The 523,516-nt window shown below is 37.4% G+C and overlaps 8 protein-coding genes and 3 long non-coding RNA genes across 22 annotated transcripts; 6 read left to right on the top strand and 5 right to left on the bottom strand.

Moving 5' to 3' along the window:
• Positions 1–8,772: 8,772 nt before the first annotated feature.
• LOC139132746 (uncharacterized) lies at positions 8,773–21,083 on the bottom strand. The gene is made up of 3 exons (XR_011552398.1): positions 20,891–21,083; positions 12,372–12,766; positions 8,773–10,260 (listed from the first exon to the last, which is right to left on the bottom strand). It is a non-coding gene; the product is annotated as an uncharacterized lncRNA (long non-coding RNA).
• A 5,159-nt stretch (positions 21,084–26,242) lies between these two features.
• Positions 26,243–58,443, bottom strand: LOC139132408 (uncharacterized). The gene is made up of 2 exons (XM_070698753.1): positions 57,471–58,443; positions 26,243–29,898 (listed from the first exon to the last, which is right to left on the bottom strand). Exon 2 carries the CDS (start codon positions 29,794–29,796, stop codon positions 27,910–27,912), a length of 1,887 nt encoding a protein of 628 aa, XP_070554854.1. The 5' UTR covers positions 29,797–29,898; positions 57,471–58,443; the 3' UTR covers positions 26,243–27,909.
• Positions 58,444–61,037: 2,594 nt separating this feature from the next.
• Positions 61,038–65,893, top strand: LOC139132745 (uncharacterized). 2 transcript variants are annotated; one of them, XM_070699011.1, is made up of 3 exons: positions 61,049–61,188; positions 62,241–62,952; positions 63,982–65,893. In XM_070699011.1, the coding sequence occupies exon 3, from the start codon at positions 64,028–64,030 to the stop codon at positions 65,270–65,272; it is 1,245 nt and encodes a 414-aa protein (XP_070555112.1). In that variant the 5' UTR covers positions 61,049–61,188; positions 62,241–62,952; positions 63,982–64,027; the 3' UTR covers positions 65,273–65,893. The 2 variants fall into 2 exon arrangements, with proteins under 2 accessions (XP_070555113.1, XP_070555112.1); XM_070699012.1 differs by lacking the exon at positions 62,241–62,952 and having other exon boundaries at positions 61,038–61,188.
• Positions 65,894–69,939: 4,046 nt separating this feature from the next.
• On the bottom strand, positions 69,940–87,706 carry LOC139132405 (uncharacterized). Of its 5 annotated transcripts, none has more exons than XR_011552275.1 (6): positions 87,526–87,706; positions 83,343–83,599; positions 80,581–80,738; positions 78,077–78,259; positions 77,447–77,526; positions 69,940–70,987 (listed from the first exon to the last, which is right to left on the bottom strand). XR_011552275.1 is itself a non-coding variant. In XM_070698752.1 (3 exons), the coding sequence occupies exons 1-3, from the start codon at positions 87,561–87,563 to the stop codon at positions 70,707–70,709; spliced, it is 399 nt and encodes a 132-aa protein (XP_070554853.1). In that variant the 5' UTR covers positions 87,564–87,578; the 3' UTR covers positions 69,940–70,706. The 5 variants fall into 5 exon arrangements, 1 of the variants encoding a protein (XP_070554853.1); XR_011552276.1 differs by having other exon boundaries at positions 83,343–83,370; positions 87,526–87,697; XR_011552277.1 differs by lacking the exon at positions 78,077–78,259 and having other exon boundaries at positions 87,526–87,699.
• Positions 87,050–90,209, top strand: LOC139132407 (uncharacterized). Its single transcript, XR_011552279.1, has 2 exons — positions 87,050–87,988; positions 89,086–90,209. It is a non-coding gene; the product is annotated as an uncharacterized lncRNA (long non-coding RNA).
• Positions 90,210–99,881: 9,672 nt separating this feature from the next.
• On the bottom strand, positions 99,882–165,242 carry LOC139132403 (uncharacterized). The gene is made up of 5 exons (XM_070698751.1): positions 164,308–165,242; positions 128,774–128,824; positions 124,113–124,174; positions 118,998–119,105; positions 99,882–104,951 (listed from the first exon to the last, which is right to left on the bottom strand). The coding sequence occupies exons 1-5, from the start codon at positions 165,185–165,187 to the stop codon at positions 104,688–104,690; spliced, it is 1,365 nt and encodes a 454-aa protein (XP_070554852.1). The 5' UTR covers positions 165,188–165,242; the 3' UTR covers positions 99,882–104,687.
• LOC139132404 (uncharacterized) lies at positions 148,820–150,736 on the bottom strand. Its single transcript, XR_011552274.1, has 3 exons — positions 150,550–150,736; positions 150,093–150,154; positions 148,820–148,985 (listed from the first exon to the last, which is right to left on the bottom strand). It is a non-coding gene; the product is annotated as an uncharacterized lncRNA (long non-coding RNA).
• An 11,307-nt stretch (positions 165,243–176,549) lies between the features above and the next one.
• LOC139132744 (BSD domain-containing protein 1-like) lies at positions 176,550–251,132 on the top strand. Its single transcript, XM_070699010.1, has 8 exons — positions 176,550–176,779; positions 176,900–176,951; positions 184,886–185,002; positions 216,499–216,642; positions 240,675–240,845; positions 243,100–243,256; positions 247,483–248,013; positions 250,281–251,132. Exons 1-8 carry the CDS (start codon positions 176,565–176,567, stop codon positions 250,415–250,417), a joined length of 1,524 nt encoding a protein of 507 aa, XP_070555111.1. The 5' UTR covers positions 176,550–176,564; the 3' UTR covers positions 250,418–251,132.
• A 19,747-nt stretch (positions 251,133–270,879) lies between these two features.
• On the top strand, positions 270,880–322,723 carry LOC139132402 (sterile alpha motif domain-containing protein 12-like). Of its 4 annotated transcripts, none has more exons than XM_070698750.1 (6): positions 270,880–271,263; positions 276,291–276,380; positions 277,441–277,564; positions 300,850–300,916; positions 303,053–303,132; positions 317,227–322,723. In XM_070698750.1, the coding sequence occupies exons 2-6, from the start codon at positions 276,309–276,311 to the stop codon at positions 317,232–317,234; spliced, it is 351 nt and encodes a 116-aa protein (XP_070554851.1). In that variant the 5' UTR covers positions 270,880–271,263; positions 276,291–276,308; the 3' UTR covers positions 317,235–322,723. The 4 variants fall into 4 exon arrangements, with proteins under 4 accessions (XP_070554851.1, XP_070554849.1, XP_070554850.1 ...); XM_070698748.1 differs by having other exon boundaries at positions 271,133–271,263; positions 303,053–303,225; positions 317,227–317,370; XM_070698749.1 differs by having other exon boundaries at positions 271,167–271,313; positions 317,227–322,290.
• A 7,083-nt stretch (positions 322,724–329,806) lies between these two features.
• Positions 329,807–513,094, top strand: LOC139132401 (brefeldin A-inhibited guanine nucleotide-exchange protein 1-like). Of its 4 annotated transcripts, XM_070698742.1 has the most exons (37): positions 329,807–329,997; positions 336,269–336,436; positions 362,940–362,970; positions 365,848–365,992; positions 371,019–371,165; positions 372,244–372,423; positions 376,775–376,907; positions 377,652–377,813; positions 378,981–379,215; positions 384,424–384,658; positions 385,410–385,509; positions 408,575–408,823; positions 418,319–418,635; positions 428,045–428,079; positions 428,492–428,747; positions 430,865–431,027; positions 432,987–433,138; positions 434,342–434,470; positions 437,617–437,775; positions 450,512–450,656; positions 452,568–452,708; positions 454,292–454,461; positions 455,246–455,397; positions 456,241–456,413; positions 461,127–461,287; positions 468,132–468,262; positions 482,047–482,176; positions 486,547–486,615; positions 498,178–498,313; positions 499,093–499,231; positions 500,126–500,225; positions 500,524–500,662; positions 502,620–502,762; positions 504,450–504,627; positions 504,885–505,023; positions 505,520–505,637; positions 506,778–513,094. In XM_070698742.1, the coding sequence occupies exons 1-37, from the start codon at positions 329,925–329,927 to the stop codon at positions 506,904–506,906; spliced, it is 5,562 nt and encodes a 1,853-aa protein (XP_070554843.1). In that variant the 5' UTR covers positions 329,807–329,924; the 3' UTR covers positions 506,907–513,094. The 4 variants fall into 4 exon arrangements, with proteins under 4 accessions (XP_070554843.1, XP_070554844.1, XP_070554846.1 ...); XM_070698743.1 differs by lacking the exon at positions 486,547–486,615; XM_070698745.1 differs by lacking the exons at positions 329,807–329,997; positions 336,269–336,436 and adding an exon at positions 350,110–350,392.
• On the top strand, positions 400,187–401,958 carry LOC139134167 (uncharacterized). The gene is made up of 2 exons (XM_070701091.1): positions 400,187–401,276; positions 401,489–401,958. Exons 1-2 carry the CDS (start codon positions 400,883–400,885, stop codon positions 401,956–401,958), a joined length of 864 nt encoding a protein of 287 aa, XP_070557192.1. The 5' UTR covers positions 400,187–400,882.
• Positions 513,095–523,516: the final 10,422 nt, after the last annotated feature.

Raw genomic sequence — 523,516 nt, 5'->3', positions numbered from 1 at the left:
CAACATCGGAATATTTAGGGAGCACCGTCTAAATTTAGTGTGTCCAATCAAAAGTCGCATATACAGAGTGGACGGTTTGAAAATACACGACGGTAAGATTGAGTAAAAACTTTGTGTTACATGTGATGTTTGAGATGATATTCATATCTGTAAGCGAAAACTTGAAGAATAAATTTCTCTTGTTTTTGAGCCATCACAGACGAAAGTTGTATATTTTATATCTTCAATAATTTGTAAAACTTTTAATGGCTCTACATGAAAAGGCATGTCGATTTAAAATATAATTTTGAGAAAGGCAGGTTGCCTACACGCACACACACATACTCACACATGAACACGCACAGGTACATACACATACACGCATATACATACATGTGTATGTATGTATATATATATATATATATATATATATATATATATATATATATATATATATATATATATATATATATACACATACAGGCATATACATACATGTGTATGTATATATGTATATATATAAATATATATATATATATATACATACACATACACGCATATACATACATGTATATATATATATATATATATATATATATATATATATATATATATATATATATATATATATATATATATACATATGTATATTGAATACGTATATTGAATACTTCAAGTGTGAAAATAAGGAAAGTATACATTACTTCCTGGACACAAACATCAAATGTTGTTTCCGTAAATGCATTTACCGGGCAACAGAACAACATGAAGACGATGGCTGAAGAAGGATATGGAAAACTGCAACGCTGAGGCATTTTTGCTAATTTTGGGGCATTCTAAAAAAAGAACTGAAGAAGAACTTGAGGGGTAATTAGGATAAACAATTCTTTGAGTTATATGTGATCTAAAAATAAAATGAATCAAAAATATTAAATTATGACCCAAAGTAGAATTGACAAGAATTGAAAGTTACAAGATACAAGGAGATGTGCTGTCAATCATCAAAGGTAACCGAAACGTCAAAGTAATTGTATCGAGGTTTCGAAAGTAACATTTATTCAAGTGAAATTTTGTCTAGCGGCAGTTTGCAAATATTTGTCTCAGTAGCAAAGCCATCCTTCGAGTGTCACAGGAAGAATTTAGAAAAAATAATGTGATATTTTAGTGTTCAATGAGTGACTAAATAATATATTTCCAAAAAAGATTATTTTGATCACCATTAGTAGTATTTGGGATAACATTGGGAAGTACGACGTTATTAATAATAAATGATGCTGTGTTTCCTTGTAATGTGAATCTCGTATTCCTGCGAAAAATAATTCTAAATTCGCGTTGAATATATTTTTGAATTCATGGGAAACAAATTCACGAATAAGACTTTAGTTTCATTATGCCATGTATTCATTATAATATACATTATATTGACAGTGCTCACTGTATTGTAGTGTCATTTCAATCAATGTAAAACTAGCATTCCAAATTAATATTGTTATTGTTTTTATATTTGTCACTGTGTCATATTTAGTATCTGTGACACACATCATCCAATGGAGTAAGCTTTCTGGAGTGAGCGACATGGAATGGTTTTAAAGTACGAAAATTGATAAGTTTGTCACCCATTCTGGTTTGCTAGATCATGTATGGATGTTTGTATTACATTATGACACAGTACATATAATTGCAGAATTTAACTACGGTCAATTTGAAAAATCTAGACGGCCAAGTATTGTCATTTGTACACTTTTTGGCGGAATCAGTAGACCTTTCACACAGTTCTGTTTACGAAGTGACCAAAATAGCGTTCATCGGCACGTTAATTGAACGGGGTTTTAATGCTACCCTTTCAAACCTTTAGTACTACAAGACAAATAAATAGCTCACCACATTTGTTGCGTTTAAGTTTTTAAAGTTATTTGTTTGCGAATGCCACCCTATGACTGTGTACAAAAGTCAAAGTACAGCGAGTGAATTGGCTATATGATAGATTAAATTTACTCTCGGGCATACAAATACACACTCTAATATCAACTGATATTTACTTCTGCAAATTCAAAGGAAACATTTCCATCAGATCTAGTTCATCTGAATCCTATGTTTAAAATTTTTACTCAGACAGAAAGGATAATCAATGGAGTTAGAAGACTTGTTCGACTCCTCTCTGGTTTTCATTAAATTGTTGATATAACTCAACTTTAAATGTCATTAAGCAGAGTGCTGACATGGAATATTGGACACCATGTGAGATTCCAAACAGTAGCCCCAAGGCTGCATTTCTTGGTGGTCCTCTCTTCGTACGTTGATGTCACTGAGACCGAATCAGGGATGAAAACACTATTCAACGAAATTTCATAAGTTCTTACACTCACAGTTCCCCAAACAAAAACGTACTTCCTGATCTGTATGGGTTGTGAGTACATACTAGGGACATTCAAGCGACTATGCAGGATAATTAATAGAGTGTCTTTGAGAAATAATTATGTATCATTGCGTCAGCAGTTTTTCGACAAGATCTGCCTATTCACAATTAAATGGTTGCGCGTAGTAAGCATCCACATTAAACCTACTGCCGTTTAACACCGTTGCTAAAGTATTGAAATAGTCGTGGTGTTCATGGCCTCTCAGAATATCTACTGTGTAAATACCTATTAAAGATATTCTTGTCTGACCGCGATCCACGGAAAGGTTTACCGTTGTGAACATGCAATTTCTGATTGTAATAATAATGATGCAAATAAGTCTGTGTTTCTCTATTATTACCTTGTCATTAGCAAGTCAATTGTTGCTTTACCACTCTCAATAGAATACATGCCACTGTACCTATCATGCTATTAATAATTATCTTATTGTATGGTGTTTTATCTTTCCGACACCATGGTCCAAACAGCGGTATATCATCCATCATATGCAATGAAATGACGTGGGTATGATCAGTAATAATTCGGAAGCAAGAGGAAACAGTACATCTTTGAACACAAAAATCATATAGTACTTACGTTTGCAAAGTGCTCACAGTTCCTGCATAGTAATAAAACAATTATTATGACGTCCTTTGCAGTGGTATTGGTCATAAACTGTTGTCCTTAATAAACTGACACATCCAAAGTAAGGATGTCTTTGCCCCAGACGTGAACTTGCTTGAAAACGCGACTCAGTGCTAAGAGCTAAAAATTCGTCTCAGCCAGTGCAAAGATTTGGCAACCTAATGCAACTGCAATGCGATCACTAGCGAATGTTGGCTGAAGTTATAAACAAGCATATTTTTCTTGGGGTTAATTGAATGAAACATTACATCAAATGCATAGAAACGAAAAATAAACACGCGTTGATAGTGTCTCCCACTCACCAATAGCAACAACGAGGAGAAAGCTGTTTTGAATAAGACCCCTTAGATAAGCAGAAATTTGCTTGTAATGATCCGTTCACAGACTTGTTGGACATATTATGAGGAACGTGTTTCGAATTGGACAATTTACATCATAGAACAAGTAAAGCGTACCTGATCTCGACGATTGCCATAGTTTTTGACAAATAGGTGTGTATTCGGTGTGTGCATCTTCATGTTAAAACCTACTACACTCTACACTTGATAATCTGTCAAAAATACGTTAGTCACGGAAATTGTGTAAAGTGCAGGATCTCTATGAAATCCTGCGTCCTGGTTTTCGAAATTGAAGACATGTCGCGTGGCAGGTTTCTGTCGAAGTGAGCGGCTAAATAAAGGACCCAGATAAAGGCTACATATTGAATCATTTGCATGAGAATCAACTTAAAAAATAGAAACGCTAAGTGAAAGTTAGGACATCGATTTATAGCATGAACATTTAAACGGGATTTTTTGAACTGTAAAGAGACAATTTGCTACTACTACTAACACACATAAAATTAAAGCCTTAGGGGTTTTTCTGATATTTCAAGATTTCGTTTCATTTTCTTCTTTCATTTTTTGTTTGACAAAAGAGAATGCTAGTCAACTTTTCCGTTCTGGCTGTCAAATTATCTGAACCGGTTTTGATAGATTTTCCATCGGTTTAATAGTTGATAAATGTTCACTTCTACTACTAGTACTAGCCCAATCATTATTTGCACGACCTTTTAATCACGAGTATATTTGTTTTCTGCATAGTTTATTTTCACACAGAGTGGATTCGATCGTTATAAAAATGTAATTTTAATTAAAGAGAAGAAACTTAATCGTCATTTTCAGCAAGTATTGTCAGTATCATATCGATTTACTTAATATAAAGACAGCAAACGACAAATTTGTGTGACAAAGCACTTGCCCTCAGTTCGATTTTGCATATATGGTTTACGATAACCTTGGCCCTGAACCTGTCCGTCGTTAATGTCTCCGTGGAGGTTCTGGACAAACGATAACCGTAAGTTAAATCAAATGCTAGCCATCGGCCAACTTTTACCAGTAATATCAGTTGCCTAGCGCCTTGGCTTTTGCTATGATCGTGTATGTGTTTATCTCGCCCGTAAATTTTCAGAGCACACATGTAGCCATGTAATAGTGGTGCATATTGCTCGCGTAGCTCTACGAGATGTCGTGTGGTTTATTTTTGCCACGTAAAGTATCGCATCGAGTCATGGCTTACCGCGTCAAAGTTGTTTCGCTGATTCATGAGATCTGGTATATTCCTTCATCTTTCATTTCGATTTTGTACACTTTCAGGAAAACTGATTTTTCTGCGATGGTTCTAAATCGCTTCAGAACCGAATTACTGACCACGAAACACATAGTGCTTTCATCTGCATGGTTACTCGTAATGTCTGTACATAGTAATTTTGCGGCACAGCGTAATTTTTCTGGGCACGCGACATATTTCAATATTTGTGTGGTCTTTAATTTGATTTGTTCTTGGCACGCAACGCGGAAAGTGACCGGAACTGATTGTTCAGATGTACTAGGATGTTGATGCAGGGGGTCAAATAAGTTGAGGAGGCGGCTAGACTGTGTGTAGACACAGGGGAGTAAACCATCTCTTGTCGACTGACATCCTTCATTTCTTAACGTTCGAGCATACACAGTGCTTACGAATTCCGACCAAGATAACAACCGACATGTCAGATCTGGAATTAATACTCAAGACCGAGACAATACCGAAAATGTTGAGAAAAAGGCAACGGTCGGTGAGAAGATAGGTAGATTGGACAACTTTTAATTACTGCCACACTTTACAATATAACCAATACGCCAAGACAGCCACAGGTTAGCTACAACTGAATAACCAATACTCTAAGACAGCCACAGGTTAGCTACAATAAAATGACTGTAAGGTAGAATGGGCTAAATGTCCCAGAATTTTCAAAACTTATAAGAAAAGAAATAATATCAAAAAACTGAAGAAGCAAAGATGAAGAAGTAGGGTTGTGCTATTCTTATAACTAAAGGAAAACACAATTTATAATACCTGAATTATATAAATGTTATTTGCCTGCGTTTGGGTTGTAACTGTGTGAAAATCGCATGCAGATTGAAAATCGGAATTTTCTTCGTTATATAAACAGTCGGCTGTTAGAACTTACATACAGCGTATCTTGTATCTATCCATATCACAGAGAGACACATCCGAAGCGGGAGCGGAAACGGTGTAAGTTGAGTTCCGGAAACCAATGGCGATGACATAAATAAAGCAAGTGGTGTAAGAAAGAATGTCTGAGGCAATTGTTATGTTGCTGTATCAGTTGACTTGTTGCTTGTTGTTTCCCATGCGCCTGATCGCATGCGCACTCGAATACCTTTTCTGTTTTACAGGATTTGTTTAGGTTGTGAACCATAATACATGGTTTTACCTGCAAAGTTTAGTACACTACAGGGAAAAATTGCGAGACTCGAGCGAGAAAATGACGCTTTCTCGTAATCAGTGAGAATCTGTTCTTATTCTCACCACTGTCGGTGACAAAATTTTAATCTCCACTGGAGATTGGTGAGAAATGCACTCCTTGGCGAGAATCAAGTGTGAGAACAAATTCTCACCGGTGAGAATAGAAATTCTCACCAAGTACAGTGAGAATTACAATTCTGATTTTTGCCAATGAATGGGGAGTCTTGCTGATTCTCGCCAATGAACGGCAAGTCTTGATGATTCTCGCCAGTGAATTTCAATTCTCACTGTACTTGGCGAGAATTTCCATTCTCACCGGTGAGAATTTGTTCTCACACTTAATTCTCGCCAATGAGTGCATTTCTCACCAATCTCCAGTGGAGATTAAAATTTTGTCACCGACAGCGGTGAGAATAAGAACAGATTCTCACTGATTGCGAGAAAGCGTCATTTTCTCGCTCGAGTCTCGCAATTTTCCCTATAGTGGTAGTAAAGCAGTTGATGGTGATGCGCAATGATACATCATAATGCGCAATGATACATCATATATAAGAAGTATTGTGTTGTTCGAAGTAAATATGTAATACGCAGTTGATGTCCATCTCAGGAGTGGCTTTTTTCAGATGTCACTTGCAGCTTACGCCATGACTTTTGCTTAGACAGCATCTGATGAATTTGCTCCTTTTCATAAACAAAACAGCGAGTGAGGTTTTAGCTGAGAGTAAGACTGACCAAGTCCGTCTGTGTACGTCACTCAGTAGATTTGATTCTCTTGAGGGATTGCAGGAAGCCAGAGTGATATCGTCCTGCCCTTAACCATTCTAACGAGTGATGGATGAATAAACATCAGAGCCATTTTGTTGACTTCACATGGAGTCAACACAAGCAATATTCTTGGGTAATGTTACAATGAACGAACGTGCAAAGGAAAGAAAATATACTTGGTAGAAAACTATTTAATTTCAGGTGAGAGCCTTAAGGCTTAGAGTTCAATAACTTCGATCATCACTAAAATTGATGGGTATTTTATTCATGTAGATAAAGTGTTTTATGCGTTTCGTATACTAGCATCTGTCTTTTATTGACCCTGGAGTGTTTTCCACAAAATATAGTTACCAAAATAATTGTATTCGACGGATGAAAATCGAGTAATTTAAAAATTGAAACTTGTCTAATGATTTTGACGTTAGACGTGTTTTTTCCGCGAAAATTACTCAATTACATTGTTAAGGCACATCGTCCCATGGCAGGGATGAAAAAGGTTACAACAACTAAAAAATAAGAGAAAAATCTACGATGTCTCACAAATCACACCGAAAAGACAAAGAAAAAGGAAAGACACTACATAAATATCGCAAAAAAAGACATAAAGAATACAGTCAGTGACCATTGTTACAATGTTGTTGCCATGACTCTATACATGATAATATATATTTTGCCAGATGGATTTCCCATGTCCCCTTTTCCATAATAAATTTAAACTTATTTGACATGAACTTGAAATTAGCGCCATGCTTTTCCTCTGCAGCAAATAGATGAATCCTTGTTCTTTATAAGCATGGCATGTAATAATAAAGTGATATTCATCTCCAGTTTCATTGTTTCGACATAAATGACTCGTTCATACACGGGTATTGTGCTAAGGCGCTCGGTTTCAATTTTAAGATGGTGATGACTTAATCTAAATTTTGTCAGACAAGACTTAATCTAAATTTTGTCAGACAAGAACTTGGCTTCGCATTTTACATTTCAGTGATATAATTTTCAAATCCAATACGTGTCGTACAGATCCTGTACGTCCTAATTTTATTTTTTGCATTTGGTTTTGCTCTATTATCATTTATTTCTTGCTTCCACTTTCCATTGAACTCCTCCTTATGTTTTATCATATTATATAGTTTATATTAAAACTAGAGGTCGTGATAATTTCATCAAGATTTTACTACATGGGATTCATTTATGTTTGTACGTAATTTTTTGTTTACCCAAAGTGTTTTCTTTTAGCAAGGCATTATCAGTATTGTTTAAACATTTATAAAATGTAATTAACTGTTTTTGGACAAAAATCTCAATGGTATATCTACCAAGCTCACCATATATTCCCGTCTTTGATGCATTTCTCGAAATACCCAACACGAAGCGGCAGATTTTTGTTGAATTCATCATTCCATACTTCATTAGCATAGACGATAATAGGTCTAATAAGTTTGTCAAAAAGAGGCAGCATTACTGGGACAAATACACTGAAAAACAATTCCTAGCCAGTTGTTGAATTGAAGAAAAAACGCTCATACAATAATCATAATCGGGATTTGGGGAATTGCTACCATGGCATCTAAAAAATGTGGAAGCAACAATCATTTCTATCTGACGATTGCTCTGGAAACTTTGTATCCGTAGTTTCATCATTTGGTCAGAAACGCTTCACAGAGTTATAGCAGAAATCCCATTAGCAGTAGTATAAGAATTTCATAAACTATTGTTATTAACAAAAAAGCAATGTTTTTTGTAATATTGTGGTTTTAACAAAGTTTTAATAATCCATGAACGTATTCTGATATAGCCTTACTGTTTGATAGAAAATTATGCATCCATGACCTTGAACTTTTTAGACACTCAGGTTTCGGGAAAATTGAGTCCGTTAGATAAGGTATCCCGACATAATGAACCGTGAAAATTGTGGGATTCACAATCACTTGTTACATCGTAGTAAATCATCGTTTAGCCATCGTTGAAATGTTCATAACTTTGCACCATAATTTCATTTTTGTAATAAAGTTTTTATTGTATAGGAACACACGTTGTGTTAATCTTGAATTTCCCCGGTGACTCCATACGATACTCATACTTTGTGATACTCAAACCGGTCACACGGTCACACTTGATATTTCGGAATCATTTATGGGTACTGGGAAATAAATGTGGTATATCTGCAATGATTGCCGCAATAACGAACAAACTCAAGATATTTCAAAGTAGATTTTTATTGAGATAAAGACAGTGGTCGAAAAAGTGGTATACAAATGATTTAAAACAACTGCACAATCGTATAACTCCTCTACATAGTATAATAGAGTAAGGGAGCATTCGTTTTTACAGGGAGGGGGTCTGTGGAAATCAGGGAGGGTTGACTTTTACGAAACCGTTTTTTAGGGGCGTCAAATTTTACAATCAATAATTGGAAGGGCCAGGGGGTCAAATTTTACAAAGGTTTGTATGGAGTTATGGAAAAAAAATTGGAATTTCACCGAAATGTTGCTTGATCCTCCATACACAGTCTATGAGTAGTCTATAAGGAAACTGAATAATTTCTTTTAAATACAAGACTAGGTAAAACTATGTATTTACGTACTCTTGATTATTGATGTACATGATCAGATTAGGGTAGTTACCGGTGCATGTGTGAGCAAGAAATTCGATTTTGGAATTTCACTGAAATGTTGATTCACTATCTTGTCTATGAGGAAACTATGAATAACTTTTTTCCAATACAAAACTAGGTAAATCTGTGTATTTATGTACTCTTGGTTAGTGATATTTGTGTATTTGATTAGACTAGGGCGATTACAAGTTCATGTGTGTGCAAGAAATTTGATTTTGGAATTTCACCAAAAATGTTGATTTTCTATACATTGTGGTCTGTGAGGAAACTTTGAATATTTTTTTACAATACAAAACTAGCTATTAAAATCTGTGCTTTAAAAAAGTTTGACAATTGATATATATTGTACGTGACGAGAGTATTATATTTGAAAGAGCAGATCTGAAAAACCAATATGATATTGGAATTTCACTCAGTGATTATTTGTAAAGTTCAAAAAGGATTCTTTGAAAGTTCAAAGGTCAAATGGGACATTATAAGTCAGTTAAGATATTATTGATACGGACTGTGACATCTAGGGGAGGGTCGCTGTTTTCTATTTTTTGTGCATGAAAATTGGGGTGGGTAACTTTTTTTCTTGCAAACACTTTTGAAGGGCCTAATTTTTCAGCCCAGGGCCATAGGGTGCGAAGGGTTAATGAATCAAATCTGATGAATATTTTTAGGGGGTCATATTTTACAATTATGAATTGGGGGGGTCAAATTTTACAAATTTGATTTGGAAGGAGGGTCCCTTTTTACATTTTATTTGTCACTCAAGTTCCACCGACCCCCCCCCCCTTTTAAAAAACGAATGCTTCCTAAATACCAACAAATTGAACTTCACGTTCGTTGTAATCATTCAACACCTTTTTTATTACAATCAATATTATTAATACTCGACGGGATAGTATGGGTGAAATTTTGTGGAAATTCTGCAAACGACCCACATTCAATGATGGACACGTCAGCTAATACTATGATGGACACGTCAGCTAATACTATGATGGTCCGCTTCGTAATGGTTCAAAATGTCTCTTCTGAACTGGTCTCATCCGTTGAGTTGTTTCTACAGGGTAACGGCCATGTTTTCTGTTTATCAAATGCAATGGAGACAACAAATATTTGATTAATAAGATGGGCTTTGTGAAAGGGAAGCCATAAGGGAAGGACTACCACGTGGTCGAGTAACCACGGTCATTTACAATGAGTTTATATATTAATAGATTTGAAATTGTAGCTAAGCTAGCGTTGGTTAATAATTAAACACGACAATGACAAAGGGTGAGTGTGACCAGCGTAACCTATTGTAACCGTGATTATCCTTCTTTAATCTAGATTTTACAACATGGCATTAAACCTAAAGGAAAAACCATAGCAAAATTTTATTCAAATCAAAATATCCAGTAATGTTAATAGTCGGGGACGGCTCTCTGATTGAAACAAGGTCAAAGTCACAGTCGTAAGATAGGCGACGTATTCAAAATAATATTCTAACGCATTCCAGTTTTTAGTTCATCATTTTGAAAAATATACTAATCCGGTGCCGCCAACTGGTAAATTTCATGAATTTCGCAAAATCATCACAAAACATGTTTTGAAGGCTGATATACCGGCTTTTCTTATTTTTGACCTTGACCTAAAATTTTGAGGGGAAAGTAGAGCTGTTCGTAACTACCCTTCCACTGGCATACACTGAAAATGTGTCCTTCCACTGAATTTTGATGCCCACTGCCCTCCGTTATCTACAGTCTGCCCGCTCCCCGCTCCTCACAACAATTCAAGCTCCCCGCTGCCCTCCCCACTACTGAAATTCTCGATTGCCAACTAGATGCCTACTAGATAACCCAGATCTACACAAAACTGTGCGAGCAGTTAGCAGTATACCTTGAAACATTGCTCCCCTCTAAGTTAGGCGCTTTATTTCTCCTCAAGTTCTATCAACCACGCCGCTTTCCCCTCCCTCTACGTATTTTCCGGTGCCCACTGTCAAATTTTTTTTCCCCACCCGCTGAAAATAATGAAATTTCTTTCCCGCCCACAGTAAATATCGATATTTTTGCCCGCCTGCTGAAAAACTTCGCACGGACACGTTTTTGCACGAACAGCTTAGTTGGCGGCACCTGACTAATACAAGATTCTAACGAAGAGAAGTTAATGTTTGACGTAATGACGCTTTAAGATTCGTGTAATTTACAGAATGATAGAGTACGACTCCTCTAACATACGACGACATGCAGAGCCTTCCATACTAACGAACTCTCAAAGTGCTGGATGACTTAGCACTATCTATGCTTCAGTCTACATGTCTTCAATTAACCAGTCTTCAAAGTCAGTGTCCTATAACAGGTATCTTCTTTTCAAGTGATTCTATTGAAGAGTCAACTGCAACCTTATAGCTTAAGACAACCCTGAGTCCCGGACCGTGGAAACACATCCCCAGTGTACGCTGAATCTAAGCATGACCAACGCCGGGACAATGAACCTCAGAAGCGCCAATGTAAGATTAAGAGAGTAACTACATGTAGTTAGACTAAGAGAAATTGTATCAAACCTAACAAGAACAAACGAGAATCTTCAGGTTTATATCAAATATACCTAACATATACACGTTGTGGGTTGGATTAGTTAATGTATGTCATTGACCATATTTGTATGTCTATAGATTGGCTATGGCAGAGAATGAGGAGAAAAGTCAAGTGCTCTTTGTGATACTTTAAATCACACAAACGAAAGTAGACAATAATATTTTTGTATTGTCAAATTATTAGAAATTATTGAAATAGATAATCTCTTTGATGGATGTTTGATTTTGACCGAGAGATAAGTCATTCTCGCAACCAGTGTGTTAATATTCATGTTTTGCAATCGTCGACCGTATCTTTCGAATCATAGTACAATTTTCACTGATCTCTTGGTTTTCAATGTCTCTTTGAAATTCCGTTTTTGTTTCACAATTCATCAAATGTTCTGTTAGAGAGACTCCGAACTGAAACTATTCTTGAAATGTGTTCAATGCACAAACACCAACGAGAAAATGCAACACACGTTGAGAAATGTTTGATCAATCACTGCATATCTCTTCTGTATTTAATTCCATTCCTGTTTATGTTGTTGATATTTTTATTTTTTCAGGAAACCTCAATTCCCGAAAAATAGATATAGGTTGTTTCTGGCTGATAGTGTGTAGTCGTTTCACTTACCATGGTAGCAGACATGCAAACATTGGACCCAGTCGTATCTTCTTGTAACATCTCCTCTAAATGTTGAATATAATTCATGGCAAGTCGAAGAGTGTCTAATTTTGACAACTTTGTGTCTGCTGGTACCCATGGCAATGTAGTTTTAAGTCTAACAAATCCTTTACTCAAAATCCTCATTCGAGTCCTTTCTCTGGCATTAGCGGCTGTGCGCTGACTTTGTTTAAATTCAAATGATTTGTTGACTGCTTTTGGCTGACGCTGCTTCTTCTTTGCGTCCCTTTTCATGTTTACTGTTATATTGTTGGATATTGTGGCAAGGCAATTGGGTCTTCTCAGGTCCGCTTTATGATCTATGCTTTCTGGATCCATGTTCTTTGGTCAGATGGTTGTCATATCTACAAAGGAAAACGATGTATGTACGATCAAGTCTATCAAACATATACCAGTACATATGATGATATCAAATACGATGTTCACTAAGAAGGGCAATTTCTGCCCCATTCATCAAAATTAGGGGGCAGACTTGACATTTTAGGGGAAAGAAACAACAGCCATTTCGCAGGTTACTACACTATGCGCTTGGGTTACCAACCTATGGGCGTATTTGGTTGCTGTGTTTTGTGCGCGATTTTCGCGCTGTCAGTAACTTTTGAAGGGCAGAAAATGGCTCGAAATGTGCAATTTGCTCAATTGCGCAGTCGAGAGAAAACCCTTACATAACAGTCTGACGCACGAACATTACACAGGTTGATCAGATTTCACGTTGAAATATACATACTAAAAATACAAATGCAAATTCAAATTCGTCAAGAACAGGGTTAGTTGTAATTATAACGCCACACTTTTACACTTTCAAAAACAGAAATGAACTTTGATATACTTCGTCAGGATTCTCACAAAAAAAGGAACATTTAAATTTGTTAAGCACAGTGTCTGTACAAATTAGTATCGGCAAATCACGTGACACTGTTGAACCTCAGTAAATCCTAACGACAGAGGTCATTATGGACTGTCTGTTCATATATGTCGATGGTTGAAATCATAGCACAGAGATGTAAAAAAGCCGATGTAAACTGAAAGAGAAGTCATGGAAAAAAAGCAAACCGAAATCCTAGGATTTCAGAGAATCGTTTTATTTTCATGAAAGAGTTTCTGTTGTATTCTTCAAATCGGAGTAATCAAGTCTTGTTAATTTCAATTGCTACAGAAGTAAGTAACACACACCAAACTAGGACAAAGGACGAAAATTTAAAACCCGAATTAAACTGCTTTTGTAATGACAAAATAATCATTGAGACAATTTGTGGAAATGAGTTATCGTTGAAAACAACTTACAACGTTCTGTGACAACAATTTGTCTCCATAGAACGATACGATACATATCGTATTTTGAAAGGTCTGATTTTTTTTATTCTCAAAGATTTCAATGGAACAGAATTACAAAAGAATTAGTAATTAGTAAAAGAATTAGAATAATTTGTCTGCATTGACGAATGATGTCACACACTTTCCATGATCAGATACAGATACAAAAACAAGGGTGTACAAAGAAATGGTTTCATGAAAATGGACTTAAGGTGGAGTTGCATGTTGCCAACACAGTTTTTTACAAGCAATATTTCTCATCAAAGATGACAAGGAAACCCCCTCATACAATATATGTCCAAAAAGCAGAGACTCTAAGGTTTAGTTATGTAGCAGTAGTTTACTCGCAGGATGACGTGGGTGTATATTTGCGGTAAAAACCTCAATTTTGGTATTAATGATAAAAATAGCTTTCCCCCTTTGCGTCGACCTCTTTTCAAACGTGAATTTTGCCATCAACTTGTGTATTTCTACCCAAGTATTACGTATCACCTGAAAGCTATTTCTGTGAATGTTTTTGTTTGATCAAGAAAATTAATGGGCGATGAATTTTCATGAAGATTTTAGTGAAAGTGTAAAGAAATTGGGTAAACTGACGTAAAGAAGTTTAAGTCAGAGTGGAAGGGGGCCATTGTCTAGGTGTCAATGAGTAATTGCATTTCAGAATACTGGCTACAAAACCTTGTCTCAGATTTTTGAAAAAAGCCTTAGTTTTTTCACAGTGCTGAATCAAAGTTTATCAACCGATTAGTCTCACAATGTCGTCTAATTAAACAGTGATAACTCGACTCTTAAGACCTACATTAAAAAACTGAGACACGGTTTTGGAGACAAACTATTCGACAAACATCTGTGAAAATCTGGTGGACTTCTGTGCACGTGTTCACGAGTTAAACTCTTTTGAGTGTGCTGCAAAGTGACAAAATGCCGAACTGAGAAAAGGGCGATTTAGTAAATTGGTTTGTTTTTTTCCTTTATGAATGGCCATAAACAATTTACTATACAGATGAAACACCAAAACAAGATAGTGCTTTCAATGTTTTAACCAAAACAGTTTTTTCACTCATTGAAATCAGTATCAGCGGTTAAAATAAGGCTAAAAAGAGCGATTTTCGGGAGCGATGTCCCCTCTAAGAGCACAATGTACACAGTGACCAATGACTAAATAGACTTGAGGAGTGCCCAGGAAGGGATTATGCATAATTATGACGGATTAGCTGTAAGATGTAGACAGAGTATTAACTGTTCAAGCTAACTGTCGGGACTGCTACGGCATATCGATGCCCTCTACAAAAGCGTAAATATAATGTAATTTTGTGTCAGCATTCGATCTCGAAAAGGTTTCATAGCCGCGGAAAGTTTTGATTGAGCGATCCCGATTAATGAGTGACATAGCGAATTGAATATAGGTTGACACCACAACTAAAAGAACCTGTGATCATGAAGGTAAAAAAGACCTCCATGCTGTGATTCAGTCCGTTCCTATTTTTTCGAACTTCACGCGCCTTGAAAACAGATAAACTTGTGACACTCCGAGATTTAACTCCGAGCGTTTCTAAGACAATAGTTTGCCTTCGCTCTCTACGACATTTCTGAGGTGAAGACCATTTCTGGAGTCATTTTGGCCGACATAGCCAAATGCCAATCAGCGGTAACTAAGTCAAGGGAGAGAATTTGAGAAAACTTGAACTTTAAGACAAGAACGTCATTTTATCTGAGCCGCTGTTCTCGTCGAGGGCTATCCCAAAACCGTGTCATCGGTATCGTTACAAATGCTCTCATCGGACGACAAATTATCGGCCATCGGCGTTAAAGTTTGGCTGTAGTATGATCCTTTGTCTGACATTCTCAGGCTATCTTTTACACGGTGTGGTTGTTTTGGACTTTCGATGACCCCTTTTCCGTTTTCTTCCTTTCATGATGCTTTTTCTGTCTCTGCCTTGGATGCTGAATACGTACGGGTACGTCGTGGTATTCATGTATTCGCATTCTCTGTGTGGCCTCCAGTGGAACGTACATACGGGACGGCCGGAGCTTCTCTAACCACTGCTCCGGGTGCTTTTTCAAACGCGCAAAAGTGTCTCAAATGAAATATTTGGTATTTGGCAAAGCAACTACAAATACACGGCTTGCCGACACGACTTGTCTGACTCGGATTACACTGCCAAATGTACGATTCTGATCAAAAGTAATGTCTGCCCCGATGATCCTTGAAACACGGTCCCTCCACGTCACACTAACGTCAATGGGCGGGCGATCTCTGACAAGCGAACTTGACCGTGACTTCTAATCACTTTTATTTGATAATAACTACAGGTCCTGCCATTACTCATGCTGTAGATTGTAACACTCGATATATGCTGTATCATGCAACTTACAACTGTTTGACAACGTAAAAGGTGAACTCTACTAATATTTTAATCTTGGGTTGGCAAATGAATTAAAATTTAATGAATATTTACGAAAAAGTGATTTTTGAGCAAAATACACTGTGTTGGGTGCAATGCCCCCTTAACACCGCAGGCAGTGGTCATTAACTACATTTGGAAGAAACAGACCCATGAACACTGGTATATTATCATTTGCATATTTCTATATAAAATAGTACCATTGGCCATAATAAGAAACATTGTAATACAAATCACTGTTTTTTGTTTGGTTTGGTTTGGTTTGCAAACAGTATCAAATATAACCTTAAACGTAACCCCAAATTGGACAGTTAATGAATATGTTTGATGGCATTCTTTCGCCATTGTCCATAATAATGAACTGAATAGTTTGTAGTCGCGCTAATTTACTCCTGTAAACTCGCGAAAGTAGCATTGACACTCTTAATTGTATCATGACACATACATGCGCAGAATGAAATGCAGAGATGTTTAGTATATCATAGTTTATTTTATGCGTTTACACAGATATTGGCACAGATGAGACAGAGCAACATATTGTCCAACCTACCCAAGCCAAACTATTGCTATCTGAATAATAATAAGGCCTGTCACTTAATTGAACTATTCGTATTTATTGAGGCTCCTTCTCACAACCTGTAGTTCATTCTTTTCTGTAATTTTTTTGGATTTCCACGAGAGAAGTCCGGTGTGCGCTCACGTATGGGTAAATGTTTCAAAATGTAGAGGCGGAAGTAATATGTATGGACCTGCAGCTCTGTCAAGTCGTGAACGTGCTCCCAGGTGCCTTGCCATGGTTGCCATGGTTGCCAAAACCACACACTGATCACAATCGAAGCGGAAAATGGGAAAAATAATGTTCCCAGTACTTGAATAAAATCTTATATCGCAGACATAAGGTACAGTCACAATATAACGTACAGCAGTTTCAAATTTCTGATGTTGAGAATGTCATAGGTCTCCATTGGTATCACTTCCTTTCTACTCTGTGTTGGTAACTCTGTCTTCACATTTTCATACTCCATTTTGTTCGATAATAAACAGACGGTTTTCATGTTATTCCAGACGTCCGATGGCCGCACTCTGTTGCCTCTTATCGTAGTTAGATAAATAAATGGAGGATAAATTTCTCCTCAAATGACATCTGTTTATTCAAACATGTTAAATTAATACCCCTTGGGAGCAGTTTGACCGAGACACTATCGATGTTCATCCGTTCTTTTCTCTTTATTCTCTTTTCAGCAATCTTCAAAGGAGAATAATGCTCATGCAAAACAGAAGGTTGTGTGGTTAATATATGAGACTATCCCAGCTAATATACAATTATCAACCGTAAACTTGTATGTGCCGAAGTACAAAATACGTAAATCAAACAATATTTATTTTAAGATTGTAAAGCAACCAGAAGATGTAATTGTGATGTCACTATCGTCGAAGCATCGACATACTTTATAACAAATGGTGACATGTGTAATCGAAGCAAGGCTGGTAACCCGACTCATGACGTCATCAGTACTGGATATTCTTCATCGTCTCAGTGTGACACGATAACAATATTGATGACAAAAATGAATGTAATGCAATCGAAACTATTTTTCCTTGAAAATAGTAAGGAATATTATTTAATTCTACCTGGAACTGAATCCGTGGATATCACTAAAATAAAATACATAGAGACATAAAAATAGGACATAAACAAATTACGAGTTAGTCTCCCAAGATAAATGCAAACCTCGCTTTAAGACTATTGGCAAAGTGGCTTTCAAAATATGTATCAACTCAATTAATCGCTCGGGCGTCTCTCGGTAACTCTGATCACGCAATGGTATATTTACTGCCAAAGTACAGACAAAAATTGAGGACGGGAAAACCAAAGATAAAGAGTGTCCGTAAATGGACGAACGATAATGTAGAAAAACTAAGAGCCTGTTTTGACTGTACTGACTGGAATATTTTCAAAGACTCATGTGATAATATCGATGACTATAAAATACCAGCTTTGAAGGCGTTATCTTTTTCTTGCAAAATTTTCCAAAGAAGCTGTTTGAGAAACTCAAAGCATTCAATCGAAATATGTCCTTGTGTCATTGGCTCCTCGACTTTTTGTTGAATGGACCACAGAGTGTTAAATTTGGTGACAAAATTTCAAACTCCATTATTCTTAGTACCGGTGCACCTCAAGGCTGTGTCTTATCACCGATGTTGTACTCTTTGTTTACTAATGATTGTGTTTCCCATGATGATTCTGTAAAGTTTCTAAAATTTGCAGATGACACTACAGCTATAGGGCTCATCATAAATGGCAATGAAACCATCTATCGCTCTGAGGTTGCCTGGTTAGTCGACTGGTGCTCAAATAACAATCTTGAGCTAAATATCAAGAAAACCAAAGAAATAATTATCGACTTTCGTAGACATCCGGTCTCTTTAGTTTCACTTGAAATTAAAGATCAACTTGTAGAATTGGTGGAGTTTTTTACCTTTTTAGGCTCCACAATTACGAATACATTGAGATGGGACACCCACATAAATGCGATGGTGGTGAAAGCGCAACAACGTCTATTTTTCTTAAGACAGCTTAAGAAATTTGGGTTAAGTCAGAATGTACTTATTCGTTTTTACAGAGCAACTATTGAGAGTACTCTTACATTTTCTATTACTGTCTGGTACGGTAATGCAGCACAGAAGGATAGGAATAGTCTTGAAAGAATAGTGAAGACTGCTTCAAAAATTATTGGTTGTGAACAACCGTCAGTCGAGTCACTTTATTCTGTTCGCCTTCTACGCAGATCAAAGAAAATCATCAATGACATAACTCATCCGGCACATCACTTTTTCAAACTGCTTCCCTCGGGGAAACATTTCAGGTCTTTTAAATGTAGAACTAACCGATTTTTACATAGCTTCTTTGCAAAAGCAATTCAAAACTGTCGTATTTTAGATATTGTTTTAATGATGTCATTCTGAGTTTTTATGAATTTTGTGCGATTGTAGTAACTTCTAAAAGTTTGTATTTTAGCTTTGTATGTGGTAGTGTGCTATGCCTTTTATATGTTGATAGTTTTTTGTGTGAAAGTGATTTTAGCAACGCCAAGGCACATTCCTCTCGATTCTTTTTTATTGACTGGCAATAAAGATTATTATTATATTATTATCAACCAAAAGGCAGAGTATTGTTAAAAAATTCACATTTGCAAATTCCGTCATTGTTTTGAAAAAATAAATGAGGCCATACCCTGTAACCTAAAAACCACATTTGAAATCTATCAGATGAATGCTTTCAGAAAAGAATGTTGACAGAAATGAGGAAAACGACTTAAAATACATGTATAGATTAGGGCAACCATTAAAAATTTCTACGAAATAGACAAGTTACGACTTTATCACTTCAAACATTTTAAATTTGTTGAAAAACTTGAATTCTGAAACGCGTTCTTAATGTCACTTACATCCCCACAGTTTAAGATTATGATAAAGAAATTTGCATTCATAAAGCGGTCTATCAAGTTTTGGCTTGCTAGTTTTGAAATGTTAGTTCCGCAAATTTAGTCTATGGAGGAGCGGGGGGCGGAATACAGACTAACAGAACAGCCTGAGAGACAAGGTGGCCCTCTATGGAATTATATCAGTAAGTTATATTAAATTAGCGGGATTCTTAAGTATGTTTGACAAGAATTACAGAAGCCTCTGTAATACGCATGTTGGAATAAACCGCAGACAGACTATGATTGGTTCAGAGATATATCAAGTTTGGTAGTCGTTTGCTTTGATGAAGTATGGTATGGTATTTCAAAATGACCATTGTTATGATTGTTGTACAATAATTGTAATAATGGTAATAATAAGAGAATCACAAGCCAAGCAGAGTTTCAATGCAAATTACCTTTCATATCAGTGAAATGTCGAAATGTGATCCGTGCTCGTCAAACAAACTCTATGCGGAAATCAGCTTTCACACATGGCCATGGAATCAGTATTTAATACCTGGTTTTTGTATGTATTTTTGTGTGTGCTTCATACGTGTAAAGGGCATCTATTGTATACGCCCTAGCTGTCACCATATCGAATCACGTTAAGGAGGCATTTCGCCATGGGTGTACGGCGGTGCACGAAGTTCGAAGAGGCAAAACATTGCCAAGGTTATGAAAAAGATAACATAAGTTTATTTGCTTGGCTTTAGAAAATGGGTAAACGATTTGGATTTCGCGGTGGGGGTGTCCTGGTGTACCAGGATGGATCCCAGTAAACTGACTGGGAAGACCAAGTAAATTTTCAAATACACGGTCTCTCACGATCGTGAACAAAAATATTGAACTCGCTTTCTTCTATATTTGGACACTGTGACCGATACAACTTGGTTGTCAAGTACATGTTATAAGCCGTAGAATTTTCACCTAGCATACTCCGACAAAATTTTTCAACTTTCCACAATAAACCAAATAACATTTGCAGACCTGTAGCTTTGCTCAATCAGCTGGACGGTTCCAAATTGAAGAGCGTATCCATCAGATTTGAGTGGTCATTCAATCGTGTAATACTAATGATACGTCAACACTGCTAGTGTATGGACTTTTCGTTTCATTGAATATTTGCACCGATTTTTGTCTAGCATGACTGCCTTGTAATTTTTGTGAATTCGTCACTGTGTAACGAATTTCTTGTAAATAAAACGACATAAATTGTCGTCATCCAAAGCTTGTCGGGTTTTGAAAGACAAAGACAAACTTACTGAGGTACCTGACTTACCAGATCAATATCAGCCTTCTGTACGGTCTATGCTTTGATGACAGAAATCAGCTTGATAAATATCAGCTCGCTAAATTTCAGCAAGGAGATCACACTTGCATCTTAGTCTGCTCTTCTATCTCCTCTCGCGTGAAACGGCAGAACAGATGTCTGTCAGTAGAAGTTAAGCAATGAACCCGATTCCTATGACATTGTGTATATATGTATATGGTGTGCTATTCTTATCTACAGATCGTACAACGTGACAGCGTGTTGTCCAATACTACATATCTGCTAGATTGTTTTCTTCCGGAATGGAAAAACAAATAAAGGATTTATCCAGTGAAGGCGGCACTTGGCAAGAGCTGCTGATCGTTTCCAATGAAATGAATATGAAATAAACAAGACTACAAGCCTGACATTACTGCCGACACCAGTACGCTGTAAAGTGGCCAAAATCATAGAATGTTCCTGATACCGAAGTAACTACACTGTATCTACATTAATTAAGGATGCACTTTACAAATTGTCGAATTGGTCTCTTCCCATTTATTCACTGCACTTGACATTGCAAGAAAATCTACTTCTACCGTTGCCATGTCAACATTTCAGTAAACATTATTTAGCTAAATTCAGTGACTACAAGAACTGTTGTCACTAAAACGGAAAATAGCATGGGTAAAACAATACTCATTATGTATTCATCTCTCTGCTTAGTGCACTGGCTTACAATTCATCGAATAAGAGAGTAACCCAAGTGTTAGAGAGAGAGAGAGAGAGAGAGAGAGAGAGAGAGAGAGAGAGAGAGAGAGAGAGAGAGAGAGAGAGAGAGAGAGAGAGAGAGAGAGAGAGAGAGACAGACAGACAGACAGACAGACAGACAGACAGAGTAAGAGAGACAGAGAGCAGAGACACAGAGAGACAGAGACAGACAGACAGACAGAAACAGAGACAGAGACAGACAGAAACAGAGACATACCAGAGAAAGACAGACAGAGACAGAGAGACAGAGATATTCTAAATATCTAAAACCAAAACTGACAATACTAAAGCACTTCAATTTATTTAGAATGATTTACAGGGTTATTTTCGGCATGTTGACTGCGTGAAGTGAGCGTACAAGGTCATATTTCGATAGCAATTATTGTAAATTTACATTTTTCATCATAAAATACAAAGTACAACAGATTTCCTCTCCACACGGCCAATGTTGTTTCCCTAAACTGAGAGATTCTTCTTTGAAAACCTTGCCTTTGTTTAGCGATAAGAGCATCTCATCCCTGTCTCCTTACCGATGAGCTTTTCATGTGTTTATGGTGTGTGTGTGATGATGACCATGTACACAACAGTCAATTTCAAAATCATTGTATACTACGTACGGTTTTCTACCTCTTTGTCATCTCAGTTACGCTGGCCGCTACTTCATATCTTAAATGACGTTATGTTTACGTTTCACGCTGTACCTACACTTCCGGTCAGTAACAACAGTCTGTAAAGCTTAAATCTCACCACACATTCAGCAGTTATCCCGTATTTTCTTACATCTTGTTGAACTCAAGTGAAAATATAAACTATTCTGGTTACTTTAATTATACAATGAATGTGGACGAGGAATGTCTTAGATAGAAACTGTAACTCAAGTTCATTGACAAATATTGATGATAAGCAAGTGAAGTGTATATGCTTATCAACGTGAAGTTCCCAGTCTCGTTTATTTATTGTCATTGTCAGAAGCTTTTCGGAAGTGACTCTGACGGCGTTTGGTGCTTCGAAGACGTGACTCCCTTCAGAGAAAGCGGACTCTGTTTGCATATAAGATGTCAGTTAATTATTATAAACATGGAACAAATAAAGCTTGATTGAAAGTCGCGTGCCGTTATCTTTTGTTGACACAACACAACACGATTGATAGCGATAGTATCTTCAGTTAATAGATTCATTGAAATTCCGTCGGAGACTTTAACAGCTGAAATTACTAAATTGCAACAATTCTGATCCTAAATGTGATCGCAAAACTAATTTTGAAGTACTCTGCAAATTAAAAAAATAGCTTGCACCACAAAGTTTACATAGCTGTCAAAGAATGGCATATCATGAATTACTAGTATGAAACCTGAACTGACTTCTGATTACCCAAATAATAGCAGGCATTACAGATAAGGTAATATTGTAATCTGGGCTGCTCAATGCTATCCCATCATCCTCTATATTTGCAAATGGAAAAATAATATTGACATTTTAGCAGTCTTATATGTAGATGGTGCCCATCAATTAATTGTGGAAAGATTGTTGTAGTGATTGTTCAGAGTTCAAATTGCTTGACAGGATTTTTGTTACTCTGTGCCAGCAACGAACACAGTTAAGCTAGGCTACGATACAAAAGAAAATACATCAAACAGGGGTGAATTGTTGGCAAAGTAAGAATTGTTGAATTTGCAACTCGACTTATTGCTCAAAGACTACTGCTTTATGAATTACCACACTCGCAACATTACCTAACACTTTAGCTTGTTACGTGACATAGTGTCATTGTCAAGTGTATCTGGTCTAGAACCTCTCACTAGTTTCCGTACCCCAATACTAGCTGTTATCGAAGATTGGCTGAATCATCGAATTATACACACTATACTCCCTAAGTTGCTGTGAATAATGACAATCGACCAATCAGATGTAACCTTCCGAGCCAGCTGCACATCTGCAGGAATACTTTGCCATACCAAAACCACTGAGAAACTCTAGACTACGTGTATGTACAGTGTATTGTCCAGTGCATCATCCATTTTATTGTCTTCCTGTATGTATGAATTTAATTGGAAGTTCTCTTTCTAATTGTTTCATGTTTAGCTCATTATACAATCTCGAAGCTTTGGGACAGTTTGGAAATATCGCCCGCCGAACCCTTTATGTTCGCATTGTGAGACATCGCGTTGTACTTGTATTCAACCCCCAGGGCAAGCCACAGTCCCTCCACCAACCGGAAACGTGTGAACCGACCTTTAGAAGGAGCACGTCATAGAGGGACCGTGGAAGGAGCAATCTTGACAAACATGGTCTCGGGGACAATTGTCGTCAGGTCAGTGTCTGCTAGCTCCGCCTTCTAAGAAAGCTGTGTTCTTGTCAAAAATCGCATCCTTGTGAGAATGTCTATAGGAGTTAGTGTTGCAAAATGCAGGCCATGAGCTGTGTGTATGATCGTTTGACTTTACGATTTGAAATGATTGGAACACTGTTCTAATGGATGTCCCAGTCATGCTTGTCACATTTTAGTCGATGACTTTGCGAAGGTTACAGTCCGGAACGCTCTCAGCTCATTATTATGACCGAAGCACACACTGACATGAGCGAAATGGAAACCCTGTGGTTATTATGAGTTGATATCGACGAAGCACTTCAATCACCATGCCACATATGGTTAACCACCGTCCCTCCACCCACATAACGTAAACCCGACACCATTGAGACACAGGAGATTACTACGTGCAAATTTATTTCAACAAATAATTTCGATCAATTATTTGATATTTTTCTACAAATAACTTGGAGATCTGGTGGTGATCACCTGCCCTTTTTTCGTTCGCTGTAGTAATTTTAAGGGTTGAATAAACAGTTATCCGATGGCATGTCTTCAAACGGCACGGGGAAGCGTTTACTTGTTGAAGCTAGATGCAGTCCAGATACTATACTGTAATTTAAAAGTCGTGAAAAAAGAATCTAGACCAGGTAAAAATCACACTCATCATATTGTATGAAAGACTTTCCTTATCTCAAGCTACGTCTCCGTAGGTCATGTGACAATGTCATTAAAAATGGAATGCGAAGTAATCGAAGATATGCAATGGTTTGAGATAACATTGGAGTGAACCAGGGTCAGAATTATTGAGATATACACTCTTTACATGTTAATAGGTTTCACGATAGCGGTTAAACAATAGGGACTCCGCGATTTTTTTTTTTTTTTTTTTTTTTTTTTTTTTTTTTGCTTAACTTGTCTTCATTATCTGCCACAACTTATCGTATAAAACCAAGGTACAATCTATCATCTAATTGGTACTACAATCAACCAAACTAAAAAGATTGCTGAGCAAAACAAAAAACTCATTCGGCAAAGAAAATCAAAAACTGAGAAAGCTGCCATTATAACTAATACAAGTTGGCGGCTGGAATTAAATAAACCAATACACTCCTCAAACCAAACTGATTTAAAAGGCCGTTTACAGCAAATATTGTTAACAGAACCATGAAACCTGGGAATGGCTAAACACAGAGAAATAAGATTATGTATTTCTCGAAACAGCCCTTCACAACATGCTTTTCAAACACCGGAAAGCATGCACCAATATCAACCCGAAATCTATAACAGAGTCCATGAAAAATAGACACAAAACCAAAAGTTCGGATAATCGATTTAAATGCCTAAAGCAAACTAATCGTTGTCAGATTAGTACAACATTTACTGTTAACATAACGAGCACTAGCAACGCTCAAAGTATGCCCTGAAACAAAAACCCGTAGCGTCCAGAAACTCCGGTCGACGCTGGGTGATGTTAATTTTAATATAACACCGGATCGCTCACTATAGAGTCAGTCAATAGTGGCTAACTCTCTCAATAACGAATCTGGCTTCTCCTCCTCGAGGACGAAGATGACTTTATCACACAACCAAGCGGAGGGGATACAAAACAACAGAGCAACTGAAGAAGGAACCCCATTTTCTGCTCCGAAACACCGTTAAGACGCATCACTCAATCAACAAACGGGTTTACCGGGGACCCAGATGACTGTACATTCTATACATGTTAATTTATTGCATCTAGTAATGGCACTGCACCTGTGTATTTTGCACCTGCATCTGTATTTTGTGTATTTAAAAGAGAATGAATAAATCGGACAGTCAGTGCTTAGTCATCCTCGTGTTAGCTCCCGTTACTGTATGTATGGGTGTATGCCTTTCCACTTGGCCATTCTGAATATTACAATAAGGGTTAAAGCACCATCTTTGCACTGGTGTCTCGCCATGTATTCCACACAACATAACTGCAATTATCCTTTTATTCACCATATCGGAATATTAAACAAACTTGGTAGAGCCGATGTGTGCCCTCATTTTCCTTTATAGTCACAGAAGTGAATAGCGCGGAGAACAAACAGTAGACAGAAATTTGAAACCGTGCGGAGAATTGTGTCCTAGCAGAGAAATTTGAAACAGTGCGGAGAAATTTTAAACAGTAGAGAGAAATGTCAAACAGCGCGGAGAATTTCCAAGAGCGCGGGGATAAATTTCACACAGCGCAGAGAATGGTCGTTTTCGTCCACGGTAGTGTCTCGACAAGAACACGGAGACTCATATAAAAGGCAAAGACAAGCAGAGCGCCATCACATTCACATGATACATTTTACTTCCAGCCGACTATAAAGTTAAGTACATCAATTCTCAATGTAACATTGTAAAGTTGTCATAATATTGCCTATGTTGTTGTTTACAAAAATGTCGACTTTCCACCATCATACGATAAGAACATATATGATAAAAGATTTGAAAACACATGACCATCACTTGTTCTCTAAATTAAGTTAGATTTAAAACTGTATTCGCTCATCTTAAAATTCCTCCAATATAGGAATTGTCAATTGTTTTCAATAAAAAATTGATCAAAATTGTTTTTTGTAAGTGCTGATTGCTAGTATACATAGACGTATCCCGAAAAAGGTTATCTCCCTGGCTTGAAGTACATTGAAAAGCCAAAGTAATCAGTTCTGCTTAATAATCGACAAGTTTAAATAGAAAATCAAAATGCAAATATTGGAATGTGAAGATCGTAATATTTCCGAGCTCTAACATATGAGACGTAGATCGATGTAAACTTTTACAGAATTCTATGAAAATAACAATAGACACAGTACGTGACAACCTAGACACAGTGTGTGACAACCTATACCTATAGCAAACCACGATGTTTTGTGACTGCCTCCAGAACGCAGAATTGATTTTCATCAACTTGACCGGGGCGTTCTCTCTCTCTCTCTCTCTCTCTCTCTCTCTCTCTCTCTCTCTCTCTCTGAGCCAATAGGACCAGCCTTGACTCTGTACTGTTACACGCTGAGAAATACTTATGCTACACTATTGCTGTTCAGCTTGCTGTTGCTCTCATGAAATGGTTTGAGTTATACACGACTATAAAGCGCAGACTAACAGCGGAGCAAAATTTAGAAATAGCGTTGATCGCGATTTCAGGTTTGTTACTAAATATAGCTGCAAACTTTGCTGTTGCATGCGCGGTTATTGTTGCAGCTGGTAGTCTAAGCCATACAAATGTAAATTCATACAAATAAGTGTGACTTTAAGTTGTCATTGTAACACCAGCAGGTTGTATTGTCATCGTTTATGCGGAAAATGCCGACAAATATTTATTTATGCATATTAACGAGAGAGAACATGACGTCATTTGCGATCAGCGTTATTGCAACCGGTTAATTATTTAAATACTGCTGTGAATCTTGCTTATGAAATCACCATGGCATTTAACCTGTTCACCCCCAATTCCCTGTAAACAGGTCCACACTTACCATTGATAACAATGGGTTTGGACCAAACCATGGTGGCGAAAGGGTTAAACGATGAATGAACTACTTCGCTTCAGTTGCTCAACAACAAAAAGAGTTGTCAAATTTTAAAGAAAGTTATTTGACTGATACCCGTCGTTTTTTCAGGTTTACGCTAAATGTTGTAGTGTTAAACTTACTGCAATATATGGGTATCTCTACTGCTTCATATTCTTGAGTAGAATGCGATTCTACCAGGATTTTGCAATATGTTACTATTGTTACTAAATATTTGCTGTTTTTGTAATATGTGTGTAAGAGTACACGTGTTAGTATAGTCATTAATAGCACTGTATGTCAAACAAGCACGCCTTCTACCTCTATTTCCTTAGAATAGGGCATCTCCCTACAATGCTCATTAACCCGACATATTTAAAAGTAATCAGTATATTTAAGTTCATTAAAAATGAAGCTAAAATAATTGCCGTCCGCTGTTAGAATTAAAGTGTGACTTCCTGCACACTTTCAGAATAATCTAAACTTGGGCGGGTCCTCACAGGCGATCGACAAATCGGTAAGTCGTTTACATGATTCGGCGAAGAGACTTCTGTCACGATTTCCACATCATATTCTGAGTCTTGTGTTGGCATCGAATAGTGTTTGTCTCTTCCACAGTCTCTGTTTTGAAATGTTGTCATTTCAAATTCACTGGACCCAGCATGCGCATTACCATTGTATTCCAACTCCCGTAGTCGCCTTCTATAAACTGGATTACACGTTGAAGCGTCGTTTTCAGAATCTGAAGACGAAACATCAAAATGTTTCTTCTGGCGCACAAGAAGGCGCGGGGAGCCACTTTTTGCCCGCCTTCTACTCCTTTTACGGTTCCCCGAAACACTATTTGTTGATAAATTAACTGGGACAGTGTGATTATGGGAGGTATTTTTTATTTCAGGAACTTTTCCGAACGCTGCATTATCATCATAGGATGTACCGTTTTGTGCATTGTCCGTCGGTATCCCTTGTGTTGTGGGTAGCTGATCATCGTCAGCATTGACGTAAATGACCGGGTAATCAATATTTCCCTCCTTGTCATTTTGTGGTATTGACATAGATCTGATTTGCTTGGCTTTTCCATCAGAATGTTCGTTGTTATTTTGTCTAGTAGACTTCTTTGGAAATGCTCCAGCGTAATCTTTATTAGTTGGTATGGTAACAGTCTGAGTAGTAACATCCTCCATCATCATTGTTGCTTTTAAAAGAATTTCTTCATCCACAGAATCTATAGTACTTGCACTCAGCATACTCGTGATTGAAAGTCTTCTAGTCGTAGTTAGAGTCGCTTGCAGCAGATTTGGTTTTTCGGAATATTCTCTACTCTTCGATGATTTATCATTTTGTTTCCGTCCATATGAGGGCGCCCGTCTACCTCGATCATCGTCTCCACTACTACTTTCTCGACTGTCCGAAAAACTACCATGGCTGTCAGAATCCGTGCTTGACATGCACTGTACTGATGCGTCAGAGAGAGAGTCAGCGTTAGCCTTCCTGGAATGATCACTTCCGGTTGCCTGGTAACCGTCATTACAATATGTAAATGATTTGCTGTCGTTTATCGATGGCAGTCTATCTAGATCAGCCATACTTGACCGGTGAATTAAAATCATCGGGGAGCTTGGAACTTTAAATCTTTCTTGACTTATTGCCAATTTTTCACTCAATGAAAGGTCTTGGCCTTCGCCTAATGTTCTAGAGTAAGCCAACCCTGTTTCGTCTGGAACCAACAAACTTGGAATAGAATGTCCTGTAACTGCAATACTGTCACTTCGTATACTCGCCTCGCTTCTATTGAACTGACCTGGATGAAGATACCCTTTTGCTATTCCAGATGTGCTTGGGACTACTTCCAAACACTCGGTTTTCGTCTTCTGAAAAGGCTTTATGCTATAATTTGGATTGTTCGCGATTGGATTGGCTCTTTTGATGTTCGCAAGTTTTTTCTTTTCTCTTGCTTCTTGTAGTACGACACAAGCGCACAAAATTGTGAAAATACCACAGCCCATTATGATTGGGCCAACTATTCGAAAATTATACAAATGATCATATCTAACTGAGTCTCTAACAACTTCAACTGTGTTGCCGTTGACGATTGTTTTGTCAGAAAGTTCATCTGCGTAATAGCCCATGACGGTCATTCCAAGACCCCCGGCAAAGATGAGTAATCCAATCAGAACTGCACAGCACGCAGGTTTATTAAAACCAGGTTTCAAATCCGGAAACCTGACTTCTGCTGTGACTCTGTGAGTATGAGCGTCCCGGTGAAAGTCAACTGCCCTTTTGCTTTTCCTTCTTACTCGACCACTTAGACCGCCCCTTGCGTTTATCATATTGTCATGCTAGTTCTGACTCCACTGAAGATTGTAGAGGGCGTAGTTTGATCACTTTCAGCCCACCACATCAAATGACTACACTCCCTTGGTAAATGTGTTCTGAAAGAAAACAAAAGAAAAAAAAGGATCATTTACACAGCAAAAGCAATCAAATTGAAATGCTGATAATCAACTAAGACTATTGTGTGAACTCTATTGTGATTGTTTGCAGCACTATATAGTAATATCCATTTATTAGAAGTGAATAAATAAGTGTTCAGTATGCAAAATACAGCGTCAGTGAGTCAGTATTAAATTCATTATTATCTGTCGTGGATATTCGTGTGTAGGGCGTTTCGTATTAGGTAGCGTACGGTAGAATATGATTTAACTACACTGTAATTCAATCAAATTCTTTGCTTCCAAAAAAGGCCATGACTTTTTCCTTGTGTTTGTACACATACACACACACACATACATACATACATACATACATACATACATACATACATACATACATACATACATACATACATACATACATACATACATACATACATACATACACACACATACACACACATACATACACACACACACACGCACGCACGCACGCACGCACGCACACACACACACACACACATACATACATACATACATACATACATACATACATACATACATACATACATACATACATACATACATACATACATACATACATACATACATACATACATACATACATACATACATACATACAAACTGGTAGTCAATATATACTATGTGGTGACTCGGTGATAACGCAATATTTAGTATCTACCCATGTCTTTGCATTACATTTATGTCTTCAGAACGTTTGGTAAGAGAATGATGTCATGTGATATTTAGCAAAGAACGCTTACTGTAAGGTCTAATAGTTTAGAAAACTGCTTAGTCGGTCCGATGACCGAAGGAGAATGAAAATCATCACTTGTGATAAACGATACGGATTTAGGTTGGCAATTGTGTGATCTGCGGGTTGTGGTGATTTGGAAATTCAATCGAATGGTGACATGATGTAGTTGCCTTTCGTCTGATGATTTATCAAAGGCTACCAAATCGAAGGCAACCAGATCGAAGGCAACATTCTATGTTGGATTTTCCCACGTATTGTTTTTCGACAGGTGGCGAGAGAATAGATGTTGAGCGGCGACTGTGACGCTCTACAAGGGGTCACTATATTTGTAAATATTCATACAACACCTGCAGAATTCCAAAGTCACACGATGGAGACAGAACACTCATCAGACAAAACATCATGTGCAAATAAGGCTGCGTTCACAAATAATGGTTAAGGGGGCTTGAGACATTGCTTTTTTACCCAGATCCTCTCAATACCCTCAAAAATTTTCAAGTCCCCCCGTCTATATGATCAAAAATTTTCAAGTCCCTCAATTATCATATAGCTGCATATTTATTAGGGATGCAGGCAAAGAAAAAATAAACATGTATTGGGCAGTTCTGCTCGCAGATGTTCAACACTACCTGTTATTAGCAGTTTGTAGAGCCATATACGTAAGGCAAATTTTTAAATTATTTAATTTTTAAACACATCAGTGATCTTTTTTGATTTATCAGTCAAAGCCGACTTGAATTAATCCAACTCGAGCTGGCCACGCGAACATGGCACCTGCTAAAGAGCAAAAAAATAATGATCATGAGAGAATATGCAAATTTTGAATTCCTGGCTACATTGGATGCTACTTATAAGTTTTACGAAGTTGACAATACTGGGAGGTTATATCAAATAAACGTTTTAATCTCCGAAAGTTTTTGTGTAATTATGTTAAATATTGTAAATTTAAAATAATTCAATTTAGTCACATTTTTCATGAAAATCAGGGTCTTTACTGTGCAAAGTTTGACTTTTGCGTTATTATACGATGAGAATGTTAAAATTTAGAAAATCAAGCATGGTGACCCCGGTCTGTTTTCTTTAATATTTGATTATTCTCATATGCAAGAATTCAAAAATCCCTGATAACTTTCAAGTCTCCTGGTCTTCTATGTGTTGCTTTCTGGCCTGATCTTGTTTAAAGTATGTTTCACTGTCATGAGCCGTCACATGACCCGAACTCTTCTTCAGCTACTTCATAGTCATAGCTATCCTTGTCACTGCCGGGATAGTGCAGTGACAGTGACACTACCCGTAGGCAGTAGCTGGGCAGTAGCTGTATTAATTTTGATAATTTTGACAATAATTTTGTTCAGTTTATACAATTGCATTCTTGTTCTACTTCCTACAGCGTGTCGAACTGTCCAGTATTCAGCTTGCCATCGCAGCCTGTGATTATGTACCCCGCATCTGTATCATCGACAAATGACTTTCAGCCTGGACTCTAATTCAATTATCACGCAATATTTATATATGCAGGCTTTTGTCGAAAAACTGAATACTGTGTGTTTCAGCACGCTGTAGGGAGACAGCAAGAAACTGTATTTGATATATTGCATACAAATATTGCAAAAATCATCAACAGTTGCAGCTTCTGCCCCGATACTGGGCCTACTTGTTTGGTTTTTTTACGAAAATTCATACACTTTTAGATTTTTTTGAGACAAAATGATGAAATGCGACAAATGGTTTTAGATCTTGTTTAATTATTTATTACTAACATTAGAACAATTGGATGACATTAAAATGTAATTAACACGATTGGAACTAATTTGGGATAATTGGATTTTCATATTTTGCAAAATTCTCAAAAGTGATAGCTGAATGTTGCAATATCGCATACTACTAATAAAAACAAGTGTGTAATATAAAAAGAAACGCAGAAGAGATAACATTTGCAGATTAAACCGACATTACTTCACCATCCAATTATCCCAAATTAGTTCCAATTGTGTTAATTAAATTTTCATTGAATTACCCATCAAACCTTGGAATCGTAAATAAGGTGCCAAAAATTTTCAGGTCTCCCATGGGCAGAGCAAAACTTTCAAATTCCCCCTCTACTACCCCAAAAATTTTCGCTTCCCCCTGAATTCCTCCAACGCCCCCCCCCCCCCTCACTGTTTTTTGTGAACGCAGCCTAAAGTAACTTAATAGCATTCTGCTGGGATTCAGAAACCTGGAACAACTTTTCTGCCTGTTTACAGGTGATAATATGCCAAATATTGATGTTAGATACCCTCTCAAGAATGGAACAGTCCACCAAGATCGACTTCTACGTCGGGCATCCCTCTTTACAGACGTCATATCGTCAATCACCACTATTTTCAAGTCGGATATCCCTCTATCGTAAATGGGGTGTTCATTGCGCATGTCATCTGTTCATTTTCCATGGCCAGCTTTAGGACACCCTTCGAACTGTGTCCTTAAAAGGACTGTATTGCACGTTTCTTTTCGATAGAGTGGTGCCAAGCATTAAAGGGCAATCGACAAACGACTAAAGTCTATATACATTGAGATAGCACCATTTCTACTAATACTTTTAACAATTCGTTTTCAGCAAGTTGAACTCCAGTCTAATACAAGGACATAATTGTCCGCATCTAGCAAATACAGGGAGACCACAGATGTTATGCCGGCCCTTCTACTAAATATGGTTCTTCACAGCCCGTGAACTTCCTTGAGAGAACAATTGTGAAGAAAATCTGTATCAATTTTTAAGTGTCATGTAGAACAATGGCTGCCGTACGTGCCCGTTTCTCGCGTCCTTCATCTACAAACACAGGCGCTTTATTGCTGGGATAATAATCGTATTATCCTGTCTGTGCAGCGGTGGACAACGGGCCCAAGCCGGGCCCAAGCCGTGCAGAGCTCTACAGCCGCTCGGTTAAGCTAGCTCACATGTACAGTAATATCACGTACCGTTATTCTTTATTAAATAATCAAGTCATGTAGACATTCTACACATTGATGATTATGCAGTGCGTTCGCCGGGCCCGAGCCAGGTAGCCATAGCCATTCGTGTATAATGCCAGTCAACATGTATGCCTATAGGCCTACACTAATATCACGTACAGTGATTCTTTTATTGAATAAACAAGTCGTATATAGACATTCTACGTATTAAATACGATGATTATCCCAGCAATGTGCCAAGCGCCTGTGTCTACAAAGCAAGACTTAGTGTTTACAAGAACAGTCGAATAGTCAGTGATCAGTTAAGTGAAGAACTACCCCCAATTTTTGCATCAGAGATTCTATGTTGATATATAAAACGGAAGAGTACCTATTAGATAGGACATATCTGATAGTGAAAGAGAAAACTGAGCAACAGAACAGACTATGCCACTTTAATGAGTTTTGTTACTCGATACCCTGATAACAAAATACCATTTGCCACGAATTCGAAATGTAATCTACCTACGTCACGAATTCTGGCTGTCACGTAAACCTATACGTACGTCACGATTCCCGCTCCTTAGCGCTGTACTTCTTACTGCCCAGCCTCTAATGAATTTAAGACAGAATTCTTACCAATGACCAACCCTTCATCTTGAACTTTGTAATCGTTATCCTAATAGACACATTTACTGAGGGAGCCAAGTCTCATTTAAGAAGTGAACAAATTACGGAAAATGAAACAGCCTAATTCTGATGTTATTTTACATCGTCTATATATTAAAGAATATCAAAGAGGAATAGAGTGATGACTAAAAGAAAGATACGCTCTTTTTATCAAATCTAATAATAATAATAATAATAATAATAATAATAATAATATTGGGTTCTTATATAGCGCACATATCCACAAATACATGTGCTCAAGGCGCTTTACAATTATTATTACCCCTGGTCACTGGACCTATAGTATGATACCACTCAACTCCCTGGGGAGCAAACTACAGCTCACATGTGCAGCCAATAAGCGCAGCAGAGCTAAACGCACACATTACAACCACTGTCCTACCAGGTACCCATCACTCCTGGGTGGGGAGAAGCAATGAGGAATAAAGTGCCTTGCTGAAGGACACAACACCATAGCCATGCCGGGGCTCGGACTCGCCATCCTGTGATCGTGTGTCCACTGCTCTAGCCCACTCCTCTAGCCCATGATGTCACTACACTGTTTGTCAAAACTTGTGAATCGAAATCGAATATTACTACCAAACGTATAAATTAAACGATTAGACGGGCTTCCAAAATAAAATGACCGAGGCCTATAATAGGCATTGGGATAATGATATTTATTAGTCAAGGTGTAAAGAAACTGGTTTAATTCTGTAACGTATTATCATGCTGCAACACAAGCAGAGCCACAAATACAGCCAACTTCTTTGTTTTTGTAAGTTATCCAGCATGTTCTTCAATGCGGACAAGAAAATTGCATGCAATTGTGATACACAACGCGATTGTCAAAATAAAGGAAATGAATTAAGAATATCCGTTATGATAAAAGAATTGAATGTTATTGAATATTGAAAATTTAACAACATTACTCACCAAGCATGAACCAAAACCAAGACTACTATCACTTCAAGGTAATATCATAGAGAAAGATAGATAGAGTGGCAACGGGTATTGTTTAAGGCGTGAGGCGGTTACGTAACCAATCCATGTTCGCCTCGCCTCTGGTTGCTCTCGCCTCTCTTTTCCGAAGAGTGCCGACCATGAATCCTTCGGTAATTTTCGGATTTTCGCCAATTGTTAAGCGAAAGTATGTTCGGCAAAGTTTGTGTTGTTGTTGTCGTGTGGTGCTGAGCAGAATTGACGTGCTGGCGAAAACGGGAGTGTTTTTAGCTTCAGGAAAATGAGTTTTACCGTTTTAAAAATTCCTCTCATATTTTTATGAATATATAATGAGTGTATTTGAACCAAATTTGAAAGTCTTTTATCGATACTCTCTGGTTTTACTCAATGGTTTACGGTCAGTCATACCGTCTTTTACACGTGCGTCAAGGAAGGATATGTTTATGAAACTGCTGGCGTGTTATGTTTTGATTGGCGTGAAGCAGTGTTTCTGGCCTGAGAGCTCACGAAGTAACTATGGTTGCTACGCGACTGGCAGTACGATGCCATCTCGTCGTATTTTTCGCATAATCTCGTGTAATTATCAACCACAAACAAAGCCTCCAAAAAGTTTAACACCTTTGAAGCTCATTTTAATATGAAAAGCCAATAGTCTACCGAGACGACCATGGAACAAAAGGCATGCAAGTGTTGCCACTCTGTCTATATGTTTCTCTGTGGTAATATGCACCTCAAAAGTGAAAGACTTAAACTTTTGCTCAAACTTTCCTCAGTGAAACTTTCAACCATTCTCTTACCAAAGCAAGAATAAAAATCAGGGGTCACCGTGCAAACTTTGGTACTAGAGAGACAAATAACTTGCGATTTCTCGATATTTGAAATTCAAAATGGCCGCCATCCCTGTGTTAACTCTATGGGAAAAAATAAATTTTTCGATTTTCGAAAAACTAAGACCATAAAAACTTTCTTTCGTCGAGAGCTTCAAAATGAGCCCCAACAAGAGGTAGGTCTGGAGAAAATTGATAAAATTTGAAGGCCCGAGTTTCTGTCCCCGAGGTGCGTTAGTTTCTGTCCCCGAGGTGCGTTCTACCTTAACCGATCACAAAATCAGTTTTAACCGGTCACAGCATCAGTTTTATCCGATCGCATCATCAGTTTCACAACATCAGTTTACCGATCTCAACATCAGTTTTACCCGATCATAACACCTGTTTTACCGACCACAACATCAGTTTCCCAACTAGCGCCAAGGTCGGCAGATGAGATGCAGTTACAGTAATTCATTTGAAGCTGACACTAGCCCGTATGTCTCGATTGTAGGCGACGATAAATTCAAATGTGTTATATTTATGATGTTATTTGGATTCTTGACGTAATCCTTTCGCATTTCGAAACAGCTTTCACATTTCTTTCAAATATCAACTCGTTCGATGATTTGATAGATCTGCAGGAACGATCTCATAAAGGATTGCTTAATTATACAGCTGCTGGAATAATCTGACAGTCTGGTGTCATTGCTTTGATGTGTCGTGTATATAGCTTGTGGTAGTCTATAGTCAAATCAAAAAATGATTAAGAAGATGTATTGAGATTATGAAAATCAATCAACGCTCGTAACGTTTTCAAGTTGCTCACCGCCTCTTTTGTCCTGCTAAGAAAATCCGACGAACAATAAACGTATTTAATAACTCCATGAGAATTTCAAAATGACGTCACTTTTCCTAATATTTAGCCTCTCTTATCACATTGACAATGTCAGGATTAAGAATCGCATGGACATAACATGAGTGGAAGTAGACTCATCGACCAACCATGAAACTTCCTTTACATAACAACGACATGCCAAGATATAATAATGTATGATGTGGGAGTTCGGTTAACATTTCTAGTATTAACACGTTTGGAACTAATTTGGGATAATTGGATGGTGAAGTAAGGTCGTTTTAACCTGCAAATGTAAGTTCATCTGCTTTTCTTTTTTAAGTTACACACTTTTTTCTATGAGTAATTTGTAGTATTGCAACATTCAGCTATACGGCACCTAACACTTTGAGAAATTTGAGAAATATGAAAATCCAAATTAGTTCCAATCGTGTTATTTATTTAAGACTCAATGTTGTGCCCACTTCAGTCATATGGACGACCAAACCTTAAAAAGTTATGATTAAATTCGTCTTACCTAATTATGAGGATGATTTTCACAAGAGATGAGTTTTCAAACAGAAATGGAAACAAACGCGTTTTTTTTCCGATGAGTTTCTCAGTGAACAAACAGGTCCCTAATCCAAGCAAACCAGGATTTACACGGTCGGCCATGATATACACAGTAGTATAATGCCTACGTATTCGTGAAAGTCAGCAAATGCCTCGAAAAATTTGCAAGTTGTCCTTCAATTTTTACCATGGGTTTGGTTTTTTCGAAAATTTGCATGGTCAAGGGAGACACAGGATTCAAATCGCTACGCACAAATTCTAAATAACATTCATTTCGTGAATTAACCAGTACATGGAATATTAGACATTGAAACCCCAATGCATCAAGGCTTGGCCTGTGTGTGGCTGTGTGCGGCTGAGGCGGGGTCTGTCTGTGACTGTATGTGGCTGTGTGCGACTGTCTGTGGCTGTTTGTGGCTGAGGGGGTCTGTCTGTGATTGTCTGTGGCTATGTGTGTCTGTGAAAATGCAGAATGTTTGTTTAAAAACTTAGCGACTTCCAATATATTGCTTTTCAGCTGATTTGTCTGTCCGTCGATTGATTTCAACTGATTTGGCTGTCTGTCGATTGATCTCAACTGATTTAGCTGTCCGTCGATTGATCTCGACTGATTTGTCTGTCCGTCGATTGATTTCAACTGATTTGGCTGTCCGTCGATTGATTTCAGCTGATTTAGCTGTCTGTCGATTGATCTCGACTGATTTGGCTGTCTGTCGATTGATCTCGACTGATTTGACTGTCTGTCGATTGATTTCAACTGATTTGGCTATCTGTCGATTGATCTCGACTGATTTGGCTGTCCGTCGATTGATTTCAACTGATTTGGCTGTCTGTCGATTGATCTCGACTGATTTGGCTGTCTGTCGATTGATTTCAACTGATTTGGCTGTCTGTCGATTGATCTCGACTGATTTGGCTGTCTGTCGATTGATCTCGACTGATTTGGCTGTCAGTCAACTGATTTCAGACAAGGTTGTTATTTCGACCGGAGCGTCTGAACTCCGTACTTTTATACATTGCACCACATATGCATGAATGAGATATTTGAATTAAATTTTAAATAAAATAGGTTCACCAACGTCAAACGATCCGATATTTTACTATATGTTTTAATTTGAATGTAGCAAGGATTTTTCATCGGTACGTGACTGAAGAAAGACCGACAACGCTTAGCAAGTACAACTGTTTACTGGATGTTTTTATCGTAATTCACAGAAGACTAAAACAATGATAGCTGTGTTAGGCCAAAAAAAAAAAAGTTTGTTTCTCATCCCCGCGCGCGTCAATGTAGTCCCGCCGCGCCAACCTTTTTTTTTTGCATCTCAAGAGAGAAGGAAAAAAAAAGAAAAAAAAAGAACAAATTAAACCGTTCAGATCATACCAAAGCAACACAAATATCTTATGATATACAAAACTGAACTAGACAGAACATTGAACATCACACAGTGCTGTAACACTCCATTCAGAACTGTACACTATGTCATTGAAAGCTATCAAAACTGCTTTCTGCACTAATAGTCAAAAAGCAGCACTGTTGATATGCTAAAAATTTGCTGTGCATTTATCTCTGCATGCATTCCTATATTCTCATGTTGTAAGCGCGTTGTTGTTGATGGTTGAATAAAAAAAAAAGTAGCAGCAAAAAAAAAACCGCGTCACCGCACCATTTTTGCAAGATGCCTAGGATGAGAAACAAACTATTTTTTTTTTTTTGGCCTTGTTATTATACGTAGGCATACACGGCATACCTGTAGCTGTGTCTGCCTGTATTAGCACTCGCGGACATAAAGTTATTACACCCATGTATCTTTTCCGAACCAATATCCATTTGGCAACACGATTTGTCTTATCCGAGGCACGTGGAGTGATACAGTCATTTATCCAATGAGCGTTTCACGATTGCAATCGGATAAGTAGAGGCAGATGTACAGCTGTAAAGCAGATTCAATCATCTGGAAATGGTAGTGAATGGTCGTTGTAGGTTTTTATCTTTTGTACTTTCATTTTGCAAGAATTATCCTGCACCTGAGGATATTTCATAGATAAAACGTTTAGGATACCGTTATAAATTGAGCATGACTGTGACTTCGTCCCTGGGTCGAGTAAAAGGTCAAAACTTAATCTTGATATTCTTTCTGTAAAACGAATTAATTATAGGAAAAGTGTCGTAGCACCGCTCAAACTACCATCAGTTCACGTCTTGTTGATCTGTAAGATCATATCACTGTTTCTTTCATTTGCACGGCTTTCATTATTAAACATGTGCGAAAGATGACATTTACAATTAAAATTCATAAAAATAGAAACTTCTGCAAGCATGATTTACAAAGAGAGCTATGTCATTAATTTTGTTAACTTTCATGTGAGATGTACTTATTTTTTTAAAAATAATAGCCGCCAGTTTCTACTGTTCCTGTGTTGTTAGCATCTTGTTAGTTCACAAGCGTTTAAAATTTTCAACTCTGGCGTCTTTGCTCAGGAAAGCTGGACATTCTTTCATTTCATGGTCATGTTGGTTGTATTTCTATCCTTTTCACCTGAGTAAAGTTCCAACTCGAGTTGCCATTAGCAACTGAATACGTCCTCTCTTCCTTCAATAGCATCGCGGAAATGTATTTTACAATTACATTACGACATGGTTCATCGACCACTACAATTTAGATCAAAATATTTATCGTCAGTATTTAGAATGCGAGTCACGCGTATCTGAAATCAAACATGAACACCATACAATTACTGGTGGCATTAGTTATGAAGAGATACAATGGGATACAAATTCTACAAATATTGTCTCGCCAAAGTGTAATCAGGTGTAACAGCCCAATGCTGACCTTATCATAATGACCTAATAAAACATGTAAATATGATAATCATGATTGATAAAGCACACTATGTAGTGCTTTCCTGTGCTTTTGATATTATGTCAATTTTATTCAGTGAAGCTGTTTCTCAAGACAGTTTTTCACTCAAAGGTGACAAAAGTGTCCACAAGGAGAGTTCGGTAAACCTCATAGTGCCAAAGTCTGAACATAGATATCCTTCCGTCCCTAAACACCCCTGAAACCAAGAAAGCCAGTTTCAATGTACTAGTTAATAAACCGGCTTTAATAGGGAACGAGCACAATTGACGGGAGGGGTATTTAGTTGAAATGTATGATCTTATTTATATTTTGCATTCATTCTCATCCACCCCCATCCGCAAAAAATTCAAGAGCCCTTTAACTGTTGGAAAGAACAATTTTGTTGCCACCTCTCCTATAACAAAATCTATAAAAATGACTAACAGATGTAAACTGAAGTAACAAATAAATGTTTTGGTGTGCGATAGCTTTTGTCAAGTTGAATCATCAAACAAACAAATCTGGATAATCTTGAATATTGAATGTTTGTAATTTGAGTCGAAGTTCTGTTTTCAAAAATTACTATTAGGACTATGTAAAGTTTTACCATTGAAAACACTTTGGTGTCTGACAATGAAGAAGACAATGATCCAATGATAACACGATTGGAACTAATTTGGGATAAAATGGATCTTTATATTTTTCAAATTTCTCTAAAACGTTAGGTGCCCTATAGCTAAATGTCTAAATATTGCAAATTACTCATAAAGACAAGTGTGTAACGTAAAAAGAAAAGCAGATTAGCTTACATTTGCAAGATTTTAAAGACATTACTTCACCATCCAATTATTCTAAACAAGTTCCAATCGTGTTTGATGTAATGGCACATTGGCTTGTTGCACATTTTGAATCAGTGCTTGGCCAACGGAACAACCGTGTGCTTCCGGTCACTCGATTTACCCTAATTTTTACTTGCTGACCCTAAACTTTTAAAAGCCTTATGTAAAACAAGTGTACTTCCAAATAAATTTTAGAGGAACACCATCCAGATTTTTCTCATCGAAAAATCCTCTCAGTTCGTCTTGGGTGTCCTAGAGATGTTACTTCAAGTTAGCAGTAGTTTTGAAGTAAAGACTTGGCAAGGTTGCTGAGACTACCAAGTACTTCATCACATATATTCGCATCAGTTGTGAGCGACATCACGAGGGTAATCGTACCTTTCGAATGAGAAATAACCGCTGAATACAGACAAAGCCTACATTGGACTTGGTATTTTTCGTTACAGAATACACTTTAATCTGCTTCCACGTATAACGTACAAGAGTATTATGTACAAGAGTCATGGTTTCTACTTTTATATTCTTGGCAAGATTCATAAAATCAAAACATCGGGGATCTACCACCAGGGCGTCCAATATGTAGCCAAGTAGCGGCCCCAACTCGTGCAGCATTTTTGTGGTGAGAATCTCTTGTTATTCTCACCGCTGTCGGTGAGAATTTTTTAATTCTCACCGGTGAGCTGCGAGAAATGCACTCCTTGGTGAGAATAAAGTATGATAACAGATTCTCACCGATGAGACTGGAAAATCTCACCAAGCACGGTGAGAATGTATAATACTTATCATTCACTGGTGAGAATCAAGCAGACTCACCATTCACTGGTGAGAATCAAGCAGACTCGCTGTTTATCGGTGAGAATCAACCAGACTCACTGTTACAGCCAAATTGCCTTATTTCCTTTTGGTACATTTCAAGCTGGTACAGCTATTTTTCTTTGCTCTCTAAATTCAACTTTGTTTATACCTTCTAAGAAATTTGTATATGGCCCTCTAGAGGCCGGGAGTGCGTCTCCTTTGATGCCATCGTCTTTGAGGTTATGACCTCAATCAATTACATAACAGCGGGAGGTAATTGAAAGCTGGGCATGCGAAAGCATGGTGTGATGTGGCAACTTTGTTCAGAGAGCTGATTAGTTTCTAGGTTTTGTTTGAATGATGCTGAACCAACAAATGGAATGAAACCTCAACCGCCTGGTGGCTTTAATTATATTGGTAAGCTTTAAGGGACTGGTCAGTTTCTTCAGCCTGGGGGGGGCCGGTGGATTCATGGGGGGGGGGGGTCACCCTGTTTTTGACTTTGGTGATAGGGGGGGTCACCATGTTTTTGAAATGCCCAATGGGGGGGGGTCAGTGTGTTTTTGAATTTTGACACAGGCTCATCATTGCCTAAAATGCTAGTGTCAGCCACAAAATTCATCATTCAGTTGTATTTTTCGGCGCGCCCTTCGGGCGCGTAACTTTAATAATCAGTCATATTTTTCAGCACGCCCAACTTTAACATATCAAGCATACATACATCAGAGATATCTGTATGTTCAATATTTTTCAGCGTGCTCTTTAAGCTCATTACTTTAATACATGGGGCCCGGGGGCACCAACGTCCTTTGTATCTCCTTGCTGTTTATTATTTGCCATAAATGTGAAATTTGGCAAAAAGTCAAATTGTTTGGACATAAATGAAAGTTATTTGAACTGGTTGGTTACTGCTCCAGCATAAGTTCAAGTGTGGATTCTAAGTATCGACAACCCTGATATAAAAGTGAATTAAGAATTAGAGATGGGACTCAATAGGATCAACAATATTTAAAACAGGAAACGGTGAACTTATATAATACAGAAGGGGAGAAAATTTAGCCAATGGCTAATCTAAACCAAATTACTTAAACTGGACTGTTGGCATTGATTACACATGTATTTATTGTCCATCGTATAGAAAATAAATTTGGGCCATTGACTAAAAAACATTTGCTTGTTACACTCACCACACTTGTACTTAGTATTTGGAGTGTACACCTATCTACAATACAATGATAAAAAGTTTGGACTCTGTAGGTCAACAGTGCATCTTTAATGTGTGAGACTAAATAAGCTTACCCTCAAGTATGTATAGGCCAAAGACAATATTTAATTTTGAATTATGTAGTACAGGGAAGGACATACAATATGGTGAAAAGCAAATTAAATATAAAAACTGAATATACAATTATATGGAAATGTTGTTTTACAGTCATGAGTATCTGGTGTGTGCCGAGAGACAAATATTAAAATTGGACAGTATCATCCTGACCACAGTTTGTCTGACTGGTTGTTTCCTTCTGATTTTCTGACACGGTGATAGGTACAAAATATTATGCTATTCACGATAGTTATACAACATAGCTTGCATTTTGTTCACAGTAGAACTGAGTTTTACATGTAAGATAACTTTCTCGTAAACTGTAAATTCTGGCTTCTGGCAGCTCAAACGTCGCAATACTACATTTTTTGATATGATATGGAGTGACTTCCACACATATGCAATATGCAGTGACAGTCGATATATTCATAGTAAGAGTCTACTACATTCAAGTATAGTGATGTTGACAACTACATGCATGCCAGTGCACGATTTCAAAGTAGCAAGGATGAAATTCTAATGGTCTTTTAGTGGAAATATAGGTATTAAACGACAGTGAAACAAACAACATTAGTTATCGTGACCTTGCTGAAATATAGGTATTAAACGACAGTGAAACAAACAACATTAGTTATCGTGACCTTGCTGAAGTGCAATCTCGGATCATGTATGATCTGATGATCATGCCAAATTTATACCATGTCGGATTATGCTGTGATTCTGAAGTGCGCGTACTTCCTTAGTAAATCGGTCAACATCCCTGCGTACGATGCTGTGTGTTCCGCTACAGCTAATCGCCCCGCTCACCCTACGTACGGGTCTTTGCAGGGCTGTGGTGAGCGGGGCGATTTAATAGCTGTAGCGGAACACACAGCATCGTACGCAGGGCTAGGTCAACATAAGCATGCACACACTATGCTGCGAAAACGAGCCCTGCCACTCCTTGACGTGTTCTGCTGGGAGTGGCTGACCAACCTACCCGAGTGGTCGAGGCTACGGATTCGCAGCAAGCACACACTCAGACTGTCTTTAGCGATCGGAGTCAACAATGATATCAAAATCAATGCACAACTGTCGAAATTACCCAAAATAAGCAACAGAAAACTAAAAGTTATCGCTATGTCGAAAGGACAGTACATCAACATAAAACGACGCTAGTTTGTTATGACATGGAGGTAGAAGGACAGAGCGTTCCCTCGCTCTCACCCAGCTATTAGTACGGGCCGCCGGTGGGATTGCCTCGCTGAAGCAATGGTACTGGGCATGGGGAGTACCTAGCCCTGCGTACGATGCTGTGTGTTCCGCTACAGCTAATAGCCCCGCTCACCACAGCCCTGCAAAGACCCGTACGTAGAGTTGGTGACTTCAAATCCATTTTTGGACTTGACGTAAAAAGCCAAATTACTGCCGAAATTCAGCGTTCTTGGGCCTAAGTCGTATCCCTGCCTACCTCAGCTACTCGATCGCTTCCAAAAATGCCAGTCTTTTATTCTTTTTTCGTAAATAACCGTCGATGTCGGCAACTCTCGCTGTGTGTTAGGAACGCACACAGGGAATGCACAGCGTACACTGCGTACGTACGCAGGGCTAGCGAGAGAGTTGCCGACATCGACGGTTATTTACGAAAAAAGAATAAAAGACTGGCATTTTTGGAAGCGATCGAGTAGCTGAGGTAGGCAGGGATACGACTTGGGCCCAAGAACGCTGAATTTCGGCAGTAATTTGGCTTTTTACGTCAAGTCCCAAAATGGATTTGAAGTCACCAACTCTACGTACGGGTCTTTGCAGGGCTGTGGTGAGCGGGGCGATTAGCTGTAGCCGAACACACAGCATCGTACGCAGGGCTAGGGAGTACCGTGTACGGAGGCCACCATTCTTCAGTCTATGGAAGGAGCGTTTCGTGCCAAAAAAATACATGACAGCAACAAAAGTACCATACTGTGAACTTCATATTTACAAAACAGAATCAAATACACGCTAAAAACCCCAAAAAACGTCAAGATTCGCACCAGACGCGAGAAACAAGATGGCGTCGGTTTGATTTTTCAAAGACAATGCTAACTTGTTATAAGCGCATGCGCATATTAAGGGAGACCCATTTGATTTCGGGGGGGGGGTTATGCAGGAACTTTTTTTGTCAGAGAGACAGCATTTTTTTTTTTCTACTGTCAGACCTGCATCAATTTTTTTTCAAATGGAGTAGCAGTGAATTTTCAAATTTCAGCCACTGTTTCATATATCACAGGATGGTTTTATGTATTCATTTTACATTCCAACAAATGAAAACAAAATGGAAAGTCTAGTATATATACAACTTTCAATTGTAGAACACTTTTTTGGCAAATCAACTGTGATCAGTACTATACCTGCTTTTCTTTAAAATAGTCAATTCCTTTTAAGTTGTCAGGGGGGGGGGATGTTATCTTTTGTGGTCAGAGAAACAAGGCTCACACATTGTATTTCTTTATATTTGTTGTTCCTCAATTTTTCATTGTCAACTTGTAATCTTTCTAACATATTTATATTGAGAGAATAATGTATTGGTTTTAACACTAGTTTATTGACTCCTGTCTTGTGTTTTAAATATTCACAATTTACAGAAGTCAAATAGTACCATCTAGATATTGCCTATACCATTGAGATATTGCAACGGAAATCCTGAAATATGATTTCTTGGGTCAGAAAAGGGAAGGGAAACATCGAGTGCACTGAGGTGTAAAGTAGTGAATGCTTATATCGTAAGCGCTGAAAAAAAAACCCATAAGAATTGCTTGTGGTAAAAACATTTGCGCTGCCTATGGCAGCATGCCAGCAAAGAATACATGAGGATGAAGTTTCCAAAATTTTGCTCATTTCAACTGCATTGTGACAATTCCTTTTTTATTTCTGTCTGTTATGAGAATTTTTTTTTCTCAAGCCATTAACAGGCTTAATTTTTTTCTTTTATTTGACCTGGTGACATTTTTTTTCCTCAAAATCCTCCATACCCCCCCCCCCGCAAATCATGTGGTTCTCCCCTAAGTGAGCCGCTGACCTATACGGGCCAGTGGATTGCTTCCTCAGTAGAACTGATATGCCTGCCGGTACCGGTGTTTATCGCCTACGGAGGCCATCATTCTTCAGTCGATCAAAGGCGCCTTTCGTACCAAATAATACACGACAGCCGCAAAAGTGCATCACTGTCAACCTCATAACTATAGAACATATTGAAAGACACAGTGAAACGTTCACGACGTAAAAAATGTACCCACACCAAGAAACAAGATGGCGTCCGATTCGATTCTTCAACTCAGAATTGTCCTAGAATTGTGCGCATGCGCAAACGGTAGCTTTAACGAAAGCGAGGCAAAATCAAGTAAATATAAAATAAAAATGGATAAAAATATTGTTTAAAAATAATACAAGGCATGTATCACCAAATTTTGAACATTTCTGACGGCATTGCAACTATACGAACACCCATGCCAAATATCACAATAATCAAATCAGTGATTTTGAGGAAAAATTGAAAATAGTGGTTTTCAGAAAAAAGCTAAAAAAGTGACTTTAAAATGATTCAATCAAAAAAAGAAAAAAGACCGTTTGAGATACATGTCCAAGTGACCACCAGACCAAATTTCAGAAAAAGTTACTGAAGCGTTTCTGAGATACCTGCGTCCACAGCATACGGCCCACTGTATGCAACAATAGAGGCCGCGTCATCACATTAGTACTTTGTGCCCACAGGGCACAAAGGACTAATATCATACATCTTTCAGCATGCCCTTCAGGTGCATGACTTTAATATACAAGGTATATATATCAGAGATATCAGGATGTTTCATATTTTTTGGCGCGCCCTTCGGGCGCCATACTTTCAGAGATATCTTGATGTTTGCTAAGTGAAAGTGTACCATTATGAAATCTGCATTTCATATGAAAAGGATGACAAATTCCTGATACTTTTCTGTTCTCTCTGTGAGAATTCAGTATGAGAAAGCAACATGCACAAATATTTCACAATATATATTTGATACAGTGACTTATTTTAGAGATAGAAAAATGACAAGATATCTTTCCTTCTCATTGATGCAATTATTTTCCTTTGTTTCATAGGTTTTCTGTATAAAGATGCTTTTAAATAACAGTTAAAAAAGGCAGTTTTTGTCATTATTAGCTGTGCTTTTATGGTTCAACGTTACACAAGAAAAGGTCCTCTCAGACACTGTACACATCAGATTTGGCTAAAAAAGCTCTCTATGGCTCCTCAGTAGATTTAATTGGATGGTTGGCAAGTCTTAACACCCATCAAAGTTTTTGATTCACTGCTTTTTCCTCTTTGATATTAATGATCGACATCCATTTCTTTACAACAGTTCAGGACATCTGGTTAAGCAGAGAAAGTGTGAAATACATTCACAGCTCATTCAAAATACAGCTCATTCAAAATGTACTGTATTTAAACTTTAAGATTGACACTTTGAAATTCCTATCTTACAACTGACATGTCAACAATTTCACTAAAACATAGAATGACTAATTGAAATATAAATATATGTAAAATGTAAAATATAATATATATATATATATGATTTATGTCCATCTTTTGTTTTACCTTTGTCGCGCCCGGGGGGTCACCCTGTTTTAGAAATTTGAAATAGGGGGGGTCACCCTGTTTTCAAAATTTGGAATAGGGGGGGTCAGCCACTTTTTGACGTCGGCAAAAAATAATCCACCGGGCCCCCCCCCCCCAGGCCGAAGAAACTGACCAGTCCCTAAGCTGTTTTCAGTTGTGTACCGGTATTTTGATACAGGAATTATGAAGTCATGCATTTTGAAATGGACCAGGCTGGAAACATTCTGTATCAGCAATAGAGATTGTTGTGTGTGTACTTCTCAATCTCATTCTAAATTTTTTTTGTTTCTTATTTTGGCGTCGGAGCACATTTGACAATATTGTCTATTTGAAATGAATTTTTTTGGTTTTTGCATGAACAGTGGGACATTTTTTAGTCTTTGATGTACAAAATGGACATGTACAATGGAACAATTATTTGAATATTATGAACATCTTCATATGCATTTCGGTGCTGATTGTAAGTTTTTTTCTACTGTCACTGTGCATGTATTTCCTAATATTTATTGTTCCTTTTAGTTAATGTGTTAGTCCAGAGCAGTGCTGACCCAGAACCTATATAAACAGACTGAGCCAGCCTAGCAGAAATAAAAGAGAAAATAAGTAACGACTGAATTGAATACTGTGTGTCCTTTGAAGATATTAAGGTCAGATTATTTAATTTATTATCATAGAGGACTAACTCAATTAGCAACAGAGTCACAACTGGGTAGTTTTCGTCAGAAGATGTCACCACTGCAGTACGCAGAAATGGCACCTACACTCACCATTCACTGGTGAGAATCAAGCAGACTCACCATTCACTGGTGAGAATCAGCCAGACTCGCTGTTCTCTGTTCACCAGTGAACAGCGAGTTGGGTTGATTCCCACCTATGAACGGCGAGTCTGCTTGATTCTCACCAGTGAATGATGAGTCTTGTTAATTCTCACTAGTGAACAGCGAGTCTGCTTGATTCTCGCCAGATACATTCTCTCCGTGAAAATTACCATTCTCACCGTGCTTGGTGAGATTTTCCAGTCTCATCGGTGAGAATCTGTTATCATACTTTATTCTCACCAAGGAGTACATTTCTCGCAGCTCACCGGTGAGAATTAAAAAATTCTCACCGACAGCGGTGAGAATAACAAGAGATTCTCACCAATTGCGAGAAAGCGTCACTTTCTCGCTCCAGTCTCGCAATTTTTACCTATAGTGTTCCGTTCAAACACATATTGACCCTCGATGTAGTTGCTCTTTATCCAAACATTGACATTGATGAAGGCATCATGGCAATAGAAGAAGCCGTACGTACGTGCACTAACACCGACCACAACCACATAGAAATGATCACTTCACCAGCCCGTTTTGTCCTGGAGAGTAACCGTTTCCAATTCAATGGGCATCATTTCAAACAAATCTCAGGTACGTCTATGGGTACGCCGTTCGCAGTATCATATGCTAATATATGGGTACCTCATCCTGTAAATGGGCTAGCACCCGTTGGATGATGGACTAAATAAAAAAAAAATATATATATACATGTATTGAGCTGGTGGATGCGCAAATACTATTTTACAACTCCAAACCACCCAGAAATAACAGATCGCTTCATCTATGATCTTGATGCCTTGTCTACATTAGATGAGGAGGATTTACACATCTTCATAGATCGCCTTAACAGTCGTCATCCAAAAATGAAATTCACCTGTGAAATCAGTTCTTCTTCAGTTCCATTTCTCGATGTTAAGATTCACCTGCACAACCATAAATTAGAAACTGATCTTTACAGTAAGCCTATTGCATCTCACTGCTACTTGCCCCCATGGAGCTGCCATCCACCTCATATTTTCAAGTCGATCGTTTACTCAGTAGCACTACGAATTCGTCGCATTTGCAGTAAACCGGAATGGAGTGATAAAAGGATCTCAGAATTTTCTAGTTATCTCAGAAAATGTGGTTATTCGGAAAACTCATAAAATCACAGATCGCTCGTGCTTCTTTCCAACACGTTCCGATTTACTGAAATACAAAGAGAAAATACAAACGGAACGAGTACCATGGGCTACTACGTACGATCCACGTCAACCTAATCTCAAGGCAATCAGCGCTGAAAACCAAATCATCCTCCACTCATCGACGCGTATGAAACAGGTGATGCCCAAACCACCCATTATTGCGTATCGTAAACCAGCCACTATTGGTAGCATTCTACACTAGAACAAACTTAAACATGCAAAGTCAGAACAGGTCATCTGGGGATGCAAACCTTGCTACACCGCAAGGTGTGCTAGCTGCGCTCTGATGCAAAATACGAAATTTGTTCAATCCACGGTAAACAAAGAAATCTTTTCGCATTAAAGATAATGTAAATTGTAAATCTACCAACGTCGTATACGCCCTAACATGCCGTACCTGTAATATTCAGTATATTGGCCAGACCACACAACCTTTCCATCGGAAAATGAACGGACATCGTTCCAATCTCAAAACGAACAGAAAAGATAGATACTCGTATGTTGTACCTCACTTCAGAAAGTCAGGGCACTCTTTATGTGATAATGCAACGATCAACTGTCGTTTACCTAATCCCAACACGTAAACAATGAAACAATAGGAAAGCTTGTGGATACAGAAAATGGGAACGACACATCCTCAAGGACTAAATGAATGTGACCCCGCAGGAATTCAAAACTAATTTCCCTTGCCTTGTTTTCATTTCCCGCTCGTTTCGTCATGTGATTACTCTTCTTTTGTTTATCTCGGACATGCGTATTGTAGTAAGTTTTGTTTCTGTCCATTGCGTCAACTGCTCAGCCTGATGAAGGTGTGCTGGCCACATCGAAACGTTGCTTTAAACAAGTTTTCTTTGGGATTGAAAGTAAGGAAGACTTTGGAACAATACGACTTGAAGGTTCTACTAGTCAACGTATTTTGTTATATATATATATATATATATATATATATATATATATATATATATATATATATATATATATATATATATATATATATGTGTGTGTGTGTGTGTGTGTGTGTATGTGTGTGTGTGTATGTGTGTGTGTGTGTGTGTGTGGGGGGGATGGCTTTGGTATCTGTCAAAGAAGAAGAAACAATAGATCTAGCTTTAAGCAATGAAAAACCCTAAAATATCTGAAGTCCTACATGATCATTAAGGAGTTCACCTACTTGTCGATATTCATTTATGATTCAAGGTCACAATTTCAACTTGAATCTTTTTAATTCAATTTACCGTGATGTCAGTATGGTTTCTATAGGAACTGACAAATTAAAGCACCTCAGTGTCTGCTTGAATTGAGCATGGTCTGTGATTTGCTGTAAATTGGTCAAGGCGTTCCATTTAGCTCTCAAATAGCTTCAATTCATCAGATTCATACAAGCGCCCTACTTTTCAAATCGTTGCATTAAACATGTGTGACGTATACCTTCATAATTGAGTGTTACTGATTTATGTTTTCGTGAGCTTGCTTACTGCAAGCAGTTATATCACAGTAAGAGACAGTTCAATCTACACAATATGACAGTTCAATCTACACAAATTGCAACATTTTTTGTTTTTATCTAACTATCGTTGCACAAACACTGCCATCTTTACAAAAAGGTCCATAAAAGTGCGTCAAATTTCGATGACAAATAAAAATTCTGTCGAAGCAGTACATGTTTGATAACATTTATCACAAAGGTCAAAATTGGTCAATTATTGGGCTCGTATTGCTCCTTTTGTGTTTCCTACGTAAAAGTATGCTTCCCCGACATGGAAGAGTAATTGATGCCGTTACGGAAATGGTGATTAAGAAACCAGCCATTCAGTAAACTTAAATGCTGCTCTGTCTGAATAAATTAATTGACTCGGCAGCGATATTCCTTGATTTACTAGTCAGCTATTATGTAGACCACTAACAAGAGATAATAAACGCTAACAAAGAAGTAAACCTGTCAAAGATTTCCTGTCGTTAAGAACTCATTCAAACCAGCGATACTAATTTCAATTGAATTATTTCGTATTACGCGTAAAGATATTTTGACTTCGTTTATTTTCGACTATTTGTCAATTCAAATTGAAATTAATTCATAGAGCGCGAAAATACAATTCTTTCAAAGTATAGTATAACAGAGGTAAGTATTATGTATTAATATTGTATTCCTAGTCACCACTTGACCTGATGTTAAAAATAGGGAAATATCGTTTTGTGTAACTATCATGTTTCCATGGCGATTGTCAATGGAATCTCCAGGTGAATCAATATTGCGTTGAATTCAAATAGATACGACGTTGACATGGTTTTAAGTACGTCACGTCTACCGTAATTTCCATTTCGTTTCACTGTGAGTTACTTTTACTTATTTTCTCTATGTTCAACATTGAAAGTAAATTGAAGATTGGCGATGCTAATATGGCGATGTCAATATGGCGATGCTAATATAACGATGCTAATATAACGATGCTAATATGGCGATGCTAATATGGCGATGCTAATCTGGCGATGTCAATATGGCGATGCTAATATAACGATACTAATATAACGACGCTAATATAACGATGCTAATATGGCGATGCTAATATGGCGATGTCAATATGGCGATGCTAATATAACAATGCTAATATGGCGATGCTAATATAACGATGCTAATATGATGATGCTAATATGGCGATGCTAATGTGACAATGCTAATATAACGATTAAGTAAAACATAATCTTTAGACTCTAAAAACATGGTTGTCTTTGAGAACCAGCGGCGTTCAGCAGTTCAGCGTCAATATGGCTTTACGACTTTGGGTATGTGTCAGTACCTCACAAATATGGCATATGGCATTAAAATTAATTTTGTTGTGTTAATTTCAATGGTAAAAGATATTTGTTCATGGCTAGCATTGTCTCTCGCATACTTCAGGGAGCGTTCAGTTATTACAGCCGGGGTTGGGCCGGCAAAATCCAGGGGGGGTCACCTTACATTTGAAAACTGCAGAGGGGGTCATGTGTTTTTCAAACAGCTCAGAGGAGGGGGTCACTTAATTTTCATAAGTATCCGTCCCGTCCAAAAGCAGTTTCAGTTTTCAGAAGAATTCTGGGAGATAAAAATGATTCGCTGCATGATTTCATTCTCTGAAGTTATTTAACTGTAAATCTGAACAAAAGTATAATTATCTATCACATGAACATCTTGACTTGGAAACTCTGAAGCTTGTCTTATTGTAAATCGAGCTCACTGAGGGCAATGAACAATTCTTATTACTTACATATTAGAGGTATAGCAAGTTTTGTCAGGGAAAATATTTAACAGTTACCTGTAGACTACTAGTACCATGAAAAGTGAAATTATACTTTTAAGTGAAATTCCAATATCATAATTGTTGTCCACATCAGAACTTTGAAATACCCTATTTGAATCAAGTACATTTGTATCAACTGTCAAACACCTATAAAATCACAAATTAATCTAGTTTAGCATTGTAAAAAATTAGGCCCCCTGTTCATAGTTTTTTTTATAGAGTCCAATGTATAGTGAATCAACATTTCGGTGAAATTTCAAAATCCAATTTCTTGCACACATATCAACCTTTAACCATTCTAGTCTAACTGAGTACTTTAAAATAAATTATCAAACGTCCATAAATACACAGATTTAAATAGCTTTGTATTGGAAAACAATTATTCATAGTTTCCTCATTGACTACCATGTACAGTGAATCAACATTACAGTGAAATTCTAAAATCAAATTTCTTACACACATATCCATTTGTAACCACCCTAGTCTAATCAAGTACATTAATATTAATAATCGAGAGTACTTTAATACACAGGTTTACCTACTTTTGTATTGGAAAAAAATCATTCATTGTTTCCTCATAGACTTCCATATATAGTGGATGAACGTTTTTGGTGAAATTCCAAAATCAGATTTCTTGTACACATGATATGCAACTTTAACCATCATATTCTAATCAAGTACAATTATGTTAATTATTCAACGTCTGTATATGCACAAGTAAAGCAAGTTTTTCATTGGAAAAAAATTATTCACAATTTCATCATAGACTCCCATGTATAGTGGATGAACATTTTTGGTGCAATTCTAAACTCAAATTTTATGTCCACATACTAGTGTAACAACCCTATTCCAATTAAGTACATTTATGTCAATTATCAAATATTTATAAATGCATAGATATAGTTTTTTATTGAAAAAGTATTACATAGTTTTCTCATAGACTACTATGTATAGTAAATCATCATTATCAACAGCTGATTATCAATTAAATCCAAATATCAAAATTTTGTACACACGTGTGCACGCTTGCGCAAAAATATTGCGGTCCACCTGTAATTTCTGTCCAAGCCCTTTGAGAAGTAATTTCAAAATTATAGCGAGTCAGAAGGGGAAATTTGAACATTTACACCTTGTGAGTTTGTAAGGAGGGTCATTTGAAAATAATCTGAGAATCTCTTTTTGGATTGTATCGTCCCCCCCCCTCCAGAGATGTTTGTGTGTGCAGCTTTACTCAAGCAATGTGGGGGTGGAGTCATGAAATTTTGTCATCTTAAAAGGAAGGGTCATCAATTTTTTGGTGCAAAGGGTAGGGGGGGTTCACATATTTTGACTGATGCGCAGGAAGAATTTGCCAGCCCACCCCGGCCTTAATAACTGAACGCTCCCTAAGACTGATTTACCCAATTATTATACAGATAATATCTCTCAAGAATGACTAATTAAGATCATTTAACCTCCAATATTAGTCAGATTACTGTCAGGCATTGATGCTGGATATCAAGTGCCCGATAACCTGCATAACATTCACATTTCATGGTATTTTGCCACAAATTATTAAATCGTAGTTCCTGAATATAATGATATGAGTATACGGATGTATAGGAGCATTAAAATAGTTTAAGGATCGTTAAAACAGAGACACGGCAGAGCCACATGACGGGTGTCACAATCGTTTTGATACATAATGCTGAGCAACCTCTGTATGAGAAATATGGCGTCACATTGGAGTTAAATGGCCCTTGGCAAACACCGATATCATTGTGATATCGGCTTTATTGGATATCCCTTACCAATCTTGATTGCACAATTTTTGTGTATGGACTATGATGTGCATATGGACTGGGGTCAGACTGTTTTTACATTTCCGTTGTTAAAATCTTGTTTTTTCTAAATTAACGTCTGAAGTGGGACATATATAATTAATAATTATACTCTCATGGACATCTTGTAATGTCACCCCGAGGTGTTTGACTAGTAAATATATCGTTGATTGTAATGAAGACACATCGACCTTACTATTATATTTGTTTCTCAAGTACAACCAGGATTTGATGACTTCCAATATCAATCACTTATAGCATTGAAAATATTGAAGAGATAATGGCAAATAGCATCTATTCAAATAACATCTCCTTAACGATTTCATTTGATGTACACAGATATTCAATGTGTTTGTTTGTTTACCTTTTCCGCCAATATCGTTCTGCACAGTCAAGAAATCAATACATCTACACTTCTCAATCAATAACAACAAATATTAATGTGGGATAACTGGCTGATTTGTTGACACTGAACGCAAACGGAAAGTAGTTCAACTGAATTTTCGAGTAAAGGTTTGTTTGAAATATATATGTCCTTTTAAAGCTTCACGTCTGTAACGTTCCCCCGGGGTAAGGTTAGGCTAAGACATCTACCACAGCAGTGTTTTAGTTGTCTGGGCGTTAGATAATACTTTGCCATTTAATGAACACTATAGAGGGGCGTGTTCAGTAATTTTTATGAGTACGGTACAACATTTCCATTTCAATAACAGATTGCAAAATTGATCCGATCCGATACGATGATATTTAAATATATTTAAATATGTGAATACAACTCATCAAAGAAATGTCTTATTAATAAAGTATCACTTTCTCACAAATTTTGGCATAACCATTTTTAACGCTTGTTTTAAGATCCTTTGTTCAGAATTTGCATGAGAAGTGTGGTTATATCGAATCTCGTAATATTGTCTGTGGCATTTCCTATGCAATTTGCGAAGCCTAGATGTCATTTGGCACCTGAATGGCTATGTTATCTAAAACCGAAAACATACCATTGCTAAGGTCATGCGCTGTGCTGCCTAGAAAAATTAGTGAGCGTTCTTTATTGAGAGGACACGGCCTTAGTTATACCAGCTGCACGCGGCTGTTTCCACTGAGCGCAATTCCTGTGATAAAACAAGCGTGTAATTAATCCAATATGAGGCATAGGAAAAATATTTCATACATATTCAGGGCTCTATTCAGTGTATCAGTTACAAGATGACTCTCAGCCACGATGGTTGTAGGCAGCGCTGGAACTCAAAGTAGGCATATAAATCAAAGTCTGTGTATTACAGAATGTTATTGATGGCAGTGCAACACGGCTGTGTGCATTAATCATTTATGTAAAGAAGTGGGCAGATTGTAGATAGAAGAAAGACACGGTAAGCAATGGCGACACACAGTGAACGAACATTAGGATAATTAGATACGGATATGACATCGTGGTACAAGAAGATACGTAGCGTCAGTGACACCGGGAAATGACAAAATTATTTGGAATATGAAAACCGCAGTCATCAGACGAGCTAATATTCTTATTTCGAAATATCTTAGGGGAATTCAAAGATGTTGAAATTTCTAAAAAAATTGATTACTTAATTATCCACAGTGACGTTATCTCGCTGCTACATTTGGTCCGATTATTATAAGCTCTCATATTTCGACTTGAATCTGTGCATTATGTAAAACGCACTTCATTAATCCAATATTATTTTCTTGTCTGAACACGACATTGACTTTGAAGACAAGCTGATTTCATTTCAATCTGAATGAAGTTCCCTAAGGATGTCACATGACACCCGATTTACCAACAGTTCATTCATATTCTGTCAAATCAGCAATATTGGTGATAACGTCTTGACAAGAAAGTCGTAACAGGAAAATCATGAGTGACCTTTGACCTTTAACAGTTAAAGTATCAGATCGTCTAAATTAAAATATTCAGGTTGGTATCTCTGGTGATCAGATCACTAAGCTATTTGATATTGGACGAAAAAATGACAAGACAATATGTCACAACCGTTAGGTATAGAATGGATCATCTTATTGGATAAAAATACTTCATATAAATCCGTAAATTTTTGATAAATCAATCGACCAACTATTTTACAATTTCTAAAGATTTCAATCTTGACAATAAGATGCAGATGCACTACTGTGAGTATTTTACGTCAATTGCGATAAGTCAATGTGTATCATTGATATGAATTATCAAACCAATTATCGACATACTCATTCAGCTCTTTGTTTTCAAAACTAGCTTTGAAAAACAAAATCATCTTATAAATAAAACAACTTGGTTAGCGCTGTTTGAATGTGTTGCACATGCAGTCGCGAGAAATCACGATTGTACTATTTTACATTCCTCGTCAAATTATGCATACAGTAAACAGATGTGATATCGCCATCATAGTGTAAAACGATACCATACAAAGCGAGTGGTGTGGCGTTCGCAAACAGAGCATTGACGAAGAAGCATTATATTTTAGCCATAAAATCTCATGAATTTTGATAATGTTATTACTTACCGGATATTCGTGAGCATTGACATTTAGTTATGTCGATCCTTTGCTATGCTGTACACTGTTTAGGTAAAAGTAATCCTGAAATATTATGTTGGATCTCAGAAAAGACAAATCTTGCTGTAGTTCATGATGAACTGTGTCACAGAATACAGTAAGCTCGTGTCCTTGCTGTTTCCGATGTGTCTTGTGAACGCAACACTGTTAAACCGGTGATAAACCTTGGAAAGACTGAAACCTGCAATTGCCTCAGCGTCCTCAGCTGTCACGTTTCTTACAATGACTGACAATATTGGCCAGCTCCACTATCCATATATCCTTTACGTCTACCAATATGGCTGCACTGCCAGTGTACACATAAATAGAATGCAGTAGCCATCCTTTCATAGCAAACAGCAGCGCTCTTCATATTCCCCGTATAATGAATGCATCATTGAACAAGCATTTTCATCCACGCCTTTCCATACTCTTGTCGTTCAGAAATACTCAAATGAAGCATTCTCTCGAAATTGTCCAAGAATGTGGATCGTTGAATGTTTTTCCCCATTCCAGTATCATCGTTTACGGTGATTCATGTGTCCATAAGACATGTCGGTTCAAAGGTTGGTCATCCATTGCTTTTACATCACTGATCAACTGGCATGATTCAAAATTACTTATATCCTATCACTTACAGATGAAACGAAAAATCCAGGAATTCCTTTTCTAGCTTTGAAAACGTACTGATGATTATTCAAAAGAAGATGAATGCCCTGGCAATTGTGTAGACAAGGACAAATACATAGAAACATGAAATAAATTCATCATTGTTACCGACGAAGTCGCATCCATTAATATCCAACAGATCGACCAGACATATCCAACGATGAAATATAATAACTGTTAACGAAAATTGTCATAAACCTTCAAGTCGTGTCGCCGTCTGATGCCAAATCATGGCCGATTTTCACTTGCTGAGCCAGGCTTACAACGATAACAGTATTTGCGTTTGCGCACAAACCAGTCTGGTCGATGCACGTATCTAATCAACGGTTGCCATGGCGACAATTGATATGGCCATGGAACTTTTCTTTGGAAAATGAAAACGCACCCTGCTTACCATTCAAATTACATTCGTCACCACACGGTGCTCTTTGTCGTCGCGCATTTCGCTTCGACAATGGCTCTACCCTGGGGCGACTATATTCCTGTAATTTAATTTAGCCGGGTTTTTTTAAATAAAACGGTAAAGTAACGTGATCAGTAATTTTGTTGGAAATATTTCACGTTTATTTAAACAGAAAATTTAAAGAATTACATCCTTTGAAATCGGGGAAATTAGGAAGTCCGTTTTCACAGGCCAGCATGAACTGAACATGAAATATGTCATTGACGTGCGTATTTCCCTCGTAAATTGTCATTCGATATTGTGCCCTTTTAGCCCTTATCATGACAACAACAGTCCTCGAGGTTAAAGGGACAAAGTCGGCCATTTTTCATGAATTTTGTTTGATGCAAGATACTACTTATATTGTTTGACACGTTGAAAGATACTGAATAAATGGGTGACCATGCATTTATTTGACCCCGGTTTTTGACAAATTAACTGAAACCATCGCGAAAATGAATTAATGGTCATGACCATAAATTCATTTTTGCGATGGTTTCACGTATCGTGTCTTAAACCAGGGTCGAATACATACATGATCACCCATTTATTCAGTATCTTTCAACATGTCAAACAATATAAGTAGTATCTTGCATCAAACGAAATTCATGAAAAATGGCCGACTTTGTCCCTTTAATACTCGGACCTGTATCCACAATTCTCTTACGCTCAATTTGCATATGAACATTCGGCTTGGTTTAGTACTTTCAATGATTTTATTATTTTTCATTGAATTCTTTTCAGTTGTATATTCAACTACAAACAACATGTTTTTTAGAATGCGACATTGATTCTTAATGTAATGTGTAGAGTACACTGCGCTAACTGAGATATATGAGCCTTTTCTTCATTCTGTAGCCTGATGATGATATTATTATCTTGTTTCAAGAATAGGGATTCGTGCTTTTAAGCCAGCATTTTTACTTCGGTCAGAGGTGTTTTATGTTTATAAGAAGTATCAATATATAAGGAGAAACACTGAAATTGGAGATTTTTGTTATGCTTCTCTATGTAAAGATGTACGAATAGCGAGGATATTCGAAACTGGTGTTGGTTAATTAAGAATTGTATCGCAAGCCCTGGGGAAGTCTTAGGTCAGCAGTAACCGGCATGTCTGAGTTCGTAATCCGAAACATGATGCAATGGTTTGTCTGAAAAAATTTGCAGTCTCTAAATATGCTAGTATCGTGTCTGTGCCGACTGACATAGGTTAGTATATCTGTATTCTACACCATAAATCCCAAACAATGCATTCGACACAATGCCATGCATCCCACAAAAAGAATCCTTCACCATGCATCCAACACCATGGATCCTCAATCTTCAGCAAGCGGAGTAGCCAAACTTTGTAACTTTGGTTCATCGTCAATGAAGTAATTAGACTGAAAGAAGCAGTAGTGTGCGGGCGCTCCGGCACTCACGACCGCCGGCCTGCATACTACATACAACAAACATCAGAACCTTTGAAATTCGAATTTTCTGTGTTCGCCTTCAGTGTTGCCTGAAGAAGTTTGAATAATGAATAATGGCAGCAATTCTTTGAATATTAAACATGTTTTAATGATTGTTACTTTGAACCAGTTCTTTTTTTCCCCTTTACAATATTGAAGTACAGATTAGCTGGATTTTCATTGTATCATATGAATCAATAGTCAGCAACTTTACAGTTCAGATTCTAATTGCTAATATAAATTGCTTTGTCGACGACATGCTGACTGACCACACATACATATCGACTGTGTTGGCAAGGCAACAATTGTCAAATTTGCATTTCTACGTTAGGGCATCGTCGTATAGCACGTGCCTCTTTACGGCAACAGCTTAGCGCTACCCGTTAAGATTTTTGCGTGGGTCAGCGGAGCGGAAATCATGGTCTGGCCATAGGGTCCTCGATCTCCGATGATGATGATGATGATGATGATGATGATGATGATGATGACTAAATATTTAAAAATGAAGAAAAATAAAAATATATTTGGACTCAGTAAATTTGTTGTTGTACAATTGTTGTCGTTGTTGATAGTATTTGCAGAAAATAACGAAGTATGCGCTGCAAAATTCAACACAGCCTAACTAGACATATGCGCTGCAAAGTTCAATACAGCCTTAGGCTGAATAGGTGAAACTGTTTATCGACAGAGTGGATACTTATGAAAATCAAGTGAACCCCCCCCCCCCCCCACGTGCAGTTTGGAAAAAAACATGACCCTCATCTTCGCAGTTTTCTCATTTAAGATGACCACCCGGGATTTTCCCACCCACCCACATGCCGTAATTACTGGACTCTTTCTGATTCTGTAATTCCTGATATCCTGTAATTTTACTGTGTATCGAACGACAAGCGTTGTGGTTCGATACACGGCTACATCCATCCGGAAAGGCAACCTTCCACCGTAACAGTGGCATTCGACACGCGAATATTGCGCATGCGCACACGGAATTGCTCGATGGCTCATCACGCTCGGTCGAACAAGATTGAGCAATCGTGAATCCCTCAGCATAGCTGTCGATAACATCAATTTGATGGCAGCTTCGTAGCAGACATTTATTGCGACATAAAAACTTACTTTAATTAAGGTAGGTTAAGTTAAGCTGAATTTTACATGTAAATTTTTCCTTTTCACTAACGGTGCAACTGATGATTGTATGGGGCATGTACGGGGCTACTATTACTAGGGTGATTATATATGACGTTGCCCCCTGGCCCTGCAGTATTGTATCTTGAACGGAATAGGAACAATTACCAAAGGTAATTGAGGCTTCGAAAATTGATACAGGAAGTGGCAGTATTAGGCGTAGTGTCGTAGACACTGTATCATTGAGAGAACTGTTGTCATTTGAAAAATGTCTGGCTTACGTGGTGACCTGTTTAGTGTGTTGGTAGTCCACAGTTAATGTTTAACCATTCATGAGGACTCTGCAAACATCGATTCTATCAAGGGATGGACCATTTGATAGCTGGGGTGGGATGTGTAAGATTTCGGGGATCGTGATTTAGCTGTGAAATCCCATATAGGAAAGCAATGTTTTAACAAACAAAATGCCATACTTCTGACTTCGTTCACATATGTACATATATGCGCAGTTGCTAATAAACCTAATCATATCGCACCTACTGACTGTACAATTAGCCGGAGTGCATCAGTGACTTGATATTCTATAAATATTGTGAAAAATATATCTTTTGAAAATTGCTTGCCGTCTCAAATCAGGCAACAGCAGTGACTCTCCAAAAAGTCACGAGTGACATTTTGACGCTATTACTGACAGAGAAATTAAAAATTAGTTAGTGGTGTAGTGTTTCCTTTAAAGTTATAAACAAGCCAGTTGATCCGATTGAAGAGCAACCGTCCATACATATACATGTATCAACCATAGACAGTAGAGGGGAGATCTTCTCCCTCTACTGTCTATGTATAAACTTACCATGTAATTGTACCCTTTTGTTGAATTCTCTGTGGAATTTTCAAAAATGATGAACAAAAAGCAAAACTTACAGTGCATTTCTGGAAATCAAATCATATTTTATGCAATCTTTCTGCCGTTGTCACACCCAACAACTATCCACCCCACCAATCATGTTTTATTAGAGTAAGGGTAACTCAAAACCTACCAACATGCCCTTTCAGAACTTATTGTGCAATATGGATGTAAAAACTTAAAAGACCAAAGTGATGCCAAGGGTGCTTCTATGAGGTCTATGGAAAGCCTCAGCTGACTTAAGTTTACAGATAGTAGTATATTGGGAAGTTACATAATTATTTTATAACTAAAGAAAATTGTTTATGTGCCGAGACTATATTTTTTGTCCATCAGGCATTACTTCATGTGCAAATATTAAGATGTTATGTGCATAGAGTATTATTTTAAGTTAATTTAAGCTATTATTTTATGTTCAAACACTGTCTGTAATAATATGTCTAAAGTATTATTTTATTTGCAAACATTACGATATTATGAGTATAAAGTATATTTTAAGTTAATTAGCTATTATTTTATGTTGAAACACTATAATATGTGTCTACGGTAGCAAACCAAACCAAACTAAATAATAATTAAACACATAATACACAGCATTTGCTCATAAAATAATATTGTAGATACTAGCTAATTAACTTAAAATAATACTCTATGCACATAAACATCTTAATGTTTGCATATGAAGTAATGCCTGATGCACATAAAAATATAGTGTCGGCACATAAACAATTTTCTTTAGTTATAAAATAATTATGTAACCTCCCAATATACTACTATCTGTAAACTTAAGTCAGCTGAGGCTTTCCATAGACGTCCATCTACCATGAAAGTATTCTTTGGATAAACCAAGGTTTTGGAATGGTAAGTGAGCTTATGAGGGCGCAAGCCTCTTTCAGACTGTTTTCTCATTGTGATATCCAGGTTTTTACAAGAAGTCATGTTCTGTTGGATGATGTGGAGCATCAAACATGAATTGTTAGCCGTATATGTCAGTACCATTTAATTTCTCAAATCCTGAATTTTCAACTGCGACGAAATTCTGAAAATTGAAAATGTTTCTCTGAGACAGGTACAAACAAAATTATATCACCACGGTGATGTCGTGAGAAAAAGCCGCCAATCATTCCCGTGAATTCTGTGTAAACGTCAGTATGAAATATCTATACCACCTGATCATTGCTCCAAGCCATACAACAGAATATCAAACGGTGCGCCCTCAACTCATGGCATGAAATCATACTGTGCCATTCATGTTTCTGGAGGATGCTAGCATTTTACGTATCATTTATGCATTTGTAAAAACCACGATTGGAACTTATTTGGGATGATTGGATTTTCATATTTTTCAAATTTCTCAAAAGTGTTAGTTGCCATATAGCTGAATGTTGCAATATTACAAAATTACTCATGAAAACAAGTGTGTAACTTGAAAAGAAAAGCATATGAGATTACATTTGCAAATTAAATCGACATTACTTCACCATCCAATTATCCCCAAATTAGTTCCAATCGTGTTAAAAGGAGACGTTAGGACTTGTTCACTATGTTACAGGCTATATTAAGTGATATTGACATTATGCCAGATGTTTTCGCCAATTTCGAGATTGTTCCATGAGACAGTATGGAAAAGAAATAGGTTTTGAAAAAGTTGTATTTATTGTCTCTTTTCCAAGGTATTTCTGTTTTCTTTGACTCTATGCATGTTCTGGATTCTCCTCAGCCAATAGCGTGCAGTACATGTGACGCTATTGAGCATATTCACAAATGTTGCAATGAAGGATAACAATATTTGTACCAGTTATCGTGTTGGTTTCCTTCTCAGTGAATTTTGCTCGAACTCAGCTTTTCAGTGATATCCCAGCCATATTTTAATATCTGTCTTCTTTGCAGATACACTGATGACCGTTTTAATTTATGACATGATCCTGTACAACGAATGGTTGCCATGGCAACATCACCTAGCACAACAAACTCTATGTCTGCACAGCAAAGCTCCTCTCATAGGAGAATGATATGGACAACATTAATGGTACTCATGTTGATCGCCCTGGCAGCTTACGTTGTCATGTTTTATGAAATTGATTATAAAGTTTCCGCCCTGTTTTATGGTTTCCATGACACTGGATCTGTCGTAAAGCTGACTGGAGCGTCTCTGAATTTCTCTCAATGGGGATTTTTAAGATCTTTACCCAGACTCAGTGGCTTACGAAATCTCCAAGGTAACCGAAGTGCTGGTAGCAGATATGACAACGTTACGGGAACTAATGAAGTCAACCTTACGAACAATGGGACTGCAAAGTTGACCATTAGTGATCATTCGGTACCTTCCATGAATTCATCTAATGCTGCACTTGAAACGCAACATTCTGAATTCGTTGATATCGAGTATTTCGGACAGGGAGAAGCGAAGTTTCACAAAGAAGAAATAGTACCAAATATTGCACATTTTATTTGGTTTAGTAATCATACTTTTCAGTTTTACCATTTGCTCAGTATACTGAGCGTATACAAAGTAATGAAAGCGGAAAGGATTCTCTTTCACACAGACTGCGAACCGGAAGGGCGATATTGGGAAGAAATTAGAGCAAAAGTTCCAATACTTGAGATCCATCATAGGGAGCCACCATTAAAAGTATTCAACCTAACTCTGAATCCGAAATGGCATCAAGCTGATGTCGCTAGTCTACTCATACTGATGGAACTCGGCGGCGTTTACTTTGATCCGGACATCTTTGTTGTGCAGCCTTTGGACTATTTAAGACACTACGAATGCGTTATGGGCAGGGAAATACCTGGTTTCATTGCTAAAGGTATTATCTTTGCCAGCAAGGATTCAGAGTTTTTGCGTTACTACTATGATGGCTATCGCAGGTACGATTCTCGCTGTTGGAATTGCAACTCTTTAAAATATCCCAACTACTTAGCTCAAAAATATCCAAGTCTTATACACGTGGAGGAGACAAGTCTGATTTACCCTCCAGGAAATCGGTGGAGGATGATGTTTTATGGTAAATTTCGTTGGTGGGTTGATAATTTCACAATACATGTTTGGATAAGAAATTTTGAAAGACGAGAAAAAAACGTTGTAGTGTCACCAGACACGATCAAAAGTATGGACTCTGCATTCGGACAAATGTGTAGATTTATATATTATGATGAACCCCATCCATTAGATGTCTAGAGACAGAAATAAGTACCTGTATATATCAGATAATTTCTCAACAAGAATACCTCTCCCGATCAACAATCTCGTATTTTGTTACTCCTGTAATAGCTCGATACTTGCGCAAAATCCGGAATATTTCAAACACACCTTTTTTCGTGCGAAAAAGAAACAATCATAGAGACAATCAGAATGAAAACTGTCGATATTTGCAGGTTTACACGTCCCCGATGAACGCCATCGTCGGGTAATTTTCAGAACTTTGGGTTATTTTGAGTCCTTCCATGGATGCAATTTTCAAAACTGTTCCTACTTACCTTGGATTTACTGTCGTGATGATATAGAAATACTTCATTTGCTGTACTCACTTTACGCGCTTGTTATACAGTATCGGATGGGCCTCAGCTTTTCTGAGTTGATTTTGAAAAAAGGGAGAAATAATGCTTTTAAATATTTCAAATCAAGGTCTGAGGGATGAGTAAGAATCGACAATCTTATTTATAGCACGTGTAAAGATTACAATTGTATTATTACCGTTGATAGGCAAATGTTGCATGCAAAGTTATCATTATTGCCAACGTGAAATCACTGTGATTACTACTGACTTTTCATGAGAATAAATGGAGTTTTATCAATCTACTTTAAAACTGATTATACTCCGAGGAAGATACTTAGACATGTGACCTTTGTGTCTTTGAGGTAGTTTTGTTATTTTTGGTAAAAACGTCATTTTCTCTATAACCGCTCTTCCAATGGCTGTCAAATTTGGTACGTGGTCTCGTAAGGATTATTTCATTCAGATGTATACAACTGATGAAAAATTTACATGATTAGATTTTGGGGTAATTCACTCACATTTGGTCAAAAATTTTATTTTCAAACAACTGTCCGATCACTTTGAAATTTGGTTTGTTAATTTTTGGGAAAAATTCTTACGAAAGTTACTCAAATCATGACAAAATGTTGCATACGTAAATTCTCATAGTTAGTTACCATCTCACTTTCAGTCAAAGTATCGTTTTATTAGCTCCTATAGACTGTAGTCTATAGAAGCTATTGGGATGGGTATCCGTCCGGCGTCCGGCGTCTGTATGTATGTATGTCCGTTTGTGAGGATGTCCGTCCACTCAAATATCTTGAGAACCGCAGTACTTACAGATTTGATATTTGTTGTGTGGATGCAAAATATGATTATTATGATTATTATTAGCGCACAAAAGGCGTTTTTGGTAAAAAATCTACTTCTTGTCAGACAGCTTTGATATTTTGTGTACAGGTCCCTCGGGATGACCCAACTTAGATTTGTTCAAATTGTGATGAAAAATGCAAATTTGTATTTTGAAGGAATTTTTTAGCTCCCATAGCCATATGTATATATGGCAATGGAAGCTATTCTTATAGGCTAGGGAAATGTCTGTATGTATGTATGTCTGTATGTCTGTATGTCTGTGTGTCTGTATGTCTGTATGTCTGTATGTCTGTATGTCTGTCCGTCAACATCAAAAACTCCAAAACCGCTGTACATTTCATCTTGATATTTGGTTTGTACATGGATGATGGGCTGTAGATGAGATTTTGTTCAAATGAAGTTGTCATTGCCAAAATATGCAAATTAAGTGAAAAAATGTAAAAACAGTCAAAATTGAAAAAACTCAATAACCACTGAGCAGATTACATGAAAAATTAGCATGTAAGTACTTTTGGCTGACATGAAATGATTGTGCAAATCTTGGGTCAGTATCTTGGACTTGCTATTTTTCATGAATTTTTTTGTAATTTTCTCCCATTTTTGGTCAAAAAATCTTCTTCTCTGAAACCACAAGTCCGATTGATTTGAAACTTGGTATGGAAGTGCATAGGAGTGACCTTTCCCAAATTTGGGCAAATCATGTTGAAATTTGCGTATTTTTAGTTTACACGTCCATAGACTCCCATGTATAAGGCGGATCTCCATAGACTCCCATGTATAAGGCCACGAAAAATAAAATTTAGTTTCTCATATTGCAAAAAGGATGTAGTGACACAATTTTTAGTCCCCGTGGATGAAGTCCAGTGGGCTTATAGATTGGGTCATGTCCGTCTGTTCATGCAGATATCTCGGATATTTTGACAAAATGTCACGTGACCTTAGTGACCTTTGACCTGAAATATACATATGTGTCCATTACTCAGTAACCACAAGTGGTACACCCTTCATATATGGTATGATGGGACACCTTATGACGCCACATATTGTACCTCATTAATTATGCACATATCTAATTTTGAGCGAGCCAATAGAGCTGGAGTCTGATTTTTGGTATATAGGGATAACTTAGCAAAACAATTTTTTTTGACAAAATGTCACGTGACCTCGGTGACCTTTGACCTCAAATATACATATTTGGCTATAACTCAGTAACCACAAGTGCTACAGCCTTCATGTATGGTATGATGGGACACCTTATGACACCACATATTGTACCTCATTTTTTGTCATTTTTGGTCAAAAATTTATTTCATCCAAGCCGCTTGTCTGACAGCTTTGATATTTGGTATACAGGTTCATAGGAATGATCAAAATGTGATATATTCAAATTATGTTGAAGTATTTTTGGGGCAATTTTTGCCATTTATGGTCAAAAAAATTATTTCTCAAATAGTGCTTGTCTGATAGCTTTGATATTTGGTATACAGGCTCCTACAGATGAACTAAATATGATGTTTTGAAATTATGATAAAATTTGCAATTTTGTATTTTTTGGCGCAATTTTTGCCATTTTTGGTAACAAATTTGTTTCTCAAAAACTATTTATCTGATAGCTTTGATATTTCGTATACAGGTTCCTAAGGTTTATCTTCATGTAATATTTTGAAATTATGATGAAATCTTCAATTTTGTATTTTTGCAGCTAATTCTGCCATTTATGGTCAGGCTCTCCTGAAATGAGCAATCAATGATATCCACCTTCATCAACACGTGTCACAAAAAGTTATTCTTTACATAACACAGCGGAGCTCTGTCGACTGTTAGGTCCGACTTGATTTTTCAAAATTGCTGGTCAGACAGCTTTACTATTTGGCATACAAGTCCCTAGGATGACTTTAGTGAGATAATTTCATACATTCAGGAAATACTTAATTTTGTGTCCATGTCTGTAGTAGCTTCAGGGACATTGGCCTTATGTTTATGAAACTACTGGGAAAAATTTCTGCAAGCTTTAGAAAGTCGATAACAGCTCAATTTTTGGACACTTGAAAAACGTATGCTTTTAAGGGGGCGCTGCACCCAACGCAGCGTATTTTACTAAAAAATAACTTTTTTGCAAATATTCATGTAATTTTAATTAATTTGTTAACCCAAGATTAAAATATTGGTTGGGTTAGGCTTTTAGCTTGTCAAGCAGTCATAAGTTGCGTGATAAAGATGTGTTAATTTATGCAAATGGCTTTTTTCTTCTCCCAATTTCAAGCTTTCAAAAGAATTTCACTCAACTCTGACTGGGTCAAATTTTCTTAAATTTTCACATTATGTTCTTTAAATGCTATATAACAAAACGACTATTTTGTTTTGCATTAACTTTCTTACATTTTGAATGAGGCATTTTAATTATGCTAATCATAATTTTAATCACTGTTTTTGAGTGTCAGTCTTTCAACCAACGCCATTTTAGAATGAGGATAAATAATGCAAAACAGTCGTTTTTTTCTAAATATACTCTTCTTTCAAGTGAAATATTACACTTCAGAAAATGGCGTCAAGTTATTGACTTAAATTAATTTTTATCATTAATACCAAAATTGATGTTTTTCAACCCAAATGTACACCCACTCTACCCTTCGAGTACACTACTGCTACCATAGTAAACTTTAGAGTCTCTGCTTTTTGAAAATATATAGTATGAGGGGGTTTGCTTGTCATCTTTGATGAGAAATATTGCTTTGAAAAAAAACTGTTTTGGATGACGTCCACAAAGCTGTAAATCACTGACTACTCAGATGAAATGTTTCAGTGAAAAACATGAATATATCGGAAGAAAGAGCTGTAGTTCCCGAAACCGGATTAAAGCTCAGGGCTTGTTATTTTGTTATGAGTTCTCAACGTGCTAATGTCGCCTTCATTTATAGGTAGCTAATGTCGTCTTCATTAGGTAGCTAATGTCGCCTTCATTAGGTAGCTGTTGCGGCGGATCAATCAGCGTGATATCATGCCCTCTAAGATTCGGACAGTTCCAAGCGAAGAAAATGTTTTTGTTTTTTTAAAGCGACTAAGTTGTCTTACCAGTTTGCTCGTGACCTCACTCTTATGTCCACTGCATGGGACTGCAACACATTGCGCTACGTCAGGCGTTAACTTTATGTTGGTGACAATCCATGACAACCTGAGACACTCTCAATTCACTTTTAGAAGGTCAGACTATAAGCTTGTCAAAAACATAAACGAAATGGGTATATTATTCTCCAAGTCTAAAACACTGGATTCCTTGCTCTACGAACTACAGAGTTTGAAATCGACGGTTGAAATCTATAAATTAAAATCCCCATCTTCCAAGTCCTATTGAGGGCAACCAAAACATGTCTACCTTGCGGATAATAAAACAAAATCCAAATTGATCACAAAAAATAACTATCACTTCCATTGGCATTGCAAAGATTGATTCCTACTGCCCGATTTTTTCTGTAATAACTTGTATTCGAACATTAAATAATTTATAAACAATTTATAAACATAATTTATTCAAAAGTTATTCTGCATATATAACAAAGTATAATACATTGAGGGCGATATCTAAATTACCAAAAAACAAAAACAATGTATGGCAAAAGTAGCACTCCTGTAAACATTCGCAAGTAATATATATTGATTGTCGTTAATTTTAGCTCATTTCAAAAATTGACACTAATTCCAAGATTCACCTCGACCTTCCAAAGCCAATGTGTAACAACAGATAGGTTTTTGTTTTAAGTCCAAGGTCATAGAACACATTTTTCATGCGATCACTTCCATAGTTTGGTTACATTATTCAAATTTAATGTGGTCGTTCTCAAGTGTCAAGGGCGTACTTATAAAATACAGCTTTTAAAAATCTGTCAAAGACGAAACCTCACCTAGGCAACAGAAACCAGATTTTGTAATTTGATTATTTAAGATGAACTCGCTCGAAAAAATGTTATTTCATCTTCTGAGCTTCCGCTCTGTTGACCCGTTGTCTATTCCCTGCAGTAAATATGAATTTCTATTGATTCTCTATTATCATAAAGATTATCATCATCATTTGTGCAGGTGAATTTTTCTCAGCATTCATTTCATTTAATGTCAGTTGTTTCTCTGTCTCTGTAATGGCCAATTACAATGTTTCAAAGACGACATTTTATAAATTGACTCAGCAAAAATTAAATGTGACCTTGTTCAACGAAAAATATCTATCGGACCGCTTCTAGAATAGCGAAGTTAGGTGAACTAGTATGCGCTTTATTTGATTTCTTCCATTTCGTCTCTGGCCATTTTAGTATGTCCTGCGGCCCAGACCACGTACAGCAAGCAACAGAAGGCCCATAGAGTGAGTCCAAGATACGCTATTGACGAATAGATCACTAACTCCTGAGTAGTGGTCAATCCATCGTCTGTTGGTGGCGTCGCGGTCTCCTCAAGTACATTAGGACCGTCTTGTTTGTAGTAGATGTTTTGAATCATGGCATCCCTGGCAAAGTCTATCACGCCTGGTAAAGACGAACCATCGCTTTCGACATGACCTGCAAAATATCAATAAGAAATAGCATATTTCAGTTCGCATTGGCAAGTTATCAAAATCAATTTACACTTCTTACTGTGCGTGAAACCTGGTCTGTAATCAAAACACATTGAAAATGAAATGCACTCAATCAGCGAAGCTGCCATTACTATTGATCTACAGCCCGTTGCAGCTTACCTTTCCGTTTGAATGTCTGGTATGCACACATTGTGTGCACAGAGCATATGGTGTTTGTATCACAAACAACAGGATCTCTTTTCTTGGTCTTTTTTCTCCATCAGATTACAGTAGATTAATTACAGTATGCGGCTGTGTTTGTTTATGGAGTAGGATGTTGATGTAATCGGTAGTGACTAAAATGTGAAGACTAGTGAATACACTATCTTTTTCCGGTACCCTGTGGTTTGTGTCCAATCCATGCCAAAATTACTACTTTGATTTACAACACAACATGCCATTCCGGATTCTGTTTTACAATCCAACATGCTATTTCACAACACAACATGCACTTCCAAATCCTATTTTACAACTCAACATGCTATTTCACAACACAACATGCACTTCCAAATCCTATTTTACAACTCAACATGCTCTTCCCAATTTCATTTGACAACACATCATGCACTTCCAAATCCTATTTTACAACTCAACATGCTATTTCACAACACAACATGCACTTCCAAATCCTATTTTACAACTCGACATGCTCTTCCCAATTTCATTTGACAACACATCATGCACTTCCAAATCCTATTTTACAACTCAACATGCTATTTCACAACACAACATGCACTTCCAAATCCTATTTTACAACTCGACATGCTCTTCCCAATTTCATTTGACAACACATCATGCACTTCCAAATCCTATTTTACAACTCAACATGCTCTTCCCAATTTCATTTGACAACACATCATGCACTTCCAAATCCTATTTTACAACTCAACATGCTCTTCCCAATTTCATTTGACAACACATCATGCACTTCCAAATCCTATTTCACAATTCAACATCCCATTCTAAAGCTAGCTCTGCGGAGCAGGGCAGTGTTACTGGCTATCGAACAAGATTCAAAATGGCGGACGCGAAATGGTCCCCTCGCACAGAGAGAGAAATGCAAACTTTGCACAAGTCTAAAAACGCAGCTTAGCACATTGTGTATCTAAACAAAATGAGCGTGCTCGAAAACTAGGATCGATCACGATTATAAATTAAAAATTGGCTGTTTTTGGAAAAGAAACTGTGCGCTGCAATCAGCAGTTTTGTCTATTGTGCACCGTGCGTGGGAGGCTTATCGTGAAAGACCGAGATTTACTATATGGCGCATCTGATACGGATATGGTCCCATCGCATAGAGAGATGACAGTGGGCTTTGTGTAAGTTCAAAAGCACAGCTTAGCTCATCGTGCATCTAGACAAGTTGAGCGTGCTCAAAATAGGAGATCGATCACGATTTTGGGTGAAAAAAAACCGAGTTTTCGGTGGAGAAACTGCACGTTGCAACCAGTGGTTGGTTTTGCCTATGGCGGTCAGCAGGGCTGTGGTGGGAGGCCTTTAGCCGGCAAGGGGTGGACCATTGGGGAGTGAAAATTTTCGAAAAAAAAATTCCCCACAAATTTCAATAAAAATAATCAGCCAAAGAAATTTGAAAAAAACAAATAACCAACTTAAGTAAAAGGAAAAAAAATCCGTAAAAAGTTTCTTTTTGAAACTTTTTTTTTTTAGTCTGCAACAGAAAGGCCTATACTATGATTCTTTGGCCAAGAGGGGGGGGGGGGAGGGGAGATCTGAAGGGTATAATCGTGGCCAGTAAATGAAGTAACTTTTTTATTTCATAACTTTTTGTTCTGTTTATCATATTTTTTTCTTTCACTGAAGTTTGGCATCGTAAAGTAATTCGAGATATAAGATAATGTAAAAATCATATCTGTGATATCGATTGTTAACAACTGTATTGTGGGTCTTTACACTATGATTAATTAACAAGAATTCAACAATTCAGGCAGCTTACATCGGTGCATAAAAGGGAAATATTCACCAACCATATGACAAACAATCACTTTCTTTGTATTTCACTATTCAACGAAACTGATTTCCATTGTAATGTTTAAACTTTATTTCACAATTAAACATTACAAATTCGTATTTTTCTTTTCAAAATTTCATTTGTACACTTGTCTTGACGGTTGAATACCGTGCGTGTGAAATGCAATAGTGCAGAAGAATACGGATAGCGACATTACAGCGACCTCTATCGGTTGTTATCCACACAGTCTTTCTCGCGAAGTCCGTTCCAACAGAGCTTTGACCCTTGTCTGGCCCCATATTCGTATTTTACATCTCCGCTTGCTGAGGCTTAGTTGTCAGTTGTCATGGCTGTAATGTCGCTATCCGTATTCTTCTGCACTATTGCATTTCACACGCACGGTATTCAACCGTCAAGACAAGTGTACAAATGAAATTTTGAAAAGAAAAATACGGATTTGTAGCCTAATGTTTAATTGTAAAATAAAGTTTAGAACATTACAATGGAAATCAGTTTCGTTGAATATTGAAATACAAAGAAAGTGATTGTTTGACATATGGTTGGTGAATATTTCCCATTTTATGTACCGATGCAAGCTGCCTGAATTGTTGAATTCTTGTTAATTAATCATAGTGTAAAGACCCACAATACAGTTGTTAACAATCGATATCACAGATATGATTTTTACATTATCTTATATCTCGAATTACTTTACGATGCCAAACTTCAGTGAAAGAAAAAATATGATAAACAGAACAAAAAGTTATAAAATAAAAAGTAGTACTTCATTTACTGGCCACGATTATACCCTTCAGATCTCCCCTCCCCCCCCCCCTTGGCCAAAGAATCATAGTATAGGCCTATCTGATGCAGACTAAAATAAAAATGTTTCAGAAAGTAACTTTTGACGGATTTTTTTCTCTTTTACCTAAGTGCGTCATCTGTTTTCTCAAGTTTCTTTGGCTGATTATTTTTATTGAAATTTGTGGGGAATTTTTTTTTCGAAAATTTTCCACTCCCCAATGGTCCACCCCTTGCCGGCTAAAGGCCTCCCACCACAGCCCTGCTGACCGCCATAGGCAAAACCAACCACTGGTTGCAAACGCGCAGTTTCTCCACCGAAAATTCGGTTTTTTTCACCCAAAATCGTGATCGATCTCCTATTTTGAGCACGCTCAACTTGTCTAGATGCACGATGAGCTAAGCTGTGCTTTTGAACTTACACAAAGCCTATTTTCATCTCTCTATGCGATGGGACCATATCCGTATCAGATGCGCCATATAGTAAATCTCGGTCTTTCACGATAAGCCTCCCACGCACGGTGCACAATAGACAAAACTGCTGATTGCAGCGCGCAGTTTCTTTTCCAAAAAGCCAATTTTTAATTTATAATCGTGATCGATCCTAGTTTTCGAGCACGCTCATTTTGTTTAGATACGCAATGTGCTAAGCTGCGTTTTTAGACTTGAGCAAAGTTAGCATTTCTCTCTCTGTGCGAGGGGACCATTTCGCGTCCGCCATTTTGAATTTTATTCGATAGCCAGTAACACTGCCCTGCTCCGCAGAGCTAGCTTTAGAATGGGATGTTGAATTGTGAAATAGGATTTGGAAGTGCATGATGTGTTGTCAAATGAAATTGGGAAGAGCATGTTGAGTTGTAAAATAGGATTTGGAAGTGCATGATGTGATGTCAAATGAAATTGGGAAGAGCATGTTGAGTTGTAAAATAGGATTTGGAAGTGCATGATGTGATGTCAAATGAAATTGGGAAGAGCATGTTGAGTTGTAAAATAGGATTTGGAAGTGCATGATGTGTTGTCAAATGAAATTGGGAAGAGCATGTTGAGTTGTAAAATAGGATTTGGAAGTGCATGTTGTGTTGTGAAATAGCATGTTGAGTTGTAAAATAGGATTTGGAAGTGCATGATGTGTTGTCAAATGAAATTGGGAAGAGCATGTTGAGTTGTAAAATAGGATTTGGAAGTGCATGTTGTGTTGTGAAATAGCATGTTGAGTTGTAAAATAGGATTTGGAAGTGCATGATGTGTTGTCAAATGAAATTTGGAAGAGCATGTTGAGTTGTAAAATAGGATTTGGAAGTGCATGTTGTGTTGTGAAATAGCATGTTGAGTTGTAAAATAGGATTTGGAAGTGCATGTTGTGTTGTGAAATAGCATGTTGAGTTGTAAAATAGGATTTGGAAGTGCATGATGCGATGTCAAATGAAATTGGGAAGAGCATGTTGAGTTGTAAAATAGGATTTGGAAGTGCATGATGTGTTGTCAAATGAAATTGGGAAGAGCATGTTGAGTTGTAAAATAGGATTCGGAAGTGCATGTTGTGTTGTGAAATAGCATGTTGAGTTGTAAAATAGGATTTGGAAGTGCATGATGTGTTGTCAAATGAAATTGGGAAGAGCATTCGAGTTGTAAAATAGGATTTGGAAGTGCATGTTGTGTTGTGAAATAGCATGTTGAGTTGTAAAATAGGATTTGGAAGTGCATGATGTGTTGTCAAATGAAATTGGGAAGAGCATGTTGAGTTGTAAAATAGGATTTGGAAGTGCACGTTGTGCTGTGAAATAGCATGTTGTAAAATAGGATTTGGAAGTGCATGTTGTGTTGTGAAATAGCATGTTGAGTTGTAAAATAGGATTTGGAAGTGCATGTTGTGTTGTGAAATAGCATGTTGAGTGTTGTAAAATAGGATTTGGAAGTGCATGTTGTGTTGTGAAATAGCATGTTGGATTGTAAAACAGAATCCGGAATGGCATGTTGTGTTGTAAAATCAAAGTAGTAATTTTGGCATGGATTGGACACCATACCTGTGGTTTGTGTAAGATAAAAAAACCCATGCGTTCTGTGCACAAAATGTGTGCATACCAGACATTGAAACGGGAAGGAAGCTTGCAAAGCCCTGTATATACATGGTATGACAGAAAATGTGACCCACAAGCAGAAATCGGAAGGTCGGCCAAGCGATGTCCTGTAGAGCCAATAAAAAGCCGATCCATCCACTCAAACATTCCGTACATTATCATCAAGACACTTCATGCTATCTCCTCTAATCATATTAGATTTCATTTACCGAAACACAACTCAACTGTCCAATAAATTTGAAAAATAGGAGGATGATTCAAATTAAAGGATGTTTATATCGATGAGGTTGGCGTTAACGTGAATTCGTTGCGGAGTCTGGCTGAATTATGACTTACAGAATCTGTGTGCGAAGCTGTTGTTACCGTCCACTGTCCAGCCTTATCAACTAATCATGTCCGTGACTTATCGCTCTTGTAAAGTTGTATAAAGGTTAACAGATGTCTACGGGTAACGTTGCCAGCGCCAACTTAAGTAGAGATTGCAAAACTTAAAGGTACAACGGTAGAGTCTTGATGATGATGATGATGATGATGATGATGATAATGGTGGTGATGATGTTGGCAGTGGTGGTGATAATTGTGGTGGTAATGGTGGAGATAGTGATAGCTATTACAAAAGGGTGGGTAACCCGTGTCTTCGGACCCACACACCAGTATTCACGACTACGCTAACAACACTGACAGAATCGCGGATGTACAATGATAAGTGATCACACAAAGGTATATGCGTCTACGTGACTGTGAACCACATCCTGCAACATCGGCCATTGCACCTCTGTAAGATACGGACAGGAAGCTATAGGGGCCACAGTTCGCCACAATGGATAGTCCATTACTCTAAAGACCATGGACGGGGTATGGAAGCATTAGCTACAAGAGACCTTACGCCGTTACATCGGCCAAAATAACGTTTTACAGAAAAACATCAAACAACGTACAATCTATTGTATAAATACCTTGATGTACACTACTACGATCCGTTATTAAAGACAATGTACAATTCTGAGAGTTCACACACTGACAGAGATCCCCATTAACACTGAATTTGAACATGTCACAACCCTATCGTGTATTCAGATAATGAAAGCGAAGTATAGCGATACTTAAAAGGAAAATGTCTCAACTGAAGTTGCTTTAAAATATGGAAGACACTATTATTTAAGAGATGTTCATTAACTTCCACAAAAATGTCCCCCTTCGTCATTCACACCCTAACATTTGACAAATCAATAATTAATACAAAAGGTAGAGTGAAAATTTGATATTATTCTGATATTCATACCTTGTAGTTTCATGGAGACAAGGAAAAGAACGATATAACTGTGAAACTCAAAAATTATACTCGTTCGCAAAGTGCTGTCATATTTACTGAGAGTCTGTGTAAATGTAGGCTATATGTTAGTATCAATAATGTGTATACGATAGCAATGAATTATGTGACTGTAAGCTAAGAATTTTACAACCCAGAACGGCAAACTTCTCTGTCTTTGTGATTCCATAGACTGTTGACTGACAAATAGTTTTATCTGTTGGACATTGTTATGATTATACTTACCGTACGAGGTGACCGCGAAAAGAACCATAAAGGCTGCACACGTAAAAATTCTACCGCCAGTCATTGTTGCTGTCGAAACCCTGGTTAGATTTAAAATGGATGCACGGAGAGATGTACAACTCATAAAGTTAATAAATCTTACTCTATACAAAGGTCAGGTTGTCAAAACCCAATAACCTCGTCCAAGGCCGTGGAATTCAATAAAAGAAATATCACATCACAACGCTGTTTTCACATATATGCAATAACACGAATAGATCAGAATAGATGTTAAATGTGACTAGCAACTATTGCATATTTATAACGCCATGAAATATTTTCTAGTGTATGATTTGGTTGTGTAGGGTTTTTTTTGAAGCGACCTGAATTTACTTTTCGAGTTAGAATCAACCTAGTGCAGGTACAAGGCAATATTAACTATGTCCTCTAGCCCTCTAACTACAGTAAGCAGATCATTAACTTTTGTAACTTATTATATTCGATGAACAGTTTACCGAGCATACTAGTGTTACTGTGCAATTGGTGTTGCTGTGCAACACGTGGGCAGTTTCTTCTCGTACAGAGATATTAACAAACTCAATTTACATCATTATATAATTTTGCTATCCTTGAATTCAATTTGAATCATACCTCAAGCTTGCTAGACTTTATTATACATCACTACAAAATGACTGTTGCTGATTCCGATGGCATTTTCTTGTCTCTGCTGAATCCAGTAAATCTTGGTTCCATGTAAGTATTCTCCTTTGACATTAGTACCATGTTCCATCACGAGACTACAAGTACGTTGGCAGGGCCAGCAGATATCGACACCTGACAGAATGCTTGGAGTAGTCATCATTTTTCAAAGCCAGATAAGGGCTGGACTTATTTTTAAGATCAATTTCGAACCCACAGTCACGCTAGAAACGTTGGACAAAACTATTCCAATTTACACAAGATAGGTGTAAATATTTCCAAAACCATAGAATTATCTTATGCTTTTCCTCAAACAGTTTTATTTCTATAAACTTTTTCTAAACCAATAAAGGATTGATTTTTTTTTCTCACTGTTCATGTATTCTGACCAGGATATATTGCGCCGTTTCAAATAGACAGGCAACTTTGTTTTCATAATGAAGATGCAAAAACAGTCCCTATTCATTGTTAACCCTTTGGGCGCCGTAATTTTCTCCCGCTAAAATTTTAGTGTAATTTTTACCAACTTTTTATGAATTTTTCTGTAATTTTTTGATAATTTTGGATCAAATGGACATCACATTTCATTGGCTACAGCTTTTTTCTCAAAATTTTGGCAAAAATCTGAGGAAAATTGACTGGGGTATATTTTATAAAGGGAACAAAAATAGACTTTGGCGCTCAGACAAAGAAGCTAGCTAAGGGATGGACCATTAGACCTTGGGAGGGGGGTGGTCACAATGCAATTGTGAAAATTTTTTTTTTACTATTGTAAATTTCTAAAAAAAATTTTTTCCAATTGAGATTAGCTGTGCAAATTTTTTTTTTTCAGAGTAAATTTTCAGATTTATAATTTTTTTTTTTAGTCCGTCGCTGTCTGAAGATAAAGAGGGCAAAGATGTGGTGCAAAGCACCACAAGCGGCCGCACAAGCGGTCACGGGGGGGAGGTCAGGAGGGGGGTGTCCCCCCTCCTGCTGTTGGAGCTTTTGAAAAATAGAGATTAAAATGGTGTTATTTGGTGGCACTTGGGGAGTATTTTTGCGGGGGGGGGGGAGGTCAGGAGGGGGGTGTCCCCCCTCCTGCCGTTGGAGCTTTTGAAAAATAGAGATTAAAATGGTGTTATTTGGTGGCACTTGGGGAGCATTTTTTTCAGATTACACATCTTCCTTTGAAACATGGTCTTCTTGCTCCTCAGTAGCTTCCTATAGTTTTGAAAATTGACTATTTTGGTTTCCTGGCTTCCCTTTCTACTGCGTGGTGAAATGCCTACATTCAACCCACCAAACATCATGCATATCTCATGATTTACAATTGATTTTGACAAGCTGAGAAGCTGTTTACAAAATACAGTGAAATTTGCATATTTGTGTGTTTAGAGCAATTGTTGCCCTTTTTTGATCAAAACGTCTATTTCTCTGTAGCAGCATGTCCAAATTGATTGGATGTGTATAGATGTGGTGAAATTTCAATGTATGTCTTTTTAGGGCAATTTATGCCATTCATGGTCAAAAAATCTGTATTCTCTGAAAGGGCTTGTCCAATTTCTTTGAAATTTGCTACATAAGTCCCTTAAGATTTGTTTAAATCATGCTCTTTTTTGTGGTGCAAAAATTCTTCAGATAATTGTCATTCAGCATTTGCTACACACAAACGATTACTCATGCAGATTTATTCCGTATTAACTATCGAGAAACTTTCAAAGTTCAACCCTTTTGTGTGTTTTTGTGTTGGGATTTGTTGGATAGATGGCATTCTACGTAGTGTATTGTTGAATGTTAAAAAATGTGTAGCTGTTGTTTTTTGAGGCTGTTTTTTGAGAAAAAAGAATTGAAAATGCCTTTTTAAAAGCAAAATAATACATAATGACTTGATATGTTGTTTTATCATTATTGACGTGTTTCTACTTGTTCATCCATTCTTGTATTCATCATTGCAATAAAATGCTGTGAAAAAAATGAACCTGATGTGGCCTGCATCTGTTTACCTTGATCTTAAAAGGCAAATACAACTTTCTGTCATGACAACGATACCATAGTTTCAATGTTTTACCTAGTGTACCTGCTTGGTTTGTACGTAGGAATCAAGTAGAAAACAGGCTCTATAATTTTATAATTTTCAAGTGATCAGAATACAAAAGTCCTGAAAAGATAATCACAACTTCCAGTATAAGGGATACAGTCACTCTAAATGTATAAATTAAAATTAAAAATGTGCCTGGAGGATGTACTAAAAAATACAGAAAGTTGCTTCCTGTCGGTAAAATCTAAAAAAAATTCAAGATTTTAAAGACTTTTGCAGATTTTTTTTTACGCATTTGTCTTCTTATTTATTATTTTTTTTATTTTGCAAACTAGTTTGAAGATTTTTTTTTCCTAACTTTCTGCTCTGAAATTTTTTTTTCTTCTGTTTTTGACCACCCCCCTCCCAAGATCTAATGGTCCGTCCCTAAGCTTACCTTTTTTAAACAAATTGTCATCATGGGTACTCCACTTGTTTTCTCCTGGTCCGTGGTCGACCCCAAATTTATTCACAGTACATAATGATTTCACCGTGGTAGTTGTAGCTTTGTCACAATCTTATTTCCGGGGGATATCATCATTTTGTCATGTACATCTATTTTGTCGAAACAAAGATAACTTATGTAATTTTGGTTGATGAAGATCTATACAGTAATGGAATTCTGTACATTTAGACATTTAGGGAGCATTCGTTTTTTTTACGGGGAGGGGGGTCGGTGGAACTTGAGCGACAAATGAAATGTAAAAAGCGACCCCCTCCAAATCAAATTTCTAAAATATAACCCCCAAATTCATCAATTGTAAAATGTGACCCCAAAAAATTCATCAGATTTGATTCATTAACCCCTCGCACCCTATGGCCCTGGGCTGAAAAATTAGGCCCTTCAAAAGAGTTTGCAAGAAAAAAAGTTACCCACCCCAATTTTCATTCACAAAAAACAGCGACCCTCCCTTAGATGTCACTTTCCGTATCAATAATATCTTAATTGACATAATTTTCCATTTGACCTTTGAACTTTCAAAGAATCCTGTTTGAACTTTACAAATAATCTCTGGGTGAAATTCCAATATCACATTGGTTTTTCAGATCTGCTCTTTCAAATATAATATTCTCGTCACGTACAATATATATATCAATTGTCACACTTTTTTAAAGCACAGATTTTAAAAGCTAGTTTTGTATTGTAAAAAAATATTCAAAGTTTCCTCACAGACCACAATGTATAGAGAATCAACATTTTTGGTGAAATTCCAAAATTAAATTTCTTGCACACACATGAAACTTGTAATTGCCCTAGTCTAATCAAGTACACTAATATCAATAATCACGATCGCAAGTACATAAATACACAGATTTATCTAGTTTTATTCATAGTTATTCATAGTTAGTTATTCATAGTTATTCATAGTTATTCATATTTATTCATAGTTTCCTCATAGACAAGATAGCGAATCAACATTTTTGGTGAAATTCCAAAATCAAATTTCTTGCTCACACATGCACCATGTAACTACTGATCAAGTACATTAATATCAATAATCAAGAGTACATAAATACACAGATATACCTAGTTTTGTATTTAAAATAAATTATTCATAGTTTCCTCTTAGACTACTCATAGATTATATATGGAGGGTCAAGCAACGTTTCGGTGAAATTGCAAATTTTATTCCATAACTCCATACAAACCCTTGTAAAATTTGAGCCCCTTCCAATCTTTGATTGTATAATATGACGCCCCTAAAAACGGTTTCGTAAAAGTCAACACCCCCGATTTCCACCGAGCCCCGTCCCTGTAAAAAACGAATCCTCCCTTAGTCAAAGACATTGTTGAAACAAAATGATCTGTGTAATTCGTCTGCAAACAAATTGATGTATACCTAACCAGTGAGCATACAATGTATTTCTACCCATGAAACCCTAAATTCATAAGCTGACCGATTGCCTTTTAAGTCACCAGTGGCACATTTCATTCCATCAACGGCTCCACCACTGGAAATTTTGCTGTATTTCATACTGAACATTGACCAGATCCAGCTAACGAAAAATGGACTTTTAAAGGGGTCCTAATTATGATAAGCTATATTGTTCAGGACAAGTAACAGGTGCCGCCAACTATTAGCTGTTCGTGCAAAAAGGTGTTCGTGCGAAGTTTTTCATCGGGCGGGCAAATTTCAAAACTAATCAGCGGGCGGGGAGAAAAATCTATATTTACTGTGGGCGGGGAAGAAATTTCACTATTTTCAGTGGACGGGGAGAAAATTTTTGACAGTGGGCACCGGAAGATACGTAGAGGGAGGGGAAAGCGGCGTGGTTGATAGAACTTGAGGGGAGATTTAGCGCCTAACTTAGAGGGGGGCAATGTTCTCAGCTATACTGTCAGCTGCTACCACGGTTTGCGTTAATCTGGGTTGCCTAGTAGGCATCTAGTTGGCAATGCGACATTTCAGTAGTGGGGAGAGGGCAGAGGGGAGCTTGAAATGTTGTGGGGAGTGGGGAGCGGGCAGACTATAGATACTGGAGGGCAGCGGGCATCAAAATTCAGTGGGAGGGCATATTTTCCGTTTATGCCAGTGGGAGGGCAGTTACGAACAGCTCTACTTTCCCCTCCAAATTTTGGGTCAAGGTCAAAAATACGAAAAATCGGTATATCAGCCTTCAAAACATGTTTTGTGATGATTTTGCGAAATTCATGAAATTTACCAGTTGGCGGCACCTGAAGTAATGTGAACTGACTAATTTTAAGTCCCAGAGGGTAGTTAATTAAATGTCCATTATTTACCCTCCAACTGATAATTTTTCGACTTACCCTCCCGCACTCAAACTTCATTTTAACCCACTCCCCACATATTTTTCCTATTTCCCCTACTCATTGTGAATTTTTGAAGCTCACCTGCCATGCGGAGAAAAAAACGTCGATTTCCCCTGCCCTGGAAAAAAATTCCTCTCCTCGTTTTTTCCCCATTCTCTGTCCCCAGGCAAATCAACCAATATCTACCCTGCCCGACAAGAAAAACCTGAAATCTGCTCCCTGCCAGCTAAAAATATGTCCCCTGTCCAAGAAAAATTGAAATTTCCCTTGCCCTCAAAAAATTGCTCCTGGAATAGCCTTTTCGATCAATAGCTCGGTTGGCTGCACCTGATTGACTACAGAAGTAATGAATTGAAGTGTTTTTCACACATTGAATATCTATTTACCTTGTGATACTTGGTATCTCGTGGCGATCTATATCAGCAAAATGGAAATACAGATGGATGAACAGAGTTATAGAACGACAGGCTCGTAACAACACAGACAGATTTAGTGCAACAGATAGTCGTACTGGCTGCATATATGTTTGCAGATCACCACATTGACTTAACTTAAGAAAAGTCAGCAACTCTGCTTAGGCCTTGGTGTGCATGCTGGTCATCGACTTCGACATAAGATCCCTGGACCGGCTTGACATTCGATCCTGGGTGGTTATTTTAATATTATTAAAATAATAATACAAAGTAAGTTAGAGGCGTCTGGCAAAACTGTCCCGTTGATGAAGAGTGTTCCCAAGCTATTTCTTAGCGGGCGGGCATTTTTTCTGCAAATCTGGTATCGGGGCGGGGAAACGGTGGACGGGCATTTTTTATCATGGGGGGGGGGGGGGGGGGGGGGGCGAGGCCACTGCATTCGTTTGGACAGTGGATGCTTGAGAAAAACACCTTTATTAAGCATGCAGGCAGTAGGATTCGGTTTGCCCATATGGAAGGCCAAAGGGAGCTCTTTGTAATTGGGATAGAGAGGGTGCTTTCCGGATGGACAGTAGGGAGAGGTGAGACGGGAAATTGTCGAATCGTAGTGGAAGGGCAGTCCCAAGCAGCACCTCTACTTTTCAGCTTAGAATAGTGTATTTACATCTGCCTCTGGTAGGTGAGTGTCCTGTGCAGCTTTTTGATCACACTGAGCTGAGACACCACGCAATGCTTAGCAAGGGGTTACCAGGTAAAAGGCCATATCTCGTCCGGAAGATAATATCTCAAAATTAGCTATGGTTAATTATTGAAGATATGATTACGATAAGGATGGTATTTGCAAAAGCCCTTTGATGATATGGAGGGTTGGGCTCGTCCTTGGCATACTGCCAAGCTATTCGCATGACTCATTGATACTATTCAAGAATCAAGAATCAAGACACGGTGCGCCAAATAAGAAATCTATCATGTTGTCTGACAACCTCAAACTTTCGATCTCGCGATATTTTACGAGATTTGCTCACAGCTACCGTTTCTACTTCATAAATTTGTCCACATGGCTTTGATAATAAGGCTGTAAAGCGAAATGAATTTCTAGATACATGTTGATATTTAAGCGATAAAGCACACCCAGTGATGGTATACCACGAGATTTTGACCAGTTCAATCACGACATATCTGCAAGAGCGATAGCGAGTGCATATATGAAGTGAGCTGGTCAAAATCGAGTGGTATACCGTCGGTGGGTGTGATTTATTGCTATTATATCATAACAGTATATCGAAATTATGGCGCGCAACGTCATAAACGGATTTTTGTTTAAGCTGAGAGCTCGCGCGTATGCCAGCCATGGTACATCGCCAATATACCACGGTTTTTTTCGCGTCTCGATCAACCAGATCGCTTTATTTGCACTATCAATATACTGGTATGATATAATACAGTTTTTATCATGGTAAGAAATTTAAAATGAAAGGCTTGAGATGGAAGGAACTCAACTTGATCTTATCCGGTCACCAATTACAGAGACAGTGTTTACCTTGAGTCACGTCTAAACTCAGACCTTGGTATATTAGTATATTAAAAAAAAAAAACAATTTTCAAAGTAGAGCCTCTAAAATGAACTAACATATTGTCCAAAATAATCTCATTACGTTGAACCATAGACATTGGAGCAGACTCCTCCGTCTTCGGTTGAACCTTTGTGGCCTTTTCGCTCTGGCGTACTCTTTTGGTAAATGTACTTTGGAATGTGAAATCGATAAGAAATAAAGAGATACACAGTGACTAGCTTTGTAGGGAAGATGAGTCTGTTTTACAATATTGCGCACATAGGACAAAATGAAAGAGAGTGATGTCAAGGGTAATCGATTCGACTTATCCACTAAACAAATAATACAATAGTTAGACTGAGATCTCCTGTAACTGACAATGCCAAAACTTTGAGTGCCTTGTAATGCAACACAGTTCCATGTGCAATATTTCCTACCACTGCTGTACATATCAGCAAATGTGATCATTTCATGCTATTTTTCAGAAAATCGAAGGTCAAACGCTGATGTAATTTTTGAAAATGTTAAAACATTCGTTGACAGCTGCATGCAAAACATCGTGCGAATGACTACTTATTTAAGGTAGAGTGCATCTGGCGTACAGATATTCTGACTCTCAGACTAATACAATAATCTTTTGGCCTACCACTTGTAGGGGCTCATTTTGAAGCTTATGGAGTAAATATGTTTCCTCGGCTTAGTTTTTGTGAAAATCGGGAAATTTATTATTCCCATAGAGATAACACAGAGATGGCGGTCACTTTGAATTTTAAATATCGATAAATATTGGTATGGGTATTTTTTTTCTCTAGTAACAAAATTTGCATGTTGACCCCGATGAAAGACAATGGTTGAAAGTTTGATTGAGGAAATTTTGAGAAAAACTTTAAACTTTTCAATTTTGAGGCGCGAATTACCTTAAACGCTCCGCACTTCAAATTAAAGTCTCGAATAACTTGGTTAGTAAAGATGAAGCGTCAAAATTCCTCATATTCCGTTTCAAATAATCTTGTTCTAGCTATATGAAAGGGACAAGTTTAAATCCTCTTCGGGTGAATTTTTCAGGTTTAATGAGAGCACTGGTATGGTAATGATCTTCAAAGTTATTGTACTGACCATAGGCAGGCTAGTCTGCGGGAAGCCCTGCACAATCTTAGTTATAGATCAAAAGTAAAGTCTCGGTAATTATGCTTGGAAAAAGTAAAATTGAAATAGATTTGCATGGTATAATATATTCACATGAAAAGATGAACGAAAATAGATAATCAAAGGGTGTTTCTAAACGGAATCACAGACAAAAGACAAACAGGAAAGACTGTCCATACGTAATAGCTACTATATGTATACCTATAGCCTTATACCGGATTTTGACTTTTAAAAATAAGTAATAATCGCTAGATTAAAGCCCCTACAGCTGTATCTTTCAGCATTTACTTACCAAAAGATACATCCCAAACTTAAGAGAGCTGTTTTTTTATTCAAACTACATTGTCTTTGAAATGTCACTATTTCAAACCATGGCACTGGATTATATTTGCGCGCTTACAAGTAGTATATATATATATATATATATATATATATATATATATATATATATATATATATATATATATATATATATATATATATATATATATATACCATATATATGGTCGTACTACAGTATATATATATATATATATATATATATATATATATATATATATATATATATATATATATATATATATATATACCCCATATATATGGTCGTACTACAGTAAGCATTTTTATATAGTTGCATTTGATTCCAAACAATCAAGAAATACATGCAAAAAGATATAGCTGATGGGGCTTAAAACCTCATTCGAGAAGTCTTTCCGGGCTTATATCACTGATTTATCGATATTGGAAAAATAAAGTTAAAATGCAGTGCCAGTCGTTGATAGATCTATAGACAGTTACCGTGCTGCCTATCTTACAGTAAAGCTGTGGGGGCGCTGGGTATGTGAGGGCGGTATATAACAGTGGCAGTATTCGAAATGATTTTTACAATCTATCGAGGACGGTTAGATCATTCGATACAAAACGAGAAAGTCATGGAAAGGTACGATGATGATCATACCAAACCTATTTAAAAGAGAAATATGAAATCGTACAGTAATAAAAACTGATGTTTTAAAAAGCTCGACTCGTATTTCAGAAAGACAAGAAATATTTACTGTTTTTGAAATCAGAGGGGCAGCCATTCAGTCGATTTCAAAAGATGTCAACTAAGGTGGAAGCAGTTTGCAACAGTCCTCAAAATTTCCGCTCTCGCATACCGTTTTGTCCCTCTGCAATTTTCCAACTGGAAAAACTCCCAATGGCCCTCTCCTTATTGTAGAAGCTCAAAACTGTCCTTCCCCATCGTCAACCCCCGCCGCACAAAACAGAACCCTACTCCCGGTCTGCCTGCAACCCATTTTTCCGGGTTGCCCTTTGTGGAGGGACAGCGCCTCTGTGCAACAGAGTAAAATTTTCCCGTCCCGTCATCATAAAAAAATTGCCCGCCTGCCGCTTTCCCGCCCACTGAAAAGATAAAAAAATGCGTGCCGCCCGTCAAAAAACCTCTTGCGACTCACCTTTTACTCACGAACAGGTCCCGGAAACTGATGTACATCTGAGATTTTGATGATCTCTTGACTTACGAGAAAATAACTATATTGATTGAATACCTTGTCAGTGTAGATGATCAAACGAAATATCACCGAAGTGTATGAGAGCAAATGAGACACAGTCGACGGAAAGACATTGAATGACACTCATGTAGGCCAATCACAGGTTGACGCAACCCAATGTAGTACAGTTCTAGTAAATGAGGGGGTCCATCTTAAATAATGATTATTAACATAGGGACTCCATTAAATAAACTCAAATTGTTCACATCATATTCATATTCACGGTACATAGTTGGCTCAGTTCGGCAAAGGACAGCAACATTGCCATCAGTTTCATCGATATTTTCACTCAAATATATCACAGCGATGGAATTATTTTCAAGCTTTATTATAGGTCTGGCTATTTTAATGTCAGCGGCTTCGCCAGGTAAGTAAACGATTGTCCTTAGATTTCAATTGTTCTCTCTTTCTTTAGGCCTGATAAACTTACACGCATAGGCAATTTTCTTCCGACTCCGCTCTCGTCAAAACATTACAATGCCTTCTAAAGTCCTTTCTTACACAGCTACGTACTCTACGTAAGAAAAGACGTATGATTGAGGGGAAAAAACAGAAGATAGAAGGAAAGAAGGGAGTGTCTGGGTCAAATCTTGTTGGTTGAACAAACAGATTAACGATGGTCTGTTTTGGCTCAAGTCATACATTAGATTATTAAGTGCGACGTGCCATGGCATAGATAGTGCAAAGATACACAAGATGTTTTCAGGGCATTGATACTAGAGTGCGTTAAAACTCACAGGATTATTGTTGAGAGAAGAAAATTTCGTTTGATGTCGTGAGTATGGCTGCGGCGTCACATAACATTGACGTGTGTTTTGATTATATTCAACTTGAAACTGTCAAAAGTTTTGACTTGCAAGCGGATTTCAAAATTGACAAAACAAAATTTTTATCCTTCAAATAAAAATAATATGGACATTGGGGGCTTGTCGTGGGGTTATACAGAGTTTCTTAAGCTATATTGTATGTCATTTTGCTTCATAAACTGAGCCTAGTAATCTAAACCGTTTATTAATATATTTTTCAAGAAGCATATTGTAAAAAGAAGCAAAATTATATTTACTTTTCTAAGAAGAAATACTGTCTTCAGATAGATATTCAAAGAGTCATACGTGGCGGGGAATCATGAAAAATTTCAAGAAAATGAAAATGTATATTATAGCTTACAACTTCAAAATAATTTGGTTGTCAAGCACTAAATTTGAGGCAAGCGCAGATTTCAAGTCTGGGAACCATAATATCATAATGCAAGGTCTCTAAGCCAGGTTACATAACTGTTTTACTACTTAAGAGGGACAACATTTTTCAGAGTTCACGTACTTGTTCTACAGTATGTTTGTGTCAACTTTATAATTTCTTGTCCCGATACCCCTTGTTTAATATTCACTGTTTTATTAGCGATAATGTAACTACTGTAGTCATGGATACAATCTTGATTCAGCATATTTCCATGTATTGTTTCAGTTGATGGACAGGAAGAGAACGTTGGACCAAATTCTACCAAGGATATGGTTATCTATTCAACCATTGGATTTCTCTCTTTGACCATCATATGTATCGTTATTGTAATATATGTGGTCAAAGTAAGCGGAAGAAACCAGTTTGCGAGAGCCGAAATGGAAAATGTGTCTTAACGAATATAGGTGGCAATACAATGGAATCAGCTCAGGACAGCCAAACAAGCGATATGTTATCATACAAGACATCGTTACACAGATTGGCAAACGGATATACTTACACCAAAATGGAATGTAACGAAGAGAAGACTTTAAACAACTTCAACACTTTTCTGTCGTGATTTTGACGACCAAGTATAGATCGAGTAATGTGCATTAAATTTCGGAACGGACAGATATTTTCACCTTACAAATTAATTTAAACTGGACCATGTTAGTATCAGTATTTCAGATTTAAATACTTCACCCGAGAACCAGTAAATTGCATCAAATTTATGAAAATTATGTGAGGAGATGGTGTTTACGTCATCGCTTTGTTCAACATAGCAATCATCTCATACTCTCATATTACAACTATAGAAATTGTTTTTGACAAATTAACAATTAGTAGATATTGTTTCGATAGAGATGCATTTAGCGGGAATATTTCATTTTGTAAGTTTGTCTAGGCATCGCTAGCGCTGTGACTAAAACTTAGTGAAGACTTGTTTATCAAAGAAATCGAAATCATCACATATAGTCCATCGGATATTGGATTGAACGTCAATTATTGGTGATGTTGTCCTGATTGTCACACTGCTAACTCCGTTTGAACTCCACCGATATCTCGGATAAAGTTTGAAAATACATAAAATCAATTCAAATCTAATAAAGAAAGACGAATACACCAAGCGTTACATTTCAAGCTGTTGTATACCTCTTAAGCCGGCCGCACACGGGGAGAAGTTTGCTGAGCAATTTTCCTCGCGAGGATTTTTGCTTAGCTAATTTCTCTCGTGTGCGGCCGGCTTTACGTGACATCTGGCATTGAAGAATGGTGTTTCAGTTCAAATCTTTACACGATATGACACAGTTATAGAGACATTAATCAGTCTTAACGGAACATCGATTAAATCACGCCGATTTATTTGTCATGGGTTTGTTGAGTGTTGACTGATAAGCTTGGGGACATCACGTCATCTAGGACACTAAAAAACACATCTTTTTTGAACTCCATCTTTTATTGTCGTAGATTTAATCTGTCGACAAACCAAACGCAACTTCACACTTACTTTCATTGAGGCTGCTTTATCAAATTTATGCAATTTCGAGTTTTAGATGATTCTATGCTCGTAATCAGGTGCCTTGTTTATTGAATTATTCTCTGCTTTGCTGCTGTTTTGATGATCAATCCTTTATGCATTTTCATAAATATCATAAATCGAAACACATGGAGGCCTACTACACAAATACAGCACCCTCGGTAAAAGCAAAGAGCGAATTCGAAGTTCGACCAGACGATACAATGCATTTACGAATTTCGACGCCTCGTAGTAGTAAATGTACCCCAATACCTTCAAATTTGACGCAATATCCTGATCTAAATTTGATATCGAGTTTACGATTATTCCCTGAAATTTTTGCCGGCCGGAGAACGGACGAATTTGCCAGTATCGTTACCCAAACCTCATTACTTTAATAACAAGTCTTGTTCTATGCGACCTCCAAATCAAAGATGATATTTGCATGACAAAAACTACAAGTGATATTTGACATCATTCAAATTCTATGCTTTCATTGAAGACGAAAGCGAGACCTTGCGCTGTTCTCTTATTGACCTTGCAATCCTTATCAGAAAAAGATAAAATATCAAAGTAAATGACGGCTAAAAATGTAGTGACGATGTTTCTCTATTAGCTTGTAGTGTCCAATCAGCGGATTGTCTTCCAATGCATGATTTAGGCCTAATTCATTCTCCTCTGACACTGACATCCAACGGTGTGACGAATCATAGGCCCTTTACTATTCACCGTGAAAGAACACATGAAATTGGACATAAATGAAAGGTAAATAAGTTTTAGCCAAAATCAACCCCACATTAAACAATACCGGCAAATATCGCCAGCCAGAGTTCTGCTTCTGTCCCTGGGTGCCTATAGTTTTTCTTTTACTATACTACGCCTGTGGGTGCTCGCCTTCCTTAGCACTACATATGATCGGAAAGGAAAAGGCCTACTCGCAAATAGCAGTAGAATGACAGTTGCGAACAACGTTCAACGTGTATCTTCAAATGTTATTTTGCTATAAAACAATTTTGACTGGTATATTTTATCGCAGTTGAAACACGTCTGCGAACATTTTTATATGTCGACTGTTTGGCCCTCGATCCATGGACACTCCGCTGGTTCGTACATGTGCTTGGTGCTCTCCTTCCCGAGCACCTGTGTTTCCGATCACCTGTTTAAGGGTGTGTCAATCCCCCTCCAACTCCCCATCGCAAAATCCCTCTACTGCCCTCCCCAAACTCCAAAAGATTGAAAACAACTCTCATCTCGCCGGCTATCATGTCTCATACGCCAAGTATTAAAGTGAACCGTACCAAACTGTTTGGTTGTATAACTACTGTAATACTATTTCAAATTATGTCAAGCATTAAAGTTGTGCAGAAAACCCCATTTAGACATCGTGACACGAAAAAATGGGTGGGCCCATAGACTATATTATTTCTTTCCATACAATTTATTCGAACCATCGCTTACGCGATGACACACAGATATAGTCGGCGTGAGTTAAATTTATATGGTGATGCACTTTTAACAACGATAGTCATAAGAAAATGCGAAAAAACACAACCATGTCACAGACGACACATCACAAAACCAGAGTTAAAAGTGTCTCTATTTGCCCGCGGGCAGATTTTTCATATGAAAAAGGGGTTTGTTGGCTGGCCTTGATGACGGTAAGGGGTGGACCATTTGATATTGGGGGGGGGGGCTTGGCAGATTGACTCCGGGGCATTATTTTTCTTCTGCATCACCTGGATTTTTTTTCAACTGTGTGACTTTTGGCACCTGTTTTTCACTTCCCTTCTCCGAGGAATCTCATTTTCGCGCGTATTAACGAGCTGAAACGCCAACATTTGCTGTTTTTGCTGAGCCGCTTTTCTTCATATGACATGAAAATAAATAAGGAAAGAAGCACAAAGTTTACATGGGATTATGGGCAAACAGCATCTACTTCAGAATGCTGAAAAGTTGGAAAGACAATAGAAGCATAATTTACTACAGCAAAACTACTGATGAAGACAAGAAGTCATCGAGGTCTCAATCTGTAAGAAAACCACTACCACTGTCAGTAATTAAGTTTGTTCTTGATAGTAGAATAAAAGCGTGTGGTACAAACTATGCTTTTGAAAGTCTGAAAATGCATAGAAGTAGTTGTATACTGAAATGACCCTATTGATCCAATTACTTGGGGATGGTAAGGAGGGGTTGACCACTTCTGATATGCAAAATTTTGAATTTTACATATTAAATTGGGATTATTTGACGGTTATTATGTTTTTAATAGTTTTCATGAAGACTCAAAACATAGTAGACATGAATTCTTCTCATTGCCTTGTCAACAGAGTCGAGTGAATATCCCAATATGCATATGTATGTGTTACAGAAGTGCTTGGGATTTCTAATGTTTCAAAAACATTGATTCAAATTCAGTGTATGGCTATTCAGTGTGGAATGCAGTTTCTATTTGAATATTAACAGATGTCCTCTAACATGCTTTGAATGACAAAATAAGACATTTACAAGTAGGCCTATTTTACAGCTAATTCTTACACCTTTGTCCAACCCTCATAACGTTGTATTGCAAATTTGTACTTACAGTCGTTAAAAATTGAAAAAATGGTAGTTTGAAACATCCATAATTGAGTGAGTGCAGGAACCACTTTACGTACAACAAATACTTTTGTTGACAAGTCATGATAAGCCTGGCATATCATTGTGAACAACGATGGACACACGATATCCGGTGCAGGCTATTTGGATAAGCTATCAAGTAGTCAAGATACTTTCAGATGCAAAGATGAGAAACTGGAGCATAAGCACAACAGATGAATAATGGTACTTAATGTTTCAAATTGAAACATTTGATGCATGTAAAACAACAGCAAAAGTGTGTTAAAATATTAATCAAATCAGGGCATTAATGAAATTTAATGATTTCACATGTTATGAAAACGTTGTAACGGAAAGAGTGCGCCGAAAATGAAATGTAATTTCTGTCCCTAACCTACATCACAATTAAAGAATTTATTTATTTATTTATTTATTTATTTAGCCGTGTACGCATACGTGACATTGGCACAAAATGATATACAAAACAAAAAGAATTACAAAATTGAAAACACTTCGCAAGGGAGAGATGAAAAAAGTCATCTTGAAATTACATGTTATAAGCTTTCATCAGCTCATTAAAGGGACAAAGTTGCCCATTTTTTCATGAATTTTGTTTGATATGACATACTACTTATATTGTTTGACATGTTGAAAGATAATGAATGAATGGTTGACCATGCATATATTCGACCCCGATTTTATACAAATTAAATGAAACCAGGGTGAAAATGAATTAATGGTCATGACCATTAATTCATTTTTGTGATAGTTTCATGTATCGTGTCTAAAACTGGGGTCGAATATATGCATGGTCACCCATTCATTCATTATCTTTCAACATGTCAAACAATATAAGTAGTATGTCGTATTAAACAAAATTCATGAAAAATATGGAACTTTGCAGTAATATGCACTGCAGATTTCATCATAATTTCAATAAATATCATTAAGTTCATCTGTAGGAACCTGTACACCAAATTGCAAAGCTATCAGATGAGCAGTTTTGGAAATACACATTTTTTTGACCAAAAATGGCAAAAATTGCCCCCAAAATACAAAATTGCAGATTTCATCATAATTTCAACAAATATCATTAAGTTCATCAGTAGGAACCTGTATACTAAATTTCAAAGCTATCAGATGAGTAGTTTTGGAAATACACATTTTTTGACCAAAATGGCAAAACTTGCCCCAAAAATACAAAATTACACATTTCATCAGAAATTCAATATATATTACTTAGTTCATGTATAGAAACCTCTATACCAAATTTTAAAGTTATCAGACCAGTACTTTTTGAGAAAGACATTTTTTGATCAAAAATGGCAAAAATTGCCCTTAAAATGCTAATTTGTACATTTCTGCATAATTTGAACAAATCTGAAATAGATCCTCCCTAGGGACCTATGTACCAAATATCAAAGCTATCTGACAGCAAGTTTTGAAGAAGAAGATTTTTAAAGATTTTTTTACCAAAAACAACAAAAATTGCCTTAAAAATACAAATATGCAAATTTCACCACGATTTGAACAAATCTGATTATAGTCACCCTAAGTAAACTGCACATCAAATTTAAAAGCATTTGGACAAGCGGTTTCAGAGAAGAAGATTTTTTTACCAAAAACAGCAAAAAATGCCCCAAAAATACAAATATGCAAATTTCACCACGATTTTAAAAAACTTAAGTGAGGTCACCCCAAGTGAATTGCATACAAAATTTCAAAGCAGTCAAACTTGAGGTTTCAGAGGAGAAGGCAATTGTTGACGGACGACGGACGACGACAACGGAAAATCAACCTATTTGATAAGCTCCTCATCGCTGACAGCGGAGCTAACAACAATACATGGAGTCCTTAGTATCATGAATGACGCAATGTAACCCTGGCTTTTATCCTGGCATTTCTACTAGTTTTCTTCCTGGTCCCTTCCCTTTCTTTGCTTTGTCAGAGTTCCTTTGATTTCCCTGACCCTTTTCTCTTGACACTGACAGTTGTGTATCTCCTGGTTGTTGTAGACTTCTAGCCCTCTAGGTACCGTACTCCTCACAGGATCTTTGGATTGGTTAAAGGCCTGATTGAAGGTCATACATACACTGAACAATCACCTTTTAGTGTTTCTTTCTTCTGCAGGTAACATAACATCTAACAATTACGTCACTGGAACTCAAGACTTACCGATTGTTTTTTACATTGAAAGTATTTATGTACTCATTGTTTCCCTTTATTTATCAGATTATCCCATTCATTTTCCTCTTGTCTATTTCAACTTTAGTCTTTCTTTTTCTGAAATGTATTTTCATTGTACAACTTCATAGCAATTGTAAATAAATGATTGTTTGTGAACTACCACCACCACTACTACTACTACTATAAGTTTTTAGAACTCGTCTTAAATTCAAATAGAATTTTTGCATAACAAACTTAATGATCAACTTGCCATTTTCAAGAACACTTGGACGACTAATGACGCCCTTTGTAGAGTTAATGATAATGGAGTCCTTGTAATTAATGATTTCATTTAACCTTGGTTTCTTTCATGTTCCTGTCTTTTTCCTGCACACATATATACTGACATTTCCTTGTTTCCTGGTCATTGTCGACTTTTAATCCTGGCCATCGTACTCCTTACGGGATCTTCGGATCGGTTAAAAGTCTGATGGAGGGTCATACATACACTTAACAACATAAAGTTCTGTTCTCTCCAATAGGTAGTGTTGAACTGTATCCTGAAACTATACCCTCGCTTATCATCGATGTGTCCACGTAGCTAAAGTATCTTTCGTCATCGGGATTTCGTCTTTTGTTCTCACGCTGGTTTTGAATTTTTCTGTACTTATATTGTAAATATTTGTAAATTCATTGTATTTCAAAGGTTCTCCTTTTCTGTTTTCTCCTTTTTTGGAAACCGGTTTCCGTTTTCTGATTTTTAGTCCTTGTACAATTTTGTGTATATAGTGAATAAACGATGGTTTGAAAACTACTACATACCTACTACTACTACAATAATTTAGGGAACTCTGTTCCATCAAATTTTTATCTTTCAACAGTAATGTTCCGCAATTGCACTGTTCTTGTTTGTGGCGTATGGGTGTATGGAGCCTAGGTGAATTTATAGGTTGTAACCCTTAATGAGGTTTTACTTTTTTGTTGGCTTTTGTTCTGCATTCAACTACACTACCTTTGTACATACAGCATATTGATGTCAATACAGTCATACAAGAGATGTGGATTGTTATTGTTGACATATCTGGACACAAATTCTCTTTTCAATTTGTGCATCCTGCACATAATGACTATGCAATACCCAATGAATTGCTGCATAGTCATGTTCAAATTCATGCACCAATCTTATCTAATTTGCTAACTGTATTCCTACCTTTGACCTTATTTTTAATAATTGTCAACAAGTTTTATTTAAATGAGAGCACATGCAGATATCTTCAAGTATTTATTATTTATTTATTTGCCTCTATTATACATGGGATATCGGGGCCTAAAACTAACACCAGTTTGTCACAAGTGACGCTTTGCTGAGCAGTACCAGTAACCCAATGCTTGGCAACAGAAAATACTTTATCTTTGGTTATAACCAACATATACCTTAAATCCTTGAATGAATAACCTTCTACTGTGTAGCAAAGTTTACATAGGAAAGTTTATACAGTAATCTGCAGTTTTGTAAAAATAAAGTAAAATCAAGTTTATAATCTGCAATTTTGTAAAAAAATTAAAACCATCATTTTACAGGACAAATAAATTGTTTAAAACTTTTCTTGAAGTAAGTTTGATTTAACACGAAGCATAACCTGCACCAGTGAAATCTTCAGGGTATAATTGATACAAGAAAGCATGAACTATCCTGTCGACACAACTCATCAAGGTGCAAATCAACAAACTCTAGTGTTGTTTTATGTTTAAAATGACAAACACACATATAAGTCAATAATCTATATCTTAAGATTAAATGTGACAAAAAATTTGCTTACACCAAACTTGTTAAAAGTAACTGCTTTTGCAACTTTTGGATATTGAGACAGACTGATTACTTTTCTCAATCATTGGTTCAAAGTCACTGCGTTTCCCATTCTTGGATGTGTAATTGTTCTTCTTAGTGTAATTGTTCATGTTTAATTTTGATAATAGTGCTATAGAAACACATAAAGGAATTTACACATATTAAAGTATCAGTAAATAACACAATTTTCTCTGAATACGTTAAACTGCCTGTCATGTACAGAACTACAACGAGCCCATTGTAGATCCAGTTTTTCAAAATACATCTGAAATAAATTTACTCAAAGCTGATCAAAATGTCACACAGTAGCTGCAACACTATGGAATATGCCATGCTAACAAACATTTTGATTTCAAACTGTGCTGCAAAATGTTATGCCTAACTGCACTAGCAAAGTCTGATGCTTAACTGTACTGGCAAAGTGTGATGCCTAACTGTAATAGCAAAGTTTGATTTCTAGCCCTGATACTAACAAAATTTCATACCTATAAAATGATTTTACAGATCAGATAACAATAATTTGCACTTCTTATGCAATATTGCTTGCAACATTCAGCAAAAGGCTAGTTGCCACAACTTTTTGATGATTTTTTCACAAGTTTTGTTTAGTAAGTATCTTAACCCTTTTCCTGCCAAGTCCATATTTCACCACCAGGTCAAGATGGTTAAAATTAATGAAACATAACATATTCCATATGGTGTATTTTAATATAATACTGTACATTTGAAAGCTGTTGAAAAAAAAATACTGTAAACTTGATTTTTTTGGACTAAAGATGCTATAACAGACCACTAAGCCAAGTGAGTGACAATACGTCATGTTTTGGCTCAATACTGCTTTTTACTGACTTGGCTGATGGGGAAGATCACACTGTCTGGCAGGAAAAGGGTCAATGACAGTTTCTACTGCTGGTATAGATTCCTCAACGCATATTGACAATGTAAGGTTGCAACATACCTTGGGGAGTAGAACAAGAACTAGCAATGGACATACAAAACAAAAATAGTGAAAAAATCATCAAAAGTAATAAAGTTCCTGGCCATTTAAACAATCACCCCTCTGCAAACAAGTACACTTTGGGTACAGTGAGCAATATCACCTAGCTGACATTGATAAATATGGTACGAAGTGAATGTTTACCTACCTGCACAGGTGGGTGATGATTGTGTTTATGGCATTAGTAAAGTGATTTCTACATGGTTTGAACATTCATAAAGGAGAGACCTGATGACAGTGAACAATTTGGATATACACAGCACAACCCGCACACATGACAATGGAAGTCGTGGTGTTAAACAAAGGCTGACCGGTAAACTGTACATGCCAAACTTTCCAGCCACAATGCCTACAGTTTAATTACTTCTTTTTAAGATAGTCCCTGCGTATTTTTAATCATAAAATCAGTTTCATTCCCAAATACTCCCTTGCTGGTAGTGCAAGATGCGAGTTGGGTTAGTATTCATTTATGCAAATTATATTAATAAGCATCATTTCAGTATTAAAATTGTATACGAATGATTCCTTATCAATACTGAATATTCATGTACCTCACATCTTGCATTGTATACAAATACTCCCTGTTATTTTAACACTCTATGTTTCAGTATTATCCTTCTGTGGTAGGTGAATGATGCACTGGCTTTTTTATCATAATATCAGCACATTCTGTGCTTGGCTCATGGCTAAGTCCATAGTCTCCATGTTATGTTTTGAATACATTTCCACTCAGTAATATGGAAATAACGAAAATCTGTCTGTTTGCTAGAAAGGAATGGAAGGGGCAGATACTTATGGAAAGCCTCAGCTGACTTAAGTTTACAGATAGTAGTGTATTAGGAGGGTACATAATTATTTTAGAACTAAAGAACATTGTTTATGTTCCTGACACTATATTTTTATGTGCATCAGGCATTACTTCATAAGCAAACATTATGTACATAAAGTATTATTTTAGATTAATTTACTATTATTTTATGTTCAAGCACTATAATATTATGTGTCTTCTACTATTATGTGTCTACAATATTATTTTATTTGCAAACAGTTATCTGTGACCTCAGAGTTCTCTGCGATTGAAGTTGGGGTAAAAATGAACAGTATATTTATAATTATAATAATAACAGAATCATCATTCTCATTATTATTTAGAGCTACTATGAATCAATCAGTATATCTTGTTTGCTATCAGTACCGGTTGCTATTTGTACTGGTATGCAAACTTAGAGTCTCTGTACCACCTGATATTGCAGTGTTTGCTATCTGTACTGTTATGCAAACCTGAAATCTCCCTAACAGTGATGTTGCCTTGTTTGCTATCTGTATGGTGTGCACATTATAGTCCAACCTATTAGAAGAAGTGCGCACTTATGGAATAGTTTGCCAGAAGCAGTTGTTATGGCTAAGACTGTGCAAGCATTTGAAAATAGACAAGATAAGCTGAGGAAAGATCAACTCTTTAAATTTAATATTAACGAGGAGAAACCTACCCTAAGACAAAACCAAACCAAACTGACATTATAGAGGCCCAAAAAGGCCTACAGTCAGAAGAGTAACCTATGTATATATACACACAAGTGATGCAACTGTCTTCATGCTCTGTATTATCATGGTTATGAAAGTCACTTCAATCACCAAAAATATTAATCACAAAATAAGCATTGAAACTGCTAAATTTTGACTTAGGGACTGGTCAGTTTCTTTGGGGGGGGGGGGGGGGTGGATTATTTTTACCGACGTCAAAAAGTGGCTGACCCCCCTATTCCAAATTTTGAAAACAGGGTGACCCCCCCCTCGTGACAACGGTAAAACAAAAGGTGGATATAAATTATATAAAAAAAAAAAAAATATATATATATATATATATATATATATATATATATATATATATATATATATATATATATTATATATCATTTTTTTTTTTTAAACAGTCATTCTGTGTTTTAATGCTATTGTTGACATGTCAGTTGTAAGATAGAAATTTCAATGTGTCAATCTTAAAGTTTGAATACAGTACAATTTGAATATCAGCTGTGAATGTATTCCACACTTTCTATGCTTAACCAGATGTCCTGAACAGAAATGCATGTCAATCATTAATATCAAAGAGGAAAAAGCAGTAAATCAAAAACTTTAATCGGTGTTAAGACTCGCCAGCTATCCAATAAAATCTCCTGAGGAGCCATAGAGAGCTATATTAGCCAAATCTGATATGTGCAGTGTCTGAGATGACCTTTTCTTTTAACATTGAAACCATTAAAGCACAGCTAATAATGACGAAAACTGCCTTTTTTTTTAACTGTTAATATTTTAGTCATAAAAAAGCATCTTTTTACAGAAAACCTGAGACACAAAGGAAAATAGTTGCATCAATGAGAACAAAAGCTAATTCTTGTCATTTTTCTATCTCTAAAATAAGTCACTGTATCAAATATACATTGTGAAGTACATGTGCATGTTGCTTTCTCATACTCATGAATTCTCATAGAGAGAACAGAAAAGTATCAGGAATTTGTCATGCTTTTCATATGAAATGCAGATTTCATAACTGTATGCACTTTCACTTAGCAAACATCAAGATATCTTTGACATATATCTCTGATTTATTAAAGTATGGCACCCAAAGGGCGCGCTGAAAAATATGAAACATCCTGATATCTCTAATGTATATGCCTTGTATATTAAAACTATGCACCTGAAGGGCATGCTGAAAAATGTCTGATATATTAAAGTAATGAACTTGAAGAGCATGCTGAAAAATATTGAACATACAGATATCTCTGATATATGTATGCTTGATATGTTGGGCATGCTGAAAAATATGACTGATTATTAAAATTACGCGCCCGAAGGGCGCGCTGAAAAATACAACTGAATGATGAAATTTGTGGCTGACACTAGCATTTTAGGCAATGATGAGCCTGTGTCAAAATTCAAAAACACACTGACCCCCCCCCCCCCATTGGGCATTTCAAAAACATGGTGACCCCCCTATCACCAAAGTCAAAAACAGGGTGACCACCCCTTCCCCATGAATCCACCCCCCAGCCGAAGAAACTGACTAGTCCCTTAGGATGAATAGCTGTTGTTCTCTTACATACTGCGCAATATTTTATCCCATAATGTCGATTATGGCAAATTGAACAGGAAAAAAGCCAATAAATCAAGTTGTCATGATCTATGACTAAATTGGTGTATTAGATATTGATTAGCAACCAGGGACATGAACTTGAGTCTACGTAATATAATATTGCCTGTTCACACAATATATTACAATGTTTCTCCTTTGTTTTTGATTCCTTGGTAAATAATGGGTGATTATGGCTTTGCTATAAGCATTGTTAACGTCTGGAGGGACACGGGGGAAAAGGGTTTAGACCTTGACATGTATGGGTGACACCATGCGTCACCTACACCTACCACTTACTGGATGCACTTGAGACGTAACCTAAATCTACCAACTGCCCTCATTTACCGTTATCTAAACAACTTGCGTCACCCTTTCCATGTCATTATCCATGCGCATATCAGTGTGATCAAAGCTATAGATCGTCCATTTCAACTTCTGCCACGGTCAAGTTCACACCGCAAAATTCCCACCCACCCTCCGCAAAAAAAAGAAAAAAAAAGTGCCTCGCTGCAGGGTAGCAGCTCACAATAAAAGATACTGTATGTCTCTATATTGATAGCTTTACACAATAAAGTTCCAAGGGGGTACTCAGCTGTCATGGGTCTGCCGCAGGCGACCTGTAGCACGTTGTCCGCATTGCACGGTACCCAGAGTCACGTACCGCCGTCCAGGTCGCCATGATGCCTCGTTGCCCCCCGCCATGGCAGTACATGCGTAACCCCAGATTTGGGCCAAACACTTGTCTCCGTGTCGTTCCTTTGCTTTAATGTTATCTTTTTGATCTATTCATTATTTGTGCATCCTCACATCTTACATAGAAATCCAAAATTTTGTCACTATAATAAAAAGATTTACTATGTATGTTAAATTCAATGCTGCTAAAATACTGAAACTATACCGTATGTCTAATTTGTTTATGAAAACTTTAAAGAATTCTAAGCTTCATAATTTCAGTTTTAAACCTTCACTGTGACTGTAAGCTCAATAAAAACTTTCTTTTCTTGATTAATATATAGTCTTCTGGACTGACCTTTATTTTTCATCTAGAAATACATCTGATAAATTTTAATTAGCTCCACTGTCAGCGACACAGAGGTTATATGATAGGTGGATGTATGGCGTCGTCCATCACATGTCGTCTGGCATCTGTCATCCGTCAACTTATTACATTCCAAGCTTCTTCTTCGAAACAGTCTAATTCCGTCAATATTTAGAGTATAGGTTCCCAGAGATGATCTTAATAAGATTTGTTCAAATTGTGATAAAATATGAAAATTTGTATTTTTGGGCAAAAATCCGCTTCTCACTAACAGCTCGTCCGATAGCTTTAATATTTGGTATACAGGTCCCTAGGGATGATTTTATTTAGATTTGTTCAAAATGTGATGAAATATGCAAATTTGTAGTTTTAAGGCAATTTTTGTCATTTTTGATCAAAAAATATTTAAAAATCTACTACTTAAAAACTGTTAGTCAGACAGCTTTGATATTAGAAATATAGGTTCCTTAGGGGTTAACATATTTCAGGTTTGTTAAAATTGTGTAGAAATATGCAAATTTGTATTTTTAAGGCAATTTTTATCATTTTTGGTCAAAAATTTTTTTGAACAAAACCGCTTATCTGATGGCTTTGATATTTTGTATACAGGATGATCAAAATATGATGTATTGACATTATGATGAAATTTACAATTTTGTACTTTTGGGTCAATTTTTGCCGTTTTTTGTTAAAAAATTTCTTTCTCAAAAACTACTATTCTGATAGCTTTGATATTTGGTATATGGGTTCCTACAGATTAACTTAATGTAATATATTGAAAATATGATGAAGTCTGCAAATTTGTTTTTTGGTGGCACTTTGCCATTTTTTGGTCAAAAAAGTTGTTCCTCAAAAACTATGTTTGATAACTTTGACATTTGGTATTCAAGTTCAAAGGGATTATCTAAATGTGATACATTGAAATTATGATAATGTCTGCAATTTTGTATTTTTGGGTCAATTTTGCCATTTTTGGTTAAAAAATTTGTTTCTTAAAAAAACTGCTCATCTGATAGCTTTGATATTTGGCAGAGATGTTCGTTGTGTATTTTTCAGTGCAGCTATTTTTGCCATTTTTGATCAGGCCATCATGAAATGAGCTATCAAAGATTTCCACCTTCATCAACACATGTGTTACAAAATAGTTATTCTTTACATAACACAGCGGAGCTCTATCGACGGTTAGGTCATGCAGTGTCTGTGTACATACATATCTGCTGAGTCTTGAATCGACAAAAATCTTATTAAACATGGTGTACCGGTATATATAATTAAACCACTATCTTCTTCAATGATTCATTCTACTGTGTTCTTTAATATTATGAGACTTTAACAAAAATACAGCAAAGGATGCACAAAGACATTGGCACAGGGTATCGCCAGATGTGAAGCAGAGGCCAGGGCGATATGTGGCACCTCTGCCAAGTGCATCCTTTTTGGTATTTTCATGATAACCATATACAACTTACATTAGTGATTTCAGCATCGAATTGCACGGCTACGGACTGTTTTAATCCGGGTTCAACAATTTTTCTTCCAAGTTATAGTGAGTATGGAACACATAATCTTGTATATGCTTCTGGATAGCCTTTGAACTTAAGTATGTACAGAATGCCAGACTTATTCTGGCAATCGTCTACTGTGGTTCCCCATGACACCTTGAATCAACAGTGAATGCACTGATGCACTTGCTGCAGATTCACTGCATATGGGGGTCTGATTGGGGACGACAGGACACAGCAAATGTTATGGAATGGGTGTTCCATATTTTTTTAACATGTAAAATTCTAGCTGTTCTCAATAATAATCATAATATCATAATAATCATGATTATACCGTATTTTGTCATGTACTTTTTGTACCCATACATCGTGGAAAATGCCTGCAAACTGGCAGTGTAAATCTGTCGTAACACATTTGACTGCATTCTGTATCTTTGACCAAGCATTTATGTACCAATTTGGAATGATTAAGGAAAGCAGCACAGAAAGATCAAGAGGGATTTGTTTAAAACATGGATCCCTACAATGATATTAATATTCAAAATGAAGCATATACACCATTTGGCTGTGGCAAGTTTTTTCAGAATATTTTTTCCTGGATCTGTAAGTAATGGAGACTATAAAAACTCTTCGTTGTTGGTACTATGAATGTAAAGAAATTAATGAACTCAGATGAGTTATCAGAGCCTAAATCTAACTATTGCATCAATCAAAACATGAGAAAGTAATTGCATCAGTCTTTGAATGTATACACTCTATGATTTTCAGGTAACAAATGGATCAGTTCAAAATTACATTAACCCTTTGAGCACTGTAATTTTCTCCTGCCAAAATTTTAGTGCAAAATTTTGCCAATTTTTATGATTTTTTCTGAAATTTTTTGATAATTTTGGACCAAATGGACATCACATTTCATTTGCTACAGTTTTTTTACAAAATTTTCGCAAAACTCTAAGAAAAATTGACTGGAGTTTATAATATAAAGGGGACAAAAATAGACTGTGGTGCTCAAAGGGTTAACTGACTTCATAGATGTTTAAAGCTCTGTTCATTTGTTCTTGCCTGAATGGCTTGGTCGCCATCCATCTACCACATACTTGTTTATCTTCATAGCTTGAAGTTTTGTAATACTCAATTCATCCACAAGAATGCTGTAATCTTCTCCGTCTTTTAAAAGAGAAATCAACATGCATCCATCGATCTCATTCTGAACAAATTTATCAATTGCTTCTTGAGGAATGCGAATATCATTCCGCAGTAAAGATGCAACTTCTTGGACCGTCATGTTTGCCACTCCCAGGTTTTTTGGTTTCTGAAAGATGGTAAGTATGTCCAGAATATTATTTAATGAGAATTGTGAATTGATATTATTACATAATCGATATTATTACATATGTTCTACCATATTCCTTGTTGCACATGAAAATATAAACCCCATATTTTTTAAACCTAGCTGATATGCCAATTGACAAAACGAAAGTAATCCATGTGTCTTTATATTACATAAATGTTATCTCCGACTCTTGTTTCCCTGAATACACAAACATTCGAGGGATTATCTGATACCAAATTCTTCGCAATATTGACTTACAAAGTGATCAAAATGTGAAAATTTCCAATAAATACTGCACGTACGTGACATTGTTTACCTGGCCATCTGCAAATGAGAAATTGTCAATAAAGAAGTTCTTGCAGGGGAACTACTTTCTGTTTGTAAATATGTCTCTCCAAGTAAACGCAAATGACTGTATGTTTCTTATTCTGACAATTTGGACTGAAATAATTGCTGTTTTCAACATTTTGATGATTCTAGTTGAGAATTAAATCTATTTAAAACTACATTGTGTTTGCTCTTTATTTAAAATTAACCTACTCTATTTAAAAAAAAAAGTTTCCTTGTGAAATAAAAGTCTGAATTCATGACATGCATTCTCTATCGCTGTGGAGTGTTCTTTGAGCGCTATGGAACATGCTCCAGAGTGCTCGAGCATGAGCAGATGATGGCCTTTTTAGAAAACCTACATGTAAATACATGTCTATAAGGTAAGCCAATCATAGACCTCGATACATGTCCATAAGGTAAGCCAATCATAGACCTTGTATATAGTACAATGTACGTCATTGTGGTGGATCACTGGGATTTATTTAAGTCACATTCATGGACTTTGCGATACTCATTATTCAATAATAATGATAACTTTATTGCACAACACACTTCAAGAAGTTTGGTAGAGCAATTAAGTTACAAAATCAAATATTACACACATATCGGGTGAGGCTGCTGCTTGGGGTCAATTGACAGTGTTTGAAATATATGTTAGAAGAGGTACCTTCAATGTCTTCAAAACTCAAAATATAAAGGAATTTCTCTCTATCACTCAATTGTTCAAAATTCTGAAAATGTGACTCCATAGATGAGAAAAGGACATTTCTAAATGCAACATATTTACTATGTTATGTATGTCATTTTCCCCCACACTCATCATGACCTGAGTTTAATTAGTCTAGAACATTCTCAGGCACACAGTCCATGTAGCCGACAATGAGATGCAAATGATATGCGGTCAAGGTCTCCTCAACTAACTTTCAGCTGGTTCTTCACTTTCTACTATTTTTATAGTATTTTTTACAAAGGCACAGACTTATTCTACCTGCAACTTAAAACTGATAGTGATTTTGTAGCTCATTCTTTACTATTTTTCATAGTTTTTGGTAGCCGGTAACAGACACTTCGTGTTCGTGTCGGCTACATGGACGATCTGCCCATTCTCAAGGTCACTGCCCTTAACGACGTCACAACCTTGAATTCAATTAGTAGTGTTATGTTCTGGAAATTTAATTAGTTGTGTAAGAGAGATAATTTTAGAACAATAATTGGCATGTCAATAAAAGTTCTAGATTGTTCTTATAGCAGCTCTTATGTAAGCACATAAATAGGGACGTGCACAGCTTGCAGTCAGACATTTGGGATCATGTCTCTTGCGTGTTACTTCAAGTCTTTGGAGACTCCGTCAGTATTAATTTCAAGAATTTTCAAGACCTTCACTGCCATGCTGGATTTACACTGTGAACTTTGTGCAACTTCAAGCCTGCAAGCTTGTTCATTCATCGGACTGACTGTTACAACTCTGAGACTGGAGCTTAATTGCCATCCCAGCTGAGATAAGTAGTCTGTACACTTTTTCAGTTTGTATTTTATCCCTGACTTAGCAATTAGTTTTATTTTCGTAATAAATTTCGTTTTACATGGAAACTGCTGAGTTCACCTTTTGTTTGTTTCCTGTCACGTAACAACTACACTTCATGATATAGTGAAATTTATCTTCTATAAGAGCTTACAAAAATTACAAAATCTCTCTTCAGATGGAATTTTGGGGACTGATCTCCCCACCTCTATCTGCAAATTATGATCAGAAATGCGATATTTTGTCATCAACTTCACCGTGGGTGGAGGGACTGTGTCAACTTCCTACATATTTTGTATTCTTGATACGCATTAAGTAGTCTTTGAGAGAAAAACAAGTTTTGTCTGTACATAGGTTTGTCAGAGGAATGTGTCCTCACATCATTATGTGATTCGTTTATCCATGAAACCAGGTGTTCACTCATCAAATTTCTGTGAACTGTTTTAGTAGTGAGATTAAAGTTGCAAACAGCTGACCAGACGGTCTTCCACTATAAGTATCCAGAATGTATCTGATATAATCAAACCACTTGGAATGCTGCTTAAGCAGTGGTACCGTATATGTAGCACGCAGTATAATTATGCCATCTGATAAAACCAATCTATGCCCCAGTACATGTACTTTTAAGGTAATATTCACCTTGAAAGTGAAAGACTTACACTTTTGCTCAAACTTTCCTCAGTGAAACTTTTCAACCATTCTCTTACCAAAGCAAGTAAGAATAAAAATCAGGGGTCACCGTGCAAACTTTAGTACTTGAGAGACAAATAACTTGCGATTTCTCAATATTTGAAATTCAAAGTGGCCGCCTGCATCCCTGTATACTCTATGAGAAAAAATAAAATTTTCGATTTTCGAAAAACTCAGACAGTGAAAACTTTTCTTTCGCGAAGAGCTTCAAAATGAGCCCCCACAAGTGCTAGGTCAGAAGAAAATTGATGAAATTTGAAGGCCCGAATTTCTGTCCCGAGGTGCATTCTACTAATATTATCATGACATTATAACAGAGAACTGAATGGGATATCTGCCCAAAGGTTCAATACTCTGGAATAAAAAGGACGCGATGCGTTCTACAGACTCAGTATGCCCAATAAGCACGTGATACCGGTACAAACAAGCCCACAAACGCGTATGGTAATACACGTTTTGCGTTCAATGCAATGCACGTGGTCGATTTGAATTCCGGGTTTGGCCTATTCAGCAAGAATACCAGCTCTCGAAGCTTGTTCAGAAACTTCAGGTAAATATCTGTAAAAGCAATTTCGCTAACATCATTCAGAAAATTCTTCTTTTCATTGATCTCATTACCACATATTTCACCTCCATAAGTCATAATAACAGAACCCTATGACCTCACACAGCATATTTAGGGAAACTCAAGTTATTTTAACAAATGATGTATATGTACAGCATATATCTTGCTGTACTTTTCATGAGCAAAGCGAGAGAAAAGTACAGCAGGATATTCCGCATCACTCATTGCTTCCTCCAGTAACTCTGCCCAAGTTGGTAGTACTTTGCAATGTTATTTACTCCTGTATGTTCATTGTTGCATTTATTGCATTTACTGAGATGCAATTCAGTTATGCAATTATGTAATTTTCCCACTTTGTACTGAGAGTACTGTACCTTACAACACTCTCTGATAGTGTACCGGTATGTTGAGTACTAATAAAATGTAAGTGTTAAATGTCATTGAGATAAATTCAGTATCCCTCAAAATGCTGGCGAGGTCATGGGGATTCTGTCATATTGTTGTACATGGAAAGGGAGGGCTGTGCTACCAAAGCCTGCTGTATTAGAACAGAATAGAATAGAGAAGATCTTTATTGAACCATATGCCAGTCTGGTATATTAGCCCATACAATATACAGATATTCAACTTCAAGTTGAACAAGCCAGAAAGAAAGAAATTAAAAAACCTCAAAGTCACTTAGAAATAATAACACTTTCTCTTTTCAAAACAACAATAAATTTTGCCAAATTGTTTGTCATTATTTCAGTAATTGTTTCAGTTAAACTTTGTTTCTTGTCTTTTAAACACAGAATTTGTATTCTTTTTTTGTTGTATAAATGGGCATTGGAGTAGACAGTGTATTTTGTCTTCTCTTTTGTTACTCTTGCAACATGGGCAAAGACGCTTTACTGCTCCCATTTTACGATATCTACCTGTTTCTGTGTTAAGTTGATGTGCACTTAGTCTAAATTGTTTTAGAGAAGCCCTAATACTTAGATTACTGTGCAAAAATGAAAATGATCTGTAGCTTTGGAAGAATAATGAAGGCTATAAATTACTATTCATAGCACCTGTACATATATGATCATGAGACATGAACATTATGTAGGACTCTCAAAGCATATGTTAACCCTTTGAGCGCCAAAGTCAATTTTTGTCGCCCTTATAAAAATATAGCTCAGTCAATTTTTGTCAAATTTTTGCCAAAATTTTGATAAAAAACTGTGGCCAATGAAATGGTGCGCTTATTTGGTCCAAAATTATCTAAAAAGTTACAGAAAAGTTCATAAAAATTGGTAATTTATGTTTCACTAAAATTTTGGTGGGAAAAAATACAGCACTCAAGAAAGCATGCTTGACCAGTGCCAATAATATCATAAAGGCCAAATACAATTGCATAGGCCATTTTAACTGTTCTGTCAAACTCAAGGTGTTTTGCATGAGGCAGTGACTTTTCACAACTTATTGTTCATATATATATTAAAACTTTTTAAATCAAGACATAATTCTATTTTGCTGAGCAACTTGAAACATATGTTAGCAACTTGTACAAATAAGTCTTAACATTTGCTGGTATGAGCGGTTCTGAAAGAAAATTCTTTCTCCACTGGCATAAGTGAATGTCTTCACATGCACTGTGGTATTATTATTATTATTATTATTATTATTAATTATCAATTCTTTATTTCGGACAATGAGCATGTCCATACATATAAATGATTACAGGATTGGGAGAAAAGAATGATACAAAAATGGTAACATAAAAAAAAAATACCGTCAAGGACAGTGTGCTTACATTCGGTTTGAATTGGTAAATTCAAGAAATATTTAAACCAGAAAAACAAGAATGACAAAAGCAAATAAGGTCGGCCACTGAAGTACTGGAGGTCATCTTTAGGAACATGCATATCAACTTCTATAGCAATGGGACAAGTAGATCCTCCATACATAAGCAAATGTCAACAAAAAATTAGCCAGAGAAGCTTGACAAAAAGAAAAGGTGGGAGAGTGGGGAAAAAATAAAGAGTAGGAAAAAATGTATAAGGGATCTGGTAAAAAGTAATGCTACCTCATCAATCTTCTAGCCCCTACCCCCTCCTGAATATCAAATGTTCCACCCCTTACATAAGACCAGCTGGCAGGAAATGTATTTACAACCTTGGGGATATTTTAATTAATGCTACGAGTGCTATCATTCGAATGTAAACAGCACTGAAATCAGTTACAGATAGTGAAATGCCTTCCACTGTGGGGGATTACGACATCTGGAATTATCCTGGATCCAAATTTCTCATCAGTTCTTGTGTGTCTTATATGCAAAAGTTGCAAAAATTGGTTTCGCAATGAAAAAATTTACCTCAACTTTGTTTTCTGGATCAAACTTTTACTACAAATTGATATTAAATATGACAAAATTATGTTCACAGCCTTCGAAACTCTCTCACAACATATCCTGGGTTGGTGTAGGTCATTTAAGGTCACAAACTGAGAAAATTACCTAAAATATAAAAATTTGGGGGTTTCCCAACACTTTGAGCAGAAAATTTATGTAATAACATCCCTCGGGACTTTTGTACCAAATTACAAAGCTATCAGACAAGTAATTTTGAGAACAAGTTTTCTTGACCAAAAATTACAAAATTGTCTTAAAAATACAAATTTGTATATTTCAGGACAATTTCACATAACTATTGTCATCCCTGGACATCTGTACACCAAATATAAAAGCTGTCTGTCCAGGGGCTTTAAAAAGAAAATATTTTTTAAGATTTTTTGACCAAAACTGACAAAAATTGCCCCAAAACAGTAATATTTCCAATTTTGTCCTAATTTCAACAATTTGAAGGGTAATACCCTTGCAAACATCCAATCCAAATTTGAGAGCAATTGGGCTAGCGGTTTCAGAGAAGAATAAATTTTACTTACCAGATATGAACTGTAAATGCTCACGTGTTTCATTATATATTGCAGTTATGTGTAAATTTGAACCTTTGCCATATGTTTGCAACTTCATTGAAGTATTATGATCAACATAATGAACATAATTCACCACAGATTAACTATATAGGTCATTGAGTATTCAAATATGTAATTAGCTGAAAAAAATATTCATTTCTTTGACTGCTGTCATTGTATCACCACTTTATATAGCAAGTGTAATTGCCTTTGGTCAAGTCCTTCAAACTATATATTCCAAACTTTGAAAGCTCATTAGATATGCAAACTATAAATTAGCTGACATGAAAACTTAAATGCAAAATGACTTCCAATATTGATATAACCTGGTATAATCATCAATGTACATAGCATATTATGCCAATTTTGATCAAATAAATCCAAGCATATATCCCTAATTAGGAAAGTTCATTAAATACACAAATTAGGAATTGGCTGAAGCAAAAATGCTTAATGCCTTTCAATACAGTTAGCCTACATAATAGTATCTTTAATGTACATAGCAAGTTTCATCAATTTTGGTCATGTAAATTCAAATATATATCCCTAATTTCAAAAATTCATTAAATATGCAAATTAGGAGCTGGATGAAGTAAAAATGCTTAATGACTTTCAATAATGTCGTATCATAGTATCTTTAATGTACATAGCAAGTTTCGTCAACTTTGGTCTTGTCAATACAGATAAATATCCCTGATTATGAAAGTTCATTAAATATGTAAATAAGGAATTGGCTAAACTTCAAATGTTTAATGACTTTCAATAATGTTCTATTATAGTATCTTTGATGTACATAGCCAGTTTCATCAACTTTGGTCTCGTCAATTCAGATAAATACCCCTAATTAGGAAAGTTCATAAAATATGCAAATTAGGAATTGGCTGATGTAAAAATGCTTAATGATATTTAATAATATTCTATCATAGTATTTTTAATGTACAAAGCAAGTTTCATCAATTTTGGTCATGTAACTTCAAATATAAAGCCTTAATTTCAAAAGGTCATTAAATATGCAAATTAGGATTTGGATGAAGTAAAATGCTTAATGACTTTCGATAACGTTAAATCATAGTATCTTCAATATGCATACCAAGTTTCGTCAATTTTGATTGAGTAAATCCAGATATATATACTCCTAATTAGGAAATTTCATTAAACATGCAAATTAGTAATTATCTTTCAGGTCACCCCTTAATATCTTTCAAAGCTGATATATCTTGGTGTGATCAACATTTGTAGCGAATCTCATCAAATTGTGTGCAGTCGTTGTCAATATATATCCGTTTTTTCTAAAATCATTAATTATGCAAATGAGCAAAAAGTAAGCAAGCCACACCCACCAAAAACTAATCAGTTCTTGCCATTTGCAAATCAAATCTATGTACCAGATTTGATTCTGATCTGATGAGCCGTTTTTGAGATATTGAGTACACAGACAGACAGACAGACAGACAGACAGACAGACAGACAGACATCGCTGCGACATATGCCCACGTGTGTCAACACGTGAGCAAAAAACTGATTTTGATCAACCTGAGGAACCTGTATACCAAATATCAAAGCTATCAGATTAGTATTTTTGAATAAAACTATTTTTGACCAAAAATTCGGAAAATTGCCCCAAAATTACAAATATGAAAATTTCAATTCAATTTTTATAAACTTGACTGAGGTCATCCTGAGGAACATGTATACCAACTTTCAAAGCAATCAGATGAGTGTTTCAGAGAAAAACATTTTTTGACGAAAAACTGAAAAAATTACCCCAAAAATAGAAACATGCAAATTTCATCCCAAATTTTAAAGACCTAATTTAGAATACCTAAAGAAACCTGCACACCAAGTTTCAACCCAATCTAACCAACGGTTACAGAGTTTTAGCAATTTGCAGTGTTTTTTCTTTTTTCCCCTCATTTGCATATTTTTGACACTGACAAGTTCGAGCTATGTAAGCGGTCTGAAATCACCAAAGTGCGCCTGCAAACTGCGCCGGCGCATTTCAAACTGCGCCCCCATTTTGCGCCGGTATATTGCGCCGCCCAAAATGCGCCCTTACTCTGCGCCATTGCGAAGTTTCAATGTCAACCACGGTATTAATAGTCTATTTTGGTTTAGTCAGGCGATTTCAAAGAAATATTCATGTTTTTCGTGGGAAATATGGTGAAATGTGTCACTAAAATGCGGAGGATGGAAGTAATTTTTTCCGACACGTATGTGAAGTATGTAATAACATCACCCGAGAGGGAAGGTAACTCCGAGCCAGTCGAGTGTCATTTGGATCGTAAATCGACCTTTAAATCTGTTTGTAGTTTCTACCCAAACCTTGTCGGTAAATACTTTCACAGGTTAAAAAAGACGCTAAATTTTACTCTCAAACTATTTCGATGGCCAAATATCTCTGCCATTATACATTTCGTAGGGTAACTCTATACTCAGTATATGGCGAGAGTGTCCTGGCTGTCTCAGTGTCTGAATAGGCGGTGCAGCCGTAAACCGAACATTCCATACTCATTCCCTTGTTTGATCGGAACCTCTTGGACCGTAATTCTTGCTCTAATTCTGCGGCCTTTGAATCGTCCAATAATTGCTACTTCCAATTCATGACGACCCCAAATGATAAGAATGCGACTGATTCTGAGACTCTCAGTTCAAAGAAGAGTCAAAGTGCGATCACGTTTGCGACTGAACTTGAGACTCCCATTTCGCTTTGTGATGCACATTTGCGAGTGAATTTGAGACCTGGTCTCAGCAAATGCGACCGTCCTTACGACTGACTTCCTGACGTAAGGTATGTAAGGGTACCGGAAATCGACAAGTGCGAGGCTAAAGTTAGGAGAGCGAATGTGAGGGCTTGAAGTGTACGTGCTCACTATGAAAGTGCGATCGATAGTGAGAATGTGAAGTGAACTCGGACTGTACATAGTTAGTGCTTGTCAGCATTATTTCATCACTTTGGTCGAATGAAAACTTACGATCAAAGTCATTGCTAAAACAGCGATACAATCTCCATGGAAGTACAGTGCTGTGTATCATGAGCGAACCGCTGAGTGAATTCATCATTGAAGTCCCCGATGGAAATTATTGCAACACTCTTATTTCCAAACACCAAGAAGTTGATATATTCGTCTAAATAAAATATGAATGAGACATTCATCTTTACATAATGGAGAATAGAATATTATATCAGACTACGAAGAACATTATTTACCAGGTTTTAAAAATCAGCGAGAGACTGATCGGGCTGGGACGTACGATTCACAGACTGATTCAAAAGTGCTGGTCAAAGTGAAAGGGGACGCCATGAACACTCAATCCCGACGGGTGTTTATATAGTTATGTCAAAAACGGGAGTCACGACCATGATTAGGTTATTCAGAGTCAATTAACCTTGAAACAGACCAAACAATAGCACACAATTACATACAATCTAGTGTCCTGTGACACTATGGCGGGTTTCCGAGTCCCTGTCGCGGTTTGGAAAACGACCTGCTGACAGCTGATGACAAAACACGCTCATACTTTTGATCATAGACCCTGGAGCGATGTTTTGATGGATTTCTAGCTTCCTTACCCTATAAACAACTTGAAACTAAAATGAAAGACGAAAAAAGATCCGTGAACGGACGAGAGATTTCCTGTAGAAACTTCAGATATTTACTGAGGCGGATATCTATTTTTTACATCCATGGGCGGATCATGGCAGAGAAATGGATGGATCGATCGGAGCACCGAGAATATGGCATTTCCCATTTGATTTCCAAAACATCATCGTGGAGTTTCTGACAGAAAAGAAAAAAATTGAAACGACAACTGATATCGTGTCATTTAGTTATTATCGTCGTGCCGTTTTAGAAGATTTTTGAGGACCTAAACGACATCATGTGTTGGTCCATTGCCATGGAATCCTATGCCAACGAAAGGTGGTGACTTTTTTCAAAGTTGAATAAAATTTCCTTTTTGGTTGTGTTAGTCAATTAATCGAAATATTTTTGTTCCCAATTGATCATAAACCCTCGATTCTCCCGTCTCTGATTCCATATTCACTGACTCATTCTTTCTCTTCTTTATCGATCGATGAAAGTAATTTAATCTTCAATACTCTTTGACAGATGTAACATCTTCACCTATATATTGTCATTAGTTTCTAACCAACGTCCAAAAAAATTGGCCCGAGCGTTTGCCAAAGCACATGGGTCTATGATTGCGTGAACGGCCGTACTCTATGCATTGGGAAGATATTCATGTTGCAGTCTGCCCGAAAACAAAACCCGAGGATGTTTAGGCGATAACAAAGGCGATATCTCAGTTGAATAAAACAAAACTAAACTTTTCGCACATCATATTTTTATCTTGGCGTCGATTCGATGTGCGACCATACGCTGATCGCCCATATTCTCCATAAACAGATAAAGCTAGTTATAACAATTCTGCGACAAATCCGTGGTGTTTCTCCCCGTGAATTCGAACGTCCTTGAACCCGTAGCCGCGATCATTGTTTTTTTATGTGTTCCGTGCTTGATGATTGGTAGAATTAATGTATCAAAATTTGAAGACACATGTGACTGAATCCTGTGATTGTTAGACAATTGATGGTGTGTAGGGGCAAGACGGAAAGCAACAATCCAAGGACCAAGCTAGGGAGCATCATGCATTGCATGCTTTCTAACAAAGAGCTGCGTGTTTCCATATCTATATACCATACGAAATCCGGCTTTGACCAATGTTCCTGTCCTGTTTCGGAGGATAACTTTCGAGCTGCGTAACCGATGTTGAGGTTCAGATATCCGAATATCTTTCGTGTTCGAAAGGCTTATTGATTTACAGTGAATACAACTTTTGTATAATTAGTTTACGTGTACATAACCCAGCACACGGGGCAAAGCCAAATACTAACCAATACCAGGTTGGAAAATTTCACCGAGTCGCTCTCATCAGAGGTCGAGAAAAAAAATATGTCGGTATCGTTGCTCCGCCATGTTTATTGTTGTTTGTGCGACTAGTTTGAAAGTCATAGACTTTCTTAACGGTGAAATTCATATTGCCATTCAATATTTTACACACGAAGTCACCTGTCACCTCCATTCGGAAGCAAAACGTTTACACAGAATGTTTTTATAGTGATAACTAGCTCCAGGCCGTGACATGTCTCTAGTTACGAAGAAACTTCGTAAATCAAAATCGACATCAACATTGAGCTGTGATCGTGAAAAATAAAACATCAAATAGCTAAACTTTTTTGGGAGAGAGATAGAGAGAGAGAGGGGGGGGGGGGGTTCTGCAGTCGCGAACTGATCATGGTCTTTAGGATGGATAAATGCAGAGTCGGTTTACACATTTGCGCTGCGCGCTGCACAGATATCGAAAATGTACAGATACTTTCCCGAAATTTGACTTATTTTATAACATGAGTAGAACAAAACCAAAAATATTGACGTTACTCTTCGGATGTTTGACTCGCAAGTTTGCTAAAGTTAGATTACATGTATACTTACAGAAAATGGACGCCGTAGTCTTCTGTTCAAAAAATATATGTTCTTCAACACCACGTTTCTTATGATCGGTGATGTCACATTTTATTATTTTTATAATATATAAATTAATGCACCGATTTCAAACCGTAATTATTTTTTCTTGTCGAATTGAGAGAGTTTTTAGTAGTTCTGTAGACAAAACGATCGGAAACAGCAGAGTATCTTGGCAATGGCACGACATCTACGCCATCGTTTAGCTGCAATATTTGTACAGTTGCAGCCAGAGCCAGAGCCCCGGGTAAGCCGAATTCGGAACGTAATAACGCCAGTTGCAGCGGCGTCGTAGATTGACTGTACCTTTGTCATTTCTGTTGAAGTACACCTGTTATTGCTACAAGCATTGTGGGCTTCATGAAACGTTTGTTTCTCTGTACATGTATACCGGTCTCGCCGTTATATTCAGTGTCGTATAATCTGTTGTTTGCATGTCAACACATTGGCCTGTGTACAACCTCCTGTGGACACTAATCGTGGCCGTAATTTACACAGACATAAACATTCGATCCCGTCCGGGGATGTCAAAGGTGAACGGGATTAACTTGATCCCGGGTATCAAGTCCCTGGCCTTTATGGAGATGCAAATTCACAAATTTTGACTGCTGCTGAGGCCAAGCCACGATACCGCCAAGTGAGTGTAATCCGTCCCATACAAACATAACATGGTCTCGTACCTCCGAGACTCCGTGAAAACATGTCATATCATTTTTCTAGCTGCATTTTTTAGGGCACGGATATTAATATCTACAGTCTACACTGCTAAAGCGTCCTGCTAGTGCTACGCAAGTGCGACTACTCGATGTTGTGACACTCGGAAGTGTTTTGGCGCAGAGTAAGGGCGCAGTTTGGGCGGCGCAATATACCGGCGCAAAATGGGGGCGCAGTTTGAAATGCGCCGGCGCAGATTGCAGGCGCACTTTGGTGATTTCAGACCGCTTACATACCTGCAAGTTCATTTGAACAAATTCACATCTCCATCCCTAGGTGCACCTGTACACCAAATACTAAGACAGTAGGTGCTGCGGTTTAGGTGTTTTTGATGTGGACGGACATACATACATACATACATACATACATACATACAGATATGCAAATCGGATGCAAATGAAATGATTCAGCTCATACGATAACCTCACATTGGTATACCAAATGTGAGCTAATAAAAATTCATTTATGGGTTAGACCATGAAGATATTTCTGTACAGAGAAACTCAGATTGGAAGACTGAATTTATCCATCTACTCCTCAAGTCAGAAGTGAAGTACACAACATATCATACAACTTACGTATAATTAAGTTTCCGAAGAAATTCTTTCCACGATTTGTGAATGTTTGTGCTTCTTTGCTTCAACTACTCAAATAAAGTTAGCATGATACAAAGACATTTCTTAGGTCTTTTATTACTTATTCCAAAACAGTACACACAAGACAGTGACAATGATTCAAATTATTTGATGAGACCTTTAATTGATTCTGTTGTCTTGTAATACACACACATCAGCAAATTAAGTACCTTGTCCATCGCAGTGAAAAATTTTCTCTAAAACATTACATTGTTCATGAAAACTAATAAATTTTACTTAGAGTCCAATTCGTTGTAATAGATGTTTTGTTTTTTTATTTTTGAAAGTAATAGAATCAGAGGTATATGGAAAGGAGAACAAACCAAGTATGATGTTGATGATCTGTCTTTGTACTTCTGAAAAGGTATCACCAAAATAATTGAAATGTCATCATAAATAGTTTTGAGTTTTAAATGGTGCATTAATTCAATATGCCTGTCTTCCAAGGGTTGCAAGGACTCTGCCATGACAATGCAAGCCATTTTAAAAACAACTGACACCCCTTCTAGGGCATTGACAGGGTTACCTTTCCTCTTTATTTTGGAATTAAGGTAGAATGTGCTGTGAAAATGAAAGACTTAAACTTTAGCTCAAACTTTCCTCAAGGGATCTTTCAACGATCCTCTTCCAATATCACGAATAAAAATTTGGGGTCACCTTGCAAATTTCAGTAATAGAGAAACCTGAGCATCCAAGATTCATGGATATCTGAAATATAAAATGGCCACTTATACCCCCGTGTTTACTGTATGGAGGAAAATAAAAATTTTGATTTTTGAAAAATTAAGACAGCAAAAAGTATTGTTTCACCAAGAGCTTCAAATAAGCGCCAACAAGTGGTAGATAAGAAAAGAATTGTAAAGGTTTGGGAATCCTTATATCTGTGCCTGAGGCACATTTGACCTGAGTATAAATTGCTGCCATTCTGAATGATTTCTCCAGGGTCTATGCTACAACAGATAGAAGCTGATCACTTATATGTGTCTGATTTCAAACATTTTACTTACAATGGATGAATTGAATTTTCCATCTGAGCAAGCTTAACATGACAGCCCAATGTTAACATAGACAATACGTATTATAACAATTATCTCAAGAGATTATTCATACCTCTGGCGATGCACCTGGCAAATTGTAATTTTCATAGACATCTCTGTTAAATTCTCTGCTGTGAAGTTGTTTACCGCCAGTACTGCCAGCCTGGGCAACTGCTGTTGTCTAAAAATGAAAAAAAATGTGTTAACTAATAAATGAGATTTGAGGATTCTATTTGCTGCATGAGAGATATAAGTACATCAGTGTTGAATCAAGAATGCTGCCTTGAATCATTTATATGGTATGATGTACATGGTATACCAAAATTATATTCACAACAGCCCAAATGACACGTACCCTTTAAAAGAGTAAAGTACAAAGATGTGGCAACGTGAACTTGTGTGCAAATATCTTAGATTGTTTTCAAGTTTTAAGCCGCAAAGTGTTTAAGCAACAATTTAAGGTGGAGCTGTACGTTGCCAACACAGTTTTTTTTAAAGGAATATTTCTCATCTAAGGTGACATTTTAGGAAACCTCCTCATACTATGTATTTTCAAAAAGCAGAGAAAAATGTGACGTGTTGGGTGCAGGCTCCCCCTTAAACTATTTGATATTACAATACTTGATGATGACTTTAACAGTAAAGTGACTGACAGGTTGATGTACGCGTACGTGTTACAAACTTCAGAGATTCCTTTTGTGATCATCGAATCTCTTCATTATACGTTGACTGATGTATGTGTACCGTGTTACATGCAATTGCACAGTCCCTGTTCACAAGCAGACTGTTAGTAAATTTATTAAGTATGCAAAATAATCAAAAAAGCTTAGCTCACTGAGAAATGGACTTGCAGAGGACGCATGAAACAAAATTATGTTCATAAATTCAAAAGGACCTGCTAAAGATTAATTTGACTCTTATAAAGCATTTTGTGTTTGGTCTTCTTAAAGACAGAAAGGATATTCTTAATTAAAGGCAGAAAGCTATGAAAAATTACATACTATTAGGGACAATTTAAATTGTGTTGACTGATAAACAATGATTGCATGGGTATACCTCTGTCTCAAACCAATGATTGCATGGGTATACCTCTGTCTCAAACCAGACAAACCAATGATTGCATGGGTATACCTCTGTCTCAAACCAATGATTGCATACCTCTGTCTCAAACCAATGATTGCATGGGTATAGTTACCTCGAGATCTGTCTCAAACCAATGATTGCATGGGTATACCTCGAGATCGGCGAGTCGCAAAACCCGGATCGAGACGAGACGAGACAAGACCAAAATGACCCCTCAGGCCAGGTGTTGTAAATACATCATATATACAACACTACAGAAAGCTTGCAGTTTGTTGAGAGTGTCAAAGATTGATGCACAAAGCAAGAGATAGCACAATCAACGATTGGAACAACTGAAAAAAGATTTGTTGAGGTTGATGTTCAACTTGAGTTCAGTGTAGTGGAATATATGACACACAATTGTAACGTGCGCAACCCATGAACTCTACTGTTCTCCCGCTCTGATCATTTCACTGTTTGTCTGAACAACAAGAACAGAAAAATAATTAAAATACAAATGTACATTGTTTCGTAATACTGACACGGAGATTTCATGTAGACTATAACCGTCATCAGGTATATCACCTTCCCTTATAAACCTTTTTTGAGGGTCGCATTATTTTGACTGATAGCTTTGATCACTAGCATTTTCATGGCGTCACCGTGACCCCCATGCGTGCACGGTAATTTTCACATGGCGCTCAATCACGATCAACATGATCAAAGTCGCGCCACCGATGTGCCGCTCGGCCGGTGTTTTTCAACACCTATGTACATGCCAATTGATTAATGTAAACTCGTCAATCAACACGAAAAAGTCTATTCAGGACTAAAAACTATGTTGATAAGGCTATTTTTGGCTGCAGATGTCCCATGCCAATGAATATACACTGAACTGTCAAGCGGGGCTGTCAATCAAGGGTGTCGGGAAAAATCTGAAGCGTCACGGCATTGTAGCAAACGTCACGGTGATCAAGGCAAGCATCACGGAGACGTGATGCTTGAAGGGCCTAGGGAGAACACTGCATACCATTTCTCTCGCTGTTCCCTTGCGCTGGGCGTAAATAATGAAGAAAGTCAGCGTAGAACTTTGATAGTAAACCTGAGCTCTAAAAATTATGAAAGGTCAAAGTGTCCGCTTTACACAACCCTGCGCGCATTTATACCATCATTTTGAACAAAAAAGGGTAACAAACAATATACGAGGCGCACTGTACACTCACAAATATTTCTTTGACCTCAACTCTTTAGAATATTTAGAATTTCTGAAAATGAAAATGAACGAGAACTTTATTTATTGAATAAAATGAAGGTTTATTTTTTTCCCATGGCATTTATACAGATGCTGCCTATGTGCAAAAAAAACGTAACTTTTCTATCAGTAATATAGGAGGTCTTTGGTCTCGTCTCGTCTCGGTCCGGGTTTTGCGACTTGCCCTCGAGATCTGTCTCAAACCAATGATTGCATGACCAATGATTGCATGGGTATACCTCTGTCTCAAACCAATGATTGCATGGGTATACCTCTGTCTCAAACCAATGATTGCATGGGTATACCTCTGTCTCAAACCAATGATTGCATAGGTATACTGTCTCAAACCAATGATTGCATGGGTATACCTCTCTCTCAAACCAATGATTGCATGGTTATACCTCTGTCTCAAACCAATGATTGCATGGGTAACTGTCTCAAACCAATGATTGCATGGGTATACCTCTGTCTCAAAGCAATGATTGCATCCGTTAATACCTCTGTCTCAAACCAATAATTGCATGGGTTAATAGTCCTCTGTCTCAAACCAAAGGGAACTCTGAATGAACAACACTAAACATTATAGAAAAATAACAAAATGCAAACAAGCGACCTAGCGGCCGATATAGCTCCGCTGTGTTTATGTAGAGAATAACTATTTTTGACACATGTTGATGAAGAAGGTGGAAATCTTTGATAGCTCAATGCAGTGGCCAGAAAAAAGTGGCTAAAATAGCTGAAAAAATACACAATAGAACATTTCATTGTACTTTGAATATATCACATTGGATCATCCCCAAGAACATGTCAACCAAAGCTATCCGATGAGTAGTTTTTTGGAGAATAAAATTTTCTGACCAAAAATGGCAACAATCGCCCCAAAAAAAACAAAATTTGCAGATTTCATCATAATTTCAAAAGATCAAATTTAGTTCATCTATAGAAACCTGTATACCAAATTTGAAAGCTGTTGAACAGTACTTTTTGAGAAACACATTTTTTAACCAAAAATGGAAAAAATTGACCCAAAATTCAAAATTGCAGATTTCATCATAATTTTCAATAAATATTATTTAGTTCATCTATAGAAACCTCTATACCAAATTTCAAAGCTATCAGATGAGTAGTTTTGGAAATACACATTTTTTGACCAAAATTGGCAAAATTGCCCCAAAAATACAAAATTACAGATTTCATCAGAAATTCAATAAATATTACTAAGCTCATCTGTAGAAACCTGTATACCAAATTTCAAAGCCATCAGACCAGTACTTTTTGAGAAAGACATTTTTTGACCAAAAATGGCAAAAATTGCCCCAAAATTACAAAATTGCAGATTTCATCATAATTTCAATAAATATCATTAAGGTGATCTGTAGGAACCTGTATACCAAATTACAAAGCTATCAGATGAGTAGTTTTGGAAATACACATTTTTTGACCAAAAGTGGCAAAAAATGCCCAAAAATACAAATTGCAGATTTCATCATAATTTCAATAAATATCATTTAGTTCATCTGTAGGAACCTGTATACCAAGTTTCAAAGCTATCAGATGAGTACTTTTGGAAATACACATTTTTTGACCAAAATGGCAAAAATTGCCCCAAAAATACAAAATTACAGATTTCATCAGAAATTTAATATATATTACTTAGTTCATCTATAGAAACCTGTATGCCAAATTTCAAAACTATCAGACCAGTACTTTTTGAGAAATACATTTTTTGACCAAAAATCACAAAAATTGCCTTAAAAATGCAAATTTGCATATTTCTGCACAATTTGAACAAATCTGAATTAGATCATCCCTAGGGACATATGTACCAAATATCAAAGCTATCTGACTGGTAGTTTTGAAGGAGAAGATTTTTAAAGGTTTTTTTACCAAAAATGAAAAAAATTGCCTTAAAAATACAAATATGCAAATTTCACCACAATTTAAACAAATCTGTCTGAAGCCACCCTAAGTAAACTGCCCTAAGTAAACTGCATATCAAATTTCAAAGCAATCAGACAAGCAGTTTCAGAGAAGAAGATTTTTTACCAAAAACACCAAAAAATGCCCCAAAAATACAAATATGCAAATTTCACTACGATTTGAACAAACTTAAGTGAGGTCACCCCAAGTGAGCTGCATATAAAATTTCAAAGCAATTGGACTTGCGGTTTCAGAGGAGAAGGCAATTGTTGACGGACGACGACGGACGACGACGGACGACGACGACGACGACGGACGACGACGGACGACGACGGAAAATCAACCTATTTGATAAGCTCCGCGTCGCTGACAGCGGAGCTAAAAAATGGTTGAAAAATAGAATAAACAAAAACAAACAAGTAAACAAGCAAACAAACAAATGATTGATGGATCAATTGTGAGACTTCCATCAAACAGGCTATTTGCCGTGCTATGGCATGGTCCTCCTCTCTATTAAGAGGACCATTTATCCATAGCAAGGTGAATCTAGTCTGGTTTTTGCTTGTTTACTTCTTTGTTTTTGTTTAATTGTTAATAAAGTCTCTCCAAAATGAAACTGAAATTTTAAAATTACAAAATAAATGAACTAAATTTTGAAACTTTTTAAACATCTTTCCTGTCTTGCAAAGATTATTTGAGACCTGCAGGGGTCAAGAAACTTTCATGATCTCCTTCATTTTTAATTTATCAAAAGAAATTACATATTTTGCAACAAAACTGAAAAGTTATTAACCAATCAGTTGGCTGTTTACATGAAGTAAATTTACAAAATTCATTATGTGAAACTAAACTGAAAATCAGAAATACTGTGGTGTTCTGTTGTATGGGATGTGATAGATGAGGTTACACTTAGTGTATGTAATGATGTGAAAGATTAATTTATATCATTGATACCGTCTTTGCTTCATCGCTTTTTCTCTGGGCAAGTACCTTCTTTCTTCTCTCAGCAAGCTCATCTGCAAAAAATAATGTCATGGAACTTAAATTTTAGCAATTTGATCCTAAACATCGATTTAATGCAGACCTGCTCATCTATTTTTGGTTTCGCTCATTTAATTCATGTCCCATGCAAAAATTACATAATATTTTGTTATCAAAATACCTCAGTGATGAAAAAGTCAAGATGATGTGAAGAAAATCAGCATTCTCATTGGATCCTGATCAGTGGTAAAGCCCTGATCAACTCTGCATTCCTGACACATTTTGGAAGTTTATGTTATCTGATGTAATCTTCCTTTTATTTGCCCTTATTTTGCACCCCAATGGTAGTCACCCATTCTTCAGTTTCTTCATCGTGTAATATGTTCATATACAAGGAATATGGGGTTGGACTAGACTTTTCCTCACAGCTATTTAAATATGGACCCCCCTTTCCCACTGTATAGTCATACTATAATTTGTAAATGTACTCATTTTCATTATAAGTATTACTGAAATAGAGAACTCAATATCAATAACTAGGAAACATTTTTGAAAAACTTTTATGGGTCAGAGATTATTAATATTAGCAATTGCCACTGACTGATTCCCTGTAGCATCTGATTTCCTGTACCATTAGTGTAATTTTTTAAATGTCAAGAAAGTGAATCTCGGGAAAAATTTAGAATTTACATATGAATTACTATTTCTGACAGTCAGTGCTTATTTATAACAGCATTGCCAATTACATATGCATGTTGATTGCAAATCAGCCACATAATACAGTCCCTACCAAGCTGCCAATCAGCCATACAATGACCAAACCATATAAGACCAATCAGCCGTGCAATATACATGTATACCCATAATGACCTTACCATATGAGGCCAATCAGCCATGCATTATGTACCCATAATGACCTTACCATATTAGGCCAATCAGCCATAGAATATGTACCCATATAATGACCTTACCATATTAGGCCAATCAGCTATGCAATATGGCCATATAATGACCTTACCAAAAGCAGAACCTGTGCCTTGATTGTAATGCATGATTTGTCATTTTTGCCTTCAGCTATTTCTATTTTATGAACACTACAATAACATTTCACTTAGATAAAGAGAAGGAAAAAATCGGAGCTCAAAGAGAGAAATATTCAGTCCATTTATTTTGAAAACCAATAATACAGGAATGATAGTATTTTTTTAAATAAATCTCAGTAGAGCAAATATGTTTCAGCAAAAATAAACTGAACATTTTGCACATACGATCAGTGGAAATGGCAACTCTGAACTATTCAAGGATTATCTTTCTACCTTAATTCATCTAATAATAATTGCTACTTTAAATATGGTCCATGTATACAAAGTTGTATAATTCTTATCAATATATTGGAGATTATTGCAGAAAGTACTTGTGAGCAAATCACAAAATATTTTTTATAATTTACTTGCAAAAAGCCCAATATGGTATTCAGCTTGAGTTAATCATTGATGACCCTACCAGTGTCTATTCAAATCAGCCCAGTCATTATGATGACTCTACCAGTGTCTATTCAAATCAGCCCAGTCATTATGATGACTCTACCAGTGTCTTAGCAAATCAGCCCAGTCATTATGATGACTCTACCAGTGTCTATTCAAATCAGCCCAATCATTATGATGACTCTACTAATACCAACGTAAAGTTGGCGTCATCCTCATCCTCATCCTCAGCCTCAGGGGTCACGCCAAAATGAGGATGAGGATGACGCTACAGCGTCAGCTTCACCAGCGTCAGATCCGATTATTCCCGAATGCGTCTGATGGAATGATAAGTGTAAAAACGACTTTAAAAATGTGCTCCAAGTTTCATATCACTGTAAATGTTAATCAAAACACAGTGGGGTTTGTATTTCATAATATTTAGTAACCTCTCCTCTTAATATCCGTTTCTCACGATGTAGTTATAACGCAACATTCTTAGCCCTTAATTTCCTTAAAGTTCAAAGGTTGTGTTTAATACTTTGACTTTTCAGGCCTCAAGTCATAGTTTATATACCAGTTAATTGTTTTATATGTCCTCTGAATAATTAGGGCTTTCATATCGCCTCTCATGGTGGCGATTTTTACACATTTCGGACCACTTATACCTTTTTTTGCACCAATTTTTGGAAAATCTTAACACAAGATTTGAGAGGATACCAACAAACACATCCACGGATCCATGGACTGAAAATTACGAACATTTCCAAAAAACTAGTCTGTATGAGATATTCTAACGATAAAATATTACCTGCGAACCAGTTTTACGATTCAAAAGAAAGTTGAGAAAGAATGGTGTTGTTATTTTCTTAAGTTTTGGGCGAATTTATCATTTATCCGTCATCGGGTAGCGCAACTTCGGCAATCTTCGGATACGGCGCTGATGCTGACGCTGAGTAGCGTCATTTTCAGCTTCAGCTAGAAAGGTCACCTGAGGCTGAGGATGAGGATGAGGATGATATCGATGCCAACTTTACATTGGTTCTACTAATTTCTATTCAAATCAGCCCAATCATTATGATGTTTCTACTAATTTCTATTCAAATCAGCCCAATCATTATAATGGATCTACCATTGAATTTCTATTCAAATCAGCCCAGTCATTATGATGACTTTAATTTCTATTCAAATCAGCCCAATCATTATGATGTTTCTACTAATTTCTATTCAAATCAGCCCAATCATTACAATGGATCTACCATGATTGAATTTCTATTCAAATCAGCCCAATCATTATGATGACTCTACTAATTTCTATTCAAATCAGCCTAATCATTATGATGACTCCATCAATTTCTATTCAAATCAGCCCAATCATTATGATGATTCTATTAATTTCTATTCAAATCTGCCCAGTCATTATGAATCTACCATTGAATTTCTATTCAAATCAGCCCAATCATTATGATGTTTCTACTAATTTCTATTCAAATCAGCCCAGTCATTATAATGGATCTACCATTGAATTTCTATTCAAATATGCCCAGTCATTATGAATCTACCATTGAATTTCTATTCAAATCAGCCCAATCATTATGATGTTTCTACTAATTTCTATTCAAATCAGCCCAGTCATTATAATGGATCTACCATTGAATTTCTATTCAAATCAGCCCAGCCATGATGACTTTAAATACCGTGGTTTCAATCGGGTTCGAACTCACAATTAACTTACGGTACCCAGTCACCTAGTGGAAAAGCCACAGACAAAACCGCTTGGCCAAATCCCCAATCTCAAAAAGATTGGTTCAATAACCGAGCTTAGAAGTTGTTACAATTTCTGACTGCGACCTCTCCACACACTGTAGAGTTCATGAAGCAGTCTCACGCTCGTATGCTCACTTTCACACATCACACACAAACTTTATCGAAGCAAAGCAATGAATAAAATGCTTAAACTGGGTGAAATTTCTATTCAAATCAGCCAAATCATTATGATGACTCTAAGACTACTAATTTCTATTCAAATCAGCCCAATCATTATGAAGATTCTACTACCCAATCATTATCATGATTCTACTAATTTCTATTCAAATCAGCCCAATCGTTATGATGACTCCACCAATTTCTATTCAAATCAGCCAAATCATTATGATGACTCTACCAATTTCTATTCAAATCATTCCAGTCATTGTGATGACTCTACCAATTACTATAATTCAAATCAGGCCAATGACTTTGATGACTCTACTAATTTCTTTTCAAATCAGCCCAATCATTATGATGACTCTACTAATTTCTATAATTCAAATCAGCCCAATCATTATGATGACTCTACTAATTTCTATAATTCAAATCAGGCCAATGACTTTGATGACTCTACTAATTTCTATTCAAATCAGCCCAATCATTATAATGACTCTACTAATTTAGTACAATCATTATGATGACTCTACCAATTTCTATTCAAATCAGCCCAGTCATTATCAAGCAGAAACAGGAAAATCCTACAATATTTATAAAGACTTTCATTTCCTGGTTGCTATGTTTGAATTTTTAAGCATTTTAGTGCATTGAAAATTCCTTCCCCTAAATCAACACATACAGCGAGTATACCTTTGTGTAATTTCTTTGAATCTTGAATACAAACTAAATTGTTGAATTCTATCTATAGTCTATGCAAAAGTTACTATAATGCTCCTGAAAATGTTTCAGCTGCCAATGAAATGTCATGATACATTTATTTGTCAAATTACTTGTTTATGTTTCTCCTTTTGCTGGTGTTCTCATCTGCTGAAGCCATTGAATATTTTGACACACCCACTCTGCTACAATCTTCTACTTTTATTCAACTTCAACTTATGAAACTAATAGGATGAGATTTTCAAGTTCCTAGAGCAATGAATCGGTCATTACATGTAAGCCAAGAAGTGTACTGAGACCAAAGAGTTAGAGAAATCACAGTCACTGTGGTTTTTGACGTTGGCTCCAATTATATAATATTTTATAATATAGTATTGTAAATATTAGTAAGCAAGTCTTTCTTGATCTGATCACTTGTCTTTATTTTACTAATGTATACAAAAACACTCTTTAGCACAACCACTGACACATTATCATTATCAAAAGAGAATACAGCAAGGAAATATTTAGTATTTATTGTAACTCTACCTGGAATTTCTTCATAGTCATTAATATCATCATCATCTTCTTGATGCTGCTCTGTAAGGTGAAAATGATAAAATATCCATTAATTAGTGTCTAAAATTATTCAAAATGTTATGAGGGTTTGTTTGTGATCTCACAAAGAAAGCTGTGAATAACTTCTCAGATGTTTATTGGTGACTAATTTAAACCTCTCCATGCACAGCTGTTTTTAAAAGAGTTGCTAATGAAATCTGCTCAGCTAGTGTACATGTACAGATGCTGTTAGAGATAATTTAACCACAGTTACTACAGTGTTATACACTACTAAACAAATACCTGCACAGTTCAATTTGCCCATGGTTGAAATCATCATAATTGTTATTGAAATATCTGTGATGGCCCAATTTAATTGTCCATATGTCACAAGAATACCTGGTAACTGGTTTATTTATTTCATTGTCTAGAATTTTACAGACAGTCAAAAGGGCAATGGGGTCATCTCAGGTCATACGGTCATGGGTTATAATGGCATGTCTGTAATGTTAACATTCAAACAGAATGTTAATTAAAAGCTGTTTTAAACCTTGCATGCATAACTTTTCATCATTGTGAAAACTGTTCTGTGATGTTTTGGGAATATTTTGAAAGAACATTTTTCTGCAAACACGTTTTTACTTTAAAGCATTTTGACTTCACTCTGCAGTTTTGCAACTCATATTTTATGGTGTTAATTGGTGTATTGTTATAAAATGTACAAGTCTGCTTCTTTCCATTAGCAAATGTTATTTTCTAGTGATATTCAATATTGCATGTCTGTCATTAAAGAAATATCTTTCATACACATATTTATGTTAGTTAGCAGTACAGAATATTTCCATATACAAAACAACGATAACAAAATACAAAGTGCAAAACATGGGGCTGAGGGCACCAAAGTCCATCAGACTTCTACGGCAAATGTGCACTGTTAGAAATTTATATGGTTCAGACAAGTATGAATACTGCTGTTATATGTAAAAAAAGGTCAAAGGTCACCATAAATCTGGTGATAAATTAGATTCCATAGTGATCCGGGCTATATAGAAACCCATTACAAGACTTACCTAGAATTATATATACCCATATAATAAAATTTGATTGAGATATATCCACCTTATAAAACTTAGTTCACAGAAAAAAAGGAACTATACTGTCTCCTAAGTACACTATTAGACTGGACCTTCTACTGGGCACTCCTTTACAAGTGTATCTTTTGCTTATCACATCAAAAATCAAATTTTGGCCATTAACTAAAACCAATACTAGTTTGGTTTCACTATGCACACTGTAATTCTCTTACATCTTCCAAGGGTTTTTTAAGCTTACCTGCAAACACAATGGTTTGCCTAAGTGAGCCATTACATGCATGCTCACATTAATTAATTTTTGCGTAACTATGCTCAAAGTTGACTAATAATGGATAAACTTATTACTTAATAAAAATAGAAAAAGACATTTATGGCAACACCATAAACAATTTCCAGCTTCACATCAACTCAAAGAACTGCATACATGCCAATCTTCAAAGCGATCACAAATGAATATATTTGAGGCAAGTTGAAAGAATTTATAATTTTGACTGAATTCATCCAAGGGTACTTAAAAACCATTGAATGAAATAAAAGGAAAAAAATACTCTGGATATATTTACCAAAGTTATCTTCATACCCAGTTTAAGAAAAGGTTACTATAATATTAATTTTGAGATATCTCCATTGCCAAACAACACAAAAGTTTCCAGTAGATGAATGCCTACATCAATTATTTTCACCTGACTATGCTGAGAATGTCCAAGAATCAATGAAAATGTTATTTTAAAATAGCAAAAGACAATGTTTTGCCACAAAATGAACACCAAAGTGATCAAATGAGTAGTTTTGTGGCAAAGTTGGAAACACAACTTTTGACTGAAATCCCTAAAAAGTGACTCTAAAATGATTCTCATTAAAAAATAAAAAGGCTATCCGGAGATATTTGCCCAAGTGACCATCCCACCGAGTTTAAAAAACAATACCCAACAAACTTTGAGATATTTGTGTCTACGGCTAAGAACACATGGTATAAAATCAGGGCATTTGCAGGCGATGAAAAAACAATGCTTTGCTTGAGAACTAAGGGAGGTTGGCATTACAATTTTGTTTTCCTTTCCATATTTTTCCTCTGTTTTTCATAGTTCTTTTGCAAAATTCTAAAATTTGTAATAAATAAATTCATAACCATGCTAAGCAGGGCATGCAGTGCAGTATAGAAATTTTCATAATTTATCACTGCCATCACATTTTCTTGGACTTTTCAGAATATTGTAAATACCTTTTTTACGATGCAGCACTGATTTTCATTTCAGATGTAATATTCATTTTACAAGGAATCAACACGCTATATCAGTTTTCAATAATTGACACACACAAGTACATGAACAACTGAAGTCTGGAAGCAGTAAGCTAATTTGAATATTAATATTATGCCAACCTAGATGTTGCCATTTATGGTGCACTGCTATTGATATCTGCAGTGAGCTGCACTGCTATTGCTGTCTGCTGTGAGTAACACTGCTATCGCTATCTGCAGTGAGTAACACTGCTACTGCTGCCTTCAGAGAGTGCACTGCTATTGCTGTCTGCAGTGAGTGCACTGCTATTGCTGTCTGCAGAGAGTGCACTGCTATTGCTGTCTGCAGTGATATACTACTATTGCTGTCTGCAGTGGGTGCACTGCTACTGCTGCCTTCAGAGAGTGCACTGCTATTGCTGTCTGCAGTGAGTGCACTGCTATTGCTGTCTGCAGAGAGTGCACTGCTATTGCTGTCTGCAGTGATATACTACTATTGCTGTCTGCAGTGAGTGCACTTACTATTGCTGTCTGCAGAGTGCACTGCTATTGCTGTCTGCAATGATATACTACTATTGCTGTCTGCAGTGAGTGCACTACTATTGCTGTCTGCAGTGAGTGCACTGCTACTGCTGTCTGCAGAGAGTGCACTGCTATTGCTGTCTGCAGTGATATACTACTATTGCTGTCTGCAGTGAGTGCACTACTATTGCTGTCTGCAGAGAGTGCACTGCTATTGCTGTCTGCAGTGATATACTGCTATTGCTGTCTGCAGTGAGTGCACTGCTATTGCTGTCTGCAGAGAGTGGTGCATGCACTGCTATTGCTGTCTGCAGTGAGTGCACTATTGCTGTCTGCAGTGAGTGCACTGCTATTGCTGTCTGCAGTGAGTGCACTGCTATTGCTGTCTGCAGTGAGTGCACTACTATTGCTGTCTGCAGTGAGTGCACTGCTATTGCTGTCTGCAGTGATATACTGCTATTGCTGTCTGTAGTGAGTGCACTACTATTGCTGTCTGCAGAGAGTGGTGCATGCACTGCTATTGCTGTCTGCAGTGAGTGCACTATTGTTGTCTGCAGTGAGTGCACTGCTATTGCTGCCTGCAGTGAGTGCACTGCTATTGCTGCCTGCAGTGAGTGCATGCACTGCTATTGCTGTCTGCAGTGAGTGCACTGCTATTGCTGTCTGCAGTGAGTGCACTACTATTGTTGTCTGCAGTGAGTGCACTGCTATTGCTGTCTGCAGTGAGTGCACTACTATTGCTGTCTGCAGTGAGTGCACTGCTATTGCTGTCTGCAGTGATATACTACTATTGCTGTCTGCAGTGAGTGCACTACTATTGCTGTCTGCAGTGAGTGCACTACTATTGCTGTCTGCAGTGAGTACTACTATTGCTGTCTGCAGTGATATACTACTATTGCTGCCTGCAGTTAGTGCACTACTATTGCTGTCTGCAGTGAGTGCACTGCTATTGCTGTCTGCAGTGAGTGCACTACTATTGCTGTCTGCAGTGATATACTACTATTGCTGTCTGCAGTGATATACTACTATTGCTGTCTGCAGTGATATACTACTATTGCTGTCTGCAGTGATATACTACTATTGCTGTCTGCAGTGTCTGCAGTGAGTACTACTATTGCTGCCTGCAGTTAGTGCACTACTATTGCTGTCTGCAGTGAGTGCACTGCTATTGCTGTCTGCAGTGAGTGCACTAGCTACTATTGCTGTCTGCAGTGATATACTACTATTGCTGTCTGCAGTGATATACTACTATTGCTGTCTGCAGTGATATACTACTATTGCTGTCTGCAGTGATATACTACTATTGCTGTCTGCAGTGAGTGCACTACTATTGCTGTCTGCAGTTAGTACTACTATTGCTGTCTGCAGTGAGTGCACTACTATTGCTGTCTGCAGTGATATACTACTATTGCTGTCTGCAGTGAGTGCACTACTGTAACTATATTGCTGTCTGCAGTGAGTGCACTCACTATTGCTGTCTGCAGTGAGTGCACTACTAAGTGATATACTACTATTGCTGCATGCAGTGAGTGCACTACTAATGCTGTCTGCAGTGAGTGCACTACTATAATTGCTGTCTGCAGTGAGTGCACTACTATTGCTGCTGCAGTGAGTGCACTACTATTGCTGTCTGCAGTGAGTGCACTACTATTGCTGTCTGCAGTGAGTACTACTATTGCTGTCTGCAGTGAGTGCACTGCTATTGCTATCTGCAGTGAGTGCACTACTATTGCTGTCTGCAATGAGTGCACTGTGTTATGTAGGTCATTTACCCCACACTCATCATGACCTGAGTTCAATTAGTCTAGAACATTCTCAAGGTCACTGCCCTTAATGACCTCACAACCTTGAATTCAATTAGTCATGTTTGGAATGTTCTGGAAAGTTGATTAGTTGTGTAAGAGAGATAATTTTAGAACAGTAATTAGCATGTCAATAAAAGTTCTAGATTGTTCTTATATGCCTTTATAAAAGGGACGTGCACAGCTTCCAGTCAGACTTTTGGGATCGTGTCTCTTGTGTGTTACTAAACTCCAGCAGTAGTCATTCTCAAGACTTTTCAAGACCTTCACTGTCAACGCTGGATTTATACTGTGGACTTTGTGCAGCTTCAAGCCTGCAAGCCAAAGGACTGTTCATTCATCCGACTGACTGTTACAACTCTGAGACTGGAGCTTTGCCGTCCCAGCTGAGATAAGTAGTCTGTACACTTTTAAAGCTTGTACTCTATCCCTGACTTAGCAATTAGTTTTATTTTTGTAATAAATTTTGTTTAAACGTTAACTGCTGAGTTCACCCTTTTGTTCGTTTTCTCTGCACGTAACAAATTGGGGGCTTGTCCGGGATACGAACAATTTTGAGCCGTTTGACAACATTTTGCCAGCCTTTTTAAAACTACTGTATACTGTGAACTCAGCGAAATTTAATCATGGCGGAATTTAAACCAGAGGAAATGGATGACCTTGATCAGGACACATTTGATTCCCTCAGAAAAGACGACCTCATAACACTGGCCAATTTCCTTAAAGTAGAAGTCAAAGATCTATGCGCAAGAGGGAAATACAGTACCGTATTGCCAAACATCTAGTTGATTTAGGCCAATTTGAGGAATCCACCCTGAAAGATTATGAGCCCGAGTCTACCTCTGAACTCAGAAAATTAGAATTAGAAATGCAGACAAATTTGGAGATCAAGAAACTAGAATTACAAATAGAAAAAGAAAAAATACAAATGCAGTTAGAAATGGAAGAAAGACAGAAAGAAAAAGAATTGCGATTAGAAGAACAGCGATTACAGGTAGAAATAAAACGTTTAGAGCTTGGACAGTCAGGAAAATCCTTCCCTTCACACGGTTTTGACATCACTAAGCATTTCAGGTTAGTCCCCCCTTTCCAGGAAAAGGATGTTGATAAATATTTCCTTCATTTTGAGAAAATTGCTCAGAGTCTGAATTGGCCTAAGGAGTCCTGGTCTATGCTTTTGCAGAGTGCTTTGGTGGGTAAAGCCAGAGAAATTTACATTCAATTGTCAGTAGAGCAGGCTTCAAATTATGATTCTGTGAAGGAATTAATTCTCAAGGGTTATGAGTTGGTGCCTGAAGCTTACCGTCAGAAATTTAGGGATTGTGAGAAGGTGAAAGATCAAACTTATGTTGAATTTGCTCGAACAAAAGAACAACTGTTTGATCGTTGGTGCTCTTCTGAAAAGGTCAGTCAGAATTATGACAAATTACGACAACTTGTTTTGATTGAGGAATTTAAAAGGTGCATCCGGAGTGACATCAAAACGTTTATCAATGAACAAAAGGCAGATACATTGGAGGTTGCTGCACGTTTGGCCGATGATTATTCATTGACACACAAATCTTCATTTCTCAGCAAACCATCCCAGTCCTTTTCCTACAGAAACAATGCAGGTAAATTTAACTCCTCCTTTTCATCCAAGAATTTCTCAAAGGAGAGAAGGAAATCAAATGGTAACAGTTCACACAGTTCAAGTAACACTCCCACATCATCAGATCCCAAGTCTCAATCTCCTTCTGACAAACAGTTTGGTACACTTTCTTGTAATTATTGTAAGAAGACGGCCATTTAATGTCAGATTGTTTCAAATTGAAAAGAAAACGTGAAGGTCAAAGTGGTCAAAGTGGATCTAAGCCCACCGGCTTTATTTCTTCATCAACTCAATTAGAGTCTAATAATGTGTGCAACACATTTTCTGAGGTTAAACCCTCTTATATCCCCAATTAATGAGGTCAAGGTCAATTCTTCTCAAGATAGCATTATGGGTATTTTCGAACCATTTATTCATGATGGTTTTATATCACTTTCTAGTGATTTTTCTTCCGCTACCCCTGTCAAAATTCTAAGAGATACCGGGGCTTCCCAGTCTCTTTTGTTGGCAGATACCCTGCCGTTTTCTGAAAAGTCATTTTCAGGTTCTAAAGTTCTTATTAAGGGGGTAGATTGTAATGACTACATTCCTGTTCCTCTCCATAATGTCTATTTGTCTTCGGACTTTGTTTCTGGACCTGTGACTTTAGGTATTAGGCCTTTTTTGCCTTTTGAAGGGATTCACCTTCTTCTTGGAAACGACCTTGCTGGGGACAAGGTCATTACTAATCCACTTGTGACTGATAATCCTAGTTTAGATCAGGATCCAGAGCCAATTGAACAAGAGATACCCGATTTATTTCCTTCATGTGCTATTACTCGAGCCATGTCAAAGAAAACTTCCGAGAATCAAAATACTCTCAAAAATATGTCACAGATGTTGACTTAAATGACACCTTTCTCAGTCAGGTGTTTGACACGGATCATTCCGTTATCCCTCGTGGATTTGAAACTTCCAGTAAAACTTCTGCTGACCAAAGTCAGACATTTTCTAGATCAAATCTCATTGCAGAACAACACAAAGACCCAGATATTTTGTCTTTGTTTGACAGGGTAGATGATGAAGGTAAAACTTCAGATAACTCTGTTTCCTATTATACAAAATCTGGTATTCTCATGCGTAAATGGAGACCTCCAGATGTTTTGGTTGATGACGATTGGGCTATAAAACATCAAATTGTGGTTCCAAAGCCCTACCATGCTGAAATATTGCGCCTGGCCCATGAACCCCCTGGGCTGGTCACTTAGGAGTCAGGAAAACTTATCATAAAATTCTCAGTCACTTTTATTGGCCTAATCTCAGGCAGGATGTAGCACATTTCTGTAAAACTTGTCACACATGTCAAATGGTAGGAAAGCCAAATCAGACCATTCCAAAGGCCCCTTTACAGCCAATTCCTGCATTTCAAGAACCATTTAGTAGGATACTAATAGACTGTGTTGGGCCCCTACCAAAAACAAGATCAGGAAATGAGTACATGCTGACAATAATGTGTACATCAACTCGGTTCCCAGAAGCCATACCACTGAGAAATATAAAGACAAAGACTATAGTGAAAGCTTTAGTCAAATTTTTCACTTTATTTGGCCTCCCTAAATGTGTCCAGTCCGATCAAGGCTCCAACTTTATGTCTGGAATTTTTCAACAAGTAATGGATCAGCTAGGCATTAAACAGTATACGTCATCCGCCTATCATCCAGAAAGTCAGGGTGCTCTTGAGCGATTTCATCAAACTTTGAAAAACATGATTAGGACCTACTGTTTTGACACAGAGAAACAGTGGGATGAAGGAATTCATTTTTTGCTCTTTGCTGTTAGAGAGTCAATTCAGGAGTCTCTTGGTTTTAGCCCATTTGAGCTTGTATTTGGACATACAGTCCGTGGCCCACTTAAGCTCGTTAAAGAGAAATTCCTATCAGACGATGATGATTGTCTGAATATTTTGCAATATGTGTCAGATTTTCGTACAAAACTCTCTAAAGCATGTGAATTAGCCAGAGAAAATCTTGAGTCATCTCAGCAGTCAATGGAAACCAAATACGATAAAAACACCTCAAAACGGAAGTTTGAACCAGGTCAAAAAGTTCTTGTTTTACTTCCAATTCCTGGCAAACCACTCCATGCTCGTTACTTTGGGCCATACCTAATTGATAAGAAATTGAGTGATTTAAATTACATCATAATAACACCTGACAGGAGAAAACAAAAACAGCTATGTCACATAAATATGCTTAAGCCATATTTGGATAGGGATAATCCTACTATAACTCAGCCTGTCAGTACCGTCAGTTCTGGCCATTATGAAGATAGTGATACTGAAACTGACTTGAGTGAAAATACTCTACACTCAAAGCTGGGCTCGGTCAAGCTTCAGAACTCAGAAATCCTGGAGAAGCTGGAGTCTACAAAGTTGGCACACCTCCAGCCAGAACAACAACAACAGGTGAAAGAACTGCTCCATGAATATAAACACCTGTTTCAAGATGTTCCAACGAGGACAAACGTCATCTATCACGACGTTGATGTTGGGGACAGTAAGCCTGTAAAACAACATCCATACAGACTGAACCAACAAAGCGAAATATCTCCAGGAAGAAGTCAAATACCTGCTGGACAATGACTTTATTGAACCCAGTAAAAGTAACTGGAGTTCGCCGTGCATACTTGTTCCCAAATCAGATCACAGTTATCGTATGTGCACGGACTTTAGAAGGTCAACACTTTAACAAAGACAGACACTTTCCCAATCCCGAGGATTGATGACTGCATCGACCGAGTGGGAAAAGCCAAGTATGTGACGAAATTTGACCTACTGAAGGGATTTTGGCAAGTCCCTCTGACGGATCGTGCTCGTGAAATATCCGCCTTTGTTACACCAGACGGATTGTTCCAGTACAAGGTGATGCCATTCGGAATGAAGAACTCTCCGGCAACGTTCCAACGATGATCAACGACGTCATATCCGGGCTAGACGGGTGTGCAGCCTACGTTGACGATGTCGTCCTGTATAGTGACACCTGGGAGGAACACATCAAGCTCATGCGGAAGTTCTTTGAGAGACTGAGCAAAGCAATGTTGACTGTCAACCTTGCCAAATCTGAGTTTGGTTGGGCAAGGGTAACTTACCTCGGACATACTGTAGGACAGGGTGAGGTAAAACCTGTTGATGCCAAAATCAGTGCCATTTCAAGTTTTCCCATACCAAACTGCAAACGACGAACTGATGCGCTTTCTCGGTATGGCTGGTTACTACAGAAATTCTGTCCAAATTTCTCCACAATTACTGAGCCTTTGACTAACTTACTTAAAAAGAAAGTAAAGTTTGTTGGTCAGAGCAATGCCAACAGGCATTTGATACACTTAAAGCCATACTGCAAAGTGCCCCAGTGTTGTCTGCACCAGATTTCACTTTGCCATTCAAATTAGCTGTAGATGCTAGTGATACGGCTGCTGGTGCTGTTTTATTGCAAGAGGATAGTCATGGTGTAGATCATCCTGTTTGCTATTTTTCACGCAAATTTAACAAATCCCAGAGAAACTACTCTACAATTGAAAAAGAGTGTTTATCTTTGATATTAGCTTTACAGCATTTTGAAGTTTATGTTACTTCTTCATATCAGCCAATAGTGGTTTATATTGATCACAACCCTCTTGTTTTTCTGCAGAAATTTAAAGGCAAAAATCAGAGATTGCTAAGATGGAGTTTAATGTTACAGGAGTTTAATCTTGATATTAGACATATCAAAGGCAGAGACAATTTAATTGCAGACTGTCTCTCTCGTATCTAGAGTTTATTGTTGTTCATTTTCAAGAAATTTTACTTTAGAAAAAAAAAAAAATTTTGTACTTAAATCCTTTTCAAGATTACATTTGTAAAAGAAAGATTTTTCTTTGAAAAATTTTCTTTTTTTGAAGAGGGGGTGTGTTATGTAGGTCATTTACCCCACACTCATCATGACCTGAGTTCAATTAGTCTAGAACATTCTCAAGGTCACTGCCCTTAATGACCTCACAACCTTGAATTCAATTAGTCATGTTTGGAATGTTCTGGAAAGTTGATTAGTTGTGTAAGAGAGATAATTTTAGAACAGTAATTAGCATGTCAATAAAAGTTCTAGATTGTTCTTATATGCCTTTATAAAAGGGACGTGCACAGCTTCCAGTCAGACTTTTGGGATCGTGTCTCTTGTGTGTTACTAAACTCCAGCAGTTCATTCTCAAGACTTTTCAAGACCTTCACTGTCAACGCTGGATTTATACTGTGGACTTTGTGCAGCTTCAAGCCTGCAAGCCAAAGGACTGTTCATTCATCCGACTGACTGTTACAACTCTGAGACTGGAGCTTTGCCGTCCCAGCTGAGATAAGTAATCTGTACACTTTTAAAGCTTGTACTCTATCCCTGACTTAGCAATTAGTTTTATTTTTGTAATAAATTTTGTTTAAACGTTAACTGCTGAGTTCACCCTTTTGTTCGTTTTCTCTGCACGTAACAACTGCTATTGCTGCCTGCAGTGAGTGCACTGCTATTGCTGTCTTCAGTGAGTAACAGTGTACTGCTATTGCTATCTGCAGTGAGTGCACTTCTAATTGCTATCTGCAGCGAGTGCACTAGCTGTTATAATAGAGTGCACTACTATTGCTGTCTGCAGTGAGTGCACTACTTCATTTCTGCTCTAACAAGGGTGTCCTGAAAGTGCCCGTTGAATATCTGACTTTAATTATACCACATTTACACATTTAAAATGTCCGGAAATCGCCCGGTGAATATGGGACTATAACTCTACCACATTCAAAGTGTCCGGAAAGCGCCCGTCGAATATGGGACTTTAAATCTGACTGCATTCAAAGTGTCCGGAAAGCGCCCAGTGAATATGGGACTTTAATTCTGCTGCATTCAAAGTGTCCGGAAAGCGCCCAGTGAATATGGGACTTTAATTCTGCTGCATTCAAAGTGTCTGGAAAGCGCCCGGTGAATACAGGACTTTAAATCTGACTGCATTCAAAGTGTCCGGAAAACGCCCAGTGAATATAGGGACTTCAACTCAACTGCATTCAAAGTGTCCGAAAGCACCTGGTGAATATGGGACTTTACTCTATTTAGGGTGTCTGGTACATGTAAGTGCACCCAGTGAATAATACTTTTATCATATATTACATTCGTATAATGTCGTGCACAGTGAGAGACAGTGGAGGAATATGACAGCTAGAACCCCATGACGAGAGAGTGCAAGTGCGCCGTACCATGGGTATTTGCACGAGTGTTTGCGGGGAATCTGGGGGATGTGCTTTCAGGAGTGGCAGTGAGTGAAAGGACAGCAGGATACAAAGCAAACACGAGTGAAAATACCCCTGGTACAGTAAGCGCAGCCTGCTCGCAATTTGGTCCCGTTATTATTACATGTGTTTCGTCCTGTTTATTTTGTCTAGAAAACAAAAGAACTAAAACACAAATAACTATATATAATATATAATAATATTTTATTGCTTGCTTGTAAATATAGGATTTACATTACATTTGTGGCAATAAAAGTGTGATACAAAAATAAGTTAAAATTTTCTTCAATAAAGATAAAGTATTACAGTATAATAATAGTAGCTAATAATAAATATAACTAGGTATTTCTTTGTTTATATAAAGTAAAAATATAATTTGCAAGTTGTTCATTAAAAGATAACTCTTGTTTTGTTAGTAGAGAAATAAGCTGATTTTCAGTATCATCGTTTGGGAAATTGATTTTACTGAAAAAGTACTTTCTTTGGACTTTGTATTTCTGACAGACTAATAAAAAGTGTGTTTCATCTTCAATACTGTCGGTGTTACACTGATTGCAGTATCTTTCAGTAATTGGGGTTTTTGGAACAGTGTGTCTCCCTTTTTCAATTGCTAGATCATGATTGCTAATGCGAAGTTTGGTGAGCAATTTTCTTTTCTCACCTTGCAACTGTTAAGTAGGGTTCTAATCTAAAATTACGTTTTATTTTGGCATACATTCTTAGTTTACTATTGTTTAATAGTTTAATAACTTGTGTGACACTCATTGAACAACTCATTTGCATACAGGTATAGAATAATGTTTTTGGTACTTTGCACTACTATGCAAATACCTGTGGTACGTGCGCACACTCGCACTTTATTTTCTGGTCTGTACCAGATGAGTGATGAGTAAAGCATCATGGGAAAATCATTTCAGACAACTTTATCCCAAGTCATTTTTGTGTAAAAAAAATCAGAATTTCTCAAACACTTCACTCTGGAAGAAATCAATGAAGCATAACAGACTAAGGAAAAATGCCTGAAATGATTTTTACCACAACCAACTGGCATTTCTTTTTCACAATCTAAAACCCTGGTGATTGTAACATGCTTTTATTGCTGGTGATGGTAGCATTGTTAATTATAGAGGGCTTAAACATGCCAAGTGCACCTTGCATGTACAGTTCTTTTAACATTTTCTTTCCTTTGCTGCACAAATTTTCAACTGTCATTTTACACCTTGCATGAAAGATTCTTTTTAAATTTTTCTTTCCTTCCGCAACATGTCTTTCATCTGTCATTTTGTACCGTGCATGAAAGATTTCTTCAAAGTTTTTTTCCTTGGTAGCATTAATTTTTAGCTCTTATTTTACACCTTTAGTAAAATATTTTTTTAAAGTTTTCTTTCCTTTGCAGCATGTCTTTTTATAACAGCCATTTTATACCTTGCACGAAAGAGGGAGGGGAGGGGGAGCTAACTTATGAAAAATAGTAAATTGTTATCCTGTGGATTCCATGTATGAAACTTAAGTACAATGCTACATAAACTATCGCATGAAAAGTCCTTTGACTTAAAACTACATTAACCATGGCATGGCACATAATATTTTTCATGTCATTTCTTTCTACTAGAGGTATTTTCAAATTAAGATATTGTATTTTTTTCATTTGGAAGCTATACCTTTCTGTATAATTACATGAATTGAGAAACTATCATTTTTGCCAATTTAAATAGATGCTTAAACAATTAACCTAAACTTCCCTTACGGAAGATTATTTCTACTGCAAATTTGTCGTGAGTTTCCTGTAAATACGCAGCAAGCAATAGCTTGCAGGAAGGAGTTGCAGAAGTTTGCAGCTATAGCTGTGACCCTCCTGCAAACCACTAAATCACTTTGCAGCAAACTTGCGGTAAATGACTAAGTTGCTGCAAATTTGTTGCAAACAAGGTTACCTTGCTGCAAATATGCAGCAACACATGATTGACATATTGCCCACTATTTCATTACCAGGGAGTACACACTGTGTACCATTGCACTTCATGACCGGTCATATGTAAGCAACACAAAATTGATGATGTATATTTCATTTTCATTTATTTTTATGACAGACAATCAACTTTTTAAAATTATAATAACTGGTAGATAATGGACAGCTTCAGTTAAGCTGGTGAAAGTGACATAACTCAGCAACATTGTATCTATAGAGTGCATCTATAGTATACCGTAGTGACATTATTATGTAATAAGAATACCCTTTCCAATCTGGTTGGGTAAATCATAGCCTAGAATCTATTCGTCCGCTTGCCTCTGTACCTCCAGAGGTACGGAGGCAAGTGGATGAATAGATTCTAGGCTAGGTACATGACTGTGGGTAAATCATGGTTGGATCGACAACTGAATTTTTTGGAAAACAAATTTTTAAAACAGGGACTTGTCTGTCTTGCAAGTTAAACCCTGTATTTTCTGCGAATGATACCAAAATGCAAGCAGTTTCGAACGAAATGTGCATCTGATGGTCTGTAAGGACACGTCGTAGACTTTTGTTACTGCAAATCTGTACCTTATAGTATCGACTGATGAGAACTTTTCATTGTAGAAACAGACAAGTAAATGTCAATGCATTCAATGTTTGGTATAAGCAAGGACCCGCTACTACCTCCAAGCAGAGTAGTGGTACAGGTGCTCCAAGCTATAAAGCTAAATATCCCATCAATAGTATACAGTAGGTACAATGCACTTTAAGCTTACAATCTGCCACAGTCCCATCGATATTGCTAACAAAATCTCGCTTTGGGCTTTTGTCCATGTTTTCAGCGTTAGAGTTATATATTGCCGAGCACAAATTTGAGGTTTAGGATATTCGCCCTGAGCCGCTGTACGAAAATCCAATACACTACTGCGCCAGCGTCCAACGCGTCCTGCAATAAGCAGCCAACATGTTTACACTCTCAGCTCACGGTTCATCAAGTTCAGTTCGCGCATTCCTCGTGCTGAAAGAATTTTTACTCTCTTTTTAGTCTTTCTATGATAACAATAACCATTTTCATTAAACTAATAAATAAAATGCATTGCTATGTTAAGTATGAAATATAACGGATTGAACACAAAAATTTGGTAAGGGCATTGCTGTCTGCAGTGAGTGCACTACTATTGCTGTCTGCAGTGAGTGCACTACTATCGCTGTCTGCAGCGAGTGCTGCTGCACTGCTATTGCTGTCTGCAGTGAGTGCACTACTATTGCTGTCTGCAGTGAGTGCACTACTATTGTTGTCTGCAGTGATATACTAACTATTGCTGTCTGCAGTGAGTGCACTGCTATTGCTGTCTGCAGTGAGTGCACTGCTAATTTGCTGTCTGCAGTGAGTGCACTACTATTGTTGTCTGCAGTGATATACTACTATTGCTGTCTGCAGTGAGTGCACTGCTAATTTGCTGTCTGCAGTGAGTGCACTGCTATTGCTGCCTGCAGTTAGTGCACTGCTATTGCTATCCCCTGCAGTGAGTACTACTATTGCTGTCTGCAGTGAGTGCACTGCTAATTTGCTGTCTGCAGTGAGTGCAATCGCTTTCTGCAGAGAGTGCGCTACTATTGCTGTCTGCAGTGAGTTGTTGTTGTTGTTGTTGTTGTTGTTGTTTCTTTATATCCTCCTCAAAACATGAGAAGAGTTACATCAACACATTAAATTACAGAGGTAGTAAGGGAAAAAAGTTACTCAAAAAACCCACTAAATTATATAAGTAAGCTTCTGACAGAAGGCGATACACGGTACTAAGTTCAGTTCTCAAGGCACATTTGCACAAAGTCCAGCAAAATTTCTTGAAGAGTTGCTTGTTCATTAGACTCCTGGTAGTCAATCATGTAAATACTATCTCCTAAAATATTTCCAATGAAGTCAAGGTCATTTAAGTTGAAAAGTGTTGCAGAAACAGTAATGCTCATTTTGTCGAAAAGACAGTTCCAAAAAGAGTCTCTTGCTATTGTTGTATGACAACAGGAAGTTAACAAATGAGTCAAAACATCATCAACTGTATTTTGACACTTAAAACAGACTTCATTTCTAGGAAAAGTGAGAAGTTTCATAATACTGTAAACAACTTGACGGCGTTCAGGAAAATTGCGTAAATATGTGTACAAGTGAAATGGAGCTAACTTTGTGTGCAATCGAGAGTAAACCAGCATATATCATCTATACTTTCCAATCTTTGTCTCCAGCAATTATTTTCATTCTCATGGATGGCATCATTCACAATTGTCTTCCAAATAGGTTTTGGCGGGAAATAGCCAGTAGCGCAAAATTCATCAAGAAAGCATGTCAGATCGTATTTTGAAATGATCTTAACAGTATCAGCAATAAATTCTAAAGATTTCTCTGTAGAAGACAGTATGAATTCAAAAAGACGATGTAAAAAAATACATTTTCTTGTTGAAAAAATATTACAGTTGCAAAGATTTCCAAAAAATAACAGTTTACATTTGTCAACATAGGCTTCAATTGAAATTAGACCTAAAGCACTTAAAGCAAAGTCAGTGGCAGTTCTGATGGGGAAACCCTGTATGATTTTAGCAGCATAACGCTGACTTTTCTCAAGCATAACTAGCTCATTTTTTGTGAGAGACCAAAGCTCACATCCATGAAGAGCAGCTGGAAGGCACACACGTTTCCAGACTTCACAGCTAAGAATTGGATTTAGACCATGCGGTCCAATACCCACACTGCGAAGCGAATTTATCAATCTCCTGGCTTTTTTGCAGGCAGATAATGTGCGATCTATCGAAGACAGTGTGTTGGTAATTTGCATGCCAACAATGGTGATAGAGTCAACTTCTGTGACAGGAGAATTATGTAACAAAAGATTGCGTTGGTGGTGGCGGAGGGGGAGCTAACTTATGAAAAATAGTAAATTGTTATCCTGTGGATTCCATGTATGAAACTAAAGTACAATGCTACATAAACTATCGCATGAAAAGTCCTTTGACTTAAAACTACATTAACCATGGCATGGCACATAATATTTTTCATGTCATTTCTTTCTACTAGAGGTATTTTCAAATTGTGATATTGTATTTTTTTCATTTGGAAGCTATATCTTTCTGTATAATTACATGAATTGAGAAACTATCATTTTTGTGAGTGCACTGCTAATTTGCTGTCTGCAGTGAGTGCACTGCTATTGCTGCCTGCAGTTAGTGCACTGCTATTGCTATCCCCTGCAGTGAGTACTACTATTGCTATCTGCAGTGAGTGCACTGCTAATTTGCTGTCTGCAGTGAGTGCAATTGCTTTCTGCAGAGAGTGCGCTACTATTGCTGTCTGCAGTGAGTACGTGCACTGCTAATTTGCTGTCTGCAGTGAGTGCAATTGCTTTCTACAGAGAGTGCACTACTATTTCTGTCCGAAGTGAGTGCACTGCTATTGCTGCCTGCAGTGAGTGCACTGCTATTGCTGTCTGCAGTGAGTGCACTGCTATTGCTGTCTGCAGTGAGAGCACTGCTATTGCTGTCTGCAGTGATATACTGCTATTGCTGTCTGCAGTGAGTGCACTGCTATTGCTATCTGCAGTGATATATACTACTATTGCTGTCTGCAGTGAGTGCACTGCTATTGCTGTCTGCAGTGAGCGCGCGTGCACTGCTATTGCTGTCTGCAGTGATATACTACTATTGCTGTCTCCAGTGAGTGCACTGCTATTGCTGCCTTCAGTGATGCACTGCTATTGCTGCCTGCAGTGAGTGCACTGCTATTGCTGCCTGCAGTGAGTGCACTGCTATTGCTGTCTGCAGTGATATACTACTATTGCTGTCTGCAGTGAGTGCACTACTATTGCTGTCTGCAGTGAGTACTACTATTGCTGTCTGCAGTGAGTGCACTGCTATTGCTATCTGCAGTGAGTGCACTACTATTGCTGTCTGCAATGAGTGCACTGCTATTGCTGCCTGCAGTGAGTGCACTGCTATTGCTGTCTTCAGTGAGTAACAGTGTACTGCTATTGCTATCTGCAGTGAGTGCACTGCTATTGCTGTCTGCAGTGAGTGCAATTGCTTTCTGCAGAGAGTGCGCTACTATTGCTGTCTGCAGTGAGTACGTGCACTGCTAATTTGCTGTCTGCAGTGAGTGCAATTGCTTTCTACAGAGAGTGCACTACTATTTCTGTCCGAAGTGAGTGCACTGCTATTGCTGCCTGCAGTGAGTGCACTGCTATTGCTGTCTGCAGTGAGTGCACTGCTATTGCTGTCTGCAGTGAGAGCACTGCTATTGCTGTCTGCAGTGATATACTGCTATTGCTGTCTGCAGTGAGTGCACTGCTATTGCTATCTGCAGTGATATATACTACTATTGCTGTCTGCAGTGAGTGCACTGCTATTGCTGTCTGCAGTGAGCGCGCGTGCACTGCTATTGCTGTCTGCAGTGATATACTACTATTGCTGTCTCCAGTGAGTGCACTGCTATTGCTGCCTGCAGTGATGCACTGCTATTGCTGCCTGCAGTGAGTGCACTGCTATTGCTGCCTGCAGTGAGTGCACTGCTATTGCTGTCTGCAGTGATATACTACTATTGCTGTCTGCAGTGAGTGCACTACTATTGCTGTCTGCAGTGAGTGCACTACTATTGCTGTCTGCAGTGAGTGCACTGCTATTGCTGTCTGCAGTGAGTGCACTGCTATTGCTGTCTGCAGTGAGTGCACTGCTATTGCTGTCTGCAGTGTGTGCACCACTATTGCTGTCTGCAGTGAGTACTACTATTGCTGTCTGCAGTGAGTGCACTGCTAATTTGCTGTCTGCAGTGAGTGCAATTGCTTTCTGCAGAGAGTGCACTACTATTGTTGTCTGCAGTGAGTGCACTGCTAATTTGCTGTCTGCAGTGAGTGCAATTGCTTTCTACAGAGAGTGCACTACTATTTCTGTCTGCAGTGAGTGCACTGCTATTGCTGTATGCAGTGAGTGCACATGCAGTGCTTTTGCTGTCTGTATAGTGAGTGCACTACGTAACTGCTATGCAGTGAGTGCATTTCACGGTCGACCATGATCAATCATGTTTTGATCAGGACTGACCTTGATCTGATGACCCATAACTGCCATCATTATGGCAAGCATATTAGATTACATAAAACTTCAAAGAGCCAGTAGCTATAACTTAGTTTGATGATTTTGGGGCAAATTTTGTTTTTCATGTTGTAAAGCAGTTTCATGTTCTACTCCCAAACCATGTTGAGATACACAGCTGTCAGTATTCAGTTTGTCACCTCAACCTTCATCATGACCTCACTAGCCTGAGCACAAATTGAACCAGATATGAACTGAAAGTGCTCACGTTTCATTATATAATGCATTTATTCAGATTCAGAAAACTTTATTATCTCCTCTAGAGAAATTTACACGTGGTTCTTAACACCAAATACACAACACACAATACACTGACACACATACCGGTAGGGATAGAACTGAGACTGCAGGACATTACCCTAATTTGACTTGTTTAAAATTGAAATTGAATTTGGAATAAAACTCAGCTTCGTTCTCACAGCTGTACACTTTGGAATCCGTAAACGACGGCCTGATGGCAGGTTTTCATAAAATCTACTTAAGACGTGATTTTGATCTTTTAAAATCTCTTTTGCCTTCTTTTTTATGCGTCGGATATATAGATCACGGAGATTTAACTGTCGCCCATCAACAATCTTGTTACATATATTCACAATTCTACCCAGAATGCTTTTGCCACACAAACTCAAACCTCCAAACCAGCTTAAAAATGAAAATGTTAACAGTGATTCAATAAGGGAGCCGTCATTATTTATGGCCTGGGGGGGGGGGGGTCGGAGGAATTCCTTTAGAAACTCCAAATTTCGAGTAACCCCCCTGCCAACCATGACATGTTTGAGTAACCCTCCCCTCTCTGCTACAGAAATTTTGAGTGACACCCCCCCCCCCAAAAAATGGGAAAGTTAAATATCTATACAGTAAAATGGATTGCTGCTGCCCTGTACAGACCCTGATTAAACCCTGTGGCACAGGTCTGTGTCGGAAAGAGGTTCCATTGCTGTGACAGTTACCGAAATTTTAGGCCTCCCGCAAACTGTTACTGCAAATTTGCCGCAAGCTTTGCAGTAAATTTGCAGCAAACTATTTGCCGCAAATATGCGGGTGGTTCATTTTTCAGATGCAAATTAGGTTTCTTGTGAACTTGCTGCAAATATGCAGCAAACTCCCTGCCGCAACGCTGCTGCAAACTCTTTGCAGCAAATTTGCGGCACAATCCTTGCAGCAAACTTGCGGCAAATTAATTTGAATGTGACTGAAAATTTGCCGCAAACTCCATACAGCAAATTATTTTATTTGCGCTGACCATTGTTTCTCGTGAAACTGGTATTTCAGAGTTTAGTTGGATAAAACACATCTTGTGCTGTCCACCGTCGGCCAATATATAAATATTATTTATCCAACTTTTAACTCTGAAATACCAGTTTCACGAGAAACATTGGTCAGCGCAAATAAAGTTATTATAAACAAAAAGATGACAGAGAAAAAAAGGTTAAATTCAATTGTGGTACAATTTATTTTATATGCCATGTTCATTTCATGCCACATAAGTGTCATGATCATGTCAAGATTTTCTTTTGACTTGAGAAGTTTCATGTAACATTTACATTACTGTCAAAGGCTGCGAATTGGCTTTCTGTTCTCTGAATTTCTTGTCCCTTTAGTGTACAAGCATGGAGCATGGAGGTAGTAGAGAAGGAGTCACAACTGAGATAATTACGTTTATTACTATTGTTCACCATTGGTTTAATCCCTTTATGTCCATTGTTTAAAACCCCTTTCCCGCCATCTGCGTTGCCGACGGTACCTTCGCAACCGAACCGAGTGAAATTAACCTGGGTTTGCTAATGCGACTCAGTTTCTCCACAGTGTCATAACACATGCGCAAAGACTGTATTTGCGTAGCTTGGGTCAAGTGCGTCATGATAGTGTAAGAACCGACACGTTCCGTCCACGAAAAGTGAAGTTACAAGGAATTTAAGTTTTTCATTCTCAAAATCTTGGTAATTTTAACGTCGTTTTTTATATACTTTACATTCGATCGCACGAACCTTTCTTGTTAGAATGGAAGTTCTGATCACGAACTTTTCAATCATGTACTGAGTATGGTGCAGCGGACTGCAGCACTGCCGTGAGCGTGGGTTTAAACTTGTAGCGTTTCCCGGGTGTTTATGACGCGACGCCAGCGACGCCATAGGCGACGCTGCGACGCTTTGTTTCAATGCATCGTACGTGTTGTTTTTATATCGCGACCATTCATTAAAGTCATGGACGTAGCAGTTAAAAGCTATGCTTTCTTATTTAACCTTATCATTAATGCCAGTACAACATGATAAAACACGGCAAGAACCAAGAACTGGATTTGGAAAAAGTTGGCGTGTTAACAATGCTGCTCTACGATGTTTGGCATTTTTTGTGATCGCAAGCTATCATCAACTCAGTCTCCGCGCCTTTGCAGATACAAAAGCTCCCTTCCTCAATTATCTGTTCCTCGACCTCTAACATCTTGTACATCAAAATCAGTGGAATGACTCGAACTTCCCGACGCGACGCTGGGACACGTGACGCCATGTTGAAGATCTGTCAACTGCCGAGGGACGGCCGAAACACCCGAACGACCCCGAACGAACTTAATCTTGTTTACTAAATCCGAGAAAACGCGTTCGCAAGTCCCGTTGGTGCTAATGGAGTAGTTTGTAAGGCAAACAGCGGCAAAACACATGGTCCCTTTGATCTCCGCCTAGTTGTGACTCCTTCTCTACTACCTCTAGTGTACAAGCATGGAGGTAGTAGCTCCATGGTACAAGCATATATTAAGCAATGGATTCTGAAAAATATAAATCGTTCAGGGAAGAGTGTAAGTCTTTACCGTTTGACCAAACATTGTAAATTTCATGAAAGAAATCGATAATTATTTGAAAATGAGACAAAATCAAGTTGAAAAATTGAAGCAGAAAATGCATAAATATTCATGATCGAAATTAAATTAATAATGATTAAAATGTCCGACAGCGGACAACTCGCCGTATGTTGTTCACATACACGACGGCGACAATCTGCAAAAATCTCAGCACTTACTGTAAGTAACTGTTGTGAAACGAAAGTGAATTCAGTATGAATCAGTACTCAACGAAAATTTATCTTTAGGTAAAGATTGCAATACAACGATTACAGAACATAATTATAGCGATCGATGTACAGACGAACGGTACATTGACTTACATTTCTGAACGGCTCGCAGACGCTGGACGATTCCCGGTCCGGTTGCAGGTCTCACCGTGCTGTGTGTAAATACCGTACTCAGAAAATATAGTCGGCATCTTTACTGCCGCTCGCGTTCACAAATTTAGAACTCCGCCTGTCCCTGGTACTGTATACACGTTTTTGCAACTATGTGATATCATTTGGCTGGCGATTCCATAGAAAGATCACGAAATTGTCCACTAGAAAACTCCCTGCTCACAAGTACGCAGCCGACACTGGCCGATGGTACTAAAATCTAACTTCGCGCCGATCAAGCCTCATGACTATAACGGAAGTGCGATCTATAAATCATTACGCGATTGATAATGTAGTCCCGTTTTTAAATGCTGGAATTGACTCTACATCTGCACCAATCCGTTATATTTCATACTTAATATAGCATTTAATTTATTAGTTTAATGAAATTGGTTATTTTTATCATAGAAAGACTAAAAAGAGAGTAAAAATTCTTCCAGCACGAAGAATCAATATCAATGCGCGAACTGACCTTGATGAACCGTGACCGGAGGGTGTAAACATGTCGGCTGCTCGCAGCTGATACACAGGACGTGTTGGACGTTGGTGAAGCGGCGCTTTGAATTTTCGTACAGCGACTCGGGATGGAGTGTAATCCTAAATCTCAAATTTGTGCTCGGCAATACAACTCTAACGCTGAAAACATGGACAAAAGCCTTTTACCTCGACCCATGTTATCAGAAGGCGAGATTTTGTCAGCAGCATCGATGGGACAGACTGTAAGCTGCAGTGGGGTCCTACTAATTACTGCCCGTGACTGCCCGTAGCTGCCCGAGGACTGCCCGAGAACTGCCCGAGGACTGCCCGAAGAAAAAGTGGGCCAAATTTCGCCCATTTTAAGGATGTACGAGCGGTACGCGCGCGTGGAATTTGTCACTTCCCATAGGATTACATTGAAATTTGCTGGAAAATCAATTTCTACTATTGTCATTTTCATGAAAATTTGCACAAAGCTCAGTCTAGAGAAATAAATAATAGTGATCAAATAAAATGATATGGTCACCACGCTAACTTTTGAGATAAACAGCATTGAATTATTTCGTCCATAGAAAATGCATTGGTGAAAAAATGCTGACTCAGCACTTTTTCTCCTAAATGACAAAATCATGGTCATGTATCTCAAAAACGAGCGCGGTGACCCCTATAACTTATCACACATTTTGATAATACTTACAAAGGAGAATCCAAAAATCGACAATTTAGAGAAATGACATTACTTTTAATTTTACCGATCGTACATCCTTAACACTAAGCCAATAGGTTGAACTTAAATCATGCCCAGCCAACCAAAAATATCATTGATTTGGTGTTTTCTGTAGCGGTTTTAGAACCCGAAACACGCCGGGCTTTCGACTAGAAAGACGTCTGTACGGCGCTTATCTGACAAAACGTGCTTATCTGACAAAACTCTTTTTAGCAATACCCTGGGGAGTCACTTTAGCCAGCGCACTTCATGCGCGCGGTACATGTCGTCGCTTCGTACGATGTCGTGTACACAGAGTGTGCCAATTTAACGTTAATACGAATTCTTCTATACGAAGGATTTTGTTTCTGTAAACTACTCTCAAATTGTTGACGTGTAGTTTTTTTATTGTGGTTGTTCTTCCATCGGCCGGGCTCGCGCTCGCTCACTGTACAAAGTACTGTACGAGCCCACTGTCGTTATGACTCGGCTGAAGCTAGCAGCCAAAACCTAGCAGCCAAAACTATGGTGTGGAAGCTAGCAGCCAAAACTTGCAAGCCACTTTCCTCCTATGTTTTGAAGTCAAGTGGACATCAATCTAACATACAAGGTTCTTTATACATGTATCAACACAAACACATCATTTACTAATTAATTTATTTGCATAAATTATCTCCATTCTAATTAGCACCTGGTATCCCAGCTAGCCTATGGCTATAAAGCACAATGCATTGTCTGCTGGAATGAAAGAAAGAGTGTGCACCCATTACACCTAGCATGTCTTACACTTATACATCCATACTAACAAACTACACTTGTCTCATTTCTTAATTAATTTCTTTGCATAAATTATCTCTGCTTTAATTATCACCTATATGCTAGCCTATGGCCATACAACAGAATATAGTGTCTGCTTGAATAAAAGAAAGAGTGTGCATCCATTTCACCTAGCATGTCTTACTCATATACATCCATACTAACAAACCACACTTGTCTCATTTCTTAATTAATTTCTTTGCATAAATTATCTGTTTTCATTATCACCTATAGCCAATGGCCACAAGAATATAGTGTCTGTCTGAATGAAAGAAAGAGTGTGCATCCATTACACCTAGCATGTCTTACACATATACATCCATACTAACAAACTACACTTGTCTCATTTCTTAATTAATTTCTTTGCATAAATTATCTCTGTTTTAATTATCACCTATAGCCAATGGCCACAAGAATATAGTGTCTGCATGAATGAAAGAAAGAGTGTGCACCCATTACACCTACCATGTCTTACTCATATACAACCATACTAACAAACTACACTTGTCTTATTTCTTAATTAATTTCTTTGCATAAATTATCTCTGCTTTAATTATCACCTATATGCTAGCCTATGGCCATACAGCAGAATATAGTGTCTGCATGAATGAAAGAAAGAGTGTGCACCCATTTCACCTAGCATGTCTTACTCATATACATCCATACTAACAAACTACACTTGTCTTATTTCTTAATTAATTTCTTTGCATAAATTATCTCTGCTTTAATTATCACCTATATGCTAGCCTATGGCCATACAGAAGAGTATAGTGTCTGCCTGAATGAAAGAAAGAGTGTGCATCCATTTCACCTAGCATGTCTTACACATATACATCCATACTAACAAACTACACTTGTCTTATTTCTTAATTAATTTCTTTGCATAAATTATCTCTGCTTTAATTATCACCTACATGCTAGCCTATGGCCATACAGTGGAATATAGTGTCTGCCTGAATGAAAAAAGAGTGTGCATCCATTTCATCTAGCATGTCTTACACATATATATCCATACTTACAAACTACACTTGTCTCATTTCTTAATTAATTTCTTTGCATAAATTATCTCCGTTTTAATTATCACCTATAGCAAATGGCCACATGAATATAGTGTCTGCATGAATGAAAGAAAGAGTGTGCACCCATTACACCTAGCATGTCTTACACATATACATCCATACTAACAAACTACACTTGTCTCATTTCTTAATTAATTTCTTTGCATAAATTATCTCCAATTAATGAACATATATATGCTAACCTATGGCCATACAGCAGAATATAGTGTCTGTTCATAAAAGAAAGAGTGTGCATCCATTTCACGTAGCATGTCTTGCTCATATACATCCATACTAACAAACTACACTTGTCTCATTTCTCAATTAGTTTCTTTGCATAAATTATCTCCATTCTATTAGACTCCTTATCTAGCCTTATATATATGGCTATACAGCAAAGTGCAATGCCTGCTGGAATGAAAGAAAGAGTGTGCACCCATTTCACCTAGCATTTCTTACACATATACATCCATACTAACAAACTTCACTTGTCTCATTTCACAGTTAATATCTTTGCATAAATTATCTCCATTCTACTTAGCATCTATATGCTAGCCTATGGCTAAACAGCACAATGCATTGCCTGCTGTAATGAAAGAAAGAGTGTGCACTCATGTCACCTACCACATCTTACACATATCCATCCATACTAGCAAACTGCGCTTGTCCCACTTCTTAATTAATTTCTTTGCATAAATTATCTCTATTATAATGAGCATGTGCATGCTGGCTAATTGCTGTAGAAGTGAATGCATGGTCTGCTGGAACAAAAGAAAGAGTGTGCATCCATTTCACCTGCCCTGTTTTCTGCACGTACATCAATACTTACAGACTTCATATACCTCAACTCTTTAATTATTTCTTTTGCATAAATTATCTTTATTGTAATTAGCATCTGTATACTGGCTTGAAACAGAATGCACAGTCTGCTGGAATGAAAGAAAGAATGTGCATCCACTTCACCTACCCAGTCTTATACATACACATCTATACTAACAGACTACTCTTCTTCCATTTCTTAAATAATTTCTTTGCATAAATTATCTCAATTATAATTGGGACGTATATGCTAGTTTATGGCTGTAGAACAGAGTGCATAGTCTGCTGTGAAGTTTGTTAGTATAGATCTAAAGACACAGGACAGGCTAGGTGAAAAGGATGCACACTCTATCTTTCTAGCAGACACTGCATACTATGTATAGCCATAGGCTAGCGATTATGTGGTAATTAAAATGGAGATAATTTATGAAAAGAAATTAATTAAGAAATGCGAGAAGCCTTATTTGTTAGTATGGATGCAAGACATTGGTAGGAGAAATGGATGCACTCTCTTTCTTTCTTTCCAGCAGACAATTTTGCATTCTCTTGTATTCACAGGCCAGCATATAGGTGATAATTAAATTAGAGACAATTTATGCAAGGGAAATAATTAAGAAATGACACAAGTCTTAGTTCTCAGTATGGATGTCTATGTGTAAACAGGCTGGGTGAAATAGATGCACACTCTTTCTTTCATTCCAGCAGACAATGCACTCTGCTGTATAGCCATAGGTTAGCATATTATATGATTAATTAAATGGACATAATTTATGCAAAGAAATTAATTAAGAAATGAGACAAGTGTGGTTTGTTAGTATGGATGTATATGAGTAAGACATGCTAGGTGAAATGGATGCACACTCTTTCTTTCATTCAAACAGACAATGCACTCTGCTGTATAGCCATAGGTTAGCATATATATGTTAATTAATTGGAGATAATTTATGCAAAGAAATTAATTAAGAAATGAGAGCAGTGAAGTTTGTTAGTATGGATGTATATGAGTAAGACATGCTAGGTGAAATGGATGCACACTCTTTCTTTTATTCAGGCAGACACTATATTCTGCTCTATGGCCATAGGCTAGCATATAGGTGATAATTAAAGCTGAGATAATTTATGCAAAGAAATTAATTAAGAAATGAGACAAGTGTAGTTTGTTAGTATGGATGTATATGTGTAAGACATGCTAGGTGAAATGGATGCACACTCTTTCTTTTATTCAGGCAGACACTATATTCTGCTCTATAGCCATAGGTTAGTATATATGTGATAATTAAAGCTGGGATAATTTATGCAAAGAAATTAATTAAGAAATGAGAGCAGTGAAGTTTGTTAGTATGGATGTATATGAGTAAGACATGCTAGGTGTAATGGATGCACACTCTTTCTTTTATTCAGGCAGACACTATATTCTGCTCTATGGCCATAGGTTAGCATATAGGTGATAATTAAAGCTGAGATAATTTATGCAAAGAAATTAATTAAGAAATGAGAGCAGTGAAGTTTGTTAGTATGGATGTATATGAGTAAGACATGCTAGGTGTAATGGATGCACACTCTTTCTTTATTCAGGTAGACACTATATTCTGCTCTATGGCCATAGGTTAGCATATAGGTGATAATTAAAGCTGAGATAATTTATGCAAAGAATTAATTAAGAAATGAGAGCAGTGAAGTTTGTTAGTATGGATGTATATGAGTAAGACATGCTAGGTGTAATGGATGCACACTCTTTCTTTTATTCAGGCAGACACTATATTCTGCTCTATTGCCATAGGTTAGCATATAGGTGATAATTAAAGCTGAGATAATTATGCAAAGAAATTAATTAAGAAATGAGAGCAGTGTAGTTTGTTAGTATGGATGTATATGAGTAAGACATGCTAGGTGAAATGGATGCACACTCTTTCTTTCATTCAGGCAGACACTATATTCTGCTCTATAGCCATAGGTTAGCATATATGTGATAATTAAAGCTGAGATAATTTATGCAAAGAAATTAATTAAGAAATGAGAGCAGTGAAGTTTGTTAGTATCGATGTATATGAGTAAGACATGCTAGGTGTAATGGATGCACACTCTTTCTTTATTCAAGCAGACAATGCATTGTGCTTTATAGCTATAGGCTAGCATATAGATGCTAATTAGAATGGAGATAATTTATGCAAAGAAATTAATTAAGAAATGAGAGAAGTGTGGTTTGTTAGTATGGATGTATATGTGTAAGACATGCTAGGTGTAATGGGTGCACACTCTTTCTTTCATTCCAGCAGACAATGCATTGTGCTTTATAGCTAAGGCTAGCATATAGATGCTAATTAGAATGAAGATAATTATGCAAAGAAATTAATAAGAAATGAGACAAGTGTAGTTTGTTAGTATGGATGTATATGTGTAAGACATGCTAGGTGTAATGGGTGCACACTCTTTCTTTCATTCCAGCAGACAATGCATTGTGCTTTATAGCCATAGGCTAGCTGGGATACCAGGTGCTAATTAGAATGGAGATAATTTATGCAAAGAAATTAATTAGTAAATGATGTGTTTGTGTTGATACATGTATAAAGAACCTTGTATGTTAGAATGATGTCCACTTGACTTCAAAATATAGGAGGAAAGTGGCTTGCAAGTTTTGGCTGCTAGCTTCCACACCATAGTTTTGGCTGCCTAGGTTTTGGCTGCTAGCTTCAGCCGAGTGTCGTTTTGTGGAGGGACCGTGACGAGCCCATGGAGATAACTCCGTATTGCAACATGTAGGGCTTTTCTTATCATACACTTGCATGTTTATGAATATAATTTATGTACTTCAATGGCAAAATTAGCGATCGAGGAAGGTGATGAAAAACAAAAATAAAAGTACTCTGCTTGCTATTCTTGACCGCGGAGTGACGTCACTTTCACCTCACGCACGCGAGTGAGGTGAATTGGGATTTGACTATACAGGACAGTGAACAATGCAGAAATTATGTGACAAAGGACAGAACTTAGTGTTTATCATTGACATAATGTTGAAACTTTGAATACTGGTGTAAAGGTTGAAAAATCCACACTTCAATATTTTGTTCTCACGGCAGTGTGACGCAAAAATGACGTGAAAAACCGCAAGTTCCCGGATGTCCGCGGTCAAGAATTATATTTTTACTTTATATAAACAAAGAAAATACCTAGTTATATTTATATTAGCTACTATTATTATACTGTAATACTTTATCTTTATTGAAGAAAATTTTAACTTATTTTTGTATCACACTTTTATTGCCACAAATGTGATGTAAATCCTATATTTACAAGCAAGCAATTAAAAATATTATTATTATTATTATTATAGAATTGCCGCATTGTGATGTGGGTGGTTTTGATACTCCCGCCACCGTGAGAGCGCACGACCTCATGTGACCTCGTGCCCTCTCCTCTACCCCTTAAGACAGCCTCTATGTGTTGATCGATGTATACACAATGATTAATTGAGGTGCTCGGCGATTTTACGCAATCAATGAAATTTACTATATTTTTTAACTAGTTTATGGCTGTTTTGTGATGTTTGTGATTTTAGACTTCTGTAATTAAAATTTCATTCGTGTGTTTTAACAGACAAAGTATTTTGTGAGGGATTACTTTCCACAAATGAGTAAGGCTACAAGCAGTAATTAGTTATTTTTGTCAGATAAGCACGTTTTGTCAGATAAGCGCCGTACAGACGTCCCCATCTTGCTTGTTGAGATCATACCATTCAGTGCAAGGGGTGGTAGGCTGTCAGGCTGTACGCGCTCGGCGAGGTTATTGTGCCACCTCTCGAACTGAATGGTATGATCTCACTATCGAGCGTGCGACGTCCTTCAAGCCCGGCGTTTTCCGTGTTCCAAAACTGCCGGAGAAAACATCAGGTTAACGCCAAATCAATGATATTTTTGGTTGGCTGGGCATGATATAAACTGAACCTATTTGCCAAGTGTTAAAATGTGCGAAATTTAGCCCACTTTTTCCTCGGGCAGTGCTCGGGCAGTTCTCGGGCAGTCCTCAGGCAGCTACGGGCAGTCACGGGCAGTAATTAGTAGGACCGCTGCAAGGTGCATTGTACGTACCGTATAATACATGTACTATATTGATGGGATGAATAGCTTGGAGCACAGCCACTACTCTGCTTGGAGGTAGTAGCGGAAACATTACTGTACAGATTTGCAGTAACAAAAGTCTACGACGTGTCCTTACAGACCATCATCAAACGCACATTTCGTTCGAAACTGTTTGCATTTTGGTATCATTCGCAGAAAATACAGGGTGTAACTTGCAAGACAGACAAGTCCGTGTTTCAAAAATTTGTTTCCCTAAAAATTCAGTTTTCGATCCAACCATAATTTACCCAACCAGATTGTCAAAGGGCACTTTTATTACATCATGTCACTACAGTATATACTATAGATGCACTCTATATCCATGCAATGCTTTCACCAGCATAACTGAAGCTGTTCATTATCTAGCATTACCAGTTATTATAATTTAAAAAGTGGATTGTCTGTTATGAAATAAAGGAACATAAAATATAAATGAAAGATCAATTTTATGTTGCTTACACATGACTGGTCACGAAGTGCAACAGTACTCAGTGTGTAGTGTGTACTCCCTGGTAATGAAATAGTGGGAAATATGTCAATAATGTGTTGCTGCATATTTGCAGCAATAATCTGGTTTGCCGCAAATTTGCAGCAACTTAGTCTTGTACCGCAAATTTGCTGCAAACTGACTTAAGGGTTTGCAGGAGGGTCACATCTACCTGCAAACTTCTGCAACTCCTTCCTGCAAGCTATATGCTTGCTGCATATTTGCAGCAAACTTACGGCAAATTTGCAGTAGAAATAATTTTCGGTAAGGGAGGGGCTGATGTACAGGTCTGTATCCAGTGCTCTGATGACAGACATTGTTCTCCGTAGGATTTTTTTTACAAGAGGGCATAGATGTGGTGCAAAAGCAAGTTTGCAAGTGACTGCGCAATGTGGGAGGTCAGGAGGGGGGTGTCCCCCCTCCTGCGGTTGGAGCTTTTGAAAAATAGAATTTAAAATGGTGTTATTTGGTGGCACTTGGGGAGTATTTTTTTCAGAATTTTTTTTTTGTATAAAAAACTAAAAGTAACAGAAATATGAGACAGTATTCCAAAACTTATATTCCAGTTCACTGATTTCAATGAAGATTACATTTTTTGAAAATGAAAAAATAGCGACAGACATACATTTATTCACATTTATTATTTATTATTATTTTCCTGCAATAAAAGATGGGTTTGTTGTCTAGGCATTCCACTGGTTTTAAACTTTATAGAAATCATAATTAGCTTGCTTTACACATTTTCCCCTATCGGTAACCTATACAATGTAGAATATAGAAAGCAGACATTTCTCATGAATTTTCAGGCAAGTATATCAATCTTTAATCAGGAAATACTGAAAAATGTACTCAGTACTAGCCTCTAACATAAGGCTTGACACGTCAAATAGCTGATCATTCTCGTCTTAAGGTCACGATAACGTGAAACAAATAGTGTAATGAGATTTTAGTTTCTACTTGAAACCACCTGTATTATGATATATATATATATATATATATATATATATATATATATATATATATATATATATATATATATATATATATATATATATATATATATATATATTATATGTGTGTGTGTGTGTGTGTACATATACCGGGTATGAACATACATATCTCAAGCATACATATTGCTGTTCTTTACTATTATTGTTGTATTAATTCATAACTTCACTAAATGCTTCAGTACATATCAACAAAATTGAGAAGCCTCCCCTTCTTGTTCTCCACTTTTGAGCAGCCCCCCCTTGTAGCTTTCGATTTTTTGAGTGACCCCCCTCAGATTCCTCCGACCCCCCCAGGCCATAAATAATGACGGCTCCCTAAAACAACGATAAAATGTTTTTAAGATTGCAGAATTGACACTGAGTGATCTGAGCTTCTGAAGGCAATCCTGGACTGACACTTTGAGTTAACGTAATCAATGTGTGCTTTAAAATTGAGCTTGTTGTCTTAGATAGTACCTAAATATTTGTATGTAGTAACCCTTTCTACTGCAACATCATCTATCAAAAGACTGGGAATGACTGTTGGTTTTGTCCTGAAATCAATAGCCATTTCCTTTGTCTTTTTCACATTCAAATCAAGATAGTTTTCTTTACACCATTTCGAAAAACTTTCAACTTCGCAAAGTAGGTGGTATATCAGAGTTGGATAAATCTACTAACGCAGAGTCATCAGAGTACTTGACAAGTGGAGTAGATTCATTACCATGACAATCATTTGTGTAAAGTGTAAATAGAATCGGGGAAAGAACAGTGCCACAGTGCAGCTCCAGTAAAGGTGTGCAAATTTGAACCTATGTCACATGTTTGCAACTTAATTTTAAAGTGTTATGATCAACATAATGAACAATATTCACCACAGATCAATTCTAAAGGTCATTAAGTATACAAATATGTAATTAGGTGAAATAAAAATAATTAATTTCTTTGAGTACTGTCATTGTATCATCACTTAATATAGCATGTGTAATTGCCTTTGTTCTAGTCCTTCAAGCTATATATGCCAAAAGGAATGCGAAATGACTTTCAATATTGTTATAACCTGGTATAATCATCAATGTACATAGCATTTTTTGCCAACTGTGATTACCGTAAGTAAATCCAAGTATATATCCCTAATTAGGAATGTTCATTAAATATGCAAATTAGGAATTGGCTGAAAGAAAAATGTTAAATGACGTTCAATAATGTTGTATCATAGTATCTTTAACGTACATGACAAGTTTCATCAACTTTGGTCTAGTCAATACAGATAAATTTCGCTAATTAAGAAAGTCCATCAAATATGCAAATTAGAAATTGGCTGAAGTAAAAATGCTTAACTACTTTAAATAATGTTATATCATAGTATCTTTAATGTACATAGCAAGTTTCATCAACTTTGGTCAAGTCAATTAAGATATATAACTAATTAGGAAAGTTCATTAAATATGCAAATAAGGAATTGGCTGAAGAAAAAATGCTTAATGACTTTCAATAATGTTATATCATAGTATAGCAAGTTTCATTTATTTTGGTCAAGTCAATTCAAATATAAATCCCTAATTTCAAAAGTTTATTTAATATGCAAATTGGGAGTTGGATGAATTAAAAATGTGTAATGACTTTCAAGAATATTGTATCATAGTATCTTCAATATATGTAGCAAGTTTCATCAACTTTGGTCTAGTCAATGCAGGTATATATCCCTAATTAGGAAGTTCATTAAATATGCATATTAGGAATTGGCTGAAGTAAAAATGCTTAATGACTTTCAATAATGTTATTATCATAGTATCTTCAATATACCAAGTTTCGTTAATTTTAATCTAGCCAATTAAGATATATATCCCTAATTAGGAAAGTTCATTAAATATGCAAATAAGCAATTATCTTTCATGTCAACCCTTAATATCTTTCATGGCCGATACATTTTGGTGTGATCAACATTTGTAGAAACTCATCAGATTGTGTTCAGTCATTCTCAATGTACATCCGTTTCTTTCTAAAATCATTAATTATGCAAATGAGCAAAAAAGTAAGCAAGCCACACCCACTAAAAACTAATCAGTTCTTGCCATTTGCAAAATGAATCTATGTACCAGATTTGATTCTGATCTGATGAGCCATTTTTGAGATCGAGCAGACCGACAGACACAGACATCGCTTTGACATATGCTCACGTGTGTGAACATGTGAGCAAAAAATAGAGTATTTCCTTGTACTGACACTTTCTTGGGAATGATCATGAGGGGATTGGCCGGCACAAACCATGTAGGTAGACTAATCCCCTGAGAGCGGAAAAATTCCGCATTACCGAATTAACGGCTTATGACTCCCAAGAGAGTAAATAAACTACCGATCAAGTAGAACAAAAGATCACAATGTTTATGAATATGACATCACCCGTGATATTTGTAGAGCAATCACCGATTGACAGTCAGTTCACACCTCAAGTAAGGTATCTTTTCATATGGAAATGATTTCGAACCTACAGCGTTTGTACCGGGGAATCTTGGCATGATAAAAACCTTACAAAGCAAACTGAAAAAATCTGTCTTCACAGCATCTTTGAGTTTAACATAACTGGTTTATTTAATCTTTAGAATAAATCAGTTCTCTCATGGAAGATTATGGATAAAAATCTCACAGAACAGTTAAGGTGGAGCTGCACGTTGCCAACACAGTTGTTTTTCAAAGGAATATTTCTCATTTAAGATGACAAGAAAACCCCCTCATACTATATCTTTTCAAAAAGCAGAGAATCTAAAGTTTAGTATGGTAGCAATAGTTAACTCGAAAGATGAAGGGGTGTATATTTGGGGGTAAAAACCTCAATATTGGTATTAATGATAAAAATTAATTTATGTAAAATAACTTGATACTATTTTTGAAATAAATGTTTCACTTTATAAAAAAGTATATGAAGAAAAAACCATTATTTTATTTTGCATTATCTATCCTCATTCTAAAATGGCATGGGTTGAAAGATTGACACTCAAAAAAGTAATTAAAAACATGGTTAGCAAATTGAAATGCCTCTTCTTCAATATATAAGAATTTTATTTCCAAACATAATAATCATTTTGTCATATAGTATTTAAAGAATATAATGTGAAAATTTCAGAAAATCTGACCCAGCCAGAGTGGAGTTAAATTCTTTGGAAATCTTGAAATTGGGAGAAAAGAGAAGCCAGGAAATAGGGTGATTTGCGTACATTTGCATATATTAACACTCCTTTATCACGCAACTTATGATTGTTTGACAAGCTAAAAGGTGAACCCAACCAATTTTGTAGTATGGGGTAATCAAATTAATTAAAATTGAATGAATATTTGCAAAACGGTTATTTTTGGTGCAGCCCCCCCCTTAATTGACTGACATTTGAAAAGTCATAATTATCCAGATCTCTCTCTTATTTTTGTCTTTTTTGCCATAATATGTAACCACCAACAAAATATTAACTTCTGTATCTCAGTCATGAATAAATGTACAATTTGAATCGCTAAATATTAAAAAGTTATATTCTACCGCCATGAGTTTCACATTACAATATCACAAAGTTGATTTTTGTCCGTTTTGTTTTCCCTAGACTGCTAGCAATTATGGAAGATTTCATTTTCATTGCAGATATTGTATATACCAATCCAGTAACCACTACATTGAGCATTTTACAGAACATGATGACTGTATGACAGGAAAGACAATTTTATCATCACGTAAAATATCCTTCATTGTTCTTTGCAATACCTTCTTTAAATGTACAAATAAGCAACATACAGTAAAACAACTTTCATATATTTTCTCTGTTCAAAATATTTCAACTCCCATGCAGATGCTTTCCTCATTAAACGAGTAAAAGTTAAAGGATCACACATAAATGTTACTAAAATAAACACAATGTATTTTCTTTATTGAACATGCCTCAAGAAGATAGGGAACACTACTTCTCTATTTATTTTGACTATGTTTGTGAATAAAGCTGCAGCAAATGACAAGCTTCGGTGGGCACAAAAAAAAGGTTATATTCAGTTTAATAAAATGGGTTGAAAGTCGGGTTGACAGAACTATACTGTTTTCATTGATAATCATTCCTATGTAATCAGTTTTTGTTTTGCAATCAAAATGATTGATTCTCGATTGAAGGTCAGAGATCAACTGCTTTTGGCGAAATTTTGCGAAACGCCAATCGAATTCGAAGCTAATAAGGTTACAAACTGAAAAAAACAACAATACCTGGTTTGTTTCTTCTGGGTGGGATCGGAGGGGGGAGCAGTGGACTCTTTGGGGACTGTGGCGGTTTGCTAGCTCGATTGATCGGTGGTGGCGGTGGACCATTACGCGTCTCATCAGAATCTGATGTCACAACAATTTTGTCAATTGTCATTTCGGTGTTCAGGTAAATTGCCTCTTCCGGTCTGTATACTGTTGGTCTCTCATAGTATTCCAGGTACGGTATGCTTGCCATTTGTCCGACTTCAATATCTGGTAGTTTAAACTTGTCTACGATAAGCTCGTAGTCAGCGCTTTCGTCCTCTTCGGCAACTTCAAAGTCTACTTCTACGTCAAGCGTCATGATGCACATGAACCTTACTCCCTTCACTTTCGTACTGGCAATCACATATGTATCAGTGATCTCTTTTTCTAACGTGAAAACACTGTCCTCTCCGCCGAGTTCCTTTAGCATTCTGTGAGTATTCCTGTCAAAGTTCACAAATTTAGCTTTAACGGGAAGTTTATATTCAGTAAGAAGTTCGTCTATGCTGTATTCCTGGTTTGAGAAAACCTCTCTTCTTCCTTCAGGGATCACTGCCAAAGTGCCTTGGAAACTTTTTGGTATAGTAATTTTTTCAAAGTTATTTCCGGGTCCAGAACGGACAGATGCCAGTATTTTGTTCTCTCTACGCGCACCGTGCACCTTATATACGTCACCTGTAGAGAATGAACTCTCGTCACTGGAACCGTAAATGCCTTCACATATTCTAATAATCTGAGGCAGGTATGCTTCATACTCATCCACGAATTTCTTAAGGTTATAGGTGTCATCTGACCATTCCAATTTCTCGGCCAAAACCTCGTCCTCGTAACTCTCGGGGCTTTTTATATCTGCTGCCATTTTGCGTCCTCGGTGCGTCGCACCTTTTATTTACTGTACAGGGCAGTTTCCTGGAGCATACAATGCAGATTACATGGGGTCATGGTGCATAGGTGACGACGGTTACGCGTATACGCCTACTTGTTTCACAGGGTCGAGTGACAAACACATTGAATTATCAACTGTGATCTACGGTGGCCCCTACACGCCACGAACTCTATTACTTTTGAATATGAACTCTAATTTTTCTTGACAATATCTTTAATATTTGTAAGAGATTTTATTTCTCCACCGCGAACCTTTAATTTTGTACGGGCAACTTTATTTTTAGAGTAAAATGTTTTAAAACACTTTGAACAAAAAACTTTAACTTTTAAAAAATAAACTTAACTTTATCTTAACTTTAACTTCTAGAAAGTATTTTTTATTTTATTTTATTGTTTCCCTTTATTTTATTTGCTCATCAACAGCGCCATCAGGCAGCCACTTACAGGCAAGAAAATAAAAAGGATAAAATACACTAAAATTTAAACAAATAAAAAGTACTCTAAAAATCAAACAATGACAAAAACAAATTAACATGTCTTTTAAAAGTTGAATGAGATTCTTCAAAACATCGACATCGCAAACCTTATCAATCAGATCATTAAAAAGTCGTGACGTACGTCCAATCAGGCCATTTTTTGTAACATCAACTCTACAATAAGGGATATGTAATAGAGGTCTATGTTTAGCAGAGTATCTAGGTACGCATAGACCATAAAAACCTGTACAATCTGTAGAGTCATAAGAAGATAAAAGGCATTTACGCACAAACATACAATCAAATAGTTTCCTAGGTAAGAACAAAGGTTGAATTTTAAAAAGATTACTTAGCAAGTTATAGTCACAATTACACCAAGATGAAGAGTCATTGTGACATCCCTGTTTATGATGTAAATATCTAAGAAAACGTTTCTGAACTGACTCAATACGGTTTGCCTGACTGTCAGAAATCGAATTGAAAATGACTGTATTATATTCTAAAATTGGACGCACCATAGTAATAAACAGATGTCGAAGGACAGCAACTCGAGTAATCAAATTAAAATTGCGTTTAATGAGACCAATTATGCAATTGGCTTTACCTGCAATAGAGTCAATGTGATGAACAAAAGTGAGTTTGGAATCAAAAATGATACCCAAATCCTTAATGTGAGAAACATGATCGAGCAAACAATTATCCACATGGTAATCAAACTTAATAGGTTTCTTTTTTAAGGTGATGGTAAGTACCTTACATTTTGCTGGCATTCAAATCAAAGCGCCAAATTTTTGATCACTGAACAAGTTTATCTACAGACTTTGTAAGTGCTTGCTATCATTTTTAATTTTAACTATAAACAAAATATGTTTCTCAAAAGTATTTTTTATGTTGTAAAACAAAAGTAAAAATTTTCAAGACAACAAACTCCCCTACACATCATCGAAATATTACTTTTGAACATAAACGCATATTTCTTGACAATATATTTAATATTTGTAAGAAATTTTATTTCTCCACAGCAAACTTTTATTTCTGAACGGGGAAACTTTATTTTTAGGGTAAACTGTTTTCAAAAACTTTTAACAAAAAAACTAACTTTTAAAAAATAACTTTAACTTTGAACAAAATATTTGTTTCCCAAAAGCGTTTTTTATTTCGAAAAGAAGTAAAAATTGTTCACAGCAAGAGTTTAAGATTTTTGCTGAGCGCGAACTGAGTTACTTAAATGACATAACCTTATGACTTTAGAGCAGAAAACTTAAATTCTTGAAGAAAAGTTTTATTTTTCAAAGAAAAATTAATGTCTTTATGGAAAAAAGATTTTCTCAGAGCAGCAAAATGAGTAAAACTTTTTTCTCAATGGAGAGAAATTATTTTCTGAAGACAACAAAACTAATTCCTTGAAGATATATTTTCTACATATGAGTGTGGTTTAAGAATTTGGTAAAACTGAACTGAGGTGAGAAAGAACGAAAAAGGAAGCATGAAAAAGTCAAACTTACTTTTCTTCAAAGCGCAATTTAGTTCTGAGGAGAAATATTTCAGGTGAGGGCGCAATTACCTATGATGCATAGTAAACTCTTTCTAGCGAGAGTAAACCTATATTTTGGGGAAGAGTAAAACATTTTTCCGACAAGCAAAACTTTATTTTATTTCAAGTTTTATTCAAAATAAAGTAACAGTAATGAAATGCGATAACATGATTCAAAAAATTATTAACCTTACAGCCATTGCAATGTTGCTCATTTTTCATTGAATTACTTTAAATTTCAAAGCTATGGAATCTGAAAATGTAAAAAATTGGGAACCAAAGTTTTTTCAGAACCCCCATATCAAGCTCAAACGTTTTTTCCCTCTACTACCCCAAGAACTTTCAAGTTCCCTCGAATTCCTCAAGCCCCTTTCCCCTCCCCCCGGTGTTTGTGAATGCAGTCTTAAAGGGATGAAATGCATGGGAAGGTGGAGTTGCAGTCGCTTCAGATACGCAAATGCGACCCAATGTTACCTATCTTACACACCGTTTGATCTCAAACGTAACGAACTTTAAAAACCTTGACGTTTAAAATTAATCTCGCAAACATTGGTGTGAGTTCAAAATTTCATCGCGTACATAATCAATGTAAAATCGTGAGTGAGACATGAACATGAGAGCCTGTTATTTTACCGCGGACGTTAAAATGCAACTTTATATTTTGATCAATGAAGATGAGGTTTGGTCAGGATGGCGAGGGTGTCGGCAATATACTCAAAAGGTCGTATGGGACCCCTACGACCACGACAACCCCTAACTTTAAATCCGTCACTTGTTTTTAATCTTGACATGCGCATACAAACTCGAGATACCAAGGACAATCCTATTTCGTTATAACATGATTCGCTCCACAATTTTATTATCGAACCAACGTCGACGTCATGCCACATCATAAGCAAACTGCGACATGTGTATATGGAATTGCACCTTAAACTCTCTGACAATCTTCTTTACCCGAAGTTACGTGGTTTGAAATCTATACGGCCGAGACAAAGGAACTCAGCTGCTCCCAAAGCTAATATTTTCCATATTGTCGAGCGTGTCAAAGCAACAACGTACCATTTTTTGGCACACAGTCCATGTAGCCGACAAAACAGACACTTCGTGTTCGTGTCGGCTACATGGACGATCTGTCCATTTTTTTTCTTCTCTGGGATGTGGAGATCAAGTCCGGCCTACCTAGCAAGATATTCTTTTGGGCCATTTAACGCGGAATACAAATAACGACGAACTTTTTTGAGACACTATTGCTTGTGACATGGAAAGTGTTGGCTTGATTCGACCGGAGATCTTATGGCACTGGGAAGTTACAATTCACATCGAGTCATGATTTTCATGTAAATATCAAAAGAATATATCACAAAATAACCTGTCCTGCAAAAGTAAACATGTATGTAGATTTCTTCTATTTTTAGTCGCCGTCGACGTCGTGAGAGTACCTTAATCGCATCTATCGCAAGAGTACCTCAATCGTGTTCATATTTTCACAGTCCCTCCGAGAGATTGTGATATTTTCAATTCTGAGCACAAACAATTAACAATTAACAAATTGATTTTCCTAGTAACATGGGTTGCAAATGCTATTAGTCAACAATATATTTATCGTACAGAACAGCAGTCATAGACGTGTAGGTATTTTAGAAACGCCACACAGCCCCTCAGTTCACTGCCCTAGGCTGTCATCCCGTCATGTTCAAATAATTTTAGATGAGATTAATTAAACAGAAAACATGTTTATTCAACCGAATTAAAATTCAATGGAAAACAAAGGATTGTAAGGTGTGAATTTGACAGGCACAGGTACTGTTACGCAGAATATTAGGTGTATACACATCACGAAATAGGCCCCTTTGTAAAGTACGGAAAAGAAATTAAGGGCCTAGAAATAACGGCCGGGGTGTGCGATTGCAATTGGGAGGGGATGGTCAGCATTTTCATGGAACAGTTTGGGGCAGACCCTTTCATTCCGTGCATACATTAAAGGGATGGTTGCATAAATGCAAGGACTATAAATTGTGTCTGGAGAAATCATGAAGCACATCAAGGATGTACGGTGTTGATTGTCCTGTCAAATACATCCTATGCAAAACAGTCAATATGCGCATTCAGCAATTACACTACCATCGTCAAACATAAATAGAATCATCAAACAAATTAATATAAAAAGAAATTATAAACTTTATTTGACACCAATATAACTTTTTTATGCGGTCTCTACCTAATATTACCAGCATACATATTGTTTTTAAAATACCAAATGAAAAAAATGAAAAGGACATAATTTCGTGAATTCAAACAAGAAAGTACTGAATCAGTCTCAATCAGTGCTTTGGCAACTATTGCTGTGCTTTAAAGTTTGACAATTGATATAAATAAACGTGACGAGAATATTATATTTGAAAGTGCAGAACTGAAAAATCAATATGATATTGGAATTTCACCCAGTGATTATTTGTCAAGTTCAAAAAGGATTCTTTAAAATTTCACCCAGTGATTATTTGTCGAGTTCAAAAAGGATTCTTTGAAAGTTCAAAGGTTAAATGGGAAATTAAATATCAATTAAGATACAATGTGTTATTGATACGTACTGTGACATCTGGGGGAGGGTCGCTGTTTTTTGTGCATGAAAATTGGGGTGGGTAACTCTTTTTCTTGCAAAGACTTTTGGAGGGCATAATTTTTCAGCCCATGGCCATAGGGTGCGAAGGGTTAATGAATCAAATCTGATGATTTTTTTTTTGTGGGGGGGGGGGGTAACATTTTACAATTGATGAATTTGGTGTGGGGATCAAATCTCAGAAATTTGATTTTGAGGGGGGGTCGCTTTTTACTTTTCATTTGCTGCTCAAGTTTCACCGACCACGTCCCTGTAAAAAACGCATACTCCCTAACAAAAAAACATTTAAAACTATTTTCCATTGTGGTTCAAGCCAGGGTTACGTTAGCCCTGCGTACAGGTTTGTGTGTTCCTGGCGTTATACGGCCTCCACCACATGTGGTGGAGGCCGTATAACGCCAGGAACGCGTACACAGACCTGTACAGCTATTTGTAATATCATCAATAGGTCTTTGCTTTATGGCGAATTTCCAGATTCATGCAAATCGGCACTCGTTCGTCCTTTGCTCAAAAGGGCAAACCTGGATCCAAACATATTTAACAACTATCGCCCTGTATCAAATCTTTCGTTTCTTTCAAAGCTTATTGAACATGCAGTTTCTAAACAATTGAATGCTTACTTATGTCACCATAATCTGTTCGCAGAACATCAATCGGCATATCGAGCTGGGTACAGTACAGAAACTGCTCTCCTTAGACAGTCTGAAAGGAGCCTATGAAATTTGCATAAAAGTTCGTGTTAGAGAGCCTCGTTTTCGTTACGCTGACCGCCACTGCAGTGAGGGATAAAATACGGCGAAAGGGTGGTCTTTAAATATCGACGTGCAGCAAAACGTACAATAGCTAGAACTATAATTTTTGCTTTCAGTTGTAGCATACATACTAATGATCTGTTTTCCTTGGGTTAAAATCACAAAAGTTGAGAAGATTTTATTTAAATCGCTACAAAGTGGGTGGCGAGGTCGACCCGCCAAATGCGGAAGTAAACTTCACCTTTTTCGTAAAACAGCTCGATAATGACCTTAGAGGTCTAAGCCAAGCCGAAAATTTCAGAAAATATTCATTTAACTATTATCAACATTTGGTGAAATTTTCATGACCGTGCGACCATGGACATGTATTTGCGGCAGTGTTGAATGTTGGCATGCAGTTACCATATCGCTGTATACGTAGATCTCGAGGGTCTATGAGTATACGAACACCCGTTACGCTACGTACACTCCACGCTGTTTACCGCGACCAAACCACTTGTAGTTCACACGGCGCGGGTGTTACACGATTAATCTTTCATTTTTTTCAAAGTTTACTCCTATAATCTCGGGTCACTGATGTTATATAAATAAAGTATTTAATTAATGTCACATTATGACCATCAATACTTTAAAAAATTTTTTGCTAGTTACATGAGTTATAAAATGTGCCAGTCTAGTTCGAGCACGCACGGTAATGCTAGCAGGGATGGCCGCAACGCGCAGTTGTTTACCGGCTATCATTCTAGCCGCATCTATATTCACGTACTCGTGTGCGGGATACAGAGTAGCCGTATTTATCCACGGAGATTTTTTGCAGTCGATGTTATTTCCTACAGTTTTTGTATGCTTGCTAGCTACTAGAATGCGAAAACGGAAAAATCACTCATAAACGAAACAGCACTGCTAGTCAGTACGACGGGTGTCTACCACTATACTACGTGTACGGCCGCAGACAGAAAACGTAGCCCTTCTGTCACCGTAGTGTTTTTTTTTTCCATTTGCACTGTCCACGACTTTACCGAGAAGCCAGCCAGGCAGATTGTGTTGGCCAGTGAGGTAACACAAGCTTGCAGTCTTGCTTCTCGTCACAATCATTGAAAACATAAACAGAACCGAAAAAATCTGCCAAGTTAGCCGGTGAGGACCGAGAAAAAGCTGAAAGAGTTTACCTGTACACTCACGCTGCGCTGTAGGTCGCCATGTTAGATTTAACACATGAACGTCGCTGCATAGTCAACTTCAACGAGACTTATTTCAAAAACGGAGGCTTAAGCCACTGAGATTTTTTCAGATCGTATGGACCTACTCAAGATACGTCCCCTCCCTACTTCTCATGGAAATTTGACTTTGGATATGCTTTTGCGGCAGTGTTTAGTGAACGGCATTTTCGGTCGCTCGAAAACCATGAAAATAAGGCTAACGCAAAAACGAATCGATAAAACCCCATAAAAAATCATCGGCGAACACTAACTAAGAGTACAATTCAGCCGCTAACTGGAAATAGGACGGATGCTAAACGAAGGCTGAGATATCTGCGGATAAAATTCTGGCGAAAAATGCCATAACCGTCACTCACTGGCTAGAGGGCGCTGTTCGAATTTGAACTAAATCCCTAATTATGCATGCAAATGAAGTACCCTCCTTTCAGACTGTAGAGTGTAAAATGATGTATTGCGTTCTCTTGATAGACGCAGAGATGTTGTTCTGATTTTACTTGATCTATCGGCTGCCTTCGACACAATTGACCATAACATTTTGCTTCACAGATTGCGTTACAGATTTGGTATTTCAGGAACTATATGGGATTGGTTCAAATCGTATTTGCGGGGTCGTACGCAATCGGTCTGTGTTGAGTCAATTGTGTCGGAGGCACAGTTCCTTGAATGCGGCGTCCCCCAGGGTTCGGTCCTTGGACCAATTCTTTTCAGCTTATACATTGCACAATTAGAGGATATCGTGACCAAGTATGGGCTTAATTGTATGATGTATGCAGATGACACCCAATCTTATATCACTTGTGAGGGCGATCGTGTCCCGATCGATGTTATCGAGTCTTGTGTGGAGAATATCCGAGGGTGGATGAGAGAAAATATGCTAGTTCTCAATGACGGGAAGACAGAGATTGTACATTTCTCATCTAAATTCAAAGGTGTCGGCCCGGTAACTCGATGTGATGTACAGATTGGTGATGTCACCATACAGCCTTCGAACGCAGTTCGTAATCTTGGTGTTACCATGGATACAGTAGGTAGTATGTCGGCCCATGTTGTTAATGTTTGTAGGTCAGCCTCCCATGCGTTATGGAAGATAGGGAAAATTCGTAACATCTTAGATCAGAGCACCACGGAGAAACTTGTTCACGCTTTCATCACGTCTCGCTTAGATTATTGTAACAGTTTGCTTTTTGGCCTGCCAGCTTATGAGATTCAAAAGCTGCAAACGATTCAGAACTCTTTAGCTCGTTTAATTACTAGAACAAGAAAAACCATGAGAGAAAATGCCGAGAGAGTTTGACCGGTTGACCTCGCCGTTAATTTATGCAGGAAATTACAATAACAATGCTTGGTCGAATGACGCAGTGCCTTGAGGGTGGGATCACCAGTGGTATATGGGGAGGAGTACCTTCCCGATGGTGATAAGTGGTGCAGATTACCGTCGCCTAGGTGACTGGCGTATACGCGTGCCAAAAGACACCTATGGTTGATTTCCTGTTGACCAGTCGGATGGCAGAGTTGCAAATACCTGGACTGAACCATTTGGTTTTTTGTGGGTGTCGGTGGTACTTTGACAATATAAGTAAAAATGCACATATATTGAGTTTATTAATAAGTCTTGTTTATGAGCGGCCAGTATTTCCAACAGCATAAATTATGTGCATTCGCCCTTGAAGGAATAAATAATTTTCGAATAAAACATCGCGAATGTAACTACATTCCTTAAGCTCGACGTACACTTAAGTGCCCCAAAGAACCATGAAATCGCCCGACTTTCGATTGAAGAGATGAGTTTTGCCAAACCGCGTATACAGAAAAAGTGGCAGATGACTTTATTTTTAGAATCATAGACAGTATAGCGAGATGTAAAAAATGTGAAACAGGCTCCCCACCTAACTATCATAAATGTTTTTGTGTCGAGTTTGTGTTTGATTCGTTTCGAAAATGTGTTCCTACATTCTTATCCGATTGTTTGTGTTAATGAAATGTTTGTTTCGCTTTGGATATTTGTAGAGAAGTTTGGATTAGTGTGTACGGTAATGTTTTGTTTGTGTGGGGAAAGCTTATGGCGAGACGCAGCCGGACCTATGTTGTTACAAAAGTTGATAGAGTCGCCCTTTGACGCTTGCGTTTCGAAACCCGAGTGTGGTTTCTCATCAGTCGCAGTGTAGATTCTTTCCTTAGTTTGTGTTTGTGAAAATTTATTTTAATGCATTTAGTGGTCTTGCTTTCCGATTAGCGAGGCAAGTATATTAATTTTGGTCACGTTGTGAGTCCGTTTGGTGGTTCGGTTTGTTTGTTCTATATTTCTTTACTTCGGTAAATTTTGTTTTGACTGGTGTGTCTTTTAGATTTTTGCGGAGGTTTGTGAAATTTTAGGCAATAAGTACCACTGCGGGGGTACGGATTTTATGTTTATTGGATCAAGATACTTACAAGTATCCTGGTTGATGTGCTTGTTCTCGTACATTTTAATTAATAGTTCATTTACTTTGTTTACTGTTTGTTCTGGCTTGTTGTGTATAATACTGAGTGTTACGTAATTGCCTTTCGCATTCGAGTACGTAATCGTTTGTGTTGACAATAACGAAAAACCGACCCTTGTCGAAAGGTTATTTTCCCAAAATTTGTCCAATGTTTGCCAGCTGGTTTATCGCGATTCTTTTGGCACGCGACATGTTTTGTTTCCTTGTTTGAAAGGGTATCTCTAGAAGTGCGAGTTTAGCAGCTTCAGATAGCTTTCAAGTTTTTGTTTTTTTTGTTGTTCGTGGAGTCCAATTTGACTTTTCTTTGAATTGGTTGGTGTTGTTGCGATTGTTTGTGTCTCACGATGTAGCGTAGTCACATTATACGACTTTATTTGTTGAAATCCTGAGGTGGTTTTATTCTGTTTGGTTTTGTTGGTGTCCGAATGAATTTTAGGGCTTTTGCCTAGTACTATTTTCGGAGTTTCATAGTTTGAGCGATGATAGGTTGTTGTTGAATTTCATGTTGTTGTCGGCTTTTTGGAAATAGCTGATTTATTTCCACGGCCATGTTTTCTGTTACGTTACTGTGATTGTTTTTTTTGTATTTAATGTTGTGTTTCAGTTGTTTGTTATGTGTACGATTTTGTTATTTCTTTAAGTGTTTGTGTGTTCTATGTCATCTTATCGTATTTTTTGGTAGTTCCCTTTTTGGAGTATTTGGTGGCCTGAAAAGGGCCGCTTGGTATGGGTTTTTGTTAGCGCTTGGCGCGTTTGTTTTGGCGATAAGCCTAGCTTTTTATGCTTCTTTTCGCCGATTCGATGTGCTTGGTGAGTAGGTGTTTGCCGCCTTCTTGTCACTGTGTGTGCTTACATGGACAGTCTGCATAGCCCTTGAATGTGGTCTCGATTTTGATCAAACTTACAATTTAGGAGTATATATCAAAACTGATAAATGATTTATGTGATTACTGTAGCTATAGATAGGCTACATTCAGGACGGGCAGCGACGGGCAGTAATTAGTAGGCAAAACAGGTGGTTTTCACCGTGGGCAGAACTCGGTGCAATGATACTGAACATTAATAGTAAGCCTGTCACCTTGAAGGTAATGCTGTAGGTGAAACAAGGACACACGATGGTACAAACAACACCACAAGTGAAACGTACACACAGAAATACACGCGTTCCTACGTTGTGCCCACCCGTGCCACGCGATTAAAATATGACTGATACTGCTGGATAGTGTTAATTGGGTCGGTAAACAGTCAATTAATAGTTTAATTGACCACCTGGGTGATTGGCAGGTCGTGTCCAACGACGCATATGCAAAGCAGGCCAAAAGACAAAAGCCCCCAAAGTTATTGACAGCTGGCCAGGGGTCACCATGAATACGTAATGAAGCTTCACTACGCAGAAACTGCGTAGTCAAGCCCTTCTTAACCGGTCAAACTCTCTCGGCATTTTCCGGCATGCAGATCATATCACACCTTGTCTTTACAGATTACATTGGCTTCCAGTTAAGCAAAGGATAGAATTCAAAATTCTTGGCATCACTTATAAGATACTCAATGGTCACGCTCAAAGTATTTAGGTGAATTGCTTACAGTCCGTGACACTCAGCGCACACTTCGCTCTCACTCCAGTGTTGTAAATTTATATCAGCCAATAGGAAACACAGTGTATTACGGTGATAGGGCTTTCTCAATTTGTGCACCTCGCTTATGGAATTCCCTGCCATTACATATTCGAGCGGTTCAGTCATTCGATGTTTTTAAAAGTAAACTGAAAACTCACCTTTTTACGTCTTTTTATTCATAATTTTTGTAGTTTTTATGATGAATTTTTATAACATGTTGCTAATTTTAACTTTGCTTTTTTACTGTCAGTTTATAACAATTTTTGTTTCATCCTTCTCTTTGTTGATTTTAAGTGTAAAGCGCATTGAGATTATTTTTAATGTAATGCGCTATATAAGAAATAAAGATTAAGATTAAGATTAAGATTAAGTACGAAGGGCTAGGGTTACGTGTGTTTCGATACATTGCGGCCGCCGCGTGGTATGCATTACTATTTTTCTATGCTATTGGTCCATAGCTGTGGTGTTTTCAGACGAGGTTCCTGGCTTTTACGGGCTATAAAGTCGTAAAAGTCAAAATCAGTCCTTGAAAGGCAGGAATCCCGTTTGAAAACACCCCGGGAAAACACCACAGCTACCAGTAGGCCTACTTGGATAGTTGATCGAAGACCGAGGGCAGGGTGTGTGAGGCCGAAGGCCGAACCTCGGTAGTTATTATGAGAATTCCGACAACTGCTGCCGACGTTCAGCCTTCGGCTCACTCTTCCGGCTTTCGGCCTTCGACTGACTGTCCCAGCAACGCTGCGAGCACCTGTGGTAAGCACCAGGAAGAACAGGCTAGGCAGAAGGACGTGAACAAAAAAGCGCCCTCTCGGTTGAATTGCGTGCGGTACATCGACATTTACAGAAACAAAACAAATATGGCGGAAAGGTAGGTTTGACGACAACGACATCTCACTAATATGTTGAGTTTATAACCACCTTTCGAAATTTTCAACCTAAATTCTTCGACTGTTTTATCCAAGAAACATTGCTTTTCCCTCTATTTCAGTGGCAAAGGCGAAAGTTGGTGGGGCGGCTGGATACAAGCAGCAAAAGAGAAGGTAGGCTTGGCTTGCAAATTTATCGATACCAAAGTTTTCATTTTTGGTCTGATTGTATGTGAGTCATACAATCTGTGACATGTAAATTTATCGTTGGAAGCTTTTCCCAGATTAGCATATTTGTCATTGGAACAGCTGTGTCACATATTATGATAATACATTGATCACATGTGACGCCGTTGATCTCAGTCTATGTCGTATCGACATTATTTGTAGCCTTTTAGTTTACTTTGAACGTAACGTCAGAAGCAATGCCGGGAAGCAATGCCATGATAAGGCACGTTTTTGCCACTTAACCATGATAAGCTGTACTCCATTGCCCCATTCATCGAATCAGTGTATTCATAAATCTTGAAGAGGTGCCCTTTTCCGTAAAATGATGCGTCAAATGTACACATTATACCAATCACGATCTGGATATCGAAAGGCGAGTGTTGCGTTCGCAAAATATACATAAAGTATGCCGTCATCACTTCATGGGAATACGCGTATAGTTCCAGGCATGTGTTGTTTTCCTGATGCCCTATGAAAAGTGTAATAAATATCTGTGTGCTTGTCTACTGTTTATGTATTGTCAGTATTGATGGATGTAGATTGGTCAAATTTTGTTGCATGAATGTCCCAAAATCACTTTGCATCACAGAACTTTGCCCTTAAAACATTTTAGCAACTTATAGCAACTTATCATTATTTTACAAGTGTATAGCCACAAACTGATGACATCAAATTGCCGTACACGATACACAGTGCCATAATTACGAGGTGTCTGTGTTTTGTGTACTGAGATTTGACATCATCAGTTTGTGGCTATACTACAAGTAGTCTACTTGTAAAATTGTGCCTCTTATCTCCAAATCACCTTATTTCTGTTCATTTGCCACAAACACTATAAATACAACAATATGCCAACATTGATAGTGAGCATTCTTGCATTAATTGCACCCTGAGGTGCATGTAGACATCCTCTTAGACTCATCGCGACGTAAATTAAATTTCATCAACCATCAATGACCAGTGTAAAGTTGGTGTCATCCTCATTCTTATCCATTTCCTTAGCTTTGTGTGACCTTTCTGGCTGATACTGAAAATATGCCACTCAGTATCAGCTTCAGTGTCATATCCAAATACCGGTACTGCTAAATGACTTGATCCAGTTAGGCATAAATGTTAAAATTCACCATAAACTTGCAGTGTACCGTACAATTCAATTTGGTTTGCAAGAAATTTTTTACCAGGAGAACATCTCACAAAGATTCATTTTCCTGCAGTGCTTGTAATTTCCAATCCATGATCCGATGACTATGTGTGTGATATAACTCATGAGTTAAAGGCGGAGCCTCCCTTTAAAAAGACGCGAAGCTACGGCGGCGTTCATTGTGTAAGTGGACACCAAACAGGCAACACACGGGCACATGCTCCAGAAAATGCAACTTTTTAGTTTTTGCCAGCCACAAAAACGCAGACAGACTGCCAAGTGGTCAGCGCGAAGTTGCTGCCAATCAAATGTGGTTATATTCAAAGGCTAACGCAACTGGAAGACAATATTTTAGGAAATTTGAGCGTTTGTGGTGGGGAATGAATGACCGTTGGCGATTTGAACCGACCGTCAATCAAACGCTTGTATAAACTCTGTTTGCAGGATTAGCAAAAGGTGACAAAAGGTTGAGATCAGTTTGTGTAATTAATGTTATAGAAATCAAACATTGTACTGGCCAAGTGTTTGACTGGGAGGAGAACTCCACTAATGCGAGAACCTGGGATTGAAAAGCGTGGCTTTAAGTGTAGTGTTGACAGTCGAAAATGTGTATGATTTGCCACTGTTCCAAGATATGAAAGGGCTAATTATAAAGAAGACATGAGGAACCATATATTCAATCAATGTCTCGTACGACGTTTACATAGGACTTCGAACTACAGTTATATATTATTCCGTAATGTTTTCCTTCATTCAACGAAGAAAAATACTCATGAGATAATGACCTTGTCACCTCTTACCTTTGACTCATGGTGACACGGTCATTACGTCACAAGTACATGTGTATTCCTTTGATGAACAAAGGAAAATGTTAGGGAATATTATCCAGGGCTCGAAATTAACTTTTTCCCCTAGTAGTCCATTTGGGCTACCATTTTCTGAAGTTGGTAGCCCAGTGACAATAGCTGGAAGCTCATGCATATTTAAGTATAGGGATTTTTTTTTGTTAACAAGAGAAGAAAAGCTATTTTTCAAGATTCTGCCCATGAAGTGAATTTGTTAGTCATTTGATGTGCATACTTGCACACCTTTATTAGGAAAGTGATATAATTGACGACAGTGACCCTAAAAAGTTTGGTGACTTATTATTTGTATTGACGACCCATTTCATTCTCAGAGGTGCGTGCCAATTTTGATAGTCCACTCATGCCAATGACCACCACTTTCTCAGCAGGGCTAAAACCGGACCATGGGCTTTCTGTAGTAGGGAGGAATTTATGATTGATACATTTTGATCAAAATGCAATGAGAACATGTTTTCATTGGCCATCATATTCTGTGACTGTCATCTAAGTACATCAGTTGAGAAATAGAAACTTTGTACGTTGCAAAGTTCCATCGCAAGGTCATCTTTGTAATTTGCAAAGCAAAGTCATAGTCTGGCCTTCCTGTACCAAGCTGGGTTTGACTGCAAAAAGTGAAAGACCAGACAAAAGTGGAAGACCAGACATTGCACGTCAAGTACTGACTAAATTTCATGTCCCAGGCTTTGGTAGTCCATGTGGGCTACCATTTCATGGACTTTGGTAGCCCCAGGGAAAAGTTGGTAGTCTGTGTACACAGGACTAACCGCTAATTTCGAGCCCTGTTATCACATTCACAAGCCAAGAATTCTTTAATATAGATGTGCAAAATAAAAGTTCTTAATGATTCCATGTTTAAACCATGGAACTACTAAAACTAATCAATATAACGAGGGCAAGTTGTCAATTATTCTAGTCAATGGTCACTAGAGCAAAGAAGACAGTGCTAAGGTTTCTGCATTGACCTGACATACCTGACAATCCTGGTCTACAGGTACCTTTTGCGAAGTTATACAAAATTTCAAAGAAAGCCTAGCCTAGAAATTTTAGTCAGACAAAGTTACACTATTTTTACCTTCTCGTGTCTATTTATAGACAGAGAAGGTATTAGAGTTGAAAACCAGTATGCTGCTGTCAAGTACTTCCGTCTGTCAAGACTTCCGTCTGTCAAGATCCGTTGACGTCATGCCATTGTGATGGTCATATCATAAACTCGTGGGGGTGTTCATGGCTCAGGTTGAGGTGTGGGAGAACGATTTTGAGCTATGACAAAAATCAAAAGGGACTTAGCGGCATAGCCACAGTGCAGTGTTAAGCCTTTCTCCAAGGTTTCTTAGTTGACTACAATCTATTACAGACTACTGAGCTGACGTTAGGGGTACTCACTTTGTGTTTGCTCACTCTGTGAGCGCTAGTGTTTGGTACTGAGTTGCGTGGATATCCCCTCTTGGCCTCACGTGATCTTGGCCTGTTGCATAATCTGCAGAGATGATCATATGCCTCCGAGTCTGAAAACTGTCATTGTGTAAGCCTGTCGGCATTTTCCTTGCATTTTTTCTCATTTAATTTTGCAAAATATCGGCGAGTACCTCAAAATTTCAAGATAACCCTTTCGTTTCCTGGAGTTTCAGAGTCATATGAACGAAAATGAGTGAAAGTTTTAGACAGGAAAATCGGACGTCGGCCATGTTCAATGTTTACAGTACAATCAGAAGTTTACGTGGAGGAATTAACCAACAAACACTATTCATGATGCCCTCCCTCTAGAGGCAGACCCTCCTATATGAAGTACCACATTTGATGCTTGTGGAAAGCTTGACCACACAATGCATGGAGCATTTAAACTTTTAGAAAATGACAAACTGAATAAGACGGTATTCAGAAAATGTCAAATACTGCGGAAAAATGCGCAAATATTCAATATAAACAGGTTAACTGACTGGTCAGCTATAAAAAACAATGAAAATGTTTATGATCAAAAGTTTTTGAGATGCGCACATTTTAACAAATACAGAAATTATTAACATTATAAATATAAGACCAAACTATTTTTCAGGGATGGGACAGGTTGGAAATGAGGGGTGAGAGACAAAGGCACTCCTATTGCTGCATGTGGATGCAGCCACACCATTTCATTTACAGCATACTTATTCACTGTGTTGTGTTCAAGTTCCATATTGTACTGACTGTCATACAAGGATAACATGAGCAAATCAAATCAAATTAGAAAAGGATCAATGCTGTTGTGTGGATTTTGCTGAACATGGCTGATTTTAATATTTCGCCCTATATATTTGGTATCCAGCAAAGGCATATTTTGATGTAAAGTCAAAATTAACACTACATTGCTGACAATATATTTTACCGTTTCTGCATGAACTTTTCTTTTTTAAATTATAGTATATTAGTACTTCAAACAGATTAACAGTTATTGTGATGTCAACCCATAATTTTACATCACAAAGACTGTAATTCTGCCAATTTTTTTTGTTTTTCAGTCATTTTATAAATTTTGCACTGCACAAGATGATTGAACAAATTGCAATGTTTGAATTTGTAAACTCAAAGAATAAAAATCCTTTGGTCACAGATTAAATTATTTTTTAAAAAGAAATTTACTCTTAAACACTTTTGGCATATATTCTTTACACGGTCATGTATTTCAAGGAAAATATGCCTATTAAAAACAGTAATTTCTTCACTTTCAATTTTTTTCAATACTATGACAATTATCAGCCATGAGGTTATACAAACACAAGACCAGATAAGCGTTTTTCATCATTTCCACAGGACTCTTTGGAAAATCCATTAAAAACAGTTAAAAGTGACTTAAAATGATCACTTGGTATACATTTAATTTACAGATGCCAGGTTGTGTATTTCACATGCACTCAGGTCAGTAATTAAGTGCGCCATTACTATTTTGGACTGTGAATTCTTATTTCTGAATTATTTAACTTTTTCCCACATTGAACTATCTTTAGGCAGTTTATACTGTAGCTTAGAATTTTTTTGATTGATGTATTTAATCATCTTTTGGGTTCTTTGGGTCCATATCCCACCTCATGCCCCTACATCATCAACTATTTACCAAGAACTCCATGCCAACAACCAATTACCTGACCTGGCCACACATTAGAGAAGGTACAGCGTCATTGACGGTATTTTTCAAGAATAAAAATCAATTGAATCTCAAAAAAGTGAGCACTTTATATCTAGTTGGTAGCAGCCCTACCCTGGTTGCATTGCTTACAGAACCCGCTGTAATACGACAAGCTTTTTGAGTTTTAAGGAAAGTAAAGTGTAGAGTGCATTTTTCATACTTGCTGGAAATGTATCATTCACTTATTGCCCCATGGGACATAGTTAGGAATTGTTGGATGTGATGCTGGAGAATAAATCCCGTTTTCTGTCAAGAGATGACAAACATTGCTTGTGGATGTCATTAGAAGAAATATATGGCATTCAAATATAAGAATGTTGTGTTGTAAACACCTTGTCATAAACACACAAAATTATCCAATATGGCAATAGACAAAGGCCATAATATTTTAAGGGAAGTAAAACATAATTTGCATTTCTCATTCTTGCTGGAAATGTATGACTCACTAATTATTACATCAATCTGATGCCCGTTAAAGTGACGCTGGAAGCGTTGTATCCAGATTAATTTTTGGCTGACACCTGAAGCTGAGGATGAGGATGACGCTATCTATACTCAATTCACCAAATGCTATTGGTTTCATCAATAAATGTAAAATTAAAAAGTAGTTATTGCAGTGTTCCTGCTGCCATTTGCTAGACACTGAAATGACAACTGGATTGGTTCATTGTCATCCTAAATCAACATCCAAAGTAAATTTTCAAAAATGAAAAGAAACATTATGCGGATTATATGTAAATGATATGCTAATTTCTATGCAAATTATCCACCCCTATAAAATCACAAACCGTGGAGAACCCTGAGAGGTATCACTATCATTTGTCAATCTAACTCATCATTCAAATGTAATACTATATGTGAACATCAACACTGCTTCTGACTTCAAATTGAATAAAAATAAAACTGATTGAAATGAACAATTCAAAGACAAGGCTATCATTCATAAGCTACAGTGTATACCACTATTGAAGGGGAGTTGCATTGAGCAACACTTTTTTCAACATCAAAATCTCACAAACTGCTGCACTTTTCAGCTTGGTATTTGGTGTGTTGATGCATTCTGGGCTATAGATGGGATTTTGTTCAAATGAAGTCTGCATTGCCAAAATTATCAAATGAGCTTAAAAAATGTGAAAATGGTTTTCGTTTAAGCGTCAGAGCTCGGCCGTTTGATTATTTTTACTGTTTATACCGCTTTCAAGACTTAGAAACAGTGAGTTACATCAACAAGGTGAGATCGATGAAGTGCTACAGCAAGTACTACTGGTACATGCTGAACTACAAGCGGAAGCACCAAATAACTTGTGTGAGATCCCATACAGTCGCCCCATGGTAGGAAATTTCAATCTACCGAATTTTCTAGTTGCTGACTCTGTTCTTATCATAGTTTAGGCGTCAGAGCTCAGCTGTTACATTATTTTTTTCTATTAATTCCGCTGCATTTCCATCAACAAGTTGAAATGAAATCAACCACAATGCAACTCAGTGTCAGTATTGCCTGGTGCCTACATGATCCGTACTGGTATGAGATGGAGGGTGATGAAATGCGGGCGTTCATAGCAGTGAATATTTTGATCAAAATTCACACCATGCAAGATGTAAAAGACTACTGGTCAAACGACGATAGAGTACAAGTACCCGGAATTGCAAAAGTAATGCCAAAGAACCAATATAAAAAGTATTTTCATGCAATGATAATGAACTCGATGTACCCACTGGTGACCCCAACCATGCATGATCGTATGTTGAAAGTTCGACCTCATCTTGACCTCAGGCGTTCAATTTTTTTCCCCGCAAATTATTTGTCATTTGCCAGCTGTCAATTAATTAGGCTATGGTAAAATTCAAATGCCATATGATCCAGTACATGCAAGCCAAGCCAGTCAAGTAGTATTTCAAAGTTTAGATGCTGACTTGTCCCCTTAGCGGAAACTGTCTGAACTTCAATCCCTATAATTTGTTGGAAAGAAAGGCGGACGTACAGGCGCCAAAAAGAAAACTACCGTACCCTCATTTTTTGAAATAAATACACCTTCATAAATAAATACTTTTATTTTGTTGTAAATTTGAAAATTTGGTCTTCAATATTACTTTTATATCATCATAAGTTCAAAAATGATGCAAATATTTCCTCAATATGCCATGAAATTTTGCACAGGTTGGTTGATGACATGTAATAATATGTACGGCAAATTCTCGGCTCTATGATGTTACAAAAATTGCAAAATTAGAAAAACACTGATCTTCAAAATAACATCATGTAAAAAATGAAGAAACACACTCAAATTATGTGTTTTATTAGTCCCCACGGACACCGTCCGGGGCGACTTATAGGTTTGGTCATGTCCGTGCGTGCATGCATGCGTGCGTGTGTGTGTGCATGCATCCATTCACGCAGATATCTCAGAGATGCCTGGAGCGATTTCATTCAAACTTGGTACAAGGATTACTTCATATGTCATACATATACACGTCAATTTGTTTTGTGATATGATCCAATATGGCCACCATGTGGCCATTTTATTACGATTTTTTCATGTACATGTACATAACTAGATCCTTTTTTTAGCTCCATGCGTACATGTACTAGTGGTTTGCCATCTTTCATATACTTTGTTGATTTCAATTCATTTATTACCATTTCACAACAAGGGAAGTAGTAGCCTTATGGACAACACTGATTTATTAATGACTTCACTGATTTTATCCACAGTCTTCTGAGGCATGGGGTTTTATGCAGAGAGACCTAGCAGAATTTACCAATGTGGTACAGAAAGATACATCTGCTGCTGTTGCTCTGACAGCAGACTCTGTCAAAGGAAGACTCAAGGTACAGTAACAACTTATAAATAACAGAGACACAACTTTTGTTTAATAATTCTGCAGTTGTTTTGCTCGATGTCTAGCTCCCATTTGCTATGTACATACATGTATGTAGCATTGGAATCAGGATCACTCAGCAGTGATCCACATGTACATGAATGTACTTGTATTTATGTATTATGTATGTATACAGTTACATGTATACCGGTATATCTATTGACCAGCAGCAAAACTTGAAAACTATTGCTTGTGTCATCACAATATTTTAGGTAAAGATACATAATTTGATAAAGATTACGTTGTTAAAATGAATGTATCGTACCAAAATTATGCAAAAGTTTCCAAACTGCAAAAATAGTGAATAATCACAAACTTAGTATTTACTCATAGTTTTGGAAAGTTTGAAAGCACTGTGATAGTCCATGAGCCAGACCCCCAAAATTGGTCGATTGGTACCATTTGGGTGGGCAAATTCCCCCATACATTTTCTGAAAGCCCGAAATCTGAACTTTCTGAAAATCTTTGGTGGACATGTCTCAGAAGTAGCTTTCTGTCTCAAAAGTTGTTGTTATGGCAACCATACTAAAAATCTTAAAAGTTAAGAATACTATACAAAACTGACTATTTAGTGAACAGCAAAAGATATTTACATGATTTCATGACACATACTGGTACCTCACATTATGGCCTTTCAGTTGACTCCATGACCTTGACATTCTGGGTCAAGGTCAATAGGTCATGCCCATAACATCTCAGAATTTCTGTAAAATCAAGCATTTTTCACAAATACTTTTCTGCTACGTTTACATAACATATAATAGAAACTCAAAAACTTGCTCAACAATAGCCACAGATGTGTGCTCTCTGAAATTAGTATGTTTTGTATCAGGGATGATGTCGTTAGTGAGTAATTACCAAGGCAACCATATGTGAGTTTTCAGTTATGCATGTAGCCTATGAGCCAGACCCCAAATTTTGTCAATTTGCTTCCATTTGACTCGAGTGGGGAACAAAGCCGCCTTTTAAACCTGATAATCTGAATTTTGAGAAAATCTCCATTGGACAGTTTGCTGAATACGCTTTCAGTGTAAATATTGTTGTCATGGAATCAGCATTCAAAAGCATTAAAATTAAGCATACTATGTAAAATAGATTATCAAATACACGACAAAAGATATTTGATTGATTTAAGGATGCATATCAATAGTTCGCATTGCTTCTTAATTGACCCCATGACCTTTAGATTTGTAAGTCAAGGTCAATAGGCATTGCCTTCAGCAACTTAGAAATTGTTTGTGGAATTTTTTTGCAAATAGCTTTGCAACATTTTTACCAAACCAAAAAGTACAAACATGAAAACCTAGTTAGCTATAAGAGCTAATGCGATCTCTTTAAAATACTAGTGTTTTTTATCACATACCTTGTTGACAGGGCGGCAATCACCATAGCAACCATCAATGCATTTTCAGATACAGTAATGGAGCGACATTGGACATACCTTTGCACGTATATTAATGGTTATAAAATCATAACTTTTGTGTGCTAAGTACACAGCAATGTCAACTAAAGTCATATAGACAGTAAAAGAGGTCAAAAGGCAAATATACGCAAGTGAGTTTGATTGTTTAAAAACAAAATTTGGCAAAGTTTTATGTTTTTGTTTTCATGATTGAAGTAACATGTTTACTTATCAAAAATGAGTATCTGTGTCGGACTAACGTAGTTAGTGGGAGATGATTATAAGCTTGTCAACGAGTAGACAAGTAGTCTGATCTCAAGAGATACCGATATACTATAACTTTTTTCCGGATTTCATGTTGAGCTACCCTGTATCTCCAGATAAATGCTTTTGGTTGTTATTTTCCATTGGGCGGAGCTTAGGTCACATGGGAAAAGCTTTAACAAGAGGCCTAGCAGCCGATAGACTTCTGCTGTTATGTATTGCTTAAAAATAAAAAAGGTCAGGTTTTGTTTGTAAATAAACTTTGTAATACTCGGCTGAATCACAATCAAGTGTACAAAATAAAAATTCAGTTGTTACGATCAAAAATAAAAAATATATTTTATTTGAAAGCAAAAAACTTGGTTTTTCAAAATAAGCTCAAAAAAATCTACAAATTAAAAAAAAAATTATCGAAATCGCCCAAAATTAACAGAAATATACCAATTTTAACACTCAAAATTCTGCTGATTTTCGCGTTACGGGAGGGTCATTTCATTTTACAATATTTTTAATGTGAATAATTTGAATCAATGTTAACTGAAGACAAATTATTATGAACTACATTTTATTACAACATTAGACCCACCATTGAAAATAATGGAGGGTGCTGTTTCGCATTTGATACTCCAAATATTGTGGGATTTTTATATGTACCCTCTTGTTACGCTTTTTGGGATAATTTTCTTTCTTAGAATTAAATGGATCTGATCATAATAAACTCAGACATATCATGGATTTCCTTTGTCACAATATTGAGGGTATCCCTGTATGGAAAAGGTAATATAATGAATTCAACATGTACTTCGCATATACATGTTCTAATTATGTCGCCACTTGGTCCCCCTCAATAGGGTAAAAAAACTGTAGCGTACGTACCCCCCTGACCCATTTGAAGAGAACTTGTATTCAAGAAGTGAAACTCTGTGATGATGATGAGCATGTATGTCATAGTATGTGTGGGCTGCATGGGCCTTATCCTTCAATTGGCTTTCTCAGTAGATCTTAAAATGTTCACAAATGTAGCATACGTACCCCCTTGTACAGTACGTACCCCTGTGTTGGACTCACTGATATTATACACACTTGAGCTGTATATTCAAACACCATATTTTTATTTGATTACAGACTGGAAGTTGAGAAGTTTTGGTGACAGTTATTTGTAAATATTTTCACAAAAGGTCCTTAGGTTCTGCAAATAAGACATCTATAGAATGTTTTCTTCATTGTTTCTCATTCTAATTAAAAAATAGTCCTATTATTTCTCATTCATATACCCATATGGTGTTTGTAGGTGGGTTATAGTTGTTATAAATATAATCTTATTGAAAAGCAGATCGAACAAATTCAACTAACCCTACATTTTTGTGGAGATACATCAAGGGGGTACGTATGCTACATACTTGTCACCGAGTTATTCATATCATTTGTAATGGGTATTTTTCTGAGAATTTACACTGGAACTGAAAATATTATTGTTAGAGTTTTATGAAAACTTATTTTTCACACTTTTTCATCTTCATGGGTTGATAAACATGCACAAACACACCCTAAACAGTCAAAGTTGTCCTTGTGGGAAAAATCTGAGATTCATTAAAAATCTTTCAAATCAAACTCTAACAAATATTGAAGTCAAAGCATTAAGCAAAGGCTTGAAGTTTATTCCACTTCTAAATGTCCACACAGAAAAAACTCTTGTTAGAAACATTAAGAAATTTATTTGCATCATGAGATTGCATTACATCATGAGGAACAAACAATCAATCTGACATCCATTCAAAAGTAGGTCCATGTGGACAGCACTGACAATGGATAACCCTAAGCTGGAAAACTGCCTCGAAGCTAATTGAGATAGCTGAAATCCGTTTGAAACCCACATCAGAAGCAACATGACCCAAGCAGGAAAAAATGCTCTGAATAATCTGTCCAAAAACAAACAAATCACAATAAAGCCCTTCGATAAAGGAAGAGGCATGGCAATTGTGAATACGACAGATTATATTAAAGAAAGTAATAGACAGCTGTAAAATGCTAACTATTACTGTAAAACAACACAAGGCAACATCAACTGTACGCTGAATTTGATATACGAAATCATTAAAAACATGTGCGAAGATAAAATCATTGAGTATAGGCGACTCTCAGCTTCCTCAATCCCAAAATCAAACATATACGCACACCACGATAGAATCTCCTACTCAAAATGCACAAAACCCCACCAAAAGGAACAGTTTTTGTCGGATGCCCGATTTTTAGTGGCTGCTCCAGCTCTACAAACCAAATCTCGCAATTTCTAGACTGTTTTATAAACCAATCGTCCAAAGGCAACCAACATGCGTCAAGGACACAAAAGAATTTATTAACAAGATAGAATCAATAAAAATACCAGAAAACTCTATTGTGCTAACACTTGATGTGGTATCTATGTACACAAACATGCCACAAAATGAAGCCATAAACGCAGTATCCATAGCACTGGATGCTGAAATTGTACCAGCCAACACGTACGATATCAAAAAGCCACCTACAAGGTACATGAAACAACATACTTGAATTCAACGGAGAATGCTACAAACAAATCTTTGGATGAAGCATGGCCTCACCAGAGATAGCTGACATTACATTCCATGAAACGGAGAAAACTATATTGAATCGTCACTTTGATGGAAAATTCCTATGGAAACGTTTCAGAGATGACATTTTCATGATTTACACAGGAACAGAATGTGAACTTCAAACATTTGTTGAGGAGTGCAATACCCTGCACCCAACGTTCAAATTCACGTTTGACCACTCTATGGACAAAATCTAATACCTTGACCTTGTGGTCTTCAAAGATCAGAGATATAATCGAGAAAGAAGGCTTGTACAAAACCTACTGACACATTTCAATACTTATTATGAAATTTGTCACTCACGTAGCACGTTCAAAGGGTTCATTAAAGGCGAATTCCTTAGATATGCTCGCACATGCAACAACAACATGGACTTCACTAAAAAGGTCAATTTTTTCACATGAAAACTTCACTAATATCTCGTATCAGAAATGAAGTCAACCGAACTAAAACATCATGAATATCTCATTGCCAAAGATAAGAGGAATGACGTAATGACAAAACTTGTCTGTACAACGATCTTCAGTCTGTATATTAAAACCAGCCATATCAAACAATGTTTATTAAGAAACTGGAAAATAATAGAGGGCAATCAAACACTCGCCAGTTTTTCCAGAAAAACCGATCATAGCATATAAAAGGAATAATCAGTGTTTTCTCTGCATGTTTACTGAAGGTGCAATTTCTGCCCCATCATCAAAATTAGGGGGCAGACTACACATTTTAGTGGGTGCTATTTTTAATGTTTACTAATGACATAAAACAACAAATCCTATCAAAACATGAACATTAAATTGGCACTAGTATCCATGGAGACTGAACCACAACTATGTCCTTTACCAAAGTTGAATGACAGGTGATATTTTGTCTTTGCCGAGAGTGTTCTGGCCAGAACCAACAGCAAATTTACAGGTCACTACGCTATGCGCTTGGGTCACCATCATATGGCCATATTTGCGTCCTGTGTTTTGTGCACGATTTTCGCGCAGTCAGCAACTTTTAAAGGGCAGAAAATGGCTCGAAATGCGCAATTTGAGCAATCACGCAGTCGAGAGAAAACGCTGAATAATAATATAAAGTCATCCTCGTTTAAGCAAAATTCAAACACGAGGAGACAAACGAACATGCAGGGTCTAAGCAACAAACCACACGACAATCAGACCACAACGTAGCGATTTTAGCGTCTCTTTTTGATGAACAGAGGTGACCATCAAACTAAACATGTGGGAAAACAAAACCATTCGAGCGACTGATGAAGGGACCTCATTTTGGTTCCGAAAACAGTTAAGACGAATCACTCAATCATAAAACCGGTTTTACTGGGGCCCAAGATCACATGACCAGGGTCAAAGCACTATAGATTCACCTGTGTCTCGCCATGTCTCCCGTTAACATGAAACTTCATTGATCCAATCACTATATCGTATACCGTATCTCTAACAATGGTAGAACGATGTGTGAAGTAGCCTTCATTTCTTTTATAGATAGCTTTGAAGAGTTTACTGAGTGTTTAAATACAAACTGAGGAAAAATATCACTAGGGACATTTTGACTTCATACATTTCAAATCCTGTAATATTGTGTGTAGCATACGTACCCCTGAACAGGTAATCTTACTTACTTGAGATTTCTGCTTTTATAAGTGACTTAGTGACTTAGATGTGACTTTGTGATTTATAATTCAAACATTTTGTTGAACTTGTCATATGATACATGCACCAACACAATTCATTTTCTTGATTGAGAAGCTCCAGCTCTCAAATCTTTTTTGAACTTGAACAGTGACTGGACTCAACAAAGAAATATTTTGTGGAAAATGGTTTTGTTAATTACTAATTTTGGTGCATACATTTGTATCTTAAATAACTGGTATGAAAAATGGCAAATTAATGCAAAAATGAAACATTTGACTTGTTAATATGCAACATGTTGACTATGTGTTATCTGTAGCATACGTACCCCCACTGCCATGCCAAGTTCTGCATGGTATAATTTGAAGTACTGAGAAGGTATGCGTGTGTATTTTTCTATACAAATTTCAATGACAATATTCTATGTTTCTATTGTGCATTATAAGTGATATTGCAGGTTTTGTGATTTTTATCACAACTGGAAGTTGTGATATAGAGGTGGTTTCAACCGGTGTTTGATGTCGTCCATTTCCGTAAACGACAAAAAGTCAAAAACTGCTGAACGGACTGCGTTGATATTTGATACCGATACATAGACTGGTTCCAAGGTTCCAATTCGGAAAAATGGAGCCAAACGGAGCGCCGGTTAGATAGTTTTGGGAAATTTCTAACCCCCCTTTTTATCTAATTGATTTTAGGGGTCTTTCATATATGTAGTTTTGGAATGTACACCAATCCTGCATTGTGGACTGTTTTATGAGTTGTTGAACAGAAATGAGGTTTTGATGAATGTTAGAAATATGCAGGATGGCTGATTCGAAGTATAAGAGATTTCTATGGTCTTTTGGGCATCAAAAGCATTAAAAAAAAACATATTTCATAGTTTAGATTCTCACTTTTGAGATGACCCTAGGCATTTGTTAAGTAAACATCCTTGAGTCAATATACAGACTTTGACATTCCAGAGATTAAGTATCCACAACCTCACATGTTACAGTCTTTCACTACAATGGTATGGCCCAAACCCATTGTTATCAATGGAGAGTGTGGACCTGTCTACAGGAAATTGGGGTGAACAGGTTAGACAATGACGTTACAAGTTGTAGGTTAGTTATCAAGGTAGCACCAGCATAGAGTCCTGAGCATCTGTCCATGTCTTCTCACAGCAAATTACAGGGAAAAAAATTATTTGAGAAGTTTCTGTCCTTTAAATAGCTGAAGTATATTACAATTTAAACTTGTCATGGATAGATTGCTCTCAAATGATCTGAAACACAGTTATTGCCCATTAGCAACAAATCTATTGCAAGATTTATGTAAAGTTCATGAACTTACACAAGGTATTAGACAAAAGATGACCATGACTTTGCTACTTTTCAACATTTATTTCAATCAGATTTCCCCGCTTAGTGTATAATTTTGTAATCTTAATTACTGTCAACTTAGCTTTACTAACTTATTCATACCTCATTATTCTTACACTACTGTTATACCTTATAACCACAAAATTTCAATAGATGCTTATATGATTGTCACTTAACAAACAATTTACAAATATGTCTTCTGCTTTTTCTCCTTATACATATACATGTCTCTTTTCTCATAAAAATGAGCTTAAAATCGCAATGTGAAAAATAGTCTGTCAGCTATATGTTGCTCATTGACTTCGTGGTCTGTCTAATTCACAGTGAGTGTGGTTGTTGATAAATGCCGATAATACTAGGCGGTCATTATGTCCAAGCGCCATTGGCGGTATTTTTTAACATAAAGACCATAGGGCATTACTGCTGAACAGACTGCATTGATATTTGGTAGAGATATTCAGACTAATTTCAAGGTTCCGATTCCGAAAAATGGAGCCAAACAGAGCAGCGGGTAGATAGTTTTGGGAAATTTCTAACCCCCTTTAACTAATTGATTTTAGGGGTCTTTCATATATGTAGTTTTGGAATGTACACCAATCCTGCATTGTGGACTATTTAATGAGTTGTGGAACAGAAATGAGGTTTTGATGAATGTTAGAAATATGCAGGATGGCTGATTCAAAGTATCAGAGATTTTCATGCGCTTTTGGTAATGAAATTGATAAAAAACAACATATTTAATGTTTTAGATTTCTCACATTTGTTATGACCCTTAACATTACAGACTTGATGACATAACTAGCTGCTGGACCTGTTTACTGGCGCATTGATTTAAAGACAAAGATCTTTTTATTTTGTAATAAGGACGTGTGATTTCGTAAAACATAGTCTATTAGCCTGGAAATGTGATTTTTGCGAATATTGCTTACCCACTGACAAACAGTGTGGTTTGAAAGTGGCTGGAATTCGCTACTTCGGGACTTTGTTTTCTGTGTGCATTTACTGACAAACTCCAAACCCGCAGCACCTACCCATTCAGTATTTCATGTACAGGTGTACCCAGAGATAGAGTAGTTTCACAATGTGCCAGTTGTGATCAAGTGCCATTGGCGCTATTTTTAGTGATGTTGTTGTTATATGAGCCTATTGAGTTTAGCCAACGTTTGGCATTTAAAATCACATTTTTTCAAAATAAATAAAAATGTGTGAAAATTTCATGATTTTATGTGACATCTGTGACTTCCTGGTCCTTAAAAACCAAAATTTTCTTGTCAAAATCCAATATTTCTATTTTTGCAAATCAACGTAAAATTTGTTGGGAGGTCCTTCCAAATTAATAGTGTATGATATAAATTTGCATGTAAAATCAATACCGAGCGTTTCTGTGATGTAATATTTTGACATGATAAACTACAAACATATGGCATGAGTTGAGAAACATCCATTCATTGCTACTACAACTTTAATTTTTCACCCCAAGTGACCCCTGTTGTGTACACTTGATTGTGATTCAGCCGTACTGATACATCTGCTTATGTTGATTTTAGGAACACTGAACATTGACATCCTTGCAAATGCATGTATTACTATTATATAATAATGGGCTTTTGTTTTTCATCTCTACCATAAATATGCAAGTATCAGCAAAATTTGAAGAAACTGAAGTAATACCTAGGAACCTTTAAAGATAATTGTGAGAAAATTGTGTTTTTCAAACAAAAACGAAAAAAAGCCCAAAAATTTCAAGTACGAAACTTTTCTTCTCAACTTGAATAAACCTCACTCAGGTTGTCCCTAGGAACCCACATAACACATTTTAAAGTTGATAAAAAAAAGAAATGCCCCAAAATACAAATATGTAAATTTCGTCATGATTTGAACAAATCTAACTGAACTCAGCCAAATGAGTTGCATACCAGTATTGAAAGCAATTAGACCAGCAGTTTCAGAGAATAAAACAATTGTTGATAGATGACGGATGACGACGGACAATCCACCTATCTGATATGCTCCACGTCACTGACAGCGGAGGTAAAAACTGCGTAACCACCTTAATTCCTGGAAAATGATCGCTGTGTCGTGAATATCTTGGTCCAGTTAATTGCGCTGATTTAATGACTGTCGGTTTCAATGTTACACATGTTGCTACAGCAAGTAGAATTGCAACTTCAGTTCGCCTTTTTTGAATCTATCTATTAGCCTTTTGTTGAAAGTTTTGAATTTTGTCTAGGCATGTACAAATACACATATCATGCGCATATAATATCCGAGTAATTAAGTAACAAAGAAATCATCAAGATATAAAATAATTCAGCTTCATGCGATATTTCTCATAAAACTGGAAAAGTGAGTTGTGTAAGTAATAAAATCAAACATCTTGAAATTAAACTTCACTAGTACTCCAAGGGAGTACTATTCATTTGTTGTACATCCTATTGGTTTTGTGGTCATATACTCACTTATTTTTCAGACATGGAAATTCACTTAACCTTTGGTGATTAAAATACAATTAGTCACCTCCTAAATAATCTTTAATTTAATATATATTTCAATAAAGTAAAAAAGATTAAGTGGCATTTCTTTTTTCACGCAATATCATTGTCTCGATTGAGTTTGTGAAAAAGTTTGTTAAATCTAACGTAATGGATGTTTCAGAGGATGTTAATCAAAACAAGCAGGCGAAAACTGTGCAAATATTACGTCCACGTATCATTTAAGGTGCTATGACTCACATCTTAATAAGCTCGGGGAACTCAATTTTTGGAAAGGTTTGTTCAAAGCAACCAAAATTCGCAAATTTGAAATTGTATTACATATTGTATAATCTAGACCGCGGAGAAAAAGTGTTCCCACAAGAAAACACAATAGTAGACTTGAATGTGAAAATTCAATTCAATCTACTATTAACTGCAATCTGAGTCTAGGGTGTCACAAAGGGATGCTACAAATGTGAATACTGGAGTCTATCAGAAAAAGATGTATAATTTGTGAAAGAACAAAATATGTAATAAAGGGGCTAAATACGAGAACCCCTACATCAAGCAGTAGACTTTAGGCCAAACATAAGTCTTTGGGAAAATGCTGCAGAAAGGATGATGGCTATAACGTCTAGGGGTATTGTAGCAGCAGAAGCACACTGCCACCGCAGCTGCTATACAGTACCCGACAGAACTAACGCAACAAAAGGCAAGCCTCGGGCAGGCCACAGGCTTGCCCCACGCCAGCTCAGGCTCACATAGGCTTGCCTGGGTCTGCTACAAAAACCCTTGATTTTACTGAATACACAGTCTGAGCTTGTGTTTAATAGCTGGCATACCTTTACCAACATTACCTTGTCGTGATTGGCGACAGCAGCTGGAAAATTTGTCGTAGCTTATGATTCGTTGTTATAATATTCGACAAATATTCGATATAATGGCTAATATGGACACATCTTGTAAGACTGAAGGACAGCCAGGGGCGTAAACAAGTGACAAGATGGAGTTCAGTTCAGATACAGCGCTGTGATGGAGATACTTGTAGAGTTCAGTAATTTTTCCCCACATAAATGAAAATTGGTCAAGGAAAGAATATTGGTCAAGGAAAGAGCCGATACCGTGCAACAAAATATTTGGAAAATGGAATTCGATTGTATGGTCATAAATGTCCAGAGTCGTTCATTGCCGTCCACACGACGTTAGGTCGTTATCGTTCAGTTGCCAGTGAATCTGATTCCGCTGGAGCCATTCACGTCATTTCCAAACCCGTCGAATATTTTCCGACGAAGATTCGCCCAAGAAGAAAATATTTCCTTCCTTTGCTATATATGTCGTTTTACGTTTCTGCCAAGTTTTCTTTTAAAAAGTACGCCGAAGTTTTCTTTTTTTGTTCTTTAAATTGTATGGACAGGCATTATTTCTCATCTCAAAATAGTATATGTCCCAGGACAATAGTTAAAAAACCTCACCCTAGCTGTCTTTATTTTTGGGCACATTACTAACGCTAGGATTTTTTTCCAGAATCTGAACAATAGAACTATTATTGTTCAGAGTTTTCCACTGACTTTTGACAGCCGGGCCTGACATCTGGCCACATTTTAGGTAACAGAAAAAATTGTGTAGCCTGTCCATTTACCACTCTGGCTTCCGTTAGGAGATGAAGCCATGCAAGTGGTTCTGAAAGTTTATTTTTAATTTACTAAACAACAGACATCAAAACAGGTCCAATAATCATTATCATTCAAGGTAACTAAGAAATTTACCAGGTCCAAGGGATATATCAAAAAATGACAAAAGCAATGGGGTAATCTTGAACCACGAAATACTTTTTGTACCACTTGTCCGGAATGGGTACGCGTATCCTGCCAGCTAGCTGCCCCCATCAAAATAGACCCAAAGCGACAAATCTAATACAACGTTACCAGAAATTTGATAAATATCTGATAAACATTACGTCGATGCGCAGTTAGTTTGTTCAAGCGTTTGGTTGACAGTTGATGTCTTGATATCGATGATATAATGCGTTGATATGCAGTCAGCAACAGGCTGCCCTGGTTACATTGTCCGCTGGTTCCGTAAAATTAGATATTAAATGTCTAAACCTTCGCCAATTTCAAAATTAAGACTTTCTACAGCTGAGTAGCATACACATGCACATCTAGATCGCTTAAATTTGATAATTTTCTCTTGATACATTTTCAGAAGCATTCCCTTGTCTTACTTGTTCGGCGTCGATTTTCATGATGAGCGTCCATTTTTAGTAATCCGCGTTAAGTACCCGAGGAGCCCTTTACATGTAATTATAGGAAATACGTCGATCCGAAAACCACTGGCGCAACTGGGGCAGCAACGGGTTGTCTGATGAATCTGATTAAAATCAGATGTAGGGTACGCCGACGCCTATACGGTATTCTGCTGCTGTTACCTCACAGCACCAGAATACCGTTTAGACGTCTGATGACCTCTTTAAGGTGGTGTGGCATGAAAAAATGTGATTTTGGGCAATTTTCACCTTTTTACATAAATCAGTACGTCATATACTACCACCTTGTGAGGATTGCCTTTACATGCATGCTTTGCGTGCAAACTATCAGACTGCTGTCTGGAAAGGAAGCCTTGCTTGTCATCCATATATACTAAATTTTCATGAAGGGCATGGTTGGGTTATTGAAGACCGTTGTTTGTCAATCAAATCGATAAGGGGCATACCAGGGTTGTTGGAGTTTGAGGCATGTAAATGTTCAAAATAATGCAAATTTCCGCCATGTCAATGTCTGGTAAACGGAATAAGGTATACTCCGGTATATATAATCTCCTGACATATGGAAATATTGTTGAGTTTGAAGAACAGCTAGGTTACTGATGATGATGATGATGATGATGATGATGATGATGATGATGGAGAAGAAAATAATAATGAGGATTAATGTAAAGATTGTTACCTAGATATTACTACTTTCTTATGAAATGCTTTATAGCGTGTTAGTGGTGGTTGACTAATGTACGTAAGAATTACTGGTACAGTATTTTGATAAAACCCATGCCAGGGAAAACGTAGAGGATCATAGAAAGTCAACATAACATTGGTCGTTGGTCATTTGTAATTAGTAAATTAACGATGAACGTTAATATGTTTGTTTTATTAAGTGCTATTTACTTTTGATCAAGCTGTTCAAAACAGTAGTTTTATTATTAGCTCTATCAGACACATTTCATTTTGTTATCTTTCGTTGATATATTTACGGCTGATGTCCAGCAGCATTAAAAACTTATTTCTGACTGGTCTATTTCTTTGTTAGATCAGGTGCGGGACACGCATATAAAGGTATAAGTACTGAGGCTCAGTACGTTGTTCAAATTGTCACGTTAAAGTTCAGATGTCATGTCACTAATGATTTTGCATTTACGTAAACGTTCGAAAAAACATTAAAATGACACATGTTTGTTTACAGTAGTATGAAAATTCTGAAGATATACATTATTGGCCAATTCGTATAGCTATAGCTAATAGCTGTAGGCTGTTAGCTAAATATAAGCTTGTTGATATTGCTTATCATTGATAATTATGATGTTTAATACAAACTGGTACCATAAAATACTCTTTCCGTGCAAAAACATATATGTAACACGATAGAAATCACCATTTTATTCTATGTTTAACCTTGTTCTTTCATTGACCTTGACCTTGGTTTGAAAAGAACATCAGACAATGTGGTCAAATTTAATACCGGTAGAAGCCACATGTATCGTTTATAAAAGACAAGATTGCATCTTTGCTGACAAGAGTGCACCTTGCTTGAAAATGTCAAAAAGTGCACAACAAAAGAGACACTATTTCTGTGCATAGCCACCTGAAATGTAAACTTTCCATGTTTTGAACTTTGACCTCATTTGGTCATGTACGCTTGACCTTGACTTTAAGGTCACATCTTGAGTGAAAGTTAGAATGTGTAACATATCCTATTTATGTTATCAATTTTGGTATGAACATTTTCATAAAGCAGGCCGGATATTCACTTTTGTATACAATTGTACTTTCTAAATAATTCAGATGTTTGTTTCTATGGCAACGGTTTTCACCAATTACTAAGCTACCAAAACTTTTCAGAAAATTCAGAGTTTCAACTTTCAGAAATATATAAAGTGTGAGATTGCCCTCTGCTTGCCCCAAATAGTACCAATTGACCATAATTGGGGCCTGGCTCATAGAGTACATGTATAACTGAAAACACACTGATGGTTGCCTTGGTAATTACTCACTACCAACAACATCCCTGATACATAACATACTAATTTTCAAAGAGCACATATCTGTGGCTATGTCTGAACAAATTTTTGAGTTACTACCATATTTTATGTTAATGTAGCAAAAAAGTATTTATGAAAAATGCTCTATTTTATCGAAATTCTGAGATGTTATGGGCATGACCTATTGACCTTGACCCAGAATGTTCAAGGTCATGGGGTCAATTGAAAGGCCATGATGTGAGGTACCAGTGTCTGTCTTGAAATCACGTAAATATCTTTTACCGTTCCCTAGAAAATCAGTTTTATCTAAAATTCTTAGCTTTTAAGATTGTAAGTGTTGTTGCCATGACAACGACTTTTGAGACAGAAAGCTACTTCTGCGACCTGTCCACCAAAGATTTTCAGAAAGTTCAGATTTTGGGCTTTCAGAAAATGTATGGTGGAATTTGCCCACCCAAATGGTACCAATAACCTATCTGGCTCATGGACTATGATTCAGATTCTACTTCACAGGATGCTTTAAAAAATGGGACTTATAAATTTTCGTGAACGAATGGAAAATGTAGCCTTATTGTTAGCAAATGCCAATAAACATCAGGTGGGAGCTCGCAGTATGGAAAACAAACAAACTTTGATGGAAATTTTTGACCTCATGACAGCAAAATTGGGGGTAACTGACTTTCTGATGATAAAATTTAGTTCATAACTAGTAAAATTATAAAGTTTCATGAAAATTTGACAAGCGATTTGGATGGAAATTGATCGGCAATTGCGTTGAGTCAATTAGAAGCCTGAGTGCATCAGACGTTATGACGGAGCAAGGCCAGGTGTGCTGCTTAGACAGTGTATATTTGCTTAAAACAAAGTATTTACTCATGGTTTTGGAAAGTTTGAAACCACTACGATTCTGAATTTACTTCAGAAGATTCTTTGGGACTGGTAAATTTTTGTGAATTGCATGCATGTATGTATGTATGTATGTACAGATCAAAAACTCCTAAACCGCAATGGCTGCTATCTTAGTATTTGGTGTGCAGACGCACCTAGGCGTGGAGATGTGAATTTGTTCAAATGACCATGCCAGTGTCAAAAATATGCAAATGAGGAGGAAAAAGGAAAAATCCTGCAAATGGCTTAAACTCAGTAAGCATTGGTCAGTTTACACATATTGACTGGCCATGAGGGCAACAGCATATGTCTGTACCCCAAGGGACTGTGAGTCCGCAAAAACACACTGTTTCGCAAGGCCGAAGGCTGGGGGAAACAGTGTGTTTTTGGGGTTGACTCACAGGCCCGAGGGGTTCAAGACGTATGCCCTATATAATGGCCAGTCAATATGTTTTATAACACACCTCATCCGCAGTCGTGTATAAGAACGTACCATAGACAAACTTTTTCGCATGTAATGTTGGAGTAGTTCGGCAAGAAAACGTTTTTCCCGACAGGATCGCAGTACTTCTGCAAAACGTTCAGTGCACTTTTAATTATAGTTTTTGTCTGTTTTGAGTCCTTGTTGGATACAAGAGCATTCAGTTATTCTTCAGAAAGTAGGATAAACCCAGAAATTCTGGACTATCGTTTAGATCGGCCGCAGACGACATCTTTGTTTACATTCCTATTCTCGAATGCATCAATGTCGTTTTTGACATCAGCGGGCATCATTCTTCGGAACTGATGCAACAGTTCCAACAAATGATGCCTGATGATGTTGTTTACGTGGATCAGCACAAAAAGAACCCATCCCACGTGACTATCAATTGGCGAATTAGAACACAAACTGCAGATGTGTTGAGTTATAAATTGGGTCGAAAATTAGTATGCAGATTCCTTTAGGTATTCTAAATTATGTGTGCACAAATTTGGGTGAAATTTGCATGTTTGTATTTTTTGGGTATTTTTTCCTGTTTTCAGTCAAAAAAATCTTGTTCTCTGAAGCAGCTCTTCTGATTGCTCTGAAAGTTAATATTCATGTTCCTCAGGATGACCTCAGTCAAGTTTGTAAAAATTGTATTCATCTTATCATATTTGTAATTTTGGGGCAATTTTCCCCGTTTTTGGTCAAAAATATTTTTGTCTAAAAACTACTTATCTGATAGCTTTGATATTTGGTTACAGGTATCTAAGATTTATCTCAATATAATGTATTGAAGTTAGGTTAAAACTGGCAATTTTTTTATTTTGGGGCAATTTTGCCTTTTGGTCAAAAATTGTTTTCTCCTAAATCTTCTGATCTGGTAGCTTTGATATTAATTTAGTGTCCATGTTCCTAGGGTTTATTAGTCTCCACGGACACGGTCCAGGGGACTTACAGGTTTGGTTTTGTTCCTGCGTGTGCGTGCGTCTGTTCACGCGGATATCTCAGAGATGCCTGGAAGGATTTCATTCAAACTTGGTACAAGGATTACTCCTTATGTCATACATATGCACGTCAATTTATTCTGTGATACGATCCAATATGGACGCCATGCGGCCATTTTGTTACGATTTTTTCATGTATGGAGCCATAACTCAGGCACATCTCAACTTATTTTATTGTAAGTTGGTACAAGGACATCAACCTTTGTCATATATATGCACGTCAAATTGTTTCACGATACAATTCAATATTGTCGCTAGGCGGCCATTTTGTTATGATTTTTGATGTGCGGAGCCATAACTCAGGCACATCTCAACCAAATGCATGGTAAGTTGGTTCAAGGACATCAACCTTTGCCATTCATATGCACGTCAATTTGTTTCTTGATGCGATTCAGTATGGCGGCCATTTTGTTATGATTTTTAGTTCACATTTGGTTATACAAATGTGAGATAATCATATAATCAATTTTCCACACCTCATCAGTAATATTCCACTCTCACCTGCTTATGGGGTATACATTTCCCAGCTTATTCGATATGCAAGAGCATGCAGTTCATATGGTGATTTTGGAGAGAGACATGGCCATCTCTTTTACAAACTGTTAAATCAAGGTTACACCAGAGCAAGACTTGTCTCTACATTCGAACGCTTTTTTGGCAGGTATCGCAAGCTGGTAGATAAATACAATATCTCTCTTCGACAAATGATCACTGATGGCATCGGTGACATGGGGCCTTAGTTAGTGACCACTACCTATCTGACTTACGTTTGATATATGCCGGGTGCCACATGTGGGGCAGGATGCGCTTACTATTTTTGAAACACCTGACATCACTTCTTGGTCTTTTGGCCCGAGGTCCATATATCTTTCTTTCATGAATTTGACTTTGTTTGTGTACCATCTATTTACTGTCTGTTCTGTGCTGTTTTGTGTCTATGTTTACAACTATTGTCTTACAAATTTTGACCTAGTGTTATTGGATTATGGATTGGTATGATAGCGATTATATAAGCTGAAGTCGGTGGCGTCTGTATGTATGTGTGTAATGTATGTATGTATGTATGTATATGTGTGTGTATGTATGTACGTACATATGTACAGTATGTCCGTCAACTTCAAAAACTCACAAACTGCTGCTCTTTTTAGCGCGTATTTGGCTGTAGATCCAATTTTGTCAAATGAAGTTTGCAGTGCCTAAATTATGCAAATGAGCTTTAAAAATGTGAAAATGGTCAAAACGACTATTTTATTTAGCATTATTTATCCTCATTTTATATATAATGCTCAATTCGGGGCAGATGAATATTCCACATTGATAAAGAATCATTAGCATAAAATTTCAATACCGAAACAATGCTCATTAATATAATTTGCATCAATGAATATTAATCTGCCCCGAATCTTGCACTAATAGTCATTTTAAAATGCAAAGGGTTTAAACACTGACACTCAAACAATTTATTAAAATCATGATAAGTAAATTTAAAATGCCTCTTATTTGAAATGTAATAAATTTCTTGCCAAACTAAACAGTGGTTTTGTTATCTTGCATTTAAAGAACATAATGTGAAAATTTAAGAAAATTTGAAACAGCCAGAGTGGAGTTGAATTCTTTGGAAATTTCGAAATTGGGAGGAAAAAGAAGCCGGAAAATAGGGTGATTTGCATACATTTGCATAAATTGACACTTTTGTATCACATTACTTTAGAATGCTTGACAAGCTACAAGGTGAACCCGACCAAAATTTTAATCTTTGATTAACAAATTAATTACATTTGAATAAAAATATTTGTAAAAAAGTGATATTGAGCAAAATATGCTGTGTTGGGTGCAGCGCCTCCTTAATACGTCGTAATACCCCAGTTCATGAGTATTTGAACTGTGTCAGGCCGATTTGTATGATATATTTCAGGTATTAACCCTTTGAGTGCTGTAATTTTTCCCACCAAAATTTCAGTGCAACATTTACCAAATTTTATGAATTTTTCACTAACTTTTTTGATAATTTTAGATCAAATGGACATCACATTTCATCGGCTACAGTTTTTCACCACAATTTTGGCAAAAATCTGAAAAAATTTGAATGGGGCATATTTTATAAAGGTCACAAAAAATGACTTTGGCGCTCAAAGGGTTAATATACCGTAATCACTCCATTAGTTCGACTGCTCCATTAGTTCGACCGCCCCCTTTTTGGAGGATAATTAATTATTTTACGACCTCCAGTAAATCGACCAATGAGAAACCGCATAATTTTTTTTCCCTCTGTAATTCGACCGCAAGTGTGTCAGCACGGATACATTTTATCAAAGTCAACTTTATATTGCTACAATCGAAATAATATTGTTGCAAATAAATCAATATCAGCGACAACACTGTTGCCAATTACGCCGGTTGCTATAGTTGCAGTACGTGGAGGACTTGTGCACGCTGTTTTCTTGTCTTTTCTTTACCTGTCTTTTATTTATGTGCTTACGTTTAATAAAGACTTTTCTAAATATGAATAAAGAATAAAAAGAAATAAAAAAAATGTTTGGTTCGAAGAGGGCTGCAGTACATGAAGATGTTATGACTAGACGGCGGTAATCGAGTAAGTATATCATTCAAGGTCACCTTGCGGGGTATCTCAGCCATTTCTGTAACTTTTGGGCCAACTTTTGGAAAGGCAGTACGAAGATGAGTAAGGACTCTTTCACCCATGCTTTTGTTTTTGCAAGTACTTTTTATAGCACTGTGAAAATAGAAGATATATGCAACTTCAGGCCGTCAATTTCAAAACTGAACGCAACTGCTGTACAGTGACGTTTTCCGTTTTCCGTGTGTGACTGATCGTCCAAGGGTCACTGGGGTCAAATTGCGTAAATTCAATGTTGCGTAAACAAACACCCAGATCATCCATTGACATCGGATACTTGTATATTTAATTTTCCTACACACCAAAGTTTCATGACCAACGGCGATCTCGAGTTTCACCGTTTCAGTTTCATTTTTTTCGGTTGCTTATTGTGAAAAACGGATGATCGTGACGTGACATTGTTCAAACTGGGCCAGACTAAAAATAAATGCAGGCGGGTGTGCGTAACAAATATTGCAACATTGTTTGTACTGGGGCTCATGTTGAAGTTGTATGTTTCGCCCTTTCATCGCATTTGAGCGGGCAGAAAAGGGAGAGAGGGGTAAACGTTAAAAAAATGGGGTTTATTAAAGTTCAACAGCGAGTGTGATCATGCTCTTGTGTTGTAGCGGTAGTTCTCTTTTTGGAATATGTGTTGGCCCTGAAAAGGGCCGTTTGGTATGTGCTAGAAACTAGCTATGCGATATTACACTGGTGCTATGAAGAAATCAAACGACGATTTCTCCAATATGCTACGGGTGAGTTCTTCTGCCTTGTCATTGATATACCGTAGAGCCTATGTTGCAGTCTTGAACCATACCAATTCTTCGTGAATGGAAATACGGACGACACTTCGGCTTAGTTACGTATTTGCCTTTGACGGCAAGCCGTAAGTCCATGATTCTAGCAAAGTATCGGGCGGCATCTCTCTTCAAACTGGCTGCTTTCTCACCTTTGTACAGGACAGCAACCGCATTTCTGTCATGGGGATTACTCGTGTCTCTACGCAATACATGGTACTCGCCTACGGCTAATGACCTACCATTGCCGTAGTGAGTCATGCCAACAGCCAGCACACCGCGAATGATGACCTTCTTCATGATGGAATTGATCGAGGAATGATTTAGACCAGTAAATTGCACCATTTTAAAGAATTTTTAGCCAATCACCAATCAGCTTGAGTTTGAAGAGTCTGTTTCAGATCTATCATTTGACGCCGAGCTGCTAACACATCTTTGTGTTTTCGTTTTAGTGACATGACAGCGCCCATTAGCTCGTGACTTGTCTAACCTTTGATCTCGTAAAGTGTGACCGACTTTCTGTGCGCATGCCTCTGTCCCTCTGTCTTCGCCGCCTACAAGTCACCAGGGGCAACGTGTGAAATACCAGGGCATTGTATAATTGTGTATTAGCCAATCAGAGCAGCCAGAGAAATCTCTTTCTGTATTCACCGGTACTCAACTTTTTTCAGCATCTTTTAATTTTAAAAATCTGAACTGACTTAATTTGTCGATGAAATACAGAACGGGCAGTTTCTGCCCTGAAGTTTGAAGAATTAGCCATATTTATATATTCATATTATTACGTGTGACCGTTAGCGGGATTAAAGCTAAAATAAACATTCCATAAACGGATCGGACAATTTGCCAGGTTGAAGTCGTAGTTGCTAGACCTATTTTGGCACACAGTCCATGTAGCCGACAATGAGATGCAAATGATATGCGGTCAAGGTCTCCTCAACTAACTTTCAGCTGGTTCTTCACTTTCTACTATTTTTTAGTATTTTTTACAAAGGCACAGACTTATTCTACCTGCAACTTAAAACTGATAGTGATTTTGTAGCTCATTCTTTACTATTTTTCAGTTTTTGGTAGCCGGTAACACACACTTCGTGTTCGTGTCGGCTACATGGACGATCTGCCCATATTTTAGTAAACATATACTGTAAACACATAAACTTCGAAGATTATTATTATATTCTATTTTCTCAAACACGGAGGCAGGGGAGTCGGCAAAATCCAGCGTACTTCACCGTACTTCAGTACGCATTTTTTTCTGCTTTAAAAAATGTTCATGCTGTTGCAACATTTTGACCTCATTGCCTGACTTTTGAACCGGTTGTCGATATCGCGTTACTGCTTTACTTACATGTAGTTGTACGCATTTTAATACATTTTATGCAGATAAAATAACATTTAATGCCTGACGCAGTTTGAAAATCCCAGCGAAACTCAGAGAGTATGTATGTCCATACCAACTGGATTATCAGTGTTTGCACACAGACAAACGTAATTCTGACAAATTTTCTTGGATGTGGACGTACACAGCGAATTTTCTGTCTGAAATCTAGGCGGACTTGTCGAAAAATTTATCGGCAAATCTATTCATTCTAACCACTATACTTTCACCGGTTTATTGTTGTTTGCCATGTATTCAATCAACTGATTTTGTGGGTGGTAGGGTTTATCAACCGACAAAGAAAATAATTTGCCTGATGATACAACTGAGAGGAACAATTGACAATTTACCATATCAACTTATCACTTTCATTGTTTTGTATCCACACCTACGAAGCAAATCAAAGGTCTCCGTCCTCTATACTCTCAGTAAATATAATGCTCACTTCTATTGTTTTCACAATGGTGTAAATGAGGCGACATAAATGAAAGACATGAAGTGTGATTTCTATCATTTTACAAAAGGAGGCGGTAAATTACCAATACGAACAAAGCGTAAAGCGGGTATATCAAAACGAAAAAGTGTATAAAAACGTCTCTGAAATGAATGCAACTTCACTCGCAATTCGCTATCCTAACGAAGAGCATCACCATGAATCGCATCGACTCCTACTTCGCCAAGGCTACTGCCGAGACTCCTGCGTTACCGCCATCGATGTTCCGCACTCCGTCACCGATCAAGAGAAAAGAGAAGCGACCAGTTGGACGTCCCAGAAAGATACCACGTATCGATTCTGCATCTCCAACTCGCGCTGATACCGTTCCACCACCAACAACCGTTGCCACCGTCCAACCGCCTACCGTCCAACCACCACCCGCCGCCGTCGTACCATCACCACCCGTCGTCACCGTACCATCATCACCCGTCGTCACTGCACCGCTGCCCATCGTCACCGAACTCATCGCATCGACACCATCACCAGTCAAGAAACGGGGTTTGTACAAGTCGTACACCCCGAAACAGCGCCGAGAAATTCTTGACCAGGCCAAAGAGAACGGTTTGAATGCCACCGCCAGGCTATTCAACATCCCACTCTCCACACTGAAAACATGGAAGAAGTACGACTTCAAACACGACCAATTCACTCGAGGTGGTCGTCTGGTTGGTGGTGGCCGACAGATGTCATATTCCGTCGAGACCGATGAAGCCATTCTCCAGTGGATTCTACAGCAGCGCGATCTTCAGAGCCCCGTCACCATCGATGCCATCTGCACTCACGCACTTCAAGTGGTAAAGCCAGAGAACCGCGACTTCAAAGCGTCCAGAGGGTGGTGTCAAAAGTTCATGAGGCGGCATGAACTTGTACTACGCAGCAAGACATCGGTATCGCAAAAGCTCCCGGCCAACCTTCAGCAGCACATCACCAGCTTCCACGATTACGTCCGTACGCAGCGACTCGCAGACGACTTCGATGTCATCGGTAACATGGATGAGACGCCGGTCTACTTCGATCTGGTACCCAACAAGACAGTCGAGAAGCGTGGCATGAAGACCGTCAGAGTGAGAACGACCGGCGCCGAGAAACGACACCTCACCGTGGTACTGGCGGTAGCAGCAAACGGCGATGTTCTTCCACCGATGGTCATCTTCAAGGGGAAGCGGGAGCTGAAGCTGCGGCATCCATCAGGGTTTGTCATCGCTGTTCAACCGAAGGGCTGGATGGACGAGGACTTGATGGCGAGGTGGGTTGAAGAAATCTGGATACCATACACCGAGCGTCGATACTCGATGTTGGTTCTAGATTCCTTCCGAGCCCATAAAACCGATGCCATCAAGTCCAAAATCCGTCGAGCAAACTCGGTGATGGCGGTGATACCTGGTGGGTGCACATCGAAGCTCCAGCCCCTTGATGTCGTCTTGAACAAGCCGTTCAAGGCGGAACTCCGGCGCTCGTGGACAACGTACATCCAAGAAGCAGCACAGAAAGCCCTCGACAACGAAGACACCGAAAGCCGCCTCACCACCGCCGATCGCCAACCATCGTAGACTGGGTGACCAGCGCTTGGCAGCAGCTTAGATCGAAGCCGGTAATGGTAGCGAAGTCGTTCAAGGTTTGCGGGATCAGCAACGCTCTAGACGGCAGCGAAGTTAACCTGACCCACAACGAGCAAGTCTTGGCGGACATGTTGGTGGACGTGTTCACCGACGAAGACGATGATGAAGAACCATGGTTTGAAGGCTTCACCGCAGATGAGTTGGCTGTCTAAACCAGTACAGCTAAAAGCCTCAGATCAGTATGTCTGAGCGAAAACAAACCCAAACCATAAACGGCCCTTTTCAGGGCCACCACATCCTCCAGAAAGAGTATACCTAAATAAAACAATGCCAACTTTTTATTTTTTATTTTTCTTTTTTTTTATATTTTACTCTCTCTCTCTCTCTCTCTCTCTCTCTCTCTCTCAGAACCTCCGCTTTTTTTTTATTTACTCCTCTCTCTCTCTTTTGAGGGGCGGTTGCAAAAAATTGTGGTTCATACATAAAATTGTAATAAACGTATTCTGAATTTAGTGCTACTGGCATAACATCTACAAAATTCTGCAAACAAGAAATTGAAAGAAAACTTAAGCGTCTAAAAATGAAGTGCTGCTCGACAGTACGGCATTTAAATTTAAGGGACATTGAACAAAACAAAATTCTGGCTTGGTGCATTTAATGTCAGGGGAACTTTGGACGAGTGGAACAAAATTTAGCAATGCTGAAAATTTTGCTTAACTGGCATCAGAAAAAATCGTCATGACAAATGTATACGGAAACCGTAATATTTTCATTGTGAAAAAATGAATGTAATAATTCTGAACAGGGAAACATTCAGTCTGTACACAATTTTCCATTCAAATCATCCATTCATTCATTCAACACAAGTATAAAAAAGTAAGGAAACCAAAAGCCGATTACATGTTTTCAATATTTTGTAAATTGTTTTTATTAGTATCTTCTTTCGCCGTCTTCACCTGAAATATAAAATGACATGGTACCGTTGTTGAGCGTACTAAATAGTCTTTATTGTCTAGCGCCCTCTATGGTATCAACATCCAAGTAAATATGGCGGCGTCCATGTCCATGTCCATGTCGTCGCGGCGTGCTGTGCATATGAATCAATTTTTCCGTCGCCGTTTTGTATTTTTGAAGATCAAAGCTGCAGATCCGAGCTTCTAAGGTATTAGAGACTCATTCTTTCTCGGGTCAAACTGTTAAATTTGATCATACATGCCTCCTACACGACCAGCTGAAGGTGCCTACAGTTCTACATGTAAACTTATGGAAAGTTGTGACCGTCGAAAATATATTCTAGACATTCGACCGGCTGAGTATTGATATTATTTTTTGTAGCCCATCAGTTCGTCTTTTCATAAATCGTAATTATTTTTTCCCGGTCGAACTGATGGAGTTATTACGGTAACACCTTTAGGTCTACGTGGCAGGGCTGTCAATAGCTCTGCATGGCAGGGCTGTGTGTTCCCGGCCTCCCACCACACAACGTACGCCAGTAACACACAGCCCTGCCATGCAGAGCTAGGCTGTCGACAGCCCACTGGCTTCCGATTTGGAGCGCCCAGTTTCGCTGCTGAAAACAATCGATTTTTAAACCAAAATCATGATCGATCTCAGTTTTCGAGCACGCCCAACTTGTCTAGATACGTGATGTGCTAAGCTGCGCTTTTAAACTTACGCGAAGCCCACTTTTCTCTCCCTATGCAAGGGGACCGACTGTATCACTATCAGCTGCCATCGTTGATCTCCATGTGCAATGATTTGTGGGTAGGGTTCAAATGCAGGTCAAATAATGAGTTCAGATAATAAAGGAGGTCAAATAATTGCAAGCGCAGGTAATGTCAAGATAATATGGTAATCATGACCAAATAATCACATAATAATGGCTAATAAGACACAAAAATGACCAAATCACCAAATAATCCCATAATAGTGATGAAATAAGTTCCAAATCAAGACATCAATGCCGAATAATGGCAAAAGAACTGAATTAACATAATAAGTTCATAATAATGTCAAGATAATATCAAGATAATGTCGTAATCATGACCAAATAGTCCCATAATAAAGACCAAATAATGACATTAAAATGACCAAATCACCTAATTATGTTAATGATCAGATAAGTTCCAAATCAAAACATAAATGCTGAATAATGGCAAAACAACCAAATTAACCAAATAATTTCATAATAATGTCAAGACAATGTGGTAGACATGACTAAATAATTGCATAATAATGACCAAATAATGACATAATATTGACCAAATCACCAAATAACTGTATAATCATGGCGAAATTGCAAATAAAGGCATCAATGCAGAATAATGGCAAAAAACCCATATTATAAAAATAAGTTCATAATAATGTCAAGATCATGTCATAATCATGACCAAATAATCGCATAACAATGGCCAAATAATGACACAAAAATGACCCAATCACCAGATAATGGCATAATAATAATGAGATAAGTTCCAAATCAAGACATCAATGCTGAATACCGGTAATGGCAAAACAAACGAATTACGAAATAAGTTCATAATCATGTCATAATAATGTCCAAATATTGATCAAATTATGGCATAATAATTGCCAAATGCTGAAATAATTACGACCGAATCACCAAATAATGGAATAATAATGATGAAATAAGTTTTAAGAAAGATTTAAAGATAATTTTGGCGGTATTCTCACCCCATAGTAGCAGTATTATGTGAATTGTTGAATTTTCATTAGTCTGATATGTCAAGAAATACTGCATCAAATTTCATGAAACTTGGTACAGATGTTAGGCTCACATTGCTTTAACAGTGAAAAGACATTTATCAGTGTCAAGTTAATTAATTTGTAATTGCATATGTAATGGAATTTCCTAATTAGAGTGATATACATGTATCCACAAATACATGTACTACATTAAAGTTGATAAAACTTGGTACACATTTTGATCTCATAGTGATGTAAATACAAATGAATGACACTTAATTTTATATATAAATTAATTGCTAGTTTGCACTTACATAATGGATTTTTGTTTTTAGGTTGAATGTCCAAAATACTGTATCAAACTTAATGAAATGTGGTGCCGGTGATAATCTGTCAGTGTAAGGATAGGATGCAAAACAAGGGAACAACGCGACACAAGAACATTAATTTATTGGAACTTAAACACTCTATTAGAAGTATATATCAACTTTCTGAGTCGACCCATAGTACAAATGAACTATCGGAACTTTACAATTCTACGTTGGCGACTCAACTTGATTTGCAAGCTCCATCTAAACAGCGAACTGTCGTGCGAAAGGCTCGTGCCCAATGGTTTACGGACGATCTATTGGCCGAGCACCAGATTCTTCGGTCCTTTGAACGGAAGTGGCTTAATTCTAAGCTTGAAATTAACCGGCAGATTTTCATCACTGCTCATGGCTCATGGTGAGTACAATAGAAAGTTGGATCTGAAGAGAGCAGCATTTCATCGTAGTAAAATCGAAAATGCGAACACCAAGGAACTTTTCAGAGTTGTCGATGACATTTCCGGTTCAAAGAAATCTGCATCAGACATTCTTCCGACTAATTTAGAATCATCTAAATTACCTGTTGCTTTTTCAAGGTTTTTTACCTCCCATTTGCCATACATATATGGCAGTGGGAGGTTATATGGTTGAAAAAAGTCTGTATGTGAGATGTCTGTCTGTATGTATGTATGTATGTATGTATGTATGTATGTATGGATGTCTGTCCGTCCAACGCAAAAACTCAAAAACCGCTGCACGTATTGAGCTGATTTTTGGTGTAGTGATGCCATATATGATGTAGATGTGCCGTTGTTAAAATGAACTTTTTAGGCCCATAGATATGCTAATGAGGTACAAAAAAAGCAAAAATGGTCAAAAATCAATAACTCAGGAACTACTCATCTAATCATTGTCATATTTGGGTTTTAGGTACCTTGGGCCCAACTCATTTAAACATATAGATTTGATGTCAATATTTGATGCTTTCTATTTTTAATGATTTTTTTTCTTTTTTTGGCATTTTAGTAAAAAATCTTTTCCTCTTAAACCAATGGTTGGATCGCTTTAAAATTTGGCGTGCTGGTACCTTGTGAAAACTCAAAATAGAATTCATCAAATTATGGCACAATTTGCATATTTGTACTTTTGGGCAATTTTTGCCATATTTGGTTAAAAAAATCTTCTTTGAAACTGTGTATGCCATTACTTTCTAATTGGGTGTGCAGGTTCCTAGGAGTGACCTGAAGATGACTCTGTGAACTCAAGCTGAAATTTGCAAATTTTGTGGTACTTTTTGTCATGCTTTCAAATTTGGTACATAGGTGAAATGTAGTAGGTCATTCATTCAAAGTCAAGTACTGCCTGTGTGTGAATGAGCAGATTATGATTGTGCTGTTCCAGGCTGAGGTGCTATTTATAGGAATGATGCAATGTTAGACGGTAATTGATATTTAACTGAATTTGACTTACATTGTATGTAACTCTTGTACTGTATAAACCCTATCAATTCACCCAGAAAAAATAATTAATATGATTTTAGATAATTGAATTAATGAGGATATCAACAAAGCCAAAATAATTTTAGTGTAGAATTATTAGAATGTTCAACTTTTTTGACAGTTCATGGTGAAATGCTTACCATCTTGGAGGATTAAAACATGTAAAGGCAACTTTCCTGAATCCCAACTTTGACATATTCTGAACCATCATATATTGTGCTCTGTATGTTATCTAAAAGAAATTGCTCATAATAGTTTGTCATGATAGGTTGGTCAAATAAATAGAGATAGAGAAAGTTCCAATTTCCATTTATGGTTGACTTGGTAAGGATAAAATAAAATTACTTTTTGAGGAAAAAAATAGAGTGATCAATTAAAAGAGTGGTCAAAGTGATAGGATTTTTATGGTAAAGCTGGGCTGTAAGATTCCTCATGTGCTATTTATAGCAATTATGCAATCTGTGTAAACAGTGCAATGAAAGTGTTACATGATTCCTTACAATGCTTTTGATGACCTTGAACTTCTTAAGTTGCAAACATTTGTCTCTTCAGTGTGCTTTCTCTGAGTACTTACAGTCTCAACTTATTCAACAGAACTTACTTACAATGTTAATTTGAAAGTTAAAATGTGCTTGGTTAATAGGATGATAATACTGATAAAGATAACCAGCTGAAGATTCTTTATAACCTGACAGATATGCTGTTTTTTTATGACGTAAATGTTGATAAGCAAGTCTTGTTTACTTTAATTAGAATGTAATTAACTCTCATTTATATTATTATAAGCAGTAGTATCAAGTTGATCAAGCTAATATTGACAAGTTGGTAGGCTGTTGGAGGTTAAAAGCTGTAAAAATAAATGTATGCATGTCTATCTGTTTGTCTGTCTGTCTGTCTGTAGACCGGCGTTTTTTGGAGGGTCTATGATCTGTCTGTATGTATGTATGTATGTATGTATGTATGTATGTATGTATGTATTTGGTTGAAACTTGGTATGCAGGCTCTTTATTGTGACTTAAGTTACATTTCTTCAAATTGTGGTGAAATTTTGAAAGTTGTATTTTTTGGGCGATTTTCCCGTTTTTTGTCAAAAAATCTTTTCTGAAAGCACTCATCCCATTGCCTTGAAAACTTGTATGTATGATCCTAGGGTTGACCTTTGTCAGATTTGTTCAAATTGTGGTGAAATTTTCATATTTGTATTTTTGGGGCAATTTTTCCCATTTTTTGTCAAAAATCATTTTCTCCCAAAGTATTTCAACTATTTGTTGGATTGCTGTAAAACATGATAGTCTTGATCCTAGGGTTGTTTTCTGTCAGACGTGTAAAATTCATTATGAGATGGAGCATTTCATATTGCTGGGGTATAAGATTAATTTGGACTTGCAATGGAATTTTCTTAGTCACTCTGTAAGAATGCAATGTCATGTGTGTACTAGTAGTAATAGTATCGCTGCAAAATGGGAGGACAGTGTCATGACACTATTTTTCGAACATAAAATAGTACATTTACGTGAAAGATTACAGATTAATGTTCCCTTTACTGTTGAATCGACCACATCTCGGAATTCACTTTGTATCTTTGATCCTTTGTGTATTGATGATGTAATAGTAAAATGCCTGCTAAATCATGTCAGTTAGATCCACTTCCAACACATCTGGTTAAGGCATGCAAGGATGAATTAGCCCCAGTTTTACTTCGTATTGTAAATTCTTCATTTTCCTCTGGTGTTTTTCCTAATATCTGCAAAACAGCTATAGTTCGCCCACTCATTAAAAGAATTGGTCTTGATTGCAATGTAATGAAGAATTATCGTCCTGTATCCAACTGCAGTTTCCTAGACAAGTTTTTGGAGAAATGTGCATTTTTGCGTCTAAATCAATATTTATCTGACAACTCTTTGTACGGTCGTTTTCAGTCTGCTTATCGAGAGGGGCATGGCACCAAAACCGCTCTTGTACGTATGCTCAATGATGTAATGCTATCTCTTGATAAACACCACAATGTTATTTTAGTTTTGTTGGATTTGTCAGCCGCTTTTGACACTATTGATCATGACATCCTTTTAGGCAGGTTGCGTTCTAGGTTTGGTATACAAGGGACTGTTTTAAATTGGTTTGAATCACTTATAAAAGGTAGAACGCAACAAGTGTCTGTAAAATCTCTAGTGTCGGATAAATGTATTTTGAAGTATGGGGTTCCACAGGGATCAGTACTTGGTCCCGTGTTGTTTGCTTTGTACATGACTCCGATTGAAGACATCATCACACGTCATGGCCTAAATACTGTAATATATGCAGATGATTCAGGGTTGTATATTGCGTGCGACATCCTCGCCAGCTCTGTCGTTGTTGCACGTGTAGAGGTTTGTGTGGATGAAATTCGTAATTGGATGATGGCTAACAAGTTAGCTCTGAATGATGGAAAAACCGAGGTGGTTTGGTTTAGACCTCGTACTACTAGTAGTACAGCTAGATTACAGTCCACTTCCATGAATGTACGTGTAGATTAGGCCATGATTTCACCATCAACTACTGTGCGTGATCTTGGTGTGATGCTAGACTCTTTCGGACTCATGGATGAACATATTCGTCATGTTTGTAAAGTCGCATCTAATTCACTTTGGAGGATAAGTAAGATTCGCAAATTATTAGACCAGTCTTCTACTGAAAAGTTGGTACATGCATTTGTTTCATCAAAGTTAGATTACTGTAATAGCTTATTTTATGGTGTACCTGCATACAAATTAAGCAAACTTCAACACATCCAGAATTCTGCTGCTCGGTTGGTAACCAGGCGGAAGTTCAGCAGTCATATTACACCCATACTTAAGGAATTACACTGGCTTCCAATTGAACACCGTGTACGTTTTAAAATCTTGTGTCTTATTTTTAAAGTAATTCATTGTAAATCAGCGCCATCATACCTAGCAGAACTTTTAAGTATTGAATGTCCAGTTCGTAATACAAGAAACAGTGCAGGTGTTAGACTCTGTCCGTTTTCAATGAAAGATCATGGAAAGCAACCTTCAAAAATATATGGTGACAGGGCTTTTAGCGTTTACGCACCTAAACTTTGGAATAGTCTGCCAATTGAGCTCTGGATCGTCAAGGAATTTGTTTTATTTAAGAAATCTTTGAAAACTTTTATTTTTCGCGACTGCTACTGCTTATACTAGACTGTGTGATTTTTAAAGTGTATGGTTTTAGTCTATTATGCCAGTTCACATTTTTTTTTCTTATGATCTTAAATTTAATTTTTTTATTTAATTTCTTTCTGAATCGTTTTAATTTGATTGTTACACTTTCATTTTACTATTTTAATTTATATTTTTAATTTTTACTGTACTGTACAGACCGCTGAGACAGTTTTGTGTAGTGGTCTTTAAACAATAAATTATTATTATTATTATTATTAAAAATGTTTGGCAGCATCCTGTCGATTAAGTACTAATTGATTCATTTTAATGACCGTTTGTAATAGGTAAGGCAGCTTACATTGGTTTTATGTTTTTAACACCATGGAACTCTTTGTTGGCCATTAAGCCCCATCTGTATCGCAGTATATTTAATCACAGACCTAATTAATGAAGAGGACTCTTTCCTCTCAGAGGACTTGTAATTAAAGTACCCATTAACAAGTGGGGACAGTGTCATCAACGATGACTTGTTTATGTTGCAATCATTAATCATTTTATTTCTCTTTCTTGAATGACTCTATTTACAGGTTGAGAACTCCTCAGGGAGCACGATAAAAACAGGATTTTCAAACTTCTTGATGGGAATATCGGAAACTCTGGCTCCAAAAAACTATGGCAGAGATGAAGAGGAAGTTGAGATTCCTCATAAAGTCATATTTGATAGAGCCAAGGTAAGTCATATACCAAAACTATCTGTCATTTCTCTTGTGATGAAAACATTCGAGAAAATAATCAAACATTTCATCCTATCCAAGACTGAAAATATGCTTGATCCTCTTCAATTTGCATATAGAACTGGAAAGGGTGTTGAAGATGCCAAACTTTTTATTTTGAATGAGTTGTATAAACATCTTGAGAAACCTGGTGCCCATGCTAGAATTCTTTTTGCAGATTTTTCATCTGCCTTTAACACGATACAGCCCCATATTCTTGCCAACAAACTTATCACGAAGTTTAGACTCGACAGTCAGTTGATATTATGGGTTATTGAATTTCTAACTAACAGATCTCAGCGTGTGCTTGTTAATGGCCGGCTGTCTGATTCTTTACAAACATCTACCGGTTCTCCACAGGGTTGTGTTTTGTCTCCTCTGCTCTATATCCTCTATACAGATGACTGTAGAAATAACTATGAAGGTCGCCACATTGTAAAATTTGCAGATGACTCGGCTCTCCTCTCGCTTCTTGTAGGGCCTGATGAAAAACATGGTCCCGTCCTAGACGAATTTGTTAATTGGTGTTACAATTCATACCTTAATCTGAACGTAGTCAAAACCAAGGAAATCGTTTTATTCATGATTAGGAAGTTGAAATTGTTCATATTTACACATATCTTGGCTTGATTTTTGATGATAAATTGAGATGGGATGCGAATTCTAAAGCGATTTTAAAGAAGGGGAAACAACGAATGTATTTTTTACGGAAATTGGAATCCTTTTCAGTGAACAGGATAATTTTATCTCTCTTTTATAAGTCTTTTATCGAAAGCATCATAACTTTCTCATTTATCTGCTGGTTCCAGAATTTAAGTTTAAAACACAAGAATTCCATAGAAAATATTGTCACTTTAAGTTCAAAGATTATTGGCGCACCACAGAGGAGCATTTTGTCATTTTACAAGCAACAGTGTCCGAGGAAAGCAGGTTCCATTTTAAATTCATCAGAGCATATTTTAAATTCAGAATTCTAACTGCTTCCTTCGGGAAGACGTTTTAAGTGTCCAGTTTGCAAGACAAACCGGCTCAAGAATTCCTTTATTCCTACCGCTGTGCGGTTTTTAAATGATGTATCTTAGCGGTCGTTGTGTGTTGTCACTATTTTTTAGTTTTAGTCTTGTTTTGTTGTTTATTGTGATATTTTGTGTGTTGTCCGCCAATCTGAATTGCCCTTAAGGGATGAATAAAGTTGAATTGATTGATTGATTGATTGATTGATTTAAAGAGAATTGACACCACACGGTTGTAGTGACCTGATAATTATATATAATCTCTCAATTTTCAGAAGAAATACGATGTCATCAAAGGTGAGGGTTTCTCCCTTCTTAAAGGGCCTATGACATGATTTCCAAAGTTTTTATTTTTTCCCTCCAAAATCTCAGCTAGGGGACCTGTCTATGGATTGCATATTGTGTCCGTTCGGAAAGATGTGCGCGAAGGGCGAAATTTGACTCCTTTTTCATGCCTGGTTATGAGGGGGCCTCTTCGCACCCGAGCCAGGCAGCGGTATTTGCATATTGACCAACAGGTAAAGTTGACGTCATTTGCACCAGGCTATTGTCATGAAAGTGTATTTAGCGGTCCTTGCATAAATTAGACCACAAACAAAGTCAGCTATATAAACAGTGCTCACAGACTCCCAGTAAACACTGGCAAGGAAGCCACACCGGCGGTCGGTCCAGCTGCAGTTGCGAGGACCCTCGACTCGAGGGTCTATGGTTGACCAGAATTCAGAAAGTGATTTCGAGGGGAAGTAGCGTGAAGGCGCATAGGCAACCCCAGGCATCCAGCACGAGTGGTTCCAAATCAGAGTCAGATTCTGACTCTGAAAGACAAAGCGCGAGTGCATTGAAAGCAATGGAATGCTCGGGACAGATTTGAAAGTACGATGAGGCTACGCTTCATTTCTTTGTATGAAATAAGACAGTATCAGTCTCAGTTTGAACTTTTCACGGTTGAATTTATTTTATAAAAAGTGGAGCAATCCCGCGCCTTAGTATTTCGAATTAATGCATTGCATGTTGTAGCTGCAGTACAGTATACACTCAGTGTGCAGTTCTCAGACGACCTCAGTTTTTGGACATTCAATCACATGCTGTTCGTCGGACCATGGAGCTACCTCCATGGTCGGACTCACTTCACTCCGTAATGAAAGCGTTTAACAAGTTGTGTGACCTCATATTAAGTAAGTGATACTGCTGTCCCGTTTTGGGCAGTTTGTTTAGTAGAAGCTATTTCGGGCTATACAAATTTGGCGAAGTTATCCAGACCATACGATAAAAGGTGCCGAAAGCAACACACAGAGACAGCCCGTATGTCCGGTAGGTAAGCGCCAAACACGTCGAAATATGGTTATGTCGTCTATTAAACGTAACTAATTATCACGAAATATTTACATTCAGTTTTTTAAACACATCGAAAATGAAAATTGGGGTTTTGAAGTTTCAAATTATCAACATTTAGCCCCTACTCACTTTCCAAATACGACGTCCGATTACTGCAATCATAGCAGTCCGATTACTACGCACTCAACACGGGGTCAAAAATTTTGCAACTTGACCACTACATATTCCACTTCCGTGGTGTTAACACTTTGACGATAAACACAAAAGGTATGGTAATAAGAATTTGTAGTGCTCGTCATTTATGAAACGGCTTTGGTTGTGCGAAATTCAGTACCCTTTCCGAAAACTATCACTCTGAGTATAGCTGTGTTGGACGTCAACCTTTGACAGAACTATCATTTCCTTAGAGCACGAGACAAATGATGCAATCGACTCATGTTCCCGTGCATTTTCAGAGCAAACGAATCCTGCAAAAAGTGATGCGTTAGGCCTATTTTGTACATGTTTTGATGAAGAAAAACAAAGAGAGCTTGTCGCCGAACTGTCGGGTCGCCATTTTGAATCGCCGTCTTCACCATATTCACAATTGTGTAGAGACGGGAAGCATCCTGGCGCGCAAATGTTTCCTGATGAAATTTCCCATGTTTAGCACGAAAACATAGTACACCTAATCAGATAGCCTGACAAGTCATTTTAATTTCAGTCATTTTAATTTACTCGATCGGCGAGGCGATCGGCCGTACGCCGCATGTGACCGTTGGTAATCTCCTGAAAAGACCATGTCACTATAGCAAACTAAAACATTTAGGCACTAAAGCTCACGATGTTCTCTCGTGCGCTGCACGCTGGGTGTACATTCTGAGCAAAGGAAGCCCTTGCCTCACACACTTACGGACATGAGATTGCGAAGGTGTGAAAGACTGTTTGTCCGTATTAAGATAAGTCGTCGGCTCAACTTCGAAAAGCCGAAAAAGGTCGAACAAGTTGGGCTAGGGGTACACGCCAACCCGTAACTTTTACTTGCGTTTTACCTGGACAAGGGGGGCGATACGCAATGCAAGACAGTGACGTAGGCTAATTTCAAGACCCAAAGAGTGATTTTACGTTTGGTTGTATGGGGCATGTCATAGTAGTGGCAGTATCTTTCCAAGCAGTCAGGCAAGGAGGGATACAGCTATGTCGTGGGAAACACAAATCTTTGCCAATGTTACACAATTGAAGAATATTGGGAAAGTGCATATTGTTGGCAGACGTAGACGCGCTTAGTTTCATTTTGAATGAAAACTGACTTTCCTGTGAGATGTAATTTGGAGACCAATTAAAGTGATTTGGGGTCACAGAAGAATGATACCATCACAGTGATGTAGCTAAAATTTTCACCAGGCGGAAAATCAGGCAACACAGGCGGAAAATGATATTGTTGGAAACTTTTTTTTAACACCCCCCACCCCTACCCCGTCCAAAAAAAACCCCCAAAACCCACACTTTTTTAGTTTGTAAATTCCCCCTCTTGATAATAAACTGTTACAACACCAAAACATACCATTTAACTTATATTTTATTCCTGTTTGCAACATTACACACAGTTCAACTGTTACATGATCTCATCATCACAATCATCAAAAACTGAATCTGCATCACTGTTATATTCATCATCATCATCATCATCACTTTCTAAATCAAATAATTTCTTTGCTTGTCTTATTTCTTGTAAGTATGCCTCAATCATTGCTCTTTCATCACACTGTACCCCTTGATCTGTAGTGTCAACATTTCCTCCTAAAACATTGCCATTTATTTCATTGTGTTTTTCTGTTTCTTTGTCTGTATCACTTCTATATGCAATCTTTCTCCTTTGCCTTTTACTTAACCATGTTTCTGTAGCTTGCTTAATTACATGATCACAGTTTCCAACTTCAGGGCCATTAACAGTAATGTGTAATAGGGCATTTACCATGTCATTTTTAGCTACTATAGACTATAGTCTATAGAAGCTATTGGGATGGGTATCCGTCCGGCGTCCGTCGTCAGTCTGTATGTATGTATGTATGTATGTATGTATGTATGTATGTATGTATGTATGTATGTCCGTTTGTGAGGCGTCCGTCCACTCAAATATCTTGAGAACCGCAGTACCTACTGATTTGATATTTGTTGTGTAGATGAAAAATATGATTTTGAGAAACTATTTTTTTCAATTTTTTGATATTGTCGAAAATAGGCAAATTAATGCCAAAAAAGGTGTTTTGGTAAAAAATCTTCTTGTTCGTAACAGCTGGTCAGACAGCTTTGTTATTTGGTATACAGGTCCCTAGGGATAACCCAACTTAGATTTGTTCAAATTGTGGTGAAATATGCAAATGTGTATTTTTAAGGAATTTTTTTGTCATTTTTGGTCAAAATTTGACTTACATTGTATGTAATTCTTGTACTGTATAAACCCTATCAATTCACCCAGAAAAAAATAATTAATATGATTTTAAATAATGGAATTAATTAGGAAATCATCAATTTAGCCAAAATAATTTTAGTGTGGAATTATCAGAAAATTCATCTTTTTTTGACAGTTCATAGTGAAATGCTTACCATCTTGGAGGATTAAAACATGTAAAGGCAACTTTCCTGAATCCCAACTTTGATATATTCTGAACCACCATTTATGTTATCTAAAAGAGAATTGCTCATAATAGTTTGTCATGATAGGGTGGTCAAATAAATAGAGATAGAGAAAGTTCTAATTTCCATTTATGGTTGACTTGGTAAGGATAAAATAAGATTACTTTTTGAGGAAAAAAATAGAGTGGTCAATTAAAAGAGTGATCAAAGTGATAGGGGTTTTATGGTAAAGCTGGGCTGTAAGATTTCTCATGTGCTATTTATAGCAATTATGCAATCTGTGTAAACAGTGCAATGAAAGTGTAACATGATTCCTTATAATGCTTTTGATGACCTTGAACTTCTTAAGTTTCAAACATTTGTCTCTTCAGTGTGCTTTCTCTGAGTACGTACAGTCTCAACTTATTCAACAGGACTTACTTACAATGTTAATTTGAAAGTTAAAATGTGCTTGGTTAATAGGGTGAAAATACTGATATTAAAAGATAACCAACTCAAGATTCTTTATAACCTGACAGATATGCTGTTTTTTTATGACGTAAATCTTGATTTAAGCAAGTCTTGTTTACTTTAATTAGAATGTAATTAACTCTCGTTTATTTGCTATTATAGACTAATGTAGTCTGATGAAATATGCAAATCTGTATTTTTACAGAATTTTTTTCCATTTTTGGTCAGGCCATCCTGAAATGAGCTATCAAAGATATCCACCTTCTTCATCAATACATGTGTCACAAAAGGTTATTCTCTACATAACACAGCAGAGCTCTGTCAAATGTTGAGTCGCTTGTTTTTTGGTCAGACAGCTTTAATATTTGGGTTACATGTCCCTAGAATGGCCTTAGTGAGATAATTTCATGCAGTCAGGAAATACTTAATTTTGTATCCATGTCTATAGTAGCTTCAGGGACTTTGGCCCTATGTTTTAATCTTTTTCTAAACGTGTTTTGATGCGCTTTAAGGCACTCACACCCCTCTCAGGCCATGCATTAGTGACTGGTGCTGTGACTGCAATCATAGCTATCTCTGATAGCTTGGGGAAGAAGTATTTTACAGAAATGATCTTGATCAAAGTCCACTCAATTGATTCAATACTTTTTGTTTCTCTTTTCCTTTACCACTTGTGTATTCATGATTTAACCATTTGTTTTTCAGAGTGATTGGTATGGTATCTTTCCACTTCAACATGTCAAACTTTATTTTTCCCCATTCTGCTTTTATCTCACTTTCATCTTTTTTGGCATTATCATTATTTTTGAAGAAATGTTTTGACAAAGTGTCAATTTCTTTTGATCCATACTCATTAAATTCAACACAGTTGTCACAGCTAGGTAGGTCCAAAATATTGAAAACACTGAAACAGCTTAACTGTCCTAAGCTGTCATCAAAACGATTCTCAATATTTGTTATTAAAGAAGTCACATATTTTTTTAACAAGTTTTCATTTATCCCTCTTGCATGGTCAGTTATGTTTAATTCAGTAGTTTTTAGTCGTCCATTGACTGGCTCAAGATCTGTATCCAATAATTTCAGAGGACTGCAAGTATCCTTAATTTCACTCAGTTTTGCTTTTGTGTATTTGATAGCTGGTTCCACCCTTGAAAAGTTTAATGAGCCAGTTTGAAAAACTTTACTCAATTCATCCAGATGGGGGAGTACATCATGTAGCGTGTACAATGCAGCCAGAAATTTTGATGATCTCATCTTTTTGTACAGACCTAAAGCTAGTGGATCACTATCAAGTTGTTTGAAAGTTTGAAGCAGTGCTATGTAGTTCTCAAAACTGCATTAACACTTTTACCCAGAGACAGCCAACGTGTTCTACAGGCTTTTGTTATTTTGGTAACAATAGACCGTTTGCCCTTTTCTGATAACTCAATATGTTGCATTTCTGTTTGCACTTGTACAAACACATTTGTTCGTTTAGGGGAATATTGGAAAAACTTCCAAATTTGTTTGATAGTTTCTTCTACTTCTTTCATGTATTTCACATCATCAATGGTATCAGCACAGGCTAATGCCAGTCTGTGGCATATGCAGTGGAAATTTAACATTACATTATTTAACCGACGTAGACGGGCAGCCACTCCATTATTTTTACCAACCATCACACTTGCACCGTCACTGACAAATGTTTTCAAACTTTCAATCAACAGATTACATTCCTCCAAATTCTGTACAAGTTCTTTAGTAATATTTTCAGCATTGGCTCCACTAGCACTGCTAATGTGCCTCATACTGAGAAACTGTGTTTTAGCAATTTGCTCATCAGAATCAAAGTATTTAATAAATATTAGCAACTGTTCCATCACACTGACATCTGCAGCCTCATCAGCCAACAATCCGTAACTGTTGCAGTTTCTGATTTTTTCAAGTATCAGTTCTTTTATTGTGTCGCCCAAATCAAAACATCTCCCTCACTGAGGGCCGGCTTCGATGGTCAAAATATTTGATATCATCTACTCCTAACAGCTCTAGTAGATCAAAAAGCGATGACAATTTATCATTTGCAATTTCCTCTTTAGCAAGCCAATAAACTGTTTTGAAAGCTTTCTCAATCACGTCGGATTTAACGTTCTTTTTGTGCGTAAATTCTTTGTGAAAGGTCGAGACGCGCATCATCATTTCGGCTTTGACGGCCGCTTCGTGTTGCTCCGTATTTGTGTGCTCTTCTAAGGCCAGTTTCCTCATTCTGACGCAGGGATTCACGCTCCATACTTTCGATTTATTTCGTGGATTACTTGTGTCGTGCTTGCGGCATAAAAGGCAGTAAATGCCAGTGTTTTCAACGTGAACAGGCCACCTTATCCCTTTTCCTGCCAAGTCGGTGAAAATCCGCTTGAAATTCGGTGTAGCTAGAATCTGAGCAGCCATGGCCATTATCCTGCCAAGGCGGTGGAAATCGGGCTACTTTTTGGTACCCCCTTTCCTGCCTAGTCGACGGAACTACGTGTAGCAAACCCTTGCTCGCGCTAGGGGTCGTTCGAGGACAGGTTTTGGGCGAGGAACGGCGTTTGCTCTCGAAATGGGTTCACAGAGAGTCCAACGACAGGGAAGGTGCGGAAGCTACCCAGCCAGTCCCCCACCCCCGGTGGGGGACTGGTTTTTTTTGGGGGGACGAGTAGCGTACTTGGCAGGTTAGCACGTTGACGTATTCTAGCGGAGTTTGGGTTAACTTGGCTCTGAGGCACTACATAGATTGCGGCCGAAATTGACCGTCTCGGCAACGCTAATCTGTAAGGCAACCACCTAAGACCGCCTCAGCTGGCGGTGCAATTTTTTGCCAATGGTGCGAGACGAAAATCACGGACTTGGTCCTGATTGACAGGAAGTGCGGACGGATTTGACGACTCGGCTTTCTCGAAGGCAACCGCCTAAGACCGCCTCAGTTGGCGGTGCAATTTTTTGCCAATGGTGCGAGACGAAAATCACGGACTTGGTCCTGATTGACGGGAAGTGCGGACGGATTTGACGGACTCGGCTTGATTAGTCCCTGACATGGAACTGATCCGAACGGACTTGAGCGACATTTGTGAAGGGTAACCACCGCTTTTAACCGACTTGTTACCTTCTCGAAAAGACTACCCACTCAGATGTCGGACGTTGTCGGCTGCACTTGGCTCTAGACGTTCAAGCCGTGCAACGAAACAACCGCCTCAGCCTTGCCATTCAGGAACATGGCCTCAAAATTTGATACCATTGTTCACCGACTTGGCGGCTGCGGTTAGGTGCGTGAACCGTTGTTCACCGACTTGTTACGCCTATGTTGTCCCTGTGAAGTTCGGCTAACGGCCGAGTCTAACGGGAGTTGGCAGACCTGTGTTTGGTTTATACCGTAGTATGACCGACTCAGGTAGAGGTACCTGTCGGTATATTCCGAGTTTTACGCACTCGGGCGTCAATGACGGGTCGTCATCACCGCTGATGACGTAGACGTGCTGGCCACGTTATTTGAAGGAGCCATGTTTGCCCAACGGACGAGGCCGAGACAGCCGTTGACAATTTTGGCATCCTTCATCTTTGACCGCCTTAGTTGGGTAAGCCGCTCGGCAGGCGACGGTTATGACCTAAACAAGCCGCTGAAGCACTGTTCGTTGCCGTACAAGAACGAGACGGCCAGTCCATTACTGCTTAATGGGCGATCTGTCGGGTTGGCTTGTCACCGACTTGGATGACAATACGCCCTGCGCAGGCGTACTTAGAAGGGACATGAGGTTAAAGATACGGGTTTCCCACCCGTACTAAACATGGGCTTGGGCCAACGTCCTTGGGTGGCAGGTGCGCATGCCACGTACCCAGCTGGACGGAATGTCAAGTTGAGATGCTAATGACATTGACTATGTTATGCTAAGTGCTCGAGGGATTTGCATCGCAAATGAGTATTATTAGCATATCAAATGGTGCGGACAGGCAATTTACATGACGGGTAGGAATGTCAGCGCCGGTGGTGGACTGATTGCCGTAGGTCCATTATAATAACAGGTGGATGCATATATTAACACCCCTGCGTCCAATCATGTCCAGGGCTTTGTTTCCCTGTGGCTTTAAAAGGGAGGGACCTGCTAGTCTGTCGACACTGTTCCAGACATGAGCTTGACGGACCGCAAAAGTTTTCTGAAGGCGAGCAGACGACTGAAGCTCAAAGATGCAGAGTCTCCGGGCGGTAGTGGTAGCGATCGTTGTGATGTCCCTAGTAAACGTTCTAAGAAGTCGGGCAAGAAACGCTCCCGTAAGGCGAAGCCATCTCCGGCTGAAAAACCCAGTGGTAAGCGTAAACGTAAGACCGATCGTTCTGCCGACGAGGATGATGACGGGTCACCGGTTGCCAGTGGTTCTCACCCGGCTGCTCCGGGAGAGACTACTTCACCTGCAGAGACTACATCTGCTCTTGTGGGAGATACTTCACCTGCACAGACTACGTCTGCTGCTGCTAGTGAGACAGTGAGTAATGAGACGGCTGATGCCATTGGTTCTCCCCCGGCTGCTCCGGGAGAGACACCAACTGTTGCTACTATGAGCCCTCATCCTGCGTCAGGAGAGGTTCCTGTGCCCAGTGCGAAAGAGCTTGAGTCCTCGTCATCAGCAGAGGCTGCCGAGCCCGCTCCTGCCATAGTTTCGTGTGCTGCGATGTCCCCGCCGAAAAAGATAGTGCGGAGGGTTCGTTATCAGGATAGCCCACCTGATTTTGAGCCAGATATGATCCTTGATGCAGCTACGGGCGAGTTCAGGCCCAGACGCCCAGACGACGGTGATATCACCGCTGAGTCCGACTCGGAGGTTGACGAGGATGCGGCAGAGGACGATGACTTTTATGACAGGCAGTATGTAGGTGAGGCAAGCTCTGACGACGATGATGACGTTGCTGCTGTGTTGGCGGAGGACGACACCCCTCCTGTCTGGCGTATGTCGGAGACTACCGATGCTAATATATTTGAGGAGACCGATTTTGACCATGAGAGAGGACCGACTTTCACCTTGCCCAGCCACGCCCGTGAGCTCGATTACTTTTTTAAGTTTATTCCAGCTACACTGATCAGATTGGCCAAGGACGAGACTAATAAATACGCCAAATTCCACCAGCGACATATCGCTAGGAAAATAGATAAATACTGGCGTAACGCTGACTACCGAGAGGTGCAGGCGTTCATTGGCGTCTTAGTCTGTATGGGTATCGACCGTAAATCATCAGTGGAGGATTATTGGTCTAGCGATCCCTTTCTGAGAAACCAGGGTATTTCTACTGTGATTACCCGCAGTCGCTTTCAGCAGCTTATGCGATACTTTCATCTGGCAGACCCAGAGAACGATCCACGTCGTGATCCTGATGAGGCACGCCGCCGACGTCGATGTCAGGAGGATCCCCTGTATAAAATCAATCCATGGATGGAGCCCACAGTTGACCGGTGCGTAAATAATTATAAGATGGGTAGAGAGATCTCCATCGACGAGGGCATGGTGCGATTTAAGGGCCGTTCTAAATTTAAGCAGAGATTACCGCATAAGCCTGATCGAGACGGTTTCAAGATATGGCAGCTGTGCGACTCCACCACTGCATACATAGCTAACTTTGCACCGTACCTAGGTGTGAAATATCGGGATCGGACTGATGGGAGACGGCAGGAGCGAGGTGTGGTGAAAAGATTACGATGGAGCTGGTCCAGCCATTCTGTGGATATAATCACAGCCTATTCTGTGATAGCCTGTTTAGCACAGTCGTTACTGCTCGAGAGCTGATGGAGACCGGGATCTACATGGTCGGGAGTTTTAACCGCCGTAATCGTCGCACCATGCCCCCTCAATTAATTCCGCCGGGTAAGAGGAAGCGCCTTCCTCTGTCTGTTGGGGATATGAAAGCCACGACCAGAACGGACTCTCGTCTTAACATCACTGCTTATCAGGATAGTAACGCTCAGGTGCTGATCTTGAATACGGTCTATCCACCCTTGGAGTGCGTGCCAGTGGGGGAGGGAGACGAGCGGCGACAAGTGCCTCTGTCGCTGTATATTATCGCCGGTACATGGGAGGCGTCGACCGAGCCAACCAGAAGCGCAAGTACTTTCACACTGGGCGCAAGAACCACAGATGGTGGACATATCTGGCATGTTACCTGATTGATGTTGCCCTGGTAAATGCATATATATGCTTCAAGCATGTACACCCTGATAGTAAGCTGACCCATAAGATGTTTCATCTGCGTGTCGGGAAACAACTCATTGGCGGTTATTGTGGGCGATCGCAGCCCAGTGTGAGAGAGGTCGAGGCCACTGTTTCTCTTGCCTCGTACATCAATCCACAAAATCAGCCGATGCACGTTGTCAGCCGTTTGGAGGGGCGGCAGAAATGCTGTAAAGTATGTAGCAGAGAGGGTAAGACCACTGCGAGCGAGCGGACGACTGTCTGAGACGTCCAAAGGATGTAGTCTGTGCGGGGTTCATCTTCACGAGGGCGAGTGTTTTGCGGCTTTTCATCATCGCATGATGCTACGAGGTAAGAGGAGCATTGGCGTGCAGACCTCTACTCACACAGCCCGACGACACCCATCAGCAAGAGAACCCGACGTAAATAACGGACAGGGGACAGCTTCGCCTAACAGTGGCTTGACTGTATTCTTAACACGGACCATTATCACATTTTGAGCACGGTTGTGCCGTTTGTTTGTGCTTTACGATCCCGCTGATTGTAAATTGAAACACGGATTATTTTGTACAATCCCCCGATTGTAATCTTTGTAACACGGACCATGCACTCGGACGTCGAGACAGACTCTGAGATTTATTATTCGGCATAATGTAATTATTCCCGAATAGAATACTATCTATGGATCGCATATTTTCGTTTTGTTTTGTTTAGACGGATTATTTTGTACAATTCCCCTATTATAATTTTTGAAACACGGATCTGCCACCCCGATTGTAATTTTTGAAACACGGACCATGCACTCGGACGTCGAGACAGACTCCGAGATTTATTGTTCGGCATAATGTAAATTATTCCCGAATAAAATACTATCTATGATCGCATATTTTCGTTTGTTTTGTTTTTACCCCCACTTTCGTTTTTGGCAGATCCGTAAGGACGCTATAGTAATGGATGAACGTGCGTTGTATCACGTGGGAGGGGCACAGCCCAACGGAGGCTGTGCTCGTGCGACGTAGACGTTGTACCAACCATCTGTCGTTGGGGTTAGTGCATAGAGCAGTTGCACTGTCCAGAGCTAAGGTGGTACAAAACTGCACCTTAGTAACAACTGCACAACTAACGTGTTAGGAAACGGTAACACTAACGAGCTAAGTGTTCACTGAACTGGCCAAACTACGTACACGCCTTCCTTCAATGGCGGAACTATGTCGTTGACACTACGTCAAAGCAGACTGCAATGGCGACTCTTCCAAGTCGTTCAAAGTACGTGGCCAAGTGACACAACCCAGGGGAAACAGGACAGGTTTGAGGGTGCTGCCGCACCCATAGCACTAACCCCTGGGTCTTCTACTAACCCACGAGAGAGGTGACGTTTCCCCGGTGTGGCCGTGCGTGCCGGCGAACGAGCTTTACTTCCGCGAAAGTAAGCTAGAAAAGGGCATAAAAGTGCACGTCCCCCGGGGCAAACAACGCCCGTGACCTCGTCATTTTCTGGACACAACCTCATCAGCGGTTGCCCCTCTATACGGGCATGCAAAAATTTTTGAAGTCTAACACGTATATGGTCAGTAATCGTACCCCGAAAATGCGGTATTTTCCCGCCAAATGCCTGGCAGGAAAGCGTGCAGGAGAGCCTATCTTCTGTAGACACGGAAAAGGGGGCCGGTTTTGACCGACTTGGCAGGATAACGGACAGGGGCGCTCGGCAGGAAAAGGGATATACCCGTAGTTTTGTCAAAACCATGTTTACTGTCAGTTAGCCACGCATGGATGAACTTATATTTCGTGTTCACGGTATGTTTATCGTCTATGGGTACGGACGAGCAACAAGTTTTGCTGCATAAATAATAATTATGAACTCCAACATCGGACCCACCGCTCTCGAACAGAGTTGAAAACGCCGACAAAGTTTCATTTTCACCTTCGCTCAGTGATAGGACAGACTCGTACTCGACATTCAACTTGCCTGGTTTCATTTTATCAGCGTCGCTAGAACAACCATGGTCGCCGTCGCCATGTGTAAAAGTTTTAGAGTTTTCTGCCGGCAAATCAGATTCAACATTCGGCAATGCCCCTGTTCTTGAATCAGTAAACGCCGATGATTTGATCGCATCATTATTATGGCTGACGACGTGACTCGGGGTTGGCAATGACGCAGTTCCAAATGATGACGCGACTCCAGTCTCAAGCTCACGGGACGTCTCGTCGTTTGCTTCATGCGACAGTTCACGGGGTTTCCCGGCGAAAAATCGTTTTATACTTGTTTGGTTCGGCTCACAAATTTCACGTTTCAAAGGCTTCCGCTTCGCTGACATTCTGGATTTACACTTGTCGTCTGCACACAAGTTTCTATTGTTAGACCAAACGCAGTCAAATACGGTATTGCACGTGACAGCCGACCACTTCCGAGCGGTCATCGTTCTTTCCGATAATACAAAACAAGATCCGAACTTGTTTCCGAACTTAAACGAGTGCCGATCAACGCAAAATATGACGTTCCATGATCTAGTTACATGGCTAATGCAAAGCGTACTGATCACGTACGCACATAGACAAAACAATCAAAGGCAAGTTTATTGATCGCGTCGCGATGAAACGCCGTTGTATTTGAACAGAGCGAGCGAGTATCACGGATCATCCGACTTTGATTCACCGCGGTCTAATTTTTTAGGGGTCTCGAAACATGAAAAAAGTGCTTTTGGTAATTTTTACAGCCGGAAATTCGTCGTTCACACCCGGTTAATTTTGCCGGCTTCCGGCTCTTATTTACATCACTGGCCATCAGAGTAGTGCAAAACAGTCTCCTTCTGACAGGGCTCGAAATTAACGTTTTCCCCTGGTAGTCCACTCAGGCTACCATTTTCTGAAGTTGGTAGCCCAGTGACAATGGCTGGTAGCCCATGCATATTTTAGTTTAGGGATATTGATTTTAGCTCACATTTGGTATACCAATGTGAGGTAATCGTATTCAAGCTGAATCATTTCATTTGCATGCCATTTGCATGTATGTATGTATGTATGCACAGTCCCTCCACCAAACGGTCGGGAAACGCAATGTATTTCTATTGTCCTGATGCGCGTTGCGCTTCCGTTACACTATTTATTAGCGTAAAGAGATTATAGCGACTTGGTCTAACATTAGCATAAACGATGACACCATTTTTACCTGACATGCAATGAACTTAAGGACAATGCGCGTGCGTACATAGGCTGTGTTTCGTATTTACACGTGCTGGTTGCGTTTGACTGGACTACACTTGCAGTCAACACCAATGTAATCATTACGACCATGATTTCATTTCTCTTGATGACAAGACATCGATTTCAACACCATTTCAGAGGAACAGAGTGAAGAGGTCTACAATGTTCTGATTGTATAACTTTCAGTTTAAGTTAAAACGAAGTTCACATGCCCCGTCTGTGAAAACGAGTGCAAGGAGCCAGCGATTTTCGAGGACATAGGACATTGAAACAAAAATGACCTTTCTTTGATGTAAATTTTCCTATTCGTAGCGGCATTCGTAGCGGCATTGTTTTACAGCTACCGCGGGAGACCTGTGTGACACATCAAGCACATGGCTCGATAGGGCTTCATGACACGCCAGAAAAACCGCAATGGGGTTGAATCAAAACAATATTTTTCACGTAAAATTCCCGCCAATGGATACGTTTGATCACAAAAATTGCGTCGTCAGTGTATTTTAAATGGTGTTATACAAGTACCAAATCAAGAAAATCTACGTTAAATACCATGTAGTACGCAAGGCACAGCGATCAAAAAAGATTTCAAAGAATCGAACATCGACTCTGCGAGGGTCGCAAAAACAAAATGGCGTTCGGCCGAGTTTGGTCATCTGCTTTTCTATCCTTCCCTTATACTTCGATTTGCAGTTATTGAATCGCTAAAATAAGTTGAAATTGCTTTCAATCAGATAAATAGGTCCCAATCGAACTTATTTGACCAGTCATCAAAACGAAAAACCATGAATATTTCGACTCTTCACACAACGCGAACACAGATCGTCAGTGGACGCCATTTTCTAAATTGCAGAGCAAAGCATTACACAATAAACTATCAGTTTGCGTCTCATTATAAACCTTTATTCAAAAACTGGGTTCGTCAGTGTAATTTTACGTATACTTTAATCACAAGTACAGACATCAGAATGAAACAGACCGTCATAATTTTGCAGTGTAGAGCGAACAAAAATTCATGTTCTCCTGACACATGAAAGACGCAATTCAATGAAAATGACCTACACGCGATAGCGAATACAAACGCCGATTTAGCGCTGAAAATCGATTGGGAATAAAAAGATCACCCACTTTCCTTATCAAGAAATATTGCTTATCGAGAATATACTGACGTTTCAAAATAGCTGTACACTTTACGGCCGATTCAGGCTAGTTTCTTCGTCGAAGACGACACCACCGTACCCACTCTTTGAGGGGACGCTACAGCTGGTGTGACGTCATCAACAGCGAACGCCAGCGCAACGCGCATCCTACCAGCTAATCCCCTCGTTCGCACGTTTTGACAATAGCGTTTCCCGACCGTTTGGTGGAGGGACTGTGATGTATGTATGTATGTATGTACATGTATGTATGTACGTATATATGAATGTATGTCCGTCCACGTCAAAACAGCTAAACCGCAGCACCTACTGTCTTAGTATTTGGTGTACAGGTGCACCTAGGGGTGGAGATATGAATTTGTTCAAATGATCATGTCAGTGCCAAAAATATGCAAATGAGGGGAAAAAGGAAAAACCCTGCAAATTGCTAAAACTCTGTAACCGTTGGTCAGATTGGGTTGAAACTGGTTGTGCAGGTTCCTTTAGGCATTCTAAAGTAGGTGTTTAAAATTTGGGATGAAATTTGCATGTTTCTATTTTTAGCTCACATTTGGTATACCAATGTGAGGTTATCGTATAAGCTAAATCAGTTCATTTGCATCTGATTTGCATGTCTGTATATTTGTGGGTATGTGCGGATGTATGTCTGTCACACACAAAGGCTCCCATACCGCCAAAGCTACCATCTCAGTATTTGGTGTACAGGTAGATGCAGGGGTTGAGATGTGAATTTGTTGAAATGAAGACATCAGTGTCAAAAATGTGCAAATGAGGTAAGAAAAAGGGAAATCCTGCAAATGTGCAGGAGTGATGGCATACCAGTAAGAAACAGGCCAACTCCACTGATCTTGACTCATTTCCTGTCATTATTTATGAACTGTTACATAGTAACAGACCAGCTGAAACCATAGACAGTAGATGGGGGAAGATCGTCTATACTAAACTAAGAGGGACTTGTTTCTGCTATGCATGTTGCTAAAGTTGACCTCCAGTACCTAAAGTTAGACCTTAATTACTTTTGTCATTCTTGTTTTTCTGGTTTAAATATTTCTTGTTGTTTTTCTGGTGGTACTGTGCAGAAATCATTGTCACAACATCAACGTAGAATTTTCCTCCACTGAACAGAAAGAAACAACATTTATTGTTGATCATTGGTAACCCATACTGGTATATACCAATTCTGATCAAATTTGAGCGACACCGTATAATTGCGGTATTTTTAGGGTAATTTTTTCAGTTTTTAGTCAAAAAATGTTTTTCTCTGAAACCAGCTTTGTAATTTGGTACAAAAGTCCCGAGGGATGTTATCAGATAAATTTTCTGCTCAAAGTGTTGAACCCCCAAATTTTTATATTTTAGGTAATTTTGTTTTGTGACCTTAAATGACCTACACCAACCCAGGATATGTTGTGAGAGAGTTTTGAAGGCTATGAACATAATTTTGTCGTGTTTAATATTAACTTGTAGTAAAATTTGATCCAGAAAACAAAGCTGAGGTAAATTTTTTCATTGCGAACCAATTTTTGCAACTTTTGCATGTAAGACACACAAGAACTGATGAGAAATTTGGATCCAGGATAATTCCATATGTCGTAATCCCCCCCCCCCCAGTGGAAGGCATTTTACTATCTGTTACTGATTTAAGTGCTGTTTACATTCGAATGATAGCACTCATAGCATTAATTAAAACATCCCCAAAGTTGTAAATACATTTCCTACCAGCTGGTCTTATGTAAACATGGTCAACCAAGGGGTGGAACATTTGATATTTCGGAGGGGGTAGGGGATAGAAGATTGATGAAGTAGTGTTACTTTTTACCAGATCCCTTGTACATTTTTTCCCACTCTTTACTTTTATCTCACTCTCCCACCTTTTGTTTTGTCAAGCTTCTCTGGCTAATTTTTTTGTTGACATTTGCTTGTGTATGTAGGATCTGCTTGTCCCATTGCTATAGAAGTTGATATGCATGTTCCTAAAGATGACCTCCAGTACCTAAGTTGCAGACCTTATGTGCTTTTGTCATTCTGGTTTTTCTGGTTTAAATATTTCTTGAATTTACCAATTCAAACCGAATGTGAGCACACTGTCCTTGATGGTATTTTTTATTAACCAGACAAGAAAATGCAATTTTGCAAGATTCTGCCCATGAAGTGAATTTCTAGTCATTTATCATTGGCTGCATAATACTTCGCTTTTCTGCTTAGTATTTTTGGACATGCAAACAGGGATATCAAGGATAGCTGTACTGATCAGTAAGTAAACCCCCCCCCCCCCAAAAAAAAAAAATGCCATGACACGCAGGTTCTGAAATGACACACGCGGTGACCAGCTGGCAGAAACGATCTTTATTTTTTTGGCCTAATGGACAACAGTGATACTCAAAAGCTTGGTGATCCATTGACAACTTGTTTCATTCTCAGAGTTGTATGAAAATTTTGATAGTCATCATGACAACGACCACGACTTCAAGTTCTCAGCACGTTGAGACTAGATATACTGTAACAGTGCTAAAAATAGACCATGGGCTAACTGTAGGGAGGAGGCATATTGTCTGTGATTGATAAATTATGATCAAAATGCAAGGAAAATGTGTTTTCATTGACTATCACTTCCAGTGCCTGTCATTTAAGTAAGTCAGTTCAGATATTGGACATTGCACACCAAGTACTGACTGAATTTTATGTTGCACTCTTTGGTAGTCAGTATGGGCTGTAACCTCCACAAATGTAATAATCTCCACAAATGTAATATCAACCACAATTGTAATAAAATGCACCCATAAATGTAATATCGCCCATAAATGTAACAAAAATCAACCATAAATGTAATAAAAACACCAACCACAAATGTAATAAATGGTAACCATAAATGTAATAAAAAAAACACCCATAAATGTAATACTTATCAACCATAAATGTAATAAATCTATTTTGTTGTTGCAATTGAGGAATTAGCCCTTAAATATTGATCTATGTAATAAGGAAAACAACTCCACACATTCATATCTTGATTGTTTGCGTTTTAGTGTGTTTGTAAATATATTTGAAAGTGTATTTTACGTTTCACTGTTTTGTGTATAGAACTGATTGGCCACGGCGAGACACAGCTGTAATATGAATGTCAGTGCAGTCTCTACTCCAGCATGAGAATGGGGAAGACTGTATAACACTACGATCCTTTAACGCCGTTTTTTCTAAAATTGCCATACTTTCTTAATCAATTGCCTCAGTTCATCTTCAGTGGATAAATTGTGTGGAATAATCGATAGATTGTCTGTATTCCTATTCCCACTTGAAGTTTGTTCCTTCACTAGGGATGCCAGGATGTCTAATTTTGTTCTACTGTATTCAAGGTATTGTTTTTTACTAGATTGAAATATATGTTCTCGTCACCATGTTTTGTGTCGTAAGTTTCTGTTATAAGGTTTTATATTTCTCTGTTATTTGTTCTGAGTCATCTGTCATAAACTTTGTGTGGTATCACTGGTTGACGAGTTATTTTAACGCTTCCTTATTATGTAATTATCAGTGTCTAGAACTGCTGTTCCTCTTCCATTATCTAACAGTTTGATCAGACTACCTTGCCATTTTCTGATAGCGTTCTCAAAGTATTCTATTCTGTGTTTCGGAAAGAAAACCTAGTTTCAGGTAAGTATGCAATAACATTACACTATTCTTATTAAAGTTATTATTTACTCAGGGCATTGATAAACAAATGATCACATATGCAAGTTCAAGTTTATTACATTTATGGTTGAGTTTTATTACATTTATGGTTAATTTGTTTATTACATTTGTGGTTGCGGGTTGTTACATTAATGGTTGACTATTTTATTACATTTGTGGTTGATTTTATTACAATTGTGGTTGATATTACATTTGTGGAGATTATTACATTTGTGGAGGTTACATGGGCTACCATTTCATGGATTTTGGTAGCCCCAGAGATAATTTGGTAATCTGTGGATGCGGGACTACCGCTAATTTCGAGCCCTGACTTCGGGATATATCTGTCATCATCGAGGACAGGTGAAAGGATGACAATCTAGTATCATAGATGATATAGCCGTCATCATTGAGGACAGGTGAAAGGATGACAATCTAGTATCATAGATGATATAGCCGTCATCATTGAGGACAAGTGAAAGGATGACAATCTAGTATCATAGATGATATAGCCGTCATCATTGAGGACAGGTGAAAGGATGACAATCTAGTATCATAGATGATACAGCCGTCATCATTGAGGACAGGTGAAAGGATGACAATCTAGTATTATAGATGATATAGCCGTCATCATTGAGGACAGGTAAAAGGATGACAATCTAGTATCATAGATGATATAGCCGTCATCATTGAGGACAGGTGAAAGGATGACAATCTAGTATCATAGATGATATAGCCGTCATCATTGAGGACAGGTGAAAGGATGACAATCTAGTATCATAGATGATACAGCCGTAATCATTGAGGACAGGTGAAAGGATGACAATCTAGTATCATAGATGATATATCTGTCATCATTGAGGACAGGTGAAAGGATGACGATCTAGTATCATAGATGATATAGCCATCATCATTGAGGACAGGTGAAAGGATGACAATCTAGTATCATAGATGATATATCTGTCATCATTGAGGACAGGTGAAAGGATGACAATCTAGTATCATAGATAATATAAACTTCATCATTGAGGACAGGTGAAAGGATGACAATCTAGTATCATAGATGATATATCTGTCATCATTGAGGACAGGTGAAAGGATGACAATCTAGTATCATAGATGATATAGCCGTCATCATTGAAGCCGTCATCATTGAGGACAGGTGAAAGGATGACAATCTAGTATCATAGATGATATAGCCGTCATCATTGAGGACAGGTGAAAGGATGACAATCTAGTATCATAGATGATATAGCCGTCATCATTGAGGACAGGTGAAAGGATGACAATCTAGTATCATAGATGATATAGCCTTCATCATTGAGGACAGGTGAAAGGATGACAATCTAGTATCATAGATGATATAGCCGTCATCATTGAGGACAGGTGAAAGGATGACAATCTAGTATCATAGATGATAACAGGTGAAAGGATGACATCCAGTATCATAGATGATATAACCGTCATCATTGAGGACAGGTGAAAGGATGACAATCTAGTATCATAGATGATATAGCCGTCATCATTGAGGACAGGTGAAAGGATGACAATCTAGTATCATAGATGATATAGCCTTCATCATTGAGGACAGGTGAAAGGATGACAATCTAGTATCATAGATGATATAGCCTTCATCATTGAGGACAGGTGAAAGGATGACAATCTAGTATCATAGATGATATAGCCGTCATCATTGAGGACAGGTGAAAGGATGACAATCTAGTATCAAAGATGATATATCTGTCATCATTGAGGACAGGTGAAAGGATGACAATCTAGTATCATAGATGATATAAACTTCATCATTGAGGACAGGTGAAAGGATGACAATCTAGTATCATAGATGATATATCTGTCATCATTGAGGACAGGTGAAAGGATGACAATCTAGTATCATAGATGATATAGCCGTCATCATTGAAGCCGTCATCATTGAGGACAGGTGAAAGGATGACAATCTAGTATCATAGATGATATAGCCGTCATCATTGAGGACAGGTGAAAGGATGACAAGCTAGTATCATAGATGATATAGCCGTCATCATTGAGGACAGGTGAAAGGATGACAATCTAGTATCATAGATGATATAGCCTTCATCATTGAGGACAGGTGAAAGGATGACAATCTAGTATCATAGATGATATAGCCTTCATCATTGAGGACAGGTGAAAGGATGACAATCTAGTATCATAGATGATAACAGGTGAAAGGATGACATCCAGTATCATAGATGATATAACCGTCATCATTGAGGACAGGTGAAAGGATGACAATCTAGTATCATAGATGATATAGCCGTCATCATTGAGGACAGGTGAAAGGATGACAATCTAGTATCATAGATGATATAGCCTTCATCATTGAGGACAGGTGAAAGGATGACAATCTAGTATCATAGATGATAACAGGTGAAAGGATGACAATCTAGTATCATAGATGATATAGCCGTCGTCATTGAGGACAGGTGAAAGGATGACAATCTAGTATCATAGATGATATAGCCGTCATCATTGAGGACAGGTGAAAGGATGACAATCTAGTATCATAGCTGATATAGCCGTCATCATTGAGGACAGGTAAAAGGATGACAATCTAGTATCATAGATGATATAGCCGTCATCATTGAGGACAAGTGAAAGGATGACAATCTAGTATCATAGATGATATAGCCGTCGTCATTGAGGACAGGTGAAAGGATGACAATCTAGTATCATAGATGATACAGCCGTCATCATTGAGGACAGGTGAAAGGATGACAATCTAGTGTCATAGATGATATAGCCGTCATCATTGAGGACAGGTGAGAGGATGACAATCTAGTATCATAGATGATAACAGGTGAAAGGATGACAATCTAGTATCATAGATGATATAGCCGTCATCATTGAGGACAGGTGAGAGGATGACAATCTAGTGTCATAGATGATATAGCCGTCATCATTCACAAGAGTGAATTGCATTGTTTTCACTCTTGTGATGACAAATGACCTTGGCAGGATAAGTGTTAGTCACAAAGCCAGTACATAAATGTTCAAAAATTCTTGTTACTACATGACACATAGCAATACGTCACTACACCGTATAATCAATGCCAATAGTGACATACCAAGAAATGTTACAATCCAAAAAGATATCAATCCCAAAACAATCCACAATAACATGTTGAAATTCTATCAGGTTACAATCACAACAACTGTTTTAATCACCGTTATCATTTTATGTGTAGTTTCCAATTGTAAAATGATGACTTTATTCAGTGTTGGTATGTGAAAATAATACCAGCATCTTTGTTTCAGCAATTGCCATGTCAGTTGTTGATGGTGAGTTCCTATGACTTGAAATGCAGGATAGAAAATTGTAACTCTTGTGTTAAAGGGGAAATTTACCTTGAAAATTAATTTTGAATATTAAAATGATATGATCATTGAAAGCCTTTTGAGTCGATTTTATTCACTTTCACTCACTGGCTCGTAAAAAGTGGTGTACTAAAATTCCGGAAGTGACATAGCCAACTTGGTCATTGAAGCAGTTGACACATGCAAGCTTTTCCTCTGGCTGAAAATGGCTACAGAATATACGAGCCAAGCACTCGGCATCAATGTTCAAGTTTAGCAGAAATAAATTTGTCTGTGAAGACGACTTTGAGAAGGGCTGCTTTGAGCAAAACTTGCAAGCTGAACTACTGAACTACAGGCTTAAAAGAAACTGTCTGAGGCATATCCAGCCCCCAGTGCATCGCTTGTACGCACATGGAAGAGTACGTATGCGTAACTCATGCACAGAAATGGAATGCTGTAGATATTCAAGACAAATCATCGCTACATCAGGATGTTCTGTAAGGCATTAAAAATGCTCGCACTTTTCTGAAATAATGTTGATCTCTTTAGAACAGCGGCATCACCTCGGTGTCGAGCACCGTGGCTTGCAGACCGCATCCTTGGCATAGCAGGGCTTGAAGTAACCTCGCTTTGAAAGCGCTGTGTACACGACGACGAGCAAGTTTTATACGTCACTTCTGGTTCCCATGCATTCTACTTGTGGCCACTGGGCTAATACGTGCTAGTGAAAGTGAATGAAACCAACGCTATTTTGCTTATTTTTCACTAAATAGCAATACGATTACTTCAGAAAGGCTGGGTAATTTTCCCCTGTAATTAAAAAAAAGGATGAAGTTGAAGCTTTTACATGAAAATGTAAGGATCTCCTTTAATGCATGGACACAAGCAAGCAAAGTATCAAGTGTTAATGTCATCTCTCTCATATTAATGATTGATACATAACGTAATTTCCATCGATGATCTTTGCTGAGCATAAAATGTTTGTTGTGACACCTTTATCACAAATATAAAATATGATTACTTGAAGGCTCGACTGAATGACATCCAGACGGATCCAGGGACGTATTTGAATGAGCCAAGTGGACCTCCAGAAGATTACTTGAAATGGAAAGAAACATTTCTAGTTGATGAGCATAAAGGAGAAATCTCTGATTTGTTAGTTGCCAGTGATGAAGTCAGATCTCTTTACACCAAACTGGTAAGCTCATACAATTAAGTGGTTTTAGTTTTTTAGACCTGAGTTTGTTTTCACAGTACTGTTACATGTAGTTGCACATTTCTCACTAAGCTCAAAGTAAATTGTATTGAAAAAAGCCAAGCATATTGGTTGTGCTTTTCACAGTAGGTACACATGCGATACAATGTAATATGTCTTGTATACGTAGGAACACCAAGATGGCAATGGTTTGTACAATAATGACAGCATACATACTGTATGTCTGTGACATACATGTACAGTCAATTCAATTTAAGTGATCATCCTTACAGAGTGATTACCTCTTCTCATTGTGATTACTCACAGGCTCTTCCTTTGATATTTTATTTTTAAACTTAGCATAGTTACATGTAGTGTACACAATTCCACATGTTTGTTAGTCCCCACGGACACCGTCCGGGGGGACTTATAGGTTTGGTCGTGTCCGTGCGTGTGTGCGTGCGTGCGTCCGTGCGTGCGTCCGTGCGGCGTCCGTCCGTTCACGCAGATATCTCAGAGATGCCCGAAGCGATTTCATTCAAACTTGGTACAAGGATTACTTCATATGTCATACAGATGCACGTTGATTTGTTTTGTGATACGATCCAATATGGCTGCCAGGCGGCCATTTTATTACGATTTTTTCATGTACAGAGCCATAATTCAGGCATGTTTCAACTGATTTTATTCAAAGTTTGTAAGGGCATTGACCAATGTCATAGATATGCACGTCAATTCTTTTGTGATACGATCCAATATGGCCGCCGTGCGGCCATTTTGTTACGATTTTTTCATGTACAGAGCCATAACTCAGGCATATCTCAACCGATTATATTCAAACTTGGTACAAGGACATTGACCTATGTCATACATATGCACATCAATTTGTTTTGTGATACGATCCAATATGGCTGCCAGGCGGCCATTTTGTTACGATTTTTTCATGTACAGAGCCATAACTCAGGCATGTTTCCACAGATTTTATTCAAAGTTGGTACAAGGACATTGACCAATGTCATAGCTATGCACATCAATTTGTTTTGTGATACGATCCAATATGGCCGCCGTGCGGCCATTTTGTTACAATTTTTTCATGTACAGAGCCATAACTCAGGCATATCTCAACCAATTTTATTCAAAGTTGGTACAAGGACATCAACCTATGTCATACACATGCACATTGACTTGTTTTGTGATACGATCCAATATGGCCGCCGTGTTGCCATTTTATTACGTTTTTTCATGTCCAGAACCATAACTCAGACACGTATCAAGCAAATTTATTCAAAGTTGGTACAAGGAGATTGACCAATGTCATACATATGCATGTAAATTTGTTTTGTGATACGATCCAATATGGCTGCTGTGCGGCCATTTTGTTATGATTTTTTCATGTACAAAGCCATAACTCAGGCATATTTCAACCAATTTTAATCAAAATTGGTACAAGGACATTGACCTACCGTATGTCATACATATGCACATTGATTTGTTTTGTGATTCGATCCATTATGGCCACCATGTGGCCATTTTATTACGATTTTTTCATGTCCTGAACTACAACTCAGACATGTATCAAGCGAATTTATTCAAAAGTATTTTTATCACAGACCTAATTAATGAAGAGGACTCTATCCTCTCTGAGGACCTGTAATCAAAGCACCCATTAACAAGTGGGGACTGTGTCATCAACGATGACTTGTTGTGATTATTTTGCTACCATGTCTGACATAGTTAACTTGCACACATTTTTGTCTTTTCATATTCCTTTGTAATTTATGAAATATTATCAGCGAACCCAAGAAAACTGTCAAATTTCCGAAAATTTCAGGAGCGAACGACAACTGGGCCCCAGAAACTGAGCAATACGCGACGCACTGTCACGCACGCTGTAAAAAATTGGCAAATCCGGAGATGTTTACAGAAAAAAGTATCTCAACTTGACCTACAAGTGCTCCATTTTATTTTGTGATTGATTATGATTTACGTTTGAGCTGTAAAGTTACGATACTTTGAGTTGTTAATTTTATTATTTATTTTCACAGGCATGTAAACAAACCATTACTATGTATTTGTGGTCAGTCACGTGGTTCAGCTCGCCCAATCAAAATGCGATGGGCAGGGCATGGTAATATAATGTGTAATAGTCTCTTACTGTCAACACAAATCTAATACAATTCCCGCATTAGGTCACTGTCAACTAATTATTAAAATTCATGTCATTTAGGGAAAGGGTTATTTTCATTGTAAATTGCAGGTTCCCTCTGCAGCATCTCATGGTGATTTCTGGCACAGATATTTTTACAAGATACACCAACTTGAACAAGATGAAGCCAGGAGAAATGCATTGAAGGAACGGGCTGAAATAACATCAAAAACATTTACAGAAGAGGATCTTGGCTGGGGAGATGAAGGTATGATATTGTAACATATTTCATTCCTGGATTTCAGTCCATTATTAGCTTTAATTTTGATAGAATAATAGACCTTAAGATGTCACATCTTGTACCTCATTTATTATGCCCATATGTTTTTCTTGGCTGGCCAATACAGCTAGGAGGTCTGATCTTTTTTCCCGATTTAGAACCATAACTTAGACATGCCTCTTGTTGCAAATTGGGAACAATGACATAGACCTATGTGTCCATAGATTTGAACATATACACTCCAGTGATACTTCTTAATGACCACATTTCCCTAACCCATCAAGACTAATACTCCTATTACAAGTGGGGACTATGTCATTGTCAATGGCTTGTTGTTCAACACATGCCACTGTGTACATCAGGCATTATCAATCAGTTTTGGGTGTCTTATTTAGTATTGTTTTTTCAAGTCTGTCCTATGCTGGTCGTCAGACATGATACAAGGACTATTGCAAAGTCTGTATGTACCTCATTGTCTAACTTAATTGTTATTCCTATGTTTGGCAATTTTTATTTTAGAGATCTGTAATTCAGAAATTTGTGAACTTCTTTCTTCCAAACTTAACACCAAAAGTAAGCACATTTAACACATATGACTAATATTATGATATCAATGTTTCTTTATTATAAGTTTTGAAGTTGCAGTGTCTGAAGGATGATGGTGTTGATGATAATGATGATGGTGGTGGTGGTGGTGGTGGTAGCGATGACGATGATACATGATGATGATAATAATGATGATGATGATGATGATAATGATGATGATAATGATAATGATGATGATAATGATGATGATAATGATTATGATAATGATGACGATGGTGGTGGTGGTGAAAATGATGACAATGGTGAAGACGATAACTTTGACAATGATGATGCTGAAGATAATTATCACTATTTGTTACCTTCTCGTGTCTATTTATAGACAGAGAAGGTATTAGAGTTGAAAATATTAGAGTTGAAAACCAGTATGCTGCTGTCAAGTACTTCCGTCTGTCAAGACTTCCGTCTGTCAAGATCCGTTGACGTCATGCCATTGTGATGGGTCATATCATAAACTGGTGGGGGTGTTCATGGCTCAGGTTGAGGTGTGGGAGAACGATTTTGAGCTATGACAAAAATCAAAAGGGACTTAGCGGCATAGCCACAGTGTTAAGCCTTTCTCCAAGGTTTCTTAGTTGACTACAATCTATTACAGACTACTGAGCTGACGTTAGGGGTACTCACTTTGTGTTTGCTCACTCTGTGAGCGCTAGTGTTTGGTACTGAGTTGCGTGGATATCCCCTCATGGCCTCACGTGATCTTGGCCTGTTGCATAATCTGCAGAGATGATCATATGCCTCCGCGAGTCTGAAAACTGTCATTGTGTAAGCCTGTCGGCATTTTCCTTGCATTTTTTCTCATTTAATTTTGCAAAATATCGGCGAGTACCTCAATATTTCAAGATAACCCTTTCTTCCCAATCGTTTCCTGGAGTTTCAGAGTCATATGAACGAAAATGAGTGAAAGTTTTAGACAGGAAAATCGGACGTCGGCCATGTTCAATGTTTACAGTACAATCAGAAGTTACGTGGAGGAATTAACCAACAAACACTGATGCCCGCCCTCTAGAGCAGACCCTCCTATATGAAGTACCACATTTGATGCTTGTGGAAAGCTTGACCACACAATGGAGCATTTAAACTTTTAGAAAATGACAAACTGAATAAGAAGGTATTCAGAAAATGTCAAATACTGCGGAAAAATGCACAAATATTCAATATAAACAGGTTAACTGACTGGTCAGCTATAAAAAACAATGAAAATGTTTATGATCAAAAGTTTTTGAGATGTGCACATTTTAACAAATACAGAAATTATTAACATTATAAATATAAGACCAAACTATTTTTTCAGGGATAGGACAGGTTGGAAATGAGGGGTGAGAGACAAAGGCACTCCTATTGCTGCATGTGGATGCAGCCACACCATTTCATTTACAGCATACTTATTCACTGTGTTGTGTTCAAGTTCCATATTGTACTGACTGTCATACAAGGATAACATGAGCAAATCAGATCAAATTAGAAAAGGATCAATGCTGTTGTGTGGATTTTCCTGAACATGGCTGATTTTAATATTTCGCCCTATATATTTGGTATCCAGCAAAGGCATATTTTGATGTAAAGTCAAAATTAACACTACATTGCTGACAATATATTTTACCGTTTCTGCATGAACTTTTTAGTCCCCACGGACACCGTCCGGGGGGACTTATAGGTTTGGTCATGTCCGTGCGTGTGTGCGTCCGTCCGTCCGTCCGTGCGTCCGTCCGTTCACGCAGATATCTCAGAGATGCCTGAAGCGATTTCATTCAAACTTGGTACAAGGATTACTTCATATGTCATACAGATGCACGTTGATTTGTTTTGTGATACGATCCAATATGGCTGCCAGGCAGCCATTTTATTACGATTTTTTCATGTACAGAGCCATAACTCAGGCATGTTTCAACTGATTTTATTCAAAGTTGGTACAAGGACATTGACCAATGTCATAGATATGCACGTCAATTTTTTTTGTGATACGATCCAATATGGCCGCCGTGCGGCCATTTTGTTACGATTTTTTCATGTACAGAGCCATTACTCAGGCATGTTTCAACAGATTTTATTCAAACTTGGTACAAGGACATTGACCAATGTCATAACTATACACATCAATTTTTATTGTGATACGATCCAATATGGCCGCCGTGCGGCCATTTTGTTACGATTTTTTCATGTACAGAGCCATAATTCAGGCATAACTCAACTGATTTTATTCAAAGTTGGTACAAGCTTATTGACAAATGTCATAGCTGTGCACGGCAATTTGTTTTGTGATACGATCCAATATGGCCGCTGTGCGGCCATTTTATTACATTTTTTCATATCCAGAACCATAACTCAGACATGTATCAAGCGAATTTATTCAAAGTTGGTACAAGGAGATTGACCAATGTCATACATATGTACATTAATTTGTTTTGTGATACGATCCAATATGGCTGCTGTGCGGCCATTTTGTTATGATCTTTTCATGTACAAGCCATAGCTCAGGCATATCTCAACCAATTTTAATCAAATTTGCTACAAGGACATTGACCTATGTCATACATATGCACATTTATTTGTTTTGTGATACGATCCAATACGGCCACCGTGTGGCCATTTTATTACGATTTTTTCATGTCCTGAACTACACTCAGACATGTATCAAGCAATTTATTCAAAAGTATTTTTATCACAGACCTAATGAAGAGGATTTTATCCTCTCTGAGGACCTGTAATCAAAGTAACAAAATGATAACAAAATGGACAAGCGGGGACTGTGTCATCAATGATGACTTGTCTTTTTTAAATTATAGTATATTAGTACTTCAAACAGATTAATAGTTATCGTGATGTCAACCCATAATTTTACATCACAAAGACTGTAATTCTGCCAATTTTTTTTTGTTTTTCAGTCATTTTATAAATTTTGCACTGCACAAGATGATTGAACAAATTGCAATGTTTGAATTTGTAAACTCAAAGAATAAAAATCCTTTGGTCACAGATTAAATTATTTTTTTAAAAGAAATTTACTCTTAAACACTTTTAGCATATATTCTTTACACAGTCATGTATTTCAAGGAAAATATGCCTATTAAAAACAGTAATTTCTTCACTTTCAATTTTTTTTCAATACTATGACAATTATCAGCCATGAGGTTATACAAACACAAGACCAGATAAGCGTTTTTCATCATTTTCACAGGACTCTTTGGAAAATCCATTAAAAACAGTTAAAAGTGACTTAAAATGATCACTTGGTATACATTTAATTTACAGATGCCAGGTTGTGTATTTCACATGCACTCAGGTCAGTAAGGAAGTGCGTCATTACTATTTTGGACTGTGAATTCTTATTTCTGAATTATTTAACTTTTTCCCACATTGAACTATCTTTGGGCAGTTTATACTGTAGCTTAGAATTTTTTTGATTGATGTATTTAATCATCTTTTGGGTTCTTTGGGTCCATATCCCACCTCATGCCCCTACATCATCAACTATTTACCAACAACTCCATGCCAACAACCAATTACCTGACCTGGCCACACATTAGAGAAGGTACAGCGTCATTGACGGTATTTTTTTATTTTGTTGTTGTTGTGGTTGCTGTTTACATTATTATTATTATTGTTTTCAGATGATACTTGGGAAGTTGCTGAAGTACCAACCAATATGCCAGATGACACGTTAAAGGAAAGGATAGAATCTGAAAGCTCAATTACAAGTGAAATAGACAATGTAGTGAAATCAACTGACTCTGAAAGCTGTAAAACTAAGACAGAATCATCCGTAGATGACCAGACAGAAAATATACCATTAGATGATAAAAAAGTCAGTAGTTCTATGGATAAGACTGAGAAATCTGATAAAATCAAAGAGAGTGAAGCATCAACATCTAAACCACAAAGCAATGAACACAAAGTGGGACTTGTTGAAACAGAATTACCATCAGAGAAGAAAACAAGTGAAGAAGAACAAGGTGGATGTGATGTCACAGTGGTGGACTCTGTCAGCTATGAAGGCGATGGTGAAGAAGTGTATTACCATGACGACAACAAAGAGGAGGCAAAGAAAGCTTTGCACCTTCCCTTACAGAAAGATGAGCTTAAAAAAGAGAGTAGTGGAAAGTCCTCCCCTGTACAGTCTGACAATGGTACAAGTACAAAAGGTAAGATTCTATGTACATTTACACATACCACTATAAACTTGTCAAGTCAATGGCAGGGTCAAGGGTCATAACCTTAAAATCATGTTTTGGCCAAATTTGTCAGTCAGTAGACTGGTTTCCAGACCTTATTGCTTCAATGTCATAATTTAATGATCAAGGCAAACTGCCCAACTGGCAGTCAGGATAGACATGGTGAGAAGTGAAGCGACAAGTGTGAGGAGCAAAGCTATGAGGTCTAGAGACCTCTCCGTTATTAGTCCCAGATACGTTCGGCAGGGACTTACAGATTGGGTCCCACCCTTCCATCTATCCGTCAGCAGCCGTTTCTCTGTTATCCCTGAGCCGATTTTTTTTCAAACTGTGTGCAAGGGTAAAGTACTGTGGCATACATGTGCACGTTAATTTATTTTGCGATACACTCCAATATGATTGCCGGATGGCCATTTTGTTGCGATTTTTTCTTGTTTTTGAATCATAACTCAACTATCCCTGAGCCAATTTCATTCAAACTTGGCACACAGTCATTGTATTGTAGTGTGCATGTGCGTCACAATTAATGGTGCGAGTGGGGACTGTGTCATCAGCAATGACTTGTTGATCAAAGGAATATCCATCATGGTCAATTCATGCAAGTTTCTCTTGCAAAAAATAATTTCCAAGAGATGCAAGCATGTCCTGTACATTATACAGTAACTTCCACCCTTTATAGCTCCTGATACTCTTACTTGCTATGGTATCTGTCCCTGACTTTTAATAGCCTTCAATTTATCCAGTCATATCTACAAGAAATATCACCCAAGTCTTTCTTACCAGCATTGTAATCCAACCAAACATAAAAATTGTATTACACACACAACCAAAATAAACTGAGAAATACAGCCATCAAAGTCTTTCTTGTGAATACGATTTGCTTGAACTGTAGATTCATTTACATATCTATCACTTCAAGAATAAATGTCAGTTAGCCAGCAAGTTATTTTGCCACTTGAGGTAAAGGTAGCGCTAGCACCAACCTCATGTCACAAAACATGTGACAGAACATTAGTAGAAACATGTGACCATCCAGTTTGGAATAAACCAACCTCTCTTATCCATTGACAGCTCTGTGTAAAACTTGTCATGATGCTGTTTCAAAACAAGTTGAACAAACATGAACACTCAACTAATAACTTTAAAACTGTCAGTAATATGAAAACTGAAATTCATTAACATTGCTTACATGAAAAATGTCAAAATGTACTACCCCTTCCTATCATAAAACCTTGTCATTTTGTAATTCACTTCCAACTTCACAGCCTAAGAAATGTCTTTATTTACTATTTTCAGTCATTACAAATACTGTATACTTGTTGTGGCATAGTTTGATATGTCTCCAAGTCTTACCTTCTGGCTTCAACTGATGTCTACAATTTTGACTTATTCAATTGCATGACTCGCAGTAATCACAAACTTAAAATTAGAAATGTAAGTTCCTAATAATTGTAAATTTAACCAATAACTGATTTCTATTCATGTTGTCAATATTGGTTCTTCTTCTATCACATCATTCTTTTTCTTGTAAGATTAGCATTATCACTTATAACAATGATCAGTTCAGCCAGTACAGTACAATCATGAAGACATTTCTTAAACTAGTATGGTATTTATCTGGCAGTATATTAGCTCAATTTTATTAAAAGCAAAACGTTACTTCTACTGAATGGAACAATACTTGAAATTATCAATCAATAATTTACTAGAATGTCACATTTACAAATATGGTAGCTGGGTAGCTATATATTTCTTCACTTTCTGTCCATCTTTCTACAAAGAGTAGTGGGTTCTTCTTTTGATCTTTCAGGACATGTCACATTTAATTTGTCATATGTTCCTCTATCGTGGCTGTTTGTGACAGTATTGTTCAAGTCTCATCAGATGCCAGACAGCAACCTGTAGATAGGTTTCTTTCATCAATAGTTCTCTCAACAGTAGTACAACAGCGGTAAACCAATGTAAAAGTTGTCAGTCGTTACCAGTGGCCCCTCTAAGGTGAATTTGTATGCCACTGATTGTCTTAGTGCAAAGAACGTTGCAGAAATTCTGAAAGGTTGACCAAGAGAGTTGGAGACAAAGAAGGAATGGGGTTATTTGCAGAACTACATATCAATTTTTCTATATTAAGTTGAATTTTCAGGACAATTGATTAGTTTGTTGCTCATGGATTTCTTACACTCGAAAAAAGGCACAAATCACAAGCTAAAACCCTATGTCAATGTTGTTTCCTTCAGATACAAGTAGCTTGAGTGATGACTGGGAGAAAGATTTTGACATTGAAATTACAGAGCAAGATATGAATATAGCTGCTGCTACAAAAGACCAAGATAATGAAGAAGAGCTGGATGATGACTGGGAAAATTGGGAATGAATGACGTCAGCATGGTACACACTTCCATCAGCCGCACCTGTATATATATGCCATGTCATCAATAACTGCTCTGGCTACACTACTTTAGTTTGTATAGCGTGTAAACTAAAAGCATCATTGAAGTAAATTTTAAGATCTAAAGGGTACAGATATTGTCTTTCAGACTTAAATGAAAGATCTCAATGTATGATAGTAATTAATCTTATTATAACACTGTTTTTGGTGGATTTACAGAGTCAGGCTTTATTTCTGCTGGTCCTTGCAGCATGCATGTGTATATGAATTTTACTGCACCAGCTTCGTTACTAACAATGAAGAACACTAAAATGGAATTCCTGAAATATTTGCTGAATCATACATCAAATTTGTTTTAAAAAGTTAAGCTGTGCAGTTTACATTTTGGGATAACCTGAATGTATGATAACAAGGGGGAAAAAGCATGTGTGTCCTTTAAGAGACTTAATGTTGGATATCTTATTGCTTGCTACAAAAACCTTTACCAAAACATTGATACACATATGTTTTTGGAGTAGCCTGCCTATAAAGGTATTCTGGTGCTGATGTGAAACTAATAAAATTTATATTTATTTAGCCATAATAATGATCACCAACTGCAAAACTAACCTACAATCAGTGTTCCCTCTAACGTTTTGAGTTGGTGCACAATATAGGCCTTGGTGCATGGTGGCTTATATATATATATATATATATATATATATATATATATATATATATATATATATATATATATATATATATATATATATATATATATATATATATATATATATATATATATATATATATATATATATATATATATATACGGTATGATAATTTATCGAGTTACGTATAAATCATATAGTCACAATGTACCCTGAACGCGTACGCATACCTTGTGTTGGCAGCAACTGCACAGCCAACGAGTGCTAAAGCTCAAAATGCAGAAGTCAAATCGCCACTGAGATCTCACATTTTGCCCCAAGTTTTGATTTTTGTTGTTACCAAAACTAATACCAATTGAAATAACAGAAACTAAATTTGCACAAGACATGAGATTCCACTGCGAGGGCAGTCGGAAACACTGTGCAAATAGCACACAAATAAGCCTTAGTGGGAACACTTGATACAATTGAACCATGGAGATATTATCTTAATTATTCCTTAGCTAACTTTACCAAGTCATTCTGAAATAGAAAACAAGTGTCTTATTGAGAGCTTCTTGAAATTTGAACCGTTCTAAATTGACCATTCCTTGAGACCCATTCCCAGTGATTACAAATGCATGAATATGACAGAGCCAGAATGTAGAGTTAAAGTCTTTGAAAGTAATGGCATTGTTCTAACTTCCTCTTAAATGACAAGGATATTCATAACATTGAGTTTTTTCGAGGTTATAGGGAACGGAAAAGAAAATCAGTTCTGACTTCTTAAAATGTTCTGAAAGAAGCAAAAAGTGTTTTCTTCATAACTTTACAAGGAAGCTCATGTGACAGACAACTTTTCTTTTCTTCATTTGAAATATATCAGAAATACTTGAAAACTCTTTACTTTAATAGTAATAGAGTGAGGAAGTGTGTTTGATATATGGTGAAGAGAATATTAAGTATAATTCTTACTTGAAGCCTGAATTATGGCTGACAAACACAGGATATGTACATGGTAATTTCAGTATTACATAATAATTTGAACTATATTGAAAGCATCGACCAATAATAATGCAAAGTGGGATGCTTTGGTGTTTTATGAATTAAAAATTTAGGCAGACAGATCATTGTACTGTACTTTCAGTCAGCTACACCATATAGGTTAGCATTCTTTGATGTTCATATAACCATATGAATTCTGAATATCAACTGATGGCCATTTCCATTATTTAAATAATGGAAGTCATTACACATATGGTAACATGAATGTCAAGTTGTAATTTGTCTTAACCCTTTGAGCGCTGTAATTTTTCTCGCCCAAATTTTAGTGCAAAATTTTCCCAATTTTTATGAATTTTTCTGTAATATTTTGATAATTTCGGACCAAATGGACATAACATTTCATTGGCTACAGTTTTTTCTCAAAAGTTTGGCAAAAATCTGAGAAAAATTGACTGGGACAAAAATAGACTTTGGCGCTCAAAGGGTTGAAATCATTGGCATAGCACCATGTGCTGCATCCATGGCAATAAATTTTCTGCTACTTTACAGCAAACTAGAATATATCATAAAGTAATGAAAATCAAATATCAGTTCATTAAAAAACAATTGTTTTCTCTCAGCATGCAAACCTTTAGCCAGAAGGTCATTACTAAATAGTATTTTCAGAACACAGTGCCAGAAAGGCAAACCTTTAGCCAGAAGGTCATTACCAAATAGTATTTCCAGAACACAGTGCCAGAAAGGCAAACCAAATTCAAAAATATTGACACTTAGTGCTCTTGAGCAACAGCTACTGAAAATGCAAAATAACTTTAGAGAAAATGAAAACAAAATTAATTTTCATAATTTATGCATAATCCCACTCTGTTACAGTACGGTCCAGAGCTGTATTTCTGCTCCATGATGTTTAATGATAATCATGTTCCAAAAGATTGTTCTGAAAATCAGCATAATCATGAGCACAGTTTTAAATGTTCATTTGAAATGACAATAGGAAAATTGGCCAATCATGACATCAAAGTTCATTGCCTTTAGTCATTCAGTGAAGAAACATGATTTTGCTATGTCAAACAATGATTAGGACGGTTTTGTTATATGACTAGAGAGATTTGTAGTGTCTTTCTTTAGTGTTGAGCAAGTCCACCATTTTAATTCTTTAATTATACTGCCCTTTAGATGCACTCTTTAATTGATGCCAGTCTTAAAGCAAATGAACTCTTTTCAGGAAAGTGTTCCACTGGTCCAACATGATCCCTTCAATGTAACATTAGGAACCGTTTCATAAAAGATTGGTGTTTACAATGCTGGATGAAGAGTGAACACCATTCTCCTGAGAGATTTTTAGTGTTCTTTCCTTGGTTCTTATGCCACTTAAACCAGCAACTCTAATACTAGACTTTTCTACCACTAGCAAATTATTCACCCAAAAGCCAAACCAGATCATCATCATGTCATTAAGATGTGTAAGTCAGGTAGATGACAAAAGTAAAGAGATACAAGTGGGTTCTGATCAATGGCTTTGAAAGAGTTGTTTTCATCAGGTCAAAGTTGAACACATGACATCAAAGGTTACTGAGGTCATCTGAAATGACAATATCAGCATATGATATGGTATTTTTCTGGTAAAGCATAGACCTTTGTTTTTCTCAATGGTCTGTGATTAAAGTAAATACCATTAGCTATAGCTGATTCTCCATTAGAAATCTCCAAGGTTCACTACAGTGCAATTTTATTTTGGTTGCAAATATTGCCACAATACCGTAATTGACTCATATTTGAATACGTGTTGTAGTTCACCAAAACAACTTTTGTGGTAAATTTTGAAAAGTATAGTAACTGTATTGTTTGTTTCTTTTTTTTACGATATAGAATATGTACAAGGATAGAAAGTGTTGTTTCTGTATGGATTGTACATTAAAATGTTACACCACCAAGAATCAGTTTCAATAATAGACTAGACTCTTAGTGCATGTTTTATTACAAAATAATTATTTTTGTCCAGACCAATATATTGTGATTATATTCTTTAGCACAACAGAAATTATGGGAAATGTAGTACTTTATATATTTACTCAATGACACGTAGTGTTTCCTTGTATTACTGTACTGTACAGTAGGAGAAAATGCGTTGTTATCCAATAACCTAAACATTGTATGTAACATTAGAATGTTGAAGAAGACAAATGTTTGAGCTAAATCTGATAACTGTCTTTGGTGCAATGTAAGGATTTTATTTTCCGCTGATTTCTCTCTTATAGTCTTATCCAAACTGTACAGCATTGGTTCTTGTTGATAAAGGCAACCTGGTCTGAATCAGTGTGTGAGTGAGTGACTTGCAGGAGTTTAACTTATGTTATTTCTCTTGCCTTCCATTGGGCCTTTGTCATGTTTTCAGTGACTTCTGATATTTTATGTTAAAGGACTTATCCATTATAAATCAATTAAATGTTTTCATTGACTCACATAGATCAATGTGTAAAGGTTTGGTCATCCATTAGGCTTGCATAGATCAATGTGTAAAGGCATATACAAGTAGGGTCATCCATTAGGCTTGTATAGATCAATGTGTAAAGGCATATACAAGTAGGGTCATCCATTAGGCTTGTATAGATCAATGTGTAAAGGCATATACAAGTAGGGTCATCCATTAGGCTTGCATAGATCAATGTGTAAAGGCATATACTAGTAGGTCATCCTTTAGGCTTGTGTAGATCAATGTGTAAAGGCATATACTAGTAGGGTCATCCATTAGGCTTGTATAGATCAATGTGTAAAGGCATATACTAGTAGGGTCATCCTTTAGGCTTGTATAGATCAATGTGTAAAGGCATATACAAGTAGGGTCATCCATTAGGCTTGTATAGATCAATGTGTAAAGGCATATACAAGTAGGGTCATCCATTAGGCTTGCATAGATCAATGTGTAAAGGCATATACTTGTAGGGTCATCCATTAGGCTTGTATAGATCAATGTGTAAAGGCATATACTTGTAGGGTCATCCATTAGCCTTGTATAGATCAATGTGGAAAGGAATATACTAGTAGGGTCATCCATTAGGCTTGTATAGCTCAATGTGTAAAGGCATATACTAGTAGGTTCATCCATTAGGCTTGTATAGATCAATGTGGAAAGGCATATACTAGTAGGGTCATCCATTAGGCTTGTGTAGATCAATGTGTAAAGGCATATACTAGTAGGGTCATCCATTCGGCTTATATAGCTCAGTGTGGAAAGGCATATACTAGTAGGTCATCCATTAGGCTTGTATAGATCAATGTGTAAAGGCATATACTAGTAGGGTCATCCATTCGGCTTGTATAGATCAATGTGTAAAGGCATATACTAGTAGGTCATCCGTTAGGCTTTTCTGTTTACAAAATATCACTGTATTCACAAGATAGTTGCATCTTGCCAAACACTAATGATTTTCCCAGAATTGGTTTTTCATTTGTTGCTCTTCTTGAACGAAACATCTGCCATGAAAGCTTCCATCATAGGGGTTGACATGCCGCATTGCCTGCCAAGTTACTCTAAACAAATGTCAAATGCTGTACACATATATTTATATTAAGGCTCTAGTAACATGCGTGCATGCATCACAACCAAGTGCACATGGTTTCATTTTGATTGTCAACAATAAACTGCTAAAATATCCCAATGATACCATAGATCTACTAGATACAGTGTACTGTCTGTATGACATATCTTGATTTTCGAGGTTATGATTATGTTTGTCTAGTGCAACCCACAACATGATAATAGTATTTTAAAATGGTCTCTGAATATTATTGTCTTGACAATGACCTGGTAATTGATTTTTGTTTATATGCATAATTATTGTCAATATTGCAACAGATATTGATAAATGAGTGCTTCTGTGTATATGATTGTAATTATGATATCGTGGTCACATTTTATTTGATGACATCATAATGTGTTTGATACTGTAATTCAGGCTCAAAGTCTACTAATACTGAATACTACACTAGTTCAGCACATTTTTTCCCTTTTCAGCAAACATTATTTTGAAAATGGCCAAGTTTGTTTTCATTGTGTGATTAATCTGTACCACTGACCATATTGCCAAGGATCTATCAGCTGTTTGTTATCGGCATTGTCCCTCGGTGGTATTGGTGTTCTAGTCAAGATGACCAAAGAACAAGGTGTCATTTGCTATTGGGCTTCCCACAGACCTTCCCACTGACCCACTTTCTAGTCTTTTACCAATAACCCTTGACCCTTGCTGTGATGAATATTCCACTATGATAACAGTTGTTTACATTTTGAAATACACAAGTCTACTGTTATGATACCGGATGTGAGAGAAAAATTTTGTTTTTACAAAGTCTATCAAAATTTGTAGCCAAATTGTCAAATTTCAGTTGACTGATTTAGAGCTGATCAGATATTTTGCAAAATTTTGTACAGAGCCTGTGCATTGGATTTCAGTGTGTACTCTTCATGACCGCTTAGCATGTGTAACCTGTAACAATATCTCTTGTTACCTTCATGGCATGTTGATCAAGCCCCCAACAAATACAGTGGTTTGATGTGGTTACTGGCACAAATGTTAGTACAACATTGGTACAACAGTTGCTATAATACTTGCTTGTTCTAATAGAATATGGAAATACTGCATGTTTAGTTTATGATCAGTATTTCTATTGGCTATGCCTCTGAGAATAGCACTGCTTACTGATATTTGCACGTTATGAATATTTTGGATTGATTGATGGATTGATATATGAATGTTCAACTTCAAACCATTGATGGTTGGTTTAACTAGTCTGTTCATTTATAACAACCGGTCATTATAATATTGTTATTCTTATGTCATTTATTTCAACCAGACCAAATTTTGTTCCATTTTATGATAAGAAATTAGATTATGGATAGGTACAACAAGATAGCATTATATGACATGTTTGGTTTGATTGTTCAATTGTTTGGTATATTTACAAAGATTATTCAATTTACATTGTATCTTACTTTGATTGTTACCTGCACTAGCTTGCAAGATCCAAAAGACAAGAATTGTTTCACTGTCCATGACAACATCTTTGTTTCGTGACTGAAAACTTGAGCTTGAAAGTAGTTATCTTTCTAATTTTGTGGACCTCTATCAGTATAGCTATTTTCTTTAATGTCCATTTTTGAATGAATTCACCGATCGCTGACAATATTTGTAACATTTAGAAATTTGCATGAAATGTAGCATTTGTTAAACTGAGCTTCACCTTCATTTTTACACAAAATACTGGCTATTATCTTTTTCAAGTTTTGTTTGAGGTATTTATTTTAGGCCCAGACGGGCAGGAACATGGTCTAACAGTTTTGGAACGTGAGTTATGATTTCACCAATCTACCTTAATATTTGCATATTTGGTGTGTTAATGGTCACTATATTAGTCAATCTTTCACATATCTAGGTCCACCAGTTTATATTTCGTGAATGTCAAATTGTAACATTATTGATGTTTCACTACAACATTTAATGAAGTCTCCATGATGTACTTGTATGGCTGCATTCTTTCATCTCAAAGCTCTTCGAATGCAGTACTGCTTGTTTTGTAAGTAAGGTTATTAATGTTTACATATCACTATCATTTTGTCAAATCTTTATGATTTTGAAGGTATTTCTTTCCAGTCATATTTAACCTCTAATACATTAATTGTATGAATTTGGAGGTCTGGTATCTTAATTTCTGAAGTGGAATTTCATTTTGAATAGCTTTGTTGATATTGCTGTATAACAAGCTTTGCTAGCTCTTATCCACTGCATTTGTCTACAGTTAGAATGCTTAGCTCTCCCATGACGAGTAGGATAACTGTTTTCCAAATGGTGATTGGATTTTAAAACAAATTATTGTATGATATATGTTTACTGCAAAGGATGGTCATCATTATCAACTACAGTTCAAAATAAATTGCATGTAACTTTAAACTAACCATGCATTAAAAAGAACTTTTTGTGTAGTGCTTTTTATCAGTCCCAGCGTCATTAGTATATCAGTAAACTTTGTAAAACAACGTAAAGTAAAAGCTGGAAATCTACACCAATGCTAAAATGTTTCAGAAAAAAACTGTCAATATGATGTGAATAAACTCATCTGCATCATCAGACTAAAATTAATTTTAGAGAGACATGAAGGCAATACTGTGACTGTGCAATACATATAGACCAGAACAGACCGAGGGTCTGCCACAACCACTCAAAGTTGGCATAAATTCTGAACATTATTTTACATTTGGATATTAATATGTAAGTATACAATGATGATAGAAATATTATGTTTATAGCAACAGTGTTGACATTACAACATTGTTTATGACTAATTATACCTTATTGTCCCATGTTAAACCTCGTTTTGATTGAAAGTTTTCTTGCTACAAAATTACATGGAAACCATTGTTTACATGGAAGCAATAAATATTATAATATTAAAACACAAACAGAACTGTTACATATGATCATGGTCAGTGCACCACCAATTCAACGATAAATCACCAGTAGTGTATCCATTCAATGGCTATTACAAAACTGAAGCTATTCATCATATCATATCCCTACAACAATAAGTCTATGAAAACTGTACTTTCTCTTCACTAATATGGATATCATAAAAATCATACGTATGGCTTTGTGTTTTATGTGTATCATGTCTTGGGGCTATTCATCAGGTAAAGAATTCATGTTTAATTAATGCATGTGTGTATCAGAATGTGTGAATATGTGAATATCTCTGTCTGCATATGTATGACGTGTGTGTGTCAGTATGTGTGAATATGTCTGTATGTATGTATTACATGTGTGTCAGCTAGTCTGTGTGAATGTCTGCATGTGTGTGTCAGTATGTGTGAATATCTGTATGTATGTCATGTGTCAGTATGTTTGAATATCTGTATGTTATCTGATATTTTATCTGTAAAGTTACATGCCTGAAGGGTGTTCTGAAAAATGCAACTGAATGATGCAATTTGTGGCTGGTATGATGTACTTTAGGCAAGTATGAGCCCATGTTGTAATTAAAACATGCTGACCCCCCCCCCCCCCCCCCCTCCCAAAAGGGGAACTGAAGAAACTGACCAGTCCTTGTGTATTTTTGTTGTTCTTTGTTCTTGCATGTGTAATTTCCAGAAGTCTAAACTCAAATTTCAGAGAAACTTTTATTTTAGCATATTAATAATGATGACGTCATTTGTGAACAGTGGACGTGCTATTACCAGTAAACAATTTCTTGCTCCTCGAACTAAAATGAACAGAAAGTGTCTCTCAATAATTAAAACCACTGGAAGTGCAGTTAACCACTAGACTATGCACAGTCACCTGTTTTCCTAAATATCATTTACCTGTGATGTATCGGAATATGCAAAAGCTACATCCATCCTTTCGTTCATATACTGATTCATACATACATGTCATTGTTTAGACACACACATTTTATACATATAGACAGTGCAGTGTTGTCCTTATATTTAACAGTAGCCGGGTAATTCAAGAAAGTAGACGGGTGGACTGCGAGGGAGCGAAGCGACCGAGTGGCGCATGGCGAGGGAGCGTAGCGAACGAGGGGGGAGAGTGGGGTGTCCCCCCCCCTCTCGCAAGGCGAAAAATGAAATTTTGGATTGGAAATGGTGTTCTCTGGTGGCATCTGAGGTGACATTTAGCTGAGACTGAAACAGTACTTTTGTTGTGTCTCTTAGACGTGGCTCACATACAACAAAACAAACAAACATGATTTTGTTTTGTTTGTATTATTTATGACACACTTATGGTTTTATTTGCATTGAAGATTTAACATTTAATCTTAAATCACCTGCAATCTGCTCATTTCATTGCTCATTTCCCAAAATCAGGATGGAAAATTCAAAATACCGACAGTAATCTAATAAAAACACATTCGCTTTTGTTAAAAAAAAACATCGCATCGGTAATAAGATAATTCACTGTAACAGTGTTCGCATTTACGCAAAAAATGAGTATATAGAAAACTCATAACAATTTAAAAAATGCGTAGAGAGTCGATCCAATTCGTAATAACATTACGCATTGGATTGTTAGGATTTATAATACATAAACGATAATAGTAAAATGTTTGCGAAAGCACTCTCCGCGACTGAGCTTTATAGGCGACAACCAGACGAGATGAGCGCCCGCTTGACGTTTAAAAATTTGTTGCAACATTTCTGTCAATCACTCATTTTATGTGGAACGTACGTTTCGGATTCTCTGGGTGTAGTCTGAAAAATTGGCATCGTAGCTCAGAGGCACGTTATCATGTCAGCTCATAGGGGATTCAATCTTTGATGATGACGATGATGATGATTAAATATTTAAAAATGAAGATAAATAAACATATATTTGGACTCAGTAAATTTGTTGTTATTGTTACTGTTATTGTTGTTGTCGTTGTTGATACTATTTGCAGAAAAGAACAAAGTATGTGCTGCAAATTTCAACACAGCCTAACTATACATGTGCGTCGCAAATTCAATACAGCCTAACTATACATGTGCGTTGCAAATTCAATACAGCCTAACTATACATGTGCGTTGCTGCCTAACTATACATGTGCGTTGCAAATTCAATACAGCCTAACATTAGGCGATTGAATTTTGCAACTTATAGTGTGGTCATGTCCGTGCGTGCGTCCGTGCGTGCGTGCGTGCATGTGTGCGTGCGTCCGTCCGTTCACACAGATATCTCAGAGATGCAAGAAGCGATTTCATTCAAACTTGGTACAAGGATTACTTCGTATGTCATACAGATGCACGTCGATTTATTTTTGGATACGATCCAATATGGCCGCCAGGCGGCCATTTTATTACGATTTTTTCATGTACAGAGCCATAACTCAGACATGTTTCAACCAATTTCATTCAAAGTTGGTACAAGGACATTGATCAATGTCATAGATATGCACGTCAATTTTTTTTGTGATACGATTCAATATGGCCCCCAGGCGGTCATTTTATTACGATTTTTTCATGTACAGAGCCATAACTCAGACATGTTTCAACCAATTTTATTCAAAGTTGGTACAAGGACATTGACCAATGTCATAGATATGCACGTTAATTTGTTTTGTGATACGATCCAATATGGCCGCCAGGCGGCCATTTTATTACGATTTTTTCATGTACAGAGCCACAACTCAGACATGTTTCAACCGATTTTATTCAAAGTTGGTACAAGGACATTGACCAATTTCATAGATATGTACGTCGATTTGTTTTGTGATACAATCCAATATGGCCGCTAGGCGGCCATTTTATTACAATTTTTTCATATACAGAGGCATAACTTAGGCATATCTCAACCGATTTTATTCAAAGTTGGTACAAGGACATTGACCAATGTCATAGATATGCACGTCAATTTTTTTTGTGATACGATATAATACGGCTGCTGTGTGGCCATTTTGTTACGATTTTTTCATATACAGAGGCATAACTCAGGCATATCTCAACCCATTTTATTCAAAGTTGGTACAAGGACATTGACCTATGTCATACATATGTACGTCGATTTTTTATGTGATACGATCCAATATGGTCGCTAGGCAGCCATTTTATTACGATGTTTTCATGTACAGAGCCATAACTCAGACATATTTCCACCAGTATCATTCAAAGTTGACATTGACCTATTTCATACATATGCTCGTCAATTTGTTTCACGTCATGTAGCAGTAACATGTCAATTATTGACGTTTTGTAAGTAGGCTGATATGTCAAGAAATGTACTGCATCAAATTCATATATGAAACTTTATACAGATGTTATCCGATGTTAAGCTCACATTGCAAAAGACATTTATCAGTGTCATTTTAATTAATTTGTAATTGCATAAGTAATGAACTTTCCTAATTAGGGTGATATAGCCACAAATTAATACAACGTCAAATGTGATGAAACTTGATACAGATGTTGATCTCATAGTGTTGTAAATACTGCATCAAACTTTATGAAATATGGTACCAGTGATAATCTGTTAAGTTTTAGAATTGTATGCAAAAATGTTTTGCAACATCCTGTTGATTAATTCCTAGTTGACTCATTTTATGAACTTTAGGATGGTGGCCTACATTGGTTTTATGTTTTCATCACCATGGAACTCATTCTTGGCCATTGAGCGCCATCTGTATCAAAGTATTTTTATCACAGACCTAATTAATGAAGAGGACTCTATCCTCTCTGAGGACATGTAATCAAAGTACCCATTATTAACAAGTGGGGACTGTGTCATCAACGATGACTTGTTCATACATAAACTAAATGTATTTTCGGAATCAAGTAGACCTTTCGAACGGGCTTTCTTCGGGAAAAAATATTCCATCGGCAAGGTGCCAGTGGCCGACGCCACATTTCTTTTTGACGCCATCGTTAAAAATGAGCTTAAAGATGACCTTCTTGGTCTTTTGGCCAGAGGTCCATATATCTTTCTTTCATGAATTTGACTTTGTTTGTTTACCGTCTATTAACTGTCTGTTCTGTGCTGTTTTGTGTCTATGTTTACAACTATTGTTATACGAATTCCGACCTAGTGTTATTGGACTATGGATTGGTATGATTGCGAATATTTTCATACTAATCAAACGAATTACACTGCTCGTAACAAATTAAAGACGACACCATAGGCGCGTCCTTCAGCCAATCACACTATTTAACAAATAAAAGATCGGGCTCAAAAAGTATGGGGGCCCGTTCTAGTCAAAATTATGTTTTATTAATTTTAGTATGTTAGAATTAATTTTATGTAGACTGGAATTAATTTACTAGCACCTCGATTTAATTGTATGTTTCTTTTAATTAATTTTTATATGCTTTAATTAATTTTGTGTAGTCATGCCGAATTAATTTTATGTGTTCCAATTAATTATTTCTGCTTATCTTTGCTGTAATTAATTTTATGTAGTCTAGAATTAATTTTACTAACATTTCAAATTATTTATATGTTTTTTATGTGCCGGAATTAATTTTATGTAGTCTAGATTTAATATATTAATTCCTTCAATTGATTTTGGGTTCAAAATGTTTTCACGTGCTGCAATTAATTTAATGTGTGCTAGAATTAATTTCTACTAGTGTCTTGAATTAATTTTGTGTTCAGTCGAAGTAATTATGTGTGTTCGCTCGAATTAATTATGTGTTTGAGCGAATGAATTATATGTGTTCGCTCGAATTAATTATATGTGTTTGCTCGAATTAATTATATGTGTTTGCTCGAATTATTTTCGGCCGATCCCACAGTCCTTTGCGCACGCTTTCTTAAATCAATATGGCAACTCCCGCCCGGAGTGGTATAGTTATTTAGGCGCTCGAACAGTGATCTGTGAAAATGGAAATCAATAAACTGATCACAAAAACTTTTGTAGTGTCTCCTGTCTGAGGGATCGTGTATGTGATTGCCCATAGAGCGAAGACCGACCAATTTTGTGTTTACGTCAGACCCAAACGTTCACCCTTTCTAATTCTATCGGCTTTGCCAATCATCCGCGTGTACTGTACATGTAGTGTAGTGCAGTGTACCGTAAGCGTACGCAGCATTCAAAAATGAAATCTACTGAACAGATATCACTGCACTACTCTACAGTAGGCCTACACGATGATTGGCAAAGCCCGATAGAAAGGGTGAACGTTCGCTTCTGACGTAAACACAAAATTGGTCGGTATTCGCTCTATGGGCAATCACATACACGATCCCTCAGACAGAAGACACTACAATAGTTTTTGTGATCAGTTTATTGATTTCCATTTTCACAGATCACGGTTCGAGCGCCTGAATAACTATACCACTCCGGTCGGGAGTCGCCATATTGATTTAAGAAAGCGGGCGCAAAGGACTGTGGGATCGGCCGAAAATAATTCGAGCAAACACATATAATTAATTCGAGCAAACACATATAATTAATTCGAGCGAACACATATAATTAATTCGCTCAAACACATAATTAATTCGAGCGAACACACATAATTACTTCGACCGAACACAAAATTAATTCAAGACACTAGTAGAAATTAAAGGGGAAATTTACCCAGACTTTCTTAGGTAATCAGGTCGTTATTTAGTGAAAAATAAACAAAATAGCGTTGGTTTCATTCACTTTCACTTGCGCATATTAGCGCAGTGGCCACAAGCTGAACACACGGAAACCGGAAGTGACGTGTCAAACTTGCTAGTCACAGCGGGTTCAAAGCGAGGTCACTTATAACCAAGCTCTTCTACGCCAAGTGGAGTACGCGTACATGGTACGCAAACCTCAGCGCTCGACTGAAAATCATAATGGCGAAGATAATCGGTAATAACTTCAAACCTGAACGAGCAATCAATGATCCAAGACTGACATCGTCAGAAAGTTACAGCGACTCGTGTTCGAAAAGTGACTATTCTAGCTCCGATGACGAAGTTCAAATTACTCTCGGCGATCAATCATGCCTGTCATTGTCAACCCAATCGCTGTGAAATAATGCCAACACCGAAGAAATGCCAATGCTCTAAAGAGATCGACATTAAAAGTGCAAGCATTTTAGTGTGTTACAGAACACCCTGATGTAGCCATGATTAGTCTAGAACCAGCGGTCCTGTCTACAGCGTTCCGTTTCTAGTGCCTGAGCGTACGTACAGTCTTGGCGCTGGGTTAGCCCTGCGTACCGTGCTGTGTGTAACGCCCGAAACACACAGCACGGTACACAGGGCCACAGGTGCTTAAATCAACCAGTGATCGCGAAGTCTCCTGTAAACGTACATAAATAGCCCCGGACAGTTTTCTTTTAGGCTTGTAGTTCAGTAGTTGGACCTGCAACTTTCGCTAAAAGCAGCCCTTCTCAAAGTGGTATTCGCAGAAACTTTATTTCTGCTCGACTTAAACATCGACACCGAGTGCTTGGCCCCTATATTCTGTAGCCATTCTATACACCGTATTATATTAGTGGAAAAGCTTACAGTTACACACGTCGACTGCTTCAATGACCAAGTTTACGACGTCACTTCCGGTATTTTAGTACACTGCTGTTTGTTAGCCAGTGAGTGAAAGTGAATAAAATTGACTCAAAAGCCTTTCAATGATCATATCAGTTTAATATTCGAAAATTAATTTTCAGGGTAAATTTCCCCTTTAATTCTAGCACACATTAAATTAATTGCAGCATGTGAAAACATTTTGAACCCAAAATCAATTGAAGGAATTAATATATTAAATCTAGACTACATAAAATTAATTCCGGCACATAAAAAACATGTAAATAATTTGAAATGTTAGCAAAATTAATTCTAGACTACATAAAATTAATTACAGCAAAGATAAGCAGAAATAATTAATTGGAACACATAAAATTAATTTAGCATGACTACACAAAATTAATTAAAGCATATAAAAATTAATTAAAAGAAACATACAATTAATTCGAGGTGCTAGTAAATTAATTCCAGTCTACATAAAATTAATTCTAACATACTAAAATTAATAAAACATAATTTTGACCAGAACGGGCCCCCATAAAAAAGCCACAAACGGGTATTCAGAAACTGTTTTATATTTGTGCAGTGCCATGCGGGGAAAGGGGTCGCGAAACTGCTAATCGTACGCGTGCCGTCTAACACAGCTGACAGTGCAATCCCGAAATTACAGGTCTATAAAAATAATCTAATTACATTAAAAGTAGCCAGGAAAAAATGCAAAACAGCCGGGTTATTTACCCAGCACCCGGCTTCTAAGGACAACACTGTATATCAGAGATATCTCAATGTTTTCAAATTGAAAGTTTGTTTTACAAAGCATCATACCACTGAGCCTCAAATTGCATCATTCAGTTAAAGTTTTCAGCGTGCCCTTTGGGTGCCAAACTTTAATACATCAGAGATATATGTAAGAAATCTTGATGTTTACAAATTGAAAGTTGGTTTTGCAAAATTTACTAATCATTATGGAATCTGCAATTCATATTAAAAGCATGAAAATCCTGATCCTTTTGTTTTCTCTATGAGAACTCAGTATGAGAGAGCAACATACACTAATATTTTACAAAACATTGATACAGTGACATATATTTTAGGAGAGAAAAATGGCAAGATAGTTTTCCTTCTCATTGATGCAACTATTTTCCTTCCTGTCCCAGGTTTTCAAATAAAAAGGCGGTTTTTTTTCAGGAGTAAAATGACAGTAGCTAAAGGCAGTTTTTGTCATTACTGGCTGCGCTTTCATGTTTCAACAACAAAAGAAAAGGTCCTCTCAGACATTGTGCACATCAGATTGGCTAAAACTTGTAAAAATAGCTTCTAGTGCTTCTCAGGAGGATGGCTGGCAACAGTCTAAATATCCACTGAAGTTTTTTGATTTACTGCTCTTCTCTCTTTGATAAAGTGGTTTACATCAATTTATGCATATATACATGTGGAAAGTGTGAAATAAATTTACAGCTCATTCAAAATACTGTATTCAAACTTTAAAATTGAACATTGAAAATTTTTATAGTACAATTAACATGTCAGGAATTTCACCAAAACACAATGACTGAATTAACGCGGCCAGCAGCCACCCATTTTGTGTGTTCATGTCTGGTCAGTTGACTCTGCATGTGTATTACGGTCAGAAACATCTTGACCGCCAACCCAAAATGCCATGTTGTAGCCAAACTTTGAGTCGTTGCAGGGAATTTACATTGCATAGCCCATTGCATATATGAGTGGCCGACATACCGTTATACCACAGGGCCTCATAAATGGCTATTTAAGTCAATATTACAGCGTTTTTCTTTCTTTTCCAATGTTACAAATAAACCAGCTGAAGAGCACAACACTTGTGTAGCTGTCTTTTGTGTAGCTTGTATGGCATGTATGGTGCGCCCTCAACGGGGAATATGATCATATGTAAATGCGACCTTTAGTTCCGTGACCTCTAGCCATGCCTACTTCCCTCGCCAAATGGCCGGCCATGCGTACAGACGTCGCTGTGTTTACTGTACTAAATTAGTACAGTAAGCATAGCGAGGACAGGAAGTAGGCATGGCTAGGGGTCACGGAACTAAATGTCACATTTACGAGGGCGCACTATACATGCCAATACAAGCTACACAAAAGACAGTTACACCACAGGGGGCAGATGAAAGTCCCCTGGGTTGGGGAGGAGGTTTTCTTTGTGCAACGGTTTACCTTTAATATTTGATTTTATTAATTTTGACTGTGATATTTCAAATAAAGCTTTCGACTCCAAACTGTCTGACTGTGTTTTCAATTCCTTATCTCCTCTTCAACCAGTGCACATACCACTCTAATTGCTGCGCAAACATTGCCAACTTGTTAATGACTGAGCGTATCAGCGGATTAGCTTATTTAAGTCAACACCACAGCCGTCCCACACGTAGTGAAATAAGGAAAGGGTTGAAGATCTCAGACACAGTGTCACAAAAAAACGCAAATCTGAGCAGATATAGAAGTCAATCGAAATTTAACGACTATCAAAAGCATCACCATACAGATGAACTGTTACATGCCAAAGTACGCCGTCTAAAATGGTCATCTTGAGCCAGAAAACCAACCTACATTTTTGAGTCGGCCATGGTCGGATGTCGTCCGTAAGAGCGGAAGTCGGAAGTAGAACCCTTTGACCTCAAACCTGTTTATTTCCAGTCCAGAAGTAAACATATTTCCCTTGATGTTATATAATGAAAAGTTCGTACATTCTATATAAGCACGCTACAAGACTGGTTTTAATCAATCCTACAAAATCAAAACAAGGATTCAATTTTTATCCTTTTTGCCAAAAAAAACGTTGATAACGGTGAGTTTGAGAACATAAACAAATCTTCTGAAAATTCTGCACAGAAAGAGCTGAAGGGTGAGGTATCACGTTTCTTGCCTCTCGCATCTTGCACATGCATCTACACAAACCTCCTTGATCAATCGAGGTTGTAGCTTCTTCAGCCACAGAAAAGGAGAATTTTTTCCTCCTTTTAGCGAGGCTCGGACAGCATCAACCGAACGAACACCGCTGCAGGCAGCGCAATATAGATTGATGTATGTCAGTATTATACACTATCTGTATTATTCGATGCCACCATCGATGCATCGTCACCGTACATCTAGCATGTATCGTAAACTTAGCACACCGTCATCGACTTTGACCATTGATGCAAAAAGTAGTCTATTTTTTACAAGTTAGTGTGTTTTTCCCTTCCGCGTCCATGTCAAGCGTAAGTTAGGCCTATAGTATTTTCCCCAAAGACGGACAGCTTTGTAAAAACGTCAGCGGCTGCGTTTATGTTGTTGCGCGGCACAACAGAGGGTCCACGCTGACTTTTATATATTTTCGCTGTATTTTTATGCACTTTCCACCATTATCATTCTTCAAACACGCAACTCAACGATGGCAGAACATAATATGAATGAGCTAAAAGCATGGACTTAGCTTTTTAAAGTCCTAGGGTAAGAAAATGCAGTCAGGAACTAAATCTATGTCATCAAAAATTTTGTAACGTTGCTGTTCTCCTTCAGGCCGTTCAGAAATTATTTTAATTTTTTCTGAGCTGTCTCTCCACAGGGCTGTTGTTTTTGACTTTTAACTTTTCTACATTTTCTCTCCTGATCGGTCGGACGGTAGCCTAGTTGATTTCATAACAGACAAGGAGCTTCAGTTTCTCTCCACGATAATATTTTAAGCGTCCACGGTCGTAGATTTCAGGTTTCCGATTTTTTCCCAATATTTTCTCTCAACAACCGATCGCGCCAGGTCGTGGCTGTAAAGTGTTGAATTTTCACAACATGTTTCTCAACGACCGTGGCTTTCAGGTATTCGACTTCATTTTCTGTCCACGGCCGGTTGAGGTCGTGGCTGTAAAGTGTTAAATTTTTCCCGACATTTTCTCAACAATCGGTCATGAGGTTACGGTTTCAAGCTTTGAATCCGACTTTTTTCCCTGTATTTTTTTTCAACGATGGGTCGTGAGGTCGTGGCTGTAAAGTGTTGAATTTAGCCCGACGTTTTCTCAATGATCAGTCATGAGGTTATGGCTTTCAGGCTTTGACTTTTTTTTTCTGGTAATTTTTCTCAACGACCGATCGTGAGGTCGTGGCTGTTAGTGTAAAGTGTTGAATATTTGCCAACATTTGTCTACACGACCGGTCGCGAGGTTGTTGCTTTCAGGTTTTCGACTTTTTTCAGTAATTTCTCTCAATGGCCGGTCACTAGGGAGCTCCTTTATTGTTTATTTATGAATAATAAGATGTTTAGCTTCCTGTTTATTTACGAATTCATGAATATTTTAAGCGTCCACTAGTTTTACGGACGACATCGTGACACTGTGTCTGTGATCTTCAACCCTTTCCTTATTTTAATGCGTGTGGGACGGCTGTCGTGTTGACTCAATCACTTAATATATCCGCTGATACCGACAGCGGATTAACAAGTTGGCAATGTTTTCGGAGCAATTACAGTGGCGTATACACAAGTTGGAGAGGAGATAAGGACTTGTCGGTAATATATAAAGCAGTCAGACGGTGTGGAGTCGAAATCTGTATTTGAAATACCACAGTCAAAATTAATAAAATTACTTGTAGTAACAAAGAAAGCAGTCAGACGGTTTGGACTTGAACTTTATTTGAAATATCACAGTCAAAATTAATAAAATCAAATGAGGTAAACCGTTGCACAAAAAACTCCCTCCCCACCCCAGGGGACTGATTTCTTTCCCCTATGGTTACACAAGTGTTGTGCTCTTCAGCTGGTTTATTTGTAACATTGAAAAAGAAAGAAAAACGCTGTAATATGGACTTAAATAGCCATTTATGAGGCCCTGTGGTTATACATAAAAAATTTACAGGCAACAAGTTTGTTGGTAAAAACCAAACTATATTTATGTACACTAGATCATGGAGGTAGCAGAGATAGTTTTACAAGAAAGAAATTGAATTTCAGCAAGCCCACTGACTGTCAAAACGACTTAGATTATCAGAATACCTTATCTGTAGTCTTTGCAGTGTTGCTTTTAAAAATGATTTGGTTATTTGATGAAACGTTTTCAAAATATCTTCTCGAAAACACTGAATGTTTCACGGAGGACTTTATTTTGGCTACAACAATTGCTAAACCGCAGCGATACATTAGTGAACCACTCGCCTCAAATGCGTCTTGCATGCTCACTGTTGTACTTGTCAGAGTTGGTAGCTCAGAGTTGCAGAAAATAGTGATGCAGTCCAAAACCGTTCGCTCAAACCTAAATGTATGATCTGCTCTTTCTGTAATTTTTCGACACAATACTTTCCAGGCACAGTTGCGAGTGTAGTGATACATAGCGGCCGCCGCGTAGTATGCATAGAATAAGTGTAGTTTATGCTGCGTTCCGATGTTCTCTTCCGTAGCCTAATCACCTAATTTGAGGCTACGGAAGAGAACGTCGGAACGTACCATAAACTACACATATACAAACTACCCTGTAAACATCACGCCTGTGTCCGGGCATGGAGGTCCGGGCTCGAGGCTCGGCTCCATGCACTGAGCAACTTAGCTGTGATATCACAGCGGTACTTGTGGCGTGTATCGAACGCGCTCGGGTCATTGGGGTCATCGGGACTGTGGCGATGACCCGAATGACCCGAGCGCGTTCGATACACGCCACAAGTACCGCTGCGATATCACAGCTATGTGCAACTGTGCACAATGGTTCTACTCCGGAATAAAAAGGACGCGATGCGTACGCCGTTCTACATACTCAGTACGCCCAAATAATCACGTGATGCCGGTACAAACAAACCCACATGTGTACTGAACGCGTATGGAAATACACGTACGTCTGTGCGCGTTTGCGCACATGGCTTTGTTTGTACCGTGGTCGATTCGAATTCCGGGTTTGGCCTATTGTATGATGCCGATCTGGAGATCGTGGCCGAACAGGTCTATTGATTCCATATCAGATTTCCATCGACAAAATCAGCCGTAAATTAGCTCTGCCACGTCCCCCTTTCACTTTTTCCTTGCTATAAAACAGGCCACAAAGTCCGGAGAGACGATTGTTTTGGTGGACGAGGCGCTAGGCGGGGCGGGGACTAGGTCCGATGGATTCCACTTATGGATTCAGCCTCTTTATCTCAGGGTCACCAACAGAGGGCGAAGACGCAAAGGACGTGCACGGTCACTGCGCAGGGAAGCGACCCATCGCCATCGGACGATAGTGGCCGTAGACTTCGGTGAAATGACAGACATGTAAGCAGTAAAATTTTGATATGTAAATCAAAAGAAAAGCGCAAAAGAAGGTAGGTATAATAACTTCATGCTGTGGTGTGAGTACAGGCCATGTTAGCTCTGCATGGTGTTACCGGCGTTATACTAGGGTTATACGAATGTTACTGGGTAGCTGTGGGTCCATAGCTGTGGTGTTTTCAGACGGGATTCCTGCCTTTTTCGGGCTGGTTTTGACTTTTCCGATTTTTAACCCCGCCACCACAGCTATGGGATATTCCATATTCCAGAAATCCGCTCAAAATTCACTGAAATATCACCTTCTAGGTTTTCTCGACATGACTACCCGGAGACCGCCATTCAGTTTAGCTCATTATGGTTGTTCCAGCCGTTGTATGTCGGCTCTATAAACCCATAGAGGTTTCTGGACAACTGGACCCCAAACCGACTGGACCCCAGTCAACTCGATGATAAACTGGTTGAATTTTGCTGTTTGATTGGAGTCTGTATGTTCCTGTTAGTAATCTAGTCTTGATGACGGCATGTTGAGTATCTCTCCGTTGTTGGCCACACTGGACCAGCATAGATGAGGACCGTTGTTTATTCTCTTCTGAGTGTCCTTTATTGTGGATAGGGGTGATAATGCCTGTTTTGAGAACATGTGGGACGTGACCAGTGTGAAATATTTTATTGATTATGGCAAGAAGATGAGAGGCAATCAGTTCTGGATCGCATTTCAGGTGTTCAGTAATTCCATGAAAGTCTGGTGCTTGTTGTTGGGCAATGAGTTGAGATGTCTTAGCAGCTCATCGTAAGTGATACTGAAGTTTTTTGGAGATTGATATTTCCACATAGTATCCAGTAGATTCAGATCATTATCAACTTGGGTTAGATAGTCCCCATCGAAGTGTTCAGAAGCGACTGGTTTTGCTAAGTTCTCAAAGTGGGTCTTAAAGCCATTAATAATACCAAATACCGAAAAGAGCTTATATGATGAGTCGGTGGCGTCTGTATGTATGTATGTGGGTATGTATGTGCAGATGTATGTCTGTCACATGCAAAGGATCCCATAACGCCAAAGCTACCATCTCAGTATTTGGCGTACAGGTAGATGCAGGGGTTGAGAGGTGACGTTGTTCAAATGAACACGTCAGTGTCAAAAATGTGCAAATTAGGTAAGGAAAAGGGAAATCCTGCAAATGTGCAGGAGTGATGGCATGCCAGTGACTGAAACAGGCTACTCCAGTCCACTGACCTTGAGTCATTTCCTGTCATTGTTTATGAACTGTTACATATTAAGGGGTGGACCATTTGATATCCTGGGGGGGGGTCTGGAAGATTTTCAAAAAAAATTCCCAGCAGATACAAGGGGAAAAAAAATTCTGCTTTAGATGACTTATCAAAAAAAACTGGCAAGCTAATGTGGAAGAAAAAAAATCTATCACAGTATCAGCAAGAACCTTTTGGGATGTAACTTTTTCATTTCCGTGCACCCTTCTTGTCTTTCCAAAAGCCTCTTGAAATTCATTTTCAGTTACATTTGGCTTTTTGAATTGTTCACTGATTCTAGATAAGTGAACACACTCTATAGATACATGCATATCATCTCTTGTGTGTTGACCGATAAATAATATTGTTCTCTGGTATGATTGAGACATGAACAGATGGCACTGACAAGTCAAATGACAGAATTTCAGAAGATGTTTAAAACAAAAGTGTCATCGTCAAGTATTATAATCCGTGGCACATTTCGGCCAACCAATAAACCAATGTGCATTTTCATAAAAGAAAATGGAAATGGAACTAATTTTCAATTTTCAAATGATTTTATTATCTTCATTATTAACTTTTAGGCCTATTTCTAAATTTAAAATCTTTGGGCTGAGATTGAAATATAGGAAACAGGTATCATATGTATAGGTGTGTGTACTGAGGATGGCACTTTGCGGCCATTCAAATTTCCCTCTGACAAACTCTATTTCCCACAATGCACGTTACCGTTTTTTCAATTTCCAATATACCAAATGTCCAATTTTCCCATTCCATTTGGGCCGTGGCCCAGTATCTTTTCATTACTATAGCAGAAATAACTCTATCGATTTGGAATTAAGGTGTAACATTTATCTCAGTGTGACCAAATATACTGGGGGAGAGCTTGGTTATGATAATTCGCACAAGATACTTTTAAAAATTTGCGGGAATGAAGGACTGGTCAGTTTCTTTGGCCTAGGAGGCCGGTAAATGGGGTCACCGTGTTTTTTACTTTGGTGATGGGGTCACCTATTTTGAAATGCCCAATTGGGGGTCAGTGTGTTTTTAAATTTCGACGCGGGCTCATACTTGCCTAAAATGCATCAAATGCATTGTGCTAGCCATGAATTTCATCATTCAGTTTCATACCCTGTTTTTGACTTTGGTGATAGGGGGGGTCACCATGTTTTTAAAATGCCCAATGGGGGGGGGGGGGGCAGTGTGTTGTTGAATTTCAACACGGCTCATACTTGCATAAAATGCGTTGTGCCAGCAACAAATTTCAATATTCAGTTTACTTTTGTCATTCTTGTTTTTCTGGTTTAAATATTTCTTGTTGTTTTTCTGGTTGTACTGTGCAGAAATGATTGTCATAAGATCAACTTTGGGTCACTATAAATAATTTGCAAAAAAGCTAGGTCATAAATATGCATGGCGGGGGGCAGACAGAGTTTCCTCTGAGTTTGTGCTGGAATCATGTTGCAACTACAGAATTACGTGCCATTGTTCTTCATTACACTTAATATTGTATAGGGATCAGTCGTTCTGTCTAAAAATAGAATTAATTGTTATTTCATATACGTTTGTATGACAACTATGCCCAGTCTCCCTCAGATGGAAGCAGTTCACGTAGGTACACAAGGTCAAACCCTGCAGCAGTGCAGGTATAGATTTTCTGTATTGTGTAAAAATGTTGGACAAAAATTGGCAATTTTTACCATGATAACAGCCTATTGTGTTTAACAACGGACGTATTGTGCCATATTATCATTACAATGGTAACTGCACTGCCCACCTTCCACTTGCAAGCTAAAAATTATAGCATTCTGTCTAAAAACTGGCAATTTTTAAATCTAGTTATCGACACAGGGGCGCTTTTCTAAAATTCAGTCCCAGCATTCTTTGCGTATTCCTTCATTAATATGCACGACAGTTTTCTCCAATTTTCTATTTTTTAGACGTGATATTAACGATCTTTTGTACCAGCGACAAGGTGGATAACAATACTTACTGGCTAATAAAAGAGATGTATTTTATAAATGGCATGTTATAAAATAATAATTTGCACGTTTGGTATAAATTTGTTTATTTACGAGTACACAAAAAAAACATGGCGGCGCCCATGAATGTAGGGTACACTTTCAGTTACTTGCATAGTTTTTTATGAATCTGCGCTGCGTAGTCAGTAAGCTGCTGGCGCGACTTTTATGAAATTTAATTTCGAGAATGTTCCATGTGGTAACTTTTTGACTCGTGTTTCAAACCGGGTAAATAATGAACTTGACCGGGTCGGACTGACAACCTTGGATGTACGGAACACGGAGGCCCATTTACCACAGCACTGTGTTGAGTGAGTGCTATGTTGGTGTAAAAGCCTAAATTTCCTGATCATTTTCTGCATGCCCATGCTCATTTCTAATCATACCATGACAAGAAAACATCCCTTATCAAGATTAGATAACTACTGAGTACAAATTGAGATTGCTTCTGGTGGTAAACAGGTTGTTTCAGAAGTCAGAAGTTCTTGTCAATCAGTTGTTTACATAACAGGCTAATGTCAACAAATAGCCAGACTGCTTGTAACACTAGAGGGCGTTTGAAAGGTACTACAGTCACTTGGCCGGACAGTAACTGCTCTGGCAAGACAAGCCAAGTGACTTGGGGCCAGTCTACTGTAGTCTAGGATCTACTAGTATCTTAATCAACCCCCAGATATGTTGTGCCAGTATGTGCTGTGGTGAAGGGGTATCAAGACAGCTATTTACCAACCCCTAGATACATGTGCTGTGCCGTACTAGTATCACGACAATTAATAAACCTCTAGGTATGCTGTGCTAGGGTGTACCTTGGTGAAAGGTTGTGTTAGGATAGTTAACCAACCCCCTGATATGCTGTGCTAAGGTGTGCTATGTTCAATGGGCATCAGGACACCAACCTTGAGATATGCTCTGCTAGGGTGTGTCACGGTAAAGGGGTATCAAGACAGTTAACCAAACTTGAGACATGCTCTGCTAGGGTGTGTCACGGTAAAGGGGTATCAAGACAGTAAACCAACTTCCAGGTATGTTGTGCAGTGTTTAAAGCCGCACTTTTCAATCCCAGGTTCTCGCATTAGTGGAGTTCTCCTCCCAGTCAAACGCTTGGCAAGTATGATTTTTGATTTCTGTAACATTGATTACACAAACTGATCTCAACCTTTTGTCACATTTTGCTAATCCTGCAAACAGACTTTATGCAAGCTTTTGATTGACGGTCAGTTCAAATCGCCAACGGTCATTGATTCCCCACCACAAACGCTCGAATTTCCTAAAAATGTCTTCTAGTAGCGTTACACTTTGAATATAACCACAGAGTTCGATCGGCAGCAACTTTGCGCTGACCGCTTGGCAGTCTGTTTGTGTTTTTGCGGCCGGGGAAAACTAAAAAGAGGCATTTTCTGGAGCGTGTGCCCGCGTGTTGCCTGTTTGGTGTCCACTTACACAATGAACGCCGCCATACCTTGGCGTCCTTTTAAAGGGAGGCTCCGCCTTTAAGGGATATTTGGACAATTAATCAACCCCAGGTATGCTGTGCTTGGTATGCTGTTGTCAGAATAGTTAACCAATCCCAAGGTTGTGCTAGGGTGTGCAATGTTGAAGGGGTATCAGGACACTTAACCAACCACCAGACATGTACATTCCAGGATTTTCCTGCCCACCAGCTGGTAGGTAAACTTCCAAGGATTGTAAGTTTCCAAGAACCGGTGAACTGTTTGTGTAGAATCTTAGGTGCTTGAAATGGGATTTCTATTTTATTTCCAGCTCAGAAAAAATCCTGAAATGAGTGAGAAACAGAGTATGGAGCCGACTCTTACAGATTCATTGGGAGATTCAACAAAGACACTCAGTAAGGTCAGTGTCTATTACAACTTAGTATGTCTGTTTCTGAGTTACAGTGCAACCTACACACACTTGCGTTACACCATTCGCAGCTTCAATATTCATCTCTGTATTTTTCATTATCAAACACCCCTCCATCTTATGTTAAATATTCTGTAATCCCAATTTAATTCATAATGTGCCATGTAGCAATAATACGCTTCAATTTAATTGTAAATATTTACTGACTGCCAGTGGCATTAAAAATATATTGAGAAATGCAACGAGCTAGAGGTTTCATCTCATTTTGCATTTCACTAACAAGAATTCTTTCAAACATGCTTCTAAAGCCTTTGTTATGGCTAACCACTGTTATGGCTAAGAATGTCATTTCTGATTGTCATAGTGTTACTGATTCTGTCATTTCAAAATGTTCTGCATAATGAAACATGTTTTGTTGATCCAGTTTCTGCTTTTAAAGGTAGGGGGAGCCTATAAATACCCCCCATTCATAATCCAACATGAGTGGCACATGGTAGCAACGTCAACAAATGCTCCCAAAAATCTGGATCTTTCAAGAACCATGGTGTAAATTAAAGCACTGTTCCAACATATTGTATTCTGTGAATACTTGTGGAATCACCTTGTTGGCAAAATTCTCTCATTTTTTCCATTTTAAGCTGCTTTTTGATGCCAAAAGAAATACCATATGCTACTGCTGCTAAATAATTTGTCTAAACCAGTTTAACAAAATTTGACCTCTAAAAGTAGCTCTCTTTGATGCAAGAAAATGACTCTATATTATGTCTACTGGGCTTGTACAAAGAAAGTTCAAGAAATTCCTAAGTTGACTCAAAGATTTCAGAAATGATGTAAGGTGTTTTTTTTTTGCCACCAACTTTGCATCAGTTTTGTTCTCTGAGTGAATAACAAACGACACATTGAAAAATGCATATAAATCAAAGAATAATGGATGTACTAAAAATAATCTTCAGCAAATGGAGAACTGCTCACTGATATCTTTTACTATCAATATCACCATTCTAAAGAGTGGCAAATTGATCTAAACAATATTTTATTGTTCTGAATATAGAAACGATCAAAGCCAAAACCAGTCTTTCTGTGGGGTGTACAAGAAGTTACTCGATGGTTACGACGTCACTGCCCTACGTACTATGGTCTGTATGGCAACATCTTCTCTGAGCATGAAATTTCAGGTAAAAGTTATTAAAATTACTTTCAAGTTTTCACTTCTAGTCTATAATTCGTTCCCATGGACACTGTCCGGGGGGACTTATAGGTTTGGTCATGTCCGTGCGTGCGTGCGTGTGTGCATCCGTCCGTCCGTTCACGCAGATATCTCAGAGATGCAAAGAGATGCAAGGAGCAATTTCATTCAAACTTGGTACAAGGATTACTTCATATGTCATACAGATGCACGTCGATTTGTTTTGTGATACGATCCAATATGGCCGCCAGGCGGCCATTTTATTACGATTTTTAGTCCTTTGTGCCCTGTGGGCACAAAGTACTAATGTGATGACGCGGCCTCTGTTGTTGCATTCAGTGGGCCGTATGCTGTGGACGCAGGTATCTCAGAAACGCTTCAGTAACTTTTTCTGAAATTTGGTCTGGTGGTCACTTGGACATGTATCTCAAACGGTCTTTTTTCTTTTTTTGATTGAATCATTTTAAAGTCACTTTTTTAGCTTTTTTCTGAAAACCACTATTTTCAATTTTTCCTCAAAACCACTGATTTGATTATTGTGATATTTGGCATGGGTGTTCGTATAGTTGCAATGCCGTCAGAAATGTTCAAAATTTGGTGATACATGCCTTGTATTATTTTTAAACAATATTTTTATCCATTTTAATTTTATATTTACTTGATTTTGCCTCGCTTTCGTTAAAGCTACCGTCTGCGCATGCGCACAATTCTAGGACAATTCTGAGTTGAAGAATCGAATCGGACGCCATCTTGTTTCTTGGTGTGGGTACATTTTTTACGTCTCACTGTGTATTTCAATATGTTCTATAGTTACGAGGTTGACAGTGATGCACATTTGCGGCTGTCGTGTAATTTTTGGTACGAAAGGCGCCTTTGATCGACTGAAGAATGATGGCCTCCGTAGGCGATAAACACCGGTACCGGCAGGCATATCAGTTCTACTGAGGAAGCAATCCACTGGCCCGTATAAGTCAGGGGCTCACTTAGGGGAGAACCACATGATTTTCGGGGGGGGGTGGTATGGAGGATTTTGAGAAAAAAAAATGTCACCAGGTCAAATAAAAGAAAAAAATTAAGCCTGTTAATGGCTTGAGAAAAAAAATTTCATAACAGACAGAAATAAAAAAGGAATTGTCACAATGCAGTTGAAATGAGCAAATTTTTGGAAACTTCATCCTCATGTATTCTTTGCTGGCATGCTGCCATAGGCAGCGCAAATGTTTTTACCACAAGCAATTCTTATGTTGTTGTTTTTTTTCAGCGCTTACGATATAAGCATTCACTACTTTACACCTCAGTGCACTCGATGTTTCCCTTCCCTTTTCTGACCCAAGAAATCATATTTCAGGATTTCCGTTGCAATATCTCAATGGTATAGGCAATATCTAGATGGGACTATTTGACTTCTGTAAATTGTGAAAATTTAAAACACAAGACAGGAGTCAATAAACTAGTGTTAAAACCAATACATTATTCTCTCAATATAAATATGTTAGAAAGATTACAAGTTGACAATGAAAAATTGAGGAACAACAAATATAAAGAAATACAATGTGTGAGCCTTGTTTCTCTGACCACAAAAGATAACATCCCCCCCCTGAGAACTTAAAAGGAATTGACTATTTTAAAGAAAAGCAGGTATAGTAACTGATCACAGTTGATTTGCCAAAAAAGTGTTCTACAATTGAAAGTTGTATATATACTAGACTTTCCATTTTGTTTTCATTTGTTGGAATGTAAAATGAATACATAAAACCATCCTGTGATATATGAAACAGTGGCTGAAATTTGAAAATTCACTGCTACTCCATTTGAAAAAAAAATTGATGCAGGTCTGACAGTAGAAATAAAAAAATGCTGTCTCTCTGACAAAAAAAAGTTCCTGCATACCCCCCCCCCCCCCCCGAAATCAAATGGGTCTCCCCTTAATATGCGCATGCGCATATAACAAGTTAGCATTGTTTTTGAAAAATCAAACCGACGCCATCTTGTTTCTCGCGTCTGGTGCGAATCTTGACGTTTTTTGGGGTTTTTAGCGTGTATTTGATTCTGTTTTGTAAATATGAAGTTCCCTCAGTGATGGTACTTTTGTTGCTGTCATGTATTTTTTGGCACGAAACGCTCCTTCCATAGACTGAAGAATGGTGGCCTCCGTACTCGGTACTCCCCAGTACCATTGCTTCAGCGAGGCAATCCCACCGGCGGCCCGTACTAATAGCTGGGTGAGAGCGAGGGAACGCTCTGTCCTTCTACCTCCATGTCATAACAAACTAGCGTCGTTTTATGTTGATGTACTGTCCTTTCGACATAGCGATAACTTTTAGTTTTCTGTTGCTTATTTTGGGTAATTTCGACAGTTGTGCATTGATTTTGACATCATAGTTGACTCCGATCGCTAAAGACAGTCTGAGTGTGTGCATGCTTATGTTGACCTAGCCCTGCGTACGATGCTGTGTGTTCCGCTACAGCTATTAAATCGCCCCGCTTACCACAGCCCTGCAAAGACCCGTACGTAGGGTGAGCGGGGCGATTAGCTGTAGCGGAACACACAGCATCGTACGCAGGGATGTTGACCGATTTACTAAGGAAGTACGCGCACTTCAGAATCACAGCATAATCCGACATGGTATAAATTTGGCATGATCATCAGATCATACATGATCCGAGATTGCACTTCAGCAAGGTCACGATAACTAATGTTGTTTGTTTCACTGTCGTTTAATACCTATATTTCCACTAAAAGACCATTAGAATTTCATCCTTGCTACTTTGAAATCGTGCACTGGCATGCATGTAGTTGTCAACATCACTATGCTTGAATGTAGTAGACTCTTACTATGAATATATCGACTGTCACTGCATTATATTGCATATGTGTGGAAGTCACTCCATATCATATCAAAAAATGTAGTATTGCGACGTTTGAGCTGCCAGAAGCCACAATTTACAGTTTACGAGAAAGTTATCTTACATGTAAAACTCAGTTCTACTGTGAACAAAATGCAAGCTATGTTGTATAACTATCGTGAATAGCATAATATTTTGTACCTACCACCGTGTCAGAAAATCAGAAGGAAACAATCAGTCAGACAAACTGTGGTCAGGATGATACTGTCCAATTTTAATATTTGTCTCTTGGCACACACCAGATACTCATGACTGTAAAACAACATTTCCATATAATTGTATATTCAGTTTTTATATTTAATTTGCTTTTCACCATATTGTATGTCCTTCCCTGCACTACATAATTCAAAATTAAATATTGTCTTTGGCCTATACATACTTGAGGGGTAAGCTTATTTACTCTCACACATTAAAGATGCACTGTTGACCTACAGAGTCCAAACTTTTTATCATTGTATTGTAGATAGGTGTACACTCCAAATACTAAGTACAAGTGTTGTGAGTGTAACAAGCAAATGTTTTTTAGTCAATGGCCCAAATTTATTTTCTATATGATGGACAATAAGTACATGTGTAATCAATGCCAACAGTCCAGTTTAAGTAATTTGGTTTAGATTAGCCATTGGCTAAATTTTCTCCCCTTCTGTATTATATAAGTTCACCGTTTCCTGTTTTAGATATTGTTGATCCTATTGAGTCCCATCTCTAATTCTTAATTCACTTTCATATCAGGGTTGTTGATACTTAGAATCCACACTTGAACTTATGCTGGAGCAGTAACCAACCAGTTCAAATAACTTTCATTTATGTCCAAACAATTTGACTTTTTGCCAAATTTCACATTAATGGCAAATAATAAACAGCAAGGAGATACAAAGGACGTCGGTGCCCCCGGGCCCCATGTTTCATGTACAGAGCCATAACTCAGACATGTTTCAACCGATTTTATTCAAAGTTGGTAAAAGGACATTGACCAATGTCATAGATATGCACGTCAATTTGTTTTGTGATACGATCCAATATGGCCGCCAGGCGGCCATTTTATTACGATTTTTTCATGTACAGAGCCATAACTCAGACATGTTTCAACCGATTTTATTCAACGTTGGTACAAGGACATTGACCAATTTCATAGATATACATGTCGATTTGTTATGTGATACGATCCAATATGGCTGCTGTGTGGCCATTTTGTTAAGATTTTTTCATATACAGAGGCATAACTCAGGCATATCTCAACCGATTTTATTCAAAGTTGGTACAAGGGTATTGACCTATGTCATACATATGTACGTCGATTTGTTATGAATTTGTCATTGGGCAAAAGAGAATTTTGCAAGCATAAAAACACTGTACAAAATTCAAATCGGACATTTTCAAGAGACACAAATTTTTTCATGTACAGGGCCATAACTCAGACATGTTTCAACCGATTTTATTCAAAGTTGGTACAAGGAGATTGACTAATGTCATACATATGCATGTCAATTTGTTATGTGATACGATCCAATATGGCTGCCTTGCGGCCATTTTGTTACGATTTTTAATGTACAGAGCCATAATACTCTCAGGCATATCTCAACCGATTTTATTTAAAGTTGGTATAAGGACATTAACCTATGTCATACATATGTATGTCAATTTGTTTCATGATATGATCCAATATGGCTGCATGGGAGCCATTTTGTTACAATTTTTTTGTGTCCTTAGCCAAAACTTGGGCATGTCTCAACTAATTTTATTCACCGATTTTATTCAAACTTAGTACAAGGACATTGACATATGTCATACATATGCACATTGATTTGTTTTATGATACAATCCAATATGGCTGCCGTGTGGCCATTTTTTGCTAACGTGTTGACACACGTGAGCATATATCGCAGCGATGTCTGTGTGTCTGTGTGTCTGTCTGTCTGTCTGTCTGTCTGTCTATGTGCTGGATATCTCAAAAACGGCTCATCAGATCAGAATCAAATCTGGTACATACATTCAGTTTGCAAATGGCAAGAACTGGTTAGTTTTTGGTGGGTGTGGCTTGCTTACTTTTTGCTCATTTGCATAATTAATGATTTTAGAAAAATCGGATATACATTGAGAACGATTGCACACAATTTGATGAGATTTGCTACAAATATTGATCACATCAAGATATATCAGCTGTGAAAGTTATTAAAGGGGTGACGTGAAAGATAATTACTAATTTGCATATTTAATGAAATTTCCTAATTAGGCGTATATATCTGAATTTACTTGATCAAAATTGACGAAACTTGGTATGCATATTGAGGATACTATGATTTAACATTATTGAAAGTCATTAAGCATTTTTACTTCATCCAAATCATAATTTGCATATTTAATGACCTTTTGAAATTAAGGATATATATTTGAATTTACAAGACCAAAATTGATGAAACTTGCTATCATGTACATTAAAGATACTATGATAGAACATTATTAAATTAAGCATTTTTACTTCAGTCAATGCCTAATTTGCATATTTTATGAACTTTCCTAATTAGGGGTATTTATCTGAATTGACGAGACCAAAGTTGGCGAAACTGGCTATGTACATTAAAGATACTATGAACATTATTGAAAGTCATTAAGCATTTGAACTTTAGCCAATTCCTTATTTGCATATTTAATGAACTTTCATAATTAGGGATATTTATCTGTATTGACTAGACCAAAGTTGACGAAACTTGCTATGTACATGTAAATTAAAGATACTATGATACGACGTTACTGAAAGTCATTAAGCATTTTTACTTAATCCAGGTTCTTATTTGAATATTTAATGAATTTTTGAAATTAGGGATATATATTTGAATTTACATGACCAAAATTGATGAAACTTGCTATTAAAGATACTATTAGGCATTAAGGATTTTTGCTTCAGCCAATTCCTAATTTGTGTATTTAATGAACTTTCCTAATTAGGGATATATACTTGGATTTATTTGATCAAAGTTGGCATAACATGCTATGTATATTGATGATTATACCAGGTTATACAAATATTGAAAGTCATTTCGCACTTAAGTTTTCATGTCAGCTAATTAATAGTTTGCATATCTAATGAGCTTTCAAAGTTTGGAATATATAGTTTGAAGGACTTGACCAAAGGCAATTACACTTGCTATATAAAGTGGTGATACAATGACAGCAGTCAAAGAAATTAATTATTTCTATTTCAGCTAATTGCGTATTTGAATACTTAATGACCGATAGAGTTTAATCTGTGGTGAATGTTGTTCATTATGTTGATCATAATACTTTCAATGAAGTTGCAAACATGTGGCAAAGGTTCAAATTTACACATAACTGCAATATACAATGAAACACGTGAGCATTTACAGTTCATATCTGGTTTTTCCGATTTTTTCATATCCGGAACCATAACTCAGACATGTATCAAGCAAATTTATTCAAAATTGGTACAAGGACATTGACTTATTTATACATATGTATGTCGATTGGTTTCAGGAGATGGTCCAATATGGCCACATGGTAGCAATTTTGTTATGGTTGTTTCATGTCGAGAGCCATAACTCTGGCAAGTCTCAACTGATCTTATTCAAAGTTGGTACATGTACCCTACATTGACTTACGTCATACATATACATGTTGATTTTTTAAACAGTAAGATCAAATATCGCTGCATGGCGGTGATTCTGTTACAATTTTCAAATGTACAGAGCCATAACTCAGACATATTTCCACCAGTATCATTCAAAGTTGGTACAAGGACATTGACCTATTTCATACATATGCTCGTCAATTTGTTTCATGTCATGTAGCAGTAACATGTCAATTATTGAAGTTTCGTAAGTAGGCTGATATGTCAAGAAATACGTACTGCATCAAATTCATGAAACTTTGTGCAGATGTTAACTGATGTTAAGCTCACATTGCTTTAACATTGAAAAGACATTTATCAGTGTCATTTTTAGCTCCCATAGCCATATGTATATATGGCAATGGAAGCTATTCTTATAGGCTAGGGAAATGTCTGTATGTATGTATGTCTGTATGTCTGTATGTCTGTGTGTCTGTATGTCTGTATGTCTGTATGTCTGTATGTCTGTCCGTCAACATCAAAAACTCCAAAACCGCTGTACATTTCATCTTGATATTTGGTGTGTACATGGATGATGGGCTGTAGATGAGATTTTGTTCAAATGAAGTTGTCATTGCCAAAAATATGCAAATTAAGTGAAAAAATGTAAAAACAGTCAAAATTGAAAAAACTCAATAACCACTGAGCAGATTACATGAAAAATTAGCATGTAAGTACTTTGGGCTGACATGAAATGATTGTGCACATCTTGGGTCAGTATCTTGGACTTGCTATTTTTCATGAATTTTTTTGTAATTTTCTCCCATTTTTGGTCAAAAATCTCCTGCTCTGAAACCACAAGTCCGATTGATTTGAAACTTGGTATGGAAGTGCAGAGGAGTGACCTTTCCCAAATTTGGGCAAATCGTGGTGAAATTTGCATATTTTTAGTTTACACGTCCATAGACTCCCATGTATAAGGCAGATCTCCATAGACTCCCATGTATAAGGCCAAGAAAAATAAAAATTTAGTTTCTCATCGTATTCATATTGCAAAAAGGATGCAGTGACACAATTTTTAGTCCCCACGGATGAAGTCCAGTGAGCTTATAGATTGGGTCATGTCCGTCTGTTCGTCCATCGGTGAGTCCATCCGTTCAAGCATATATCTCGGATATTTTGACAAAATGTCATGTGACCTTGATCTCAAATATACATATATGTCCATAACTCAGTAACCACAAGTGCTACCACCCTTCATATATGGTATGATGGGACAGCTTATGACGCCACATATTGTACCTCATTAATTATGCACATATCTAATTTTGAGCGAGCCAATAGAGCTAGAGGTCTGATTTTTGGTATATAGGGATAACTTAGCAACACAATTTTTTTGACAAAATGTCACGTGACCTCGGTGACCTTTGACCTCAAATATACATATTTGTCCATAACTCAGTAACCACAAGTGCTACAGCCTTCATGTATGGTATGATGGGACACCTTATGACGCCACATATTGTACCTCATTAATTATGCACATATCTAATTTTGAGCGAGCCAATAGAGGTAGAGGTCTGATTTTTGGTATATAGGGATAACTTAGCAATACAATTTTTTTGACAAAATGTCACGTGACCTCAGTGACCTTTGACCTCAAATATACATATTTGTCCATAACTCAGTAACCACAAGTGCTACAGCCTTCATGTATGGTATGATGGGACACCTTATGACGCCACATATTGTACCTCATTAATCATGTGCATATCTAATTTTGAGCGAGCCAATAGAGCTAGAGGTCTAATTTTTGGTATATAGGGATAACTTAGCAATACAATTTTTTTGACAAAAAGTCACGTGACCTCGGTGACCTTTGACCTCAAACATACATATTTTTCCATAACTCGGTAACCACAAGTGCTACACCCTTCATGTTTGGTATGATTGGACACCTTATGAGGCCACATACTGTACCTCAATAATTATGCGCATATCTCATTCTGAGCGAGCCAATAGAGCTGGATATCTGATTTTTGGTATATAGGGATAACTATAGGAGAGAAATTTTTTGACCAAATGTCATGTGACCTCAATGACCTTCTACCTAAAATATATGTTTATGTCAATAAATAAGTAACCACAAGTGCTATGTCCTTTGTATTTAGTAGGATGGGAGACCTTATGACAACACACGCTTTACCTCATTAATTATGTACACATCTAATTCTGGGCAAGCGAATAGAGCTAGAGATCGGATTTTTTGGCATATAGGGATTAATTAGCAATATATATTTTTTTTTTTCAAAATGTCATGTGACCTCGATGACCTTTGACCTTGATTATACATATATATGCATATTTCAGTAACCACAAGTTCTATACCCTCCAATTTGATAGGATATTAGACCTTAAGATGTCACATCTTGTACCTCATTTATAATGCGCATATGTATTTCTTGGCTGGCCAATACTGCTAGAGGTCTGATCTTTTTTCCCGATTTAGAACCATAACTTAGACATGCCTCATGTGTTTCAAATTGGGAACAACGACATAGACCTATGTGCCCATAGATCTCAACATATACACTCCAGTGATACTTCTTAATGACCACATTTTCCTGCCCCATCAAGACTAATACTCCTATTACAAGTGGGGACTATGTCATTGTAAATGACTTGTTGAGTTAATGGTTGTATCACAGTATTCGATATATCTAATTCTGTATTTTTTCCATTTTATATTCTGAATAATTACATTAAACATATTTCACTGTCTCCAGTACATTTCATTTAAGTATTTTCACTTCATGCACTTTATCCCTTTCACACATGTTCAAATATCTGACCAGAGAACAAACACTAAATAGTCCAGGATGGGAGCTACAGTGTCATTGACGCTATTTTTATTAATTTGTAATTGCATAAGTAATGAACTTTCCTAATTTGGGTGATATAGCCACAAATTAATACAACGTCAAATGTGATGAAACTTGATACAGATGTTGATCTCATAGTGTTGTAAATAATGCATCAAACTTTATGAAATATGGTACCAATGATAATCTGTCAAGTGATAGAATTGTATAATTGATTAATTCCTAGTTGACTCATTTTATGAACTTTAGGAAGGTGGCCTACATTGGTTTTATGTTTTCATCACCATGGAACTCATTCTTGGCCATTGAGCGCCATCTGTATCAAAGTATTTTTGTCACAGACCTAATTAATGAAGAGGACTCTATCCTCTCTGAGGACATGTAATCAAAGTACCCATTAACAAGTGGGGACTGTGTCATCAACGGTGACTTGTTTTCATCATAATATTATTCTGTATGCAAAGCATATTAATTTCAACCTTAGCCAATTCTAGTAGGTTTATGGGTCTTTTATGAATGTTTGCAACTGGTTATCTGTCTCTCTACCCCTCTTCCTGTCTGACTCTGTTGCTGTAAGCAAAACGTTGAAAATGTCGATTGTATAAACATTCTTATTACACAAAAGCAATCACATTTGGGGCATTTTTTCTAGGATTGTACGGCATATGCAATTAGATTTTGGTACATTCTGCTTGCTCCTCATGATTGTCTAGGATGTAACTGTTGTTCAGTAATTTTGGATACCAAAACACTGGTGGATTCCAACTGCAACTTTTAACCATATTTTCTAGATTTTACTTTCAAACTGGTTACCGGGTAGTCCATGTAGATAAACTTACTGTTGGGTACGCATACTCATATAATCAGCCTCTGTCCGTGAGTGGATGCTGATAATTATTTATTACCAAATCGTTAATTGTGATACGATTTCCTGTTTGAAACAGGCATGAAAAACCTACCTTAGAACTGCAACACAGACAGAATTGACTAAAATGTAACAACATAGCAAGCCCTATGACTACAGCTTGGTTTAGGCTCGTATTGTGCCAAGTAAGATGAGTATAGTCAGAACTTGCCTGACAGGTTTGTTTTGGCATCAAACTATAATTTCAGTAAGGTTCCTCACTATCTATGCCCTCTAATGACTGAATGTCTAGTTGTAGAGCATCAATTAATTCATGATAAGTTACATTATTCAGGCAGTAAAACTGTTGATATTTCTCACAAAAATGCAGAAGAGGTCCAGACACTTTGAACCAAAACCATGTCGCCCAACACATTTCATCCTAAAACCATTTTGTACCAAAACCTCCTTGTCCCAATAACTACCTCATCCCAGGCCACTTCGCCTCACGTACAGTACCATCATTAACCCTTTTCCTGCAAAGTTCATATTTCACCACCAGGTCAAGATGGTTAAAATTAAGGTAGCTTTCCGCCTTTGCGATGACCTCTTTTCCAACGTAAATTTTGCCATCAAGTTGAGTATTTCTACCCAAGTATTATATATCACCTGAAAGCTCTTTCTATGAATTTTTTTGTTTGATCAAGAAAATTAATGAGCGATGAATTTTTTGCTCACGTGTTCACACACGTGAGCATATGGTTTAGCCATGTCTGTGTGTGTGTGTGTGTGTCTGTGTGTCTGTATCCCCATTATCTCAAAAACGGCTGAACGTATTTCAGTCAAATTTGGTAGACATCTTCAGAATTCAAATGGCTAGAACTGAAAAGGTTTTGGTGGGCGTGGCTTGCATATTAATGAAGTTATCACAGTTTTTATTTTTGTGATACATGGTAGTCTATGAGAAGCATGATGACCATGGTTTCTGGACATCTCGACCCCTAACCAACTTGACCCCAGTCAACTCGACCCGCTACCAACCTAACCCTGGTTAGACCTTATAGCCTTGCTCCTTCATGCCAAATACAGTCTGAAAGGAGGGTACTTCATTTGCATGCATAATTAGGAATTTCTTTCAAATTCGAACAGCGCCCCCTAGTCAGTGAGTGACGGTTATGGCATTTTTCGCCAGAATTTTATCCGCAGATATCTCAGACTTCGTTTAGATTCCGTCCTATTTCCAGTTAGCGGCTGAATTGTACTCTTAGTTAGTGTTCGCCAATGATTTTTTATGGGGTTTTATCGATTCGTTTTTGCGTTAGCCTTATTTTCATGGTTTTCGAGCGACCGAAAATGCCGTTCACTAAACACTGCCGCAAAAGCATATCCAAAGTCAAATTTCCATGAGAAGTAGGGAGGGGACGTATCTTGAGTAGGTCCATACGATCTGAAAAATCTCAGTGGCTTAAGCCTCCGTTTTTGAAATAAGTCTCGTTGAAGTTGACTATGCAGCGACGTTCATGTGTTAAATCTAACATGGCGACCTACAGCGCAGCGTGAGTGTACACGTAAACTCTTTCAGCTCTTTCTCGGTCCTCACCGGCTAACTTGGCAGATTTTTTCGGTTCTGTTTATGTTTTCAATGATTGTGACGAGGAAGCAAGACTGCAAGCTTGTGTTACCTCACTGGCCAACACAATCTGCCTGGCTGGCTTCTCGGTAAAGTCGTGGACAGTGCAAATGGAAAAAAAAAAACACTACGGTGACAGAAGGGCTACGTTTATCACTGTCTGCGGCCGTACACGTAGTATAGTGGTAGACACCCGTCGTACTGACTAGCAGTGCTGTTTCGTTTATGAGTGATTTTTCCGTTTTCGCATTCTAGTAGCTAGCAAGCATACAAAAACTGTAGGAAATAACATCGACTGCAAAAAATCTCCGTGGATAAATACGGCTACTCTGTATCCCGCACACGAGTACGTGAATATAGATGCGGCTAGAATGATAGCCGGTAAACAACTGCGCGTTGCGGCCATCCCTGCTAGCATTACCGTGCGTGCTCGAACTAGACTGGCACATTTTATAACTCATGTAACTAGCAAAAAATTTTTTGAAGTATTGATGGTCATAATGTGACATTAATTAAATACTTTATTTATATATAACATCAGTGACCCGAGATTATAGGAGTAAACTTTGAAAAAAATGAAAGATTAATCGTGTAACACCCGCGCCGTGTGAACTACAAGTGGTTTGGTCGCGGTAAACAGCGTGGAGTGTACGTAGCGTAACGGGTGTTCGTTATACTCATAGACCCTCGAGATCTACGTATACAGCGATATGGTAACTGCATGCCAACATTCAACACTGCCGCAAATACATGTCCATGGTCGCACGGTCATGAAAATTTCACCAAATGTTGATAATAGTTAAATGAATATTTTCTGAAATTTTCGGCTTGGCTTAGACCTCTAAGGTCATTATCGAGCTGTTTTACGAAAAAGGTGAAGTTTACTTCCGCATTTGGCGGGTCGACCTCGCCACCCACTTTGTAGCGATTTAAATAAAATCTTCTCAACTTTTGTGATTTTACCAAGGAAAACAGATCATTAGTATGTATGCTACAACTGAAAGCAAAAATTATAGTTCTAGCTATTGTACGTTTTGCTGCACGTCGATATTTAAAGACCACCCTTTCGCCGTATTTTATCCCTCACTGCAGTGGCGGTCAGCGTAACGAAAACGAGGCTCTCTAACACGAACTTTTATGCAAATTTCATAGGCTCCTTTCAGACTGAATATCAAAATCACAGGTCTTGCCAATTTTGAGAAGAAGATTTTTAAAGTATTATTTTTCTGATTTTTCTATGACCTTTGACCTCCCCTATACCTATGCAGCTAAGCTATGGCAATGGCTTATTCTGGCGTATGTTAAAGTCCAAGACAGCCAGCGTCTATTGGACAATGGCCAGTAGGGGACCAAATTGCTCTCCACAATTTTGGGGATTCCACTTGACCTTTGACCTTGGCATCTTCCTGCAACTCATTTATTATGTGCATTTCACTGTTTCTAATTCTGAGCTAGCCAATAGAGCTAGAGGTCTGATTTTTGGTATATAGGGATAACTTCGCAATACAGATTTTTTGACAAAATGTCATGTGATCTCGATGACCTTTGACCTTAAATATGAGTATATGTCCATAACTCAGTAACCACAAGTGCTACACCCTTCATATTTGGTATGATGGGAGACCTTATGACATCACATCCTGTACCTCATTAATTATGCACATATCTAATTCTGAGCCAGCCAATTGAGCTAGAGGTCTGATTTTTGGTATATAGGGATAACTTAGCAATACCATTTTTTTGACAAAATGTCATGTGACCCCGATGACCTTTGTCCTCAAATATACATATATGGCCATAACTGAGTAACCACAAGTGCTACACCCTTCATATTTGGTATGATGGGAGACCTTATGACATCACATCCTGTACCTTATTAATTATGTGCATATCTAATTCTGAGCCAGCCAATAGAGCTAGAGGTCTGATTTTTGGTATATAGGTATAACTTAGCAATACATTTTTTTTACAAAATGTCATGTGACCCGATGACCTTTGACCTCAAATATACATATATGGCCATAACTAAGTAACCACAAGTGCTACACCCTTCATATTTGGTATGATGGGAGACCTTATGACACCACATCCTGTACCTCATTAATTATGTGCATATCTAATTCTGAGCCAGCCAATAGAGCTAGAGGTCTGATTTTTGGTATATAGGGATAACTTAGCAATACAATTTTTTTGACAAAATGTCATGTGACCTTGATGACCTTTGACCTTAAATATACATATATGGCCATAACTAAGTAACCACAAGTGCTACACCCATCATATTTGGTATGATGGGACACCTTATGGCATCACATCCTGTACCTCATTAATTATGTGCATATCTCATTCTGAGCCAGCCAATAGAGCTAGAGGTCTGATTTTTGGTATATAGGGATAACTTAGCAATACAATTTTTTTGACAAAATGTCATGTGACCCTGATGACCTTTGACCTCAAATATACATATATGGCCATAACTAAGTACCCCCAAGTGCTACACCCTTCATATTTGGTATGATGGGAGACCTTATGACATCACATCCTGTACCTAATTAATTATGTGCATATCTAATTCTGAGCCAGCCAATAGAGCTAGAGGTCTGATTTTTGGTATATAGGGATAACTTAGCAATACATTTTTTGATAAAATGTCATGTGACCTTGATGACCTTTGACCTCAAATATACATATATGGCTATAACTAAGTAACCCCAAGTGCTACACCCTTCATATTTGGTATGATGGGGACCTTATGACATCACATCCTGTACCTAATTAATTATGTGCATATCTAATTCTGAGCCAGCCAATAGAGCTAGAGGTCTGATTTTTGTATATAGGGATAACTAGCAACACAATTTAACTTGATTTTAGTCATTGAAACTTGCTATATACATCAAAGATACTGTGATATAACATTATTGAATGCCAAAAGACATTTTACTTCAGCCAATTCATAATTTGCATATTAAATGAATTTTCATACTTAGGGATATTCATCTGAATTGACTTGATCAAATTGATGTAACTTGCTATGTACATTTCAGACACTTTAATACAATATTATTGAAAGTCATTAAGCATTTTCTCTTCAGCCAATTCCTAATTTGCATGTTTAATGAACTTTCCTAATTAGAGATGTACATCTGAATTGACTTGACCAAAGTTGACAAAACTTGCTACATATATTGCAGATACCATGATACAACATTATTGACAATCATTAAGCATTTTTACTTAAGTCAATTCCTAATTTACATATTTAATGAACTTTACTTATTAGGGATATATACTGGGATTTACTTGATCAAAGTTGGCAAAACATGACAACATTGATGATTATACCTGGTTAAAACAATATCGAAAGTCATTTCACATTTTCATGTCAGCTAATTTACATATCTAATGAGCTTTCACAGCTCGGCATATATGGCTTGAAGGACTTGCTATATAAAATGGTGATACAATGACAGCAGTCAAAGAACTTTAATATTTTTATTTCAGCTAATTACATATTTGTATACTTCATGACCTTTGAGAATTAATTGGCGGTGATTATTGTTCATTATGTTGATCATAACACTTTCAATGAAGTTGCAAACATGTGGCAAAGGTTAAAATTTACACATAACTGTATGAAGCACGTGAGCATTTTCAGTTCATATCTGGTAATGAAGATTTCAGTGAAAGTGTAAAGAAATTTGGTAAACTGACGTAAAAAAGTTTAAGTCAGAGTGGAAGGGGCCATTGTCTAGGTGTCAATGAGTAATTGCACTTCAGAATACTGGCTACAAAACCGTGTCTCAGATTTTTGAAAAAAGCCTTAGTTTTTTCAGAGTGTTGAATCAAAGTTTATCAACCGATTAGTCTCACAATGCCGTCTAATTAAACAGTGATAACTCAACTCTAAAGACCTACATCAAAAAACTGAGACACGGTTTTGGAGACAACCTATTTGAGAAACATCTGTGAAAATCTGGTGGACTTCCGTGCACACGTTCTTGAGTTAAACTCTTTTGAGCGTGCTGAAAAGTGACAAAATGCCGAACTGAGAAAAGGGCGATTTAGTAAATTGCTTCGGTTTTTCCTTTATGAATGGCCATAAACAATTTACTCGACAGATAAAACACCCAAACAAGATAGTGCTATCAACTTGATAGCCCAAACAGTATTTTCACTCATTGAAATCAGTGTCAGCGGTTAAAATAAGGCTAAAAAAGGGCGATTTTTGGGAGCAATGTTTCCTCTCAGAGCACAATGTACACAGTGACCGATGACTAAATAAACTTGAGAAGTGCCCTGGAGGGATTATGCATAATTATGACGGACGACATCTCCATGCCGTCTACACAAGCGTAAATGTATTAATTTTATGTCCGCACTCGATCTAGGAAAGGGTTCATATATAGCCGCGGAACGTTCTAATTGAGCGATTCCGATTAATGAGTGACATAGCGAATGGAATATTGGTTGACACCACAACTAATGCATCTGCATTTATATGTAGATACAGATTGGCAATGTCTGTGACCATGAGGCTAAAAAGACATCCATGCTGTGATTCAGTCAGCTGCTATATTTTTCGAACTTCACGCACCTTGAAAACAGATTAACACTACTCAACTCCGAGCCTTTCTGAGACAATAGCTTGCCTTCGCTCTGTACGACATTTCTGAAGTGAAGACCGTTTGTCGAGTCATTTTGGCTGACACAGCCAAATGCCAGTCAGCGGCAACAAAGTCGAAGGACATAGTTTGAGAAAATGTGAACATTAAGACAAGAACGTCAATCTGAGCCGCTGTTCCCGTCCAGGGCTGTCAAAAAACCGTGTCATCGGTATCATTACAAATGCTCTCATCGTACGACAAACTATCGGCCATCGGCATTAAAGTTTGGCTGTAGTATGATCCTTTGTCTGACATTCTCGGGCTATCTTTTACACTCGCGGACATCGATGTGGTTGTTTTGGACTTTCGATGATCTTTTTTCGTTTTCTTCCTTTCACGATGCTGTTTTTGTCTCTGCCTTGGATGCTGAACGCGAACGTGAACGTGTATGTCGCGGTATTCATGTATTCGCCTTGCTATGAGGCCTCCAGTGGAACGTACCATTTATGTAAACGGAACGGCCAGAGCTTCTCCAAGAAATGTTGAACGTTGAGAAATGTATCCACTGCTCGAGCTCCGGGTGCTTTTTCAAACGCGCAAAAGTGTCTCAAATAAAACATTCGGTATGTGGCAAAGCAACTACAAATACACGGCTCGCCGACACAACTTGTCCGACTCGGAATACACTGCCAAATATAGTCTCAGGATTCTGATCAAAAGTACTGTCTGCCCGAAACACGGTCGCTCCACAAAAATGTCAATAGGCGGGCTATCTCTGACAAGCGAACTTGACCGTGACTTTTTATCAATTTTATTTAATAATGACTACAGGTCCTGCCATTACTCATGCTGTAGATTGTAACACTCTATACATGCTGCTTTTTGTGATCCGTACTAACCTGAAATTTAATCGTCAAAAATTTCACGTCTGGCCTCGTTGTGTTGCTAATACTCAGAAGTTGCCATCTTTTGGGAGCGGCCACCCCTATGAGAAAAACGTACAATCCACCGTTCTGCGCCTGATAGCTAGGCATACACACGATGGTCTTAGATACACATGTCAGTGGGATTTTCACAGCGGATGTTGTCCAAGTGCATGCGACAATACAGTGGTGCTGCTGCTTATTTTAATCCCTTGCCAATCAAGACTTAGCGGTAGTCTCAAAACGCAAAAACGTGCATCTGTTCCTCTTGTAAATTTTTATCGCAAAATTTCAGCCAGAAACGGAAACTTTCAGACCAAGATACTCTTCACACATGAAGATCAATATTATAGGAATACTTTTCAGGGATAAAAAAAAAAAATTTTCGTGTTTTTGACTTAAAATACCAAAACAAAGGCGGAAAGCTACCTTAATGAAACACAACATATTCCATATGGTGTATTTTAACATAATACTGTACATTTGAAAGCTGTTGAAAACATAAATACTGTAAACTTGATTTTTTTGGACTAAAGATGCTATAACAGACCAAGCCAAGTGGGTGAAAATACGTCATGTTTTGGCTCAATACCGCTTTTTACTGACTTAGCTGATGGGGAAGTGATACTGTCTGGCAGGAAAAGGGTTATACTAATGACTCGTCCTAAAACCATGATGTAAAGATGTATCACAGTGTTGTTTTTTACATGCAACTTAGAAGCATTACTGTATCAAGACATTTTGGCATGATATTCATCGTAGGGGTCCATGGCAACCTTTGAGCAGAGTTCTGATGACTGCCTCCCTTAAGTCATGAGATGATAGAAAGATGATGAAAACTTCGATGGCAGTGGTTGGTTATTTTCAGCTTTACCGGTTGGTGATAATTGAGGCAAAGTGGCGTTGTTTTGGGTGCAAAATGGTTTAGAATGTTGTTACTCCTAGGGTGAAGAGGTTTGGTACAAGATGGTATGGTGCGACATGGTTTTGGTGAGAAGTGTTTGGGATCCCATTAACAACATGAGCACAAACAAATTTTCCAGTGTCAAGAAATTCCTCACAAACATAAATCAATGTCAATAATCATCCAACTAACAAAGGCAGAGAGTCCTTTCTTGTCAAAAATAATTAAATCAGGGAGCTTTTTCCCTGAACACTCCAGTCATGTGACAAAACTCAGGCTCAGTACAAGCGTTAAGAATTCACGGCTACACTCCTGAAGTTACAAATATGCCTTTTGATAAAAAGACTATTGGATTTAGGCATTAATCATTCTATCATTCTCTGGATAAGGCAGTTTTTAAGTGATATACCACAGCGTGTAAATTTGAATGGTGCAATGTCCGATGAACTAACGTTGAATACTGGTGCGCCACAAGGTTGCGTCTTCTCGCCTGTACTCTTTTCAATTTACATGAACGAAATCATGTTATGGGCTAATTTGTTGACTTTGCTTAAGTTTGCTGATGACATGGCACTAGTTGCCAGATTAAAAGGCGAAGTATCCTTGTCAGGCTACTTTCCTGTTTTGCCAGCCAAAGCTACAAGTTTTGCTGATTGATCGAAGCAACTGGCCATCAGGTGGCGGAAAATCGCTGCCTAAAAGCAGAATGATCGCCGGATGAAATATGCACAGATCGCTTCTTTTACCCTCTTTTATAGACGATAAGGCAATAATCTTTCTAAAATTGAAGAGAAAACGTAACAAACGCAATGAACGGTGCAAATAGATGACATACTCTATTCTTGCTACGTCACTTCCGGGTTAATTGCTGAACTTCTGGCTCAATCGGGGTCTCATTCTTAGCTTGTTCTCCATATATCCAATCATGAGATGTATAATCAATCTATGTATTGTATTCCGTGATTTTTTCATTTACATCCCCGACATGTATCGGCTGCTCTGATTCGCTAAAATTTTTAACGCTGTCAATTGCCATAGCCTTTCCAAAAATGTGTCGTGAAGTTCATACCGTTGTCGATCCGATTTTTACAAGGGATAATTACCAGCACCAGGCCAACATTACTTTTTGGTTCGAAAAAGCAATCGAAGAACAGAGAAGTATGTTTTATTGTTAGTCCCCACAGACACCTTCCAGGGGGACTTAAAGGTTTGGTCATGTCTGTGCATCCGTCCGTCCGTCCATCCGTTCACACAGATATCTAAGAGATACCTGGAGCGATTTCATTCAAACTTGAAACAAGGATTACTTCATATGTCATACATATGCACGTCAATTTGTTTTGTGATACAATCCAATATGGCCACCGTGCAGCCATTTTATTACGATTTTTTCATGTACAGAGCCATAACTCAGACAAGTTTCAACCAATTTTATTCAAAGTTGGTACAAGGACATTGACCTACCGGTATGTCATACATATGCACATGATTTGTTTTGTGATGCGATCCAATATGGCTGCATGGCAGCAATTTTGATACAAATTTTTTCATGTACAGAGCCGTAACTCAGGCATATCCCAACCAATTTTATTCAAAGTTGGTACAAGGACATTAACCCATGTCATACATATGCACGTCAAATTTGTTTCATGATATTATCCAATATGGCCACATGGCAGCAATTTTGTTACAATTTTTTCATGTCCTCAGCCATAACAAGTCTCAACCCATTTTATTCAAAGTTGGTGAATGGACATTGACTTACCGGTATGTCAAACATATGCATGTTGATTCTTTAGACAGTAAGATCAATTGTGGCTGCTTGGCGGCCATTTTGTTACAATTTTTTCATGTACAGAGCCATAACTCAAACATATTTCCACCAGTATCATTCAAAGTTGTTACAAGGACACTGACCATTTCATACATATGCACGTCAATTTGTTTAACGGCATGAAGCAGTATCATGTCAATTATTGAAGTTTCGTAATTAGGCTGATATGTCAAGAAATACTGCATCAAATTTTATGAAACTTGGTACAGATGTTAAGCTCACATTGCTTTAACAGTGAAAAAGACATTTATCAGTGTCATATTAATTAATTTGTAATTGCTTATGTAATGAACTTTCCTAATTAGAGTGATATATCCACAAATACTGCATCAAATTTGATGAAACTTGGTACAGATGTTGATCTCGTAGTGTTGTAAATACTGCATCAAACTTTATGAAATATGGTACCAGTGATAATCTGTCAGTGTTAGGAAAGTATGCAAAAATGTTTTGAGACATCCTGTTGATTTATTACTAATTGACTCATTTAATGATCTTTTGTAATTAAGATGGCAGCCTACATTGGTTTTACCTTTTCACCACTATGGAACTCATTCTTGGCCATTGAGCGCCATCTGTATCGCAGTATTTTTATCACAGTATTTTTTTATTTTTATTTTATTAATGAAGAGGACTCTATCCTCTCTGAGGACTTGTAATTAAAGTACCCATTAACAAGTGGGGACTGTGTCATCAACGATGACTTGTTTTATCTTGTTTCTAGTCGGGAATTTGCGTCTAAACGTGGTCTATCTGGGAGAGCAGACAAGTCGATACTGACCGTGCCCATGTTATTCTTATGCATGTGTGCATCGTATACATTGCCAGTACAGAGTCATTACTGATACGATTTAAGTGAATGGGCATTGAAGCCGACCTTCATTGACCGTAGATTTTGTTAGTCCCCACGGACACTGTCCGGGGGGACTTATAGGTTTGGTCATGTCCGTGCGTGCGTCTGTGCGTGCGTGCCTGTGCGTGCGTCCGTGCGTGCGTGCGTCCGTCCGTTCACGCAGATATCTCAGAGACGCCTGTAGCGATTTGATTCAAACTTGGTACAAGGATTATCATCTATGCCATACATATGCACGATGATTTGTTTTACGATCCGATTCAAAATGGCCGTCTGGCAGCCATTTTGTTTCCTGTATTTGATGACGGTGCGTATGTTCACGCAAATTTCTCAGTGATTCTAAGAGCGATTCCATTCAAACTTGGTACATAGATTACTCTATATGTTATACATATGCACATTGATTTTTATTTTGATCTGGTCTAAAATGGCTGCGTTGCGGCCATTTTGTTTCCTATATTTTACGACTGTACGTTTGTTCACGTAAATTTCTCAGAGATGCCAGGCGCGATTGCATTGAAAGTTGGTACCTATATTAATCCTTATCACATATATATGCACGCCGATTTTTGTAATGATTCGATCATAAATGGCTGTGTGACGGCCGTTTTCTTTCCTGTATTTGATATCCATCCACAGGGGTCCCAGGTATGATCCACAGGGGTTCCAGGATGAAATTAATACTAATGCTGTGTCTACGCATAGGGGCTCATGAATGCAGATATCTGAGATATTCCTGTGCCAATTCTTTTTAAACTTGGTACAAGGATACTACACTATGGCATTCACATGCAGGTCTATATTGGTATGGCATGCATAATTAGGTCTAATTTGCATAATTCAAGATTAGAGCGCTGTTTTTGGTACAACTGTACCAAATTTGATGAAACTTTGTGCAGATGGTTTTAGTCCCCACAGACACCATCCGGGGGGACTTATAGGTCATGTCCGTGCGTGTGTGCGTGCGTGCGTCTGTTCACGCAGACATCTCAGAGATGCCTGGAGCGATTTCATTCAAACTTGTCACAAGGATTACTTCATATGTCATACAGATGCATGTCAATTTGTTTTGTGGTACGATCCAATATGGCTGTCGTGTGGCCATTTTATTACGATTTTTTCATGTATAGAGCCATTACTCAGGCATGTTTCAACCGATTTTATTCAAAGTTGGTACAAGGACATATACCGATGACATAAATATGCACACCAATTTGTTTGTGATGCAATCCAATATGGCTGCCTTATGGCCATTTTTTTTCAATTTTTTTCATGTACAGAGCCATAACTCAGGCATATCTCAACCGATTTTATTCAAAGCTGGTACAAGGACATTGACCTATGTCATACATATGCACATTGATTTGTTTTGTGATACGATCCAATAAGGCCGCCATGTGGCCATTTTATTACGATTTTTTCATGTCCTGAACTACAGCTCAGACATGTATCAAGCGAATTTATTCAAAAGTATTTTTATCACAGACCTAATGAAGAGGACTCTATCCTCTCTGAGGACCTGTAATCAAAGTACCCATTAACAAGTGGGGACTGTGTCATCAACGATGACTTGTTTAACAAAGCAGACGGCACTTGTAGTATTCTTTTGGTCAAGCAATTCTTCAACAGATGTAGCGCTAGCAGGAGAGTCTGCTGGTGAGAAACGGACAGCTAGCATAGGTTGCCCAGTGGAGATACTTTATTTGTTAACATGTTGTGTTAGCGGATATGGGGCAGAGCTATGGTATGGCAAGGGGACCGCTATTTGATGTAAATGAACAGCGTTGTGACGTCAGAGTGTGCCAACCATGACCAAACTGAGGGCATGGCCAAAGTTTAGCGAAATGACCCCGAATTGACCTTGCACATAGAAATATAAAAAATTAGCACTCGCGTTTACTTTTATTATATGTAGAAATACTGTTCCGAGTGTAACAATATTGCCACCTGGAAGCTAAATAGCTCAGCAGTACCGGTTGATTTCACCAGACCTTTAATTGATTGTTCAGATAATGCTATCTGCATTCAATCTCTACCAGCATGATAAACGTTACCGGTACTTTCAATAAATCACTGGGAGTAAGCTTGATATTTGTCAATGAGGGAATTTTTTGCCAGAACTATCAGTGGAAACAAACATTGACTCTTCTTCTATAAGAAACAGTCCTCGGAGAAATCAAGTCCATAGACTTCTATTTTTTGCATTCATTCCTGGATCTTGACATTTATCATATTTCAACTTTGATGTTGAAGTTCTGCTGCATATATTCTTACACAGATTTCATGACATTCTATGATAGTAAATTGCTTTCACTTTCTGTGTAGGTCGTGCTTTGGTTAACTTAGACATGAGGAAACTGGAACAAATGGGAATAAACAATCCAGACCACAGGTACAGTATCCTATCAGCCAACTCACACAAAGATCACACATCTGAATCACTGTGACAGCCTTCAGGCTACACTGTTTGGATAGAGCACCGTCCCTCCATCCACCGGTCTGGAAACAGCTCCTTTTTCTTTGTTCCAATGCGCGTTGCGGGTAAACATATCAATTACAAATAATCTGTGAATCTCTGACACCTTAAAGGTGACAAATATGTGAATTTGCATGAAAAATATGCTAATTTTAACCAAAATGACCAGAATGCACTGCGCTATTCACTACATCGATTTTGCTGAATAAATTTGTCGATATTGTAACACGAACGTTTCGATATTGAGGTTGTAGCCTCAAGGTTCTTTCACATTTTTATACATAAAAATTCATTTCTTTTCAAAGCTGTTGCGTACTCTTTTCGCCTCCAAAACAGATTGAGCTTGCAAGGAATCGCCGCTAGACAACTGTACGCGACTGTACCCCTAAGTCTGAAAATGGATAAACAAAGACACAAACAAAATCACTATCCCAAAAATCATTGTTTCAGAAGAAAAAACTTAAAAATAAGTGTCTCACCATTCGTAAAATATCGTAAATTTAATGTTCAATGACAGAAATATGCTGAGTTGGATTAGATTCAAACATGGAAGGGAGGATCAAAGTTTCAAATGGCAAACTCAACAGCATTCCGAAACATCGAAAGCATAATTTCGAGTAATGTTAGAATGAAAATCGATTCTGGAAAATAAACTTTTAGGAAGGTATACACCTCGCAAGTCAAACCTTTGACGTGAAGTACAATAACTTTAGGTGTTATTGGATGCTATTTGAACTTTGACCTCAAAACACCTTGTCAATGTCAATGCTGGGGAAAAAAGAGGGGGGATCTTAAATTTTTAACAAAAATATACTTCTCAACATTCAGTAGTTCACGAAATTTATAGTGGTCAATCCAAAACCTGTGAATTTGAGTGAAATTATGCTGCTGACATACAATTTCTTCCACCTGCACTGCGCAGCGCAGGTTGAAATTTCGTTCTGTGGGCTCAGTGGATGTGCTGAATGCATTCCCTGTCTTCTCGCGACTGCTCAGTGCAGTGCATGACTGGGATCCCAAAAATGTTTTGACTTTTTCCTTGTAAAATTGGGCTAAAAAGGTGTATAATAATAGGATTATTCACAAAATACTGGGATTTATGTCCTCGTACATCATACGCTTCGGTATTGTCCTTGGCGCTACGCGTCTCAGACAATACCTCCCCTGCATGATGTACTTGGACATAAATCCCGGTATATTATGAATAACCTTATAATACGTATTGCAGGTACTACAAATGCCATACTTTGGGAATCAAGCCATGACAAACTGAAGAGGTTACCGTCTGAGAAAAATTAACATGTAAATTTCGTTTGTCATTTCCATCAGGAAAATCGATAACCTTTTGGTTCACATAACAGGTACAACTAGTCTCCCTACTTTCTATCACATTATTCTGTATGATAGAAGAGACAGAATCAGTGGAAATTTTACAAAAATGCCATCTCCTTTCTCAATCAAGCATAAATTTCCAAATTGTTTAATATGGGAATTTAGAAGAACTGTGTGCTTAAAAGCATGTTTTCAAAATTTTAAAAACTAATCTGTGAATTTGTCAACACACAGGAGACATAAACTTCACTGAAGAATCTCGGACAGTACAAATCATAATGAATCATGGGATAATTTCAGTACTCTGCCTTCCTTCTTTGCAAAAAAGGTTGATCCTGTATGAACTTCATGATTGACATGACACTGCCTGCAATGTTCAAATACATTGTTGCGTGGATAATTTCAGTCTACTCAAATCTACAATGTTGCAATATCATGACTTATTTCAAATAGGTAGAATTTTGTGATAACAAAACTTCTTTGAGACATGTACAGAGCCAAAGATGTCACAGTACATAGTACAAAAAAGTGAAAAACGACTTTTAAAGTTAGCAAAGTTTGTACAGGGAGACTGATGAAGATTTTCATATTACCAGGTGGACATACCCTCTAGCATAGTGCATGGCCTTGTCCAGATGCCAATAGATGAATGTGTACATATATGTTGTGAAATGTTATAGAAGTCTTTGTAATACAGACTTTTTATATTCTTTGTTGCAGATCTGAATTGTTGAATCAAATCCTGAAATTGCGAATAAAGCATGAACAAGCTGAGCTAAAAGCATTACAGAAACAATCCAGTAAGAATTTTCATTTGACATCAATGTATGCATTGGTACATGTATACAGGCAGCACTATGTCCATTGCGAGCATTCTCACCCGATGTTAAGATGTAGGTCTGACAAAGTGAAAGTATCTAACAATAGTAACTGCATGCTTCAAGTGATACAGTTGCTGCACTGTAGTAAGTGCTTTCTGTTAGACTTGTGCAACTTGCAGCTTGACAAACAAAACTTTTGAAATTCATGATCGCTAGAAAACAGACTGAAAGAAAATAATGAACAGAATGCAGTAGTATTTGTGGCTGTTTTACAGGATTAAAAAAATCAGCAAAAAAAGAAGCAGCAATTCTGAAAAACGTTTTAATTTGACTGTAGCCAAAAGTGATTGATGACATTAATATACCCGGTATATTATATGCACTGTAGTTGATTTGATCCTGTCAGAGCTGTCTTAATTAGTCCAGGGTTATTTATTTTCTCATTTTGGGTACTTTGAGCCAGAGGCCCAAATTCTTTCCATATGTCACCACATTGAATGTGTGTGTGTGTACACAATCCCTCAACCCAGGGACTGGGGTGTGTGTGTGTTTTTGTACAGTATCTGTATGTCTGTGTGTGTCTGTCTGTCAATCTGTGTATGGGGTGTGTGGTGTGTCAGTCTCTCTGTAGACAAATTTGTAATAGATTTAAATCTGATGATCAGAATGTCATTCAATACGGTAAGCAGCATCGCCATGGAAAGATATAGATCTGATTTAATTTGGCGGATGTGGTCCTCTTAATTATGGTCACTTGCATAATAAATGAATTTATGATTAGGCTTTGTTTCAAGAATTACTCCACCGACTTTGATGAAACTAGGCAGGTACTCAAAGTGTTCTGTTTTCTATGGTAAAACATTAGTGGGCTTCGCTTATAGATTTTAAGCTCATCTGCATATTTAATGAATATATGTAACTGGACACTGTATCGATACTGAGTGCACCCATTTTGATAGAACTTCTGCTGTACATTGATCATACCTAGGTCTACTCATCATGTAAGTTTTGTAAGCATGATGGTCTAATTATTAGCTCATTTGTATATTAATGAATTTCTGTAATTAGGCTCTATATCAATACTGAATGCACCAATTTTGACAGGACCATTACTTTGTTTGCATATTTGATGAAATTCTGTAATCAAGCTATATGACAAAAGTGAATCGACTGAATTTGATTAGACTTCTAAGCTTCAGCAGCTATAGTTTCAGTCATATTGGATATGGTATATTGTAATGACCTTATTGTATGATTATCAGAATGAGCTCATTTGCTATATATGCCTCACTCTATGTAGGCTAAATTTCAAAGTTGAATACTATATATTATAACTAGTACATGCAATATTATGAGGTTATTACGAAAATACTGCAAAGGACGCAGGAGGACATTGGGGCAGCGTATCGCCCCACACGAAGCGGAGGGCGATGCGCAGCACCAATGTCTGAGTGCATCCTTTGCGGTATTTTCGTAATGACCTAATTATTATACATCTTATATTCGTGACTGGTGCATCAAATTGTCAGAGAATTGACCTTTTTCGTGCAATGTCGACAATTTTTCTTCAGATTTATAGCAAGGGTGGAACGCTATCTCGGACGTGCTTCTGCAAGTTCTGATAGTGTGTGTGCACTACACACGCACGTACAGAGTGCGCGCGAGACATGTTCTGGCACTCGTCAATTGAGTCCCTTGAAACCGTTCAACAGTGAACGCGCAGATACAGCCGCAGAGGATGGGGGGCCTTGAAACTGTATGTGTTACGGAACGGGCGTTCCGTACGGCTTTTTTAGCGCATGCAAAATTCTATTGTTCTCGATGGTGGATGTATAATAATGATGAATAACCTGTTTTACCTCAAACATTATAAGTATGATAAGGAGCATCAAGTTGTTGCAAAGCATACACAAGTATGGATAAACATCTTTTTTGTCAGCTCCGCTGTCTTAGCTCTGCTGTCAGCAATGCGGAGCTTATCAAATAGATAGATTTTCCGTCATCGTCGTCCATCAACAATTGCCTTCTCCTCTGAAATCGCAAGTCCGATTGCTTTGAAATTTTATATACAGTTCACTTAGGGTGACCTCACTTAAGTTTGTTCAAATTGTGGTTAAATTTGCATATTTGTATTTTTGGGGCATTTTTTGGTGTTTTTGGTAAAAAAATCTTCTTCTCTAAAACCGCTTGTCCGATTGCTTTGAAATTTGATATGCAGTTTACTTGGGGTGACTTCTGTCAGATTTGTTCAAATCGTGGTGCAATTTGCATATTTGTATTTTTATGGCAATTTTTGTCATTTTTAGCTCCGCTGTCAGCGACGCGGAGCTTATCAAATAGGTTGATTTTGATATATTGAATTTCTGATGAAATCTGTAATTTAGTATTTTTGGGGCAATTTTTGCCATTTTTGGTAAAAAAATGTGTATTTCCAAAACTTCTCATCTGATAGCTTTGAAATTTGGTATACAGGTTTCTATAGATGAACTAAATGATATTTATTGAAATTATGATGAAATCTGCAATTTTGAATTTTTGGAGCAATTTTTCCCAATTTTGGTCAAAAAATGTTTCTCAAAAAGTACTGGTCTAACAGCTTTGATATTTGGTATACAGGTTTCTATAGATGTACTAAATTTGATCTTTTGAAATTATGATGAAATCTGCAATTTTTATTTTTGTGAGCAATTGTTGCCATTTTTGGTCAGAAAATTTTATTCTCAAAAAAAACTACTCATTAGATAGCTTTGGTTGACATGTTCTTAGGGATGATCCGATGTGATATATTCAAAGTATGATGAAATCTTCAATTGTGTATTTTTGCAGCTTATTTTAGCCACTTTTTTCTGGCCACTGTATTGAGCTATCAAAGATTTCCTCGTTCTTCATCAACATGTGTCAAAAATAGTTATTCTCTACATAAACACAGCGGAGCTATATTGGCCGCTAGGTCGCTTGTTGGTAAAAAAATCTTTAAAAATCTTCTTCAAAACTACCGGTCAGATAGCTTTGATATTTGGTACATATGTCCCTAGGGATGATCTATTTCAAATTTGTACAAATTGTGCAGAAATATGCAAATTTGCATTTTTAAGGCAATTTTCACCATTTTTGGTCAAAAAATGTATTTCTCAAAAAGCACTGGTCTGATAGTTTTGAAATTTGCTATACAGGTTTCTATAGATGAACCTAAGTAATATACGGTATATTGAATTTCTGATGAAATCTGTAATTTTGTATTTTGGATGCAACTTTTGCCATTTTTGGTCAAAATATGTGTATTTCCAAAACTACTCATCTGATAGCTTTGCAATTTGGTATACAGGTTCCTACAGATCACCTTAATGATATTTATTGAAATTAGGATGAAATCTGCAATTTTGTAAGTTTGGGGCAATTTTTGCCATTTTTGGTCAAAAAATGTCTTTCTCAAAAAGTACTGGTCTGATAGCTTTGAAATTTGGTATACAGGTTTCTACAGATAAGCTAAGTAATATATATTGAATTTTTGATGAAATCTGTAATTTAGTATTTTTGGGGCAATTTTTGCCATTTTTGGTCAAAAAATGTGTATTTCCAAAACTACTCATCTGATAACTTTGAAATTTCAAAGATCAAAATAAAAACAAAATTGCTGTGAAATTCGTTGTATTCATCAGTATAACTCTTTGAAATAGAAAAAAAAAATCATTCATTCGCTCGTGTCAAGAGAGAAAATGATTGGCCTTTGAGTTAGCTGAACTGGCATTGACAACTATGGCGGATATGACATCGGGCCGTGGGATCAACACCAATTTGAAACATAGATCCTTAGTGTGATGTTTTTGTTGTAATTCCATCTATTTTGACAATTAATAAATACATGGGTATCAAAAGACAGAATGCTTCTATTGCATAGGGTTGTTGAGGTCACCGAAATATCACATGGAAGTAGTTTGGAATCACAAAAGTATCACAGTGCAGTCCTGTCATGTATGCACGTAAGAACGGCCATGCACTACGCTAAAAAGAACTGATTTGATATCTTGCCATATTTTTGGGTTCAGGAGTTTCGTTAACTTTCTCAAAAATCCTCATGCCAAACACAATTTTTTCCCTCACATTTTGCAGTTTTAGAGTAGGTAGTGGATAAATGGACTTCACAAAATTTAATGAGTCACTGGCAGGCCGGCTGTATATTTTTTTGTCAACGGGGGCTTGTGACTCAAAAGATGATTTGCTTTCCCCTGAGAAAGGAATCAAGTTCAGACCATTAAAGTTAAGCCAAAACTTCCATACGTTGGACATTTTTATGAAAGACTAACTGATGACAAGGAAAGAAAATAAATGTCAAATATCATTGGAATTGTCAATGAGTCATTGTGTTACCGGCAAGGGGCAAGCTCCAGCCAGACCAATGGTTTTTGTGCTGTTTGATAGCCTAACTTATTACAAAAGTTCAATCAAATTGAAACTTGTGATATGTAAGCGTAATATCTGAGTTTTTGTCATACTTTAAAGCGTTTGGACTTGTCAAAGTACGCTAGTATAACAGCAGGCACGGTCCCTCCACATAATCAGGGCTGTCATATGGTTATTGAACTGTCACACGATCGACCACTTTGATTTTGCCGGAAATTAGAAACATTTTTGCAAGCTAATACCACAGAAAAATTACAAAATTGGTGTGATGACTTTCACGCAGAGGTTTTTTGTTTATGTAACGGCAAAAATCGCCCGGAAATACAGGAGCAGAGTTTGCATACTCTAACTCTACATAGAGAGACGACGAACGTTCCAGAGGGTTGACATTGATTGCAGCGGAAATAGGTCAAACTGGCTACATGCATATAATTACGCATGCGCAAGGAAACTTCCAGTGACATTGAGGAAAGGGTCTATTAATGAAGAGGACTTTATCCTCTCCGAGGACTTGTAATTAAAGTACACATTAACAAGTGGGGACTGTGTCATCAACGGTGACTTGTTTAATTTATTCCCTCACTTCTTTTCTGTTACTTTATTCTCTCTAAGACTCACTAGTAATTCCTCTGTTACTTTGTTCTCTCCAAGACTCACTAGTAATTCCTCTGTTACTTTATTCTCTCCAAGACTCACTAGTAATTCCTCTGTTACTTTATTCTCTCCAAGACTCACTAGTAATTCCTCTGTTACTTTATTCTCTTCAAGACTCACTAGTAATTCCTCTGTTACTTTATTCTCTCAAAGACTTACTAGTAATTCCTCTGTTACTTTATTCTCTTCAAGACCTACAAGTAATTCCTCTGTTACTTTATTCTCTCCAAGACTTACTAGTAATTCCTCTGTTACTTTATTCTCTTCAAGACTTACTAGTAATTCCGCTGTTACTTTATTCTCTCCCAGACTTACTAGTAATTCCGCTGTTACTTTATTCTCTCCAAGACTCACTAGTAATTCCGCTGTTACTTTATTTTCTCCAAGACTCACTAGTAATTCCTCTGTTACTTTATTCTCTCCAAGACTTACTAGTAATTCCTCTGTTACTTTATTCTCTCCAAGACTTACTAGTAATTCCTCTGTTACTTTATTCTCTCCAAGACTCACTAGTAATTCCTCTGTTACTTTATTCTCTCCAAGACTCACTAGTAATTCCTCTGTTACTTTATTCTCTCCAAGACTCACTAGTAATTCCTCTGTTACTTTATTCTCTCCAAGACTCACTAGTAATTCCTCTGTTACTTTATTCTATCCAAGACTCACTAGTAATTCCTCTGTTACTTTATTCTCTCCAAGACTCACTAGTAATTCCTCTGTTACTTTATTCTCTTCAAGACTCACTAGTAATTCCTCTGTTACTTTATTCTCTCCAAGACTCACTAGTAATTCCTCTGTTACTTTATTCTCTCCAAGACTCACTAGTAATTCCTCTGTTACTTTATTCTCTCCATGACGTAGTAGTAATTCCTCTGTTACTTTATTCTCTCCAAGACTTACTAGTAATTCCTCTGTTACTTTATTCTCTCCAAGACTTACTAGTAATTCCTCTGTTACTTTATTCTCTCCAAGACTTACTAGTAATTCTTCTGTTACTTTATTCTCGCCAAGACTTACTAGTAATTCCTCTGTTACTTTATTCTCTCCAAGACTTACTAGTAATTCCTCTGTTACTTTATTCTCTCCAAGACTCACTAGTAATTCCTCTGTTACTTTATTCTCTCCAAGACTCACTAGTAATTCCTCTGTTACTTTATTCTCTCCAAGACTCACTAGTAATTCCTCTGTTACTTTATTCTCTCCAAGACTCACTAGTAATTCCTCTGTTACTTTATTCTCTCCAAGACTCACTAGTAATTCCTCTGTTACTTTATTCTCTTCAAGACTCACTAGTAATTCCTCTGTTACTTTATTCTCTCCAAGACTCACTAGTAATTCTGCTGTTACTTTATTCTCTCCAAGACTTACTAGTAATTCCTCTGTTACTTTATTCTCTCCAAGACTCACTAGTAATTCCTCTGTTACTTTATTCTCTCCAAGACTCACTAGTAATTCCTCTGTTACTTTATTCTCTTCAAGACTTACTAGTAATTCCTCTGTTACTTTATTCTCTCCAAGACTCACTAGTAATTCCTCTGTTACTTTATTCTCTCCAAGACTCACTAGTAATTCCTCTGTTACTTTATTCTCTCCAAGACTCACTAGTAATTCCTCTGTTACTTTATTCTCTTCAAGACTTACTAGTAATTCCTCTGTTACTTTATTCTCTCCAAGACTCACTAGTAATTCCTCTGTTACTTTATTCTCTCCAAGACTTACTAGTAATTCCTCTGTTACTTTATTCTCTCCAAGACTCACTAGTAATTCCGCTGTTACTTTATTCTCTCCAAGACTTACTAGTAATTCCTCTGTTACTTTATTCTCTCCAAGACTCACTAGTAATTCCGCTGTTACTTTATTCTCTCCAAGACTTACTAGTAATTCCGCTGTTACTTTATTCTCTCCAAGACTTACTAGTAATTCCGCTGTTACTTTATTCTCTCCAAGACTTACAAGTAATTCCTCTGTTACTTTATTCTCTCCAAGACTTACTAGTAATTCCTCTGTTACTTTATTCTCTCCAAGACTTACTAGTAATTCCTCTGTTACTTTATTCTCTCCAAGACTTACTAGTAATTCTCTGTTACTTTATTCTCTCCAAGACTTACTAGTAATTCCTCTGTTACTTTATTCTCTCCAAGACTCACTAGTAATTCCTCTGTTACTTTATTCTCTCCAAGACTTACTAGTAATTCCTCTGTTACTTTATTCTCTCCAAGACTCACTAGTAATTCCGCTGTTACTTTATTCTCTCCAAGACTTACTAGTAATTCCTCTGTAACTTTATTCTCTCCAAGACTCACTAGTAATTCCGCTGTTACTTTATTCTCTCCAAGACTCACTAGTGATTCCTCTGTTACTTTATTCTCTCCAAGACGTACTAGTAATTCCTCTGTTACTTTATTCTCTCCAAGACTCACTAGTAATTCCTCTGTTACTTTATTCTCTCCAAGACTCACTAGTAATTCCTCTGTTACTTTATTCTCTCCAAGACTCACTAGTAATTCCTCTGTTACTTTATTCTCTCCAAGACTTACAAGTAATGCCTCTGTTACTTTATTCTCTCCAAGACTTACTAGTAATTCCTCTGTTACTTTATTCTCTCCAAGACTCACTAGTAATTCCTCTGTTACTTTATTCTCTCCAAGACTACTAGTAATTCCTCTGTTACTTTATTCTCTCCAAGACTCACTAGTAATTCCTCTGTTACTTTATTCTCTCCAAGACGTACTAGTAATTCCTCTGTTACTTTATTTTCTCCAAGACTCACTAGTAAATTCTCTGTTACTTTATTCTCTCCAAGACTTACTAGTAATTCCTCTGTTACTTTATTCTCTCCAAGACTCACTAGTAATTCCGCTGTTACTTTATTCTCTCCAAGACTTACTAGTAATTCCTCTGTTACTTTATTCTCTCCAAGACTTACTAGTAATTCCTCTGTTACTTTATTCTCTCCAAGACTCACTAGTAATTCCTCTGTTACTTTATTCTCTCCAAGACTTACTAGTAATTCCTCTGTTACTTTATTCTCTCCAAGACTCTACTAGTAATTCCTCTGTTACTTTATTCTCTCCAAGACTCACTAGTAATTCCTCTGTTACTTTATTCTCTCCAAGACTCACTAGTAATTCCTCTGTTACTTTATTCTCTTCAAGACTCACTAGTAATTCCTCTGTTACTTTATTCTCTCCAAGACTCACTAGTAATTCCTCTGTTACTTTATTCTCTCCAAGACTTCTAGTAATTCCTCTGTTACTTTATTCTCTCCAAGACTCACTAGTAATTCCTCTGTTACTTTATTCTCTCCAAGACTCACTAGTAATTCCTCTGTTACTTTATTCTCTTCCAAGACTTACTAGTAATTCCTCTGTTACTTTATTCTCTCCAAGACTCACTAGTAATTCCTCTGTTACTTTATTCTCTCCAAGACTTACTATGTAATTCCTCTGTTACTTTATTCTCTCCAAGACTCACTAGTAATTCCTCTGTTACTTTATTCTCTCCAAGACTTACTAGTAATTCCTCTGTTACTTTATTCTCTCCAAGACTCACTAGTAATTCCTCTGTTACTTTATTCTCTCCAAGACTTACTAGTAATTCCTCTGTTACTTTATTCTCTCCAAGACTCACTAGTAATTCCTCTGTTACTTTATTCTCTCCAAGACTTACTAGTAATTCCTCTGTTACTTTATTCTCTCCAAGACTCACTAGTAATTCCTCTGTTACTTTATTCTCTCCAAGACTCACTAGTAATTCCGCTGTTACTTTATTCTCTCCAAGACTTACTAGTAATTCCTCTGTTACTTTATTCTCTCCAAGACTTACTAGTAATTCCTCTGTTACTTTATTCTCTCCAAGACTTACTAGTAATTCCTCTGTTACTTTATTCTCTCCAAGACTTACTAGTAATTCCTCTGTTACTTTATTCTCTCCAAGACTTACTAGTAATTCCTCTGTTACTTTATTCTCTCCAAGACTTACTAGTAATTCCTCTGTTACTTTATTCTCTCCAAGACTCACTAGTAATTCCTCTGTTACTTTATTCTCTCCAAGACTTACTAGTAATTCCTCTGTTACTTTATTCTCTCCAAGACTTACTAGTAATTCCTCTGTTACTTTATTCTCTCCAAGACTTACTAGTAATTCCTCTGTTACTTTATTCTCTCCAAGACTCACTAGTAATTCCGCTGTTACTTTATTCTCTCCAAGACTCACTAGTAATTCCTCTGTTACTTTATTCTCTCCAAGACTCACTAGTAATTCCTCTGTTACTTTATTCTCTCCAAGACTCACTAGTAATTCCTCTGTTACTTTATTCTCTCCAAGACTCACTAGTAATTCCTCTGTTACTTTATTCTCTCCAAGACTCACTAGTAATTCCTCTGTTACTTTATTCTCTCCAAGACTCACTAGTAATTCCTCTGTTACTTATTCTCTCCAAGACTTACTAGTAATTCCTCTGTTACTTTATTCTCTCCAAGACTCACTAGTAATTCCTCTGTTACTTATTCTCTCCAAGACTACTAGTAATTCCTCTGTTACTTTATTCTCTCCAAGACTCACTAGTAATTCTCTGTTACTTTATTCTCTCCAAGACTTACTAGTAATTCCTCTGTTACTTTATTCTCTCCAAGACTCACTAGTAATTCTCTGTTACTTTATTCTCTCCAAGACTTACTAGTAATTCCTCTGTTACTTTATTCTCTCCAAGACTCACTAGTAATTCCTCTGTTACTTTATTCTCTTCCAAGACTTACTAGTAATTCCTCTGTTACTTTATTCTCTCCAAGACTTACTAGTAATTCCTCTGTTACTTTATTCTCTCCAAGACTCACTAGTAATTCCTCTGTTACTTTATTCTCTCCAAGACTTACTAGTAATTCCTCTGTTACTTATTCTCTCCAAGACTCACTAGTAATTCCTCTGTACTTTATTCTCTCCAAGACTCACTAGTAATTCCTCTGTTACTTTATTCTCTCCAAGACTCACTAGTAATTCCTCTGTTACTTTATTCTCTCCAAGACTCACTAGTAATTCCTCTGTTACTTTATTCTCTCCAAGACTGTACTAGTAATTCCTCTGTTACTTTATTCTCTCCAAGACTCACTAGTAATTCCTCTGTTACTTTATTCTCTCCAAGACTTACTAGTAATTCCTCTGTTACTTTATTCTCTCCAAGACTCACTAGTAATTCCTCTGTTACTTTATTCTCTCCAAGACTTACTAGTAATTCCTCTGTTACTTTATTCTCTCCAAGACTCACTAGTAATTCCTCTGTTACTTTATTCTCTCCAAGACTCACTAGTAATTCCTCTGTTACTTTATTCTCTCCAAGACTTACTAGTAATTCCTCTGTTACTTTATTCTCTCCAAGACTTACTAGTAATTCCTCTGTTACTTTATTCTCTCCAAGACTTCACTAGTAATTCCTCTGTTACTTTATTCTCTCCAAGACTCACTAGTAATTCCTCTGTTACTTTATTCTCTCCAAGACTTACTAGTAATTCCTCTGTTACTTTATTCTCTCCAAGACTCACTAGTAATTCCTCTGTTACTTTATTCTCTCCAAGACTTACTAGTAATTCCTCTGTTACTTTATTCTCTCCATGACGTAGTAGTAATTCCTCTGTTACTTTATTTTCTCCAAGACTTACTAGTAATTCCTCTGTTACTTTATTCTCTCCAAGACTTACTAGTAATTCCTCTGTTACTTTATTCTCTCCAAGACTTACTAGTAATTCCTCTGTTACTTTATTCTCTCCAAGACTTACTAGTAATTCCTCTGTTACTTTATTCTCTCCAAGACTTACTAGTAATTCCTCTGTTACTTTATTCTCTCCAAGACTCACTAGTAATTCCTCTGTTACTTTATTCTCTCCAAGACTCACTAGTAATTCCTCTGTTACTTTATTCTCTCCAAGACTCACTAGTAATTCCTCTGTTACTTTATTCTCTCCAAGACTCACTAGTAATTCCTCTGTTACTTTATTCTCTCCAAGACTCACTAGTAATTCCTCTGTTACTTTATTCTCTCCAAGACTTACTAGTAATTCCTCTGTTACTTTATTCTCTCCAAGACTCACTAGTAATTCCGCTGTTACTTTATTTCTCCAAGACTTACTAGTAATTCCTCTGTTACTTTATTTTCTCTCCAAGACTTACTAGTAATTCCTCTGTTACTTTATTCTCTCCAAGATACTAGTAATTCCTCTGTTACTTTATTCTCTCCAAGACTCACTAGTGATTCCTCTGTTACTTTATTCTCTCCAAGACTCACTAGTAATTCCTCTGTTACTTTATTCTCTCCAAGACTCACTAGTAATTCCTCTGTTACTTTATTCTCTCCAAGACTCACTAGTAATTCCTCTGTTACTTTATTCTCTCCAAGACTCACTAGTAATTCCTCTGTTACTTTATTCTCTCCAAGACTTACTAGTAATTCCTCTGTTACTTTATTCTCTCCAAGACTCACTAGTAATTCCTCTGTTACTTTATTCTCTCCAAGACTCACTAGTAATTCCTCTGTTACTTTATTCTCTCCAAGACTCACTAGTAATTCCTCTGTTACTTTATTCTCTCCAAGACGTACTAGTAATTCCTCTGTTACTTTATTCTCTCCAAGACTTACTAGTAATTCCGCTGTTACTTTATTCTCTCCAAGACTTACTAGTAATTCCTCTGTTACTTTATTCTCTCCAAGACTCACTAGTATTCCTCTGTTACTTTATTCTCTCCAAGACTTACTAGTAATTCCTCTGTTACTTTATTCTCTCCAAGACTCACTAGTAATTCCTCTGTTACTTTATTCTCTCCAAGACTCACTAGTAATTCCTCTGTTACTTTATTCTCTCCAAGATCACTAGTAATTCCTCTGTTACTTTATTCTCTCCAAGACTTACTAGTAATTCCTCTGTTACTTTATTTCTCTCCAAGACTCACTAGTAATTCCTCTGTTACTTTATTCTCTCCAAGACTCACTAGTAATTCCTCTGTTACTTTATTCTCTCCAAGACTTACTAGTAATTCCTCTGTTACTTTATTCTCTCCAAGACTCACTAGTATTCCTCTGTTACTTTATTCTCTCCAAGACTCACTAGTAATTCCTCTGTACTTTATTCTCTCCAAGACTCACTAGTAATTCTGCTGGTACTTTATTCTCTCCAAGACTTACTAGTAATTCCTCTGTTACTTTATTCTCTCCAAGACTTACTAGTAATTCCTCTGTTACTTTATTCTCTCCAAGACTTACTAGTAATTCCTCTGTTACTTTATTCTCTCCAAGACTTACTAGTAATTCCTCTGTTACTTTATTCTCTCCAAGACTCACTAGTAATTCCTCTTTACTTTATTCTCTCCAAGACTCACTAGTAATTCCTCTGTTACTTTATTCTCTCCAAGACTTACTAGTAATTCCTCTGTTACTTTATTCTCTCCAAGACTTACTAGTAATTCCTCTGTTACTTTATTCTCTCCAAGACTCACTAGTAATTCCTCTGTTACTTTATTCTCTCCAAGACTTACTAGTAATTCCTCTGTTACTTTATTCTCTCCAAGACTTACTAGTAATTCCTCTGTTACTTTATTCTCTCCCGGACTTACTAGTAATTCCTCTGTTACTTTATTGTCTCCAAGACTTACTAGTAATTCTATGTTACTTTATTCTCTCCAAGACTTACTAGTAATTCCTCTGTTACTTTATTCTCTCCAAGACTCACTAGTAATTCCGCTGTTACTTTATTCTCTCCAAGACTTACTAGTAATTCCTCTGTTACCTTATTCTCTCCAAGACTCACTAGTAATTCCGCTGTTACTTTATTCTCTCCAAGACTTACTAGTAATTCCTCTGTTACTTTATTCTCTCCAAGACTCACTAGTAATTCCTCTGTTACTTTATTCTCTCCAAGACTTACTAGTAATTCCGCTGTTACTTTATTCTCTCCAAGACTTACTAGTAATTCCTCTGTTACTTTATTCTCTCCAAGACTCACTAGTAATTCCTCTGTTACTTTATTCTCTCCAAGACTTACTAGTAATTCCTCTGTTACTTTATTCTCTCCAAGACTCACTAGTAATTCTCTTTACTTTATTCTCTCCAAGACTTACTAGTAATTCTATGTTACTTTATTCTCTCGAAGACTTACTAGTAATTCCTCTGTTACTTTATTCTCTCCAAGACTCACTAGTAATTCCTCTGTTACTTTATTCTCTCCAAGACTTACTAGTAATTCCTCTGTTACTTTATTCTCTCCAAGACTCACTAGTAATTCCTCTGTTACTTTATTCTCTCCAAGACTTACTAGTAATTCCTCTGTTACTTTATTCTCTCCAAGACTCACTAGTAATTCCGCTGTTACTTTATTCTCTCCAAGACTCATAGTAATTCCTCTGTTACTTTATTCTCTCCAAGACTTACTAGTAATTCCTCTGTTACTTTATTCTCTCCAAGACTCACTAGTAATTCCTCTGTTACTTTATTCTCTCCAAGACTTACTAGTAATTCCTCTGTTACTTTATTCTCTCCAAGACTCACTAGTAATTCCTCTGTTACTTTATTCTCTCCAAGACTTACTAGTAATGCCTCTGTTACTTTATTCTCTCCAAGACTTACTAGTAATTCCTCTGTTACTTTATTCTCTCCAAGACTCACTAGTATTCCTCTGTTACTTTATTCTCTCCAAGACTCCTAGTAATTCCTCTGTTACTTTATTCTCTCCAAGACTCACTAGTAATTCCTCTGTTACTTTATTCTCTCCAAGACTCACTAGTAATTCCGCTGTTACTTTATTCTCTCCAAGACTCACTAGTAATTCCTCTGTTACTTTATTCTCTCCAAGACTTACTAGTAATTCCTCTGTTACTTTATTCTCTCCAAGACTTACTAGTAATTCCTCTGTTACTTTATTCTCTCCAAGACTCACTAGTAATCCCTCGATGCTAAGTGAATAATAACAAGCAAGCCATTTGTTCTGTTAAATCTAAATAACAGATTTTAAAACATCTTCATTCTTTCTTTTTCAGGTTTTTGAAGGTGCTCTTCTCTGCAACTTCAATGGATGTTTGCTGGAAAAATTGAAGAAGTTGTCAAATCTTGCCTGACAAATATTATGTGCAGCAATATTATAAACCAAACCTGGCCCATCTGTTTCCGTATCAACTTAAGTGATCAATTTTTGGGCATTTTAGGTGCTATTCAAGTGCATGCAAAGTATTCCTGTGTAGTTAGTCCCTTCTGATACTCAATATCTAAACCCCTTGCAGCTTTGTGCTTTTGATTTAATGACAATTTAATGACATATTCCTTAAATGTATACAAAGACAGTAGTCTATGCTAATGTTACCTGAATTTTGATATTCACCGGCCATATATGTATGTTTCTGATATTACACAATATATGTTTCATTTTAAGTTTGTCTCAATATAAACAATATCTGCCGTGTATTATCATCATGTATTATGTAGGTTTGTACAAGTTAGGATCTTCTTTATTACTGACTTGTTTATTGGGAAATTGTTCAGCAGTAATGTTTGGGTTGTCTCGAGACTTTTATGTCAGTGTGGTTCTAATTCAGACTTAAGTTACCCGCATTTGTCTTTGATAGATTTTCTCTTTCAATAGCATTTTCTCCCACCTGGAACCAGCCTTAATACAGCCACTTCATCATTGCTTTTTGAATTTTTGCTGTAGTGGCAAAGCTAGCATTTTACATGTGCTGTAGTTTTTTAGGAATTTTGCAGTTAAAGACTTGATGTTTTGTCTGTTCTTTGTCACTGTTGACAGTTTGCTTGCGCTTTAAGTGTTGTAATTTTCATAATGTGCTTATCAGCACCAAGGAAGAGTTCTTGCAATGTTAAATCTCACCAACGTTGATTTTTACACATTTGAAGTTCTAATGTTCAGGGTTTATCTAATACGTGTTCTGATAGTGACTTTGCAAGAGTTATTAACAATTTTGATATCGCATGTATTCAAGAGACTTGCTTTCCAGTGCTCATGATCTTAATTTATTTGATTAGTTATTTTCGTTTGGACCGTAATACTCGACACAGGCGTAGTAAGAGAGCTGCTGGGGGAACTATTATTTTCTTTAAATCTAGTCTCAAAAAGGGTGTTCATAAACTTGGTTCAAAAATTTCAGACTTACATGGATAAAGCTAGATAAGAATTTTTTCTTTTTGAAAAAGGATATTTTCATTTGTTGTGTTTACATTCCTCCACAAGGGTCTGTTATGCACATAGGAAATGACTATTTTGAAACCCTGCAGTCTGAATTGTTGTATTATTTCCTTTTAGGAGATGTAGTGGGGATTTAGCCGAGCGGTTCTGTCTGTTGCCTCTCCGCTAGGCGACTGATGCCGTATGTTGTGGGTTCGAACCCGATTGAAAACTAGCCGTATTATTAGGTGACTTTAATGCAAGAACAGATAAACTACAGGATTTTATCATTAATGACAGGGTTTGGATGATGGGAATTCTTGTAATTACAAATTTGGTAGACAACTTATAGATAGATATGTGTATTCAGTATAGTTTGTAAATTTTAAATGGTAGAACAATAGGAGATCTTAATGGGAAACGCACTTGCTATAAAAATAATGGCTACAGCACTGTAGATTACTGTATTGTTACAAAGAATTTCATCCATTTCATTCAGTATTTTAAAGTGTTTGATTTTACACCTCTTTCTGATCATTGTCCAATTGGCTTATCGATTGGGCTCAAGTGTGATTTATCAAGTTCCAATGATGAAGACATGTATAAATCTTGTCCAAGTAGATATACATGGAATCATGATTCAAAAGAGAAATTTATTGCCAATCTCAAAAGCCCCTCTGTTCAAGAAGAGTTGAATCATCTGTAATAGTTTGTTTTTCCTCTGATGATAGTGTTGCTGCCCTTGAATCTATTATTCATAGTCTCTGACTGCTCTTTAAGAAAAATTACACCAAAGGTGAAAACCAGAAAGTCAAGGGTAAAGAAACATCGTTGGTTTGACAGATCTTGCCATTTGTTGAGGAAGGAGCTACATGATGAATGCAAATTGTTGAGTCGTTTTCCCTGTGATCCTTTCATCCGGGGTAGATGTTTCACACTGAAAAAAGATTATAAAGTTGATCAAGCATAAAAAATTGCTTTACAAGCAGAATCAGCTGGCACTGTTAGAGAATGCTCATTCTGATAGTAGTACAGATTTCTGGAAATTGTGGAGAGAGATGACAGGGAAGTGCTCTAAAAATGAAGAATTCCCTGCTCCTCCTGCTTTGTGGTTCGAACATTTTAAAAAGTTAGGTAATTTTGATTCAACAGGAAATGTTACCTGGTCGAAGCATGTAGTTTCTGATTTAGCTGACTTAGAAACAAGTAATAACGAGAATATCTGCATTATACAAAGCGTTGTGCAAGTTAAAATCAGGAAAATCCCCAGGTGCAGATGGTATTCTAAATGAGATGTTAAAGTTTGGAGGACACTCCCTACTCAATCCTCATTGTTCCTTATTTAATGCTATTCTTAGATCAGGCAGCTTTCCTAATTCATGGAAAACTGCCTGTATAGTACCAGTTTTCAAATCAGGAGACAAGAATGATCCCTCAAATTTATAGTGAGGTATCTCTATCAATGGTTGTATCGCTAAACTTTTTTTCTTCTGTTCTGAATTATAGACTTGTTAGATTTTTGAATGAAAGGGGAATCAATACTCCATTCCAGTCTGGGTTTACAGCTAAGAGAAGGACAGCAGATAATGTTTTTGTATTAAAATCAACGGTTCGCAAATGTTTGTATTCTTTTGTAGAAAAGAGAGCAGGTTGTAATCATAGTCATCAATATTTGTATTGTTGTTTTATTGATCTTCACAAGGCTTTCGATAGAGTTTGGAGAACTGGCTTACTTTGGAAGCTTAAAAATTATGGGATCAATGGCAATTTCTATCCATTAATTAAGTCTATGTATGAAAATGTCAGTTATTGTGTGAAAACTAATAACAGTTTTAACTGACAACTTCATGTCCAATATTGGGGTTAAGCAGGGCTGCAATTTAAGTCCTACTTTATTTAATATTTATTTGAATGATCTTCCTGGGATTTTTGACTCTGTTAATGACTGCCTATCAAACTTGGTTACACTGTCTATCAGTTGTCTCATGTATGCAGATGATCTTCTCTTAATGTCAGGAATACAAGCTGGATTACAAAGTTGTCTCGATAAATTGCACTACTTCTGTTCAAAATGGAAGCTTACAATTAGTACAAAGAAAACTAAGGTTACCATAGTAGTTTTCAATAAAAATAACCGGTTACTCAAAGGTATTTCATTACAATACAATGGTGTACCACTTGATTTGGTGAATGAATATTGTTACCTTGGCTTTGTAATTATTCCATATGGCAAATTTAAAAGTAATTTTTAAAAACTTGAAATTGAAAGCTATGAAGGCCCTTTTTAGCCTTTATAAGGGCATGTCACATAATGAAGATTTCCCTGTTAAAGTAGCTCTTGATCTTTTTGATCGTTTAATTGTACCTATTATGACTTATGGAGGTGAAATATGGGGTAATGAGTTCAATGATAAGAAGAATTTTCTGAATGATGTCAGCCAAATTGCTTTTACAGAGTTTTACTTGGACTTTCTAAACAAGCTTTGAGAGCTGGTAAGCCTTATTCTTGGTGAGTTGGGTAGATATCCAATTCAGTTCGCTGTCATAAAACACATGTTAAGGTGTTGGCATAGATTGGTTTCATCAGATGACATATTTCTGCGTGCTGCGTATACAACTGCTAAGCATCATTCCAAGTGGTTTGATTACATCAGATTCATTATTGATACTTATAGTGGAAAACCAATTTGGTCAGCTGTTTGCAACTTTAATATCACTACTAAAACAATTCACAGAAATTTGATGAGTAAACATAGGGTTTCATGGATAAACAAATTACATAATGATGCGAGGACTAATTGCTCTAACAAAAATAAATTGGGAACCTACGGGCAGTTTAAAACTTGTTTTTTCTTTGGAAGATTACTTAATGCGTATCAAGACTAAAAAAAATGAAGGAAGTTGATTACAAAATTTTGCATTTCTGATCATAATTTGGAGATTGAAAAGTTGGGAGAAGATCAGTCCCTAAAATTCCATCTGAAGAGAGATTTTGTAATTTTTGTAAGCCTCTTGTAGAAGATAAATTTCATCATATCATGAAGTGTAGTAAATATGTAGCACATAGAAATGTCCTTTTCTCTCATATGGAGTCACATTTTCAGAATTTTGAAGAGAGAAATTCATTTATATTAGGGACGATTCAGAATTTACTTCCAGGGGGGGGGGGGTGGAGGATTTTCAGGGGGGGCCACCCATTTTTCCCAAGAAAATTTAGGGGGGGGGCAGACAAAAGTACCACAATCTTTTAGGGGGGGCCAAGGAAAAAAAACACCAATTCAATATTTGCCCAGAATTTCTGATCTCTACAAAAGAGGACCATAGACGCTACCTGGGTGACAGATAAACTCACCATGTTAGTTAAACTCCTTTAGCTGCCAAATTCGGTAATATTCACAGTGGTTTGTTTTATGCATCTACTGCAGTATCTTGTTCTCCTCCCTGAAGCGTTATGAAATGTCCAGTATTTAGCATGTCAATACAAACCATACAGTGAACAGTCAGGATTGTTTTTGTCGAAAAGAGATCTCAGATCAAGTCCAGACTAGAATTCATTTATCAACAATGACAATGGTCATTTATGTTCACACTGGTATGTTCCTAAATACAGCATTGGGTGTTCTATGTAGTGATAGAATAACAAACAAATGCTGATACACAGAGATGAACATTGAACAAATGCTAAAAATTACAGCAAATGTCTTTTTAAGGTTGGGTTTACCTTGTAGCTTGTAAAGCAGTTGAAAGTTGCATGATAAAGAAGTGTTAATTTATGCACATGTTGCAAATCACCCGATTTCTTGGCTTCTTTTGCCTCCCAATTTCAAAATTTCCAAAGAATTTAACTCCACTCCGGCTGGGTCAAATTTTCTGAAATTTCACATTATGTTTTTTATTTGGCAATAAAGCTCTTACATTTTTAATAAGAGGCATTTTGAATAAGAGGCATTTTAATTTTGCTGATCATGATTTTAATCAATTATTAGAGTGTCAGTCTTTAAACCCCTACAATTTTAAAATAAGGATGGATAATGCCAAATAAAATAGTTGTTTTTTTCTACATGAATACTCTCCTTTCAAGTGAAATATTACATTTCAGAAAATACTGTCTAGTTTTTGACTTAAATTAATTTTTATCATTAATACAAAAATTGAGGTTTTTTACCCCAAATATACACCCACTTCATCCTTTGAGTAAACTACTGCTACTGCTACTCTTCTTTTCTGCTCCTTTTTTCTCTGTTTCATTCTCATCAATTTTACCCTTTCTTAATTTTTTAAATGTTCTACATAACTTTTTACAGTGCTTACATCTACTATAAACTTTTTTGAAAATAAATTTATGGCCGTCTCATCTTCAAGGTGCTTTTCAGCGAATAGTTTTTAGCTACTATAGACTATAGTCTATAGAAGCTATTGGGATGGGTATCCGTCCGGCGTCCGTCGTCAGTCTGTATGTATGTATGTATGTATGTATGTATGTATGTATGTATGTATGTATGTATGTATGTATGTCCGTTTGTGAGGCGTCCGTCCACTCAAATATCTTGAGAACCGCAGTACTTACTGATTTGATATTTGTTGTGTAGATGAAAAATATGATTTTGAGAAACTATTTTTTTTAATTTTTTGATATTGTTGAAAATAGGCAAATTAATGCCAAAAAAAGGTGTTTTTGGTAAAAAATCTTCTTCTTCATAACCGCTGGTCAGACAGCTTTGTTATTTGGTATACAGGTCCCTAGGGATAACCCAACTTAGATTTGTTCAAATTGTGATGAAATATGCAAATGTGTATTTTTAAGGAATTTTTTTGTCATTTTTGGTCAAAGTTTGACTTACATTGTATGTAATTCTTGTACTGTATAAACCCTATCAATTCACCCAGAAAAAAATAATTAATATAATTTTAAATAATTGAATTAATTAGGAAATCATCAAAGCCAAAATAATTTTAGTGTGGAATTATCAGAAAGTTCAACTTTTTTTGACAGTTCATAGTGAATTGAGGATTAAAACATGTAAAGGCAACTTTCCTGAATCCCAACTTTGATATATTCTGAACCACCATTTATGTTATCTAAAAGAAATTGCTCATAATAGTTTGTCATGATAGGGTGGTCAAATAAATAGAGATAGAGAAAGTTCTAATTTCCATTTATGGTTGACTTGGTAAGGATAAAATAAGATTACTTTTTGAGGAAAAAAATAGAGTGGTCAATTAAAAGAGTGGTCAAAGTGATAGGGTTTTTATGGTAAAGCTGGCTGTAAGATTCCTCGTGCTATTTATAGCAATTATGCAATCTGTGTAAACAGTGCAATGAAAGTGTAACATGATTCCTTATAATGCTTTTGATGACCTTGAACTTCTTAAGTTTCAAACATTTGTCTCTTCAGTGTGCTTTCTCTGAGTACGTACAGTCTCAACTTATTCAACAGAACTTACTACAATGTTAATTTGAAAGTTAAAATGTGCTTGGTTAATAGGATGAAAATACTGATATTAAAAGATAACCAGCTCAAGATTCTTTATAACCTGACAGATATGCTGTTTTTTTATGACGTAAATCTTGATTTAAGCAAGTCTTGTTTACTTTAATTAGAATGTAATTAACTCTCGTTTATTTGCTATTATAGACTAATATAGTCTGATGAAATATGCAAATCTGTATTTTTACGGAATTTTTTTCCATTTTTGGTCAGGCCATCCTGAAACGAGCTATCAAAGATATCCACCTTCTTCATCAATACATGTGTCACAAAAGGTTATTCTCTACATAATACAGCAGAGCTCTGTCAACTGTTGAGTCGCTTGTTTTTTTCAAAAACACTGGTCAGACAGCTTTAATATTTGGTTTACATGTCCCTAGGATGACCTAAGTGAGATAATTTCATACAGTCAGGAAATACTTAATTTTGTATCCATGTCTATAGTAGCTTCAGGGACTTTGGCCCTATGTTTTAATGTTGAAAATAAAAATATTATGTATTACTGTCAAAAATATATGGTGAAAAATTTACAAAAGGGTTGATTTTTCAATAATCCTGTATGTGCATCCAGAAGATCAAGTGGCACTGCACCAATGCTATGGTGTCAGATTGTTGAAATATTGTGTACACAAGAAATTTGCTGTTGTTCAAGAAGTGATCTCAGTGTGTATGAGGCTAGGAGAAATGTGGATAGGCTTACACATTGTGTATTGATGCTAATACTTTTGTGTCCCATTCATTCTGATATGTATAATCAAAGATTTCACGGTGGCGGCAGGCAGAAAAGGCAAAAAAACAAATTAACATGTATAATTGTTTCGTGTCATCGGAAAACATGCGCATCATGACTATTTTAAAATTAAAGTTTGTTAAAAAATTTGAAATATGAATGCTTTGTCAATTTTGAAAAATACTGCTGACAAAATGTGAATTTTGACTTACACAGGGTTGTCTGCATTTTAATATGAACATTGGATTGTGAATGGAATGAGCAGAATAACATATGAATTCATGTTTTGGATAAGGTGTTTTGTCCAAGTAATGTTCTAAAATATTCCTCAGCATTGTTGCTTTCAGTGGCAGCTACTTGGTTTTATGACAACCAAATTAGAAAAAAAGAGAAAATTAAAAACAAGTTGGCTTTCACCAATTTTAATTCCTAATGTTTAAAACTTTCACCGTGAGTCTGCAAATATTCAGCATCATCAAATGAAAATGTATGCTGAACGTGTGCATGTACATGTACATCTCACTTTCCAGAAATATCTGGATATCTGCAAATGATGTACCATTAAACTTCAAGATATATATCACTTTGCCAATTATCTGCTCCTCTGATTTTCTGTTCACCATTTCTAACTGACATCTTTGCTTGTCTTTGTGTGCATCATATGTATCAGTGAGACATAACGAAAAAAGTATTCATATTTAGTAATTAACTTTTCTTCAGAAATTTACAACCAGATATGTTTATTGCTACCCTTTCCAAAAGTGTGCCACGTGCAGTCCCTGCAAATCATTCTTTTTATACTCACATAACCCTGAAATGATTTGTTATATCATCGATTAAATGTTCACTACAGTTCCTGCAACTTGTTAGACTGGATATGTCTATAATGTATAAGCATGCATGTATATATTAGGGGGGACCATGGAAAAAAACAGGAAAGATGAGGGGGCCATAGATTTTTTCTATAATTTACTAGGGGGGGCCATGGAAAAAAAATCACCGAGAAAATAGAAAATCTTCACCCTCCCCCTGGAAGAAAATTCTGAATCGTCCCTTATGACTTTTGAAGATAAGGTACCCATCTTGAGATATATTTCCAACACTACCAAATTTCCCCCAGCAGCAGCCTCACTTGATTATGTGTGTAACGTTTGATTTTGTAACTTGCTCTACCACACTTCCTGAAGTGTGTTGTTATGCAATAAAGTTATATTGTAATTGTATTATTGTTTAAAGCCCCAATTGCTGCGAATTTTATGCATTATTTCCATGATTTTATTTTTAAATCACAGTTTGTTTGTGTAAATGTACTAACTGAAGGACTTGGATAGGAGTATAACTGCGTACTGATTTGGACCATGCCTACGTGTTTTAACGGGTTAAATAATAAACTGGTGCCGCACTCATAAAATGGTGCCCCCACAGAATAGTACAAAAAAGCAGTATTTCCTGTACATTCATGTTGTGATCATAAAAGAACAGGCATGATGCCATTTACTTGAACGCACAGCACACAGTGGTCAACATTTTGTTGTAGTAATCTTTATTTTCTTTGTCATATGATTAGCTTTCGAAAATCTATCTAATCTGAAATGCAAAACGTTTGAATTTACATGTCACTTTCGACACATGACAGTGTTATACACTTATTCAGTCTTTAATGGGTCTTATTCAAAGAGAACTCTTAGAAAACGGGATATCAAGATCAGTTATTGCACATTTGCAGCTATTATTGGGGCTTAATCATGTAGAAAATTTACAAACACTCTATTCATTGAGGTAAATCTGTATTTTAATATACATGGAACAGGTATATCTCTCCATATTTTCACCAGTCATTGTTAGATATTAATAATAATAATAAAATCATATTTATATTCAATCTTAATGGTTTGCTTTTTCTGAAAGCTGTATGGCGTAGTCTTCACAGGTATATTTGCAGGCTTAGATTTATGAATAAACATGTAAGGAAAAGATGGCAAATCTGCTGAATAATCCCTAAAAGGATTATTGCAAATATTAATCAAATCAGGGCATTAATGTTATGAAATGTAATGAATTCAGATGTTATGAAAATGGCATGACCAAAGGGTGCACCAAAAATGAAAGATGAAAATAAGTCATTCAAAGGGCATGTTGACATCAAGAGATATTAATAGGGTGTGCCAGAAGGGGCCATGCCGAAAATTAAAATGTTATAAAATTGGGCATGCCAAACAAACATTTGAAGTATTAAAATGACTGAAAGTAACTACCCGTGAATTTTTTACTCCGTATCTGCTGGCAAAGGCAGCTCTCAGTAACTCGTCTGCCAAGCCCCCACCAGGAAATCAATGGTCCACCCTTTACTCCCTCGCTGGCTACATCTTTAGTGTAGTGTTGCCTTGCTGATAAGCCGGTGCCGCAGTGTAGCTGGCTCAGCAAGACAGCGATTCGGCCGTGGGAGTCTCTTTCTCATGATGAAACACACTTTTTATTAGTCTGTCAGAAATACAAAGTCCAAAGAAAGAACTTTTTTTAGTAAAATCAATTTCCCAAATGATACAACTGAAAATCAGCTTATTTCTCTACTAACAAAACAAGAGTTATCTTTTAATGAACAACTCGCAGATTAAATATTTTTACTTTATATAAACAAAGAAATACCTAGTTATATTTATTATTAGCTACTATTATTATACTGTATTACTTTATCTTTATTGAAGAAAAAATTGAACTTATTTTTGTATTACACTTTTATTGCCATAAATGTGATGTAAATCCTATATTTACAAGCAAGCAATACAATATTATTATTATATTCTCACGCTTTTCCCCCCTCCCCTAGCCCTGCGTACATCACAGTCACTCGTGAGCGATCAGCTCTGGGACTATTCGCCCCATGGACGCGTGTACATAAGCGAGAAAAAACCCTCGCTTATGTACACACGTCTATTGGGCGAATATGGTGGTCTTCTATGCCGATAATCACAGCCATTCTCCAGAGACTGTTCCCGCACAAGTGTCGTTGCAAAATAGTGCACATCGTCCGCTCGCACGGGTTTTTTACTTCCCAGTTTCTGTTTTCGGGAAGCATCCAGCCACAGGCGTACGGAACGTTTCGTAGATCGTCGTCGGATGGGAAGTGACTGACACTGTGAGGCCGAAGGCCGAACCTCGGTACTGTATAGTAATATTATACAGTACCGAGGTTCGGTCTTCGGCCTCACAGTGTCAGTTACTTCCCATCCGACGACGATCTACGAAACGTTCCGTACGCCTGTGCATCCAGCTGCCCGAACAAGAGACCTTCCTTTCTTGGCAAGAGAAGATATGGAAGACCGGTCACGACATGCGACATGCGACCTGCGACTTCAAAACTGCGACCTGCGTCCTGCGAGTTTGAAACATACGACCTGCGACTTCGGCATTTAGACCAAGGTGTAGGCCTAACCTGCGACTTCACAACAGCGACCTGCGTCCTGCGTGTTTGTCAAACTGCGATATCAGTCTTGATTTGTTCGCACCATTGCTCTGAACACGAGCCTGAAAAACACGAGGGACACCATTGCACTATATTAAAACAGCCGGTTTACCGCATTCTCGCGACCAGAGCATTATTTTCGCACCGCTGGCCTACGCAAAAATCGGCCAGCGAAAGAATTCAACCAGCGATAGAAGTGCATGAAGCTGTGACGGTAGAGAATTCCACAAACGAAGAGCACAAATTTATTTTCCTTCTTACGAAAGGCAAACCGATCTGAAATAATGCAATAGCAATAGGGTTTTAAACGTCTACATCAGTGTTTAATAGTTTCTGGAACTTTTCTGCCTACATGATCTAAAATATTATATACACACAAAAAATAATATGTACATATTATAGTATGTACATATTAGGCTTAAAGACTGAAAATAGGATTGTAGGAGGGTTTAATTATGTCCTGTTTTACAGTTTTAACTCGCGTTATCTATAAAGAACTTGAGTCGGTCTCTGGCTATTCATGGTTAGCAAATATGTTTGCACTTCTGTCAATATCAGTATTATTTTAACTGCTTTACTTTGCATATGTTATTTGTGTAGACAAATGTAGTCCGAAGTTAACCATTAAGAATATTTTTATTTTTCCAATTACTGAACAAAAGTTGGATCAATTCGATTTTTTGACGAAAAGTAAAAATGAAATTAGACGAAAAGATGGCAACATCCGATGATCAATCACTAGAGAATTGGAACAAAATTGGGAATGTTAGAAAATGAACGACAATAGGGCCTAACTGAAAATTCGAATGTTTGCAATGACACTGACGCAGTTATGATACAGGGGGGACAACTGATGAATTAAACAGACAGCTAGATGGTTATACCACAGTGAAATGAGGATAAATACCAGAGATTTCTAAAAATCAAAAAGTTTGTCGATAACATAAGGAAGAAGCGAGGTAAGGCAGACGAAGAATATCTAAAATAATTTGAAATTATAATATAAACATATAAATGCCTATCACGTAGCATATTATTTTCCATGCATTAACACGGACTGTCAACATTTCCGTCATAAAATTATCTCTCCAGATGAAATGAGTGAACTGGTGTGTACATGAATTGAGTTTTGCCAGACTTGGTGAACGATTTACCAAAGCGAAAGCAATGGCTTATTAATTGATCGATGTTGAACGTTAAATCTCCTTTCCACGTTTTACCCTTTGAGCGCTGTAATTTTCTCCCACCAAAATTTTAGTGCAAAATTTTACCAATTGTATGATTTTTCTGTAATTTTTTGATAATTTTGGACCAAATCGACATCACATTTCATTGGCTACAGGTTTTTCCCAATTTTTTTGCAAAAATTGGAGAAAAATTGACAGGGGTTTATTATATAAAGGGGACAAAAATAGACTTTGGCGCTCAAAGGATTAAAGTTCACGCAAGACGCCTCCAATCTAATACTGAGGAAAACACCATGAAACGTTACGTGTTGTTGTCACATGTCGCAGTTGTGAAGTCGCAGGTCGCAGTTTGACAAACACGCAGGTCGCTGTTGTGAAGTCGCAGGTTACACGTAGGTCTAAATGCCGAAGTCGCAGGTCGCATGTTTCAAACTCGCGGGACGCAGGTCGCAGTTTTGAAGTCGCAGGTCGCATGTCGCATGTCGTGACCGGTCTTCCATAAGAAGATGATGATTGATCATCGGCCGGGCTTGAGTTCTGACCGCTGGCGGCGCTCTTCAAATGCACTGCGTTGTTCTACTTCCGGTGTTCGTGAGTCGACGCGGCCGCGGCGGGGACTGAAAACTGAGATCCGAGCGCCACGAATACGTGGTAAATGTAACAAATAGCACTATAGCAGTTGTTGCATGAATAATGGAAGCCGCTTTGCAGAATCGTTTGGCAGAAGCAACAAGGATAAAACTCAACAAGTACGACAAGATCAGAGGTAAATACACTTGTCAGATCCACGGTACTGGCCCGGGATGCTGCCAGCTGGGCTGGATTACCGGTACGGCGCGCGGTAGGGGAATGACAATGTGTAGGCGCGGGGGGGGGGGGGGGGTCGAGGTGGAAGCGAAAGCTGCAGTTATCATAGCCCTGCGTACGATGCTGTGTGTTCCGCTACAGCTAATAGCCCCGCTCACCACATGTGTGAGCGGGGCTATTAGCTGTAGCGGAACACACAGCATCGTACGCAGGGCTACAGTTATCATTACTTCAGTACCATTACATCATAGACAGTGGAGGGGGGTCCTACTAATTACTGCCCGTCACTGCCCGTAACTGCCCGTCAGGAAATTAGCCATCCAATTACTGTAATCAGTCGATATTTCAATACCAAAGACCACTACTCTTTGTAAAAACGAACGAAATAATATGCCAAGATCCGAAAAATGTTGATTTTCGAACGAGTAGTAACGCTAATCGTGTGATCGTACATGCATCACCATTGGCCATACATACTGCCCGTCGACCTCCGACCACTGCCCGTCACTGCCGTCGGGAAATTTACCTTTCAACGACTGTAATCAGTTGATATCTCATATCAAAAACATTACTTACTATACAACCAAACAAAATTGTCGTCCCAGACCCCAACAACGTTGATTAGCAAACGAGGGGCAACGCTGATCGTAATCGATGTCCGAACACTGCCTATCATCACTGCCCGTCGAGTAGAGAACTTAGCGCTCCAATATTCACTTTAGTTCTGAGACAGGACTCGGGCATTTGGAGTAAAACAGACTCTTATTTTGTAGCTTTCTATTATATAAGTGGTCTTTGGTATTGAAATATCGCCTGATTACAGTAATTGGAAGGCTAATTAATTTCCTGACGGGCAGTGACGGGCAGTAATTAGTAGGACCGGTGGAGGGGGCCCCCGCAGCGGTCCTACTAATTACTGCCCGTAGCTGCCCGAGGACTGCCCGAGAACTGCCCGAGGACTGCCCGGGGAGCAAGTAGGCCAAATTTCGCCAATTTTAACACTAAGTCAATAGCTTGAACTTATATTATGCCTGGCTAACCAAAAATATCATTGATTTAGTGTTTTCTTAAGCGGCTTTAGAACCCGAAAGACGCCGGGCTTTCGACGAGAAAGACGTCCCCATCTTGATTGTGAGACCATACCATTCAGTGCAAGGGGTGGTAGGCTATCAAGCTGTACGCACTCGGCGAAGTTATTGTACCACCTCTCGGACTAAAAGGTATGATCTCACTATCAAGCTGGCGGATGTCTTTCGAGCGGGGCCGTCTTCAGAGTTCCAAAACCGCCGGAGAAAACATCAGGTTAACGCCAAATCAATGATATTTTTGGTTGGCTGGGCATGATATAAACTGAACCTATTGGCCTAGTGTTAAAATTGGCGAAATTTGGCTCACTTTTTCCTCGGGCAGTGCTCGGGCAGTTCTCGGGCAGTCCTCGGGCAGCTACGGGCAGTAATTAGTAGGACCCCCCCCCCTCCACTGTCTATGCATAGATTACATCAACTACTATTGTAAAGGCCTGTATTCACCCCAAGTCCCCAAGTAATGAATTGATTCTTCACGGGTCACCGATTTCATGATCCGAAGTCAGGAGATGTAACATTTTCGCTCGTCAGTAGCTGCAAAATTGTAGCGCTACGGCGGTCGGTGATTTTTAGTTTTTGCGACTTCGCTCACCAGTAGCGCTAGAATGCCGATGGAACTGGGGAGTATCAAAATAAGCGCATCAATTCCCACTGGACTAGGCTTGTTGATGTGAAATTCTACATATTTTCTGTATTTGGTCGTACCGATTTATCACTATTGAAGACTAAACTCTATACTACACTGTATATATATATATATAATATATATATATATATATATATATATATATATATATATATATATATATATATATATATATATATATATATATCATAATACAGGTGGTTTCAAGTAGAAACTAAAATCTCATAACACTATGTGTTTTACGTTATTGTGATCTTCAGACGAGAATGATCAGCTATTCCACGTGGCAAGCCTTATGTTAGAGGCTAGTACTGAGTACAATTTTCAGTATTTCTTGATTAAAGATTGATATACCACTTGCCTGACCATTCATGAGAAACGTCTGCTTTCTATATTCTACATTGTATAGGTTACCGGTAGGGGAAAATATGTAAAGCAAGCTAATTCTGATTCTATAAAGTTTAAAACCAGTGGAATGCCTTGACAACAAACCCATCTTTTATTGCAGGAAAATAATAATAAATAATAAATGTGAATAAATGTATGTCTGTCGCTATTTTTTCGTTTTCAAAAAATGTATTCTTCATTGAAATCAGTGAACTGGAATATAAGTTTTGCAATACTGTCTCATATTTCTGTTACTTTTAGTTTTTTATACAAAGAAATCTGAAAAAAATACTAAGCGCCACCAAAAAATACCATTTTAATCTCTATTTTTCAAAAGCTCCAACGGCAGGAGGGGGACACCCCCTCCTACCGCTTGCACGGAGAACACTGCATGTCATCAGAGCACTGGATAAAGACCTCTACATCAGCCCCTGTCACAGCAATGGAACCTCTTTCCGACACAGACCACTATTAAGATCAGATCAGACAACTATTAAGATCAGAAAATATTCTTCCAGTACGAACATTTTTAAAACTCTTTGAGGCAGTTATTTAGCAAATTTTACTTTATTGTGCAGAAATATGGGGTCCACAGGTGATAAACTTAGAAGCTTTAAGCTTAAACTCTAGTGTTGAGAAGACACAAACAAAATTTTTGAAGTCAGTCCTGCAGGTCCACTGCAAAACGACTAACATTGCTGTCTTGTTGGAAGTGGGTTGTTTACCATTGCAAGCTAAAGTTGCACTTTCTATGTTAAAATATAGGGGGAAAATTATTTCAAGTCCTGAAACTAGTTTAATAAAAGAAACATACCAAAATGAAAGGGAGTCAGAAACTACTCAGAACTGGGTGTTTACAGTACATAAATTATTGTCAAGCTTTGGCTTTGAAAAAATTTGGAAAAATCAACATGTAGACAGAACAGATTTAAAAAACATATGTTTCAAAATAGAAGAACATTTTAGAAACAAAATATATAATGTATTATTCAATGATAATAAACAGGGCAATATGAAAAATAAATTAAGGACATACCGTTTATTCAAAACACACCAACATTATGAAACTTACTTAGATATTGTGAAAAATCCACGCACAAGGGCTTCTCTAACACAACTTAGACAAAGTGCACATCCTTAACACAGAAACAGGTAGACATCGTAAAATGGGAGCAGAAAAACGTCTCTGCCCATGTTGCAAGAGTAACAAAATAGAAGATGAAATACACTTTTTACTCTTATGCCCATTATATAATAAAGAAAGAATACAAATCCTGCGTTTAAAGGACAAGAAACAAAGTTTAATTGAAACATTTATTGAAATAATGAAAAACAATAACACAGCTGTTTCTTTGGCAAAATTTATTTATTGTTGTTTTGAAAAGAGAAAAAAATGTTATATTATTTCTAAGTGAATTTGGAAGTTTTTCTCTTTCTTTCTGACTTGTTCAACTTGAAGTTGAATATCTTTATTGTATGTGCTAATATGCCAGAGTGGCATACGGTTCAATAAAGATCAATAAAGATTAAAGTTTACAGACCTGTACCACAGGGTTTAATCAGGGTCTGTACAGGGTCTGTCACAGCAGCAATCCATTTTACTGTATAAATATTTAACATTCTAAATTTTTTTTGGGGGGGTCACTCAAAATTTCTGTAGCAGAGAGGGGGGTTACTCAAACACATCATGGTTGGCAGGGGGGTTACTTGAAATTTTGGAGTTTCTAAAGCAATTCCTCTGACCCCCACCCCCACCCAGGCCATAAATAATGATGGCTCATAAGGCAGTGACAAACAAAGCTCTTCCACTCCAATGGATATCAGAAATTAATATGATGATTATGAATAAAGTTGTCACAAATTAGCACTTAAGTTTCCATGGCAACAGATCTATGACTATATTGCAATGATCATGAAGCAACACCATATTGGATATCATAATCAATTCTCGACCGCGGGTCGTCCGGGTACTTTCGGTTTTCTACGTCATTTTTGTGTCACAGCGCCGTGAAAACAAAGAATTGAAGTCCAGATTTTTCAACCATCAAACCAATATTCAAAGTTCCAATATACATAAATGACATAACTTTTAGTTCTGCTTTTTTCCACACAATTTCTGTATCATTCGCTCTTCTGTATCGTCTGATCTCTCATTCACCTCGCTCAAAATGCGTTTCACCCACTAGTTTATACTGTAGCTTAGAATTTTTCTGATTGATATATTTATAATCAACTTTTTGGTTCTTTAGGTCCATATCCCACCTCATGCCCCTTCATCATCAACTATTTGCCAACAACTTCATGCCAACAACCGATTACCTGACCTGGCTACACATTAGAGAAGCTACAGTGTCATTGACAGTATTTTTCCAATTGCTGTTTACGGTTTAGTCAGTACTTACAAAATATGTCAAAACGTAAGACCGTCGACAGTTTCAAGCAAGCAAACCAGCGATGGTAGCCAGCCATCGAGCAGCAGTTATGTCTCAACGTTTCCATGTTTCTATGGCGACAAAGTCGGCCATAATTGCAACCGTGATTTCAGTCTCATCTGTCCCATGTGAACATGGGTTCAGTACCCAAAACACAATTAAAACATAGAAACGTAGTTGTCTGAGTGAAAATGTGATAAATGACCTGATTGTGATAACCATGGAAGGGCCAAAACTTTGCAAATTTGACTTCAGAGCTCCAATGATAGAGTTGAGGCAGCAGATTGAGACATCGGGGTTAGTAGACAGAAAAAAGTACAGAAATGAATACTGTTATTAAACAGAGAACAGAACGGAACTTAATTAGAGATTGTAAAACTAACCAAAAAAGACATTGTCACTGCTTATGTTTATTGAACACTTTATTCATTGACTTTTGAACCGGTTTTCGATATCGCGTATACAGCTATTTTATAGGTACTTACATGTTGTACGCGTTTTGATACATTTTATGCGAATAAAAAAAACATTTTTGCGTACAACCTTATGCAGGTTTAAAAATCTTAATGGAAGGTCTGACAGAGCCATAGGTCAGACATATTTCCTCCAGTATCATTCAAAGTTGGTAAAAGGACATTAACCTATGTCAATTTGTTTCACTACATGTACCGGTAGCAGTATCATGTAAATTATTGAATTTTCATAATTAGGCTGATATGTCAAGAAATACTGCATCGAATTTCATGAAACTTGGTACAGATGTTAAGCTCAAAGTGAATAACGACATTTATCAGTGTCAAGTTAATTAATTTGTAAATGCTTAAGTAATGAACTTTCCTCAGAGTGATATATCCACTGCATCAAATTTGATGAAACTTGGTACAGATGTTGATCTCATAGTGTTGTAAATACAATTCAATGACACTCTTGGTATCGTTTAAATTAATTGGTAATTTGCATTTACATAATGAATTTTTGTTTTTCGGGTGAATGTCCAGAAGCACTGCATCAAACTTTATGAAATATGGTACAGGTGATAATCTGTCAATGTTATGATAGGATGCAAAATGTTTGGCAACATCCTGTCGATTAATTTCTAATTGACTCATTTAATGACCTTTTGTAAGTAGGATGGTAGCTAGCCTACATTGGTTTTGTGTTTTCACCACCATGAAACTCATTCTCGGCCATTAAGCCCCATCTGTAATCAAGTATTTTTAATCACAGACCTAATTAATGATGAGGACTCTATCCTAGACTCTGAGGACTTATCATTGAGGTACCCATTAACAAGTGAATACTGTGTCATCAACGATGACTTGTTTATCAAAAAACAACCTGCCATCATTTCAAAACCACAGCACAGATAAGTCTCCAATCATGGTCATATGAAACGGTTTTTTTTCATTGGCTATTTTCCAAGCGAAATGGTCTTTTGAAAAAAAAATCAGTTTTTATCAAGCCATTGGGCTTGTTGTCACCAATTGCGGCACAGAGTGAGTTCATCTTTTAAAATTTAATGTGATTTATATTGTCATATGATCATGCAAATCGCTAATTCAGAATATCAGCACCATCAGTAAATTTTGCATCTCTTTGCTGAAAGAAGCTGTTTCAAGAGTTTGTCTGCTGTATTTATTTTACCCAATACATGTATGACATAAATTATGTGTTTTACAGGGAAGCCAGTCAGCAGTTTTACTTTCTGGGATTTGATTGTAATAACAGCTGCAGATGAAAGTCAAGCCAAAGTTTTTAAACTGCAAATTGATGATAAGCTGAAGAAGAAAGAGCTTCCAGAAGGTGTTAAATATCATGTCATTCCAGATCCAGCAGGTTGCAAAATAGGTATGTGAACTGGTAAAGATTGTTTTTCTCTGCACTGTTGAGTTTAAGCTATTGTAAAAAACAATGTAGACGCTAAGTCAATCTATCGGTGTTATGAGTCACAGTGATCTGAACATATGAAATCATTTTTCTTGGCTCCAGAATTCCTGGAATTTGCATGAGGCTTGGATGTTTTAGTTGCAGTCCTTGCAATAATTGAAAGCAAGGCTTAAGTCTGAGTCCTCCCCATGTATTACATTGGAATTGTGGATGTAAGTTAGAAATTGATGACAATAATGATGTTGAATACAAGTATGGATGTTGATAACCATTAGAGGCAATAGGGATATCATCAAGAGAATTTTATGTGGACATGTCAATTATCATAGTGAAAATAAAAAAATTAACTCCTGAATGGGGGAAATGCCAAAGAATACTTAAAACATAAAGTCACTGAGACCTTGTGTTTACAACTAACAGCTCAGGTGTTAGGATTGTTATATTCCATACTTTAATGAAGTATTTATCATAAAGGGCAGATATCAAAATTGATAGATAACATTGCTGGAACAAAATTATGATCACATGGCAAACTGGGTAAACACCAAATAAACTACACTTCATCCTGGTCAGTCAGTCACTGAATGAGAGCTTTGCCCACAAATTTCAGCTCGGCACGAGTTGTCTACTAATTTCAGCTGGGCACTAGTTGTTTACTAATTTCAGCTTGGCACTCACGGTCATGCCTGTGGCATTCCTGGCAAACCCTTCCAACCCCCCCCCTATGTTCAAGAGACTGTATCAATAATAGAAAAGAAAAATAATCGCAATCATACCAATCCATAATCCAATGACACTAGGTCAGAATTCGTAAGATAATAGTTGTAAACATAGACACAAAACAGCACAGAACAGACAGTAAATAGACGGTACACAAAGTCATATTCATGAAAGAAAGATATATGGACCTCTGGCCAAAAGACCAAGAAGTGATGTCAGGTATTTTGAAAATAGTAAGCGCATCCTGCCCCACATGTGGCACCCGGCATATATCAATCTGTAAGTCAGATAGGTAGTGGTCACTAACTAAGGCCCAATGTCACCGATGCCATCAGCGATCATTTGTGGAACAGAGATATTGTATTTATCTACCAGCTTGCGATACCTGCCAAAAAAGCATTTGAATGTAGAGACAAGTCTTGCTCTGGTGTAACCTTGATTTAACAATTTGTAAGAGAGATGGCCATGTTTCTCTACGAAATCACTATATGAACTGCATGCTCTAGCATATCGAATAAGCTTGGAAATGTATACCCCATAAAGTACAGGCAAGGGACTGTCGACAACTGCAAGCAGTGCTGTGATAGACATATCTTTCTGCATTCAGGCTTGCCTTCACACCCCATAAGCAGCCTTGTACAGGCTTGCACTCACACCCCATAAGCAGCCCTGTAACAAGGATGTACTGGTAATACCGTAATGTGAAAATTTCACAAAATTTGACTTGTCCAGAGTAGATTTAAATTTTTTTGAATTCTTTTGAAATGTTGAAAACTTAGGAAAACAGAAGCCAGGAAAATGCTTGATTTACATAAATTTGCATGAATTATCACTGCTCCTTTTTACCCAACTTCTGGTTTTTTCTTTTTTTTTTCTTTTTTTTAATAATGACTTCCACAGCCGAGGCCATTTATGGAAGACTGTTAGTAAAAATACAGATACACAGTTAAAACATGAAGACAAGACGAACAAACTTTAACAAATACTGGGAAAACAATGTTTTAAAACATTTTTAAAACCATTTAAATTTACAGAAAAAGGATCAATGTCATTGTATTCGTTTAAAAGCAAATTAAATTGTCTCGGAATTCTACTAAAAAGAGAGTCACGAACACAATTAACTCTACCAAATGGCACATGAAACAAAGTAGTACGCCGAGTTGAAAACCTTGGTACATGAAGACTAAAAAATGAAGCTAAAGCATTAACATTAAACTTTGCATTTATGTATTTGTATAAAAATATATGATCAAAAATAGTCCTCCTTGATTTTAATGACTGTAAATTGTAAATATTGCACAACGAGTCAATGTCATCACTGTTAAAACCATAATTCTTTTATGAAGAAATGTTAAAAATTTATGCTGTACTCTTTCAATTCTATCAGACTGGTGTTTACTTATACTGTTCCAAATAACAGAAGCATATTCAAGCTTAGACCTTACCAAGGTAAAGTACAATAATTTTAAAACGTGCTCACTGTTAATACAATGGCTATTCCTCATAATAAAACCTAGAGCTTTTCTAGCACCTTGAATCATGTTATTTACATGGTCACAAATATATAATCTTTGGTCAATAATAACACCGAGATCTCTCATGCTACTGACTCTACTCAATGCATGAGTGTCGAGTTTGTAAGGGAAAATATGAACATTTCTTTGCAATGAAACAGTAAGAACTTTACATTTAGTAGGATTAAGATTCAGTAACCAGGTGTCGGACCAGCTGACAATTCTATCGATATCAGATTGCAGCATTAAAGAGTCATTATCCGAATCAATGATACGATAAATCTTCATGTCATCGGCAAAAAGTAACGAATCTGACACAAGATTATCAGAGATGTCATTAATGAAAAGAATAAATAAAAGTGGACCAAGGTGAGAACCCTGAGGAACGCCCGAAAGGACGGGAGTCCACTCAGAAAAAACATTTTTTAAATCACTCTGTGTAGCCTGTTATCAAGATATGAATTAAACCATTTCAGATAAGTGCCCTGGACACCAAAAGAAGTCAACTTATGAAGTAAAAGTTTATGATTTATACTATCGAATGCTTTAGCAAAATCGGTATATATGATATCACATTGTGATTTGCTGTTAACTGCTGAGAGGAGATCTTTCATAAGAATAGATAAATTAGTGATACAAGATCTACCTGAAACAAAGCCATACTGATTAGTAGATATGGAATTGGAAACATGATGTGAGAGTTGTCTGTGAACTATCTTTTCAAAGATTTTAGACAGACTTGGTAAAATGGAAATTGGCCGGTAATGTTCAACTTTTGAACGACTTCCTAATTTGAAAATAGGGATAATGTTTACACGTTTCCAGATATCAGGAAAAATCCCCTCTTTAATAGACCTATTGAATAAGATGGTAATTGGTATAGCAAGTTCATTTGCACATTCCCTCAAAAACATATTGGGAATGCCATCACTTCCTATAGCTTTGCTGGTGCTAATGCAAAGCAACTCTTTTCTGACACTATCGACATCAATATCAATAGAAAATTGGTCGTCAATTATAGTAGCAACATCGGGAATATCAGCAGCAATATTGTTATTGAAAACTGAATTGAAAAATTTACAAAACAAATTGGCCTTTTCAAAATCAGAGCTCGCCTTATAAATCATTATTGTACGTAAGAACTGATGGAAAACCTTTTATACGCTTACGTGACTGCAGCAATGTCCAAAAACGCTTAGGATTGGTTGGTATATCATCTGCAATTGAGTTAATGTAAAGAGCATAGTTGTCTTTGACCCTCTTTTTAAAGGAGGACCTAATTTGATTATACCTTTCACGGTTGTGCAAGGATGGATTTTTCTTTAAAGATCTCCAATAAGCTTCCTTTGTTTTCAAAAGGTCAAAAACCTCGTCATCAAACCATGGTGGAACTGGTTTTTTCGCATGGATAAGAGGAACAAGATCTTTTAGAGTAGAAAAACAAATGTCATAGAATATATTACACGCGCTATTTAGAGAGTCAGACAACAAAGAACTCCATGGAATGGCATGGAGGTCGGCTTTGATGTCATCCCAGTTAGCCCTCTTGAAATTATAGAATTTACGGTGTGTCAGAAAGCCAATGGTAGAATGGTTATACGTGGGAATACTCAATGTAAGAGAAGAATGATCAGAATCAAGCAAGTTCTCACCAATATAAATTGGAATGCACTCAAATGAAGACAGAACCAGGTCAAGGATATTGTTACCCCTTGTTGGTTTAGAAACATGTTGATTTAAAGAAAAATTATTGAGTATACTGTCAATGAAATACACCTCAATGTTATTAGATGAAGTAGGTGCTGAAGGGAACGACCAGTTAATAGATGGCAAATTAAAGTCACCCAACAGCATAATGTCCTTATCATCACTGTAGACCGAAGACAGCGAGTGTTCCAATTGGATAAGCGAGTGTTCCAATTGGTTGCCTGTCTTGCCAAAAGGTGAAACCAACCAATATTTTAATTTGTGGTTAACACATTAATGAAAATTGAATGAATTTTTGCAAAAAAGTGATTTCTAGCGAAATATGCTGTGGCATGCATGTGCAGCACCACCTATAAGTTGGATCATGTCAGGTATTAATTTCTACTCGTAAGGTTTCAATTTAAATTGATATTACGCTATAAGTAAGGGGCGACATCAAAAGTTCAATGTAGGATAAAAAACTGAATTCCCTTAGTTCCCCCCCCCCCATGAAACTTAATCGACTTATATTGAACCTTTTGGCAGGCTCTTTCTATGTAAAGCGAAGCAAAGGACCAGTCAATTATGGGGTGAAACGACTGAAATAATACTTCATTAACACTGAGAACACATTTTAATTTTTTGTTTTATCCAATGAAAATACAGCAATATTAACAACAAACTTGAAGTTTATCGATGAGTGAACAAGAACAATACAAATAAAGTCCAGGTTTCTCCTTTCAGAGGTAAGACCTTAAATCGATTTGTCGGATAGAAACTTTTTGGGGTCAACCCCCCCCCCCCCCACCCCCAAACTAAAAGGATTAAGTTTTTTATCTGACATCGAACTTTGACGCCGCCTCTAATATGTTTGCAATCCTTACAAGGTAGTTGTTATTGTCATTGCAGGAAATGGTGGCTCCACATTGGTTGCTCTGGAAGAATTGCATCAAATATACAAAGATGCCTTGCTTAACTACAAAATATTGCTCATACACGCTGGGGGGTTTAGTCAGCGTCTTCCAAGTGCTTCCCTTCTTGGCAAAATTTTCACAGCTTTGCCACTTGGTAGCCCTATCTATCAGATGATAGATCTCAAACTTGCCATGTACATTGACTTTCCATCTCGTATGAATCCTGGTGTGTTTGTCACATGTGCAGATGACATTGAACTATTTGATATTGATGGTGATGAATCACATTGGTCATTTGAAAAGCCAGGTTTTACAGCTGTAGCTCATCCATCATCCATAGAGATTGGTACTGGTCACGGAGTGTTTTTGTTTGAGAGCGGGGTACACAGACCATCGAAAGTGTCGATGCGAAGCTGTGTTGAGTTCCTGCACAAACCAACTGCAGAACAGATGAGAAACAGTGGTGCAGTTATTGAGAATTTCAACTTGGAGACCAATGATGAACTTGTTTACACTGATAGCGTCTTCTTCATGGATTCTGGAACAGCCATGAAACTTGCCGGATACTATCAGCAAATGAAGCCACTGCAGTCTGAGATTGATGCATATGGTGATTTCCTACAGGCTCTTGGACCCAGAGCAACAATCAACTACACTTTCAATGTCAATAATGTTGTTAAAGAAAATGACAACTTGATAAAAACAAGGCAAGAAATATTTGATTTATTGAAAGGAACTCCACTTAATGTTATTGTTATGAATGAATCGAGGTTCTATCACCTTGGAACAATGAGAGAATACATCTTCCATTTCTGCAATGATCCTGTGTTTGCTTGTGAAATTGGTCAGTCTTTTGATGTTTTCAACCTTCACACCGGTAAAAAGGCTGTTGAGCCATCCACTAAAGTTACTAAGCTATGTGCAAGTAATAATAGAGCCTGTGTGATGCATAGCTCAATCACTGACTATTCTGATTTTCCCAATGCCTGTGTTGTTGAGTATTGTAATTTCAGTGCTGAAGCAGATGTCCAAATAGGAAGCAGTAGTATTGTAAGTATGTGTAGTGTCAATGGGAAACAGAAAATTGTAATTCCAAGCAACACATTCTTGCATACTGTTTCCATCTCACAAGGCAAAGACACCAAATATGTTACTATTGTACTTGGTATCCATGATGATGTGAAAAAAAAAGTGACAGAAAAGAACATAGGGAAGTTACAGCTCTTAGGTAAACCTCTTCAGGAATATTTTACAGATTTTGATGCAAGTAACGCAAAACTTATGTTCCCAGCAGATGTTCAAGAGTACACAATTTGGCAAGCCAAATTGTTTGCTGTGTCAGATGATATGGATTCTGCCCTGGCATCTGCTTTAGAGATGGTTAATACGGTGAGCAAGGGTCAAATATTTACAAGCTTGGATTCATTCCTCAGTGAAAGGATTTCAATGTCAGACATTATCAGAAAGAAAAATGTTAGTGCGATGCTATTGTACAGGTATAACTTGTATGAAAGTATACAGAGAGATGGAAAGTAATTAAATAGAGTAACATTAAGGTGAAGTACTACGAATTACGTCAAAATTAAGTTGTGGTGTCATTTTCTTGAAACTTTGCACAAATATTCTTGGAAGTTGTGCAAGTGCAAAAATAAAATAAAAAATGGGGGTCACCACGCTCGTTTCCATGGAAACGGACGTTAAAATGGCGCCGTTAGAAATAAATAAAAATGATATAATTCACTTAAACTAAAGAAAGCAATTATAAAAAGCTTAGCAAATGAGTCAATTTTAATAAATACCAAGACTTAAGATCCATATCTATCGAATGTATAGTTTTCATGATGTTTGTAAAGCAATTTTTACATAAGTATCAATTACAAAATGACGATATCGAGATTATATCACTACATAATTTTCGAACTTTCTTCCTGTCGCTTTGAATGGTGTCATTTTGACCAAACTTGGCGAATAAAATCCTGACATAATACCATTTAGTTTACACTTTTAATAAAAGGGTGTCACCACGCTACTTTTTACAATATCTCCAGGTGAATAGGTAATATGCGCCATGTAAATGGGAGAGAAATGTTAAAATTTCGCTCATATTGAATAAAAACCAGCTTCGTAGGGGGTCAAAATATGACAAGGTTATAGGTCACATGTATTTCTAAGAGACTTGGTCAAAAAATTAGGTAAAAGCGCAATTTCAACAATGACAGGTGATGTTAAATATATGCGCTACAAAGTAACCCATTTGCGACAGGCTGGAGTTAAATCTGCGCAGAAACGTTCTAAAGCGTGTGCGCGTCCGAATTCGTCGCCCTTTACCTTCAGCACAGCAGCTAACACTATGAATTTTGCTGTTTTCCCTCAGTCAGACTGGTACAACAAACCTTTGCTGTATTTTATTGATCAGAGCTTTCTGCATGTGCACAGTCTGCTAGTTCTATGTCTTCTGTATCAAGGAAGAAAATAAGGCTTTGTTTGCTGGCTAAAGAAGATCATGTTTGAAAATTCGTTTATGTGATTTCTACATGTACCATGTAAATTCATTTTGAATTGGAGTTTATTTGTGGTAGAAAAATGATCGGAACAGCTGTTGCCAACTTAGTAGGATTTTGAGTGCTAAGGTTTGACACTATTTTATTCCCCTTCATGTTATGAAAGTACTAATACTTATTTACTTCATATTGTCAAGAAATATCATTTTTGAATTATTCAATTAGCAGATAGATTATTTTAATTATTATATAATTATATAAATGTTGTATATATGACAGAAGATCTCTATTTGGGCCAGAGGCAAACTTGAATGAACACCTGTAATTTGGTGCATCTACGCAATGTTTTTACTACATTCCTTTTTGCAGAGAGTGTCCACTTAAGTAGGTTTTTAATTGACATTCAGAGGTCCAGTTCCAACCAGCCTGTTGTACATTTGTTTCAGCACTTTGTACATACATTTTCCGAAGGCTATTCTAATGTACATTTCTTCAAAGTTGCATAACATTGTATGGGTTTTTTTTAGAATTTAATGTTTAATTTTTCTTGTTTCAAAATCTCCTTCAAGTCAACCAATATCTCTGAATTTGGGTTTCCGAGGTACCTAATATATCCCCATTCAAGAGAGATTGCTCAAATGATTTTGTGGGATCTGAAAGCTTTCAAAGTATGTTTGTAGGTGCATAGTAAATCATATTGATTTTGCATGTAATTTTGGGATAGAATCATTTTGAAAATGACTTGTATGTGTGCATAATGCATAAGATGTGCATTGAACTTTATCCTGTTTGTAAGTGAGTGCAATATGGGACAATATAATAATAATAATAATCAAGTACATTTTTAATGTGCCTTATCTCTGACAACAGAGCTCAAGGTGCAAAAATGACAAAGTACACTGTATTAGAGGAAATATTGAACCACTGGGACTGGAGTCAGGTTGAACGAAAAAGGTTAATTGTTTAAAGAGAAAAGTCTTGAGGGAACGGTTGAAGGAAAGGGCAGAGTTTGAGTGGTGAAGGTCAGAAGGAAGTTTGTTTCATAATGCAGGGCCAATGGAAGTCTTTGCTCGGGTAAAAAGAGTTAAGCAGTTTTCTCCAAAGTACAAATTGATCAGAATTCAAATATTGTTTTGTCGGTCATCGTTTAACAGTTATTGTTAATTATATCTCAATTTTACAATTATTAACTGTATCCCTATTTTACAGTTCAAATAAAAGTATCCATACACATTTATCATGACCCAACAAAACTGATTGCAACATTAGTACGGTAATCTGATTGCCTCCTACACTAGTGCTGCTTCTTGATACTGTTTGAGAGATGAAAGTGAAGCTGTTATTTATTATCAACATTTTTTGTGTCAAAAGCAAGCTGGTAGTATATAACAAGCCGTAATGCAGAGATTGGGTAGCCTTCGTGGCCTACCTGCATTGTTAGCAGGGATCAGATCATAGCAAACTTTTGACCAAGTTTATTAATGGCAGGCTGTAAAATTGACTCATACCTGTACATGATATGATTTCACAAACTCTCTGGAATGAAGAGTTGGTTTTGTAGCGATGGGTCAAGCCGCAAAATCAGCCATGTGTAAGCTACACACATAACAGACAGATGCTAAAATACTAATATGCCAAGACAAGTAGGAAGATGGACTGCATCTGTTTTTTAGCTCCCATGTGGTATCTATATGTGTATTTATACCAGTGAGAGTTAATGGGATCAATTGATGTCTGTCATCTGTATATCTTTACGTATATATATGTGTGTGTGTGTGTATTTTATGTACATATGGTTCATCCGCCAAAAAAACTTGAAATGTCTCAATATTTGGTTTAAATATGCATTATGGGCTATTGATTAGAATGCATTCAAAAGATATGCAAGTCCTAAAGTGTGTAAATGAGCCAAATTGTGAAAATGATCAAAATTCATAAACTTATTATCTACCTCTCCAACTCCCTTAATAAGGGAACTGTCATTATTTACGGCCTTGGGGAGTCAGAGGAATTTTATCAGAAACTCAAAATTTTGAGTAACCCCCCCTCCCCAATCAACCATGATGAATTTGAGTATTATAGATGACTTATGAAAAAAAACTAGCAAGCTAATGTGGAAGAAAAAAATATCTATCAGAGTATCAGCAAGAACCTTTTAGGATGTAACTTTTTCATTTCCGTGCACCCTTCTTGTCTTTCCAAAAGTCTCTTGAAATTCATTTTCAGTTACATTTGGCTTTTTGAATTATTCACTGATTTTAGATAAGTGAACACACTCTGTAGATACATGCATATAATCTCTTGTGTGTTGACCAATAAATAGTATTGTTCTCTGGTATGATTGCGACATGGACAGATTGCATTGACAAGGCGAATTTCAGAAGATGTTAAAACAAAACTGTCATCGTCAAGTATTATAATCCGTGGCACATATCGGCCAACCAATAAACCAATTTGCATTTTCAAAAAAGAAAATCGAAATGGAACTAATTTTCAAATGGTTTTATCATCTTGATTATTAACTTTTAGACCTGTTTCTAAATTTAAAATCTTTGGGCTGAGATTGCAATGTAGGAAACAGGTATGTATACTGTACATGTATAGGTGTGTATACTGAGGATGGCACTTTCAGTTTCTGACTTTGCGGCCATTTAGTTTTCCTCTGACAAACATTATTTCCCACAATGCACATATCCGTTTTTTCAATTTCCAATATACCAAATGTCCAATTTTCCCATTTCATTTGGGGCATGGCCCAGTATCTTTCCATTACTATGGCGGAAATAACGGAATGGAATTGGATTTAAGGTGTAACATTTATCTCAGTGTGACCAAATATACTGGGGGAGGGCTTGGTTATGATAATTTGCACAAGATGCTTTTAAAAATTAGCGGGAATGAGGGACTGGTCAGTTTCTTCGGCCTAGGAGGCCAGTGGCTTCACCCTGTATTTTACTTTGGTGATGGGGTCACCTATTTTGAAATGCCCAATTGGGGTTCATTGTGTTTTTAAATTTCAATGCAGGCTCATACTTGCCTATTAGGGACCGTTCAGTTTTTACGACCCCGGGGGGGGGGGGGGGGGGGTCATCATAATTTTGGAATCCGCGAAGGGGGGGTCATCGCTTTTTCACTGGTAGGAAAGGGGGGGGGTCACCACATTTTCAAAAACATAATACCTCCAATAAAGTTCACTTTATGCCATGGCCATGATCGACCCTCTTTACCGTATGTATAAGGCAGTTCTCCATAGACTCCCATGTATAAGGCAGTTCTCCATAGACTCCCATGTATAAGGCCAAGAAAAATAAAAATTTAGTTTCTCATCGTGTTCATATTGCAAAAAGGATGCAGTGACACAGTTTTTAGTTCCTACGGATGAAGTCCAGGGGGCTTATAGATTGGGTCGTGTCTGTCCGTCTGTCCATCCGTGAGTCCATCCGTTCACGCAGATATCTCAGACATTTTGACAAATGTCACATGACCTCGGTGACCTTTGTCCTCAAATATACATATTTGTCCATTACTCAGCAACCACAAGTGCTACACCCTTCATATATGGTATGATGGGACACCTTATGACGCCACATATTTTACCTCATTAATTATGCACTTATCTAATTTTGAGCGAGCCAATTGAGCTAGAGGTCTGATTTTTGGTATATAGGGATAACTTAGCAATACAATTTTTTTTTTTGACAAAATGTCACGTGACCTCAGTCACCTTTGGTCTCAAATATACATATTTGTCCATAACTCAGTAACCACAAGTGCTACACCCTTCATATTTGGTATGATGGGAGACCTTATGACGCCACATACTGTGCCTCATTAATTATGTGCATATCTAATTCTGAGCCAGCCAATAGAGCTGGATGTCTGAATTTTTGTATATAGGGATAACTATAGCATAGAAATTTTTTGACAAAATGTCATGTGACCTCGATGACCTTTTACCTAAAATATACGTTAATGTCAATAAATAAGTACCCACAAGTGCTATGTCCTTTATATTTAGTAGGATGGGAGACCTTATGACAACACACGCTTTACCTCATTAATTATGCACATATCTAATTCTGGGCAAGTGAATAGAGCTAGAGGTCTGATTTTTGGCATGTAGGGATTAATTAGCAATACAATTTTTTTTTCCAAAATGTCACGTGACCTCGATGACCTTTGACCTCGATTATACATATATATGCATAACTCAGTAACAACAAGTTCTATACCCTTCAATTTTGATAGGATATTAGACCTTAAGATGTCACATCTTGTACCTCATTTATTATGCGCATATGTATTTCTTGGCTGGCCAATACAGCTAGAGGTCTGATCTTTTTTCCCGATTTAGAACCATAACTTAGACATGCCTCATGTGTTTCAAATTGGGAACAACGACATAGACCTATGTGCCCATAGATTCTCAACATATACACTCCAGTGATACTTCTTAATGACCACATTCCCCTGCCCCATCAAGACTAATACTCCTATTACAAGTGGGGACTATGTCATTGTCAATGACTTGTTGACTTTGGTGATGGGGGGTCACCATGTTTTTGAAATGCCCAATAGGGGGTTAGTGTGTTTTTGCATTTTGACACGCGTCATACTTGCATAACATGCATTGAACCAGCCATAAATTTCATTATTCAGTTGCATTTTTCCCTGCGCCCTTCGGGCGCTTAACTTCAACATATTTAAGACATATTTTTCAGAGCTCCGTCCTAGTGCAAAACTTTAATATATCAGACATACATATATCTGAGATATCTGTATGTTTAAAATTTTTTCGGCGAGCCCTTTTGGCGCGTTTCTTTAAACTTTCAAACAATATTTTTCAGCATGCCCTTAAGCTGCATAACTTTCATATATTAGATATATATGTATATCAGAGATATCTGGATGTTTAATATTTTTTGTTGCGCCCTTGGGCGCAGTATATATGTCAGGAATATATGTCAGAGATATATGTCAGAAATATCTTGATGTCTGTAAATTGAAAGTCTGTTTTGCAAAGTGTACTAATCACTATGAAATCTGCAGTCCATATGAAAAGCATGACAAGTTCCTGACACTTTTCTGTTTACTCTATGAAAATTCAGTATTAGAAAGCAACATGCACTAATATTTCATGATCACATTTTTCTTACAACAGTTCTGGACATCTGGTTATGCATGAAAAGAGTGGAGTACATTCACAGCTCATTCAAAATACTGTATTCAAACTTTAGAATTGACACTTACAACTGACATGACAACAATTTCATTAAAACAAAGAGTGACTGAATGTTTAAAATATACCCCAAAAATTACATACATTATATATATATATATATATATATATATATATATATATATATATATATATATATATATATATATATATATATATATATATATATATATATATATATATATATATATACACACACACACACTGAGTTATTCAATTTATATTCCACTTTTTGTTTTACCTTGTACGGTGCGCAGGGGGGTCACCCTGTTTTCGAAAGTTTGAATAGGGGGGGGTTCACCGTGTTTTCGAAAGTTGGAATAGAGGGGGTCAACCTCGTTTTGATGTCGGCAAAAAATAATCCCCCTCCCCTTCAGGCCAAAGAAACTGACCAGTCCCTTATGTTCTAGTCCATTGATGTCTGACAAACAGATTGATTTTGCAACATAGCTGCTTTAAAAAAAAAATTCTTTGAAGGAAGAATGCAAAAAAATTGCCAGGATTCACAAGGGGGAAAAAAACAACCAGTGGAACATGTGGAAAAAAAATCTTCCAGAACCCCCTCCCAAGATATCGAATGGTCCACCCCAATGATGGCACAATTGTTAAACACAATTTCTGTCCAACATCAGCTGTTTGAAAATGTACCCATTACAGAAAATCTCGTGTACGCGAACTGCAGAGGGTAAACTGAGCATAGTTGTCGTACAAACATATATGTATTTTTTAGCAAGTAACAAGCAACTCTATTTAATCCTTTTAATTTAACTAATCATGAATCAATACAAATACATTTTCCCCCTGGCGCGACACCAAGGGCTGGGCCCTATATAATATTTTTGGCTTTAAAAAAAGTCATTTTATTGATAAACTGGTTGTTCCAACATAGGGCAATGTCGTAGAAAATTTTTTTCATTTCCCCATTTCCCTCCAGACTGCAGTGCCTAGCACAGGACCTGTTGAAAATGTACGCTGCCGCGCTGTCACGCCATACCGTACAGGTTGCCAACACTCAGTGCGCGATTGATAGCGCCATCAGCTGTTACATTCCTGAAACGTGAAAATATAAATCACGTGATTACGATACAACATGGCGGATTACATGTTGGCTGAAAAAGCCGAAGGAACGCCTCAAAATTTGTAATCGAAAATTATCCTTGTCCAGACTAACCTCTTGGGTTTTTCAGTTCCCGTCCACCCGTTATGTGTTGAGGACATTATGCGTGATACACAGACAACGGGCGACATGTTTCTCAGACGAGCATTAGAGAAAATTTTGACCGACAAGGAAACCAAGAAATCGTATCATTCACAGCTTAAAAAAGCCTGCGAAAACGCGTTAGGTGAGTATACGTCTGTGTGTGTGTGTGTGTGTTAATATTCATTTTTGCGGTGACTGTCTGAAACGTCTCATCGACCTATTGTGTCGGTAATGTCCCCGACCGACACAGTGTCGGTTACTCTTCAAAAATGCGCCGCGTACAGAAATACGTATTAAAATAGCTGAGCTGGCCATATCTCACTGCCTGCAGGCTACAGGCATGTGTTGATAATTAATAAGGTTTACGCGACGTATCGTTCAGCGGCGGATCGAAAATTTGCCCACTCATGAAATTGTATGATATAGCCATTGTTTGGTACCGTTTAGGTACATGACGACGACGCGTCGATAATCGTGTAACAGATGTTTTCATCGTAAACTGTCTGCCAACTCACGGCTATGGTTTTATGTTAGGGCTGCATGGAATTTGTCTGTATCTCGACTTTGTAACGTACATGTACCTTAGCTATTTACATCATAAAACTGTTACAGGGTGATGTAGATATATGCTACTACCTGTTACATCAATGCACCGGCTGTGTAATGACAGAAGTGTGCGAGTAAGAGAAATTATATTGCTTTCAAACAATAAATCATTTTACCATTCCAGTGGTGGCAATGCATTAATTACATACCATAATACTCTCCCTTCACCACAAAATACATGCAGTATCACGATCTTTGTATACCAAGATGACTGCCATACTTTAACCCTCAGCCCTGTAACACAAATTTCAGGACAAAGATGTGCTCTGTGGCATTTCAACACTGAAATACTATGGATGCACATATGTAAAATAAAGATGTACAGAATCATGGAGGTAGCACAGTGTTTGCTACTTCCAGAATGTTCATCATGTTACAGTATTAAACACAACTGATATTGGGAACTAGCCTACAGGTATGATGATGATAGAGACATTCTAGTATCACTAGAATGCCTCTATCATCATCATACCTGTAGGCTAAAGTCATCTGAGTGCAGCTTATCAGGTTTATGACTATGGTAATAGTAGTAACTAGTATACACACCTGTTTAACATTGCTGTCATCATCAAGGACTTGTGAAAGGATGATGATCTAGTACAAATGCAGTTTTGTGTGAAGGTGAAGTGGTAGTACAAAAAAATGCTTCGAAGTTTATTGTTGCCATATTGTACACACAGTTGCATTTTGCTTTACTTACATGTAAACTGTACTTGCACAATCGAACACTGTCCAATAAAGTCTTTAGTTTGCCTGCACAGTATCAAAATCATGTCAAAACTTGACTTCAGTCACAACGTAACAGTTAGACTGTACATTTCGTTGTTCTTTTTGATTGTTTATGCAACTTTGGTGCACCAGTGAAAATTAAAGGGATAGTCCACCCAAATATCAACCTGCCTTTAAAAGCTGAAGAGGATTATTTTTGTAACATTTATGATGAAAAGATGAAAAACGTGCTGTTTATTCTCCTAGACATTAATATTTTATTAACTGATGTGTATGACGCCATTTTAGCGATATGGAAGCGCCACCTATTGGAATTCCTCAGAGAGGCTTGACATTTGATGACATACAGTTTTCATTTTTGGTTGAGGAAGTTAGGGGGTATCGCTAGGGGGGCTGATGTACCGGACGTTTGTATTGAGCTGCTGCCCCATGGATACATTTTGCCTCCAACCTTATAACTTTGAACCGGAATCCAGCGATACCGAACTCCAGGATTTCGAACTTGGTGTTTCCGACGAATACACGGACACATCGATAAATTCAGAAGTAAAAGAAGGGCACGTGGCTCCACCAGTTACCGAAGGAAGCTCTCTTTTGGTAGCTCCATTATAAGTAACAACGTTAACCCTTTCACCCCCAGTTCCCTGTGTACAGGTCCAACTTTACCATAGAAAACAATGGATTAGGGACAAACCATGGTGGTGAAAGGGTTAAGGGAGGCCGTGTTTGGAGCTGAACCACGGTCCCCCCACCGTGGCTGAACACATCTTCGATATCGCCTTGTGACAAAACGAACTCAACTTTAGCCAAAATGATTGTATATTTGGGCAAAACATTTTGATCAGCATTGCATGCTAGCTGTTATCACTTGAAAAAAAAAAAATGTTGAATTTCACAAACGCCCGAAGAGAACTGTATGACGACATTGCTCAGCCTATTTAGCCATTACAATGCTGGTTTTAAAATACGGATAACTCTTTTTATGACAAAAAATGGTTATCGAAAATTGCCAATTCAAAGTGCTAGTTTTTCAGTTACATATAGAAAAAGAATGAACGAATGACGAGATAATTCCAAGCATTGTTCCCCATTGGAGAGGGAGGAGAGACAAAGCGGACAACCGGAAACGACTCATCTGTCCGAGTCTAATTGGTGTGTCCCTCATCTAACAAACAATAGTTATACATGCACATACACACTTTGATGTTCTCGGGGGCACTAAATTAAACTTCAAACACACTTTCATGTTCTAGGGGCACTAAATGAAATTTCAATTTATCCTTTCAAAGTACAGTCATGAAACACCCTGAAATTTTGCCGTTCTCACAACTCACATTAGAAACTGCCACGGAGGTAGGAAGAGATTGCGAATCCGAGTAGCAGTTTTCTGCTGTCAACTTGGTACAGTCTTGGAAAAAATAATTGAGAATGGTCAAAATCTGAAAGCCACAACCTCAGGACCAGTTATTTGGAAAACTTTTGGGAAAAATTCAACACATTACAGCAACGTCTGGGCGACAGGTCGTGGAGAGAAACCGAAAAATCAAAAGCGTGAAAGTCGACCCCAGCTTCACCACCGGTTGTGGACAAAAAAGTCTGAAAAAATTCAACACTACATTCATGAAAGAAAAAAGAAAAAAGTAAAACAACTGAAAGCCTTGACCTGGCGACCCATCATGGAGAAAAATTACTGATGGCAGCGATCACAAATAAATTCTACCGTTCTACAGTTGTGTGGCCGCTCTGTCAACACATTTTCAAAATTGCGTAGCATTTTTAGTCTGCGTAGGACAACTACAAAACAGGTATCATTTTAAAGCTCTGACATCGCTCTTCCTTCTTGCAAAACGCCATACGCAAATAACCTTTATAACAGTACTTCTAATAGAGATGACGAACATCCACAAAATGATTCTCGGTACTTGAGCGAAATCGATAAACTGGGGGTAGAAATGAATCGTCAATATTTCGAATATTTCTTCACTCATCGGACTCCTTGTTGGACATGACCTTCTGCAGAACACATGGATTATGTTGACAGTCGAAATTCGCTTAATAAGCGGCCCAAAACTGCCAATCACACTTGGTGGGTAATTTGTGACCCAGCGTGACCTGTACTTTATTAATGATGTAATCTGGTCGATGATTGGCTAAAAGCCGGAATACATTATCATAATGAGTCGCGAATTTTGGAAATGACCCGGACTGATAAAATATTGATTCATTTTGGACCATTTTAAGAAATCCATGTGATTAGTTATTTTGGGAAAATCCCTTGTAATTCCGCACTTGTTTTTATTTACAATTTAGTTGCAAATTGCTCATTATTTTTTTTGACTCCACAAAAATATGGCTTGCTGCCGTAGTATCGTAGAAAAATGCAACTCACAGCACGGATGCCGGATAATAAAGTTTACTTTGACATGCCTATTTTTTTCTAAAAGGAACAAAAGACTTAGGTCTGAAATTTTGTCGACATCAATGAAAGTTGTCATCTACGTATCTTCTTCTTTCTCAAACTCTTTTGCACCAATTCTTGGTTCCAGATAACGCTCAACATATGGATCGATTCCGATGACGTGACGCGTGGGTGCTAGTTGCGTAGATGCGGTTAAACATTCCCGAGCAAAAATGAAACTTTCTGATTTCAACTGATCACGCAAACTTTACTATGTTTTAAATACAAATGCAATGTCATCAAAATAACAAGAATAATAAGACTAGTAAACTATTTGTAGGAAAGATGATCCCAAAAAACTCTCCGGCGGTTCAGAAAAATCATAAATATTTAAACCATTAACCTCTTTCTTTTATGGAAAGTCTCCCACAATCGCCCTTGATGCCCTCCTTTTCACCAATGTATTTGCTTTTGAGTGTAATTTTGTGGTACAGCATCATCTTGAAGTCTTTTCCTAATCCCAATTTGATTAGGGATCGTCAAACTGCCGACGAAGTCCTCTTAGAAACGGCATTCGCATACATAAAACATGCACTGTGCTTATAATTTTGAAAATTTATGTCAATGCCAATCTTTACCAGCAAAAATTTCACTTAGGGTTTCGAATCATGCAGAATCATGCAGAATGTCTTCTCGAAATCTCGCGCACGCTTGTTGGTACATCCGTAATACTTACAGGCAGGCATAAGCTGTTAATGAGACTCCCTAGATCAGACCCCCTAGCCAATGCATCAAAACACAAAAACTTTACTCATCATCCGGGCATCCTTGGCCGAAACTGGCCGACTGAGTTTCCACAAAAATCAAATCACTGTCACATACAAGCTACAATGACATCTTTCGTAAATCTGTCCATTTATTATCCAGAGAAAATCAAGGCTATCAATGATTGTCTGCTTCTAGCTCCATGGTCAATCAATAAACGCAATCCGTGATGCATGACAGTGCATGCAGTACGCAATCCTGTTGTAATTCAGTCGGGTCAGAATGGCCACCAAGATATGGTGACAATTTCCAGCTTCACTCTTGAGCAAGGTACAGTTCAAAAAGTTCCACTCAAAATGGGGAAACAGCAAATCTAACTTGCAAACATCGCCACGGCGAAGACTCATCATGGGCAAAGGTCATCTACTTATGACATATTTCAAGTGAATAGAAATATCAAAAGGTTTCTCAGGTCACTGTAAATCTTATACGGCTGCATTGGCTACCTAGATCGTTCAGGAAATACATTATGTGAATCACATGCTCTGCTGTGGATACTTTACTTTATGAGCTAGTGGAAATGACAGTATCGATCACCCTGAGATTTCAATTTATTCTAAAACTTTGTGAACAATTTGTCAAGTAAACTAATTTGTCATGATGATTGAAATTAATTTAGTGAACTGTTTGTTGTTGGAAGGTCTCAGAAAACTAGAATGGGCCTACATGACTATAATGCATAGCTATAATAAGAAACATGAATAATAATTATCCTATGAATATTATTAAATGAAAAAAATGCCCCACTTATTTTCAAAAAGGCCTCCAAAATTAAAGTGCATGGGCCAAAATGCCCCCCAACTCTCTGATCCTAGATTCAACACTGCATATATTAAGAAATACTGCACAAAATTTCATGAAACTTTTCACAGATGACAATCTCAAAACAATTGATGATGATACTGTGAGTGTCATGGCAATTATCTGCTCATTTGCATATTTAATGAACTTTTGTAATTAGTGATATAACTCTGAAATTCCTGCACCAAATTTGATGATACGTGCAACAAATATTGATCTGATAGTGATATATATCTAATTGTACTTAGAAGCATTTGGCAGTGTCAAGTTAATAAATAGCTCATTTGCATATTTTATGAAGTTTAGTAATTAGTCATATAACTCCAAAATAGCGTAGGTTGCCCCATGGAGGTACTACCTCCATGGTTGCACTGATCACACACTCTTGTGTTAACAGATACGGGGCAGAGATAAGGTATGGCATGGGGACCGCTATTTGATGTAAATGATCAGCGTTGTGACGTCAGAGTGTACCAACCATGACCAAACTAAGGGCGTGGCCTAAGTTTAGCGAATTGACCCCGCACATAGACATGTACCATCAGCTACCATTCATCATGTCCATAGTACAGCCAGTGCCATTGTGACAGCCACTTCACCTGAGAGAAGAAAATAGGATTTATTTTTTTTATTGAGCTGTAAACACTGAAATGCAAAATCTGATTTTAATAAAGATTTCACCCTAACATGTAACATTTCTGAATTAATTTTAAGTAAAGAGTAAAGGAATAAAATAAAAAGAGGGGTTAATAAATTAAAAAAATAACCTATTAAAAATGTTAAATACTAGATTTCGGTATCCAGAGAAATAATAAACTTAGATTTGAGAGTGTGTCCTTTATCTTATATTTCTTCAAAATTTCAAGTTTTAGAGTAAAGGACTAAAATAAAATTTGGGGGTTCACAGTAAAGAAGTTGAAAAAGATAAATTATCAAACCTGTAAAATACTAGATTTACGTATACTAGAGAAAACTTAAACTGAGACAAAAAAAACCACTCTCTTCTCTATTTGTTTGATGACAGAAATATGAAATATCTAAACCGTTTTTGTACGACTGGAAACCCCACGTGGCTACCACGCTGGTATGCGAGTCACTGCCAAACGAATAAATAAACATTAGTGACTTGTCCTCGGAAACTCGCAGCCAGTTTACAAACATAACCATTCCCTACCACTCGGATATTTTGATCAACCCAAGAAATGTCAGAAACTAGAGTCCACAACACCATGCACTGAATACCAGTTCCGGCCACTCCATTGTGTAAGATAGTATACCGTATTGCTTGCTATTTGATCATAACGTACTACAGTCTAAGCTTACATATCAAAGTCAACGGTAAAATTCCAAAACTGTATTCACCTGCGGGATGTGGTTGTGTTGCGAACCGGCAGCATCGGTCTGCGTGTCAGTTTCTGACCCTTCCATCCTTGTACCTCCTTCATCATCGGGCTAGGGTGAGGAGACAACCCGACGGCTTTACAGATATAGTCACGGCATAGTAACCAGGGTTCTCAAAAATTTTTGAAGTAGGCGGAAAATTCAGAAAAGTAGGCGGTTAGCTTCTGTGTGCAACCAGAATCCCTGGGCGGGCGGGGCAGACAGTTCTGAGCAATTTCATGCATTCTTATACAGTGTATAAAAGGCTATTCCAACATACACACAGGGGGAGGGTTTCCTGTGTGCAAGAAATTTTTAAAATTTGAAGGCATTTTGGAGTAATTTCATGCATTATTGTACTGTACGGAAAGACCATTTCAGCATGAGAGTGTTAAGGATTATTTTTAAATTTGAAGACATTCTGAGCAATTTCATGCATTCTTATACAAGTGTATAAAAGGCTATTTCAACATACACAAAGGGGAGAGGGTTTCAGGGACGGGGTCCCCGTCCCTGTGTGTGGGCAAGAAATTTTTAAATTTTGAAGACATTTTGGAGTAATTTTATGCATTCTTGTACAGTATTTAAGACCATTTCAGCATACAGAATAATCATTATCATTGCCAATTACAACATGTTTCAAGGGATAAAGTTTAAAAAAGTTAGAAAAATTAAGTTGATATCACTCGGGCCTGTCAACTGCATTCAGTTGACATGGATAATAGCAAAATTTCACCAGACTGTTGTGTAGAATTATGTTTAGCTCATGACTTGAACAAACATTTTGAAATACATCATAGAATAGGGGTTTTCACAACCCAGAAAACGATCCGCTAGAATCCTGACCACCTGGCTGCACAAAGTGTTTTACTGATTTAAATAAACTTGATTGAAGATACAGTAAAATCAAAGAGTTTAGTCAATTCAATGAATTATAGGAACACAATTTTCAGTGATTTTAATTCACTGTACTAATTTCACAATAAAACGAATCCGTGAGCTGATTATTGATTTTTTGCTGATGTTGAATATAATTGAAAATGAAAGCTAAATTTCAGTGTTCATGTTTGATAAAACCTCAAACTAACGACACTGAACGCCAGCCTGTACTACACACCGTGTGTGTACAAAGCACCGGTAGTCAGTACACACAACGCGATATCGGTCGACCTGAAATTTGACACTGTGATCGACATAGCGTTTCAAAAGTACGAAAAGTGAGACCAAGTAATTTTTGTTTATTTAGATTTGATCTAACCTCCCAAAACCAACAGACAAAGTCAGAAAATCAAAGTTTTCGAGCGTCGACTTTCTCTTCCGCGATGCACACAACCACGGCCCCTCCACAAAACGCGATGTCGATCGACTTGAGTTGACATCGTGATCGACCGTGGATAGATTGACGTGGCGTTTCGAAAGTATGAAAAATGAGACTCAGTAACTTGTGGTCGCTTTAGATTTGATCAAAAACCTACCAAACCCATCAGACTAGGCCCTACTCTTACGCAGAAAACCAAAGCTCTCGAGCGTCGACTTTCTCTTCCGCGTTTGAGCGAAACAAAAGTCGGCTTCATTCGGAAATGGTCGGCTATTCGCGGGCATAACGTAATTGTATGTTAGTCCAATTTTCGGCTATACCCGATGTGAACGTCGGAATAATTCGGGCTGTGATCGGGCGAGCGAGGTTGACCTCGAGAGCGATTCCTAGTCACGGTGTACAGTACAACACGTTCGCTGATTGCGGTACTACAGTGATAGCAACAAGTTCACCGCGTAAATTGCTAGACTACATATAGCCATATCGGCACTTCTGAAATATTATCTGCGGCTTGCAAGACCACCAAAAAATCTAATTACTGTTATCAAAACCAGAATTTCCGGGCCAGAGAGCGAAACAGTGTTGAAAAGTAGCCGGCCAAAATACGAAAGTAGCCGGTCAATTTGGCCGGCATCCGGCTAAAAATGAACACGCTGAGTAACCATCGTACAGCCGCTGGCATAGCTACGCATGGGCTTCTGCACACGTCTCGTCAAAGACGTCATCCCAACTTACGTCATTGTCGCAAAATGTCGTGATTGAATATATACCACTTTACGGTAAATACTCGTGTTGCGTAGAGCATGGGCGTAAAACATAGTTGCCTGGCAAAAACAAACTGCTTGGCGCTGGCCTTTAATTATTGCGCCCGAAATGGCGCAATGGCCTGTGAAAATAGCGCCAAAGCTGATTTTTTTGCGCAAAATGCGCAATGGCGCACTCTAGATCAAACACTGTATGTTTGGTATCCGGCAAAGGCATATTTTTAAGGGGAAGTTCAGCAAGGATGATTTTATCACAACTGGAAGTTGTGATATAGAGGTGGTTTCAACCGGTGTTTGATGTCGTCCATTTCCGTAAACGACAAAAAGTCAAAAACTGCTGAACAGACTGCGTTGATATTTGATACCGATACATAGACTGGTTCCAAGGTTCCAATTCCGAAAAATGGGGCCAAATGGAGCGCCGGTTAGATAGTTTTGGGAAATTTCTAACCCCCCTTTTTATCTAATTGATTTAGGGGTCTTTCATATATGTAGTTTGGAATGTACACCAATCCTGCATTGTGGACTGTTTTATGAGTTGTTGAACAGAAATGAGGTTTTGATGAATGTTAGAAATATGCAGGATGGCTGATTCGAAGTGTAAAAGATTTCTATGGTCGTTTGGGCATCAAAAGCATTAAAAAAACATATTTCATAGTTTAGATTCTCACTTTTGAGATGACCCTAGGCATTTGTTAAGTAAACATCCTTGAGTCAATATACAAACTTTGACATTCCAGAGATTAAGTATCCACAACCTCACATGTTACAGTCTTTCACTACAATGGTATGGCCCAAACCCATTGTTATCATGGAGAGTGTGGACCTGTCTACAGGAATTGGGGTGAACAGGTTAGACAATGACGTTACAAGTTGTAGGTTAGTTATCAAGGTAGCACCAGCATAGAGTCCTGAGCATCTGTCCTTGTGTTCTCACAGCAAATTACAGGGAAAAAATTATTTGAGAAGTTTCTCTCCTTTAAATAGAAGTATATTACAATTTAAACCTGTCATGGATAGATTGCTCTCAAATGATCTGAAACACAGTTATTGCCCATTAGCAACAAATCCATAGCAAGATTTATGTAAAGTTCATGAACTTACACAAGGTATTTGACAAAAGATGACCATGACTTTGCTACTTTTCAACATTTATTTCAATCAGATTTCCCAGCCTAGTGTATAATTTTGTAATCTTAATTACTGTCAACTTAGCTTTACTAACTTATTCATACCTCATTATTCTTACACTACTGTTATACCTTATAACCACAAAATTTCAAGAGATGCACATATGATTGTCACTTAACAAACAATTTACAAATATGTCTTCTGCTTTTTCTCCATATACATATACATGTCTCTTTTCTCATAAAAATGAGCTTAAAATCGCAATGTGAAAAATAGTCTTTCAGCTATATGTTGCTCATTGACTTCGTGGTCTGTCTAATTCACAGTGAGTGTGGTTGTTGATAAATGCCGATAATACTAGGCGGTCATTATGTCCAAGCGCCATTGGCGGTATTTTTTAACATAATGACCATAGGTCATTATCACATCTGGAAGTTGTGATATAGGGTTAGCTTCAACCGGTGGTGGACAGTGTCCATTTTCCGTAAACGACAAAAAGTCAAAAACCGCTGAACAGACTGCATTGATATTTGGTAGAGATATTCAGACTAATTCCAAGGTTCCGATTCCAAAAAAATGGAGCCAAACGGAGCAGCGGTTAGATAGTTTTGGGAAATTTCTAACCCCCCTTTAACTAATTGATTTTAGGGGTCTTTCATATATGTAGTTTTGGAATGTACACCAATCCTGCATTGTGGACTATTTAATGAATTGTGGAACAGAAATGAGGTTTTGATGAATGTTACAAATATGCAGGATGGCTGATTCAAAGTATCAGAGATTTTCATGCGCTTTTGGTAATAAAATTGATAAAAAACAACATATTTAATGTTTTAGATTTCTCACATTTGTTATGACCCTTAACATTACAGACTTGATGACATAACTAGCTGCTGGACCTGTTTACTGGCGCATTGACTTAAAGACAAAGATCGTTTTATTTTGTAATAAGGACGTGTGATTTCGTAAACATAGTCTATTAGCCTGGAAATGTGATTTTTGCGAATATTGCTTACCCCACTGACAAACAGTGTGGTTTGAAAATGGCTGGAATTCGCTACTTCGGGACTTTGTTTTCTGTGTGCATTTACTGACAAACTCCAAACCCGCAGCACCTACCCATTCAGTATTTCTGTACAGGTTACCCAGAGATAGAGTAGTTTCACAATGTGCCAGTTGTGATCAAGTGCCATTGGCGCTGATTTTTAAATATGTGCTAGCTTTGTGGTCATTTACCCCGGGAAAGCTATTTTCATCGTTTGTAACTTGCGCCATTTTTTACAAAAACCAAGAAAAATAGTACAGGAAGTTGCCCATGTAATTTGGATCATGGGAAAAAAGCGCCAAGCTTGGAGCTTGCATAATGTGATATGGAAGGGACCATCTTCGGATAGGTATGGCCCCCACATTGTCCACTCACAGTAACACAGTAGTAAACAGCAACACAAAATCTGACAGTAGACAGTTTATTATGAGTGATTCATCGTTTATGCAAGGATACTCAGTATAAACAAAAGTTGTGTAAATACGCACAGCCTGGTTTCAGCATGGCTGAGTGGACAATGCCATACCCATGGGAAAATGGTCCCTTCCATGTCACATGATGCAAGCTCCAAGCCTGGAGCTTTTTTCCCATGATTCAAATTACATGGGCAACTTCCTGTACTATTTCTATTGAATTTTGTAAAAAATCGTGCGGGTTATAAATGGCGAAAAAAGCTTTTCTGGGGTAAGTGACCACAAAGCTAGCACATATGTAAAATTCATCTATTTGTCTAAATGAACACTATACTAGTATTGCTGACAATATACCTGTATGTTACCTTTTCTGCATGAACTTTTCTTTTTTAAATTATACTATAGTAGTACTTCAAAGAGATTAACAATTATATTTATGTCAACCCATAATTTTACATCACAAAGACTGTTTTTCTGTCAAAATTCTTATTTTTCAGTCACTTTAAAATTTGCACTGCACAAGGTGATAGAACAAAATGCAATGTTATAATATGTTAAACTTAATAAAAATCCTTTGGTCACAGATTAAATTATTTTTTGAAAAGAAATTACTTATAAACACTTCTAGCATATATTCTTTACAGGGTCATGTATTTCAAGGAAAGTATGTCTATTAAAAACAGTAATTTCATCATTTTTAATTTTTTTTCCCAATACTACAACAATTATCAGCAGTGAGGTTTTACAAACACAAGACTAGATAAGCATTTTTCATCATTTTAATAGGACTCTTTGGAAATTGCATTTAAAAAACAGTTAATAGTGACTTAAAATGTTCACTTGGTATACATTTAATTTACAGACACCAGGTTGTGTTTTTCACATGCACTCAGGTCAGCAGGGAAGTGCGTCTTTTCTGTTTCTGGAATTGTTATTCTTATTTCTGAATCATTTAACTTTTTTCCACATTGAACAATCTTTAGGCAGTTTATACTGTAGCTTAGAATTTTTCTGATTGATATATTCAATCATCTTTTGGGTTCTTTGGGTTAATATCCCACCTCATGCCACTATATCGTCACTATTTGCCAACAACTCCATGTCAACAACAATTACCTGACCTGGCCACACATTAGAAAAGGTACAGCGTCATTGACGGTATTTTTAGTCACTTCAAGTGACATATTCCCAATTGCAAGGGTGACTGTCATTGTCAATGACTTGTATTGTCATATTCAAAGTGCCAAAACTAAATGATTATCACATGTTTGCATTTCAGTTGAAATCAAAGCAGAAACAGAAACCCAACAGTAAGTATTTTATCCTAAAATTCTTTTGCCGTATATTTTTTCTTCAAACTGGTTGCAGTGTCAAGTCTAGTAGATCAAGCGTCATCTGTCTCGGTGTTGTATCTGTATAACCTTCTGTGGCTGTTTAGCTCTGTTTTGCAGAGACACATAAAGTCTAGTGTCAACATCTAATGCCTTATGTTTATCAGCCATCTTGTATCCATAAACAACACTGTTTTGTAATCTGGCAAACTAATGGGTTTGTTGCTGGATGCATATCGTGTGCTATAGACATTCATAGTGTACACTACAGTAAACTACTATCTAGGTATATTAACCACTGAAAAGTGAACATTCTCTTGCCTTTGCAGTTAAATGTGATAGTCAGCAATATCATTTTTTATAGATAAAATGAAGATAGATTTTTAAGATCAACAACTTGCTTCCTGAAAATGATGATCAGGCAAAATATGTGTAATACTTGAAATGAAATACTTGTATGTATTTCAAACTATGATCAACTTTTTGTCATTGAATGGGGAAGTGTTAGCATTTAAATAATAACACATGAGAGCGAGGGCAATATCACGATTTATTGCCTGCCCAAGGGATGGTGGTCATGATCGAAATATTGATGATGCCCGAGCAGCTTGAGCCAATCAAAGCTCCACCGACTGCTGTAAGGTGTATTTGGACAAGAGTAAGACCTTTTAGAGTAACATTTGAATTTTCTATGACATTCCCCCTCTATACTAGACCACTGTCTTAAACGGGGCAGTTGTAAGAAATTAAAACAATAAAATATTAACAAACATTTAATAACATGGAAGTATGACATGACTCAGGAAAGTTAGTCGATATTGTGTCATTGTAATGTTTTAGTGTTACTTTCATTCCTGCAGTCTAGTATTTTATAATGATACAGTTCCAGTACTGCTTCTCTTCACTAGCTAGTTAAGATTTCAGTAATCAGGTAAAATGGGGATAAAGAGTTGTCATTTTCAGACAGACACAATTTCCTTAATGCTCTAACAATGCCTACAACATTGGCAATATGACAAGCAATGAGCAAACAATAAGATTATGTAGAAATTAAGCTGGATGGACATAATGAAAATACAAGAGTAGGTCCCAATAACCTGCAGTGATTTCCAATTAAATGACAGCCTTCCTACATGTACATGTATCACCCCCCACCATGTACCTACCGGGGGTAATCTGTGACAGTGTTGTTTATACAATGCCTTTATTTGGTATATTTGCAGTGCCCACATTGTACGTAGTAATTGTAAACATAATGCTAGTTTGATCACACTATTTCTGATCATAATGAAAGTTTTAACGATAGTCCATAACTGAATATCTTATAATACATTGTACATGCTAGCAAAGTCTTTCACATGGCTGAACCTCCAACCTCTCTGATACTGTTGCAGTTTGTTGTCATCGATACATGTACATGCATGTACTTCTAATAATGTTCTATTCACAGATTTCAAGACAACTCTTTCACCAATAATGATCCACATGTATTTTTACTACTATAGACTATAGTCTATAGAAGCTATTGGGATGGGTATCCGTCCGGCGTCCGTCGTCAGTCTGTATGTATGTATGTATGTATGTATGTATGTATGTCCGTTTGTGAGGCGTCCGTCCACTCAAATATCTTGAGAACCGCAGTACTTACTGATTTGATATTTGTGGTGTAGATTAAAAATATGATTTTGAGAAACCATTTTTTTTAATTTTTGATATTGTTGAAAATAGGCAAATTAATGCCAAAAAAGGCGTTTTTGGTAAAAAATCTTCTTCTTCATAACCGCTGGTCAGACAGCTTTGTTATTTGGTATACAGGTCCCTAGGGATAACCCAACTTAGATTTGTTCAAATTGTGATGAAATATGCAAATCTGTATTTTTAAGGAATTTTTTGTCATTTTTGGTCAAAATTTGACTTACATTGTATGTAATTCTTGTACTGTATAAACCCTATCAATTCACCCAGAAAAAAAATAATTAATATGATTTTAAATAATTGAATTAATTAGGAAATCATCAAAGCCAAAATAATTTTAGTGTAGAATTATTAGAAAGTTCAACTTTTTGACAGTTCATAGTGAAATGCTCACCATCTTGGAGGATTAAAACATGTAAAGGCAACTTTCCTGAATCCCAACTTTGACATATTCTGAACCGTCATTTATTGTGCCCTGTATGTTATCTAAAAGACATTGCTCAAAATAGTTTGTCATGATAGGGTGGTCAAATAAATAGAGATAGAGAAAGTTCTAATTTCCATTTATGGTTGACTTGGTAAGGATAAAATAAAATTACTTTTTGAGGAAAAAATGGAGTGGTCAATTAAAAGAGTGGTCAAAGTGATAGGGTTTTTATGGTAAAGCTGGGTTGTAAGATTCCTCATGTGCTATTTATAGCAATTATGCAATCTGAGTAAACAGTGCAATGAAAGTGTTACATGATTCCTTATAATGCTTTTGATGACCTTGAACTTCTTAAGTTTCAAACATTTGTCTCTTCAGTGTGCTTTCTCTGAGTACGTACAGTCTCAACTTATTCAACAGAACTTACTTACAATGGTCAGGCCATCCTGAAATGAGCTATCAAAGATATCCACCTTCTCCATCAATACATGTGTCACAAAAGGTTATTCTCTACATAACACAGCAAAACTCTGTCAACTGTTGAGTCGCTTGTTTTTTCGAAACCACTGGTCACACAGCTTTAATATTTGGTTTACAAGTCCCTAGGATGACCTTAGTGAGATGATTTCATACAGTCAGGAAATACTAATTTTGTATCCATGTCTATAGTAGCTTCAGGGACATTGGCCCTATGTTTACTAGAACTTATACACTTTTGCTTTTTGCATTGACAGAATTGAAGATGGTCCATCCTCAGCTCTACCCATACCAAAAGGAAAACTGAACTATGTTGAAGCAGACAAGTACTTTCTACCTTTTGAATTGGCATGTCAGTCAAAGTCCCCCAGAATTGTTAATATTGCATTGGACTGTCTGCAGGCAAGTAGAGTTAACATAAGACATGCTACATGACTACTCAGACTACTGTACATTCATCCTATCTACCTCTACATTGTATTCCTGGGCTTGGAATAGCCTTGCAAAATTCAGCTATCTCAAAAATTAGGACAACTTGCTCATCTTTGTAAACACTCTTAAAGTTTGTTAGCTCCACGGACGAAGTCCAGGGGGACTTATAGATTGGGTCGCGTCTGTGCGTGCGTGCGTCCGTCCCTGCATTCACGCAGATATCTCAGACATGCCCTGGTCAATTTCCTTCAAACTTTGCTCAAGGATAGTAACCTACCCCATACAGATGCACATCGATTTGTTTCACAATGTGATCAAATTTGGCCGTGTTAGAGGACTTTTTAGTTTACACCTCCATAGACTCCCATGTATAAGGCAGTTCTCCATAGACTCCCATGTATAAGGCAGTTCTCCATAGACTCCCATGTAAAAGTCAGTTCTCCGTAGACGTAGACTCCCATGTATAAGGCCAAGAAAAATAAAAATTTAGTTTCTCATCGTATTCATATTGCAAAAAGGATGCAGTGACACAGTTTTTAGTCCCCACGGATGAAGTCCAGGGGGCTTATAGATTGGGTCATGTCCGTCCGTCTGTCCATCCGTGAGTCCATCCCTTCACGCAGATATCTCAGACATGTTGACAAAATGTCACGTAACCTCAGTGACCTTTGACCTCAAATATACATATTTGTCCATAACTCAGCAACCACAAGTGCTACACCCTTCATATATGGTATGATGGGACACCTTATGACGCCACATATTGTACCTCATTAATTATGCACTTATCTAATTTTGAGCGAGCCAATAGAGCTAGAGGTCTGATTTTTGGTATATAGGGATAACTTAGCGATACAATTTTTTTTTTGACAAAATGTCACGTGACCTCAATGACCTTTGACCTCAAATATACATATTTGTCCATAACTCGGTAACCACAAGTGCCACACCCTTCATATTTGGTATGATGGGAGACCTTATGACGCCACATACTGTACCTCATTAATTATGTGCATATCTAATTCTGAGCCAGCCAATAGAGCTGGATGTCTGATTTTTTGTATATAGGGATCAGTGTTCTCCCCAGGCCATTTTAGCGTAGCGGTCCCGCTACGCTTTCGCCTCTCCCAGCTACGCTTTGATTCTCCCCGCTATGCTTTAAAATATTCCCGCCATCCTTTAGTTCACACGCTAGCGCTCTGCGTAGCTACCAGCTGTTGCATGAATTGTCTACACATTAGGGCTCACTGCAACTTTCAACCTCGTGAAAGAGTGGAAGGTGTGAAGTATGGTATGCGTCCAATAACTTGTCCTGTAAGTGTTGAGAGGAACGTTAAAACAATAGAAGAATCGGCTGGGTTGTTCACAAGTTTTCATTCTACAATGACTATTACGACCAACAAAGACCTTTAGTCGGTATACATCGAGGACAGTACTCACAGAGTATAGGCGGTGTAGCACTAGCGGGGCCTTTGATCACATTCCCATGCTTTGATCAACGAAATGGACCGCAAAAGAAACAAAAGAAGCAGTTGACTAGTTAGGTTGATTATGATTTTACAACGATGATCTTTTTTTTTGTCCGACTACGATCACGATCGCGATCGAGTTCACATTGCATAAATTCCAATATGGCGGTGGCCATGTTGGCCGACGTGTTTATAACGTGTTGACATCGATCCTGGCGTCGCGTGTGGTTCCACTCTGACACGTTCTCTGAAAGATTTTACACCTGATTTTCGAGTGATTCTAGTCGTACTTAGTTCATGTCTTGTGATCATCTTGGTGTTATTTTTAAAATCAAGAATCGAACGACGATGTTCAGTGGCAGTGGTAGTTACAGGGGGTGGGGGGGGGGGAAATTGATCCCCGTGATGAAACATTATTCGCGGCGTTTGTCGTTCAAAAATGATATAAAACTCAATTACATTTGAATTGTGTAAAGCTTTAACTTATGATTTTCCTCTTTGTTGGCAATTTTTGACAATTTTATTAGCAATATATGTATTAATGAAACTCCAATCAGACGAACCATTTCTTGCTTTCAATCTGAACTTGCTGTTACTGTTTGAATCTTCTATTTTAACCCTTTTCCTGCCAAGTCGGTGAAAATCCGCTTGAAATTCGTGTAGCTAGAATCTGAGCAGCCACGGCCGTTATCCTGCCAAGGCGGTGGAAATCGGGCTACTTTTTGGTACCCCCTTTCCTGCCTAGTCGACGGAACTACGTGTAGCAAACCCTTGCTCGCGCTAGGGGTCGTTCGAGGACAGGTTTTGGGCAAGGAACGGCGTTTGCTCTCGAAATGGGTTCACAGAGAGTCCAACGACAGGGAAAGGTGCGGAAGCTACCCAGCCAGTCCCCCACCCCGTTGGGGGACTGGTTTTTTTGGGGGGGACGAGTACGTACTTGGCAGGTTAGCATGGTGACGTATCCTAGCGGAGTTTGGGCTAACTTGGCTCTGAGGCACTACATAGATTGCGGCCGAAATTGACCGTCTCGGCAACGCTAATCTGTAAGGCAACCGCCTAAGACCGCCTCAGCTGGCGGTGCAATTTTTTGCCAATGGTGCCAGTGGGGGAGGGAGACGAGCAGCGACAAGTGCCTCTGTCGCTGTATAATTATCGCCGGTACATGGGAGGTGTCGACCGAGCCAACCAGAAGCGCAAGTACTTTCACACTGGGCGCAAGAATCACAGATGGTGGACATATCTGGCATGTTACCTGATTGATGTTGCCCTGGTAAATGCATATATATGCTTCAAGCATGTACACCCTGATAGTAAGCTGACCCATAAGATGTTTCATCTGCGTGTCGGGAAACAACTCATTGGCGGTTATTGTGGGCGATCGCCGCCCCGTGTGAGAGAGGGCGGGGCCACCGTTCTCTTGCCTCGTACATAAATCCACAAAATCACCGATGCACTTTGTCAGCTGTTTGGAGGGGCGGCAGAAATGCTGTAAAGTATGCAGCAGAGAGGGTAAGACCACTGCGAGCGGACGACTGTCTGAGACATCCAAAGGATGTAGTCTGTGCGGGGTTCATCTTCACGAGGGCGAGTGTTTTGCGGCTTTTCATCATCGCATGATGCTACGAGGTAAGAGGAGCGTTGGCGTGCAGACCTCTACTCACACAGCCCCGACGACACCCATCAGCAAGAGAACCCGACGTAAATAACGGACAGGGGACAGCTTCGCCTAACAGTGGCTTGACTGTATTCTTAACACGGACCATGATCACATTTTGAGCACGGTTGTGCCGTTTGTTTGTGCTTTACGATCCCGCTGATTGTAAATTGAAACACGGATTATTTTGTACAATCCCCCGATTGTAATCTTTGTAACACGGACCATGCACTTGGACGTCGAGACAGACTCTGAGATTTATTATTCGGCATAATGTAAATTATTCCTGAATAAAATACTATCTATGGATCGCATATTTTCGTTTGTTTGTTTAGACGGATTATTTTGTACAATTCCCCCTATTATAATTTTTGTAACACGGATCTGCCACCCCGATTGTAATTTTTGAAACACGGACCATGCACTCGGACATCGAGACAGACTCCGAGATTTATTGTTCGGCATAATGTAAATTATTCCCGAATAAAATACTATCTATGATCGCATATTTTCGTTTGTTTTGTTTTTACCCCAACTTTCGTTTTTGGCAGATCCGTAAGGACGCTATAGTAATGGATGAACGTGCGTTGTATCACGTGGGAGGGGCACAGCCCAACGGAGGCTGTGCTCGTGCGACGTAGACGTTGTACCAACCATCTGTCGTTTGGGTTAGTGCATAGAGCAGTTGCACTGTCCAGAGCTAAGGTGGTACAAAACTGCACCTTAGTAACAACTGCACAACTAACCTGTTAGGAAACGGTAACACTAACGAGCTAAGTGTGCACTGAACTGGCCAAACTACGTACACGCCTTCCTTCAATGGCGAAGCTATGTCGTTGACACTACGTCAAAGCAGACTGCACTGTGCGACTCTTCCAAGTCGTTCAAAGTACGTGGCCAAGTGACACAACCCAGGGGGAACAGGACAGGTTTGAGGGTGCTGCCGCACCCATAGCACTAACCCCTGGGTCTTCTACTAACCCACGAGCGAGGTGATGTTTCCCCGGTGTGGACGTGCGTGCCGGCGAACGAGCTTTACTTCCGCAAAAGTAAGCTAGAAAAGGGCATAAAAGTGCACGTCCCCCGGGGCAAACAACGCCCGAGACCTCGTCATTTTCTCGACACAACCTCATCAGCGGTTGCCCCTCTATACCCCGAAAATGCGGTATTTTCCCGCCAAATGCCTGGCAGGAAAGCGTGCAGGAGAGCCTATCTTCTGTAGACACGGAAAAGGGGGCCGGTTTTGACCGACTTGGCAGGATAACGGACAGGGGCGCTCGGCAGGAAAAGGGTTAATGAACTTTAGGATGGTGGCCTACATGTACATTGATTTTATGTTTTCATCACCGTGGAACTCATTCTTGGCCATTGATCACTATCTGTATCAAAGTATTTTTATCACAGACCTAATTAATGAAGAAGACTCTATCCTCTCTGAGGACTTGTAATCAAAGTACCCGTTAACAAGTGGGGACTGTGTCATCAACGATGACTTGTTTATAGAAAACAGTGTGATCTTGTTCAGTTCTGTGGTTGTCACTGTGGCTTTAGTTCTCATGCATTTGTTCATCAACTTGACAGAGGCAGTGTCTAAAACCTGGACTGGACTCAACCAGTTCAGTAATAATGAGTCCAGTCCAGATTTTAGACACTGCCCTTCACAGAGTGATGTAATACATGTATGTCCTGTAAATGACAGCTGATCTACTTATCAATGATTGTCACCATGGACATTTCATATAAACAGGGTATCAGTCATTATAAATATTTCCTATTCCTTATTGAAAGTGAGACTTTCCACAGACATGCATGATGTCCATCAATTCATCATGTCCTGGCTAGTGACAGTGATGTTATATGTATTCTTTCACAGAAATTGATTGCCTATGGTCATTTAACTGGCAACCTTGGGGATGCTACAACTCCTGGCAAGAAATTGATAGACAGAATTATAGAAACAATATGTGGATGCTTTGTTGGTACACAAACTGATGAAGGGGTCCAGTTACAAATAATCAAGGTAAGCTAGCAAATTGTATTCCCATATAATCATATTCCCATATTCTATACATTTACAAGTACATTAGAATAGGTACTTGGAATACTTACGTACATATCCATGATGTATATTTACATTCCAGTACCTTGTAGATTGTCAAAATCATTGCCTACATAGGAAAAATAAATTTCTCTTATGATAATTTTGTCACATGATGATGAATCAATATAAAAATAATGAAGATTTATCACATGCACAAGCCAAGTTTGTCGTTTTTGAACAGAAAATTCCAGGATTTATATTCTGGCAGTTCTCTGTGGCAACAACCCATGTTTATGCCATCAATTCTGGTGTGTCCAAAACTTTTTTCGACTATCTTTGATATGCTCATCAATGTTAACAAACTACATGTCGACCTGTATTTCTCATGTGATCAATATTCGTATGATGTGAAAATTTATAAAATCGGTCTTAATTGTTAGAGTCTGACAAAATACATCCACTCACGAAATTTTGATTCCTTCTGTGTTGTTAGTTTTGTTACCAATATGGGAGGTTCGTTTTCGAACATGCGACAGACTAGAAATGATTGACAACTGGCCCAAAGCACATTGATTTTATTTTAAAAGTAGTTCAGAAGTTTAAATGCAGAACTGTTGTGGAAAATTCCTTTTATTTTGCCAAAAATATTGAATTCTTGGCTCTTGCACGTGATAAGTATGTTATTCCCTAATATTTTTCGTTGTTCAGCTAAGAAAATACTCATGACGTAATGACTGTGTCACCACTCGTCTTGGACTTGTGGTGACACAGCCATTATATCACTCGTATTTTCCTTCGCTGAACGAAGAAAAATGTTAGGGAATAATATCTAATTATAGATGGAGACTGCTATTGCAAGGCACTTAGTGATTAGATGTGTGCAGTGATTCCAATAATCCAATTGTACAAGTACTGGTTACCAAGTTGTGCTACTTGTACATTATTAATACCAGATTACTTGTATTGCCTGGTATAGCTGGATCTTTGAGCTGGAAACTTGGCTGCTAGGTAGCAATTAAATTATATTTCTGATTTGACTTCTTTCTTTTCTGTACAGGCCCTCCTTACAGCTGTAACATCAACAACATGTGAAGTACATGAAGGATCATTGCTACAAGCTGTCAGGACATGTTACAATATATATCTAGCTAGCAAAAATCTCATCAACCAAACAACTGCTAAAGCTACACTGACTCAAATGTTGAATGTCATTTTCTCCAGAATGGAACAACAAGCTGTAAGTATGCTTTGAAATTTGTCAGCATGGTTTGACTTTGTTAGTTATGACAATGTATCCCTCAACTGGGTGAAACCCATCAAGTGAAAGATCCTCCCTTCGCCACAATGTATCCCACAACTTGGTGAAACCCATCAAGTGAAAGATTCTCCCTTCGCCACAATGTATCCCCCAACTGGATGAAACCAATCAAGTGAAAGTGCCTCCCTTCGCCACAATGTATCCCACAACTTGGTGAAACCCATCAAGTGAAAGATCCTCCCTTCGCCACAATGTATCCCACAACTGGATGAAACCCATCAAGTGAAAGTGCCTCCCTTCGCCACAATGTATCCCACAACTGGATGAAACCCATCAAGTGAAAGAGCCTCCCTTCGCCACAATGTATCCCACAACTGGATGAAACCCATCAAATGAAAGATCCTCCCTTCGCTACAATGTATCCCCCAACTGGATGAAACCCATCAAGTGAAAGAGCCTCCCTTCGCCACAATGTATCCCACAACTGGATGAAACCCATCAAGTGAAAGAGCCTCCCTTCGCCACAATGTATCCCACAACTGGATGAAACCCATCAAATGAAAGATCCTCCCTTCGCTACAATGTATCCCCCAACTGGATGAAACCCATCAAGTGAAAGATCCTCCCTTCGCCACAATGTATCCCACAACTTGGTGAAACCCATCAAGTGAAAGATTCTCCCTTCGCCACAATGTATCTCCATGCACTACCAGTCACCAGAATAAAATATGTTGTTAATGGCTATCTTTCAGAAATTTTATCAAATTTCAGTTCCTAAATGGAAGTTCTGAACAGCCACCTCAAGCCTCTTTTCTATTTCAACAGAGCAAATGAAAATTCTCCTTCACACAAGGCTACTTACCTCTGAGATTTTCTGAATCGAAATATATGTTACCATGAAACACTTAGTAAAATATGATAATGTAGAATGTTTCTTCCCATGTTTACATTGAAATGATTCCAGTGTGAAACAAAAACTTGAAGTGTGTTGGTATATTTAGCTACTATAGACTATAGTCTATAGAAGCTATTGGGATGGGTATCCGTCCGGCGTCCGGCGTCAGTCTGTATGTATGTATGTATGTATGTATGTATGTATGTATGTATGTATGTATGTATGTCCGTTTGTGAGGCGTCCGTCCACTCAAATATCTTGAGAACCGCAGTACTTACTGATTTGATATTTGTTGTGTAGATGAAAAATATGATTTTGAGAAACTATTTTTTTTTATTTTTTGATATTGTTGAAAATAGGCAAATTAATGCCAAAAAAGGTGTTTTTGGTAAAAAATCTTCTTCATAACCACTGGTCAGACAGCTTTGTTATTTGGTATACAGGTCCCTAGGGATAACCCAACTTAGATTTGTTCAAATTGTGATGAAATATGCAAATCTGTATTTTTAAGGAATTTTTTTGTCATTTTGGTCAAAATTTGACTTACATTGTATGTAATTCTTGTACTGTATAAACCCTATCAATTCACCCAGAAAAAAATAATTAATATGATTTTAAATAATTGAATTAATTAGGAAATCATCAAAGCCAAAATAATTTTAGTGTAGAATTATCAGAAAGTTCAACTTTTTTTGACAGTTTATAGTGAAATGCTTACCATCTTGGAGGATTAAAACATGTAAAGGCAACTTTCCTGAATCCCAACTTTGACATATTCTGAACCGTCATTTATTGTGCCCTGTGTGTTTTCTAAAAGAAATTGCTCAAAATAGTCAATAGAGATAGAGATAGAGAAAGTTCTAATTTCCATTTATGGTTGACTTGGTGAGGATAAAAAAAGTACTTTTTGAGGAAAAAATAGAGTGGTCAATTAAAAGAGTGGTCAAAGTGATAGGGTTTTTATGGTAAAGCTGGGCTGTAAGATTCCTCATGTGCTATTTATAGCAATTATGCAATCTGTGTAAACAGTGCAATGAAAGTTACATGATTCCTTATAATGCTTTTGATGACCTTGAACTTCTTAAGTTTCAAACAATTGTCTCTTCAGTGTGCTTTCTCTGAGTATGTACAGTCTCAAGTTATTCAACAGAACTCACTTACAATGTTAATAAAGATATCCACCTTCTTCATCCATACATGTGTCACAAAAGGTTATTCTCTACATAACACAGCAGAGCTCTGTCAACTGTTGTGTTGCTTGTTCTTTCAAAACCGCTGGTCAGACAGCTTTAATATTTGGTTTACAAGTCCCTAGGATGACCTAAGTGAGATAATTTCATACAGTCAGGAAATACTTAATTTTGTATCCATGTCTATAGTAGCTTCAGGGACTTTGGCCCTATGTTCTTGTCTCCTCATTTCCTTAACCCTTTACCTGCCAGATAGTATCACCTTCCCATCTCCCAAGTCAGTAAAAAGTGCTATTGAGCCAACACCATTAAGTATTTTCACCCGCGTGGCTTGGAACGTTATAGCAACTTTAGTCCGAAAAATTCATGTTTTCAGTATCTCTATCTTTAGGGACCTTCAAATCTTCAAGTCTTTATTCATATGGGACATGTTTTTAGCTCACATTTGGTTATACCAATGTGAGTTTATCGTATAAGCTGAAGTCGATGGCGTCTGTATGTATGTGTGTATGTATGTATGTATGTATGTATGTATGTATGTATGTATGTATGTATGTATGTATGTATGTATGTATGTATGTATGTATGTATGTACGTACAGTATGTCCGTCAACATCAAAAACACGCAAACCGCTGCACATTTCAGCTTGGTATTTGGTGTGTGGATGCATCCTGGGCTATAGATGGGATTTTGTTCAAATGAAGTCTGCATTGCCAAAAATATGCAAATGAGCGTACAAAATGTGAAAATGGTCAAGAATTAATATCTGGAGAACCGCTGTTTTGATTGGTTTGAAAATTTGTGTGCAAGTACCTGAGGTGAACCTTATACAGTTTTTTGAATATTGTGAAGATATCCTTAATTTTGTATTTTTACTGAATTTTTTGGTGATTTTTCTCATTTTCAGTAAAAATTCTTCTTCTCTGAAACCGCCAGCCCAATTGCTCTCAAATTTGGGTTGGATCTTTGCGAGGGTGTTACGCTTCTAATTTGTTGAAATTATGACAAAATTGAAAATTACTATTTTGGAGCAATTTTGTCATTTTTGGTCAAAAATCTTAAACAGTATTTTCTTTCTAAACCCCCTGGACAGACAGCTTTTGTATTTGGTACACAGACGTACAGATATAACAATAGTTAGATATGTGGAAATTGTCCTGAAATATACAAATTTGTATTTTTAAGACAATATTGTCATTTTTGGTCAAGAAAACTTGTTCTCAAAATTACTTATTTGATAGCTTTGTAATTTGGTGTAAAGCCCCGAGGGATGTTATTAGATAAATTTTCTGCTCAAAGTGTTGGGAAACCCCCAAATTTGTATATTTTACTATAGGTAATTTTCTCAGTTTGTGACCTTAAATGACCTACACCAACCCAGGATATGTTTTGAGACAGTTTTGAAGGCTGTGAACATAATTTTGTCATATTTGGTATCAATTTGTAGGAAAATTTGATCCAGAAAACAAAGCTTGGGTGAATTTTTTCATTGCGGACCAATTTTTGCAACTTTTCTAAGTAAGACATACAAGAACTGATGAGAAATTTGGATCCAGGATAATTCCAGATGTTGTAATCACCGCCCACAGTGGAAGGCATTTCACCATCTGTAACTAACTTAAGTGCTGTTTACATTAGAATGATAACACTCATGGCATTAATTAAAAAATTCCCAAGGTTGTAAATATATTTCCTGTCAATGACATCTGGTGTTATGTAATACCAAGGGATGGATCATTTGATATTCAGGAGGGTAGGGTCTAGAAGATTGATGAGGTAGCATTACTTTTTTACCAGATCCCTTGTACATTTTTTTACCCACTCCCACCTTTTCTTTTTATCAAACCTTCTCTGTCTATGTTTTTTTGTTGACATTTGCTTATGTATTTAGGATCTGCTTGTCCCATTGCTATAGAAGTTGATATGCATGTTCCTAAAGATGACCTCTAGTACCTAAGTTGGAGACCTTATTTGCTGTTGTCATTCTTGTTCCTGGTTTAAATATTTCTCGAATGGACCAATTCAAACCGAATGTGAGCACACTGTCCTTGACGGTATTTTTCTTTACTAGTTTTAACCAACTTGACCTGATGGTGAAATATTAACTTGGCAGGAAAAGGGTTAATCTTTTAAATAAACTTTTCCATGCTTGACATATTTTTGTTAGTTGTGATATCACCAGACACCAAAGACATTTCGATGTACAATGACTTCTTTAACCAGGATACTTCTTTTTGTGCACAGATACAGGAAGCAAAAGACAAAGAATTAAAAGATGTTGGATCACAGACAGACAAATCATCAAATCAGAAAGATGAGACACAAAGTTTGCAAAGTAACAAATCTGAGATGTCACAGAACAATGAAAATACAACAGGTATTTCTGAAATATGGTTCATTCTGGAAAAGTATACTCTGCACTGCTAGTTATTTGTTATCTTTTTTCCTGCAGGGAGAAGTTTTAATGTATAGATTGGTGAACATATTCTGTAGTAACTTGCCTGGTCCTCTGTGCAAAAATTCCTTTGCTTCTCTTTGTATAGTTTGTTCATTGATCAAATAATGGGCTTTGGAATAATTACTGAAATTGATTGTATATTCTGAGCCAACTTCACACTAGGCATGTTTTGATTTGAGATGTTGACCTCATAATTCACATCTTTATAGTAAAAAAGACAAGGTTTCATGTTGCGGTGTGTATTTGTTAATGAATAATCAATGGATCAATTCGTATTTCAAATGTAACCTAAATATGCTGCATTTTTCACATTAAAAGTGATGTGCTAAAGTTTTATAGTTTTTATCTTACCCTTCCTTTACCGTTTACAGAACAAGTGTTGATAACACTGCTGGGAACTTGTGCCCATTATAAAGCATACTCTAGTGGCTTGTTCACACGTTGTGTATTGGGCAAGGGAAATAGAGCATAACCTAGGTTATTTCACCAATGCATTAAATCTGACTCTTCTGTGTTGTTATGTCACACATGGAAAGTTTCGAAGTGTAATCCAATGCATGAAGAAAGGTGGAATTGATAGGTATTGATTTCAATTTGACCTGCAACCTCTCTATAATCCCGTGCATTGGTATTAGAGTGTAGAATAAAACAATCTATTTGCAGATTCTTCAGGAGTTAGTGCAGCAGTAAATATAGCTAGTGCAGATGTTAGTGAAACAGCTGAATCAGATGCCACATCACATGACACAACTACAGATACAGACAATGTGGATGAGATTGTAGCAGGTATTGTTGAAGATTTATTGGATCAAGTTGTCCTGCAAGGTAAGTTGTATGTGCAAGTGTTTTACCATTGATTACGATTTTACTATTGATGTCCTGTAAACAGGTCCATACTCAACGTACACAACAGTGGGTTAGGGCCAAATCAACTTGGTAAATGATCAAAGTGTAATTCCTAGCATGCATATTCCAACACTTATGGTCTTAATGTTGCACAGCTGGAGACACTCTGTCTAAAGAGATATATCTTCAGATTTACTGGCAGTACGTTGAATAATCAGTGTGGTAATAAAATCAATGTATTAACTGTATACTTGATAAGCTCTTGCTTTGAGAAATCATGATTTGAAATTTCTTGATTTGATGCACAACATCATCAATTTGATTAAAAATATAGCACAGCTGTTCAGTCAATTCATCCCTTTGAGCAGTAAGTAACTTAGATCAAGTAAAGGGCCACCGTCCATCAAACTACAACGATATGGCAAACATATAGAATAGAAAATGTGGAAATGTGACATACAGTTCTTGTAATCAAATTTATACAAAATGAATATTTTCCACTGAAAGGAGAAATTATAGATTACAGTACTTGTAAATTTTCTCCTCTCATCATCATGGCTTTATATATAAAGATGGACATCTGCAATATAATGTCAGTATTCAAGTGAATAAAAGTGCCATTACGTTGTACATTTCATGATTTGCAACCATGGTAAGCTTGAACCGCATTAACCCTTTTAGCGCCAGGGTCAATTTTTGTCGCCTATATCAAAATATACACCAGTCAATTTTTTTCTAATTTTTGCTAAAATTTTGATAACAATCTGAAGCAAATAAAATGTGATGTCCCTTTGATCCAAAATTGTCAAAAAAATTACAGAAAAATTCACAAAATTGGTAAAATGTTGCATATATAATTTTGATGGGAAAAATTGCAGCGCTCAAAGGGTTAAAAATGCAAGAAATGTGACAACATGTATTATTAACCACCATCGGAGAGAGAAGCTGTAATCTGTATTTGATTTTTGTTGTGTACAGTGTGAAGTCATATAAAATGTTACTCTCATGATAAAATACATCAGTCATTCACTCAATATTTGCTAATGCTCACTAGTCATATTTGCCAAATATTCCACATGTCCAAAAGAGCATTTTAATAAAAATACAGTCATCACGCTCTATTTTATTGTGTTTCTTCATTTGCAGAACAAGCTTCTGTAAATTCTCAACATGCTGATGACTCAGGTGCTGAAGCAGGAATGTCAGATACACCAGTTACAACATCTACCAATGCAGATGAGACAATACTGGATGAAAAAAATGCAGTACCAACTGAAGCTGCACCATTCTCACATATTTTACAAAAAGATGCATTCCTTGTGTTCAGGTCTTTGTGTAAACTGTCTATGAAACCCTTACCAGATGGACCAGCTGACCCTAAGTAAGTTGACAGTTATTGATATGTACTGATCATATATCAGTGTTTCCGCTGCCCGCTCGCCAAATCGCAAATGCGAGAAAAAAGTAGCGTTTGGCGAGAAGATTTTGGCAAAAGTTAGCCAAACTTGCGAATCGAAAATTGCACTATGACGTCATCACTTTGTCTGTCCGCGCGCACATCGATGTCCTGCATTCAACTTGAGACGTCATGCTTTATCTCTCTACATCCCTGACCTTACGCGTCAGGAGATCCTATTTGTAACACATACAGTATGAATAAATTGTAACGAAATAACTCACAAATTAATAGTACCGCATGTATATCATGACTAGTTGACTAAAATGTTGCGAAGTTTTGGGTTTGACTACGCGCAATGTGTGATAACTCCGTGCAGTGACAGCCATGTCATTGTCAACACTGAAGGATCGTAGTGACAGTGAAACTAAGCAAAACGGCAAACTTTCCTTTTTGACTTTGGCTGCTCCACCAATATGGGGGAACCACCCCTACAACACACATTCTACGCGCAAGTAAAGCTATGAAATGGAAAGAAAGATTACGATCGATGTACGAAAGTCGACCGTGAATTTGGAAAGGAAGGTAGCGGCATGCATACACATGGCATTTTTTTTAGAACGTAGAGCGAGTAAGGCACACCTGAATAGCGAAACTGTTCGTGGTGTATTGCTGCCAACAAGAAAATACCTTTACTGGCGTTAGAAACTTGTGTGAATTGGCTTCCTTAAATATAAATTCGCGACAATTTTCAGTGTATCACGGACCGTGGTGTATTGTGACGTGACATCGGACTTTCAGAGAAGGCGCTCGCTCGTCCGCTGCTGAGTCGCCTAGTTCCGCATTCACATCGTGCAAATACGCTAAGTCTTGTTGCGATATTTGAGCATTTAACTTGATCGTCAGTGAAACAAAAAGATGTTTTCTCCATATCAAAATGGTATATATTTGATATTTTACGGTTCTGTTTACATAATAGAGACGTGAACATTTGGATTTATGATCCGTGATTTCCGCGATCCATGGCAAGCTTGCTGTGAATACACACTGATGTCTTTGATGATGACCCTGACCCGAGCGCCATTGATACGCTGTGCGCTGTCCGAGCGCCGAGCTTCGCTTGCTACACTTCAAGCGTAAAGCAAATGTATTGGAAGTCTAAAAAAATGCACATATTTCTCAAGTCTGAGAGTATTTTTCTTTCGAACTGCTACGAGAATGGATATCTGATTCGTTTGAAAAAACTAGTATGCTGAACCAGGTTTCGTGCCATTGTCTGTAGTACAGTATCCACGATAGCGATTTCAGGTTTGTTACTGAACATAGTTGCATACGCCTAACTTTGGACAAGTGTCGCTCGCGTGGTGTCGCTTGAAATTCGGACAAATTTTATGTTGTATGCGTGGCTGATGTTGGCATTGTAATCTGAACCATAAATTGGTGTTACTTTTAGTATCCATAGTAGCACTAACAGGGTTTATTTCCGTCATTCTTACGGAAAATGCAGACAAATATTTATTTTTGCATATTAATGAGAAAGAAATGACGTCATTTGTGATCAGTGGTATCGGCTTGGCTAATTGAAATCTCGTTTGGCGAATAATTTTTTAGGGCTTCTAGCCAAATTTGCTACAAGATTTTGGAACCCAGGGGAAACACTGGATATGAAACTGCTTTTGCAACATAAAACTGAAGTCACTTTCCAGTGGAACTGTATTAATCCATCAGAAAACCAGCATTCTTAATAACAAAACATATGAGTAAGACACCAATTTTACAAGATACAAAATAAATCATTAATGTTAGAAAGATTAGACATTCAAAATTGAAGGTTCAGTTTTATCATAGTGAGAGCAAGCTTTCATACTGTAAAATCTATTTTTACAGGGATTCACTTTCTCTATTTGAATATTTAAGACAGTTTCACTTGGATTTAAATTCACTGACCTGCCAGTAAAACAATAAAATTTTTTGTTGTTTAATATTTTCACTGAGATTTAATTTAGCAGATTTCATCAATCTGCAAAAATAATCCCAGTGAACAATGATTGCTTGTACAGTATTGTATTTCCATGTAGTTCTCTTCAACAATTCTGCATTAGATGTGAATAGCTTTCAGTTCATTATCTGGAAATATCATGGCAAAAGCAATACAATCAGCTGTGTGCAGTAGCATGGTTACAGTACAATCAACTCAAAGTAATTCACATCAAACAAATGCCATCCAGGTACATGTAGAGATCCAATATGGACTTTCACCATTTACTTTAACCAATTAACCCTTTGCAGCCCAGAGCGCCCTCAAACGCCCTATGGGGGTGCGGCCAAAGCGCCCGAAAGCGCCCGAACATTCCAGACTTCCGGGTTGATTTGAAAATGTGGGAAACGTAACGGTGTTTCTTGGTGAACGTATCATCAGTTTCTGGTGACGTACTAAGCAAATGTGAGGCTATATTTTCCCGCTCATAAATATTCAGGTTGCCATTAAAAGATTTTGAATAAAATTGATCTGCGTTTCCTGGGACGCGTCGCCAAGTTGAATTTTAAATCTCTGTTTACGTCTTTCCGTGGCGTTTACCGTCAATGAAAAATCATGGATCCTGGCCGGGCAAAGTCATGAGAATTTTCATGGAAGACAACGATGAGGAGGAATTTTTAGGCTTCCCAGACATAGAAACAGTGAGTGACATCGACGTAGGAGAAATCGATGCGGCACTAAGGCAAGTACTGGAGTTTGAGGACAGCGAGTAACCGGAAGCGCCTGATAACTTGCGTGAGATCCTTGGTCAGCCGATCTTGAAAATTTCGATCTTTTCCGAATTTTCTGGTCGCTGAATCTGGTCCAAATCATCGTTTAGGTGTCGGAGCTCAGCCGTTAGATTATTTTTTTCTGTTAATTCCGCCTTTTTTTCTTCAACGGGTCGTCGATGAGACCAACCGCTATGCAACTCAGAGTCAACGCAACAATGGCGCCGACCCGTACTGGTATGAGACGAAGGTTGACAAAATGCGGGCTTTCATCGCCGTGAATATTTTGATGGGAATCCACACCCTCCCAGACGTAAACGACTACTGGTCAACTGATGACAGATTGCAAGTACTGGGGATCGCATAAGTACTGCCGAAGAACCGGTACAAGAAGCTGTCCCAGTATTTTCACATCAACAACAACGAACTCGATCTGCCCGCCGGTGACCCCAACCGTGATCGCATGTTCAAGGTTCGACCTCTCCTTGACCTGGTTCATTTTTCTTTCTCTGCTAGCTATGTGCAATTTCGCGAGCTGTCGATCGATGAGGCTATGGTCAAATTCAAAGGTCATAGCTACATGATCCAGTATATGCCAGCCAAGCCAGTCAAGTGGGGTTTCAAGGTGTGGATGCTTGCTTGTCCCCGTACCGGATACTGCCTGAGTCTCGACCCCTACACCGGTAAGAAAGGCGGACAGGTAGCACAGAAGGGCCTTGGATACTCAGTCGTCTGGAATCTATCAAGGATGTACCACAACATGGGGCATATTTTATTTTACGATAATTTTTTTAGTTCAGTTAGTCTCGCCCTAGATCTCCAGAAACAAGGTACCCTGTGCTGCAGTACTGTCCGCACAAACTGGCTTGGGTTTCCAGAAGACCTCCGTAATTTGAAGTTGCGGGACAACACAAGCGAAGCCCGGCAGTTTGGCAGATTGGTGGCAACCTCATGGCAAGACAAGCACACAGTCAACATCTTATCAACATCATCGCAGCCAGAAATAACAACAATCAGACGGAGAGGTGGTGATGTATCATGTCCGCAGAGTGTGATAGAGTACAACAAGTTCATGGGCGGAGTTGACCTTTCTGATCAACTCGCCACTTATTATCCACTCGGAGGCAAGCATTACAAATACTGGAAATATTTGTTCTGGTTTATCATCAACAGAGCAATTTGTAATGCTTGGATCATGTATAAGATCGCCAACACACCACCTCTAAGACATCGATATCGCCAAAAAGACTTCCGTCTGGATCTGGCATCGCAACTAGTGGCTGGTTTTAGTGGTAGAAAATGACCAGGCCCTCCAGCAGCTCCAGTCTTACTTCCATCTTCACTGGCTGCGGAAAACCTGCCTTGCCATGAGTGCGTGAGAATAGACACTGCCAGAGGAAAGAAGACCTGTGTCCTCTGTTCCAAACTTGGAAAGAAGACAGCCTCTGGCAGGGGTGTGCAAACATCATGGATGTGCTGTAAATGCAAGATAGCATTGTGTAAATTTGACTGTTTTGTCAAATTTCACGCCATCCAAATGTGAGGTCAACATCTCTCACACATGCCAAACGGCCCTTTTCAGGGCCACTAAACCCTCAAAAAAGAGAACTACCGTACACACATATACAAATAAAATGAAATAAAATAAAGACATAGTCACACATTAATAAATCCTTTCATTTTGTTATAAATATTGAAAATTTTGTTTTCAATATTACTTTTACTTTATTATAAATTCAAAATTTTGATGCAAATATTTCTTCACTGTGCCTTGAAATTCTGCAAAGGTTGGTAGATATGCAATGATACCAACCGCAAAATCCCGGCTCCGTATGATGCTACAAAAATTGCAAAATTAAAAAAAAATGTTCTTCAAAATAACATCTTGTAAAAAAAGGACACACAAACTTATATGAATGTTTTATTTATTTTTATTTCATCTGGGACATCTCATCTGAAAAGGAAAGTGTAAAATTGTGCAATCAATCAGCTGCCAACTTTGATCGATGAGGAAAAGTATAAAGAAAATTTCTTGGATTCTCCATAAGCAATGTATCATTAGAAAGGAAATTTTGTAAGCTTCAAAATAAGTTCAGGTTGCTGTAGTCAGTTTTGAGCCGTTTTTTCACAATTTTGGAAAAAACAAAACACTGTTAATTATTACGTAATACTTCAGCTGCTGAGTGGAGAGTTCTGGTCTCCACTGTACATTGTTATGCAAATGACCTGGGCTGCAAAGGGTTAATATCATGCAAAGACTTGAACTATCTCTAATTCACATACACAGAAACAATCAAAGCATAGGCATTGTGTTTTTGATTAAAGTAATCCATGATAGATTGAACATTACCTGGATAATAAAATACAGTTTGACAAATCTGCAATGATCAAATTTGGATGTACGTGTAACCCATGTAATGACCCCATTACTCTTGTCTCTTTCAGGTCGCATGAATTACGGTCAAAGGTTTTGTCACTTCAGCTTTTGCTGTCAGTTTTACAGAATGCTGGAACAGTGTTCAGAACAAATGAAATGTTTATAAATGCTATCAAGCAATATTTATGTGTAGCACTTTCCAAGAATGGTGTGTCTTCCGTTCCAGAGGTCTTTGAACTCTCACTTGCAATATTTCTGACATTGCTTAGCAATTTCAAAACTCATCTCAAGATGCAGATAGAGGTAAGCAAATGCACAAAACATCACTGAGTTTGTTTATCTCCTTGTACACACTAGTATTTCCATGACTGATCATGAACAGAGTGGGCAGCAGAGTGACTACTGTAAGCTGTTTTAATGTTTTCAATGCATTAGTCAACTCATCCTTTTATCAATTTCGTAAACCAATAGACAAGTTTGCACTAGCATCTGTTGAAAGCTGTGTAGTAATTCACTATCTAGGAAGCAGAATTGGGTTGATGTCATTGCCTGTGAATTGCACAATATTTTCCATCGGGTGATCTATGCAAGTGTAGATACCAGCTCTGCTTTTCATCATTTCCACTGATGTATTTGTCCTTGGATATCTATTGTGTGTTTTGTAATTTAGATCTTTTCCACTTCGGAAGGAATTATACATTATTTGTAAGCTGTTATCAAAGAGATGAGCTGTTATCAAAGAGATGAGCTGTTATCAAAGAGATGAGCTGTTACCAAAGAGATGAGCTGTTATCATTGAGATGAGCTGTATGGGCTGTATGGGCCACAAGGAGTTTTCTACTGATGATAAAATGGGTTGTTTATGTAATTGCATATCATTCCATCACGTAGGAAAGGGTTTAAATGAAATAACCTGACTCCACACCATACATGTACCTCAACATAGTATCTCCTGACTCCACACCATATCTCATTATAATATTATAGCATCTATGTCACAGTGTCTCTATTAAATTAAAACATTGATCAAGGGATTCTTTGAATTGTTCCTCAGGTGTTTTTCAAAGAAATATTTCTGAATATATTGGAGACATCATCAAGTTCATTTGAACATAAATGGATGGTAATTCAAGCCCTGACAAGAATTTGTGCCGGTAAGTAATTCAGTATTACAATTCTTTTCACGGGTGATTTCATGAAATCCAGTCTGGTCTATGACACACATAGATTTTAAGTCATTGAGTGACATGGAAGGTGAGTAAGTGTTTAGCAACCATTCTCAATCGCATGGCAACCAAACTTTAAAGTAATAGTCGCACCAGCCGCTTACTGACTACACATGCACAGATTCATAATATACTATGTGAGTAACCGGAAGTGTACCCGACGAAATTCATGGGTGCCGCCATATTTTTTTGAGTGCTCGTAAATAAACAAATACGAAACGTGCAAAGTATTATTTTATAAAATGCCATTAATAAAATATATCTCTTTTACTAGCCAGTAAGTATTATTATCCACCTTGTCACTGATACAAAATATCATTTCTATCATGCCTAAAAAATAGAAAAAGAGTGAAAAACTGTCGTGCATATGAACAAGGACATATGCAAAGAATGCTGGTATTGAATGTTAGAAGAGCACCCTCTGTGTCCATAACTAGATGTAAAATTGGGACTGAACGCTAGTTTTCAGCCTGCAAGTGGAAGTTGGGCAGTACAGTTACTATTACAACAATAATGATGGCACAATACGTCCCTTATTAAACACAATGGGTAGTTATCATGGTAAAAATTGCAAATTTATGTCCAATATTTTTTTGCATTAAACAGAAAATCTAGACCTGCAGGGTCTGACATCATGTATGTGAAGTGTTTTCATCAGAGGGTAAACTGGGCATAGTTGTCGTACAAACATATAGCAAGTAGCAATTAATACGTCAGTTTCGAGTTACCATAAGACCATGTGGTAATTCAAGGATTTTAAGCTTTCGCCACTAGGGGCGCTCTTCCTTTGACCGGAAGTGAGGGCTACTTTCTGGACTCCGGTCTGCGTATATTGCGATAACACAGACTCCGTATCCATAACCTAAGTTTAGTCCACTCTCATCTGCTCTGTTGTCACCGTAAGTGTTGGACTATGCCAAACTTTTACTGCAAAGCTGGCAAACTCGACAAATACCCATGGATGAATGGTGTGACCTTCCACCGTTTTCCCGATGTTAAGAAAGAGAAACGCCCAAGATCAACATGGATAAGGATGATACAACGTGAACTTAGCTGGATACCTAACTGTTTCCACATGTTTGTGATCTATTCCGCTCTTGGACTATGCACCCCATAGACGTAAAAAGAAAGTCAGGAAACCAAATAGCTATTTCTTATAGGGATTATGCCACCATGTCATCTTTGACGTTGGATTTTACTGTGAAAAGTAGCAAGTTCGTCTATCATGTAACCGTCGATCGTTCCCTATCATTCTCAAAATTCATACCTGGTACTTAATTTGCTTTAAAAACGCTCATTTTGTGTGATTTTCGGCTGAATTCGACGGACACATTGCCAAAACATAAGCGTGAGTAACATTATTCGACATTATTTGAGTACAACAACTGGGGCGATAATTCTTCGAGATCAACCAACGTACTCGCTAAACAAAACAGCAACATTCTCGATGTCGGCGTCTTGCCAACGCATGTAAAACGGGAACTTGCCTCGCTACTCGAAGAGCGAGATCATTAAAATGCATTAAAATAAATTTTCACAAACTCAAACTAAGGAAAGAATCTCTACACTGCGACTGATGAGAAACCACACTCAGGTTTCAAAATGCAAGCGTCAAAGGGCCACTCTATCAACTTTGTCACACCATAGGCCCAAGGTCAATGGATTTCTCAGCAAGCTCTACCAACTCAGCCTTTTTAGTCCCCACGGACATGGTCATGTCCGTGCGTCTGTCCTTGCGTGCGTGCGTGCGTGTGTGCGTGTGTGCGTCCTTCCGTCCGTTCACACAGATATCTCAGAGATGCCTGGAGCGATTTCATTCAAACTTGGTACAAGGATTACTTCTTATGTCAGGCATATGCACCTTAAATTGTTTTGCGATCCGACCAAATATGGCAGTGTGACGGTCATTTTATTGAAAAAGTGGGGACTATGTCATTGACAATGACTTTTTGAAAAAGAGCTTTATTTCTAAAGCGACTGCACTAAATTTGATGAAACTTTGTAAAGATGTTTGTCACACAGAGCTCTGATAGCACACAGTCAGTATTGCATCAATTAATTGCTAATTTGCATATTTAATGAACTTTTGTAATTAGGGTGATATGTATAGAAATACTGCAGCAAATTTGATGAAACTTGGTATAGATCTTTAGCACACAGTGTCATATAAGTTTGCAAAGACACTTAGTGGTGTCATGCGAATTATTTGCTAATTTGCATATTAAATGAACTTTCTGAATTAGTGGACTATGTCCAGAACGATTGCATCAAAATTTATGAAACATGTTACAGATGTTGATCTTGCAGTACTGTAATACTGTGTGAAGACATTAAGCAGTGTCATGTAAATTAATTGCTAATTTGCATATTTGACAAATTTTTGTAATTAGTGTGATATGTCTAGAAATGTTGATCAAATTTGATGAAACGTGGCACAGATGTTGGTCTTTTGGTGGCGTAATGGCATTCATTGATGTGTAGTAGTATCATGTCAATTAACAGCTGATTTACATATTTAATGAATTTTCGTAATTAGTCTGATATGTCAAGAAATTATTCATCAAATTTCTTGAAACTTGGTATAGATGTTGAGCTTACATTGCTTTAACATTTGAATTAAGACATTTATCAGTGTCATTCAAATTAATTACTATTTTGCATATTTAATGAACTTTCCTAATTAGGAGGCTATGTCCAGAAATACTGCATCAAATTTGCTGAAACATAGTACAGATATTGATCTTTCAGTACTGTAATACTGTGAGAAGACATTAAGCAGTATCAAGTCAATTGATTGCTATGTTGCATATTTAATGAAATTTCATAATTAGTATGATATGTACAAATTTATGTGTTACAGATGTCGATCTTCCAGTAGTGTTATGGCATGCAAAGATATGTAGTAGTATCATATCAATTATTTGCATATGGAATTTTCGTAATTAGGCTGATATGGCGAGAAATGGTCCACTGATACAGTACGGATAGTTTTCAATCGGATTCGAACCCACAACATACGGCATCAGTCGCCTAGCTGAGAGGCCACAGACAGAACCACTCGGCTAAATCTCCACTCCCAAAAAAGAGTGGTTCAATAGCCGGCTAAGTTGTTACATTTTTCTGACTGAGACCGCTCAACACGGTGTAGAGTTCGTGAAGCACTCACGCACGCATGCTCACTAATACACTTGATACAGATGTTGAGCTCACATTGCTTCAACATTGAATAAAGACACTATGTGGTGTTATGTTAATTAATATTTAATTTACCTATGTAATGAACTTTCCTAATTAGAATGATATGTCCAGAAACACTTTATCAAATTTGATGAAACTGTGTAAAGATGTTGATCTCACAGTGATGCAATACAATTCATTGACACTTGGCGGTATAGTTTATGAAATGTGGTACATGTGATAATCTGTCAGTGTTATAATAGATTGCAAAAATGTTTGGCAACATCCTGTTGATTAATGAGGAGTTGACTTATTTAATGACCCTATATAATTAGGGTGGCAGTCCACATTTGTTTTACATTTTCACTACCATGGAACTCATCTTTAATCACAGATCTAATTAATGAACAGGACTCTATCCTCTCCAAGGACTTGTAATCAAAGAACCCATTAACATGTGGGGACTGTGTCATCAACAATGACTTGTTAGCTTTGGAAGGAGGAATCTTCCTTGCTTTTAAAAATTCTTGTAGCTCTGTCATGTTCATTTTGCGGAGGTCTTCACGCGTGATGTTGCGACTTCCCTCCATGACTGAAATTTTAGCCCCCACTTTTGCGAAATCTCGAGCGCCCCATGCGACCAATGTTAAAAATTTATCTGTTTTCTGACAACTCGAAACCGACGTATTCTGTTTTTTATTTTACTATTACTAATCATGAATCAATACAAATAACATTTCTAATCAACCCCTAACACGACACCAAGGGCTGGGCCCTATATAATATTATAACAGAATGTACTCACCCCATATCACCTCTTCATGTGTTATTGCAGTATTCAGACACTTGACTGTCAGACAATTGACAATGCCTCGCATCTGATACAGCAAAAATGACACTTATGCTGATATGACACTAGAAACAGGCAATGTTTAAGCAATAAAGCACACCCAGTGATGGTATACCACAAGATTTTGACCAGTTCACGGCATATATGCATGAGCGATAGCGAGTGCATATATAAAGTGAACTGGTCAAAATTGAGTGGTATACTGTCACTGGATTTGATTTATTGCTATTAGATCATAACAGGATATTGAAATTCTGGCGCCCAACCCGGTCATAAACAGATTTTTGCTTAAGTTAAGAGCTCATGCGTATGCCAGCCATGGTACATCGCCAATATACCACTGTTCTTTTTGCGTCTCGGCCAATCAGATCTCTGTATTTGCACCATCAACAGTGTTTCCGCTGCCGTTCGCCAATTAGGCAATTGGCGAATGGAATGTCCATTTGGCGAATTTTTTTGAAGACCAGTTCGCCAGCCTGGCGAATCCAAATTCCTAATGCGGAAGTGTTGAGTCATTGCCACTGTTTTCCCTCTTGGCATAAGGGGTTTAAAAATGGGTGGTATTGCGCACGCTCTGTTGACTTTTAAACAATAGTCTAGGGGGTTTAAGCTGAACGTCGCTGAAACGTTTTTAATGACCCGCCATGATTGATTTGAATAGTACGCATGGTGCATTTACGGGTAGCTTACATAATGACCTCTTACGGACAGAAAAGCAGCCGACACTGATCAAAGTTCAATAGGGCCAGCAGAATGCAACCCGATAGCCAGAGACCCTGAATCACTACCGGTAAACTCTCAGTCACTGGCGAGCTCCACTGTCTGTACAAGTGAAAGCGGCAAGAAACGCTAGAAAACGTGACCAAGGGCAGTGTTGAGAAGAAACGTAAATTACAGGAGGAATGGTTTGTCGAATTCCCTTGGTTGATTTTTGAGAATTTAGAGAAAGACAAACAAATGTTTTTCTGTAAAGTGTGCCAATCAGCAGGGCAGAACAATATTTTGACATCTGGTCGGTCATATCATGGAGGTAGTACTACTATTCACCTTCATGGTCATATGAAGTTCTTTAAAAAAGACAACTTCACCAAACATGAACGTACCGCAGGGCACAGACTGGCGAGTAATTTTACTGTAGGCCTACAGCCCCCAAAGCAAAAACTGTCGACAGATTAATGAGGATTGCAATTGTAGGCCCTGATATCGAGCAATTTGACTTTCAAAACAGAGCTTTCACTGTTTGGTCAAATATGAAAGACAGAAGAATATTTTGTTCTGGTGTACTTTGTAAACTAAATGAACATGAATCATCAAGTATACCTTTCAGAGAAGGACTTGTGGAAAAGCTGATGCTTTTAGAGAGATCATGGATTGTGAAAGTGAATCACTGGCTCTAGATCTGTCCAAGAAAGTATCTTGATCTGTCAGTGTGGGGACAGTGTTCAACAATGTGTTGATACAGTATCTTGACGAACGAGAAATAAAAAGTTGTTCACATGACTGTGTAAAAATATGTGTGTGTACATTTGTATGTTGTTTTCTTTGAAATATACCACTGTGTTCTCCCCAGAGCATTAAAAAGCATTAAAAATCATTACCATAACAATTGCATGTATTGTTATGCAAATTAGCCAATATATGATTTTTGGACACCGTGGTGCGAAGCACCAAAGGTGTCTATGTCGCCACAATGTCTGTGTGTGTGTCCGTCTGTCCGTCTGTCCGTCTGTCCGTCCGTCCTGCCGTCCGTCCGTAGACAGATTTTGTTCCACTCATAACTTAAGAACCCTTAGGTCCAATGTCATGCAATTTGGTATTTGGTATTATCATGATGAGACTTAGATCTGATTAGATTTTGGTGGGTGTGGCTTATTAATTAATTGCTCATTTGCATATTTTATGACTTTTTTCGTTCACGCAGATATCTCAGAGACGCCTGGAGCGATTTCGTTCAAACTTGGTAAAAGGATAGTACTCTACCTCATACAGATGCACCTTGATTTGTTTCACAATGTGATCAAATTTGGCCGTGTTAGAGGACTTTTTAGTTTTCGCCTCCATAGACTCCCCTGTATAAGGCAATCCATAGACTCCCATGTATAAGGCAATCCATAGACTCCCATGTATAAGGCAATCCATAGACTCCCATGTATAAGGCAATCCATAGACTCCCATGTTTAAGGCAGTCCATAGACTCCCATGTATAAGGCAGTCCATAGACTCCCATGTATAAGGCAGTCCATAGACTCCCATGTATAAGGCAATCCATAGACTCCCCTGTATAAGGCAATCCATAGACTCCCATGTTTAAGGCAGTCCATAGACTCCCATGTATAAGGCAGTCCATAGACTCCCATGTATAAGGCAGTCCATAGACTCCCATGTATAATGCAGTCCATAAGGCCAAGAAAAATAAAAATTTAGTTTCTCATCGTATTCATATTGCAAAAAGGATGCAGTGACACAGTTTTTAGTCCCCACAGATAAAGTCCAGGGGGCTCATAGATTGGGTCATGTCAGTCCGTCAGTCCATCCATGTGAGTCCATCCGTTCATGTAGATATCTCAGACGCTTTGACAAAATGTCACGTGACCTTTGACCTCAAATATACATATTTGTCCATAACTCAGTAATCACTAATGCTACACACCTTCATATTTGGTATTGTTCCTCATTAATTATGTGCATATCTAATTTTGAGCGAGCCAATAGAGCTAGAGGTCTGATTTTTGGTATATAGGGATAACTTAGCAATACAATTATTCTGACAAAATGTCACGTGACCTCGGTGACCTTTGACCTCAAATATACATATTTGTCCATAACTCAGGAACCACAAGTGCTACACCCTTCATATTTGGTATGATGGGACACCTTATGACGCCACATATTGTACCTCATTAATTATGCACATATCTAATTTTGAGCGAGCCAATAGAGCTAGAGGTCTGATTTGTGGTATATAGGGATAACTTAGCAATACAATTTTTTGACAAAATGTCATGTGACCTCGGTGACCTTTGACCTCAAATATACATATTTGTCCATAACTCAGTAACTACAAGTGCTACACCCTTCATATTTGGTATGATGGGACACCTTATGACGCCACATATTTTACCTCATTAATTATGCGCATATCTAATTTTGAGCGAGCCAATAGAGCTAGAGGTCTGATTTTTGGTATATAGGGATAACTTAGCAATACAATTATTTTGACAAAATGTCACGTGACCTCGGTGACCTTTGACCTCAAATATACATATTTGTCCAAACTCAGTAACCACAAGTGCTACACCCTTCATATTTGGTATGATGGGACACCTTATGACGCCACATATTGTACCTCATTAATTATGCACATATCTAATTTTGAGCGAGCCAATAGAGCTAGAGGTCTGATTTTTGGTATATAGGGATAACTTAGCAATTCAATTATTTTGACAAAATGTCACGTGACCTCGGTGACCTTTGACCTCAAATATACATATTTGTCCAAAACTCAGTAACCACAAGTGCTACACCCTTCATATTTGGTATGATGGGACACCTTATGACGCCACATATTGTACCTCATTAATTATGCACATATCTAATTTTGAGCGAGCCAATAGAGCTAGAGGTCTGATTTTTGGTATATAGGGATAACTTAGCAATACAATTTTTTTGACAAAATGTCATGTGACCTCGGTGACCTTTGACCTCAAATATACATATTTGTCCAAAACTCAGTAACCACAAGTGCTACACCCTTCATATTTGGTATGATGGGACACCTTATGACGCCACATATTGTACCTCATTAATTATGCACATATCTAATTTTGAGCGAGCTAATAGAGCAAGAGGTCTGATTTTTGGTATATAGGGATAACTTAGCAATACAATTATTTTGACAAAATGTCACGTGACCTCGGTGACCTTTGACCTCAAATATACATATTTGTCCATAACTCAGGAACCACAAGTGCTACACCCTTCATATTTGGTATGATGGGACACCTTATGACGCCACATATTGTACCTCATTAATTATGTGCTCATCTAATTTTGAGCAAGCCAATAGAGGTAAATGTATGATTTTTAGTATATAGGGACAGACTATAGGATAGAAATTTTTTGACAAAATGTCATGTGACCTCGATAACCATTTACGTAAAATACACGATTATGTCAATAAATAAGTAACAACAAGTGCTATGTCCTTTATATTTAGTAGGATGGGAGACCTTATGACAACACATGCTTTACCTCGTTAATTATGCCCATATATAATTGTGGGCAAGCCAATAGAGCTAGAGGTCTGAATTTTGGCATATATGGATTAATTAGCAATACAATGGGGTTTTTTTTTCAAATTTCACGTGACCTTGATGACCTTTGACCTTGAATATGCATATATATGCATAACTCAGTAACCACAAGTTCTTTACGCTTCAATTTTGATAGGATAGTAGACCTTAAGATGTCACATCTTGTACCTCATTTACTATGCACATATGTATTTCTTAGGTGGCCAATACAGCTAGAGGTCTGATCTTTTTTCCGATTTAGAACCATAACTTAGACATGCCTCTTGTTTCAAAATGGGAACAATGACATTGACCTATGTGTCCATAGATCTGAACATATACACTCCAGTGATACTTCTTAATGATTTCATTTCCCTGCCCCATCAAGACTAATACTCCTATTACAAGTGGGGACTATGTCAATGTCAATGTCTTGTTACTTCTATACAGAATATTATCTCACATAGTGAGTGTCTGAATATTATTCTGAATTGTATTCCAAAGCACATTCTGAAGGACTCTTCTGGAATATACAGAATATTATCTCACATAGTGAGTGTCTGAATGTTATTCTGAATTGTATTCCTAAGCACATTCTGAAAGTAACTCTTCTGAAAATTTCACATTCTTTGCCACTGCACCATCTCCCTAATACATACTGATGACCCACGGTGTCCACTCAAGTCTCACTTTGATTTTCCCTGGGGAAAACTCTGTGGGCACGCTCATACTGAAACATTTTGGTTGCTAAATGGTGGCTAATCAGTTTTGATGCTAATTAGCCAGTAAGGCTAACAGAAAAAATTAGCCAGAGGAAACACTGCATCAATATATTGCTATGATATAATAGGTATTATATCATACCAATGTATCCCTTTTCCTGCCAGACAGTATTAAGACTATTACTTCCCCATCTGCCAAGTCAGTAAAAAGCGGTATTGAGCCCAAACATGACGTATTTTCACCCACTTGGCTTGGTATGTTACAGCATCTTTAGTCCAAAAAAATCAAGTGTACAGTATTTATGTTTTCAACAGCCTTCAAATGTACAGTATTATGTTAAAATACACCATATGGAATATGTTGTGTTTCATTAATTTTAACCATCTTGACCTGGTGGTGAAATATGGACTTGACAGGAAAAGGGGTATTGATGGTGCAAATACAGCGATCTGATTGGTCAAGATGCGAAAAGACCATGGTATGTATATTTGTAATATACCATAGCTGGCACACCCGCAAGCCCTCGGCAAGAGCAAAAGTCCTTTTTTGTCACAACTGGAAGTTGTGATATAGTGGTAGTTTCAACCGGTGAAAGATGTCGTCCATTTCTGTAAACGACAAAAAGTCAAAAACCGCTGAACAGACTGCGTTGATATTTGGTACAGATATTCAGACTGGTTCCAAGGTTCCAATTCCGAAAATGGAGCCAAACGAGAGTGGCGGTTAGATAGTTTTGCGAAATTTCTAACCCCCCCTTTTAACTAATTGATTTTAGGGGTCTTTCATATATGTAGTTTTGGAATGTACACCAATCCTGCATTGTGGACTGTTTTATGAGTTGTGGAACAGAAATGAGGGTTTGATGAATGTTAGAAATATGCAGGATGGCTGATTCAGAGTATCAGAGATTTTCATGAACTTTTGGTAATAAAATTGATAAAAAACAACATATTTAATGTTTTAGATTTCTCACTTTTGTTAAGACCCTTAACATTTATTACCCGACTTGATGACATAACTAGCTGCTGGACCTGTTTACTGGCGCATTGATTTAAAGACAAAGATAGTTTATTTTGTGATAAGAATTTTATCTTGTGATAAGAACGTGTGATTTCGTAAAACATAGTCTATTAGCCTGGAAATGTGATTTTTGCGAATATTGTTTACCCCACTGACAACAGTGTGGTTTGAAAATGGCCGGAATGCGCTACTACGGAACTTCGTTTTGTGTGTGCATGTGGATCAAAAACGTGTATGGTGTGATCAACCCGTTCAGTGAGAGAACAAAGGACTCTTTATAATATACTGGCTTTGATATCGAAATCAAGAACAGAAGACACTACCGTAGGTCAAGACAAAGGTATGGTATAAATTATCATTATTTATATTGGAAAGAAGCTTGGTGACATTTTGTTCGTGTATTGTGCGATAGAGAAGAGTGTGGGGCATGATTGTTTTTATATATATGACGTCACGATAGGATGAGAGTGATAGGGGAGGTTGTGGTCGTGAATAGTTTTAAGTTTATTTACATAAATCACAGAGGGACCGTGCATAAATGTTGCGTTGAGTGTAACCATTCTCTCAAAGGGCTGTTTTCAGTGAAATGCTGCATGTTGAAGTCTCCTTCTGCAGGCCGCCTCATCAAAATGACATTGATACCATGCAAGAGAAACTTATCACTTTGAGTTGCGGCTTGATAGGGACCGTGGGTGACGTGTAGACAACGTGTACACTGTAATTACAAATGGCAAAATATTGACGTCTTTGCATACTATGTTTTTTCTTCTCATGAAATTATGTCACGATGCCTCCCCAACAGAAAACTATAGCTATAATAAAATGTTGGTGTTGAAACAATTTACCCTCCTTCCTACAAAGTTGCAATGTATTGAAACACTTTACTCTCCTTTCTACAAAGTTACAAATTCCCTGGTACGTGAAGCAAACATTGTTGCTGTTCGATACTGTGCTACAATACATCATGGACGTACTAGTAACGACCATGAAATACACTGACTGAGGCTGTGCTTGGCTTTGCCTCTCGTCCCGCGTACCGGTCGTCCTTTTTATAGTCCAAGTTTTACCTACCTTGCTTTTATCAAAATTTGGCCTGCAATTAGTCAGTTTGATAGTAAAAACCATTATTTCAAAGGAAACTTTCACAAACAGAGTCATAATACAAGGAAAAAGGAGAAAAACTTGAGGTTTTCTGAAAGGTCAAATCTGGGTCATCTATGAATGAAGACCCCTTAAGTACACAATTATGGTTCAAAAGAAACCACCTAGGGAGGTCCAATAGGTACAATCTTATGGTAATAGGTAATTTCTTGGTGCTTTCCAACTAAATGGCATTTAGCTTGACTGACAGTTTTAAATTAAATTTTATTAACAGTTATGGCAAAGGGAAATTGTCAACAGTAGTTGCAGTAAGCATATCCATTTCAAATCTTTTTTTAGAGCTGCAATTTTTGCATGGTTACTTAACATCAAAGCAACAATTCAAAAGTAAAACAATTAAAATTATCCATTTGGACTATTTCAAACTGCTTTAACTTTTGCAAGAAATGATGTGATTCTGAATGATTTTAATATTTCAGCAGATTCCTCCATTTTAATGATGTAATAGTGAACATCACCAGACATTTCTTGATCATATCAAAATATCAAATGAAAATGTTCCTGGGCTACAATGTTATCATTATCATTAAAACTATTATTACTCTTAAAAACATTTGGAAATGAATTGAACAATATCATTGTGTCTTGTTTTAAAGGATTTTGGCCTAACCCTTTTTGTCTCTAGTCTCGCATGCCAGACCTCGAAACCTGCGTGCGGCGCGAGCGGCGAAGCCGCGAGCAGAGAGTAACCGCAGGTTACGAGGTCTGGCTAGAACCGACGTGCTATATATACTGTCCAATAGAATGCTTCGAAAATCGGCTGGATGAAAGAGTACATCTGTTGTTTATTCATGAATGTAGGTGGAGCGTCTAAAAATAGCCTTTTGAATTTGACTGAATGATTGTGTCATTCATCCAGAAATGTTTCATTCGAAGTAAACTGCCTTACGTTGACCTCAGACAGTACGGCTTCATGAAATCACGGTTACGCTATCCCCAGTAACCATTATGAAAAAATTCTGCAAAATGATCTATGCCGTTGAAGAAAGTGGTGATGGACAGCCTGAAACCGAAGCAGGAGGTAGCCATGATAGATTATCTGGAAGGAGACGACGTTTCCGTGATTTGCCGACAAGATATGGCCTTGCTTCATTGCTTGCGATTGCATTTTGTTGATCGTTGACATCCTCTATGGAGCTTGCTTTTTCATTTTGCTCCGTTCAAACGAAGCTCAGATTTTGGCCCCATTCAACTGCCGATGAGCTGGTGGTAAATGGCCTCACAAATAAATTCTCGCCTTTGATTTTTGCTTGAGTGTTTTTTCGGCGCAGATATGTGAAACGTGGTGGACAAGTACAGTGAAAATGTGTATATGGCCGTCTGTATGCGGTGGTCCAAAGTAATACTTATTAGCATAGGAAAGACAGCCCACTTTTGACGTCATCACATTCCTGAGCAGTTGGTTCTTGCCAGACCTCGTAACCTGCGGTTACTCGCTGCTCGCGGCTTCGCCGCTCGCGTCGCATGCAGGTTCGAGGTCTGGCATGCGAGACTATTTTGTCTCAAGAAAAATACTTATGCTGAAGATGTTATTGAGCCTGCTTGATCACAACTATGACACAACACCACAATACTTGTATCTACCGGTACACTGCCACTATGCTACCGAATGCTTTCTTCTGCAAGGAAAATTTGTATTTGTGTGGCTAACAAAATTTGACTTCATGACGTAAAGACTGCATAAATGTGGCACATAATTTGAGGAGCTTGTAGTGTATATGTATCATAAGTTGTCATACTGTGAACACTGACTGAATGCTGCAGAAGTATTCTGTATCTGTGGTAATATATTCATATTGCTACCAGTAATAATTCATATTGCTACCAGATTTTTAGAATTGCCACCTAATTATTTCTTGTGGCAAAAGTTTACCACGAGAAATGAAAATATTTCTATCCCTTTAATGTCATAAAAACACAGATAATTAATGTAATGAAAACTAAACAAATATTTCTAAAAACTATGTAAAAACTCATGAACAACATACAAAACATTGTGATCTGTAAAATTAGGAACTCCTGAATGCCGAGAAAGCTGTTGCTGCACTTGAGATCATAAAGTGTTTGAAAAATTTTTGAATTTGAAAGGAATATTCATCAGTGTGGTTTAACTTTTCATTTGATAAGTGTAAATTCAAGCACTTTAATGGTCATGTTTTGCTGATATATATTTTTTTAGATGTTTTTCCATAATTTTTCACTGTTGTACATTTATAGATGTAATGTCTATTTAATGATTACAAGTATAATTGTAAACTTTCATTGTTGAATGCTTATTGATTATTATAAACTGAATATTTTTTTCTTGTCTCTCTACAGGATAGTGCTCAAGCTACAAAGTTTGCTACATCAAAAGACCATGAATGGACCTTGTGCAATGAAACCAATGAAAATACAAGTAACATTGTGGCTCAACATATTACTCATGATATGACAAATAAAAGTACAGTCAAGAAAAGCAAACATAGTAACCTGTATCATGTAAATCAAAGTAACCTATGTCATAATTTAAATGTAACCAAAGAAAGTACACTTGAAAGTAACACCTGTAACAACCAACAAAGTAATAGTACCAACAAACATGTAACTGATGTAACCAACAAGGGTGAACAAAGTAACTTGTACCATGTAACCAACAAAGTAATTTGTGTCCAGATAAAAATGGAGACAATAGAATTACATATGTTAGCAGTATTAAAAAATATACAACAGCAAAGTGTAGTTGATAGCAGCAACAAACATTTTAAACTATATTAAATTCTGGTACGTGGTAGTACACATCAAGGAAGTACACAATTTAGTATTGGATCCAGAGGCAACAGTGCACATGCAATGCATTATTGTCATTTTACGACTTATCCGGACACCAAACTTGCTAATTACCCAGCAATGTCGCTGACGACATTGAGACTTTGTTTGGTAATTACCGAAGCACTTCGTTGATTCAACGTGAAACCAGAGTGAAGATCGGGTTGCATTCGCGGAGTATGCAGCTGCTGATAAGATAATTTTCACGATGGCATAAACTATTTTGTTACAGGGGTTGATGAACCACACAGCACTTGGGAATAAAGCAATGTTTACGAGATAGTTTTATGCACTAAATAATAGTAATGACATTGTAAAAACAAAATAAAAGTAGTTGCATCCGTATAAAATTGTTTTTGTGTCCTCATTTTGATACTGAAATACTTTGTAAAAAACGAAGAAAGGCATTTCCGCCAAACTTGTCCCAAAACCTCCTACATTGAGAATGGTCAGTTTCCAAAGATTTACCTACAGAGCTTTCACTTCAAATTTTGAGCGGTAAACGTCTGACTTTGGTGTGTCTCACACTCATCGCATGCATACTTCAACACGTCATATTTCCTGGAAACATCATGTATCAGTTTCAAATATCTTATCGTGGGAGAACGCGGCAGGTATACACTGAGGAAAATTTCAAAAGTTACACCGATCTTTTGACGTTCATAGCCGAGAAAATACCATCTCTCCAAGGTGCGACCTTTCAATTACAGTATGTGAATGACGAAGGAACTGTCATCACACTAAGTGACAATGATTACGATTTGCAAGATGCTTACAGATGTGCTGTACCGATCCCAAACGCGGATTATCTACGACTGAAACTTCTCGTAAGTGAAGGCTGTTCTCCAGCGGCAGGTCACATGGTCGGCAAATCGGACAAACGTGAAGCTCGATCCCGCATCAGTGAATATCAAAGTGACGAGCACACAGAAAGCGGAAGTGGACGAAGTGTACGCGCTAGAGAACTTGGTCCTCAGTTCGAGAAAGAAATTCAGCCCAAAAAGTGGAAGGAAAAAAAGGAAGATGAACTTCTCGATGAATTAGCTTCACTAAAGAATGAAAAAGTTGCCGTAATCGCTCAGAAAAATGAAATGAACAGGCCGGTAACTGAAGCTAACCAGTTGGACGCAACCTGAGGAGCACGTGTAACCTATGTCATCGCCGTGGTCACAAATCCACCGGCAACAGGAATAGTGAAGGGTGCCTTCTCGGCGAGCCATGCAAGGGATATATATTCTGTGGCCGGCAGGATAAACATAAACACGACTTTATGGCCCGATTAAAGAAACTCAAAGAAAAAGAAAGCCAACTGACGAAGGACATAGCACTAAAAGAAGACGAAGTAAAACAACTTCACGACTTTCAAAGCAGATCAACAAGTGTGTTCACTACCACGTTAACACCGAGAATGATTGCCGCCTTCCCAGAACGTTACAGTTGCCGAACCCAGTCGGGAAAAGTCTCACTCCAGCGTGATATCAGTATTTTGAGGCAAGGTTATAACAACAAAGCGAAGAACATTCCTGCTCCTTCGACCATTCAAGCTGATCGGGAAGAATTTTCTAGAGTTATCAAAGAACAGATGAAGCTCATGAAGTTAGAAAACGACACTATTACTAACTCGGATGAAGAGTCTTGCACTAAAATTTACAACATTTTAATGAGTAAGTACCTTTCATGTTTTTTATAACCATTTTAGATGGCAACGCAAAAAGTTGGCAAATCTGCCGCGGAAAGTGTATTTTTACTTGTACGTATATATCAGCCTCGCCTCGGAAAGATGTTTGTTTTTTGAATGTGTCAGTTCACACGGTTGTCAAGAACTATTTTGTCTGACAGATTACTCAACTAAGCTTACATGTTTCATTTTCATCAGCATCTCCTGTGAAGAGTGGTGAAGACAATGTAGTTTCTGATGTTGAAATGAAAGCAAGCTGCACGGGCAAGCGCACCAAAAAAAGTCTCAGGAGTACCCGCAAAGCCGTCGCCCGTCCGCCTCCAAGCGATAAGACCTGTGCAAATGACATCAATTTGCCGTCCTCATCGGATGAAGACGAAGTTGTACCTCGGCGAAAATCGAAACCCGATCGGAATTTTGCAAGTCGAGACGATCCCAATTTCTATCCCTACACTCCACCATGGTATCCGTACGGCTTCCATACACCAGTAGGATACATGTCGCCGCCAACAGCTATTCACTCTCAATTTGACTACTTTCATCGGCCCATGCAAGTTATCCCGCCCACAGACCATCGCCAATGCCTTTTCGGGAGGGAATTTATCCAGGCTATGGAATGGGATTTTTGCCACAACAAGTCACTGGACATCAAAATACTGGGAACGTAATGGGTAGTCAGTTTGTCGAAAATCCCCAACCTCGGGCCCCAGAAATTTTGAGTTCATTTCCAATGCCGTCCCGTCCCCGCGACAATCAGCTTCAGAGTCGCACCAGCGAAACGATGACTGCTGTTCGTCAGTTTACTGACAACACGGTAATACGTCCGAAGTGGGGTCAAGTGATTATCAACGACAATTAGGACGAGATCGGTTGACGGAGACGCGTACTAACACTGCGCCCCAACCAGAGCCCCAAACACAGCCAACCATAACGAATGTATCTCACAACAGTGATGGAGCTAATGAAAATACATCAAATATGAACGCACTGTTTGAGGCCGCGTTGCTCCTTCAGAATCAGACACCAACTACGGTACCAAAATAGACAAACACAAGCGCTGCGTCTCAGTTGATCAAGTTCATTCTCACGTGGTTGTTCGCGATGTGTAATATACTGTTCAACGAAGTCGCACTTTTGTGGGACGAGAGCTGAGACGATGACAGTTATGTGCTTTTGACAGACAAGGTTCATTTCTTCATAAAGGCTATTATTATTGAAGTTGTTGAGGTTTGTTGGAGGAGTTTTTAACATGTTGTATTTACTAAGCGTGTTTCGTTTTCAATTTCTTGCCGAAAGAGTCACTTGTAGTCGTATACAATACTACAATAGGCATTTTACATAGTTCAGATATCCACATTCTCAAAAGTATCCGGATGTAAATCCAGTGTGTTTCTCTACCTGTAAACTGGTAACGGAGTTTTGTTGTATTAGTCAATGTTTATCTGGGTTTTTTTTTCATTAAAAGGTTGTTCCTTCTCTGTATTTTATCAAGTGCTTTATAAGTGTACTCTATGACATGTGATGAGTGGTTCTGTGTGAATGGACATGGACGTAAAATACATGTATCATCCAAGGTGGGAGGGGAGTGCAAATTTAGGATCGAGATATGGAACATTTTTAATGTGAAGCAGTAACACTGTCTTTATTTCAACCAAAACGAAACCAAAACGAAATTATTACAATTAAAATACTTTGTCATGTCAATGACAAATTTTATTCTCATCACAAGCTTTGAAACAACATCGAGTCGAGCGTATCAGTATGTGACGCGAGCATTACGGAACATGTTCACATTCTCGTCTCTTCCTGAGATAGCGCGGCTAAATATGCCCTAAACTATTTGTTACACATACACTGCAAGTCTGCACAGGTTTCAAAAGAGTGGAAATCCGCAACATCTGAACAAATTTCGAGACATCTGTGGTGTGATTTCAGAAACTGCTTCAATGATGGCAGTTTCGGTGAACTCGACGGCGAAAATGTCATGTTTACGCAGATATCCTTTGATGGACCGAAGCACAACTCGCAAGTATTGAACTCGGGGCAGTACGGTGGTTGAAATACCAAATTAACCTGCCGCTCCTGTAAAAGTTGGCGCAAATAGGGTTCTGCCAATCTGCCGTGATGGAAGCCACAGTTGTCCATTACAACTGTGTCGCCAGGGATCAAAATAGGCTGTCCATCTTCATCGGTGACTTCCATTGCCTCCTCGAAAAAATGAATCATTTCGAGTCCGTTGGACGGTCCGTCGAGAACATTGAAATGATCTACTCCACGCGCACAGTGCAGTAGATTGATCGTGTAATTCACATCGGAAGTGTAGCGTTGAACTTCCACGGCGGGACGTCCCCTTCGACTGTGACCATATTGTCTGTTTGCAGTTGTTTTTTTGACACCAGTTTCGTCGAAGAAATGTACGGTTTGAGGGTTGAGTTGAGACATCGCGTCGATATATTCGAAAATTCTCTGCAAATTTCTCTCCGTTTGCTGTTCTCTGGCAACGTTCTGTATCCGCTTGAAAGAGTAATTGAGATCATCGCGTAGGATTTTGCTTATCGTGCACACTCCTGGAAGATTTTCGTCATTGCACAATCCTTGCCGAAGTAATTGTCTTCGGATTTCCGAGGAAGTAATCGATGGTTTGTTCCATTTCAGAAACTCAACAAATTCAACAACGTCTGGTCGTCTTTTAGACCGTCGCCTTCTACCTCTTTTCCAAGCTTGAACCAAACCTGTTGTCTCAAAATGAGTCCGGATGTCATACACTGTACTCTTCGGTATATGCAATAGTTTAGAGATCTTACGTATACTGTTTCCGTCCGCGGACAGTTCAACGATCTTCGTTCGTACGTTTATATCAGTTTCCTTAGACATACTGAACTTCGAACCAAGAGCTGCAGTCACCGTCCATGCACTAGGAAATAACGGATTCAAACACACACGCTCTCTCTCTCGCGAATGACAGCGTGTGGAGAGCGGCAAATGCAGACGGTACGTGTAATGCTATGCTGAAATGCTATGCTGAAAAACCGTTGAATGTTGCCGCGTAAAGAACGATGAACACAGTGGACAATTCGAACAAACCATTTGAAATAGTTACATATAAAGCAGAGCAGACGTGTGTATATTTATCTTTGTTGTACTGAAACGAAGAAGACCACGGAAATCACACATCACTAGTTTTTTTCTGATTATTACCGGTCGTTATTTTTTTGAAATATTTATATGTATAACACAAAAGTGTTGAGGGTGCATAAACCCCTGTAACAAAATAGTTCGTGCCATCGTGAAAATTATCTTATCAGCTCTCTGCCACCAACAAAGCGAATGCAACCCGATCTTCACTCTAGTGTCAACTTGAATCAACGAAGTGCTTTGGTAATTACCGATCGAAGTCTCAATGTCGTCAGCGACATTGCTGGGTAATTAGCAAGTTTGGTGTCCGGATAAGTCGTAAAATAACAATAACTTCCCTTTGTATGTCATTACAGAGGCACCTTATGACAAGAGCAGATTTAGATAAATTCTGCACCCGGGAGATGAACTATATATTTCCATCATTACAGATTTAAAACTGAATGATAAATTTGTTAATGACCTGCTCATGTTCGATGACCTACCACACACTGTCTTCATAAATCCATGGCATTATGGCATCAAAAGGGGTCAAATATATACCTTTGTGATCAGTCACCTCGCAAAAGCTATTTTTGCCATTTATAACTCGCGCAAGTTTTTACAAAACCAATAAATAATACAGTAACTTCGGTTTTAGGGCTTCATCAACTCCATGTAATTTGAATCATGGCAAAAAGCTCCAGGCTTGGAGCTTCCATCACATAATATGGAAGAGCCATCTTCCGATTGGTATGGCATTGTCCACTCACCTATGATCAACCAGGCTGTGGATATTTACATAACTATTGTTGAGACTGAGTATCCTTTGCAAACAATGAATCACTTATGATGAACTGGCCACTGTCAGATTCTGTGCTGCTGTTTACTACTAACAAGTGAGAAATTTGACAGTGGACATTTTTAGTCCCCGCGGACGAAGTCCGGCGGGGACTTATAGATTGGGTCCCGTCTGTGCGTCCGTCCGTCCGTCCGTCCGTCATCAACAGTTTCTCAGACACTGCTGAACCAATTTCGTTCAAACTCGGCACAAAGGCATAGCACTATGACCTACAGATGCACGTCGATTTATTTTGTGATACGATCCAATATGGCCGCGAGGCGGCCATTTTGTTGCGATTTTTCATGTCTTTGGACCATAACTCAAACATCCTTGAACAGATTCTGTTCAAACTTGGCACAAAGGCATAACACTATGGCTTTTATATCCATATTAAATTATATCACGATACGATCCAATATGGGCGCGAGGCGGCCATTTTGTTGCGATTTTTCATGTCTTTGGACCATAACTCAGACATCCTTGAACATATTCTGTTCAACCTTGGCACAAAGGCATAACACTATGGCCTACATGTGCATGTCAAATTATTTTGCGATACGATCCAACATGGCCGCGAGGCGGCCATTTTGTTTGCGATTTTTTCATGTCTTTGAACCATAACTCAAATATCCTTGAACCGATTCTGTTCAAACTTTGCACAAAGGCATAACACTATGGCCTACATATGCTTGTCAAATTATATTGCGATACGATCCAATATGGGCGTGAGGCGGCCATTTTGTGGGATCTTTCATGTTTTTGGATCATAACTCAGACATCCTTGAACCGATTCTGTTAAAACTCGGCGCAAAGGCATAACACTATGGCCTTCATGTGCATGTAAAATTATTTTGGATACGATCCAATATGGGCGTGAGGCAGCCATTTTGTTGCGATTTTTCATGTCTTTGGACCATAACTCAGACATCCTTGAACCGATTCTGTTCAAATTTGGCACAAAAGCAAAACATTATGCCCTTCATATGAACGCCACTTTATTTCATGATATGATCCAATATGGCCGACAGGCGTCCATTTTTTTGCGATTTTCTCATGTCTCTGAACCATAACTCAAACATCCTTGAACTGATTTGTTCAAACTTGGCACAAAGGCAAAGCACTATGGCATACATATGCATGTATCAATTAACCTTGCGATAGGATCCAATATGGCTGCAGAACTGCCATTTTGTTGGAATTTTGCATGTCTTTGAAGCATAATTCAAAGGTTTTTAACCCATTTTGTCCAAACTTGGCACAAAGATCAAGCACTATGGCACACATACATGTATACATGTCAATTTACTTCGTGACATGTTCCAATATGGCTGCCAGATTGTCATTTTTGGATTTTTTCATGTCTTTGAGGCTTAATCATATGCAAATATTCCTTATCCAATGTTGTTGAGACTTGGTACAAAGATAAAGTACTATGGCATACTTATGCATGTCTACTAATTTTGTGCTACGATTCCATATGGTCAATAGACAGCCATTTGATTTCAATTTATAAACATAGGTCACTGTCCTTCAATGGACTGATTTTGTTTAAACGTGATATAGCTGCATTCTTGTGCACATTAATTTGTTTCATTATATGATCCAAATGGCTGATTACAACAACATACCCGATCCCATACCATTTCGAAAATTCCACCAAACCATGTGTATAGTATGTGCTGTCATGACACTAGAGGCAGTGAGGGCATGTTATGTGTGATGTAATCAAAAGTTCCTTTAGTGGTCAACACCGGCAGAGATGAGTCTTTTATTGAACATTCCTCAGATTACTTTATTATGCAAGTCACAGGCCTGATGCACCCGTTGCATCAATGTCATTCCACAGCTACCAAGACACTAAAGATTATAACAAAATGGACAAGCGGGGACTGTGTCATCAACGATGACTTGTATTATACGGGATTCATCGTTTATGCAAGGATACTCAGTATCAACTAGTTATGTAAATACGCACAGCCTGGTTTGAGCCTGGGTGACTGGACAATGCCATACGCACCAGAAGATGGTCCTTTCCATATCATATGTTGCAAGCTCCCAAGCTTGAAGCTTTTTTCCATGCTTCAAATTACATGGACTTGATGAAGCCCTAAAATGAAACTTCCTGAACATATGTAAAATCATCCTTGGTGAACTTCCCCTTTCAATGTATCTACAGTTTGTAACTTTATTATCATTTGCATATCCTTACATTTGCCGCAAACTTGCTTAGCGTGATGACTTTAGCCTCTTAGATTACTTAGCCCTTAGATTACTCTACAATTTTTATAATCATTTTCCATTACAATCAGAGTACATTTGCATTTTTGTTAGTATTTTATTTAGCTTCGATATTTACTTTACACTTACTACCATTACAGTATATTTTATTTACTCATTACATTTCTACGATCAACAACCATTTACAATATATTGCCTGCTTGATTGTTCAGTGTTTATATATTGAATAAAATTTGTTTACAGTTAAAATCCATTCTTGTCCCATGTCACTTTTCCCCAGCTGTCAGCTACAAATACCAGGTGTCTATTCTTTAACATTTGAAGTGCAGGCCACAATCACACCTCTCCTCTATGTCAGTATGTAGAGCTAACCCATTCAAACTCCCATATGGCCAAGAGTATATGCGCCTGTGAAAACTCTTCTTATAGGTTTGAGATTGCCTGTCTTTGAGTTTGTCTGTATGTATATGATATGATTGTGCGGGTGTGTGTGCTGCAAAAACTCCACAGCCGCAGCACCTACCCATTTAGTATTTAATGTACAGGTGCACCCAGAGATAGAGTAGTTTTACAATGTGCCAGTTGTGATCCAGTGCCATAGGCGCTATTTTTGATGTTTCATGTCAGAATTTCAATATACTGTATGATATAATAGCAATAAATCACACCCAGCGACGGTATACCACTCGGCTTTGACCAGTTCACTTCATATGTGCACTCGCTATGGTTCACGCATATATGTTGTGAACTGGTCAAAACCTCATGGTATACCGTTGCTGGGTGTGCTTTATTGCTTAATTAACTGATTTGTCATATAGCTCTGCCCAGAATATTACAAATGACAGGAAAAATGCTAAATTTTGGGACACACAGACCTAATTAATGAAGAGGATTCTTTCCTCTCCGAGGACTTGTAATTAAAGTACCCATTAACAAGTGGGGACTGTGTCATCAACGATGACTTGTTCATTCTTATCCAAAAAAATAAACTTTTCTTGTTAGTTTTAATCCATTCCAGTGAGGTAATAAATAGTATTTCTCTTTATGCATTGTTTCAGAAAGCCAAATGAATTTCTATTTTCTTACAGATGCTCAGTGTGTTGTTGATATTTACTTGAATTATGACTGTGACCTGTCATTGGCGAATATCTTTGAGAGACTCATCGGTGATTTATCTAAAATTGCACAAGGACGACAAGCTATAGAATTAGGGGCCACACCACAGCAAGAAAAACGTATGCGTATCAAAGGTCTGGAGTGCTTGGTATCAATTTTGAAATGTATGGTAGAATGGAGTAAGGAATTGTATGTTAATCCTGCAATGCAGACTAATTTAGGTAAGTCACATAAATTTAAGATTGTTTGAAATTGCATTAATTAATAAATAATAATAAAGAGAGACATTCAGTAAGGATAGTGTCTATTTCAATAGACGTTTTCCTCATTCAACCGGAAGTTTCGTTAGCATATCATAAGCATGGGTAATTTGACCTCATTCCGCGGCAGAAGTTTCCCTGACAGAGTAAACATCATAGACGTCCAATGGCTAGTTGTGACCACATGACAGAAATCAGCGTCCTTCCAAAAAAACTAAAAAAACTCAAGGAAATCCTGAAATCTAGAGTCTTAAGGTTGATGCCAACAAACATGACCTCTATTAATGAGGGTATTATAGGCCATAGGTGAGACATCGGCGGTAAAATTGGATGGGCGATGATCAGCTTTTGATGAAGACAGTGATGAAACAGAAAGAAAATTAGAATTGAACATCTAGCCGCAGCATGTTGTTGCTGGCCAAGCCATGATTTTCCTAAAACATTTCTAGAAATACAAAATAAATTCCGAACCACTTAAAGTCAAGCCGTTCATCTGTGTAAAGCACTAGCTCATGTGGCAATGTTCGAGTTGTCATGATAAATATTTGTAATAGAGCCACTTTGTTGGGATGTTTTCTATTGGCATAAAATTTTCAATATGTGGAGTTCTGGTAATCATTGACACCATGTTTTGAAACCAAGTTGACATCTAATTTGACTAAAAGCTAGGAGGGTCTCTTTAAGTCTTTGATGGTTTCGCTACCACAGAAAAGATATAAATTGTCATGGACTGCAGCTAAGAGCCAGTCATGGTGCAAGCAAGACAGGAATGGACGGTTGAAATTCATTCATGCTTGTTATAAATTGGCACTCAAAACTAAACCCATTTTAGACCCTGGTTTACTGTTCAATTAACACCCCAATTTTAGACAAAGTTGCTGAAATACCCAACCCGAGCGGCACGTACGTATACATACTGTCAAGTAAAGGGAGTGTCCCCGGGGATAGTTGATAGTTGTGAGGCCTGTAAAATAGGAATGATGTTCAGAAAATTGATGAAGCTTAGCCAAAACTTCTGTACGTTACACAGGTTATTTTTATGAAAGACTATAACTGATGACAAGAAAAGAAAACAGCTGTCAAGTGTCATTTGGATCTGTCAATGAGTACATTGTGTCAGCGCGGGCTAGGGGTTAGCTCAGCTCCAGCCACGTACCGACGGTTGTTATGATGCAGTTGAACAGCCGAACTTACTATAACAGTTCAATCAAACTGAAACTTAAAATGTGAAAACATAATATCTGAATTTTCATCAGACTTTAAAGCATTTGTCCTGCCAAAATATGCATATCATCAGGGGTGCCATGTGGTCATCAAAGTGAAGCAGACACGATGCAGATCACTCGGTTGACTGCTTCGATTTTGTCAGAAATTACAACTGGCATTTTTTGCATGCTGTATAACATAAACTTTACATAATTAGTGAGATGACTTTCACACTTGCTTGAAAGGGGCTAGTAGGTAGTATTCCATGAAATGACAAAAATCATCCAGAAATACAGAAGTAGACTTTGCAAGCAATAACCCTGTCAATGAAGTTCCAGAGGCTTGACTTTGACTGCAGTGGAACCAGGTCAAACTGCCGATGTGCATATAATTACGCATGCCCAAGCAAACTTCTTGTGACATTGAGGAAAGGGTCTATTTTACAGAATCCAAGTCATACAATTTCAGTTCTATCATAAAAATGCCTGCTTCATTCATAGAATTTCACTTGTAATTCTTGTCAAACTTGGTCAGTCACAATCTGCTTTATTCTGAAATGTTGATAACATTCCCAGACCGTTTAGCAATGCCTCATCATTGGAAAAAGACTAATCTCCATCTTGTTTCTCGGTCGGGTTACATTTTTTACGTTATAAACGTTTCAGTGTGTATTTGAATATGTTTCGTAGTTATGAAGTTGACAGTGATGGTACTTTTGCCGCTGTCGTGTATTTTTTGGTACGAAAGGCGCCTTCGATCGACTGAAGAATGATGGCCTTCATAGGCGATAATCACCATTATCATATACCCATGCCCATATTGCTACGTCCTAGTGACGTTCTCCGTAAAATATCAGCCGTGATATTTCATGGTAAATCGTCGAGATATGCACGATGAACGTCATCAGTTTTAGAGCTTTCCTGAACTACATTAGCAGTTTTTTGGTAAACAACGTAAACAACAAAATGGCTGCCGCTCCCCGCCTGCGAAGCGATGTCGCCGACGTAAAAACTTTAGGCTATTAGGGCTTCGAGGAACACGGGTATTTCTGGTTGCAAAATACGGAAATAACATGTTGAGTCTTGAAATGTTTTCTCATGGTATTATTTTGATAAAGTTCTAGCAAACATTCTGTCGTTCGCACGGCGCCGGCACTGTGCACGGTCTCCGCCGAACAGGTAGTGAGCGCGTGGCGTGACAGCAATGTAGCGACGACTGTTGACATGGCACATTGCACCTTAAAAAGTTCCTTCTGTATGACGATTTTTGTATCCCGGTGTCTTTCTTCTTGGGTTTCATTGAGATATGGACGACTTGCAGCGACGCGCGCATGATGTTGACAGCTTCGTCGTATACTTTATGAATGAAGCCTGTTCACATAAACATTCTGATATTATGCGCAAAGCGTAATAAAGTAAAGCCTCAAAGTTTAAGGTTTTTTCGTTCTATTAGTAAAATTATGGGCATGGGTATATGATAAATTGGTTATTACCTAATATCGCCTGTTCCTTGTGTCCTATCAGCATTCGTGTCATTTGTTCTGCGTCAGACACTCGACTTAGTCTCGTGTCTGACGCAGCACAAATGACACTCATGCTGATACGACACAGGAACAGGCGATATTGGGTAATAACCTCTAAGTACCGGCTACTGAGGAAGCAATCCACTGCCCCGTATATAGGTCAGGGCCACACCATTTGATTTCTAGCGGGGTACGGAAGATTTTGAAGAAACAAATTGTCGCCAGGTGAAATAGAAGTGAAAAATTAAGCCTATAAATGGCTTGAAAAAATTCTCATAGCAGACCGAGGTAAAAAAACTGTCAAAATGCTCCTGAAATGAGCAAAATTTTGGAAACTTCATTCTCATGTATTCTTTGCTGGTAGGCAGCGCAAATGTTTTTAGTCCCCACGGACACCGTCCGGGGGGACTTATAGGTTTGGTCATGTCCGTGCGTGTGTGCGTCCGTGCGTGCGTGTGTGCGTGCGTCCGTCCGTTCACGCAGATATCTCAGAGATGCAAGAAGCGATTTCATTCAAACTTGGTACAAGGATTACTTCATATGTCATACAGATGCACGTCAATTTGTTTTGTGATACGATCCAATATGGCCGCCAGGCGGCCATTTTATTACGATTTTTTCATGTACAGAGCCATAACTCAGACATGTTTCAACCGATTTTATTCAAAGTTGGTACAAGGACATTGACCAATGTCATAGATATGCACGTCCATTTGTTTTGTGATACGATCCAATATGGCCGCCAGGCGGCCATTTTATTATTTTTTCATGTACAGAGCCATAACTCAGACATGTTTCAACCAATTTTATTCAAAGTTGGTACAAGGACATTGACCAATGTCATAGATATGCACTTCATTTTGTTTTGTGATACGATCCAATATGGCCGCCAGGCGGCCATTTTATTACGATTTTTTCATGTACAGAGCCAGATCTCAGACATGTTGCAACCGATTTTATTCAAAGTTGGTACAAGGACATTGACCAATGTCATAGATATGCACGTCATTTTGTTTTGTGATACGATCCAATATGGCCGCCAGGCGGCCATTTTATTACGATTTTTTCATGTACAGAGCCATAACTCAGACATGTTTCAACCGATTTTATTCAAAGTTGGTACAAGGACATTGACCAATGTCATAGATATGCATGTCGATTTGTTTTGTGATATGATCCAATATGGCCGCCAGGCGGCCATTTTATTACAATATTTTCATATACAGTGCCATAACTCAGACATGTTTTAACCGATTTTATTCAAAGTTGGTACAAGGACATTGACCTATGTCTTACGTATGTACATCAATTTGTTATGTGATACGATCCAATATGGCCGCTAGGCAGCCATTTTATTACGATATTTTCATGTACAGAGCAATAACTCAGACATGTTTCAACGGATTTTATTCAAAGTTGGTACAAGGAGATTGACTAATGTCATACATATGCATGTCAATTTGTTATGTGATACGATCCAATATGGCTGCCTTGCGGCCATTTTATTACGATTTTTTCCTGTCGAGGGCCATAATACTCTAAGGCATATCTTAACCGATTTTATTCAAAGTTGGTACAAGGACATTAACCCATGTCATACATATGTATGTCAATTTGTTTCTTGATATGATCCAATATGGCTGCATGGCAGCCATTTTGTTACAATTTTTTCGTGTCCTTAGCCAAACTTGGGCATGTCTCAATTAATGAAGAGGACTCTATCCTCTTAGGACATGTAATCAAAGTACCCATTAACAAGTGGGGACTGTGTCATCAACGATGACTTGTTACTACAAGTAATTATTTTTTTTTTCCAGCGCTCATGATATAAGCATTCACTACCTTACACCTCAGTGCACTCTATGTTTTCCTTCCCTTTTCTGACCCAAGAAATTATATTTCAGGATTTCTGTTGCAATATCTCAATGGCAATATCTAAACGGGACTATTTTACTTTTGTAATTTGTGAAAATTTAAAACACCAGACAGGAGTCAATAAACTAGTTTTAAAACCAATATATTATTCTCTCAATATAAATATGTTAGAAAAATTACAAGTTGACAATGAAAAATTAAGGAACAACAAATATAATAAAATACAATGTGTGATATATATTGTTATGTGATATATATTGTTTTTGCCTTATACATACTTGAGGGGCTAGGTTATTTAGTCTAATAGATTCAGATGCGCTGTTGACCTACAGTGTCCAAACTTTTTTCATTGAACATGTATTGTAGATAGGTGTACTCTCCAAATACTAAGTACATGTGGTGAGTGTAACAAGCAAATGTTTTTTAGTCAATGGCCCAAATTTATTTTCTATTTGATGGACAATAGATACATGTGTAATCAATGCCAACAGTCCAGTTTATGTGATTTGGTTTGGATTAGCCATTGTCCATTATATTACAATAGTTTGTGGCTAAATTTTCTCCCCTTCTGCGTTATATAAGTTCACTGTTTCCTGTTTTAGATATTGTTGATCCTATTGAGTCCCATCTGTTATTCTTAATTCGCACATATCAAGGCTGTTGATACTTAGATTCCACACTTGAACTCAAATTGTGGTGAAATTTTGAAAGTTGTATTTTTGGGGCAATTTTTAGCTCATATTTGGTATGTATATAAATACTAAAAAGAGCTTATATGGTGAGTCGGTGGTGTCTGTATGTATGTGTGTATGTATGTGCGGATGTATGTCCGTCACACACAAAGGCTCCCATACCGCCAAAGCTACCATTTCAGTATTTGGTGTACAGGAAGATGCAGGGGTTGAGATGTGACGTTGTTCAAATGAACATGTCAGTGTCAAAAATATGCAAATGAGGTAAGAAAAAGGGGAAATCCTGCAAATGTGCAGGAGTGGTGGCATGCCAATGACTGAAACAGGCTACTCCACTGACCTTGAGTCATTTCCTGTCATTGTTTATGAACTTATACATGTCAACAGACCTGCTCTGCTATGCATGTTGCTAAAGTTGACCTCCAGTACCTAAAGTTTCAGACCTTATTTACTTTTGTCATTCTTGTTTTACTGGTTTAAATATTTCTTGTTGTTTTTCTGGTTGTACTGTGCAGAAATCATTGTCATTACATCAACATAGAATTTTCCTGCACTGAACAGATAGAAACAGCATTTATTGTTGATCGTTGGTACCCAATTCTGATCAAATGTGAGCGACACCTTATAATTGCGGTATTTTTTGTGTTTTTGGTCAAAAATTTCCTTCTCTTAAAGCACTCATCCTATTGCCTTGAAATTTAGTATTAGGATCCTAGGGTTGGCCTCTGTCAGATTTATTCAAATTTTGGGTGAATTTTCATATTTGGATTTTTGGGCAATTTTTCCCATTTTTGGACAAAAAAATCATTTTCTCCCAAAGTATTTGTTGGATTGCTTTGAAACTTGATACTCTTAATCCTAGGGTTGTCTTCTGTCAGATGTGTAAACATTGTGGTGAAATGTTTTGTATTTGTGTTTTTGGTCTATTGAAACTTGGTATGCATGTACCAAGAGGCATACTTAGTTGAGTGTCTTCAAATTGTAATGAAATTTTCATATTTGTATTGTTGGAGCAATTTTCCCCATTTTTGGTCAAAAAATCATTTATTTCTAAAATTTTTCGTCCAATTGCTTTGAAACTTGGTATGCATGTTCACAGGGGTAAACTAAGTGAAGAATACACATTCTGGCCTGCCACATCATAACAAATGTGAGCCCAGTGTCATTTACAGTATTTTGTTATGATTTTTCATGTCTGGAGCCATAACTCTGACATTTCTCAACTGATTTCATTCAAAGTTGGTACAAGGACATTGACCTATATTATAAGTATGCATGTCAATTGGTTTCACAATCCAGTGCAAAATGGCAGCCTGATGGCCTTTTTGTTATGTTTTTTCATGTACTAAGCCATTACTCAGACATGTTTCCACCAATATCATTCAAAGTCTGTACAAGGACATTGACCTATGTCATACATGTGCACATCAATTTGTTTCATGGCATGTAGCAATATCATGTTAATTATTGGATTTTTTCGTAATTTGGCTGATATGTCAAGAAATACTGCATCAAATTTCATGAAACTTAGTACAGATATTAAGCTCACATTGCTGTAACAGTGAATAAAGACACAGTGTCATGTTCATTAATTTGTAATTAGTCCCCACGGACACCGTCCGGGGGGACTTATAGGTTTGGTCATGTCCGTGCGTGCGTGCGTGTGTGCGTGCGTGCGTCCGTGTGCGTCCGTGCGTGCGTCTGTCCGTCCGTTCACGCAGATATCTCAGAGACGCGTGGAGCGATTTGATTCAAACTTGGTACAAGGATTATCATTTATGCCATACATATGCATGTCGATTTGTTTTACGATCCGATTCAAAATGGCCGTCTGGCAGCCATTTTGTTTCCTGTATTTGATGTCGGTGCGTATGTTCACGCAAATTTCTCAGTGATTCTAAGAGCGATTCCATTCAAACTTTGTACATAGATTACTCTATATGTTATACATATGCACATTGATTTTTATTTTGATCTGGTCTAAAATGGCTGCGTAGCGGCCATTTTGTTTCCTATATTTTACGACTGTATGTTCGTTCACGTAAATTTCTCAGAGATGCAGGGCGCGATTGCATTGAAAGTTGGTACCTATATTAATCCTTATCACATATATATGCACGCCAATTTTTGTAATGATTCGATCATAAATGGCTGTGTGACGGCCGTTTTCTTTCCTGTATTTGATATCCATTCACAGGGTCCCCAGGTATGATCCACAGGGGTTCCAGGATGAAATTAATACTAATGCTCTGTCTATGCATAGGGGCTCATGAATGCAGATATCTGAGATATTCCTGTGCCAATTCTTTTTAAACTTGGTACAAGGATACTACACTATGGCATACACATGCAGGTCTTTTTATATTGGTGTGGCATGCATAATTAGGTCTAATTTGCATAATTCAAGATTAGAGCGCTGTTTCTGGTACAACTGTACCAAATTTGATGAAACTTTGTGCAGATGGTTTTAGTCCCCACAGACACCATCCGGGGGGACTTATAGGTCATGTCCGTCGTGCGTGCGTCCGTCCATCCGTCCGTTCACGCAGACATCTCAGAGATGCCTGGAGCGATTTCATTCAAACTTGTCACAAGGATTACTTCATCGTATGTCATACAGATGCATGTCGATTTGTTTTGTGGTACGATCCAATATGGCTGTCGTGTGGCCATTTTATTACGATTTTTTCATGTGTAGAGCCATTACTCAGGCATGTTTCAACCGATTTTATTCAAAGTTGGTACAAGGACATATACCAATGACATAGATATGCACACCAATTTGTTTTGTGATGCAATCCAATATGGCTGCCTTACGGCCATTTTTTTTCAATTTTTTTCATGTACAGAGCCATAACTCAGGCATATCTCAACCGATTTTATTCAAAGTTGGTACAAGGACATTGACCTATGTCATACATATGCACGTCAATTTGTTTTGTGATGCAATCCAATATGGCTTCTAGGCGGCCATTTTATTACAATTTTTTCATGTACGGAGCCATTACTCAGGCATGTTTCAACAGATTTTATTCAAAGTTGGTACAAGGACATTGACCTATGTCATACATATGCACATTGATTTGTTTTGTGATACGATCCAATAAGGCCGCCATGTGGCCATTTTATTACGATTTTTTCATGTCCTGAACTACAGCTCAGACATGTATCAAGCGAATTTATTCAAAAGTATTTTTATCACAGACCTAATGAAGAGGACTCTATCCTCTCTGAGGACCTGTAATCAAAGTACCCATTAACAAGTGGGGACTGTGTCATCAACGATGACTTGTTGCATATGTAATGAACTTTCCTAATTAGAGTGATATGTCCACAAATACTGCATCAAATTTGATGAAACTTGGTACAGATGTTTATCTCATAGTGTTGTAAATACAATTCAATGACACTTAGCAGTATTGTTTAAATTAATTGCTGATTTGCATTTACATGATGACTCTTTTAGGGTGAATGTCCAGAAGCACTGCATCAAACTTTATGAAATGTGGTACAGGTGATAATCTGTCAATGTTATGATAAGATGCAAAATGTTTGGCAACATCCTGTCAATTAATTACTAATTGACTCATTTAATGACCTTTTGTAATTAGTATGGCGGCCTACATTGGTTTTGTGTTTTCACCACCATGGAACTCACTCTCGGCCTTTAAGCCCCATCTGTATCGCAGTATTTTTAATCACATACCTAATTAATGAAGAGGACTCTTTCCTCTCCGAGGACTTGTAATTAAAGTACCTATTAACAAGTGGGGACTGTGTCATCAAGGATGACTTGTTGATATAATATTCGGCATGGCTTCCTTGCAGACAACACAGGAAAGTCTTCAGCAAAAAGTCTGCATAAGTAAAAACTGAAGTACAAAAGAAATTGCAACAAAAAACCTTGAGTGCAAACTATATCAAGAAGTGATTGCTGTTGATGTCATGAAAACACTTGTTTACCAATAGCCATGACTGTGTTGGCAACAAAGGCCATTCGTCTCTTTCAACAATAGCATTTCTCAACAGGAAAATGTGAATATATGAAATGACTACATGGTCCTGTGTTCACACTTTACTTTACTTGTAATATGTGAATGCTATCTGTAAATATTTGTGCATGCAGATACGGTATATTGAATATTTGGAACTTATTTACAGGACAAGAAAGAGCTGGAACAAGAGACCCATCTGACTTGGATGCAGACAGTGGCAGCGGTACAATGACTAGCTATGGAAGTATTAACTCCCTCAGCTCTAATCAGTCTGCCAATGCTGGCTCCACACCCACTATCTTCAGTGATAGTCCTGAACAATTTGAATCTCAAAAACAACAGAAAGAAATAATCGAGCAGGGTATTGAAATGTTTAACAAGAAACCACACAAAGGAATACTGTATCTACAAGAACAAGGGATTCTTGGCAAAACTGCTGAAGATATAGCCACATTTTTACATCAAGATGAAAGACTGGATAAGGTATGTTTACTCTTTCTTTTGCAAATCTTGACACAAAATGCAGTGTCATCAAGGTTTACTGTCAGTCCATTTGTACTTACTTTCTGGGCTCAAATTAAGAAGATAGTAACTGTATTTGAACATCATTTTGTTATTCCCCAACTCTAGCATGTTTTTTTGTTCAGTTACAAATGAACTAGATGCATGGTTAAATTGCCCAATGTCAAGATATGGTATAGGATGGCTCATTGTATTTATACTAAGAAAACAGTAGACCTAGTTCTGCCATAGATGTCTGGTATGCCAGCTGTAATGACTTTCAATGGATTTCCAGACATACAAAGCAAATAATAACTTACATGCAGTAACTTGAGGTTCCAAGACAAGAAATTGACCTCTTTAATCTAACAATTCTCTGGTGTTTAACAAGCTCAGAACCCCTGTAAATTATACATTTTCTGAAAGCATAGATATTGGGGAACATTTTGGTAACCACAGCGTCACCATTGTTTACCGGTATATAACTAGCACATGACAGGTAACTTGCATAACCTTTCAAAAATCGGTTTTTCCTATGTTTTGTCTTAATACTTCAAAATATCTGACTAAAGCTTGCTGAATTGCAAGCTGTTACAACGCTCTCCAAAAAGTATGTCTCAGATTTTTTATATGTTGCGTAGTTTTTATTTGAGCACAATTTTAAAGAAATCAGCTTGGGTTAAATTCACCCCTCTGGAAGTTTTTCTGGCATAAAAATTGTTTGAAAAAGTTTAAAAAAATTCTGAGACACACTTTGGATGATCCTTATACAGTGTTTCCGTCAAAACAAAATCCTGCATATTTTACGCAAAATTGTTCTGAAATACGCAAAAAAATTAATGACTGCGTAAACTACCGTATACGCATTGAGAAATGCCACCCCATGACACAGACGTACTTAGCCCACACTACAATGCCTGAACGTGGTTCAATGCAGGACAAAAATAGAACATATGCACCTACTTGCAAGTGACATTTATCATGATATTGCAACATTTTAGACTTTAGCAGACTGCAACTCTTTATGCAACATTGTATTTCATTATCACAAAGCATCATGTCAATCATTTCTGTACAGACAATAACACTACAGATGCAAAAAATTTTAGAATTGATCGAGTCTACGTTGTTGGTAACACAATACAGTTAATGGTCATTACGTCGCATGTTATTTGGAAAGTGTTTACGGGTGACGATTAAGACTGTCGGGTTGCAATCTTGAGATGTCCCGCTGGACTTTGATCAGTATCTGCTTTTTAGTCCCCACAGACCCCGTCCGGGGGGACTTATAGGTTTGGTCATGTCCGTGCGTGCGTGTGTGCGTCCGTCCGTCCGTTCACGCAGATATCTCAGACATGCCGTGGTCAATTTCTTTCAAACTTTGTACAAGGATAGTACCCTACCCCATACAGATGCACGTCGATTTGTTTCACAATGCGATCAAATTTTGCCGTGTTAAAGGACTTTTTAGTTTACACCACCATAGACTACCATGTAAAAGTCAGCTGTCAATAGAATCCCATGTATAAGGCCAATTCAAATAAAAATTTAGTTTCTCATCGTATTCATATTGCAAAAAGGATTCAGTGACACAGTTTTTAGTCCCCACGGATGAAGTCCAGGGGCCTTATAGATTGGGTCATGTCCCTCCGTTCATGCAGATATATCAGATATTTTGACAAAATTTCACATGACCTCGGTGACCTTTGACCTCAAATATACATATTTGTCCATAACTCAGTAACCACAAGTGCTACGCCCTTCATATATGGTATGATGGGACACCTTATGACGCCACATATTGTACCTCATTAATTATGTGCATATCTAATTTTGAGCGAGCCAATAGAGCTAGAGGTCTGATTTTTGGTATATAGGGATAACTTAGCAATACAATTTATTTGACAAAATGTCACGTGACCTCGGTGACCTTTGACCTCAAATATACATATTTGTCCATAACTCAGTAACCACAAGTGCTACACCCTTCATATATGGTATGATGGGACACCTTATGACGCCACATATTGTACGTCATTAATTATGTGCATATCTAATTTTGAGCAAGCCAATAGAGCTAGAGGTCTGATTTTTGGTATATATGGATGACTTGGCAATTCAATTTTTTTGACAAAATGTCACGTGACCTCAGTGACATTTGACCCGAAATATACATACTTGTCCATAACTCAGTAACCACAAGTGCTACACCCTTCATGTATGGTATGATGGGACACCTTATGACGCCACATATTGTACCTCATTAATTATGTGCATATCTAATTTTGAGCGAGCCAATAGAGCTAGAGGTCTGATTTTTGGTATATAGGGACAGCTTAGCAATACAATTTTTTTGACAAAATGTCACGTGACCCCGGTGACCTTTGACCTCAAATATACATATTTGTCCATAACTCAGTAACCACAAGTGCTACACCCTTCATATATGGTATGATGGGACACCTTATGACGCCACATATCGTACCTCATTAATTATGCACATATCTAATTTTGAGCGAGCCAATAGAGCTAGAGGTCTGATTTTTGGTATATAAGTAGGGAGGCCAAAATGAAGTTAAAATGTTGCGACAATTTACGTCGCGCACGCACGCTGAAAGTGAAATTTGATTTTCTTGAATTTCTAAAAGCCGTATTCTCACAAAATTTTCGATGAATTAAGAATAAAAATAGATATTTCAAAAGGCAATCAAAATATCTAATAGTCTGACTAAAAAAAATGGGGGAAAAACGAATGCGAGTGAGTATATTTCGCGCCGGAAAGTGCCACTTCATTCTAGTCAGCTGCGAAGGTTGGGCGCCCGCTGATCTTGGCACCCACTTCCCGGTCCTGCATTTACCTATTAGGTAATGGAATTGCTTGCGCACCCTGTTCTTGATCCCGTAGAACCACCAAACTTGGCATGAACATGTAAGACCATTCCGTTTGTATGTAGGTACAAGCCGCATATAGTAGTTGCTGTGCTTTCCCAGCGGAACCGGCGGTGCGTAATTGGCGTGAAACTGGTCCGTGTTTTTCTTATTTTTCTGACATAATTTCATCTGTGCATAGTGAAATATTCATTTTCATGACATTGGCAATATTTCTGTGAAATATGATCGAAATTTGTTGATGAGAACGGGGTGCGATCACTGAAATACTTTTGCATTCAGCGCAGCGCGATCGATGAACTTCCAATATGGCGGACAGTATATTTAGCGAACTGCCGACCATCCCTCCTTCCCTGGCCGAAATTGAAAGATTTGTGCTTCACGATAGCAAATGTAATGTTTAGTTGTGAATAATTCGATCCAGAAGTTATAAATGCGTTGTTAGAGACAAGTATTTGACGATATTTGGATAAAACACGAGGAAAAGACGCATTTCGGTAAATAGAAAGCGCCCTCAGTGGCAGACTGATTTTTTGCATTGGCAAGCATATCGTTGCCAAACAAGCTAAAATAAATGTTAAAATAAGTGAAAACAAATGTATATATTTATTATAAATAAAAATTACTGACAATCTGTATCATAAAGTATCATCATAAGATATTTCATATAAAATTAAGAAATAAATGTGATGTTCGAGTTAAAATTTCAATGGAGGAATGCAAAGTTACATATTTTCGTTATATATTTTCAGACATTTTTGTATTTATATTTTCTCACAATACAATTTTGAACAATATGATTTTATTTTTTTCTCTACTAACTCATTACATGAAGAAAAATGCAAGGAGAAATACATTATAACTCATGAGATATTTTGATCCCAATTTATAAAAAAAACGTAAAATTTCAGTAAAATTTAGACATTTTATGCAGAATTGATGATTATTAAAGGACCATATTCAAATTTAATAGACTGTTGAAATTTCTGTCATAGAAATAACTTTTGTTGTTTGAAATGTTCACCAAATTTCATAAGAGTTTGATTTTCAGAAGCCAAGATACGGCTTTTTAAAAATTGTCAAATCTTGAAAAATTATTCATTTTTTGACGGTGCCGCGGGAAGAAAACCAAATATTTTGAAATTTTGACAGTCAATATTTCAAAATATGTGCTTTTTCAGCTGTAAAATTTTGATTCCTCTGTAAAAACAACTAAATTTTGATTAAATACATAAAGTTTAATGTTTCTATGATGGATAAATAAAAAAATACAGGTTGTCAAACTTTCGTGAGACTGGGTTTTCGGCAGAAAGTTGACAAAATGCCCAAAAGTTGTCCCGAAAAAATTGTCATTTTTAAATACAAAAAAATTCATAACTTTTGATCAGATGAACCAATTTTCTTCATTTTTTTTTATTTTTCTTCTTTCACACCACTCTTGCCAAATTCAATTTGAAATTGAGTGTGAAAACAATAGAAAAAAATGGCTTGGCCACCCTAATATAAGGATAACTTAGCAATACAATTTATTTGACAAAATTTCACGTGACCTCGGAGACCTTTGACCTCAAATATACATATTTGTCCATAACTCAGTAACCACAAGTGGTACACCCTTCATATTTGGTATGATGGAAGACCTTATGACACCACATACTGTACCTCATTAATTATGTGCATATCTAATTATGAGCAAGCCAATAGAGCTGGATTTCTGATTTTTGGTATATAGGGATAACTATAGGATAGAAAGTTTTTGACCAAATGTCATGTGACCTCGATGACCTTTTACCTAAAATATACGTTTATGTCAATAAATAAGTAACCACAAGTGCTATGTCCTTTATATTTAGTAGGATGAAAGACCTTATGCAGTGTTTTGCCCAGAGTGCGTTCTTGCGTCTTTTGACGCAGAATTAGCAACAATGTCCCGCAAAAATACCGGACATGGGTCATAGGGACGCACTAAAATCAGGGCTAGAATTGTAAGTCCAGCGTCCACAGAGAGACTACTTTTTAGCTACCAAATTACATACTTGATAGCCCATACAGTTATTGCTTCTCTATTGAGACAATGAAACATTTAAAATTAGTCTATTTTTTCGTCACAATGTAAACACTATTGGAAAATCAGTTAGTCTGTTTCAGTCTACGATTCGTGGTATGAGCAAGGCAATGTGCGTCTACTGGGCCATGCAGCCTTAGGGACAGACTTAAATACCAGGCCACGTATGATCCCGATAACCAGACAAAGATTTCAGAAACGGAAGGCTTGTAAAATGAACAACAAACTTTTCACAAAGCAAATTTTATTGACCACCAACTTTGAATGAAACGTTTACTTGTAAATATATGCTAGTACAGTGAAGTACGAAGAATCAAATTTTCAGTCACTAGTCTATACTAGCCCGGGCACATGGCATCAAACTGAATTGACTGTACGTGTATTTTGGTGTACTGGAAGCTCATGACTTCACCTAAAAATATCATCAACCCCACAATTTTGTTGAAACACTATATCCCTGACTTTCAAAGTAGTAATTTGCCTCAAATTTCCCCAGAAGGAATCTCATACAACTCGATCGTCTGCAAGCCAGAGAGATCGAGGTGACCATGCTGAATTCCTTATATAGTCAAGACCCCCTAGCTCGATTGTAGCTGATCTTAACAAGAACCACCTAGCTTGCCAAAACAACTTTATGGCAATGTGTTACCATGAGGATCAAGGAGTTCTGTCAGATATTTGTGTTTTTAAACTATCTTTTTTGCAATTTTCAGGGAAAATTGTCAGTCATTAGAGCAATTATAAAAAAGAAGAGAACTTTATAGCAGTAATAAAAAAACAGGTTACAATGTGCATCAAACTATTGTCTTCAACCACTTCTAGTTCTGGAGTCATAAGTGTAATGAAACATCTTCTTTATTTCTGTTAAACACATGTAATGCAGTCACCTGCAAGAATCCCCATAAAAGAAAAATGCGCATGAAATTGATTTTATCATGATGATGTCTTTTTTTTTTAATTAAAAACCGTAAATACAACCAGTTAAAATGACTTTGTCACAAACCATTATGGGAGACATCCAGCAATCTTAATTTTAAAATGAATGTATGTATTCATGATATCAAATTTTCGATGGAAAACAACAGCCCTACATGTTTAAACATGTCTACATGTTTTCTGCCTTGGTTACTTGCACTTTGCTTTGCGTTTTTCGCTCACACATTGACCCCTATCGTAACTCAGTGTCCCCCTATTTTAACCCTTAAGACGCCATAGACTTTCATGCAATATAGCCTCCCATGCCAATAACTTTTTGAACCAATAAACTTGACATGTTACACTTCTTTTAGACAGGTACAGTGTGTTTCCTGTGATTGGAAGCCCAGCCAAACCACTATGAATTTCAAAGATCAGGAAATGGAGAAGCTTCAAGAAGTCTTTCCATGTTTGGTTTAGCAAATGGGGGTGGGAAAATGGGCTTAAAAGCACATTTTTGGTTCAAAATGTATTGAAAATGAATAAAAGACTCTAAAAATAGATCTTATAGTCCAAAAACCTGCAAACTTTTACACATTTTAAATGTCATGAAAAGACACATATTTTGGTGAAAATTTTCAGCAGCGGAACTTATCAAATGTAAATAATAAACAAACAAACAATTGTTGATATTTGTCAATACCACATACCCTTCAACACAGCTACACAAAAGCATATAACACAAGTGAAATATAGCTCAAGACACAATTTTAATCAGCAACATGATTGAATTTCGTAAACAACATCTTATATTCATTTGTCGTTTATTTATTTATTTGTTTGTTTGTTTGTTTGTTTGTGTATTTCTTTCTGCATCGAACGGTGAAACCATGTAACCAGGAAAAATCTTTGTTTTTATTTTTTTATTTGGATTCTGATTGCTATCAGATATAATTCAATTGTTGTTGTTTTGGAATGAATGTTGCCATTAAAGTTAGAGAGGATATGTTTGAAAGATTTTGGCATTGCAAGTAAACACAAACAACTAATTTGATTGATATCATGAATAAGCTGCCATCTAACAAGGCAATTCAAATCAGAGCCTGTATTCAGCTACGTTATTAACTACCCTGTGATCGGCAAACGACGAAAAATTTCACCACAAAAACGCACTACCTGAACTTCTGAGAAAATAAATTTGATTCAAGAACTAAATAAAATAAGTTTGAGGTACAATAAGAACGACATTCGCCTCTGAACGCTTTCGATAACCGTACTGGCCCTGACGTTTGATCGCGACGTCTCCGTAAATCATGACAGTCAATGTGAACACATATGAAAGTTTGATCACGTATTTTGACGAGCACGCAACATAATTCGCCAGTAAATGAACAGAAACCAATAGATATGATATAAATAATTACATATCGGGTATATTTCGACAAAAGAATATGTTATAGACGTAGGAATATGACGCGAGATCAACAGTTCGGAACGTGCCGTGTTGTACGTTTTGTACACACAAACTCGTGATCGGCGGCCATCTTGGCCGTCTCGATACACGGTGAAGAATGCCGCGATACCAAAGTTTACTTGACATAAACAGACCTGATCGCTCCAAAATCACATATTAAATTAATATTTCGTGAAAATCCTTTTAAATTTCTTCATCATTAGTGTTTTCGGCCTAGAAAACCGAACTGACATACTCAAACTTGAGCTTTCAGAGAGGCTGGTCAATGCGATGCTCCGTGGTGACGCCATTCAAGCCGCTGTTCAACTTCAAAATCACGTTCGGCCGATCAAAAAAGTCTTCATTTTCTCAGAGATTATCCTCAAAAAATACGAAAATATGTCATTTCTATAAAGAAATGGCCAATAACTTGTCACAAAACGATCGTCTTTAGGATGTACAGCAGGAAAAAGCGTTCAGAATGTCTCTCACTTCGGCGAAGTCAGCGACCAGATCTGATTAGATATTCACGGTAAAAATAGTCGACCCGATTTCCTCGAAAGGTCGCTCAAATTACTGGAAATTGCCGTAGTTACAACTGATGATGTCATTATTTTAGTCCTTATATGGACCTGAAGTGGGTTCAAAGGGTAAGGAATGGATTTATTTGTCAGGTGACCTGTTAAACGCGGGAAATCAAGTTCCAAACTTTGCCTGAGCGAACCTCAGGCCGTGTGCGGATATATCCGTGCATGGCGCTGAGCGTGAGTTAGGCGTGTACGGATATATACGGGCATGGCGTTTTAAGGGTTAACAATCATGGGACACTGTGTCCCACCTTTACAATTCCTGGGCAAAACACTGCCTTATGACAACACACACTGTACTTCATTAATTATGCACATATCTAATTCTGGGCAAGCGAATAGAGCTGGAGGTCTGATTTTTGGCATATAGGGATTAATTAGCAATACAATTTTTTTTCAGAATGTCACGTAACCTCGATGACCTTTGACCTTGATTATACATATATATGCATAACTCAGTAACCACAAGTTCTATACCCTCCAATTTTGATAGGATATTAGACCTTAAGATGTCACATCTTGTACCTCATTTATTATGCGCATATGTATTTCTTGGCTGGCCAATACAGCTAGAGGTCTGATCTTTTTTCCCGATTTAGAACCATAACTTAGACATGCCTCATGTGTTTCAAATTGGGAACAACGACATAGACCTATGTGCCCATAGATCTCAACATATACACTCCAGTGATACTTCTTAATGACCACATTTCCCTGCCCCATTAAGACTAATATTCCTTTACAAGTGGGGACTATGTCATTGTCAGTGACTTGTTATTGGCCCTTTGAAAACACTAATTTCGTAGTCAGAAAGTATTTTCTTTGAACATGAAGTCATTAGGCTGCTCAACGATCATACACGAGACATGCATTACGGCATGGCAAGCGTTCAGCTATACATATACCTTGAAGCCCCCCAGGTTATTGTTTTTTGTTAATAGAGCATGCCCATTATTAAAGAAAATCCCCCCAAGTTCTACAGAAAAGACTGCCCAACTCACTTCAGAGACCAATTCCTACCATATGTATTTTTGATACATTTTACGCAAATAAAAATCTATTTGCCCGTAAAATCGTACGCAAGTTTTGAAATTGTAACAGAACGCTGCTTATAACAGCTTGCACTAACACAAATTTCAGCCACATATCTCAAAGCATTGAAACAAAACATAGGGAAAACCAATTTTGGAAAGGTTGCGCGAATTACCCGTGACGTGATAGTTATGTAAACAAAATGTTTCTCTATATCTAGGCTTTCTGAAAATATATAATTTACGGGGGTTCTGAGCTTATTAACCACTAGAGAATTGTTAGCTTAAAAGGTCAGTTTCTTGTCTTGGAACCTTAACAAGCAAATAGCAGCTTAACACTTAAGTGAATGGTCATTGATATATACAGTTCGTTTGCTGCAATATGCATTGATGAAAAATGTTTTTCTTACATTATTCTACATGTATCTGTTTCTCTGGTTTTTCTTTGTAGGTTGTCATTGGAGATTTTCTTGGAGACAATGATTCGTGAGTATCCTTTTCTAATTTTTGTGGCAGTCTCAGGATTGAAGGAAAAAACACTTCTACTTGTAAAAGTGACAGTTATTGTTTCTGTGTATGCAGTATCTCCACACAATATATACAAATGATACTACTTGAAAATGTGATCTGTACTATTCTTTTTATCTGTATTCTAAGAAGGCATTCTTTTGAGATGGTATGGAAGCATTGTGTGTAAGTTTGAAAAGGTTTACTATAATATGAAAATATCTGGCTCAGAAATAAGGTAATGCATACACAAATTTTGACAGAGTTGCTTAATATTACATTTATCAGTAGACAGGCGACTTTGACATCTGTTTCATAAGTCACCATGGTGGCATGTCAAATATCTTGATACCTGAATGATACACTTTGGTATGTTTTGTTACTTTGGTAGGTTCAACAAAGAAGTCATGTATGCATTTGTGGACCATATGGACTTTGGTGATAAAGACATTGTCTCAGCTCTTAGGTTATTTCTTGATGAATTCCACCTACCTGGAGAAGCTCAGAAAATTGATCGTTTGATGGAAAAATTTGCCCAAAGATACTGTCAGAATAATCCTAATTTAGGGCTTTTTGCAAGTGCTGACACTGCCTATGTGTTGGCCTTTTCTATCATTATATTGACAACTGATCTACATAGTTCACAGGTAAGTTTTACCGATAATTTTAGATGTAGGAAGAAGTTAGAAATGTACAAAATAAAGTTGTGTATGACATGTCTGTACATGAAATCTGTTCAAAGTTTCAGTTGAATGTTAATCTTTACAGTAAAACACAAAACAGTGATTTTACACTGAGTGCATGCATTTTATGTAAACTTTGCTGTTACTGTGATGTTCTACACACAAATTGCAGATGTATGGGAGTTGCTAGGTTTTGGAAAATTACTCATTGTATTGGTCTCTTAAAGGTCTGGTGAAATGCCCATGTTGCAAAATCACAGAAATACAGTTGATGATCTATAGAACAGTTATGTTTATTTCTTTTTTCGTTTAGCGCGCACGATCATTAAATATGTTAAAAGGAAAATGCAATGTGGGCGTGTCCCCGACTTTTTTCGGCTTTCCAAAGTTTGCCCAACGTCGTATCTTATAACACTGATAATGGGAAGTAAGTATTTCACACCTTTGTAAGCTCCCTACAGGGAGTAAGCTTATCTTCTAGGGTTTCGGCTTGCATAATTGGTTTCCTACTCCGTTCACGCTAACGCTTGCAACACTTGCAAAATGCGATAAATGAATACTTGAATGCGGCGAAAATTCTATCAAAACGATTCTCCACGCTTGCGAATATATATTTTGATGTGAAATTCAGTTTTGCCAGCCATAGCTACAAGTTTTGCCACTTGACCGAAGCAGCTAGCTGTCAGGCGGCGGAAATCGCCACCGAAAAGCAGGATGATCGCTGGGAGAAATATGCACAGATTGCTTCTTTTACCCTCTTTCATCGATGATAAGGCAATAATCTTTCTAAAATTGAAAAGAAAACATAACAAACGTGATGAACTGTGCAAACACAAGACATACTCTATTCTCACTAAGTTACTTCCAGGTTTATCGCTTAACTTCTGGCTCAATCGAGGTCTCATTCTTAAGCTTGTCCTCCATATATCCAATCATGAGATATACAATCTATATTGTATTCTGTGATTTGTTCGTTTACATCACTGACATGTATCGGCTGCTCTGATTCGCTAAAATTTTTAATGCAGTCAATTGCCATTAGCCTTTCACAAAGGCATCGTGAAGTTCAAACCGTCATTGATCCAATTTTTACGAGGGATAATTACCGGCACTAAAATGATTTTTTGGTTTGAAAAAGCAAAAGAACAACAGAGAAGTGTGTTTGGTTGTTGTATCTTGTTTCTTGTCGTGAATTTGCATCTAAACGTGGTCTGTCTAGGAGAGCAGACAAGTCGATACTGACCGTGTCAATGCTATTCTTATGCATGTGTGCATTGTATACATTGCCGATACAGAGTCATTACTGATACGATTTACGTGAACGGGCAAAGCCGACCTTCATTGACCGAAGATTTTGTTTAACGAAGTAGACGGCGCTTGTAGTATTCTTTTGGTCGAGCAAGTCTCCAACAGGCGTAGCGCTAGTGGGAGAGTCTGCTGGTGAGAAATGGATGGCTGGTGTGGGTTGCCCTGTGGAGGTACTTACTTTGTTAACATGCTGTGTTAGCGGATATGGTGCAGAGATAAGGGATGGCATTGGGACCGTAAATGAACAGCATTGTGACGTCAGAGTGTGCCAACCATGACCAAAGTGAGAGTGTGGCCTAAGCTTAGCGAATTGACCCCAAATTGACCCCGCACATAGAAATATAAAAAAAATTAGCACTCGTGCGTACTTTTATGTAGACATTCTGTTGTTAGTGTAACAACATATTGCCATGTGGAAGCTAAATAGCTCAACAGTACAGGTTGATTTCACCAGACCTTTAAAACTGTGGCTTAGTTCCATAAACATGTGTTGGCAAGGTTGCTCAGAATCTTTCACCATGATGAGTTTGTTTTAGTGCATTTGTTAAGATGTTTTGTCATTACATTACAATGAATGATTTGTCGATGAAATCAGAGTTCTCAGATCAAGTCAATTTTCTGGTATCTTAGCAGAAAGAGGAAAAACAGGAGATGTTGAACAAGGACAAGCAGAAAAAGTAGTGGAATGGTCAGGGGGTCTACTGCAGGTATAAATACAGCTATAAATAGACTGAGATGTGGGAGAAATATATTGTTATTGTTTTTATTGCCAGGTGAAACGTAAAATGACCAAAGAGCAATACATAAAAATGAACCGGGGTATCAATGACAGCAAAGATTTACCAGAAGAATTCCTTTCTGATATTTATGATGAAATAGCTGGCAATGAAATAAGAATGAAACAAACCTCAAGTAAACCAACAACAAAAGCTCCAAGTAAGTATTCCACATAATTTGTGAGCAAATCTCTTTTGCAGTTTTGACAGATGAATTCAGTGTTGTGAGAATACTGTTGATTGCAGTGAAGGTAATCCAGTGTCACTGCTTAACCTTCTAGACATAGACAAACTTTCCAACACCAGCTATTCTATTTCACATGGTCATTTTGTTAGCAGTCCTATTTCTTGCATTGTAAGAGTTCCTGTTATGATGGAGAGAATAAAGGAATGATAGATTCCAAGATACATTTAATTAGCCTTGTGAAGAGAATTAAATATCACATAAATGCATACATACATACATACATACATACATACGTACTGCTTGTATGTCATTTAATATGGTGCTAATGAAATATTGGCAAAGTTCATCAGTGTTCGCGCTACCGCTCGCCAGACGGCAAAATGGCGAATTGATTCACTCATTGGCGACTCAGACGGTCAGAACAATCGCCAGACTGGCGACTCAAAATTTGTACGTTCGGTCACTTTGTTCTACGATGTTCTGTTGCATTGCGGTGTTTTGTTTACTTCTTGGGAAGTCTTTCGCCATAGTACTATCGTACTCATCTAAGTATAAGCCCTGCCACTGTTTTCAGAGTATAATGGGTCGTACAAGTTGGTAAAATTACTTTCAGATAAAAGAAGCTAATGGGACATCGAAGTTCCCGTGATAGTATCGTGAGCAAAATGGCACGTATACCCAATACATGTACTTGTGCCCCTCCGAAATGTCCCCGTTACCTAAATAGAATAGTCCCACTCTAGTTATACGTCCGCCATTGTTCACGTTCACGCTGTCCTGTTTTCCCGGGAGGTTGTCATAGTCCAAGTCTAAACATGCAATTTCAGTTGTTTTCAGCGATCATCCTTTCATCTGTGAAGAGCGGTTTTACCGGTGACCATTACAATTTTCACTGCTATGCTGTTGTTTTAACAAGACACGGACCGTTTGATCTTGGAAAGTAGAGTTGCTTTTACGTGCAGCCAATGCACATGCCAGTTCACGGGTTCACACCATGCTCTTGAACGTGAATGGCAGCACACATGATGTCTTTGTTTCACGTTTATATTTTATCTCAAGGTATGATTCAAGCTGAAATGTCACCAAAATGTCACTTCTATATCGAGGGATTGTGCAAACCAGTTTGATTTAAAACAGCTTTGTAAAACACTGTTTACTTAGCTTGGAAATTGTTACTGAGTTTTGCTGTCTTTTGGCCATGCACGGACGTGTATCAATATCAGTGTGATCATGGCATGCCATGCCACGTTCATCGATCTTGAGGATGTTACTCTTTTCTGTATTTTTTTGTACTTCACAATTTCTTTGGTTGACGTTTGAAAGTTCACAAGTGGTGTTCAATAGTCATGCATGAGTTTTGATACGAAGCATTCTTTTTATTGAACTATTAAAGCAGCACTGAGGATACATATGATGATGAGAAAGTGGCAGACCTGAAATATTTGGTTATCATTACTCTTGAGTTTAATGATATCACCTTTGACCCTTCGAGATGAATGTGTGTGACCCTTGACCTCACCTCTCAAAAGAAAAATCTGGCTACTTGTGTTCACACTGTATTAGCCAAAAAGGCTAATCAGCTTGAGTAGCCAGAGCAAACCCTGAGTTCATCTGTACTTTTTGAAGCAAAGTAATGGTAAGGAACTAGCATGACAAGTAACATCCTATGATTGATGTTTTTTGCAACAAATAATCTGTCTTATGGGAAAGCTTTAGTGGCGAAGGAGATACTGTATGTTGTATCTAACATGTTAATATCAGGTGTGTAAGGAATTGTACCTCAACTCTGGTTTTACCATGTGTACAACACTACAACAAGGCAAGCACTCTACACAAATGCCCTGGTGAGACACTTTTCAAAAACTCATTTCATCCATTCACCAACTAAAAGATGGGAAAAATTGTAAGATACTTTTCTTTCTGTGTGAACAGGTGTATCTAGTGAGAAGCAAAGAAGGCTACTGTACAATTTTGAAATGGATACTATTGCTATGACTGCCAAAGCATTGATGGAAAGTGTTAGTCATGTACAGTCCAATTTTACGATGGCAACTCACCATGAACACGTCAGACCAATGTTTAAGGTAAATGATACATTATGCATTTAAATATTGTACAAATAGTGTGCACCATTACAACTTAAGTTTGACGGCATTAAAAAATTGGAACTTTATCAATTAGGCTACAAAGGACAAAGTTTGAGACAGAATCTATATGTATCTCCAATGACCAAACAGTTTGCGTCTTTATGTATGCCTATAGGATGAATAACTTATCAATTTACTTACAACGACACACTGTGTAACACTTGAATACTTTTAATGACACAGTGTGTAACACTTGCAATGACGCAGTGTGTGACACTTGCAACTACACAGTGTGTAACACTTGCAACGACACAGTGCATAACACTTGCAACGACACAGTGTGTAACACTTGCAATGACACAGTAATACTTGCAATGACACAGTGCGTAACACTTGCAGTGAGTGTGTGACACTTACAGTGACACAGTATGTACCACTTGCAACGACAGTTTGTGACACTTGCAACAACACAGTGTGTAACACTTGCAATGACACAGTGTGTGACACTTGCAACTACACAGTGTGTAACACTTGCAATGACACAGTGCATAACACTTGCAACGACACAGTATGTAACACTTGCAATGACACAGTAATACTTGCAATGACACAGTGCGTAACACTTGCAATGACACAGTGCCACAGTGCGTGACACTTGCAACTACACAGTGTGTAACACTTGCAACGACAAAGTGTGTAACACTTGCAATGACACAGTGCATAACACTTGCAATGACACTGTGTGACACTTGCAACGACAGTGTATGACACTTGCAATAACACAGTGTGTAACACTTGAACAACACTTTTAATGACAGTGTGTAACACTTACAATGGCAGTGTGTTACACTTGTAATGACATAGTTTGTAACACCAGTATTTGATTCATATTCAGAGCCATGTGTATGTTGATGTTACAGTATGTAACATAAAACACTTTACAATATGACCCAATGTTTTGTTCATTATGTCAAGAAATAGATGTTTATGAGAAGTGAAGAGTACGAAATGAAATCAACCCCCAATTTTTTCCTGTCAAAGCACTGGTGGTATTATTTTATTTTAAAACAAGGCTGTTTTCAGTATTCCAGTACTGTGATTAACCTACTATATAGCAACATCAATACAGACATAATGGATATGTAATAGGTACAGGAACATTTGCAATACTTTTATATTCAGTATTAATTTTATTTTCAGATTGCATGGACTCCTTTCCTAGCAGCTTTTAGTGTAGGTCTCCAAGACTGTGATGACCAAGAAGTGGCTAATTACTGTTTAGATGGAATACGATGTGCAATACGAATTGCTTGTCTCTTCAGAATGGAGGTATGTCAGTGTATCTTCACCAGACACAAACATTCTAATTTGCATTTAGAATGTTGTTCTAATTACTACTATTAAGACTTTGTGGCAAACATTAGTGAGCTTGGCATTGCATTAATTGAGATGCATACAATTTAGGATAGCCATGAAATGGTATACCAGCAAACCATTGTACCGCAACTCACAAACTCTTTGTTTGTGTACGGTGTATGATAGTTAGGGTACGAGAATCAGTACTTCATGAACTCTACAGTGTGTGGGGAGGTCGCAGTCAAAATTGTAATAACTTAGCTAGGTTATTGCACCAATCTTTTTGAGATTGGGGATTTGGCTGAGCTTTTGTCTATGGCTTCTACGTTAGGTGATTGGGTACTGTACGTTGTGAGTTTGAACCTTGATTGAAACCATCATTATTCTTAGCATTATGTGTAGAATTACACTCAAACCTGTCATAGCTGTAGTGTTGAAAAGTCACTTTTCTTTGAGCGCAACATTAATTTGCTTTATGAGGTGTTCTACCTGGTATTTTATACATATGCAAGAAATCTACTTAATACAACAAATGATACATGATCATAATTAAAGACATTGTCATGTTATATGCTTTTCCGTGATTGTGTGTAATTTTTTTGAACCTTAAGCACATTGAGTCATTGCTTACCAATCAATTTCACTGGCATTCTGAAACTCAGATATCTTTAGAAATGTCTTTAGAATTTATGGTATTCCCAAAAGTACATTCAATATCATATGTGACATGATTTGTCAGTCTTTCTATACAAAGTCAAAAAAAAGATTAGATTTTATCCTGTTTGAAATTCAGCCCTTTTTTCCATTCATTCATGAGGCTGACCTGCCCAAAGTCACAAGTGATTTCTCTCAAACTTTGAACAAGAAAAAACAACTGTTTTAGAAATGTACGTATGTAGTTAGTTTATGATACAATCCTTCAGGCAGCTGTTATGTTATAATATTTGTTCATCTTTAGAGTTTTAAATTCTTCAGTGATACTCCAGACATGAGAATTCAAGTAATTACATAGGATTAAGAATATAGTGTTGAGAAATCTTTCAAACCCCATTTATCCACAGAGATATTTCAATTTAATTTAACAAGAAATGACTTGTACCAGTTTGTAACTATGTGAGTTGATGCTATTTCCATTATGGTGTGAGACAAATTGACTTAGGAGGATGTGTTATTACCTTCTCGTGTCTATTTATAGACAGAGAAGGTATTAGAGTTGAAAACCAATATGCTGCTGTCAAGAACTTCCGTCTGTCAAGACTTCCGTCTGTCAAGATCCGTTGACGTCATGCCATTGTGATGGGTCATATCATAAACTGGTGGGGGTGTTCATGGCTCAGGTTGAGTTGTGGGAGAACGATTTTGAGCTATGACAAAAATCAAAAGGGACTTAGCGGCATAGCCACAGTGTTAAGCCTTTCTCCAAGGTTTCATAGTTGACTACAATCTATTACAGACTACTGAGCTGACGTTAGGGGTACTCACTTTGTGTTTGCTCACTCTGTGAGCGCTAGTGTTTGGTACTGAGTTGCGTGGATATCCCCTCATGGCCTCACGTGATCTGGGCCTGTTGCATAATCTGCAGAGATGATCATATGCCTCCGAGTCTGAAAACTGTCTTGTGTAAGCCTGTCGGCATTTTCCTTGCATTTTTTCTCATTTAATTTTGCAAAATATTGGCAAGTACCTCAATATTTCAAGATAACCCTTTCTTCCCAATCGTTTCCTGGAGTTTCAGAGTCATATGAACGAAAATGAGTGAAAGTTTTAGAGAGGAAAATCGGACGTCGGCCATGTTCAATGTTTACAGTACAATCAGAGTTTACGTGGAGGAATTAACCAACAAACACAGGAGTGTTCATGATGCCCGCCCTCTAGAGGCAGACCCTCCTATATGAAGTACCACATTTGATGCTTGTGGAAAGCTTGACCACACAATGGAGCATTTAAACTTTTAGAAAATGACAAACTGAATAAGAAGGTATTCAGAAAATGTCAAATACTGAGGAAAAATGCGCAAATATTCAAAATAAACAGGTTAACTGATTGGTCAGCTATTAAAAAACAATGAAAATGTTTATGATCAAAAGTTTTTGAGATGAGCACATTTTAACAAATACAGAAATTATTAACATTATAAATATAAGACCAAACTATTTTTTCAGGGATGGGACAGGTTGGAAATGAGGGGTGAGAGACAAAGGCACTCCTATTGCTGCATGTGGATGCAGCCACACCATTTCATTTACAGCATACTTATTCACTGTGTTGTGTTCAAGTTCCATATTGTACTGACTGTCATACAAGGATAACATAAGCAAATCAAATCAAATTAGAAAAGGATCAATGCTGTTGTGTGGATTTTGCTGAACATGGCTGATATTTCGCCCTATATATTTGGTATCCAGCATATAGAGGTCATATGCCTATTAAAAACAGTAATTTCTTCACTTTCAATTTTTTTTCAATACTATGACAATTATCAGCCATGAGGTTATACAAACACAAGACCAGATAAGCATTTTTCATCATTTCCACAGGACTCTTTGGAAAATCCATTAAAAACAGTTAAAAGTGACTGGAAATGATCACTTGGTATACATTTAATTTACAGATGCCAGGTTGTGTATTTCACATGCACTCAGGTCAGTAAGGAAGTGCGTCATTACTATTTTGGACTGTTAATTCTTATTTCTGAATTGTTTAACTTTTTTCCACATTGAACTATCTTTAGGCAGTTTATACTGTAGCTTAGAATTATTTTGATTGATGTATTTAATCATCTTTTGGGTTCTTTGGGTCCATATCCCACCTCATGTCCCTACATCATCAACTATTTACCAACAACTCCATGCCAACAACCAATTACCTGACCTGGCCACACATTAGAGAAGGTACAGCGTCATTGACGGTATTTTTAAAATTCCAATTATTCATAAACTCATGAAATTGTAAGAAGGAAATCAAGTTGTGGTGAGCAATACAAAGTTACAAAAGTACCGATACGCTTCAAGAATGAAACTATTTTATGTTGCATAATGTGCCATACCTCCAACTACCACCAGTTCAGGTTGAATACTGACATTTAGAGGATTCACTGCGGCATTTGTTTACTGTTTCAGATAGAGCAAGGTGCCTATGTACAAGCATTGGCAAGATTTACATTGCTAACAGCAAATTCCAGCATCACTGAAATGAAAGCTAAAAATATAGATACAATCAAAACATTGATTACAGTTGCTCACACTGATGGGAACTACCTTGGCAAATCATGGCATGAGGTGAGTACACAGTTCTCAACATTTTATATTTTTTAATGACGGACGCTAGGGAGAACACTGCAATAGAGTGTTCAAACAGTTGACAATATGGGGTATATGCATTGCAACCCGGTGATTATTTAGTTGTTGATAATGCCCCAACTCACCACAGTGACATCCCCAGAGTGCTTGGCGCCTGGCTCAAGGAACAGGGAATTGAGGTCATCTTTATGCCAACATATTATCCCGACTTTAATTAATCCAACTGAATTTGCTTTCAACAAGATCAAGAGCCTCGGAGTTCTTTAGCGACCACCTTTTTCTCATCTAGCCTATCGCAATATTGGCTTGGCGATCTATCTAGTGGTGGAAGAAGTGTGCGCTTTAGATGTCCCTTGATTTTTTGAAGCAACGGGATATTTGTTCCCTTAGACTAATTTTGATAAAGAGAATTGTCAAATTCACAGCCAAGGATAGCAACAAATCTAAATTTACAAAATTTCAAACAAGATGTTCGTGTCCCATTGAGGTTATAGTAAAAATTAACATTTCTTTATCCTGAGTGGACAGTTCTTATGGTAGATATTTACCATAGATTTACTACCATAGAACATGCTATACACAAATTTTACCTTAATTACTCAGAATGCATTGCGACACACTTATGACGTCATCGCTCAGCTCGGACGGGTTTTACGGGCATTTCTTGTTTGTTTATTTATTTATTTTTTATTTTGCATTGCTCAACTATCATATTGCGTTCAGCTATTAATAATTCTAGCTTTCTTTCGCTTTGTTTTTTGTTGCTTTTTGGTTTTATTTTTCTCTAAATACTCGCCGTACGTGGCGCTATACTGTTATGTCATACGCCTTCCATGTGAGACCCAGGCTTGGTGTAGACCGCTGGTTTTCGCCCGAGTGCTCATGGGTTGAATGAGATTAACAATGGCGACGGATACAAACACTTCCCTCGCATAGAGAGAGAAAAGTAGGCTTATCGTAAGTTTACAAGCGCGGCTGGGCACATCGTGTACCTAGGCGAGGTGGATGTGCTCGAAAACGAAGATCAATGCAAGTTTTGGATTCAAAATCGGCTGTTTTCGGCGCAGAAACTGCCCGCCGTATTTCTGAGGAGCCACCAGCGGCTTTTTCTATATCAGTCTGCAGGGCTGTGGTGGGAGGCCGTTTAACGCCGGTAACACACAGCCCTGCCATGCAGAGCTAGGCATAGCATAGTGAACTGTCTGTCACCACACCAGCATGCGTTGGCTGCACGTAAAAGCAACTCAACTTTCCAAGATCAAACGATCAGTATCTTGTGAAAACAGCGACATAGCAATGAAAATTGTTTTAGTCAGTGCTTTTAATCAAATGAAAATGCATGTGGCCTCGGTTTTCAATTTCAACGGCCTAGGTCCGATGTTTCCTCTCGTCTGATCATCATCGTAAACCACGCGCCTCTTTATTGCAACAACTCAGCGCTACCCGTCAAGAGATTGATTTTTGCGTAGGTCAACGGAGCAAAAATTATTGCTCTGGCTCGTGAGAATGTCATCTGATACACATTTCCATGCGTTGTCGCCCCCCGTATGTATCTGTTGCGTTTTTACCGTACATGTAGGCATTTGTAATCTGTGTACTGTAATTCCCCGGACTGCCTTGCTTTTAGTTGTAATTCTGTTGTTTACTGCTATCAGCCCTAACTATAGATACGTGCTTGCATATTAAAATCCAAAGCACTCTTTCATTCTGCACCTATCTTTGTCACACATTCTCTTGTTTCTTCCGCTGCTCTGGTCTCTGGAACTTCGCTTTTGCTTGCAAATGCTTTCTAGTTTGGATCTCTTTCCTGTGTTTTTACATTCTACGAACCACAACACCAAGCATGCTCCTGTTGAAGACTCTGGTTTGGGTATACCCCTGGTCGACTTTTTTTTGGATTGTTTACAACAAGGCAAGAATGTGTCTCCCACTTTACACAAGACTCACTCTTTAGCATAAGAAAAGCTGTTAATGTCAATTACCATCAAAGAAGACTTCACCCTACTGTATGGCACAAACTAAAATCTCTAAACATATGTAAATCACGGTCAACAAGACGTGGTACAACTGCTGGTACAAGTTCCTGTTCATTTAACATCGAGATCATCTATCAGTCAATATCTGCAGAGAACTGCATGTCATCAGAACTTGATTAACATTCAGTTGTGCAACAAATTTCCTTCTCAAAGCCACAAGAACGTTAACATTACGGCCTGCTTATTAAATTGTTGTTCCATCAACAAGAAAATACCCTAGTTCATGATTTCATTATCTCTCACAATCTTGACATTTTGATGCTAACTGAGGCTTGATTAAGTGGTGATTGTCTTGATGCTCCAGTCATAGCCGAGATCTTACCTCCCGCTTATAAAATACAGGAGAAGTCGAGGCAAGGTTGTGGTGGAGGTACAGCCGTTATCTACAAGTATAGTATTGGTGTTTCAAGGAGAAATCAAACAGCTACACTTGCTAAATCCTTTGAAGCTTTGTCTGTTGAGTTACGTATCATATCGGATTGTTTTATGGTGCATACAATCTATCGTCTACCTCCATCCAAAAAGACTGGTTGCTCTTTTGCGATGTTTATGGAGGAATTTGAATCCTTCCTTCATATTATCCAGTTCAACCGATTCATTCTATGCAGTGATTTGAATATTCACCTGGATGACACATTGTCCTCAGAGGGTAAGCGTTTCCTGGCAAAGGCCATACACTGGACATGATCATTGCTTGCTGTATCAATGCTGACCTGTTGAAAAACGTACAGCCAAATAGACATGTGTTTTCCCTATCACTATCCAGTATTCTTCGTCATCAATTCATCAAGACCAACAAGAGTAAGGGCAAAAAAATATCGTATCATCAGATTCGGAAAATAAAACTTGATAACCTGTCACCCGACATCAACCGCTTTGTCTCGGAGACAGCATTTATGGATGACCTTAATCACCTTGTGTCTGAATACACAACGTCCATGAGGAGCATTGTTGACAAACATGCCCCAGTGAAGACCCATGTTATCGATCATAAAATTGAGGTGCCATTCAGCTTGGATTCCCAGCCATTGACACTGACGTTATCGCTGCCTCCGAGAGCTATGGCTTTGATTTGGACATTAAATGGGGCAACTTTGAACCTGCTACGGCTGGTGAGGTGCATCGCATTGTGATGAACTGCCCAAATAAGTTGAGTTTTATGGATCCATTGCCCATTAAATTGGTCAAAGCCTGTATTTCTACACTGTTCCCTGTTTTTCTCAAAATTATCAATCTTTCGTTGTTGACAGGGAAATTTCCTAATTGACTGAAACTGGAAATGGTCACTCCAATTCTGAAGAAAGCATCATTGGATCAGGGTGTTTTAACCCTTTCACCACCATGGTTTGTCCCAAATCCATTGTTTTCTATGGTAAAGTGGACCTGTATACAGGGAACTGGGGGTGAAAGGGTTAAACAATTATCGACCGGTTGCAAATTTATCATTTATATCAAAGATTACAGAGAAAGTCGTTGCGGCCCGATTACAGAGCCATCTCAATGTCAATAATTTACATGTACCTCGTCAATCTGCGTATAGAAAATATCATAGTACTGAGACCGCTCTACTCCATTTACATCATGATATCGCTTGTGCCATTGGTCAACAGAAAGTTGTTTTGCTTGTCATGCTTGATTTGTCGGCAGCCTTCAATACTGTTAGTCATGATCTCTGGTTACACAAACTTCGTTCAATTGGCATTACTGGAAATGTGCTATCATGGTTTTCTTCCTATCTCTCAAACCGTGATCAATATGTCATTCTAATGGTGCTGTGTTCGCCACAAAAAATTGGAATGTGGGGTTCCCTAGGGGGAGTGTACTTGGCCCCATTTTATTTACATTATACACATCATCATTAGCTGAATTGCTTGTTGATCGCGATGTCTCACATCAATTGCATGCGGATGTGCAGGGATTTACATCTCGTTTGAGGTTGATGACTCTGCACCCGCCATTGCTCAGATTTCTGATTGTATCAGGGGTGTGCAGTGTTGGATGTTGAGTCACCATTTGAAGATAAATGACAGGAAGACAGAGGTCATCTGCTTTGAAACGAGGCATGCCCTTTCCCATCTCGTGCCTGTGGATGTTGCAATAGACACCTTCCTCATGAATTTGGCTCCAGACATCCACATGCAGGAGTGCATACTTCCATATACGGAATATTGCTCGCATCTGTAGATTTCTCCCACATTTGTCACTTGAAAGGCTAATTCATGCTTTCATTTTTTTGCTCACGTGTTAACACACGTGAGCATATGTCGCAGCGATGTCTGTCTGTCTGTCTGTCTGTCTGTCTGTGTGTCCGTGTGTCTGTCTGTCTGTCTGTCTGTCTGTCGGTCCAATATCTCAAAAACGGCTTATCAGATCAGAATCAAATCTGGTACATAGATTCAGTTAGCAAATGGCAAGAACTGATTAGTTTTTGGTAGGTGTGGCTTGCATACTTTTTGCTTATTTGCATAATTAATGATTTTAGAAAAAACGGATATTCATTAAAAACGACTGCACACAATTTGATGAGATTTGCTACAAATGTTGATCACACCAAGATATATCAGCAGTGGGAACCATTAAGGGGTGACATGAAAGAGTTGCTAATTTGCATATTTAATGAACTTTCCTAATTAGCGATATATGTCTGATTTGACTCGATCAAAATTGACCAAACTTGGTATGTATATTAAAGATACTATGATTTAACATTATTGAAAGTCATTAAAGCCGCACTTTTCAATCCCAGGTTCTCGCATTAGTGGAGTTCTCCTCCCAGTCAGACGCTTGGCCAGTATAATGTTTGATTTCTATACAAATCTAACATTGATTACACAAACAGATCTCAACCTTTTGTCACATTTTGCTAATCCTGCAAACAGAGTTTATGCAAGCTTTTGATTGACGGTCGGTTCAAATTGCCAACAGTCATTGATTCCCCACCACAAACGCTTGAATTTCCTAAAAAATTGTCTTCCAGACGCGTTAGACTTTGAATATAACCACAGAGTTTGATCGGCAGCAACTTCGCGCTGACTGCTTGGCAGTCTGTCTGTGGTTTTGCGGCCGGGGAAAACTAAAAAGTCGCATTTTCTGGAGCGTGTGCCTGCGTGTTGCCTGTTTGGTGTCCACTTACACAATGAACGCCGCCATAACTTGGCGTCCTTTTAAAGAGAGGCTCCGCCTTTAAGCGTTTTAACTGCAGCCAATTCCTAATTTACATATTTAATGAACTTTGCTAATTAGAGATATATATTTAAATTGACTGGACCAAAGTTGATGAAACTTGCTACATGTATTGAAGCTACTATGATACAACATTTTTGAAAGTCATTAAACATTTTTACTTCAGCCAATTCCGAATTTGCATATTTAATAAACTTTCTAAATTAGGGATATATATGTATAGGTAATTGTACGGGTTCGAGTGGGTTTACAATTCTAAACCTCACGGCTTTAGCTGGCATGTTGTAAACCGTACGAGGCCGAAGGCCGAGTGCGGTTTACAACTTGCCAGCTAAAGCCGTAAGGTTTAGAATTGTAAACACACGAGAACCTGTACAATTACCTACTTATACCACGAAAAAAGAGGAAATTTGAAAAATATCATGACCTAGCTGTGCGGTGCTATCAGAATGATCAATTTGCATTGCGCCTTAAAACACCTGGTGTCATTAGGGATTGAGATTCTGACACAATAGATAGTTTAATACAGCTTTCTCATTGGCTAACAAACCGACTGCACTGATCCAGGTGCATATCAATTTGCCACGTGGTATGATGCATGTGCATGTCACTGTGCATCGGCCACGCCACCAGTATGGACGCATACTTGTATATCTCCGACACAATGTAATCAAACGAAGTGGAACGGTTTTGCTCGCAGTTTGATAACGCTATACCACTGGATGACAGAGAGGATTTTACCTAACGACAAACATGAAAGTGAAAGATTTCCTGCTGCCGTGAACAGTGCACAATTGACTGAAATGCAAGGATCTCGCGTACTTCAAAATACACGCAAGTCTACCGGATCAGGCGTGTCAGTGTCGGATGCATGGGGACGTACCCGAAGCGAGAAACTTAAAACAACTCAAGTTAAAAGCAGCGAAATATTCATTTGTGGATGTGTGGAATATCTGGATATCATATCGGCCATTCGGGCAGGTTAGTTTCAATTATTTTCTTACATTTTCCCGGCGTGACCGTTATCGTTATTGTTTCTTCCATCGTGTTTTTGAAAGGTCAGTTTAATATGACATGATAACATTTGAAACGTTTGATGCAGTAAGTCCCGCTGAGTGTTGTCATTTGAATGGAGTTTTAAGTGTGGGATTCCATTTCCGCTCAAATGTCATTCCTTTTCGACGGCAATATTTTTCAATTATTGATTATTTTCATTAAATTCAGGTTGCTGGAGCAACTTCTTTGTATGAATAAGGGCTTCGATGAACAACTGTTTAAAGAATGCACTGGTCATCGTCCTGATGAAGAATTTCGCACGTACACTGCGTATCAGCAATTTCCTGCAGAAAACCGTGTCTAACGCTTTACAATCCCACAACCTGTGACAAAAGTTGATGCAAATGTTGAAGAGTACCATTCTCCGTGCTGCTCGTCAGATACCATTACGTTTAATAACCTCGTATACAAGTTCATCAGGCCATATTTTCATTCAAAATCAACACGGTGATAAGTTGTCATTGAAATGTAATTTCGCTAGTTCATTAAAAGTTGCCATGTGTACAATCTGCCAGATGTTTTATTTTCGTTTGTATGTAGATAAGTAAACCTTTACGCGTACATTGATATGGAAAGTAGTAAACCTTACGTCTGTATTCATATGATAATGAAGTCTATTCATTAAACTGTAAGGTTTACTAATTTCCATATCAATGAACCGTAATGGTTTACTTATTTGCATAAGAACAATTGGTCTTGCGATAATAAACGTACGGTGAGAAGAATGTGTCACATGACCATGAGTGGTATAACTGAATTAACTTGATTGTAGTTGTTGAAACTTGCTATATACATCAAAGATACTGTGATATAATATTATTGAAAATCAAAAAACATTTTTACTTCAGCCAATTCCTAATTTGCATATTAAATGAATTTTCATAATTAGGGATATTTATCTGAATTGACTTGATCAAAATTGATGAAACTTGCTATGTACATTAAAGACACTATAATACAATATTATTGAAAGTTATTAAGCATTTTCTCTTCAGCCAATTCCTAATTTGCATATTAAATGAACTTTCCTAATTAGAGATATATATCTGAATCAACTTGACCAAAGTTCACAAAACTTGCTACATATATTACAGATACCATGATACAACATTGTTGAAAATCATTAAGCATTTTTACTGAAGCCAATTCCTAATTTGCATATTTAATGACCTTTGCTTATTAGGGATATATACTGGATTTACTTGATCAAAGTTGGCAAAACATGCTATGTACAATGATGATTATACCTGGTTAAAACAATATCAAAAGTCATTTCACATTTTCATGTCAGCTAATTTGCATGTCTAATGAGCTTTCACAGCTCGGCATATATGGCTTGAAGGACTTGGCCAACGGTAATTACACTTGCTATATAAAGTGGTGATACAATGACAGCAGTAAAAGAACTTTGATATTTTTATTTCAGCTAATTACATATTTGTATACTTCATGACCTAATCGGCGGTGATTATTGTTCATTACGTTGATCATAATAATTTCAGTGAAGTTGCAAACATGTGGCAAAGGTTCAATTTTACACATAACTGCAATATATAATGAAACACGTGAGCATTTTCAGTTCATATCTGGTTTCTTTTTTTACTACTGTAATGTATTATTTCTTGGGCTTCCTTTATGTTTACTATGGAAACTACAGCTAGTTCAAAATAGTGCGGCTTACTTATTGTTTGGCTGCCGCAAGTATGATCACATATCTCCTGTTTTAAGATCACCTCACTGGCTCCCAATCGAGCGTAGAATTGAATTCAAAGTCTTATTACTGGTTTTTAAGGTACTTCATAGTCTTGCACCTGTCTATATCATTGACCTTTTAACACCAAGGAGTAATACACGCCGTCTGCTTTCTTCAGATTCGGGCTTGCTTGAGGTTCCGTTCACGACGTCTTCTTTCATATACAAACGGTCCTTCAGCCATGTCGCTCCGTGTTTATGGAACGATTTACCGGCTGATATTAGAATGTGCAATACCGTCGATTGTTTTAAGAAACGTCTTAAAACGCATCTTTTCCGCAAGCTTTTAATTAATTGTCTTTTTAAGATTTTTAAAGTCTTTCTCACTCACTCCGTAGTAACTTACAGTAGCTATTCCTCTCACTTCTACCGCTTGAGGGCGTCCTTCCATAGTACTATAAAAAGCCTGAACAGGCTACCAGGTGTCATTACCTTTCATCACGCTTGAACAGTAACATCTCTACAAGTGTTACCGGTCGTTCCTTCACGATGTCCGACTCTAAATCGTCGTCGAAGAAAGGCAAGAAGCCCGGTAAATCTCCCACTCCTGTTACTCAGCCGGAAGAAAAACGGGACTCTTTGCCATTAGCCAACGAGGATAGCACGCATAGCAGTGGCGGTATTGGTACACCGACTGAAGCTAGTGCTCCGTCGTCTAGCTTGAGCCAAGACTCAATTCGCCAGATTGCAACCCAAGTGGCGCAGATATTTGGGCAACAAGTTATGTTCGCCACACCTTTGCCATTCTATCAGCCAGGTGATAGCGTTGCAGCCGGTTCAACACACGTTGCTGTCAGTGGGCCGCCATCTTGTGTGTCTACGTGTCAGGCTCATCCTACGGTCAGCCCTGGCTCCAGCCGCAAGTTTCCTACAGTGGATGCTCCAGTTCCTCACAAACGTAGGCGTATTATTGAAATAGAGGCTGATAGTTCCGATAATTTTGATTCGGATGCCTCAGAAATTTCTGACGTGCCGTCTTCGCTACCTATGACTATTACTACTGTGAACGAGCCTGACCAGGACGAATCCCCGTCTGTGTATGCTGACGTGCCTGACTATCATACCGGCGTTCCTGGTTGGAATATGTCAACGGAAACAGCTGAGTGGTTTATGAAAAGGGCTGACCGTCCATTACCTCAAGCCGTTGTCCAGCAGTTGCAGCAGAAGTATTCTGTTTCTGACCACTTTGAGCCATTTTTCAAGGCACAGGAGCTACCGTCATCGGTCCGCAACCTGATAAAGTCAAGTAAGTCTACTTACCGTAATCATGACCGTCCATATTACAAGGTTCACCAGGCTTTCAATTTGGCTGTGCGTCCTGTTCTCCAGGCCTTAGAAACCACCATTTCTCCAGATTTCAACCCCAGTCAACACGTACCCTTAGTCCGTGAAGCTCTTGGTGATGCCATACATTTAATGACCACAGCTAGTTATTTGCTGGCAGAAGTTCGCCAAGCTAGGCTGAAACCACTCTTTAGAGATGAGTATAAGGAGCTGCTGCAGGATGCTAAGCCCTCCGCACAGGGATTCTTTGGTGGGAATTTGGCCATAAACAATTCCAAGAAGTCCGTTAATGCTTCTCGTGTCGTCTCCAAGAGCAGCTATAAGTCAGACAGACAGCCATTTTCAAATACCAGCAGATCTGGTTGTTACTACTCGGGGAGGCAGAGCTTTACAGATAGCCAGCGATCCGATACCCAGGCTTCCAGTTCCAGAGGAGGTAAGGGGTTTCAAAAAGGTGGATTTAAGTCAGCAAAGGGCAGAGGTGGTAACTCCGCTACCAAACAGGATAAGCAGTGACTTGGCAAGTTCATCAACGACTTGTTTAACAGCAAAGCACAGAGTAAATGTTACAATATGTGTATCAATGGCTTCGCGCTAATCGTCAAAACAACCAAACATTGATACTTTTATACTCACTGCATACACAAAGAAACAACTGTTGCCAAAAGTCGAATCGCTCCGCTTTCATGTTACGGGTAGTATTTTGTATTGTGGTTTATCTGTATGGATATATATTGTGTATTCTTTTTCTTCCATCAAAGTCCAGGGGTTAAAATTTCCTGGTGAAGTCTGCTAGACCAGGACTAGTGAAAAATGCGATCTACTAGTCCTGCATTAAAATTCACTTGTCCTGCTTTACTGCTTACATGTACATGTAATTTCTTACTGTAAGGGAGTTTATTTATTAGAGAACCATATTGGTGGTCAAGAATGGCTACATTTACATACCATCAGCCTACAAATACAAGTGAATGTCTACTTGGTGGACAGATGGTTGAATAGAACATCATCAATATCAGCATCACCGTTATTTGCCATGATTTGGCTTTACTTTCAATTTATGTCCTTGAATATGTCTACTATGCAAACTACTGTCAAGCCAATGGGCAATACTTCCTGTCAGGATCAAAGTCTTTCAGTTCAGGGCCAAATTCAATGAGTTTTATCATTGCATTTAGAGAAGTCCTTTATCGGCAATACTAGGGAATTTCCGACAGTAGGAGCAGAACATTTTTTCGCCGTCATAGCTGACCCAAGGTCATTGTTGGGTCCAGGTAGGCACAAAACGTTGTTTACACTTGAACTTGTCATACTTTTGATCCTTTGACAAAGTATCACCAGCTAAAGTAAAGTTGCAGAAGTTTCGGGATGACTGTCTGCTTTGATGGCCTCGACACCAGCACTACCACTGTGAGTGTGAATGTCAACATTCACAAGAGACGAACTTGATGTGGGTGAAATCACTTCATCTTCTCCTGTATCAGTAGGAGGCTGGCTAAATGTCACTTCAGGACTATCAGCTTGCTCAACACCGCCCGCTTTTTTGGTGGATGGGTTGAGTTTGATCCCCAAATTGAATCAAGAGTTCGTTGCATAATCGATCCAACAACACGTGTGTGATCCTGAACATGACATGACTCTTAAGGGGGGTTTACATGTGTGAGTTAAGTCCGGAGTTGACACCGGAATAAATTTAAACCTGTGTCAGTTGGACATGTGAACAGACAACACCGAACTAACAAAGAACTAAATTAATTCGGTGTCGGAGGGCTGGTCCAGGTTCGGTGCTCCGTACTAAACAATGGCCTATTTACACGTGTGACCAGAACGCCGAACTAAACGCCGAACTATATCCTGTCTTCGGGCTTGCGGTCATTACCACAATGGACGGTGTTCAAGTAAGCTCTCGCGATCACGGCAACAATTGGCCGCAGGAAGAGATCAGGCTACTAATGTCAATCTTGAGAGACGAAAATGTCATCCGTATGATGGACGGCACGTCGAGGGATCGGCAAGTGTATGAAGTCGTCGCTGCCAAGGCCAGGGAGAAGGGACTCGAGAGGACAGCGGAACAATGCTACAACAAAATCAAACGGTTGCGAGCTCAGTTCAAGTCCGTGTCCGACAACAACCGTCGTAGTGGCAGAGCTAGAAAAACAATGCCATTTTACGATGAGCTGTAGGTAGTAAAGGGAAAGCAACTGGTAGCAAAGGGAAAGCAACTCCACACATCGTTCATATTTAGGTTGTTTGCGTTTTGTGTATGATATTGTGTATAATATAAGTGTATATCATGTTTAACTGTTTTATGTAAAATGTTGCTTGGCCATGGCGAGACGTACCCGTAATCTACGTGTCCTGTGTTAATCCGCACTGGAGCGGAGAGACTACTGACACTGTGATCCTTTGGCGCTACGTTTCGAAAACAGAGTTTTCTTCATCAGTCGCTTAAAATTCATTTTTGATTGGTGAGACGTGTTGAATGGTTGATTGTTTTTATTTTATAATATGTTGTTCCACTTACGTTTGGTAGGGAAGCTAGAATGTCTACTGTTTGATCTTGTTGTGTTTGTGTAGGTTCGTGTGAACCTGAGTTTGAGCTATTGTAGTTTTTGTGAAGTCTGGCGCTTATAAGTGTGTTGCCTATATTTCTGTTCCTTCTATATGCGATTATTGGTTGGTTTTGGAACAGTTTTTTTTGTGTTTCGTCTTTTTCAAGTTCACTCCTGTTTTGTCAGGGCTTGCTTGATTTTTGTCGTTTCGATGTACGGTCTATACGTTGTTATGAAGACTACTGTATTGTTGGTGGCGTTATTTCTTTTGCTTGACCTGAACTAAATTTATACCTTGTGTATGATGTGTAAACGTGAGATCGCTTAGATCGCTGATAAGGAATATTTACAGAGCGACTAATCAGATTCCCTCAGGTTTAAAAAAATACACGTGTAAACCCACCTTTATACTTGATTTACTTTCAATTGTCTAGGAATGACCTAATTAGGGACACCCCCTATTAGTGGTTATTGGTATGCATGAGATCTCATGTAATGAGAGATCTCGTTAATGAGAGATCTGCTAATCAGTACACTGTACAGGAAGTACACATGTGAACATTTTTAGGCTATCAGTGTGACGTACAGAGCAAGTGGGAGTCTCAGTAATGGCTGAGTTTATGACAAATTTTGTATCGGATTGCAGTTTAAGACTGAAATAGAGTGCAGGGAAAGGTAATAACAAAGTATTCTTGCACTGGACAGCGGTCTAGTGAAAAAATTTAGTTACTAGACTGATGTGGATTTTTGCTAGACTGTGACCTCGGACTAGCGGAAATTTTAACCCCTGAAGTCATTGTGATATTACTCTCTGTCATGTATCTTCACATTTTACTTTTCACTGTTTCACAGATACTTAAGTGTATATCTCAGCTTGAGTTAGCCCAACTCATTGGAACTGGTGTGAAAGCACGGTACATCTCTGGATCTCCAGTTGCTACATCCACTGCAGTTGGAGGCCATCATAATGACTTGTTGGATGGCGGAGATTCCTCCAGTAAGTACAAACTCTCCCTCCAATAGATGGGTGACAAGTTATTGCAGTGTATTTTGTAACTACAGACGTCAAACCAGCCTTGGTCGAGGGAGATAGAGAGAATTTCCCTCAACTATGTAGTAGATATTCAAGTGTTGTGCTTTCCACAAACATTAACATTAGAATCATATATCTTTGGTTGTAATGTCAGTTTTTCAAAAAGTCATAACTTTATATAGGAAAATTAGTTCAGATGAAAACTATGTTAGTTTTTCTTCTTACACGAAAGTTTACTTTTACAATATGGAAATTCTGTGACAAATTCCTTGCAGAAGGAAAAGATAATTTATCAGAGCCAATGTAGACTACTTATCAAAAATGCTTATCTTTTTCTAACGTTGACTCTCTCAAATCTTACACTCATATCCATTGTGAGATTTATTTAAAATTATGCCAGTGTATTCATTTATCATGAATCAAAGCCTTTGTTGGTATTGCTTAGAAACATGTATGTTGAACATTATGATGGTAAACTGTGTGAAATGTATACTAAGGAGAGTAATTAGTCCCCACGGATACCATCCGGGGGGACTAATAGGTTTGGTCATGTCCGTGCGTGCATCCATTAGTGTGTCCATCCATCCCTTCACGCAGATATCTCAGAGATGTCTGGAGCAATTTCATTCAAACTTTGTACAAGGATTACTCCTTATGTCAGGCATATTCATGTCAAATTGTTTTGTGATCCGACCCAATATGGTCATATAACGGTCATTTTATTGAAAAACGGGGACTATGTCATTGAAAATGACTTTGTGAAAAAGAGCTCTATTTCTTAAGCATCTGCACTGAATTTGATGAAACTTTGTAAAGATGTTCCTCACACAGAGCTCTGATAGCACACAGTCAGTATTGCATCAATTAATTTCTAATTTGCATATTTGATGAATTTTTGTAATTAGGGTGATATGTCTAGAAATACTACAGCAAATTTGATGAAACTTGGTATCGATCTTTAGCACACAGTGTCATATAAGTTTACAAAGGTACTTTGTGGTGTCATGCGAATAAATTGCTAATTTGCATATTTAATGAACTTTCTGAATTAGCGGGCTGTGTCCAGAACCACTACATCAAATTTGATGAAACATGGGACAGATTTTGATCTTGCAGTACTTTAATACTGTGTAAAGACATTAAGCAGTGTCATGTAAATTAATTGCTAATTTGCATATTTGATGAAATTTTTGTAATTAGTCTGTTATGTCTAGAAATGTATCAAATTTGATAAAACATGGCTCAGATGTTGATCTTTTGGTGGCGTAATGGCAATTGCTTTTTTGCATATTTAATAAATTTTTGTAATTGGGCTGATATGGCGAGGAATGGTCCATCAATTTTCATGACACTTGATACACATGTTGAACTCACATTGCTCCAACATTGAATTAAGACACTATGTAGTGTTATGTTAATTAATATTTAATTTACATATGTAATGAACTTTCCTAATTAGAATGATATGTCCAGAAACACTTCATCAAATTTGATGAAACTGTGTAAAGATGTTGATCTCACATTGATGTAATACAATTCATTGACACTTGGCAGTATCGTTTATGAAATGTGGTACACATGATAATCTGTCAGTGTTATAATAGAATGCAAAAATGTTTGGCAACATCCTGTTGATTCATTACTAATTGACTTATTTAATGACCCTTTGTAATTAGGGTGGCAGTCCACATTGGTTTTATGTTTTCATTACCATGGAACTCATCTTTTGCCACAGATCTAATTAATGAACAGGACTCTATCCTCTCCAAGGACTTGTAATCAGAGTACATATTAACATGTGGGGACTATATCATCAACGATGACTTGTTCTGTGTGTAATTTATAACATGATATGTGTTATTTTGCTATGACTAGCAACTCCATTTGGTAGACCTATTGATCAGAAACGCATGGCAAGTATACAAGAATCTATTGGTGAGACAAGTTCACAAAGTGTAGTAGTGGCTGTTGATAGGATATTTACAGGGTCAACAAGACTAGATGGTGATGCCATAGGTAGGTGTATGTAGACGTGCCTCTGCACCCAAACACTTTTTGTTTTGTTAATTCATGCATTATTGTAACTATGGGAGGATGATACAAACATTTATGTAAAGAGCTATTTTCAAAAAGATGTAAAGGAGCAGACTATATTTCTGGAAAATTTATGATTATGGTGTTGTTCTTTCTATAAAAAATCATAAAACAAAGGTTTTTGTATGTAATGTCTTCAAGTCTTGATGCCCACAAGTGTAATCTGAGAAAGTCAAGTGCTGTCAAATATGTTGTATTTGAAGAAAACAGAATTAAGGTAGCTTTCCACCTTTGCAAACAACTTCTTTTTAAACATGAATTTTGCCATCAAGTTGTGCATTTCTACAAAGTATTATATATCACCTGAAAGCTATTTGTATGATTTTTTTGTTTGATCAAGAATATTAATGGGCGATGAATTTTCGTTAAGATTTTACTGAAAGTGTAAAGAAATTGGGTAAACTGACGTAAAAAAGTTTATGTCAGAGCGGAAGGGGGCTAGGTGTCAACGAGTATAAATTGCACTTCAGAATACTGGCTACAAAACTGTCTCAGACTTTTGAAAAAAGCCTTAGTTTTTTCACAGTGCTGAATCAAAGTTTATCAACCGATTAGTCTCACAATGTCGTCTAATTAAACAGTGATAACTCGACTCTAAAGACCTACATTAAAAAACTGAAACACTCTTTTAGAGACAACCTATTCAACAAACATCTGTGAAAATCTGGTGGACTTCCGTTCACGCGTGAAACTCTTTTGAGTGTGCTGCAAAGTGATAAAATGCCAAACTAAGAAAATGAGGATTCAGTAAATTGGTTCGGTTTTTCCTTTATGAATAGCCATAAACAATTTACTCGGCAGATAAAACACCAAAACAAGAAAGTGCAATCATCTATTCAACCCAAACAGTATTTTCACTCGTTTGAAATCAGTATCAGCGGTTAAAATAAGGCTAAAAAGGGTGATTTTTTTCAGAGAAAAAATGTACGATCCACTGTTCTGCACCTGATCGCTATGCATAAACACAATGGTCTTGACACACAGTTACGGTAGGTGGCAATGGGATTTTCACAGCGGATGTTGTCCAAGTGCATGCGACAATACAGTGGTGCTGCCACTTAGTTTAATCCCTTGCCAATCAAGACTTACCGGTAGTCTCAAAACACAAAATCGTGCATCTGTTCCTCTTGTAAATTTTCATCGCAAAATATCAGCCAGAAACAGAAAATTTCAGACCAAGATATTCTACACACTTGGAGATTTTTACAGGAATTACAGGAATATTTTTCAGGGAAAAAAACAAATTTTTGTGTTTTTGACATAAAATAGCCCAGTAAATGTGGAAAGCTACTTTAAGGTTGATCATCAGTGCTTCTGAGCAAATCACTACCTTGATGTATGAATAACAGCCAAAAAAACAGTAGTGACTATTGTTATTAATCTCACCATTTCAATAAAATTCCACAACAAAGAGATGATTACTGTTGTATGAAGTAAGCTGATCAAACCTCTCCCTATTGCAATTTCTGTCATTGCATTAATGCTGATATATTGATTTTTACCAGTGGATTTTGTGAAATACTTATGCGCTGTGTCAATGGATGAACTTCAACCTCCTGGTGGGCCTAGAATGTTCAGTCTTCAGAAGATTGTTGAGATATCTTACTATAATATGGGTCGTGTGCGTATGCAGTGGTCCAGGATTTGGGCTGTCCTTGGAGAACATTTTAACAAAGTAAGCATATCAAGCTAATGGTTCAATCTTTTTAGGTCTTTTGGTATACCAATGATTTTACTTTGCATTTGTATACCAATGATTTCACATTGCGTTTGTATACTAATGATTTCACATTGTGTTGGTATACCAATGATTTCACATTGTGTTGGTATACAAAATGTAGCTAGATGATTTCACATTGTGTTGGTATTAAACTGCCTTGCAGACTGATTGTCTTAAAAATTATCACAGAAGTAGAAAAGGAAAAGAAACTAATCAAATTTCTGTAACATATTCATCCTCAGTGCCTGTAGGCCTATACTTAACTATTTTATCATTGCATTCAGCTGTTTGTAATATCTTTATCATTCTCCATGGGCCAAGGCAAACAAGGGGGCAATGTCATCACTCTGTGCCAGTCTGAGTATGTCAGTCTGTCTATATGTATGTCCATGTTTCATACAATTGTTGGCTTGTTTTGATTACTATATGGGAGTGAACAGTGACATTGTAACTAATTTTATTATTTGCTTGCCTCCCCATCTAGATTATTTATTAATTTTTTCATTTACATATTTACTTATTTATTTACTCATTTGTTTATTTATTTATTTATTTATTTATTCATTTATTTATTTATTTATTTGTGATTGTAGCCATGCATTTATGAAATACTGTAAATACAGACACAAAGTCAAAACACAGATACAAAATTGAGGAAGTTTTTAACAAAAACCAAAAGTACCATGCCAGACAATGGAAGGGGTTTTCCATTGACCTATTGATTTATTGATCTCTATAGGTAGGCTGTCATCCTAATGAAGATGTAGCATTCTTTGCAGTTGATTCTCTGAGACAATTATCTATGAAATTCTTGGAAAGAGGAGAATTGCCTGGCTTCAGATTCCAGAAAGATTTTCTGCGTCCTTTTGAGTACATCATGAAAAAAAATAGGTAAGTTCAGGAAGGACACTGCTTCGTTAAAGAATTATTATTTTATTAAAATTCTGCAAATATGTCGGAACTTCAAACTGCTGTTGATGGATAAACAAGTAACACTAACAAATAATCCAAAAGTAATACATACACTTCAAGGCCATTTCCCTTGATTGACTCTTTCCATTAGTCTTAGAAAGTTCAAAATATTACAAACTGTGGAACATAGAATGATTAATGGAAGTGATAAGGGAGTTAGTGAAGTCATGTAGACTAGCTTCATCCAAGGAAAGATTCTAGGTCCTTTATCACTTTAAGTCAATCATTTGTAGTTTTTGAGTATTTTGGTCTTGTATGTTAATTGCACACTCTTGTTCTACTCTCCAAAGCATGTTGAAACACCTGCTATTTAGCCTGTCAACAGAGCATCTATACTTGCAAAATACACTGTTATTGTTTACATTTGAATTCTAGTCCGGGCCGCAATGCACCTGTCAGCAATAACAATGCAGACTTCAGATGTACAGGCTGAGTTTACAAGCTGAACACTGTGAATATCAATATGCTTTGGAGGAGTAGAAGAAGAAACTGTAGTTGACATTGAAAACACAAATAGTCAATAAATTGTCAAAACTGACGACTACTATCCCTTTAAGTTTTAGAGTTTGGTATATTATGTCCAAAGTTTTAATTGGAGGAGGTAAATTCTTTTACGTAATTTTTCGTTTTCATTACAGTTGACTGAGCATGTTTACCATGCCTGAACCACCAATATGTAAAAACGAATTACTTTGATTTTTTTTTCTAAGCACTGGACTTTGCTCAAAGACATTTTTCTGTTGTTGTTATCTTAACATTTAGGTCTCCCACTATAAGAGATATGGTAGTAAGATGTGTTGCACAAATGGTCAACTCACAAGCAGCAAACATCAAATCTGGATGGAAGAATATCTTCTCAGTCTTTCATCTGGCAGCTTCAGATCAAGATGAAGGCATTGTGGAGCTTGCTTTCCAGACAACTGGCAAAATTATATGTGAGTTATAAAGCCCCAAAAGCTTGGAATTATATGAATTTTTTTTCATGTATTTATTTTCAAACCAATGTTGGTTAGGCCAAAATAAAAAATATGTGCTGTTCCGATTACCCGACCTACCCAAATTTTACCCCCCGACCCTAGACTTTTTAGAGCTTCGTAAACCCGGAAGTAAAAATAATGATATGAAAAAACATGAAACGCATGAAATTACAGCTAGTTTTCAATCGGGTTCGAACCCACAACATACGGCATCAGTCGTCGAGCATGAAACTAATTTTAGTTCGATTTTGATACTTTTTGATCTACTTCAATAAAATGTTGTTGAAACAATATTACGCGTAAATTTCCGTACGCTGATTTTGCATATGAAAGCCTATCAGCCAGTTGAGAGTTACGTTCACAAAAGTTCGTTGCCCTAGCCCGATAAGGTTTCTGTGTCACATCATCTCTGCACGATCGAGAAAAGGAGACAAACTGAAGGTTTTATGCATTATATGAGTGTCCATAACATTGAAAATAATTCTGATAGCAAAATTCACACGAAACATTGGACTTAATATTGGACTTTACTGGTACAGAAACGTGCTCTGTGCAGACTGAACAAGCATTGAAGCAAGCTGTGGTGTCAATGAGCACATGGGCCCGGTTTTTGAATTCAGTGAACAGACACTGACTCATTTTTCAGAGCAAATAAACCCTAAAATTAACTGTCGGTGACAACCAACCTTTCTGTTTGTTATTTTCCCCATTCTAAAATGACTGAAAAAAGCAACTGGGGCAAATCTGACATCGAGAAAAACTCAACTCCGCATTCAAATCAAAACAAGGGATCTGACCCTCTAAGTTGCTCGTTTTAGCTCTACTGAGTCTGCGCACAAAACTACAAGACCAGCTAGGTCACTACAAAAACACAGCTCACTGGTTTGCAAAGGACAATGTTGATCCAAACTTACAGTAGTGAGGGATGATATACGCACAGTAAAAACGTGACAAACAAGCACATTATTTTTTTCAGAAGCTACAAAACATTCTTTTATAACTACAATAGATTTTTTTCTTGGCTTGTGTAGTGCAGACAGTTCAGTAAAAAATGAAAAAATCCCTTGAAGGTACAATGGGAATGGCTGGCTGTTGTTAATTTTGATGTTTGAATGTACATTAAGCCCTATGAAAGCAAACTTACAGAATACGTGCAAACAAACATACAGAATATTTAAGCATGAGGGAATATGCTACAATTTTTAGGGATATTAAAGCTTATGAATATTAATGAGCCGTCCGCCACTCTTGGAAGCCCTATACATTCACAACAGTGACACCAAATTTGTTGACTTTGAAAAAATCTTATAGAGGATGGTGTTTGGAGCCAGCAGCTTGGATTGTGTAAGCAAGTGATTTATGGCTTGTAGTATGTATATCACAAGTGACATCACTGCAACATTAAAACTTACATAAGATGTCATCAAATGTTTCAGTTAAATCCCCCCAAAATTTTAAAATCCCCCTGAACAATTCCAGGAGAGGGGGGCCAATCCCCCCTGGTATAGTATCCTAGATGAAACACTGCATTGATGACCGTAAATATTGTGTTGTGTCAGTTCTTACAAGTCAGACTTACCTGTGGATAAACAGTTCACTTTCCTGTCAAAGAATTGTAATTTAGCCATATCAATTTCCGTGGCAGTCTAATAAACCACAAATTTCAATTCTACTGATGAATATTTTATTTTAATAAATAATGGTATTCAATTTGAGTGCGTTTCATGAGGAAATTGTTCACTGTTAGTTTGTTTGAAGGCGTACAAAACCCACATTGAGAAATAAAAAAAAAATGAAAAAAAAAAATTTCCCTACCTACCTACCCTATTTTTGAAAACCATGTAATCGGAACAGCACAATTTTTTTGGGGGGGCCTTATTGTAAATGTGTTGACTGAAGGACATGTATAGACATATCACTGCTGCCTGATTTCGACCACGACTACATATTTTAACAAGTTAAATAATAAAGAGGTGCCACACCCGTAAAATGGCGCCCCAATAGAAAAGTACAAAAAATCCAGTATTTCGTGCACATTCACATTGTAATCATCCAAGAAACAAGCATGACGCCATTTACATGAATGCATCCATACAATGGCCGACAGTATGTTGTGGTAATCTTTATTTTCTCTGTCCAATGATTGGTTTTTAGACCCTGCGGACAGTCCGGCAGGGACTTATAGATTGGGTCCCGTCTGTCAGCAGCCGTTTCTCTGTTATCCCTGAGCCAATTTTTTTTCAAACTGTGTGCAAGGATAAAGTACTGTGGCATACATATGCACGTCAATTTATTTGACAATACGATCCAATCTGGCCACCTGATGGTCATTTTGTTGCGAATTTTTCATGTTTTTGACCCATAACTCATTTATCCCTGAACCAATGTTGTTTAATATTGGTGCACAGTAAAAGTACTATGGCATATATATGCACATCAATTTATTTGGCAATACGATCCAATATGGGCGCTTGGCGGTCATTTTGTTGTGATTTTTAGCTCCTATATACTATAGTCTATAGAAGCTATTGGGATGGGTATCCGTCCGGCGTCCGTCGTCAGTCTGTATGTATGTATGTATGTATGTATGTATGTATGTATGTATGTCCGTTTGTGAGGCGTCCGTCCACTCAAATATCTTGAGAACCGCAGTACTTACTGATTTGATATTTGTGTAGATGGAAAATATGATTTTGAGAAACTATTTTTTTTTATTTTTTGATATTGTTGAAAATAGGCAAATTAATGCCAAAAAAGGTGTTTTTGGTAAAAAATCTTCTTCTTCATAACCGCTGGTCAGTCAGCTTTGTTATTTGGTATACAGGTCCCTAGGGGTAACCCAACTTAGATTTGTTCAAATTGTGATGAAATATGCAAATGTGTATTTTTAAGGAATTTTTTGTCATCTTTGGTCAAAATTTGAGTTACATTGTATGTAATTCTTGTACTGTATAAACCCTATCAATTCACCCAGAAAAAAATAATTGATATGATTTTAAATAATTGAATTAATTAGGAAATCATCAAAGCCAAAATAATTTTAGTGTAGAATTATCAGAAAGATCAACTTTTTTTGACAGTTCATAGTGCAATGCCTAATTAAGTGCATAATGCAATTAAAACATGTAAAGGCAACTTTCCTGAATCCCAACTTTGACATATTCTGAACCGTCATTTATTGTGCCCTGTATGTTATCTAAAAGAAATTGCTCAAAATAGTCAATAGAGATAGAGATAGAGAAAGTTCTAATTTCCATTTATGGTTGACTTGGTAAGGATAAAATAAAATTACTTTTTGAGGAAAAAAATAGAGTGGTCAATTAAAAGAGTGGTCAAAGTGATAGGGTTTTTATGGTAAAGCTGGTCTGTAAGATTCCTCATGTGCTATTTATAGCAATTATGCAATCTGTGTAAACAGTGCAATGAAAGCTACATGATTCCTTATAATGCTTTTGATGACCTTGAACTTCTTAAGTTTCAAACATTTGTCTCTTCATTGTGCTTTCTCTGAGTATGTACAGTCTCAACTTATTCAACAGATTAACTCACTTACAATTTTAATCAAAGATATCCACCTTCTTCATCAATACATGTGTCACAAAAGGTTATTCTCTACATAACACAGCAGAGCTCTTTCACCTGTTGAGTTGCTTGTTTTTTCAAAACCGCTGGTCAGACAGCTTTAATATTTGGTTTACAAGTCCCTAGGATGATCTAAGTGAGATAATTTCATACAGTCAGGAAATACTTAATTTTGTATCCATGTCTATAGTAGCTTCAGGGACTTTGGCCCTATTTTTTTATGTTTTTGAACCATAAGTCAACTATCCCTGAACCGATTTTATTCAAAGTTGGTACACAGATGAAGTACTATGGCATATATACGCAAGTCAATTTATTTTGCGATAGGATCCAATATGGTTGCCGGGCAGCCATTTTATTGTGATATTTTCATGTTTTTGAACCACAACTCAACTATCCCTGAACAGATTTCATTCAAAATTGGCACACAGTCATTGTATTGTTGTGTGCAAGTTCACCACAATTAATTATGCGAGCAGGGACTGTGTCATCAGCAATGACTTGTTGAAAATAGCGGGAAATCTAAAATGATGGAAAAACGTTTGAATTTATATGCCACTTTGAACGCTTATGACAGTGTTATACACCTTTTCAGTCTTTAACGGATCTTAAAAAGAAAACTCAGAAAACTGAGGATATTTTGAGATCAGTTTATTACACATTTGTAGCTATTGGGGCTTTAAATGTGTCACCGTGCACACTTACTTACCATGTGACATTTTTAGATGACGTTTTCATTCAAAAGCTGCTCATTTGAGAGAATTCAATGAATTTTGATGTCATTCAGATTTACTTCCATTATGAAAATATTTCCTTCATTGTATTCTCAGAGGATTCTTTTTGTGGGTCAAAACTTGTCTCTTCAATTGGTGATTTACAAACAAATCCTCTATATTTTGTTATTCATTCTAATTTTGACAAAACTATTATGAGTTTGAGGATTTTGTCTTGTAATTTAGTGAAACTTTTTGTTCTTTTGAAGTTGATATCAGATATTTTTTACTTGTATATGACTTGTTTAGGGGACTCCTATCACTACTTTGTGTTTAAATTGTATTGAAATCACTGATATTTTATCATATTTTTCAGCCTCAATATTTGAGAAGTATTTTGCAGCAACATTAGATTCATTCCAAGATGCTGTCAAGTGCCTGTCTGAGTTTGCCTGTAATGCTGCATTTCCTGATACAAGTATGGAAGCTATCAGATTGATCAGAAACTGTGCCAAATATGTCATGGAAAAACCTCATGTGAGTATCTATTTCCTTTTCAAAAGTTCAAATAAGTCACATGTTCAATTAAGAATGTTCATTATATATTTTTCTGTGACAGAAAATCAAGTGATTTTTCTGCAGCTATTCAGTTAATATATATTGTGAAGATTTCAGAAAATTCACCAACAATTCATGACACAATCCAATACAGCAATCAGATGCAAGAAGAGTACTTTAATATGTACATTGATTTGTTCCATGCATATAATGCACACCAGGCTAGGGATCACATCCATGCAATAATTTACCAAACCAGGCCCCTACCCTAGTTACTCAAACACAATGAATGCTAAAACAATGAACCTCTTTCGCAACATTTTCAGTGATGTCCCTCAGCATTTAATTTTGTAAACAAATGACCATGAGATACCCAACTCGTGGTTTCAACTGATCAAGATTTTTGAACTGAACAGCTGTAAAATTGCAGTAAAATTTTCCCATCAGAAATCTTATGCAGAATTGGTTAAATTATTGTTTAAAAGACATAAAAGTATACCTAGGTGCATGACCTTTGCAGGTAGACAAGCTTTCTATGTGCTTGTGGTAAAGCTCTTCTCCCTCCCAAGTTCATGTAGGGCCTTTCTGATGGAAAATTTTGGTCCACAAAACCTGCATATTGGTTTTCAGGATAACAGACACCAAGTCTTGATGTTAAGGTAGATAGATAACTTTTAGACACTTTTTTTCTCACTTGAAGAAGTCCCAAACCCCAATAAAGTATATATTTTCTGAAAGCCCTGATATAGAGAAAGCAGACCAAGCACAGTACATGGTCATTATCTGCATAAGAGTTTTGCACAAGCGTTTTGCTGAACCTTCCATAAACGGTTTTCCTCCCTTCAGCAAACATGCTGAATGATTTCCGGGTGAAATTTGTTCATTGACAAGCCTTGACAATATCCTTCAAATCCATGTCTGCATTTTTCTCAGCGTCTTCATTCAAATTATATGGTGTGACAATTACAATTCCTTGAAAAGCACTTTAGTCTAACACCTTCAAAAACACATGACAAAAAAGCAAAAACATGTGAAGGAAATCCCAGACAAAGATTTTGAGTTCATTATTTTTCAAATGGACAGTGTGAATTTCAAGTAGCTGGTGGTTGTGAGCACAAATTGACGAGGTGCCAAAGAAGGCTACCTCTTTCACACATTGAATTCAAGAAAAACACAAATAAACCAGTTTTGTTACATCGACGCCACGGCATTTGATAATTAAACGTGCATTAACCTAAACAGGGGCATATTTTGTTACCTGGTGATAATGTCGACTGTGAATAACAGTTGTTCAAAGAAAACTTCTGAAAACTGCAGAAAACTATCGATTTCACATTTGGGCAAACAACAATTTGATCGCAGGTCTCGGACAGTTACGAAGGCAACTTGTTCTGAAAGTTTATTAGGAATCTGTGACCACAGGGATATTAACAGAATGCGTTATTCGTATAAACCCACAACGTTAATTTTTAGTAGCTCCCATATATGCATATTATATATGCAAATGGGAGGTATTATAAGATGGCAAAGTGGCGTCTGTATGTATGTATGTCTGTTAGTCTATCCAGATCTAAAACTTCTAAACCACAATGACTGCCGTCTTAGTATTTGGTGTACAGGTGCACCTAGGGGTGGAGATGTGAATTTGTTCAAATGAACATGTCAGTGCCAAAAATACGCAAATGAAGGGGAAAGATGAAAAATCTTGCAAATGGTTAGATCAGGTTGAAACTTAGTATGCACATTCCTTTAGGTATTCTTAATTATGTATGCACAAATTTGGGTGAAATTTGCATGTTTGTATTTATCATGTTCTCTGAGATCGCTCGTCTGATCGCTCTGAAAGTTAATAATCATGTTCCTCAGGGTCACTTCAGTCAGGTTTGTACAAATTGTAATGATATTTGTAATTTTGGGGCAATTTTTGCAATATTTGGTCAAAACTTTTTTATCCTAAAACTACTTATCTGATAGCTTTGATATTTGGTAAACAGGTATCGAAGATTAATCTTGATATAATGTATTGAAGTTAGGTTGAAACTGGCAATTTTTTTTTATTTTTGGGGCAATTTTGCCTTTTTTGGTAAAAGAAAAATTTTCTCCTAAAACTACTGATCTGGTAGCTTTAATATTTAGTGTACAGGACTTAGGGTTTATGTTAATAAGATATATTGAAAATAGCAATTTTCTATTTTAGGGGACAATTTTTCTCATTTTTGTCAAAAAATTTGTTGCTCAAAATTTACCAGTCTGATTGCTTTGAGATTTAGTAAACAGGTTCTTAGGGTTTATGTGAATATGATATATTGAAGTTAGGTTGAATCTGGAATTTTGAATTTTTTGGGCAACTTTGCGAAACTGTCAATTTTACAGGGATATCTTTCATTTTGTATTTTTAGCTACTATAGACTATATATAGTTTATAAAAGCTATTGGGCGTCCATCGTCAGTCTGTATGTATGTTTGTATGTGTGTATGTCCGTTTGTGAGGCGTCTGTCCACTCAAATATCTTGAGAACCGCAGTACTTACTGATTTGATATTTGTTGTGTAGATGAAAAATATGATTTTGAAAAACTCCTTTTTATAAGTTTTTGATATTGTTGAAAATATGCAAATTAGCGTCAAAAAAGGCGTTTTGGGTAAAAAATCTTCTTCTTCATAACCGCTGGTCAGACAGCTTTGTTATTTGGTATACAGGTCCCTAGGGATAACCCAACTTAGATTTGTTCGAATTGTGATGAAATATGCAAATCTATTTTTAAGGAATATTTTTGTCATTTTTGGTCAAAACTTTATTTCATCAAAACAACTTATCTGACAGCTTTGATATTTGGTATACAGGTTCCTACAGATGAACTTAATATGATTTATTGACTATATGACGAAATCTGCAATTGTGTATTTTTGGTGCAATTTTTGCCATTTTTGGTCAAAAAATGTGGTTCTCAAAAATTACTTGTCTGATACCTTTTATATTTGGTATACAGGTTCCCAGGGGTTGTCTTAGTGTGATATATTAAAATTTGATGAAAACTTCAATTTTTGTATTTTTGGGTTAAGTTTTGCCATTTTTGGACAAGATATTTGTCTCTCAAAAGTAACTCATCTGATAGCTTTGATATTTAGTATACGGGATCCTAGGCTTTATCTTAATGTAATATATTGAAATTATGATGAAATCATCAATTGTATTTTTGCAGCTAATTTTGCCATTTTAGGTGAGGCCATCCTAAAATGAGCTATCAAAGATATCCACCTTCTTCATCAATACATGTGTCACAAAAAAATATTCTCTGCATAACACAGCAGAGCTCTGTCAACTGTTGGGGCGCTTGTTTTTTCAAACCGCTGGTCAGACAGCTTTAATATTTGGTTTACAGGTCCCTAGGATGACCTTAGTGAGATAATTTCATACAGTCAGGAAATACTTAATTTTCTATCCATGTCTACAGTAGCTTCAGGGACTTTAGCCCTATGTTTACGATTGTTTTTGGTAATTTTATACCTACTGGAACAAAGAGTATATAATGTGGTGATTTAGTTAGCTCTGCATGGCAGGGCTGTGTGTTACCGGCGTTATACGGGCTCCCACCACAGCCCTGCAGACTGCTATAGGCAAAACTGCTGGTAGCTCCTCAGAAATACAGCACGGTTTCTCCGCTGAAAACAGCCAATTTTGAATCCAAAACTTTCATTGATCTTCGTTTTCGAGCACACCCATCTCACCTAGGTATACGATGTGCTCAGCCGTGCTTGTGAACTTATGCAAAGCCTACTTTTCTCTCTCTCTGGGAGTGAAGCGTTCGTATCCGCCGCCATTGTTAATCTCATTCAACCCATGAGCACTCAGGCGAAAACCAGCCTTGCAAACAAAAGAGCATCGAGTTGTCGAACTTTGAAAGTCGACGTTCTGAGAGGAGTGGAACAAGAGAAAATTGTGAAATATGTAAAACTTTTGAAGAGAAAAAAAGAAAATGATTTTGTCAACAGGAAACGATCATCGTAGATTGTACATAACTGAGTGGTGGTTAGAAATAATGTTAATTACAGACTCCTACATCTTGATGCTCTTTTGTTTGCAAGGCTTGTTTTCGCCCGAGTGCAACCATTACGATTTTGAACTAGCGACACATCTCAAAGATAGGCCTTTAATGGGTATTCTCAGAGAATTTTAAAAATTTGACAGAAAAATGACCGATTTGGTATCTATCATCCCTAAAGGACACCAAAACAAGAGCAAAGATGTGTTGTCACATCTCTAAGGATTTCAAATCAGTCTTCCCTTGTGATGTGGAGGATACTGTGTATGCTGACAACAATCGATCAGCATACCAATGGGTACAAATTGTGCACCACTTCTTGCTGACTTATTTCTCTATTCATATGAAGCAGAGTTCCTACAATCTCTCTACAAAGGGTCTAAAAAACTTGCAAGGCGTTTTAACAACACACACAGATATATTGATGATCTGATTTGTCTAGACAATTCAGACATATCAAATTACTTACATCATATATACCCTGATGAATTGGATATCAAAGAAACAACTGAGAGTAAGAACTCAGCTTCATATCTTGATCTGTTCCTACAAGTGGGTACTAATGGGCTACACACTAAGCTGTATGACAAAAGGGATGATTTCGATTTTGAAATCATAAATTATTCCCACTTATCAAGTAATATTCCATCTGCACCTGCTTATGGTGTGTATGTGTCTCAACTTCTCAGATATTGTAGGGCTTGTGATTCCTATGCTGATTTTCAAATGAGACACAGCTTATTGGTATCAAAACTAGTGAGACAGGGATATACATGCAAAAGACTCGTGAAGACTTTCAAAAAGTTCTACGGTCGATATGATGACATTGTGGCCAAATATGACACCTTGGTCACTCAAATGATTAGCGACAGCATTCCCGGCTTTGACTTATAACAGTGATTCATATACTGTATTACTTCATACAATATTTAGACAAGTTTGGGACCAATCCTGACAGGTGTAGCATGCTAGCAGGGTACGCTTACCCATTCCGGACACCTGGTACCACCACTAACTATCAGTGGTTCAGGATGGTCCTACTTAAATTTGTAAATCTCAAATGTCCCATGGACCAGGTAATGTATTATCTTGAATGAAAGTGATTATTGGACCAGTTTAATGTCATATTGCTAAGAGTAAAACTAAAAACATTCAGAATTCTACCTCTCATTTATTTAGTCCCCCTGGAGAAAGTCCAGGGGGACTTATGGTTTGGGTTCCATCCGTCTGTCCGTCCGTCCACTCAGATATCTCAAATATGTCTAAGCCAATTCCTTTCAAACATGGTACAAGGATAATACACTATAGCATACATATGCAAGTCCATTGTTGTGGGTGTGGTACACATAATTAGTACTAATTTGCATAATTAGTGATTTTTGAAAAGATTGATGAAACTTTGTAGACATGTTGGTCACACCCAGCTCTAATAGCACATAAAGAAATTTGTCAGTATTGTGTCAATTAATTGCTAATTTGCATAAATTATAAATTTTCATAATTCAACTAATATTTTGATAAATACTTACTCAGATTTAATGAAACTTCTTACAGATGTAAACATACCAGAGCTGTAACTTAATGCTAAGGCATTTTGGAGGATCATGTCAATTAATAGCTGATTTGCATAGTTGATGAATTTTGGTAATTAGGGTACTTTGTCAAAAAATACTCACTCAAATTTGATGAAACATGGTACAGATGCTGATATACCAGAGCTGTAACAGTATACAAAGACAGTTAGCAGGGTCATGTCATTGAATTGCTAATTTGCATGTTTTATGAATTTCTGTAATTAAGGAAATATGTTGAGAAATACGACGTTGAACGTTTGTATAGATGTTGATCTCAAAGTGTTGTAATAGCGAACAAAGACATTCAGCAGTATCTTGCAATTAATTGCTAATTTGCATATATAATGAACTTTCCTAATTAGTGTGCTGTGACCAGTAATATTGCACCAAATTTGATGAATTTCGGTACAGATGTTGATCTCAAAGTGTTGTAGTAGCATGCAAAGACATCAATCATATCATGTCAATTTATTGTATATTTGCATATTTAATGAATTTTCATAATTAGGCTGATACGTCTAGAAATACTTCTTCAGATTTGTTGAAACTTGGTATAGATGTTGAGCTCATGTTGCTTTAACTGTGTATAAGAACACTTATCAGTATAATATTAATTAATTTCTAATTTGCATATTTAGTGTGATACGTCCAGAAATCTTGCATCAACTTTTATGAAACATGGTACAGATATGATCTTCCAGTAGTGTAAAACTGAATAGTGACATCCTGTTGATAAATTATTTATTGTTATGTAGGTCATTTTCACACACACACTCATGACCTGAGTTTAATTAGTCTAGAACATTCTCAAGGTCACTGCCCTTAATGACCTCACAACCTTGAATTCGATTAGTTATGTTTGGAATTTATTGACTTATTTAATGACCTTTTGTGATTAGGGTCCAAGATTGGATGAATAGGATGAATAGGGAAACAATGTTTGTAATGAGAGATCTATATTCTGAATGACTGCACTAAATCTGATGACACTTACTGCAGATGTTGATCATATGGGAAGTCTGAACATGAGGACATTTTGGTTCACATCTGGCGTTCTGACTTTTTTAGGTCAAGACAAGACTTTGGTACCCGCATTTCTTATTTCATGCACATCAGATGGACTTCAATTTTCATTCACTTCCAGTGACAAATTCCCAATTACAAGGGGTTTATGTCATTGTCAATGACTTGTTTTCATGTCTTTCAGATGTTCAAAGAACATGGAGGAGAGGATACGTTAGTTGCTGAAGAAGATAGAGTCTGGGTGAGAGGCTGGTTCCCTGTCATGTTTGAATTGTCGTGTGTTATTAACAGGTGTAAATTAGATGTCAGAACAAGGTAAGAGTGTTTAAATCATTGTTGTTGAGACATTTAAGTGTTACAGTCATTCAAGGAGCTCATACAATCATCATAGTAAAAGTAAAAGTAATATGTCTTCCTGTAAATTTGATGAAACCTTGTGTACCTAATTCTGATCCATTTGTTAATATTTCAACAAGCTGTTTTCCTATAATTAGTCAACTCTTATGAATTGCATTGTCTTTCCAAGGACTAAAATGTAAATATGGGAATTTTGACTCTATGATTATCATATACCTCTAACCACGTTCCTGTCTAAGCTATAGAAAACACGCTCTCACATTTTTGTAATAATTTGCCGTATCACGCCCAGGCACACTTTGCCCAAATATGGGCAAGTACATGCACTTCAGAACTAGCTTCATTAGTCCCCACGGATTCCGTCATGGGGGACTTATAGGTTTGGTCATGTGCGTGCGTGCGTGCGTGTTTGCGTCTGTCTGTCCGTCCGTCCGTCCTTTCATGCAGATACCTCAGAGATGCCTGGAGCGATTTCATTCAAACTTGGTAAAAGGATTACTCCTCATGTCATACATATGCACGTCAAGTATTATATCCCCTCTACAGTCGAGGAAACTGTCCATTCTTATCTGCATACAACAGTAACACAGCAGGGCTTGATGTGGTCTTGTTTACATCTTTAATCTGCTACATGCTCTCAGTTACACAACACACCAGGGCCACTCCATGAATGTCAGACAGAGAAACATAAACAAATCACCACACTTTGCAATGTCATGTATCTTTCATTTTTATTTGTGATTAACAAGTGAGCGTGAAAGTTCAGGTAGCTTTGGGAATTGACCGGCTAGACCAGCATCATATAAACTTACATGTTCAAAATACATTTTTAAATGTATTCGTTGAGTTCCTGATTGGACTCAATGGTGCACTGCAAGAACCTTTTCGACATAACAATTCTAATAAAACGTCAAAAAAGACAGTTTGTTACAAGGCATCCTTTTCACTGAAACACTTGCAAACATGATTATGATGTGTTCTATTACTTGTAGCTCATTTCATTTATACCATTTAGACAAATTTTTCACTATTATTTCTATTTTTAGCTTTAAGGTATTTTTAAAGTTGTAACAGCTCTAATACTTTCTCTTTCGTTCTGTTTTTGAGGTATACTGTGATGAGAATGTTCCCTCACAGTATTTCATGATTCGATTCATCTGTAAGAACTAGGATTGCAATGATTAGACCGTTGTAAGCAACAGATAACTTATCATTGTGTCCAATTGTCAGGAATTCCCAAAATTGTTTAATATGTAGATTCACTGAGACTGGACAAGCGAAAATTTCAAAACCTTCCTGAACTTTCAAGCTCATTTGTTCATCACGAATTAAAAAAGAAAGATACATGACATTGCAAAGTGTAGTGATTTGTTTATGTTTCTCTGTCTGGCATACAGTGGAGTGGCCCTGGTGTGATGTGTAACTGAGAGGTGTAGCTGATTATTACTGTCGCGATAAGTTTACACACACCAAACTTCCAATGTATTTAGGTATACCGCTGGTGATGTTGTTATATTCCCATGTAATCACCCAAGTAATCAGGTAAAATTACACATGCTGTTTACGCTTCTGGAATTCCACCGGGAGCTGAGCCTGGCCATAAAAGTGGCGGCTGTACAGATGGGACGGAATATTCCACTTTATTGAATAAGGACACAAAAATAAAATTTTATTAAATCAATGACTCTTGTTCATTTTCCTACTATTTGTATCATTTACCGTGTGTCACTGCTTTATTTTTTTCTCTGGCTTTTCGTCTTTTATCACCAGTAGGCCTATAACCTTAAAAAATATACATGTGAACTTACTACCGATCATTCCTCCCAACCCTAATAAAATGGTATCAACCACTACGTTATCTGTCCCGCTCAAAAACTATCTCCACCGAACATGTCGTCGAAGCGAAGGGTTCGCCCGACAGTGCGGTCTGAAATAATTCAGCTTTGGCTGAATGGACACTCTATAAGATTTGTTGCTCAGGACAGAAATACATATCGGCATCAACAGTGGCAACTATTTTGAGGCGATTCAAGAAAACCGGTCTTACTGTAACGGCTAGAGCAAGTGGACGCCCCCACACAGTACACTCAGTGTGATTTTCAGACGACCTCAGTTTTCGGACATGCTGTTCGTTGTACTCACTTCGCTCCGTATTAATAGCGTTTTACAAGGCATGCTACCGCATATTAAGTCAGTTGACGCTACTGTCCCGTTTTGGATAGTTTTTTTTCGGTAGAAGCTATTTCGGGCGCTACAAACTTGGCGAAGTTAGCCACACCGTACGATACAAGATGTCGAAAGCAACACACAGAAACAGCCCGTGTCCGATATCTAAGCGCTATACACGTCGAAATACAGTTGCGTCGTCCATGGATTAAACGTAACTATCACGAAATATTTCCACATAGTTTTCTAAACACAATGAAATTGAAAATCAGGGTTCGAAGTTTCAAAATATCAGTATTTAGTCCCTATAATCATATTCCAAATACGACGTCTGATTATTGCGATAGCAGTCCGATTACTACGCTCTCAACATGGGTCAAAAATTTGGCAACTTTGACCCCCTAAATGCCACTTCTGTCGGTGTTAGCAGTTTGAGGATAAACACAATAAAGTTTCGAAAGGTATGATAATAAGATTTCGGAGTGCTCGTCATTTATGAAACGGCTTTGGGCGAAATTCACTACCCTGTCCGAAAACTGACACTGAGTGTAAAGCTCCGCAGATGTTGTCGAGTATGTAGAGTATCTGAAAACAAGGAAGCCATCGATGACAGCCAGCGAAGTTCATTGAAGTTCGCGCGGAGCTTTTAAATAGTGAAATCTGTTACATCGATTCCTTGCCCTGCCCACAGAACTATATACGACATCTTTAAACGAGATTTGAACTATAGTTACAAGAGGATATCGCAGGTACCTGCTGAACAAGTTACAGAGCAAAATATAGAATGTGTCGTTCGATACATCGACATGGTCACAAGCCTTGATCCACTGCAAGTACACTTTTCGACGAAGCTGGGATAAAGCAAACGAATATTCTTCCAACTCACGTCATTTCGAAGAGAGTCGCTTGCCGCGTACTTGATGAGAGAAATCTTCTATGACCTCCAATTTTACCTGCTTGTATTCCGCGTTCGGAAGAGTTTCTGAGCAACAATACAAATCATTGATCGAGTTCACTGTTGGATAACTTTATAGTGTCTCCTTCGTCATTCCGATACTGAATTTGAAATTCAGCCGTTTTCAAACTTGAGATATTTTCCTTAATCAGGCACACAAGTTAGAAATACGTTTTAATGCCGTCACCATAAATGTGACGTATTTTCGTCCCGCAGTACTTCACTTGAAATTGGTACATGTCGCCGTTTGGTCAGTGCACAGAGTGCGCGCTTGTACTTTGTGAAACATTACAGGTCAATATTCGCGCGCTTGGAGTGATTGCAGTTGATACCATTTTTATAAAGGGAATCATTCTATGTGGACATTTTTTAGGATGGCTAGCACCGATGAAAAATCCGCATGTGAAAATGAAATCAGTTAAAATATATATTACTCTAAATAAATGACACGTGTGACAAATGAGAGTGTAGTTGTACTATTCACATTTTATTTCACCAACCCGCAGACCGTTACCAACCCCTGGGCCAAAATGAATGACCCCTTGAGCTTATCTCGTAGACTCCCCATGATGACGTTCACTTTCTCCATAAAACGACGGCTTCACGGGGGGAATGTGATATCAGATATGTAAGAATACAACAACATCACCAGCGGTATACCTAAATGAATTGGAAGTTTGGTGTGTTTAAACTTATCGCGACTGCAGTAAAGATAAAACAAGACCACATCAAGACCAGCTGTTAATGTCAAATCGCTGATACACAATACCTTGGCTAATTAAGTTTTGCAGCTTGATCGGATTTCACTCTAACTGGCTGTCAACTTCAATGTGTTTTTGGTACATAGAGAAAACTATGGGAGCAAAGTTTTTCGACAAAATGTCACATGACCAGCCACTTCCTGTGTTAATTATGCACATACCTAATTCTGGGCTTAATAATAGAGCTATAGTTCTGATTTTTGGTATGTAGGGATAACTATGGGATACAATTTTTTTGACAAAATATCATGTGACCTTGATGACCTTTGACCCCAAATATACATATATGTCCATAACTCAGTAACCACAAGGGCTACACCCTTCATATTTTGTATGATGGGAAACCTTATGACGCCACAACCTGTACCTCATTAATTATTTACATATCTAATTTTGGGCAAGCCAATAGAGCTGGAGGTCTGATTTTTGGTATATAGGGATAACTATGGGATACAATTTTTTTGACAAAATGTCACGTGACCTCAATTACCTTTGAACCCAAATATACATATATGGCCATAACTCAATAACCACAAGTGCTACACCCTTCACATTTGGTATGATGGGAGACCGTATGGTGCCATATCGTGTACCTTATTAATTATGCACATATCTAATTCTGGGCAAGCCAATAGAGCTAGAGGTCTGATTTTTGGTATATAGGGATAACTATGGGATACAATTTTTTTTGACAAAATGTCACATGACTTCGATGACCTTTGAGCTCGATTTCACAAATACTACTGTAGCCTTTCATCTTTTTTGCATATTTATTTCTCTATTGCGCCTGTGCAGACAAAAAGATGGTAAACATTTTGCAGAATTACTTAATTGTCTCAGAGTTGGCCAATATACACAGGAAGATATAAACCTACTTCAGCAAAAGGCTGATGAATTTACTGGTCAAGCAGATCAATGTGAAAATGCAATTCACTTGTATACTACAAATTTAAATGTTGAAAAACACAATGAAGCAATTTTCACTAGAGTGCTGACAGAGAAATTACGGTGGCTCTCCTGCATTCCAATGCAGTAAATGGCGCTTACTCACTTTACTAGTCGCCTAATAATAAAGCGCCACATACTCCATCAGGATAGATTGGTGTTAATGTATGCAACTTATTTTTAGCTCATATTTGGTTTTATATATAAATACCAAAAAGAGCTTATATGATGAGTCTGAGTGGCATCTGTGTCTGTATATTTGTGGGTATGTGCGGATGTATGTCCGTCACACGCAAAGGCTCCCATAGCGCCAAAGCTACCGTCTCAGTATTTGGTGTACAGGTAGATGTAGGGGTTGAGATGTGAATTTGTTCAAATGAACACGTCAGTGTCAAAAATGTGCAAATGAGGTAAGAAAAAGCGAAATTCTGAAACAGGCTTGAAACAGGCTTACTCCACTGACTTGAGTCATTTCCTGTCATTGTTTATGAACTGTTACATATTAACAGACCTGCTCAAACCATAGACAGTAGAGGGGAGGAAGACCGTCAGTAGAGGGGAGGAAGACCGTCTATGGTCAAACTAAGGGGGGCTAGCTGCCTTTCTGCTATGCATGTTGCTAAAGTTGACCTCCAGTACCTAAAGTTTCGGACCTTAATTACTTTTGTCATTCTTGTTTTTCTGGTTTAAATATTTCTTGTTGTTTTTCTGGTTGTACTGTGCAGAAATCATTGTCATAACATCAATGTAGAATTTTCCTGCACTGAACAGATAGAAACAACATTTATTGTTGATCTTTGGTACCCATACTGGTATATACCAATTCTGATCAAATTTGAGCGACACCGTATAATTGCGGTATTTTTATATTAATGCGCCAAATCATGCCGTATATACAATTAAATGTATCTAACACAAATCTTGTGTATCCCGTATCCAACCCCATGCCTCCAAGTCAATTACTGCTTACCAACAACCAACTACTTCAACTGGCCTCACACTTGAGGAGCTTCAGTGTCGTTGACGCTATTTTTGTACGTCAGGCCTCGTACGTGGGTATTGAATGAAAACTATGTATTTGAAACATTGTATCTCAATCTCTCAACTACTTTAACTTGGAGACAAACACCGTTGCTTCAAAATTGTTGCATCAGGTAATTGACTATGACGGTGTTTACCACACTGACAAAAACTTCGGCCGTGTTCAAACATACACACAAACGTACCGATACATGCAGCATTATTTGTACTTTTGTTACTATCAATGACAAAATGCACAATGGTAGTAGTTTTAAAAAGGAACTTTTTATTGTGTATTTTTCCTGTAAGAAAGACACCTGTCAATCATTAGCACAAGTCAATGACGCGACGCAAGCCAGCTGGTGTGAATTTCAGCAAGCATTGTTTCATGATGGGCTCAGAGAAGGGGGGGTGGCTTCTATTATGGTACAATTCAAAAACCCAAAAGTGGCGAACAATGAGCCAAGACAGTGTTTCAAAGTCAGGGTGCGGCTTCAATTAGAGGCGCGGCCTCAATTGGGAATTTTAAGGTAAATATCCAAAGAAAGAAAAGGCATAATCTGTTCTCGATATTCAATATTTTCATTGATATCACTTAGTGAAGGGCTGCCTATTTGATTTCATGATACGGTGGTCCTGTAGTCAGCGATGCGCGATGTAGTTTGTACCCGGAAGTAAGGCCTCAAGTACGAGTCTAGTGTCGAATGATCATGTTTACGCAAGATTTGATCAAGGAACCGGCAATTACTAGTTAGCTCCGCTGTCAGAGACGCGGAGCTTATCCGATAGGCTGATTGTCCGTCATCGTCCGTCCTTCCGTCAACAATGGTCTTCTTCTCTGAAACCGCAAGTCAGATTTCTTTGAAATTTGGTATGGAGGTTCATAGGAGTGACCTCACTCAAGTTTGTTCAAATCGTGGTGAAATTTGCATATTTGTATTTTTGGGGCATTTTTTGGTGTTTTGGTAAAAAAATCTTCTTCTCTGAAACCGCTTGTCCGATTGCTTTGAAATTTGATATGCAGTTTACTTAGGGTGACTTCAGTCAGATTTGTTCAAATCGTGGTGAAATTTGCATATTTGTATTTTTAAGGCAATTTTTGTCATTTTTGGTAAAAAAATCTTTAAAAATCTTCTTCTTCAAAACTATTTGTCAGATTGCTTTGATATTTGGTACATATGTCCCTAGGGATGATCTGTTTCAGATTTGTTCAAATTGTGCAGAAATATGCAAATTTGCATTTTTAAGGCAATTTTTGCCAATTTTAGTCAAAAAATGTATTTCTCAAAAAGTACTGGTCTGATAGCTTTGAAATTTGGTATACATGTTTCTATAGATGAACTAAGTAATATATATTGAATTTCTGATGAAATCTGTAATTTTGTATTTTTGGGGCAATTTTTTCCATTTTTGGTCAAAAAATGTGTTTCTCAAAAAGTACTGGTCTTACAGCTTTGAAATTTGGTATACAGGTTTCTACTAATATCTGATCTTTTGAAATTATGATGATATCTGCAATTTTTATTATCACAACTGGAAGTTGTGATATAGGGGTAGTTTCAACCGGTGAAAGATGTCGTCCATTTCCGTAAACGACAAAAATCAAAAACTGCTGAACAGACTGCGTTTATATTTGGTACCGATATTCAGAGTGGTTCCAAGATTCCAATTCCGAAAAATGGAGCCAAACGGAGCGGCGGTTATATAGTTTTGGGAAATTTCTAACCCCCCTTTTTAACTAATTGATTTTAGGGGTCTTTCATATATGTAGTTTTGGAATGTACACCATCCTGCATTGTGGACTGTTTTATGAGTTGTGGAACAGAAATGAGGTTTGGATGAATTTAGAAATATGCAGGATGGCTGATTTGAAGTATAAGAGATTTCTATGCTCTGTTGGGTATCAAAAGCAATAAAAAAAACATATTTCATAGTTTAGATTCTCACTTTTGAGATGACCCTAGGCATTTGTTAAGTAAACATCCTTGAGTCAATATACAGACTTTGACATTCCTGAGATTAAGTATCCACGACCTCACATGTTACAGTCTTTCACTACCATGGTATGGCCCAAACCCATTGTTATCAATGGTGAGTGTGGACCTGTCTACAGGAGATTGGGGTGAACAGGTTAGATAATGCCGTTACAAGTTGTAGGTTAGTTATCAAGGTAGCACCAGCATAGAGTCCTGAGCATCTGTCCATGTGTTCTCACAGGAAATTACAGGGAAAAAAATTATTGAGAAGTTTCTCTCCTTTAAAGGAATAGTCCACCCAAATAACAACCTGCCTTTAAAAGTTGAAGAAGATTATTATTGTAACATTTATGATGAAAAGATGAAAAATGTGCTGTTTATTATCCTAGAAATTAATGTTTTATTAACTGATGTGTATGACGCCATTTTCGCGATATGGAAGCGCCACCTATCGGAATTCCTCAGAGAGGCTTAACTTTTGATGACGTAAAGTTTTCGTGTTTGGTTGAGGAAGTTAGGGGGTATCGCTAGGGGGTCTGGTCTACCGTACGTTTCTATTGAGCTACTGCCCCATAGATACACTTTGCCTTCAACCTATAACTTTGAACCGGAATTCAGCGACTCCGAACTCCAGGATTTCGAACTTGGTGTTTCCGACGAAAAGACGGACACATCGATAAATTCAGAAGTAAAAGAAGGGCACGTGGCTCCACCAGTTACCGAAGGAAGCTGTACAAGCATGGCTCTTTTGGTAGCTCACCGTTACGTGGCCATGTTTGGAGCTGAACCACGGTCCCTCCACCGTGGCTGAACACATCTTCGATATCGCCTGGTGACGAAACGAACTCTAACTTACCCACAATGGTTGTACTTTTGGGTAGAACATTTTGATCAGCATTGCAAGCTAGCTGTTATCACTTGAAAAATACGATGTTGGATTTCAAACTCCCAAAGAGAACTGTATGACGACATTGCTCCGCATGTTTAGCCATTGCAACGCTGGTTTTAAAATACGATTAACTCTTTTTATAACAAAGAATGATTAGCGAAAATTGCCAATTCAAATTGCTAGTTTTTCAGTTACATTTATAGAAAAAGAATGAACGAATGAGGAAAAAAATTCCAAGCACCGTTCCCCATGGGGGAGGGAGGATCTGAGACAAAGCGGACGACCGGAAACGGCTCAGCCGTCTGACTCTAAATGGTGCGTCCCTCATCTAACAAGCAACATTTATACATACACACTTTCATATTCTCCGGGGCACTAAATTAAACTTCAAACACACTTTCATGTTCTAGGAGTACTAAATGAAATTTCAATTTATCCTTTCAACGTACAGTCATAAAACACACTAAAATTTTCCTGTTCTCACAACTCACATTGAACTTAAAACGTAAGTTACCGGTAATTAGAAACCGCCATGGAAAGAGATCGCGAATCCGAGTAGCCGTTGCTGCTGTCAACTTGGTGCAGTCTTGGAAAAAATAATTGAGGATGGTCAAAATCTGAAAGCTACGACTTCACGACCAGTCATTGGGAAAACTTTTGGGAAAAATTCAATACTTTCCAGCAACGTCCGGGCGACAGGTCGTGGAGAGAAACGACCGAAAAAATAAACCTGAAAGCCACGACCTCGCGGCCGGTCTCGGAGAAAAATGTCGGAAAAATTCAACACTAAAGTTACAGCCACGACCTCGCGACTGGTCGTAGAGAAAAATTACAGAAAAAAGGAATGAAATAAACTACCTTTCCACAGATCGGAGCGGGAAGATGGCAAAATTAAAAAGTCATGTACTATTATATAGCAATACGGAGAGAAACAGCTCTGAGAAAACAAATCTCAATCACGGTTACTCTACGCTACAAGAATAATGGTGTCTTAATAGCCTGACTGAGAACGTAAAATATATTCGATCACACATATTGAGTATCTGATTCCGTTTTTTTTTCACTTTGGAACTTAAAGTTTTCAGGCTTTAGCTCAATGATGTTATTCTATGTGCTTGCTGAGGTTGAGTGGCGTGTTTGAATTACGATACGATGCACTCAAATCTTTGCGTAGTTACATGGAAATTTCTAGAAACCCCACAACAGAGAGCCTCGTTTTCACTACAATCCAACATGGTCGTACGGCCGGTCGTGCAGCGTGCTTATATGAAACGTTGGTTCATTTTGGACCATTTATTGAAATCCATGTGATAATATATTTGGGGAAAATCCCTTGTAATTCCGCTCTGGCAATGCAGTAACAAACTTCACTTACTGCTTCTTGTTTTTATTTACAATTTAGTCGCAAAATTGCTCATTATTTTTTTCGACGCCACAAAAATATGACTCGCCGCCATGGTATCGTAGAAACATCGAACTTAGGCCTACAGCATGGATGCCCGATAATAGAGTTTACTTTGACGTGCCTATTTTTTTCTAAAAGGAAGGAAAGATTTATGTCTGAAATTTTTCCGACATCAGTGAAAGTTGTCATATACGCATCTACTTCTTTCTCGAACTCTTTTGAACCTATTCTTGGCTCCAGATAACTCATTTCAACATATGGATCGTTTCCGTTGACTTGATGCGTGGATGCTGTAGTTGCGTTGATGTGGTTAAACATGCCCGAGCAAAAATACAACTTTCTAATTTCAACTGATCACGCAAACTTTATTATGTTTTAAATACCAATGCGATGTCATCAAAATAATAAGAATAATAAGTAAACTTGTTGTAAGAAAGATGATCTCAACAAACTCTCCAGCGGTTCAGAAAAATCATAAATATTAAACCATGAACCTCTTTTCTTTTATATGGAGAGTCTCTCCCACAATATATCGCCCTTGGATATCCTCTTTTCACCATGCATTTGCTTTCCAGTGTAAGTTTGTGGTACAGCATCATCTTGAAGTCTTTTCCTAATCCAAATTTGATTGTGGATCGTCAAACTGCCGACGAAGTCCTTCTCTTGGAAACGGCCTTTGCATACGTAAAAACATGCACTGCACTTATAATTTTCAAAACTTATGTCAGTGGCAATCTTTACCGGCAATAATTTTTAGAGGCGGTGTTTTCACTTCGGGTTTCGAATCATTCAGAATGCCTTATCGAAATCTCGCCCACGATTATTGGTACATCCCTAATACTTACAGGCAGGCATAAGCTATTTATGAGACTCCCTAGATCAGACCCCCTAGCCAATGCACCAAAACACGAAAACTTTACGTCATCATCCGGGCATTTCTCCCGACATGCTTTGCGAGGGAGTAGACAATATGGCTGCGCACAGTAGGCTAAAAAGGTCTCCATATTGCCTGATTTTGATATTTATTTTCATAGATAACTTCAACAAATCGCTGTTTCTGTGCAAAAAGTAATGATAAATGCTTTTATGACATACATAGAAATCTGTATGAGGCAGATTACATTTTGGGTGGACTATTCCTTTAAATAGAAGTATATTACAATTTAAACCTGTCATGGATGGATTGCTCTCAAATGATCTGAAACACAGTTATTGCCCATTAGCAACAAATTTATAGCAAGATTTATGTAAAGTTCATGAACTTACATAAGGTATTAGACAAAAGATGACCATGACTTGCTACTTTTCAATATTTATTTCATTCAGATTTCCTCAGCTTAGTGTATAATTTTGTAATCTTAATTACTGTCAACTTAGGTTTACTAACTTAGGGACCGTTCAGTTTTTACGGCCGGGGGGGGGGGGGGGGGGGGGGGGCAAAATCTTGTGGCAGGTGTTCAAAAAATATAGACCCCCCTGCATTTTGTGCGAAAAAATGATGAACCCCCCTTTGTCAGACGATAAAAATTGATGACCCCCCCCCCCCCCCCGCTGAAAAATAACCAAAACCATATGTCAAATTTACCCGCACGGTGGATTTGAACTCCGGTACGCGGCGCACTTTATTCATGTAGCAGAGATGCCAGTGCACAAACTTCTCAGCCACATCCATGCAAACGTCTGTTACTTAGGACAACTGTAAGGCAATTTTTTAACTTCATTTCCATAGACTAAAAAAAAAGTAAACTTTATTAGCCCGCCAGTTAAGAGGGTCATGGGCCATTACATAAAGTCAACTTTATTCTAGTGGGCAACCAAAGGTGGCCCGCTGGTAAAAGAGGGTTGATCATGGCCATTGCACGAAATAAACTTTACTGAACAGTAAAAAAGTGATGAACCCCCCCCCCCCCCTTTCGCGGATTCCAAAATATGATGACCCCCCTGGATTTTGCCGCCCCCCCCCCGGGCCGTAAAAACTGAACGGTCTCTTATTCTAACCTAATTATTCTTACACTACTGTTATACCTTATAACCACAAAATTTCAGGAGATGCATAGATGATTGTCACTTAACAAACAATTTACAAATATGTCTTCTGCTTATTGCTCCATATACATATACATGTCCCTTTTCTCATAAAAATGGGCTTAAAATTGCAATGTGAAAAATAATCTTTCAGCTATATGTTGCTCATTGACTTCATGGTCTGTGTAATCAGTCTCTACGGACACCGTCCCGGGGGACTTATGGGTTTGGTCATGTCCGTGGGTGCGTCTGTGTGTGCATGCATGCGTCCGTCCGTCCGTTCACGCAGATATCTCAGACATGCCCTGGTCAATTTCTTTCAAACTTTGCACAAGGATAGTACCCTACCCCATACAGATGCACGTCGATTTGTTTCACAATGCCATCAAATTTGGCCATGTTAGAGGACTTTTTAGTTTACACCACCATAGACTACCATGTATAAGTCAGCTGTCCATAGAATCCCATGTATAAGGCCAAGTAAAATAAAAATTTAGTTTCTCATCATATTCATATTGCAAAAAGGATTCAGTGACACAGTTTTTAGTCCCCACGGATGAAGTCCAGGGGCCTTATAGATTGGGTCATGTCCCTCCGTTCACGCAGATATATCAAATATTTTGACAAAATGTCAAGTGACCTAGGGTGCACCTTTGACCTCAAATATATATATTTGTCCGTAACTCAGTAACCACAAGTGCTACACCCTTCATATATGGTATGATGGGACACCTTATGACGCCACATATTGTACCTCATTAATTATGTGCATATCTAATTTTGAGCGAGCCAATAGAGCTAGAGGTCTGATTTTTGGTATAAAGGGATGACTTAGCAATTCAATTTTTTTGACAAAATGTCACATGACCTCAGTGACATTGGACCTGAAATATACATATTTGTCCATAACTCAGTAACCACAAGTGCTACACCCTTCAAATATGGTATGATGGGACACCGCATGATGCCACATATTGTACCTCATTAATTATGAGTAGTTTCACAATGTGCCAGTTGTGATCAAGTGCCATTGGCGCTATTTTTTTGGGGGCAATTGTTGCCATTCTTCGTCTGAAAATTTTATTCTCAAAAAACTACTCATCAGATAGCTTTGGTTGACATGTTCTTAGGGATGACCCTATGTGATATATTCAAAGTATGATGAAATCTTCAATGTGTATTTTGCAGCTATTTTAGCCAATTTTTTTTTTGGCCACTGCATTAAGCTATCAAAGATTCCCAGCTTCTTCATCAACATGTGGCAAAAATAGTTATTCTCTACATAAACACAGCGGAGCTATATCGGCCGCTAGGTCGCTTGTTAGTCAGTGTAAGTGAAAACTTTGAGTCATGGATCACCAGAAATTATGAACTAAACATTGGCATTGCACTGTCAGTATGGTTTCACAGGACAGTGTTTAAGTTAGATGTCTGGTGTTCTATGTGTCAACTAACAACACTCAGGCACTTTTAGGGATGTAAAAGCATTCTTTTATTATCCCTAAAGTGCTTCATTTTGGGTTAAAATGTGTTTACTGATTGAGTATTTAAATATATGAGGCCCCACTTCTCTCAATATTTGCCATTCATCTGTATTCAGGGGTTTGACTGTGATGTTTGAAATCATGAAAACCTATGGACACACATTCCAGCAACATTGGTGGAAGGATCTATTCCGGATCGTTTTCCGAATATTTGACAACATGAAACTGCCAGAACAACAGATGGAGGTAATTACAATTCTAACTTACAATGTGTCTGCAGCTCATCATCATTATATTGTGTTGCTAAGTCTAGTATGATGTCGTTAGCTGCTAAATCTAGCTTATTCTCCAATGAATACCATTAATCTAACTGCTTGCTGCAATCAGGATATGCTCTCAAAGACCCTACGTGCGGAAGGACAATGATTTCAACTTATTTGCTCAAACCCCAAACCTTCTCATATGAAACCTGTTTAAACATACAGCATATATTTCTTAGCAATCCCATTGAGCATATTTACCCATATTTTTTGATGACATAACTTCACCTCCAGCTTGATTCAGTCTGTAGTGTACTCACTTCTGAAACAAGTGTCAAATGAATGCAATAATTAGAGGTTATTACCCAATATTGCCTGTTCCTGTGTCGTATCAGCATGAGTGTCATTTGTGCTGCGTCAGACAAGAGACGAAGTCAAGTGTCTGACGCAGCACAAATGACACGAATGCTGATACGACACAAGGAACAGGCGATATTGGGTAATAACCGATTTATCATATACCCATGCCCATAATTTTACTAATAGAACGAAAAATCTTAAATTTTGAGGCTTTACTTTATTACGCCTTGCGCATAAATATCAGAATGTTTATGTGAACAGGCTTCATTCATAAAGTATACGACAAAGCCGTCAACATCACGCACGACATCGCTGCAAGTGCAAGTCACCCATATCGCAATGAAACCCAAGAAGAAAGTCACCGGGATACAAAAATCGTCATACAGAAGGAAATTTTTAAGGTGCAATATGCTATTACAATTGTAACCGATCAAAAACTGTGCTCAGCTTTAAATCTATCCTGATTTCGATCGTCGTACGGCACGGAGCTCGCGCAGAGAGGGGACGCCGTTTTGTTATTTTACACTGAGAGTTGCCATGTCAACAGTCGTCGCGCGCGCGACATCTCTGTCACGCCACGCGCTCACTACCTGTTCGGGGGAGACCGTGCACAGTTCCGTCGCCGTGCAAATGGCAGAATGTTTGCAAGAACTTGACCAAAAAAAATACCATGGGAAAACATTTCAAGACTCAACAAGTTATTTCCGTATTTTGCAACCAGAAATAGGCCTACCCGTGTTCCTCGAAGTCCTTCAAGTTTTTACGTCGGCGACATCGCTTCGCAGGCGGGGAGCAGCAGCCATTTTTTTGTTTACGTTGTTTACCAACAAACTGCTAATGTAGTTCGGGAAAGCTCTAAAACTGATGACGTTCATCGTGCATATCTCGACGTTTACCGTGAAATATCAAAGCTGATATTTTACGGTGAACGTCACTAGGATGTAGCAATATGGGCATGGGTATATGATAAAGCCTACATGTTTTGTACTGGTATCATTGAATTTTACCATTAACAGTCTTAAAGAAGAGAGGGCAAAGAGAGTGTCTCACCAATGATATCAAAAACAAATAAGTTATTCAGGACAGACTATGTAAGATATAAACTAGTTTGCATTTCATTTCCTATGATAGAGCAAGAAAGCTTAAAAATTATTGCATATATAGGTGTTTTCAATAGATATTAATTCTTATCTCTGAAAATGTACAAACAATCAAGCAAAGTATTTACTTTAGTATTACATGCTGCATTTTATTATAATCAGAAATTAATTGTATGCATTGTCTGTTGAACCAGTTGGACTATTGTAAATGCTCATAATTTGACAATCACTGTCAATCACGTAATTGTGCAAACCAACATGTGAATCTTTTACTCTTTATTTCAACCTAGTCTAATTTGATTTTCTAAATAAATCTTAACAATGTCAGGTACCATTCTGTTAAACTCCTCTCCATACACAGTGAACTGACACTGACTGAACCAGATAATTCATAACAGAAAAATAGTTGTCTGAAAATTACACCAATAGAAAGGATTAAATGACAGAAGGGATAAATCTATCATTTCCACACATGAAACAATGAAAGAATGTCTTAAAGCCTTGTCACATCAACTTTCAGGTTCCAGTATTTGGGGATACCATTTGAGCTTTACTTCAATAATATTTGACTGTCAGACAGTCCTGCCGTCTTATGATACAATGAAATTACAATCAATGTGCATTGAACATTCTGAAAATTGACCAGTATTATTTGCAGGTTTGCAACACAATAATAATCATAAGGACTAATGTTACAGTTATTACAGTTTCCTACCACACTTTCAGCCCAATTAGTGGTACTTATTTTCATTTTTGCCCAAATGTGATGATTGCTGTTACTCAAACAAAAGTTTTACACAAGTCCCAATTTATAATATTAATATTGATATTGTATATGGAAGAATACACTGATTTGCAGCTCCAGTTTAAATGATTGCATGTGTTAATCTTAAGCCACAAAAGTATTTTTGATTTCTTCAGTGACAGAAAGAGCTGTATTTGTCTACACAATCTTATTTTCAATATTATTAGTGTGACGTAATTACATTGTTTGCCAGACATTACACCTTTGTTCACTCTGTGACACCCAAGATACCAAAGAAGTACAACTGTAGAGATTTATCACAAATCAAACACTACAACTGACCAATGCATGACTACCAGACAAAATAGCAGCGAATGCCAAAAAACCTAATTGCAAATGTAACATTTCTAAACACATAGTTTCACATAATGCATGCCAGCATTTTTTCTTGTTTCCCACTTTAGCAAAACAATAGTTTGCAAGTACAAATTTTCTTCAAACCACTATTAAACACTTCATGTATATGTACATATACATACAGTAAGTATGACTGATTGTGTGTTTGTTGCTGAAGTGGAAATTTTTAGAGGCAAAGAAATTTTCCATGCAAACCACGTGTATTGTTCATGTAGCATAGTCAGTGAAATTATTTTCTCTGTTTGATCCAAAAGAACAAACTCCTCTTCAATTACTGGCTCATGGTCTTTATTCTACCATATGTTCATTGACCTTTGAACTCACAAAGTATATTTCACACCTACAAGATATAGTTTTTATAATTTTTTTCAAACCTTTTTCACACATTGCTTTTCTTAGTGCCTTGAAAGTTTCCTTTGAGTTTTTCAGGTTTGTTCCAAATTGAGACAACTTTACAAATATTATAAATATTGGGAAATTTGCCCAGTTTTCGATCAATGAACTTGAGAATCTGTCTATTTTGTTACTTTGAAATTTGACCGGTAAGTTCATACAAACATTTTTATTTAAATTTCTTCATATCATGACAAAAAATTGACAGTAAAAAGTTTTCTTTTGAGAAATGTTTGTATCTAATGCTAGACTCCCTGGTAGACCCAAGACTTCTGTTAAATTTAGCAGCATTGGAGCAAATGTACTTCATGTAATTTATTTATTTATCACTTTGTGTATTTACTTATTTTATTGTTTGTTAGTTTGTTTTAATGTGTTTTTTTTAATTTGTTTTTTCTCTGTACCCTGTCACTATGTTACCATTAGGTCTGTGTTTGTACATGTCAGAATGCTTATACATTTCTCTGTCCACTTATTTTTGTTACAAAAGATGTACCATAGATGTAACATGTGGAAATCAGAAGCAATGCGGATTGATATTACTCTATGAGGATACTTAATGAGCTGATCGGCTGTAATGTTTTCTTTGAACATGTGAATATTCTCATATTGTAAATGTACATGCATGACTGATTTTCGGTATATCAAACAAGTTTTGGGAAGAATGTTTCCAAAATTTAAAAATGGAGAATATCAAAATGGTTTTTTCTGGAAACAAAGAATATAATAATGAATTGAAAAAAATCTCAGTCTGAATGGAAATGAAGAGTAGTGTTTTCCCACTTTGAATCATTATGTGACACCTAAACATTGAAAGTGCGTATCCAGTTGCTTTGACAATGGATTAACATTACATTCTTTGAGATGATTACATAAAGATATGATCCAAGAATAACAAAATTATCCACTTTTAAGCTTTGTTTACCATCCAGCCTCATCAGGGGTTCTTGGTCTATATAACTACTAAAAGATTTGGTTAATTGCTTCTGTGAGGAAAATGTATATATGACTTATTATAAAAAGGTGTGAACAGACAGGAATTTGTGTGAGAAAGAAAATTAAACTTCCTTTCAAAGAAATATGATTTACAAAAGAGCCAACTCTGTAGATATACATGATAAAATTTGTCAGCAAAGATGGTATTACAAATAGATATAATGATAGTTATTGATATATACCTGACAAAGTGAACTCAGTTACACTGATGTTAGAACAAAGTTGTTTTGAATCACCCTTCACTTATCATGTGTGTGATGTTAATGATTATGTTGTTTGGTGTTTTACTTTCCCCTGTCTAATTGTTTTCTTTCACTGTATTTTCTTATTTTCAATATTTTTTAGGCCATGCTATGGAGTAATTCTGATTTGCACGCTCTGGGTGACAGCGCTGCCTTTTTCATCAAAACCCAGGTCCTGATAATGTTTCCTTTCCTAATTTTTTTTCCACTCTTTATATTAAGTTCTATTAGTGTTCCATAGATGTAGTATATGTTCATGTAGATGGTGCACAGAGGTGAAGGGATAGATCTTCCATGTTAAACATTTCTTTGTCGCGTGAAAGCACTGTTCAAAAATTGAAACTCAAAAAATGGAAGTGCAATTAACTATAGGCCTTCACTCATAATAAGCAGTAGTTTGCATAACAAGTGAATATTGTTCTCTCATAATGGACTTTGTAGCTGTAACTTTTGATATCTTACTTGCAGTGGTGTCATATTGCTGTAATGCAAATGGCTGATATGCCCTGTTTCTGCACCAATGTACTCAAGTATCTGTCTATCTGTCTGCTGCATTTAACTTTCAACCACAGCATCACCTAAATTGGTCTGTTGAATATGATTTTGTCAACAATAATTGTGTTTAATCATACAAGATGAAGTATAGAATCTTGAAGAAGAACTTATGAATTAGTATGGCCTGTTCATTTGCCAAAGTCTACTTTCTAATTGAGACTTTCAGAATTATTGCAGATGATTTTATTTTAACTCTTCAATTTGACATTTATATTGACAATAACTATGCATTGTATGTGATATTGTGTCAAACATTTTAAGGAATTTTCAATTTTTAGCTACTATAGACTATAGTCTATAGAAGCTATTGGGATGGGTATCCGTCCGTCGTCAGTCTGTATGTATGTATGTATGTATGTATGTATGTATGTATGTATGTATGTATGTATGTATGTATGTCCGTCCGTTTGTGAGGCGTCCGTCCACTCAAATATCTTGAGAACCGCAGTACTTACTGATTTGATATTTGTTGTGTAGATGAAAAATACGATTTTGAGAAACTATTTTTTTTAATTTTTTGATATTGTTGAAAATAGGCAAATTAATGCCAAAAAAGGTGTTTTTAGTAAAAAATCTTCTTCTTCATAACCGCTGGTCAGACAGCTTTGTTATTTGGTATACAGGTCCCTAGGGGTAACCCAACTTAGACTTGTTCAAATTGTGATGAAATATGCAAATCTGTATTTTTAAGGAATTTTTTTGTCATTTTTGGTCAAAATTTGACTTACATTGTATGTAATTCTTGTACTGTATAAACCCTATCAATTCACCCAGAAAAAATAATTAATATGATTTTAAATAATTGAATAATTAGGAAATCATCAAAGCCAAAATAATTTTAGTGTAGAATTATCAGAAAGTTCAACTTTTTTTGACAGTTCATAGTGAAATGCTTACCATCTTGGAGGATTAAAACATGCAAAGGCAACTTTCCTGAATCCCAACTTTGACATATTCTGAACCGTCATTTATTGTGCCCTGTATGTTATCTAAAAGAAATTGCTCAAAATAGTCAATAGAGATAGAGATAGAGATAGAGATAGAGAAAGTTCTAATTTCCATTTATGGTTGACTTGGTAATGATAAAATAAAATTACTTTTTGAGGAAAAAAATAGAGTGGTCAATTAAAAGAGTGGTCAAAGTGATAGGGTTTTTAGCTACTATAGACTATAGTCTATAGAAGCTATTGGGATGGGTATCCGTCCGGCGTCCGTCGTCAGTCTGTGTGTATGTATGTATGTATGTATGTCCGTTTGTGAGGCGTCCGTCCACTCAAATATCTTGAGAACCGCAGTACTTACTGATTTGATATTTGTTGTGTAGATGAAAAATATGATTTTGAGAAACTATTTTTTTTAATTTTTGATATTGTTGAAAATAGGCAAATTAATGCCAAAAAAGGTGTTTTTGGTAAAAAATCTTCTCCTTCATAACCGCTGGTCAGACAGCTTTGTTATTTGGTATACAGGTCCCTAGGGATAACCCAACTTAGATTTGTTCAAATTGTGATGAAATATGCAAAATGTATTTTTAAGGAATTTTTTCATTTTTGGTCAAAGTTTGACTTACATTGTATGTAATTCTTGTACTGTATAAACCCTATCAATTCACCCAGAAAAAAATAATTAATATGATTTTAAATAATTGAATTAATTAGGAAATCATCAAAGCCAAAATAATTTTAGTGTAGAATTATCAGAAAGTTCAACTTTTTTTGACAGTTCATAGTGAAATGCTTACCATCTTGGAGGATTAAAACATGCAAAGGCAACTTTCCTGAATCCCAACTTTGACATATTCTGCCCTGTATGTTATCTAAAAGAAATTGCTCAAAATAGTCAATAGAGATAGAGATAGAGATAGAGAAAGTTCTAATTTCCATTTATGGTTGACTTGGTAAGGATAAAATAAAATTACTTTTTGAGGAAAAAAATAGAGTGGTCAATTAAAAGAGTGGTCAAAGTGATAGGGTTTTTAGCTACTATAGACTACAGTCTATAGAAGCTATTGGGATGGGTATCCGTCCGGCGTCCGTCGTCAGTCTGTATGTATGTATGTATGTATGTATGTATGTATGTATGTCCGTTTGTGAGGCGTCCGTCCACTCAAATATCTTGAGAACCGCAGTACTTACTGATTTGATATTTGTTGTGTAGATGAAAAATACGATTTTGAGAAACTATTTTTTTTAATTTTTTGATATTGTTGAAAATAGGCAAATTAATGCCAAAAAAGGTGTTTTTGGTAAAAAATCTTCTCCTTCATAACCGCTGGTCAGACAGCTTTGTTATTTGGTATACAGGTCCCTAGGGATAACCCAACTTAGATTTGTTCAAATTGTGATGAAATATGCAAAAATGTATTTTTAAGGAATTTTTTCATTTTTGGTCAAAGTTTGACTTACATTGTATGTAATTCTTGTACTGTATAAACCCTATCAATTCACCCAGAAAAAAATAATTAATATGATTTTAAATAATTGAATTAATTAGGAAATCATCAAAGCCAAAACAATTTTAGTGTGGAATTATCAGAAAGTTCAACTTTTTTTTACAGTTCATAGTGAATTGAGGATTAAAACATGTACAGGCAACTTTCCTGAATCCCAACTTTGATATATTCTGAACCACCATTTATGTTATCTAAAGAAATTGTTCATAATAGTTTGTCATGATAGGGTGGTCAAATAAATAGAGATAGAGAAAGTTCTAATTTCCATTTATGGTTGACTTGGTAAGGATAAAATAGGATTGCTTTTTGAGGAAAAAATAGAGTGGTCAATTGAAAGAGTGGTCAAAGTGATAGGGTTTTTATGGTAAAGCTGGGCTGTAAGATTCCTCATGTGCTATTTATAGCAATTATGCAATCTGTGTAAACAGTGCAATGAAAGTGTTACATGATTCCTTATAATGCTTTTGATGACCTTGAACTTCTTAAGTTTGAAACATTTGTCTCTTCAGTGTGCTTTCTCTGAGTACGTACAGTCTCAACTTATTCAACAGAACATACTTACAATGTTAATTTGAAAGTTAAAATGTGCTTGGTTAATAGGATGAAAATACTGATATTACAAAGAGATAACCAGCTCAAGATTCTTTATAACCTGACAGATATGCTGTTTTTTTATGACGTAAATCTTGATTTAAGCAAGTCTTGTTTACTTTGATTAGAATGTAATTAACTCTCATTTATTTGCTATTATACACTAATATAGTCTGATGAAATATGCAAATCTGTATTTTTACGGAATTTTTTTCCATTTTTGGTCAGGCAATCCTGAAATGAGCTATCAAAGATATCCACCTTCTTCATCAATACATGTGTCACAAAAGGTTATTCTCTACATAACACAGCAGAGCTCTGTCAACTGTTGAGTCGCTTGTTTTTTCAAAACCGCTGGTCAGAGAGCTTCAATATTTGGTTTAAATGTCCCTAGGATGACCCTAGTGAGATAATTTCATGCAGTCAGGAAATACTTAATTTTGTATCCATGTCTAGAGTAGCTTCAGGGACTTTGGCCTATGTTTATGGTAAAGCTGGGCTGTATAAAGATTCCTCATGTGCTATTTATAGCAATTATGCAATCTGTGTAAACAGTGCAATGAAAGTGTAACATGATTCCTTATAATGCTTTTGATGACCTTGAACTTCTTAAGTTTCAAACCTTTGTCTCTTCAGTGTGCTTTCTCTGAGTATGTACAGTCTCAACTTATTAAACAGAACTCACAATGTTAATCAAAGATATCCACCTTCTTCATCAATACATGTGTCACAAAAGGTTATTCTCTACATAACTCAACAGAGCTCTGTCAACTGTTGAGTTGCTTGTTCTTTCAAAACCGCTGGTCAGACAGCTTTAATATTTAGTTTACTTGTCCGTAGGATGACCTTAGTGAGATAATTTCATACAGTAAGGAAATACTTAATTTTGTATCCATGTCTATAGTAGCTTCAGGGACTTTGGCCGTATGTTTTGTCACCCTTATAAATTATACCTCAGTCAATTTTTGTCAGATTTTTGCCAAAATTTTGATAAAAAACTGAGGCCAGTGAAATGTTGTGTTCATTTGGTCCAAAATTATCAGAAAAATTAGAGAAAAGTTCATAAAAATTGTTAAAATGTTGGTCTAAAATTTTGGTGGGAAAAACTGCAGCACTCAAAGGGTTAAAGTGCACAATTCAGTCGTATGTCTTTCTAACGTATTAACAAGTAATTGTGTACATTATGACAAGGGGTAAACAATGCCATATGACTTTTAATATTTCATGTTGTGTCTCAAATTAATTTACAGTGTAACATTTTATGTTTCTAACTCTGTGGAATCATACACTTTACAATGTGTATCAATGTTGTGATGCTTCATAAGTAATTTACACATTTAGAAATGCATTTAGAAGTTGCATTCTCTTATTTGATTTGCTCCTTTGCTAGTTTTTGTTTGTTATCTGTAACCCAAAATACCAGGTAATCATGTACTTGGCATTGAGAAAGGGGCTATCAAACTCCTGGTCAAAAGAGGCTGTCCAACTCCTGATCAAAAGGGGCAAATGTCAATATTAATGAAACCTGATTGATGAAGAATGCTGTTTGTATATTGTGTAGAGGTGGAATTGAACATGGATTATGCAAAGTCACAACAAAATATGAATTTTGATATTTATGTGAATCAGTGAATGACTTCATATCATGTATTATTTGATAAATTTGTCATAATTGTACCAACACAGTGCTGACAGTAAGGGACTGTTGTAAGGGACTTTGGAAGGCAACATTTCAAAGAATTCTGCTAGCCTCATACAACCACACAGCCTGATAGAAAGTGTTCACAAAAGGTGCCTGTACAAAGCCTTCATCACTGAATTTCAAAATAACACTTCATGCGACAACCAGAGATTTTCATGTTTGTAATCTCTCAATTATACAAGATGAGTACTTGATAAGTGATTGTAAAATACACAATAAAAATGCCAGAGTCAGCTGATATCATATCTCTATACAGAATTGACTTTCCTGTCAGCAACATTTTGCTTACGTGTTCACACACGTGAGCATATGTCGCAGCGATGTCTGTCTGTCTGTCTGTCTGTCTGTTTTTCTGTCTGTCTGTCTGTCTGTCTGTGTGCTCGATATCTCAAAAATGGCTCATCAGATCAGAATCAAATCTGGTACCTAGATTCAGTTTGCAAATGGCAAGAACTGATTAGTTTTTGGTCGATGTGGCTTGCTTACTTTTTGCTCATTTGTATAATTGATGATTTTATAAAACTTGGTACGTATATTGAAGATACTATAATTTAACATTAGTGAAAGTCATTAAGCCATTTTACTTCATCCAAATCCTAATTTGCATATTTAATAAACTTTTGAAATTAACATTAGGGGAACGCTCCATTAACTTAGAAGTACCCGACTAACCCAAGTTGGTTATCAAAGGATTAATCTCTATGTCAACATATGCGAACAGATTATCTTTTAGTGTAAACAAAACATTAGCACTGCCGGAACTACTTTTAGCATGGCCCACGCCGGTCGCACACAGGATTTCCAACCAACATTAAAAGTGCCGTCCAGCACTTGCTGTTACTTTGAGGTCATCATTTAGTTCATAAAATTGCATGAAGAGTTTACAAAAACAATGGTACTATAGAATCCCTTTCAATAAAATGCTGTTTAAACAATACCAGCAGTTAATTAACGTACGCTGATTTTGCATACGAAAAGCTATTTAAGCTGGTTGAGGGTACGTTCACAAAGATCATTGCCCTTTGAACTAAAGTTTTCCTGTCACACAATATCTCTGTACGATCGAAAGGAGACAAACTGAAGATTTTTTGCTTTGTATGAATGTTTATATCCCTATAAAAGAAAGTACGGTAGCGAAAATCAGCACAACAAAACAGGACTTTTACTAAAACGTACTCTTTCAATTTCAGTTCAGACTCAATGAGTGGCATTGCGGAAAGGTGCATGCAATGCAATGCAATGAAAGTCACGAGCAAACTTTGGTGTCAACGGATCCAGTCTTTGAATTATCAATGAACACTCACTTATTTTTCTGGTCAAAAAGCCAAAGGCTACTTGTCCATCGCAACAAGCCTCTCTGTTTGCAGCGTGTTCATTTTTAGCTGGATGCTGGCCAAATTGACCGGCTACTTCCGTATTTTGGCCGGCTACTTTTCAGCAATGTTTCGCTCTCTAGCACCGAAATTCTGGTTTTGATAATAATATTTTGATATTTTTGTTGTCTTACAAGCCGGAGATAACATTTCAGAAGTGCCGATGTGGCTATATGTAGTCTAGTAATTTACGCTGTGAACTTGTTGCTATCTAGTATCAGCCTGTAGTACCGCGATCTGCGAACATGTACTGTACTGGGAATCGCTCTCGAGGTCAACCTTGCTTTCTCGACTACAGCCCGAATTATTCAGATGTTCACATGGGGTGTAGCTTACCATTGGACTGACGTTACGCCCACGAATAGCCAACCATTTCCGAATAAAGCCGACGTTTGTTTCTGTCAAACACGAAAGAGAAGAAAGTCAAACAATATTCAAGTCGATCGACATCGCGTTTTATGGAGGGGCCGTGGTTAAGCGGAAGGGAAAGTCTATGCTTGAAAACTTTGATTTTCTGCGTAAGAGTAGGACTTTGTCTTTTGACTTTGGGAGAAACAGTCATATTGAATTTTCTACTCCACTCTGGGAAAGTCACTGAAATTTTTCCATTGTCTTCTGGCTCTGTGTCACAGTCAATTACTCGTGCTACCATCCACCGGCCGGCCTCGTCAACTGCCTCTACCATTTCTCCTTTCTTATATGTAAGAGTGGCCATACTGTTACAAACGGTTTCTGGCTAGCAATTCATTGATTTCGTTCTTTTTATCGGAGATGTCACAGGATACGTGCAGCTCTTGGAGTAAGGACACGTTACGTTGTTTGCATGTGCATGAAAAAGCTGGACACGTGGAAATAACCTTTACGGCCCTGATACGGCTTTTGCAGCCCGAGGTCGTACGGCGGAAGGGCCCGAGCGTGCGCCGTACGACCAAGGGCCACAAAAGCGGTATCAGGGCCGTAAAGGTTTTATCATATACTGTAATACTTTATCTTTATTGAAGAAAATTTTAACTTATTTTTGTATCACACTTTTATTGCCACAAATGTGATGTAAATCCTATATTTACAAGCAAGCAATAAAAATATTATTATTATTATTATTATACCTTATGGAATGATAAATATGTAGTATACATAATATTCAACATTGTTTAGGAGATAAAAATGCCTGCGATATCAGAAATTCACAGCCATTTGTGTCAGTTTTTCATAAGTACGATGGCCGCTTTCCGTCGCGGATTGACAATACATAATGACGTCATTTGTTTACCTGCAGAATTCTAGAACGCCCAATGCAACATCCGTACTATTACGTGACCAACAGAGATCCAGGTTGAAATCGAGGTGTAAGAAGGACAAAAGCGTGATGTCAGTTTCTTGCAATTTATAATGAACAGGCACGCACTTTATAGTATACACAGGATTTCACTAGAATTTAGAAATAAAAGCTGATGTCACCGGCGCGGCTCCACTGTCGCCACGCGCAACTACGATCTGAGCGAGCAGACGCTTTCCTAATCTCGCGCTGGCTTTGTGTACGAATGGAACGTTTGCGGATAGCAACGCGCGTAGTAACCAGAATAGAGATAGTTCAGAAATGCACGCGATTGCCCATATTTGGGCACCGGGCCGGGGCGTGATACGTAAAAAAAATGCACGGATCTGAGGGCGCTTTCTCCCATAGCTTTACACAGGCACGTGAATGTAGGTATATGATAAGAACGTTCCATGCTGTTCTGATCACATTTGCATATATGATCAATGCGCGTTACTGAAGTGAAGCGTCCGAAAATAGGAAACTTGAATGAAAATGAACAAAGAACGATATTTTGTTCCACCATATTTCTAAAACTTAGTTTAGAGCCTAGATCAAAGAAGAAACTAGATTACTTGCATTGAAAAGTGGGTAGTTCACTTTTTCCTGTCAACATAGTTCCATGTGCAAGCATATGTGTGTGTCCGTGGTATTGAGTGAGTCGTTACAGCCCTGACGTTCCTATCGTAGTCACCAGCTGGATAAGATAAACACAACAATGGAACATTAACACATTTGGGGATTAAAAGTCTTCTGTTTGTCACCCGAGTTGACAGGCAGCAACTCGGGTTTCAGGTACCATCCAAGTTAATGGAGCCTTCCCGTTATGAGGGATATATATTTGAATTTACATGACCAAAATTGATGACACTTGCTATGTACATTAACCCCTTGACTACCAAGGCCAATGTATTCCTATATACCAGGCCCCTTATGTAAATATTGATAAAATCTTGGGTGTGATCATTGTGTGAACACTGCTTAGAGTAAAAATTAAGTAAGTACCAATAAACCATATATTTTCTGAATCAGCATGAAATTTCCCACTTTTTCATACATAAATTTTGTATTTCCAGGTCACGTGACTGATCACATGACACATCATGTGACCAGAGTTGGCAAAGAATATGAATATTTGAAGCATCAGGACGTGTTTTGAATCCATAAAATGACGCAAATTTGAATAAAGTTGCAATTTCATTGCATTGTCTTTACATATATGTAATAATAACTACCCTTTACTTTATTTATAGATGTACCTATTTAAGATTTTTCTCACAAAGGCAGAGTAAATGAACCACAAACATCAGCATCTGACATGATTCTGTATTTGAAGATCAACACATTTTATATTTGTAAACACCTGCTTTATGTCTTCCTTGCAGAAACATGCATCTAAAATGGTTATGATTTATCAAAAAATAATTCACAATATTTAAAAATACATTTTAGGGAACAACATATCACATGACCAAACACATGACCGGTCATGTGACCAGTCATATTGATAATATGGCTGCTATAAAATTTCACTGGCTTATAGTAAAAAATTGTATTTCCTCTATTGTCATTCACGAATATTGCTGTTAATAGAACATATTTACATATAAATCATTTGTTTCCAATAAATAAACATTTCATTTCATTAAAAACAAACAAACCATAAACATCTTCGCGATCGTCCGTACTTCTGAAAACTGTAAACAATCAGCGCGAGGTTTCAGTGATCAGCCTGACCTTTCAGGGTCGAGGTCATGGGTCACAACATTTGCTTCCGGATTTTGGCCATACTCGGACGTACGCGGGCGCAAATACATTCAGGCCAGATCGGAATACATCAATCTTAGTCGTGCTGCGTGCCGACGCCGAAATTACAGGATTTTTAGCGACAAAAACGAAGCAAATACGCCTATTTAACTGTGCCGGATATTTCCGGCACTCAAGGTATATGGTAATTCAATATGGCGCCGGATATATCCGGCGCCATTGGTAGTCAAGGGGTTAAAGATACTGTGATATATAACATTCTTGAACGGCATTAAGCATTTTTGCTTCAGCCAACTCCTAATTTGCATATTTAATAAACTGTTAAGGGATATATATTTGAATTGACTGGACCAAAATTGATGAAACTTGCTATATACTCTAAAGATACTATAAAGTAGGCTAACATTATTGAAAGGCATTTTCTTGTGCTTCAGCAAATTCCTAATTTGTGTATTTAATGAACTTTCCTAATTAGGGATATATATTTGGAATTATTTGATCAAAGTTGGCAAAACATGCTATGTACATTGATGATTATTTATACCAGGTTATACCAATACTGGAAGTCATTTCGCATTTTCATGTCAGCTAATTTACAATTTGCATATCTAATGAGCTTTCAAAGTTTGAAATATATAGTTTGAAGGACTTGACCAAAGGCAATTACACTTGCTATATAAAGTGGTGATACAATGACAGCAGTCAAAGAAATAAATTATTTCTATTTCAGCTAATTGCATATTTTAATACTTAATGACCTTTAGAGTTAATCTGTGGTTAATATTGTTCATTATGTTGATCATAATACTTTCAATGGCAAAGGTTCAAATTTACACATAACTGCAATATATAATGAAACACGTGAGCATTTCCAGTTCATATCTGGTTACAATCTGCTGGCTTTCTTCATGCTGCTACAACAGCAAGAGTAACTACTTCTTTTGAAGCTGGTTTATACTTTTCACAAGGGGCTTTGCATAGGCAATAGAATGTTACAGGCTTTTCATACATGTATGGGACAGTGGGAGCTATTAGTGTTGTTTGTGTTTAAGTTTTCAAAAAACTTGACCTTCTCAAAATTTACTTATACTTACAGTGGTTTATTCAAGAGATCCCACTAATGCCATTGAGCATTGAAAAGTTGGCTGCTGGCATTCCATTTCTCAAAAAATATCCGGAATGTTCAAAGGCCTACACACATATCATTGCAGTAAAAATTTATTCAGTGGAGAGAAAATTTGATAAAATAACACCAGGAAAATGAAATACACCTTACCAGTCAGCTCAATGCAATATTGCTGGTTTGAATGTTGCCTCATAGTGAATCCATCTGTATCGTTGAAAATGACTGTGATTTTCTGAAGAAGAAAGTTGGTATCAAAGCTGAAAACTGATTGTTGGTACTCAATAGCTATTACCGTTAAAGTCATTTTATAAGATGCGTCTTTTATTATGATGTTGCAAATTTTGAACCTGAATTATTTCTCAAGAGATTGGGTGCGACTTATAATAAGTACTTTTTGCATTTTTAAAGGGGGCGTGCCACGAATAACATGGAAATTCTCAGATAATTTTTTTTCGAGGAGTGGGGGGCCTGATGATAGAAGTTCGCCTTTATTGAATAAATAACTTTTAAAGATAATTAAAAGAAGAGTTTGCTTATGGTAGTTCTCTTTTGGAGGATGTGGTTGCCCATGGTTGAGAAACATGTGAAGTGATACAATTTTATTGAACCCCAAGGAACAACAAAGTTTCAACTTTTGATGAATACAGCAGACCTCAATGGTGGCTGGTAGTGTGACAGCTGTGCTGGAAAAGGGGTGCGACTTAATAATGCATACGTTTTCCATTTTTGAAAATGTAAGGATTTCATCCTACTCAAGTCAATCAAAGGAGGGTGTGACTTATAATGCAGATGCGTCTTATAACGTGACTTTAACGGTAATTAATTTTCTCTTGGTATGTATACCTTCTCATAGAAAGCTGAATGGATGACAACTACATGTAACCATGCATTATATGCTATTGTTGATGTCTTCACTCAATACTATGATATCTTGAGTGATATCTTAATGGATAACATGTTATCCCAGCTACATTGGTGTGTACAACAAGGTAAGGTTACATACATTACTCGTCCCTGTCATCAAACTACACGCATGTTATCAGGCAGACAGGTGCATGCTGGGTCTTACCATCACATGACAGGGTCTACAAGTATGTACTTCAACAGTGCTGAAGCCTCAAACTTACATACTTAAACAGTCAGAGATGTTTCAGGTACTTCCTGCCAAACAGTCATCTTAATATCTGTTATTGCATATTTCAATCAGTCCCTGATTTGAATTGTCACTACTCAGGGAAACATGTATGACATCTAAATCTATGGGAGATGTTTGTAATTAAGCGTGAAAAAATACTGTGTGTTTCTGTTAAGTTAAATATGCTTAAAGAAATAGAGTAGGTAGGGGTAGATCTTTTTTTCAAACTTTTATTGGATGCACCCATCAAAAAACTCCAAAATTTGGCAAAATTGTGAATTTTGAGATTTGTAAATACAGTAGGTCAGGTTACTGGAAACACACATTTTAAATTGGCCGTATGTGTTCATGTTTATGTTGAGATTGCTGAATTTGTTTTCTTAGGGCAAATTTCTATCAAATGATGCTATACTCTCAACCATGGTATGTTTTTGGGTCACTTTCAATGATTTGAGTTATTGCAATCACTAAAAAAATATATTACCTCTTGATGATGACAGTGACAAAGTATTGATTTCGATCACAATAATCTTGAAGAACTTCCATCATTATGACAGGGTTTCTTATGCCAGGTTTACCTGCCATGTTGAATTGTGTCTCTTCAGAATGTAATTCTAATTGTCTTTGCAACAGATAATGAACAGCTTGCAAGATCTGGTACTAATTGTCTAGAAAACCTGGTTATATCTAATGGTGCAAAGTTTCAACCATTTATTTGGAACAAAGTCTGTCAATGTATGCTAGACATATTTAGAAGTACTATCCCTCACACGTAAGTACAAATAACTGTACTTGTACAATGAAATGTTTAATTATGGAAGCTTTCTGTGAAGGACTCTATATTGAGATATTTTAGCAGTTCTAAATGATATTCTTCCTAAATAGTGCTGAAGACAGACAGTGTCACAACTTGCAAAGCAGTTTTAGTCCTGTTATAGTTTGTAGGTCTCTGTGAGGTATTTTCTTAACAACGATTTATTACATGAGGTTATGTTTTTGAGGACAGAGTTCAATTATATTTTAGAGAGTTCAACATGTTGATGAGATGCTTTCAAATCTCTGCACAGGCTACACTAAAGTCTTAGAGCAAATTACCATATTTTGTTCCTTTTCTTTCTTGGTGTCTGTTAAGTTTGGAAATAAACTTCAATGATTCCCAAAAGTTCAATCACATAATCAATCATAATCAATCACAAAACAAAATGAAGCACTTGTGGGCCAAGTTTAGACACTTTTTCTGAAAAAATATCTTGATTTGCAAGATTTTTACAGCATGCTTGACAGTGAGTTGTGTATTGCACAAGTTCTGGGACCTGTTGTCTTTTGCATGGGAATTTTTTTAATTATGACAGTTTTCTTGGGTTCGTTGATGATATAATGGAAATAACAGACTCCACCCTGACCATTAACGTTTATTTATGAATGAGAGGAAAGCCAAAATTAACTTGCTCGTCAAGCCTTACCAGTTAATTTTTGGCTTTCCTGTTGCCCTTGCCCATAAATAAATGTTAATGGTCAGGGTGTCACCCTTTATTTCTATAATAGTAGCTTTTGGTTTCTCTTTCGACTTGAGTCATAAGTACACCATGTATTAGTGGGTAATTTGCACATGTACTGCAACTTTGTGGCTGTGTTCTGTAAAGTCATGCTTTGATTCTGTATTCAGGTTGTTAACATGGAAACCAGATGGAAGTGACATTGAAATTGTTATAACACCAGATATGGAAGCAGATGCTGTCAGCAGGGAATCATTAGAACATGTACAGGTATATTGGAATTAGTAGAAATAACATTGGTAGCATTTTTGGAAATGATATCCCATGATGAAATTGTTGAAATATAAATCCCACTATGCTGTAGATTATTTGCAAATATTCAGCATAAAAATGAAACTGGACAGCCATTATGGCGAAATAAGCATGGACCATGACAACTGTATCCTGTGATTCATGTCACTGTACACCATTAGATAGACATAGTATTTAGGATGACACTAAATGGTATTTTTGAAATGTGATAATAAAATGATGCTTTTGAAATGATATGGCATTGCTTGAATCACAGGAAGCGGCACAGTCTCCTGTCAAAGAATCCTCAAGAAAGAGTCCAGATAAGAAGAACACTTTGACAAGGCATGGAAGTAAAGAGAGTGTAACTAGTGCTACCAGTGTTGAAAGTAAAGGATTGCCAAAGAAAATACCAAGTAAGAAAATTATTACATGTAATAATGAAAGCTACAGAATTGCCACATATAGGTCATTGGTATATCTACTGTCAAAGCTCCTACACAGTTGCATGTATTCAATGTACATACATGTATACACCAAAACAGCTATGATAACATTTGGAAGTTTCTAATAATTTGAAGTTCTACCCCAACGTCGTACATTTGTATTTCATATGAGCATGAGTATAATTTGACAGAAAGGGGAATTTTTCCAAATTTTTTTTTTATTAAATTTAACAAGGCTGCATGTATTGGTACAATGGTAGTAATGTATTGAAACAAGCTTCATTGGTATTAAAACGTAGTATGACATTGCCTCAGCTACGTCTTCTTTTCACACTTGTTGGTGGAGATCCCTGTACATGTAAGCCATCAAACCTGGACCAATATAGTCTCATCAGTGCCTTATATGTTATCTATAGCACATGACAACCTGGCTGTCAGCTTTCAATTGTCCTTTGCTACAGAGAAGGATATGCAGCATATTGCTATAGATAAGTACAGGCAACATATTGCTGTAGAGAAGTACAGGCAGCATATTGCTACAGAGAAGGAAATGCAGCATATTGCTATAGAGAAGGAAATGCAGCATATTGCTATAGAGAAGGAAATGCAGCATATTGCTATAGAGAAGTACAGGCAGCATATTGCTATAGAGAAGTACAGGCAGCATATTGCTATAGAGAAGTACAGGCAGCATATTGCTATAGAGAAGTACAGGCAGCATATTGCTACAGAGAAGGAAATGCAGCATATTGCTATAGAGAAGGAAATGCAGCATATTGCTATAGAGAAGTACAGGCAGCATATTGCTGTAGAGAAGTACAGGCAGCATATTGCTATAGAGAAGTACAGGCAGCATATTGCTATAGAGAAGTACAGGCAGCATATTGCTATAGAGAAGTACAGGCAGCATATTGCTATAGAGAAGTAAAGGCAGCATATTGCTACAGAGAAGGAAATGCAGCATATTGCTATAGAGAAGGAAATGCAGCATATTGCTATAGAGAAGTACAGGCAGCATATTGCTGTAGAGAAGTACAGGCAGCATATTGCTATAGAGAAGTACAGGCAGCATATTGCTGTAGAGAAGTACAGGCAGCATATTGCTGTAGAGAAGTACAGGCAGCATATTGCTGTAGAGAAGTACAGGCAGCATATTGCTGTAGAGAAGTACAGGCAGCATATTGCTATAGAGAAGTACAGGCAGCATATTGCTATAGAGAAGTACAGGCAGCATATTGCTGTAGAGAAGTAGAGGCAGCATATTGCTACAGAGAAGTACAGGCAGCATATTGCTACAGAGAAGTACAGGCAGCATATTGCTACAGAGAAGTACAGGCAGCATATTGCTACAGAGAAGTACAGGCAGCATATTGCTATAGAGAAGTACAGGCAGCATATTGCTACAGAGAAGTACAGGCAGCATATTGCTATAGAGAAGTACAGGCAGCATATTGCTGTAGAGAAGTACAGGCAGCATATTGCTGTAGAGAAGTACAGGCAGCATATTGCTACAATATTGCTATGTTACGCAATACACGATCACTTTATTGTCCTGTGATTTATACGTTAAAATATCGCGGAAGTCCAGCGGAAATGGTTCAAAGACTTTTTTCCGGTAGGGTACAGAGAAGTACAGGCAGCATATTGCTATACAGAAGTACAGGCAGCATACATAAAATGACATAAAGTGAATATAGGTGATAAACCAAACTCAATTGCTCATCAGATGTCAATTTTATTGATAAATAATGGTCAATTACCATTATCCATCATTAACCAACACAGCAAAAAGCTAGTATGAAATATGAAACTATGTGCCGTGGCTTCTACTATGACGCATTGTGAATAACTAAAATATGCAATGGACAGCAGAACATGTCTCTCCACACAAATATCAACAATTGTTCATTTCAATGACTTTTTTCAGAATCTGCAGCAGATCAGAAATTATTTTCAGCATTGCTTATCAAGTGTGTGGTACAGTTGGAGTTGATCCAGACCATAGATAACATTGTCTTTTACCCAGCAACAAGCAGACATGAAGATGCAGAAAATGTGAGAGCTGCTCAGGTATGTTATTATAAATGTTAAGTCTTTACACCCCAAGGCATAGAAAAACCTTGGGTCAGGGTTTTAGGTGGGCTACCTAAAACCCCTGACCTGAGGGATGGAAGTTGTCTGTGGTTGACTATTTTTTAAACATCTTCCAATAAGTCGAACAACATCAGCAACTGCTCGTTTGCAACAATATTGGTGAAAAAAAGGGTCAAAAGATAGCGATAATGTCCCTTTAATGATTTTAGAAAAAACACATATATATTGACAACAACTGCACACAATTTGATAAGATATGCTACAAAGTTTGATCACACCAAGATATATCAGCTGTGAAAGATATTAAGGGGTGACAGAAAAGGTAATGGATAGTTTGCATATTTAATGAACTTTCCTAATTAGGGATATATATTACAGCATTTTTACTTCATCAATCTCTTAATTTGCATATTTAATGAACTTTTGAAGTTAGGGGTATTTATTTGAATTTACCAAAATTGATGAAACTTGCTATATACATTGAAGATACTATGATATAACATTATTGAAAATCATTAAGCAGTTTTACTTCAGCCAATTCCCTATTTACATATTTAATGAACTTCATTAATTAGGGATATATATCTGAATTGACTCGATTGAAGTTGATGAATCTTGCTACATATATTGAAGATAATATAAAACAACATTATTGAAAGTCATTAAACTTTTTTACTTCAGCCAATTCCTAATTTGCATATTTAATGAACTTTCCTAATTAGGGATATTTATATATATTGAATAGACCAAATTTGACGAAACTTGCTATGTACATTAAACATACTATCATACAACATTGAAAGTCATCAAGAATTTTTACTTGAGCCAATTCCTTATTTGAAAATTTTATGAACTTTCCTAATTAAGGATATTTATCTGTCCTGACTTAGACAAAAGTTGATGAATTGCCTTGTACATTAAAGATACTATGATACGAGATTATTGAAAGTCATTTAACATTTTTACTTAAGCCAATTTCTAATTTGTATATTTAATGAGAATATTTCAGTCAATTCCTAATTTGCATATTTTAATGAACTTTCCTGATTGGGGATATGTGTGTGGCTTTAGAATCAATCTGTGATGAATATTATTCATTATATTGATCATAACACTTTCAATGAAGTTGCAAACATGTGGCAAAGGTTCAAATTTACACATAACTGCAATATATAATGAAACACATGGGCATTTTCAGTTCATATCTGGTTGAACCATAACTCAACTATTCCTGAACTGATTTCGTTCAATGTTGGTACACAGATAAAGTACTATGGCATATATACAAATGTATGCACGTCAATTTATTTTGTGATACGATCCAATATGGTTGCCGGGCGGCCATTTTGTTGCGATTTTTTCATGTTTTTGAACCATAACTCAACTATCTCTGAACAGATTTCATTCAAACTTGGCACACAGTCATTGTATTATAGTGTGCATGTGCATCACAATTAATGGTGCGTTTGAAGACTGTGTCATCAGCAAAGACTTGTAATAAAGACAATTTTTTCAAAAATGCTTGAAACATCATGCATATATTTTCTTTGAAAACTTGCTTGTAAATGATGGCTTTGTAGCTTTTATAATGATTTTGACACTCAGAATTATGCACAATTAGAAATGTCTTTATTATCAGAAATTATGTCTTATATTCTTGAAGGAGGATAGCTTGACAACATCCATAGAATCTTCAGACATATCTGGTCAGGAATATGGTATGTATCGGTATCTAACTTCACAACAGTTATTCTGCCTCTTGGATTGTCTGCTAGAATCACACAAATTTGCAAGGGACTTCAACAGCAACAATGCTCAACGAGAAATCCTACGAAATGCAGGTAAGCTTAAGACACTCATACAAGGTATTTGTGTACAAATGTGTGTCAAACTGTCATCAAAATTTGCTTTTGAGAAATTGTCTTCATCGTAAATAAAAGTTCTCTGTACAACCATGTACTTTAAGAAAGGAACTGTCTATTCTAGAGTGCAATTTTCAAATTACAAGTTTAATATGAGATACTGTGTTTAATGGTACAGCTAACAATGAAAATGAAAGGTTTGAAAATAAAGAATGTTACATTTGTCTATTTTGTAGGATTCAAGGGTAAATCTAAACCAAATCTTCTCAAACAAGAAACAAATAGTTTAGCATGTCTGTTGAGGATATTGTTTCGGATGTACATGGATGAAAACAGAAAAGCAGAATGGCCTGATGTACAGGATAGACTAATCAGGTAAGAATAATTTTCTGTTTCATATTGGTCCCACTATCATCTTTGGTTCAACTTCAAGGTACCAGTCATTTCAAGTGGAAGTATCTAGTGACATCCTATTTCCATGACAACTTGAAAACAAATTGATCACCTGTTTTGCTTGTAACAATTTATAGTCTCCTCAACTTTCATGTGTTTTTTTTTTGAGCTATATGGATATATTCTTTGAGAAGTGTACAATAATGTAACATGACTAGCTTTTTTCTGTTTTGCATGACATTGTTGACCATATTGCAACTTACAGATTTTACACATCAACAGTCAAGTAACTTTTTTCTGTATCAGTATCCATTGTGACTTCTCATCTCACAGCCGTTAGTCAGCTATTTCGTACTCATCTGATACGAGATATATTGCCAAACATTGAAGCTTGAAGAAAGAATGGCAGAGAAATCACCAAACAATACATACTGTGTCCTTGTTCACTGAACAATGCATACTTTATCATTTTTTGCAGAATATGTAAAGAATCCTTAGAGTACTTTTTGAAACTAGATTCTGAGAGTCACAGAGAAGCCTGGCGTTCAATCCTACTTCTGTTCCTAACGAAAGTCATCAAATTGAATGACAGCAGGGTGAGTTTATTCCTTTACTTTATATTCTTTGAATATGAGCAAATTGTGTAACTCCTTATGACAGCAAGAATCATTCACTATAAGTTACTGTGCAAAAAATGCAGGACATTTGGTGAAAATATTATTTATGACTTGTCCTGGTGAGATTGTTTTACGTGTGTATCCTTCTAAGGATTCTTGCCAGAGAAGCTATGATCATTAAATTTTCTGACAAGAGTTTGTTCAAAGCAGACATTTGTTGGAATTTCTGTCAGTAGTACCGGTAGTCAGTGTCATCCATTTGATGCTGTATTTAGAGAAATATCAAGAATTCTTTGTACCTCCAGTACAATTCTGCGACTTAAATGAGTCATGTAAGTCTCAAGCGGTCAACCGTATTTTCAATATGGCAGATTTCTAAACGTAAAACATAAAATTACAGAAGCAAAAGTAAAGGTTATACAGGAATTTAATGCCAGAAATGCCTAAACAGATGAAAAAATGAATGAGTTTAGCTTGTTTCATGAACAAACTAAATTTTTTGCCATGACATCGATTACATTTGTGTTAAAAGTATTTTTGAGATCACTATCTCAAACTCTTGCTGTGGTGAGAAGTCAACGTTTTACCCACTCTGCATTTGTAGCTATGATGGCTTGTGACATTGCCCTTGTGATAGGTAGAAATAATGTACCAGTAAGGAGGTAAATTTTGAGTTTGTTAGAGATGTTAAGGCGGATTTCAGTCAACAATGGTGACTCTCATATTTTGATGTCAGCTGTGTATGAAAATATTTTGACAAAACAACATTGACACTAGCATTTCCTACGTACAATTGATCAGCTTCATGTCTTGTTATTTTCAAAATCTATATTGATAATGGCCCAAACCACTAATATTCATTCTTTCTAACAAACCTATTTGTCTCAAATGTGCACCTGAACTCAATAAGGGGGATTTTGAACCATAATTTCATCATTATATTTTCCTATATCTCCGTAGTTCAGTTTGGTGGAGGGGACGGTATTTGATATCAAATGAAGTGAGTGTGTTTGTCATGTGTGTGTGTTTTAATTGTACACATTCCCCTGAAGATACTGACTTTTTATGTACTTTCACTGATGTACTGAAAATTGAAAAATATTTATGCTTCCATTTCAGTTCAAAGCCCATGCATCAATGTATTATCCTCTTCTTTGTGAGGCCATGAGATTTGATTTGAAGACTGAGCTTAGGTACATCCTTCGAAAGTTTTTCCTCAGAACTGGGCAAGTTTTCAGCATTACATGAAAAACCAGTATTGCAGAAGAAACTAGGACACAGACTTTGGCTTTATCAAGAAACCTTACATCCCTGGGAAGTTTTGCAAAATCTATTTATAAGAATTGATTTAATGTTTTATGTAATTAGTTTTTCGGAAATCTTGAGGCAGATATTTATGTGATCATATGTAGTCAGCTTATGTTTTAAAGAATTGATTTTGCTATTTTGGGTTAGTATGAAGAAACCCCTGTTGAGTCAGATTTCCATTCCAATTTGAAGGGAAACAGAGATCCATCAATTATGATAAACAGCTGATAAGCACTACTCTAACAACTTGGATTTGGTTATTGCATGTTTGAACTCTGTTGCATTGAGTTCTGCTTGATTCCACCAATTCTGAACAACCATTACAATCACACAAAGAGTGAACCTATGGGTACTAAATGATCCTTATAGTTATACCACCTCAGCCCATGTATTATTGATCATCCAGATGTTTATTTCCTTATATAATTGTACACTATGTGTAGCAAAAGAAACTTGATCCAGCTCAGGCCTTTGTTTAGTATTGATAATCTCTGACACTTGACACATATTCTGCCTCTTTGTGGAGCAAGATATCAAAAGTGGCCATGATAATGGTGGATGTCTTTATATTTGATAATAGTTTATCACCAAGTCAAATTTTGATACATTGACAACATGAATGTCTCCAGTGCATACAGAGAACTAGTGTTGTCTACACAATTCAGTTTCCTGTGAATTACAAGGATATGAATTTGTACACTATTCTAGCTTATACAGTGTGCACAGTGTATTGATAAACAGTAGGTAAAGACACCAGCAGGGTATGATGTTGCTCAATAAGCTATTGTATTAGATTAAAAGTAATGTATCTGTTCATTAGAAAAGAAATGCATTTGATTATTATACATTGTAGTTGTCTTCTGGCATGAAAGTGTTGACTGACATCTTTGAAACATCATTGCAGTGTATCGACCAAACAGCCCCTGTCCATTTCCAACTACTTGCTCCATGCAGTATATCAAGTTACATATTTTTACAAGGTTGGGGAATATTGGCATATGATTTGGGAACCATGATAACATTGTTGCTGTCCACTAATCTCATTATATTGATATACCAAGGGGAACCATGGTAAAATGACTGGGGAACCCGGTAACATTTACCTGCTTACTTTACCGCCCTTAACAAAAACACTGTTACAGTAATAATAAACAAGGCTGAGACATTTTGCAGATTGACATGATTGTGATGCACCAAACAAAATCTATATACATGCCAATTTTTAGTGGCATAGTTTCTTCATGTTACTTTCCTACAGGTATTTTCCTTTCAAAACTTTCATTTAACACAGGTATAGTATCATGTTCTTGCACGGAATGATAGTGTTTGCTTGTAAATGAAGCTTTGTCAAGATACATCAACCACCCAGATGAATATGATGTATTTCATTAACTGTCAAACATTTGAAAAACTTAGCAAAATATGACTACAGACATTATAATTACTGTGTACTAGCCAAAGTTCATTTGTATGTGAAGTTGTTCATTTGTATGTATCAATTGAGTGTAACCTATTAATTTGCACCTTTTTCTGCATCTGCCCAGAGGCACCCTGATCTTTTGTTGACACCGCTGAATTCTGTAAGACTTGGTACATAAGCAGTATACAGTACATACATATATGATGTTTGATCAATAAGGCAGTATTGCTCTGATGTGAATTTTATTTTCCCAAAGTATATTCAGATTTGCCTACAGATATATTACTTGTGCGACTTGCCTGTAGATACATTACTTGTAGGTAGCTATGTAAACATTGTACTCTATTAATTTGCACCTGCATCAAAATTTGTGACACCCACGCTAATTACAGCTCATTGTGAACTGTTGCCACTTCCTAAGATCACATGGCAAATATGTTGAAAAATATTGACTCCAAGTTGTCAGAGCTGTTCAATGCCAAAGGTATGAAGTAGACATCTGCAGTCTCATGTCAGAGAGACTAGCAATTCAGCAAGTCATTATTTAAGATTAAATGTCATGTTGCACACCTGGTACCTGGTCATGAGGGCCATATCACCTGATTATTACCCTGAGAGGCATAATGTATACGTGATAATGCCCAGCTACTCAGGGTCATAAACAGGCACTATAGGCGGAGGAATAAGAATGGCATATTGGATGTTTTATAACACTCCACATGCTCATGCTCTTCAGTGTTATTGTCTGTAATGTCCTTTGATGTACACATTGCAACAATGCATTGGTGAGTTTTCCACAGTAGTCATAGTGGTGCAAAGTTTTATAAAAAAAGAAATAAATGTTGTCCTTTGTATTCCGAGTGACATCAGTGGCTGCTCTGGGATCTGTCAATGAGCTTTTTAAATAATTTGTTTTTTTGGAATGGAAAGTCTTGCCCCTTTTGTCATAGGTTTGTCACTCATGGCATCCTAACCACCTACAATTGCTTCAATAGTGCAGACTATACTACACTTACATGATCATATGATAAAGCAGTGTTTACAAACTTTTTCCCTTCCCTAGGGAAAAAGTCTTTGAACAAATACCCAATAATGCCACTGGTTTCAAGTAAGTGAGCTCTAAACTTATCTTTTCTCTCTTGTCATGTGATTTGTTCTGGCAAATCTTGACACAGAATGGGCATGTGGCATTTTATAATATAACTTGTTTGGCTTGCTGAACACTCCCTATTTACCACACAATCTCATGAATTGTGTCATTTACAGCCATGATGTAGTAGTTGTGAAAGACAAAGGAAGGTATAATGTTACACTTTGTGCCAGCCAAATAAACTGCCTGACTTGTTAGTACTTTCATTGTGGCCATTCTGACCTCTTGCAAGGAGTGTTTATTTGAAGCAAACCGGGTCAATGCCATATGTCATCTGTTATTCCCATTGATATAGTTAAATGAGCTAAGGTATCTATGCCTTATTACAGACTACAGTGATGACAGTGTTGAAGACTCCCCATGACTCTCAAAGTGGCACTCGTAAACGGGATGTGAAAAATATGCTCGGGAAATGACGTTTTTATCGATATCTCTCGATCTGCGCGCAATCCCCACGTCAAATGTCGACCGTTGGCATTAAAAACATGTGTTTTAAACATGTTACCAAGTGGGAGTGCCTCTTTAATCAACTCCCTATCCTATCACTTAGCAGTATTCTTTATTTGCAACCAGTGCCTAACACTACTCTCACAGTTGAAATCAAATCTTTTGTGATTTGTATAATTTGGTGTTTAATTTATGCAATTTTTTCTTTCAACTATCATCTCCAAGGTATTTCTAACAATAAAACTAAAAAGTTAAGTCCTCTTCTTTTTCTAAGCTTTTTCTAAGCAACTTATTTAGGGTTTCACAAAAACATATGACAAATTGTTGTTTGTTTGAAAACAATAGTATCACAGTACATGAGACAAACTCTACGTGCAGTGTCTAATTCATAGATTTGTCATAAAATTCTGAAAAACATGGTGTCATGTGTCGTCAGCAGTTTAATCATTACAAAAAGCACATGATAAGTAATAGATCACATCATAAAGAGATGCTGCTGCAATTTTAATTCCTTTTTAAGTGACAGTAAAAATGTTTGCTGTACATTTTAATGATTAATTCTATCAAAAAGCTACAGCATTTGTAGCAATCCACTATGATTTATGGCATCCCACCCTATAGCAAATCACATTTGTAACAATTCTTTTTTGGTATACTGATTTAGGAGGACACATTTGTAGCTTATTACAGTTTTAGAATTACATCATTGTGGCAGACCACATGTATTACTTTATAGGCCAAAGCAATTAAATTTTTTTTTTTTTGCATCCACTTTAAATTTTGAAAAGCAGTTCAAAAACACATACAGAAAATTTCACACATGCGATTATTACGTTTACTTGATTGTTTCTATAAAATTTTGGTGCCCCCTTCAAGATTCACTGGAAAAACTTCATTTTCACCTTTGTAATTTAACTACAATTGACATTCTGCAAGCATGTAGGTGTTGAAGTCCATTTTACAATTAATGTGAAAGAAGATTTGAAGGCAAAACAGCTGTACTGTGAAATCTTATTCAAATACACCGTGAATATTTTTCATAAAAAACCATGGAAACTTATACACATATAGGAACACAAAACAAAGAATTCAGTTAATTTGGTCTTACCATATTTTGTCACATTCTTTGTTCATGTATTCAAGTATATAAAACTATTGTAGTATTACCATAGTCTTTTGTAGTGCACCTGGTAAATGGTACATGGTAAATACAACTTTTGTATTGTACATGGGAAGTGACCAGTGATTGAATCACAATCAGTGACGTTGCTTAAGTTACATTGTTAGCTCATTGGTACTTTACAAGATGTTCAATAGAGTCACAAAATCTAGACTTTGTTGTATAACAACCCCTCATCAAATCACATCTATTTAAAATTCATCTATAAGTAAATAAGTTTTGTTTTAGGATTTCAGTCTGCAGTCTGTATTGCATGATTTCTTTGCTAAAGTGTAACATCTTTTGCTAAGTGTGGCATACTGCAGTGTAATGTGGACCAGATGAAACAGTGAGTTACAAAGCTCAAACTAACACGCATTACTGATTGTTTGTAAACGATGTTTGCAGACTTCTGCATGAGTAAACAAATGACAAAATTTGACATTGTACAACTAATCATTGATACAAACTTCAAACATTGTCAAAATGACTGCTTAACCAATAAGTTACTTTCTTTGACATTATGTTGGAGAAAGAATTCATATAGGTTGGTTATCACTGGAAATTTGTGGAATTATTGGTATGTTCATTATTGTGATTAAAACTTGGTCTTATCATTAATGGCTGATAGGTTATGAAGGAAGTTTAAAATGTTTAATATGTCTCAGACCACAGGCGACCCAAAAAGTATTACTGAGATTTTTGTTTTCTCTATCATTTTCTCTCCTTTCTTCATGCTCTGACTGATCGGAGTAAATAAAATAAATGGTTTCTAGCCTCTGTGACTCTTTATTTATTTTACACTCCATTACAAGGACGTATATCTCTCATACACACATGCTGTAATTAATTAGTCAACACAACTAATTATGCTAATCTGTGGACTTATCAGGGATTTTACCGGTTGGTCAACATCACGAAAGATACGAATGGTTACTAAAACATCACTATCTTTCCGATGTTGACCAACCTCTGATAAGTCCACAGATTAGCATAATTAGTTGTGTTGACTAATTAATTACAGCATGTGTGTATGAGAGATATACGTCCATGTAATGGAGCGTAAAATAAATAAAGAGTCACAGAGGCTAGGTTAGGTTATATAACCATTTATTTTATTTACTCCGATCAGTCAGAGCATGAAGAAAGGAGAGAAAATGATAGAGAAAACTGTGTGAAAATCTCAGTAATACTTTATGGGTCGCCTGTGCTCAGATTTGGATTGGTGTGTTCTGTGTTTTTAACAAGTTACTTTACAGTTGAATTTAAAATATGGCATTTTTAAGAAACATTCCCTCGATGTGATGAATCTTTGCAAGAATTCAGTACATCTCAAAGTAATGTGTAATTTTGGATTTGTGTAATAATGTACAAATGTAGAATAAGAACAAAGCATTACTTTGTCAAAACTTAAAGTCTAGCTTGATTCACATAATTACACGTTGTGGAGGAAAACAAGTACCTGTCAGAAATCAAATTTCAGTTCATTTTCTTTTATAGTTGAATTGGAAATTAGAGTGGGACACGAAATTAAGACAAAAGTGAACACCCATCTGTGTACAACTTGGTTATTAATATACAATTAATTGTGATGTATTTTTGATAGTTCAGAGCTATGTAAAGTTGTCATATTTGTTCAACATTGTCAATTGGAAAACTGAGGTAGAAGGAATCCTTTGGTTGGATGTAGGTAATGCTACTCTGTATGTACAAATTCCCTTAAAAACTTGGTTTTTTTTTTGAAGTGATGTATAAATAATTGAGTGTATAATCTGACACAGGCTTGGAAATTTTGTATGTAATGTTTGCCACTCTGTAGGACAATCTATGGTTATTACGGTTACATTTGTTTAGAGTAGGCAGTAACAGCAGCATTATGAGGGATATCTGATCTTGAAATCAAGATTAGGGCACAAATAAAATCCTTCATGTAGTCATGGAGGGAAAGTGAAGATTCAAATGTGACAAGTACTTCTTTTTAGTCCCCGTGCGTAGCGCAGGGGACTAGTAGATTAGGTCCCGTCCGTCCGTCTGTGCATCCGTCTCCAATGATATCTTGATCATTTGTAAAGCGATTTTAGAACAACTTGGCCTTAGTATAGTACCCATGACCACTCAATGCAAGCCACTTTTTTTCACAAAATAATCCAATTTGACCACCAAAGATTCACTGTTTTTGGCTATTCAAAGCTACATCCCTTGAATCTGAATCCAAAATTACCCTTGACATCTGGTATTCACACTCGTATTTTCTGAATCCGAAGTCATGTCCATCCGTCATCTGTAACACGCCATTCAACAACATTAGGGCCTCGCAATGTACGCCTGTTGTCTTCATAAAATAACCAATTTGGCTACCAAGGATTCACATTTTTGGGCTATTCCGAGCTGCAACCCCTGAATCAGAATCTAAAATTACCCATGGTGTCTAGTGTTCAGACATGTTTTCTCTGAAGCTGATTCGGAAATGGATGTTGAATCGTCTCTCCAATGTGAACGTGAAAAGACACTTGGATCCCAGCTTGTATCTTTAGGACGCGCCACATTCTACCCAAATTTTGAGGGATAAAAAGTTAGGTGTTTTTTTTTCATTGGCAATGCTTCGCCTTAGTATATATATAGATCATTTCATTCAATTGTTTAATGGGAGATATAAATTGGGACATGGCGAAGACGATCAATTGTGTCCTGAATGATGATCATGGAGCTACCAAAAGATCAACGTGTGATAAGTGAGTGTAACTACATGGCCTGAAAACCATGTGCATCTGATGTCGACCTTTAGTTTTCAGATGTAGTTCATCCGTCAACCTTGGTAATATCATGTTCATGTTTAAGTTTCCTGACATCGCAGTTCAAAATGTGTACAAGGTAACAAACTCGCTTTGGTAAAATCATTTGTACGTTTAGGTTTCCTGGTACTGAGACTGTACTCAGCAGCAGGGTAACTTCTGACATAATCCAGTGTAAGGGGAAACAACAGCTTGCACTAATGGTGTTGCTGGATCTCAGCGCTGCCTTTATCTTGCTCCACACTATGAAGGCTGAATTTGGATAAGATAACACAGTTTTGAATTGGCTTGCGTCTTATCACAGTCACGTGTGATCTATTCGGCTCTCGGACTATGCGCCCATAGACGTGTGTACATATGCCTGAGAAAAACCAAGTCATGGCTATGGCTATTTCTTACAGGGACTGCGCCACCATGTCATCTTCGACGTTCGATTTTACTGTGAAAAGTAGCAAGTAACAAGTTCGTCTATCATGTAACCCTCGATCATTCCCTATCATTCTCAAAATTCATACCTGGTACTTAATTTGCTTCAAAACACTTGTTTCGTGTGATTTTCGGCTGAATTCGACGGACACATCGCCAAAACATAAGCGTGAGCAATATTCCAGTCACCTCTTGGGCACCTCCACTTTACTGACGTTGGCGCCGCCTACCCATGAGGGGTGACTGGAATGTTGCTCACGCTTATGTTTTGGCGAAGTGTCTCTCGAACTTGGCCAAAAATCACACGGGAATGAGCATTTTGTAAGCAGATGAAGTATCAGGTATGAATATTTGTGTGATTTTTGGCCGAGTTCAGAAGACACCTCGCCAAACAACGAAAAACTGCCTGTTAGGGAATGAGCACAATTAACGGGGGGGGGGGGGGGGGGGGGGGGGGGGGGGGGGGGGGGGGGGGGCTGGAAGAGAAATTTTTACAGGCCCCCCTAACACCACCAAAAATTTTAGTGGCCCCCCCCATCATTGGCAACAAAATTTTTGTGGGCGCCCCCCCCCCCCAAAAGAAAGATTACATGGGTACAAAGTTGTATGCATATATATAATCCTTATAACTTTTAATATATGCTTTAGTGAAAACAACATTCTTGCATTCTTGAAATAAATAATAAACAAATAAATATATAAATATTAAACAAACAAAATAACATATGTTCAAGCTTTACTACTTGTAACACCTACAGCTACTTTTCAGTATTGTGTTGTGCTATTTTAATCTCAAAGAATGATGAAATTACCAAATACCTTATAAACAATCTACAAGTTCATTCAGTGCTGTTATAGTTGAAGCATTGATTTAGACATGAATTATTTTTAATGATGACAGTGTTCACTGCACATCTCCAAGTTAGTCTAACAAGCTCAATATTGTGCATTTCATCATACTCTGAGTAAAATAAGAACTTCAAGTGAAACACATACAACACAAAATACTAAAAAATAGCCAAATTATGTACAGCTACTGACCCTCAATACCTTTCCAAATGATGCATACTCCAAGGCAGGAGATCAAAATAGAACACACTTTGAACAAAAAGAGCAACAATTGTCACTAAAGCAAATATAAACATGAATGGTCTGGAAGAGGTACACAGCATAAAAGCAGATACCAAGTACAAAGATGTTGGGGAAAAATGTATAACATGACCATTGTGATTTCAATGCATTTTCCACAACCCAGTGTCTGCCTTTCTATGACTACCCAAGATATTCAATGTTACTCCACTGTCGACAGTCTGCCATTGGAATAGTCCTTCATGGGCTACCTGTAAAAGACCCATTAATGCCATTTTTTCTCCTTTTTTTCAGTATTTTTTTCCTGTGTGTCCACTATGTATTCTAGTTCTTCCTATAGCATGATGAAATAATCAGTTTCAACCTAGCCTCTGTATCATTACCAACCATTATTATTGTTGACAAATGAAGTCAATTTTCAATAATAATATTGCTCATTTTACACATATGAACTGCATTGTGAGGTTTAAGACTTGGTATTTCATCATGCTACAAGAAGTTTAACAAGGAACTCCAGCTTCAACAAGGAACAAAAATGCTGAAAAATATTCTCTGTCTGTCATGGTGTAAAAAATTTTGGTGGCCCACCCCTTACCTTCCCTGGAATTTTCATGGCCCACCCCAAGAACACTCATTTTTTTTCGTGGACCCCCATTCTTCCTCCTCCCCCCCACCCTGCCGTTAATTGTGCTCGGTCCCTTAGCAGCAGATGGATCGATGCGTGCCGCCAGATTCTCACAATGCGAGATCAAAACAAATGAACACCGACTGTCTAAACCTTGCTTTTGTAGTTTACTTTATTAACACACGTCATCCTATGGAAATGCTGAATCGGTTACAACGTTTAAAAACAGATAACTTTACAAGGTTAAGAAACAATTCTTCGCAGTGAATCGTTTCCTGAACAATTTTTTTATACAGAGTTTTTTTAAATTCAGATAATAAATAAACTTTTCTGACTTGTAGTTTTGTTCAAGCATTGCAAGCGTGGTTCAAATAATTTAAGGCAAACATACTGTAATGAGCTAAGCACAAAATGGATTTTCAAATAGTTTCAATTTTCTAATATTCTACTTTGTATTTTTTGCAGGTGTATATTCCAGTGATTGGTAACTGGTCTGGCTTGACATTCACACAAAAATCATAGAACACATACATTCTACAGCACAGACAAAGATAAAGAACACTACTCAAAGCACGAGTTTTTCCCTTCATTAGGGATAAAAGTGAGATTTGGCAAGCGCGTCAAGTCCCCAGATAAGGCCAAAAACAAGAAGTCAAAAACAAGGCATAAAAGGAGATAAAAATAGTGTCAATGACACTGTCCTCCCATTTTACAGAGATACTAACTACTAGTACACACATGACATTGCATTCTTACAGGTTGATTAAGAAAATTCCATTGCAAGTTCAAATTAATCTTATACCCCAGCAATATGAAATGCTCCATCTCATAATGACTTTTACACATCTGACAAAAAACAACCCTAGGATTCAAGACTATCATGTTTTACAGCAATCCAACAAATACTTTGGGAGAAAATGATTTTTTGACAAAAAATGGGAAAAATTGCCCCAAAAATACAAATATGAAAATTTCACTACAATTTGAACAAATCTGACAAAGGCCAACCCTAGGATCATACATACAAGTTTTCAAGGCAATGGGATGAGCGCTTTCAGAAAAGTTTTTTTGACAAAAAACTGGAAAATCGCCTAAAAATTACAACTTTCAAAATTTCACCACAATTTGAAGAAATGTAACTTAAGTCACTATAAAGAGCCTACATACCAAGTTTCAACCAAATCTGGCCAGTGGTTACAGAGTTTTAGCACTTTGCAGGATTTTTCCTTTTTTCCCCTTCATTTGCATATTTTTGACTTTGACATGTTTATTTCAACAAATACACATCTCCACCCCTGGGTGCATATGTCCACGAAATACTAAGATCCTAGGTGCTGCGATTTAGTAGTTTTTAATGTGGACGGACATACATCCGCACATACTAACTAACATACATACATACAGACAGACAGACAAACAGATAGATAGACATGCATACATGCATACATTTTATTTTTACAGCTTTTAACCTCCAACAGCCGACCAACTTGTCAATATCAGCTTGTTCAACTTAATACTACTGCTTATAATAATATAAACGAGAGTTAATTACATTCTAATTAAAGTAAACAAGACTTGCTCATCAAGATTTAGGTCATAAAAAACAGCATATCTGTCAAGTTATAAAGTATCTTCAGCTGGTTATCTTTATCAGTATTTTCATCCTATTAACCAAGCACATTTTAACTCTCAAATTAACATTGCAAGTAAGTTCTGTTGAATAAGTTGAGCCTGTAGGTACTGAGAGAAAGCACACAGAAGAGACAAATGTTTGCAACTTAAGAAGTTCAAGGTCATCAAAAGCATTATTAGGAATCATGTAACACTTTCATTGCACTGTTTACACAGATTGCATTATTGCTATAAATAGCACATGAGGAATCTTACAGCCCAGCTTTACCATAAAAACCCTATCACTTTACCACTCTTTTAATTGACCACTCTATTTTTTTTTCCTCAAAAAGTAATTTTATTTTATCCTTACCAAGTCAACCATAAATGGAATTGGAACTTTCTCTATCTCTATTTATTTGATCAACCTATCATGACAAACTATTTTGAGCAATTTCTTTTAGATAACGTACAGAGCACAATATATGACGGTTCAGAATATGTCAAAGTTGGGGTTCAGGAAAGTTGCCTTTACAAGTTTTAATCCTCCAAGATGGTAAGCATTTCACTATGAACTGTCAAAAAAGTTGAACTTTCTAATAATTCTTCACTAAAATTATTTTGGCTTTGTTGATTTCCTAATTAATTCAATTATTTAAAATCATATTAATTATTTTTTTCTGGGTGAATTGATAGGGTTTATACAGTACAAGAGTTACATACAATGTAAGTGAAATTCAGTTAAAACATCAATTACTGTCTAACATTGCATCATTCCTATAAATAGCACCTCAGCCTGGAACAGCACAATGATAATCTGCTTATTCACACAGGCAGTACTTGACTTTGAATGAATGACCTACTACATTTCACCTATGTACCAAATTTGAAAGCATAACAAAAAGTACCACAAAATTTGCAAATTTCAGCTTGAGTTCACAGAGTCATTTTCAGGTCACTCCTAGGAACCTGCACATCCAATTAGAAAGTAATGGCATACACAGTTTCAAAGAAGATTTTTTTAACCAAAAATGGCAAAAATTGCCCAAAAATAAATATATGCAAATTTTGCCATAATTTTGATGAATTCTATTTTGAGTTATCACAAGGCACCTGCACGGCAAATTTTAAACTGATCCGACCATTTGTTTGAGAGAAAAAGATTTTTTACTAAAATGGCAAAAAAAAGAAAAAAAATCATTAAAAATTGAAAGCATCAAATATTGACATCAAATCTATATGTTTAAATGAGTTTGGCCTAAGGTACCTAAAACCCAAATATGACAATGATCAGATGAGTAGTTCCTGAGTTATTGATTTTTGACCATTTTCGCTGTTTTTTCTACCTCATTTGCACGGCACATCTACACCATATATGGCATCACTACACCAAAAATCAGCGTAATACGTGCAGCGGTTCGTGAGTTTTTGTGTTGGACGGACAGACTCCCACATACATACATACATACTAACATACATACATACATAGATACATACATACAGACAGACATCTCAAATACAGACTTTTTTCAACCATATAACCTCCCAATTGCCATATACATATATGGCAATTGGGAGGTAAAAACTAAGGGATATAAGGAGTCAATGGCAAGGTATATAGGACTGGAAAACAAGGAGTTTCGAAACACATGTTACTGATATAACTTGTCACTTGCAAAACACAAGTTACTGACTGATAACACCAACAAAGTCAAAGAAACAAAGACGTACCAGTATACTTCCTGTGTCAAAACTCTTCAAAAGTAAAATATACAACATTGTAAGCTATTAAAAGAAAGAAATCTGATATTTTCCTTCACAAATATCTTTGAGATGACTTTAAACACAATCACAATCATGAATCTTTCCTTGCAGCAATACAGAATATCAATCGGCTGTTTTCATTGTGTTCACTGTAAAGTTCACTTAAAAATGGCACAATAACAGTATTTTTCTATAACATGGATCATCCAAATTTTTTTATGTAATCAATAGATGAAAGCACTACTTGTTTTGGCAGGTGATATTGAAACAAATCCAGGCCCTGACACGGCACCAGTACGTACTAAGGCAGTGATGAAAAAGGTTATTAAACTTAATAAGGCAACTTGCATCGGGGGTCACCTACATTTCCACTCTGTGCTGCTGGTACCAGCACACGCATGGCAAATAGCCTAATAGCCTTAGCATATTTAAAAAATTTTGACGCATGTTTTTGAAACAGAAATGTTATTGATTCAAATCTGCATGTACGAAAGTCATTTTATGACAAATTGTATCCACACCGGCATTGTAAAGATTCATGTGCATATTTACAGGCAACAGATTTGAAAACGAGCTTTCCATTTGCACAGTGACATTTTGCTTGTGATCCAACCTCATCCATGTTTGGTTATTTCGGGCAAAACTTCTGTTCAATTGATAATGTCATTTATACATTATACTCTGCTCTCCACACTGCTTTTCAGATGTCTACACAAGCAATCCTTATCATCAAAGAATATGGCATGGCATTATCTAAGCAGAATGGTTTTCTATGTATTTGATTCTCATAGCAGAAATGATGCAGGCTATCTACACTACAATGGACATGCAATGCTAGTTATTGTTGACTCTTTGACTGGGCTTGGTAATCATTTACAACATTTGGTTTGCACATTAACAGACGAACCACTTGAAATCGTACCTTTTGAAATTACATCTCTCAGATTCTCTTCATAACCTGACTATCATAATTTATGTAGTGAATTCAAAACTTACACATCCTTTATACATGCTGTCATCAATAGAGAATCTGATTTTCATTTCATTACAAACAAATGTAAAACAAATGTCCAAGCTCAAACAAGCTCCCAAAAATTCACATGACCCACATCAAACAACCCCACCACCACCAATCCATCATAACCTCTCCAAATGCATATAACATCAAATGCGGGCAGGGACTGTGTCATTAACAGTGACTTGTACATCAAGGAAACCTTGCTGAATTTTTTCTTGCAGAGTTAGAAAGTAGTCTGTTAGTCAGTCATGGAAGAGAACACCAATATTCTAAGTTTAATGATTAAACCTGAATATATTGAAAACATATCTGCAAAGATAGACAACATCTCAGCTGTTTTGTGTCTTATGTTTTATTTTCATGTCAGAGGTTTTAGGTGAGCTACTGTTAACCCCTGACCCGAAGTTTTTCTACACAGTGTAGGCAAAATTGGATGAAAGTTGTCTATGGTCGACCATTTCATAGACATCTTTCAAGAAATTGAACAACATCAGCAACTGCTCGTTTGCAATAATATTGGTGTAAAAATGGTCAAAAGATAGCGATAATGACCCTTTAACAATAGAAATATTGCAGATTATCAAAAATTAATTTTTTTTTCTTATTCTTTTATCAACACGTACAAGATTCAACTCTGTTATAGATCACCAGCTAAGCATTTAACATTATAAAGCTGGCCAAATTTAATGTGGAATTATTCAGATATGAGCCTCACAAACTTGGTCTTGGCCTCCTAGTGTGCCTTGGCCAAAAATAAAGATATACCAAACAACTGGTATACAGGTACTCAGGGTGAATATATTACATCAATTTGATTAGTTTCTTGTCATCTTTCTACTTATGTGATAATTGTTAAGACAATCAACCTGCAAGGCAGTTTATATGCGTTGACAAATATGTTATGGCTCATGGCAAACTTTTCTTGATTTTTCATGAACAATAGACTGAAATACATAACATGCAACAAATGTTTACATTTTGCCCATACACCAGATACATGGAAAGATTTCAACCCTACAGGGAAAGTAAACATAGTATTCTTCCAGTACAACTAGTACATCCACTTTTAGAACATAAGACTTAAAAAACTTATGTACACAAGGATGATGACATTCAGATCAACTTAAGAATTTTAACTGTGGTGAACTCGACTAGTCCTTTCAAATCCTAACCAAATTTCACAACTGAGATACTCTGGTAATTGTCTGCACAAAGACATCAGGAGTGTACCATTTGATCTCCTCGGCATGGAACATTGATGAGGTAGCATTGTTTTTTGTTACCTGATCCATTGTACATCATCTTTTCCCTCTTTCCCACATTGTCTTTTTGTCATGCCTTCTCTTGATTTTTTAAAATTGATATTTGTCTTTCTGGGAATCTTTTTTCCCAGAAAATCTTCCAGCCCTCCCCCCCCCCCCCCCCCCCCCACCCCCCCCCCCCCCCCCCCCCCCCCCCCCCCCCCCCCCCCCCCCCCCCCCCCACCCCCCCCCCCCCCCCCCCCCCCCCCCCCCCCCCCCCCCCCCCACCAATGGTCCACCCTTTGGTATTGACCATGTTTTTATAATGAGATAGAATGACCAGATGGCAGAAGTGTTTGAACTTCTTGGCCTTTGGCCAGAGGTACATGTATATTTCTTTCATGAATTTGACTTTGTTGTGTGTACTGGTGTTTTACTGGCTGTTCTGTGCTGTTTATAACTAGTGCATTACGAATTTTGACCTAAGTTATGGATTATGGATGGGTATGATTGGGATTATTTATAACCTTGATACTCTTGAACATTGAAAAAATTATGAACAAGTATATTTGTTGGAGACCAAACCTGCTGAAATCAACTTCAGCTTTGCTTTCTAATGATTTTTTTACTGCATTTCAACTTCAAATACAGTTTACCTTATACAAACACCACAAGTTCCTGTAGGGATAAAATCGCTAAAAATAAAAAATCTCTTCTCAATGTTTATTTTGTTCATATCAACACAATCTGAATAAGTTATGGTACTACCACTCAATGAAACCTTCATACTAAATTTCAAACAAACACTGGAAGTGCTTGTCTACCAAATATCAAACCTATCAGACAAGGAGTTTTTGAAAACAAATTTTTTGACCAAAAATGGCAAAAAATACCTCAAAAATACAAAATTGCTGATTAATTTCAATATATCATTTTAAAATAAACCCTAGGAACCTGTTTACTAAATATCAAAGCAATCAGGTAATTTTTGAGAAAAAAAATTTTTGACCAAACATGACAAAAATTGCCCGAAAAATAAAAAAATTGCAGGTTTCATCCTAATTTCAATATATCATATTGACATAAACCCTAGAAACCTGTACACCAAATATCAAAACTATCAGATCAGTAATGTTTAGACAAAAATTGTTGCAGATTTTCTAGGAACCTGTATACCAAATATCAAAGCAATCAGAAGCAATTTTTGAGAATATAATATTTTTGACCAAAATGTGAAAAATTGTCCCAAAAATACAAAATTGCAGATTTCATCAGAATTTGAATATATCAAATTTTGATAAACCTTGGGAACCCGTATACTAAATATTAATGCTATCAGATCAGCAGTTTTTTGGATACAAAAATTTTCGACCAAAAATTGGGAAAATTGCCCCAAAATGACAAATATGAAAATTTCGATATAATTTGTACCAACTTGACTGAGGTTATCCCTTTGAACATTAATACCGACTTTCGAAGCAATCAGACAAGCCGTTTCAAAGCAGAAGACTTTTTGACTAGAAACTGAAAAAATTACCCCAAAATAGAAACATGCAAATTTCTATACACCTGATGTAGAATACCTAAAGGAACCTGCATGCAAAGTTTTAACCCAATCTCACCAAGGGTTACAGAGTTTTAGCAATTTGCAGGATTTTTCCTTTTTTCCCCTCATTTGCATATATTTGACACTGACATGTTCATTTGAACAAAATCACATCTCCACCCCTAGGTGCACCTGTACACCATATACTAATATGGTAGGTGCTGCGGTTTAGCAGTTTTTGACGTGAACGCACATACATACA

Source organism: Ptychodera flava, chromosome 5 (genome assembly GCF_041260155.1).
Source record: "Ptychodera flava strain L36383 chromosome 5, AS_Pfla_20210202, whole genome shotgun sequence".
Taxonomy (NCBI): domain Eukaryota; kingdom Metazoa; phylum Hemichordata; class Enteropneusta; family Ptychoderidae; genus Ptychodera; species Ptychodera flava.
This window is presented reverse-complemented; position numbering and strand designations above follow the sequence as displayed.

What these genes read in the sequence shown, in the direction of transcription:
- LOC139132408 (XM_070698753.1), bottom strand. Translation starts at nt 29,796, where the DNA reads ATGATAAACGCAAGGGGCGGTCTAAGTGGTCGAGTAAGAAGGAAAAGC.
- LOC139132745 (XM_070699012.1), top strand. Translation starts at nt 64,028, where the DNA reads ATGGTTGCCATGGCAACATCACCTAGCACAACAAACTCTATGTCTGCA.
- LOC139132405 (XM_070698752.1), bottom strand. Translation starts at nt 87,563, where the DNA reads ATGTACATCAGTTTCCGGGACCTGTTCGTGAGTAAAAG. An exon ending in GACCTGTTCGTGAGTAAAAG is followed by an intron (nt 77,527 to 87,525) that starts GTGAGTCGCAAG and finishes AAATCTAACCAG; the next exon opens with GGTTTCGACAGCAACAATGA. An exon ending in TTTCGCGGTCACCTCGTACG is followed by an intron (nt 70,988 to 77,446) that starts GTAAGTATAATC and finishes GATATTTTGCAG; the next exon opens with GTCATGTCGAAAGCGATGGT.
- LOC139132403 (XM_070698751.1), bottom strand. Translation starts at nt 165,187, where the DNA reads ATGGCAGCAGATATAAAAAGCCCCGAGAGTTACGAGGACGAGGTTTTG. An exon ending in ACCCAGAAGAAACAAACCAG is followed by an intron (nt 128,825 to 164,307) that starts GTATTGTTGTTT and finishes TTCACCTTACAG; the next exon opens with AGCAGCATCAAGAAGATGAT. An exon ending in TGCCAGGTGCATCGCCAGAG is followed by an intron (nt 104,952 to 118,997) that starts GTATGAATAATC and finishes ACCATCTTTCAG; the next exon opens with AAACCAAAAAACCTGGGAGT.
- LOC139132744 (XM_070699010.1), top strand. Translation starts at nt 176,565, where the DNA reads ATGAGAATTCCGACAACTGCTGCCGACGTTCAGCCTTCGGCTCACTCT. An exon ending in TCATATTTGATAGAGCCAAG is followed by an intron (nt 216,643 to 240,674) that starts GTAAGTCATATA and finishes GATTACTTGAAG; the next exon opens with GCTCGACTGAATGACATCCA. An exon ending in TCTTGGCTGGGGAGATGAAG is followed by an intron (nt 243,257 to 247,482) that starts GTATGATATTGT and finishes TATTGTTTTCAG; the next exon opens with ATGATACTTGGGAAGTTGCT.
- LOC139132402 (XM_070698747.1), top strand. Translation starts at nt 276,309, where the DNA reads ATGAGTGAGAAACAGAGTATGGAGCCGACTCTTACAGATTCATTGGGA. An exon ending in CAACAAAGACACTCAGTAAG is followed by an intron (nt 276,381 to 277,440) that starts GTCAGTGTCTAT and finishes TTCTGAATATAG; the next exon opens with AAACGATCAAAGCCAAAACC. An exon ending in CTCTGAGCATGAAATTTCAG is followed by an intron (nt 277,565 to 300,849) that starts GTAAAAGTTATT and finishes CTTTCTGTGTAG; the next exon opens with GTCGTGCTTTGGTTAACTTA.
- LOC139132401 (XM_070698742.1), top strand. Translation starts at nt 329,925, where the DNA reads ATGGAAGCCGCTTTGCAGAATCGTTTGGCAGAAGCAACAAGGATAAAA. An exon ending in TGCAATGCAGACTAATTTAG is followed by an intron (nt 408,824 to 418,318) that starts GTAAGTCACATA and finishes ACTTATTTACAG; the next exon opens with GACAAGAAAGAGCTGGAACA. An exon ending in TGCCAGAACAACAGATGGAG is followed by an intron (nt 482,177 to 486,546) that starts GTAATTACAATT and finishes AATATTTTTTAG; the next exon opens with GCCATGCTATGGAGTAATTC.
- LOC139134167 (XM_070701091.1), top strand. Translation starts at nt 400,883, where the DNA reads ATGGCCCGATTAAAGAAACTCAAAGAAAAAGAAAGCCAACTGACGAAG. An exon ending in AATTTACAACATTTTAATGA is followed by an intron (nt 401,277 to 401,488) that starts GTAAGTACCTTT and finishes CATTTTCATCAG; the next exon opens with CATCTCCTGTGAAGAGTGGT.